The sequence below is a fragment of the Indicator indicator genome, chromosome 4, assembly GCF_027791375.1.
Source record: "Indicator indicator isolate 239-I01 chromosome 4, UM_Iind_1.1, whole genome shotgun sequence".
Lineage (NCBI taxonomy): Eukaryota > Metazoa > Chordata > Aves > Piciformes > Indicatoridae > Indicator > Indicator indicator.
The window spans coordinates 36,070,622-36,550,441 of record NC_072013.1 but is presented as its reverse complement, the minus strand read 5'-3'; the positions used below and the strand labels follow the sequence as shown (position 1 = coordinate 36,550,441).

The 479,820-nt window shown below is 45.0% G+C and overlaps 2 protein-coding genes across 9 annotated transcripts; one reads left to right on the top strand and one right to left on the bottom strand.

The window, feature by feature from the left end:
• Positions 1–55,229: 55,229 nt before the first annotated feature.
• On the bottom strand, positions 55,230–70,371 carry BMF (Bcl2 modifying factor). The gene is made up of 3 exons (XM_054400588.1): positions 70,281–70,371; positions 68,997–69,160; positions 55,230–55,331 (listed from the first exon to the last, which is right to left on the bottom strand). Exons 1-3 carry the CDS (start codon positions 70,369–70,371, stop codon positions 55,230–55,232), a joined length of 357 nt encoding a protein of 118 aa, XP_054256563.1.
• A 98,604-nt stretch (positions 70,372–168,975) lies between these two features.
• On the top strand, positions 168,976–465,854 carry GPHN (gephyrin). Of its 8 annotated transcripts, XM_054400798.1 has the most exons (25): positions 168,976–169,039; positions 265,775–265,853; positions 288,784–288,841; positions 323,346–323,438; positions 333,476–333,514; positions 345,165–345,259; positions 354,315–354,381; positions 358,742–359,014; positions 368,571–368,705; positions 381,755–381,811; positions 403,774–403,836; positions 406,193–406,235; positions 412,557–412,694; positions 417,174–417,266; positions 430,603–430,658; positions 434,140–434,259; positions 438,023–438,081; positions 438,313–438,466; positions 440,918–441,039; positions 456,296–456,383; positions 458,422–458,495; positions 460,593–460,657; positions 461,887–461,990; positions 462,950–463,046; positions 465,721–465,854. In XM_054400798.1, exons 1-25 carry the CDS (start codon positions 168,976–168,978, stop codon positions 465,852–465,854), a joined length of 2,370 nt encoding a protein of 789 aa, XP_054256773.1. The 8 variants fall into 8 exon arrangements, with proteins under 8 accessions (XP_054256773.1, XP_054256776.1, XP_054256774.1 ...); XM_054400801.1 differs by lacking the exon at positions 333,476–333,514; XM_054400799.1 differs by lacking the exons at positions 333,476–333,514; positions 403,774–403,836 and adding an exon at positions 383,758–383,829.
• The last annotated feature ends 13,966 nt before the right edge of the window (positions 465,855–479,820 follow it).

Below are 479,820 nucleotides of genomic sequence, written 5' to 3'. Positions count from 1 at the left end.
TGTGCCTTTTAGGGAAGAAAAAGCATCACTGCCCATGCAGGGAGCACTGTGTGGGCTTTTACCCCTTCTTCACAAAAATCTGGACCCTCTCTTAGGAGTTATTTTTGTTGCTGGGGTGTGCCATGGGGATGCTGTGGGCACAGCAGTGCCCACTGCAGTGCAGCTGAGGTACTGAGAGAAATGTGGTTACAGTGTCCGAGAGTGTGCAGAGGTAGCAGGCATCTGTTTGTCTGGGACACTCCTTGCAGGAACCTATAACGCAAAAGCTGCTGGTTCTGCTGTGTGCTGGAAGAAGGGACAAAGGGGAAACCACTGGGAAGAACTCCGGAGTTGCACCAAGTTTGCTTTTTTTCAAATCTGTTGTTTTATCAAGCAATTTCTCTAAAGATCTATCTGTCTCAGTGCTAATAAAAGTGGCTCTGCTGCATTGCTGAATTTATTTCCATAAGAAAGGATTCTTGTTAATATGTGTGTGTAAGCTTATCTTCCTCATCTTGAAGTTGTTTTTCAAGCCAGAATGTTACCATTTAATTGGATGAGAAGCCTTCATCCTAACTTGCAAACAAGGTGAAAATGGAATATTTTAAATGACTCTTCTCCAAAAAATAGATGGAGCAGGGGAATGCTGACACTGCTTTACTTTTGCCAAAGGCTGCCAACACTGGGAGGGAATAAGCTGTTCAGCTGGCGAAAAAGTGCTGAACAAACACTGAAGGAGCTAAAGGGATACGCCCAATCATGATATACTCGCTTTTCACTCTGCCTCCTGCCCTGCTCTAGTGCCTTTCCCCTCAGCCCCTGCCCTCAGAACGAAAAAGAGGGGTGGGGGTAGAGGGAAGAAGGAAAACAAAAGGGAGGGGGGAATCCAAAATAAATCAACAAAACAGATTGGCTAAAACGGTAGCAAGAGGAATTGGTGGATCCTGAGAGTTGGCAGGGGCATTAATATTTTGTAACCTGATCTGCCATGTGACTAGAGCCAGGCAATAAAATTAAGTCTCCTACCAGCCCTCCTGTTTGCTCAGCTTTATTATATGGTGTCAGTAGAGAACTACTTCTCCTTTTTTTTTTTTTTGGCAAAAATTGAGCAAATGAAGCCACCTGAATCATTAAATCCTGAAGGAAATCTGGCAGAGAACTGGAGGAGGTTGCTGCTGCACTTCCAAGTTTTCCTGGAAGCAATGCACGTACTGAAGAGAAATGGAGAAGGTGAAACCTTCTCCTCTCCTAAACGTGGTGGGAGGAGCAGGAAGCAGAAAAACACAATTATTAGAAGCAAATTAAATTCCTGTTCAGCGTTAGTAGAAGTTGGCAGAGCTCAGCTTGCGTTCACTACGAAAGGTTCCACCACACCACTGCGCTCCAGCGTGAGCACGGAGATAAGTGCGGGTGTGCGCACCGCAGCGCCCAGGCTGAGTCAATAGCAGGTAATGGCCCACAGCTCACAGCTGGATCGTTCTGCCAAGTCCCTTTGAAGCACACCAAATCAAAGTGTAGCTATGCAGAGGAGCGAGAGCAAGCCCCGGCGGCAGCATCCTCCCTGCTCTGCCGATCTGACATTAGCGTTGTGAGAGCCGCGGTGCACAGTGCAGCGCCCGCATGGCTCCGCCGCAGCCGGGACGAACGGGCAAAGGCCTTCCGGAGCCAGCAGTTAACAGCGGCTGCTTGGGCAGACTCTGAGCCCTGGAAGAGCTACCAAAACATCGTTGTACCAGGAAAGTAGAGAAGACCACTTTTATCAGGAGCAAGACGTTGATGCTTTCTCCTAGCACTATGTGGATTGCCAACAAAACAATCAGCAGGTTGCTGGGCTACAAGTGAAGATCAGTCCCAGGATCAGATCTTAACCTTCTTTGTAAGTGGTCCTTGTGAAAACAAAAGAAGGGACGGTGATCAGAGAGCTTCTGAACAGAGAGAGAGGCACAAAGTGGTGTTACTTGCCTGATCAGCCATGAAAAATAGAGAAGCTCTGAATATCTTACAGATCCAGACAGGGCATTTTAGAAGGAGCCTTGTGAGACCCGGGTATGCCACCAGAAAGCCGCTGAGCCCCTGGGGAGAAGGCAAACTTCCAAAGAGAAGCTCTCCGCAAGGAGCAGGAGGTGTTCTCTTATGCCTGAGGAAGCAGTGTATGTACCCTGAGCTCTCTGCTAACCAGTTCATCCCAGCCAATCCCTTCTGTTCCCTTCAATATTATGCTTTATTTACACCAAATGACTTCCAAAGATAGGTTTAGTGTAAGCTGGAGTCCAGTGGGCACTGGCTGGCCTTGTGTAACAGCAATGTTAATGTTTATTTATATTTTGTGAGGAAGACCAGGAAATGGATATAAATACACTTGTTGAAGGTCCAGTGCACCACATTACTGCTGTAGTGCAGTATTGTCTGGAGTGAGATGCAAAAGGATTCTCTGGTGGGAAAGGGCTTTATGGTTTTGAAGTACTGTCCAGATTTTAGAAAGCTTCTCTGTCAGGGAGGGTAAGGGATGATTAAATACTGTACTGTGTCTTACATGTGCTCAGAATGGTTTGCTGACAAGCCCTCAGCTCACCAAAAGAAAGCAGCCCAGATGTAGGGTTGGTTGCCTGTACCCCTGAAGGTGCTCTCTGGGGAAATCCTGCAGCACAGCTCACCCTGGGGATGGTGCAGCAGGGAGTGCCTGCCTATGGTGCCAGCTGTGAAATGAATCCATAGCTAATGCTGCATGCATAACACACTCTGGGAACAGTGACACCAAAGAGGGAACTCCCAGAGTGTGAGGAAGGGCTTTAGGAGAGGCAACGGTGTGTCACCTCAGGAGAGACAGCAGTGTGTCACCTCAGGAGAAACAGCAGTGTGTCACTTCAGGAGAGGCAGCAGTGTTTCATCTCAGGTTTGCTGTTGAAGGACAGGGCAGATGCCCTGCCCAGTCTCACAGATGCCCACGGCCAGTGCAAAGCACTGCACTGAAATAGTCAGATAAGAGACTGATGCAGTGTGGGCATCTTGTGTTTTGAAGGTACCTTTGTCCTGCTAGCTTTCAACTGTGAGCAGAGCAGAGGGAAGTGGCAGAACAGCCTGTTCTGAAGGAGTGCACCTACAAGGTGATGCAGCTGAGCTGCCCTGTCCCTTCTTGCTGCCACTCTCCTCCTGCAGCCTCTCTGGTTCTCCATCAGTGGCTGCCTGCTGCTGTTCACAAGAGACGCCACACTGACCACACCTTGTGAAGCAGAGACTGCGTGGCCAAGAACACTGCACCTGTGGCAGGATGAGTCTTTCAAAGTGACTTAGCAATAGCATCAGGTTTGAGCCCAGATTAACGTGACACTCCTAGATACCAACCAAAAGTATCAGGCCAGGCTCCCATCCTTACAACCCAGAGACACCTACTGTGGCTTTCTGTTCTCCATGTCCAAACTTAGAGTATCATGGTAATTATTCTTCATATTATTTGTTCCTTTTAAACCTAATGAATTCAAATTGTTCAGGGATGTGAAATGAACTTTCAGTGTACAGCCCAAGCACTTTTGGAGGGCTACTCACATGGCAGACCTTGGCCTGCCTTTGAACTAGGAGTAAGTTTTGCAAGGCATTCAGGTTCATTCAACTTTGGGCTATGGACTTCCAAACAAGGGACTCAAAGGCTTTCTGAAAATAAACTATCAAGTTCTTCATCCATGCAATCCCACTGGCAGCAGTACAGCGATGGTGGTGCACAGGAGGTCAGACTTTGGGAGCTGTTAATGTAACTCTGGGTTTGGAGCTGTGAACTATAAACCACGACTTCATTGGGGTTAAAACTGCTGTTATCTTTAAACCAGTTTTGTGATATGAGCTTTCAGTATGGTTTCAGTGGGTCTTTGTAACTCACCTGTGAACTCCAGTGGTGCAGGATCAGCCCTGTACAGTCTGATGCACCTTCTGGGTGCTCAGGGAATTCTGTTTCCCAAGCCTCACAATTCCTCTCTCCAGCAGGCAGAGGGTACATAGTCATCACTTCATTTCGTATGGCAGATTTCTAAGCAGACACAGAATGTCTGGGTAAGAGCTGTGCAAAGCATCAGGGAGGTAATTAAGTTGGAGCTCAAGAGTAATGAGGTGACAGAGATTGGGTTGGGCATCATTTCTTTCATGTTGATGTGTCCTACTTTCAGAAACACAGAAATGCAGTGGTGAAAAATTTCCACCAGACATTCCCAGCGAGGTTACAGATGATTTTTTTCTATGTAAGTATTTAAGAGACAGAATGAAGAATATCACACCATGTTAAAAAAAAAACACCACCACAAAACCAACTCAATGGGAATTCTAGGTCAGTCGAATGTCACCAAGGAGGACAATGTTATCCTTGATATCAGAGAATGCCAGGGAATATGTAATTAGGAAAGGAGCCAAGAGGTCTTTGCTATCCTCCGTTTGCAGTCTGCTCACAGAGACAGAGACAGTGGGTACTCTCTTGATACCCTGAAGTGCTGCTGTCTCAGAAGAATAGGGTCACCATCACCTCACCAGAGCTGTTTCCTGCCTCCACTGAGGCTGCCCAGCAAGGCGAGCCATGGCTGGACTCCTGAGATTTGAGGATCACAGCAAGCTGCAGTGCTTGTAAAACAGTAGTTTCTTCACACCTCGAGTGAGGATGTCTGATACAACAGCCAACAAAGAGGCACAACAAAGGGACAATGAAGTTGGTTACCAGATGAGTGAGGTGACCGAGATTGGCTTAGACATTATTGCTCTCGTTTCCAGAAGCCCTAATTTTGGAAAAGCAGAAACAGTTTTGATGGTTACCACCAGATATTTCCAGTATGACTCTCTGGTGAGAGCTGCCAAGCATACTTGTTCAGGCTTTACCGGTATTCCTTGCTCTTCCCTAATGCTGCTCCAAATGTCCAGACACTTTCTAGGAACAGGGTGGTGTGGGGAGGCTGCTGTGTGCAGCCAGCAGCTGCCCAGGGCTCTCTGGGTCAGCGGCTGGAGGAAGCGGTTTCCTGTTTTGCTGGTGCTCAATGCCACTTAACAATAGGGGGAAAGAAAAAAACTGCAGGATCTAAGCAGAGCAAAACTGTTTGTGACATGAGCTGTCCGCCTGTTTCCCCCACCTACCCCAGCCACCCCCCACCTCCTGCACCCACCCTGGCCAGGGTAGCAGCACAGAGGGGGCAGGGGCAGAGGCTGAGGCAACCAGGGCTCAAGGCCACCTCTGCCACATGAACAGCCTCCATCTCTTGGCAGCAGGTCTGAAAGAACAGACTGAGCATTGCTAGTTTGTATCTTTGCTCCCTAAGAGGGAACATGAGATCCATGTGCAGCACTTCTGGAGTGTCAATGTCAGCAAGAGGCACTCAGGCCTTCTTACCACACCTACAGCATTTTGTTTGTCTGAGGAGATGGTTTTCAGCACTGTCCTGAGATAAGCATTTCCAGCAGTGGTCAGTTCATTAGGGTGGGAACAGCACTGGTGGAGATTCCTCACTCTGCCTTTCTGAATGATGTCCTTCTCCTCTAATGGCTTGCTGGGTGCCAAATCCTTAATCCACTCTTATCAGCTCACAAAGTGCTCTTATTCTCCTACTCCCTTCCTACTGCCTACATGCACAGGCAGCATCCCTTGCTACCACACTGAAGTTTGGTTCTGGTGATCTCTGTCCATACCTCAATCTTACCTCACTTACTGGCCTCACTTTCTGACATCGGGGGTTGCAGGGGCAGCTCTGTGAAGCAGACTCAACTCCCCATTGCCACTGCAACTAAAGTTGCTCAGAAACAGGAGGCACAGGTACTCAGACTGTCATCTGAGTTTGTTGCTGTCCCTGCCCCTTTCTTTCTGCCTCCCCCTCTGTTTCTGAATACATGCAGTCTTCAAAAGCACAGAGAGCAGTAGACAGGAGCCCCAGGCAGACTGGCAGTCACAGGCTCTTTCTTAGAGCTTAGGCTGTGGAAATCCCAGGTGAGTCAGCCCTGCTTGCAGCAGCAGGTAACCCAGCCACTGCCAGTCAGGCTCAGGAGCACTCAATGCAACCCTGTCAAGGAAATTCTGAGAAGTGGAGGTATTACAAATGCAGCTCCTTTGTTATTGCCTGTAGCCTTAAAAAGCTGTGGCAATGGAGTCCTACAGCTCTTGAAAGTTCAAGAGAGTCATTGCTTAAAGATAAGGCATTGGAGTTTTGCACTAGATTTAAAGAACAACCTGCCAGAAACCTCCACAGTGAAGGACTTCTTTCGTGTACAGTTTCTCCACTCCTCTCCTCTCCTGAAAATTCACCTAAGAATCCCACCAGTTGGCTTATGGTTTGGTTGGGTTTTAGCCAAGTTGTGATGAGGTTCTAGTGCCAGTACAAAGCAGTACTTAAACCACCAAGGGCACGGTGAAGTTTTGCCAAAGAGCTTAGTCAGTGAGACAGTCATGCAGGGCATCTATCATGCTGAAAGCCAGCAGTGTTTTATCATCATCGGTACAGAGCAGGAGAGCTAGAGCTCCATTGAACTCCAGTGGAGGAAGAATGCTTTAGGCCTTTATGCAGAACATCACAAAAAAGAAACAAACCCTCCAAAGGATGCTAGGCTGAGACTGGCTTCATTGGCACCGAAGGTTTGCCTGACATTATTTTGCATTTGAGGGATGATGTTCTCTCACCTTCAGCTTTCCTTCCCTTGTTTTCCAGGCCACACTGAAGAGTGTCATCACCACAAGTGTCTCAGAGGGCACCTGTCACATGTGTTTGTGTAGCCAGGCCTGCCGTGTGCAGTTTTGTGCTGTTCAGGGAGAATGAAGAGCAGTGGCACGACAGCTCCACGTGCAGCAGCAGTGCCTGGAACGGTGTGTGGCACTCAGTGCTGATAGGACAAGTAAATTACCAGCTTAGAGGAAGATAATCAACATAGGAAACAACATGCTTATTCAGCAAGGCATCAAATGCTCTCTCAGGTGCCTGTTACTCCTGCTGGACCTGTTCTGTTGTTCCCACTGCATCACTGCCCTGACCACCCTGAACATCAATCTTTCACTCCTCATTACACACTCAGCTATGAGCTGCAGCACAGGCTCACTCTATCCTGGAATTGCAATATGTAGCTGTGCTATAAAATCTAGTATGTCTAGGGGTCAGACTCAGAAACAAATTAATTAATTGCACTTTCTCCACTTGTAGGCTAAGATAAGATTTTGGTTTTGCTGCTTTTCTGTATAAGGCTCTGCTTTTGCCCTAAACCAGATGGCCTGCTGGAATAGACAGCTTGTCAGCAAGAAACTCTTGGTACAGAGGCGAGCAACAGGCAGTTTATCATCACAGAGCACCTGACTATCAGTATTATAAAGTTATCTTTTGGCAGAGAAGTCTTGGCAGCAAACAGCTTCTTCAATCCAGCCGAGATTAGCAGCTCTGTACCCAGCCAGGGCTGCAGTGGCAGGTCAGGATCTGGGTGCGTGTCGCTGCTGGGGGACCCATCCCTCCCACCACCGGGGGGCACCCACTGGGGGTGCTCTTCCACTTGACAAAGGCAGCCCTCCCTGCCCTTCAAAAGGCACCCAAACTGCAATGCTTGATTACAGTGAAGTCACAGGAGCGGTCCAAGGGCAAAAGCCAGAGCAGCCTGTGGAATGCCTGAGCACGGGGCTGGAAAGAGCAGGTACTGCAGGGGCTGAGAGGAGAGCTGCTGTGGTGGTGCAGCGGGGCTGGGTTACTGCCAGCATCAGGCACGCCTGTGTAAAACAATGGTTCCCTTCCCAGAGCTCTCGCGGTTTAAGTGCCTTACATAAGACAAGTGTACTCCAAATCTCAGTGAAAGCTGCCATGCACTCAAAGGCAAGCTGGGGAAGTCCCTCTCTGCAGAATGAAGGTCCCATCTTCCTGGGTGAAGACATGTATCACTTTCCTCTTCTTCACTGTTTTGCTGCTGGTTGTAAGCTACAAAACAAACTCAGGATTTCAGGGAACATTCAGTCTGTAGCTTGTTCTCAGCTGATCCTGTAGCAGGGAGTGAGTTCCTGGCTGATTCACGAGCAGTAAAAATAAACACAGTCTGGGGGAGGCAGGGAGGAGGGAGGGAGACTGGTGGGTATGGAGGAAAAAGTAGGAGCTACAGCAGCTGGTGTTTTCTTTGCTGGTTCTTTTCAGAGGATTTAGGCAGGTTGGAGATGTAAGTGATTAATGGAGAATGATAACACCTCAGCCCCCTCCTCCTCCTCCTGGAAGGAACACGAGTCTTTATGCCTATTGCTGGTCTCTTGGCTTTAACCTTCCCAAGATTTACACCCTGCACCCACTGCAAGGGGCTGAGGCCTGACACATACTGGGTGCATTAACTGCATGCTCTGCAGTTCTGACTGGTGCTTCAGTTTGTCCTCAGCATTTGGAAATGCTGCCCTGAGACTTCCCTGTGGGGCTGACCAGAGGGGAGACAAGGAACGGCCACACAAAGTTGAGAGTGGCTTTTTTTCTGTGCCTAGAGGAAAGGGCACAGCTACATGTTGCTGAACCCCAGTAAAACGTTCCACAGTGGCCTCCAAAGCCCTTTGGGGAAGAGTGGGTAAGGAACAGATGTCCTTTTCTGTTCCTTCTTAGGTTTGTCCACTGCTTTGCCAAGCTCACGCAAGGCCCCCGCCCTGGGCTCTGCTCACGGTGATCCTATCACCTCATGCTGCCTGGTTGAGGACTCTGCTTTCCTCTTGCATTTCTTGTGCTGGAGAAGAGCAACTGGCAGAAGCAGATGGGCAAACATGCACGCAAAGCTTCTACCACTAATGAAAAGGAATTGCAACAGAAGTCACAGAAGTTCTGTGTTGTAACTTAAGGAATGAGATTCCCATCAGGAACTGCATAAGACAGAAATGAAGGTTTGTCTTAAGCAGGGCCGATGGACACATAGAGTTAATAATCATGACAAAATGCTCAGGAAGCTGAAGGGAGGGGTCTCATCAACAGAGAGGACTAGTGGAATATCAGGAAAAAGCCTGGTGCCTGCAGGAATTCACAGCATAGAAGGGCATACAGCTAGGCAGCAGGAGCTCCTGATGGGAAGACAGGGACACAGCGTTTGGAGGAACAGTGAAGAGCACAATGTAGTCACCCATGTCAGGGTCAGTGAGGCACTAGTGTGACACAGCCAGGAAGAGCTAAAAGCAGTCACAGGATGGATGAGACATGGGGCTGAGACTGTGCCAGGCAGCATCAGAATGTCAGCACACAGCACTTGTCACCCATCTGTACAAGAAAGGCAGACCAGAACCACTATGAGTAGGGAAATGAAGAATCCGGCCTAGAAGACCATAACAGAAACTGCTTTATACAGCAAGAAACCCACAAGAACAGGTGAGCAGGGGCAGGAACCTTTGCATCTGTCAGAGGAGGAAACAACAGGGACAGAAATGCAATGAAACTAAAGCATGACTTTAACACAAGAACTAGGTGGTATAAAATAGGGACATGGGGAACAGGCTCATATGAAAAGTGTCAGTTGAATTTAGCAAGGGGAAATGGAGAGCAAGCTTAGAATGGAGCTTCACAAATTATTAAGAATGTTTTATGATGTGGAAGGCCCAGTCAGACCCCTCCCATCTAAAGTCTTGGTGTGGACTTCACAGATGCATTGGCATTAGAAGCAGCATTGGGTGATTCAGTTTTTAATGATCAAGACTAGACCCTGTGAAGTACTGGGATGAGAACTAAAACCTGTTATAGCTTGGGCCCTGGCTGCAACCCACACCAAGGCTGAGTGTGGCTAAGGGAGAATAAGGGCTTTGTTACCTGACTGTTGGCTGGTAGCTTCCCTGAAAAATGAGCTACTGTGCAGCTCCTCATGGGTGGGTTTCTGTCATGAAGTCACCACTACCAACAGTGGTTGTAAGGGTTGCAGGCAATCTTCCTGGAGATGCCAGCAATGCCTGGAAAGGGAGAGCGAAGCAGCTAGGAGCTGGGTGCAGCGCAGGGGAGGGTGGAAATCATGCAGCCATCAGCAGATGTCACCTGTCCAAGCAGAGAGAATGACCCAGGCCTCCTTGACTGCCAGCAAAGCACTTTTTCATTTGGCTTCCCAACTGAGAACACAAACCAAGACCAGGCTGAAGAGCAGTGGCCTCTTAGTGTCCCATGGCTGGTGGTGTCTGCCATGCTCTCCATGCTCACATGTGCATCACCTGCACATGCTCCCCACTGCAGGAGCTTGGTGCAGGAGAGCAGGAGCTCTGTGGTCTCCAGGCAGACACATGGTGCTGGGCAGGGATGCCCCTCTTGAGTCCTCCCAGAACACTCCACCACCACCATGTACTGCTTCCATGGCACATGCAGGGTTGGGAGGAGAGGAGGCCTGGTAAGGGCTGAGCTAGTCAGGAACACACTGGAACTTCCTCCAGCTGAAGGAGCCAAGCCTGCCTTTTGCCAAGACAAGTGCTGGCACATCCCACAGTGAAAGAGGGGGAGTGCAGGGGAGATGGGGGAGCAGAGTGGAGAGGGAGACCAAGAGACACAACCAATTATCTTTCTTTTCTGCTGTACTGGTCCTGTGAGATAGGGGAATTCATGCTGCACGTACACACTCCAGGTTTCAGGGGCTGTCTTTAGCTGTATCTCATATTTCCAGGGTCAAATGTTTATGCATTTTGTCTACAAGAGCAGAAACGTGTGTTCTTAGCAGGGAGTGACTGAGCACCAAGGAGCCAGAGGGCAGTGCATTAAAGCACAGGCAGGAGCCCTTACTTCTGCTCTGAGGTTAGCTCAATGGTATAGGCTTCGTGCCCCATCCTCACCAGAGCTGGTTTATCAGTCAGACCACAACACCTTGACTGCTTTGCCTTCTTACTTCCCAACCAAACCAAACCACCCCAACAATACCTGGGCTTGGTGCCAGGTTTGAGAATCCTTACATCTCTTGATATCTAAATGCTTCCCCCCGACTCACTCTGCCCACACCACCAGTTTAGCCCATGAGCAGTTGCAAGCAGCTCACCACATAGCCATACACCATGCTAGTAAGTGATGCTGTAGCCATACTATGAACCCTGTTTGGAAGGGCACTCTGCAGAGATCTGGAACACAACTGACCTTACTGGCAATCTGCAAGAAGCTTTTCTGAATGTTTGGGAGGGGTAGCATGGTCAGATCTCTAATGCTGAGAGGAAGAAGGAAGATTGCTGCAGAGAGAGCTCTTTACTGCCATTTAGAAAATGAGAAATGCCAAGCACCATTTGATGCACAGCACTATGAGAGTGTCACGACAAGCCACTCAACACAGGGCATTGTCCAAACAGGTTTTTACCCAGCTCCTCTTCAGAAGCCACCCTACCATTCCTACACAGACTGAGGGACAGATCGCTCCTCCAAAACAGAGTCATGGCTTATGACTCATCTTTATTGAGCAAGTTCTAAGCAACAAGGCAGGATTTGTTCTGCTAAAGCCAGAAGTGCCATTAACAGCCTATGGGGGAAATGAATAAACATTTCCCACGGAGTAAGCTAACTGCTGCTGGCTGCTGCTGCTTTAGATGCCACCCCAAGGTACGTAACGACAATTCTGTTGTTTATTAACAGCCTATCTCAGGGCTAGTGGGGAGATATTTCCCATGGCATGGCAAACCCTGCAGCCCTTCAGGCTGCTCAGACATTATGCTGGGAGCAAGCATGTAGCAGACCCAATGGGCCCTGCCCATGGCAGTCCAGCTCTGCCTCCTCCTGACCCCCAAGCTGCCCAGCTTCCACGCTCAACCAACCCAGGCTCTCTCCACTCAAGCTACAGGAGCCTTTTCGTAGCTGCACTTAAAATAGATTCAAGTGATTTGTCTCAGCTTGGCCTCCAGGACCCTTCTGGGTAAGCTACCACATGCCAGATAAACACAGGGCCTTGCCAAGTGTCCAGTTCAGCAGAGAGCAGGCTGAGGTGCAGGCAGCGGGACAGAGGACCCGCAAGAGCTGGCAGCACACTTGGCACCACAGGAGGCACCGAGCAGGCAGAGCTCAAGCCCTGTGTGAAACCCTACCCCAGTGCCTTGGGTGTCTGTACAAGGCAGGAAGCTCCTGAGGGCAGCACCAGGCTCTCCTCTGCATCTACACAGTACCTAGCACAGCAGAGTCCTCATCCAACCCAGAGCTCCTAAGTGTCACAGTAATGTAAATTAAATATCACCAATAATGTGCTCTCCCTCTGCACTCACCAGGTCAGGGCTGAGGGAAGGGCCCTTGTCCCTGCTGGTTAGGACCTGGGCTTCACACCCTGCTGAGGCCATCCTCGGGCTGACCTCAGCTAGCCAGCTGCTGCCCATCAGCTGAGCCAGGCTGCCAGGCCTGCAGCTCTCTTCCTGAGAGGGGAGACACGCTCATCTATACCCAGGAGAACAGCTGATGTCATCTGTCTTGTGCTTGCCCCAGGTAAAAACACATTTGTACAATCACCAGGGTCCAGCTAACGCTGGGGTTTCTGCAAGCCACAGCAACTTGGCTGTGCCAGCATCTGCAGGACCTTTTTTTAGAGCACAGATGAAAACAGAGTTGGTAGAGAAAAGCCTTCTGCAGGCATTTGCTGCAGTTGTTTGCCCTGGTGCTCTGTGAGATAGTGGGGGTGAGTTGCTGGCACAAAGTTTAGTGACAGTTTTAGAACTTCTAGCCAAATGTTTCTGACTCCAAAAGAAAAACGTTTCAGCCACTCCCATCTATTCTTTACTGCAACATTATTAGCTGGCCCATTTCCCAATAGCAGGTAATCCTCCAGATGTAAAGCTTGTAACAGAGCTCACCTCCTGCCCTGAGGCTGTGTGGTACCGGACAAAAGCTACTCCAGGCTGCGTTTCACCTCTTCTCCTTACAGGTCTGAGGGGAGGATGCTTACAATGATTAAACACACACATCAGTCAGTCCTTAGCAAGCCTTCACTAGAAATCTGACAAAAAACATCTACCCACTCACTGAACTGGGCTGTCAGTAGCAAACCACCCTCAGAAACAACATCCCTGTCAGAGGGATGCCATCAGGTACATCGTCCCCCAGTAATGCAGAGAATAAGATGTACAAACCAAATGTGCAGCCTCCAGACAACTGCACCCAGCAGATGTCTACAGCTAACTGCTCGTATGTGGGGGATACCATCTGAGAAGAGACCCCAGACACAGGATCAGCATTGTGCCTTTCAGCACCGTGAAGCTGCAAATGGAGGGCCTGAGGAAGGGAAGCAAGATTGTGAATTTGCTTACCAGTACCGGCTGCCGTGGAGGCAAATGCTGAGAAAGGTGAGCAGTGCTAGGCTAAGACTAAAAGTGCCTCTTTTGGTGGGACTGTGGGGGTAAGCACTGTAGGTAAATGGGTTAATGGTCTCTTTCATATTGTAACAGGATCCTCAGTGGGCTTTGCTCTGGCCCCCCTCCCCCAGCACAGTGAAATGAGAAATGCAGTGTTTTTAATGACTGGAGCAGGAGAGATCTTGTTATTGTGGCTGCATCACTTCTCCAGGACACAGTTCAGTAGAAGTTTGTCATGTGGCTGAGCAGAAACGATGAATGCAGGTTTTATGAAGTTCATTCCCCAAATACAAAGGAACTGGGGAGAAAAACCCACCACATTCATGGCTACAGGCTGTGAGAGCACACAGTTCACAGTCTGAGCTCTACATTGATCACTGTCAAGCTGCTGGGCTGCAGTGCACCTGCAAGCTCTCCCCCCACTCCCTCAGCAGCAAGCCTTTACCTGCACTCCCACCTCCACTCACAGCATCTCCCTCTTACACATCACCTCCTTTCTCACCCCTCTTCTCTTCTAGCTGGGAGCACTCAATACTTTAGTGTCCCTCCAATACCCAGCCTAGATCTGAGGAGAACTAAATCAACCTCCTGCTCAGAGGCAAGTGATTATTCACCATTCAATTCCCACACACAGGCATTTCTTCACAGCCCAGCTGCCCTTTGCCTCCCTTACCTTGAGTATTGCCTCATTTCCTGTTTGCTTGCAGCAGCCACCCCCTCTGCTTTAACCCTGTGCCATTATGGAGGCTAATATCAAACAGGTGGAAGAGGTAAACACTAAAAACCCCTCAACAGCCCAACATGTCCTTCCTCTCCTCAATGGGCACGATGGTATTGTCAGGAAATGGGTAACAGCTGCAGGTGTATAGGAAGGGCTGGAGTCTGTGCTGAAAACACAGAGGCAGATAATGTTTACTGTGGGTAAGTGCTTCTGAATGGGTAAGCACCAACACAGAGTATTCTGGAAAAAGCACCCCCTGCACACTCTCACAGCAGCTGTCTGACACCCACACAGCTCCCCCAAGAAAGGCTCCTTGGGGCAGCCAGGCTCGTGCCAAGCAGTCGCCCACAACAGACACCAGCACAGGGCTGAAGCCTGGAAGGGGAAAGACCACACCAGCACCTCCCTGCCTGCAGCCCCAGCCTCTTCCCAGAGTGCTTCTCTCTGTGGGGTTTTGGTGCCTGATTGCAGGAAGGAGGTGGCAGTGCTGGGGGAACAGCAAATTCCCTCCAGTTGTGGTAGGTCCACGTGCAAGCCTGCGTGTGCCTGCATCTCCATGTACCAATGTCTGTGCACACTGCTCCAGGCTAGCCAGGTGAGGTTCATGAACACATCAAATGCTGAGCTGCATGGCTGCTACCTGAGGTAGATGATTTAGTTTGTTCACAGCTATGTGACAAGAACTGAAGCATTCTTCCCCAGGAGGAGGGCAGGCAGGGCCTGACAATCTCAGGAGTTGCTCCCTTGGCCTAACTTGTTCACTCGAGTCTGGGAAACAATATCCCTGAGCTCACTTCAGCAGCTTTGCTCTGGAAATCAGTAACATCGGCAGCTGTCAATAGCTCACTCCATTTACTACTCTCACCTGCTCAGGAGGACACAGCAGAGCCTAAGGAGGGTAGGGTTACTGTGTGATAACAGCAGTTCTTAAGTCCAAGGGTACAATGAGGCTCTCCCCAGACGGTGACAAGCCTTGGGTTTCCTATAGAAATGGGCAGTTGTGCCTGATTGTGCCTGCTGTGTTGTGGGCTCTCCCCCTCTTCCCCTCCGCAGGGCTGGCTCTCCAGCCCCAGCCCGGTGGTGGTGGAGCTGAGCGGCTGTGGGCATTTGATGCTGATTAAATTCTGCTGACTGAGGAAGATGTCAAATTCTACCCAAAGCAGAGAGCCGCCAAGGAAAAGCTGCTTTTCTTTGCTTTTGACAGCTGGAGCCATGAATTTAAGCAGAGGTCTCACCTTCAGGCAAGTCAACAGCTGGGCAGGGAGCAGTCTGCCTTAAAGGGAGAGTGCTGTGTTTCTGGAGCTCAGTACTGCAGCAGACCCCTTCTCTGCTAGCCCAGCTGCAGCTGCTTTGCCGTTGTTGTAGTGTTTTGCACAATTCCTGTTTTGTTCTTTTACTAGAGAAGGACCAAGTCACAAACAAGAAAGAGGAAATGAAGACACAGTCTGAATTCCCACCCTTGGTGTTTCTGGCCTTCCATCTCCCTTGCAGTGTGTACAGGGAGCAGATGCAGCCCCTGTCTGCTGGGTGAGTTCCCAGAGTCCTTTCCCTAACACCGTGCCCTGCATCACAGCTACTACTGGTGCCCTGGCCATCTGAGTCTTCTGAGCAGTATCAGGGGCTGTGAGACCTTTCCCTGCTCTTAAACCTGTCTGCAGAAGAGCCATCCAAAGCCCTCACTGCTGAGGAGCTGCTCACTTGCCTTTGCAAGGGGAGAGCTGTGGGCACAGTCAGTGGGCACTGGTTGGGAGCTCCTGCAACATGATCATCGCTGCCATAACTAAATGCTCATCACTGCAGTTCCTGCTGGCAGTGTCACCTAAATGACTGAGGACTGAATGAAGACATAATTAGGCTTTGCTCCCATACTATTCTTGCTGGATCCAAAAGAGAAACTCCAGGGCCAAGATTTGCTCTACTGAAGTTTCAGCCACATGGAGCAGAAACCAGGACCCTGAGGAGGTTCAGGCCTCCTGGGGAGCAGGGACAAACACAGCTCTGATCTAAGTGCAGAGGGAAATACAGAGCACACAATGTCGTGGTCACTGTCGACAGCACATAACTGATGTGTGGGATCTCAGCAGGCACAGCTGGCCAACAGTGACGTGCACTGGAGCCCTGCTATTGCCCTTTCCTACCCCTCGGCCCCCATAAGGCCACAGCTGTTTAGAGTACTCTGGCCGCTAGACAAGAGGGTTGGGGGTACTCCCAAGTTGCAAAGACAGCTTTAGGAAAGGATTGGAAACTAGTTGAACCAGAGGATAGTAAGTAACAGTTTCACTTACCTCAGGTGGCCAGGGACAGCAGGGAAGGGAAAGAGAACTGAATTTACTGTGCCAGGCAGCAGACAGGTGGGTATGGTGCCTGCTGCCTAGGTCACTTGCTAGCCAGAGCCTCGGCTTCCTCACCCTGCTCAGGACTGCTTTTGTACTCTGCACTAAGCAGCTGTTACATGAAGTCAGCCTGTCTTGTGTGAAAATACAGAAGCATCATCATTACCATTGCTGCTTTGAGGGGATAAAACCCCAAACTAGAAAGCACCATCATTAGTCCAACAGGGAAAAGGAGGGAAGGGCAGAGGGAAGCAATGTTTTGTGTCTAGATCACCACTGACTTTCAGTGTGGGGTAGAAGCTGCACTTCTCCGCCTTACAAACACTGCCGCGCTAGTAAGCATATGTAGAAATGGGACCTGCTCAAATAGGATGTTTTGATGTTAAGAGTGGAAGCACCTATTGAAAGTAGGTATTTGCAGAGTTAAGCAGCAGCTGAGCTTATCACAGTTATAATTTAGGACATAGAAAGCAGAACTCAAGCCAGGCCCTAACCTTAATCCAGGCAGGACTTCTTTGGGTTTAACCTGATCCATTCAAGCAATTCTTTCTAAAATTTTTTATCTTTGCTTGAACTTCAGCAGTGGTAGAAGTGGAAGCTATTGAAGGGATGTGGTTGTGAATGTATTGTCTTACTTACCAAGTAGACAAGAGGGTAAACAGAAAAAGACATTCTCATAACTATTTTGTTATGGTGACATTGAGGGAAGATAAAGTTCCACATCTGCCACCATTCCAACTAACCACTGCCATGAACCTCTGCTGGAACTTGTGCAAAATCTAAGCTTCCAAATGCTTTTAAATGCAAAGGCAGAAGTTGTATTTCAATTTGAATCAAAAGACAGAGAGTACTTTCTGCTCTGCTTGCAAGCAATAAGGCATGGGAATCTGCTGCCAGACTTCTTTCTAGGTTTGCTGCCTAGTTTCACAGCCTTCCACTGCTCAGGAGGGGCTCTCTAAAAGCAGAGACTTGGATTTCTGAGTGTTTTTCTGAATCCCATTTGTAAATGCATCCACCATCACCAGCTCCTGAGCACAGCTGAAACCAGACAAAGGCATGAAGTGAAAGCAGCACTGTTTGTTGTGAGCATTGCAGCTAGAACTGGCAGCTCTGTGATTTCAGAAGAGAAACTGAACCCGCAGCACAACCTGACCTTTCTGGTGTGATGTACGATGCTGTGTGGCTGGACTGCAGAGCCACATGTTGTTATTTCAGCGCATTAGCCTCAACAGGGCTTACTGAAGCCTTGCTGTGTTTCAACAGAACATCAGCAGCAGCTTCAGCTCAGCCAATCCTGCTGGGCTCACAGATAATAAATGCATTAAAAAAAATCTACTTTCTAGATTTGAATCTCAGCAAAGCAGGTAGCTGAAAGACACTTCATGGAAATGTTTTGGGGTTTCTTTTTAATGTATCTTGTGTGTACATTCATGCTGGGGGCCTGATCCTTACTTTGGTCTTTTCAGAGAAAGGAAACATGTCCTGTTACCTTTGTAAACAATCTTGCAGCTTCCATTTCAGACAATGATCGTCATTAAAGAACACACTGGAAGGATCAAAACAGACAATTTTCTTCCAAAAAGTGAGAACTCTTCTAAAAATGTATGAATTATTCTTTTAATTCCCTGGTATCTTGTGAGCACACAGAATGATCCTGCTCCAACTTTTTGTCAAGGAGAAACACAAATAATTAGCTTGTTAAAAAAAAAAATGGATTTGGCCTTGAAATCCTGGGGTAAATCCCAGCCATACCTTCCAGACACAAGGCTTTGACACAAATGGAAGTTGTATGATGATAGCATGTGCTGCCACACTGAAAATATGGGACACAGTGTGCACAAACTCAGCTGAAACTGAAAGGGAGCCCAGGATATTTAGCCTGCAGTCAGTTCAGCTGGGATCTGTTAAGCACAGTTGTGTATTTATTTGGATAGTAGCTTCCCACACAGGCTGCATCCTGAAGCTGTGCTGAGATGATTCTACCCAGGTAAAGGACCTCAGTGTCCCCATTACCACAAAATAGTTAATATTCTTTCTGACTGGGGCCCACATGCACCTGCACAACTGTGGTGTGTGGTTTCTTCTTGCAGCTGCATCTGTGGCTCTGCTGCTGCCTGTGCAGAGGTTTTAAATTGTAAGTGCAAAGTTGGTGAGGCTACCCTTCAGTGGTAATGTAGCCTCTAGGGCTGCTACAGAAGTACTGAAACTACTCTGAGTAAAGGAGCAGTCAAGCACAGTGTGCTTCTCAGCTGTTAATACTGTAACTCATCTTGCTCTGGAAAATCCAGCCAGTTAATGATGTACCCTCACTGTGTCATTCTGGAGCTGCTGTCTGTTACTATCTTGATTTTTCCAGAGGAGGTAAATGAGGCTGTGAGACTTTAACTGATTTTGCTAAGGTCACCAAAAGCAAGCCTGTGGCAGAGCCAGAAACATGATGCAGAACTTTCCCAGCCCTGTAGTTTGGTTGCTCAGACACTCTGTTCCTCCCTTACTTTGCTATCTGAATTCCTGGAGCAAAAGCAGGACTATTTTTGTCCTAATGGCTAAAACATAATTCAGAATATCAACTCCTTCTCAGGAATGAGAAGGTTATGGGGATCAGTAGTCAGAAGAGAGTTATCAGCTAGCCCTGGGCTCCAGGAGCAGTGATTAGGATCAGCTGTTGCTAACCACAGACGCATGCTCTGGAGCTGAAGTGCTCAATTCTCCTCTGCGTTAGAGATCTGCCTGGTGTGAGGGCGATATATAGGAGGGAAGAGATTGTGTTCTCTGCCTCTACAAGGTGATGTGATTTAGAGGAGCTAGATGGTGGTTTTGCTCTGTTCCCATCAGGCGATCCCCCGATGGCTCCTACACCACTGCAGGATCACCAGAGCCAAAGGACTGCCTGCCCTCTGCACTCCAGCTCTGTACCACTCCTTCCCCCAGCACGCTCCCTGTGCTGTGGTGGGAGAGCGACAGTTGGCACATGAGCCAAAGCTGCTGCCTTCAGGCTGATGGAGATTGTTCTCCTCCAGGGAACATTTTGAAGCTAAGGATTTCAGTGTCAACCTTGCTTCTAAGTGAGTGTGTGCTGTTATCTTCAGGTTTACAGTGAGATTTCTAGGAAGAAGATGAGAATGCATAGGTGCCCCTGTCCCGCAGGACAGGCAGCAAATGCAGCTCTACAAGGAATTAGGGCCTGCCTCCTTGGTGCAGGGTTGCACAGGGAGCTTACTCTTACAGGGAGTTCACACACTAAGCTGCTCGTCTCAAGAAGAAAGACTGCTGGGAGATCATGTTAGTGCCCAGAGACCCTGGCTGCCTTTTCTGTGTCTACCTTTTGGTGCAAAACCTCTCCCTGCCTGCTCTAACGGTAGCTGTATTTAGGTTAAAAACACAAAACATCTCAGAATAAATCACTGAGGATTTTCTTTCTTTTGGAGGCTTGATTTGTCCCCTCCCCCTCTGCATCTTGGTCTTTTATTTAACCTAAAATAAAAGCCTCCTGAATGTCTTTGTGAGTAGGAAAAGCTTTCCCCTCTGCTGCACAGCAACTGACCCCCACTTTATCTGCTTTAGAAGAATGAGAGTTTGAGGAAAGACTCCTGGGAAATGTCTCACTGCTGCCATAGCCCTGGGTCTTGATAAGAACCCCAAGGAGCTGATATACTCACACAAGCACATGGAACAGGTGGTCCCTGCTCCCAAACAACCTGCTCCCAGAGAGAATGAGGCCTTTCCTCACAGCTGTGATGTAGATATTGAAACCCTGCACAGGGTGTAGCCCCAGCCCAGCAGCAGCTATCCTCAGATACCTGTGCTGCCTGGATGGCCAGGCCACAGTGTAGAAAGTTTAAGGTGGAAGAAGGAAAACTGGTGGACAAGGCTTCAAGGTCACCTCTGCCTTCCCACACCCAGCGTTCAAACATTCCAGCTTCACTTAAAGAAATGAAGGATTCACCTCTGAACTTCCCTTCTGGTACCTGGCCCCAGAGCAGCTGCATTGTGAGGTTAACAGATATCCTTGGCAAGTCCCTTGTCCATGGAAGTTTTTCCACTTATTGTAGCTTATGATAGGGATTCAACACCCTTGTAACTCTCCTGCACATAAATACCCTCTGCAGAAGGCAAGAGAACCAGGGGTTTCTTCTCCCCTTTCTTCCTGTGCCTGGCCCATTGGAGGCAGAAGGCAAGTGTTGCAGCAGGAACACAAATGCTAGGGAACCTTTTGCTTCAGTGTGGAGCACCTGTATCTGTTACTAGCCAGGCTGAACAGGAATTAAAACAAGGAGAAAGACTCAAATCATGGTTGGAGACATCCAGTTTGGACAGCTAGCTCGAGGAGCCTCACAGCTGTGAGAGGTAAGGGATGAGTGATCCTTCCCTCTGCTCTGGAGGCACTCGAATGGATACTTTTGTGAGACCTGAGGCTAAAGGTTCCTTGTTGGTTGGCTTGGCAGCTCCTCAGGCCTTTGCTGGGCTGAGGTTCCTCCTCTCTAGCAAGAAGCATCTCTCCCATTGCCTTATGGGGAAAGCCTCAATGCCTGAAGGTTGTGCCTTGTCCCAGGCCTCTGGGGAGCTCTGCCTGGAGGTGAGGTGCTGCAGCAGAGCAGCCTTCACCCCTTCATCTGCAATCCAGCCATCACAGGCTTGCTCCCCAGCCCCTCAGCAGGTGTCCTGTTTATCTGTGCCCCATGCATTTCAAGTCTGATCTGAAATGCAAGGAAGCCTTCTGACCATACTGAAGAAAGTCACACCAGTACCAGTACTACCAAATAAGGAAATAAAATACATTGCCTAATTTGCACAACCTTTTACTTTCCTCCCTAGAACTATTTTTAGTTAAACAATTTTCTGCCAAGAGAGCTGTGCCTGTGTCCAGAGCTGCCCTGGCCATCGGCGCTGTTACCAGGGACTCTAGCTTTATGGCCCTCATAACTCGGGAGGGTGAAAGGTTGAGCTGTGGAGCCTTTGTGTCAGCTCCACATTTCTCTTTAAACACATGTGAGAGACAAAGCTCCCCTGAGACCCCCATGGAAACTGCCTCCGGGGGAGGGGAGAGGGTGAGAGAGCACTGGCCTGGCAGATAAAAGCAACATCAAAAGGAGCAGGGAGCAGCTGTCCATCTGGAGAAGCAAACTTCTTTTTTTTCTTTTTTCTTCTCTTAGGGGAAAGAGACAGTCTCAAAGGATAGGCTCAAAACATTTTGCATGGAAGGAGAAAAAAAAACAACCAACAACCAAGCCACCAGCAAGAGGGAGGGCAGAAAGCCCCCGCAGCAAACAGAAGGAGGTGCTGTTGGCAAAAATCCCAGGCTGGAGCATTTAAATCACTTTTAGTGTCTCCAAATGTGAGTCGCTGCCTCTGTTTATAGAGTCACAGTGAGAGACCTGAAGCGAATACATTTCCCAAAGCAGCATCTCAGCTAGGGAACAAATCAAAACTCATTCATACGCTGCAAACTCCCTTCCCTCTGACCAGGCTTTTGTTCTTTTGCTGGGTTTGGTGTCAGCCTCCATCCCCACAGTGTGATGAGCAGAGAGCTGAGCACGTTTACAGCAGGGAGGGTTTCACTGCAGAGCTTTCCAGTGCCTCTGATAGCCAGTAGTCTGCGTTCAGCTGATTGCTGATCAGCGCCCCAGGAAAGGTGCAATCCTGCCACTCTCCTAACTGACAAACTGCACACCTTTACCACTGCCTTTACACACACCAGAAGCTCCTCCCCCAGGCTGTATCTATCAAAATACCTACTCAAGCACAAGACACACCTATCCCAAAATCAAAAGAAAACTGTGGTCAAACTCAACAAATTCATCAGCAAAAACCCTGTGACAGCATGGGGTGCAAACAGGGCTGACATGGCCACCTCCCACTCGTGCCCTAGTTCAAGGATCTCCTATCACATCTGCTTGTATCTGAATATGCTTAAGAAGATGCTGACAAAATATGTCAGTTTCCAATATTTGTTGAAAATACCTTGTCAAAAACAGTGAGTGATATAAAAAATCGAGGAAGTCTAACTCTCATTTCTCACCAGTCCAACTCTTTCACTCTTGTGAAACCAAAGGTTTGAAATTGAGTAGCCAGGATGCTGCCAGGCTGCAGCTGTTGAAGACTCTTTAATTTCTTCAGTAATGAGGAGATGCTGCAAATGACCTGTAACAGGTTTATCTGTCCTGTGGGATTCCTAACCTGAAAATACCTGGTGGCTTCCCACAGGTCCAGCAACAGACCTTGTACTGAATGACAAAGGTATGAAGGATGGATGCAACATCCCTGTGCTCTCATGAGGTGGACAGCACCCAGGGGTGATCCCAGCACCTGAGATCCAGTGCTGCAGCACTGCCCAGATGCAGAAAGAACACCTTCCTCTCTGCACTGTGGGTATGAGCCGTGGCTAGAGGCAGATACCCAGCTAATGAGGCCAGAGCAGCAGCCGTGCCCAGTTAAGCATGGCAGTCCTTAACACCCTGGGGGATGCTTCACTCTGTGCCTCGAATGAACGTGGCCTGCACAACAGCATCCATGCAGGGCTCCTACATGCATGGGCTGTCGAGGAGGAGCACAACCTCATTCACAGTTGTCCTGGGATGCTCAGCAGCATGCCTCCACACCTGCCACAGCCTCCCACAGTGGCAGTCTCCCAGGGTGCTTCCAACAGCCTGTGGTGGCACACAGAGGGCAGTGTGCCTGATTGTGCCTGGCACAGTCATTGCAGGCAGTGCTGCAGGCCTGGCCAGCCTGGAGGAGCAGTGAAGGAGTCATGAGCACAGCCCCTGGCATGGGGCTGTGCTGTTGTCCTAAGCGGTGCAGGGAGAGGGCAGCTCCATACTGCTGGGGATTGTTTCAGCTGACTTCCAACAGCAGGCACCTGCGGCACCTTGGTGCACCTGGAGAAGATGGAGATCTGCACCTACAGCATGGCGGAGCCGTGGCACACCCTGCCCCCAGCTCAGGCGTTCGCCGTGCCAAGGGCAGAGGGCCCGCGCAGCTTCCAGGCTCTGCTCGACCCTTCCGCCGCTACCCTTCCGCCGCTCGGGTGCGGCGGTGAGGAAGGGCCGAGGGCCGCTCCCCGCGGCGCGTCCGGGGCCGGCGGATTGGCAGCTCCCGGAGCAGGCGAGGCCGAGGGGCTGGCGGGCGGCCAGGCGCCGTGGCCTGCTGCCACCGCCGCTGCACCTCGCCGGGCCAGGCTGCCAGACACGTCCCCTGGCGTGACCGGCCGTGGGCTGCCTCACACGCGAGAAGGGATTGGAGAGGGCTGCTCGGCACCGGGGGCGCTGCGCGGGGTCCCCCTGGCTGTCCTCGGCCGGGGCTCACAGAGGCTGCTGGGTGGCTTCCTCCTGGCTGCCGTCCAGAACTGGTGCCCAGAGTACTAGAGCTGACTTCGGCCCTTCACCTCCCCCTCTTTCCGATGGGGACACTCAGTGTTTACTCTAGTTTGTGTTTTACAATCCGCTGCCAGCAGCATTACCAGGGCAGGGACTTTCGCTGCCTGCTCCCGACCAGTGCAGAAGGCACACAGCCCAGGCGTGCCCAGCATCCGCCTCACTCCCTCATGGGGACATGGGCACGGGTGAGCTGCTGCCAGGGCTGGGTGCAGACAGCCACCAGCTCCTCGCATCTGATGTGTGTCCATGGCTGCTGGTTGGTCCCAGGGTCTCTTACCCAAAAGCCAGGCTGTGTGTCAGTCCCCACATGTCAAACTGCTGCTTCCGGCCCTAGCGTCTGGGCATGTCCCCAGCCCTAGCTTCCACAGTGGGCTTCTCCTTCCAAGCAGCTCTGGCACCCAATGCTGCTCACAACCCCACAAACCCATGGCTGGCTCTGATGGCCTTCCAAGCTTCTCCTTCCAAGCAGCTCTGGCACCCGATGCTGCTCACAACCCCACAAACCCATGGGCTGGCTCTGATGGCCTTGGTGAAGAGCAGAGTGCTGGTTTTGCTCAGGAGAGGGCTATCTGCCATAAGCCACAGATTCACACTGTGGTGAAAGTGGCACAGCCCATACATCCACACTGCCCTTACCTCCTCTCTCTGCACAGGAATATCTCCAGATGGTTATTTTGGATTTTGTTCTTGCTTAAGCTCTATAGATTTCTTGTGTTTTTCTGAATAAATGGTTGGCTCATCAGGTCAAAAGCCCCTTGCCATGCTGCAGCACATCTCAGTCTCACACAGGTGCCCAGGAGTCACCCCGGGCTGCCTGGGGCAGGCAACACCACCCAGCTCACACTGCTGGGCACAGGCACTGTGCTAAACCAGCCATGGGAAGTACACCTGATGCACAGACCTACTGTGTGTGTGTTGCCCAATAAATCTAAATACCAATTGAAAATGCAGAGAATAACTGTGCAGAGCACATGCAGCACAGCTGGTGACACCCCCAGGAAGCACCAGCCTGATTTCCACCGTGCACTTACTGTGCATCTGTCTGCAAAACCTCCAACAGGTTTATACTTGCCTGATCTCTCTGGTTGCTCAGAATTTTCTCCCAGCAGTGTCCAGAGCAGAAGTTTCTGACACTGCTCACTGATGCTGTGGGCTCTGCTGCTCATGAGGTACACACTGTGCTAGGGCTACTCATCTAATTTCACCATCACCCCCTGGCACAGGACTTGCACCCCACAGTTCCGATGGCTTAGATGGAATTATTCCAGATATAGCTGAACATAATTTTCATCAGAATCTGGCCTTTATTGTAACTGCATTTAGCCCCTGACTATGTTTCAAGCATGTTTCATCTTCTACAGACCTTTAAAGGCTCTCCTCTTTGTTCACCACAGTAATGAGCACAGCCCAGGAGCTGCTCTGGATGCAAGACCAGGTGTCTCTGATGGCTGGACCAAAGCTGAGGCTGGAGGGCAATCTGACTGTGAACCTCACCCTTTTTAGCAAGCTTCATCTAAGCATGTAAAAACTTGTTTACCAAAAAACCCACCTGAAAACATCCTTTCAGTGGTAAGGGTAAGATTAATGTTCATTTACTACAGAGTCCCACCAGACCATGTGCAGGCTCTGAAGAAAAGACCCAGAGGAGCACAGTGGACTAAGGGGAAAGCCTGACAGTGTGCCAGAGCTCTTGTAAGAGTACCTTTCTTGCTCTTTGCTCACCGGGCACCCTGTGTGCTCTGCAGACTGGAAAGCCCCTGAGGAAGGGCTGGTGGCCTGCCCCTGTGTAGGGAAAGTGGCGGTGCCAACATAGCATCCCTGGCCGGACACGGGAGGCTGTCCCCAGGGCCTTGGGATGCCCCTTTCCTTACTCTTTGTTTTGCTTTGCTAAATCTCTGCCTGCACCGAAGGGGTTACTGTCTCATACAATACAACAGTGGAGCTGACTTGGCTGGAACAGACATTAACTTCCACAGTAAATCTGGCAGGAGCTGGTAATTACAGAAAAAGCAGCCAGGGGTCATGGCCAGCCAATGCTCTGGAGTAACAGAGCAGAAAATCAAAACAGAGGGGGAAGGGAAATCATATTCATCATAGTCTTAGGGCTGAGGTCGGGCTCCTCCAAACTATCAGGAGCCTGTCGTCAATTGTTATGTTTAGAAGGAGCCTCTGGAAGATGAGGTAATAATAATGTTAAACATTAACTTGTTAGTGTTCCCGCTGCACTGGAAATTCACCTCCACCCCAGCACAGCTGGGAAGGGGGAATGAAGCTCCCTGGAAACAGCAGGAACACAGCTCACTAGCTGCACTCCTGCATATGTCCCGCTTCTGGCAGGTTCCTGGCACTAACATGCGACCCAAAGGTTCCTGCTTCCTAGGTTGTGTGCCCTCCCAGGTTCTGCATCGCTGCAGAGTTCTGTGCATGCTCCAGAGTGCAGGCAGCAGGGCACGGGAGGTCTGCCTGCAGCACAGCCCCCAAGCTGGCATGGAGGGCTCCTTGACAGGGGGCAAAGGCTCAGGGATGGAGCAGGAGCAAGTATCAAATGCATGCATGGCATTCTGAAAGAGCCTGGAGGAAAGAAGACTGCTGCTGTCCTAGAGCTCCTCACAGCTCTGCTCTCCTGCACCTCTCCTTACATCCCAAGTCACTTTAGTGACTGCCCTGTAGCTGTGCCTATGAGCAGGCTAAAACTATCTGAGAGGCCATCCTTGAAGGGGTGAGGTTGTGGCAGGATGGGAAGGGTTGTAAAATGCAGGGCAACTAACAGCTAAGATAGCTGCCTTGCCCTGGAGAAGCCAGCAACACTCCAGTGCTTATCTGGGCTTCTCCTTGGGCTGTCACACAAAGCGTGCCACTGTCCTGCTGGGAAACACCATTCCTCTGTACAGTTGTCTGGATTAAACATCCCACTGCAGAAACAAAGAGAGGGAAATGGGGATTTAGCCCTGGCACTCACCTTCCAGTGGCTGCCTGGCCTCACCCAGCCCTTCTGCAACCTGCCTTAAAGATGTGCTGAGGCTTAACCTGCAGTTACAAAGCAACTGCTGGCAATGAGAGCTCAGCACTAAAATGGAAAATTCAACTATCTATGGGATCTAATGCACACAAAACATGGGTCAGCTGATGCAGGATGAGCTGGCCTCCAAAAAAGTCCTTGAGGTTGTCCCCTGTGCTCTGTACACAGTGGGCTTGCTTGGGTGGCAGCTCTGTTATGGTTCAAAGGACAAGCCCCTCACCAGCTGCTGCCAAGGGGGCCAGAACTGCCAGGCTGGCATCCCAGCTCAGGCTGAGTGACTCTGGGTAGGGCTGCAGGTTTGTTTACTTGTTCAATGACTAACGAGGTGGCCCCTGTCTGCCTTTCTGTGTGCTGGGCAGTGCTCAGTGGAGCAGAGGTGTAGCAGGCTGCCACTGTTAGATGTGGTAGGCTGCTGCTGGCTCAGAGAGGGCAGCAGCCACTGCTCAGAGCAGAAATTACTCTGCTGGCAGCACCCCACTGTGTGTATCCTGATACAGGTCACTTTAGAAGTACTGCACTGGTGCTGCAGTAACCCCACAGGCAGTGCACAGGGAGGCAGAACAGACACCTGTAAGCAGATACACCACAGCAAAGTGTAAGCCATAGCTTTCTCATGAGCGTGATGTCTTCTACCCACTCTGCTTTGCATTCTTACAAAAACTGGAAAGAAAGGGCTCCTGGCCTCAGCCTGGCTTTGCTCTGCTGGTAGCCACTGATGGCTGTACTGCACTCCCTACAAGCCATCCTGCCTCACTTTCACACTCCTGTTAGCCACACAAAGAAGTTACCAGTTGATGCTTGCACAAGGGGGAAGCCTTGGTAGCTGCCTGTCCCAGGACCCACGGGTGTTCTGCCACCCAGGCTTGCAGAGGGCTAGCAGCAGTGGTGGAGGCAGGCAGCCTCAGAGGAGCCAGCATGCCGACTGCCCACACAGCTATCCAGTGTCTAGGCACAGTGCCTCCCACACAGCATTAGCAGGCATTGTTTGCTAGAATTAAATATCTCCAGGGTAAAAGGTCCAGGTCTGGACCTCTCTGGGGAGGGCCAAAGCGAGTGCCACTTGAACTTTTTTAAGCCACAAAACGAAAAGACATAAAAAAAAATAATGCCCAGGAATCTTCAGAAGCTGTGGGAAGGATTCTGAGGTTAAATGCAAGCACAGTTGTCTCTAACCTCAGCATCATGATTCAGCATTTCTAAAGTAAATAATTTACAATAACAAAAGCAAGACACTAAGAGGTTTGTGTGGGATCAAGGTAAAGATGAATTTTGCAGCAGGAGGGAGATGAAAGGTAGATGATCACGAAAAGAGGACATCTTGATCCTCCCGCTAAGGCATGGCTGAGTCCTCCACCACAAACCCCAGTCTGAGTCATTGTTTAATGAACCGAGCACTGCTCACAAAAACTCCACTCTGAGCTCTTTTTTTCAGATAATAAAAACACTGCTGATATTTTTATATTGACTTAATGGTCTTGAAGAAGAACCACAAAATTGTACTTTGCTGTACAAACTCCTGCTGAAGAAAAGAAATAAAACTAGAGGGTAACAAAAAGATCCTGGATACACTGTTTGCTTAACCCCACCCCCCAAGCCTCTTCTTTCCCTCTCACACGAGCACCTAAACCCACTTGTGTTTGTTGGGAATGACGAGGTCTGTTCTCAGGGCTGCAGGGGTTTACAGTATGATTCACAGAAAAGCAGAAGCCATCCTGCACTCTCCTCGTGTTTGCCAGCTCTGCTGACACTGAGGAGGAGGATGCCAACAGGCTGAAGTCTCAGCAGACCTTTGCAGAGCTGGCTCGGTGTTTCCAGCCACATTTTACAGCTGGAGAAGCACGTCGACAGTACCAGTGTGCTTTTACAGAACTGAATCAGCAGCTCCATACTTAGCAAGATGAGCCCTGGCATAGGCAGGTCTCCTTTCCTGGCAGCAGAATCCCCAGTCGGCTGAAAGCCCCCCTGTCTACACCCAGCAGCATGAACACTGCTGCTTCAGGGTCAGCACAAAGGGATTCCTGGACTGGGGGAAAGCTTAAGTGATTTGCCTGGGACCCATGCACAGGTTAGGTGGTGTCAGAACCAGGAAAGGTAGCTAAATCTCTGGCTCCTTGCAGTTAAGGATGTGTGTAGACAATTGGGCTGGGAGCTTGTCATCACCTCTTATGAGGAAAGTGAAAGGGGGAGGCCTCTTGGAGAGCAGTAGTGCTTTTATTGCAGAGAGATATTACAGCAGATTGCACAGTGGAACATGTTCCAGAACCAGGAGGGAACTCAAACCGAAAGTTTTTGATTCTTTTTGCAGCTGGAAACGTGTCACAGCAGGATCCACTGCAGGTCCCAGTGCTGGAAAACAATGGAGATAAACGGGACAAGAAGGTTTTTCTCATCTAAAACCAGCACTCTTCCCCCACCGTGTGACTTCACCACCGTGTGACCCTTTTCCTTACCCTTTTGACTGGGCTTTCCGAATGCTTCCGACACAGTTTCCACGCTTGGACTGCAGTATTTTGGGTACCTGCAACTGTAAAACTGTAAAAACTGTGAGGAACGGCCTGAGAGTTTGACTCCCTCACCTTGAACCTTCTTGGATGTGGTCAGGGCGTAGCCAGCCACTGATGTGTGAAAGCCAGCGTTTGCTTGCTCACTCATTTGCTTTCAATCTCCACCCCCCATAGCCATTGAAATGTTGCTTTTAGCAAGAACTGGGGCACAGGGGAGGGACAATTACCACGAGCACTCATTGTTTGCAGAATGTTTTTCTTAATGCCATAGGAGAAAAAAAGAAAAGGGTCAGGTTGAAAGGTCAGCCGACCTCTTTGTTTTCTTTGGAATGAGAGATTCAAACTCTTCAGAAAATGTTTTATTAGCTCTTCTGAATTTCACTTTCTGCAGAAGTTTTCTGTCCAGGCAATATTTAGAGGCACCAGCAAGGAGTGCCCATGCTTATCAAGAGAAGGTGATTTAAGGAGAACAAAATCTGCACCTTGGCTAATGGAAAGCAATTCTTTGCTTCATGTGTTGTTATGAAAGACAAATCCACTTGCTTGCTGAGGAAGAAGGGTCTCGGGGAGCGAGCAAACTGCTGTGGCTTCATTTTGCCTCAGCCCTGGTCAGCATTAACTGGAAGACGCCTCCGTTGGAGCCAGCCATCAGCTACTCGCAGCAGGAGCCTTTGCAGTCTCATGCAGAGGTAACAACTGCTTGTAGGACAAGTCCACACAAGTGGCATTTCAGCAGTTCGTCCTGTGTGGAGCAGGGCTGGCTAGCGAGGGCACAGCAATGGCCTGGGAAGGTGATGTGGCAGCAGGACAGCACTGAGCAGAGCAGGGCATGTCTGCATGACCCCTTTCTCCTTGTGGAAAAACACAGAAAATTAGATTCCTCTCCTTTGTGAAGGGCTTTCAAACGTGATGACAAAAGGCAGTATTCAGAGCTGGAAACTATTATTTTTCTTCTCTGGGGGCATTCAGCCCGGGCCAGGTTGGGGATTCAGCAGTAAATGAGGATAAGAAAGGTCATTTACCATAGGGTATATGTGACAGGAAAGACTGCCCTCCTTTTGGTAACTGTGCTTGGTAAAGTCTGCTGCCCAAGCAATCCAGGTTGGGCCATGCATGGCAATGACACTTGGACTGATTTCTTCCTCTTTTCCTTCTCCTGTGCTGCAGTCATGGAGAAGTAAAAGCCACGGAGCAGGGATCTTCCTGCAGGTGGCCATCAAAACGGTGTGTGGGACCCTCAGAGCCAATCTTCTCCCCATGTATGAGTGAGAGTGGTTTAGCATACAGCCTCCCTCCCTCAGCAGGCACTGCAGAAGATGGAGCTCTTCATTCAAACTTCCCTCCCCCTGTACTCTAACACACAGTGCCAAGCCCACCTGAGGTTGCTCCCCTGGTGATAGCTCATTATGGGGAGGTGAGCTGCGGACACAGGCATGCCAGAGCATGGCAATAGCAGACCCGTGTCAGGGATCCCAGAAACTGGTCCAGATAAACCTCCAGGAGAAACACATAGCTCAGCTCTGGGCAGCAGGACGGGTGTGCCAGCTGCCTGTCCACACCGGAGGTAGCCCAGCTGACAAACCTGCTCCCTGATGCTGCTGCAGTGCTCATCCAGCATGGCTGCTGCACTTCCATCCCCCGAGGCCAGGGTGCCTCTGGTTTTAGGGAGCTCAGGGGCTGCTGCCTCACAGCACATGAAGCACAGGAGCCACCATTTCTTTGGGTGTGGGAACTGGGGGGATCACATCGACCATTCCTCCACAGTCCCTTCCTATTTACACCTCCTTCCTTCATGTGTCCAAGTGACAACTTCTATTCCAGCTCAGGATGGGGCTGCCCTAGCAATGGTTCCCCACAGGTGTTAGCCACCCCTCAGCACAAGCCATTAGGAGGTCTTTCCTTCCTCAGCAGGCCTCCTGCCCCCCGATTCAACCCCCAGCTCAGGAGACAAGCCCAGAGAAAACTTTCTCTTAACAGAAGCAAATCTTGTTCCCTCACCCAAAATAGCAGTGCCCTGCTCCATGGCCTGGCTGTCCCCTGGGCAGTGCAACTCAAGGACAGCAGAGTCTCTGGGTGGTTGAGAGGATGGGGTGGTGCAGGCTCATCCTCTGCAGTTTCACCTGCCAGTCATTTTGGCTGGCACCTCGGTTTGGGATGGCAGCATGGTCCTGCAGAGTAACCCTGGGTGGCAAACCTGAGCAGCGTGGCTTTGGGACAGGCACCTTGGGGGTGCAGAGCAGCGAGCACAGCGCTGAACCCCTCCCCAGGCAGGGCACCCAGTGCCCTGGCAGCACCACCAGCACTCCCTGGCCCCCTCCCCAGGCAGGGCACCCAGCACCCTGGCAGTGCCACCAGTGCTCCCTGGCTCCCTCCCCAGGCATGGCACCCAGCACCCTGGCAGCACTGCCAGTGCTCCCTGGCCCCCTCCCCAGGCAGGGCAACCAGTGCCCTGGCAGCACCGCCAGCACTCCCCTCTGTTACCTAATCTCCAGCTGTGGACTCCGCGCTGTGCCAAGGCTCCTTTGGCTCTGTCTAGCAATAATGGTTGCTGGAGCACCGCCAGGGCAGGCTGCCAGCTGCAGTCACACTCTGCTGGTGCGAGAGGCAGAGTTTATTAATTCCTCGCCAGGGCCATTGTCTGGGACGCTGCCTGGCTGTTTATTTACTCCAGCCCGGTCTGTATTTACTCAGACAGGGAGCAGGGGACTTTGTTTAACTTTGCAAGCCCTTCTGCTGAGGCAGACATGTGACCTTCTGCAGAACTTCAGATAAATGTTCAGAGCTCAGCAAGGACCTTTTTTTAATTTTTTTTTCCGAGTGTGGCCTCAAATAACACCGGTAGCCAGTATTGACAAACTGTAGCAAAGCGTCATAAAGGAAAGGAAAACATAATAGAGGGCTCCTTTCAAACACATTCGCCAGTGTTTTGAAGATAAAAGCAGAAAAACAAGTGTGGACCCTAGGCCTGAGGCCACAGGACAGGGCTCGGCAGCAAAGGGAAAGGGCTTAGCTCAGAGCAAGGGACAAGCCGGGACTTGTTGGTTGCCCCGAAGCCACCCGTCCCTCGCCCCTGACCCCCAGCAGCGTGCGGCAGGGACTGCAGGTGGGCAGAGGCTTCGTCAGGGCACATGCGGTGTCACCTGATGGCAGCACGCTGGCTGTGATAGGAAGGGTCACACAAGGAGACCACTTGTGAAGCCCAGGAAAACTTTGTCCATCGGGAGAGTATTTTTTTTTCCCAGGCAATGCTGCTGTGCTGGCATAACCCTTGACATCAATTTCTGTTGGAGTAAAAGTGTCTTCTGCTAACACAGCTGAAGCTGAAGATTAAATATTATGGTCGTGGAGTTTGTTTGTTTGTTTTTCAGCAATAAAACCTATTGAAGGAACTCCTGCCTTCTTGTCCTAGCTCTCACCTTTGCGCTGCTCTCAGCTGCACCTCCCTTTGTTGTGAAACGATGCCGTAGACTGAACGTTTGCAATGATCTCAGCTTAGGAAAGAAAAAAACCCCAAACAACCTTTTTTCCCCTGTAACAACTGACATTTGCAGCCCTGGATAGAGCACCTTGGTGTGCAGAGAAAGGCCACTGCATGACTTTAATGCCACTGGTGTGCTGAGTGTGGCAGAGCCGTGCACGCCTGTGCCTGTGCCTGTGCACAGCCCCCCGCGCTGCCACGCACCTGTGGATTGCTAGAGACAGCCCCGGGAGCCGCGGGCAGCTCCCGGCACTCTGAGCACTGCGTGCTCTTGTCTGGCTCGCCGTAAGGCCGATCCTCGCTGCTATTGTAACATGGTTTTGTGTTTAATTTCCTGTGTTTGTAACTCCAGCCAGCTTCCAGTGTTGCTTGTTTGAGTGTTTGTTTGGGTTTCTCTGAGGGCTTTTCTTTTGTTGGAAAGTGTGAGGATTTTAACATAGCTGTTAACACCACACTAAAAAGCCTGATGGTGTTTTCATTGGGGCAACTGCTAAAACGCCCTTCTGTTCACAGCGGGAGCGGCGCTGGTGCCTCCTCCAGCATCTCCACACGCTGGCACTGCCTCTGGCTCTGGACGCTGCACAGCCAGCCCCTGGGGGAGGTTTGGCTCCCACTTGGCACGAATATGAGAAATTCGGCGGTCGCCAGGGCAGCAGCAAGCCCGGGCTGTGTCTGATGGAGCAGGTGGGCTTAGTTCCTGCAGCTCCAGAAGTGTTCCTGCCTCTGCTGTCCATGCCCCAGCTCTGCAGGCAGGTGAACAGCACACACAGCACCGGTCACCCCCTGGCACTCCTCCTGCATTCACGCACAGCAGCTGTCAGCCACCTGCCAGCGCCCGTGGGCTCTCTGCTTTGCTCTCTGGCCTGACCAGCATGGCATCTCTGGGCATCAGCAGGGGCACTGCCTCCTCCCCAAGCCTCGGGCCACCCCCAGCCTGTGCACAGGCTCTGTGCAGGGACAATGGACCTCACAGCATTAATAGCCCCTACCACAGGATGCCACGGGATGCCACAGGACGCCGCGGGACACCACGGCTGCTTGGGGGTGTGTTTTTGTGGCTGCCAGCTGACCACCACAATGGCTTCTCTTTGGGTGATGTGCTGGCTGGGTCCCATTGCCCTGCTGTGCCACAGCCAGCTGACCTAGGCTGCAGCACAGTCACCCCTTCAGCCTGTGGCACAGCCTGTGGCACAGTCACCCCTTCAGCCTGTGACAACAGCCTGTGGCACAGGCATCCCTTCAGCCTGCTGCCAGCAGGGCTGTCTGTTCCCCGTGTTCCCTCCTGAGGGCCCACCTCCTCCAGGAGCCAGAGCTGCTTCTCCAGACAGGCACAGCACAGGTACTTGTTTGCGATGGAGTGTGAAGAGAGGAACAGAATTGCCAGAGCACCACCCGCGGGGCAGTGCCAGAGCAGTGGGGGAAGGTGATGGGTGGGTTTGTGACTCTGCACAGAACAGCACAGGCTGTCCCCCACTGCTTTCCCTTTTCAGTGGGAAGCAGCAGCATTTGTGATGGAAGAAGAGGTGTGCAGCAGAAGTTTGGGCCCCTCTGGTGCCCTGCCCTGTGTGGAGCACATTATACTTATCCACCTTAAAGCTGGCTTCTCCCAACACATCTAGAAGCAAAGGATCAGTTCTCTGGAGGTGGACACCTGGGCTGAGCAGAGCCCAGCACTTCCCTGCTATACACCACCACTGCTCCTCCCAAGGGCTCATGCCAACCCCTGCTGGCTCAATCAGAGTGGCCTGGTGCGTTCAGAGAAGGGTCCCCACATCTATATATTTTCTATACCAGGCTATTTCAGTCTAGGTCAGTGATCTTTCCATGCTTCCAGGACCTGGGGCTGGTATTCCCCAGTGGTTTGTTTGGAGTCACATGCAAGTCATCGAGGATGTGTAATCTTATGTTGACCATTGGGCCTCATTTGTGTATTTTATTAGTTAATTTTTAAACACTGACCTAGAGCTCTGGATCCATTTAAAAATAACCCAAATTATAAATAAACAGACTGCCTAGCATGGGCTTGGAACAATAAATCAGGAGAAAAACAATTAAACACAACAGAGAAAAGTTGGTCTTGAGAAAAAACAGACACTGAAGGAAGAAAGGCACACCAACATGTATTCTAGAGGGAGCAGCAGAAATATTGCAAGTCTGAAATAAAAAGAAAGAAAGGTAAAGAAACTTCAGATGCTTTAGAAGAAGATCAGAAGAATTGCATTCAGGCAATAAATAACACAGCACTAGCACGGACATCTCCGTTAGGATTAATTACAAGAGATTCATCTTGATGCAAAATCAACCCTCTGAGCAGCTTCTGCTATTGCCCTTCACTGCCTGTACCTGCTGAGCCCAGGTGTAACCAGCAGAGTCTCTACACCTATCAATCACATAAAGCTTTCAGGCAGCTGAGCTTCACCCTCCACACTGGGTGTGGTTGGAGGGTGCCCAGGGGAGCCAGGGAAGGGGAGCAGGGGTCCCACAGCCCTCCTGTGCAAGCAGCCCAGGCTGTTTGCTGCAGACAGGGGTGGGGAACGCAAGGGTGTCCTTTTGCATGGCCAGGTGATCTCTGTGACCTCCAAGCCTGGTGACACAGCAGAAGTTTTGTCCTCACTTCAGGAATCATGCTTAGCAGTGCGGTGGGCAGGAGCTGTTGTTGCCACTGTGGCCCACTCCTGGCCCTGAGATGCCACCTACACAGGCTGCTCCTTCTGCTGCCATCCCTGGGCACCAGCCAGCAGTTCTTTTGCCAGAAGATGCAAGAACTCTTCTGCAGTGATCTGCCCTGGGGAAAACTGCTGCTCTGCTGCCAATAGCAAGAGTTTGATTTATGGTCTTCCTTTCACATCCCTTCTTTCATTTAATGTTGGAAGTCAATGAACCATCTAGAGCCATGCAACTTTGTTTACTCGCTTTTGGACACAGTGGTGTGGCAGTGAGTGCCCCTGATTAATGACCCACCACATCTGAAAAATAAAGGCAGTGCTGAGATGGCCCAGCAGCAGAGGAGGGCACCCACAGCACTGAGGGGAGGGAAGGCACTGCCACCCCTTCTGAGACACAGTCCCTCACCACAGACCTGCAGACACAAAGCCAGCCCCAGGCATTTGGCTTGGCCAGCTGGGACAGAGAGCACAGGACATGCCTCAGGTCCCCACTGGGACTGCCCCCGTCAGAGCATCCAGCAGGCTCCCAACAGCACAGGAAACTTGCTGCTGCTCTGGAGCACGGGGTACTTGGGGCACACTGCCACAGCAGAGAGACCAGAAGGGGGCCTGGTGGCTGTATTGGCCCATAAGCCACTGACTTCATGAATCCTGTGATTCGAATGGACTACAGCATTTTGTCTTCCTGCAGTCTTCCATCTCCAGCTGCACTACACTCCAAGGATGAGTCTAACTTGGGAGATTCACAGCAGCTGCTCCAAAGCTCCATGCTTGCTGGTTGGGAAAGGTTTCAATCTTCACAGAGCACTGGGTACAGCACATAACATGCAGCCTTTCCTACCACCTGAAACCAAATAATCCTTCCCTTGATAGCACAAGATGCAAACCTTGGTGAGATCAGTGAGCTTCACTGGCATTTGCCAACCTTGGCTCTTCTGCACTGGAGAATAAGCTCCAAGCTGGACACAGAAAGAAGGAGGTGGTCCAGAACCCTTTCCCAGCAGTTCATAGCTTGTCCTCTGTCCCACAGAGCCTTTCTGTAGAGTGATCCCATAGCTCCATGTGCTCTGAAGTATGTTCCTCTCTTTCTGACTCTTTTTCCTTAACCTTCCTGTATGGGCCAGTGGCTTTACCTGCCCCAGGTTCATCTCCATGCCTTCCACCAGCAGCACCTCCCCTCTGCACTCAGGGGTTTCCCTGATGTGCAACTTGCTTTCCCCAGCTTTGGCTAAGCAAACTGACCTCCCAGAGTGCTTCCCCCTGCACAAAGAGGTCCTTCAGGGAAACACAGGCTGCTCTGCTCCCCTCCACCCGCACTGCTGCAAGCATGGGAATTCCCAGTGGGGCAAAGACAGACAACTCCTGGTTCCCAGCTTCTTCATGCAGGATAGAGGTGGTGGTTTGAGGTGGGAAAGCAGCACCCCAACAGTGGGTAAAGGATTTCTGTGAGCCAGATGAATTGCTCTGGGTGACAGGAACTAAACCTGCAGGTGAACTTGCCTCAGCAGACTGGTTGGGTTAGATGATCTCCAGAGCTCCCCTTTCCAAGCCCTGCCATTCTGTGATTCTGTGATGCTGCAGTGCTAAAGCTTCACAAAGTGTTCCAGCTGAAGTCCTCAGTAAGCTGGGATGAGTGGTGCCTTAAAGCCCCTGGGGATCCCTCCTGCGCCAGGGCTGTATTGCCTGGTGTAGCCCAAGTGTTGGCTTGCCCAAGTGTTTGACCAACGAAGATGTTCTCGTGAGATGTCTGCAGTGGTGAGGCTACCAAAGCACCTGGCAGGCTGCAGGGCAGAGGAAAGGGATGAGCTCTGTGCAGAGTGCATTTGTGGTGGCTGCCTCCTGGGACGCAGGGAGCTGCCTGTCCCAGCACGTGCAGCACCTCGGAGCACAGTGGCCCAAAGCAGGACTGGCAGTGATCATAGAATCATAGGATTGGAAGGGACCTCAAGGATCATTCAGTTCCAACCCCCCTGCCATGGGCAGGGACACCTCACACTACAGAAGGTTGCTCACAGCCACATCCAGCCTGGCTGCAAAAACCTCCAGGGATAAGGATTCCACCAGCTCCCTGGGCAACCTGTGCCAGTGTCTCACCACCCTTATGGGGAAGAACTTCTTCCTAACATCCAATCTGAATCTATCCATTTCTATTTTCTCTCCATTCCTCCCAGTCCTGTCACTCCCTGACACCCTAAAAAGTTCCTCACCAGCTTTCTTGTAGCCCCCTTCAGATACTGGAAGGCCACAAGAAGGTCTTCTCAGAGCCTTCTCTTCTCCAGACTGAATAGCCCAAATCACATAACAACAGTGATGTGTATCAAGGGCTGCTTGGGATAGCCACAGGGATAGCTGTGTCTGACCAAATATCCCTGAGTCCTGCCACACTGTGCACATGAAATAACCACAAAGGCAGGGTTGGAGCGAGTAGTCTCAGATACCAGAGGTATGCCTGGGCTGCAGCTTACCTGAGCAAAGACTCTGTAGCTGTGCAAGAGCTCTGACTGCCTAGCTCAGGATCTGATCATGTAGCACAGATTATTTAGTTTTCTCAGGCCAGTTTTCCATCCTAGGCTAAGTCTTGCATCACTGTGGGCAGACTGCTGGCTCTGGCAGATCCTGCCTAAACAAGCTGTATGCCAGCATCTTCCTGACACGGAAATGCCTTTCACTTCCAGAGCAGTGACTGGAAGCTGGCATACCACGGGAACAAATACAGAGCAATCCCAAAGTCCCACCAGGCCAACAAGCTTTGTTTTGTCCTCAGTGGACTCCATAAGAATTCTGGGTGAAGTTTAGTGAAGGGAAGCACAAGAAGGCTGTCTGTCCCATCCTTGGCCTGGCAGATGATGGCATGGCTCTGTCTCCAGGGTGACACATCTGGTGCCCTCCATGGGTGCTGCATGCATGGCCAGCACCTTGCCCACAGATGTCTGCGTAGGCTAAGGGGCTGTGGAGCCAGCATCATCACTGAATGAGTTGCCAGAACAGCTCTTGCACAAGGACCAGGGTGTTGTGAGTGGCAAAGGCAGAGGGTGCAGCTCTGCAGGGGGACAGCTGGTGAGGAAGAAACTGCTGCCTCAGCATTTTGGATCAAATCAGAGCAATAACTAACTCCTGCACAGGGTTGAACTGGGGATGCCAAGAACCTGTAACACGATCGTGTCTGGAAGCCAACAGCCTCTGGAAGCTGTGAGCAAACAGGTCAGAAGGTTCAGGGACTCCACATGTTACAGAGACCAACAATTGCACACTACAGACAGAGGGGAAGCCAGGTACGGCTCCTTGCTGACAACCAACCAAGGGCCAACATGGCAGCACAAGCTTCTTCTTGGTAGGGATTCAAAAGTAGCCTCTGAGCACCTGCTGTTGCTTTGCTGTCTCTGGGAGCAAAGGATCAGGACTTCCTCCTCTGCTCCTGCAGCTCCCTTTGCTGAGCATCCAGCTGCCTCAGTGTGCTTGCACAGGCAGTGAGAAGCAGCTATTTGCTGGGTCAGCTTTAGATCCCTGGCTTCTCTCTGAATCTCTCACTGGGCTCCTTCTATTCTCAAAGAGCCTTCTAAATAACATCGCCAGTTCCCAGCCAAGAGGGAATTACGCTGTCCAGGCAGCTGTGGTTTATTTGTGTCAAGGTGGGGGCACTAATGTGTATTTAGCCATTCGGAATCACAATTCTTTCAACTGTCTTCTAAATCTCAGCTTCATCATTCCTGCAGAAACGATGTCTGGTAACTATTCCAGCAGCTTAACCATTCACTTGCTGGAATTGGTTTCCTCTTTCCCTGGCTTTGTGTACGTTATTTTGCTCCCAGCAGGTTAGAAAAGAGAATGCAGCCCCACCCAGGATGGCTGTGGCAAACAGTGTGGTGTTCCTGCAGTGAAGAGCTTTGGTGGCACAGGACTGGGTGCTGTCTCTTTGAAAAATGATGGTTTTGCCCTGCTATCATTTCTCCAACCACTATTTCCTTCTGTTCTCTGAATTTTCTTTCCTTAAAGCTTTGTTTTTGTGGCCCTGCCAAGTTGTCTATATTTTCTTAAATTCTCATTTCCTCTGGCACATGTTTCATGTTTATGGTTACAGTAACTAAAAAAAAAAAAAAAAAAAAAAAGACAGGGAAAAAAATGTTTTTTGCAGTGAGACCAATTTCCAGTCTGTAATCTTCTTTTTTGAATACTGCTTCACCACCCTCTTTATTCTCTTGTTTCTGCTTGTTGCAAATGTACCTGCTAGGTTTGGAAACTATTAATTCACTTTGTTTCCAGAACCATTCAAAAAGAGCTTAAAGAAGCAGCATCTGGCACTTTATACACATTTCTGTTTGCTATGCAAGAGCTTCATTTGTGCTTTGCTCTTGCTGGTTCCTCAGAGTGCTGCTTCCCTTCCTGCATACGCCTCTCTGCTTTTCACAGCACCGGTATTCTTGCCTCATTCTGTCTCTTGCATTCCCCCTCCCCAGTGTAAGCTGGAGGGTAGGTGCATTTCTGCCTCATTCTGTCTCTTCCTTTCCCCCTCCCTGGTGTAAGCTGGAGGGTAGGTGCGTTTCTGCCTCATTTCTGCTGGGAAAGATCTTGGCATCTAGATCCCTCAGGCCTCACAGAGGACCTGTGATGTCTTCACTGAAGTAAACTACAGATGGGACCTGTAGTAGAAGACTTTGCTTGTATCACTCTCTTCCAGCATGCAGGGAAAAGCAGTGGCAAGAGGATGTTATTTTCTTGGAAAAAGTAAGAGGAGGAACATAACTCCAGCTGAAGCAAACCAAGATTACATGGGACAGAACTGACAGCAGAGAAGGACACCCTTCAAGAGGAGCAGGGAGACAGGAGGAAAAACCAGAGATCAGAATTTTTACACTTCATCTAAAATCACAACTTTCCCCCTTCTTTAAAGATTAAAGTCTGGTATCCACCACACACTTTCTTCAGACAAGGCAGCTTTCCATCCCTGGTGCTGTCCTGTGAGGTGAAAAAGCAGATGGCAGAAGACTGCAGGGTGCCCCAGTCAATGTGAGACCCCTGGTGCCCCTTTGAAACAAGGTGCAAGGGCACCCGTGTGCTCCTGGTGTCTTCTAGATGTGCATCACAGCTTGTGCTGGCAACTGAAACTTCAGAGCTGCTGGCTCTCAGCTGCTGTGTTTTCACTCCTGGTGGGAGGAGTGCTGCTCATAAAGCCTGCTGGGGGCTTGTTTACCTTCTGCCAGAAGGCTGCTTCTGTTAGGAAAGTCTTTCCCCACCAGCCATCTCAAATATGATCAAGGAATATCAGGTCCAAAAAGCAGAAGTAAATCAGACTCTTCTACCTAAAAACAAAGGACATTTGCTTTTGTCTCACAGTGCTGCTCTAGTGGTGATGGAGCTGATTCTGTTTTCAATTTTATGTGTGCTTATCATCTCGGTGACTTGGACTGCTGCAGAGAGGAGGTGCAAAGCTCCCAGCCAAAGCACCTCTTTTTGGAGACCAAGCAGGAAATCCCGTAGGGTTGAGTTAGAGAAAGGTGGTAAAGCATAAAGAGAAGGCAAACATAGCCAGCAGAGACCCAGAGAATCCTCCTTCGCTACCAGCACACAACACCAAGCTGTGCTCTGATGAAATCTGTTCCTTTATGGTCCATTTGAATGTTTCTGAGTAAAACATCCTTGAGCCCTTTTCCCCTAACCGGCTGCTTTTTCTGTATCTATTCAATGCACCACAAAGCAACACCAAAAAGTCCTGGCATGCAGGGGAGTGGTGAGGGCACTTGCAAGCAGGTGTGGGGAGATGCCAGCAGGAGCTGAGGTCCACTCCTCTGGTCAGAAATGCTTTGGTGGCTGTTGTAGGAAGAGCTGTGGTGACTGGGTAGAGCTCTTCCTGAGAGCAGGCTTCTGGTGTAGGCAGAGACCTTGATGGGGAGTGAAAGCTTCTGACAACTCTATAGGAACTTGGCGTCTGTGCGCTTCTCTCTCCCTGGATAAAGCCTTGGCAGCTGCTGTGGGTCTGTTTTAAACAAAGTCAGGGATTTCTGGAGAGATGGAGAACACACGAAGGGCAAAATGACAAACAAGCAGAAAGCCTGATGGCAGGGCAATGAGGAGCAAGAGTGATAGAGAACTCTGCTAGCAGGCTGGGCCAAGCCCCCTTCATCACCACACCAAGGCCTCTCTGCGCTGCCCTCACGGGCCCAGCTCAAAGCTCGCAGCCTTTCCATGCCCTTCCCCTCACTGGTGACTGCTGCTGCGTGGCGTGTGCCCAGCACCCAGATGCTGCTGGAGGCAGAGAAAGGGAACAGGAGACACAAACAGCAGCGCAGGGGCCAGGTTTGTTACAGCAGCACTGGTACCCAACACCAATCCAAGTGACCCACAAGAGTCTAATCACGGTGCCAGCCCTGCAGCGAGCAGCCCAAGGAACAGCTGTTTACAAAGTCAGTGTGCAGAGACCAGCCTCTAGTTCATGTGTGCTGGAACAATGTCAGTTTCGATCCAGAAGCCTCCTCTCCTCTTGAACAGCTTGGTAACTAAGCCTTGGTTGGATCATGTGGAGATATCCATGCAAACCCCCTCCTAAGCCAAGCTTAAAGCATCAGGTGCACAGTGCAGCCAGTGGGACAAGTTTTGGCTCAGTGACCTGTCCTGGGCTGTGACCCTCCTGCCTGACACGAAGTGCTTGCCAGGGCCATGCACTGGGCAGCTCCAACAGGCCAACAGCACAGACAAACATCTCCTGTGGTCTTTAGGTCCTGCCTACATGATCTGTGTGCTCAGCTGCCTCTGCTGTCTCCCATAGGCACGGAGGATTGCTGCTGCAGGCTGGGTAGTCTCTGCACTGTAACCTCGCTGGGACAGGGAGGCTATCTCTGCTCTGTTTTGGAAGGCACACAACTTGCTCTCAAGCATTCAACAAGCAGTCAAGAAATGATTCAGCCAGAGAAGCAGAAACATAACTTGCCTGGGCTTGACAGCATGTCTCTATCAGTTCCCTGTTCCAACCAAATTAGACTGGCAGTGACCAAAAGTAGAGGCTGTCTGGAGAGTGTTTGGTAGCCCCCACAGGCTGTTGCTGGGCCCTTATTTTGGTGCAATTCTTTCAGGAGATGTCTACAATAAAAACAATAAAATAAAAATCCTGTCACATCTCTACTGGTTGGTATCCTTAGAAGCCATCCCAAAAGACAGACCAAGGACTGAATAAGCACAAAAACTCTGAAGAGAGGATTAGATGAAGGATAAGATATATTGGGTTTGGCAACACTGTAACCTACCACAAATTCAAAAATTGTGAGTCACTCAAAAAAGAAACACAACAAAAACCCAAACAAAATCCACACCAAACAACAAGACCAGAAAATACTTTTAGCCACTCTTTCTCTTTTTAGTTCTGCCTTTCCATCCCAATTCTGCCTGCCCACGCCTAGGGTCCCTGTCAGTTTGCTTACCTTGCCAGCACTCCAAAAGCTCTTGCAAGTGAGGCAGCTTTGTCACAAATTGCACATCAGAAATCTCTCTGCTGTTCTTGGCCCCCGGAGCAGATTGTGGTCTAGTGGTTACAAGCACCATGGCCAGCTGAAACACTCCCACACTTGGGTCATCTGCAAGCTATGAACCATGGATGTCTGGTTGCAAGAGCACGAATTTCCAACCTCAGGGCTAACGAATCAGATGCTAACACAAAAGTAGGGATAAGGTCAAATTGCTTCACCAAGTTTTCTTGCAGAAGGGTGACAACATAGGTTGTAGAAGGTCCTAATTTGGGATTTCCTCTCACAAGGCTGTGTAGCAAGTAGCTGAGATGTAGTTCCAGGCTTTACTCATAGTGTTCTCTAGTCTCCTAATGAACCATTAGCTCTCCAGCGCCTTCATGAAGAGCTCAGCATGCTGAAGGACATCTCAGCCAGCACTGGCACTGCAACTGGCAAGCCTCTGCCTAGGCCTATGCCTTTTAATAATTTCTCCTCCCCAAACAGTCAGGAGGTGAAAATTGTATCATATTCATCCTGCAGCAAAGGACAAAACCTCATTCCTTATGACAGCTGACAGCACTGGGGTAGCAGAAGGAGGTTTGTGCCTGAGCTGTCTGAAAATGCTGTGTTTACCTGAAAATAAAGAGAAGTCTCTGAACTTCTCACCAAGGTTTCCCATGCATCATTAAGTTTAAGGAAACGAAAAGCTATCCAAAAGGTAGGGCACCTTCCCTTATGTGTTCTAAGGGCACAGATTCTAAAACGTGCAAGTGATGACCAATTTTTAAATCCACTCAGGGCATGGGGTTACTCTATATAGAGCACACATTCTTCTACCTCCTCTGGTAAACGTACAAAAAAGTGTTGAACCTCTCAGCACAGCCAGTTAATCACTAGTTGGCAAGATGAAAAAGTGCTCTGGACAAGTATCAACTCAAAACACAACCACAAGAGACATTAGAAGCCATATCTTATCACAGCCAAAGGAGTGCAGTGCACAGCAGCAGTGTCCCATTATAGAACTTTGTCTGTTCTGAGATTAACGAAAGGCACTGCCCCCTTTGCACAGCCATGAGTAAGGAGCAGTACAAAGACAAAGGGAAGTCACCATCCTCACTCTGAGCTCTGCAACACCAATCTTTAGGCGCCTGGCTGCTCCATGGGCTCTACGGCCCTGAACCAGGCACCAAAGCTTCCCCTCGGGCAGTCTAAGAGCAGGGGTCACCCAGGCTGGCATCCTCAGTGTGGAGCCAGCTGGGATAGCCAAGGGGGCACAAACAACCATGAAAAGAATGTCCAACAAAGCAGTTCTCTCCAGACCTCGTAAGGAAGCCTCCCTTGAACCCTGGTTCAAAACCCAAACCTGCAAATTCAGGAACAGGAAACAAGAACAGGAACACAGATTAAGATCCACCTCATGCTGGCTCTAAGGGGCTTGTACTCACTCTTTCTCTACTCTCTGGACCCCAAAATATCTAGGTGTTACAGCTTCAACCAGAGGAGTTCAGCGCAGCCCATCCTGGCCAGTCACCTGTGCACGGCACTCCTCTGGCAGCAGAGAGATCCAGGCTCCTGCCTGGCAGCAGCTGATGATGACTCTGGATGAGCTCAAATGTCATCAATTGCCTGACAGCAATGAAAGAATCACCTCCCTGCATCTTCTGTGGCCCTGGTTTGGTGGTGTGCTCTGCAACAGGCTGCCCCAACACAGACATCAGATGGAGAAGCAGAAAGGCAGCATTTAGTATATTACACTAGGCTTTGGCACGAGATTGGTCCTGAGACATTCAGTGCCTCCAGCAGGATGTGAAGTTTTTGAGGACTTGGATGTGAGAAGTCCTGCCAGGGCAAGGCAGAGGCTGGATGAAGCTGTGAGTGTGCACTTCAGTACCAGAAAGGACAGGCAAGCACCTGTGCCCCTGCCTGGGCCTGATGCTGTGCTGTATGTTCCAAGAGAGCTTAACCACCAGGGCAATAATTCTTGTGCCCATCTTCCTCCTGCTCTGTCGCACCCACTCTGACAGAGTGCCAGGCTGGCTGCTGACTCCAGGCACTTCCACCCCAAGCACATGGCACAGTGGGGTATTAGCAACTGCCAGCCACATTCACCTCATCCAGGAGAGACCTGCTGTGGGTGTGGATGGTGCTAACCTCCTTCTGGCAAGGGAAACTTCATGAATGGGTGGTGCAAAGCCAGGTCTTCTGCTGGGATTCTTCTCCAAAGGGCACGGGAACCCCTGCAGTGGGAGTGAGGGTGCTTCTCTTTCTGTGGGTGAAGGAACCTGAAGGAAAAGGGCCTAGTGAAGGTGGCGGCACGAAGACCACATAATGTCAGCTCCAAGTAACAGCTTCCATCTTTCAACACTTTTTCCCAATAAATCCCTGATGGCTGAAGTATTTCTTCATGTCTGGGCGCAGCTCAAAGCACTGCTTGGCTTCCCTGTTTTCTGCTCCTAAGAGCCATGACTCATGATTGTAGCAGGAAGGAAATGAAGGGAAATTCTTTACTGCATCTGCCCTTGCCCAAACCAATGTCCTGTTGTGACTGCCATAACCCCAGGGGGATGTTGACATGCAGGGACACAGCTGTGGCTGCCAAACTGGTGCTGTTGGCTGGTGGAGCGAGGTTGCTGCTGCCAGGTGAGCTGCTCCCAGTACACAGGGACCAAGCCCTATGCTGCAGCCTTGGCTCTCATTCCCATGGGCTGCTGGCCTGAGGAGGCAGTGCCAGCAGGCAGGGGTGCTGGGCACATCTGAAAATAACATCCCAGGTGGATACATCTCATTTTCTATTTTCGGACTCTCACTGAAGACCTTGGTGGCCCAGGTAGAAAGGGGATGAGGGCAGCAGTGGAAGGGCTGGGTGGCAACTCTAGCCAGGCCATGCTGTGCTGCAGTGTGCCATCTCCAGGGACACAAGCTGGCACGGAGGGCACAGGCAGAGCTCTCCCTGAAAGCTGAAGTCTGCAGGAGCTTTTGCCTAGAAGTTCAGTGAACTCCTGAGTTCCAGGAATGCCTTTGGTAAGTTCCTTGCAAAGTGACTCAAGGACGTGCAGCTGGAGTACTGGGATATAATGAAGAGAGAAAGGAGTTAGGGTGGGCTAGGGAGCTAGGCTGAGCTTTTTGTCAGTGAGATTTATTAGCAGGTCCAGCAGTCTCCCAAGGGAAGCAGCAGCCAGGCATTCCATTGGGATATTTAAAAGTAGACTAATGAAACTGCCAGCAAAGATTCCATGGGGAGCACACTCACACTGACAGGCAAAATGAGCTCTGTGGCCCCATCCTGTTGGACGAGGGCTGTGTGGGAGCACCAAGGGGGCTGGGCATGCTGCTGCCAGCTGCAGAGCCCTGGGCTTCTCTGCATGAAGGGGAGCAGTGAGAGGAGTGTCAAGAAGTGGCCACCCCAGGATGGAAATGATGGGCCAGGGGCACAGGGAAGACCCATCAGAAGATACTGAAATAGCATCTCAGCACCTTCTTGCCAAAGCAGGAAAGGGAAGGGGGAGTGCAGCAGGTGACCATGGGGCACAGCCCTCCCCTGGCACTGCTCTGCCTCCAGTGGCACCTGCTGAGACCCAGCTGGGAGAGCAGCAGCCCCTCATGGAGCACTGCCCCTCGTTCCCAGTGCCCTGCCTGTGCCCTTGCCAGCTCGCACTGAACTGGTGTGTCCCAGTGCCGCAGTGCCGTCTAGGAGGCCTCTGTGCTCCCATGCCAAGGTGGTGCAGTGCACGGAGGGCGCCAAGCCATTGCTTTGCAGGTTCCGTGACTGGTTCCAAGCTATTGATTGCTGCTGGAATCTGGGCAGCACTCCTGGCGTTCTAAGCAGCCCGGGCTCATTGTCCCCTCATGAAGAGCTAACTGTCTCCATGAGCACAGCGCTGGGTGGCTGCTGCCGTGGCGAGGAGCAGCAGACGTAACCAGGGTCATCTCCAGCCGCGGGGGGTGGGTGCTTAGCTCCCAGCGCCGAGGCGAGGAGCGAAAGCCTGTGACTGAGAGCGGGAAACAGAGCAGCCTTTGTGTACATCAAGAGCCCCGAGGCAAAGCTCCGAGAAGGAGAATGCTGACACAGACTTTAATGGAGAAAGAAAAGAGTCCATTATGAGCGGTACAGAGCACAGAATTCACTTCAGAGCAATCAAGATGTGCAGGACGGGCAGGGGGGAGCAGGCACAGTGCGGGCAGAGGGGAGCAGGAACAGTGAGGGCAGGGGGGAGCAGGCACAGTGCAGGCAGTGGGCAGCAGGCACAGTGCGGGCAGGGGGGGAGCAGGCACACCGGGCAGTGTGTCACGCTCGGTGGGATGCTGCTGGGCTCCGCGCTCCCTGAGGCTGCCATGCGTTGGCAGGTGGAAGGCAGCTCGCTGCCAGCAATCACTGCCTGCTCTGGTAGATGCCTGCTGGGAACAGGTGCCTCCCAGTTTAAGCCTTTTGGGATCCAGTGCTATGCACAGTGATACAACTGCAGCTCTTGCATTTCAACATCCATCTCTCAAAACTCTCTAAAATGGCTTTCAGGACCCTTCTTCCTTCCCAAACCCTACCATAAACAGAAGGGAGGGGATGGCAAAAGGAGGAAATGGATCTGAACTGTTTCTGAGTTACTCAGGTATGAGAGCAAAAGGAAAATGATGGTTAGCAAAGATGCTTCCAAGCTTGCACATACATGGCAGAGATTCAGGCCTGGCACATTTACTGCTCTGCAAAACAATGTTGTGAGTGCCTGAAAAATATCCCCCAGTCCATAGCACAGAGTGGCTTCTGAGTGCCAGCAGCCAGAGCCATGTGGAGAGCTCTGCACAGCACTTGTGCAACCAGAGAGCCTTCTCGTCCCCTGCGGGCTTTATTGCTTCTGACAAGGCAGGCTGAGCACTTCTTGACCAGCATTTCCCCTGCAAGCACTAATCCTCATCAAACTTTTTACCTGGCTCCACAGCACACCACTAGGAAGCTCATAACAAAACTCCTTTTCCCTTGAAGTGCTCTGCTCATGTTGGCACAGAAAGTGAGGGACGTGCTGTGATTGCCACCAGAGGGGCCATGGCTGGAGATAAGCTGAGAGTGCCCTCAGTATGCAGGCTCAGTGCTTTAAGAAAGCTTCTTTGAAGCTAATTTTCTAGGCTATCCAGTTTCCTTCAAACTAAAAAAAGATATTAATGTCTATTGCAACAGGAATGCTCCAGCCTGCAGCACTCCTGATGCCTAACCCTGGCAACGTTTCCACACACCCTGAGTCTGCTTTGCTGTGACCAGGTGACAGGAGGTCATAAAGGAGCCAAACCAAAGAGTCAGGATTAATCCAGGAGCTGTCCACACAGCTGTGCCTTTGCTTTCAGCTTTGCTCAGGCCGAGGCTCCTGGGGCAGCACTACCACCCATTCATTTCTTAGAGCCATTCTTGTCTGTGCTACAAGAGTTATTACAGCTTTGAAGAGAAGGAGTTTAATTAACAGTGAGAATGTCGCCACATGAGAATGAGGAAATTCAGAGCCAGCCCTGCCATCTCAGTCCCCTCGTGTCAGTGTGTTACAACAGGCCCTTTCACAGTCACATGAGGCTGCCGGGGGACACCCTTCTCACTAGATCTAATACAATGAGAAGAAAAACGGTCTTCTTGCCCCTGTGCTCTTAGATGCACATGTGGCTCTTCATGCCACACACATCATGTGTTCCTGCAGTGAAAGGCCCTTTTGTTACAGGCACACAGCAGCCCAGGCAACTTAACATCAGCCAGGATTGTTAAGTGGGGTCCCTGCAGCCTCTCAGCAGTGCTGAACCAGCAGCATCACACCGCAGGAGGAACGTGGCTGCAGGAATCTGACCGGCCGGCTGCAAAGCACTTGTGCTGCACACACCACCACTTAATGCAGCTGGCTTTTCCCTGCAGGAACAGAGTAAAACCCAGGCACTCCTGATTCCCAAAACACATCCTGCTGTCGCTTGGGATGGCCAGGCAGCCTCCAGTGCTGGGCTGAAGGTTGGGCTGCAGGATCTTGAAGGTCTCTTCCAACCCAGTACCTTCTGTGGTTCTCTGTGTTTTAGAACAAGAGGGAATGGCCTCAGGCTGTGATTGGGGAGGTTTAGACTGGACATTAGGAAACATTTTTCCAGTCAGACACTGGAATAGGCTGCCCGGGGAGGGGGTTGAGTCACCAACCCTGGATGTGTTTAAGGATTCTTTGGATGTGGTGCTTGGGGCTATGGCTTAGGGGTGAGCCTTGCAGAGTAGGGCCAGTGGTTGGACTTGGTGATCCTGAGGGTCTCTTCCAACCTGAATGTTTCTGTGATTCTGTGATCCTGTGAAGGAGTCACCACTACTTTACGAGCCCTCCCAAAGGCACAGCCACCTTGCTCCACCACCTTTCCAGAGGAGAGCAGTGAGAACTGCATTTCCCTGGCAGGGTTGCCCCACAGTGAGTCTGTTCTCAAGGCCTGAGTACCTCTCAATGGACTTGCGCAGGGAAGCAGCCACCACTCAAAGTTACATTTTGGAGAATGCAGCCCAGGTACACCTGAAGAGATCTTTGGGACTGGAAGCAGCAAGTTAAGTGTGCAGCAGTTCTCTGTCCAGGCATGGGGACACACCTCCTCAGAAGGCTGTTTCATAAATTGAACCAGCCCTAAGGAGAACAGTTCCACCCGGAAAGAAATGTTGCATTTGTGGCAGGGCCTGGTATTAGGGTGCACAGAAAAGGATCTACCAGACATTGTCAAAGCTGAACAACCCAAAGTGTCTCACTCCTTTGGTTCACTGCTGTGTAAGTGCCCTCCATTCCATAACAAACAAACCAGAGAGCACATGCAAACAATTTAACAATTTTATTAAAAATTGTACCAGTTATTAGAAAAAAATCCAAGTATTAAAGTACTAAAAAGCACCAAAGAAAGAAAGCACAAAGCAAATATACTGCACAGATACACAAAAGGAGCTCTGCTCAGTCACCATGGGTACAGGCAGGAGCCCTGGAGGCACACAACCAGGATAACAAAATGCTACATTCTCACTGGGTCTCAGTCCATGGCCAAGAGGCTGTGTGCACTTCAGGACTAGTCCAGACAGAAGCCTCACAGGAGAGCATCAGGCTTGCTTCTGCAGCAGGGCAGGATCAGAACTCATGGGGAAATCCTCCCCTGAGGGAAGCTTTATTAGGTACATTGCCAATTCTTGCTCGCCTTACTCTTTGGGTTTTCTAGGGGGAGGACTCTGAGGTTTTAAAAAAGAAAAAAAAATCCCACAAAAGTAGAAAAGTCACATGGAGGGGGAGGGAGAAAAGGTGAACCCCCACTTCACACTGCTCTCATCAGTGAGCTCCACTGAGAAAGGTGGGAGACTGCACTCCACAGCACTGGAGGGAAGAGAGGAAGAGCTACATGATGAGTTTTACCAAACCCCAGTGGTCCAGATTTAGTAGCACCCAGCGGAGACAGACACCAATCCCTTGGGCTGTTTGCAAATGCCCCTTTTACAAGCCCAACTTCTGACCTTTATTTAAGGGATCCTGAAAGTGTCATCTTTCAGTCAGTCTCTCTCCGTTTTGTCATCCAAATTTCCTTTGAGAATAGTCTGATCAAAAACCAGAGCTGAGGAATCTGTGACGACGCTCTCCTGGAGCTGTGTCCACAAATCAGGGAGACTCCTTTCAATTTCAGAATAACTTTATACATGCAAAATTTCCATAATAGATTTAAAAAACAGTTTAAGAATCTACCCTTCCCACCCCTCCATTCCCCAAAGGCAGCAAAGAGTCTGAAGACAGAACTGAAACATGGCTTTTAAACACAGCCCACAGACACTAGGTTTCGCTTCCCAGAAACCAGCTTCCAGCATGGGATTGGCAGGAAGAGAGCCTCCTTTCTGTGGCTAAGGGGAAGGTGAGGCACACAGAAGAAGGAAGGGGCAGGGGATGTCAGACTGCACTCAGTTTGAGAGCACACACTCACACGCTCACACACGCTCACACACACAGCTGCATTCCAGTGCATTTGATGTATTTGGTCTTTTCTGCTTTTCCTGCTGGAGAGCCAAGCTGTGTGACAGCCACGTGAGCACACGCAGACCAAAGAACAGAAACCACGCAGGGCTTGAGGAACTGTAAAAGATTGTCCAGGCACCTTTTATCAGTTCCTTGAGGTATTTATTCTTGCTAAAACAATCAAAGGCAACAGTAGGCATTTTTGCAAATGGTCACAGAGGCCAGTTTGAATGACAGCCTCTTTGGAAGGTCATTACTAAAACCTTCTGCTGTCAGACGATGCCAGTCCTGGGCAGTGCTTGCTCCCTGTGCAGAGCTCCCATCCACAGGAGCAGGCATTCCATGGTCCTTTTGCTTATGACCCCACAGCAAATACTGCTGGGGAGAAAGGCAAGGACTCCACAAACCTGCATTCTGCTGTGATCCTGGCACGCATGCCAAGTGCTCTCCCCCTTTTTCCCTTTAGAAGCCACACACCATTCAGCATGTCACATCTCACCATTCCCTCATCTAAAGCAATCTGGGTCAGAACCAACAACAGAAGGCTTGGAATCCATTGCAGAGCTGATGGGATCTCGTTGCAACAACTACCTCAAGTAGTTTTGCTTTTTTCTTCAAAAACGCAGCCCTTCTCCCTAGTCTACTAATGGACAGAATCTGCAGTTTTCCAGGGGAGTGCCAAGCCCCACACTGAATGAAATTCAGCCTTGGGTGCAGGCCCAGTGACTGCCACCAAGCAGCTCCAGGGCTGCAGTAACCCCATGTGCACACATCCAGGCTTGAGGGGACACGGCACATGGCAGTAGAAAGATGTCTTTGCAGCCACTCTTTCCACATCAAGAAGCACTGGGTTCCTTGCCTCTATTCCCTTATTGATACACAGCTCCAAAGCAAAGGCTGATAAGGAGGTTTTTCAGGACTGCTCTGAAGGGAGTTTAGCCAACAAGCATCTAACAGCACCCAGCTGCTGAAACAGAGATGTGATCATTGAGGCAGCAGTTCAGAGCTACCAGAGTATCAGCACTTGCAGTCCCAACACACAGAGCCAACACCAACCCTTTCCATGGAAGTTCCTCCTTGCCCCTGCCCTTGGCGTGTCCTGTTTAGGGCAGTCTGCATCTAACTCTGGGCAGTCACTGGCTCAGCTTTCAAGAGCTGAAGGAAACAAAAGGAAAACTATTCATTCCCTATTAGCACCAGGCTTGCTGGGTCCAGGGATGGGCAGGTTACAAGATACTTGAAGGGTGGGAAATTGGGAAGGGATAGGAAGAACTCTGTCCCTCAGGGAAAGAGAGTTGAGGTCTGAAGCTGTCTTGGAGGTCTGAGGCAGGCAAACAAGATACTTCAAGGCTGCTGGGACTAGCAGCAGCAGCTCAAGCTCTTCTTAAGAACTGCTCATTAATAACAGGATTTTTTTTTTTTTAGGAGAAAGATCAACTGTTCTTTCTACATTGTTAGGCTACAGCTTTACAACACAGAGAAATAGTGTCCCACTCCTTTCACCAATGCAAACCAATCCCCCAAACTCCAGCATCCTCCTTCACAGTACTTCAGCCACATTCCTTGGAACTGTTTTCCTAACCAAGAGATGTGTGTCCGTGGCCACGTTCTAACAGCTACTCTGCTGGGCAGATCTCCTCAGGGCATGCTCAGGGGGCCTCACTAACATGGAATGGGTGACAAAGGCATGGGTGCTGTGCATCTGTTGATAAACACATGAAGTCTTCTCACTATTTCCTCCAGCAGGTGAGACTGTAAGCACAAACCAGCAGCTTCTGCCTAAGTGGAATCACCAGCCTGCCCCTCCAAATCTGCATGAAGTAAAATAAGACTTTTGGGGTTGACAGAGCCTGTTTCCTTTCTCCAAGATATGCAGATATGGAATATAATTAAAATATAATATCAGTGGTTGTAAATCTCTGGCACCAGTAACCAACAGGCACGTTGCAGGAAGTCAGCCTTTGTCTAGCATTAGCTCCACGTCTCCAATCAAGTATTGTTGTTCAAGGAGATCTTAACTGGAGACCCTGGCATGACCAATTCTGATAAGTCTGTTGTTACAGGGGGAAACACAGACTGGCAAAGATGTGTCTTTCCCTGAGCCTGACTGAGGCATGGTTTCAGATACTTGTTTCTCCGTGTCCAGAAGTCTTACCCTAGATAAACTGGTTGGGTTTGCAGCACCAGAAAGCACAGGTACCAGACCTATCTTTCCAGCTGGCACATGCAGAACAGGCCTGATCGACCTGTTTGGCAGCCAAGTCAGAGCTGAAGGGTAGGGGCAAGCTCAGGAGGGTTTCTGATTGCCAGGTGTACTTGCTGAATTCGAATTGCTCATAATCTGCACAGCTGCTAAGGTGTAGCTTTGACTGTTCCTGACAAAGGGGTCCTGGCAGCCAGTGGTGACACCCAAACACCACAGCCTGGAGCTCAGTCCGTGCCTACACTACCCCTCAGCCTTGTCCCCAGTGCCAGCCTTGCCTGCGGTGCCCAGCGTGTACCCCAAACAGACTATGCAAAGCAAGATATGGAAAAGCCTCAGCCCTGTCACCATGGGCAGAGAGTGGCTTCCATCCTGCTGCTGCACAGTCAGCAACAGCTGTCACCTGTGTCCCTCTGGGTAACTCTATAGTGCACAGGCTTAAAGAAACAACACAAGCCCCCAAACACTTCTCCCTCCTGAAAAAACCTCCCATCCTCCCTTTCCAGAAAACCCACCCCCTGAAATATCACTTGAGATTAATTTATGTGAATTATTAACCATTATGGACAAACATAGTACTCTAGCTCTAGCTAGAAAAATAACATAAAAGGAGGAAAAAAAAGCTTTTCTCGCATCAAGCCTTCTTGTGTTGAGAGTGACTGTGAATAGGTAACACTGAAGAAGGCTTGAGGACCTCTTTCAGGGAGCTAAAGCACATTTTGCCCCAGCAGAGCAGGATGCAAATCAAGAGAACGGGGCTGGGAGAAAGGGAGAAAGTCCAAATATAACTGTGCTCAGCAAATTGTTACCAGACACTGCAGTGCAAGGATGAGATTACACAAACAGCAGAGCCAGCAGGAGCCAGGGGAGGGTGTGCAGAGGGGGGTGAGGAGAAAGCACATGTGCAAGTCTACTGCTCTCCCATACAGCAATGCCTGGCTTGCAGAGTGGACCATGAGCAGGGTTCTTCAGCACTTGAAGTCAACGTTTTGCAACAGGCCTGAAGAGCAATGGTCTGGACAGCTCTTCTTCATGCTGGTTGCATTACTTGAGGCCTACAAGAAGGTGCAGTGGCATGTGGAAAGAGCCTGAAGAAAATGTAGTCTGTATTGCTTTTCTGTTCGTGTTTTACCCTCATGGTCACCAGGTTGGTGACCTGACAGGATTTAAGGCTACAGAGAAGCAGCCACCCATGTTTAAGGCTGCTTCAGTTTGGTAGGGTCACTGCCCTGTGCCCTTTCCCATAGTGTCAGTCCCGTGGACAAACTTCTGAGTGCTCACAAATCAGGAACTGTTAGAAGACCTCCACTGAAGTGACATTACTGCTGCTAGCCAATAGATGCTTACAGCAGGCCCCAAACATTACACAGTGGAGTAATGGGGAGGCTGCCTGTACAGTGTTCATGTCAGAGTAGTTGCTAATTAACTTTCCTGCTGAATCCTGAAGCAAACTAGGGGATGCCTGGGACATAAGCCTTCCTGACTAGCCACACTGTAGTGAGAGGAAAGCAAACCAAATCAAAGTAAACCTCCATTATCAAGCTAATCACAACATATACATCAGCATTGTAGAAGAATGGTGCTGGTGGTGTGTTCCATGGGCTGTGGCTTCACACTGGGCACTGCCAACACTGAACTGGAAGCAAACACTGGCAGAACCAAGAGCCACCAGCAACCCCAGGAGGGTTTAATTTGAAGAGTGTTCTAAATGATTTTGCCCATTGGTGGCAGTGACAAAGAACAACTTCCTGTGAAAGAGCTGCGACTGGTGCCCAGTGGAAAGATTGCAGAGATCAGATTTCATATTTCTTTGTGATCTTTTCTCACATGGGCTGCAAGAAACAAGCAGTAACCCATGCAGAAAACAAGTAACCTACTGCGTAAAGGCTACTTGGATGTTTTCATTGCTAAAAAGAACTTTGTGTATGTGTGTGGAGGATTTGAGCATCTCTGCTCTGGAAGATACCCAAAGGATGTTTAGTCATCAATCCCAGACATCATTTGTAACTAGCAGCCAAAATGACACTCCTGCACTCTTCCCTGGGCTGACAGAGGGCAGAGGAAGCTGTTGGTCTGGTGCCTGCCTCCCTGGCACAGAAGTGACACTCAGGGAATCAGCAGCAAGCTTTACCAAACACCCCCACATTCTGGCTTTCCTTGACAGTGTTGGACAAGGGCTCCCCGCCCCGCGGGCAGGCAGCACCAAAGAGGAGTCCATAACCCCCGAACAGGAAGAGGAGCATCAGAAAGGCAGAGTCCCACGGCCGGCCGGCGCTGCGCAGCCTCTCGCCCCAGCCAGTGCTTGTTCAGCGCTCCCTGCGGGCTGCGAGCGGCTCACCTCTGCCCGGGGCCGTTCCTGTTCGCCTCTGTCTGCAAGGCCAGGTTGTGTAGGAAGGGAAAAAGCTGCCACCACACTTGATTTCTGTTCTGCTGATGCTGTAGAGGAGAACGGTTGAGGAGAGGTTATTTATATATCTGAAATTGCAACACACCACTTCTCTTTTCCAATAACAACTCAGTTACACTTTTCAAGAGCAGACACTTTAATCCCATCAGCATAACAAGGGGGTGCAGCAAGGGATGAGGGGAGAGAGGGAAATGATAAGTTCTCCAGAAATAATTGTAGCTCTAACATTACAAAAAGAAAAGAGCAGACCCTTTATGCATTGTGCACAAGAGGATTAAACTTTTTTTTTTTTTTGCTTGTAGGATTTTGCAGAGTTTAGCCAAGTGCTGTTTTTAATCAGATTGGCTTCTGAGCCTTTCAAAAGCCCCAGCTGCATGAACAAACAACCTTAAAAAAAAAAAAAAATCCACCTTCACCCCAAAAGTTAAAAAAAAAAAAGAAAAAATATAACTGGTGATCCATCTGTAAGTGATTTGACACCGTGAAGGTCAAAGGGTTAATCTTCAATTTAAACCACACTGCTGAGACAGCAAAACTCTGATTTCATCTAGTACAAGAAAACACATTCGTGCACACACACACTCCCCCACCCTCCCCCCACCACATTTTCCTTCCCAGCATCTCCAAGATAATACTGCCCTTTTTATAGCCACTTTTGACAGTAAGCCATAAATAATCAGCCTTGGAGCCCTTTCCTACTGACTGGAGCCAATTAAACCTTAAGCAAGAACATACTTGAAAACACACAAAAAACCCAAACCAAGAGGTTATTTCAGGTCCCATTGTCAAGGAAGAAACATGGGAGTTGAGTTTCAGGGGGACACCAGACTACATAATGCAACTCTGGGGCAGGGAGACTGTTCCTTCTTTTGTTATGTGTAATCACCCCTGCAAAAGCAGCTCCGATTATCCCCCCACCTCCCCACAAGTTAATGGCATCTCACACAAACAGGTGGGTTTCTCTTTACATTGCCTAGCCTGGGATACTATTTCACCTCAATAACCCACCCTCTATTAGAAGTCAGCCTTTATTTTCTCATCCAGAATTCCATATTTGCTAAGCAGGACTGATCATTTCTGGAAAACAAACCAAACCAGCCCGAATTCCCCCCCACCCCACCCCACTGCCCCGGCCCCCCAGTCCCTAGCAGAGGAGGAAACAGGAGACTGGCTTCCAACAACTTTACCACACTACACAGGAGTTCATGAAAGAGCACTGAAGCAGGTTATATGAACAAGATGTTTCAGCTCAGATTAGCCCAGCAGGGCATAACAACACTGTTGCAAAGCATTCTTTACATAATCACAAGCGAGAGAGACTTGCAACTGGAGTTGGTGTACTGGAGAGGTGTCAAGAGGCTGCTTTTAACCCCCTCCCAGGTAGTCATTACATCATATTCCCGTTTCAGCGTGAGCAGATCTGTGCCACTGCGATCACAAGCTCACACTAAACAGGCTTCAAAACACTGTGCTCATCTTGCATCTTAGCAGTTGATCACTCTGCTTACCCTCAACATTTAACAGTTGTCTCCTGGATTTAGAAGAGCTCACACATCACACATTTCCGCACTGCTGCGTCTGGAGCATAACCCACAGCCAGCGACTCTGGAGCCTTCTGGCATTTGTTCTAAGTCAATCAGCCCCGGGTTCAGCCCAGGCTGACCCTCCAGGCACTGCAGGGCTCACAGGTGAAACCTTAGGGCTGGGTTACCAACAAAGAGCAAGATGCTCTTTGGGGTTTGTTACGCCTCTTGGTCTGACCAGGCTTGCCCTTCCTCACCCAGCTCCAGAAATGCTTCTCAGCCTCCCCCACAGAGTCACACTCCCAAACCTGCTCAAACCTGCACCTGGAAGCACAGTGCCCTAATGACATCCAGACACTGTTGTGTTTATCAAGCTACCACAGCTCAGGCAGACTCCTCAAACAAGACAGCTTGGGGAGGATGTCAATGGAGGGTGCAAGCACAATGCTGCCTTCTGCCATGCTGCAAGTAGGACACAGTGCTTGGAGAGCACAGTGGCCAAACACGCCATAGATGGTCTGAAGATAATCTGCTCTGTTTTGGCAGATTTATTCTATTGGCAGCCATGAGGGTGAAGAAGTGTCTCACTGGGACTCAGAATGGGAAATGCAAAAGGATGTTTAGAAAGTGTTATTGAATTTCTAAACTGGAAATATATCTCAGTTCCACCGACAGCCCCTCTGTAATGGAAACTCATCAACTACCTGAGGGGCAGGTGGCAGCAGCCGAGCTGGGCTGTGCAACTCCAACTCCTGCACACTGTCAGGAGGACAATCCCCATCTTAATGTCCTGCTTCATGTAGAAGAAGGGTTTGAGCTTTCATACATTGTAACAGGCTTCTAAATTCTCTGTCTTCTTCTTAGGTTTTGCATGTCACCCCCACAGAAAAGGATCACTTGTTCTGTGCAGGGAAAGGTGAAGGAGGGAAAAAAAGAATAGCACTCCCCTCCCCCTTATTTGAAGGGGGGAAGCTTTCTGAGGGAGGCACTGGGTTTTATTTTACTCTGGTAAATAAAAAGTTTAGAGCTCTACTTATAGAAGGATTACAAACCTGCAAACGAATCCCAAAACCCAGTGGGATATGGTATCACAAACCCTGAGAAAAACTCTTACACTTTTCATAGTTTATATTTTATTGTGTTTATTTCATTGCCTTGTGAAGGCACTCTTTTGGTATAGCCTTTTTGTCTTTCTCAAATTGAAAACATTTTCCACTATTTGCGTAAGACACTCCAAGAGTTTTCCATGCAAGAGCAGAATAGGAATTATTTTACCCTTGTTTCCCCAGCTTATAAGAAGCAAAGACTCTCAAATTACCTTATGAAGGATGTTGACACTGTTAATTTTGTTTTGAAGTTAAAAAATAGAGCACTAGGCCCAGGGCAGCTCTCCAGGTTTTATTCCTAGACATAGGGCTCTTATTTCCCTGGGCCTGTGCTCAGCCAGCATTTCCTTCCACAGTGCTCTGGTCCCACACACACTTTCACCATCTCCCCTGCTGGAGCAGCTCGCTCAGCCTGGACAATGAGCAAGGCCAGAATTACTCTGATCAGAGGTTGCCTTTACTGTTGACCAGGTCATTGTAACCCATCTGATCCATGCCATCATGTAGCCAAGGTGATGACACAGAAAGGTGACCTAAGAAGAGGAGCAAGGTGGGACTGCTTGCTTCAGCAGCAAGTCTAGCTAGTAGGGTTTACAGAGTTATGGCTTCACTTCTGGACTGATCTGCTTCTGTGGTACTAGCTCAGCATGGGACAAGAGCCACAGAATGGAAATGGCAGATACTCCTTGCAGGAAAGAGAAATATTTCATAGAAAGAACTTTCCTAGCCTAAAAATGTCATTTTCCCAAGTTTCAGTAGCTGTTCCCTAGATGTGCCTCTGCCAAAACCAAAACACTACAGCATTTCAAGACTGAGGGTTTTTTGGTGTGGTGTAAGTTAGCTGCCAGGAAGGACAGAAAACCCAGGAGAGTGACTCCATGAATCTGGCATCCAATTTTTTTCAGATGTGATACGTTTCAAGTAAATTCTTACAGTTTTCTGAGACTCAGAATTACTGTGGCATAGGTTTATCATTTTCTTAAACTTCACCATGCTGCTACGTCTCTCATCAGAATGGTTCAGCCCTCAGAGGAACTGCTGCACAAAGGCATCAGGGATGAACACTTTGCTACCTCCACAGTGAACAGTGTGGGTGGCTCCTGAAGCCCCTCCTGCCTCCTGCACTACCTGGGACCACAGATGAGACTTGTGAATACATCAAGTCAACACAAAGCTGGAAGCACATAAAACCATTTCCTATGGCAGCTGCTGCTTTCTGAAGGGGATATCCTTAAGAGATCTGTCTGAGGGGTCAGCATGAATGATTGGATGAGTCACCAGGCCGGTTTACAGGAAAAGTGTCCTCTGAAGCAGCAGTACCCCAGTGAAGCATATTCCATGCACTGTGCTGAACTAAACCCCACCATGCTGGTAAACAAGTACAAAAAACCCCATACACAGACCAGAAAGACTTTTATTGGAAGCAAATGAAAGCAGGACATGACTGACCCAACACTGCCTCTCCGTAATTAATTCCTAAGACACGCTTCTGCCTGTCTGTGTAGCTGTCTGCCAAAGAGCAGCCCAGATGCCCAAAGCTTGTCACTCCTACCAAGTTCTTGCAAGGAGTGCTCACAGGAAGATCAGAACAGGTAACACACCTTGAAGAAAGCACTGTCCTTCTGATACGGCACCTTGAATCCTTGAGCATAAATGTTCAAGGGATGGATGGGATTCACTTTTATACTCGATACATCTGTGCCGTAACCAAATAAAGAATATGTCCATCACACACACACATCTTCTGTGGATCTGGCACCTGTGTGTCACATACCCAGAAGGGCACACCTGTCTGCACTCTGGGGCAACTTTTGACTTTGCTTCATGGCTTCCAGATGGCTAAGGGTCAAATCTAATCCCATCTGAACTAGAAGAATTAAAATATGGCCATACATGGCACTACTACAGCAAAACAAGAATGGCATACGTGCACCTAAACCCATCATTCTTCCTTGAATGACTAATACACACATTAGCAGTAAGTTGTTGGGGTCTCAGTTTTTCACTGAAAACAACAAACACACCAGGAGCAGCTGCTGACTCATCACTGAGGGCTGCTCTGGCTGCCAGGTGGCTGCAGGCATATTGTGCTACCACTAAATATGCTTCATCTGAGAAAGACTAGAAAGTCACAGTCCCCAAGGCAACAGAGGTTACAAAAGGTGTCCCCTGCTGGAGAGGGAAGTGCAGGCCAATGGAAGCCAGATACAAATCTTTCCAGCTGTGATTCCTAATGACCAAAGAATAATGCATGTGTAAAAGCAGTGGGGAAAAGGAGCAGAGAAACACCAAAACACCCAAATGTTCCTAACAGAGAAGAAACAAAAACGGAGCTAAGTGGCACAATTTCTCCTGGTGACTCAGAGGAGGACAAGGATCTTCTTCAGGGATCTGTGCCCTTCTGCCTTGCAAACTCTTAGGTGGGACTGAACTTCTGGCGGAGGGAGGCATCCCCTCAAGCACTGCTTCTTCTCCCCAAGCCTCCATCAGGCTTTGTGGAGTGTGGCAAGAGCCATGAAGCATGGCAAGCACCACGAAAAGTGCTGACAGGGAAGGACACACAGAACAGCATGGCAGAAGAGATGCAGGGTATAGCAGATCCCCCAGGGGCTGCCTAGCCCACGCAGGGGGGGCAGCACTGACCCCTGCTGAGGCAACGGGCACACGGTGCTGCTCAGTGCCCAGAGCTGCAGGGCACAGCTGTGCAGGTGGGCCCTTGCTCAACTCTGGTAGCTCACAAACAGGCAGCCCCTCGCCTTCCTCTGCAGAGCGTGCAGGAAGGGGAAGCAGACAGACGCCATAGCAACAGCCAGCTGACAGCAACCTGGGAAGGGCAACCCCCGGCCACCGCGTTCCCAGGCCCCCAGCCTTCCCCTGCTGCATCCCCGAGGGGCATGCCACTTACTCTCCATAAATACACTAAATAAGGGTCTTGCATCCCCACAGAGCCACACCTGATACTGTCCTCAGCCTGCGGCAGGGGACCTGGGGGGCATCTGCCCTGGTGCTGGGGGGTGGAAACAAGGGTGCAGGAAGAGATGGCCAGACCTCACCTCCACACCCAGCAGACAGCATCTGTGCCCTCCACAGCCCCAGCTGCAGGCAGCAAGCTTGGGCAGATCTACCCCCTTGCACCTGACAGAGCTGTTCTGCAGCCAACCCGGTCGGTCCCCTGAGTACACAGGCTGTGGGGGGGACTGCCTTTCGTTTCCCATTGTTTCCCTCACCACCAGCACACGGGGGGAACCTGCTGTCAGACCGCCAGGGCACAGACAGCCCTGACTCCTGAAGCACACCTCGGGTATGGGACAGCAACACTTCAACAGCCCTCAGGGCATGCTGCTGCCTGGCTGTAGGGAAGCCTGAAGGCAGGAGAGTGGGCAGGGAAGTGAGAAGGCAGGCAGGAGGGCAGGGAGGCTGGGAAGTGGGAGGGAAGGTGGGAAGGTGGGAAGGCAGGCAGGCAGGCAGGCTGGAGGGTAGGAAGGCAGGCTAGAGGTTGGGCGGGCAGGAGGGCATGGAGTTTGGAAGGGAGGCAGGCTGGAGGGTGGGCAGGCTGGAGGGTGGGCAGGATGGAGGGCAGGGAGGTGGGCAGGCAGGAGGGTGGGCAGGCAGGGAGGTTGGAGGGCCAGGGAGGGAGGTTGGAGGGCAGAGAGGTTGGAGGGCAGGGAGGCTGAGAGGTTGGAAGGCTGGAGGGCGGGCAGGCAGGTGCCGCTGCAGGCAGAGCAGCCTCTCTCAGCGGCTCTGATGACTCAGAGGCTAAATTTAGCCAGCGATATAAACACAGCAGCCACAGCACAAACACTGCCGGGCAGATCTGCTCTCACGCAGGCCCTCTTGGCCACTCCTCCACAGCCTGCAGCCCCTCCGGAGCCCTCCTCAGAGGGTGGCTGGAGACCCCCGTTGCCAGCAGCTTGTCAGACACTGTAGCATGAAAAAAAAAATCTAACTAGGGTTAACAGAAGTTGCCTCACTGCTTTTATTTTTAGCTCTGTGCTTCTTCTGCTGTGGGGTAGTCCATTGGCAAGGGCAGTGACCGAGCAGAAACAAAAAACCCACCCAAACATAGGGCTGTAAAGGCTGGCAGGACATGCCTGCTCAATGTCTTGAGACAAAGCAGGACTCTGCAGTCCAGCACTTGCTTCCCTGCCTTTCCACCACAACATTTAACCAAGGGAAATACAAACATGCACGCTCCTCACCATAATCAGTCCACACATCCCATCACCCCCCGGCATGGCAGTATCTTAATAAGATCAAGTGACCTAAGCACAGGACTGGAGGCAGAACAACTGGGTCCCAATCAGTGATCCCTGCACGATCTCAGACAAGTTATAACCTGCACTTCCCAGTCTCCCACACTAAAAGAGAAGTGGGATATTACCACAATCATTTCTTAACTGACAAACAGTTTCTCAGCTGTCACGCTGCTGCAAGCAGAAAGCAGGCTCCAGAGCCAAGGGAATGCAGAAGAGCCTGTGGAGACTGCTGGGGCTGTACAGGAGAAGCAGCAGGGCTGGATGGAATTTAAACCACAGTGATACAGGTGATGTTAAGGAATTCTGCAACCAGAGCACTTGTCTCAAAGAACTATTTTGTGATCTTTAATGTAGGCAGCCTCAGCCTTTTGAGGCTGTGGCCCAACTGCCTTAAGGCCCTGCGGTCCTGTGTGCCAGGGTGAGGGATTTGCAGTGCACTGCTGCACAGAGCATGTGCTGCTCTCCTGCCACCCAGCTCCCTTATCCTCTGCCCACTTCCTCTAGCACAGCTAGGCAGGAAGCTTTGCTTTTTAACATTATCCCCTAGTTTAAGCAGGATCAGAGTCATAATATGTTTAAATCTTTAGTCAGTCAATAGCATGGAGAAGGCTGATGCAAAAGCTGTGTGGTTTTCACTAAATCAGTATACAGTGGTTGTATGGCACTGTTGTATCAGGAGTTCACAGAAACCAGCCTCCACCAGCTGCAGCCTTATGTGGCTGCCTGAGCAAAAGAGAGGGTAAATACATGCAATAGTTCCCCCTAAATACTCTTTCAGCATCTAGCCAGTTTGAGCTCAGGACTTCCCAAGTCTGTTTATTTAATATCTCCTTCAATGGTCATAAACTTGTCCCGATTCCCTGTGAACCCAGAGAAAATGCTGGGATGCACAATATGCCTTGATAAGAGATTCCACAGCCCTACCTATGGCATGAAGAACTGCCTCATTTACTTTGAGCTGGCTCCTACTAACTTGACTTGACTTTACCTAGTTCTTGTACTGGGAGAAATGACTCTATCCATCTCCTTCATGTCACTTTTGATTTTTGTTTCATATTGCTACCCCCTTGCTTTTGTGGTGGTTTGTTGTTCTTTTTTGTTTTGGTTTGGTTTTTGGCTTAGCAGTCCTAGTCCAGTTTTTCCATTTTTCATACGGAAGTTTCATCATTCTTCTTGCCTTTTTCTGAAGCTTTTCCAGTTCTGCTGCTTCACTTGTGGAAGAAGGAAATCAGAACTATATGTAACATTCAAGACATGGGAGAAACATGGATTTATACAGTGGCATAACTACGTTCTTGTTCTCAGTTTCCTAACATACCAAAGAATATTATTTCAGATCAGATATGAAAGGGTCCAGCAAGTATCTCTTAACTTAAATGCCAAGTAAGCATTTCCATAGGTGGCAAGATTTCAGAACAGGTGCTAGACAAGGGGCAACAGCTTGCTATGCCATATATACGCATAGGGAAAAGTGCACTTCCAAGCCTACCTCCTTCTTCATTGTAATTTGTCAAAATGGAAAAAAAAAACAACAAACAAATCTAACACTAAGTGAAAAGTCTGTCTCACTTCCTCATAGCAAGTTTCTGACTCCACTGGCTATGAGAATCCCTCTTTCTCCTATGGCACCCTCCTTCTCTCAAGCAAACAATCCCAATGCCATACTCCTGCAAGAACTTTGGTTTACATCTCAATCTTCCCAACCTCACAGCCATGCTACCTGTGCCCTTTAAACCATGCTCAATCACTTCAGGAATTCTCCATCTGATGCTCTTTCTCACCATGCTCTTGCATCCCTGGCTGCAAATTAAAGTCCTGCAATGGGCAACCCAGAGACCACCAAGCTGAAGAGTCACTGCTGTATACTGCAGCACCAACCAGCAGAGAAGATCCTGAAGCATACTGCCTTAGGAAGTGAAAGCCAGCACTCACCCAAGTGTCAAAGAGACTGCAGGTACGAGCAACGCAGGGAGCCTCTGCTGCAGGTTCAGCTGCAGAACAGCATCAGACTCTCTGCTTTGTTAGGAACTTTTTCTGAGCATTTTTCCTAAAATGTAGTCACCAGAAAGGAGAGTTTTCTGCAAACAGCTCCAGCTCAAAACAGCAACTGTTACAAACGTGCTCTGAGTGTCCTCAGCAACCCATGGAGGCTGGGATGCCTGTGCAGCGCTGTGTGCCCACTCTACACCACTCAGTTTCCACCCAGAGACACAGGCTCCCTGTTGTGTAAGCAGAAGTGTATCAGGCCTCGATAGCTCTCTTGAGAGGCAGAAGAGAAAAAGAGATGCAAAATAGAACAAGTTTCACTTTCAAAGGAAAACAACAGTTTCTCCTGGACACTCTCAGTGTCATTAACTCGAGGCAAATAGGTAGAGACCTAGCCGTTGGTCCACAGCCAGTATGGATGCAAGCATTCATGCTCCACAGGCTGCTTCAGTCCACCGTGGTGATGGCAAGAGAGCTACTTGCTGAACCAACTGGGGAACTTAGAGAAACAAAGTTCTCTATAGCTAGATCCACAGAGGCTTTTTTCAGCATGGTCAGCATATCTAAATCAACTGCAGGATCTCTGATGTGTTGGAAAGAGGCTTTGTTGTTGTTTGTGTGCACTTATTTACTCAAGAAAGCTCAGCCCTGATTCAGCATCTGGTTCTCATTGAGGCTCAGCTTTTTTTAAAACAAGCTTTCCAGATGGGTTGACTGAAGCACAAAGAGGTCAAGAGACTTGTCTGAGGTCATACAGCAAGTCAGTGGCTCTGCTTGGACTTGAGCCCAGAACTGTTCAAGGCTACCACTCCTTGGCTCTTAAAGAGACATGAAGTCATCTTATCACCATGAAAAAGAGATGTGATAAAAGCAGTCCCCTGAAAGCTGCAGCCTGCTTAGAAAGAGTTATTTTATTTGTAAAAAGCTGCAGCGTTCCAGTGCCTCAATGGAGCAAGTCAGACCCAAGGGGTGTGACACTAAGAGCCTGTGTCACCCTCCCCACTCTGGTACAACCCCATGCTCTTATGGGGTGGCTTTACGTGGTGGCTGCTGCCGTCCCTGCTGTATACTCACATCTCATCCAGCAGTACCTCCTGTTGTGAAATATGCTGTTGGTTCAGCACAGGTGAAAGCCCCTTCACAAGGGAAGGACACCCAAGTGCACTCAGGACCTGGAGTAGAGCCCAAGTCTTTGCTGCCATGGTCTGGACTCGTGAGAGCCGCAGGCAGTACATCCCAGACGAGTGACCAGCAGGTCCCCTAAGCTCAGATCTGTTCTCCATAAGGTCAAAATGCAGCAAGCAGCTCACAGATCCCATGGCAATAGTACACTTGTTCCAAACCAGGAAGGAGGTGGCAGGGTTCTCCTGCAGAAAACATGCCTTCACTCTACCTTTTTTTTTAACAGCGGCAGTGTGAGACACACATGACCAATGGAACATTGCTAGAAACTACACAGCCTCAGACAAGCAGAAGGTACTGAAGAGCTCAAGAAAACATAGATGGGTCTCACGTGTCATTCTGCAGAGCTCTCTGCAAACTGGATCAACCTGTAGCAGGCTCTGCTACTTAAGAACACAGAGTGTTGCCAGAGTCCTTCCCATAATAAATTCAGCATCTTCAGGAGATGAAAGCCACAGTGCTAGGGAAATCTGTGTTCTTGCTCTAACAACTGCTCTAAAGGATGCAAAAGCCAGGTCTAAAACTACTGTATTCTGTTTAATATATTAATAGGAAATGAACCCCTGAAAATGGTGTGCATGCCAAAAGCAAGCATAGGTGCAGCCAACTTTCTTCCTCTTACAAGAGGCATAACCAAAAAACTTTTGTATAGCCAAGAACCACAGAGTAAATATCACAGTGCTCCGGGAACCCAGGGAAGAGATAACAGTGTCCCTCCAGAGTTCCTAGAGTGGGATGGGGCTAGACCATGCCTGCAGCTGAGTCCAAGGACAACTCAGTGACGTCAGCCTCAGCAGTTCTTGCCTGCTCAGATCCTCTCCCAGCCAGGGATGTACATTAACCAACAGCCTTTGTGTCAAGACAGGGTTGCTGCTGCAGCAGCAGAATGGGAGCCAGACCAGGACTACTGGAGAGTCTGGCAGAACCCAAGAACCATGAGCAACTCTATAGCTGGATGGGTGCACTACTCCAACACTGAAAGCCTTGCCTAGCTCCCACTGAAAGGACACAGAGGTGTTCTTTGCCTAACTCCCACTGAATGGGCACAGAGATGCTCTTTGCACAGGCTCACAGAGAAGATGCTTTGTAGGCTCTGAGAAGAGGCACAGTTGCTGAAAACCAGGCTTGCTCTCGCTCAGGACTTCCCAAGACCACACTGGTGTGACTAACTTTGTGGTATTCTAAATCTGATTCAAGACACCACTCTGGAAAGTTGGTTTTGACCAAATGTTTGAGACAAGCTGGAATGGGGCACCAAAATCAGGGATTAGTTTCACAGCAAGATAAACGACAGCCTGCTTTTCCATGTCCCGCAGCCTGCCCTTTCCAAACCACAACACAACATGACCCGGTTCAAGTCTCCGGGGGCAGAGCTCTTGCTCCTGCAGCAGCAGGCTGCGGAGTGGCCGCGCACAGGACCGGGGGGCGTCTGCGTACGAGATGCGTGCCAAAAGCCAAAGGAAATCTTCCGTGCAGGGCTGGGCGGGAAGGGACTGGGCATGACAACAAAACACTCCGCGGGGAACGGTGCCTTGGACACTAGCATGGGGCTCTGGGCTGAGTTTTCCTGACAAACAAGAAAGAATCCCGAAACGGATCCAAACGCCGAAGCCTGTCCCGGGTCAGCCGAGCAGCACCACTGGCTGCGCCGCTCCGCCCTCGGGTTAACTTTTCGAGGTATTTGTTACTGTTTTGTTTTCAAATGTAAATGGCTGAGCGGCTCCCCCCTCTCGTCACAACTTGCTGCTCTTCCAGTTCAAACAAAGCCAGCGGAGCTCCTCCTCCACTGGCTGCGCGGCCGGGCAGCCGGCGGCCGGGCGCCTTTGTTTACCAACCCTGCCACAGGCCGGGGGCGGCCACAGCCCTGGGGGCGGCCGCTCGCCTCGGCTGCCAGCCCGGGCCGCGGGCAGCCCCCGCCGCTGGCAGCTCGCCCCGGGCTGCAAAGAGCCCCACTCAGGGCACCTTCATCGGGGCTGGCTTGGGTGGGTGCTCCTGGATGGATTTCCGAGGCATAGACATCACACAGATACGCTCCCTCCCACCCCCAGCTGGTCGGCGTCGGGTTACAACCAGTTACACCAGTTCGCTCCAGGGCGCCGCCACCGAGTCGGTTAACCTCCCCTTCTTGAGAGGGTCTGGCTAGAGAGCACTGGGGGGCTTCAGCCATAAAGGTGGCACTGGAAAAAGCCTCATTCAACCACCCAAGTTAAGAATCTCGCGTAGCTCGTTACTCCTCGGTTTGCTCCATCTACATCTCTACAGCCTAATCTGCTTGCTACAGCTTCTTTAATCCTCCTGCTATTTTGAGTTCAAGTCCCAGAATTCACTCCCCTCTCTGATACCAGATACAGAGAGGACCAAATCTTTGCCTAGCCACATGCCACATCCTGTCCCCAGGACAGATCCTCGCTTAGCCTTGAGGAGAAATGCAACAGATCCTACACTTAACAGAGCATCAATTCTCAGAGTGAGAAAAGCTTTCTGCTCCTCTCTGCAGTCACCAAGTGTCAGCTTCTTCATATGCCAGCAGATACACACTCTCCTTGGTGGCCTTGCATGGAAGTGTTGAAGTGCTGCCTGCTGCCAACCCCCTGCCACGTCTGACAAACTCTGCATGAGCTGGGATTTACATTTCATCTCAACAGGGCAAGGAGAGCAAGGAAGAAACAACCAGGGGGTTTAGGGGTGCTTGGTTTATTTTGTTTCTTTGAAGAATAGGGTTTCTTTTTTACATTTCTTATTTAAAAAAAAAAAAACAAACAACCAAACAAACCAAGATTCAGGAGTGTGGTTTTCAGACCTGATGGCATCTTACAGCTGTCTTTTGTTGTGAGGAAGTTAGTCACAAGTCTGAGACACTAACTAGGACTGGATGACAGGAGCTACTAGCAAGTCTAACATGATCTAGATATACTCTGCAAAATTTCAGAGAACTACCCCAGACAACGAGTGCCAGAACAGCCTTCAGGCTCCTTGTCATCTCCAAGATAAGGAGCTGATATAAGCTACAGAAGAAGATTTCACCTCAACACGAGGAGAAACTTCTTTACAGTGAAGGTTCTGACAGAGCACTGGAGCAGGCTGCCCAGGGGGGTTGTGGAGCCTCCCTTTCTGGAGACTTTCAAAACCCACCTGGATGCATTCCTGTGTGGACTACCCTAAGTGATCCTGCTCTGGCAGGTGGGTTGGACCTGATGATCTCTTGAGGTCCTTTCCAACCTGATATACTGTGATACAGATGGCCACCTGGGCCACAGAAAAGAAGACACTGGTTGTGAGGAGAGTGGAAAGCAGGAGTAAAAGCTTCAATTAAAGAGCAAGGGGAAGATCCCTGGGGAAAGCCTCAGTGCCCCCATTGCTGATGAACTGGAAGATCTGGAAGAGCAGCAGCTAACACAGAACAGCTCCCTTCCCAGGCAGTAAATGCAACCCATACATTCTTTTCCTTCCACCTGCCAATCTTTAGGAAGAGGCAGCAGTCTAGTGTGCCCGAAGTCCGTCAGGATACCCCTGCTGTATTATCGCCGCTGGCAGGCTGCTGCCTTGGACAGCAGCCCACTGAGGTGATGCCTGGAGCTAGTCTTACAGCACACCACTCTGGGATGCCTGAACCGCCACCTCCCCCCCCAGAGACACCCTACCCTCTGCATGTGGAGCCGGTGGAACTGGTCAGCAATGCATTGCAGCTTCCGTGCCAGCTGCACCTCGGCACGCGCCTCCCGATGGCCTTCCCCAGGCTCCTCCTGCAGGTGCGGATCCAACGCAAAGCCAGCTGGAGGAACATGTAAACGGTAACCAGCACTGCCTACAAAACAGGTATCAGGAGAGTCATTCTTCCAGTGCAGAAAAAGCTCTTCTGCTCAGTGCTTTATGGAGGACAGAGCTGCACATAATCCCACATTTCTGACTCAGGCTACAGGCCAGTTCCTGAAGCCCAAACAGTGACTGTACCATAACCATGCAGTAAAACATTTGCTCACTCTTTAAGTAGATCTATATCAGTCAAGCAGAGCATTGTGCTGCTTCCCATAATCAGATGATTGGCAGGATCTTGCACTTGGTCCCTTTTGCTTCTTTATAGTTCAGCCAAGTGCTTTTTTTTTTTTTTTAATGACAGTTTTGCGGTTTTACAAGATCTGCGCCTCAAGTTGTCTCCCATTAAAGGTTGCTGTATCTTCTCTGTCAAACTTTTCTCGGTCTCTGGCCTTTAGTGGGATTGATTTGTATTAAAGCTGAACTGAATACACAAAGCTGAGTGGCATCCCACCAGTTACTAGTAAAATACTGGATGGACAAGCTACTTACTGAACACTTTAACTCCAGTAAAAAGACTAAAAGTTGTTTAACTAAGTGTAAATTTTTGCAGTTCCCTCTCCACTGAAAGCTTCTAGGAGTCTTCCTGTGTGGATAAGACCACTAGAAGCTAAACAATGTTGGCAGATTGTGAGGTACAAGGTATGGTGAGCAGTAAAATAAAATGTGACAGAGGGAAAAGCAGTGGGAGCATCAAGGACAGCAGAAGCAAGGAGCAAGTGTCTGGTTCCTGCAGTGGACAAACAAAGGTAAGGAAATTCAAGCTGTCTTTCCTGAGGGAATAGGACCAAAGCAAAATAATTTCGTTCCTTTAATAAAATGTGCTTGGGAAGTGCTAAAGGGACAGTTTTCTTGCTGCAAAGCTAGTGACACTGGAGTGCTCTTACCATAGAAGAGTCTCCGGGGCTCTTCAGTGACTCCACAAGGCAACATAACATCCTGACTGGAAGAGGACGGGCTGAGTGTTTGAGTTGCCTTGTCCTGCTGCTCAGGATGCCTGATACCGGGACCACAGCAATGTGTGAGGGGGAATAGTTGAAACCTCCCCAGAAGGCAGCTGTAGGACTGGTTCTGTGTGAAAATGCCAGTTGCAGTCATCTCACCAGGCTGACCTGCAAGTCCAAAGTCATCAGAGTGAAACACGTCATCGTCCAGCCCATCCAGGCTAGAATAGTCCTCTTCCAGGTAGCTGGGGCGATCCATTGCTCCTGCAATAAAGGGACATTTGAGGAAACAGCTAGAACACAACCCGAACGCTGTCCAGGAGAGAATGCCTTCTGCTCCGAGAGTGAAGCACAGCCCTTTCTTCCACGTCTGCTTGCCTTCCTCCCTCCCAGTGCTGCCCATCCGCATGGGCAGGAGAGGCAAGTGACTCAATGGTGAAGGTCGGGGCTTTGTGGAAAGTCTTAGAGTACTGAGCCTGAGAGAGACAAAGTTCACACGTGTCCAAGAGTCCACCCACAGCTCCAGTTCCACAACTGGTCACAAGGAGAGACCCAACCTCCAACCCCAGCACACAGACACTGAAAAGACATTGTTATAAAAAGCAATCCTTCAGATCACCCTCTGCCAGTCAGCTTCTTTGGGGCCTCCTTTGGCCTGCCATATCTGAACCTTACGGTATGCCCCTATCTCTTACTTGATGAAGAAAAGCTCTTGTAATCACAAGGCTGCAAGGCCAGGCTTTTAAGAAACCCCAGTTGTTGCAAAACTCAAGAGCTGGCCAAGCCACTTTTGTGAAGCTCTTTGACTTCTCCCTGTAAGGGCCAACTTTCAACTTCTCATTTCTTCCATCTGCTTAACTTAAGTAAGACATGTCCCAAACCTGGGAATGCAGTCATTCCATCACCCCTCTTACCCACCAGTCTACATCCATTATTAGTGCTTTAGTCCATCCTACTACTAAATCCAAAGCATTGCTGGTGTCAGTGCTCAAAGAAGGACTTTTGTAGCAGCCATAGGAAACACTCCTGAGCTCTACTGCAGCACAAAATTGGACAAAGATGGTGGGGAAAAAGACCCCCAATAAACCCTAAATGACTATTTCAGATCTCTTTGCAAACATAAGTAATTAGAAGCAGATTTATCAAAAAAGACACAAGTCCCTTTACTGTTACCTGTGCATCTAACCCAAATGGAAGACAGACTCCTAAGAGATCCATCTCCAGGATTTCCACCCAGTTCCAAACAAGGCAGTGAAATTCAACTCTTCAGGTCTCTTCCTTTGCTCTGGTTTGCGAAGCATTTAACAGAACAGAAGACTAGCAAGAGGAATTTCAGGCCTGAAGGAGACATTAACAACAGTTTTAGAAGGATGTGTTCAGCACTCCCCTTGGTGCTCCCATCTCCCCCCTGATGAGCAGCACTCACCACAGCAATGTGGCTAGAGGAGACAAAATGACACAGCGGTGGAAGAACTGTTTGCACAGGGCTCTAACCTGGGGAAACTACAGTTATTTAAGCTGTTGCATCTTAGCAGTTTACTTAGGCCAGTCGCTACTCCCAAAGAGGAGTCTGCAGAGCAAACAGGTATCAGCCCCACAGCTGGCCCAGCTCCGATGGATGACAGCAGTGCTGTCTGGGCACAGCACTCACAGCGTTCTCATCCATGGTTTAAAGCAGCACACCAAAAAGAGTTACGGGCCCTGCTGACCTCCTGCCAGACCTGCTGCTGGATCTCCATCACCTGAAAGGTCAGGTGACAGCGTGTTTTGTCTGTGCAGCAAGATGTGCCAGATCTCACCCATCAGAGACCCACCGGCACCTGGGCATTCATAAAGTGCAACAAAGGCACAAAGCTTGCCGGTCCACCAGCCCTAGGCAAAACAGGGCTTTAGAGAGCAACAAGTTTTACCCGACCTCCTGCCATACGGTCCGGCTCTTTTGCAGAGCTCTTAAGAAACGCTGAAAAGCGAATGCCGAAGCACGTCCCACCGCTCGCTTCCACTATCTTGATACGCTGCCGTGTCTCGTCTGGGACAGACATCGAAGGGCTCTGGGGGCTCTGCCCGACGGCGAAGGCACGAATGCAGGAGCCCGCGCCCTTCAGCGCCGTGTCCGATCCACCGGAAAGCCAGCGGTGCAGCCGAGCCGAGCCGGCTCCGCACGGCCGCTCTGACAGGCGGCGGGCCGGGAGCCGGAGGGAGGGCTCAGCACACACGTGCGTGCCAGCTTCCCAAAACAAAGCTGGCCGGCCTCGCTTCGGCACCGCCAACTACTTTTAACTCTTCCCCGTCCGAGTTCCAACTCCGTAGATTCAGGTTGAAACGCGGCTCCTCCGGGCAGTGCCGGGGGACGAGACCCCCGAGGCCGGCGGGGCAGCCCGGGACGGGCTGCGCTGGCTACCAGTAATAAGCCTACATCAGCAAATCGCTGCCTTGTCGGTGTCCATCGGGCTCATTTCCAGCCCGTCCGCTCCCCACTTCCTTCTCCCCGCATGCCGGAACACCGCGAGACCCCGGGCAGGAATCACTTCGTACCGCCCGGCCGGGGCTGCCCCAGGGCGAAGCCCCTTCCCTGTCACGATCGCGCCCGGACTCGCCGCCGCGCTAACCGGAGATTTGGCTCAGAGGGGCCGGCTCCCAGCGGCGAAAGGACTTCCTGAGCACTCACCGAGAAGCGGGACAAGCGTCCCGCAGGACCGCGACGTCCCGGGACCCGCCGCCGCGCCTCCGCACCGCCACACTGCCGCCACCGCCGCCCGCGGCCCCGCGAACAGCTGACGGCCGCTCCGCCCCGCCGCGCCCCGCCCCCGACCGCCGGCCAATGGGCGGAGGGGGGCGCTGCGAGGTGCGCCGCCAGGAGCAACCGCCGCGGAATAGGGCGGGGCAGGGCGGGGCGAGAGGGACGCACCCCTACGGGCCGGCCCCGCCTGAGCCCGGCCCCGCCTGAGCCCGGCCGCGCCTGAGCCCGGCCCCGCCGCTCCCCCTCGGAGGTGAGGTTGGCGCTGCCGTGTGTCACCCCACGACTGTCCTGTTGCGGACGCCGGCCGGCCGAGGGCTGTGGCAGAAGCTCGGCTTCTCTTTTCGCTGCTCTCCTTTTCGTTGCTGGGTGTGGGAAGGAGGAGGAGAGGGCCTGGCCCCAAGCAGCGGAACCAGGGGAGCAGCTTGCGCTTAAAAACTGCTTTTTCATCCGCAGTCTGCGCGAAAATAAACTGCTCCGTTATGTTCCTTGTCTGTCAGGCTTCAGCGGGACCCAGTGGTGGGAGCAGGGCTCGGCCTGAGCCTGCAGCCACAGCAATGCTCCTGAGCTGGGAACAGTTACTGGCACGTCTGCGTTTAAAAGTGCTGGGAGTTTAACTCCAGCTAGATATCTTCGAACAAAACTCTTAATTCTTTACTTCAAGGAACTTCTTAGGAAGTTCTCCTTGGCTTTTAGAGTCTGAACATGACGGCCGAAAAGTCCCTGCAGCATGTCAAATTCCTTCCTGTGCTTAACTGGTACACAGGACTAAAGAACTGAAGCAGTAAGGATAAGGTGCAGTGCTTTCTTTGGAGCCCTCTCGTTAACGAGATGCAGAAAAACAAAAGAACCCAAGTCTCCTGCTCCAAACGAGCTCAGTGCCCTTTACTCTGCCGTTGACTTACCAGCTTCTCCTGAAATCAACAGCAAAGCCTCACGGAGCTCTGGGAGGCAGGACCCAGCTCCTCAGCACCCTGCCAGGCTGTTTTTAAAACAACATCGCTGGGAAGGGAGATTTTACACCCCAGCCGGCAGCAGAGTAATGTTAACTGCTGTCAAGTCTGCCCCACAGTTACTGAGGGCTGGGGGAGAGATTGGAACCCCATGACTAGCAATAGGATGCAAAGTATTGCAGGTCCTTCCTATCACCTTGTCCTGGCCAGGCTCTGTGAGCCTCTCCGGTTAGATGCTTCAGAGTTACTGTGATCTCGACTGAGGTATTTACTGTTGCCATTAACAGATCAGCAGGCTAATAACATGCATTATCTCCAAGAACCCATTTCTTTATGGTTCTTGTCCAAGAATTCATTTCTGCTCTTCTGTTTGCCAGAAGGCTCGAGCCTTTGCTTTATTACAAGAAGATCACAGTATCACAGTATAGTAGAGGTTGGAAGGGACCTCATGAGATCTTTGGGTCCAACCCCCCTGCCAAACAGGATCATTTAGGGCAGTCTGCATAGGAATGCATCCAGGTGGGTTAGGAAAGTCTTCAGAGAAAGAGACTCCACAATCTCCCTGGGGAGCCTGTTTCAGTGCTCCGTCACCCTCACTGTAAAGAAGTTTCTCCTCATGTTGAGGTGAAACCTTCTATGTTCAAGTTTGTATCTATTGTTCCTTGGCTTATTGCTGTGCACCACCCAAAAGAGCTTGGACCTCTCCACTTGACACCCACCCCTCAGATATTGATAGACATTGATCAGATCCCCTCTCAGTCTTCTCCAGACTAAATAGCCCCAGGGCTCTCAGTCTCATGTTTGACTTGTACCTCACCACCAAGTAAAAAACAAAGAGGGTTCATTTATTTTCAGTAAGGACCAGGATCTTAAATTAATTAAGCTTCATTACCCACTTCTGATAGCAAAGGGAGTTGTGAGTAGGAGGGGAGAGGAATGCTATCCAAACAAACAAACAAACAAACAAAAAACAAACAAACAAACAAAAAAAAACAACAAAAGGCATTCTATATCCTCAAGATGTTCAAATTTTATCATACTGATGGTCAGGCCCTGGCAAACTGCCATCTGCTGGAGGGCTACTTCTAATTCGGAAGTGCATCGCTATAAATAAAAATGAATGTACTGTGATCCCAACCACTTATGTCTTCCAGACTGGGTAATAACTGCCTGCTGCTCAGGCTCATTAACAGTGAAAACAGTACCTGAGCAGCTTTGTTTTCAGCTCCTTGAGCTGCAGTTGGGGCCACACTTTATATCCACAGAGGCTGCACTTTTGGAACTCCTACTGTGCAGAAAATGTATAGAAACTGAAATCTGTGTGTGTATAACCAGACTGGATGGTAAGAGAGCTCAGGAAGGATATTTGTGCCTTTCAGTGATTAAAAAAAGAGATATGGCAGCATTGCTAAGTGAGGGGACTCAGAGGGATTCCTTGAGGAAATTAGACATTGTTAAGAAATGGCTCTGAGTAAATAGACCGAAACCAAGACAGAGACAGTGAGTCTGAAATGGAAAACTGTGAACCAGGGGGCAAGCTGTACCCCCATCCCCACCGCCCTCTGCCAGAGCACTCCTGCAACAGCCTGGAGGCAGACGTCCTACCTGTGAACGGGACCCCAGGGACACACTCTGCTCATTAGTGTAACACTGGCATTTGGATTCCAGAGATAAATCTTCACTCACAGGCAGCAATGTCCCTGTGGCATCCGTGGAGGGCAAAACTGTGCCATCCTGTAATCCTCTGTCAGCCTGCTCTACAGCTCAGAGGGCTACTGAACAAAATTGCTTCTCTTATTTAGTTAGCTCTCCCCCTCCTACATATCCCCATTGTGTCTCCAGAGCTCTTCCTCCCTTCCCTGACCAAATGCCAGCACTGTGCTGTAATTGCAGACCTGTTGTCAGCTCAGGCACAGCTCTGGCGAGCTGCTCTGCCTGGGTGGGCTCCGAAACCCACACAGGACCAACTTGGTGTTGCTGGGGGTAGGCTTGGTTCATGGGCTCAGCTTTCATTTTTATTTTTCTATTTTGCTAGCTCTCATGGTTGGAACAGGGAATTAAGGGTAGCCTGATGGCTCACAAAGCAAAGGATGAACAAGAAAGGTGTTTGGGGTTGATTCTATTTATTTTGCTATCTTAAGAACGTTTGGCCAATGGGGTGGTTTTCTAAGGGGCTCAGCATTAGTGCTGAGGAGTGGCAAACACTGTCCTGTTTCCTGCCCTGACACCTATCAACAGATTTTCTAACTGTGCTCTGCCACATTGACTGTTGTGTGAGACAGAAAAAGCCCAGCTCGAATTTCAGGTTTTGACTGTCCTTGTGCATTCCTCAGGTGAGGCAGCCTCTTGGAGAAGGTTGGCTTCTGTCCTAACAGAAGGGCTCCAAGAGTCCAGCACCTGATGCTGGCAGGAAGAAGTGTTGCACATTTAATTTAAAGGATGTGTTGGGAGCAGGATCACTTGCTGAATATAAATAACCATGAAAGCATATTGCTGAGAGAGATGGACTTCTTCAGCCTGAAGAAGAGAAGGCTTAGGGAAAACCTCAGCACCGTGGAGCAGTATGGAAAGGTTGGCTACCAGGAGGATGGAAACTCCCTCTTTACAGGGAGCCCCATGGCAAAGACAAGGGGTAATGGGGACAAGTTACTGCTGGGGAGATTCCCATTGGAATCCAGAAGAAAATTTTTCACTATGAGTAGGGCATTGGAATCATCTCCCAAGGGAAGCAGTGGAGTCCCCTACACTGATCAGTTTTGAGAGTCAGCTTGATAGGGTGCTGGGCCAGCGCATTTCAACTAGGCTGTTGGTTTTACCACATGATCCCTGGGGTCCCTTCTGACCTGGCATTCTGTGATTCTGTTGGGATTTTCTTCTGAAGGGAGCAGATTTTAAGGCAGCTCACCAGGGTTGCTCCTTTTTGCTTTCCTGAACCCAAACCTGAAACAATCTTTTTCTCCACAGGTGATGGGGAAAACATCATGCTGTTTTGGGGTGCTGCACTTAACTCCTACTGCAAATGCTGAAGCAGAAGTTTGCATTTACCTTTTCCTTTCCTCCCACAAAGATTTGATATACAATTTCATTTTCTCCAAGGATTTGCCCAATTCAACAGAGCCTTTGCACAGAACAGAATCTCTACAATGTGCTAATAATTTAGAGGAAAGTTCTCATGAAGATTTCTTTTCCCTTTTATTGAAAAAAGAGACCACCCTAAGGCAGTTGTTCATACCTCTGGGCTTCTTCCATTGCCCATCTTTCCCTCCTGCTGCTGTTTTCCTATCCATCTTCCTCTGCTTCTCCCATATCATTCTTATGAGTTTCCCTCTCCTTCCTTTGTCATCTTTCCCTCCAGTGTTCTGGAGCAGCTCCTGCAGCACAGCTGCTTCTGCTGCTGTGTGTACTGATAACAGAGATGCAGCCTGGCCCATTCCTTGACAGAGGCAGAAGAAAGCTGTCTTCAGAGGGGTGAGATCCAACTCTAACACAGCAGCATGTTCTTGAGCACGGGTAATGGACACCGAAGAGAGGCAGGACTCTCCGGACACACAGAGTGCTGGGCAGAATGAGGCCTTTTCAGTGCACAGTTAAATGTCATGCCTGGTTAATGTGTAACCTTGGGGCCTGACACCACAGCCTTTGCAGTCTGCTGAGACTGACTCTGGAACTTCATTATCACAGAACTGCACGGGGGCTGAGGCTGGAAGGGACCTCTGAAGGTCACCTGGTTCAACGCCCTTGCTGAGGAAGGGCCATCTAGAGCTGGCTGCTCAGGACCATGTCCAGATGTCTTTGAATGACTCAAAGGATGGAGACTCCACAGCTGCTAGTGCAGATAACAAGCTCAAGATATGCAAGGGATGATATTTATTGCATTTAACCCCCCCAGACTTCCCCAGTCTAGTTTTCCTTTTTTTTTTTTTTTTTGTTTTAAGTTAACTACAATAATCAGTCTTACCTTTGGGCACACACACAGATTCTAAGTTCCCTGACTTTTCATTATTCTCAGTGCTACTCAGGATGTAAAATAGAGGAGCCCTTGAAGAATCAGGTCCTAGCAAAATACATTGCATCTGATGGCAGGAGAACACAGAGCTATTGCTGTGCCCACCTTGCAGCAGGGGAACATGGCATTTGAGAGGTGTTTTGGCAAAGAGCTGCCAAAGGCTGCACGCTGAGCTCCATGGACTTTTGACTGGACCCAGCAGTAAATGCTCAGTGTTACTTCTTGAGGTTTGACCTCAAAACCGTTGATATTTGGATGGAAAATGGTGGACAAATAGAGCCTGACTGTGCTGAACACGAAGACAAAGCAGAGAAACTTGCCCCTAGCACTGTGTATGGTTTCTGTGGCTATACAAGACACTCAGGGGGGTCAGTACAGTGGAGCAGTAGGTCCTAGATGCAATGAAATTTGAACTGAAACTAGAAAGTATGGGTGGGAATGATTCCCTCGTTCTATCAATAGTTAGAAGGAACTTCTAGTGTTAGAAACTGCTGGGTGCTTCACACTGTTGGCTAGTTATTAAAAATATAGAAGTAGAAAGATAAATATTAACAATACAGAATAGAAAAACATACAAGTAACTTTTCCCCCCTTTTTTCCCTTTTTTCTCCAGTTGCAGGTTTTCCCTTTAGTTTCATAAAGGACTGACAGGATGTAGGGTATTCAGTCAGCTCAGAATACCTCTGAGCAGAGTCCCTGGTGGACACCCTTATTTGTAAATTTATGCCCTACACTTTAAAAAGTAAAATCTCTGTTCTCTGTTTCCCCACCCACAGAATATTCTTATAGTACTTTTGTGTGTGTGTGTGTGTGTCTTTAGCTAATGACATGAAAAAACTCACCTTGTGTGAGAGCTTTTTCTGTAAAACACAAATTTAAAGATTGCTCTGAAGGGAAAAAAATCCACTTTTGGTAGAAAAGAATCTCCTTTGGCTTCTTTGTCTTTTTGTTTTGCCTGTCATTGCTAAAGGTAGCGTTTTGTACCCTGTGCTTCTGAGGACTCACAGCAAACCAAAGTCCTTTTTCTTCTCTCTGTGTACACAAACCATCTCCAAACTGCAGCAGACCTAGAACGGACAGACTCCCACACTTTGTGTAGGAAGAAAGGAACAAATTTCTGACGTGCTAAAGCCCGGAAAACTAGTCTGAAAATCCCGTGGCAGAACAGGACGCTCACGATCGTCCTGGAGGAATCTTTCAGCTCCCTGTTCAGCAGCTCGCTGCGGTGGCTCTAAAACTCCTGCAAAGCCACTAACTGCCCCTGCCCGGGGTGGTTCCCCAGGGAGCCTGCGGAGGAGGTTTTCTGCGGGGTTAATGTGGAAGAGGGTTTTTTGTGGGGTTAATGTGGGTGTGCATCTCAGCGCTGCGGGCAGGCAGCACCCAGGAGGAGATGCAGCCTTCTCTGTGTGGTGTGTAACAATCATCATCGCTCACCTCTTCTCCTCAGTGCAGCTGGATGCAGCCGGCCAGGTGCCAAGATCTCGGGAAAGCTTTCTCTGGAGAGGGTCCCTTGGTTTGGCTCCTTTTTAAGTGCTGGTGTTTCCAAGAAATGAGTTGAAAGGCTGAGACAGATTTTCATTTTTAATAACTGAGCTTCAGGTTCCCCGGGGAAAAATTGTCCTTCACTGGAGACAAGAAGGTCCTGTGTCACCCAAATTCTTTACTTATTAAAGAGATAGATGAGATCCTCTTACAAAACTACAGGAAAGTGTCTCCTTAAATCTGGAGAGATCTTTGCTGTTTCTTTCTTACAATCTTTGTTTTGGTTTTATGCCCCCTCAGGAACATGCAGCAGGTCACTCACTGCCAGGACTGATGGGGCAGGAAGAGCTGTGCAGGGCAGGGGAATCAGGAGGTGATGCCTGCACCCCAGCTCTGCCAAAGGCACCACGCTGCAGCGGGGTCCCCCTGCCTGGTTTGTGCTTCATGTTCTATAAGTCCATGGTCTGGACAGCGCCATGGTGGAGAACACATTGACCTCCTTGCAGAGGTGCCAGCAGGTGGCAAGCAGTATTTGTGTCCATGCTGCTGGAAGGAGCTTGCCTGCCTGCAAACTCCAACTTCCCTCCCTGGCCACCACTGAGGGCCTGCAGAGGCAGAGCAGATCTGTACGTGGGAAGCTCATAACAGAGCATGACACTCTCTGGACCAGTTTTCATTATTTGCTTCCATTTTTTTTAATGGTCTGTTTTTGTGAGAAGAGAGGAAAAGAAAAATTGAGGGGGGGGGGGGGGGGAGAGAGGGGGGCAGAGGGGAGGTGTTGCTCACTGGAAATGGAGCACAAGCCCAGTAAAGCACAAGAGACAAACCCAGAATGTCTTCAAAAACTTCCATGGAAAAAACAATCTGCAGTGGACTAAGTCACAACGAACTGCTGTACTGGCAGTCTCAAACCCTGAGTAACCCTTTTCTAATCTCTAGGTGTACCTTGGGTACAGAAGTCCTGCCTGAGTATGGTCACAGGTTTTTAAATCTTGCCCTGATCTTCTGGTTTGATGAAAACATAGGGATAAAACAAAGTGAGGAAACCAGACTGGGAAGGTTCAAAGCCAACTGGGTACTCACAAACTCAAGGCAACTAAAGCTTTTGTGAGGGTCTCACGTAGATACCAGGCTAGCTGCTGGGTTCAGGAGAATGGAAGAGGAGAGAGCAGAAAAAGGGTAAGCCAGAGGGAGCTGAGAGCTGGGAGCTGCAGGTTCCACCTCTGGTGGTCATGGGGCACAGGAGAGCTGTGTGGCCATGGACAGCCAGAAGCCTCCCTCTCTGTGTTCATGACTCAGGGTTGGTTTGTTCCCCTTGGGGAGCACCCTGCCTTCCCCACCGGTGCTGCACAGCCTCATGCCTGGCCTGGCTCATCACCCCCTGCCCTGGGACTAACCAGAAGGACTATTTCTGGTTACATCAGATTTATATTCCTTTCTCCTTTCATTCTCTTTCATTACAGATCTCTGCTACCTTTTCTTCCTCACATCTCTGCTCCTGTTTGCTAATGCTGGCTCCCCCCTCTTGTCTTTTTCATCTCCTTTGCTGCCTCACCAGTCCCTTTGCTTTCTACCACCTGCCCTCATTTTTCAGTTGTCTTTCTTCTGCTCTCTTCTGCCAGGGAAGGTTACTGGTGGTGGCAGTCCCTAGCACCACCATGGAGTGTTACTAGCTGTAGTTAGTGCTTTCTGTTGTCAAAGAACTTTACAAATAGCATTGTTAGGGTAACTGAGAGAGGCAGGCAAGCCAATGTCTGACCTACTTCATTGAGAGGGAAGCTGAGACAGCTACCTCGTGCATCTGCCTACTGATTTTTGGTACCCTGTCTGAGGTGCCAGTTGGCATCCATGGGGCAGCTTCACCAGTTATTTCTGTGTGTTTGCCTTCAGTGCAACTCACACTAGCTGGTACATCCGCTCAGGGACATCACATCCAGCAGCTCCGTGGCAGCACTGACATGAGGCTCCTGTACTGAAGCCTGGCTGTGGAGTGAGGTTCAGAATCAGGTGGCACTGGAGTCACTCTCCCCTAGGCAGCAGCCATGGCCGGCACCTTTGCAAGCTGGCTGGGTAGTCTGCAGCTCCAAGTGCTGAGTCAGGCTGTTGTGCTGGGCCCTTTGTAAAGCACCAGACTATTTTGGAAGGGAAATCACAATGGGGGGATGTGGCAGCTCCCACCGGGGGGCCCCAAGGCTGACGGATCCCTGCAGAGTGGTGCTTGCCTTTGTGTGGCAGAAGGCTGGAGGAAGCCTGCACAGCTCCATACCAAAAGAATGAGCAGCTTGCTCCAATGTTTCCTTTCAGTTCCCTGCAGCCACTCGAGGAAGGAGTGGATTGCAATCCAGGAGAAAGGTGACATCTCGTGTGGGTTTGCTTGTCCCTGTGCTGCCATAGCAGCTTCGGGAAGGCTCTTTGGCTCCACACGCACACAGGCTTTTTGCTGCAGCTGTCTGTGAGGTGATGCTCTCAGAGCTCTCCAGCCCTAAACTGATACTGAAATCAGCAGATGGCAGGGTGCAAGCTCCAGTCCCTATTAATTTATCATGTTTTACAGCAGACTGTATTTTGGAAGTTTTTCTGAAGCACTGCAAGTAAATTCAATGGTTAAGGGAAAGTAAAATTAGAGCTGGCATGAGCAGAAGGCAGAACAAAGAAATGAAAGATGGCTTGGAATGAACCTGCAGGGGATATTGGGCAAATCACCTTGCCTGGCTCAGGACTCAGAAATAGATACAGCTCAGGTACAGTTTTAAGATCACCTTTATAACTCTGAGATCTGGAGAGAAAGCCTCTCAAAGGAGTGAGGAGGGTTATTGTGTGTGACAGAGAAGGTACCTGCTGGTAACTGGAACTGGAGCTCTGGATCATGCACTGTCTACCCCAGTTCTGTGCCCACAGGACACCACTAGCTTAAAGGAATTTAATACTAAGTTATGCTTACTGAAGAACAGAGGTCCTGGGCTTAGGCTTTATCAGTCAGTTCCATGACACAATAATGCCCAGGGTCTCAGTTTCACAAAATGCTGTCTCTCCTCAGCCTGTAAAATCCTTGTGCAAGGAGAAGCATTGCCCGAATCCCAGCAGGACATTAGAGTTTCTAAGCTTAAACAGTCCAACAGCAGCTGCTGTAATCCAGCTCTACCTTCTTTGAGTGCTTTTCCCTTGGATCCTAGCATTTACTCTGGGGTGCCCCAGGTTCAGGAGTATCTATGAAAGATTCTTCATGTGTTTAATGTATTAAAATGCCAAAACAAACATAATTCAGCCACGCTGATCCACTTGCATAGTGGATTTCTACTCATGTGCAAAAGATAACTTTGAAGGCCTTGTACTTGGACTGCTCATGAGAATTAAAGAACTAGAAGATGACTGGAAGTTAGATAACTACCAGATAAGACAGATAACTGAATGTTTCTGAGCACTTTCAGAGAAAGCCTGACCAGCTGATCTGAAGGAGTAAAGGGAATGTGATCTTTGACATCAAACACCTACCTACGTATTAAACAGAAGACTTTTCAGCAGGTAAGAGAGGGAATTTGAGGAAAGAAACGTGCCATTGGAAAATTTCAACTAGAAATCAGTTGTAGCTGTTGTCAACTGACATTGTATCCAAAGGGCAAAGGCTAATTTTCCTGGCATTAATTTGTCAAGAAGGCCTCATTGCTGTTTGGCAGTCACAGGATGAGGGAGGGCTGGCACCAGCCCTGCAGGGTGAGGAGGGGGCTTGATGTATGGCAAGCAAGTGCCCTCTAGCATGAATCAGGGGCCTGAGAGACCCCTGAGGGAAGCTAAAGCAACACACATGCCAGTGGGAGGGTTGAAGGTGGGTTGGCATGTGCCTGGTAGAGGTACATGAGAGACCATCACAATCTGTGAAAGCAGCCAGCCACAGGCAGGCACCTCAAACCTGATGAGCTCCTGGTACACTTTGCCTGGCTTGCACTAGGGAGTGGGTTTGGCTCAGTGTGCCCTCACCTGGGGCTGGAGCCATGACATCCAACCTGTGCACAGAGCCACACTGTGCGTCCCGGAGCGAGAGGCAGTGCCATGCAACCCGACACAGGGAAGCCAGGGGTCCCTGAGCCCGTGGGGTGTACGTGCTACATGGCACAGCCAGTACCCTGCCTCAGACCCTATATATAGCAGCAAATCCCTGTGGGGGGCAGGGGCAGGGCAGGCTTTGGCCCCGATCCATTACACCTGGCCTTTCTCGCGCACCATGAAAATTTCATGTTGTTTTCCTCCGCTGTCTCCTGCCGGCTTTGTTCCTCCCCGGTCAGCACTGACCAGCAGCCTCCCAGCCGGGCAGCCAGAGAGCCCTTCTGCTGTTCTTGCAACTTCTAATGAGCCGTCAGTCAAAGGCCTTGTTTCTTCCAGGCTTATCTCGTGACTGCTGAGAGGGGCCAGCACTGGGGCTAATGTGCAGGCTGGAAGAAGAGACATCGGCAGCGTGTTTAAAGGGCTTGCTTAGCTTTACAACCAGGATTTCTCTCCACATTAGTGTCACGTTCAAGCTCTCACCGTAAAACAAGTCTCTGGGGATCAGAGGTCCAGAGGAGCAGGTACTGCAGCACCAAGGGAGAGCAGCAGCCTCCGTGTCCTATCAGAGGCATCAGATAAAGACAAATCACCTTGCGTCAGCCTGGCTGGCAGGTCGCCATTTTTGGCAGAAGGAAAGGAAGCTCCTTTCTAGAGATGAGTCAAAAGTGGAACCGTGTTGCTAACCCACAAAGGCTGTGGGGGGTTGATTACAAAACAGGGTCTGGTTCTCCTTTAGGTCCCTCTTTGTTGTGTTCATAGCTCAGCTTCCTTACAGACCCGTGGGAAAAATGAAAGGGACCACAAGAAGCTGCAATGAGCTCTCAGGCAGCCAAGCCCAGAGCTGCTGTGTGAGGCATCGGGTCTCTGCCTTGGCTCAGACAGAGCTGGGCTTTGCAAGGCAGATTCTGGCTGGTGGACCCTGGCTGCTCTTTTCTGCAAAGGATGCCTGAACTTAGGTGGCACTGCAAAGCACAGACTTGAAGAGCTACTTGCACTGAAGTGCAAAGACCTGTCGGGAATCTTCCCACTAATTCATTCAATGTGATGGATTCTAAAGCCCAGCTGCTCTCTGTATCCTATACAGCAATACCTTTTTAACCTTCTTCATTGCTGTCCCTGAAGGAGATGACAGAGAACTCAACTGAAGGCCCACCAATTAATGTTAACCAAGCAGCTTTTTTTCATAGCCAGATGAAGATGCAAAGAGTTTCTGGATAAAGATGAGGAAGACCACTTGTATTTCAGAACTGCTGAAGAAGAAGGACTGGTGAGTTATTTTTATAAGCAGTAGAGGCTTTTTAGAGGGGGAGTATTTTACTTGATATCTTGGCTTCCTAAAACAGTTTTAACATATTGAACAACTTCCATTTCTGAACCCAGTACAACCCTAACTCCCTGTTTCTTTGGCCTTGTAGAACCGATCTCAGAAACCTCACTGCTCCATCCCTGTGTGCTTGTAAGATGGCAGCACCTGCATGCAGCGAGGACATGCCCCAGCTTTCACAGTGGGGAGAAGCTGAGGGCCAGGGAAGCCAAGGCCACACAGGAAGTCCCTACAGGCAGAGGGGACCAGCCAGGCTGCTGGCCTCATCCTTCACTGCCCTCTTCACCTTTACAAAGCCAGTTGGCATTCCAGTCCAACAATATTTTCTACACACTTCAGGCATTTTTGTGTGCCAGGTTTAAGTGCCAGCTGGTTTTATAAACAGCTGAACAACATTGTCATTTCAGAAAATCTGCTGTGAGCCTTGAGATATGGAGCAGCTCCTGGCATGCCAAACTCATGGACAGGAACAGTGTCTTTAGCCATGGCGGTGGAGGAGAAACCTTTGAAAGGAAGGGTGTGAATGCTGAAATGCAAGCAGGACGGTGGAATGAAACCTGCACCTTCCTTAAAACATGGCTGTAAAGCAGCTCTTGCCTTGTGGCTTGGCTCATGGCTGCCAGGTATTTGGTGCTGCTAATACTGACATCCCCTCATCCAACCACAGCAAAACCAGCATTACCCAGGCTGGTTCTGTGCTTCAGCTGGTGGAGATGGACGAGGTGCAAGGAGGCCTTGATCAGGTGGGTGTACAGTGCAGACCAGTGACACAGCTGAGCACAGCCCAAGTGGCTCTCACACACTGCACCACTGCTGTGCTTGTGCTGTAGTGACTGCACAGGCTGCAGGAGCTGGGAAGCCTATGCAGGACCAGGATTCAAGGACACTGCTTGGTTTCTTGGCATTTCCTTGGTGTGAGAGCAGCCATAACACCAGGTTATGGCTGACTCCTCTTCTAGCATTGCTTTTGAACTGATATGGATACAGCTGCTGTGGACTGTGCCTTGCTGTGATGCCCAGGTTGGTTATGCCCAGCACGTGGCCCATGAACCAGGTACTTGTGTCCAGAGGCATGATACTCCTAGCAAATAACCCAGGGCCATGAGTCTCCACTGTGTCCAGGTACCTAACTCAAGGCTACAGGTAGACAGCTAAGTCCCAGGGAAGGGAGAAGGCCCTGCTGTGTCTTGGCCTTGGTGTATAAGCATGTGCCTTTTCCCAGATAGGTTAGAGTAGCTGCTCTGGCCAGTACAAACAATACCTCACAGCAGAAAGCCAGCCAAGGCTGTTAGCTCTGGTACAGCTGATGCCAGGCCACCCTTTTTTCTCCTGCAGAGCTCCGAAGGATTTGAAGACAGTTGAAAGCTGCATGATCTACAGTCATGCTGACCCTGTCTGACCCAGCAGTCTAGTGTAAAACAAACTGCATGCTCCCCCACGCAGGCTAGCCCAGAGCAGCACAATGCAGCCCTTGCAGAGGATCCTGGCTGAGCACCTCTGCAGCCCCTGCTCCACAACCTGTCCTGCAGGTCAGGTGGATGCAGCAGTGACAGGTCTTGACTCCTAATAACTGATTGTGTGCAGGCACCACAGGGGTCGTTCAGCTGATGGCTCTTATGTGCAGTCCTAGCAGCTGTTCCCTGCTTCTAGCACAGCAAAGGAAATTTCAGTGGGCATAGTGTGGCCCTCAGGCTGCCAGTCAGAGCAGCCCTTTTGTAGGTGAAATCTGAGACTTTCTGGGATGACAATGGATAATCTCTGTCTAAATGTCATCTCTAATTAGTCTACGGCTGTCCTGGTTTCTGTGGGATAGAATCCTAGGCCAGACACACTCTGCAGGCCTTTAACCTAGCTGACCCAGGTTGGCTCACACGTGTATCCCAGACCATAAATGTCAAGCTTAGTATAAAGCTGAAAGTTTGCTGAGACTGTTTCTTGGGTATTTCCTGACTCTCTTTCTTTTCCTTCTCCTCAGGACAGCTTTCCCATTTATTGTGACCACCATGTCTTGGCTGTCTTGTTCTTAGTTTGGCTGTTTCATTGCAGATGTTTCCATGTCAGCCTGCAGGTCTCCTCTCTATTGCTCCATTCCCCTTCTGTGCTGGGTAGGGGTCAGTGGGTGACAGAGCAACCGCTCTTGCTGAGCCCCAGGTGCAGGCTTAATGTGGCCAATAGCACAATCCTTAGCAGCCAGAAAGATCCTCTGTAGGACCATTTGTACAGTTAGAAGCCCCAGATGTGGGCTGGCAGCTGTTTGCTGGGTTCCAGTTGAACTTCTCTGAGGTGTGTGAGCATAGGAACAGAGCACTTCTGGCAGGTTACAAGCAACAAGCAGCATCCCTAAGGCCCTGAATGGTTCACTTTGGGTTCCCATGGTCAAGGACAGCGATTCCTTCAGCACAAAAAGCAGCTTCACAGGCACACAGCTCTTGTGGCTTTTAAACCAGAAATCACCATATTGTAAAGCTACAGAACATCAGTACCTCACAGCTCAGGTTGGGGCCCCAAGGTCCCCAAAGCTTGAGGAACTGAGATCTGGAGATTTGCTGTTGGTTAACTGCCAGATCAACCCAAGCAGTGGAAGTCTCTAAAGGTGCTTCACCAGAACTGTCTTAGGGGTTGCCACTGATTGCTTGCAGGAGACTTCCTTTTTGAAGGACAAGGATCAAGAACCTCACTTAGAGTAAACACACATCAGGTCCTGAGACCTTTCTGTGTGGTTAGAGGAGAGCAAAGTGAGGGAGGGAGGCTGTGTGAGTACCAGGCAGCAGGCAGCAGGCTGCAGGCTGCGTGAATAATTGAAGTGGAATCTGGAACGCACACCTCTCGCCAGGGCTGCTCGGCACTGCGTCTCGCTGGGACAGTTGACTCCTGCCGCACAGGTAACGGAGAAGGAGCTGGCCCAAACCTTGTGAGTCTCAGCCCAAGCTGGAACACAGACACCAGGGTCAGGAGGGGCACCCCTCGTAACACAGAGTGTATGGGATTTGAAATCCGGGCACCAGTCCAGGGCCTGAACATGAGCTGGCCAAAGATCCTTCAGTGATGCCAAGGGCAGCCAGAGCCTTCCTCCCATGGAAAGGATGCCAGGATTTCCGAAACAGTGATGCCACAGGAGCTGAGAGCCTCTAGATGTCTTCTCTTACTCCCTTCAGCATTGACCATCCCTGAGCAGAGCTGGTGACACTAGGATGCTTTCACTCTGGCACTGCAGCTCTGCAGGACCGCAGCTCCCAGCACCAACTCTCCATGGATGCAGTGCAGGCTCCCCGGGGTCTCATCCTGCTGCACTGGCTGCAGTTTTCTCAGGCTCCTGGGCATGTTGCTTGGATGCCTGCTCAGTGCAGTTCTTACCCTAGACATTGCCTCTGCAGCGTGCTAATCTCTGAGGCAAAGAGACTCCTCTCAAGAAGGAACTTCCAAAGAATTTTGTGGTGCACAAGGAGTCCTTCTTTTCCCAGAAGGCAGTGGAAGCTTCTGTAAGCTCCCTCTTCTGCAAAAGCTGTCCTATGGTCCTGGGTCCTGTGCTGAATGTGGGGCACTCTGCCTTTCACATCCAGAACACAGCCTGGCTATTGATGTTCAGGCACCATGGTTGAAATGCTCTCATCTCAGAACTAAAGCACAAAACCCTCCTCACATCTCTCTTTGTGGGAAGAGTTTTTGATCCAGTGTGGGTAGAATACCAGGAGGAAAGCAGTCCCAGGAGGGCCCTGGGAGCTATTTACATAAAACCCATGGTCCCAGATCTTCTACATGTTTTGCAAGAGGGAGTGCAAATGGTCTGTTAGAATATAATAGGGACAGGATAGAGGAGGAGGATGGTCTGGGATGTCTCTGGATGAAAGTGCATGGAATTCTCTAATACTGTGTCTTCCTGTGGGAAGATTTGATTGTCCATCTTTCCCCCACATCTCTCCCCAAATTATTTCCAAGTAGGTCAGCAAAAGATGCTTCCCATGACAGGTTCAATGAAAGTTTTCCTAGGAAGCCAGTTATGCTTTTCTAACTGTTGGTCAAAACTAGGCAGCAAGTCTTGCAACAGAGAAAGATTTCTCAGTAGAGCAGCACTCTTCTGATCTTAATGCTAGCAAGCTACTGAGTGCTGGTGTTCTGTGGAGTCCCTTCCCTGAGACAGAACACATACCAAAGCCTTTCTTAGACACAGGGTTAGTTACAAAGCACTATCAAGTTCAACCTGCTAGCAGAAGCTTGCTTTTCAGGCTGCCCAGCTCTCTGATCAGACATGATGGGAATCCAAATCATCACTCTCACTGATCTGAAAAGGGGACAGCATTTTAGTTTCCTCTGTGCCAGTCTGCCTTTTGCCACATGCTTTTCTCTGAGCTCAGCTTCCCAACAGCCAGTGCAGGTGGGCAAAGAGAACCAACACTGTTACACCTGTGGAGACCCAGACTGCCACCTCTGAGGAACAGAGCAGAGTTTGATGGGATGGGAGAAAGCCTCTGCACAGCTGCAACTGTAGGGGCAGAGAGTGGTTTTTAGTTGCTTCTCAATGACCTGTCTTTCTTAGGTGTTTCTAGGGTGCCCATCATAGTATCTGAGCTCCATCTCAGCTGTCTGGAAGGCAGTAACAGAAAACTGTCATTTGATCTCACTCCTCCTTTATCTAATCTCATCTATCAAGAGCGTGCTCAGCGCTCGGCATCTGAGCGCCTCAGAGAGATTACACCAAGCCAACAACCTCCTTTGGCATCTCGCTGCTCTGCTGGAGAACAGCAGTGCTCACAGGCAAGGAAAGCCAGAGCAGGGCTGCACACACCCACGGGGAGCCTGCAGAGGACAGAGAGGGAGAGCAGAGCTGCTGTGGGTGAAAGAAGCTCCACTTTGTGTGGAAGGCTTCCAACAGCCACATCATAACCACTCATTAATTATAACCCAGATGATACCTAACTCAGCATGTCTGATGTGCAGCACGAATGTCCTAAGATGTTTAACAGATGGTGAAAAGTGAACTACAGGTAAAATGTTGGTCCCAGACTGCTGAGATAGCAGCAGAGCCAGAGCTGCAGTCCTTGGGCCTGGATCCAGGACAATAAATTCTCTGTGCCTGACCTGAGGTAGCCTGGCAAGGAAGTTTTTGTGCCTCAGCGGACTTCCCCAACCCACAGATCTACTGTGAAGGATAACTGCTTGTCACCTCCTCTCATCCCCTGCCCTCCAAGCATACATTGGCAACTTCTCTACTGACTGCTGTCTCCAGGTGTGGTACCTGCCCACGGTGCCACCTTCCTGCTCACACACCAGGGACTGGGAAGGTGGATGAGTATGCCTGGAAACGCCCAGCTCCACACTTGAGCAAGCTTCTGTCTGTGGGCAGAAGAGGAGCAAAGATCCCAGGGCTTTAGACTGCTAGGACCTAGCCTGACAAGGATGGCTTTTAGCAGCAGTACTGGCTGAAGCAGCCCACACCCCCTGTCCCCATCCTGTCCCGTGCCAACCCATCCTTGGTTTGCCATCCTAGCTGCTTGTGGGGTTGGAGGGTGACTCAGGCTGACCAAGTGGCCCTGGTTCACCCCAAGGCACATCTGAAAGAGCAGCTGAGGGGTGAGAAGAGGCAGTGAGCTGTTTTAGCCAGCAGTCCTACCACAAGAACTATTTGTCAGCTTTTGCTGAGTGCTCCAATAGGAGCGCATGTGCTGGTGAGGCTTTGTGCTGTTGCTGAAGCATCTGCTGCGTGACCTGCTGACGAGAAGTCATTTGCTACGTAAAATCTCATCATTTCTATGCTTAAAATTCATTTTAAGGTCTGCTGTGATAGATGTTGGCCTCCCGAGGAATAAGAGAGCTCTTGATTTATGCTCTTACAATTACCTCTGCTAAGTAGTCACAGTACTTAAAAAAAAAAGATCTTAGAGTGGCCAAAGGCTATTTTGGGCACCTCCAGGTCTATAGTTCAAATGCCACATAAAGTTTAATTGCTTTCCTGATCTAGGCTGATCAGTCCTGCTCTCTGCAGTGTAGCCCCAGCCCGTGCCAGCTGAGAGGGGCGGGAGCCTGTGCCACTTTATCTCCAGTCAGGCTGAGCAAACGGTGCCTGCAATTAATAAGGGATCATGTGCTCAGCTTCTATAAATAAATGAAAGGGACAGAGTCATCCCTAGGAGCCTCGTCACCTTTTAGGCACTCATGCATACCATGAGTGCACTGGGCCAGCACAACAGCTCAGGAACAAAATGAGCAATTAATTAAACAAATGTACAGTAACAGAGGTAATGGAGTAGCTCTCCCCACAATGGGAAAGCTTCCTAGAGCCATCTCACCTGACCAAAGCCTGGACTAAGCCAGCAAAGAAGAGCTAAGAGTTTTGAAAAGATCAGAGGTTGTGACTGGAAACCAGCAGTAAGCTAGTCCTGGCCTCAGGGTACAGACACATTAAATCATCAAAGGCTGTGAAACTTCCAGCACAGAAACACAGCAAGCATGGAGTAACCTGAGACCATTTGGTCCTGGGAGGACAAGCAGCCACCTTATCTTTAGGCTGGGTGATGCTGGGTGACTGCTTGTTGGGTACCTACCATGCAGCTGGGGCTGGTGCCCTTTGATTGATAGCCAAGTCCATCATGCTGTAAGCACTCCTGTTCTTATCCTCATTTCCACCAGCAAGCTGGTGGAAATATTGGCTGGGGGTTGCCCTGCAGTCATGGTTAGTTTCCTGCTAAAAGGGGACTAGTTGCATTGAGGGTCAACAAGCCACAGGGCAAGGTCCTACACTGGGGTCGGGCCAACCCCAGGCACAAATCCAGGCTGGGTGCAGAGTGGGTTGAAAGTAGCTCTGGAGAAAGAGACTTGGGGTGTTGGGTGCTGAGCAGCTCCCCAGGAGACAGCAGTGCCCTCATGCAGCCCAGCAGGGAGCTGTGTGCTGGGCTGCAGCCAGAGGAGTGTGAGCAGCAGGGCAGGAGAGGGGATTCTGCCCCTTGGCTCTGCTGAAACCTCACCTCCAATCTTGCCTTCAGTTCTGGTGTCCCCAGCATGAGAAGGACACAGAGCTGCTGGAGAGAGTCCAGAGGACGCCATAAAGATGATCCCAGGGCTGGAGCAGCTCTGCTGTGAGGACAGGCTGAAGGAGAAGACTCTGAGGGGACCTTAGAGCTGCCTGCCAGTACCTGAAGAGATCCTGCAGGAAGGTTGCAGAGGGACTTCTCATCAGGGTGTCTAGAGACAGGCCAAGAGGGAATGGTTTGAAGCTGAGGCAGAGAAGGGTTAGACTGGAGCTGAGGAAGAAGTTCTTCAGTAGGAGGGTGGTGAGACTCTGGCACAGGCTGCCCAGGGAGGCTGTGGCTGCCTCCTCCCTGAGAGTGTTCAAGGCAAGGCTGGATGAGGCCTTGAACAGCTGAGTCTAGTTGAGAGGTGTCCCTGGGCATGGTGGGGAGGTTGGAGCAGATGAGCTTTGAGGTCCCTTCCAGCCTGAGCCATTTGAGGACTCTATGAGCTTTATTCTGTACCTCAGGTGCAAGATGTCCTGTCAAACAAGCCCTACAGCAAAGCATGCTGGCTCTGAGCAAAATTTGAACCAAGTGATGGAAATGTCCTAAAGAAGTACGAAGAGGTCCTGCTGTGTGACTGTAAGAGCTTCTGTCTTTAAAGCAAAGACATCCAGGTGTCACTCACTGAGAATCAGTGCTAGGAGCTTCAGGAAAGCACTGCACCCCTCAGAGCTCAAAGGGAAGCAAGAAAAAGCATCCCCTAATCCTTTCAGCCTGAGACAAATGAGAGCATTGATGTGGGAAAAAACGTTCCAGTACTAGTGTCAAGAATGCCTAAGTCCTTCCAACACTACTAGTTTGGCAGAAGAAAAGTCCTCTTTGTAGCCATGTGGCTCCAGGGGGGACAGGTGAGCAGTACAGAAGTGCAGCATGCACACCCAGCCAGTGTTGAATTTGCTGATAACTGTGCTTGGAAAACACTGCAGGACACTGGCTGCAGGCAGATGTACTACACACAAGCACTGGGCAGCAGCTCCAGTGTAAGACCAGTCCCTGGAGTGCTTAAGTGGTGTGTGGGGGTCCTTGTCTCCAGCTTAGGTCTGAGCGCAGAGCACACGGCCAGTGCTGTGCACAGCTAACCTCAAAGGGAGATGCAAAGCTCAGGAGACCTGGGGTGAAACAGGGATCTCCTAAAAATACCTGGTGGGAAGAATGAAAAAGCTTTGCCCTCACTGGAGACAGGGGGCTGAATGGTCTGTCTGCAAGGAAATGCTAACTGGTGTAACTGGGAGCAGACAGGAGAGCTACCATAAGACCAAGAGGCTTCATCTGCACTCCTGTGGCTGCAGTCCCACAGGGCTGCTGCTGACTGCACAGAGACAGATCGTGGGTCACATGCTGTGACTCGGGACTGCAAGCCCCTAAGCATGACGCTAGTAAAGGATCAGCTCTGTGATCCAGTAATGACTCTAATCCCTGTCCTAGAGATGCAGGAACTGATAGGACCATATCTTCCTTTGGCTCTGGCAGTAGCTCAGAGGTTTGGAAGGCTTGATGCTCACCATACCTCCAGCTAGGGCCTGTGCTCCTGTGGCTGAGTATGTCACATCCAGCTGTGCCAGCTTTGTGGTGGAGGAGGACTCTGCCTGGGGACATCTGGATGTGCTACAGCACCCTGGCAGAAGAAACACAGCTGACCCCAGAAAGCAGCAGGCAGGGCAGAGGCAACAGGGGCTGTGATGTTCTCCTTAATTAGCAGCCTTTGGCGGATGCTGGGGAGTTCATAGCAAACAGCCTTGCTGCTGCCCTTTATCTCAGGCTCACAGAGGCAACATGTGGCTCTGATTTACCTTGTCCCCATGCAAATTACTGCATGGGGGAGTAGCAAGGGAAATAGGAGGCTAGACATAAAAATTACCAAGCAGTCTTTGCTATGTCTAAAGAAGCCCTCTAAGGGAAAAATTACAAGAATAGCAGAAAAATTGAGCAAGAAAGTTAGGATGTTGTGTTAGGTGAATGCAAAAGGGAGAAAACAGAGGGCAGGTCCTTGGCTGCTGTGAGCAGCTGTAGCTTCATTAAATAAATAAGGCCAGCTTGATTTACACTATAGGGGATCTGTTATGGTGTTTAGTGTCATTATGATCTTTAATGAGCAGTTTTCACTGCTATTAATTCAGCTGGCATTAATAATTTAGCTTTTGGACTGGCCAAAATAAGCTACTTTAATCACTAAGATTCCAGATTCCTATCCCAAGTTGTCTTCTGAGAGCTGCCCTGACAAAATGCATGGAGGCAGATCTGCCTGTCTGCTTGAGAGCCTGTCTAGGCTAGGAAGTAGAGTGATAATGGCTACCTGTTGGCTAGCACCTCCTAAAGGAAGAGGATGCTCCCATAGGTTGTAGCCTTGTGCACTGAGCTAGCTTAAAGTCTTCCCTCTGGTGAGCAGAAATCTTGCTCCATCTTCCCTTCATCTCCACTCCCCTCTGCCCAGCTGTACAGTTCTGCACATTGTTTTAAAACTCTGACCCTTTCTATAAACCAGCTCACTGAGGAAGGAGAAATGAAATGGGTCTATCTGTGTTGGTTTAGGGAGTTGAATCAGCTGCTGGAAGGGTGCACAAAGTGCCAAAGCCGAGCAAGTGGCAGGAAATGCATCTGGGAGACAGGAGGGGAAGGAACAGATGATCTCCACCTTTATGCAGCTGTGAAGCTGGCTCACTCTAGTAAAACTACAGTCTCTATCCTTGGCACCTCTGCTGAGCCTAGCAAGGGGTAGTCTGGGTGATTGTGTGGGTGGATGACTGCTTCAGTTCTACACCAGCCATCCAGACATGTAAACAGCCCTGAGCTGACTGCCTCAGGAGCTGTAAAGTGCAAATGAAGCTTTGGGATCAGTCTTAATCCCCTCTTCTGTTCAACAATTTTCTGATACTTAGTGAAAAAGCAGTCTTTGCCCTGAAGATGTGAGAAAGACAGAGGCTCTTCACAGCTGGCTTCAGGCACTTGCACACATGGCCCCACTCAGCCCATGCCATTCTACTGCAAGGTCACCTACTGCAGCTCAGCCCTTGTCCAGCTGCCTGAACCCTGCCTCACAGTCTGTTCTATTTCTTCCCTTTCTTCTGTACCACCTAAATCAAGGTTCTCCTGCTTTTGCACCCTGTAAGCTCAATATTTTTCTCTCCTACCACCTGGGTTTAGACCTCTACTTCTGCGTTCAGACTTACTCAGTTTGGGCCTTAGGGCCTTATTCACCTCTTCCACTGTCCCCCCTCCAGCAGTTCAGACTGCCTCAGCTCCTGGCTCAGAGGCTGTTGACACAGCTGTCTGTGTGAGTGTCTTTCCTTCAGATGGATAAAAACTGATCAAGATTTGGCCCTTGGTGAATTTTTGTAAGGCACATGGCCTATTTTTCATTATGTTAAGTGTGTTTGTTCAACTCCTTCTGGGTATGACAGGAGCTGGCTGACTTGGATGTGCAGTGCTGCATGTTGTGAGGGTGTCCCTGTTCATTTTGGCCTCACCATCCCTATCCAGCCCTTCTCTGTAGCAGACAGAAAAGGAGGTGCAAAACACCAACCCCAGGGCACGAGCTGCTAGTGCAATATAAAGAGATTTAAGCAGGAGCAAAGGGAGAAGGAAGCAGGCTGAATATCAGGAAAAGCTCCTGCCAGTGAGACGTGTTTGGCTGTGAAATCTTCTCCCAGGGGAAAGAGGTCAAAGCCTCATTGTTTGGAAGCAGAGCTGGTCAGAAGTGTTTTGGAGCAGCGGCAGCGGGAGTGGTGGAGGTGGGGAGAAGAGCAGCAGCTGTGCACGGCGGAGTGGGCAGGTCTGCGGGGAGGTGGCTGGAGGCACGGTGAGGAGGAGCAGGGGAGGCTGAAGGAGGAGTGGGACTTGCGCCGGCAGGAGGGACACACAAAAGGAGTAACAGAGGCACGGCGGGGAGCCGCGGACAAAAGGGAGAAAGCAGGGAAAGCAGAGGGGGAAGGAGGCAGGAGCAGCAGGGAGGTAGGACACGAAGGAGTGGTGGGGAATGCTGTGAGAAGCCCTGCAAGGAACAAGTGTGGAGGGGTGAATGACAATAGCAAGGTCTCATTTCGGTTTGGTGAACTCAGTGGCCTTGGTTAAGCAAAGTCAGAAGATATTAAAGGACAAAGATTAAGATGTCAGATTTGTTGATGACATTATTTCACAGAATAACAGAATATCTCTGGTTGGAAGAGACCCTACAGGCTCATCCAGTCCAACTTTTGACCTGGCGCTGAAGGGTCATTACTAAATCATGTCCCTAAGCACCAGCGCCACAGGTCCTTGGACAGGGATGGTGACTGCAGTCACCTGGGCAGCCTGTTCCAATGTCTGAGAACCTTCCAGTGCAGAAATATTTCCTGAGATCCAGCCTGAGCCTCCCCTGGTGCAGCTTGGAACCATTTCCTCTGCTCCTGTCCCTTGCCACCAGGGAGCAGAGGCTGCCCCCTCCTCGCTCCAACCTCCCTTCAATGAGGTCTCCCCTCAGCCTCTTCTTCTCCAGCCTGAACACCCCCAGCTCTCTCAGCCCCTCCTCTAGCCCAGGTGCTCCAGGCCCTTCTCCAGCCTCACTGCCCTGCTCTGGACAGGCTCCAGCCCCTCAATGTCCTTCCTGCAGTGAGAGCCCAGAGCTGAACACAGCACTCGAGCTGTGGCCTCCCCAGTGCTGAGCACAGGGGGATGGTCACCTTCTGTCCCTGCTGCCCACCCTGCTTCTGATCCAAGCCAGGATGTCTTTGGCTTTCTTGGCCACCTGGGCACTGCAGGCTCATGGTCAGCAACTGCCAACCAACAGCCCCAGGTCCTTCTCCAAGCTGCAGCTTGCCACCCACACATTCCCAGGTCTGGAGCTCACCATGGGGTTGTTGTGACCCAGGTGCAGGACCTGGCCCTTGGCCTTGTTGAACTTCATACAGAGAGCCTTGGCCATGGGTCTGACCTGCCCTGATCCCACTGCAATGCCTCCCTACCCTCCAGCAGATGGACAGAGCCATCCAGCTCAGTGCCATCTGCATACTTACTGAGGCTGCCTCAATGCCCTTATCCAGATCATAGATAAAGATATTAAACAGGACAGTACTGAACCCTGGAGGACACCACTGGTGCCTGGGCCCCAGCCAGGTCCAGTTCCATTCCCCACCACTCTCTGGGCCTGGCCATCATCCAGTTTTTTATCCAGTGCAGAGGACACTGAGCCAAGCCTTGTACCAGGAGCTGCTGAAAGAGAATGCTGTGGGAGAGAGCATCAAAGGCTTTACTGAAGTCCAGGTAGAAAATGTCTATGGCCCTTCCCTCACCCATCAGGCAGGTCTTTGCTGCAGGAGATCAGCTCAGTCAGGCAGGTCCTGCCTTTCATAACTCCTGCTGCCTGGCCCTGATCCCCTGGGTGTCTTGTAGCTGCTGTCCCCTGAACACTGCCTCTCCTAGGATGCTTTATGCATCCTGCTCTGGGATCAAACCAAGGCATTGCCATGAATTCCTACAGCTTTCCCTTCCTGCACTGGGATCAAACCAAGGCATTGCAATGCATTCCACAGCTTTCCCTTCCTGCACTGGGATCAAACCAAGGCATTGCAATGCATTTCCTGACAAAGTTAGGGACAGGCAGACTCCAGAAGCAACCAGCCCAGGATTTTGGGGCAGTACTTCAGAACAAGAGGGGCAGGCACAGAGAACACCCTGGCATTTTCTGTCTCCTTGATGACATTTGCTTGGTGGTATGAGCTGAGGGAGACTAGCCAGTGTTGATATTGCACTGTAGTTCATTGGCCACTCACTATTTTTTGTTCCCAAATGCCACATGTTCAGTGACATTTCATTCCTCTCACTGGACTGAGCTTCCCACCAGGCAAATCCTTTTGTGATATAAATTAGCTGAAGGTCTCCAGCTCTCCCTGCACACACTGTACTGAAGCTCACCATTAGTTACAGGGTGAAACTCTTCATTACTGCAAAGAAGGGAATTTCCAGCTCAGTTTCTTTCACCAGAGCAGTACGAAGGTTTCCTTTGCTCTAGCCCAGGCTACTCATTCTGTGTTGCTGAGGTCTGCTATGTGGTTTCTACACTGATACGCAGAACAGAGAGCAATGCTTTGCCTTGTCTGCCCAACAATTCCTGGTCTTTTTCTTTTTTTCCTGAGAGACTAGGAGAGCAGTGAAGAAATACAGGATCACTCCTGTGGTGGAGAGATCTGCAAGGGACAGAATTTTCCTAAGGTCACACTCCAGATGGGTTTCTGAGGCACTGCTCTAAAGCCTGGGTTTGGGTCTAACAAAGCTTTTCAAATGCCAACCCAGAAGGAGTATTGCACACTCGTTCCCAGAATCGCCAACTTCATTTGAAGAAATTGCTGATAATGAAACATCAATTACCTCCTCATTCTGCTCTTTGTCTTCATTGCTAATCCTTTCTCAGGAATCAAACCCTACTCGGATTACTAATGACAGTCTCTTTGTTCTCCCTATTTTTTTTTGTTTTTCTTAATCTCCTTCGGAGGGCTATTTTAAAAGAAATTCATGACAGAAGTACAAGCTGGCAGAAATGCCATTAGAAGGAAAAGACTCTGTAATCTTATCTCCGGCGCAGCCACCGGGACCTTCACAGTAAAGTAACTAAGGTGCCAGTTCCAAGGCTAAACCAGTTCTGTGGTAGTTCAGCACGAAAGCAACTAATCTGGTAGAAATCTGCTGAAGCTCCTGGTGGTTTTTGTCACCACAGTCACAGTGACTGAAATCAGAATCTGTTGCCTTAGGCTGTCTGCAGAATTCGTGAAAGAGTTTGAAACGAAACAGATAAGTCAGTTTTGTTAAATTTAAAGTTTGGGCTCTCTTTGAGAAATGAATGAGTCATGGGTTGGAAATGAAATGCTGCTTGTTGCCTCTACGTTTTTTCAGAACAGCTGAACTGCACTCAGCAGTCACTCTAGGAGTGCAAAATGACTTACCTCTCTTAGTTGCCAGGGGATAAATCTCCAAGGCAATCTCACAGCTGGTAGTGAAAGGTAATTTCAACAAAAAGCCCGACCCCTAGCCAACAGAGTGACCTTTTCCTTCTAGTTCTGAAATATCTCTGCATGTCATGGTTGGACGATCCTGATGGAGCAGGGCAGGTTGTTTGAGTAGTGCCAGGGGTGGGTACAGAGATCCTTGCCCTCTGAAGCGCCGTTTTCTAGGGCGGGTGCTTTAACCAAGCCAACAGTGCCCCTCCTTGACAGGACCGTGGTGTAGCACAGGGCTGACTCCCTGCTCTGTAGCCTGCATCTAGAACACCACCAGCTGGGAGCAAGAACTCAAAATGAGGTAAGGAAGGCAACCTGCCTTTGTGTCAGGAAAGTGTCGTAGCCTCTATTTGCTGCAGAAGAGCCCAAACAGACAGGCGAGGACAGGGGTGTCCAAGAAATACAAGGAGGGAATGCCCAAGGCAGCTGAGGGATGCGCTGGGGATGTGGATTCCACCCCATCTGTTCAGCATTGCACAGGGACAAACCTTCCTGTTCCTTCTGGCTCCCATATCTGGGATGCATCCTGTAAAAGTGCAGTGCACTTGCAGAGACCAAAGCCAGTCTGGGCTCTGAACATAAAGAGCCACCAAAGTCTGGTGATCAGTAGAACTGGTTTCTTGTACAAAGTACGAGATTAATTCATTTCATTTCATTTCATTTCATGAAGGAATGCTGCATTTAACTGCCATGGCTCAGCCCCTAACCCACAAGGTCAGAACATGATCCTCTGGCCTTCTAGGTGTCATACAGGAATATTCAGCTGTGTGTAGAAAGTGAGGATCCTGTGAAGAGAGAAGGTTCTGTGAGGAGATGAACAATAATTCTGCTTTGAAAGCCAAGCTGGTATGGTTTGTTCAGTGAATGGTGCAGAGTGGTGGATATGTGATGCAGGAAGGTAACAAGCAGCTGCCACTTCTGGTGCCCTTCATGAGCATGGCAGTCTTTAGAAGCAGCACAGGGTGGGCATTAGCTGAGTGGGTGCCATCATGGGTACACACAGGGACCCAGCAAGAGAACCTTCATACCTTGATCCTGGAATATCCTGACTCTCAAGTTCTTGAGTTTGTAAACTCAAGTTCCCATTGTGAGGAAGCACCAAAGTGGAAGGCAGCAGGGTTGTGTGGCATGCCATGAGCCCCTAGGGACAAGGAAGTGTTGACTTCTGCTGGTGCTGCCGGTGGCATTTCCCTAGCATTTCCTTTGTGTGCTCCTAAAGTAAGTATCAAATGGAGGACAGAAGTTATTTTAGGATCCTCATGAATGCTACATCATATCAGGCAGCCCACGGTACTGAAATGCAGGTACTGGAAAAACCCTCATCAGCAAGGTTCACGGTATCAGACACTCCTCCTCCAGCAGGTATAAGGTAGTATTCTGACCTCCTACCACAGCTGTTTCAAACACTGTAAGACAGTGTATCAAGGGCTTAACTCACTAAGGAATGCCACTAAATGCTCATGAATAAACTGTCAAGCTTGGCCTCCTGGAAAAGTTGTCCTGATTTTCCTTTTCCACATTCTATTTTGCTTTCAACAGAAGTTACACGTGGGAAGCTCAGATAAACATCAGCTGCTAACCTGCAGGAGCAGAGCTGTGAAATGACACAGATGAACTATGATGGGAAAGTAATCAACATTCTAATTTCTTCTTTGTCAACAGATGAACCATTTCTCACAGATTTCACACACAATTTATAGTAAGCAAGATGCTATCCTGTGCAGTGTGTAATCCACAACTTCTTGTTTCAATCAGGATTGGGGGGTGCTGGAGTTTGAAAGCTTAGACATATTTTGTGTATGTTTCTATTGCTGAGTGCTTGTGTCATCTACTTCTGCCAAACTCAAGCTGGCTTGGTAAACATCCTCACAAGACCTCCTCATTAAATGACATCCCACAACTCGCAGAGCCATAGAAGATGTGGTTGAACACGCACCAGCTGTGTTTATATCAAGTCTCTGATCTGCGATTTGATAAGGAACCAAAATATTCATTAACTTCAATGAGCACTTCCCTTCTTTAGAAAGAGCATAATCAAAGCTGTATGAACTATGGCCCAGATTTTTCAGAGCAGTTTTATGCACCTATCGTCCAGTTTTATTTTAAGCCCATTTATTGAAATTTTTTGGTTGACTTGAGAGGCCAAGCACATCCAAAGACAGCTGGGATGGTGATGGATAGGAAATGGCACAGTGCTGTTGTGGACTTTACATGGGGTGGGAGCCTTGCTGCTGCATTGTCCTTATTCTAAGATGGATGTTTAGTTGGGTCTGCTGCTCCCGTGGCCAGACTGGGGCACTCTTTACAATAAATCCATAGATCTCCTGGAAGAATCCATAAGGCAGGGATGAAAATGAAGTTACAGAGTTCCTGACTTTTTGTCAGAATATTTTGTTTTGTTTTGTGACCATCTAGGCATTTCTCATATAATAACCTCTGGCACACTTTGCAGTGTAAAGGCCATTACAAGCCAGCCAAGGGCTCCTTGGTTGATGCCATATGCTTGGGCACCTGCTGGGCAAGCTCCTGAATGATGGGCACTGAATCTGCTCTGTGAAACTGTCTACACCACAGTCACCACTTGCAGAGATTTTAAGCTGTGAGCAAGACCTTCTTCTGTGAGGTGTGTATCTAGTGGCAGGTGTAAGTACAGAGGCTGCAAATGTTGTTAGGATGTTTGTAGGGGACTGGAATGGGATGCAGCTCATGGTGTAACAGCAGCTGTGGTCCTGCTTGCTGCATCATTCAGCACACTTGTGGTGAGAGCAATCAGGGGCTTCAGAAAGCACAAAGACTCAGAGCGGTGCCTAGATTGGACTGAATATAAACAGAGATGGCTGATTCATCTCACAGGGACAGTTGGGATTCAGTCTCTCAAGCTGGTGCACTATCAATTCAAAGAATGTAATTGCAGAGTCCTAATTAAGTTAAACTGCTTCACCCTAGGAAACAGCTGCCCCTGGTTGTTTTCAATAGGGATCAGCTGTGGAACTAATCAACGACATTAACCTGCAGACTAAACTTGTATTTTTTACCTAGATTCAACTACAGAGCACAAATGCCAGCTGGCATCTGGAGAGAAATGAAGTCTTGTCATTAGGTCTTCCAAGTCTGCCTGTTTAGATTTAGGATTGATATATAATGGAGAGTCTGTGCAAATGTGATGGTTTGAAACTGTCTTTTTAATTTTTTCCTTGCAAAGTTCAGAACAGAGAAAGTGAAAGAATGTAAATAAGTCACTATTGGGTGTAAGAAAGCAAAATAACGATTGTTCTAAGCACTTCCATTGGATAGATAGAAATGTTTAAGAACTATTACCCAAAACAAAGTAGGCACTCTGCGCATTCTGCGTTCTGCAGATAGGCAGTTGCTGGAATGCCTGGCTGTTGTTTTCTTCTTCTTCTCTTCTGGCTGAAGATAACACGTACTGAGCTTGGCAGCTAAGTTAACAACTTTCTGCTTAACTAACTCTGCTTCTCTGTCCAGGGGAGGTCTGGGGGGAAGCTCCTGGGAGAGAGAGGCCCCTTTGGGAGGGTCCCCTTGGGGGGAAGCAAAGGGAGATCGGTTGTTTTTCTGTTGATTGTATATATCTGTAAATGTTGTGAATTTTGTAGATTTGTACGTATTCATTGCATTTCTCTGCTTGTAAATACAGCCTTCATTTGCTTCCAGACTGGGCTAGCCTGGTTACTTATTGGTGGGGGGGGGAATTTCAGCTCACACCGACACACTTTTTATTTTTGGCGCCCAACGTGGGGCTCGATTGCTTGTATGATTTATTCCTGCTCAGATTAGGAAGCAAAATGAAGCTGTTTTGGATTTTGAGTAATTTTATTTCCTCTGTTATCAGTGTGATTGTCTACAGATGGGCTGTTTCCTGCATGATAGACAAGATTGTGAGATATGTGGTATATAAATTGTTTCTTTGGGTTAAGAACAAGTTACTGAATGTTGTTGGATTCTGTTGTGGTCTTATTGGGCTTAGAAGATATGGTAACTCAACTATGAATCTGCTAGCAGACACATTTGAGTTTGTTACTCCTCTTACAACTACAGAGGGTCTTTGGAACCAGTGGTACCCTAGATATCTTGTGCTAGCCTTAACTTTGTTGTTTCTTGGAATAATCATATGGCTGCTGATAGCACTGTGTCAAGAAAGACAGAAGGCTACTTGCTCTTCTGACCTGTGTAGATGTAAGAGGAAACATAGAAAAGCTCAGGGAGGTTCGGAATTGGTTTCTGATTCTGATTACGGTGACCAGGAAATCACAGTTCAGGCTTGTGAGAAAGATGCCGATAGTCTTGACTCAGAGCCAGCAGCAGTAGCTGCGGGATCTTTGCCAGAATCTGAGATAACAGAAATGGCTGCGCAGGCAGACATAGTTACACAGACAGACTCGGTTACACAGACAGACTCGATTACACAGACAGACAGGGGTACATGGGCAGACATGGCAACACAAACAGACACAGTTGCGCAGAGAGAAATGGTTGCGCAGACAGACATAGCTGTGCAGGCAGACGCCATTAACGAGGCACAGTCTCCTCCTCCTCCCTCTGCTGCCCAGACGGACGCAGCAGTGGCTGCAGGATCTCAAAGCACATCTCCTGCCAACCCTGCACAGACTCCCTCTGCTCCTGCTAACCCTGCACAAAATTCCTCTACTCCTTCCAACTTTGCTGTGAATGTGAAAGCCAATCCAGTAAATTTGGTGGCCACTGTAAGCAGAAAGCGCAAAGGAGCTGCAGGAGGAGATGCAGATGCTGCAGGAGATAGTGCAGATGGAGATGAGGGTCCTTCTACTAAGGGTCCCTCTGTTAAGAAAGATCCTTCTGGTGAGGAAGAGAAGGTTAGCCTTAAAACTCTGGCAGACCTCTTGAGACCGCACATGGATGTTGGAGATGTAGACCCTGCTAAATTAGCAACTGCTGGCAGTGCCTCTGAACTCAAGGAAATTCAATGGAGGATTACAATAGGAATATGGGGACAGCGACCTCAGGATGATGATGATGAGGGGGATGAGGATGACATACAGTCAGCTAATGCACCCAGACAGGAAATTAGGCCTGTGAGGAAGGATTACATCAGAGGAGATAATGAGCCAGTCCTGTCTTGGCTAGCCAGGTGTTTTGATATGGGAGCCCCAGCATTGGTGGTAGGTGACAAATCGGCCTCTCAGTTGGGGATGCTCTCAAAGGATACTGGCATAGAAGAAGAATCAAGAAGAATCAAGAAGGTTGGAAGAGACCTCAAGGATCATCGAGTCCAACCTGTCACCCTACACCTCATGCCTATCTAAACCATGGCACCAAGTGCCACGTCCAATCCCCTCTTGAACACCTCCAGGGATGGTGACTCCCCCACCTCCCTGGGCAGCCCATTGCAATGGCCAACCACTCTCTCTGGGAAGAACTTTCTCCTCACCTCCAGCCTAAACCTCCCCTGGTGCAGCTTGAGACTGTGGCCTCTTGTTCTGGTGCTGGTTGCCTGGGAGAAGAGACCAACCCCCTCCTGACTACAACCTCCCTTCAGGTAGTTGTAGACAGCAATGAGGTCTCCCCTGAGCCTTCTCTTCTCCAGGCTAAACAGTCCCAGCTCCCTCAGCCTCTCCTCATAGGGCTTGTGCTCAAGGCCTCTCACCAGCCTCGTTGCCCTTCTCTGGACATGCTCCAGCAATTCAACATCTTTCCTAAACTGAGGGGCCCAGAACTGGACACAGTACTCAAGGTGTGGCCTAACCAGTGCTGTGTACAGGGGTACAATGACCTCCCTGCTCCTGCTGGCCACACTATTGCTGATGCAGGCCAGGATGCCATTGGCTCTCTTGGCCACCTGGGCACACTGCTGGCTCATGTTCAGGCGGCTGTCAACCAGTACCCCCAGGTCCCTTTCCACCTGGCTGCTCTCAGCCACTCTGACCCCAGCCTGTAGCTCTGCATGGGGTTGTTGTGGCCAAAGTGCAGCACCTGGCACTTGGATTTGTTGAATGCCATCCTGTTGGAATCTGCCCATCTGTCCAGCCTGTCAAGGTCCCTCTGCAGAGCCCTTCTACCTTCTAACAGACCAACACCTGCTCCCAGCTTGGTGTCATCTGCAAATTTACTGATGATGGACTCAATCCCCTCATCCAGATCATCAATAAAGATATTGAACAGGATGGGGCCCAGCACTGATCCCTGGGGCACACCACTAGTGACAGGCTGCCAGCTGGATGTGGCACCATTCACCACCACTCTCTGGGCTCGGCCCTCCAGCCAGTTCCTAACCCAGCACACAGTGCTGCTGTCCAAGCCACAGGCTGACAGCTTGGCCAGGAGTTTGCTGTGGGGGACAGTGTCAAAGGCCTTGCTGAAGTCCAGGTAGACTACATCCACAGCCTTTCCTACATCCACCAGGCGGGTCACCTGATCATAGAAGGAGATCAGGTTGGTGAGGCAGGACCTGCCCTTCCTAAATCCATGTTGGCTGGGCCTGATTCCTTGGCCATCCTTCAGGTATGCAGTGATTGCCCCCAAGACAATCTGCTCCATGATTTTCCCTGGCACTGAGGTCAGGCTGACAGGCCTGTAGTTCCCAGGTTCTTCTGTTCGTCCCTTCTTGTGGATGGGTGTCACATTGGCCAGTTTCCAGTCTTCTGGGACCTCTCCAGTGAGCCAGGACTGGTGGAAAATGATGGACAGAGGCTTGGCCAGCTCATCTGCCAGCTCTTTCAGCACCCTAGGATGAATCCCATCAGGTCCCACGGACTTGTGAATATCCAAGTGACTCAACAAGTCTCGAACTAATTCCACATGGATTTCAGGAGTACAACACTGCTCCTTGACCCCATCAACCAGCTCAGGAGGCCAGTTATCCTGAAGTCCTCCTGCCTTACTGTTGAAAATGGAGGCAAAGAAGGTATTTAGAATCTCAGCCTTCTCCTCATCCTTAGTTACAATGTTACCCTCCACGTCCAATAAAGAGTGGAGGCTCCTCTTGCCCCTCTTTTTAGCATTAATATATTTATAAAAATGCTTTTTGTTGTCCTTCACGGAAGCGGCCAGTTTAATTTCTAACTGTGCTTTTGCCTCTCTAATTTTTCTTCTACATGATCTAACAACATCCTTAAACATATCACTACTTGCCTCCCCCCCTTTCCAAAGGCAATAAACCCTCTTTTTTTCCCTTAAATCCTTCAGGAGCTGCTTGCTCATCCAGGCCGGTCGTCTTCCCCGCCGGCTCGTCTTACGGCATGTGGGAAGTGCCAGTTCCTGTGCCTTTAGGAGCTCCTGTTTGAAGTAGGTCCAACCATCCTGGACCCCTTTGTTCTTAAGGGATGTTACCCAGGGAACTTTCTGAATAAGTTGCCTGAACAACCTGAAGTTTGCCCTCCGAAAGTCCAAAGTGAGGGTTCTGTTACTGCTCCTCCCTATTTCCCTGCATATTGAAAACTCCACTATCTCATGGTCGCTGCACCCTAGACAGGCATCTAGGCAAGTGCATTGGTAAAGTTTCTCTGTGGGCACGCCTCCTACTGGCAGTCTCACTGAGGTACCCCAGCAGAGATGATTTACCATGGAACCCTAAGCCTTGGACCACAATAGCTGAGGGAATCGAGCATCTGAGAGAATTTGCTGTGAGAGAAATAATGTATGGAGATCATAAGACTCTGAATCCTGATGAAATTCCTGTTGGAACAGGCCTTGCCAAAAAGCTCATTAAGCTTGCTCCTCCTAATTATGCTACTATTCTGGCAAGCAGGATTGTGGCAAGAAATTATGGTGGAGTGCCTCCTACTGTTGGCCATTTCACTGACCAAATGAGGCAGTTGGAGGATAGTCTCGCACGTACTTCTTTGGTTTCAGCCATTGAAACTTTGTGTGGAGAAATAAAGAATTGCATGAAAGAGCTGAAGGAGGAATTTAAAACCTCCATATCCAACTTGATGAAGGGGGATGATTCTGATTCCTCTTCCTCCAGATGGATACAAGTTTCAGCTGTTAGGAACAGACGTGCTCCAAGAAGGCCATTCCAGAACAGGCCAAACCAAAACAGACAGCAGAGGCAATCACGTGGCAGTGTCTGGATAACTCTGCGTGATCAGTTTGGTGAGAACATGAACAGATGGGATGGTCAACCAACTTCTGATCTTTTCAAGAGGTTACGGGAGCTGCAGAGGGGCAGATCCCGAGGTAGCAATACCAGGAGGGTAGCTGTCGCTTCCTCAGTTTCCCAGAACAACTCTGATAGCTCCAACAGTGATCCTAATTCTGATGCTGGACATTGTGCCAGCTGTACATGTGGAGGTAATCCCCACAACTAGGGGTGCCCTGCCTTCCGCCAGGGGGAGAAAAGGGATAATGGAGATAACAGAATCTATTGGGATGTGTACATCCAGTGGCCTGGCACTTCAAAATTTCAGAAGTACAGGGCCTTGGTTGACACAGGAGCTCAGTGCACCATAATACCATCAAATTATCAAGGGGGAGAATCTATAGCTATTCAGGGAGTCACTGGTGGATCTCAAGAGTTGTTTAAGATAGAGGTCGACATAAGTTTAACTGGGAAGCAATGGAAGAAACATACTATTGTAACAGGTCCTAATGCACCTTGCATTTTGGGAATTGACTTTCTGAGAGAAGGGCGTTTTAAAGACCCTAAGGGTTACAAATGGGCTTTTGGAATAGCAACTGTAGAAATTGATGGAGGAAAATTGAAGTTGTCCATTAGACCTGAGCTTTCAGATGAATCTGCAGTTGTGGGACAACATGAGATAGAGGATGTAAAGCTGCCGGTTGCTTCTCAAACTGTGCATCACAGACAATACAGAACCAACCGTGACTCTTTGGTGCCCACTCAAAACTTGATTCGTCAGTTGGAGAGTCAGAAGGTCATCAGCAAAACTCATTCACCTTTCAACAGTCCAATCTGGCCTGTGAGAAAGCAGAATGGAGAGTGGCGTCTGACAGTTGATTTCCGTGCCTTGAATGAAGTAACTCCACCCATGAGTGCAGCTGTACCAGACATGATGGAACTCCAATATGAGCTGGAATCCAAGCAGGCCAAATGGTATGCTACCATAGACATTGCTAATGCTTTCTTCTCTATTCCCATAGCAGAGGAATGCAGGCCTCAGTTTGCTTTCACCTGGAGAGGCATTCAGTACACATTCAATCGTTTGCCCCAGGGGTGGATTCACAGTTCAACCATCTGCCATGCAGTGATCCATGATGCTTTGGAGAAAGGTGGAGCTCCAGAACACATTCAGTTCATCGATGACATCATCGTCTGGGGTGAGACTGCTGAAGAAGTCTTCGAGAAAGGTAACAAAATCATTGACATTCTCTTGCAAGCTGGTTTCGCTATCAAGCGAGACAAGGTGAAAGGACCTGCCAGAGAAATCCAGTTTCTGGGAGTGCGGTGGCAAGATGGTCGCCGTCACATCCCAATGGATGTGATAAACAGAGTCTCCACCATGGCAAATCCCATCAACAAGAAAGAAACTCTGCGTTTCTTAGGCATAGTGGGATTTTGGAGACTGCACATTCCTGGATACAGTCAGATTGTGAAACCTCTGTATGATGTGACTCGAAAGAGAAACAGTTTCCAATGGGGTCCTGAGCAACAAGCAGCCTTTGACCGGATAAAGCGAGAGGTAGTCCAAGCGATGGGTCTGGGACCTGTCCGAACTGGTCCAGACATTAAGAACATTCTGTACACGGCCGCGAGTGACAATGGTCCAACCTGGTGCTTATGGCAAAGAGCTCCAGGGGAGACACGAGGACGTCCTCTTGGTTTCTGGGGTCGTGGCTATAGAGGCTCAGAGGGAAACTACACTCCAACAGAGAAAGAGATTTTAGCTGCTTATGAAGGAGTGAAAGCTGCTTCTGAAGTGATTGGAACTGAGTCACAACTTCTTCTAGCTCCTAGATTGCCAGTTCTAAATTGGATGTTCAAAGGCAAAGGTTCTTCACCACATCATGCAACAGATGCTACCTGGTCTAAGTGGATGGCTCTGATAACACAGAGAGCTCGAATGGGAAATCTCGAAAGGCCTGGTTTGGTGGAGGTGATCACAAACTGGCCAGAAGGCACAAGCTGTGCTAAACCTCCAGAGGAGAGAGTAACTCGTGCTGAGGAAGCTCCTCCTTACAGTGATCTGTCTGATGATGAAAAGAGATATGCTTTGTTCACAGACGGTTCCTGTCGTCTTGTTGGAAACAAGAGAAGGTGGAAATCTGCAGATTTCCAACGCGCAGAGTTGCAGAAGCAAGAGATGGAGAAGGAGAATCCAGTCAATTTGCAGAGGTAAAAGCTGTCCAGCTAGCTCTTAACATAGCTGAACGTGAGAGATGGCCAAAGCTTTATCTCTACACCGACTCGTGGATGGTAGCCAATGCCTTGTGGGGTTGGCTAAAAGACTGGAAAAAGAATGGCTGGCAGAGGAAAGGAAAGCCAATCTGGGCTGCAGATCTGTGGCAAGACATTGCTGCTCGCATTGAGAGAATCCCAGTGAAAGTGAGACACATCGATGCTCACATTCCTAAGAGCAAAGCTACTGAGGAACAACACCACAACCATCAGGCAGATCTAGCTGCAAGAGTTTCCCAGGTGGACACAAACTCTGATCCTGATCCTGATCCTGATCTTGACTGGAAACACCGAGGTGAGCTGTTCTTAGCTCGGTGGGCCCATGACTCGTCAGGACATCAAGGCAGAGATGCAACCTACCGATGGGCTCGTGACAGATCCATTGACATTTCCATGGATGCTATCACACAAGTCATCCATGACTGTGACATTTGTGCTGCTATTAAGCAGGCAAAGCGGATCAAGCCCTTGTGGTACGGTGACCGATGGTCCAAGTACAAGTATGGTGAAGCCTGGCAGATTGACTACATCACTCTACCTCGTTCTCCATCTGGTAAGCAGTATGTGCTGACTATGGTAGAGGCGAGCACTGGATGGCTGGAAACTTATCCAGTTCCTCATGCAACTGCACGTAACACCATTCTTGGTCTGGAAAGACAAATCCTGTGGAGACATGGAACTCCAGAGAGGATTGAGTCGGACAACGGAACTCATTTCAAGAACAATCTTGTAAAAAACTGGGCCAAAGAGCACGGCATCGAGTGGATATTCCACATTCCCTACTATGCACCAGCTGCAGGGAAGATCGAATGCTACAACGGTTTGCTGAAAACCACTCTCAAAGCCATGGGGGGTGGATCTTTGAAAAACTGGGAGAAACATTCAGCGCAAGCAACCTGGTTGGTGAATAGGAGAGGTTCAGTGAATCGAGCTGGACCTGCCCAATCAGATTTGTTGCGAAAGGAAGAAGGTGATAGAGTTCCTGTTATCAGAGAAAATAATCTGTTAGGCAAAACTGTTTGGGTATTTTCTCCTTCAGGAGAGGCAAGCACACAGCATACAGAAACTGTCTGCTGAAGCCTTTTTCCTTTCTGAGTAAGGAATGTTGCTCTGTGTTTCCAGGATACCACCACAAACCCACAGCCCAGACCTGGACAGTTGATCTCTTTCTTATCTGATATCTCTTTCCTTGTAGCAAAATTCTGCCCAGAAAACTCACTTTGGGGCTATGCCATGTGCTTTTAACACAGTTTCCTTACACTGAAAGGCTCAAGTGCTGGCTGAGCAGCAGCCTGCCCTGAATTCCAACAAAGATGACCAGGAGAGGGCATGGCACCAGTGCCGATGATGTCTCACTGGAGCCAGGCTGCTTCAAGCAGGACTTGGATGTTTACTTTTTCTGTCTTTCCCTGTGCTTCCCACTCACGGTGGGAATTTTGTGTGCTGCTTTTTTGACTAAATTATGTAATTCTCCAGGCAAGTTCTTATTAATCCAATCACTGCTAGCTCAAAGAGATGGACAGAAATTAGAGACGACCATCAAGCTGAGATATACTGACTCGGTTTTCACTTACAAGAGGAAGCAAGGGGTGAGAGGAAACAGATGAGGATAGAAAATATTTGTGGAATAAATAAGATAAAAGCATGGGGAAAGCAGGGAAAACATATAATAAATAAAATTATAGTCTGAAAAAGTATAAATTATATTGTTAGGAAACTGGAGATTTCTAAGCTTGTTAAAAAACAAAACCCCCAAAACCATAGCTTGAGGGTGAAACATGAAGAAATGGGAATGAGTGAATGAATGAATGAATGATGAATGAAAGCAGTGTTGATTTTCCCTAGCTATCATACATGGTTTTAGCTTACCAGGGGTCACCACAACAAGGCAGAAGAGACACATTCAGATACCAGCTTCACTTGGCAATTGTAGAAGTTTTCTTCTCTGGCCTCGTCTCCCAGTACCCACAAAACATGGGCTAGAAGCTGTGTTTCCATGCAGGGGTGCAGACCTGACTGATTACACTGTGGAACATTTTACCTGCCCCTGAAGCCTTTATTCCTTACACTTATTACCACTTTCTTTTTTTTTTTTTTTTCCTTTTTGGCAAGGGTGTGCTGCTTGAATTAAATTGTTGGGAGATCTCTTATTATTTTGATTATGATCATATTATCCTGTAGAGACCTCTTGCAGCAGTGGTAGAGAAAATGACTTTTGTTGTTTTAAAAATAAAAGTAACTACTGCTACTGCTGACATCAAGTGTCTCCAATAACATCCTCCTAGAAAAGCTCAGGAGATGTGCTGTAGATGGCTGTCAGGGAGGTGGATTGCAAACTGGCTCCACAACAGAGCTCAGAGGGTCGTCATCAGTGGCACAGAGTCACCTTGGAGGCCTGTGGCCAGTGGTGTCCCTAGGGATCGGTACTGGGTCCAGTTTTGTTCAATATCTTTATCAACAACCTGGCTGAGGGCATTGAGAGTGCCCTCAGCAAGTTCTGATGATACAAAACTGGGGGGGTTGGCTGACAACCCTCAGGACAGGTTAGAGGCTGCCCTGCTGGAGAGCAGCTCCATGGAGAAGGACCTTGGAGTTCTGGTGGGCAGCAAGTTCTGCATGGAACAACAATGTGCCCTTGTGGCCAAGAGAGCCAATGGGATCCTGGGGTGCAGCAAGAAAGGTGTCCAGCAGGGCTTGGGAAGTTCTTCTGGCTCTCTACTCTGCCCTGCTGAGACCACAGCTGCAATCCTGTGTCCAGTTTTGGGCTCCCCAGTTCAAGAGAGACCGAGACCTGCTGCAGAGAGTCCAACAGAGAGCCAGGAGGATGCTTAGGGGACTTGAGCATCTCCCTTGTGAGGAGAGACTGAGAGCCCTGGGGCTGTTTAGTCCTGAGAAGAGAAGACTGAGAGGGGATCTGATCAATGTCTATCAATATGTGAGGGGTGGGTGTCAAGTGGAGGGGGCCAGGCTCTTTTGGGTGGTTCACAGTGATAAGACAAGGAACAATGGGTTCTAACTTGAACATAGAAGATTTCACCTCAACATGAGGAGAAACTTCCTTACAGTGAGGGTGCCAGAGTCCTGGGGAGTTGTGGAGTCTCCTTCTCTGGAGACTTTCAAACCTACCTGGATGCGTTCTTTTGTGGACTACCCTAAGTGATCCTGCTCTGGCAGGGGAGTTGGACCTGATGATCGCTTGAGGTCCCTTCAAGCTTCTGATATACTGTGAGACTGTGGGTTGCACTCTATAAGCAGGGAAGAGAATCCAGGTATTATATGCAGAAGACAAACTGGGTCACCTCGTGGGCATGCTTATTATCCCATTTAAAATAAGATTTATATTTGGCCCAAGGATTCTCCTCTGTCTCTTTCCCATGGGATAGAAGGCCTTTATAGCTCTTATGACTTACTGATGCTCATCAGAGGTGCTCAGTTAAATGGTTCTTGTTAGGGATGTCTTCCGAACTTCTCTCCCAGAGCAGGTATTTAAATCAGAGGCCAATGTTTGTTTTACCTGACATTAGCTAAGGATGATGCAATTTCTGGTAGCAAATTGCTGTGTTTTCCTATTCCACTCAAAATCAGGGAGCAGCAAGAGCAGCCCTGCTTTACCAACATTTTTAACAGTATTTGTGCTTAAGCATGATGTGACTCAGCACAATTCAACAGAAAAACAATTCACTGTTGGAGTCAGACAAGGCAAGTGTTCTGAGAACTACCCAGCAGGGAACTGTGCATGGGCACATCTGGATCATAAGGCAGGCTTGCATATGCATACAGCAAGTTGCATAAGCAGCTTGAATTCTCAAATAACTTAAGATTTGAATTTAAAAGTTATTTTGATGTTTTGTTTTGGTTTGTTTTCCAGCCTATATAGAAGAGTTATCTACGTAGGTAGATGGCCACAGAGACATACAGCTATAACCCAACTACCTAAGTCAGAAATATTGGATGCAGCTTGCAGCTCTGGAAGTGGAACACTATGCCACTTCACAGTGGATGTATAGATAAAAGATTCTCTTTACAGTGGCTGAAAAGTTTTCTTTTAAGTGAAACTGTGACTATACCATGTGGGCTACTTTAACCTCCCAAGGACACAATGCCCAGGCTGTGAGCCACTCAGTCACTTGACATCTCTCATTCGAATCATTCAGTCCAGGAGCATGCTGCACACCTGAAAGCATTTCATAACCAAGAGCAACTTACTGTCTGTGGAGGCCTGTCCCACATCCTTCCTTGTAGCAGGCTTCCTTTATTAGGGAAAACCTTACCATGAATCCTTACCTGCCTGCCAAGTTGGAAACCCAGCATTTAGATCTTCTACCATCTCTGTAGAGCTGCCTGCAAAGGCTGAGCCAAGAAGCTGCTGTTCTGGCTGATGCTGTGACTGCTGACACAAAGACAGTGCAGGCTTGCCAGGGGGTGTTGTGAGAGGGCAATTAGCAAGCAGCCTTAGCTCAGTGCAACCCAAGCCATCACTTGCTTGGAGGAAGGGAAGCTGTCAAAAGCCAATTCACTTTCTGGCCATCAGCACCTGAAATCAGGTCAGAGACTTCACAGCTCAAGACATTTCTTGTGCTCAAGAGACTGAAGTCTGCCTTGCTTGCCAGTCTGTCTTGCCAGCCTTAATAAGAATTACTTAGTGCAACACAGTTTCTTGGAATCTTGTTACCTCCTTTGCAAGCAAAATGCTGGAGTAAAACAGGTTCAGATGTTCCAGTTTCCTCTAAAGATGGAGCCATGGCCACAGGCCCACGTGCACTCAAATTTCCAGAGGTTTCTGACAAGCTGGAGATGATGTGTCAGTCCTTGACCATCTCTTATGATGTTTCATGGCAGTCTCAGAATTAACTTTTAGTTAATATTATGCCCCCAGCTGTGTTATTAGACATAATGCCTTGCAAGCACAAGATGATCCAAATCTAAGTGGAATCATCTTGCTTGGCAAACCAGCCAGTGAGAGCGCAAGAATTCCTGTCAGCCTTTACAAGCCTTTCCAGATAGCTTTAAACAGCACAAGACACACAACTGGCATTGCCCAAGGTGCAGCTGCCATCAGGGTGATAGATGCTGCTCTGCAGACACTTGGCAGTGCAGGGCTTGAAGGACTGAAGGTTCAGCAGCTGCTGGAACAGATAAAGACCATTACCCAGCAGGTGCCTGCCTTTCTCACTCAGCACACAGGTCTAACAGAACAATGATTTAAATAGACTGTCCAAATAATACAGGATGAACTCAGTAGTGTCAATGGTTTCAGTGAAGGTAAACCAGAGTAATTTCTAATTCCTTTTCTAGGTGCAGATAGTAGAGGATTTATGCAGATAGAAAGAGGTAGGAGCTCTTGTACAAAGAACATATTCTCTGTCATTCTTACTTCAAGCTGTCAACCACTGCTCAGAAGTTTTGACAGGTTTTGTGTATGCAGCTCTGTATGTCTCTTGCTATAGAGAGCTTTAATGCTCTGTTATGTATCTAAATACATAATAGATCTTTGGGGAGGTTATCAGTATTGTGGCTCTATATTACTGTATGGAGTAGTGTTTTTTATTCCTGTATCTATACATTATCAGAGATCTCTGAGTAAATATGTGCAAAAAGGAGAAGCACTCAGTCTGTGCTATTTAGTATCCAAATTGAGGAATATTGTTTGGGTTTTTTTTTTCCCACTTTTTTATGCCTTGTCTAAATATAGAGGTCTGTGTTTGAATTTGCTTAAGCTATCTTCATAAATATGGGAAGTTTAAACAAAACTCTGCTTTTACCCAGAAGGTCTTGTTCTGGAGCTTGTGCAACATTTCTGCATAGTGAAAGGTGTTAAGAATAGCAGGACAGCTTAGGTTTCTTCTGTAGATAAGAGGCTTAATGCTTTCATTAGTGAAAATGGAATATTTCCTTGGGGAAAAAGGTGTTTGAGTCACTGAAAATATAAATCTAGACAAAAATGTAATCTAAAAATGATGTTAGAAAATAATCCTTTGCTAGTATGAGTACAAAACTGGATAATTCAATAGGTCTTGCCTTTCCCTGGCTTCTGTGATAAATATCACCCTTTGCACCATGAGGAAACCATGGTGACAGAGTCCTAAAAAAGCTGATCTGAGGAGTGTGCCCAGGTGGCCAGGAGTGCCAATAGCATCAGGAATAGTGTGACCAGCAGGACAAGGGAGGTTATTCTTCCCCTGTACTCAGCACTGGTCAGGCCACACCTTGAGTACTGTGTCCAGTTCTGGGCTCCTCAATTCAAGAGAGATGTTGAGGTACTGGAATGTGTCCAGACAAGGGCAACAAAACTGGGGAGGGTTCTGGAACACAAACCCTGTGAGGAGAGGCTGAGGGAGCTGGGGGTGTTCAGCCTGGAGAAGAGGAGGCTCAGGGGAGACCTCATTGCTGTCTACAACTACCTGAAGGGAGGTTGTAGGCAGGTGGGGGTTGGTCTCTTCTCCCAGGCAACCAGCAGCAGAAGGAAGGGACACAGTCTCAAGTTGTGCTAGGGGAGGTATAGGCTGGATGTTAGGAATTTCTTCACAGAGAGAAATTTGCCATTGGGATGTGCTGCCCAGGGAGGTGGTGGAGATGTTCAAGAGAAGCCTGGATGAGGCACTTGGTACCATGGTCTGGTTGACTGGATGGGGCTGGATGATAGGTTGGACTGCATGATCTTGGAGTTCTCTTCCCACCTGGTTGATTCTATGATGTTTTTCAGAGAAAAACAAATTCTGTGCCAGATACTACCTCTGAAGACTTTGCCTCTCCCAGACATCTTGTACTTAGGGTGGGGTTTCTGTTGGGTTTCCTTTGGTACAGACTAGCTGGTTAGTATTTACCCTGAGGTTGGAGTACAGCATGGGGAAGTTGTTCTTCCCCAGTTTGCTCTCCTGTTCTTAGCTTTAGTCTCTGCACTTCTCAGAGCTGTAAGGTGGGAAGCCAGGCTCTACCATGACCATGCCTGTTTCAGTGAGCCCTTATCAGCTTCTGGATGAACAGCATCAAAGTGGACATTCTCCACTTTGTCCAGGGCATTGTAATTGCAAGGCAAGGTCCTACTCTGCCATGGAGGAGTTCCAGCAGAAAGTGGCAAAAATGGGAGCTGATCAATAAGTGGAAGAGTAAATGGGCTAGGCCCCTGAAATGTCAGAGCAAACCTGTGTGACACCAGATGGAGGTTGGAAGACACTAGAGATTTCAAACTAGAAGTCTCTCCCATGAAATTGGGTGGACTAAGGTTGTGTGTAACTCTTGGGTTATACCTTGGACATTTGAGTGCTGGGATGTTTGCATAAGCTGCCAACAGATGCTTTGCACGTTTCCACCCCAAGCAAATTGTCAAGAGATCTGTAGGACAGCAGCTGGTCTGTGTTTGTTGTTTCCCTGGCATCCTTAAAGGTAGTAAGACATCAGATAAATCTCTTCCTCTCAGAGTCAATACACAGGAACCTGAATCAGCACTGCCAGAAGGAAGGAGCATTCATTCAGTCATACTGTCTAGGAAGCTCATGTGCTGAAGTATCTTTACTTCTGCTGTTACTGGAGAAGAGTTTTGTTTTCCCCTGCAGGATTTAAGCCACGTATTGCCACTTTGAAAGGAAGAGAACACATTATAGTACCAGCTGCAATGTTCATACATTTGGCTGCAAACCTCTAGGCAGAGGTGATCTTGCAGAACCAGGAGGTTTCTGAACTCCAGCTTCTGCTCCATAGCCAAGGGCAGAGCTGCATGCATGTGTGTACAAAGCAGTAGGATCAGTTCCTTCTGCCCGTTTGGCTTTTACTGGTGATGGAGCAGCCATAGAGGTGATTGAGTCACAATGGAAATGTACTGACCAGGAAGGGTATCTACTCAACTGGGAGCCTGAGACACACCTGATAACCTTAGCTGGGAGCAGAAATGTTTGATAAGCAGGGAACAAAGTAACGGTTTAACAAACTGACCTTTCAGGGAAGAAGCCATCACATGCTCCAGGAACTGCTGTCCTGCACCAAAGACACAAAAACAACTTGCTGAGGTGAGCTTTTCTGCAAGCTGCTGTGTCAGATCTCAGAGCAGAGCCTCAGCAGGGGCACCCAGCTGAGTATGGACTCAGACTGCAGCCTGCCCCTGAAGAGAGCCTTGCCTGGCATCAGTCAGCCCCACTGCCAGGAGCAGTTTGTGTTGCACCAGTGGCACCTCGAAATGGCACCTATCAAATGCCTTTAAGTGAACAATCATGAGCACATACTTCAGTTTCTTTGGTTGCAGCTTACTACTGGGAGAGCAGGGAATGTTCTCTGTGTGCCTGTGTATTATGGGCTGCAGTGAGTACCTCGCTGCTGCAGCCTTTAAACACGTGTGGCTTGAGTAGCTCCCTTGGTAAGAGTCAGCTGTAATGTCACAGCCTGAATCCAAATGTGGTGTGGTGGAGTGGACACACTCTTCTTAGGAGTCCTCTAAATTACCTCCTGGACCTCGAAGTCCTTTGCTTCATACCCCCAACTTTCAGGCCTAACCTTTTAATCCTTTCCTTCCTGTAGAAGCACAACTTTCTTTAGCTCCTATTCTTTAAGGTATGTTTATTTAAAGCTCAGCTGAAAGAAGACAACTTTAATGAAATACTTTCAAACTCCACCTCTTCAGGACAGATTTGTTGCAGTAAACCTTGAAGTATCCATTCCCTGCAGCATTCAGCATGGGGGCAGAGCAAGTACTGTGGCCATCATTAATGGAGAGCAGAGCTGCAGTTCAGTGTGAAGGCCAAAGCTAAACCTAGCATCGAAAGGCAAAGAGTTCAGCTGCAGGGCAAGCCCACCTGTGCATAGTGGAAATGGAGCTTCTCAGTGCCTCTATCCCAAGAAAACAAATTCTGCAATGTCATACATGATAACCAGGGCCTCTGGCAGCCCCTGGCTGCTTGAGGACCCCAGCCAAAGGACTACAGGCTAGGGACCTGGGAGATGGGAAGGCTCAGTGGCAGGATTCCAGGGACATCATTTTTGGCCTGCTCAGGAGGCATCTGGACTTGGACATCTCAAGGTAGAAAAGGGCCCAAATGGACAGACTGACAAGCAGCTGTTAGAGAAGCCACTTAACATGAAGTTTTGAAAAGAGATGCAGATAAATCACACTTGGGAGATTGTCCTTGCCCTGGATTTGAATACCTGCTGCCTGCTTCTCTAGAGGTGAAGATTCTGCTCTAATTTCCTTAAGCAGCAATTCTTCAGCTGTCTAATGATATTTAATTTTTTCCAGCTAGGGTTTTCCATTGTTCCCAACAGCACCTCACCTCAGAAGGAAGCATTACTGCAAACAGTGCTCCAGGCAGCAGCTAACATTTAAACCGGTCCAGCTCCAAGCAGGACCCTGACTGCCTCTGTAAAACAGCAGCAGCTGTCAGCACCCTGTCTGAGCTACTGCTGCAGTGTTCCTGTACTTAAAAAGGCAGAAGAGGCATTTGGAAATAACTGTTTTGGTATAAGCCTAGAGCAATAACAACCCTTGATTCACACCAAAAGCTGTCTTGGAATGTCCAAGTGCAGTAAATTTCCATTTGCAGGCAAGCCACTAGCATGAGGAGGAAGCTTCAAGTGCTTCCTGATGTCTCTGCAGAGTTCTTGTTGCTTGGGTCAGCTTGCTCTGGAAGATTTTCTTCCAGGGATGAGCACTGACAGCCTACCCCTGAAGAGAGCAGGTCTGAAATAACGGGAGCTGCTACATATTTATTGTCTGTGTGTATTTCTAACAAGCAGAGCAGGAGGCAAAGCTCTGACTGGGTCACCAGCAGGCAGGCCCTTAGCATGTGGCTCAGGGCTCAGAGGAAGGAGTGAAACAGTGAGATGGAAGTGAAGCAATGGACTGGGTCAGCATCTGGGGAGGGACCTGCAAAGCTCTTGTAAATGACATCCTCCAGAAACTAGTGACTGCAGGAAGAAAGGGTTTGATGGAAGCAAAGCCCTGAGCCTTGTGCTTGGGGCTAGACTCTGAGGTGTTGACTACTTTATTAGCATTTTTGGTCCTGCATTAACCTGGTCTGTTAAAACCTGTGAAGGGTAATGCTCAAAGTAGAATTAAAACATCCCAAAGGAAAACTATGTTTTAAATATAGCTTTTACATTTCACAACCACTTGGCTTGTCCTATTAATTCCTACAGATTTGCAGCTCACCATTAGGTCTGTAACTATGGAAGAAGACCACAGGAGGTAGGGAATAGCTGTTACACATGGAGAGCCATTCCTGAAGGTGGTGGTGTTCAGGTAGTCTTTCAGTGGAAGGACTTGAAGGAAGCTTTCCATAGGAAAGTGACTTGGGAGGAAATAGGATGAGGTCAGGGATGTCTTGTACATCTGGGCAGTGCCAGGGCACAGGAGAGATTGTCTTCTTTCAGAGGTGCCAAGGGGCTGCACATAGAAGTAGCTTAGCCTGCACTAACTCAGGTGGAGGAAACAAATAAAGCTGGGAAGCTGCGCAGTAGGAATGTGTGTATAGCACTGTGCAGGACGCAGTTTGTCACTGCAAGGCTGAGGTTTGGTTTAAAAGGAACCTTCAGAAAGGAGGAGGGTGGGGTCTCATTCTTTTACCTCTAATAGCAAATGCCAGTGTGTGTTTGGCTGGGCAGGCTGCAGTGCTCCAGCACCCTCAGAGCATCAAGTGTTTTCCTTGCAGTCAGACGGAGCATCCTGTGTTCTACTTTGTGCCAACTGCCCCTTGTCCTCTCCCTGGGCACCACTGAAAAGAGTCTGGTCCCATCTTCCTGATACCTGTCCTTCAGATGTTGATCAGCATTGATAAGATCCTGTCTGTGTTCTCCAGGCTAAACAGCCCCAGGCTTCTCAGCCTTTCTTCCTTGGAGAGATGCTCCAGTCTTAGCCACCTTTGTAGCCTGCCCTTGGACTCTCCAGTAATTCCATGTGTCTCTTGAACTGGGGAGCCCAGAGCTGGTCCCTGCTCTGTCCTCAGTAGCTTTCTAGCAGCACTTGCACCTGCACTGCACCAGGCCAACTTCTCACTTACTTTTTTTAAGTTAGGGGGATGTTGATATAGGACATGTCAGTGTTTTAACTCCATTTATATTGCCTGCACAAGTCTACCTGATGGTACCTGGTGCAGGACAGAAGTGACTCATGCCCCTACCTCTCATTTCTGCTTGAGATCTTCCCAGCACAGCATATTTCTGTCAGGTGCTGCAGCCTCCCCATGCCTTCCACCAGATTTCTCTTAAATAACTTTCAGGCTAGTTAGACATTGCCTGTCACTGGGGCATGCTGAGAACTTTTCCTCAGGAATAATCTCTGCCCAGTCACTCCAAATGTTTCCCAACCTGTTCAATCTTTCCTGTGTGCCCTCACTCCTTCCCCTCCAGAGAAGGTGCCACACCACATGTTTGTTTCTTTTAGTAGCAAGCATTCAGGGGTTCTAGCAGTGCTGATGCAAGGGAGGGATGGAAGGTGTGAGTGCATGGTACTGGATGAGAGCATCAGTTTAATTTTGTTTCAGACAAACCCTGCTACCTCCTTTTACGGACAATAGCTTCAAAAACACAACTTAACTGGAAATCTGATGCAGATCTATCACACCTAGAAAGCACTTGGATTCATTTTTCAAGCTGTTTATGTCTCAGTGAGTATAGTTTCATTGTGCAGCCTTAGGCCCATGAGCTTTGAGAACTTAAGTGGGGATGAGGCCAACAGCCCAGCAATGGGATTTCTAACTCTGCTTGGTGCGAAGCCATTTGCCCCTTCAGGAGGTTTAACTGTACCCCAGATGCACAATTTCCCTGTAGCATTCCAGATAGCTTGTATCAGACTCATCTGTGTTTCTTGGCTTGGAAATGTGCACTGTGAACAACTTAAGGGATTTTTCTTATTCCTAAAACAGGTTATCCTTTGGCTGCAAGCTCAGTTCCTGGACTAGCTCATCAGCCAAAACAGTTCTGCACATAGTTTCTGCACCAAGCAAAATAAATTCTTAATGCTCATTTAAAAGAACCTCAGCCCATGCACCTGAATTGCTGCTGCTCTCCCACAAAGAGTTTTCAAAACACCTAGTGCAGAAATTCAGTATTTTTTGTTCATTCCTTCAGAACTAAGAAGCTGTTTGTTCAGAGACAGCAGAAGTGATTTTGGTTTCTTCTTACGACTGCTGTTTTATGGGAAAATCATAGAATAGAATCAAGAAGGCTGGAAGAGACCTCAAAGATCATCGAGTCCAACCTGTCACCCTAAACCTCATGACTATCTAAACCATGGCACCAAGTGCCACGTCCAATTCCCTCTTGAACACCTCCAGGGATGGTGACTCCACCACCTCCCTGGGCAGCACATTCCAATGGCCAACCACTCTCTCTGGGAAGAACTTTCTCCTCAAAAATGTCTTTTTGCTCTCAATACCCAACTGCGCACTGCACAATGGGATAACCAACGTAGAGACAGTCCATAGTAAGTTTCCTGTCTGTCCTTTCCATCTATGCTGGCTGAAAAGGGTTTCAGCTTTACTGGATTTTGCAGTTCATCAGGTCCTGTTCCTGCAGAGTGTAATGCAGGCAGTACTCAGCTTTGCCTGCAATTAGCTGTTGCCTGTGCATACTAATGAGCTCTGCTGGGCTGTCTCACTAGTCCCATGAATATTTCCAATGTTCTTACCTTTAGTCACCTTTCTTCTGTCTGACTTTCCATCACACTTGGTAGTTGCAGTGCAGTTCTCTCCTCCCGGCTTCCAGAATGGAAATAGATTGGAAAGAGGTTCTGAATCTTTCCCAGAACATCTAAGCACCTAAGCTCAGTTTTCTTTATCCATATCCCCTTTGCTCAGTAGTTTACAGCAGGATCATAGAGTTGTTTTGGCTGCAAAAGACCTCTAAGATTGAGTCCAACCATTGACCTAACACCACTATGGTCATTAAGCCACATCCTGAAGTGCTATGTCTATATGATTGTGGTGTTTGGTGTTTTTTTTTTTTTTTTTTCCCCCAACACCTCCAGGGACTGCCTCTCTGGGCAGCCATGTTCCAATGGCTGACCATTCTTTTCCCCTATTTTATTTCCTAATATCCAGTCTAAACCTCCTCTGGTGCTATCTGGGGCCTTTTCATCTCATCCTTTCACTTCATACAAGGGAGACAAGACTGTCCGCTACCTCACTTCAACCTCCTTTTCAGGGACTTGTAGACAGCAATTTAGGTCTTCCTCAGCCTCCTCCAAACTAACCCCACTTGCCTCAGCTGCTCCTCGTAAGACTTGCTCTCCAGATGCTCCCCCAGCTCTTGCTCTTCTCTGGGTATGCTCCAGTCCTTCAATGGTCCCCTTGTAGTGAGGTAGCCAAAACAGAACCCTGTACTTGAGGTGCAGCCTCATCAGTGCCAAGTACAGGGGCACAATCACTTCCCTACTCCTACTGGCCACACCGTTGATGATCCAGACCAAGATGCTGGAGGCCTTCTTCAGGCACGTAGACACCCTGCTGACTTCTTTACCTTAGTCTTCACTGCAAGGGCCTCCAGCCACACTCCTGGAATAGTCATGGAAGCTAATGGCAAGAACCAGAAGGAAGAACTGCCCATCATAAGTGAAGATCAGGTTCATGATCACCTGAAGAACCTGAAAGTGTTCAAGTCCATGGGACCCGACGGGATACACCCATGGGTACTGAGAGAACTGGCAGAGGAGGTTGCTGAACCCCTCTCTATTATATTCCAAAAGTCCTGGCAGTCTGGGGAAGTCCCCACTGACTGGAAAAGGGGAAACATTACTCCCATTTTCAAAAAGGGTAAGAAGGAAGAACCAGGGAACTACAGAGGTCAGGCAGTCTCACCTCTGTGCCCAGCAAGATCATGGAGCAGATTCTCCTGGAGGCACTACTGAGACAGAAGAATAGTGAAGAGGTGATTGGGTACAGTCAGCATGGGTTTACCAAGGGCAAATCCTGCCTGACAAACCTGGTGGCCTTCTATGAACAGGTGACAACATTAATAGATGAGGGGAGAACAACTGATGTCATTGACCTGGACCTGAGCAAAGCCTTCCACACTGTCCTGCAACATATCCTGGTCTCCAAACTGGTGCAGTCTGGGTTTGATGGGTGGACCACGAGATGGATGAAGAACTGGCTTGATGGCTGCACCCAAAGAGTGGCTGTCAATGGCTCCATGTCCCAGTGGAGGCCAGTGACAAGTGGAGTCCCTCAGGGCTCAGTCCTGGGACCAGTCTTGTTCAACATTGTCGGTGCCATGGACAGAGGCATTGAGTGCACCCTCAGCACGTTTGCTGATGACACCAAGCTGTGTGGTGCAGCAGACAGGCTGGAGGGAAGGGATCCATCCAGAGGGACCTGGACAGGCTGGAGAGGTGGGCACAAGCCAACCTCATGACGTTCAACACGACCAAGTGCAGGGTCCTGCATCTGGGTCGAGGCAATCCCAAGCACAAACACAGGCTGGGCAGGGACTGGCTGGAAAGCAGCCCTGAGGAGAGGGACTTGGGGGTGCTGGTGGATGAGAAGCTCAACAGGAGCTGTCAGTGTGCACTTGCAGCCCAGAAAGCCAACCAGATCCTGGGCTGCATCAGGAGAAGTGTGGCCAGCAGGTCAAGGGAGGTGATTCTCCCCCTCTACTCAGCTCTGGTGAGACCCCACCTGGAGTACTGTGTCCAGTTCTGGAGTCCCTATTGCAAGAGGGATCTGGAGGTGCTGGAAGGTGTCCAGAGGAGGGCCACCAGGATGATCAGAGGGCTGGAGCACCTCTCCTATGAGGACAAACTGAAAGAGTTGGGGCTGTTCAGTCTGGGGAAGAGAAGGCTCCGAGGTGACCTTCTTGTGGCCTTCCAGTATCTGAAGCGGGCTACAAGAAAGCTGGGGAGGGACTTTTTAGGATATCAGGTAGTGACAGGACTACGGGGAATGGAATAAAACTGGAAGTAGAGAGATTCAGACTGGATGTGAGGAAGAAGTTCTTCCCCATGAGAGTGGTGAGAGCCTGGAATGGATTGTCCAGGGAGGTGGTTGAGGCCCCATCCCTGGAGGTGTTTATGGCCAGGCTGGATGAGGCTCTGGCCAGCCTGATGTAGTGTGAGGTGTCCCTGCCCTTGGCAGGGGGGTTGCAACTAGATGACCCTTGTGGTCCTTTCCAACCCTGTCTGGTTCTATGATTCTTGGCCACCTGAGCACATTACTGGTTGTCACCAGCACCCCCAGGTCCTTTTTCTGCTGGGCAGCTTTCCAGCCACTCTTCCCCAGACTTGTGGTGTTGCACATAGCTTTTCACACTGTGATGGTTTGAAACTGTCTTTTTAATTTTCCTTGCAATGTTCAAAACAGAGAAAGTGAAAGAGTGTAAATAAGTCACTATTGGGTGTAAGAAAGCAAAATACTGATTGTTCTAAACACTTCCATTGGATAGATAGAAATGTTTAAGAACTATTACCCAAAACAAAGTAGGCATTCTGCACATTCTGCGTTCTGCAGTGGGGGCAGTTGCTGGGCTGTCTGGCTGCTGTTTCTTCTTCTCTTCTGGCTGAAGATAACACACTGACCTTGGCAGCTAAGTTAACAACTTTCTGCTTAACTAACTCTGCTTCTCTGTCCAGGGGAGGTCTGGGGGGAAGCTCCTGGGAGAGAGAGGCCCCTTTGGGAGGGTCCCCTTGGGGGGAAGCAAAGGGAGATCGGTTGTGTTTTTCTGTTGATTGTGTATATATGTAAATGTTGTGAATTTTGTATATTTGTATATATTCATTGCATTTCATTGTAGATTGTAGACTCTGCTTGTAAATACAGCCTTCATTTGCTTCCAGACTGGGCTAGCCTGGTTATTGTCGGTGGGGGGGGGGGATTTCAGCTCACACTGAGACACACACCTAGACTCTTTTTGTCCTTTGGTTTACACAGATGGGGGGCAAGGGGGCGGGACGTGGCAATGCTAAAGATTCTGAGCAGCAACCTGCCCCTATAGGAGCAGGATCAGAGGAGTTTTCTGCTGGGGAAGCAGGCTTTTGGCACAAATGAGTCCTTGTGCATCAGTGCTGGTGACTGGAGTTCTTTTCAGAGAGATGTTTCTCATATTCTTAGCTACTTAGCCATCAGGGGGTATCAGCCTGTCAGAGCTGGTGTTCTCGTGGGCTGCTATGAAAGCAGTGAAGACAAGAGGGTTATCAGGAGTAGCCAACATGGATTTACCAAGGGGAGATCCTGTCTGACTAATCTGATAGCCTTCTATGAAGTTATGACCAAGTGGGTAGATGAGGGCAGAGCGGTGGGTGCCATATATCTTGACTTCAGTAAAGCTTTTTGATACTGCCTCCCATAAGATCCTCCTAGAAAAGCTCAGGAGATGTGCTGTAGATGGCTGTCAGGGAGGTGGATTGCAAACTGGCTCCACAACAGAGCTCAGAGGGTCGTCATCAGTGGCACAGAGTCACCTTGGAGGCCTGTGGCCAGTGGTGTCCCTAGGGATCGGTACTGGGTCCAGTTTTGTTCAATATCTTTATCAACAACCTGGCTGAGGGCATTGAGAGTGCCCTCAGCAAGTTCTGATGATACAAAACTGGGGGGGTTGGCTGACAACCCTCAGGACAGGTTAGAGGCTGCCCTGCTGGAGAGCAGCTCCATGGAGAAGGACCTTGGAGTTCTGGTGGGCAGCAAGTTCTGCATGGAACAACAATGTGCCCTTGTGGCCAAGAGAGCCAATGGGATCCTGGGGTGCAGCAAGAAAGGTGTCCAGCAGGGCTTGGGAAGTTCTTCTGGCTCTCTACTCTGCCCTGCTGAGACCACAGCTGCAATCCTGTGTCCAGTTTTGGGCTCCCCAGTTCAAGAGAGACCGAGACCTGCTGCAGAGAGTCCAACAGAGAGCCAGGAGGATGCTTAGGGGACTTGAGCATCTCCCTTGTGAGGAGAGACTGAGAGCCCTGGGGCTGTTTAGTCCTGAGAAGAGAAGACTGAGAGGGGATCTGATCAATGTCTATCAATATGTGAGGGGTGGGTGTCAAGTGGAGGGGGCCAGGCTCTTTTGGGTGGTTCACAGTGATAAGACAAGGAACAATGGGTTCTAACTTGAACATAGATTTCACCTCAACATGAGGAGAAACTTTCCAATGAGGGTGACAGAGCACTGGAGCAGGCTGCCCCGGGAAGTTGTGGTGTCTCCTTCTCTGGAGACTTTCCAAACCCACCTGGATGCATTCCTGTGCAGACTACCCTAAGTGATCCTGCTCTGGCAGGGGAGTTGGACCTGATGATCTCTTGAGCCTCTGTGATGCTGTGAAATGCCAGGACTGGTTTTCCCACTGTGGGTGAATGAAGTGCTCAGTAAGCAGTGTTTCCACCTAAGGCAAATGGGATGTGTTGAGAAGTAACCATCACTCTTGCTGTCTTTCAGCTCCCAAGGTTCTGAACAGTAAAACTAATAACAGCTTACATAGCACCTCTCATTTTGGCACATCTCAGGTTTCACAGGGCTGGTTTCTGCTGCTGGTGAAGCACAATCTTTAAAAGCTTCCAGCACCATAAGTGGCAGAGGGCAGAACCCGAATTCTGAGTCCAAGCTACGGGAGCAGTTATTTGTTTAATGAACAGATCCTAGCAGCAGGCAGAAGTTGACAGTCTCAAACACATCTCCTGGATAACCCAACCCCCCCTGCCCTTCTAACTTTGAAATGATCCTAACGAAAGCCACACATCAATGAGAAGTTCAAACTTCACAGCCCATGCTTTACTTAGTCTGCTAGCAAAGGGTTTCCTGATTATTGCATTTGTGTTTGACTTTGATTTCCTCTGGGAAACAGCATGGAATCCAGTAGAGGGGTTGAAGTGGACAGCTATACTCTAAGAATCAGTCATGCTGTTGTGCTTGCTCTGCAAAGGCTTTGTGCCTAAAATAAGATGACACCAGCCTTGCCCTGGATGCATTGCACACTAACTTGGTACTACTGGTGGCAGAGGTAGAGAAGGAAAACCAAAGCTTATAGCCAAAATCTTTAATAGATAGGAAATTACTGCATCTGTCATTTTATAATTCTTGTCTTAGAGGAACTACCCTGAAGGAAATTGTAAGGTTGCCTGAATAGGTTTATTTGCATGAGGTTGGTTGCTCATTATTTCTGGATTGTTTGTGGCTTAGTAAAGTTCAGTGCTGGGAACTGCGGAGATGAAGAGGCAAAGGTAGGAAATAAAAACTACAAATGAATTGTTTCTAGTGAGATAGGAGGACAAAAAGAGACATAAGAAGTCCATATGATGGTACAAGCTGTAAATGTCAGGTTGGGTCAGCAGAGCTAAAGGAAGGGAAGCAACTTCATGTTCAGCTGAGTGACTAGGGATGGCTTGTCAGGGGCTGGGATTTGAAACCCTAATCTCTCCTGGTTTGTGCTGCTTGACAGGGTCGTCTTTGTCTGTAGGTGAATGAGATCTTCTGTTGTAGTTCCCTTCCAGCTGCAGTAGTCCATTCTAATAGCAGCAGACAGCTGTGAAAGCTGCCCAGGGCACTTCAGGAGAAGGCAAGAGCTGTTTCCAAGCTGTGCATCACAGGCTGCTGGCATCTGGAGAGCCAGCACTGAGTGCAGGCCAGTTCAGCTGCTCTTCACATCAGGGTCTTCAGGTAATTCACACAGCAGCTATTGATCCTCTTCCACAACTAGTACAGAAACTGGCATTGTCTCCTGGTTGGCATCCTTCTGCTGATAGGCAGTCAGGGTGGACACACGGACAAAGCCACTGGGACTCATTCTGACAGACTCCCCTTGCTGAGGAACTTGTTTGGGTGAGGTCTCTATGTGTGGCTGGGAAATGGCAAGGTGGGGACTCTGACTTTCTCAGGCTTCGATGTCCAGCAGAGCTTTTTTGCTTGGTCTAGGAAGCTGTTCAGGGTTGGAGATGAGAGGTACCTAGCAGCACCTAGCAGCATTTTAAAGAGCTTGAGGATTTTTAGGCAACTGCTTGCCAGACTTGTAGGGAGAGTGTTGTTCTTTGCCTGACTCTTCCTCTGAATGACCCAACAGACATGGATTCCTCATCTGGACCTTGACAAAAGGGCTACTCCAGTGTGCTCCACTGGTCCTCCCTTTGCTGCTGGTTGGGGAGCAGAGTATGTCTCTACTCAAACCTCTTCCGTTACTCAACTCCAAATACACTAGTAGTCAGATTCTTATGCTGAAAATTGGTAATGTTAACACTGATCCTGAAGGTTTTTCTTTACATACCAATTCAGACTTCTAGGATCTGTGCAGAGCACAGGAAATTCCAGAGAGCTGAGTTCTAGCACTTGGTCTGCTTGGTCATTCTGCCCCTTGTACAGTTTTTAGGAACAGCTATCTGCCACTGAGAGGATTTGTGGTGATTTTTAAAGATCATTGTTATGACTGAATCAAAGCATTGCTGTGCTGTGCTTTTCCAAGCCAACAAAGTCAAATGCTGCTGTTGCAAACCTGAAGTCTTGCAAGTTGTTTTGGAAATAACACTTACAGCACTTGAGATAAAGCAGGGCAAGAGCTGATTAAGCTGGATACCAAGAGGGGATTCCACAAGGCTGAGGAACACCTTTCTGGTACTTGGGAAATATGAAAGTGTTCCCCTTCCAGCTGGAAAAAGCATCAGCAGCCAGGTGATGAGCAGCAAGGCGGAGTCTGGCGGTCAACAGTTCCTGCCTGTGGGACTCTGGCTCAGCCTCTACCACATCCAGTGCAGTGGCACTGAAATTTGAAGTGCTGCTGCCATCTTCAGGGGCTCAACTCATTGCTGTTCCCATACTGCTTTGCTGAGCTTGTGAGAAACAAAATATTTTCCAGGAACTTGTCCATCAGGCATGTCCACTTTCATAATAATTGTTTTGTGCTGTGCACCACCTGTCTCAGGCCCTGAGTACCCAAACACCTCCAAACCAGATCCTTGAATGAGTTTCACAGGGATGACTTTGGGTTGTTCAATTACATTTCCCCCCTTTAAGGTGTGCCCTTCCTGTAAACCTGTTTCTCTTACTGCAAAACAGGCTGCAACTAGTTCAAAATGAGAGCTCGTAAGTCTGATTTAAGGTCAGGTTTACCCCAGCTGCTGCCCTTCAGTGGAAGGTGTAGTTGTCTTCTAACATGGCACCATGCTGTTGATGCCATACTGCCTAATGCCAGCCTTGGGGGTGCTCAAGGACTTGTACCTAAGTGTATGTCTTTAAAAAAGCTCAGCAGGTGACAGAAGAAAAGCACAGTAGGTTGAGGCAGGGAGAAAAGTTGACTGGAGCAGCCATGGTAGGATGGTGTTTGGGCTAATCTAAGTCCAGTTTGACTGAAGGGTTGATACTGGTGATATATGCAGCTAGATGCAATCCGTGCCATGACAAAAGCAATGGGAAGTGTTGGGATGAGAGCTCTGACTGTGATGGTGTTAAGGCAGAGGCAACTTCTTAACTGGGGGGAAAAGGAAGGCACTAAGTAATTGATGTTGGAGTTGCATGTGAATCAGTTGTGGAATTGGATGTAAGCTGCAGGATACTAGAATGGGATGAGCAACTGTGCATACTGGACAGGTACAAAGGCAACTGGACTTGGTACAGACTCAGCACTGTTTGGGAGTGCAGAGTAGAGAGTTAGAGATGCTCTGTGAGGAGTCATGAAGTCCTTCAGACCCTGGGACTATGGAGCTTGGCAGGGTTTTTCTAGGCATCCCTAACAGAAATGAAAAATAATAAGGTTGAACACTTGGGAGAATGTGAGTGTCAGACATGACCCCATTATGTCTGAGGGCTGAAGATGAAATACATGACGGAGAGCCTCCACTCATGTGCAATTAACAACCTTTCTAGCTTTGTAGCTCTTCTTATGCTGTGAAAGTGCTGGTTGCTGAGATGCCATTTTTCTTATCTTGAACAACAAGCACAGAAGACAAATGAACTACTGACTCCATGTAGACTTCTCTTTGGAATCTAACAGATTGTTTTGCTTCTTACTTGCAGAGTTCGGTTTCGGGTCATGCTCTGCCTTGATGTTTTTGACAGGGTTCTCCATCCACGGTACACTCAAGACAAGCTCGCCTTCACATCAGGTTATTGTTTAGGGTAGGCAGAAAAAGACTTTCCTTTGCATGACCTGAGGACAGGATTAGAAAGCAATTCTTACCTCCAAATTTGCTTTGTTTCATAACTTTTTTGCTTCTCAAAATGGCCTAATTTTATGGAGGACAGCAGCTTGTGACTGTGACAAACTTCAGCCATAAGAATATTTGGAGTTAAAAGCTTTAGAGAAGCTGATGTTTAAGGAGTGATCTCCATCTCTGTATCTCTGTGAGATAATCACCAGGCACTGCAATTCTGAACCTGCTGAACAAACATGGCCAGTGCAGTTCTAAGTGACTGAAATAAGCCCAACAGCTGTTACTGTGCTCTCATCATAAAGTTTCCTGAGCCCAGGAACGAGCGAGGCCAGACCAGTTTGCCTCCATCGGCTACAAGTAAGCACAACCTTACTGAAAAGATGTCTGTGCTTATTGCACCAATGTGTGCCTGGCAGTGTGGGTAGACACCTGCCTGGTGAGCATGCAAGCATGGAGGGACATGTTGCAGCTGCACTCAGAAGTGTCTGAAAGGAGCCTGGATGTGTAGAGGACTTGTTTTGATCCTGCACTCAGCCCTCACCCAGCTGTTACCTGGAGACAGATGCTCCTATTCTCAATCAGGATAAGAGCCACTGCAATGAAGCTTCCATTCGTCAGCAGGAGTGCTGTTGGGAATCACTACACACACTCAGGCCTAGGTCAGGACCAATGACACAGATCCATTCTCAATCGAATGATATTTACAGTGAATGGAGAGCAATCACAGCCTGCCTCATCTGTTAGGTGAAATGAGAGGGGATTCTTAGTCCTGAAGCCATGGGAGCTTTACCTGCCATCCAGAAGATGTTTGTCTCCTAATTCCAGAAGCTAGTGCTCTCTGGACCAACATCATCCATTGATTTGTTTCATTGTCTGAGCAACCTAAGCAGTACTCCAGGGCTTCTTTAATACCTAAGTGCTTATTTGTGCTACTGCTTTTACAAAGGGAGAGAAAAATTCTTTCTTGCTCTTACAGGAAAACTGTGTTCTGTTGTCTTACCTCTGTTCTGTAGATACAGAAAAATCTAACTAAAGCTCACAACATCTGTTTCAAGTAGCTGGGGGGAAAAAAAAGGTCTCTAAAGACCTCAGAACAGAAAGAATTCTGGAAGCTGGGAAGTAGCTCCACCTGCTAGTTCTGTCTCATGTCATCAACAAGCATGTCTTTACCTGGGGAATCCAAGATGAAGATGTAACAAACAGGATGGGTAAGTTGGAGACAAATAGTTGCCAGGAAAGCAAAGTGAGGGAGAATTGGTGTTTGCAGCCCTATGTACGTCTCTGGGGTAGCTGTCTGCACTCTGGCCTTATCTCCAAAGGTTTTGTTACCCTTTCTGGACCAATTATGCAGTTCAGCTTTCTTTTTCAGCCCACAGCTCTCTGTAAGCTTTCTTGCTCTGAGCTAAGTTAGTGCCTTCTGCTGTACAGAGCAGGAACCCCTGGTTAAGAAGGGTTTTCCCCCAGTGTTGGAACCTTGGCACTGAGCATTTGAAACCTCTATAAATAACAGAGGTATGCTAAGAGCAACAGCTGTGGCAGAAGGCTGCAAGTACTATGAATGCTGGAAAGTGGTTGGGATTAGAGCTGTTAGCAGGGATTTTTGAATCCAGGTTGCCCCTTGACTGAAGCAGTTGCCCAGAATTCAGGGCTGTTCTAGGCTTGTTTCCCTGGAGTAGTACCTCTCAATAAGAGCACACAAAAGGCCTTGCTTTTCTGGGCTAGCACAGCACGAAGGCATTGGTCACACACTCAGCAAGGCTTTTCTACCTATTGCTTAATGAAGAAAGGCAAACACAAAAACCCCTCTGTGGGGTTTTCATCATTGCAATGAAGTCTTTCATTTATCCTGGGTGAGAGGCGACTGCCATGCACATTTGTGTGGCCCTTCCAATGACAAACAGGCACAACCCACATTAGTATGCTCCAGGACAACCACACAGATGAGGCAGCAGCAAAGTCTGGAACTCTTAGGGTTCAGAGAGCTTGGAGAAGCTGGCCAGAAAGTGGCTGATGGCCTGCTGAATCTTCTGCTGGTGTCTGTGACACTGGTTGCCTTCTGATCTCCCACAAGTGGGAAGCTCAGAGCCGCTCTGTTTCCATCAGGTCACAGCAGTCATCAGGATCTCGTGAAGTGGGAGAGAGCTGCTGTCTGTGATCCCTTTTGAGACAATCAGCAGCACAAGAACCCTGCAGTACCAGCTCAGGGGACTTGTGCATGTGTGAGCTAGAACCACACTCATGCAGGTGTCTAGAGAGAAATGATTTCTGTAATGCTCTTTTCCCAGGAGGATTCCCAGGCTGGGCTTGCCATGAGCATGGCTGGAGCACTCTTGTCCCTGCCAATCTGCTGCTGAGATCACCACAGCATTCCCTGAGATTGGCAAGTGCTGTTCCTGGGAAAGCAGCAGGCCAATGTCACCACTATCTCATAACAGGATTCATTTAATCTTTGGCATATCCTTGCCCGGTTGCTTGCTACTTAATGAGTTTCTCCTAAGCATGCAGTTAAATGGAGCTGTAGGAAGCTGCAAGCTCTGACTGCTTCAGCTGTTGCTTTGGCAGGAGCTGCTCAGCAGCCTGCTGCCTCTGGCAGTGTCTGGGACACAGGCTGCTCTCAAGTGTGGCTAAGCCCAGCCTTAAACCACTAATGCTGTAAGCACAGACCCTGCAGCTGCTCACTTCAGCTTCTTCCAAGAACAGGGACACAGGCAAGTAAATTAAATCCATCATGAAGTTCACTTTATCTATACATCCAACATACAGATGCTCATCTTGAATAAACTGCATAAAATGTATTTATGCCTAGGTGTGCCTCCACAGGCACTCCTGCCCTGGAGGGCACTGTGCCTGCCTTGGAGAAACAGAAAGCAAAGGGTGGTTGGAAATAAGCTGAAGGACTAACAGCCCCAGGGCTAGTAAATGAGATGATGTGCTGGAGGAATGGATTGCATCTGCCAGAGAGCTGAAAAGTGGCACTTTGCAAACACTGGAGCTTGGGCCACAGCCATGCTGTGTATGTGCAGGGTGGGAGCCCACCCACCCTGGGCACCTGGGCTGGCTCTGCCTGCAGTCAGCTGTGGTGCCTTTGAATCTGCATGTTGGTAGTTCTGGTCAACGGTCCAGGGACAATAAACAGCTTGAGTATCTAATGTCACTGTTCCCATACCTGTGTCTTTCTCAGACCTCACCTGCCTTCCACTTTGTTATAGTCCTCCACTACCTTGAACTCCTATTTCCCCCTTACTCATAAATGAGCAATTCTAAGCTATTAGTTCAGCTGGCATCCGCTTTTCACAACCTTTTAAGGTTTGGGCCTGGGTATCTTGCTCTGCAGAATTTGCCCAAGGTTTTCACAGTTTTCTTTAAAAATCTCTAAGCCAAATAAAACCTCATCCCTTATGCAAGGCAGGAGGACCTCAAGATATTAAGCATTTTGTTTAAATAATAATGCCATTAAAATTTTCTTCCAGAATTAAGAAATAATATAACTCAGGTCAGATAATTCAAACATTTGGGGACCCAGTTTTATTTTTTAAGCCTTCAGAGTATTTAGTAGTAACTTCTTCTAAAAATAGTTTCTTTTTTGAATTTGTTGTTGCCATCTCTGTAGCTTGTGGTAGCTGTCCAAGAGACAATAAATCTTTCCAGTCTTTGGAGCTTTGAAAACCAATCTATTTCAGGCAGAAACGGTTTGCTGCTTCATATAAGGCAAGCTTCCCAAATTTTCAGTAAAAATAATATCAAATATTTGCTCTTAAAGAACACTGGAGAAGTGGTTCCAGCTCTGAATTAATTTACCACTCTCCAGTCAGCTAAAACATTCCCTTCTTTCCAGTAAAGCCAAATGTTGAGGTGAACCTAACTTAATGAGCCTGGGAAGCATCCCAGTCCATGGCTGCTAACAGACACTTGCTAATGACAAAACTCCTGTGCAAGCCAATTCCATCCTCCTGCAGCTACAGGAGAAGCAAAATGCTCAGCTTTGTTACCTACATTGCCTCTTTTTGCCCAGTGGTTGTGCCATGGGCCTGATGCTTACTGTGCCCCTCTGCCACATGTCTGGGCTTGCTGCATGGCTGCTACTGCCCCTGCCTGTTGCATGTGTGAACTGTTACTGTGATGCCATCAACAAATCCATGCCCAGGGAAAAGAGGAGGTTTCATGACTGAGGCCACTAATCAGCCACTCTGACAGGGAAGGCAGAGGCCAAACTGTGCCCATCCATTTACTGCACCCCTTGCAGCAAGTCCATTGTGCTGTGAGGAGCATCTGGGTATCATGGCAAAATAACAGCTGGGGGTGGGTGGCAACTGCTAGCCACAATGGCCTGCTCTCTAGCCACTGCCCTAGCAACAACAAAGGGGAAAGAGGGGACCTGGAATTGTTCTGCTGACTCTTTGCAGCATGGAATCCAGGCAGGACAGCTGCTGTGGTCAGACACCCCAGCACAACAGAACAGCTCTTCCTTGCTTGCCACCTCTGTGTCACTGTGGAAATTAATGCTATCTTCTTTTATTTCTTAGCTTGTTAGAATCAAAGCTGTAAGGACAAAATAGGTGAGAGCTATGCTAGGACAGCAGATGTTTGCAGAGGGAATGGCTCTTCTTTTACTCCTTGGTGAGGTGGATATGGGTTATCAATGTCACTTCCATCTGAGCAGCTGAGGGAGAGCAAGCTTCCGGTACACAGAAGACAGGCAGGTACGGCTGGGAAATTATTTTAGTGTTCCTAATTGAAAGTGACAAAGGTCCTTAGTTGTATTCCAAGGAATTGCCTGTGTCCCATCAAGCCAGGAGGTTTAGCAAGGACAGTAAAGGAGAATCATAGAATCAGTCAGGGTTGGAAGGGACCACAAGGATCATCCAGTTCCAACCCCCCTGCCATGGGCAGGGACACCTCACACTAGATCAGGCTGGCCAGAGCCTCATCCAGCCTGGCTGCAAACACCTCCAGGGATGGGGCCTTAACCACCTCCCTGGACAACCCATTCCAGGCTCTCACCACTCTCATGGAGAAGAATTTCTTCCTCACATCCAGTCTGAATCTCCCCACTTCCAGCTTTATTCCATTCCCCCTAGTCCTGTCACTACCTGATATCCTAAAAAGTTGCTCCCCAGCTTTCTCATAGGCCTCTTCAGATATTGAAAAACCACAAGAAGGTCACCTCGGAGCCTTCTCTTTTCCACACTGAACAGCCCCAACTCTTTCAGTCTGTCCGCGTAGGAGAGGTGCTCCAGCCCTCTGATCATCCTGGTGGCCTTCTCTGGTGTAATGGTTTGAAACTGTCTTTTTAATTTTTCCTTGCAAAGTTCAGAACAGAGAAAGTGAAAGAATGTAAATAAGTCACTATTGGGTGTAAGAAAGCAAAATAACGATTGTTCTAGACACTTCCATTGGATAGATAGAAATGTTCAAGAACTATTACCCAAAACAAAGTAGGCACTCTGCACATTCTGTGTTCTGCAGTGGGGGCAGCTGCTGGGCTGTCTGGCTGCTGTTTCTTCTTCTCTTCTGGCTGAAGATAACACACTGACCTTGGCAGCTAAGTTAACAACTTTCTGCTTAACTAACTCTGCTTCTCTGTCCAGGGGGGTCTGGGGGGAAGCTCCTGGGAGAGGGAGGCCCCTTTGGGAGCATCCCCTTGGGGGGAAGCAAAGGGAGATCGGTTGTGCTTTTCTGTTGATTGTATATATTTGTGAATGTTGTGAATTTTGTATATTTGTACATATTCATTGCATTTCATTGTAGATTTTAGACTCTGCTTGTAAATACAGCTTTTCATTTGCTTCCAGACTGAGCTAGCCTGGTTATTGTCGGTGAGGGGGGGAATTTCAGCTCACACCGACACATCTGGACACCTTCCAGCATGTCCATATCCCTCTTGTAATAGGGGCTCCAGAACTGGACACAGTACTCCAGGTGGGGTCTCACCAGAGCTGAGCAGAGGGGGAGAATCACCTCCCTTGACCTGCCACACTTCTCCTGATGCAGCCCAGGATCTGGTTGGCTTTCTGGGCTGCAAGTGCACACTGACAGCTCCTGTTGAGCTTCTCATCCACCAGCACCCCCAAGTCCCTCTCCTCAGGGCTGCTTTCCAGCCAGTCCCTGCCCAGCCTGTATTTGTGCTTGGGATTGCCTTGACCCAGATGCAGGACCCTGCACTTGGTCGTGTTGAACGTCATGAGGTTGGCTTGTGCCCACCTCTCCAGCCTGTCCAGGTCCCTCTGGATGGATCCCTTCCCTCCAGCCTGTCTGCTGCACCACACAGCTTGGTGTCATCAGCAAACGTGCTGAGGGTGCACTCAATGCCTCTGTCCATGGCACCGACAGATATTGGACAAGACTGGTCCCAGGACTGAGCCCTGAGGGACTCCACTTGTCACTGGCGTCCACTGGGACATGGAGCCATTGACAGCCACTCTTTGGGTGCAGCCATCAAGCCAGTTCTTCATCCATCTCGTGGTCCACCCATCAAATCCATGTGTCACCAGTTTGGAGACCAGGATGTGTTGCAGGACAGTGTGGAAGGCTTTGCTCAGGTCCAGGTCAATGACATCAGTTGCTCTCCCCTCATCTATTAATGTTGTCACCTGTTCATAGAAGGCCACCAGGTTTGTCAGGCAGGATTTGCCCTTGGTAAACCCATGCTGACTGTACCCAATCACCTCTTCACTATTCTTCTGTCTCAGTAGTGCCTCCAGGAGAATCTGCTCCGTGATCTTGCTGGGCACAGAGGTGAGACTGCCTGACCTCTGTAGTTCCCTGGTTCTTCCTTCTTACCCTTTTTGAAGATGGGAGTAATGTTTCCCCTTTTCCAGTCAGTGGGGACTTCCCCAGACTGCCAGGACTTTTGGAATATAATAGAGAGGGGTTCAGCAACCTCCTCTGCCAGTTCTCTCAGTACCCGTGGGTGTATCCCGTCGGGTCCCATGGACTTGAACACTTTCAGGTCCTTCAGGTGATCATGAACCTGATCTTCACTTATGATGGGCAGTTCTTCCTTCTGGTTCTTGCCATTAGCTTCCATGACTATTCCAGGAGTGTGGCTGGAGGCCCTTGCAGTGAAGACTGAGGTAAAGAAGTCATTGAGAACCTTAGCCTTTTCCAGGTCACTTGTGACCATTTCACCTGTTTCCTTTCTGAGGGGGCCCACACCTTCCCTAGGCTTCTTTTGACCATTAATATACCTGTAGAAATTCTTAGTGTTCCCTTTGACCTCACTGGCTAGATTCAATTCAAACTGTGCTTTGGCTTTCCTAAGCAGGTCTCTTGCTGCTCGGGCAGCTTCCTTATATCCCCCCATTCCAGCTGTCCTTTCCTCCACTCCTTGTAGAGTTTCCTTTTAAGTGACAGCATGTCCAGCAGCTCCTTGCTCATCCAGGCAGGGCTCCTAGCATTCTTCCCTACTTTCCTCGTTGTTGATATGCATTGCTCCTGGGCACAGAGGAGGTGGTCCTTGAATACTGACCAGCTGTCCTGGGCCCCTCTTCCCTCTAGGGCTTTGTCCCATGACTCTTTGGCCAGCAGATTCCTGAAGCCATCAAAGTCTGCACACCTAAAGTCTAGGGTTGTAAGCTTGGGATATGTCTTCCTGATTGCCCTGAGGATCTTAAAGATGTGGTGCTTTTCTGGTTTGTCTTTTGGAATGTTGGTTCTATGCAGAGAGGTGCACGGAGTGCTTCAGGGAGGTGTTGTGCATGAAGGAGTGACTCTGTTTCCTACTCACAGCTGTATTCAGGAATCCACTCATTCTCATCAGTGTTTCTTCCCCAGTCATGGTACTGATCCTGCTTCAGAGTCATATGCTCCTGTGCTTCCTCTTCACCTGGATCCAGGAGGCTGTGCTCCTTGGTGAGCTGTGCACCTACTCTTCATCACACTATGGCTGCAGAAACTGCCATGTCTTGTAAGCTCAGCCTCACTTCCTCCTTCCTTACCAAGCTCCTTCAGGCACAGCTACATGATGAACATTGTTGGCACTGCCATGTCCAGAAAAAAGACCCAGCACCATGACTGCCTGTCCTGGGACATTGACATTCTTTTCCCAAAAGGAAACTCTCAGCTAAATTTTCTCTTAGCTGTCAGTCTCTCCTCTGCCCTGGATGGAGATTCTTCCAGAGCACTCCAGTTGATTCTCCCACGTCCCTGTGTCAGCAGTTTCCAAATTTCAAAACCCAAACCCCTCTAACATTGTCTGCCTGGCATCATCCAAATGCTTTTCTACAAGCAACTCTTCAGATGGTCCTAATAGCACTGCAATGTTTTTTAGTTATCTCTTAAAATTCTTCACAAACTTGCCAGATGAAATGTGAAACCCCTCTGTGGCACATCCAAAGGCATGACAGACTCATTGCTTGGGCAACATGGTTAGTGTCCCCCTTTGCTGTGCTGCAACCATGGTACCTTTGTGCTGTGCTGCAACCATGGTACCTTTGTGCTGTGCACAGCTGTGCTGCTGCTCTGCTGGCAGAGGCTTTGCTGACTCACCAGCTGATTCACACAGGCAGCAGCTTGCTCTAGCTTCTGAGGAGCATCACCGGCTCCCTGCTGTCCCCCTGCACGCCCCAGGCTACACCTATATATAGCTGCTCTCTCCTCCCCAGAGCAGTCAGCTCCTTGATGGGCACTGCCTGCAGAGGATAAACTGAGGTTCTGGTTTGCCCTTTGCTGAGTACAGGTCTGGGGACACCAGTTAAGGGAGCACCCAAATGGATGAATTAATGAACTGGAAAGGATTCCTTGCTTCTCTTTCACTGCCAGCAGCTGCTGGTCTGCTCTCCCCTTCGGTTGACACACACAGCTGCCATGAACCCTGTGCAGCTCAGGCCAAGCAGCAATAACTCAACATAGGCTCTTATTTAAATAGAATCCCTGGCCATAAACCCTTCTAAAATAACTGATCTGTGTTCTGGAGAAAGTGACAAGAGTTTATGCTGTAAGCCCTGGGGGCAACTGCTGTCTTAGTTCAGCTTTGTCAAATATTGATGTTGGCTGAGGAGGTTTTTATGTTGCATCAGTCACAGAAAAGGAAGATGCAGCTCTCTGCCAGAAGGACAAAAAGGAGCAGGTTTAGAAGCAGAAAGAGTGGCATGCGGATCTTGTTTCTTTTGTTTTTCTGTTGTTGGTTTTCTCTCTGCTTTTCCCTGTTTGTGTTTATGATATTGGAGGGTTTGTACCATTTCTTTTAATCTTCGTCTCAGTTACTTTGCTTAACTTAAACTCCACATCTGTTCAGTCAGTTGAAATGTTATTGAAAAGCGATACAGCATGTGATTTGAAAAAGACTGAACCAAGCCAAGGAATGGTAAGGTTAGGAGGTTAACTCTGTCCCTTGACTTTTTACTAGTTTTGCACCAGCTGACATTGATTGGCTTCCATAGGGTGACTTGACAGGACATGCTAATTTGGCTGCCAGCTTTTCCCCTTCTGATCTAGATCTGTCTCTCAGAGAACACTGCATATTAATGTTTAGTATCTGGAGAGTTGCCTTCTGGATGTCAGTTCCTCATGAGGATGTTCCATGAGCTTCTCCACACCGTTGCACTCTGATTCAGACTCAAGGGCATGGAGAAACCTCTGGGAGAAACTGTGTGTAAAAGACTGCAGGATCACAAAATGGCTCATAGTGAAATTCTTAACACTCCATATCAGGAAAAAGTTCTGCCACATTCTCTCTTGACCAAGTAAAATGAGCCACCTGAATAAATGCTGGAAAAGATCATGGATGTCCTCACACAGAAACAGCCTGTCATGAGAAGACAACCTGCTCTGGTGTCTTCTGGAGTCCCTCTTCTGGGCACTAAGCAATTTGATGGACTTGGCAGAGTTGTGGCTAATAGTGACTCATTCAACATGAATGTTCTGCCAAGGGAGATGATGTCTGGTCACACGAGTGATGATGGATTCTGTTTCTCTGTAGTGCTGTTCTCTCACGCTGCTTGCTGCCAAGTTGTCTTTGGTGTCAAAAACTCCTCAGAGGTCAGGCTTTTCTAATGTGGCCTGAAGACAATCAGTTTGTGGATTACCAGAGTCAGTTCCTTGGCTAAGACAAAGGAAAAAAACATTTTCTAGGGATAAAAATTGTTGGTTGTGTTTATGAACAATTCAGTTCTGCCCATGCTGGACTGCAGTTAGCTGCTCCTTCTCCCAGGACTACTCTTTTTCCAGACATTGTGGCACCCTTGCAGTGACCTTGGCTGTTTCTGGATGAATGCAGATGGATGTCATCATCAAAAGCCTGGCACAGACAGTGCTGTCCAGGAGGAGAACACCCAACAGGATAGACCAAAAATATGTCAGAGAGAAAAGTTACTACTGTAGTTGTGAAATAAAGACAACCAAAAGGAGTGAATTTTGACACTGGGGGTGTGGAGGGGATCTTGGCAAGATGCCTCCATCTCCTCTGGATGGATGAGATACAGGCTGATTCTTAAATGGATTTTTTTCAATGACACATCCCTCCTCTATGACAGTAAGGGGGAGTGACTACACCAGCCGAGGACGCCAGAGGAAGAAACTTGATTCACAAATAGAAAATATTGGGGACTTTACAACAGTGCTGATAATATTTATTCTCTGATGGGTTTGCTGACAAAATTTCAGATGTAAGATGATCAATAACTCCAGGTTACATTATGCAGAGGGAAAATCTGGTTTTGGTGCCTGTGTCGGTGTGAGCTGAAATTCCCCCCCCCCACCGACAATAACCAGGCTAGCTCAGTCTGGAAGCAAATGAAAAGCTGTATTTACAAGCAGAGTCTACAATCTACGATGAAATGCAATGAATATGTACAAATATACAAAATTCACAACATTCACAAATATATACAATCAACAGAAAAGCACAACCGATCTCCCTTTGCTTCCCCCCAAGGGGACCCTCCCAAAGGGGCCTCCCTCTCCCAGGAGCTTCCTCCCAGACCCTCCTGGACAGAGAAGCAGAGTTAGTTAAGCAGAAAGTTGTTAACTTAGCTGCCAAGGTCAGTACGTGTTATCTTCAGCCAGAAGAGAAGAAGAAACAGCAGCCAGACAGCCCAGCAACTGCCCCCACTGCAGAACGCAGAATGTGCAGAGTGCCTACTTTGTTTTGGGTAATAGTTCTTAAACATTTCTATCTATCCAATGGAAGTGTTTAGAACAATCGTTATTTTGCTTTCTTACACCCAATAGTGACTTATTTACATTCTTTCACTTTCTCTGTTCTGAACTTTGCAAGGAAAAATTAAAAAGACAGTTTCAAACCATCACAGTGCCTGAGCATCCTTCTAGATCTTGAGATACTTCAGACTTCAACTCCCCAGTGTGCTCTCTCTGTCATGAAAGCCCTCCACTGAAAATCCAACACCAGATTATTCCTTTTCTTCAGTACTCTGCTCCTTGCCCTTGGCTGCGACATTTCTTCCTCTGTCTTCCCAGCTGGTTCCTCCAACATCTGGAGAACAACTCCAAGATTACTAATTCCTGATTCCCACCCCATGAGTCTCTGGACTGTGCAGAGACACTGCCAGGCAGCACTACTAGTTTAAGGACTTCAGCCACCCAGGAAGCAGGATGGTTTCTCACAGGAGTGTCCATTGTTCCACCATGTCTTCAATGGAAAACCTTCCCAGGTATCCAAGCGCCACCATCCTGCATATCCCATCTGTAGTCTCTAGGAATAAACACTTTTTCAGATGGTAGTAATTCAATTGGAGTTCAAAGCAGATTGAGTTAAAGTTTGTTAAAGATATTGTCCATGAAAATTCTTCCTGTGACAGTTTCTGTCCATGATCAGTACTTAGGAAACCATGTTCAAATGCCTTGCAGTCCTGCAGCTCTCTTCCACTCGATTATCCCAAGGTCCTTTAAACAATTCTGTAACCCTCAGCACCTTGTAAAGAAAGAAATGCAGTGCTCACAGTCAGGTAGACTCTGGCAAGCTAGAGCCCACGTTATCGAGCATGAATGCCTGAGTGCAGCAGCCTGAAGCCCTGTTTGGTGTAGTCAACCAGCAAATGTCTGTCACTGCCTTTACAGAAACCTGAAGATGACCAGAAAGCTTGAGAAATAAAACTGTTTTATTGAAGCATGGAAAGAGATAAGGAAGTGCCTGGCTTTAAGCAAACAACCTTCTCACTTTTAATAGCAGCAGTGTTCTTTAATCACAAAGCATATGGAAGAAATTTTACATCTTAGGCCCCTATGTGGAAGGATCCTAAGGGGTTTAATACTCACTGCAACAAAGCCATTTCTGGAGTGGACTCTGACAACCGCTTCACAGCCCACAGGGACCTTACACAACAGTGTAAAAGAGTGTGTGGAAAAGGCTGTGTTGCCCTGAGTCTGCAGGGAGAAGCTGAGCAAGGGCAGGGCTTGAGCTGCCTGAGCGATGGAAAAGTGCCACTAATACTTCTTTAAGCTCAGAAACAATCAAGGTTTCCTTTCACTTGCAACAGCAAATTTAATCAGAAGCTTAAGTATTAGCAAAATGTATGTTGAGTTTGAGTCACACCATGCTTTAAGTGTGAAATGTATTTGTAAGAGGCAAAAGCAATCCAAAACAGAAAGTATTGCTGAAACGACTAAACTACTGCTGAATGAATGCCGAGCTTAGGTAATAGATAAGGACAATGAGCTGGTCACAAGATACTAATGGAATGAAACCAGCTTCCAAATAAATCTACAAATACATAGAACTTCATATGAGAAATTCCTGATGCTCTTGTGAGCAGCAGAAGGAAGGGAGCATGCTAAATAAGCTGTCTGTCAGGAAAGGCTTTTTCTGTTGTGATGCAGTTCTTCCAGAAATGTCCTAGGATTAGGTACAAACAGCTATTTGAGTCCAGAGGATGTCACATGGTTCTACCATAGGCCTTTGACCAAACTTTCCCACTGGGGAGAGAGAAAGCTGAAGGTAGGATTTCTACTTCTATAAAAAATTCTAAGACCATACAAGACTTGTGTGCCATTTTCCCTAATAGACAAGAGCAGTAACAACCAATTTAGTAATGAGGATGGGATTACTTCCTCTCCTGTCACAAAGGATGGATTAAAATCCCATATGTGCAAGCTGAAGCAGCCATTGCTTCACCTTTGCAGGCAGTACAGAACTGTACTTTCTGTTCATGCATCTTACATAGACTTGCAGCAATCTCTGGCTTTCTGCTCCTGGACCCTGAGGCCCCTTGCAGCTGTGCTGCCCACCACTCTCCTCACACATTTCTGCTGTAGTGTCTGGTGCCTTCTGTTGTCTTCTGCTCATTAAGTTCTGGTGTCTCCAGAACTTGCTTGCCAGTTCTGCTGTGTTGCATCTCTCCTTACTCTGTATCTTCTTTATCATGGGATGGCAACTCCACTCCTAGCCCATATTCTGATACTAAACCTCGCTTTAACTTGCAGTACTCTCCAAGATTAAAGACTTAGGGCCTCGTAAAGCTTTAGCTATGTATTTAAGTATCCTCTCTCCCTTTGTAGCAACCTGACTGGTGAGGGGGCTGGAGGGAACTGGGAGTGTTCAGCCTTGAGAAGAGCAGACTTAGAGGAGACCTTATCACTCTCAACAACTACCTAAAAGGAAGCTGTAGTCAAGTGGGGGTCAGGCTCTTCTCCCAGGCAACTCCTGACAGGACAAGAGGGCATGGCCTGAAGCTGTGCTAGGGGAGGTTTAGGTTGGATATTAGGAAGCAGCTCCTCACAGCAAGGCTGATCAAACACTGGGATGGACTGCCCAGGGAGGTGCTGGAGTCACCATCACTGGAGGTGTTCAAGAAAAGCTTGGATGTGGCACTTGGTGGCATGGTTTAGCTGATGCGGTGGTGTTGGGTCATAGGCTGGACTTGATGATCTCAGAGGTCTTTTCCAGCCTCTGTGATTCTGTATTTGCAATCCTGAATCTGCACTCAGATGTGGGTTTCTGCAGGTCAAGTCCATCAGTTGCCCCTGATTGATGATTTTACTCCATGAGCCTTTCTCTCTCTCTCTTTTTTTTTTTTTTTTTTTTTTTTTCTTTAAGCAGTAATTTGCAACTAAATCTACTGGGAAATTTGGTTAGTAACGCTCACACACATTTTCCATAGCTGGATCTAAAAAACACCAGTGAAAGATTTATACATGGCAGTGAGGAACCAGTTTTGTGACATTTAGAAGCTGGGGATGAAAGACTTAAAATACTTCTGCAGTGTCTTCTTGTTAAGGACTTGTACTTAACTAATAAACGATATGGCAAATGGGTATTAATAAAAATATTAATAACCTTTTATTGATATGAAAATTTGCCATAACTTGTTAAATAGGCTCATTGCACAGTTGGAATATACATTTACAATGGGAATGTACAGAGTTTAGGCAAAATACAACCATTTTATGCAAACCAGGAGGAAATAAGATGGAAAGAGAGGATCCCCGGGAGCGAAAACGGTGCTTGACCACAGCGTGGGGCAGGGAGGCTCGATGAGAACCTTTAACCCAAGAGGCAATGAATCAGTTGCGCACAGCTGATTCTGCCCAAGTGGGGGGTGCTGCTGCTGTGTATTATCTGCAGAGGCTTTTGGGTGCTCTCGTACAGCGCTGGCACAGCAGGCTGCTGGCAAGACGGGTGCCACGTGGTCCAGAGCTGGTCTGGCTTCAGCAGCCGGCGGGCAGTTTACGACACGTTCTTCGTGACAGGCACTTGCTTTGTCCTGGGTAAACTGAGGCACAGCATGATTCCAGTTGCAAGGGGAAGAAGGCTTGGCTCTGGCTCCTAAGCTTCATGACTTCTCTGGCTTGCGATGTGTGTAGGCTCGTGGCTTTATCCCAGGCTCTGGACTGGGCAACTCGAGGCAACTTCAAGCACAATAGGTCCAAGCAGGTTCAAGCAAGGCTTAAGCAGGCTTTAAGAGCAAGGCTTAAAAGCAAGGCGAAGGCGACTACAAGTTGGCCTGTATATATATCTTGCCTGAGATCCAGTTGGGCCAGTAGGGCAACTGAAGCCAGTACATAGCTGCCCAATGGCAAAGGGTTCTGCCAGGCTGTAGCTGTAAAAGGCAGAAAATAAAGGCCTGGTCTGGGGGGAGCAGTGGCCAGTACACTTGCTCTTACCCTGGTAAACAAATTGTTTACCAGACATGCATGGTCCTGTCCCCTTTGTCCTTTCCTCGTGTTGTCTTGACTTTCTGCAGGAAGGAAGGGGAGAGGGTGACCATATCTAGAGACCTTAGGGCCTGTCTGGGTTTTGTGCTGGGCATGTTTGGCCCTACCATGACACTTCTACCCTAGAAAAGTATTTCTGAATGTCCATAACAATATTTAATGCATCTTTCCAAAGTGCCTAAGATTCATAAGGCCTTTTGGCTATACCTAGTGTGTGAGTTCCTGCAAGAGTGTGGTAGACAAAACAAATAATTAAGGAGATTGCAAATGGAACCTTTAAAGTCATCAAGAAAATAATTATGAAATGCCCCATGTGCATCTCATCTCATGGGTCCAAGTTTAAAGGAACTACACACAAGACAACATAACTGTACAAGCTCATTAAAGCCCCATAACACAACACTTAATAGCCAAGTTACAGTGGAGTGCAGGTCGTGGGAAATAGCTGTGCATTCAAGACAGCAAGGAAGGCTGAGCTCTAGGAGACAGCTGTGTAACAGAAGCAGACAGCTTACATGCAGAAGAATACGAAAGCAAGAGCTAGAAAGAAAAGAAAAAGCTTTGGCTTTCAACTGGCTTGACAGGGGACAGTAAAAAGAAAGGAGGCTGATACAACTATGAAAGATCAGCAAGAGAAGAAAGCAGGAAAAACACAGCAGCAAATTTCCCATTGATGGCAGTAACAGGAGTGGGAGATTGCCTTGAAAGGAGTTACTAAGGGTGCAGTGTGTTAGGAACTTCTGAACACGGCACAGGCTTTCTAGAAGGACACAAAAGAGGCAGGCTGACATCCCAGTCTGCGTGAGGCATGCAGTCTGAAGTGCAGGTTGCAAGAGGAAGGGCTTTGGAGGTGGGTTGAAAATTCCCCCCCAACATTAACTTCGCCAGACCAGCTCAGTTTGGAAGCAAATGAAAGCTGTATTTACAAGCCAAACTACAGTCCACAATGAAATGCAATGACTACATACAAATAGACAGTATTTACAGTATTTGCAGGTATTTACAATTAACAAACAGCACAAAGACCCACCTGGCCAAAGGCCAGGGAAGCTGTAACAGCTTCTCCCTCCCTGCCTCCCCCTTGCCTCCCTGTACACAAGGGAAAAGAGAGAGAAACAGAGACATTAGACTTAGCCAAAATAGAAGCGATGCAGCCCAGGTCAGCAATGCCTCTTAGTATCTCCCCAGCAAAGAAGCGAGAAAAAAGAAAAATTGTTTTGGGAACCAAATCTCATGGGAGTTGTTCAGAATAATCATTATTTTCCTTTTTACACCCAATAGTGATTTATTTACATTTTTACTAGTTTTTGCTCAAGATCTGTGACAAATTTTAAAGGCATAGTCTAAAACTAGCACAGGAGCAGTGGCCACAAAGGCAGCTGCATGCCCCTTGTCCTTGCAAATAATTATTAGCTCAAAGTGCCTGTCTGGCTTCACGGAAAGTGAGTTCTGCAGAAGGGTAGTCCTAGAGCTATGCTGCCTTTCTAGGCCCAGTAGGGTTTCTGCAAAGTCTGAAGGTGTAACATCTGGGGTAAGAAAGAACCTACTACCATTGCCTTTGCAGTAAGGGAATACACCTGCCAATAAGCTGCAGAGAAAGGAAAGAAAGGAAAGGTGTCAGGTGAAGATTTGTGAGAGACTTCTTTCTAGTTAGTGGCTACAATACTGAGAAAAGGGAGAAGGCAACCACGAAGCACAAATACCTGCAGCATTTCTCTTTCCCCTCAGGCATGCCTGCCTGTGGTATCACTTGGGCACCAATTTCCTTATACCTAAGACCATGGAAATTAACTTAATAGAAGCCAAATGCTGGATCTGTAAGAGACGAGCTGACTGTGTAGCTTGAGGCCCTTCAGCTCTGTTTCAAAAGCTCAATGCTGAGTCTCTTTCCACATGTAAAAACACTAAGCAGAAACATCTATGGGGAAAAGGAGGGAAAAGTGCCACAAACTTGGGCAGTAGCCATCTTCTGCTTCTACACAGCTCAGCCTTAAGGCAAACCACCTGCCAGGTGCCTTATGGCCACTCACATCACACAGAGTACAACTGTTGAAGAGCTCTTTACAATTACTTGAAAGGAGGTTGTAGTGAGGATGGTGTTGGTCTCTTAGAAAAGAGGAAATGGCCTTTACTTGTGCCAGGGAAGATTTAGGTTGGATATTTGGAAAAATGTCTAAACTGCAAGAGTGGTCAGGTACTGGAACAGGCTGCCCAGGGTGGTGGTGGGGGAGTCCCGTACAGTCTTTCTTCATGAAATGACACAACGGAGACAGCCCAAATGCAGCACACCTAGGACCGTTATTCTTTCAAGGCCTGCAGAAGCAGTGTGTGAGGGCATGCTGGAAAAGCAAATCAAAGCATTGACAGGAAATAATCCTCCTTCACGTTCCAAAGATGTTGTGCAGAAGTTTTCTGCCTTTTGAGCCGCACACTGTTTGTGCATTTACTGCTGCTGCTGTACAGTACAGGCACATTTTGGACTGGGTGCACATACAGCCCTGGGATTCCAAACAGCACTCTAACCTTGATCTAAACTTTTCCCTTCAGGTAGCATTATAAGGTTATGAAAGGGCATGACCAGAAGCAAATTGTCCTTTTCATGTTCCTGGTGGAAGAGACAGTAGCTTACCTGCAGACAAAATGCGCAGCAGCCAAAGTAAGAGAAGGAAGGGAAAAAAAAAACAAAACAAAACAGAAAACAAAGCCCAGACAAAGCTCTTTAAAATGTTTGCTATTTGCAAGCCCTTCCCTCACACGTGAGCAGATGCAGGCAGTTTGCCTGTGCTGCAGGAGTCCTTTGCAGGGGTTGTGTTCAGGCTGCCCTGTGCCTCTCAAGAGCAGGCTGCCCCTATCTTCTTGTTAAATTCTTCTCTACCTCTTTCTGGGTGAGGGATTCTATTCTGTGTGTGAGAACTAGAGAGCCTGTGTGTAAAGAAGATTCAGTCCACTCTTCAGTAAAATAGGAAGGGAAACCAAACAATTCAGCTCTTGACCAGTTCATGAAATACCAAGGAATACAGAGCAGGTGATCTGTGCTCTTGTTCAGGGTGCAGTCCTTCCTCCCTCTACAGCAGCCACTGGCACTTTAGCTGTCCAGATGCTGCAGCATTTAATGAAGGATTCAGTGCATAGCCCATGGGATGTGTGACAATGCTTCAACAAGCAAGTTCCATCTCTCCATGGGGACAGAGGATCTGAGGTGGTGTCAGCCTCTCCTTGTCAGTTATCATTAAGCATAGGCTCATTTACATACATAAATATTTATACACAAAGATAAATCTTCCTGGTGCTTTATCAGATCTTGCTTTATCACAGTGGGTTCTGATGGCAGCAAAACACAATTTAGCTTTGTTTAAAAACTCAGAATTTTAAATTTCATAAATACAGAAACCATGGCCCAGATTTTGAGATGTTAAGTACTTGCAGCTTCTGGGGGCACCTGGAAATTGTACAGCATCATTTTAAACATGGATCCACAGTCCTAGCACATGAAAATGAATAGCAGGTTGTGCAGGACTTTTGTAAGACTTCAGGGGGGGTTCAGGCTTTAAAAAAAAAAAAAAAAAGAAAAGTGATGAACCTGTTGGATAATAAGAGTGGCAAGGAAGAAAATGTGCAATGGATCTTCAGCACAGCCCAGTGCCACTGCCTGTGGGGCCAGCTCAAGACAAGCTTTCTAACTAGTGTGTGTCACATGAGTCCCTGCTCAGCCAGATGACACCCCCCATACAAAGCACTCAGATATTACAACAAACTTCCTTCCCCTGCTAACCACTTGCAGGCGAACTTGGGCAGACCAGGAGCACTGAGCAGATAGTGGGCTTGGTTCAGGTGAGGAAAAGCATTTCTTTAGCAGTAGCAAGGGAACATCCATCTGATAAGTTCTGGGGGCTTCTCCTCACTGACTTACTGACACCCACCTCACTGCTGGAGAAACAGGGACAAGGTTACCAAAATGATGGCATTTGTTGCCCGCTGTTATGAGGATGTCAGTGGACGCATTTCAGGACCCAACAGGCTCGTTCCTGACCTGCTCCCTTAGTGCCAGAGTCCTCAGGCTCTGTGGCCTGGCAAGCACCTGCTGGTGCTGAAAAGGACCAGTGCCTGCTGCCAGCTCCTCTTGTCACCTGGGTGCAGCAGTTGTGCAGCCTTCTGCTTCACCAGACCAGAGTTGGCTCCAGGCAGAACACAGCAGCTCGTGCCAGCAGCTGGCCCTCCTGCTGCGGCTGCCACACCACTCCTGCCAGGGCAGGCTCCTTGCTCAAACATTTCTGTTCACAGCCAGAAAGGAACCAAGGTGCTGCTCGTGGTCACAGACTGGGGAAGGGTCTAGATCACAGGTCTGTGAGCAGTGCCCGAAGGAGCTGGGCTTGTTTAGCTGCTACAAAAGAGGGCTCAGGGAAAGCTTGGTTGCTCTCTATGACTCCCTGAACAGAGATTGTGGCAAGGTGCAGGTTGGTCTCCTCTCGCAAGTAGCAAATGATAGGACAAGAGGAAATGGCCTCAGTTTGCATGAGGAGAGGTTTAGGAAGGACATTAAGAAAATTTTCTCCACTGAGATGCTTGTCAAGCACTGGAACGGGCTGCCCAGGAAAGTGGCTGAGACACCATTCCTGGAAGTCCTTAGAAGATGTGCAGCTGTGATGCTTGGGGACATGGTTTAGTGGTGGACTTGACAGTACTGGGTTAACACTTGTGCTTGATGTTCTTAAAGGACTTTTCCAAGTGAAATGAGAGTGCCATACCCCCACATCCTCCAGGACATGTCCTTACAGGTGACACAGCAGGTGACTTGGGTAATAAATTACTTACTGCAAGGGAGAATGAGGTCCCTTTTACTGGCAGCATCCAAGGAGAATGCAGTTGAGCAAAGCACCTTATAATAGTTACGTAATCTGTGTTCCTAATGCATAACATGTAATCTTTGCAGAAAACTGGTAGGAGGTTCCAATTTAACACAAAATATGTTTAAAATCTCTTATATGATATTAAGGAGTCAGAAATAGGTCTCTAAGCAGGGATTGGGTATCTAAATATCCCTCTGATAAGGGGTAATTTAAAATTAGAAGAAAAAGAAAATAGAATTACACCTAATGGCTGTATCCATCAGTCAGCCTCACATCCATCCTTGGAAAGATGGCAGAGCAGCTCATCCTGGAGGTCATCTCTAACCACATGGAAGACCAGAAGGTTATCAGGAGTAGCCAACATGGATTTACCAAGGGGAGATCCTGTCTGACTGATAGCCTTCTATGAAGTTATGACCAAGTGGGTAGATGAGGGCAGAGCAGTGGGTGCCATATATCTTGACTTCAGTAAAGCTTTTTGATACTGCCTCCCATAAGATCCTCCTAGAAAAGCTCAGGAGATGTGCCGTAGATGGCTGTCAGGGAGGTGGATTGCAAACTGGCTCCACAACAGAGCTCAGAGGGTGTGCCAGGCACAGGAGTTTGACAGGGAGCAGGCACAAAGATTGGATTAGAAGGGAATGCTGTAGAAGTGCCCATTTCAGGCAAGGAAGGCTGTTGATAAGCATAAACTGGTCTGGTCTGAAATACAGAAGGCTTCTGGCAGTGCGGAGGCATCAATGCTCCCTGACATCCCTCTTCTGTGTGAGTGCCTGTCCGTACGTGCTGTGTAACCAGAGCATAAAGGAATTGGCTTTCCTCGTGATCTCTTGGCTTTTCTGCTGCCTACTCTGTCCTACCACTACTTTTCTTAGGACTGTAGATGCTGTGGAGAGGAAAGATGCTGGTGGTAGCATTAGGAGAGAGCAATCACTCTTCAAAGGACTGAGTGGATTTGAGACTCAGAATTACTACATGCGCTTGCCTCATGTCTTAGAAACTCTTTTAAATTGTCATCCTGACCTTCTCCTTCTCCCAAGCTGCTTTCAATACTGGGATGATCAATACTGGGACGATCAACACGAGACCTCAGCCAGTGCCCTCTGGCCTCAGTCTGTAGCTGTTGGCATGTGAGTAGTTACCCACAGGCATGTGGGTGCATGCCAGTCTCTAGATCAGAAATTTAGGCAAGTTTCTGCAGAAACATAGTCCACATGTTTCTTTAAAATCTTGCAGTGCTATTTACAACAAAGTGGAGTGTCAGCTTCAGAAAAACTTAGCCCAAACCACACAGATCAGCAGGCTCTTTTAAAATTCCTGTTCTAGAGTTTTGCAGTAACTCTGCAGGGTGCCAGGTAATTGGTTCCAGTTCAGTGGACTGATTGCACTGGATTCAAGTGCTAATTGCAGTTAATGTTGCAGGATCAAGGCGCAGTCACTTTTTTGTGAAGTACAGCTCTCTCTCATGTGAAAGAAAAAAAGCAAGCATTTTTAAATCTGGAAATCAAAAACTATTTTTGAAAGATAAAATGTAATAAAGAAGAATTTGAAGACCAACCCAGAGAGGAATCATGGCATCTGTAACCGATGCACTTAGTTGCCTAAGCTGAAATCCATGGTCTGCAGCTGTAGATGTGCTCTGGGTGTGTCCTTTCTAACCTGAACACTCCTCAGGTGGTCATAGATCTGCTTTTCAGCATGCCCAGGACTACTCCAGCTCAGATAACTGGGCAGCTAGTTCTCACCTAAACCTGCTGCTGTCCAGACACCACACAGAGCAATACCTATGTCCCAAAGAAGTCCATGGTTTGCCTATAGTGTGCTTCACATGCATCCGGAGGACTGTCCCACTGGGTGTCTGCAGGCAGAGCAGGAAGGACATGCTCAATTTTATTCGTTCAGGGTTTAGTGACTACAGCACTCACCCAAGTAGCAGGACCTTCAAACCACCCCCTCTCACCCTCCAGGATAACTCCCAAGCAACCCAATCCTGGCTGTCCTTCCCCTTCTGCTGAAGAGAGGAATGTAGCAAGGAGTGGATGAGCACTTAGCCTGGTGGCAGGGCAAAGGGACGGGCAAACACTTCTGCTCTCTGTTCAGCACCTCCTGTGCTTTAGAAGTGAATGGGGATCTCTCTGCTTTGCTAGTGCAAGGGCCCATAGGCATTGGAGTCAGGGATGTGTGCTCTAGAAAGGCCTAGGAGAGCAGATTTATGGTGTGCGTGTACAAGTGCCCAAGATCCACTCATACCGGTGTTGCACAGGGAGCCAATACTGGGCACTGAGTGCCCTTTCCTTTCCTAAAATCCAAAAGTGTATAGGCTGCCTGCAGGCAGCTCCGCTCTCCAAGCCACTGCATCTTTGGTCTCTGCAGAGAAGCAAGGCATCTACACCTGCCCTGCAATTCGCCAACATGACATCCCAGAAACACAGCTTCTGAGTTCCAGGCCCTCATTGCTGCTTGGAACCCAGCTGGTTGTAGCCAGGACAAGCCCTCACTCCCTAGGCATATGGAACCTTGGAGGACCGCAGCAGGCAAATCCCGGGACAGTTTGTAGGTGGCATTCTTGTGACAGGCTCCTGAGTTCTTGGTAAAGCTCTGCACAAGCTATTGCTACTTATGTAACAAAAATTCTCCACCACTGCTTTTAGATCACGGAGCCTATTGTTAAAGGCGCTGGCAGCCGACGCCGGCATGCGCGGTCGCTGCGCTAGAGGGAGCAGGAGCCTCGGCGCTGCGGTGGGCAGCTCTGCAAGGCGCCAGCTGCTGCACGAAACGGGCTCTTGGGGGGCACTCTGAGTGATCAGCTCTGCACGGTGCCAGCTGCTGCACGAAACGGGCTGTTGAGGGGCACTCTGAGTGATCAGCTCTGCACAGTGCCAGCTGCTGCACGAAACGAGCTGTTGGGGGGCACTCTGAGTGATCAGGTTCCTGCCTATTGAATTCTGAACTGTGAGACAGGGACATCACCCAAAATCAAAGCTGATACTCTGTGTGGGGACAAGGCTCTTCTGTCTGTCTAAAATCTCCTTGAACCCTGATGGCTGTTTCAGAGTGTTTCTGTCACCAAGGGTCACTTGTATTTATAATTAGTTGTAATACTTAAAATTAATTGCATTGCTGGTAATACCTGACCCAGGATGTAGGTTCAGGCTGTATATATGCCTTGCTAAGGTAGGGACTTCCTCACTTTATCATGATTTTGATTTTACCCCTTAGAACAAAATTAATTTCCAATGACAAACACTCTCTGCCTTTGCTTCTTTGCGTAGCAATCCTTCACGCCAGAAACTTGTTACACATTCCTCTTCCAAAGATGAGAAAAGGCACTAAAAGGGTAGGTTACTCTGGTTTTCTCTGTAAGTTACAGGTAACATGATCTGAGCTACATCCAGGCTTTTCCTGGCTGGCAGGCATGGTTTAATCACCACAAAAAGCATCGAGATAACTCATCTTTTCATTTGCTTGCATTACCCAAATCCATGCACTCCAAGCTCTGGTTTGGGGTGCCCCTTCTTCTTTTAAGACTATAGGGCATATTTAAAGAACTTTTAATTCAAAAACTAAATGAGGCATTTTGCTGTTGTCAGCAGAAACAGTCTACAGCAAGAAAATGGAACAGAAGAGTTTTGAGCCTATTCAGCCAGTTCCAAAGTTGTTTATTTCTGTGTCCTTGCATAAGTCACTGGCCTTTCCCTTCCTAGCTCCTTCAGCTGTGAAATGAAATTAATGCAGCTTACCTACTTTGGAGATGACCAGAGGATGCTGACACCCCCAAAACTCTGTGAAAAATTCTGCTCCAATTTCATTCCGTTATTTTATCAGCTATCTTTACCACAGAGGAAGGTGAAGCCTCTGTAACTAAAATTCACACAACTCTTTGAGACCTTGCTTAAAAAATAAGAATTAATTGATGACGTGGAATTTGTTTTACCCATCTGAGGGAAGCAAGATGGAGTTAGCTTCTCAGCTGGCACACATAAGGAGGTCCTTTGAGAGCTGTCAGAACTGTGACATGTGGCTTTCATGACAGCAAAAAACCAGTGCACTACCATGCATGGATATGCAATGGAAAGCAAGGAAGAAAGGTCAGTAGAAGACCTGTCAAGGAACAAAACGCAGCTTCAAGACACAAGGAGTTTGGTTTGCTTTCAGCCTTACTTTAAATCATGCTGGCAACCTTTTCTGAGTACTGGCCTCACTGCAGGGCTAAGGTTTCCCTTCTTCAGAGCCATGGTCTTGAGTTTGACTGTTAATGTACACTGAGACCAAGCCCAGTTATTCTTCCACACACTCAGGCCAGCTAGTGCAGTGGGAAGAGTTCCATTCAAATGCTTGTGAGAAGGGAGTGAACCCCTTTCTTAATTTATGTCTCAGATTAGGCTTTCTTGGTGCTCTGATCCCAGCCCCAGCTCCATTCCCAGACTGAAATTCACACCACAAGAGAGTGGCTATGTTTTGCTCAGGGAAGAACTTTAGCAGTAGTCCTTTTTTGTCTTTGGCAGCTTCTACTGAAGCCTCTTCTTACTTGCCATCTATGTCTCATTTTCATTCTCAGAGCTATAAACATTAACTAGAGCAACCCAAATACAAGAACCCAGCACTCTTTCCACCTGTGCTTCTTGCCAGTTCACTTCCTCTGTTCGTGGTCCTGGCCCTCTTAGTTATTTCCTTTGGTGCTGTAGCAGTTTGGCTTGCTGGCTCTAGGAATTTCTCTGCTAAAGAGTGTCAGCAGGCTCTATTCATAGCCATGCATGTTGCAGGTCACCTTACAGAAGCCTGCTCGCCTGAGAGCAGAGCTCTCCAGAGCAGGCTGCTCTCCACAGGAGAGGAGAGCGTGACACTGCTCCTAATGTAAGTGGGCCCAGAAAAACAACCTGGGAGCAGCCCACAAGTATTATCTTGGCACCCATTTGCTCTGGGCTTGCTGACCAACAGACCAGTGCTGGGAATACAACACAAGGCTGGGCTCAGAGGCAGGATCCAAGCAGTGCTGGGGCTGGTGAGCCAAGCCCTAACACGTGGAACACGTTGTCCATTATACATCGTGGCAGCTGAAACACTCCTGCGGTGCTGGGCAGAGAATTTGGGCACTGAGTTCCATTGTGGATGGTCCTGCAGAACAGGGCAGAGGTAGCCTTTCAGTTTGATTCCAGTAGTACCAGTTTGAATATTTTAAAGCTGAGAAATCAAGATCTGAGAAACAGTTTAGCTTAGACAGTTTGAAGAAAGACATGCAGCTGTTTTTGTCTTTTGGCTAAGTTTTCACAATGCCATATCAAATTTGCAATTTGCTTTATTTCTCCAGGCAAGAACTCCGGGAATCTGGTGTTCTAGATTGCCAAGAGCTGGGAGCCCAATAAAATATAAAATATCACAAGATCTGTGATCCATGGTTGCTATCTCTTCTGCTTTACCATCTCCCCTGCAACTGACCAGCATCTATTTGTGTGAATTGTGGTGTTGAGATCAGCTGGATTATTCACGGTGTTGTTCCTGATCCACACACATCAGACAGGCTTTTCCAATGAGACCAAGCCTGTTTCTGTCTATTTGCCAGCTCAAGAAATACAAAGGCGTGTTGAATAGTTTGTTTGGCAGAACACATTCTTGCCCAAAAAGTACTTCTGTAGGATATATTCCAAAATGCATTTAGTGGATCATGTCTGTGAGAAATGGCTACATCCTGAGACACAGGACAGCTGACTTGCTGCTGTTAATCTGCATTTTAGTCTAACTTGTATTTGCCTGCAGAGTATCAGCATAATCATCATGCTTGCAGCTCTATTTTGATGACATAAAGAACAAGAGTGAAAAGCCCCTTAACCTAATTGTTAAATATTTGACCTTTAAAATTAAAACTCACAGGGGGCTTTCAGCTATACCCAGGAACTGGGACAGGCTGGCAGTTGAGTGACTCGAAAATAACGTGGTAGGAAAACCTCCAGGAGACCCAAGGCACAACTAGATGAACAGGGTCAGCAGTGCAGCCTTGCAGCACAGAGGGGCAGCAGCATTCTGGCTGCACCAGAAGGCACGTTATCAGCAGGCTGAGGGAGGTGAGCAGGCTGAGGGAGGCGATCCTTCCCCTCAGTGATGGTGAGACACCTGGAGTGCCATGTCCAGTGCTGGGCACCCCTGGATGAGAGACCTGGGTGTGGTGGAGAGAGTCCAGCACTGGGGCATGAAGGTCATTAAGGGGCTGGAGTATTTCTTGTATGGGGGGAGATGTGGAAGACAGGATCAGACTTTTCTCAGTGGTACCCAGTGAAAGAACAAGAAGCAACAGATACAAATTAAAGTGCAGGAAGATTAAACAGAAAGAAAAGTTGTTTACTGTGAGTCTGAGCACTAGAAGAAGTTGTCCAGAGAGGCTGTGGAGTCTTCATCCTCAGATATACTAAAAACCTGTGTGGACAGAGCCCTGATCAACCTTTCTTAGGTTCCCTTGCTTTGGGCAGGGAAGCTGGACCAGAGGATCTCCAGAGATTCCTTCCAACCTCAACCGTTCTGTGGTTCCAAGAGTCAGAAGAGTGGAGCACAGGTTTTAGTTCACTGAAGTGAGCCTTACTGATTTAGGAAGGCAGATGGTGACTGTTCTGCTCAAAGGTGTAAAGAATTTCATTTTAGAATTTGAATTAAGGGAGAGTAAAGAAGCCAAGCACTTGCAAAGATCCTCCAATGATAGGGTCTGTGGAGTGAGAAGGGAGTCACAGCTTGCAAGTCTTACTAGAAGTATGGCAGAAATTCCACAGCAAAGGAGGGTGGACACTTAGGAGAGAAAGGGATTAAACCAAGAAGGGTCATGAGAACTGCATGTCTGGAAGGACACAGCCATAGTGCAGTTTCATATTACAGCAAGGATTCTGTCACAGCTATAACTTTAAAAATAACACCACTGCCACAAGGTTTACTTAGAGGTAGAGCTTCACATGATGCTGCCAGGGGGACAAACCTGTTTTTCCTCCCCTCTAAAATGTTTTTTTCTTTCTGTCCACTCCTTTCCTAGTGACCACAGTCATGAATCAGAGCAACTGGCTGACAAAACAAAATATTGAACCCAAGAGAAAAGTATGAGACCTCCATTGGTGTAGTTTGGAGACTTCCATGCTCCCTGTGGACACGTAGGTGCTAGAGCAAATGCAGGAGAGGGGATGGGGAAGCACAGGTGTGAGAGGTAAAAGAAGCAGGAACATCCACTGTGGCCATACACTTAACTGAATGCCAGTGAAATTCATAAGACATGAAAAAGAAAATGCTGCTTTAAATACTCTGGACTGTGAGTGGTTGGTGTCATCAGGCAGCTTGGCTGCAGTACTGTCACACACCCTGAGGCTGTGAGCTCTGCTTCACACTGTGCAGCAGGATCCTTGCAATATCTACCAAGACTCAGAGCTCCCCTGAAAGCCCCAGGCAATGAAGGGCACAAAAGTACTTCCAAACTGTTGCAAATTTCAACCCAATATTACAAAAATCCATTCCGTGACCAAGAGCAGCATTATAGCAGTTTAACACAAGTTGATGGCAAAAACTATCAAGATCTCCAAAGCTTAATGATGTCTGAAACTGAAGACCCCATACAGCATTTGCCCTCACCAGAATATGTTGTGTCAAATGAAACAGCAGCTGCTAAAGCTTTATCTTTAATGTGTTAATTACACATTGTATAAACACATGGAGCATATTCCAGAGAGTCTCTTACCTGAGCTTCTCTGCAGGCATCTGATTTGTAAAATGTAATATAGTGAGGAACTATTTTTCTCTTTGAAAGACTGACTCTCTTATAAGGTAAGCTGAAAATCCTTCAGAGGTCTCAGCTACTAAACAGACACTTTTCTCTGCTTTTCAGGTTTTTAAGCTATACTGCAGCCTGACCACTGGAGACAGAAAAGGAGCAGCAGAGATCTGAAGATGGTCTCCTGAAGCACACAGAAAAGGAATGGTAAGCAGCCTTCTTCCAAAGCTGATACAAGAAAGAGTTACATGCAGGTCACATTCAGGAAAAGCTCATTTTCAAAGAGTGAGGTGGGACCCTAAGCAGAACCAATATGTACTATCCAGCCATGTGTAGGTGTGAGGGCAAAGTTAGAGGGTGACTGGCTTCACCACTGGTGCAAAGAACAGGTAGAAAGGATAAAATTCCAATATATCTACAGAAAACGTTCCCATTAGTTCACTGAAAACACACAACTCAACCAGTCTGCGAGGAGAAAGGAGCACATCCCAGATAAACAACTGGAAAATACTAAATGTTGCTAGGGAGTATCTGCTCAAGGGAAAAGGACAGTATGGTGCAACTGGCTGCAAGAGAGCATGGACACCAGATGGTCAGAATGCTTATCCTCCTTATCCTGTTTCATGAAGCTGTTGCCACAGGAAAAAGTAAGACTGTGCATATAGCTGGGAGAAAATGTTTGTGTGACTGCTTAAGGTTTAACTTCACCCTTGAAATCTGAGTGTAGTCTAAGAAGAACAAGGAAAGGAACAGGATACTGTGCTCCCACAACGAGTTTATTTACAATCTGAGACAAACTTTGAAAGGTCAGGCAGATAAAAATGAGTTTGCTAAGTAGCTGTCAAACAGGTAGTTCAGAATCTGCAACACTTTAGAAACAAGGCTGAACCCATTAAGCAGAGCCCCTGCAGAGCTTTTTTTTATGGAGTAAGTGTTCATGTCCAAGAAGGAAATAAAATGAAGGAGATTTCTTGCCCTAGGAAACTAATCCACTAGCCTGGTGCTATTGGGATGCTGATACTGTAACCAGAGAGGAAGCTGCTTGGCAGAAGCAGACTGCACTGCCACAGAGCCTTTAGAAACTGCAGCACAGAACTTGTCAGACAGGCTGAGCTTTCTACTGCTTCTTGTCACTGCTGTTTCTAGATGAACCTTCTCAGAGAGTAAGTTACTTGCTGGAAAACAGAATTTCAAGTGGTCTCTGGGTTTCAAATTTGATTAGTCATTACAGCCATAATAATGGACAAAAAAATAGGAATTTTGCAATGAAATATAAGGTGAAGTTTTAAGGAAGTGGTAAAATAACAGCTTTTCTAACAGAATTAGATTAAAGGAACAAGAAATCGACCACCCAAACTGTTGGTGCAGCCAGGAGTAGCACCTTTTTTGCAGGATTGGTCTCTTTGGGTGTGCCATTCCATGAGGTGTGGCAAGCCAACAAAACAGACTGAACAGGAAGGTCCTTTCTCACCCTTCCAGGCTTCCACTGACCGCTGCCTCCAGCTCCCAGTAATTGCTGCTCAGTCTCTGGCACGCCTCAGGTCCATCTGTGAGTGAGTTTCCTGCCAGAGCCTATTAAAACCCTGCACAGATCTGCCATGGGAGTGAAAAGCATTGGCTGGTGGAGCAGTCTGATGAGTGCAGCACCAGAGAGAAGTGAGGATCAGGTGTGGGGATTGAGGAGAGTGAAGGAGTTGATGCAGTGATGCATCTGCTACTGCAGGCCCACTTTCTTAGGTACAGCAGTGCCAGGACCTGAAATGCTAAAGTCGTCAAAAGACATTTTCCTTTGTCTTTTCAGCATTTTTTCCCTTTTTGGAAATTGCCAGCATGGCTTAACAAAAGTCAATGAAATAAGATCTAAATTAAAATCAAAAAGAGAAATAGTATTTCATTTGAGGTTGAACTGAATGTTCTGTACAAAATATCTTTTTGGTATTTATTTTGCCCAGAAACTTCTGCATTGGTCCAGTAATCTGTTAAAACCTTTTCTATTGGGCCAGAAAACAAGAAAAATGGAATTTTTTCATCTGGGATTGGCTCTGTGACCACGCTTATCTTTATTTATTTCACTGCACTTATTAACAACAAGTAAATTTATTTAGATGGGATTAGAACTTGAGTATGGACAGGTGGAACAAAAAGGGAAAAAGAGAGAGAAAATAAAGTAATGTGGGTCATGCATGAGATTTTTTTTACTTAGAAGCAAGAATCTGGACACAGAAACACTTTGTTTCCAGTTTCTGTTCCAATTTTACATTAAACATTGATTAAACTTGTGATTAGAAGCCAGGTCTCCATTTTCCCAGGTGATTTCTTTAACTCTATGAGTAGTGAGTCATGCTTGGGTATTCAGCCTCTGACTTAGCAATAATTATTCCTTTACTCAGAGTACAGACCCTGTAAACAAGAGGGGCTGGAAAGCCTTCCCCCATCCAGAAGAGCTGACATCTTGCTGCCTAACATACTCAGAGGTGTAGATTTAAATCTAAACTTCAAGCCAGTATTTGTCTGGAGAGCTGAAGCACTCATGCACTTCCAGGTCCCAGCTGAAAGCTAAGTGCAGGTTTGTCTTTCCATGGAGGTGAGACTCAAGTGAATGTCCGTATGCTGCTTCAGCACAAGCCAAGGAGCCTGTGACAGATCCCTGATCAGGAAGCTGTGATACCACAGCATGCATCAGCAAGTCAGCTGGAACCCAGCCAGCAGCTCTACTATCCCTCTCTCTAAAGCCAGAGTGAGAGTGGCTAACCTCTCAGACCCTGACAGGATAAATACCTTGGCTGTGGTATACTTGGATTCTAAGGCAATAGCTGTGATGTTAGCATTTCAAATAAGCAGTGCAGAAAGACAGATGGAAGGAGTAAAGAGTGCCATAGAAATGAAAAGACATAAAGAAAGGCCTGTTTCTGGAGAGATTATTTTTCAAAGTGTTTTTCTGCTTCAACTCTGATTAACTGTGGAAGAGTTTGACACCAACAGCCTGACTATTTTGCGAGTTAAGTGGCTGAGATGATGAAGCTGAAGTCAACAAGGAGATCTGGAGTAAGACTAAATAAACTACTACAAAGCATATCCAGCAAGTGTAGCTTTGTTTAAATCAAAAATATATAAAGCCCTAATAATACAGAGGGTGTGTATTAAAAAATTCTTGTGTTCCATGTGACTACCTACAAAGGTGCCATAGCACTTGTGTCATCCAGCAGTCTTACACCTGCATGGGTGGCTCTGCCATGCAAAGATGTATAAGCAGAAGCAGCAGCTAAGGGGCTGGTGGTGTTCTTCAGGAGCAGAAAAGCAAGCAAAGTGCCAGACAATAAACAGAGACCACATCTTCCCCCACCAGCACTGACTACGCATCAACGAGTACAGGCAGACCCTCTGCTAGGCACAGTCTCTGAATAACACCAAAACAATCTTTTTGGGGAGGGCTGGTTGCTCAGGTTTGTCTGAATTTCATCTTGGATGTTTGCAGGCTCAGAAACCAACTGCGTATGATTCAGAGCTGAAAAAAAAAAAAGAGTCACAGAATCACAGAACAGTTGGGGTTAGAAGGGACCTCCAGAGATCATCCTGTCCAATCCCCCTGCCAGAGCAGGATCACCCAGGGCAGATCACACAGGAATACACCCAGGTGGTGCTGGAAAGTCTCCACTGAAGTAGACTCCACAACCTCTCTGGGCATCTTGCTCCAGGGCTCCAGCACCCACATTGTAAAGAAGTTTCTCCTCATGTTCAGGTGGAACTCCCTGTGTTTCAGTTTGTATTTTCAATGCTTCTAGTAAGTCAAGCAAACACCACAATAAGGTTTCCTGCAGAAGCTGTCATTTGTACACATCTGGCCAACACATGTGATGGTAATTTGTGGCTACTTTATTCTGGGATATTATAACTTAATTGTGGGTTTGAAATCCTTACCTTCTCTTTCCCCTTTCTGCCTTACTTCATACAGTTTGGAGTTGTCTTGCTTAGGAATCAAGACAAAAAATTCTTAGTTTTATTTTATCTCTTACATGGAAACAAGGGGAAATACAGATAAAGGAAAATAATGCATGGAAAGGACTGATTCAGCTCATCAGAATTTTGAATTTAGTTTACATGAGATCTGAAAGCATTTTCCCTGCTTTTCATATCCAAGTCCTTAATGAGGCAGTTTTGTCAAAGTGAAATCTCAAAAATAGAATGTTCCAGTAAGATGTCTTTTAAATCTGTCTGCTCTTTGTGTATGATAAACTCAACTGCTTTTCTAAAATAGCTACTGTTTTGCAGCAAGCAGAGCACAGACAATTGAATGTGTCAACACCACTCATGTGGAGTCACGCTGAGATCCGTTTATTTTTGTCAGGCACCCATGCTAGTAGTGAATCAACTGAGATACATTTGGAGGCAGGTGTCACACATGCTGCATCCTTCGGTCTGCTCTCAGGTGGGTTGTGTGCTGGAGGATTATCAGTAAGGGCTGCAGTAGCCCAAATGACTTGGGGAGCATCCAGCTTCTTCCTGCCAAAATCCCTGAAGATTACCTTTGGCTAGCACCACTTCCAAAGGATTCTGAAATAATGGAAGCCCTTTTTTAGAGCACTGCTCTTCAAGAAAAGCCTGCTTCAGCAGAGTGCAACAGCTACAGCAAAATAGCTGCACCTTCTTTAGCCTGGTACTTGTGGTGAACAGCTCAGTGAACCGTGGACAAAAAGAAAAGGGATAATCCTTTGTAGGTCCTCCACTGCTCTTTAGTGATGGGCTCAAACTCTTGGTAACAAGCTAAGGCTATACTTCAGACTCGAAGGCCCTTGCCTGGCACTTCTTGAATGCTGTCTGGGACATAGTGAAATTTGGGGCAGAAACATGTACATCTGTAAAATGCAGCAGAATACTTTAGTCCAACATGGTCTGGACAGAGACCTACAGAACACTCAGTTCCAAAGTCTCATAGAATCACAAACATTGTTATGAATTGAGCAACAAAGCATCAACATCTGAAATCTCAAAGAACTGACGAGCTGGATAGACCTGCTCTGTGCCTTAGATAATTAGAAGATACAGTTCTACTTCCCCAGGAAGATGGGGAAGAAAGAGCTTTTGCTTTTGTGGTCTGGCCAGTATCTGAGTGAAAGAAAGAGCTGCAAGGGAATTGGACAGAGGACAACCCAGACAGTTGTCACTGTCACAGAGCCACCAGAGTCACACCATATAAGCTCAGTAAACTTCCCTTTCCCAAATGTTGCTCTTTCTGAGACATATGTATAGAATCATAGAATCAGTCAGGGTTAGAAGGGACCACAAGGATCATCCAGTTCCAACCCCCCTGCCATGGGCAGGGACACCTCACATGAGATCAGGCTGGCCAGAGCCTCATCCAGCCTGGCCTTAAACACCTCCAGGGATGGGGCCTCAACCACCTCCCTGCACAACCCATTCCAGGCTCTCACCACTCTCATGGGGAAGAACTTCTTCCTCACATCCAGCCTGAATCTCCCCACTTCCAGCTTTATTCCATTCCCCCCAGTCCTGTCACTACCTGATATCTTAAAAAGTCCCTCCCCAGCTTTCTTGTAGCACTCTTCAGGTATTGGAAGGCCACAAGAAGGTCACCTCGGAGCCTTCTCTTCCCCAGACTGAACAGCCCCAACTCTTTCAGTCTGTCCGCGTAGGAGAGGTGCTCCAGCCCTCTGATCATCCTGGTGGCCCTTCTCTGGACACCTTCCAGCACCTCCAGATCCCTCTTGTAATAGGGGCTCCAGAACTGGATGCAGTACTCCAGGTGGGGTCTCACCAGAGCTGAGTAGAGGGGGAGAATCACCTCCCTTGACCTGCTGGCCACACTTCTCCTGATGCAGCCCAGGATCTGGTTGGCTTTCTGGGCTGCAAGTGCACACTGACAGCTCCTGTTGAGCTTCTCATCCACCAGCACCCCCAAGTCCCTCTCCTCAGGGCTGCTTTCCAGCCAGTCCCTGCCCAGCCTGTATTTGTGCTTGGGATTGCCTTGACCCAGATGCAGGACCCTGCACTTGGTCGTGTTGAACGTCATGAGGTTGGCTTGTGCCCACCTCTCCAGCCTGTCCAGGTCCCTCTGGATGGCATCCCTTCCCTCCAGCCTGTCTGCTGCACCACACAGCTTGGTGTCATCAGCAAACTTGCTGAGGGTGCACTCAATGCCTCTGTCCATGGCACCGACAGATATTGGACAAGACTGGTCCCAGGACTGAGCCCTGAGGGACTCCACTTGTCACTGGCCTCCACTGGGACATGGAGCCATTGACAGCCACTCTTTGGGTGCAGCCATCAAGCCAGTTCTTCATCCATCTCGTGGTCCACCCATCAAACCCAGACTGCACCAGTTTGGAGACCAGGATGTGTTGCAGGACAGTGTGGAAGGCTTTGCTCAGGTCCAGGTCAATGACATCAGTTGCTCTCCCCTCATCTATTAATGTTGTCACCTGTTCATAGAAGGCCACCAGGTTTGTCAGGCAGGATTTGCCCTTGGTAAACCCATGCTGACTGTACCCAATCACCTCTTCACTATTCTTCTGTCTCAGTAGTGCCTCCAGGAGAATCTGCTCCGTGATCTTGCTGGGCACAGAGGTGAGACTGCCTGACCTCTGTAGTTCCCTGGTTCTTCCTTCTTACCCTTTTTGAAGATGGGAGTAATGTTTCCCCTTTTCCAGTCAGCGGGGACTTCCCCAGACTGCCAGGACTTTTGGAATATAATAGAGAGGGGTTTAGCAACCTCCTCTGCCAGTTCTCTCAGTACCTGTGGGTGTATCCCGTCGGGTCCGATGGACTTTCAGGTTCTTCAGGTGATCATGAACCTGATCTTCACTTATGATGGGCAGTTCTTCCTTCTGGTTCTTGCCATTAGCTTCCATGACTATTCCAGGAGTGTGGCTGGAGGCCCTTGCAGGGAAGACTGAGGTAAAGAAGTCATTGAGAACCTCAGCCTTTTCCAGGTCACTTGTGACCATTTCACCTGTTTCCTTTCTGAGGGGGCCCACACCTTCCCTAGGCTTCTTTTGACCATTAATATACCTGTAGAAATTCTTAGTGTTCCCTTTGACCTCCCTGGCTAGATTCAATTCAAACTGTGCTTTGGCTTTCCTAAGCAGGTCTCTTGCTGCTCGGGCAGCTTCCTTATATCCCCCCATTCCAGCTGTCCTTTCCTCCACTCCTTGTAGAGCTTCCTTTTAAGTGACAGCATGTCCAGCAGCTCCTTGCTCATCCAGGCAGGGCTCCTAGCATTCTTCCCTGCTTTTCTCTTTGTTGGTATACATTGCTCCTGGGCACAGAGGAGGTGGTCCTTGAATACTGACCAGCTGTCCTGGGCCCCTCTTCCCTCTAGGGCTTTGTCCCACGACCCTTTGGCCAGCAGATTCCTGAAGCCATCAAAGTCTGCACACCTAAAGTCTAGGGTTGTAAGTTTGGGATATGTCCTTCTGGTTGCCCTGAGGATCTTAAATTCAACTGCTTCATGGTCACTGCAGCCAGGGCTGTCTCTGAGCCTCACATTGGTTACCAACCCTTCCCATTTTATCCTTCAGCATGTGGTGCCATTTCAAAAGTTACACCACAGCAAGTAGCTGAGTAGGAGGAAGCAGTGAGGGAAGGAGGATGTATGGATGTCAAGGCCACCTCTTCTTCTAAGATTTCCACACACTTGTCTGCTGCAGATGCCCACATTGCACTTAGGCACGATCTAAGTGGTGGTACAGTTTGCTACTGAGTCCTGTAATCTCACACACAGGCTACCTGATAACAGACAAATATGGCCTTGCAAATGCCAAGTGCAAAGGGTATTGCAGTTTTACCCTAAGCAAAACAGTCATAGTTAGGTCAGTCATTGAAGAAGGGTTCCTACACCTGACTGGAGCTGTAAGCCCAGAGAGGGTTCTCAGGAGCTCCCTAGCAAAGATGGTACGGCAGGAGTGAAATGCAGTATGGGCCATGAGGACACTCAGATGGTTTAGTAGCCTCATGTAGCTTGTGGTACACATTCTGCCTTTCCCCTACATGCCTGCTTAAGGGAAAGTATTTTTTTGTAGCAATCACCTCTTGTGCCTCCTTTTAGAGTGATGAACATCGTGCTATACCAGAGGCTACAAGTGTGGACACAGAAAACGTCCATACTTACCTTTCTCAAAAGGCACAGATCAATGCAAACTGTTGAAACCTGTCAGGAAGGAATCAGAGTGACTGTAGCCCAGTGGCTGCACTTGGGGTTTTACTGCCTCAGAACTCCCTTTCCTGACCTGTTAAAGACCTGCAGGAAGAAGCTGGAGGTAGAGGTCTGTTTCCTGTTACTGAACCAGTGAGCCAGCTAGTCTCTTGACCTTACTTGGATTTGCATCAGTGACATAGAAATAAAATGTTCCAAATTCCATTAATGATTCATTAAGCCAACTATTTTGTGAGTTCAGCTGGATCTGTACAAATGGCACACAGTTGAAGAACTGTGTCCCACTGCTGGTCCAGCTAGCCAACCAATTCAAAATGGAAAAGAATAGAGGTAAGAAATTACATTTAAGGAACCACTGCAAAAAATATCAGATAGAAATTATATTGAACACCTATTCTAAATATGAAGTGTCTCTGGTAACTTTCAATGAGATTTTAGATCATCCTTGCCCACATTGTAACCCACAGTGTAACCTGTAACCATACTGGTCTCTTTTCTGTTTTGTCATCAAGATTTCTACAGGTAACTAACTAACTAACTGCTTCCTGTGTGCTCAGACTGCTTCAGCCAAATGAGTATTTAAAATCTGTCACTCTTCAGTGCTCTTGATGGAATAAGAAAGCCTCCTGTGTCAGCTGGTGGACTAAGACTACGTGGAACAAGCGTGGCTGGAAGAGACAGCTTACTGAGAGGATGGTGCTTTGTTAATGGACAGCTATTGATAATTAACAGCTGGCAGAGAAAGTAATGTAAACAAAATCCTGAGAGGTTACTGAGCTCCACTTCAGCACTGACCCAACGAGGACAAAACATGACCATCAGTTGCGTGCTGACTGTGATGAGGAAATCTTGTTCTCATTTGGTCACTCTACATGGACTTCGGTAAGGACTGCCAGTGTGGTTTCTAGAACATCTCCCTGCAGGAAAAGTTTTCCTCCTCACACACACTTGTTTCCTCACTCTGTCCAGGACTTGACTGCAGGACATCATACCCTTTACAACCAACCTTTTCTTGAGCTGTTGTGGATCTGCCATGCATGACATTAACAGTCCATTCATAAGGCCTTGCTAATAAAACTCTTGTATTGATTTCAGCTGCTTGTTCACTCAGTCTTTTAAAAATGTGTAGAATTCTTCTATTTCATGACACTAATGCAATCCACTACTATATTCTGTATAAAAAATCCCACACAAATCCCACTAGTAGATACTTACAGACCAGAAGGTACTACAACTAATGCTGCCAGTGGATCTGAATTCTGCCCCTCCTTAGTATTTGCAAGAGCGACAAATCAACAGGCTGCACAGGGAGACTGTGAGATGCTCTGAATAAACAACACTGTTTTTAGTGTAGGGTGTGAGAATCTGCTCCAGGAAGCTACAAAATGTCAAGCTACTTGCTTGTACTTTAGATTATTTCAGATATGTTTGAGGGGGGGAAAAAGTCTTTTTGCCTTTTCTACAGCAGAATATTCAACACATAGTGAGTGAAGCCATGAGGGAACAGCCGTGTGAGCACCACTGATGCAGTATATCTACAGTAACCATGCTGTTTTGGGTTCAGGCTTACACCCACCCACATATGTTGTATTGCATAACCAGAGCTCTCTGGAGCCTGAATTCTCAGTCTCTATGGCTGCACACACTGCAGCTGCTGTGCCAATACAGAAATACCCATACCGTGTGCTGGAGCACCACCTCATCAAAGTGCTACTAGTAGGACTCTCCCTGAGATGCAGGATATCTCTTGAGGCCTTTGTTTTTGTGTTAAGAAAATTATATACTAAAGAGAAAACTCCTGAAATGGTTCATGAATGCCTCGGCAAGTTACAAAATCTGTCATTAATTGTTTGATAGTGCCCAGGCAAAAGGAGAATCATACAGAGTCTGCTGATAGCAAGACAATATTGAAACCTCCACAGGAAACCTGAAAATAGAAATATCTGCTAGAGCCAGGGGCTTGAACTCTGACAGCAGGTTGTCTTTTGCTATTAATGATGTTTTTGTGGAATGTGGAAGGCAGGCATTAATTCAAAGAGTTTAAATGTTTGCTTCCAGAGTTTCCTAGATCAGAGAGTTCACTAAGGCAAAGGAAAGATACTTGTTATGATACTAAGCTGCTTTACCTAAAAGCTGTGTAGCAACAGTTTTTAATCTCGGAGAAAAGGGGAAGAGCTGGAAGAGAAGAGGCCTGGGAAGGTTGCAGAAACACCTTCCTGAGCCCTGGGCACTCAAAAGTTGTTGGGAAAGCATTCATGATAACAAAAAACCCCGGGGTGATTACTGTCCTTGCCATCTGTCTGTTCCCATTATCAGAGGTCTGAAGAGTTAAAGCGATACCCTGGTGTCCCCAGGTGACGAAAATGGATTCTGGGGACACAAGCAACTTGGCAGTGAGCTCAAATCCAGCCAGATGACTGGAAGAGCAACTCATTGCCTATTTTCCTGACTGATTTATGCCAACTTAAACCTGCACGTTAGGTGAACCAGGAGGTCCTGCCCTCCTCCTGCCTTTGGCGTGTGCTCTGCTACCGGTTTCGTGGCGCTGGTGTTGTTCCAGAGTGATGGAGCTGCGCCAGGGGAGAAACATAAGCAAGAAGTGTTGGTGCTCGGCGGGGCAGCGGCAGCGGAAGGTGGTCGCGTCAAGCTGCGGGGGAAGACAGGCTAGGAGCGGCTGAGGCTCAGCCAGTGCACCGGCTGACCCGGCGATCTCCCCGGGAAGCCGGCTGGGGGGAACCGTCGGTCACGGACCTCCCCCGCCAGCAACCCCGGTGCCGAGGCGGTCGGGTGTGAGATGAAGCGGCAGCTGCGGTGGCGGAAGCTGCTGGCCGGAGGGACCACAAAGCTCTGATGCACCGCACCGGCCCCCGCCAGCGGCAAGCGGCGCCCACCCCGTCACTCTCGGCGCTGGATTGGCAGCGCTCGGTATGCGCAGCGCTAGGACACACGCTTCCACCGGACGGCGCTCGCCCCGCCCTCACCCCGCCCCCACATTGTGGCCCCGCCCCGCTCTCCGCTGCTCCTCCCGCTTTGCGTTCGCGCCGTTCTCGCGCGCCTGCCCCCTGCCCCCGCCCGCTCGCTGTCAGTGCGGTGGCTGCGCCGGGAAACATGGCGTCGGAGGGGATGATTTTAACGAACCACGACCACCAAATCCGCGTCGGCGTCCTCACAGGTAACGGGCCGGGGATGGCGCTGGGGAGAGGCAGCGCGGAGAGGCGGGAGGCGGCCGCCAGTCGGTGCGCGCATTGAGGCCGCCCCGCGGGGTGCCCCGGACGCCGTCTCCTGTGGCGCTGCCGCCGCCGCCACCGCTGTTGCGCAGGGAGCCCCCGCACCGCTGTGCGTGCGGGAGCAGAGGCCTCGGCCAGGGGACCGGGGACGTGGGGGCGGCGCTCCCGCCGCCGGCGCCGCAGCGGGGAGCGTGTGAGCGAAGCCAGGCAGCGCTGGGCGCCGCTGCCGCAGGCGAGCGAGAGGGCGACTGGGCGCTGCAGCCCGGGGGACCTGCCCGGCAATAAGCCCCTTGGAGGGGACGGAGCGCGGTGAGTGAGTGTCAGCCGAAGGGGATGGGAGGCCGAGACCGCCGTGGCCGCTCTTCCTCCAGACGCGGCAGAGCTGTGCGTGCGAAGGCGCTTGAGAAGGGAGCATGCAGCCGGCTGGGCTGCGGGCCGGGGGGAGCCGGGCCTGCCGTCCCCAGGCGACGGCAGCGGTAACGGGAGGCGGGTAGAGTTCCCTGCCCCGGTGAATGCCTTTGAGCGTGGCACGGCAGACACCTATGGGATGAGCCCTTCCCTTCCCCTCCCCCTCCCCAGGCATCGCTTTCGTGAGGGGTTGCGTGTGCCTGTGTTCTTTTTGCGGGGAGGGGGAGGAGGACATATGCGGTGCTGCTGCTGCTCATAGCTCATGGATGATCCTTTAATACACCGCCGACATGCGATGATAGCACATAACGGTTCCCAGGGCCGTGGCCGGTACGTATGTTGCAGGCTTCGGGCTTCCTTCGGCCTCTCGGGGGCCTTTGCGGTTATTCCGGTATGCCGTGGAGCTCGGCGCTCCGGCGGCAGCGCGGTATGCCCATCAGTGAAGCCACAAGGTGTTCGAGTGTACAAGGGCGTAAACAGCGCGTCTGGTGAAGGAAGGGGCGAAAGATTTTCATGCAATTTATACGCGTCAGGCTCAGGGGCTATCGTCAGTAGCCTGGGAAGACATGGCTGTTCATGGAAAGCAGCGTTGGGAGCACGCTGAGGGCTCGGAAGAGAATGTCCTCATTGGAGAGGCGGCCTGGAGTTAACCCCAAAGTTACTTACTAAACACCGCGATTTTTAACCCGAACTCCCTCGCTTTATCGCGGCCGCGGTGCAGGGGATGCCTGTGCGCGGTGGGAGCCCCCGGCGGGGCGACGAGGGGAGCCCGCGGCGTGCGCTGTTCCCGGCCCCGGTTCTGAACCTTCTCTTTCCCACGCCTGGCTGCTGCCCGGACGGAGCGGGGCGTGTTGGGGTGTATGGCGGGGGCATGAGTCCATCCCTTCTGGAGAAACATTTGGCTGCAAGGTATTTTGGCAGCAAGCTGCTAGAAAAGCACAGTATGATAGAAGTGCTTTGCATTGCTTTCACATTTCAGGCCGTCGTATCCGTAGTAGTGGCAGAGCAGGTTTGACCAGATGCAAAAGTCAGATTAGGGGAGTTCATACCTTTTGTTCCTGAAAGCCAGGAGATGCATCCAACGACATATAACTGTGAGAATGGGAAGGAGATACCTGTTAGCGGAATGCTCTTGCCATACTATGTACAACTTCGTGCTGTGTAACTGGGAGTTATTATTATCCACTGAATAATAATTGTAATAGTTTTAACCTGTAAATGCTCCCAGATCCATACTGGTGTTCCAGTCACTTCAGAAACAGTTAAGTCCCCTGGCAGATTCAGATAATTTTTCAGAATATATAGGTTTTTATATTGTACTGTAAATCCTGTTTGAACAGGATTAAACTCCTTTAACTTTTTACCATAATTTGAAATACCATTGAGAAGAGCATGTGGTTGGATTTTCTGTTTTGGGTTTAAAGGAAGCACAGAAGGCATAAGCAAACAGAACAGTTTCAGCCCTTTTTTCCTTAGTGCCATTGCTTTGAATTGCATGCTGAAAAATTTTGCAAACAATTATTTTGCCATTTTGAAAGGGTTTCCCCTTGGTTTCTTACTATTTTCCTAGTGTGTGGAAATGAAATAAATTTTTATATAAATGTATTAATTTCTTATCATATATTGGTCCAAATGTAATTGTTTTCCACTCTGGCATTTCCTCTAAGCCCTGAAATAGATGATTGGTACGTTGGAGGGTTTGGACCTCCTAGCTATCTCTACGGTTTCAGCTGTGGAAAGACAGCAACCTTAAAAAGTCACTCATCTGAAGTTTTCTCATAGAAATGAATTAAAAATTGCTTCTTGGCTTGTGTGTGAAGGGCTAAGCAGGAAGGTTAGGTGTCAGCACTGTTTTTTTGTCTAATCATTTAGAATAGTTCAGTGATCATAAATTAGATAATTAACATAACATGACCTCTTTAGCTTTCTAATTAAGATCACGGCCATATGTTTGGTTTGTGAGCAGTATATACTTGTGGCCTCATCAGCACAGGCATATAGATTTATGTTGCTATTAGACCTGAAGTTGGCTAGAAAAGAGATGAAAATATATGTGGTGCCCAGAATTGGATCAATATTAGGTCATCCTTCACTGGTGGTGACACTGGTAAAAGTTATATAACCTGTGACCTTTCTTGTTATGTGCAGGACGAAGCAAACCCTTGACTAGAACTGTCCAGAGAGATCTAAGCGATGTTGCCAGCTGCACTGGCCTGATGTAAAACCAGATTTGTCTCTCTGTAGTTCCTCTTTTAGTTTGCTATTTTTCCTCTCCGTCCCCATTTGCTTCTTATTTATCACTCTTCTTGTTTTCTGCCCAGTAAACATGTAGCCTAGCGGGCCAAGACTTGATGTTTTGTTACAAGTTTTTTCAGAATATTTCTGACAAAATTTTGTCATATTTGGGGTAGGTTAATAGAAATGAATCCAGTGTTTGCACTTGAGCAGGGCTATGAGAAAGAGTCATCATCAGACACAAACAGCATTTTCTGTCCTTGGTCTTTGTTTTTTATTGTTTCTTGCTTGTTTAAAAAGACCAAAAAAATCTAAGACAAACTTCTTTTTCAGGATGGTTTTACTGTATTTAGTATTGCTTAAAAAAATGTTGACAGCAGCTTTTCAATTTTATGAAACATTTTTACAATTAGGAGGAGTAAGGGATTTTGGCAAAATGCAGCCCTTCACTAATGATTTCTTCTTTAGCCTTTAGTCTCCTTTCTCTAAGTAAAGGTTAAAACATTTTGAATGACAGTTGTTGCCATGGGCCTACGCCATAAAGCAGACAAAAGGTTCTGAGTGCATCACCTCAGACCTTAATGCTGGGACATGAGAGGTTGGGGTGGCACCTTAGGGTGTCTGAGCCCGTTCGGTTCACCGAAATGGTGCAGCATGTACCCGCCGTGCCCGCAGGTATTGCTGCAATGAAGCGTGCTCTGCTAGTGATCACTGCCTCTGCCTGGGAGCACCTTCCAGAGGGATTGCCTGGGCAGAGCTGAGGTTTACTGGCAGACCAGTTTTGGAATAAGTATCTTTGAGAGGTGTGGGGAGCAGAGTGCTCAGGGTGCCTATCACTGGTTTGTTGGGCAGACTGTGTTAGAAATACGCTGGTTGGCTTTCCAAAGAACAATTCATATAGGTCTCTCCTGCTTTAGTGCAGAACCACAGAATGGCAGGGGTTGGAAGGGACTTCTGGAGATCATTGAGTCCAATGCCCCACCAAAGCAGGGTCACCCAGGGCAGGTCACACAGAGACACAACCAGGCATGTTTTGAAAGTCTCCAGAGAAGGAGACTCCACAACCTCTCTGGGCAGCTTGCTCCAGGGCTCCAGCACCCTCACCATAAATAAGTGTCTCATGTTGAGGTGGAACCTGTGTGAGGTGCCTTTATGAGGCACCTTGTAATGACTTTCCTCTAAGACTCTGCATTAATAGCCAGCCTCCTTGCTGATGCTGTTCATGTTTTGGACATGCATTAAAAGTTTCTCACAGAGGTGTGGGTGGGAGGCTAAGCACTGACATTAAGTTTGCTAAGGGCTTACTGTCAAATTGCCCTCCTTGTCTAAGCTGAGGTTGGTTAGCTTTTTGCATGTCACCTGTCTTTCTTCCAAAAACTACATCTCATTTGGCACTCATCTTCAAAACATGGGTTCAAGTCAGTGTCTCTTCCTAGGCACCCTAGTTCCCTTCCAAAAGCATAGTTCAGTGAATGAATTCTAGAAGTATAGAAATGCTGTGCTTCCATAAGGAGTAAAATGTTCTAGGCTCTGAGCAACATTGATTTTTGTCATTCCCTACTGTAAGGCTGTTGGATTTATCCATAGAAACGGGGAGATGTCCCTCTGCCATTTGTAGCTGTAAGTCCCCATGAAAGCCTATCCTCCTGACATCGATGTGATGATAAGCTTTCATGTCTAGAGAGTGTGATCCATGCTATTGTCCAGATTCCTTTTTATAGTTCAACAGTGTTGAATAGGATCCTTTATCTTTTATAGTTTAAGAGGAAGAAAGTCCTGGATTTTTTTCCCCTGTTATTTTAATGTGCAGTGGGGAGCAAAAATTGGTGACTGGAATCTCACTGATAAAGCAGACTCTCTACTTACAGTTTAATTTGCCCAGGGAGTGTTCAAGACCAGGCTGGATGAATCCTTGAGTAGCCTGGTCTAGTGGAAGGTGTCCCTGCCCATGGCAAGGGGGTTGGAACTGGGTTCCAACTGAAGCCTTTCTATGAATCTGTGGTACTGGTTTTTAAGAAATGAAAGTGGAAATGCTGCCATTAAAAGCATGTCAAGCAAGAGATTATTTCCCAGCTAGACAGGAATGTTTCAGTTAATACCTACTTAAATAACAAATGGCCATTGATTGTGAAGTTGATGTGTTCTTACAGAACAGGGGTGAGAAGTGTAGCTTCATCAGTGTTTCTTGGTTTGGAATTCCATCTTTGCCCCTGCTCTGTCTCTGCAGTTCACATTTATCAGCACAGGGTTTAGCCATTCCATTATGCTTCGTTTCCTTCCCTGGATTTGTATTCATCCTATTTTCTGGTGCTGCAGTAAGGCTTTCTGAGCTGCTTACCTTAAACATCAGTGATTGTGGATTTCATAAGAACTGCCTTAGTTCTGTGTTAACCTTTAGTTGTTATACTGGCTTCAACTGGACAATAACAGAATATATAATCTTAGACCTGTACTTTGGAGAGTCTGATGAGCAAAGAGAATCTCTCACCTTTAATGTTAATTAATCTGTGTCTGTCTGTTTGCTTGTTTTTTTTTCAAGCAAGAAAGAGGGCATCTTTGTTGAGAAGTGCTACCCACCCATACCTCTCCTGAAAATGTGTATCTTGAGATTTATAACGCTTTAAAAGCAAAGAAGTTTGCAGTGCACCTTGGTGACGTGAAAGTTACTGTTTTGACTTTGCTTTTTCAGTTGTTCAGGCTAAAACTCTTTATTTTGAATAGGTGATAAAAATATATTTTTTAAATTATTCCAATGGTTGAAACAATTTCTCTGATGGGGTTTAAAAATCTTGTTGGAGATAAGCAAGTACAGTTTTTGCTCTCTGCAATTCATGTGAGATTGATATTGTGCAGCCAGAGGACGTGATAACTAAAAATGAGAACAGATTTCAGCTCTTATTAGAATATTTATAAGGTCTTAAAGTGAGGCTTAAATAAAAGAAATAATTTACATTCTATTCCTGTGTGTAGATGTCCTGGGCAACTCCTCTTGTATTGGAATGGTCTCATCCATATGGGAAATGAGCAGGTAGCAGCCTTTTCTTTTTTGGTGAGGGGGATGTTTTTAATTAAGAAAAAAAGTAGCATAGGCTTTGAGGTTTGGGGTTTTTTAGTCATAAACCAATTGAGAAAAGTAAGTTGAAGTTTACAAGGAACAATAATTGCATTAAAAAGTACTTGGCAAAAACAGACTAAATGAGGCAGTTATCTTAGAAAATCTTAGCTTCCAAGTAGGAGATTCGTACATGAGGTTTTGCTTTCATACTAATCTACTAAGCCCTGTTTTATGCTTAGTATACTTGTCAAGTGTTAAAAATTAGCAAAAACCCTCCAGAAGAACCTGCTATGGACATTTTGCAAAGTCCTGCCAAGCAGGGTGCTGTCTGCTATGGGAAGGTGGTTGAAGGGTGCCCAGGGTGTTGTGTAAGGAATGATGTGTGCTGCCTGAGTCTGGTGCTCTGAGAAGTGCGGCACTCCAGTGATTTGCGTTATGGAAAGGCCATCACATGGCCCAGTACAAATCCAGACAGGCCTTAAGATGTCTAGACAGGTCCCTTTCTCTACCCTCCTTCCTGCAAGAAAACAGGGCAATGTGGGAAAAGGAACAAAGGGGACAGGACTCCTGCCTGTCTGGTAAACAAGATGTTTATCTGGGGTGAGAGCACGTAAGCTGACCACTGCTCCCCCAGAGACAAGGTCCTTGCTTCTGCCTTTTATGGTCATAGCCTGGCAGAACGCTTTCCATTGGGCAGCTACATGCTAGCTTCAGTGCCCCATTGGACCAATTGACCTCTGGCATTTTGTATATAAACAAGGGGCTAGGTAGGCTTGCTCAAGCTTTGCTCAAGCTTGCTCAAGCCTTGCCTCAAGCCTTGCCACCTCGAGTTGCCCTGCCCTGCCTCGAGTGCCTGGTCCAGAGCCTGGGATAAAGCTACGAGCCATACACATGCAAGCCAGAGAAGTCACGAGCCTAGAAAGCCAGAGTGGCCGAGCCTGCTTCCCCTTGCCACCAGAATCGTGCCGTGCCTCAGTTTACTCAGGAACCACGAAAGTGTCTGTTGCCAAGAGCATCGTTAACTGCCCGCCATCCACTGGAAGCCAGACCAGCTTGGGACCATGCGGTAAACCTTTCCTGCTGGCAATCTGCCATGCTGCACCTCACGAGAGCGCCCCAAAGCTAATGCAGCATCCGCGCATCCCTTATATGGGTGAAACTAACTGTGAGTAACTAATGCACTGCCCTTTGGGTTTAACGGTTCTTATCGAACCTCCTCCCTGCTGTAACTGAGCACTATCTGCTCTCGGGGACCTTCTCTTTCCAAGTTGTTGCCTCCTAATTTGCATAGAATAGTTTGTATTGCCCTGAGACTGCATAATCCTTTGTAAATATATCTTCTGACTGTACAACGACCCTTTTTATGAGTTGGGCATATTTCATATTAATAAAGGGTTACTATTTTTATTAATACCCATTTGCCATATCGTTTGTTAGTTATTGTTGTGAGGGTAGTTAATAAATAAGCCTCCCCTCGACTGCAACAACTTGGTGAAAAGCTGTGTAGTACTGAAGCTATTTCTGGGCAGGCAGTTGGGTTTGATGTATACCCAGTCCTGAAAGAACTGACTCCGTGCTAGTTTAGCTCCACGTGCAAGTGAATTACCTTTAATAGTTCTGTACATAATTTGTCATTTGATTATGTATTCAGCATGCAAATTGGATTAGCAGACCAATATAGTAATAAGTTAAGTATTGCCTATGTATTTAGAGCCACAGATAGCTGTTTTTCGGATATACTTTAATTAAGTTATATCACTTATTAGGTAGTAGACTGAAGAAGCAGAATGCATGTGGGTTTTAAATTAGAACGTATTTTGGGCTTTGGAGTACCTACTGTGTGGTTATGAAGTTGTTCATTTTCTGCATCATGCTGTACATTGTAGGGAATTGGTATGGAATGATTTCCTTTTGAAAAGTCTTTCTGGTATTTATTTTGTTGGGTTTCCTCTGTATCATATGTGACTTCTGAGGCTTAGCAGTGGCAAGTAGAAATGTAAGCCTCTGTGGTTTTGTGTGGTTTGTTTTTTGCTGGTGTTTTGGGGGGATTCATTGTTTTGTTTCAAATATATGCTGTGGGGGGGTTTAGATTCATACTCGTGGAAGTGAGCTAATATTCAGGATCATTTTATGGATGAAGAGCAAGATGCATTTTCTGGAAAGTAAAATGAATTGCAGTGAAGTATCCTGCAGGTCTGAATGGGAAGGCTCGTAGGAGCTCCGCACATGATGGGGTAGGCAGAGACTGCTGTTGGCAGACAAGAACACCCTCTTTCCTTTTAGCAAGTTGCCCTGGAGCAGGCCATTTAGGGAGGGTTGATAGCAAGGCATGAGATGAAGTCTGTAAGGCCTTCATCTAGTGTTTCTGGAAGGGACACTGAGTGTGGCACTGGTTAGGAATTGGGCAAAGCAATACCCTTCTGCTCTGCTATTGTTACCCCTGCCTGAAACACTTGGTGGGCTTATGAAAACAGACTGGACTATGAAAGAGAAGGTGTTGGTGTTGGAAGGGTATATATATCTGTTTACCTAGGTGTTTGCAGGTTGTCTTAGGGAGGTTTGGATGGCAGTGTGTTTCTGGAAGAAAACAGTCTCCATGAATGAAAATAGGTCTTAGTTTCCCACTGACTCGCTTCTTTTGTATGCTGTAGAGCAGTGGCATGGCAATGCAGACAGGGAGAAGCCAGAGACTCACTCATCTCAGAATCTCATCTCAGGAGGAAGTGGCAAGATGCTTAAAAGTAAATACATATCTAGTGAGAAAAATGCCTGTTGTTTCCAGAAAAGGCAGAAACCCCCAAAGATTAAAGGGAATAAGTACTTCTCAGTTCCTTTTTTTTTTTTTTAAAACTTCATTTTCCTTTCTAGTTGTCTGAATACTCAAGGGGAGAACATTTAATAAGCCTACAGCAACTCAAGGATCCTTAAAAACAACTTCCTTGGAAAAGCAAGCTGTAAATTAAGCATACTGAGGAAAATGTTGTAAAACGTACCTTTAAAAGATAGCACAGGGACAAGGTGTTTCTGTAGATGGTCTTCAGAAAACTGCAGAGATGCTGGGAGAGAGTTGCAGCAGATGCTCTGATGTGTGTGTCTTCTGACTGCAACTTTGGCACTGCTGGTAAGCTCTGATTTAATGCTTTAAGAAATCTTAGTGTTTTAGAACAAATAGAAATGCTATAGCAGGTGCAGTTTTGGGAGGAATAGTTTTGTAATCTCCAGGTTTGTCTCCAACTGAAGGAATTCCTTCCCTAATGGTGTTCTTTTGATCAGTGAGGTCTAACTCCATAGCTACTAGCTGTAGCTAAATTTTAGTTCCTGTGAAACAGTCAAGTGTGGTTTGTTAATGATCACTTTAATCAGACAGACTGAAATGTCTAGGGGGAGGGAAATTTCCTTTCCTGCTAACCACCTATTGTGAGGAATTTCAAATCATTGTGGACATACAGACATTTGGTTTGAGTAAAGACGAGAAGAAACTAGTAAGAAGTGTGTAGAATAAACTGGGAGGCTTAAGAAGATGTTGAGGTTTCTGGGAGAACTCTCATCACTTTGTCCAGTAAATGTGATTGCAGGGTGGTGCAGTAGGGCAGACTTCTATGAACAGAAGGCAAGGCACAGAACCTCAAGAAGCTGGGAATGGTCGTGTTAGTAAGATGTTTATAGTTCAAGTTGGATATATTTAAACTGCTCCAGAATCCAATGTAGTTCTGGCATCTGTTTTGTAGGAACATGCTCTGTTCCACAGTACAGAGGTAAGCTGCCAGTTAAATGCCAATAGGGTGTGCGTTAAAGTTATTACTAATGTCTCAAATGTGCAAGACCTTCTTATCTCAGTGAGGCTCAGACTTGTTTCATGGGCATCAGAGATGAAAATAGAAACTCTAAAGTTCATGTTAAAAGCAACTGCTGAAAAATGCAACTGCTGAAAAACAAACTACTGAAAAACGCAACTGCTGAAGAATTTCCTGTGGCTGTTCAGCTTCAAGGATGCTCACTGGCCTGTTCCTATTTCTCTTCCAAAGAGTAGAGCTCTAGTTCATGCATAGTAGTTTCAGCACAGGGCTGTTCTCTTTGCCTTAGTGTTGATCTAAGAGCATTAGTGGAAACACTGGCTGTCTTTTAACTATTGTTCTGTCAGAAAAGGCTTCAAATAGACTTCTTCTGAGTGCTTTGGTGAACAGAACATCTTTCTGGAAAAGGCATCTGAGGCTGATTTCTGCACACCATTAAATTAGGACATCATGGATTATCCTTAATATCAGAAAAATCTCTTCAATTCCTTGATAGCATATCTTTTATTTCATTACTGTTATGTGTAAGATGTTGTGAGGACTCATCAAATACTGTGATGTGATGTGATGTGAAATAACCATTTTCACTACGACTTACCAGAACAGTAGCTGCTTCTGCAAGTCTTCATATTCATATTATTGCTAGGGTCCTTTTTCTGCACCAGACAGACACCTGTACTGCAGCCTCTAGTTCAGCTGTGCATGTGAAAGGTTGATCTCTGAGGTCCCTTCCAACCTGGTATTCTGTGAACATGCACGCACAATACACTGTGCAAGGAGTGGTCAGATTGTCAGCATCTAGAAAGTATCTGACAATTAGGGCACATTCAGGAGCTTCTTCTGTTTAAGTGAAAATGTCAGCCTGGAGCCATTTGTGGCAAAATATATCTTGTAATTCATTCAAAACCTAAATTTCAGCTAAAGCCCCCAGATGCTGGCATTCCAACTAGCAGCCGTTGCAGGAAAACCCAGGCAGCTGCAGGAGTTCTTTCCCCTGGGGTAAGTAGGTGCTTTCTCCATTCTGCAGCAGTAGGGAGGCATTTTTTAAAAAACATCTTTGCTTTCATGATGTACTTACATAAATCATTTGGTTGTGATTTACTAAGTTAACTTAAATAGAATGAAATCAGAAGAGATAAGCAGTGTAGGACAAGCAGATTTGGAGAGCAAACCGCTTTGCACGGGAGGCTTCACATCCACGTTCTTCACAGTGTCTTGTTTCACACTAGCTCCATCCCCATGGAGTGAACTCTGAAGCAAGGGTTGGAGTGCACTAGGTGCATTCTTGGAGTATATCTTATTAAGGTTTGTCCCAAATAAACTCAGCATTTGTACTTTGATCCTTCTCTGCAGTGTGAAGCAAAGTTTGGTGATTGGGGACCATCAGGAGACAGGCTGACAGCCACATTGTGTCCAGGTTTAATCTTATGCTCCATGGAATTTGGGGCATGGTTCTGTCATAGAACTGTGTTAATTTTTAATAGTAAAAACTTCTAATGTTTGTTTTTTGTAATTTACTGTCTTGGCTGTGGTATGCCTGACAGAACTAATTTGAGAACTATATACATATGATTAATACATACACACATAAACACTTACTATGTATTAATTTTTGTATATATGTGGTAAATGACCCATTTCTACAAGATCTAATTTGCTTTCTGCTTGGGGGACTTGTTTGGCACTGTTCAATCTGTCATTTGACACTCTAGTTTTTCCAAGCCTGACTTTACCAGCCAAGGTAGCCAACTTGCTATGGCAGTTGATAATTTATTGACTTATTTTCTTTTGTTGGACACCTGTCTGTACACCGGCTATTGAAAACATCTGCATGCAAGATCAGTTTCTAATTTCAGTTGTATCCTGAATCTCCTCTTCTTGATGGCCTGCACAGAGTTGTTACCTTTCTCTTGGGTGGTCTGTTATGTGATCGAGGTAACTGAAACAATCAGTCAGGGTCATCAGCTGGTTGGGTAAGCCAGGCTTTGGGATTCTTGATATCTTCTTAAAAATAAATTGGGATGAAGAAAAAAGACAGGTAGCTTAATTATGTAATTGTGGTGAGTGGACCATGTTCTCTAAGATCACAATGTCACAGTATCACAGTATATCAGAGGTTGGAAGGGACCTCAAGAGATCATCAGGTCCAACCCCCCTGCCAAAGCAGGACCACCTAAGACATTCTGCACAGGAATGCATCCAGGTGGGTTTTGAAAGTCTCTAGAGAAGGAAACACCACAACCCCCCCTGTGCAGCCTGTTCTAGGGCTCTGCCACCCTCACTGTAAAGAAGTTTCTTCTCACATTGAGGCGAAATCTTCTGTGTTCAAGTTTTGAACTTATTGTTCCTTGTCCTATCACTGTGTACCACCCAAAAGAGCCTGGTCCCCTCCCCTTGACACCCACCCCTCAGATATTGATAGACATTGATCAGATCCCCTCTCAATCTTCCCTTCTCAGGACTGAACAGCCCCAGGGCTCTCAGTCTCTCTTCATAGGGGAGATATCCAAGTCCTCTAATTATCCTGGTGGCTCTCTGTTGGATTCTCTTGAGCAAGATCTGTTTGTCTTGCACTGCACTACTCTCTAGCTTAGTCTTTACCTTTCAAGGTATCGTTGTAAGTTAACTTACTGAATTGCAAGTGAAAGGCTTGTGCAGGCACTGCATGAAAGCTAAGATGCTTTTAAAAAATGGTCTACTTAATTGTTGTGGAATTGAGAGAGCACCTAATTATCCACATCTAAAGACTGCAAGGCCCTATTGCACTGCAGAGCAGGAGCTTGCTGGTCCATGTGTTTGCCTCCATGGCTTCTTGTTATGCACTGCCCATGGTTTTGGCATCCTTGTGCAGTGCTCGGAGGTGAGGTGGCAAACCTCAGTCTGTAAGTGGAAATGTGAGTAGTGTTCTCAGTACTGAGATACCTCTGCAGTGGAAGTGTGGTTTTAAATCAGCAGAAAATACTGAAATGCTGTAGTCACAGTAAAAACAATCCTGATATTAAAACCCACTCTCTCTAGAAGAAACAGGAAAGGATTAAGAAGAAAAATGGAATTTTTGGGGAAGCGGGAGAAAAAGAGTATAGAGGAGACTGCCAGCCACATAGAATCATAGAATCAGTCAGGGTTGGAAGGGACCACAAGGATCATCCAGTTCCAACCCCCCTGCCATGGGCAGGGACACCTCACACTATATCAGGCTGGCCAGAGCCTTATCCGGCCTGGCCTTAAACACCTCCAGGGATGGGGCCTCAACCACCTCCCTGCACAACCCATTCCAGGCTCTCACCACTCTCATGGGGAAGAACTTCTTCCTCACATCCAGCCTGAATCTCCCCACTTCCAGCTTTATTCTATTCCCCCTAGTCCTGTCACTACCTGATAGCCTAAAAAGTCCCTCCCCAGCTTTCTTGTAGCCCCCTTCAGATATTGAAAAGCCACAAGAAGGTCACCTCAGAGCTTTCTCTTCTCCAGACTGAACAGCCCCAACTCTTTCAGTCTGTCCTCATAGGAGAGGTGCTCCAGCCCTCTGATCATCCTGGTGGCCCTTCTCTGGACACCTTCCAGCATGTCCATATCCCTCTTGTAATAGGGGCTCCAGAACTGGACACAGTACTCCAGGTGGGGTCTCACCAGAGCTGAGTAGAGGGGGAGAATCACTTCCTTGACCTGCTGGCCACACTTCTCCTGATGCAGCCCAGGATCTGGTTGGCTTTCTGGGCTGCAAGTGCACACTGACAGCTCCTGTTGAGCTTCTCATCCACCAGCACCCCCAAGTCCCTCTCCTCAGGGCTGCTTTCCAGCCAGTCCCTGCCCAGCCTGTATTTGTGCTTGGGATTGCCTCGACCCAGATGCAGGACCCTGCACTTGGTCGTGTTGAACGTCATGAGGTTGGCTTGTGCCCACCTCTCCAGCCTGTCCAGGTCCCTCTGGATGGCATCCCTTCCCTCCAGCCTGTCTGCTGCACCACACAGCTTGGTGTCATCAGCAAACTTGCTGAGGGTGCACTCAATGCCTCTGTCCATGGCACCAACAAAGATGTTGAACAAGACTGGTCCCAGGACTGAGCCCTGAGGGACTCCACTTGTCACTGGCCTCCACTGGGACATGGAGCCATTGACAGCCACTCTCTGGGTGCAGCCATCAAGCCAGTTCTTCATCCATCTCGTGGTCCACCCATCAAACCCGTGTGTCACCAGTTTGGAGACCAGGATGTGGTGCAGGACAGTGTGGAAGGCTTTGCTCAGGTCCAGGTCAAGGACATCAGTTGCTCTCCCCTCATCTATTAATGTTGTCACCTGTTCATAGAAGGCCACCAGGTTTGTCAGGCAGGATTTGCCCTTGGTAAACCCATGCTGACTGTACCCAATCACCTCTTCACTATTCTTCTGTCTCAGTAGTGCCTCCAGGAGAATCTGCTCTGTGATCTTGCTGGGCACAGAGGTGAGACTGCCTGACCTCTGTAGTTCCCTGGTTCTTCCTTCTTACCCTTTTTGAAGATGGGAGTAATGTTTCCCCTTTTCCAGTCAGTGGGGACTTCCCCAGACTGCCAGGACTTTTGGAATATAATAGAGAGGGGTTCAGCAACCTCCTCTGCCAGTTCTCTCAGTACCCGTGGGTGTATCCCGTCGGGTCCCATGGACTTGAACACTTTCAGGTCCTTCAGGTGATCATGAACCTGATCTTCACTTATGATGGGCAGTTCTTCCTTCTGGTTCTTGCCATTAGCTTCCATGACTATTCCAGGAGTGTGGCTGGAGGCTCTTGCAGGCCTTGCACATGATCTAATTCAAACCAGTAGCATAAAGTATAGCTTCCAGCAAAGACTGTAGGGAGTGTAGTTATACAACTGAGGCCTGAAGGCTGTGAATGGAGAGCAGACTGTCTGAAAAGGGAAAGAGATTTGTGTGCTTAGAGATTATGCCTCTGTAGGTATCTTCATGCCTCCTGTTTGCTAGGAAACTTTAGCACACTGTGTAGCAAGGGCAAAATCGGAGACTGTTTTTATGAAAGAATAGAGAAAGATGTCAAATACAACAAATGATGCCAGTCTTAGTATTCTGTTCTTAAAAATCACTCATTGAGCTTTGTTAAAAGGTGACCGGTACTGAGGCTTTTAGCATTTGTTTCTCTACTTGTTATTCTCCATGTTAGTAATGGAGGAGTAGTCCTGTCCGTGAGCTCTCATTTAGCCCAGGAAAATCCATCACGCATGTGGTGAACGAAACCAGAACCAATCCAGATGATAGTGCTTTGCCAAGCTAGTTTGCAGTGAATTTCTTTTGTCTTACTATGAGTAAAGCCTTGTGCCCACACAGCAGAGATGGGAACAAGTTGCTGCCAGTAGAAAGAAGGTGGGACGTTTTCTTCTGGTAATAATGCATGGGAAAAATGGTCTTCGGCCAAGGCATTAGTGCCCCATGTTCTTGGGGAATGTGCTGTGGCCAGCCCCCCATCACTTTTGTTATTGCTGTAGTGCGCTTTCCTCAAACTGCAGTTGGAAAAATAAGAAGTGGCACTTTTTAGAAGGACTGATGGGTACGACCACAGCTGGCAGCCTTGTGCATCACTCGTCTGCTGATGGCCGCTGGAGAGTCTGCACAGAGTGGCCAAGACTCTTGTGCCTTCCATTCACTTACTCATGCTCACAGAAGCATATCCTATTTGTTTGTGAGATCTTTCTTTCTTGGATACTGAATGATTGGCTTCCTGTTTTTGAAGTGATTGTGCTACTTATGGTGATGTCTGGTTGAGCTGTGAAACTGCTCCTGCTTTACTAATGTCTTGTCTGCTTTCAGCAGAACGTTAGATTCCATTTATTTGAGCTACTTTTCTTTATTAACTGAATGGAACCCCCCGGGTACTGGGGAGGTTTCGGAATTAGCTATGGCTCCCATTACAACCAGTATGAAAAATAAGTTATGAAAAAAGGAGAAAAAAAATGCTCCCAAGATTTTTCAGCAGTTCCTCTTTCCCTTTGCCTCCTCCCCATTAGGCAAAATGCTTGCACACATTACTTCCCTGATGTTTGCAAGGGAAAGAAGCACTGAAAACCTCTTCAGCTCTTTGTTTTCAAAAAAAGGAAGAAAAAGCAAGGCCTTTGCTGTCCTCTCCTATGTCTGACTTTTCATCCTTGCCTTTGCTTTAAATTGTGCTGGCTAAATACTGCAAATGGCTCTTCAGTGCTTTTTTGCTAGTTTTGTATTGAAAATACTCTTCAGTTACTGTTGTTTTTGTTCTTGTGGAAGTTTTGTTCTTGCTTGGGGACTGGCAGTGGCACCTTTGGTACTGAGACAAGTTGTTCTGAAATATTTTGTTTAATTATTGTTTTTCCATTGGGTGGCGGTGCCTTGATGCAGAGTTTGTTGATTCTATCAATAATATATCTTGAATATATCATATATCTTTTTCAGCTTGTTTTTGGTGTCAGATGAACAATTCAACCTCTTGAATGCACCTAGACTGAGAGTTTTCTTAAGAGAATTTGTACTAAATGTTAGGTGCTCAGGACTTTCTTGTTTGGAACTTCTTTGAGCTGACATCTCTTGGAATCTGAGGATTTTCTTACCAGATCAGTATTCATACTTACATTTGAGGGGTGGGTTTTTTGTGTCTGTGTTTTTGTTTGTTTTTAAATATCTGACAGATGACAAGACACCTTTTACACTTTGCCTCACGTTCATGAATGATTTCTTGGGCAACTCAATGAAAGACTTTTATTTCCTCAGCTCTATCTTTCTTCCTAGGCATAGCTCTCAGAAGAATGTGTTTTCCATCCATAACTGCTTGTCCACAGTGTAATTGTTGACCATGGTGTTACTGTTGATTCTTTCCAAGACTTCATTTGTTTTCCTAACTTTCTTTTGTGTTGCAGCCAGTGAACTTTGAAGTAGTCTGTTGTCCAGGATGCTGTATCTGGAGTGTATGTTGGTTTAATGCAGTACAAAGGGAGTCACTGAAATGAATAACTGTAGGTGACTGTGGCAGGTTAACCTTGTCCAGCAGCTAAACCCCCACCCAACTGCCTCCTCACTGCCCCCTCTGTGGAATGAGGGAGAGAATCAGAAAGGCAAAAGTGAAAAAACTTATGCATTGAGATAAAGACAGTTTAGTAAGTGAAGGAAAGCTCTGTGTGCCTAGCTGAGGGCAAGGCAGGCAATATCCACTGCTGTCCACCTACCAAGCCAGTCATTTTCTTTCAGAAGGTAGATTCTTTTAGGCAGGGCTCTGCCTTCTGCTGCACAGGTAGCAAAGTCTGTTTGCATGGGGCCTTCTGCCAGAAAAAAAGCACCTCTAAGAAATTTTGTAGCTTATTCCATTAATCTGTCTGCTCCCTTTTTCAGGAATGTGGGCATTTTACAGATCAGTGCAGGGAAGCAATGCCCCACTGCATGGCTCTGTCCTAGATCTGGTACACGAGCTGGTGGATGAGTGTCCTAGGATAACACAGCCTGTTCTCACAAGCCCCTTTCCCCCCACACAGGTAGGAGGGAGTGTAACACAAACCCTCCAACTCTGGGTTGAGATGAAAAGTTGATATAAGGAGTTTTACTGGCAGTGACCCAATAACAAACTGCAGAAGCAGTAGCACAAGTCAGCGACCTTCCCCTACCCCCAGCCTGCAGCCTGCCCAGCTGAAAGGACCAAATCCCCAAACCCAGGAAGAAGCAGCAACTGGAACAGGAAGCCTCTCATGTTCCAGTTTGAGCTTCAGGCCCCATGTTACCCTGCCAGCACTTTGATTTTGAAACTGGATTGAATATCAGCTGCAGATTCAACTCATCCCATGACAATGAGGGAACACTTCTAAACACCTCCTGTTTTTTCACACTGTTGGCTAATTGTTTTCCTACAGCTGGTGAATAGTATTTTACCTCTCACATATGTTATCTTTTCATAGCTGTTTAGGAGCCTTTAGAGATTCATCTCCTTTTCTTGTCCCTTCAACGGAATCAGAAATGGAAATTTGGCTTCCACGCTTGTAGCAGGGAAGAATTAATTGGAGTTTGATTAGAAGTACCCAGCTGCCGAGGTCTGCCTGGGAATAATTGGTGATTGTGCCCAGCTGGGAACGCTTGGTGTTTGACCAGAAGCTCCCAGGTGCATGATAAGAGTAAGGGACAACACATATCTGTAGGTTTCTTCTGTTTATGAAACTAAGTGGGATGGGAATGTATTGAGTACGGTGACATCCTGCATCCTAACTGCAAAAGACCTTCAAGCTCTCGTTTGACTACTAATAGACCTGAGGAAGGCGAAGATGAGGAAGGCTGTTGCTGGACAGGAGGCATGTGACCCCCTGAGCGGGCTGCGTACATTAGCAGTAGGGTGAGAAGTTACATAACATGATTGTGAAATATGGGAGGGGCTTTGGCTCCAAGGACCAGCCTCCTGTGATGTCCTGGCCTGACCTCACAGGACACAAGACCCTTAAAAAACCTGAAGGTTGCTGCTGGGGTTCTGCCATTCTCTCTGATTCAGCAAGACAAGATGTGGTCTCACAGGGACGCCTGCCTGGATGGGAGACAGCTCTGCCATTGCGCGATCTTCGGTACTGCCGTGTTTCTTACGGGGAGCTCGGGGTAAGTTAGCTGCACTTGGCTTGGGATCAGGCTCTGCTCTTGGGTTCACTGGGTAGCTTGTGGGGTTGTGCTGCACTTGGCTTGGGATCAGGCTCTGCTTTCAGGTTTTGTGGGTAACTGACAGGGTTGTGCCTGCTTTTGGGTTTTGTGCCTTGCAGCGCTCCGGCACAGCCTCGTCCTCCTTTATGATAAATAAATACATACCTATTGGCACCTGTGGTATGTGTAGTTAATCAATTCCTCATTGAAAAGAGGTCACTGGAAAAATGCTGTCAATGAGCTGCCTCCATAGAAAAGATTAAAACTGCATTAGTTCCATTTGAGCTGATGTAATACATCTGTAATGCTCCTCTGGGCTGTTACACAGCTATCTGATGTCAATTACTGTGCACTGATGATGCATCTTAAGATACAGACTGGGTTTGTAACCGTCTTATGTGAGTGTAATTGAAGAATATCCTTTTATGGGGTCCTCAGATGAGGTCATTTAAGTAAAGACATGGTTTAAAGATCTTTGAAGCTCACAGCACTGCACGGCTTGTCACTGTTCTCTGATTTATTCTGTATTGGATCTAATTCCAGATACTGGGTTGTGACTGATAGCATTGCTTGCGGTGTAGATCTATGTGGAGTTCTTTTTTCCAACGTGAATTGTTTTTTATTAGTACATTTTGCAGATTCTCAGGTAAAAAGGAAGTCTTGACCAGTATGCCGGGTAGGCTATATGCTGAAAAAATAAGTTTTTTAAGTCTCTGAGGACAACAGGTGATACTGAACTGATATGTGAAGTTCTGTAATAGTCTTGGGTTCACTCTGGAAATTGTCTCTGGCTACTCCAGCCTCGCTTTCAGTAAAATACTCTTGTTGGGTATTGGAGATTGAGTTACAGAACCATTGTCATGTAATATCTAAGGCATCGACTGTACATCGATTGTAGCTTTTTGTATTGGAATTAGCACTAATGTTAGTTTTGCTGTTTCATTAAATCCATTTTCACTTCAATCCATGGATTTCCTCTCTTTTTCCTGATCCCCATTCTCTGCTGGGTAGTAGTCATCAGGTGATAGAGCAACTGCCATAGCTTAGCCCTGGATACAGACTACATCCAGGGTGGACTGAAGATTTGTGTTTTGGATGGAAGGGAAAAAGTAGTACATGGTCCAAACCATGCAAGCTGCCAAAACTAAACAAAGCCTGTAACTGACACAAGAGGAGAGTTAGTGATAACATTTAATGTGGTGGTGGATGTCAGGGGCAGAGGTAAGTTTTGAGTCATTGTTTGAGGCTGGTAAGGTGCATTTACTGGAGTTTGTATGCTCCAGAGAGCAGGGAATATAATTTTGGTCAAGTTGTGCAAATATTCCTTTGGGGTTGTTATGGTTGCTTTAGTGAATGCTGCATTAAAAGTAAAAGAAGCTGTGAATACTCTTTAAAATGGAATGCATTGCCTTTCTTCTCTCTGTGGAGTAGTGGCATTAGGAGTTACATCCCCAGCCATACACTTCTGAAATTAAAAAAGCTTTGTGGCTGAAAAGGTGCCCAAATTCTAAGAAGTCTTGTGTTTCTGAGGAGAGATATAATAGTCAATCAAACAAGTCTCTAACACTTCATGGGCTAGAACCAAAAAGAGACATAGATGTGGTGATACTTTAGTGTCTTAAAATGAGCATTTTGGACCATGCAGTGGGAGGGAGGGAAGAGAACTTTGCATTTAGGACTCTTGTTGCGTTTTCTTTCCTCTTAGAGGACAAGTAACAAAACAAATAGTCCAGGGAGCAGGGACCAGAATCTAGGTCTTAGCTGAGTGCCCAGCTATGAGACTGCAGTGTGGTCCTTGTTGCTGATGGCTGGGATGCCACAGCATTTTAATTTTTAGCTGGGTAGTTACCTAGCTTTAGCAGATAAGAAACTTGTCACCATCCAGCCTTTTAGTTTCTTAATTACAGCTTCTGGGAAATTGAGTGTGTTTTAATCCCCCTAGGCTGACAGGGAGTGAAATCCAAGTTCCTAGTGCCTGTGGTACTTGCTGTAATCCAGTTCTGGGTTGATAGTCTGAAGCCATTTGTAGACCCTTGTCCATCCTGCAGTGCTCTCACACAGCATCTGTCACTGTCCTTTCTCAGGTGTGTAACCTCTCTTAGCTTGTCTGAGAGCTTCTTGGCAGGTGTGTTGGTGCAGCTGTAGTCTTCTCTGAAGTTTCCACTGGAGGAATTCAGAGTATCCATTATTATCTCTGTCTAGAAAAATCCTGTGGTGTTTGGTGGATTGCTTGGGAGCCTGAACCTTGTTATGCAGAAATGCATTTATTAGATGCTGCTGTGGAGTCAGAAGTCATGCAAATGAGGAGAGGACACCAGGAATGTTTGTAAACTGTAAGAACAGCAGCCTTTTAAATGGCAATATCTTAGCATGGAAAAAGATAAGGGGTCACCCATCCTGGAAGCTTTATTAGTACACCTGAAGGGATGACGTTGCTGGACAGTCAGATTTTCCTTTCAGCTGTTTAAGTTACATAGTAATTCATATTAAAAAAACAAACCCAAATCAAACCAAAAAACAACCCAAAACCTGTTTTGCTTAGAAGGTTTTGCTTCCATGGTTTCTCTAGTGTCCTTTTGTCCCCTGTCTTCCCATAACAAAAATTATTTGTGTAGGTTTTAAGAAGACTGAAACAGGAAAAAGAATTTGGGAGAGCTCTCCGAAGCCTTCTTCCCCAGACCCTTATTTACATGACATATGATTAAAAAAAAAAAGGAAGAAGAAACAAAAGATGGAGTTTCTTCTGCACAGCTCAGTTTTTCACGGGACTTGATACATCCTTGTGTAGTTCACTGCATTTTAAGCTGAGTTACTCTTCCTAATATTGCAGTTACCATTCTCTATTGTAATTGTTTTGATGCTGTCACTGCTGTGAAAAGCTGCAGCTGAAGTTCCTCAAAGTGATTTGTGTCAGCTTTTTTTGGTGTCTTCCTGAAAAAAGCAGAGTGTCTTTGATTATTAGCTGGATTGCTGTAAGTCCCATACAAATCCTGAAAACCATGAGAGGTGCTGATAGCTGGCAGCTGCCATCAGAAGACGACAGTCCTTCATCCTAAGGTCCTGGGCAGTTACAGCACCGTAGTTTAACTCCAGATATAAAGCACTTAGCAGCATATGCTGTAATTTGCTTAAGTGTAGAAAGCCTTTGGTTATGGCTTTGTACTGCACTGGGAAAACAGGGCAGCTATGCACTGCAATACCACGGAGTGGTACTGATACAAGAAGAAAGGCCTAGTACTAAGCTAAATGTTTTACATCATAAGCCATCACATTTGCTGCTGAGTTTTTACCTTCTCTCTGGGCTGCTATCCTATATGATTCCCATTCTCTGAAAGTAACTAATTCTAGGGTGCTGTTAACACGTCACTGCTTCTTGAGTGGCCCATGGGAATAATCAGGATGTGGGAAATGGAGCACAGAGGGGATTGATTTCACCTGTCTTGCCTATGTTTACATTAACCAAGTGTAGGTAAGCGGTCTGAGGTCTCTGCAGTCTGCTGGTACAAAATGGGCGCACTGTATTTAACGAAGTTCAGTGCATGCAGCTGGAATGGCATGAGTAAATAATCTGCTGTGAGAAGTTTAAAAGGCTGTTACCCTGAAGTATCAGAGTCTTCCAACCTTTGACACATGAAAACAACAGATTTTTTGATGAAACCCACTGTATAAATCAATATTACGTTGTTGATGGTTGAGGATCTGCTGTGGGTGCCACTGAGGGCTGTCCTGGTTGGAAGCTTTTGCAAAGCATTCTGCTCTGTACTTAAAGATCATAAATTAGCACCATCCTTCCCCTGTAAACACTGGGATTCTGTGTCCAATAAGGAGCAATGTTTTTTGGCAAGGTCCTTTCTAGCAGCCAGCTTTGCACTTGAAGAACAATTCTGAGGGAGGCAGAGTACTCATTCAAATCCAGTTAAGGAATTAAAAATCACTGAGCAGGTGCAGTTTCTGCAGGTCTCCCTCTGTGGTCCTCTTTTGGTTTTTGTGAGCAGACCCAGCACACTTTCAGGGTAATGCTTTGCTAATCTGTTGAATGCATTGTACACAGAGGGGAAAGGCTGCAAAAGAAAAGCATGAAGAGAAGCATTTTTTTCATGACTGACAGAGAATTTCAAGTGAGCTGAGCACAAATGAAGTAATATTGGAGGTAGTATTTTAAAGAAATAGTAAAAGTGCCAAGAAGTTGCTTTCCTTCATGTCCTCAGCACTGGGGTTTGTTCTGTTAAGCAGCTGGTCCCTTAAGGCTTACTTGAGGGATGAAAATGTCATTATTTTGGTCTTTAGTATCAGTGTAGCTCGAAGAACTTTGCTTGTTCACTGACTCCAGGTGTGGGGGGACCATTTTGATCTGTGTCAGACAGATCTTAGGATTGTGTGGTGGACATAGACCTGTATTGTAGATCTGCTTCTGGCCACACAGCTGGTGTCACTGTGAGGCTTTTGGTTTTTATAACAGGACCTTCTATGAGGTCTGCAATCTGCTAGGAGGGCATGGAATACACCTGTCTAAAAGAGGCAGGGGAATCTTTGGCAGCAACCTGACCAACCAGCTGAGGCAGGCTTTAAACTGAAGGCCTTGTGGGGAGGGATCCAAAATGACAGTGTTCAAGCCAGCATCACCTGTACAACCAGTTGGGGAATTAACCAGACCAACCAGAGTAATATAGAATGTCTCAGATGCATCTGTAAGTGAGAAACAACCCCCAGCCACCTAAAGTGTATGAAGCCTGTGAAACAAACATGAGGATCTGAAGCTCTGTGCCCGGTCAGGAAGCTAGATGTCAGAGGAATAACCCAGGCTTGGTGGGACAACTCCTACTGCTGGAGGATCAGGACAGATGGTTACAGGTTGTGTGGTAAAGACAGGAGGGGAGAAGAGGTGGTGGAATCACACTCTGTATTAAAGAGAATCTTAAGTATTGAAGTCAGCTGGGGTAATTGTGGAAGCCCTATCAGATGCCTCCGGTCAAAATCAAAGCTTACAAGAGGCATCTGTTGTCACCACCCCCCAAAGCAAGGCAACAGGACCGGTGAGGTACTGGTGCTTAGCCGCGCAGAGCACTGAGCGTCCAGGTGGCATACCTGAGGAGAGTTCTAAGAGCACAGGATAGTGTGAGAGAAGGACGTGGTAAGTTAAATGAGCAGTATCCTGGGGTTTTTCTCTCTAATGAGCCTACTTGAGGGACTGGGGTTTCTCCCAGACTGGGCTTTGTTCACCTTCTCCACTGCAAAGGTCAGTGGATGTCTCTGTGAGAACTTCTCACGTATTCTTTTGAATCTGTTACATCTTTGAAAAAGATAATTGCATAATGGGAAAAACTTGAATGTGCTGAGGGGTAGGGTTTTAGTGGTCTTTATTTTGTGGGAGTGTTTTGGTTGGTTGTTTTTTGTTTTTTTTTCCAGGATGTATTTTCTGGATTTGGACTCTGCTGAGGGGTTAGAATGCAAATACTGTCTCATCAAGTGGTATGAAGAATGAGTGTACCGATGGCAATTAGTGAGAAGTGCTGTTGTCTTTGCAGTTTTTTACAGCAGAGGAGACTTCTGCCTTCTGCCCAGTCTTGCTTTCCTTGGGCAAGGAATTCAGGGTGCATTGCTAGTTGAGTTTGCACAAGCAGAATGGGTTCCCTGTGTGCAGCCTGCCCTCCGTGATGTGTGTGATAGCAGGAATTGATCCTTTGGGTGGGCTGCCCTGGGTCAACGTGCCTGTGACACACTGTCCGCTTCTTTACTTGGACCAGAAAGTTCAAATTAACACCTAGGGGTGGAGAACACATTTCCCCTGTCTTGGCCAGTGTTCAGGAAGAAATGCAATTTCCACATGGTGTAATATAGGCATTAGGGTTAGCTACTGAGGGTTTTTGGTTTGCCCCTTCTTGCATGTCAGCTCAACTTGTTGGGACACAAAGGAGGCCTTCTCAGGAACTTGGTAGTTCTGTTGTTGCCCTTAACTTGGCGTTTCTTGGTCACCTTTAAGTAGAAAATACCACATAAGTGGTATTTGTAAAGGAACCTGAGATAGTATTAATATGTTTTTTCATGTAGGGAGTTTTAATATGTTCTTTTCTCCAGGGAGTTGTTACAAACCCTTCAGCGCTTGCCGTGCACACGCAGGTTGTTTCTGCCACGTGTGATTCTGCAGCGAAGGTTATTGTTCTGATGCAGCTGCACAGATAGGTATGGAGTAGAGTTTTACATCAGTAAGACATAGATGGTACATTTGTAGCTCAATATAATTGAATGCTTTGATGGCCATCGTTTCATTTTCTGGTGTTTCAGACGTAATATTTGGATTAGTTAGGAGGTGTCAATTTGAAATAGACTTGCATAGGTTTGAAAAAACGAAGTTTTCTGTGTCTCTTAGCAGCATGCATTGTCTTTCTCAGTTTGTCTCCAAGCAGAGTCTCTTAGGCAGTCAGGAACTGTCATCTTATTTTTGAGCTTTTTGGTCATTTTCAACCAAATTTGATGGGGGGATAGCAGTATTGACATTAAAAAAACCCCAACAAAACTCACAAACAAAACGCAGAACAATTTGCTTGGTAGGAGAAATACCTGCAGAAGAAAAGGCTTCTGCTCCAGTTCATCCCTTCTCAGGCAGCAGCAAATTCCACTAAAAGCACCTGGAATGACACTATTGGTTCCACCACTCGTGGGAATTCTGTTTAGTGAGTGAACAGAACTGAAGGTGGAATCACAGCTGATTCGGATGGGGTGTGTGTGTGTGTCTTTTCCTTTTTGCTTCCTGGCAGGACATCACGTAAGCTATAGAAATACTGGTTTTGCTTGTTGGCAGTGGTCAGCACACAGTTACTGTCAGCTCTTCCCCCAGGGAAGGTGTTCTGCTCAAGTACAGTGGATTGGGGCAGAGTTTAAGTGTGTACCTGCAATATTTGATCCAGTTTTGCTCCCTTGATTCCTAGTCATGGATTGCCCCTTTCAGTCCTGCTGAGCTCTCCCATCTCTGTGGTATGTTCTGTCAATGGCATTTGGAGAACAGGACATTGGATTGCAGGACACTCGGCTGTCAAAAGATTCAGACAGGTTGAATGCATTGCATTGGTTTGATACAGAGTGAGAAATGAAAATAGGCTGTAAGTGAGGAGTCTGCTTTGTGAAGCAAGAGGCAAGTAGATCACTGCACAAGGGCTGGCACTGAACTGTACAAAACCCCCAAAAGGTTCCTATTAAAAATACCATTTGGTACTCAAGCACAGAACAGCTGAAAGTAATCAGTGAAACTTCTTCTCTCCAAAACTAGATGTCAGGTTTGATCACTGGTTTTGCACTAAAGGATTATAAACCACACTGTGGGATTGCATGCTCCTATTATTTTAAGGAAAGTTAATTAGCAAATACAGGATTCTAATCTGAGTGTTCCAGCCCTTGCCTGTGCTACAGGGTGTACTTCTAGAAAAAGAAGTAGTTTGACTAGGTGCAGGAGGAGAGACTTTCCACTGAGGATCTGCTAACTACAGAAGGTGTAGTTTTTAGCCAAGTTCAGCTTGCATAAAAGGGGAAACCTCTTAAGAAATCAGAACAACAGTATGTAAATGTGAGACAGCTAGCTGAAGGGAAGTTAGAAAGTGTGTCTGAGTGCTTTGTGATGCTATGCAGTCTGTTTAAGGTCAGTATACTAGACTCAGAACTGGAACATGTGCTGCAAATGAAAGGGCTTCAGTTAGCTGACCTGTAGCTGCTGGCACAGTGTATTAGTCTCTGCTTTATCTAGATCAGAAGAGTGCTGCAGTTCCTTGCACCTGCCCTGCCATTCACTCTCTGTGCCTGCCTTTCCATTTGGGGGGAATCAAGCTGTGGAGATGTGGAACACTCCTGTGCTTGCCCTAGTGTGGAACTGGTAAGTAGCCATCATATGAGCTGCTGCTAAGAACTACAAAGTAGTCTCCCCAGGTTTTGATACAGTATCAGAGGACCCAAAGATAAAATCTGACACATTGAAACGTCAGGGGAAAGGCAGTTATTAGTAATAAAAAGATGTAATGCAAGCGGGGAAAATAGATCAGAAATGCTGTCAAATGAAATGCAAATCTAAATAAAGCAATTCCAAAGAAGGCTGTTGAGGATCCTCTTACTGAAGGCATAATGCCTTTAACAGCCACTGTTCAGCAGGAAGCTCGTCAGGGTGGTGGTGGGGCCTGGTAGGTGATTAAGAACTCAGAGGAGCATGTGATGAAAATGAAGCCATCATGGCAGCAGTCAGATGTATTCTTTGCACTAGCTCTGTACAGAGAGAAGGAAGGAGCTTGCCATGCTGAAGTGTGTGGCTTCTTTGCTGGCTTTGGTGTGGTTCGTAAACATGAAGTGAACGGAAGGCTGCTTCTGAAGTAGCAGATCTCTGACAGGAGGTGATGTTTGGTTGGTTTTTCTTAAGGGAACAATGGTGGTTGTTCTAGCCACTTCAGAGCAGGGCACCTGAATTCTGCCCTGAGCACACTTGAGAGCTGTAGCAGAGACTGAGGTGTTTTCAGCCTGTCTGCTGGGAAGGGCTGAACCAACTTTTCCTGGGGTAATTCTGGCCAGTCTGCTGGAGGGCTTTTGACATTTCTCATGATGCCTTCAATCTGAGTGATGTGATACGATAAACTTGCATTTTCAGAATACTTCAAAAGACTCTTAAAGAAATTTCACTGTCCTGCAATAGGAAGCAAAGTCCTTCCACTTCTTAATAGCTGGTTAGTAAAATGTGGGATTAAATTGTCAGACTTCTCTGTACCAACAGAATCATGTAGGGATCTCTGCAAGCTCTCATAACATAAGAGGAAACAGATTCTGTACTACTTACTATTTCTCATACTGCACATAGTAGGAGACATAAATGAAAGTGAGTTAGTTTTAGTTACAGTGGATTCAAAGCTATCCTATACTCAGATAAAATTTGTACTTTTAATCTCTAGAGTTCGTTTGTAACAGTGCTCGATTAGGCTCTTGCAGTACGTGTCAAAAGCCTTTTCCACTTTAGATTAAAGGTAGCAGACATCTTATTTTGCCATAATTTTATAGAAAATAGCACCTATGTTTGCCAGGATATGAAAAAAAGAAATCAGCAAATGGCAAATCCTTTTTGAGATCCTGAAAAACACTTGCTCACTTTGTATAATCTGTTTGATGTTGATTGTCACTAAACCAGCATTTTCCATTGTTCTGAATGAAGCCAAAAGATCAGTGGCTTTACTGGCAGGCTGAGTTTTAAGATCTGGGTTATTGATTGGGGGCCAGGAAGGAATTTTCTTACAGATGAGATTGAAAAGAGTTGGTCTCTTTCTGTCTTTAGTTGTCTATGTGGTTGACTTTGCTAGGGTTGTCTGAGTCGCTGGGTGTGGTGCTGTGTAAGAACAGGCTGTGGACTTGGTGCTGGTCACAGGCCGAAATAGAATGGCAGGACTTTAGAGGAGTTGCCTGGTGAGTTGTCTTGTGCTGCTTTCTATGCTGCTCCTTGTAGAAGGATCTCCTAATAAATACTGACAGTTCCTGTCCCTGATTGGAATTGATGTGAATGCAAATTATCACACTCTTTATACAGCCTTAATTAGGTAATCCAGCACTCTTGATTTCATTGTGTCTTGTCTGGTGCTTTTAGGTTACAAATCCTAATCTAACCTGGGACCACCAACTGCTACTGCAGTGCAGGTGGTACTTCAGATGCAGGAAGCACTATCACTGTCGAGTTTGTTCTCAAGGTTCTTAAATACTGTTACATGTGGGTTTACACTAGAAAAAGTGTTGCTTAATTGCTCTAAGTTTGTGAGTGAAAGCTCTGTGAGGAGCGGTACTTTGCACATACTTAGCACTGTTGTGAATTTCCCTGTTCAATCCAATTAAACAGGTTGGTGCTTTCAGGGGAAATGAGGAAGGCTTCCAAGGAGTGCATTTTAAATGATGAGGCAACAAGTGCAGACAGCTGGCAAAGCACAAAGTAGCAGCACATGTTTGTGATTGTCAGGGGTCAGAGCATGCACCTTGCCTGCACTGCAGGCCCTGCAGAGCTCTCAGCTGGTTTATTTGCACCTGGAACAGTGAGGGAACTTTAGTGTCAGATTGTTCCCAGGCTTCAGTGCAAATACACAGTGCAGTTCCACTGCAACTGTGGAAGTTTAGCTGCAGATCATTACATTAAGACTTTTTGTTGAGGTCTTAAAAGATACTGAGGATTGCATACAGGGCTGAAAATATTTCAGCAGTGAACTCTTTCAAGATGAGGAATTTATAGACTCCTTAGTCCTATTTGCCTAGTGTGCTCATTCCTCAGAGTGTGTTACTCTGCTGTCTTGTGCTGTGCTACTTGTTTGATTGGTATTGATGACTTCTGTATTCAGTAACCTTTACAAATTCAAAATATGCCTGCTTTTTTTAGAAATAGAGTCATAAATATGGGTCAAAACCCAGGAGTAGCAAACAGAAAGCGTGCCTGAATGCAGCTGGAGAAATGGAACCTGGGAACTGTTCCACAAATTAAAGATTCGCTTCGAATGTAAAAGTCTCCTCAGTAAAGGGAGAGTATGTGGGGGGTGGGAAATGTACACTGTGAGAATTCACTGTGAGGATGGTGAATGCAAAGAATGTGGCCTTCATCTCCCATGTGTTCTTTTGCCTTCAGAGTAGGTAGGATCTGTGCTCTAATTAGCACTGGTGTGAAATGCTTGTAAGACATTGGAGTCGGTTGGGTCTGGTGAGGGACCTGTGTTGTAGGCCGATGTCTGCATAGAGTGTGTTCAGCATTCTTCACATGGTCTGAAATGCCTATGGAGAAACACTGGCCTGCCCCCCAGTGATGTGTGTGGTAGCCCCCTAATGAAGTATGTGGTAGCCCCCCAATGTGTGTGGTAGCCGTGTGTTTCAGAGCTCTAGGGTAGCCCTTGGCTCATGCATTCCATCCTTCTTACACAGGAGTATTAGGAAAATGCAAGCCTTAACTAGAACAGGATTGCACAGCATGTTTGCCATCTGTAAACCTGGCTTCTTGCCTTCCGCTGCAGACTTCATCCTAATTTTGGCAAGGAAGTTGAAGAGTTTGGTCTTATTTTCATCAAGTAGTAGAAATTCTTGCCAGTTTAGTAATAGATGGAGAGAAGGCTTGGCACTATCTGTTATGCCCATTCCCCTGCTTCCAATCCTGGCCTTGAGATTTTGGCAGTGTAAGCTTCCCATTCCATACATAGCCCTTCATTCTACTATAGTTTGGTCTCAAGGCATGGGAAAAAAATTCTCAGGCTAGGTATTAATTATTGACTGGGCAACAGGATTTAAGTATTTTGAAAATAAATATGTATATTCGCAGCATTTTGTACTTGAACATTCCTTTCCAGGTCCCTGCCAACTCAGATTACATCACAGGGTATGGTTTTCCCTTCAGAGATAACGAGGGTGCTGTGGGTCTGTGAAGCAAAATGAGTTTCTCTGGTTCCCTTCTTGATTCTTGTCACTGACTGATGCTTTTATTCTCCTTCACTGCTGCCTGTTCTTGTTTCTATGTATGTGTTCCACTCTTGCCATCCTCTGGTAGAGAAACAGCATCCTATCCCTAACTCCCTGGATAAGCAGATCTCCATTGGATTTGAGGAGCAGAGGAGAGAGCGTTTTTAGCATATGCTATGTTCATGCAGCTATTGGTAGCACAGAGGTTTTATTTCAATATAACTGAACAAGATCTGACAAAGTAAAAGGAATTCAGACAAATCTCCAGTAAACCATTGACTACTATCAATGTGCAGGGCTTGAAAAGCACATTTTGAACAGCTTTCTACGTTTACGTTTCCAGTTGGAACTTAATGCTTGAGCTGAGCAATGCCCATCGTTAGTAGATGTAATATTTACGAGAAACCAATGAAGGAAGAATTTAAGTGGCAGTGTGTGAATGCCTGTTAATAAAACACAAATATTCTTTGTCTGACTGTTGGATCCTGTGTCAGGATCAGTGCCTTTCTGGTCAGCCTTTCAGAGAATAGAAATGTGTAATTGGAAAAGCAGGAACTCTCCCATGACAGGGCTGTTACCTGCCCTTTCAAATAGCTGCAATACTTGCTGCTGAGTTGTCTTAGGTGGAGTTTGTGTTCCTGTTCTGGATATTGCCTGCTCCCTGTTCTTGCTTGAAGCACCAATAGAACAAGCATGCTTTGGATGTGAGAGGATCAAACGGGAGCTCTTCTTTTTGTGTAGTGTGATCTGCCAGCAACGGACAAGGAAGTCCCAGAGGAATTGATATTTTTCAGCTAGGTAAGATCTGCTCAGTCAGCAATTGGACTGTGTCCCTAGGAGCAGTGGTATTTACATGGCCAGAACACGTCCCACGTGTAAGCAAATGAAGGACTCTGAAAATTCACTGTCTTTCAGAAACAGTAATAGCAACACAACTCCTCTGAGCCTCTTTCCAGCAGAGAGGTGATGTAAGCTTTGCAGCCACCAGGAGTGGAAGTACTCCTTTTGCTTCAACCTTCCTTAGTATGCTTAAATCCCACCTGGAATGCCTGTATACCTTTTTGTGTGACAAAAATAAAATACCTGCTTGGAGAGCAGAAAAGTTTTTTCATGTCTTATGAGAGACAGTCATATATGCAGACCTCAAAGGAGAGGCTTCTGGAGAATTGTGGTTTCTATTTTGCTAACTGGAAGAAGTTATTTTCAGGGAGTTAGTTTCCTGTAATCAAGTTCTTAAATCAGCTGTAAAATGAGTTCATTATGCTGAGTAGATATTTAATGACACTTGTGGAAAGTATTCCTTAAAAACTGGACTCTCTGGTGGTCAGGCAGCTCCATTTCCTACTGATGAAGTCTTATTTTCAGCAGTATGTAATTAGAAGATCCTCAGTTACAGATGCACTTGCCTTCATGATACGCATCTTGAGTAAGGATTTTTTTTGCCTTCTGCCAAATAACTTTTCGAGACATCTCTACCGTCTTTATCGTTGCTGTGTTCTGCTTGTCTCTAGCACTGTTCTTCATGTCCTTAAAAACTGCATTTCCCAGGCTTGGTTTCTGCATTTCCCTTAGGTCTATTTCTCCATTTCAGATGTTAAAAGAAGAGACATAACCAGTCCAGGTATTTTGCATATTCACCGATCCTATTGGCAGGGACAGAAGTGGATTTCTGATCTGAGGAGCATGAGTTTGGAATTTTTTTTTGAAGGCAGCAGCAGAAGCAGGAGTGGCTGTTGGATGCCAGACCTGGAAGGGAGTTGTTAAGTCTCCAGAGCAGCCTTTTCTCTATTCTCTGGCTTGTTTGGATTACTTTTTTTTTTTTTTTTTTTTTTCTGAAATGACTGCAGGTTTTACAGATGGCACTTTCTCTTACTTAATATTTGAAATAGACCTAATTATTCTTGAGATCTTTACAAGGAAAGCTTTCTACTTCATCCTCCAAAGTTGTTCTTCTAATGCCTGATGTTACACCTTGCCTAACATGAGCAAATCTCTAATTACAGATAGTAAATTAGGCTTCACAATCTGCAGACTGTTCCAGGGACATGACTACTTTAATGGGAATGCTGCTGGAAATCACACTGGAGGGATGTGGACTAGGCTCAGTGAGTGTTAGTGCAGGGTTAGTATCTTTGCTCTGAATTTCCAGGCACACACAACATAGCTCATACAGAACATCTCCTGAGTCACTCAATGCTTTCATCACTAAACTGCTTCTCACATCTGCACTGATTCATTAGTGATGGCGCAGCCTGAGCACATCTTTGGTGTTTGAGAATCTGATCGTGCTGCCAGGTTTTGTCTGTGTTAAAACATCTCTTGCAGTCCTTTCCCTTTTTCTTCAGCAAATGTCCTGAAGTGGCAGATCTGCTTACCAAAGGTAAACCAGCTCTGAATTGTAAACAGGAGTGGGGAGAATAGAGAAGCTGCTCTCTTCCACTGGATACAAGGTTGGGGAGCTGCTGAACATGCTTCTCTGGAAGCTGTGGGTACCTGGTGATTAGGTCAAGCCTATGTGTTCTGTGTACATTAGCTTGATGGATCTGGGGGCTTTTTATCAGAAACAAGCTACAATAAATAAATTGCAAATCAATTGCCACATCTTGCTGCCAAAACCTCATCTTCAGCAGGCTTTGTACAGAATGCTTTAAATACTTTTTTTGGGTACCTTGGTGTGTGAGAACACCTGCCCAGGAAAAGGATGGCTGCCCACATGTTTCCATAGCTGATGGACACTTCTAGATTGCTGTGATCTTTCCTTTCTGTTCCTCTAAACCACACTGGAGATAGGTCTTTCAGTCTGGCTTTGTAGAACCTGCTGTATGTGTCTGTTGGCTGACCATGCATGCCACCTTCCTCTGGTTCCTTGTGCTGCCTGCTGCTGCGTTGCAAGTTGAGTGACAGGTGTGTGTTCTGCACAGCTTCTCTGCTTTGTGTGCCCTAAGCTGGGGAGTTTTCTTAATATCTTGCCATGCACAAAGGGTCCTCTGAGGAAAAAATATGTAATTACACTGTGTTACCTGTTTCCAGAATGGTTCCAGTTTTCATTGTTGCTTTGTTTTCCTAAACCTGGTAACTTTTGTTTTGTAAGAATGAGGGAAATTAACCCTGGAATCTTGAGTACTGCCAGCAATACCCAGCTGCTATGTGGGCTATCAAAGGGGCTAACTGACTGTCAGGTTTTTGAACTGGATGGTCTCAAGAGAAAGTTAATATAATTTCTTCCCCCTTTAACAGTTCAGAACTGATATTCAGGAAGATCACAGGTTGGTTTTATTTCCTATCTAGTTTACTTATGGTCATAATATTTTTCCTTCCTTGTTAAGCCTCCTAATCTCCTAATCATCCTTGTCTGGCATCCTCTAATTGGCAGAAGTCTTCTGAGCATGCAATGCATGTGTTAGCATCAGATAACTTAGATGTTCTGCATTGCTGAGTGATGGCAGGTATTCCTCTCACTGGCATATGTAATGTGGAACAGGTTTTGGAAAAGGCAGCAGTAGGATAATATCTTTGTTTACTTTCCTTGCAGTTCTGAAAGGGGTGGAGAGCATAAAAGATGACCACAAAAAAGTTGGATGTGGGGGGTTTTTTGTTTTGCTTTTGCATCACTTTTGTCAGAGCATGCCAGCAGATACAAATCAAACACACTTTGCATGCCACCTAGGTGTATCTTTAGACATCCAGCTAATGCAAAATAAGGCTTTGCAAGAAAGCTGTCAACAGCTGCTGATTATTCCTGAAGGGTAAAATTACCTGCTTGTGTGTGTGTGTGTGCTTCTAAGTGACTGAAAAATCTTTAGCTGCAGTTTGAAATAGCCAAAATCTTTTAACTGCTTGTAGGTCATTAAACTTGCTCTAAATTCTCTCTTGTAAAGTACTATTGAGAAGTCTCTGGGTTCTGTGTTTGTCTAGGTCTGTGTACAGATATATTTATATTCCCAGACTCACAAATTGCATTAGGCTGGAAGGGAACCCTCCAAGGGCATCATGTCTAACCCCACTGCAGGCAGCAGGGACACCTCCAACTAGATCAGGCTGCCCAGGTTCATATTGAGCCTGAGGTTGAATGTCTCCAGGGACAGGGCCTCAACCACCACCCTGGGCAACCTGTTCCAGTATTTCACCACTCTCATAGTAAGGAATTTCCTCCTGGTATCCAGCCTAATATTGTGCCTAGGTATGATATAGGTATAGCAGATGGCATGGAGACCATTCTTGAAAATTGGTGCTAACTATAGCATTTGGGATACTACTTGCTCATGAGAATGTCTTTATCCCATAATTTATGTGGGCTTTATATGTGAAGAGAAGAACACTCAAGAAACCATGATAAATGCATTCTGTTACGGATTAAGGAGGATCCGTAGGACTCTCTCTGCTTGTCTAAAATGAAGTAATAAAGGCAGGTGCTGGCCTGAAGACCTTGCATGATCTCTATAAGCAAGAGATGAAGCTATGATGATATTTTGGGACAGTTCAGCATTGCAGTGGCCTACTATAATTGCTGCTCTGTTGGGGCCTGCTTCATGTGTGGGCAAACTGATACACGATTTTCAAATAGAGAAACCATTCACTGGCTGTGCACAGCTCCTTGCCTTGCAAATGGCTGTTGTGGGGTACAGATGAGATGCTTGCTTTGGGGATTACAGCAGTGTATCTCAAACTTCTGACTGTGCAGGAAGTTACTTCTTACTCAGTTTTAAATTCTGAGGCTTCTGATTTTCAATATGTTGATTCATGCAAGTGCTTCCCAAAACTGGAACTCCAAACAAACACTGCTGAACAATTGCAAAGAGCTGAAGCTGCAGCTGCTGCTGAAGCTGGTTAAAGCTCCAGCACTGCATCCTTACATTGTCTGGTGCATGGCCTTTGATAATGCCACTGGTGGTTGTTTTTGTTTCTTGAGAATCAGTGTTTCAAGTATCAATCTTTTTGCAAGGAGGAGTTCCTGTTAAAATGCTTAAACTGTTTGGGAAAATGAGCATTAGGGTTGTAAAGCAGTTTGATAACTGCTGCAGGAATTCTTGGTTCCTGCCAAGCCAAAGGTGGCTCTACTTTGGGTAGTGCCTTTGTGTGTGTTAGAAATGTTGTGCCTCTGCATAGGTGTCCCCAAATGGATGACTTCTGGTAGGGTAGCAAAGTCAGAAGCAGCTTCCTCCATGCTGCTGTTTTTGGGGTTTGTGTTGTGGTTGGGTTTGCTTGCAGCTGGGTTGTAAACATGCTGGTGTTTGTGTGCTTCAGTGTGCTTTGTTTGTGCCCACCCAGGCCAGTTCTGTAGAGTCATGTCACATTGTAGTGCAGGGTAAATGTCTAATGTTCAGTGTTAGAAAACTTAGGAAATGTAGAGAATTAAAATAAACAGATTGTATAACAGCTTGTATGCTTCTGGGAAGAACTTCCTTGTGTGCTGTGTAACCCTGTGTGTGAAAGTCTTAGTGAAACAATTATTGAATATTTATTAGAAAATGAAATGATCGACATAAACCCTGTCAAGGATTAGAGCCAGTTTTGTAGTGATGCAAAACTACTGTCAGTCAGACACAATTTGGGATTAAATAAGAGCATACAATTGTCATGTTGTACATCTTTCTGCTTCACTATAGACTAATGTCAAGTGTGTGAGGAGTCAGTGGAAGCTGTGCAGAGCAGGAAGGTCTTTCCTCCCTGTGGTCTTTTCTTTTGGTTGTCAGACTTGGAAGCACATTTGGTACTTGAACAACTTGCTCACCTTTACACTTTTATTTGTATCTCTGCCACTGTACTCAAGAATTTTTTTTTTTTTTTTGTGCATCAAAGTGGTATCTCAGATTTCAAATACTTGCAAGTTGTCAATAATGATCACATCTGTGCTGTCCTCTGTGCTAATAGGTGAATTTGTCATAGCACAGAACTCGAGATGGTGCTGCCTTTTGATTTTGGCACTGTGAGCACATGGCTGAAAATGGCTACAGGCATGCAGGGACATGTTTATGCTGTGCAGTGAAGTGTGGTGCAGAAGGTGGCAGAGGAGTGGAGGGCAGGCTAGCAGCAGACCAGGAGCAGTGCAGTTGCATTGAGTGGCTCTGTGCCTAGGGTAAGAAGCCTTTTCCAGAAGAAGAGAGACTGTTGGAGTCCTGCTTCATTGTGCAGGGAGGCTTCCTATATGACCTCTTCCCTCTCTCCCAACTTTATCCATTACTTTTTGGACATTGAAATGTCATTTAACTTTAGTGCAATTTTAAACAGAAGTAATAATTATTTTTCCCTTGTTCTGTGTTAATGTTCACATTCAGTAAAGAAAAAATATTTTAAAACTTATCCTGGTAGGGAATCAAAGATAGAATTGAAATGCTAATGAAGCTGTTTGGGAATTGGTTGGCTGTTGGAAATTTTGGAATGACTTTTTCAGCCTTGAGTAAACCCTTGCAGTGCAGAGTGACTGCTTAGGCTGAAAGCTGGATACTGTGATAGGAGAATTGCACAGTGGATCTTGGGCTTAGCTTGTGCCCTGTCATGTCTGATGAGTTTTGTAAAGGTTTGTGGATACCACGGAAAGGGGTGGGTGAATGGCTTGAAGAATGTTCAAGGAGCTGTGAAAATGTCCAAGAGAAAAGCTGAGGACGGCTGCATGGAGGCTGCTTCACAGCAGAACTCTCTTGTAATCACACAGAAGTATGCCCAGGGCCTATTTCCTGTTTGAATGTGTAAATTTGCAGTTTTTATTAGCTGTAAATGTCATGAGATGTCTGCAAGCACTGGAAAAAATGCGGGAGTCTCGTTCCATGCAGGTAGTTCGCACAATACATGATAGATGTGTTTGTAGTTATTTTCACCTTTGCACTGGTTGATTGCTGTCACCTGCCAGCTGTCTTTTAAAGCTCTGTATAGAAGACCTTGGCTCAGCAACAATTTCTGAACTGTTTTGGTTTAATTAAAGGAGGGGTTTGATCCATGTGCTCGGCTGTGCATCTGGCTGTGAGACTGTCCTACTAGATCTAATAACACTATTCAAAATGGTCTTAAAATATAGGCAAATGTTATTAGTCTTGCTGGTTTGCAGGCTGGGTATATATTTAGAAAGAGTCTTCTTTAATTAGAGCCTTCTTTTCTGATTCACTCAGTGATACAATACACCAGTGAGCTTTTCCCATCACAGCTGTTTCCATGGGGATGAATAGTGACAGTACTCAGCTAATGTGAAATTGGTGGTGAGTTCAGAGGGAGAGGGACTCACTCTCATGTCTTGCTGATTGGCACAGTTAGTGGGGAACTGAAGTAATGAATTTTAATAACATTATATTCACACGTTTGAATGATTACTCAGAGTTCTCTGCTTCTTTCATGACATTCCCCTGTTTTCATCTCTGCTGTGTGACTTAAACCTGACCTTGAGCACTCTGGATTTGTTGGACCCGCAAGTGGCTGGGTTATTGCGCATGAACCTTGTAATGTCACTGCCAATGCCACTAATTGGCTGTGAGAGGAGGTGGGGGGGCCAGGGAGGAAATTGATGAGGCAATTTCGAGTCTCTTCAATGCTTAGTAGAGAGGAAGTTTTAACACCTGTGAGAACAAGGGCAGCCAGCCTCTCTTCTTCACCTTCATTCGAGTTCCCCAGATAGTGCACAATTTCAGGCCTGAACTGCAGGCCTGGCAATCTGCGATTTCTAGACCCTGAGGCTGGTCCACATTGCCTAGAGTGCTAGAATTCTTTCTGGTTTCTGAATCTCATACTTCTATTTTACCTTGCTGCTCAGGAGCCTTCACGTTGTATCTGCAGTTGTTTCTGCAAGCTGTCCTGCGGGGCGGGGCCATTTCACCAGTCTGTAGATAAATGTTCTTCACTGTTTTTAGGGGATCATCGTTGGAAGGTTGTATTTATATCCCTTTTTCTGTGGAGGAAGAGTTTAGCAGAGGTGGAATGTAAAACAGCAAGACTGTGTATTTCCATCACTACGGGACTGGCATTTCCAGGAGCCCAGCTGTCACTTTGCACAGAGGATTGTCAGCAGCAGATAGGTGAAGTCTGGTGACAGGCTTCCCAGGCAGGCCTGGCCTTTGTGGTGCTCTGAACACTGCGTGCTCGCTCTGGCCCCTACAGCCCTGCTGGTTCCACCTTGGGACTTGGGATCTTTGTGTAGATCTTGTGCTTCAGTTCCTGCTGCTGTTTTATGTGACTTGAGACATCAGCTGGAAGTGTTGTTGGAAGCATTAGGACATGGTGGGTAGGTTCTCACTGAGGTATGGCCTGAACACTGATACCATGACACCAAGGTGCTTGATTCCCCCCTGCCAACCAGGTCCAGTTCCCTCCTTCCAGACCACAGGAGCACATTTCACAATGGGTGGAATAGTCAGGACAATAGGTTTGGTTTCCCCTGATGTTCAAATGCAGAGCCACTCAGCATGTCTTCCCAGACAGCAGTGATTCTATTTACACACCTTGATACAGCTTTTCCATCTAACTTCCTTCTGTCTCTCCTTGTACCAGGCTTCTCCCCAGTCAGTGTCCTACCCTCAGGTTCTTTCTCCCTATGGGTTTAGTCACAGGGGTGCCCACATACGCATTAAACTGTTGCCAAGAGCAGTTCAGGGTTACATAGGATTAGCTGGCAACTGCCGGCCTGGCAGGATGCTGCTCCTCCAAAGGTCCCCAGTACTCCCTCTTAGCTTGGCTGATCCTTACATGAGCGGCTATGGAATCCAGCTGTGGTGTTGGTCACGTTTCACACTGTCACACCCAGCAGTTTCTCTCCTTGTGCTCATTTAGCTTAAGCTCAGGCCTGAGCATCTTGGGCAGCCTGGCTGATGCAGCCCTGGCAGGAGGAGGTACAAGAGTACCCTTGGAAAGGGCTGCATGGCTTCACAGCTCACACTTTCATAGGTATTTGTTACTGGTGAGAGCCTGAGGAGCCCTCACAGTCCCCCAGAACCACAGACAAGCCTTTGCCCTGACCACTGCAGCAGTTCCTAGTGAAGCTCTCAGTCTGGGGTGAAGCACAGCCCTGGGGTGTTAGTCACATTCACTCTGGTGTGGGCTCTTGCTGAGAAGCCTTTTCCTCCTCCCTCTCGCAAGTCCTGCAGGTCAGGGTCGCTGGTGCAAGCTCCCTGCTTGGCTTCCTGCAGGCACCTAGACACTCAGCTGACTTGCAGCTCTCCTACCATAGTGAGAAGATCCTGCAGAGCTTCCAGGCCTGATTGCTTTTGGAGAGGCTGGAACTGAACCAGAGTGCAGCAGCTGACATACCACCTTCTGCTGATCTGTGAGCTCCTGTGAGTAAAATACACAGTGCAGAGAGATGGAGTAAGCCATGGCCAGGTAAAATAAGTTTAAGGTCAGGTGAATTGCAAGTCAAGGTCTGGAGAGTAAAAGAAATTATTTTATGTTTCCACTGCACTCCATAGTTGCACATTGTGTCCAGAATAAGAGACTGTCAGCGAATGTGCTTTCTAGATACATTCCTTCTTGCTTCCTGCTTTCATGTGCTTGGTAGGGAAGACTCCTCAATCACATGCAGCCACAGTAAGGTCAATTAGAAGGAGATTCCAGTAATATTTTTTTCTTGGCTTTTCAGTGAAATCAGCAGATCAGGACTTGATCACAAGGAGCTCAGAGTGGAAGCTTTCCAAACAGTACAAACGTGATTAGAGATTTGTTGTGGGGGCCCAGTCCGTTACACGACTTTGCAGACATTGATTCTGGCATCCTGCTGCTGTGTTTGTGTGTGCAAGAAAATTGTACTGAGTTGTGAGGAAAAGAAGAGAAATCCCCACGAAGAGAAGAAAGGAAACCCCGTGTGCCCGTGGTTGTGGCTTTGGTTTTCATTTTTTTCCCTTGTGTTTTCTTTTGACTTTTGAGCAACTCAAAACTTTGACATTTGCAAAACAGTTCAATATTTCGTTAAGAATAGTAGCAGTTCTGGTGTCTGTTGAGCACTCTTTCAGTTGTGGGTGACTTTTAAGAGGGAAGCATCAGTAAAGAGCAAAGGGAATTTTTGTTTAACTCTTGTCAGCACCTGGAGAAAGCTTTTTGTAGTATTTCTGTAGTTCTAATACAACATTTTGGTGGTGGAGAGGACAGATTGTGTTCTGGTGCTGTGAACTGTGGATTCTGAGTTACAAGCTTGCACACATCAGTGGTGGGTTACTAATACTTCCTGAAGGGAACCATGAAGTAAATCTTGCTGCTCCACATTGATGTGATTTATGAGCCACTTCAAGGACACACATTCTGTCAGCACTGTTTGTGGCTTGCTGATTTGATTGTCTGTATTGTGATGCTTTGCTGTATTAACAGCAGCCCATAAAAAGTTCAGGAACGCCTGTATTCCTGTTTATTTTGCCTCCCCTGATGCATTGATGAGGTTTGCAGGTCATGGGGAGATGTGTCTATGGTTTTATTTGTTGCTGAAATAACTTGTTTTCAGATCCTTTAAGTGCTCCATCTGCATTGTCATACAGCTGAAGTGGGTCTTGCTGTGCTGAGCTGAAAGGAGAAGAGGACTTCATGAATGAGTAGCTCTGCAGCAACCTATGAGCTTCTCACTTGCTGCAGGAGATCCAGGAATGTCAGCAATGTTTTATGTATTGCAGCAGACAGTTGCATGCTAATGAGAGACTGCTGGTGTGGCCTAGAAAAATACCTCAAATCTTCACTTGGCTGCTAAGCCAGGATGAAACATCTCAGAGTGCTGTGTGATATTTGTTCCAGTCCAGGGAGTGGATGGAGGTTGCCAAAGTGAGAGAAAGTCTGAAAGGAAAATCTTGTCCCTCAAAAGTACAAGCTATGAATTTGTTTTCAAGGCCTTTGTTTTTAATGTTTCAAGCAGCAGATGTGAGTTTCTGTATTTCAAAGTCACTATCTTTCTTTTCTTCTGAAAAAGAAAGCTTTAGAGGTGCAGAACTCTTGCTGTGGTTTTGTCCCCAACTCAATGAGACAATTCAGAAAGCTCTGTCTTGGTGTTGGCTGACTTGTGGTCCTCCTGTCAGAGTTCAGAAGCCTTTTTAATCAGCTCCTTTAGAATAGCAAATACTGAAAATCTCAAACTGTACATTCTTGGTCATTTCAGGTCTAGCCACTCTCCAGGTTTTGTGCTTGTGTTTGTAGTGGAAGCTATATCTGTTCTTGTTGTGTATCTTAGCTTTTGCTAGCTGGATTTCTTTGGATGTTGTGGTAGCTGTCATGGAGAACAGCTGCCTCTCTCAAATGCTGGTGTTCTGGGCAGAGCCTGGAATAAAACTTCAGTAACCATTTCTTGTGCAACTTAATTGCTCAAAGTCACAGCTGTGCCATCAGCAGAGGGGATCCATCTCACAGCTGCTGAACTCATTTTCTTGCTGGGGGGTGGGGGCTTGGTGGTTTGCACCTGGTTGGGAAAGAGGTGTTAGCCATTTTAACAGTGAAAGCTTTCTGCTCAGCATTTGTGCAAGCAGCTTGCTGATTAGTCATCTTGCTGGTTTGGAAGAGGAAATGGTTCTGGTTTCAGTGTAGGGAAAGGAATCTCTGTAGCAGCAGGTGCTGGGCCTCATTAAAGGCAGAAGTCTCCATGTGCATTGAGTGACGGAAGGAGCAGGACTCGGAGAGAATGATGTGAAGACTGATATGGAGGGAGCAGTGCTGTCTGCTGCTGGAGCTTACTGCAGTCCTGAGCTCAAACTGCTACCTTCCTGCAGTTTGTTACTGTCCTGCATTGCAGAATAGTACTGACTAGTTTGACCAGGAGCAGTTGAGGTTATGGCTTTTGCTGTGACCCCTTCCATTTTGCCTGGGAGATCAATCACCCCAAGGGCTTCCAGCATGTTAGAGAGCAGGTAGTAAATAATTTGTGTGCCAGGTGTGTGCTTACAGGCTTCTAGGGTGGCAAGAAGTTGGGTGCCCCTTCATTTGCAGGCTGAGGTAGAACTGGAGAGAGTTTTTTTGACAAGCAGCAGACTTTCATTCGGAGTAATAATGTAAAAGTTTCTGTTTGCCTAACTTGTATTCCTGGTTGGGGTGAGAAGCACAGCTGCTTTAGGGCAGACCCTCTTTAACTGTGCCTCTCTCCAGAGCAATTAAAATGTCACATAACAGTTGCCTGTCCATAAATGGTGTATAAAGAGCTGTATTAGAACTCATTGGCATCAAAGAAGGGATCGTCTGTGGCCACTAAGCAAAATCTGCAACCTGTGTCATTGCAGAAGCTTTTTGTTGCTTTGCTTTCCTGTGACTCGCTGAGATAGAATCATAGAATTGTCAGGGTTGGAAGGCACCACAAGGAACCACAAAGTCCAAGCCCCCCAACATGGGCAGGGACACCTCACACTACATCAGGCTGTCTAGAGCCTCATCCAGCCTGGCCTTAAACACCTCCAGGGATGGGGCCTCAACCACCTCCCTGGACAACCCATTCCAGGGACTCGCCACTCTCATGGTGAAGAACTTCTTCCTCACATCCAGCCTGAATCTCCCCACTTCCAGCTTTATTCCATTCCCCCTAGTCCTGTCACCACCTGATATCCATAATTGCTCTGTGGGGTTTGTTCCTGTGACTCCCTTGGAGTCACCTTGGAGCCTTTTTTTCTCCACACTGAACAGCCCCAACTCTCTCAGTCTGTCCTCATAGGAGAGGTGCTCCAGCCCTCTAATCGTCCTGATGGCCCTCCTCTGGACACCTTCCAGCACCTCCAGATCCCTCTTGTAATAGGGGCTCCAGAACTGGATGCAGTACTCCAGGTGGGGTCTCACCAGAGCTGAGTAGAGGGGGAGAATCACCTCCTTGACCTGCTGGCCACACTTCTCCTGATGCAGCCCAGGATCTGGTTGGCTTTCTGGGCTGCAAGTGCACACTGACAGCTCCTGTTGAGCTTCTCATCCACCAGCACCCCCAAGTCCCTCTCCTCAGGGCTGCTCTCCAGCCAGTCCCTGCCCAGCCTGTGTTTGTGCTTGGGATTGCCTCGACCCAGATGCAGGACCCTGCACTTGGTCGTGTTGAACGTCATGAGGTTGGCTTGTGCCCACCTCTCCAGCCTGTCCAGGTCCCTCTGGATGGATCCCTTCCCTCCAGCCTGTCTGCTGCACCACACAGCTTGGTGTCATCAGCAAACTTGCTGAGGGTGCACTCAATGCCTCTGTCCATGGCACCGACAATGTTGAACAAGACTGGTCCCAGGACTGAGCCCTGAGGGACTCCACTTGTCACTGGCCTCCACTGGGACATGGAGCCATTGACAGCCACTCTTTGGGTGCAGCCATCAAGCCAGTTCTTCATCCATCTCGTGGTCCACCCATCAAATCCATGTGTCACCAGTTTGGAGACCAGGATGTGGTGCAGGACAGTGTGGAAGGCTTTGCTCAGGTCCAGGTCAATGACATCAGTTGTTCTCCCCTCATCTATTAATGTTGTCACCTGTTCATAGAAGGCCACCAGGTTTGTCAGGCAGGATTTGCCCTTGGTAAACCCATGCTGACTGTACCCAATCACCTCTTCACTATTCTTCTGTCTCAGTAGTGCCTCCAGGAGAATCTGCTCTGTGATCTTGCTGGGCACAGAGGTGAGACTGCCTGACCTCTGTAGTTCCCTGGTTCTTCCTTCTTCCCGTTTTTGAAGATGGGAGTAATGTTTCCCCTTTTCCAGTCAGTGGGGACTTCCCCAGACTGCCAGGACTTTTGGAATATAATAGAGAGGGGTTCAGCAACCTCCTCTGCCAGTTCTCTCAGTACCCATGGGTGTATCCCGTCGGGTCCCATGGACTTGAACACTTTCAGGTCCTTCAGGTGATCATGAACCCGATCTTCACTTATGATGGGCAGTTCTTCCTTCTGGTTCTTGCCATTAGCTTCCATGACTATTCCAGGAGTGTGGCTGGAGGCCCTTGCAGTGAAGGCTGAGGTAAAGAAGTCATTGAGAACCTCAGCCTTTTCCAGGTCACTTGTGACCATTTCACCTGTTTCCTTTCTGAGGGGGCCCACACCTTCCCTAGGCTTCTTTTGACCATTAATATACCTGTAGAAATTCTTAGTGTTCCCTTTGACCTCCCTGGCTAGATTCAATTCAAACTGTGCTTTGGCTTTCCTAAGCAGGTCTCTTGCTGCTCGGGCAGCTTCCTTATATCCCCCCATTCCAGCTGTCCTTTCCTCCACTCCTTGTAGAGTTTCTTTTAAGTGACAGCATGTCCAGCAGCTCCTTGCTCATCCAGGCAGGGCTCCTAGCATTCTTCCCTACTTTCCTCGTTGTTGATATGCATTGCTCCTGGGCACAGAGGAGGTGGTCCTTGAATACTGACCAGCTGTCCTGGGCTCCTCTTCCCTCTAGGGCTTTGTCCCATGACCCTTTGGCCAGCAGATCCCTGAAGCCATCAAAGTCTGCACACCTAAAGTCTAGGGTCGTAAGCTTGGGATATGTCCTTCTGGTTGCCCTGAGGATCTTAAATTCAACTGCTTCATGGTCACTGCAGCCAGGGCTGTCTCTGAGCCTCACATTGGTTACCAGCCCTTCCGTGTTGGTGAGAACAAGGTCCCGCACAGCACCTTTTCATGTTGGTTCCTCTACCATTTGGAGGAGGAAGTTGTCATCTATGCAATCCTGGACCATCCTGGATTGCTGGTGCCTTGCTGTGTTGTCCCTCCAGCAGATGTCAGGGTGGTTGAAATCACCCATGAGGACCAGGGCTTGTGACCTGGAAGCCACTTCTGTTTGCCTGTGGAGAGCCTCATCTGCTTGGTTCTGCTGGTCAGGTGGCCTGTAGCAGACCCCTACAGTAACATCTCCTTCCCCTGTCTTGCCTTTAATTTTAACCCATACACTCTCAACCAGCTCATCATCCTTCCCCAGTGTGCTGGTTTGAGGCCAGCCAGAAGATCTCTTGCCCCGAAAGGGACAAAAGAATGACACACGCAAACGGATTGGAGAGTGATGGAAAAGTTTAAATGGAAAAGCAAATTGGTGAAGGTACAGAAAACTACAAACTACAAAGCATAGTGGCAAAGAACATCCTAAAACATACAGAACCCCCTCACAGAATTCCCAAAAACTTCCCAATCCTCCCTTCCTCCCACCTGAGGGTCTACCCAATCCCTCAGGGCTCTTCCTCCCCCCCCCCCCGCCCCCTCCCTCCCACTGCTAGGCAAGTCTCAGGCTGGCCAGATCTGAGACTGCCCCCCCTCCTCCATTCTCCTCCTGGCATTAGGCCTAGTCAGGCCTTAGAGGCCTGAGATACCCCCCCCCGGCATTACCCGATAAGAGAGGACATCTCCCATGGGAGCAGAGAGGGAAGAAAGCGAAAGCAGATGGCTTTATAGGGCGCAGGATTTATGGGTAGAAATACGTCATTTCCTGTGTCCACCCCTAGTGGGTGGGTACCTGGGACACCAGAGGTGTATCTCATGCAGCAGTGGCAGGGGGCACCCAGCCCAAACTGCCACACCCAGGTGGAGCTCAGCTGATTCCAGCTGGTCACTGACATAGAGGGCAACACCTCCTCCTCTCCTTCCCTGCCTATCCTTTCTAAACAGCTTGTATCCTTCTATCCCTACATTCCAGTCATGGGTATCATCCCACCAAGTTTCAGTGATAGCCACTATGTCATGGCATCCCAGCAGCACAGTGCCCTTAGTTCATCCTGTTTGTTGCCCAAGCTGTGTGCATTTGCATAGAGGCACTTCAGCTGGGCTGGCCCTGTCCTCCTCTTGTGCCAACTCCCCTTGATTTCCACAGTGTCCTGGTGCATCATTGGTGGCTTGCCTCAGGGCAGCAAGTTGAGAGCCCCTACTAGCTCTCCATCCCTCTGCCTCTGGTGAGCTGCCCCTCTGTTTGTCTCTGGCCCACAGGAGACTATTAACCCCTTCACCCTTCAGATCTAGTTTAAAGCCCTATCATTGAGCCCTGCCAGTTCCTGCCCCAGGATCCTTTTTCCCTTCTGGGACAAGTGCATCCCATTAGTTGTTTGCAGCTCTGGTGCCTTGTAAACCAAGCCATGGTTGCAGAACCCAAAGCCCTGTCGATGACACCAGCTCCAGAGCCATGAATTGACCTCTTGGCTCTTCCTAAATGTTCCCTCGTCCATCGCTGACGTTAGAGGGATAGAGGAGAACACAGCTTGAGCTCCTGATTCCTTTAGCAGATGCTTTAACGTCCTGAAGTCTCTTTTAACTGATTGTGAGCCTCTCATTGTTGCATTGTCACAACCACCTGAAAGACCAGAAGTGGGTAGTAGTCTGAAGGATGCACGAGGTTGGGAATTTTGCCTACAATGTCCCTTACCTGGGCACCAGGGAGGCAGCAGACCTCTCTGTGAAGTGGGTTTGGTCTGCATATTAGGCCCTCTGCTCCCTTCAGTAGGGAATCTCCTGTAACAATGAGCCTACGCGGTTTCTTTTCAGGATCAGTTTTGATGGCTGGCCTGAGGTAACCTGTCACTGGTGCAGCTTCTGACCTTGAATCCTCATCCTTACCGATGACCTGTTCCTCCTGCAGAGCCTCATACCTATTCTGTAAGTGCCCTGTAGGCAGCATGCTGCTTAAAGTAGCACGCTTGCTCCGTTTGCATTTGTTCCGTCGGGCAGAGACCTGTTCCCATTGGTCCTGATCATGCGGTTTACTGCATGGAGGCTGAGAGGCTTGATGATGGGAGGGTATCAACCTCCCTGCTCCACTAAGAGTTACCCCCTGTTCTGGTTTTGTGGAGGTTAGATTATGGAAATAGTCAATTTCCCTTTCACAGTCTCTTCTAGTTCTTAGCCTTTCCACCTCTTCTTTTAGTTTGGCCACCATGTTCATCAGATCCCTGATCTGCTCACACCTAACACAGGTGTTGTTCCTGCCATCCTCCATATCAATTGTCAGGCTCCAGCGCTCACTGCAGCCACCTGCCTGAACACCTTCATGCTTGTGTGTGGTCTCTGTTTGGGTGCCCACTGTTTTTCTACTAGCCTTTGATCGGGTAATAACCATCTTTCAGTAACCACCCTCTCCACCCTGCCCTTTTTTTTTTTTTTTTTTTTTTCCTCCCTCCCCCATCAGGGAGAAGGCTGAGCTGAGCCAAAATGAGCCAAGCCGAGCCGGTCGCTGCTGCCTCCTCTCCTCACAGCCACGCGCTGGGTTCCAGCGCTCATTTACTTAAATAAAGTGAAATGTTATACTGAAAACCTCACTTTTCTGGCAGGGACATGGTGTTACTGACTTAATTTTATGTGTGCTTGCTCTATTTTCTAGTCTAGCGTGGCAGTTGCAAGCTACACTGCTACCCGTTTGTGCCAGGAAAAGTGTATGCCATCAAACTGCCCTGAGTGGCTGGGGTGCTGGAGTGTAAAAGCTATTTGCATTGCAGAGGACAAAAAGATATTTCTTCTCTGTTGAGGAAACTCAATTGTTCACCTTCCCTCATCCCTAAATATTCTTTTTAAAATTTTCTTTAGAGGATAATTGAGAAGAGTCACATAGTCGTAGGGTTCTTTATTTATAGATGAGGCTGTGGCAGTTGAGAGAGCTTAGGGAACGTTTAATTGGCATGTTCTGTTGCTAGGCTTAACTCATGGCCAGTTAAAATGATTACCAAAAATCACAGGTTACTTAAGCAGAAACCAAAGGTACAGCTCACATCCCATGTTTCAGCAATCAAAGCAAACTGTTGCTAGCTAATTGTTACGCTTTTAAAAATCTGACTTTCAAAAGTTAAGAATATTCTGTAACAGAATTCCCTGTAGGTATTCTCTTATAATAGGCTCTTACCCACTTCAGCTGCAGTTTATTCTGACACTGACTTCCATGTTGTCTGTGTCCCTTCACCAGTCTTTTACTAGTTAACCTCCAGATTCTCTCAAACACGTTTTATCTATTGTAACTGCTGCCAGTTATGCATGGGAAGAAAATCTAGTCACTGCCTTTACTTATTAAAATTCCTTTGCAAAAGTTGCAGGAGTATCTGAAGCTCAGAATGCTGCTTTGGTTTATGTGAAAATGTCTTTGATTTTCTTGTATGGTGTCAAATACTCCCTTCAGTTTTCTCCTTGACTTTACAATTCAAGCAGGGTATTTTTAGCTGCATTTTCCCCATCTCTGTAGGCTACCCTTGCTTACTGTATGGAGATGAGCATTGAAATGGCCAAGAAAAATGCTAATAATGCTTTAAAAATATTCTAAGCAATGAAGATATTTCCTTCATGGGGTTACTGCATATACTTGCTTTAGCCTTGCTGCTTGGAAGTGTTGTGGTGAAGGTGATTGTACCCTGGCACTGCCACTTACCTACTGCTTTCTCACCTACAGTTTTCACTTTGAAGCTCCTTGCCAGGATTAAATTCATGATCTGGACGAGTCAAAGGAGAAGATATTTAAGGCATGCTGTTCCATCTGTGATGCACATTGCTTTGCCTTGGATGTTTCAGCAGGAGCCCTAACTATGGTGCCTAGTCCCCTCCATATCTTGAGTCTCAAGGAGTGTCTGGTTTTGCATATCATAGGTCTGGTGGATCCTATAGTTTTCCTGGAAAACACTCCTCTTTCACCTACTGCCTCAGGTCTCTATATTTGGAAAGCATATTTGGGTTACCTAGATGAGAATTTCCACTCTTGACTCACACAGAAGATGCAAGTTTTATTTCAAATGAATCAATGAAAGAAATTGTGATTGCCAGTGTTTAAACGATCCCTCTTAGTTCAGCATTCAAACCTGTGCATGCTAATTAAGTTCTCCCTGCTTCTTTGGACTGTAATCATTTTATTACAGGCTGCCAGTTTATGATACCATTTCCTGATGATTTCTTAGGGATGGAGGAAATTGGTCTCGTAGCTTTCCTAGTGCTGGAGCTCTAGCTCTAAAAACAGTTCTGCACCCATTGCAGGCCTGACTGCCCATAGTGAAGGGCAGCTGGACTGGGTACAGATCACTTCATTGTGGCTGACCTTGGCTGATGGCCCTAGCACACTCTGCTCTAACACTGGAAAGGTCATTGCACTGCCTGACTGGCAAGACCTCTGTCACTTCTTGAGTAGGGACCATCAAATAACATGTGTTTAGCATGGTCAAACATGGGGATGGTTCTTCACTAGGTTAGTGAGTAGCTGCTTCTTGTGTGGTGTTGGAGATGCCAAATGTCTTAAGTTCATGAACTTATGAAAGAAGCATTCACTGGAGGAAAGGAGCATCAACTGTTCTAGGTCGTTGGAGTCCCTGAGAGCCTGGGACCTGACAGAGCATTCTGTAGAAATACCACTACATGCTTGGCTTAAGGCTTGGTGTTTGCCACTGTGGGAGAGCCTGAGCTCCACAAATGTTTGTGTGACCCAGCATGGCCACTCTTGTGTTCTTGATGCAGGGAAGCAGTTGGGGTTAGGGAACACTGTTGAACTGCTGCTGAAGAAGAGCCACAATAAGCTATCACTGTTATTAGCCTGCTATTCTCAGTGCAGTTCATTGAGCAACAGGAATTGATTTTTTTTTTTTTTTCCCTCCTGCAACTAGCAGGTAATGATCCTTGGCTCTGTTCAGTGACAACAGTATGACAACAAGCAGAGAGGTGACATGCAGGATGCACTAGGGAGCTGTTTCAGATTCACTGCAGTGTTCCTGGGGATGGTATTGAATTTTTTTGGTACCTTTTTCCATCAGATGTTCTATTTATGCAGCATTAAAAATCTTAGCCTTTTTAATTTCAAAAGTAAGTAATTGCTTGACCATTAGTTGGCTGGTGACAGCAAGATTGAGGACACCCTCAGCAAGTTTGCAGATGATATCAATCTGAGTGGTGTGATTGATAAGTCTGAAGGATCGGATGGGAGCCATCCAGAGGGAACTAGAAAGGCTGGAGAGCTGGGCTGAGGAGAATCTCAGGAAGTTCAATAAGTCAAAGTGCAAAGTCCTGCACCTAGGTCAGGGCAATCAGTATCAGTCCAGGCTGGGGGATGATGAAATTGAGAGCAGCCCTGCAGAAAAGGACCTTGGGGCCGGTGGCCAGGGAGAAGCTGGACAGGAGCCAGCAATGAGTACTTGCAGTCCAGAAGACCAATGGCAGCCTGGGCTGCACCCCAAAGCAGTGTGGCTAGAGATGGAGAGAGGGGATCCTGCTCCTCTGCTCTGGGGAGACCTCACCTGGAGCACTGCATCCAGCTCTGGAGCCCTCAGCATAGGAAGGAGATGGACCTGATGGAGCACGTCGAGAGGAGGATCACAAAAAATGATCAGGGGGTTGGAGCACCTCTGCTATGAGGACAGGCTAGGGGTGTTCAGCCTGGAGAAGAGGAGGCTCCAGGCAGACCTAAGAGCAGCCTGCCAGGACCTGAAGGGGCTACAAGAAGGCTGCAGAGGGACTGTTCCCAAAGGTGTGCAGGGACAGGACAAGAGACAATGGTTTGAAATGAGAGCAGAGCAGATTGAGATTGGATGTGTGAGGAGCAAGTTCTGCACCAGGAGGCTGCTGGAACACTGCAATAGGTTGACCAGGGAGGGAGTTGAGGCTCCATCCCTGGAGATATTCAAGGTCAGGCTGCTTGGACAAGGCTCTGAGCAACCTGATCCAGTGGAGGATGTCCCTGCTGACTGGATGACCCTTGGAGGTCCCTTCCAACTCAAACCCTTCTAGGATTCTGGGATGCAGCACTTGTTTCGAGAGAACTGGTCTCCATCAGAAGTAAACATCGGGATGCTTCTGCTCTGCTCCTACAAATGTCTACTTGACATGGCCACTTATTTGAAAAGCAAGCATGTAAAGACAAACAAAAGCTTTAGTTGACTTACGGGTGAAGATTCAGTTTCATTTTGTGCAGTGGAACATAAGTTTTGTTGAAATGTGCTCCCAACAATGTAATTTTTCATTTGAAATTAATTTTTCAGCTCTGTCCTTTAAGGCTTGACCTACCCAGGACATTTGCATATAGTTTGTGCTGTTTACTTAGACTTGGAAAGAAATCTTTTATCTAACTCTGCTTGGGTGATTCAAGAGAAGGGTCACGCCCTTAATCCAGTATTTTAAGGTAGCTGTAATTAAATTTGGCATGGAGATCTGGTTAGATGAGTGAAAAGCTCCTTCCATCCATCTGGGTATGGCCAGTTTGCATAAAACAGCTTTTAAAGTTCCCAACAGTTTTGTTGATTAATCTGTCAAGATAGGATTTTCTCTATTGGCTTTTTAAATCATTTGCCACCTTGGGAAGCTGGCCTCTTTCCCCAGCACCCCTTCCTGAATGTGGCAAGTTTGGAGGTGGGAACATCACTTCTTGGTAAATCTTGCAGCGTTCTCTCTTGCCTGGAATGTTTGGTGTGTTGTCCATGATGATCCTCCTGCTGATAGCAGTCAGCTAATTTGAGCAATGAGATAAACTGTTTCCTTATGCATCTCCCTGCTATTTCTGAAGTAAATGCCAGCTGTTTGATCTAGACCTACATTCTCATCTTTTTCCTATTTCTTAAATGGGCAGAATTAACTGAGTTTGAAATTGGTTTAATATTACTTGTGTTTAAGATGTCCCCTGGAGAGACATCTGAGAATTTCTGAGTCTGTATGATTTACTTTGTTTAGTGTATCCCACTTCCAACCATTCAGCAAATTACTAAGCCCCAAATCGATACTGTCACTCAGCTTCAATAAATATCTGTGAGTAATTCTGGAATCACATTAACTTTTTAAAGCATGACATCTTCTAGGGATCTAATGATTTTGTCTTCCATATTGAAAACATGGGAAGTCAGGAAGATGTGATGCTGTTGTTGAGGCAGAGCCTTTGGCTAGAGCAAGTGGGAAAGTTGCTTGAATTGAAAAACTCTTCTGTTGGGGGGAATGAAACAAAATATTCTGTAGAGAAGCTAATTTCAGTATAGATGCTTGTGAGGGATAAAGCTCAAGGGTGGTGTATCCAACTGCCCCTAGCTTGGGAAGCAAAAGACTGCATGCTCCCATTCCTTGGGGTTATGAATTGTGTGTGCCTTCTTACATGACATCTGCTCTCTAGCTTTCACCTACCTCCAGAGAAGCAAATCTTGCTAAGTGGAAAATGTTTCCTCTTGTCATTGAGGAGTTGTAGGAAAGCGTTTTTCCTGCATAAGCATCTGGCCTCTGTTGCCTGTGGTGTCTAGTCAGGAGGAAGCTGTGATTTTCCAGATGCCACCTCCTGCTTTGTGAGCAGCTGGTGAAGCCAGGAGGAGGACCTCAGCTACATGATGTTTAAAGAATAACCAAGTGGGTTTGTGGCTGCTTGGCACAATGACAGCATCAATAATGGATTGTTTCTGGTGTTCATCCTGTCACTGTGTGACCAGCCCAGTGTCCCTTCACAGGCAGAATCTGACCTTTCAGCATAGCATCAGCGTGAGATCAATTTGATGGGAGATCTGGTACGTGGCAGCTCCGATCCATCTCGTGCCATGGGTGAGGTGTCCTCCTCTGCTGTTCTGACAAGTGCTTCCCTTCGGAACTGTGAAGAATGTCTTCTAGGCTGAAGGTGTAAGATAAACTGAACCTCCTACAAATGCTTGCTTGCTGTGTCAAAGCAATGCAGGGGATGTGGTAGCATGGTGTTTCTTTAGGCATCTTCTAGGATCTGGAAGCTCCTCAAAGTAGCTTGCATGCTTTAAAATAAATTTTATTTAAGTTTCAGTAATTGTTCCTCAGGGAGAAGGAGCCCTGGTCAGAGTGGAAGAATGGTAAAGTCATTTTAATCTCTCTGACCCCAGTTTAACAACTCTGCTATTGTCTTGTTCATGTGGCAAAGAGCAATGATGTCTTGTGAGCCCTTGGCAACCGAGACTCACCTCACTGTGTGGAAGAACTCTCAGTGTACAGGACCCATCCAAATGCAGTAGCCTTCTGTTGCTTCCAGTCCAAAACCACAGCATAGGCAGAGCATGGCTGACACTGCTCATGGGTCCTCACCTGGTGTTAGAGGAGCAGTGAGGAGGTAGCTGTTGAGGAGCTATGGACTATTTGTCAAGCTGACAGTGTGCCCAGAGGTCTGGCTTGTCTTGCATAGCAGAGGTAAGAAATGGCTCTGGAGTTATTGGGATGATTCTCTTTTTCTGATTGATCACAACACTTGGAAAATATTAATGAGAAGAAAATGTGCGTTCAGGTCACCTGCAAGGCTCAGGGCAGACTGGATGGAAAGTTCTCCTAGAGCTTTGCCTCCCTCTTGACCAGAAGTCTGTGCTGCTTTCACCGAGCCGAGGCTTCTCATGGCTGATACAAGACGGGTTTCAGGAGCTCTCTGGGTGTAAGGGACCAGGCACAGGGATTCAGGGGGTGAACAAGTCTGTGTTTTCTCCTGAACAGGATGCAGGCACTGATTTCTGTTTCACAGCTAGGGGAGGGCAGGTCTGACTGCATGTCCTTAGTGCAGGCAGGGTTTGCTTCTGGAACCACTGTACCATGGAAGCAAACCTGCGCAAGGAAAGTGGCAACAGCATTTTGCCATTCAGGAATATTTGCTTCCTGTGGTGGAGCTGTTGCTTTTTCATACCTCTTGAAGCTGAAGAAACCTTGCAGGGAGTTTTGGAGTAGTAATGATGTGGTGGTTGTATTCCCTTGGAAAAGCTTATTGCTTATTTGCAATTCTCCCTCTCTAGGTAGCTAGGATTAATGTCCCTTCTGAGATGTCTCCCTCAAAGAATTCTGATGTTGCCAAGAACCATTTTTGTAGGAGCATGTGTGGTATTTTGAGAGTGATACCTTGCTTTGGCAGCTGACTTTAATAAAGTCCTGAGAACAGCTCCATTTGAAGCGAAGAGGAATTTTAAAAAGGCAAGATTTTTGGAGGGACTGGCTTCCTTTCTTTTGCCATCTCAGAGGAGAGCCTCTCAATATCTGTACAGGTGGGAAACCTGAAAATTCTGTTACTTGGAACAGCAGAGGTGGAGGCTCAGGTTCTTCCATGTCAGTACCACAGCACTTAACCCTGACCAGCTGAAGGTGCCTATGGCACATTGCTACTGCAGAGCACAGGCTGCATGTTACAGGAGCAGCTACTCTGCCACGAGGAGGTGTCTTACTCAGTCAAGATGTTACTCTTGTGCTTTTGGGGGACTCAGGAGCTGGTCATGACAAGCTTCGTATCTGAGAGTGTTCAGAATGGCTGTTCTCAATGAGAGAGCTTTTATGTAGGCCTATCAATTGGTTACCTTCAGTAAAGCGTTTTCAAAATATACAATGAGAGGAAAGACATTTCCAGCTCTTTATCTTCCTTCCTTTCAAAGGTGGTAGTCTGTGTCTGTTGTAGTATCCCTCAATGTCCATCAGCTTGAACCTATCTCCCCTTTGCCAGGCAGAAGTTACAGATTTTGGATGTAATTGGCCCATTAAAATCAAGTGATAAACTACACACATTAGTTTCTGCCAAGTATGGCTGTTAATTCACTTGACATGCAGGGTTTATATGAAATACAAATGTGAAATATGTCACACTGTAGGAAATGTAACATGGAAAGACTGCACTGAGGTTTGAGTGTAGCTAGAGTAGAGAAGAAAATGGGTTTCTTTCACTGCTAAGCAACTGTTTCTTAGAGTTGTGTCTAGATGGATGTCAGGATACTTGTTGAAAGGTTCTGATGGCTGGCATGACAGGAAGCAACTGAGTCTGGTCTCTCCAGAAGGATTGAGTCACTCGGTAATCTGGGAGAGGAGTTTGGAAACTGCTTTCTGAAAAGCTGGTGATCAGTAATCTTGAGGGCACAAAGGGAGTGAGGGTTTGAATCCAAATGAAAGAGAAGAGGAACTTTGTGTTTATCAGAGTCTCCCAAATCCTCTTCTCAGCTAGCAGAAGGGTGCAAGTCTTGCATGAGAAAGGCCCATGGGTTCCATGGATGGGAGGCATCTTGACATCTGACTGCAGAGAATGAGCCTGGCTTTAAAGGTGAGATCAGGCTGAAATCTGACTTTGTCAGAGATGTGAGCATCTCTTTAGAACTTCTGTTAATCCCTCTTTGTAACCTTGGCATGGGGATATTTTTGTGTGGACTGTGCAAGTAAATAGCTTACTTTGACTTATGTCAAGAGCCCTTTCAGACTGGACAATATGTTTTGTTTCTGGGAAATCCCAGCACTGCTTTTGCAATGTTTGCTTTTCCAGTGCTGTACTCCGGGGCTGAATGCATGAGATAACAGTACAGCTGTACAAAGTTTATTGTGACAGTGACAGAGCTGGTAAGCAGTTTTCTGTGGAACAGAGGAGCCTGGTGGTTGCTGTTAGGAAAACTCTCAGGCTTTTAGTGAAGTGATAGCAAAGATGGTTTTGCCTATTTGTAACAACAGCTTTTAATCGTTGTTCTTTTGATGTGAACATCTTTTGAAAGATATTTTTAGGTACTTAAAAAATTTGTATTCCAGGAAGTGCATATTTCTAGTAATTGTTCTAATAGATATGTAACCATCTATGGTGACAGATAACAGCAAGCACTCTTCATGTAGCCTTTTTTTCCCTTTGCTGTCCTGTGAACTGTGAATGTGAATTTTTGTAGTAAGGGCTCTAAAGTCTTGTTTTCCTTCACCTCCAAGAGTTATGGTAGTTGATTTCTGAAGCAGAATTGAGTTCTAAATGATAATGTTAGATTTAATGTGAAATTCAAACATTTTTCAGGACAAAATGAAAGTGTCTGTTACTATAGAACATCTTACCAGGAATATACATAAAAGTGAAATGAGGGTAAGATACCTAGAATGTTAGTCAAAAACACAAAGACTTCTTTGGATTCCTTTCTTTAATCTCAAAAGATAATCATAGAATCACAGAATTGTCAAGGATCATCCAGTTCCAACATGCCTGCCATGAGCAGGGCACCTCACACTAGGGCAGGTTGCTCAGAGCCACATCCAGCCTGGCCTTCAAAACCTCCAGGGATGAGGCTTCCACCACCTCCCTGGGCAACCTGTTCCAGTCTCTCACCACCCTCATGGTTAAAAACTTCTTCCTCACATCCAATCTGAATCTCCCTACTTGTAGTTTTGCTCCATCCCACCCTGTCCTATCACTCCCTGACACCCTGAAAATCCCTCCTAGCTTTCTTGTAGCCCCCTTCAGATACTGGAAGGCCACAAGAAGGTCTCCTCTCCAGACTGAACAACCCCAATTCTCTCAGTCTGTCTCCATAGCAGAGGAGCTCCAGCCCTTTGCTCATCCTTGTGGCCCTTCTCTGGACACCTTCCAGCACCTCCAGAACCTACCTGTAATAGAGGCTCCAGAACTGGACACAGAGCTCCAGATGTGGTCTCAGCAGAGTGGAGCAGAGGGGGAGGATCGCCTCCCTGGCCCTGCTGGCCACACTTCTCTTGCTGCAGCCCAGGCTCTGCTTGGCTCTCTGGGCTGCAAGTGCTCACTGGTGGCTCATGTTGAGCTTCTGATCCCCCAGCACCCCCAAGGCCTTTTCTTCAGGACTGCTCTCAAGCCAGTCCCTGCCCAGCCTGTATCAGTGCCTGGGATTGCCCTGACCCAGCTGCAGGACATGTTCTTGTTGAACCTCATGAGGTTGGCTTGGGCCCAACTCTGCAGCCTGTGCAGGTCCCTCTGGATGGATCCCTTCCCTCCAGCTTGGTGTCAGCCACACCACACAGCTGGGTGCTGAGGGAGCCTTAGTACCACTGTCCGTGTCACCAACAAAGACGTTAAACAAGACTGGTCTCAGTACTGATCCGTGAGGAACTCTGCTTTTCACAGGCCTCCACTTGGCCAGGGACCCAATGACAGCCACTCTTGGGGTGCACCCATCATGCCAGTTTCTATCTGCCCAGTGGTCAATCCATCAATCCCATGTTTTACCAGCTTGGAGACCAGGATGTGGTGTGGGACAGTGTCAAAGGCTTTGCTCAGGTCCAGGTAAATGATGTCAGCTGCTCTCCCATTGCCTATTGATGTTGTGACCTTGTCACAGAAGACCACCAGGTTTATCAGGCAGGATCTGCCCTGGGTGCAGCTGTGCTGACTGTACCAAATCACCTCTTCGTTATTCTTCTGTCTCAGCAGTGCCTCCAGGAGGATCTGCTCCATGATGTTACCAGGCACAGAGGTGAGGCTGCCTGGCCTATAGTTCCCTGGCTCATTCTTCTTTCCCTTGTTGGACATGGAGGTTCTGTTTCCCCTTTTCCAGTCAGCAGGGACTTCCCCAGCCTGCCAGGACTTCTGGAATACAATAGAGAGCAGTTCAGTGACCTCATCCCCAGTTCCCTCGCACCTATGGGTGTTTCCCATTGGGTCCCATGGACTTGAACACTTTCAGGTTCTTCAGGTGGTTACGACCCTGATCTTCACTCACCATGGGTAGTTCCTTCTTCCAGCCCCTGCCATCATCTTCTGTGACCCTGGGAGTGCGGCTGGAGCCCTTGCCAGTGAGGTAAAGAAGTCACTGAGAACCTCAGCCTTCTCCATGTCACTTGTCACCAGTTGTCCTGTTTGCTTTCTGAGGGGGCCCACACCTACCCTAGGCTTCTTTTTACCACTAATGTACCTGTTGAAACGTTTACTGTTCCCCTTGTTCTCCCTGGCTAGATTGAATTCTAACTGAGCTTTAGCTTTTCCAAGCAGGTCTCTTGCTGCTCAGGCAGCTTCCTTACATGCCCCATTCCAGCTGTCCTTTCCTCCATTCCTTGTAGAGTTTCTTTTTGTATGGCAGCATGTCCAGGAGCTCCTTGCTCATCCAGGCTGGCCTCCTAGCATTCTCGCCTGCCTTTATCAGTGTCCTTTGCTCCTAGACACGGAGAAGGTAATGCAGAGCGTTTTTCCTTATTGAGAGAAAAAAAATAAATGCTGCTATAAAAGTGAAAGTGCAGGCAGTGCCACCATCTCTGACTGAATCCAGGGCCCTTACTCAACCTTCAGTGATAGATTTGAAAGCCTCTGTTAAATGTAAATGTTCTAAGCCTCAGCATGTCAAATTGAATAAGAACCTGGATTTAAAGAACCTGTCTCCTTGTTAGTCTGTAATCATCAGTTTTGCCCTCTGCTACAGGGAACATCCTTCGTCAGTGCTGTAAATACGGAGCTACGCAGTTTTCTGACTTGATTTTTTGTGAGCAATCAGCCTTCTTTACCATTCCAGGAGTGAAATGGATAAAAATAGCCTAGATTTCCTGCCAGGTTTTGTGTAGTTCATCATCTTGGCATATCAGTGTGTCTGAAAATGGAGTTTATTTATCTTCTCTGATGCAGAGAAGCGTGATTCCTTTCCGCAAATGGAGAGTTTTTGTCCATTCCAAAGTGTCATGCTATTTTCAAGTCTGCTTTGAGACTTGATGTTTTTCTTAGTTGCTCACACAGCTAGCCCACTTCGTTTCATCAGAGTGCATTGATGGCTGTTGGAAGTACACAGCTCTTAGGGTTGGCTTACAGGGGAGCCCATGGCAGGCACCATGTGTGAGGCTTGGCCCAGAGACTTGTAACAAGTTTGTGGGGAGGAGAGGAATAACTGCTCCAAGAAAGCAAATTCTTCTCTGATCTAAGCAAGCTCTGCTGCACTAATGAGGTGTTGTTGATTCACGTTTAGAAGCTTGCCCTCGCAGACAAAAGTAAGGAGTGTAACAAAAGAGACGCTGAAGACCCAAATGTTGATTGCAGTCTGCAGTCTAAGCGTGGGTTTTGTCCTAGGAGTTTATTTTGAAGTGGAAGAGAGAAAGAATCCTTTCTCTGCATAGTCCACTCTTGTAAGGAGGCATCAGGGATTTGAAATAAGATGGGCAGGATGCCATGCAACTACCAAAGACCAAATTTTTATGCTTATCTGTAGGTAGGGATGGAATTACTGGGTGTTTTAGTGTGACCAAAGGGCAGCAGTCTTCAAGTATCAATGCAAGAATAATTCAAAATGGGGAGGCAAACAGAGCTTGAAATTCAGCAATGGCTAGTAGCTTTTGCCAGGGCTACCCTTTCATTAGCAGTCTAGATTTGCTTGCAAAGGGAATCTTGATGTCATGTGGCTGATCTGCTGCTGCCAGTAGTAGTGGTAGTACTTGCGAACTAGTTAAATTGGTCGGGCTTGGACCACTGCCGTTTATCCTACAAATCTCCTTGGTTACAATGTTTTTATAGAATCATAGAATCAACCAGGTTGGAAGAGACTATCAAGATCATGCAGTCCAACCGATCACCCAGCCCCATCCAATCAACCAGACCATGGTACCAAGTGCCTCATCCAGGCTCCTCTTGAACATCTCCAGGGACAGTGACTCCACCACCTCCCTTGGCAGCACATCCCAATGGCAAATCTCTCTCTGTGAAGAACTTCCTCCTAACATCCAGTCTACACCTCCCCTGGCACAACTTGAGACTGTGTCCCTTCCTTCTGCTGCTGGTTGCCTGGGAGAAGAGACCAACCCCCACCTGGCTATAGCCTCCCTTCAGGTAGTTGTAGGCAACAATGAGGTCACCCCTGAGACTCCTCTTCTCCAGGCTAAACACCCCCAGCTCCCTCAGCCTCTCCTCATAGGGTTTGTGTTCCAGACCCCTCACCAGCTTCATTGCCCTTCTCTGGACACCTTCCAGTACCTCAACATCTCTCTTGAATTGAGGAGCCCAGAACTGGACACAGTACTCAAGGTGTGGCCTGACCAGTGCTGAGTATAGGGGAAAGAATAACCTCCCTTGTCCTGCTGGCCACACTATTCCTGATCCAGGCCAGGATGCCATTGGCTCTCCTGGCTGCCTGGGCACACTGCTGGCTCATGTTCAGCTGCTGTCACCCAGCACCCCCAGGTCCCTTTCTGCCTGGCTGCTCTCCAGCCACTCTGACCCCAGCCTGTAGCACTGCATGGGGTTGTTGTGGCCAAAGTGTAGAACCCTGCACTTAGCTTGTTCAGTCTCATCCCATTGGCCTCTGCCCACCCATTTAGCCTGTCCAGGTCCCTCTGCAGAGCCCTTTTACCCTCCAACAGATCAACACCTACTCCTAACTTGGTGTCATCTGCAAACTTACTGATGACTGACTCAATTCCCTCGTCCAGATCATCAATAAAGGCATTGAATAGGATGGGGCCCAGCACTGATCCCTGAGGGACACCACTAGTGACTGGCTGCCAACTGGATCTGGCACCATTCACCACAGGGAGGTGGCTGTGGACTGTCCCTGTGATGGAACTAAGAACAAGAAACTTAACAAAATTAGGTTGTGCCAAGCCTTTTGTTTTAAAGCCTTGGGGAATAGTCTCTGCTTTAGGTGACTGCTAGTTAGTTTGTCCCAGAGTTTTGGAAGGGAAAAAAAGCCCAGCTTCAAACCCCACACCAGATACTCGGGAATTACACCAAGCACTGGTGGCTAAGTCCTGGAGCAGCTGTTCCCAAATTTCTTTCCAGGACTCCTTTAGAAGAGATACGCTGTGGATCAAGAGTCTACATCGATACCAGACAAATTTGTACCAGCAGTGAGATGAGGAAGACCTAGGGTAATTGGCAGCTGAAATAACTTTGGTCAGGACTCCCCTAAAGGGTGGGTGTCTCCCCTGGAAGAGTGGCCCTGCTTCAGCAGTGATAGGAGCTGGACTGAGGATGCCAGAAAGAGTTTTGGATTTTTTTCAGGCTACATCTCTCATTGCTGAAATAACTGTTCCCTGGGTGTCCAGGGATTCTGCAGGCTGGTCAGTTGATGCCTGCTGACAGATGAATTGAATTATTGGGCAGACTGTTTGGATTGCATTGTAAAATGGTCAAACTAGATGATAGAGATTGATACAGTCAGAAATTACAATTGATTCACATATTCCTGTGCAGAATAGTTTGTATTGGAAGCAGGAAAAGGCAAAGCCTGAGTGTGCAGTCAGTCAGCTGCCTCTTATTAAGGGCTTTCCTGCCTTGCTGTTCTTGCAGGGTCTGTGACAGCGTGGTTATGTGACTGTACTTCTTTACTAGGATATAAGAGAAGGTTTCAAAGCAAAATCCAAATCCCCGTTCTTTCAGGAACGATTTTGAGTTTCTTGGTAGTAGCACTACACTTCAAACCCTCCTTAAAAAATAATTAATTTAGTCTGTAATGTTAGGAGGAAGCTAAAGAGTACTCATTCACGTTTAAGTTTGAGAACTGCTTCATGCTGGACATGCAGGGATTCAATCAAAATTTAATTACAAGGAATTTAACTGATGACTGTCAGCTAGAGCAGGATGGGCTGTTTGTGTACGTATACCATCTGTGTGCTCCCAGACAGCTCTTCAGAACATCAGAAACATTTGTGATTGTTCAAGGCCACAGCTCTTTCCCTTGGTGGTGGTGGTTTGTTGGCTGCTCCAAAGAGATGGTCATGTATGTAGAATGGAAGTCTGGATGCTTCTTTTCTTGGAGTGTTTGTCTGGAGAAGAACCAAATGTTTGCAAAGGGCCAGCACTAAGCATTATGGAACTGAAGGAGGCAATGTCATCAGTGATTTGTCTCTGACAAGACATCAGTTGTATTCCAAACTGAGTTTGAAACAGACTCCTTAAAAAACTAACACTTTGCATTGTCTGTATGAGCAGTCTTAGGATGACCACTGTGTTGCTCACTAATCTGATATTAGTGTCATAATGCTTCTATCAAATCACTGCGGGCTCGTGGACAGACCAGCCTAGCAGTGGCTGCCCAGGCTCCAGTTGTAGTAGACTTTTAAGCTTGCTAACAGCCACACACACCAGATACGGCTTGAGGGAGTGCAAACAGAGCTTCTCATCCTGGGACTCTGTCCTGGGAATCAGGATAAGCTGGTGTTAGGAAAGGGTTGAGAGAACTGTGGCTTCTCAGAGACTGGAGATGCAAAGAAAGGGTCCTGGCTGTGGAGCAGGCTGCCAGTGTTCTACCTTGATGAGCAAGTATGCAACACCTTACTTGCTAAGTGCTCAGCTGGAAGCTTCAGAGATGAGAGTGAGCTTTGGCATGTTTCTGACTGTTGGATGCTTGGCTTAAATGAAGAGCACAATGGCAGCCAGACTTGGTTTTCATGTGTAGCTTTGGAATGACAGATCAGTGAATACTCCTTGTAGTCCAAGAAAAACAGAAGATCACTTTCCAGGCTGGAATCTGCTGTTATGCTGGAGCATGGCAAAAGGATGACATTACTGAGCTCTCAGGTACTGAGGCTGTTCTTGTCACATAGGATGTAGAGCACAGATGATTTGTGTGATTATTGATTGACTGTGCTGCAGCAGCACCTAGTGGTTCTAATTAAGATCAGGAATGAACTTTTATGGCCCTTGATCTCTGCGAGAAGAGCTCATATTGAAAATAAACAGAATGGAAGGAGTAGAATGCAGAAGCTGAGTCAGAGCATGGAGATCACCCATTAGTTACTGCAGCCAGCAGAAGAGACCTAAGTTTTCCATAAAGACTCTAACTTACTTTTTATGTAGAAAGACTCTTTCATAACAGCAGCTCTTGGTAACTCACTGCCTTTGGAAAATGGGTTTCTTGAATGTGAATGTACCCATTTGCTTCTGCTCTTGTTTGGGAGTCTGTTATCCTTACACTTTGGTTGTCTTTGAAGAAATGCTGCAGCCCAGCTACCTGTACACGAAGGTTACCCTTTGAAATACAGTGTGGTGTTAGGATCGCTCCCTGCATCCCAGTGTATGATGCCACCCTCCCTCAGCTGCTCTAACAATAGAGCTCCACAGGTGTATATTGTAAACTGGCATTCCAACTGCACTGGATTCCTGGGAAGGGGATCTGTAGAGAGGAGTGGTTGAAATTCCCAGGCATACGAAGGACAAGAAAATCCTCAGGAGTCACCAGCATGGATTTACCAAGGGGAGGTCATGCTTGACCAGTTACAAATCTCTGTGATAGAGTGGCTGGGTTGCAAATGGGTAGAATAGCCAGGGAGCAGTGACACAAAGTCTAGTTGGAGACTAGGAACCAGCAGTGTACCCCAGGGGTCAGTACTGGGTCCAGTCCTGATTAACATCCTCATTAATGATCTTCAAGATGAAGCAGTATACCCTAGACAAGTTTACAGCTGGCATGAAACTGGGAGGAGTGACTGATAGACCAAAGGGTTGTGCTGCTATCCAGAGGGACCTCGACTGGAGAAAGGGGGGACACAGGAACCTCATGGAGTTCAATAAGGGAAGGTGAAAAGTCCTGCATCTGGAACAGCCTCAGGCACCAGGACACACTCAGGGCTGTCCAGTTGGAAAGCAGCTTTGTAGAAAGAACCTGCAGGCCTTGGTGGACACAAAGTTGGAAGGAACCAGCAGTGTGCCTTTGACAAAGCAGGCTGATGGTACCTGGGCTGCACTGGGCAAAGGATTGCCAGCAGGTTAAGGGAAGTGACCCTTTCTCTGTGCTCAACACTGGGGTGTGGGCTGCCCAGTGCAAGAGAGATGTGGGTGTACTACTGAGAGTCCAGTGAAGGGCCATGAAGATGGTTACAGGGTTGGAGCGTCTCATGTGAGGAAAGGCTGAGAGAGCTGGGGGCTGTTCAGCCTGGAGAAGAAAAGGTTCAGTATATCTCAGTCTCTGAAGGGACTGTGCACAGAAGCCTGAGGTAGGCTGTTTCCAGTGGTAACTAGGGACAGGATCAGAGGCAGTTGTCACAGACAGAAACATGGGAGGTTCCTTTTTTAACTGTGAGGAGTACTAAGCACTGGAACAGGCTGTCCAGCAAGCTTGTGGAGTCTCCCACAATGGGAAAAGTCAAAGGCTGGCTGAACATGGTCCTGGGCCACTGGCTCTAAGAGATAGCACCTGAAGAGGGAGGCTGGACCACATGAGCTCCAAAGGTCCCTTCTTGCTTCAGGCATGCTGTGACTTCATCACAATATCTTCTGTATTTGGCTTTTTGTTGGTATGATCTGTTTTTCTTGGTCATTCAGATAAGAAGTTTTTAAGACAACATTTTTAATCCTATGGATATCTGAACAGCTTTTAGAGATTTTTTTTTGGGGGGGGGAGAGGGGAGGGTCAGAGCCTTGATTTTTTTTTTTTTTTTTTTTTTTTTCCTCCTGCTCAATCTTTACATTTTTTAAAAATTTAAAACAAACAACAAAATGTTAGCAGACTTCAGTTGTGATTCATTGGCCTTGGTGTTTAGACACTTGGAAAGCAAGAATGAATCCTGTAAGAAAATTACTTTGAAAAAGCAGGATTGCAGGTGATGATGTAGCCCTTGATCATGGAATGTTTAGAAGAATATTTAAATTAGTTTGTTTAAAAAAGGAAAGAATAAATAAAAGTAAAAATTTAAGGGTGTTTGGAGCCACTAGGTACTTTTGGTGAGGTTCTTGCTTAGATTTCAGCCAAAATGTGAAATGTGTCAGACTGGAGAAACTGAGGACACAAACAGGGAGTTCTCCCTGTGATGCACCCCCAGTATTCTTGCAGCTCTTCTCTGCCAGCTCTTGGAGGGTCCTGGGCAATTGCTTTCCATTGCATGTAAAATATCATTCCCCATCTAGAGTTACTGCAATGCTTGTGTAATACTCAGCCTATTAACATTGCAGACAGCAGTGGAGAAAAAGAGGGTACAAATTTAATTTGCATTTCCAGTCTCCCAGCAAGGAATGTATTCTAATTCAGCACTTTCTTCAATGAAGGGAACAGAACTGGCCTTTCTGTAGAAATAACCAGCTTTGGTGTGGGTGAGGCTAATAAACTAATCTTTTGAGGATGTTGTCAGAGCCTGAGTGATTTGATTAACAAAGCCCTGATAGCACAATGAAAGGAATCCGGGAAAAGCTAAGAAAGGGCAGAAGTTAAGCTATAACATGCAAGACAATGGCTATCCCTTTTTGCTTGCCTTTCTTTTGTCAAGCTTTCTACTTGTTTGTCAGCTTTTTTTCACACTCAGTTTTGCTTTCTGCTCTGCAGCATCGCTGCAGAACACAGCCTAGGAGAATTCATCTGCTGGTTCTTCCCCTTCAGCCATCATCCTTTTCACTTGACATGTTCACAGCTTTTACAGGTCAGTGTTTGTTGTGATGCCCAGAGTGAATGTAGTTCTGTTTGACTCTTAATTTCGTTCACCCTGACTTCTACCTGCCTGCCTTCAGAGTCTGAGGTCCCTGGGGCAGGGACTATCCCTTCTTGGATGTATGGCAAATGCTAGCACCTGGTGGCTATTGCCATTTACACTGGATAATCTCTGGCAAGCAAAGATAAAGAAGGCAGTCAAGATGAGGAACTGTCTGGAAGATGTGAATTTTATTGGTCAGCCCTGTTGAACTGCAGAAACCTTTTGGTTTTAAGGTCAGGAAGAAGCTCTCATTTTTGCTTTCAGATATAGGTTTTGTGACCCTATATTCTCTTCTGGGATGATGACTAGACATGGGATACACACCTGAAATAACTTTCCCTCCTAGCTCTTCCTTGCAGAGTCACTGCTGTGTCTAATGAAGCGCGCTTTGTGGTAAGAGAGGCAGAGGTACCTGCAGGGAGACATGTGGGATCTTGCTTTTGCAGAATTGTATTCACAATATTGCACCATGGGCGATTTCCCTCTCCATCATCCACCTTCTCCCAAGTTTCTACTGTAGTGTGTAAAAAAACAAACAAAAAAAAAAAGTGCTAATGCCCTCCAAATCCCTTGTATATTGCTTGAGTTCCCAGTGCTGTATATGAGCTTGTAAGGAATGGACTTACACTGGTTGTTAGCTACTGCTGAAATAAAGCAGTGCTTGAGCTTCTGTTGCTCTTGCACTCCCTTGCCCCATATGCATGTTTGTGTTGCTCAGGTTTTAGGGGATACCTGAAGCGATGCCTTTGGAAAGGGGGGGAGGCAACTAGTGATATGTTTAAGGATGTTGCTAGATCATGTAGAAGAAAAATTAGAGAGGCAAAAGCACAGTTAGAAATTAAACTGGCCGCTTCCGTGAAGGACAACAAAAAGCATTTTTATAAATATATTAATGCTAAAAAGAGGGGCAAGAGGAGCCTCCACTCTTTATTGGACGTGGAGGGTAACATTGTAACTAAGGATGAGGAGAAGGCTGAGATTCTAAATACCTTCTTTGCCTCCATTTTCAACAGTAAGGCAGGAGGACTTCAGGATAACTGGCCTCCTGAGCTGGTTGATGGGGTCAAGGAGCAGTGTTGTACTCCTGAAATCCATGTGGAATTAGTTCGAGACTTGTTGAGTCACTTGGATATTCACAAGTCCGTGGGACCTGATGGGATTCATCCTAGGGTGCTGAAAGAGCTGGCAGATGAGCTGGCCAAGCCTCTGTCCATCATTTTCCACCAGTCCTGGCTCACTGGAGAGGTCCCAGAAGACTGGAAACTGGCCAATGTGACACCCATCCACAAGAAGGGACAGAACAGAAGAACCTGGGAACTACAGGCCTGTCAGCCTGACCTCAGTGCCAGGGAAAATCATGGAGCAGATTGTCTTGGGGGCAATCACTGCATACCTGAAGGATGGCCAAGGAATCAGGCCCAGCCAACATGGATTTAGGAAGGGCAGGTCCTGCCTCACCAACCTGATCTCCTTCTATGATCAGGTGACCCGCCTGGTGGATGTAGGAAAGGCTGTGGATGTAGTCTACCTGGACTTCAGCAAGGCCTTTGACACTGTCCCCCACAGCAAACTCCTGGCCAAGCTGTCAGCCTGTGGCTTGGACAGCAGCACTGTGTGCTGGGTTAGGAACTGGCTGGAGGGCCGAGCCCAGAGAGTGGTGGTGAATGGTGCCACATCCAGCTGGCAGCCTGTCACTAGTGGTGTCCCCCAGGGATCAGTGCTGGGCCCCATCCTGTTCAATATCTTTATTGATGATCTGGATGAGGGGATTGAGTCCATCATCAGTAAATTTGCAGATGACACCAAGCTGGGAGCAGGTGTTGATCTGTTAGAAGGTAGAAGGGCTCTGCAGAGGGACCTTGACAGGCTGGACAGATGGGCAGAGTCCAACAGGATGGCATTCAACAAATCCAAGTGCCAGGTGCTGCACTTTGGCCACAACAACCCCATGCAGAGCTACAGGCTGGGGTCAGAGTGGCTGGAGAGCAGCCAGGTGGAAAGGGACCTGGGGGTACTGGTTGACAGCCACCTGAACATGAGCCAGCAGTGTGCCCAGGTGGCCAAGAGAGCCAGTGGCATCCTGGCCTGCATCAGGCATAGTGTGGCCAGCAGGAGCAGGGAGGTCATTGTACCCCTGTACACAGCACTGGTTAGGCCACACCTTGAGTACTGTGTCCAGTTCTGGGCCCCTCAGTTTAGGAAAGATGTTGAATTGCTGGAGCATGTCCAGAGAAGGGCAACGAGGCTGGGGAGAGGCCTTGAGCACAAGCCCTATGAGGAGAGGCTGAGGGAGCTGGGACTGTTTAGCCTGGAGAAGAGGAGGCTCAGGGGAGACCTCATTGCTGTCTACAACTACCTGAAGGGAGGTTGTAGCCAGGAGGGGGTTGGTCTCTTCTCCCAGGCAACCAGCACCAGAACAAGAGGACACAGTCTCAAGCTGCGCCAGGGGAGGTTTAGGCTGGAGGTGAGGAGAAAGTTCTTCACAGAGAGAGTGGTTGGCCATTGGAATGTGCTGCCCAGGGAGGTGGTGGAGTCACCATCCCTGGAGGTGTTCAAGAGGGGATTGGACGTGGCACTTGGTGCCATGGTTTAGATAGTCATGAGGTTTAGGGTGACAGGTTGGACTCGATGATCTTTGAGGTCTCTTCCAGCCTTCTTGATTCTATGATTCTATCCTGCAACAGGGATTGAATTGCATTAGTTTATTGGCTGTTACACTTCTGCATTCAACTTGGGTTTCACTGCATTTTGGAGATGATGATTTTGTGGTGTGTTTGCTGTAGGGACTTGGGTTTCACTGCATTTTGGAGATGATTCTATATGAGCCAAAATCTGGGTCTGCTAAGTAGCCTTCCTGATTGGTTAATTGTTGAGGCTTATATGTAGTGACTGCAAACAATAAAACAGATGCTGAATAATTTTAAATTAAATGAGCATAATCTTATTAAATATTGGAGTGCTTTGATTGTTTCCCTGGTTGTATGACTACCCCAGGTACTAGACATTGGATATTCAGTATAGAATTTTCCTTCTCTGCCCATGGCTGGAGCTGTGTTATTGCAGGGGAATCTCTAAAGCTGTAGTGTTTCTAGCCACTAATATTATTATGAGTTAAAAAATGAAACACAAAGCCCCAAGGGCTCAAAGTCCAAGGAAATATGAGTATTTGTACTTAACAAGACAAACAAAAACTGAGGGAAGAATGCCTGTTCTGAACCAAAGTGCTGTGGGGCTGTGTGTCAGTGTGAGCTGAAATTGCCCCCCACACCGACAATAACCAGGCTAGCCCAGTCTGGAAGTGAATGAAAGCTGTATTTACAAGCAAAATCTACAATCTATGATGAAATGCAAGGAATATGTACAAATATACAAAAGTCACAACATTTACAAATAAATACAATCAACAGAACAGCACAATCAAGATCCCTTTGCTTCCCTCAAAGGGGACCTTTCCCAAGGGGCCTCTCTCCCAGGGGCTTTCCCCCCAGGCCCCCTGGCAGAAAGCAGAGTTAGCTAAAGCAGAAAGTTATTTACTTAGCTCGCCAAGGTCAGCGTGTTATCTTCAGCCAGAAGAGAAGCAGCAGCAACCAGACAGCCCAGCAAGCTGCCCCGACTGCAGAATGTGAAGTGCCCCATTTTGTTTTGAGTAATAGTTCTTAAACATTTCTATCTATCCAATGGAAGTGTTTAGAACAATCATTATTTTGCTTTCTTACACCCAATAGTGACTTATTTACACTCTTTCGCTTTCTGTGCTTGAACATTGTAAAGAAAAACTAAAAAAAAAACAAAACAAACGTTTCAAACCATCACAGGCTGCTGGGATGGTTGCTGGGCTGCTATGCTGTACCCAGTGCAAATAGCCCTGGCTCAGAGGCATTCAAAAGGCACAAGCTCTGGCCTGGGAGGATGTGGTGTGGTAGTTTCAGGCTTTGCCTGAAAAATTTTCCACAGATCTTGAACAGAAAGTAGTAGAATGGAAATAAATTACTATTAGATGTAAAAAGAAAAATAGTGATAAGGTCTAAATAATCCCATTGGACAGATGTCTTCCATAAAACTTAGATGGGTAAACTATTGCTCTCTTTTCACTTCCTCTGTTCTGGCTGATGCTTCTGCTGGTGTGTGCTGACCTTGGCTGTATTGCTTTGTTGTCTAACGAACAACTCTGCTCTTTCTCCTGCCCCTTGTGTACAGGAGGGTAGAGGGAAGGGAGCAGGGAAGGGGAAGCTGTTAGCTCCCCTGGTTGTCTGGGGGGTTCTTGTGTTGTTTATCAATTGTAAATGTGTGTAAATATTGTATATCTTGTACATATTCATTGTATTCCATTGTAGATTGTAGTTTTGCTTGTAAATGCAGCTTCATTTGCTTCTAACTGAGCTGGTCTGGCAATTTAATGTTGTGAGGAATTTTCAACCCACCACATGTGGTCAGGACTGGGACTGGTTCTTTGGGGAGTGGGCCCAAATGTACTCATTCATTTGCCCTCTTACGATTCTCTCTTAGGAAAAAAAAATACCAGAAGTAGTATTGGGAGCGGGTAGGTGGGGGACAAGAAGGGAAGGAATTCCTAAAAGAAGCTTTTACTTCTTTTTTAGAACAAACAGGCAGGGTTGACTTTGCCTGGAGTATTTGCTGGAATGTTCGGTTGGCAATACTGCATGCCAGCAGCACAGGCTGTCTGTGGCAGACAGCTGTCCATACAGGCAGAATTGTCTTGTGCTGATACTTTATCCACTCTTTTATTTTACATTTACACTTCACTGTCAATCAAGTTAACTTCCACTTCTGAAGCAATAGTATGTTGTTTTAGTCATACCTTAAGAAAGATTGTGTCGTTTCCATTATTTCAGGCTGTGCTTGAATGCTCCTGAGTTGTTCTGTCATGTAGGACTTGTAGTTGAGGACAAAACCTACTGCAGGGTGGGAACAGACTGACCAGGCATGTAGCGGTACAGTTGCAGATGTGGAATGCACTGACTGTAACTGAATGAGATTGGAAACCTCCACCCCTCTTTCCCTGCTAAGTTCTAGCAGTCTGTAAAATCAGACAAGAAATACATCAGAGGTACAGCTTTTTAACTTCCAGAACACTGATGCAATCTGTGTGAACCCTTAGTCCCTTTTTGCAGGATCTTAAACATCAGTCTGTAACACTGAGTTTTGTGAGTCCTCTTGGAGAGTGGAATTAGAGGAGTTAGAACTGGCTGCAGTAGGGTAGTTAACAAGAAGTGTTGTCATTCATAGATGGTCTGAGCGAGAAAAACGATTCTGCTGCTATCTTGAGCAGCTTTAGACGGGAGAGTTTTCTCTGCAGGAACAGCCTCAGCGGTTGAGTTACTTATATCTTCCACCTACCTCTCCTCTATCTCCATCTCTTCTTACTGGAATGCTTTTGTAGGAACACACTCACTGACACTGTTCAGCCTTTTAATTTTTTTTTTACCCTTTTACCAATTTAAAATCTAAGTATGATTTCTCTGGTTGTATGCCAGTGCCCTTTGCACTGCAGGTTGCAGCTGAAGTTCTGCTTGCAGACTTGCACTGCTGTGCAGTTTGAATGTGCAGTGTTGGTGTTAGCAGCTTAACTCTTGACATTGACTTCTGGAACTGTTTGTCTTTGGTGTTGTATGCCATTCTTCTGTGATAGTTAAACCAAGCTGCTGATTCCTCTCTTACACCAGGATTTTAGATGTTTTCCTGCCAAGGCAGGCAATCAGAATCTTCTGATAAGCCTTCCTAAGTTAACAGAACTGTCTCCAGTTAGTGGCAGAGGATGGAATAAACTTGATTGCAGAGTGTAATAAAACATACATTTTAATGTATTTTATAATTAATTTATAATGAATTCCTGGCAGTGGTATCTCCAAACACTGCCATAACTTATTTACAAATTATATTTACAGGTTCAATTATTTGGTTGTGGGTATTACATTCCACATATAAAGACAGTTAATGACTCAAGCACAGATCTAAGAATTTCCAATACAGCGATTCGAATTGGAAAGAAAGGTTCTGTGATCTGTGTTTTTCCCACAAGGGGATCCTGTGGCAGATTAGCTGGGGACTCACAACTTGCTCTTCTGTCTGGTATCTTCACAGAAGCTGTGGCTATAATTTGAGCAGTCTTTGGCTCAGAGAGGGCTAAGGGCCTCTCTCTTGTGTGCTCTGTTGCCAGGCTGTAGCCTCTTCTGGGATTCAGTTCTCTTGGAGCTTTTGCCCTTTCTGCCATGGTCCGGGTGCAAGGCCTGGGTGTAGTTGTTGCCTGTTAATGCAGGTTCTTCAGCTGCTACTCCAGCAGTATTTGGCTCTTGTTGCTATCTGGGTGAGAACAAGGTGAGTTCCTTGACTTCTTGGCTGGTTTAAATACTGTCCAAAAACAATTAATGCCCTTTGGTAACACAGAACCCTGATAACTGGACCTATAGGATGGGGCATATCCAAACATGGCCAGGGGCACACACAGTTCACTGCTGTGTTACAAAATTAATCACAGGTGGTACATGTTTATCTGGACCCAGGAAGTGTCCAGGTTAGCACACTCAGGGGTGCTTACAAGGTTAATCACAGGTGGTACATGTTTATCTGGACCCAGGAAGTATCCAGGTCAGCACATTCACAGGTGCTTAGCTATTGTCTGAGCTAGGGCATGTTTTGGGGTTTGACCCTTCGAGACACAGGGTTTAACAGAGCTTTCAGATTTCTCTCAAATGTTGGTTTAAATTTGCTGTTGAGAGTAGCTGGTTGCAGTGTGTGGAGTAGAGAAGAGCAGAGTGCCTGCTGGAGTTGTGGCTGTGCAGTGTTATGGTGCTGCCTTGGACCTACCACTTTACTGTTCATAGTTCTGTGTCCTGGCAGGATTTGGATCTTTCAGGAGTTGCTGAGTTATGACTTTGGACTTGCATTTGGGTAACAGCTGAGTTCCACTGCAAGGTTCTCTTTTAGCAAAACACAGGTTTAGTGGATTTAAAAAAAAATATTTTAATAAATGTATAACTTAATACTTTATTATTGTAGAGTGATTGTATGAGGTGCAGGTTTTGACTTCATTATATTCCTTGGTAGAATTTTAGGAAACAATTATTCTTTCTTTCCGTGATACAGGAGGATCTAGCCAATCAAACATCGAGCTGTGTATAAATATATCAAATGGTAATCCTTATAGAAATATTGCACCTCCACAGCCTGTCTAAGTTTATATTGATAGCTCCATGTAACACTGAGAGCAAGAGAAATGCAGTGCACAGAGCAGGGGGAAGGCACATGGCTTAATTAACTTTGGGAAGGTAAGTAGGTGTTACAGTAATTGAGGTGTGATACAAAGAGGAGTTTTTTCTTTTCCCCAGCTTGGACTTTGTACTTGCTTGTCTTTTCTTAGTCTGTCTAAACAAATATTTTAATGATTTCAGGCCTCCCTGGGCATCTGGCTTCACAGCATGCTGCAATCACCTTGCCTTTGGTCTAAAGGCTGAGGAGCCCTCCAAAAATCAGTGGGAAAAGCCACAAGCTCTGTCCTTGGTTCAGCATTTTCTTTTAGCTCTGCTTGGCAGCAGAATTTTGTGGGGTTTGCTCTCAGAATGGTCTCTCCAGTGAGAGTTTCCTCTGGCAGCTGCTGTCTGCTGCCTTCTGCTTCGGGGCATTAGCTGGGACCCTGAGCATAGCTGTGTGCCACAGAAGTGCCACCAGGACCTCCTGTAGGAGCTTCTCAGTTACTTGGCCTGTGCTGTGTTGGCTTTTCAGCTAACCACAGCATCAAGGGGTGTCCAGAGCATGGGAACTCTGGTCACAATTCTGAACCACAGCATCAAGGGGTGCCCACAGCATGGGAACTCTTGTCATGATTCCAAAGGAGTCATTTAAGACATGGTTTTGTTTTATATAGCTCCAAATAAAGGAGACAGGCTGGTAGCCTGTAAAACTCTGAATGTGCATAGGCAGGGAATAAGAGAGGTGATTTTTGGTTTTTCCAAGTATGGGCATGCCACTAAAATCACAGGGCTGAGGAAAATGTTGTGTGTTTCTACATGGCAAAGAGAGATGCCTTGTTGCATAAGCAAGGTGCTGGATGGTACAGCAGCTGGTTATGTTAGGACTGGGAAACAGCTGTCTGGTTAGTGTCACTTTAGTTCTGAGTATTTGTAATGGATATGTTCAGGGGTTATTTGTAGACAAACTTGAGCTGCTTTACCCACCCTTCTGCCTACTGTTACTGTGGTGTACCTTCAGAGCTAGAGCTGAGCTTGGCAGCCTTGTCAGCTCAGCTCAGTCCTAGCAGCACATGAATGGATCTGGCTGGCTTTTGAAGGTAGAATATGAGTATGTTGGTGTAGGTGTTTGCAGCCATTCACTGATGTTTGGCTTGTAAATGATCAGCAGGGAGCTGGTTTAGTCCTTGATGCACTGATTTAGTGCTGCAGAGTGATCAGAGCAAAACCCCCTAATCTTTTAGTTAATGTCTCATTACTTGCTTGTTTTTGAAATGGCAAAACTTCATCAAGCTGCTGAGGGCAGACATTACTGCACTGTGCCTTATGCCCCTGAGGTCTTTGCTGCTCTGGGCTGTCAGGAAGTGTGTGCAGGCAAAGGAGACAGCTCTCTGCTCACTCCTGTCCCAGCCCCCTGCTCCCCCTACACTGCTCTTGTTTGTGGGTCTGTACTTCTGATGCCATCTGTTCACCTCCCAAAATAGCTTGTCTCTCAGCTTACAACTCTGCTTATTATTCAGAGTGCATTTGCTTCTCTTTGAGTGGTACTTATTTTAATACTGAGGTTTTTAATACCTCCCTCAATCTTCAGACATTACTTTAGCACCAACATTGGCTTTCCAACGATGCCCATGAGTCTGGGGATGTTGAATGCTAGAAATAATTATTGGTTTTCAGTGCTTTCCGTTTGCCTAATGGTTTTGCATTGTTCTTAAGTGTTACTTCCTTTGGAACTAGTCAGATACTAAACTCTAAATACAGCAGGAAGCTGAGAAGCAGCATCACACAGTCCCACCATGGGTAATGCCAGGCTGGCCCCATGGTCACAGGGCTGGGTGCGTGTTGCTTGGCTGCCTGGCTGCTGCTGGGCACAAAGGGCAAAGAGCCTGATCAGAAGGGCACTGATTTGCCTTTCCTCTCTCTGACCACTGATTTTTGCCATCCTTTCTCACTTAACTGTCTGTGATGTCTCTAATTCTCTGTAAGGACTTACAAACTTTGATGTCTCTGGTTTTGTGAAAGATGCCTGAAGCTGGTCATCAGGTCAAAAACCAGTACTGGGAGGGGTACCTGAGGAGAGGGAAAAGGGACACATGCAGGGCTGGATAGACAAGACAGCATTTTGGTAGTTTTATAGGCAAAAGAAGGCATCTTTGCTGAACAATTTAAACCATGATGCTTTGTATTTGTGTGTCAGTCTGGATTTGTCCCAGCAGTGCTGGAAGCTTCATGCACTCTGTAAATGTTGACTTTTGAAACTGTAGTTTCTTGCCTGCTCCATACTCAGGGAACAATTCTTTGAGGGAGCAGAACAGCCTTTCTCCATGAAATGGTGAAGCTGCAGTGGGCTTTGAGTGTTTGATGACAATGATGTTAATTTTAATTAACAACAGTAATTTTGGTTTTAATTAGGAACATTTTTGCCCAAGTGTGAAGGTGGTTGCTTCTATAGAGTGTCTGGGTGTGTTAACAGGATTAGGTTTCTCTGCACACATCTTCATAGCTTAGTTGTGGGGGTTTGTGTGTTTGGGGATGGTTTGTGTTTTGTTGTTGTTCTTTGTTTTGTTTTTAAGATTTTCTTTGTTTTCCTCAAGACTAGAGGAGGAAGCTAACCTTTGTCCCAGCATTTCATGGCAAGAGAAAAAGCAGTATCCTGCACCACAGCTGCAGGAGTGTTAAGTGTTGTGGGTTTTGTCATTGCCCCGTCTCAGCTGTCCTGCCATCTCACCTGCTTAGATGGGATTTCAGACACTTCCTGTGCCAGAATAGCTAGGAGCTAATCTGGGAAAGAAGCTGTTCAGATTCCTAACCTTTCAAAACAAAAAAAGAAAGGAGGAAGAATTTAGTTGCTCGTAACTGCATTACAGGAACTCTGCAGAGCAGTCTGTTGGCTCCTCTGAATCCATTTCAGAGTGCTGATATCAAAAACTAATGAGCAGCATTCTGTATACAAACATATGTCCTAAAAACTATCTCAGCCAGAATAATTGGCAGCAGCTGATGCTGCTCACAGTCACAAAAAGGCCAAGGCTGAAAGGGAGCTCTGTAGGTTATCTGGTCCAACTCCTTCCTGTGACCTGTTTCCCTCAGGTATCAGGGCTACCTTATTCTGTGCTAGTCCATCTTTGAGGGCCACCATGAGATAACCCTGTATGAGGTGGCCTGTGGAGCAATGATGCAGTTCACAGAATCAATAAGGTTGGAAAAGACCTCAAGGATCATCAAAGTCCAACCTGTCACCCAAGACCTCATGATTAGTAAACCATGGCACCAAGTGCCACGTCCAATCCCCTCTTGAACACCTCCAGGGATGGTGACTCCACCACCTCCCTGGGCAGCACATTCCAGTATCTAACAACTCTCTCTGTGAAGAACTTTCTCCTCACCTCGAGCCTAAACTTCCCCTGGCACAGCTTGAGACTGTGTCCTCTTGTTCCTCTGCAGGGATATTCTGGAATGTAGCAAAGTAAGAGTTTTGGTATTTGTGTGCAACTCTGAAATCTTAAAATTTTGTAACTAATTCTAAGAAGATATCAGAAGACTTAAAAATGCTTCAATTAGGGTAATATTTAAGTTGTAAAAACTGGGATGCAGCTTTCACCGGCAGATTATTCAAAGCCTCGTCTTGCATCTTTTTCTCTGTTGTCTTCACCATCTATTACTGGCAACAGGCTATTTCCTGGGTATGTCACCAGTTGAGTCACCTTGGTAAGGAGTTTCTGTATCTGCAAACTTCAGAACTGATAGTTTTTATTTGTGTTCTTGAATGGTGAAAGCAAGCCTGAGTTTTCCTGGTGAGGGAGGAGGGGAAGCTCAGCTGAGATGGTTGTAGTCCATTACCCTCTCAGTCCCCAGTGTATTTCTTTGTGGTTTCTGACTCTAGACACTTGTACATTCTCAGTGCAAGGCTGTCTTTTCTTAGGTGCTTCATCACACATGCCACATGTGTCAGCTTGTGGTCCTCCTACCTGGCAGCTCTCAGTGGCCTATTGACTTCCCGAGCAGGGCAACTGTAATCCCCCTCACACTTGAGGATGTTGCAAGTAGGCTTCAAGGGAACACCCCAGGAACATCACAGTGAGGGTCATAGAGCCCAGTGCATGTCTTTGCTCTGTAGGATGTCTTCCTGGTGAAAAAGCCCTCGGCCTGCATGGACAAAAGGTGACTATGACATGTCCATGTGCCTCAAACTGTTCTGCCTTTGGCTGGTGAAGAGTTGGCACATAAGCCAGCACTGCCACAAAGGGCCATTTCTTCACAGCCAAAGGAATTTCTAATATCTTACTGTCTTTTTAAGACCAGGAATAGCAAAAGGGTGAATGCCCTGCTGTGCAGGAAGAGGTCAGATGCTTCTTCAGCACACTTCTGGCCTGGCTCTGCCTCTTCAGAGCAGAGCATTTCACAGCCAAGGCCCTCCATGCCCTTCTGAGCAGTGGCTCTGCCCTGTCTGTGCTGGTGTTTGTTTGCTCTTCTTGCCACAAAGGCAGGACACAAAACTGAACAGGTAGACTGAAGAGAGGACCTCCAAGCTGGTGGTAATGAGAAATTAAAAGCCTTAGACTGAATTCGTATAAGCCAGTTCCATTTCTTCCATAGATGTCTTTGAAATGCTTAAAATGTAAGGGAGAAAATGTAGTAGTAGAATATCCCAAATGGCAATAGAGAGGAGGATTGCCTAATAAACAAGGAGTGCTAAGAGAGGAGTCACTTACTTTGCTGTCAATAGCCTTAGTGACTCTTCTAGTAGAAAATTCTGAGCAAATGAGAATATCTTGGTGTCTGAAAATCTGTGCAGGGTGGGCAGCCCAGGCACTAGGGGATTCCCAACAGTGCTGGACTGTCACTCTGCACAAGCGTCTGGTCAGCAGCCGGTGTAACTGGATCTATTACCTCAGAATATGGTAGTACAGAATCCCTTTTGTGGCACAGTCCATCAGGGATGTGTTTGAGCGTTCTGATGGAAGTTCTGTTGTGTATAGTCTCCTCATGTGTGTGGCAGTTTGCTATTGACCTGTTTGTACATCTGTGCTATTTCCATATTTTCCTTCTGTAGATCTCCCAGCCCAGTCTGTGACTCCACGGTACTCTGAAATGTGATGGTTGCCTGCAAGCAGCAGCCCTGAGAGGAAGGCAGTGCTTCTGCTGGCACTTCTGAAGGCAAGCAGGTCTTACAAATTATCTTGATAGTACATCCACATGAGTTCTCAGTTTGCTGCTTCTCTTCCAAAACGTAACTAGAGGCTACTGATGGTAATGGCATCTGATGTTGATGGCCTCCTTTTCTCTCTTTGAGAAGCCAAACTTCTATAATAAACTCAGAGTAGAGTTGCAGAATGATTTAGGTTGGAGGGGGAGCTGTGAAGGGCAGCTAGGCCAGTACCCTGCATAAAGCAAGCCTTAAAAGATCAGCTTGTTCAGGGACACCCCCAGAGTCTTGAACAGCACTACAGATGGAGGCAAGTCTACCACCTTGCTGGGCAACTTTATCCAGTATTCAGCTAAATTCACTTCAAAGAGAGGAATTCCAGAATGAATGAGTAAATTGTGTGAAGCATTCCGTTTCCCGTTGTAAGGGGAATTTATTGATATTGCAGATCTCAGAATGCACTATAAAAAAGAAAATAGCTTGGCAGAGAAGTCTTTCCTCCTCTCTCAATTAAAATAACATTGACAATCATTCCCAGTCTTATAATTGGCAAATGGCTGGTTTAAAACAGCGCAGATCAGAGGCTTCAAAGGCACAAAGAAAAAAATGTCAGGTACCATTTGTGTCTGTTTTCCTTGGCTTTTTGTGAGCCATGAGGATTATTAATGGGGTAGTAATAATATTAATCCTGTCATCAGTCGTTCTCTTCCTCCTCATTGTGGGTCAGGCAGGAGGGGCTTAGAGCAAATAAGGAAAACTGGCATGCAGAATGACTTGGAGTTTCAGGGAGTCCACAAGAACACATTATTCTTAGTTGGGCTGTATGAGAGGCGAGAACTGAGCCCAAGCTATGATCATAACCTGATTAACCTTGTAAGACAGTCACAGGCATCCACAGCATGAGGCTGTGTGTCAGAGCCTGCAATGCAAGTGCTGCAGCATGCCAGCAGGCAGGCACCAGGGCCAGCGAGGCAGGCAGGAGGAGGTTGTAATTGCCAGGGAAGGCTGTGGGCTCCAGCAGTGGGAACCTCTCAGTATTCTGCTGCTGCTCTTTGTCTGATTTCCAGGACCATTGCCTTGGCTGGGTGTGTAGAGCAGAGGATGGTGAGAGGGAACCCTTGGCAGCAGGCACCACATTGCTGTGTTACAAATGTGGCAGCTGCTGTTTGGTTTGAGCTGCAGGAAGTCCAAATGGAGAGGAGCGGGTGTTGAGATGTGTTGTAATGCACCAGACCTTCTCTTGCCAGAATATCTTGGTGTGATCTTGACAGCTGATGGATTGATTGGATTCATTGCCTGTATAAGCAAACATATGAGAGATGGGTAGGTCTTAAAGGCTTCTTCCACTTGATGGCTTGTCGTGGGCTTGAATACTGTTAAAGGTTTGGAAGCGGCCAAGAGAAGGAGCTAATGGTTAAAGAGGGAGCAGTCAAATACCATCTCGACAAGATTATCTCCAGGGCATGTAAGTTTTTCTATTCAGGGGAAAAAAAACGCAGATGTTTTATTTATTTGCATTGCACAAAGAGGGACAGCAATAAGATGACAATGTCTGTGTGTGGCAAAGGTAGGAGTGGAAATGACTGAGCTGGTGAAAGATATAGTTAGATAAATGAGCAACATGAATGTGACAAAAATCATGTTTGGGTGTGCTGGTTTGAGGCCAGACAGATTCTCTCTTGCCCCAAGAGGGACAAAAGAGTGACACTCACGCAAATGGATTGAAGAGCGATGGAAACTTTCAATGCAAAAAAAAATTGCTGAAACTACAAAAACTACAAGCATAGTGGCAAAGATATCCCAAAGCATACAGAGTCCCTTACACAACACCCAAAGGCCTCCCAACTCTTCCCTTCTCCCCACCTGAGGGTCTACCAAAAACCCCCAGGGCTCATTCTTCCCCCCCCACTGCTAGGCTGGCCTCAGGCTGGCCAGGTCTGAGACTGCCCCCCTGCCCCATTCTCCTCCTGGCATTAGGCCTAGTCAACCCTAATAGGCCTTGAGATACTCCTCCACCATTACCTGATAGGGAAGTGTCTCCCACGGGAGCAGAGAGGAAAGAAAGGGAAGGAGAATGACTTTGAAGACGGATTGATAGGCGCAGGATTTCTGGGTAGAAATACGCCGTTTCCTGTGTGCACCTTCTTGGGGTGGGCACTCGGGACACCAGAGGTGTAACTTATGTGGCAGTAACAGGAGGCACCCAGCCTGAACTGCCTCAGTGGGTAGCCAAAACAAACGAGAAGTGCTCCAGGCTACTAACCACCTCAGCAGTTAATCACAGAATCATAGAACCAGTCAGGGTTGGAAGGGACCACAAGGATCATCCAGTTCCAACCCCCCTGCCATGGGCAGGGACACCTCACACTAGATCAGGCTGGCCAGAGCCTCATCCAGCCTGGCTGCAAACACCTCCAGGGATGGGGCCTCAACCACCTCCCTGCACAACCCATTCCAGGCTCTCACCACTCTCATGGTGAAGAACTTCTTCCCCACTTCCAGCTTTATTCCATTCCCCCTAATCCTGTCACTACCTGATATCCATAATTGCTCTGTGGGGTTTGTTCCTGTGACTCCCTCGGACTCACCTTGGAGCCTTTTTTTCTCCACACTGAACAGCCCCAGCTCTCTCAGTCTGTCCTCATAGGAGAGGTGCTCCAGCCCTCTGATCATCCTGGTGTCCCTCCAGAACTGGACACGTTCCAGCATGTCCATATGCCTCTTGTAACAGGGGCTCCAGAACTGGACACAGTACTCCAGGTGGGGTCTCACCAGAGCTGAGTAGAGGGCGAGAATCACCTCCCTTGACCTGCTGGCCACACTTCTCCTGATGCAGCCCAGGATCTGGTTGGCTTTCTGGGCTGCAAGTGCACACTGACAGCTCCTGTTGAGCTTCTCATCCACCAGCACCCCCAAGTCCCTCTCCTCAGGGCTGCTTTCCAGCCAATCCCTGCCCAGCCTGTGTTTGTGCTTGGGATTGCCTCGACCCAGATGCAGGACCTTGCACTTGGTCGTGTTGAACGTCATGAGGTTGGCTTGTGCCCACCTCTCCAGCCTGTCCAGGTCCCTCTGGATGGATCCCTTCCCTCCAGCTGTCTGCTGCACCACACAGCTTGGTGTCATCAGCAAACTTGCTGAGGGTGCACTCAATGCCTCTGTCCATGGCACCGACAAAGATGTTGAACAAGACTGGTCCCAGGACTGAGCCCTGAGGGACTCCACTTGTCACTGGCGTCCACTGGGACATGGAGCCATTGACAGCCACTCTTTGGGTGCAGCCATCAAGCCAGTTCTTCATCCATCTCGTGGTCCACTCATCAAACCCATGTGTCACCAGTTTGGAGACCAGGATGTGGTGTGGGAGAGTGTGGAAGGCTTTGCTCAGGTCCAGGTCAATGACATCAGTTGTTCTCCCCTCATCTATTAATGTTGTCACCTGTTCATAGAAGGCCACCAGGTTTGTCAGGCAGGATTTGCCCTTGGTAAACCCATGCTGACTGTACCCAATCACCTCTTCACTATTCTTCTGTCTCAGTAGTGCCTCCAGGAGAATCTGCTCCATGATCTTGCTGGGCACAGAGGTGAGACTGCCTGACCTCTGTAGTTCCCTGGTTCTTCCTTCTTCCCGTTTTTGAAGATGGGAGTAATGTTTCCCCTTTTCCAGTCAGCGGGGACTTCCCCAGACTGCCAGGACTTTTGGAATATAATAGAGAGGGGTTCAGCAACCTCCTCTGCCAGTTCTCTCAGTACCCATGGGTGTATCCCGTCGGGTCCCATGGACTTGAACACTTTCAGGTCCTTCAGGTGATCATGAACCCGATCTTCACTTATGATGGGCAGTTCTTCCTTCTGGTTCTTGCCATTAGCTTCCATGACTATTCCAGGAGTGTGGCTGGAGGCCCTTGCAGTGAAGACTGAGGTAAAGAAGTCATTGAGAACCTCAGCCTTTTCCAGGTCACTTGTGACCATTTCACCTGTTTCCTTTCTGAGGGGGCCCACACCTTCCCTAGGCTTCTTTTGACCATTAATATACCTGTAGAAATTCTTAGTGTTCCCTTTGACCTCCCTGGCTAGATTCAATTCAAACTGTGCTTTGGCTTTCCTAAGCAGGTCTCTTGCTGCTTGGGCAGCTTCCTTATATCCCCCCATTCCAGCTGTCCTTTCCTCCACTCCTTGTAGAGTTTCTTTTAAGTGACAGCATGTCCAGCAGCTCCTTGCTCATCCAGGCAGGGCTCCTAGCATTCTTCCCTACTTTCCTCGTTGTTGATATGCATTGCTCCTGGGCACAGAGGAGGTGGTCCTTGAATACTGACCAGCTGTCCTGGGCTCCTCTTCCCTCTAGGGCTTTGTCCCATGACCCTTTGGCCAGCAGATCCCTGAAGCCATCAAAGTCTGCACACCTAAAGTCTAGGGTCGTAAGCTTGGGATATGTCCTTCTGGTTGCCCTGAGGATCTTAAATTCAACTGCTTCATGGTCACTGCAGCCAGGGCTGTCTCTGAGCCTCACATTGGTTACCAGCCCTTCCGTGTTGGTGAGAACAAGGTCCCGCACAGCACCTTTTCATGTTGGTTCCTCTACCATTTGGAGGAGGAAGTTGTCATCTATGCAATCCTGGACCATCCTGGATTGCTGGTGCCTTGCTGTGTTGTCCCTCCAGCAGATGTCAGGGTGGTTGAAATCACCCATGAGGACCAGGGCTTGTGACCTGGAAGCCACTTCTGTTTGCCTGTGGAGAGCCTCATCTGCTTGGTTCTGCTGGTCAGGTGGCCTGTAGCAGACCCCTACAGTAACATTTCCTTCCCCTGTCTTGCCTTTAATTTTAACCCATACACTCTCAACCAGCTCATCAGCCTTCCCCAGGTGGAGATCCACTGATTCCAGCTGGTCACTGACATAGAGGGCAACATCTCCTCCTCTCCTTCCCTGCCTATCCTTCCTAAACAGCTTGTACCCATCTATCCCTACATTCCAGTCATGGGTATCATCCCACCAAGTTTCAGTGATAGCCACTATGTCATGGCATCCCAGCAGCACAGTGCCCTTAGTTCATCCTGTTTGTTGCCCAAGCTGTGTGCATTTGCATAGAGGCACTTCAGCTGGGCTGGCCCTGTCCTCCTCTTGTGCCAACTCCCCTTGATTTCCACAGTGTCCTGGTGCATCATTGGTGGCTTGCCTCAGGGCAGCAAGTTGAGAGCCCCTACTAGCTCTCCATCCCTCTGCCTCTGGTGAGCTGCCCCTCTGTTTGTCTCTGGCCCACAGGAGACTATTAACCCCTTCACCCTTCAGATCTAGTTTAAAGCCCTATCATTGAGCCCTGCCAGTTCCTGCCCCAGGATCCTTTTTCCCTTCTGGGACAAGTGCATCCCATTAGTTGTTTGCAGCTCTGGTGCCTTGTAAACCAAGCCATGGTTGCAGAACCCAAAGCCCTGTCGATGACACCAGCTCCAGAGCCATGAATTGACCTCTTGGCTCTTCCTAAATGTTCCCTCGTCCATCGCTGACGTTAGAGGGATAGAGGAGAACACAGCTTGAGCTCCTGATTCCTTTAGCAGATGCTTTAACGTCCTGAAGTCTCTTTTAACTGATTGTGAGCCTCTCATTGTTGCATTGTCACAACCACCTGAAAGACCAGAAGTGGGTAGTAGTCTGAAGGATGCACGAGGTTGGGAATTTTGCCTACAATGTCCCTTACCTGGGCACCAGGGAGGCAGCAGACCTCTCTGTGAAGTGGGTTTGGTCTGCATATTAGGCCCTCTGCTCCCTTCAGTAGGGAATCTCCTGTAACAATGAGCCTACGCGGTTTCTTTTCAGGATCAGTTTTGATGGCTGGCCTGAGGTAACCTGTCACTGGTGCAGCTTCTGACCTTGAATCCTCATCCTTACCGATGACCTGTTCCTCCTGCAGAGCCTCATACCTATTCTGTAAGTGCCCTGTAGGCAGCATGCTGCTTAAAGTAGCACGCTTGCTCCGTTTGCATTTGTTCCGTCGGGCAGAGACCTGTTCCCATTGGTCCTGCTCTTAATTCCCTGTAACTTATGAGGAGGGCACTTTTGAGCGTGGCTAACATATAGTAGCTGGAATCGGAAATGCATATAGGAAGTGAGGAGTGACCATGCTGGGATGCATCAGGATCCTCCCAGCTGGAAGAAGTGACAGGAGACACTGGTTCATGTTTTCAAAGTTTACTCATTATCATTAGGAACAGACTTGGGGAAACAAATAAAAAATGCTGGGATAGAGGAGTCAGTGTCAGTTCTAGGAGGCAGTGCAGTGAAATGGGGTCAGCTCCTGAGCTCTACAGAATAGGCACAGTTGATGCAAAAGTAATATTGGAATTGAAAAAACATTAGGAAAGAGTTAAAAGCCTTTCCTTCTCTTAAATTTAGAGATTTGAAGTAATAAATCTTTGCTTCTCATAGATTTCTTTGTTCAATAAAACACAAGCTTTCTGGTGAGGTTTCCTCTCCTTCTGCGTCTCCTGAGTGGAATGTTCCCCAGTGAGAGATCTTCACCACTGGCACCAGTACAGGCAGAATTGGACTAACTCTGAACAGTCCTGCAAAGCCTGAGGGTTGGAACCTATGCTTTGCTCCTATTGGAACCTGTGCCTTGTTCTGTACCAACAGTCGTTCCAGGATGAATGCAACTGTCTCTTACCTCTTCCAGAATGGCAGCTCAACCTTCTGAAAGAAGCGGTGGTACATCTCAAGTTGTTATGAAGAAACACAATCTCCCACTGCTTGTGATAACTGTGGAGCCCTGGAAGGCAGCAGATCTCTGAACTGGTGTGGCTAGCTGGGCTTTGTGTGAATGGAACACCATTCCTTCCAAGAGGTGGAGGGTACTTCAGGTGCTTTTGTGCTGCTGCAGGTCTGAGTTAAACCCTGCTATGGCTGAGTCGGCACTGTGTAAGTCAGCTTAGGTGTTGTATGTGTCTTGATGTCTCCTGGCCCAAGTACACACAGCAGTGTTGACGTGTATGGAGTCACTGAAGGCTGATCAGGATTTTGTACGTGTGCCTCAGCATTAGTCCTGCTGTATCTGGTGATGCTAATTGTGGTCTAGATTTAGCCGGGCTCATCATTTCAGAGTTTTTGCAAATTAAAGCAGCTGTATGCAGTGCTACACCTGGAGGTGTTAAGAACGGCCCAGAGAGCTGCCATGGCAGCCTGTTTGTGTTCAGCCCAGGCTATGTGCTGCGCTGCGTGCTCCATGAGGGCTGCTGTGGAGGGGATCTTCTGCACTGTCTGAGCTCTTCTTTTACTCTGGATAATGGAAAATTGGTTGTGGGAAAAAAAGAACACAAACCCAAACCAAGCCTACAATTACGTGGTGGTAGTTGCCTTCTTTTTACATAAACTGTAGGTTTTATCTTACTGCACTACTTCTTGAGCACTTCTGCTCATGTCATGGTGTTTCCTGGCTAGAGCTGAAAATTTCTCCTTAAAGTGTTTCTGTTTGGGAGCAGTGTATTTTGTACTGCCACTTGTTTTAAGGAGGCTTAAGAATGCAAAAAAGATAGCTAAAGAAAATACTTCTATTTTGGACTAAGAGAAATTGTCCCATGTTTAACATTCATTGCAGGCACTTTTGCTAATGCTGTTATCCCCACTTCCATAAAGGATTTTGCTATGAACTAGCAAGAATTCATATTCAGTGAATTGAAATTTGTAAATGCATGGATCTAATTTACTTCATATAAACTGCCTTTCAGGAACAGTAATTAACATAGTTAATGAGTGCTTAGGTGGTAATGGATTTATGTTAAATATGAGTATTGTAATTATATTTTATTTTTAGCTCATATCCTCATGTTACATTATTAAATTATACTGATTTGTTTAAAGATCAGATCCTCTATTGATTAACAAGAATAGTTCAAAGATTCCTTTGCATGAATGGACATCCTTGCGTCCAATCAAGCAGATAGCTACAGCTGCATTTCAATCTCAGTATCTCCATTTTCTCTGCTGCCAGAGAAAGCAGTGCCTTGTTATAGCTGAGTGTGCTGCCTTGCATGTAGAGCTGTGCTCAGGAGATTGTTAGTGTGGCATTGTTGACAGGAGACGTTTCTGTCCCAGGTGGTTGCTCAGACCTGCAAAGGGAGAGGGGCAGATACAGCAGCAGGGATCCGGTGCTGCTCTGGCCAGAAGATGAAGGAATGTCCTTTTCTTCAGGTCCTGGAGAATGGAGGAGTGTTGTTGGCAGCATGTGTGCACCCTGCCTTGGGTGCTAACCAGTGTTACTGGGCTGTGCTTTCACCTGCAGACACTTTATTCAGGCTGGGCTACACTTAGTTGGCATTGGTGTTTCTGCAGTTATGAGCTCCTTAACTCACTCTTGTCACCTCTGCTTCTTTATTTTGGTTAACCTCAGCTTGTCACTCCCCTGGTCTTTATTTGATTTCACTTCAACTCAGAAGGCTAACCCAGAACTTTCAGTAAGACATCTGGCTTTGTGGTCTGATCCTGGATCTCTTCCAGTTCCATGTCTGTTGAGTTCCCCTTTCTCCTTCCTGTAATCTAAAATTCATACTGTCCTTCCTTGGGAGTGTCTTATAGTGCTTGGTTCCAGATCTGTATCAGGGAAGGCATCTTATCAAACCATAGATACATGAGTAAGGGAATCCCCAAGTTTGGAATTGTTTTAGGTACTTTGAGTGCTGCACAATGACCTAAGTAACACTGAACAAGGCAGCTTTCTTCTCCAGACCTTTTTTACTAGGTCTTTGAGAGGTGCTTTCTTTTAACAGACCTTGCAGACTGTGGTGAACTGTGCAGAAAACACCTCAGGTTCCCTGAGGATAAGAAGTTACTGGATTACTGGTGTCTGGTGCTGCATGAGATGTGAGCAGAGGGGAGACAGGACACTGAGGCTGGGGCTTGTGGGTGGGTCCTGAAGGATCATCCCAAGTACCAGCAGGTCTGCATTTGGCTGTGCAGCAGTGCACAGAGGCTATGATGTGAAGTGTGGCTTCTGTCACTAACTGATAAGGCAGACCTGGGCTCACAGGTCCCTAATCAAACGTTTGTGTTTTGGGACAGAGGAAATAGGTGGTTTACAGAAGTGCAGTGCTAGTAGACAGAAGGTGTCACTAGGAAAATGGAGACCAATTTCTCTTGTGATGCTGGTTCTTAAGCTGGCAGATAAGATGTGCAATGTGTTACCATCTAGCATAGGTTTGCCATGTTGGGAAGTGCATCTAGCTGAGATTGATTGTAGACATGGTTAGGGACCACTGCAACCAAGAATCCAGGTAAGCAGTCAAGTGGGTGTCATGGAGAGGGGGATTAGGGATGGAGGATAACGGTTATTAATTATGAACGATGAAATATGAATTAAAATTACTTATTATTATGAATATTCGATTAATCACCATATATATATATATTCGGATGCACGGTTGTAACAATGTAGTCCATAACTGGTTTAGTATTTACAATTATGCCCAATTATAATATTTACAGTCAATTTCTAATTAAGGGAACGAAAGTGTGCAGTTCCACTGCTTTTCCACTAGATGGAGACTCAACAAGACGCTTGCGGCTTGCAACTATATACAGAGACATTTATAATGTTATCACGAGGCAAGTTAAGCTAGAAATATCACGCGGCTACGCGCGGGCGCTTTGAATAGAATGTTGCTGAATGTTGTACACATGGAAGATAGATTCTGTCTTTCTGTGTAGCGAGACAAGTTGCTGGGTTACGCTGGCTCTCTGTTTGTCGGCTTTCTGCCCTGGGCTGTTCCCATTCGGGTGGCGACTTTCTTTCTCCCCCCCCCCGCCTCTGTGGCTGCGGGCAAGGCTTGCTTTCTCCTCCCGCGGTCTGCGGGGAGGGGCGGCTTGCTTTCCGCCTATCGGCGGTTTTCCCTTAGCGGGGTTGGATTGGCTCCCTGAACGGAGGAGCATCTCGGCAGGGCTGGCTCCTTTCAGTGGTCGGCCCTCGCAATCGAGGGCGGTTCCCGGTAGGTGGGTTTCGGTGGGGGGTGCAGTGAACCGATGCTTTCCCCTCGGCTCGGCTTGAAGTGAGCTGACTCTGCCGAATATCAGCGACTGCTTTCCATTTAAATTACGATGCTGCAGTCTTTGCCTTTGACTTTAAAGGAGGGACTGTCTTTTGCTCTTTCTTTCCCTTGGGGAAATCCCGGGTGCTTTGCCCTGACAACTTAGGGCTTGGAGCGGCTACAATGGGCGGCTCCTTTTCTCTCCTGCAAACGGCGGGGGCTACGCAAGATGCGTTTCTGCTTATTTGGCTGCTTATTGCTACTTAATTAGCTTGCAGCAGATCTGGACTAGCCAGGCTCAGGCTTAGTCCTTCCCCTTTGGGTTAAAGCTTACCCTCTCTCGGGGCTTCTCAGTCCTTTCGACTGGGCTTATGCTTACCCTCTCTTGGGCTTATGACGCTGGCATTCTGCATCAGCGAAGGGGTCATCCTGTTTGCTGGTTCCTCGAGCAGCTTGGTGAGCTGGCTTCTGTCCATATGCAGAGGCCTCTAGTGCGCTTGCATGTGGGATTGAGAAGACTTGGGGTTTGCCGAGCTTCTGTGGCTCGGCCAAAGCGAGGGAAAACAAAAGGAGAGAGCAAAGTGGTAAACGAATGGCGTAATACCTATAGATTCTCGAGGCTGGATCTGGCCAATGGGCACACTTGTCAACAACTTGCTTCGACCTATAGAAAGGGTGAAGCTAGAATTATGCCCTTAGATGGACAGAGCGTAAGCATGCCATGCGATGGATGCATGCAGTTGTTTACCCCCTAGGAGACGGGTTGGTGCCTGAGCCTTTGTCCTCCTCTCCTGAAAGGAGGGTTCAAGGGGGGACTTACCAAAACATGTTGGGACAAGTTAGCTGGTATCTGGGGGCATAATTCTGGGCATGTCGTGCCTTCACTACAGTGGGGCCTGTATAGGATGCTGAGAATCATTTCAGATGATGTTAGCTAAGAAACTAAACATATTGTTTTCCTGAACTCATTAAAATACAAAAAATAAGACTAGGGATAAGCATTTCATTTTTTTAGAGTAAAGAAAAAAACTTTCAGACATCCCCTGAAGACTTCCTTGTAAAGGCTGCCCTTTAAAGGAATGACTTGGCATCTGCTGTGAGCACAGCTGTTCCAACCTGTGACAGCACCAATCACTTTGGAGAGTTTGGAAAGGAGCTATTCTTATTCCAAAGCACTTAGTCGTTGGTGGATGTTGTTTTAACTCTTCTCCTTCCCTTTCTTGGATGTGCTTACCTTTAGTATTTCCCTTCCCATCCTAGAATTTGTTGTGGTTTTACGGTGACACAAAAACTTCTCATTGGAAATACTTGTTAGGAAAAAAAAAAAACAACTCCAGCAGGCACCTACTTATTTGCAATGAAAAGTAATAAAAGTCCCAAGGAAGCCTTCTATCAGCCTTTAGTGTTCTAGCATCAGAGAACTGAAGTTTTTTGTGGGATGCAAACAATTGGAAGTGTTGATAATGCTCTGTCTCCAAGGAGCTGAATGTCTCTTATGGCTTGGTCTTTTTCTGCTGATGTTCACCTGATCACACTGACAATGGGACTGAGTTCAAATTTAGGTGTGTTAGAATATTAGATGAAACCCCAGGACAGAGTTTGTAGCCCGAAGACCACATAAATATTGTAAAATTTAAATGATAAATCATTTGAAAGAGGCATAACCACTAGACTAATGGATACACAGGATTTTTTTCTCATTTAATTGCTATTACAAAATGTGAGAAACCGTTGGGGGGGCATTAAAAGTTCATAGCCTTCATGGAAGCTCTAACATAAATTTCACAGCATTAGTTGCTGTTGCACAGAAGGCCTCCTATGTTCAAGCAGGATTTCTGTGTCATCTAGCCTGTTCTCAACTGTTGAGAACTGGCCTGTGCACTTTCCTTGCCCTCGCTCTCCTTACAGAAAGATTTTATGAGGTTTTGCCCATCAAGCTCTTGGAAAATTTACTCTTATTAATGTTTTTCTCGCAGTTATTTTTCTTGTGCATCACTATTCTTTATATCTTTTTCCCTCTGATTTTTTTTTTTCTGGTGTAGTTCTATAAACACACCAGCAGCAACCATCTGATGCTCCCTGTTTGCTGAGGTGCTTAGGAAAGCTCCTTTCCCCTCCTCTGCACTGGCTTGCCTGCCTTTGTTAGTGCAGTAGTTCTGCTCTGCATCTGGCCCACAGGTGACACTGCTGCATCGCTGCCTCTTCTGGAGAGGAAGTCGGAGACTCTAGACCACGAGATGGATGAAGAACTGGCTTGATGGCCGCACCCAAAGAGTGGCTGTCAATGGCTCCGTGTCCCAGTGGAGGCCAGTGACAAGTGGAGTCCCTCAGGGCTCAGTCCTGGGACCAGTCTTGTTCAACATCTTTGTTGGTGACATGGACAGAGGCATTGAGTGCACCCTCAGCAGGTTTGCTGATGACACCAAGCTGTGTGGTGCAGCAGACAGGCTGGAGGGAAGGGATCCATCCAGAGGGACCTGGACAGGCTGGAGAGGTGGGCACAAGCCAACCTCATGATGTTCAACACGACCAAGTGCAAGGTCCTGCATCTGGGTCGAGGCAATCCCAAGCACAAATACAGGCTGGGCAGGGACTGGCTGGAAAGCAGCCCTGAGGAGAGGGACTTGGGGGTGCTGGTGGATGAGAAGCTCAACAGGAGCTGTCAGTGTGCACTTGCAGCCCAGAAAGCCAACCAGATCCTGGGCTGCATCAGGAGAAGTGTGGCCAGCAGGTCAAGGGAGGTGATTCTCGCCCTCTACTCAGCTCTGGTGAGACCCCACCTGGAGTACTGCATCCAGTTCTGGAGCCCCTATTACAAGAGGGATCTGGAGGTGCTGGAAGGTGTCCAGAGAAGGGCCACCAGGATGATCAGAGGGCTGAAGCACCTCTCCTATGAGGACAGACTGAAAGAGTTGGGGCTGTTCAGTCTGGAGAAGAGAAGGCTCCACGGTGACCTTCTTGTGGCCTTCCAGTATCTGAAGGGGGCTACAAGAAAGCTGGGGAGGGACTTTTTAGGCTATCAGGTAGTGACAGGATTAGGGGGAATGGAATAAAGCTGGAAGTGGGGAGATTCAGACTGGATGTGAGGAAGAAGTTCTTCCCCATGAGAGTGGTGAGAGCCTGGAATGGGTTGTGCAGGGAGGTGGTTGAGGCCCATCCCTGGAGGTGTTTAAGGCCAGGCTGGATGAGGCTCTGGCCAGTCTGATCAAGCGTGAGGTGTCTCTGCCCATGGCAGGGGGGTTGGAATTAGATGATCCTTGTGGTCCCTTCCAACCCTGACTGATTCTATGATTCTATGACTCAATGTCCAACTTGTAGCTGTGTTTTACAGCCACCTTCTGTTTCACAGGGGCACCTGACCTCTTTTCCTAGATTTGCTCCTTTTTAAAGCAGTTCTTTGCTGGTCTTTGAGGGTGTATAGACTTCATCTGCAGGAAAAGGGAGAGAAGTCTTGCTTTGCTCTGAGATCCAGTGAGAGCTTCTGTGTGCCATGCAGAAGGGTGGGTGTTAAATTTCGTCCAAAACCCCCAAACAGAGTTTCCCTGAATTGTGATATGACAGAAGTATTGGCCAGGTGTAAGAGGCAGATGAGTCCAGGGAGCCAAACAAATCTCTGTAGTTTTGCCTTTATAATCTGTGATGGGTTGTCTGCTGTGTCAGAGAAGAGAGGTGGGTGCCTTGTGCTGTTGGTCACTGGGGGACAGGGAAAGCTCCAGAACACTCTTGCCAGACAGGTGAGGAAGAGATTTCTGAGGGGATTTAGTGCATGAAGTAAAGGTGCTCTTGTTCTTGTCTGCTGAGAACTTGTATCTGGGAGTGAACTGGCACTGCAGCTGGGCTTGATTCTCTGACTAGTTCTGATAGCCCAATGAAACCAAATTCTGTTAAGGAAATGGAAGTTCCTGATTTGCTCTTTATTTCAGCAGTGTGCTTTCAACAACATGCTTACTTTGCTCTGCAGGCTGCATCAGATACCTTTCAGAAGCAGCCTCCGTCTTACGCTGTTTTCTTACCAGGTTTTCACGTTACTTCGTGCAATAAAAATTCCCCCCAGTGGATACATTCTGTAACTTGTTCCCAGCTTGCACCTCAGTCTTTGTGTTCCTGATTACAAACTTTTCAAAGATAAAAGGGAAAAGGAGCTCACAGGCAGTGATGAGATTAGGACCTCCTTAGCTACGTTAACTTTTCTGGAGCCATTGCTGTCCATGATGACATTAGAAATCAAGTGCTTATGTAACTGGAGAGGATGTAAGGCTGACTTGTAAAGGCCCTGCTTACTTTTGCAATGCTTTGTTCTCGTAGGGTAAATAAATAATTTGCATCTGGATTTACATGAAAAATATTAACCATCCCTGATGCTGCATACCGGGGACATCTTAATGTCACCAGCACAGTGTTCTGAGCTTGTTGGGCTTATTTTGCACTAATTTTAATAAGTTTTATACTTAAAAAACAAACAAACAAAAAACCCAAAACAACCCTAAAACTGCAATCCATGTAAAAGAGTCTCCTTCTTCACATGGCTATTTGAACTCTTTGTGTTTGCCATTTATATCAAACCTTGTGTTAGTTTTTTTGCCTGGCTCTCGAGTTGGAATAAGAACCTGTGAAGGGGTGTTGTGTTTTCTGTTGCTGGCCCTGCTCACCCCTAAGCCAATCTGAGTGCTGTTTATTTGTGTACAATAAATACCACCACCTGTAACTCGATGTATAAAACCATGTTCACTGTGGCCTGTTTGCCCAGAATCTGCACAACTTGTTAGAAGCAATGTTAAGGTGCTGCGACTACTTTTGTAGTTAGTTGTAGGTTAAAACTGGAAGTGTTGCCGTTTTGTGATTTCAGTCTCCTATGTCCATTTTTAGAAGAAGCTTAAAATGGAAACAAAAAGGGAAGGAGACTTGAAATTTGGTGTGCATTGATGTCTTGCAATTTTAAAAGTGATTTTTGGGTTTGCTTTGGGCAAACAAGGCTTACATGAGCACAAGACAGACAATATCATCCTTGAGTCTTCCCACTGATACTTCATGTCCTCCCTTTCCCACCTGTTTCACTAGACTATGAAAGGAGTGGTAACAGTAATAGAAAAGTAGCTGCCATGTGACAAAAAGACTTTTAAAGGATACAATTATCTATAAGTTAAGTGAAAACAATCTGAGGACACTCAGATTATTACCCCCACTGAGAAAAAGGCAGATGGGTAGCAATGGTGCTTTCATGTACATAGCTTTATCTGAGCTGTAGCTGTCTTCCTCGTGTGCGTGTCAAAGGGAATCTGGATTTGTTACTGTGACAGCCAATGGCATTTAGGTGACACATTCGTAGGAAACCAGCCTGCATTCTTTCTGCTCCTCACAACCACGTTTTCGTAGTAGTCATAATCATTGGCAATTTGCATGCAGACTGGGAGTCCTTTTTATTCTGTAAATACATCAGAGAGGTTTGCATGCAGATATGCAAATAGTGGAAGTGCTTTCCTTGTAATTAATTTGCTGTCTCTATAACAGATCTAGTGAAGGTGCTACACAATTTCTGTACTCTGCCATCTGTTTTAGAAAAGTTTTCTGGCTGGCTTGCAGTCACTTGAAAAACATGGCAGTAGCAGAGAAGAGAGAGAGAGTAGATCTCTGGTGTTCTTCTTCACAGGACCTGCAAAATACCTTAAGCCCCTCTGAACAGTAAGAGAATCAGTCTTTACCTTGCTGTACTATCCCACCTCTGTAAGATGTACCTATAGGACAGGAATGCTGTGTCTGCATGAAAACAGAATTTGGAAGAGATGTTTTGAGGTCTGAGAAAAAAATGTCACCTTCTTATGTTCTAAAGCTTCCTTAGCAGTGTTCTTGAAGTCAACATTTGTATAGTTACAATAGAGAAAGCTGGGAGCTTGCTGCAGTGTGCATAATTTGGGGCCTCTAAAAACAAAACACTTGAATCCAGCTAAATTTGCCTGCAGTGCATGGAACAGAACCGCCTGAATCTGAAATGAGACACCTGAATAATGCTTTGCTGCCAGCAAACCCTGACTAGAATATAATGCCATGCCAGACCAGTGCTTTCCAGAACACCCAAGTTATTAGGGTGGTGTTGTGTTGTTTGTTTTTTTTTTTTTTCCTGGTATTTATAAGCTGCTGAATGAAACTGATACGAAACCTTAATATATACATGGGGAAGAGAGATCTACTGTGCAAAGCCTGCCAGAAACCCTACAGATGGATGAAGTCCTAAGATGTTACAATTGAAAGGCAAAAAACTAAGAATTTGATGTAGAATCATAGAATTGTTTTGGTTGGAAAAGACCTTTAAGATCACAAGTCCAACTGTTAACCCAGCACTGCCAGGTTACTACCAAACTGCATCCCTAAGCACCACACCTACACATCTTTTAAATACCTTCAGAGATTCCCATGACCCTACCACTTCTCTGTTCCAATGCTTGACAGACCTTGCCATGAAGAATTTTTTCCTATTACCCAACCTAAATCTCCCTTTGCACATTTCCCCTTGTCACTTGTTACTTGGGAGAAGAGAAGGACACCCACTCAGCTACCATCTCCTTTCAGGTAGTTGTAGAGAGTGGTGAGGTATCTCCTCAGCCTCCTTTTCTCCACAACCCCATGTCCCTCTGCCGTTCCTAAGAAGATTTGTTCTCCAGACCAGCTTTGTTGCCCTTGTGTTGAATCTCCAGCACCTCAGTGTCCTTCTGGTAGTGAGGGGCCCAAAACTGAAGGCAGTATTCCATGTGCAGCCTCCCCAGTGTCCAGGTTAGTCAAGCAGGGCCTGCCTTTCATAAACCTATTCTGACTGGTGGTCCTGTATGTGCCATGTGATGGTATTCAAGGTCATTGCTCAGTAACCTTCCCTGGAACTGTGGTCAGACCACAGGTCTGTAGCTCCCTGGATCCTCCTTCCAGCCCTCCTTGTAAACGTGTCCTGTTTGAAATAAACAATTTGTGTTTCAAAGTATGCCATATTTTAAATGCATGCTGTGTTTGTGCCAGGGCAGCTTCAGGCTGGATGGTAGGAGAAAGGCTCTGCCCAGGGCAGTGGTGGAGTCACCATCCCTGGGGCTGGACCTGGAACTTATGGGCATGGTTTAGTGATGACCCTTCAGTGCTGGGTCGAGGGTTAGACTGGATGAGCTTGGAGGTCTTTTCCAGCCAGATAGCTTCTGCGATGTACAGTTTTCTAAGCCACAGGAAATATAGCACCTCCTCTGCAGGACTGCTTCCATGCCACATTTAGTGTTGAATGATTGTTCTCTTCTCTGAGCTCATGTGCAGGGGTGTGAGCCAGCACGGCTGTGCTTGTGTGCCGGCCAGCAAGGTACAGCCAAATCTTCCTCTGAGAGGTCGTGTTCCAGCCCATTCCACTGAATTATTTCCTCTTACTGAAAGCTCTCCTGTTGCTATCAAGGGGAGTAATTTAATTGGCAAGTGTAATAAAATGTTAGCTTTCACAAGTTTGATTTTGGTGACTATTAATTCTAGTTGGGGCTATTGGTTGTTAAAACTGGGTTTGAAATGGTTCATGTTTATCTTGAGGGCTCTGTGTTTTCTGAATCTGGCAAGAACAGGAGCTGAAGAAGAGGCTTGCTGGCAAATTTCCAGCTTCACACTGTTCTGACTCTCCTCCAATGAAATCAAAACCAAGGCAATGAGGCTGATGCCTTTTTCAAAGTTCACAGATATTCTGCTGATGGTGAGTTAGGCTTTTTAGCAGCAGTTTGTATTGCCCAGCTCTGTTAATGAGAGGGAAGATCTAATTTTGCAGCTTCCTTCACAAAAAGAGCATTGTAACATTAGTGTGATGTTGAGGTGGGCAAGACATAAGTGTCTCTGGCAAACCTGGGCTTTAAATGTAAGCATCTGTTTCAAACACATTTTGCTTCATGAGCTATAGACATATAATGGCCACTTTTTACTGATAATTTGTTGATTCTTTTTGTTTTCCCTTTAAGGCAGTTTTAGAACAGTCACAATAATTTCCTTAACTATTATTGTGATGACTTTCAACAAGGAGATTGGAGAACACAGTAGAAGGAATGCAGCATATTTAGATTAAATATCTAATGTGTAAGAAATGTTTAATTTGTCAGTAGGGAAAAACCATTATGATGGCCATTTCTCTTCATGCCGTGTAGTACTGGCATAGGAGATGTGCTGATACCTCACAGGTTTTATCACAAGACAGTAGACAAAATGTTCTGTGCAGGCTGTTTGCCAGTCTTCTCTTACTGGAATCGGTCTTTTAACTCAGGGGTTAGAGACTTTGTAAATCCAAGGGTTCAGTGCAAGAGATGAGAATGAAAAATTTCTGATGGCCCAAGGTGCTCAAGGTGAGCTTCCCTGGCAAGGCTTGTAGCACTTGTGAGCTCAGTACAGGCAGCCTGCAGTTTCCTGCAGGGACAATGATTAAAGTGAAGTGGGAGAGACCAGCCAAGAGTTGTGGGCTTCTAGCTCAAGTAGCTGCTGTGTAACCTGAGCATCCATGGCCATTACCTGAAGGACACGAGTCTCCTTGTGAGGTATTGCCTGGCTTTCAGGGATCATGTGCTGGGCAGCTGCTAGGTTGTGTTTTCAGAGAGAGCAGATGAGAGAAGCTTAGGATAGTAACTGGTTCTGACAGGAAACTTCATGTTATCAAGGCCTGGCAGACGATCCTGTTATTGCTATGCTGTTAGCTGTCAGGTTTGTGTGGCAGCTAGGGCCACTACCTGTTGCATCAGCTATCCCAGTCCCTTCTTCTGAAACCCTTTCTGCTAGTGCTCATCATCCCTAATAGACTCACAGGCTTCACACTTTTGAGGTGCATTAGCAACCAGGGGTAGCCGTAGAAACATTTTGCAGTTTGATAGTGTGGTAGGAAGGTCTGTCACAGAAGGCATTGTAATCTGTGAAAAGAAGATATTTTGGTGCTGGTGATGCACATGAACACATAGAGATGCAAATTCAAAAGAGCATCTTGTCATTAGAGAGAAGCAGGAACACTTGCTTTTGCTGATGCTGTTAAACATAGCCCCTATCACCAAATGCCAGTCCTGTTCTGTCTTGGAGGATGAGGAACAATTCACCTCCTCATAAGCTCTGCTGTCTGGCAGAAGATGACCTCACTAGCTGTAGCACATGGATCCTTACACTGATGTGCCATAGCACCACCCCTGTGTTCTTCAGAAAAGTTTGTTGTAGTCAGAAATCAATGTAACTCCCTTGTACTGATGAGGTTTTTTAAGCAGTTGTGCCACTACGTTTTTCTCCCTCTCAGACTGGTGTTACTTGTGGGAATGGGGTACATATGCTGAGAGAATTAGCCATGAGAATGGTTTGCATGGGTTTGGAGTTTTAGCTTAAATCCTGTCCTGCTTTTTTATTTTTTGGGGGGGACCTGTTTGTGTTGTGGTTTGTTGGTTTGGGGTTTAATACCTTGTGACGTTGTATTGCAGTTCCAGTTATTACAGTAGCTAGCTGCTTTGTGTGCTCTCCAGGAGTTACTGATAGGCTGTGTGAAGGAATGTTTGGTTCTTGATTTGCTTGTGTTGGGTATTGCTCATATAGAACAGCTTCACTAATCCAGGATCAAACTTGAACTTCAATACCCAGCAACTCTCACTGCTTCTGCTTAGGCAGAGCCCTGCTGTTGAGTGTGTGGACAGTTGTATACCTGTGCATCCAGTGTGTGTGTTGGAGTCAACCTGCATCCACCAGTGGAGACATAGTGAGGACCCTAGCTGACACCCCTTGTTTGCATGTGATGTGTGATACAGTGCTGGTCACTTGCCCTTGACTGACTTTTAGAGCAGCTGGAACCTTACTGCAAATCAGACTCTGAATGCTCAGATTACACCCAACACCAACACTTTCTGCTCTGAAATTTCCACTGCTTTTTTCCTTTTCTCTCTGTTTTTTGTTTTGTTTTAATTTTATTTCTATTTTTTTTAGTGAGTGACAGTTGCTTCAGGAACCTTGCCGAGGATCGTAGTGGGATAAACCTTAAAGATCTGGTCCAAGACCCTTCTTTGTGAGTATCTGGCTCTTATTGCTAAGCAAAAAAAAGCTGCTTCATATTGTCCTTGTGAGTAGCTTTGAAATATACAAACCAGTGGTGTGATGAAGTGCACTTAGTTGTAATGTGCTTGCCAAGTTGTTAGTCTTTAATACAGACAAAAATTGCTGGGAGATTTTAAAAATTTGTTTATGTATTTCTGTTCATGAACTAACAGCCAGTGAGCACAGGAAAGGGTGTAAGAGTCAGCAGAGGTGCATGCTGCCAGTGCTGTGATGGAGGAGCTGCATGCGTGGTGTTGCCCCCCTGTGTTTAAGGAGCCCGGCTGATTGTGCCGCGGGATTGTTTTGCTGTGTACCTGATTTCATACACCTCACATTTCTTCCTCTATCTCCTGTTTGAATTCAGGCACATAAGCAGATGATCCAGTGGTTACTTTGTGGCAAGCCTAAGTGGTGTTGAGCTCAGTGTTGCGTTTTCCTCTAAAATCAAACTCAACCTCATGAGCTCTGAACTGGATTTTAAATGGTATCAAACATTTCCTGGTTGTTTTTTTCCCCCCCTCTACCCTTAGTACCAGCTGAACATGTTCTTGCTAGTGTGCACAAGTGTACCTTTGCAATGAGGGAAGGGAGAGAGAGTAAAAATTCATGTTTTTTTTAACACAAGTGGGAGTGCCTTTTGCAGTAGGTCCTAACAGGATGAGCCTTTACACTGGCAAAGCACATTTTGCAGTGTTGGTTGAGAGGCAGTGGAAAGGAAGAGAAATTTGACATCTTCCTTCAATTCCAGGGAATCTTTACTAATGAAGAATTTACTAATGCAGAATTTATTCTGTCATGTTGCTAGTGGCAAATGATAGCTGCACAGATCCATGCATTCTTGTGTTGGCATCATGCATCTAAGATTTGACATTTGATACAGAGGGGACAAGGGTAACTATTGCTTGAATTAATTCACTAGGTACATTTTTAATTATTACTAAGTATTGAAGTGAAGGCTATTTCAAAGCTCTTAATTTCCAACCCAAATTTACCTTTTGAGTGTTAGGGTTATTTTCTTTTTCAGAGTGGCATTTTCTAGACCTGCAGCTATTTATAGGTTTGGTTTTGCACCTCTGTGGTTTACCTGCAGAAAGAATAAATTCCCCTCACTGTAGAGTGATTATTTCCCATACTATTTCCCAAAAGTGAAATCTGCTTTCCTTCCCTACTGTAACTTACATGAAGATTGCAATAAACTATTGTAGTGTGTAAAACAAATGACATTGGTTTCTGTTGCTTGTAGAATAAGTGGCCTGAGTGACTGCATTGTAGCCATTTTCTTAACTCGGAAAGATGGAATAAAGTCTCCAAATAGCCATTAGATCTCCAGGGCTGTCTGTGATGCTGCTGTTGTATGACTGCAGGAAAAGTCTGCGTCTTCCTGCCTCGTGATGGGGCTGTACAGACTTTGGTTCTAAATGGCTGTTCTTCCAGGTGGTGCCTGTTAGGAGTTCTTGCAAACTGTGTGATAGTGTGTGACCAGTTTCCAACATGAAGACACAGTCTAAGGCATCTGAGTGCTTTGTTGCACAGAGAGGAATGCAAAGGGCAGCGTGGGGCCAAAGCATGAGATGCCAGCCAAAGAGATGTTTTAACCTTTTTTGAAATAAGAATAAAGTTTAGTTAAAATATTCAGAGTATTTAGGCATGGTATTCACCTCTAATGATACCTGAAATGCAGAACAATTTATCCTCTTGCCAGTTTAGTATTTCTGGTTTAGTATTTCTTTAGTCCTGGTTTGCTTGAACTGTAGAAGAGCTGCCTCTTTGCTCTGATGCTTTCTCTGTAAATGGCTCTGTCGTCCCCGAGATTTGCAGTGCATTTATAATGTATGACCCTACAAACCAATGTGACAGAGTGCAAAGTCTTTTAGGTTTGTTAGCATATAAATAGGTAATAGATATAAACACTTTTAACAGGAGTTGACATTAATAGCAGAGAATGGGTTAGCAGCAAAGGTAGAAATACAGTAGGACACACCAGAAGGATAGTATAAAAGAAAAGTTGCAGTACCTTCATATTGGGGTAGTTTGATCCATCATGTAAAATGCATTGTGAATGGCTCTTGTGAAGCTTAGCCATTTCAAACAGTTCTCTAAGCTGTGCTGGCATCACTGCTGCGTGCCCCTCAGCTCCATCACAGAGAGCTTCTCTTTTCTTACTGCAGGAGGATTTTTCTTTAGAACTGGAACTGTCTTTACATTGTAAGGAAACTCCAGAAAGACAACACTGTAGGCTTGTTGATTGATGTCTGGTTTATATCAAGTGTGCCTGATTGTCAGGGTAGTCTTACCCCGGTTGATTTCCTAACTAGAGCAGTCTGGACTCTGTAAACTTGGTCTGCTTTCAGTTCTGTCATCATTAGCAATAAAAGCTCTGCTGCTGGTATCAGGAGTTTGATCGTTTCTTTGTAGTTGTGTGTGTTTTACTCTGTCAGTGGAAACAGGCATGCTGCTTAAGAAAAAAACATTCATATCAAATACATACAGTGAGGAGTTCCAGGCTATGGGAGAAAGAGACATGCAACAGCTTTCCAATTAAATCATGTTTTGTAGCTAACTACAGACAAGTTGAATTTAAACAAGAATGTGATCAGAGGATGAACTGAAAAGGTGGTTTGAGAGTTAACTGCTATTCTTTATTCATTGCAGATGATCATAGAATGGGTTGAGTTGGAAAGGATCTTTAAAGGTCCACCCCTTCTGCAGTGAGCAAGGATATCTTCGACTAGGTTGCTCAGAGACCCATGATGTCTGCTGTGTACAGTGTCCAATTTTGGACACAAATCTGAAAGATGCAGGGTGAGTAGGAGAACAGCAGGTCCGAGCTGCAGTGCATGACCTCTGCTAAGTTAGAAAACAACAGTGGAAGAGTAGCAGCCTGCAGTATGTGAAGGATTATCAAAGGGATTGTACTTTGGGGCTGAAGAGAAAGACTAGGTTTAGTTTATAATAGATAAGGTTGTCTTGATAGTTGGAACATACTCTAAGTGACAGTGTGATAAAGTGAGTGGAATCTCTTCCTAGAGGATGCTGGGAGAGCTCTGCAGATTACAGTCTGTGTATATCTGATCCTGTGTAAGTGCCGAGAGCTGGAGGGACAAACCTTTGTTTGCATTTCATAGAATCATAGAATCAGTCAGGGTTGGAAGGGACCACAAGGATCATCCAGTTCCAATCCCCCTGCCATGGGCAGGGACACCTCACGCTTGATCAGGCTGGCCAGAGCCTCATCCAGCCTGGCCTTAAACACCTCCAGGGATGGGGCCTCAACCACCTCCCTGGACAACCCATTCCAGTCTCTCACCACTCTCATGGGGAAGAACTTCTTCCTCACATCCAGTCTGAATCTCCCCACTTCCAGCTTTATTCCATTCCCCCTAGTCCTGTCACTACCTGATAGCCTAAAAAGTCCCTCCCCAGCTTTCTTGTAGCCCCCTTCAGATACTGGAAGGCCACAAGAAGGTCACCGTGGAGCCTTCTCTTCTCCAGACTGAACAGCCCCAACTCTTTCAGTCTGTCCTCATAGGAGAGGTGCTCCAGCCCTCTGCTTATCCTGGTGAGCCTTCTCTGGACACCTTCCAGCATGTCCATATCCCTCTTGAAATAGGGGCTCCAGAACTGGATGCAGTACTCCAGGTGGGGTCTCACCAGAGCTGAGTAGAGGGGGAGAATCACCTCCTTGACCTGCTGGCCACATTTCTCCTGATGCAGCCCAGGATCTGGTTGGCTTTCTGGGCTGCAAGTGCACACTGACAGCTCCTGTTGAGCTTCTCATCCACCAGCACCCCCAAGTCCCTCTCCTCAGGGCTGCTTTCCAGCCAGTCCCTGCCCAGCCTGTGTTTGTGCTTGGGATTGCCTCGACCCAGATGCAGGACCCTGCACTTGGTCGTGTTGAACGTCATGAGGTTGGCTTGTGTCCACCTCTCCAGCCTGTCCAGGTCCCTCTGGATGGATCCCTTCCCTCCAGCCTGTGTGCTGCACCACACAGCTTGGTGTCATCAGCAAACTTGCTGAGGGTGCACTCAATGCCTCTGTCCATGTCACCAACAAAGATGTTGAACAAGGCTGGTCCCAGGACTGAGCCCTGAGGGACTCCACTTGTCACTGGCCTCCACTGGGACATGGAGCCATTGACAGCCACTCTTTGGGTGCAGCCATCAAGCCAGTTCTTCATCCATCTAGCGGTCCACCCATTTCCTCCAGCCACACCACCAAGTCTCTGAACAGATACTTTGTAAGGGGCATTGTGCTCAGGCACATCAATCATGTGAGGGAAACTTACTTCTTGGCTTCATTGAAGACCTTTTGCTTGTGCTTCAAGAAAGGAATTTTCTCAACAGATGAGGTTCCTTGGCAGTTTGTCGCAAAATTTGTTAATATTGCATACATTTTTCTTTGGCTGTTCAGGCTTAATGACTCATAAACCTGTAGGAACAACTTCATCTGTCTGAAGCAAAACCTTAGCAGTGGTCTGTGGCAAAGAAGAACATCAGAAATGCCTCTTTTAAGCACTTAGTAGTTTCAGCACTAGTAATTGTCTTACTTCTCAGCCCAAAGCAGTTCCCTGTAACCTCTGTAAAGCTTCATGTCAGCTTTATGCTGATGGGAGGTACATTCATCAAAACTTGGTTTCTTTCATCATATGGCTTCCAAATTCTCCTGAGGTATTTTCCTCCTTTTGCTCCTGCAGTGCTCTGCAGTAGCCTGCCATTACAAAATTGATAACCATAACAAGTAACTGAAGAAGCTGGTCTGTAACTAAAGGCTGTGCGTCCCCCATGCTGGCTGAGCTCAGGAGCATTGCTGAGAGGAAAAGGTTATTGCCTTGTGTGGGCAGCTGCAGCTTGAATGCTTTACCTGGAGTTCTGATTCTAGCATCAGTCACAGTACAGCAGGGATGCAGTGCTTGAAGCCTGTTAGCCAGGTGCTTCTGCCTAAAGGTGTTCAGGGAAATTCTGTACACAGGATCTGTAAATGGGGATCCTCCTTATTATTAGGAAGTTTTAAATGCATCTCTGGAGCTGTCTAAAGAAAGGTTTTTCTCAGGCTTGTTCTGGAACAAACAGCTGTAAGTGGATATGTGGTACTTGAGGCAATAACAAACATTTCATTGATTATGGAGATTTATTAGATCCATTGTTTTCAGGGTTAAAGTTTATGCTGTTTTTATCAAATGTACTTGAACTTTTGTTTAGAAATGAAAATGCTACAAAATATTGATAAAAATAAGTTCTGGACAAAAGCTGTATCCTTTTGGCCCTGTTTCACTGTTTAATGTCTGAAAGAAAATGCATGGGGCACAGGCATTCAGTCCAGAGAGTTTCACAAAACTGATTTAAAAGTTTTTCTGTGTATGCTTTATTAAACTTTGAATTTAAAAGAATCCACTCAGCTTGTGATTTAGAATTTTAGAATATTTATGGAATATTCCTTTGGTAAGTTTGGGTCAGCAGTTCTGGCTGTGCCCACTCAACTCTTTCCACCCCTCTGCCCTGGCCCCAACACACTCAGCAGGCTGACAAAGGGGGAAAGGTGAAGGCATGGATGCTGCAGAAGCACTGTTCAGCCACAGGTGAGACACTGGTGTGCTGTGGACACTGCTTTAGTTGCAGATCCAGAACACAGAGCATGCCAGCTCCATCCCAGCCAGACCCCAGTAATGTTGTACCTGGGGGGACCTTAATTTCACCTGTTAGAGGCATTCAGACAAGACTCTTGTGTGTCTGGACATGTTCAGGAGCAGACCAAAATGACTCTTTACAGCAGTAGTAGGAAAATTGCCACAGTCTGAGTTAAACATCAGAAGACTTCTTTCTGTAATCATTTGCAGCAATATCTGATTAGGGTAGACTGGAGTAGAACGTGAGGTGTTAATTTGGTTAAGTATCATCTCCCAGCCCACCCTTCACTTCTGCATTGAACAGCAGCAGCTCAGCTTCCTGAGCAGTATAAACTTTCTGAAAATCACAGTCCAAGATCTTTTTAAAGACTAACTGTATATGGTGAAGATTTCCTTGGGGGGCTGTGCTTCCTCTCTGGCTTTGGTAGTCTTCTCAACCAACCCAAGTCAACCACAGCTTCTAGGTGGACTCTCTGGTCTTACCTTCATGACCTTGTTTTGCCTTTCTTGATCTTATTTCAGGCTTCCTCTGGAGGGGTCTTTTTCTGTTGCAATTGGCATTTTCAACAGCTTTCTGCTCCTAGGGTCTGTGACTCTCAGAACTCAAGCAATCTCTTCCTAAGCCCATTTTGCCACCTCCAGGCTTCAACTGAATCTCAGCTAATCTGACTCTTCCTGACTCTAGTCTTTGTTTCTGTTTATAGATAGATCTCATCTGGGTATTTAGATGTGCTGTGTTCTCATAGTGTGTAGTGATGCTGGAAAGAAAAATGCTGTATCCACAGGAGAGAGATGGTCCAGTGCTGATCTTTGGTTAGGCTGCATCAGTGGAGGAGTCTCTGAGGAGATCATCCGAGCATTCAGCAATGTATTCTCAGAAGAGGAAATAACACATGAAGACTTAAAGAAAACCAAGAACAAACCAGAAAGCCTATTTATTTGACCGTATAAACCTGGGATGTCTTTACACCATATTCACTTCTAAAAGGGTACATTATGGCTCATCAGGTTAGGCAGAGATTTGAAACAACTTTCTGCATAAAGAGAAATTAACCAGACTTACACCGAGAAGTAATGTATGGGGGAGGTAAACAGAATAAATAGTGTTAAAAACAATGCCGGAAGCAAACACTCCCTGTTTTTCACAGGTCAGAAATTGTGACAGGGAAAAAGTTCAGACAGCAGATTGAAAATGACTAGAAGTATTCAAGTGCAGCAGAACTAAGCATTTCATAATTGATGCAACATCATGTGGGAGCCTGGAGTATAAATGATAGATACCAAGAAAGGAATTGGATTGATGGACCAACCGTGGCTGTTAAAGTTGATGATCTGCATGCAGCATCTGGGTCAGCAAAGCTGCTGAAATAAAGATTGAGAAAGGCAGTAAGTGTGTCCCAGGGGACAAATCATGCTCTGTGTCCCATGTCTGTTCCCTAAGTATTTGTTTTTCAGCAGCAGAGGCACCATGGTGAGCTGTGTGCACCGTTAGGCTGAGCTGGTGTGCCAGTTTTGATGCACTGCTATCAGGGATGGTAATTTCATGGACCATGCATGAACTTTGAACTTTTCTCCATGGGATCAGCATGCCCTTTAAAGTGGGCTTCTCTGACATGACTGAACTTAAATTTGGAACTCCCAGTAATGCAGGAACAAAAGCCTCTCAACATGGGAGTTCTAATAATACATTACACAGGGAAAACGCCTCTCCTCTAGTCTCACTGTTAAAAATGCCTAAATGGTCTTTCTTCTGAAATCAGTTGTGAGCTGAGCCCTGGGCAGGAGTCTTTTTGCAGGAGAGGATACATTCTTTTCAAAGCTATAAATACTTGAAAAATGCCTTATTTAGAGAAGGCTCCTATGAAATTTGGGTGCTTATTTGCAGTACAGATGAAGTTAACAGCGAAGTGGATAATTTTCTGCTGAAGGATTATAGTAGAACGTGTAGCTTCAGCTGTAAAGGAAGCCTTTCCTCTGCATCTTAGGAACAATCCTGACATTAGGATACAGAAAATTGCTACCCAGAGATGTTCTCATGCCTTTATACAATGCTGCTCACTGTCTTTAAATTCTAGATTGGTTTCTTAATTGGAAAGAATTATCCTGCTGTCACTTGTTCAGGAGGACTTCTTAAAGTCACTTTATTTTTAGCATTGTACAACAGAAATCTCTACAGATGGTGGCTCGAGTGAGGAAGTATAGCTATCCCATAATAATGCTTGTGTTGTTTTCATGTACTCTCTTTTCGTCTTCTTTCACTACAATTTGAATTGTGTCATGGACTCTTCACTTCTGCTTTTCCCCTTTTTCTGTTCTAACATATAAACTTCAAAAGAGCATAACCAGGGCACAAGTATATTTTTCTATGGATGATGACAGCCTTCACATTCAAAACTGACATTTTGAGGGTTCAAAAATTACCTCAAGTGATTTTCCATGGAGTTCTTTCAAAGAAACACAGTCATACTCCAATGGTAAATGCTTCTCTTCACACCCTTGCTAATTCTCTTAAGATTTTTTGTTTTTTTTCTCTACTTAGAGCATCTCTCTTCTTGTGTCGGATTTCACCCTCTTCATCATATTGTAACAAGTTTTTATTCTTTTAAAATCCTATTTTCTATTGACTATTTGTTTTCAGATCTATGAAGTGGTATTTTTGGCAGGAAATACAGTGTTCCTGTGAAATTTGTTACAGTAGGTGATTCGGTTTAGCAAACAGAGGATGCTCTAGAGTGTTGTTTGACTGACACGCTTGAATTGCCTGTTTAACAAACACACCTTAAGAGAGCTTTTTCTCCCTCAACCTCTCCTCCTTCAGTGTGTTTACCTATGCAGACTGCTTTTGACATTAAGAAAATGTGCTCTGTAGCTCAGTGCAGTTTGTGGAAATGTTCAAGCGTTCAGCTGCAGAAGAGATGATGAAGGCTTCACTAAATGCAGGAGAGCTTCCTCCTTTCCGTTTTAACAAAGCCTATTTCATGTGTTCCTGTGATTTGTTTAAACTAAACACATTATACTTACTAGGTGGTGTTTTCTAGTCTGCTAAGGTGCACTTAAACATACAAACGTGCTTGTAAAGTAAAGATACTTCTAGTGCATCCTTTCTGCTGACATAAAGCCTCCTTTTCTAACCGAGCCTGGAAGGCCATGCATTGCACTGCACAGATTGCTGGGGAAGCAGAACCCTGTCAGTCTGTAACCTGCCTGCCATTTGCCTCTGCAGGTAAGGGGGACGCAGGGCAGGGTGACTGACAGCTGTTCACCCCTTGATTTGCCTGTGCAGGTAAGGACACAGGGCAGGGTGACTGACAGCTGTTTACCCCTGTGTTCTGGGCTGGCTGCATGACTCAGGACTGAGAAGCAACATCTTGGTACCATGAGCAGCTGTGGTGGCTGCTCCAGCTGTCCCAACACTGTCTGCATTCCTGCAGCAAGATCTCTGTTGGGCCTGCTCTACCACATTTGCAATACTCTGAAAATTAGAGAACAGGATTTGAATAAATTTTAATTCAACCTATCAAAACAGTTCCCTGCAAATTAGAACCTCATCTTCATCTAAGCTTGCACAAATTTCAGGGGAAAATACTGTTTCAGGTTTCTGTTGCAGAGTACAAACCATTAAGAAAAATTCAAGAATATATTTGAGTTTCATGCTGAACATGAAATTAAACTGGCAAACAACAAAAGATTGACTTCATGTCAAACTGTCAGTTAGCTCTTAACCAGGTTTTGTAGGGCAGACCTCAAAATGCTTCTACCAGCTAGCCATTAAAATGTTTCTCATAGAGCAGGTAGCATAGTTTCCCATCACACTGTTAGAGCATGCAGCATATCTTACACATTTAAATTTCAGTTGTATAGGTCACGTCAGTTACACACTGCCTTGCTGATGGCTTTCTGGCAAATAAGGACCAGCAACTGCTCTGAGCTGTCTGGCTGTAAGGAAGCACAGTGCTGAGTGCAAGCTGCTTTCTCTCTCTGCATGGCTTATGAGTTGTGGCTTGATACCTCTGTAGTACAGAGTTGTCTGTGATCTGATGTGGGATGCCAGTATAGATCTCTGAAGTTAACAGCTAGACAGACTCAAGGTTGGTTTGGGTTTTCCTTTTCTTCCTTTGTCTCCTATGTTTAAGAGTTTGGTTGTTAATAAAAGCTCTGAGAATTCCATCAGAAGGGGTAACAAATAAAACAGTAAAATGTTAAAAGCCAAATAAGAAGACTGCATTAAAGCACATCATTCAAGTGTCTGTCACTAGCAAGTGGTTAGAGTTAGAACTATTGGTTGATTTTAATGAGAGGATGGCCAGTGCTTTATCCTTGCTTTAATTTAGTACAAAACTGTGTCCTAGGCTGCATTGCTCCATAGAACAGAGCTCTCCAATAATGTGCAAGCTCCCTGAAGTACTTCCCTATTATAGCTACTTAGTCATCTACTTTCAGAGGGAGAAGGATTGGGAAACAAAGCCTGAGCAGGCGAGAAAGCCGTTATTCTGCATTTGTGCTCATGAATGTATTAGTGCAGTTCTGAGGATGTAAAAATTGAGCAGGGGTAGAAAAGCCACTAAAGCTACAGTTCTGTGTGAAGTATCCAGCTGTAGAAGCTGAAGGTGACAAGTTGCAGCTAATTATTTCTGAGATGGAAATTTTGTAAGTACTTCCTGACTGCAGTAAGTAGTAGGGGCAGAATTTCGGAGTTCACCATTAGAAATTGCTTTGAATTGGGGCAATTGCAGCCAAGACCAGAGAGGTGGGAAACATCTGATGCTTTGTTGTAGTGCTCCCTTCATCCCTCTTCTGCAGCAAAGAATGCCTCTTGGGTGCATGATGTTTGCCTGGTAATGGACCTCTGGGCAGTTCCTGTGGGCCACGTATGGGCCACAAATAATTTAAGAGCCTGTGTGCTTTAGCTTTGATGTGTGCAGCATCTTTTGGCCTGCTTTGCTTGGTGTGACCTTGTAAATCTGTGGGCATTCTCTTAAGTTAGTCAGCAAAAATCACTCCCTAGTCGCTAACTTATGTGTGTGTCTGTGTGGAGAAATGTTTTAAACCCACCAGTTTTATAAAGCAAAACCAAGCACCTTCCAACCAACCACATACCCCTGCTTCATTGTTCACAGAATAATTAACAACTGAGAGGTCATAATGTTATATTATACACAGTATCTATATATTGTTTGGTTTCTTAACCTTCTTATTGTCATGCACGGATCATTTTAAAAATAAAACATTAATTTGATGTAAACTCAATTTGAAATTTAAAAATCCACTTGCAGAGGTTTTGTCTCAATGGCCTGGGTAGCATAATTGGAGTCACTGTGCTCCAGTGTCCAGAACCTGACCACCATGAAGTACAGGAAAGCTGAACTGGGAGTTGATCAATAGATGTGACACAGAACCTTGCAGTGAACATCTTTAAATACCAGGTACTCAGCTTTGACCTTTCTTGTGTTTAAGGGCTTTTGCCACATTTATTTATTCATTACAGATGGTTTTGAATTTCATACTAGTGGGTTTTGGACAAATTGTTACATAAGACGGTTTTGTAAAGGTGAAACAAATCCTAAGAGGAATCAGAGAATACACACTCTGTATTGCTTGTTCAGCCCAAAACTCCTTCTGTTGTTACACTTTTGTTAGGATTCAAAGTGATCAGACATTCGTGTTGGCAAGAAAAAGAATCCTTGGTCTAACACATTCTATGATCCTGCTGCCAAATATTTACTTTTCCTTAATTAAGATGAAAGAGGGTATTCTTCATAATAAAATATCTGTAATCTCACCTTCAGAGCATGAGAAATTTTATCTTTAAAAAACCCCAAAATTTCCTCTGCTTATTGTCTGATCTATGAAGACAACTAATTGTGCTGGCAATCATGTCTCTTAGCCGTGAAGAAGATTGCTAACTCTGGAGAAGCCTGCCGTCTTAGCCGCTTAAGGTATGGAGGCACTGCAGCTAAGAAAAATATCCTGACGCTTATCTAGGGTAGCTTTATGCATAGATGAGCATTTCAAGTCAGGTGATATGGCTGGAAGAAATAGGAGCTAAGCTCTAGCTGCTGTTGTGGACACAGAGCACCACTGTTTGTCCTGATATCTTCTAGATTAAAATGCAGCTGACAATACAAATCACCTGCTAAAATGTACCCATTGGTATTCTGCTGGGCTGTGAGGAAAGGGTAGCTTAAAAGAAACAAAATCTGGAGTTCTCTTTTCATTTGCAAATGATCCATGGTCCACATGCTTCCTAGATCCATCTTTTAGGCTTTAAATGGAAGAGATGGCCCTTACTAGTTTAATTTTGCTTGGTTTTCTCAGGATAGGTCTTTAGTCCTTTTGTTCCTTGACCTGATGCTACTCACCTGTCTGTAACTCATTCAATCACAAATGCCAATCCAAAGTAGAACAAAGCCTTGTAAGCCAGTTGAATTGTTGCACTGGCAGCAGAATATGGGTTTGTAGCTTTAAGGTCCTCAAAGGCATTCTACTGACATTCTCTATCAGTTCTTTAAACGTTCTCTCACAATGTAGTGCTGCAGTTTAGCTCGCTTCCTAAATTTAGATACTACTGAAACTAATTTCAGTACCGATACGGATTATTTCTGGGCTCTGGCTTTCTGTAGCTATTCCTGTAACTCTCTGCAGGCTGAATTCAGTAGTGAAAAGGCAGGTTACATAATGACAATTGCTTGTTGCAGTGAGATGGTAAATTGTGATATGGTAAGGAAATGGCAGTTTCTTAAAGGGATTTTTTTCTCTAAAGCCTGGGTATCTCTAGATAGAAACCTCATATACTGTCCTGGTGAGGGTCCTGCATACACTGTAGTGTCCTCAATACCTATTTTCAGGTAGAGTTGTCCTAATCATCTTTGATTTCCTTTTTGCATCATGGCTAAGGAAGTACTGTGCAAAGGCTTAGCAGTGTGTGTTGGTCATGTTAGTCATTTGTCTAGTGATAGTCAGATATTTAGCCTTATAGTTAATATGGGGTGGATCTAGACTTAGTTTATGCTTTGCAAGAACTGTTCTTCTGTCGCTTCTGCTATTTTTACCTAGTCAGACTGACCAGGGCTGACTCACATGGAATATACATGACAGCATTTAAAGTTGTTCCAGGATTCATCTTATTTGTTTTCATTCCACCTCACCTGTACTGTAGCAGGAACCGAGGAAGAGATCAAATCTCTTCTTCATCTGTGGTGTTCATCTTGAGAGAGGGCTGGAAGCATGTTGCAGTTCTGGGGATGTTATGGTCACTAGCACCCGAAGGAGCATGACACTAAGCACTGTGTGTGTTGTCAGTAACTTGTGCAGTAGCGGCTTTAAAAAAATACAGTGTAAACCATCTCCAGCTGCTTGAGGTGGGTCAGTCTCCTTTCTCAACATCATCCCTGTAAGGGGAGCAGCAAGAAAGGAGAGAATGGCTTCAACAAAATGCATCTGCAGGGGGATTGTTCTATCCAACCCATCACACAAAAGAAGTGGAAGGAGAACATGGCTGATAATGCCTCACAAGGTGACTTAAAGCTGCAAGAAGTTAGTACTGACATTTTGCCAGTGCATTGTGTTTGAGTGAGCTATTTAGAAATTCAAATTGGAGTTTATTTTTTTTTAGGACCTGAATGATACAGAATGCACATATCCACATTTCATCCAAGACCTCAGCTGTCTATGATCCCTGTGTCTCCTGCCCATGCTTCTGAATGCTGAGCCAGGTCCTAATGAATTGTGACATGAGTAGCAAAGACAATAGTACATCAATAGGTCTAAACTGATCTAAAGACAGTGTTGACGTTTAAATGATAAGATGCAAAGGGGAAAGGAAATGACCACTCTAGAAAACAAAAATTAGAGTGCTGAGAAACTCTCATAGCCAATAACATACAATAAACAAGGAAATATTTTTCAGTAACTTGAGTACAGGAGTACTTTACAAGCAACTGTAAGGTATGGGTGATAGCTTCTAACATAACTAAACTCTCTGGAACAGAAATAACTCTGTGAGGCAAACAATAAAGTCTCACTGTCAGAGTTGTCAGCAGTGCTCTTCGTCTGTAGGAAGTTGCTGCTAGGTATGAAGTCCTTTTATTCATATGACCCAATTCAGTGGCTGAAGAGAGTCTATTTTATTTTTTTTCCCTTTGACATTCTTCAACACATAGCACACAGTAAAAACTCCAGCTCATCCAGGTCATTATTTTAAATACAAGTGAGTTCTCCTTTTGGCCACACACAGCAGTGTCTGCAGGTACATCTGCGACACACTGATGTGCTAAAGGAAAGCAGCAGCAGTTTCTGCCCCTGAATTTAACTGTCTGGGGACATAGGTATTACAAGATTGACATTAATTCTGCACTGGATTGTGTTCATACTTTATATCTCTCTGGAATGTGGTAGGGAGAAATGAGACATTAGAGCTTTGGAAAAGTGAAGCATTGCTTGAACTAGTGCAGTCAGCCTTCTGGGTGCTCTTTGTCTCTTGGGCTCCTCTATCATTGTCACCAGAATTGTTGGATTTTTTTAATTGATGTAAATGTTCAGTCAGTCTTCTGTAAGCCAAATGATTTCAACTGTAAAGAAAAAAGTGTGATGAAGAATCTGGAATGTTGAAACGATTTCTATGTATTCTCCCTATTTTCTTCTGTGGAGTTTGAGTCATCCTGCTCTCACCTTTAGTCTTAGAGGTAGTTTGTAGAACGAAGAGATTTTCTGGATGCTTTTTTGTCTGATCATAGTACTCTGACTGCTTTTCCCAACCTGTGGTCAGCATTTGTTTCCAGCTTTTTCTCCAACACCAAAGATTCCTCAGCTTCCATTATTTCATTTTCTGGGGTTACATCTCTCAGCCAAGCTTCTCTTTTTAAAATAAGCATTTAGTGTTTATTAGCCTCAAAACAAGCATGCATGTGGGCTTTGTGTGTCTAAGCATGCTTCACAAGCATGTGTCAAAGCACGTACAGATAGAATCAGAGAATTACTTCAGCTGGAAAAGACCTCTAAGATCACCAAGTCCAACCATCAACCTAAGACTGCCATGGCCATTAAACCATGTCTGAAGTGTCATGTCTGTGTTTCTTTGGAACACCTCCCTGGGTAGCCTGTTTCAATCCCTGACTACCCTTTCAGTAAAGAAATTGTTCCTTATCTCCAACCTAACCCTCCCCTGGCATAATTTCAGGCCATTTCATCTCCTGTCACCTGGAACTAGAGAGAATATCCCCCGCCTCACTGCAGCCTCCTTCCAGGGAGCTCCCTCCAGTCTCTTCCACACTAAACACCTCCAGTTCTCAGCCACTTGTCAGCAGACCTCTTCTTCAGACCCTTCACCAGCTTTGTTGCCCTCCTCTGGACCTCTTCCACCAACTCAATGCCCTTCTTGGAGTGAGGGCCCCAAACTCAACCCAGTAGTTGACATGCAGTCTCACCAGTACTGATTGCTTCCCTAATCCCACTGGGCAGGCCAGTATTCCTGATCCAGGCCAGGATGCTGTTGGCCTTAATGGCCATGGTGGTGTCAGGTCGATGGTTGGACTCGGTGATCTTAGAGGTCTTTTCCATCTGAAGCAATTCTATGACTCTACGATTCTTAGCTACTGGGCACACTGCTGGTTTGTGTTCAGCCTGCTGTCAACCAGCCATGCTTGGGTGTCTAAGAAATGGAAAGGAAAACACACACTAAAGTGGGGTGTGAGCAGCATAGGTAAGGTAAAACTCCTGAAGAGCCATGTGTTTAAAGTCTGTTTTTTATTGGATGCTAAAGTCTGGGGCGAGGGTGGCCAGCAATAATTTGTAAGAAAATAAGCCTTACTGTTTCTACTACTTGTGGGTCAACTTATTTTCTCTGTCAAAATGGTGAGAATTTGACTGCTTTTGTGATAATGATTTTTGTCTGGTTCTGCATATTTTTTTTCTCTCAGGAAATTTCAAACCTTGCTCATGTTGTTTAATGAGCTGGGTGGTCAAGCATCTGATGCGCCGGTGGGAACTTTCAAAGTCACCGAGCACATTTTTGCTTAAATCTAGCTGACATTTCTGTCTGGTTTAATGTATGACTTCCATAGCTGGGTTACCAATGAGGTGGAGCAGGGTGCTGCTGCTGCTCTGCGCTGCCAGCACGCGTGCAGCCTGCAGAGGTGGGCTCTTGGCTGTTTGTACACATGGCAAGACTGCCCTTATAGATTCTGCTGGAGTCTGGGAAGATTTTAAAAGCCATTTTTAATGGGAAATAAGAGTTTGAATCTGCAGTGAAAGTTCCAAGTAGAGAATTAGCCTGTGTTCTCCAGAGGCAGCACCCCCCTCTTCTGTTACCACTTGCAGGAATGAGACAGTGGAAAGCCATGATGTGTTTTGCATGCTGCATAGTCTGACCCAGTGAAATCTTGAAGTCCTAAAGAGATTCTGAGATTATAAATATTCATATCTAGTAGATGTCTATAGCCAATAAATATCCATATTGTTGGCCAGACCATTCTGTTCAAAGGCCTTGCTGTCGCATGCTTCATATTCTCGCTGTCAAGCCTACAAGTATGAATTCTAAGACTTTTGAACAATAAATTATTAAATTATTTGTTTAATGAAAATCAAAGCTTAAATAGTTTTTCCTTGTCATGGAAGTTCAGCATTCTTCCTGCTTTTGCCCAGAAGACTTCATGCTGAGAGTAACATATAGCAATACTACACCACTGCAAAGTCCATGTATTTAAGTTTCCTCTTCATCCATTTTGTGTCTTTTGGAGGCCAGTGCCTCGAAGCCCAAAATTTCTTGGAGATGTTGCCTTGCTTGCTCACCTTCTGTATCTTTCTTAGGCAGTGAGGAGGAGGCAGTCTATGGACCTGTCTTGTGTCTGGCAGCAGTAATTCCCCCAGCTGACTTACTGGTGAGCCTTGGACATTTCATTAAAGCATAGGCACCCCCTAGGAAACTACACCATGGCCTGCAGAGGTGGCTTTTCAGTTCCTGTACTTTATGTCATAAATTTCCCCCCAAAACTAAATCAGTTATTCTGCTAAAGAGGGTGGCTCCTGCTTGTGCCATTGGCAAATGATATACATAGGACCTTGTCCCTGGTTTCTGATGTGTGTTAAGAACAGAGGTGCTTGCTGCATTCTCTTCCAATGACAAATTGTTGAGGTGTCAGTATTTTCCTATTAAAGGTGCCTGCAAAATTTGAAGGGTGAAAGCAAAAAAAGTTTTTTTTTTCCTCCTTAAGAATAATGCTTTTATGTAGCTTGGGATTTGTGGTTTATTAGAAAAATACACCAGAAAATAGTGAAAGATGTTCTCTGGTACTTTTGTTACTCTTGAAAGAGTGATAAGGTAGGGAATAACAGTTTTCCAACACTGGGTTCATTTTGTTCTTCCCCCACTTCATTTTTTGTGTGTGCAGTGAGGCAGAGAGAGAATCTGGTAATTTTGATGTCTTAATCCCAGAGCTGTTGTTCAGGAGACGTGAACTGGCAGAGGGCACGTCTACAATAATTCGATTTCTGCCAGGTTTTTGAGTGCAGCAAGTTAGTCTCAGATTGGAGGGGGAGTAAGCTTTCAAGGATCTAATTATTGAATCCATCAAAACCCCCAAAAGAAACAAAACAAAAAGCCACGGGCTGAATCTTCATCGCGTAGTTCTACACTGTAGTGAATAAACTAGCCAAAAACGTCTTTTAAAATTTTATTGGGAATAAAGACGTGAGCAAAGAAAGCAGCATGCTGAGCTGAGAAAAAGGGACGAAAATATAGCCAAAGCAATAGTTTTTCTTTCCTTCTTATACAGCTATCTCATTTACATAAACAGGCTTATGTTAAATAGAAGGCAGGACATGATAATGAGCCCCCAGAATGTTCTGTAGTGCTCGGGAGAAAAAAAACAGGATCAGAGAGTAAAACAGTCTTTCTCACAGAACACTGAAGACCTCCCACATTCTTATCTGACACACTCATTCCAAGGCAGAGCTAGGCAAGGCCGCCTTTATCTATGGTCTGTCTAGTAAGAGGTCAAATTGAGCCCCTTGAAAACGATCTTCCAAACGAAATTCACTGAAATTAACTCTTCACTTGATACAAATCACATATTCCTCCATGAATATTGTAAAAATATTCACAACATACACCTTCGAGTAAGTAAAACTGTCATCAGGAAGCACTTTGCAAGCTGTTTTGCTGGGTTCATTGCTGGCATGCAGCCAGAGCTAGGAGCTGCAACCCAGCTTGCTCTAGCTGCCAGTGTTCTGTTGTGTAGGATGGGAGCCCAAAATAGCATCCTCCTACCACCCCTCAGGGTGCTTCAGCAATTTCTCAAATGTCAGTAGAAACTAGTATCAATTAAGGTAGTTTTGTGCCTGCTTTTAACGTATGCTCTTACAGGTCGTGGAGAACAAAGTAGGTTGTGCGGAAACCCAGGAGAGTTAAGGGACGTTTAGCTCTGGCCGTGGCATCTGTGCGGGCGCCCGGGACGGGGGCATAAGGCACAGGATGTCTGTTGTGCCTTGGAACCCTGTGGGAAAGGATGGGAGTGTAGGGATCAGGGAATGCTGTGTTGCTGGGGCAGAAACGGCTGCTGGAATAAGAGAAAACAGTGGGCAAACAAAAGTGGAAAAGTCAAACGGAACACGTAGGAGCCTCTCAGTAAGCAGCTGTCCGTTCAGCCAGGGGTTGCATGGGAGGAGCATTGGGCCCACCAGCAGCCACAGTCCCCTCTCCACAGCTTCTCTGTCTGCTTGTCCTTGGGCTCTCCGTGTGGGGACCGGCTGGGGACCGGCAGGCTCCGGCATGAACGGACCGCTCGGTACCTGTGGGCATAGAAACGGCTTTGAGATAGAGCTCTGCTCCCTCTTGCACTACAACACCCTGTGAAGCTCTGGGTGTGTGTGAGGATCCAAGGCAAGGTGACCTGTTGTGTCTCACTGTCAGTGTTCTGCTGGCCCAGTCCAGAGGCTGTCCTGGCCACTTTACTCCAGCAGCAGCACTATGGTAAGCTGCATTCGTTCAGCAGCCTGGGGCAGCATGAACACAGCCAGGCTGGTGCCCAGGCAGGGTGAGCTCTTGGACACTGCTTTATAAATCAGCCAAGAGGTAGAATATCATGGTGGGGGAGAACAAAGACATTTATGACAGGGATCTGAAGGTAAAAGGGGAGGATATGATTTTGAAATTTGCTTCCCTTTAAAGATGAAGCAGAGTTTCACTGGGAGGCTTAGTGACAACTTGAAATCATTTAGACAGTGATATAGCTGAAGAAAGATTAACGTTAATTAAAGTGGTATTGGAGAACTTCAGCAGATCACAGCAGCTAAGATGGCTGCAAGCTGTTTTTAGAACATTGACTTGATTGCATTCAGTGTGACTCATTTATTATCAGATGAATCGATAGCTCAGCTCTTATGGCAGCCACCGAATGAGGAGCTGTAGAGCAACGTCTAGTTCATGCCTTTGGTCAGAATTCCAGTGCTAAAAGGCAGTCAGTATTGGTCAGTCTAGCTGCACAAATGTCTTGCTATGTAGTTACGGACTCAGTGAGTCCATCAGGGCATTGGACAGAAGCAGTGAGAAGTCCAGCTTGCAACTGTATGAAAATTAACATTGTAATAATTTTAACCTTAATCCAGAATAAAGGATTTTAAAGTGAGGAATTCAGTTCCTGTTTCACATAGAGTATTGGAACATGCCACAAACAGGTCGTTAAAGGATGATAGTTGACTGTTGTAACCTAGTTGTATTTTTTTCTCTTGAAGTTTTATCTTCTTTTTTCCCATGAGGACAGTGGTTCATTGTTTCTTGCTTCCATTTAAGCACAGTTCTTTCTGGTTCTTATCTTTCCTCTGCTTGGATGAAGTTCAAGTGTTCTCTCTTCATTGGTATTGTGCTTTAAAATGGAAACACAGAATGTTAGGGCTTGAAAGGGACCTTCAGAGATCATCCAGTCCAACCCCCCTGCAGACCAGGGTCACCCAGGACAGGTCATGTGGGAATATATTCAGATGAGTTTTGAAAGTCACTATAGAAGGAGACTCCACAACCTCTCTGTGCAGCCAGCTCCAGTGCTCTGTCACCCTCACAGGAAAGAAGTTTTTCCTCCTGTTGAGGTGGAGTTTGTTGCATTCCAGTTTGTACCCACTGCTGCTCATCCAATCACAGGGCACCAATGCAGAGAGCCTGGCCCTTTCTTGACACTCACCCTGCAGGTATTTATAAACATTAATAAGATCCCCTCTCAGTCTTTTTTCTCCAGGCTGAAGAGCACCAGCCCTCTCAGCCTTTCTTCTTCAGACAGATGTTCCAGTCCCTTCATCATCCTCATAGCCCTCCATTGGATTCTCTCCAGTATTTTCCTGTCTTGAACCGGGGAGCCCAGAACTGGACGCTACTTCAAAAATGGTCTCATCAGGGCAGAGTAAGGCAGGAGCAGAACATCCCTCAATCTGCTGGACAAACTGAATGGTAGCACAGCCATCCAGTGTATCAACTAATCCTCCCAGTTTCATAGCAGCAGCAAACTTGCTGAGGGCACACTCTGTCCCCTCATTCAGGTCCTTGATGAAGATGTTGAACAAGACTGACTCCTGGGGAATATCACTAGTTACAGGCCTCCAGCTGGACTCTGCACCACAACCCACTGGCCTCTACTATTTAGGCAGTGACCAATCCATCTCACAGTCCACTTTTCTAACCCACACTTCCTGAACTTAGCTACAAAGATGTCATGGGAGGCAGCATCAAAAGCCTTGCTAAAATCAAGGTAGACGACATCCACTGGCCTCCCTTCGTCTGCAGGAATGCAGTCTCACCACTGTAAAAGGCCATCAGATTGGTCAGCTGTGATTTCCCCATGGGAAATCCATGCTGGCTGCTCTTGCTAACCTCCTTTTCTTCCACATACTTGGAGACAACCTCTGGCGTGAGCTGCTCCATCCCCTGCCCAGCCATGAAGGTAGGGCTGACTGGGATACAATTTCCTGGGTCTGTCTTCTTGCGCTTTTTAAAGGCTGTGAAGAATAAAGCTCCCATCTGTTTCAGTATGACTGCATTGGCCTCACTTCAGTTTATTTCCTGTATTTTGCTGATTTCTTAGGTTGCTATAGAAACCTTCCTTTCCATGCCTGGATCCTTTTGGTGAACTTCTCTGCATTCAGGGTCAACCTGAGGAGCACTCTGTTACTAAAATAATTTCTCTGAAGTAGACACAAAGGTTCTGTTCTTTCAAAGGCCCCTATGCAAACAGTTGTATGAGATGTGCTATTTCCTAGTTACTTTTGTGTAATTTCTATCCTGTCTTTTCTGATTTCTTTCACTAGTTTAGCCCAACATAAGTGTGGTTCATTTTTACTGTGTCAGCTCTAATTTCTACACGAAGAAAAGTTCCACTTCTCTTCTACAAAGGGATTAGGGAGCTGGGGTGTTTGTACTGTGCAGGGTATGATGCAGACCTGATGAGACTGATGGCTGTTGAAACTTGAACATAAATTGTGGGACCTTTCAGAGATTACCTGTTATGCATGTGAAAAAATTACAGCTAACTAGTATTTAAAATAAACTCACCATTAAATAACGTGGCTTGGTATGAAAATAGTGCAGTTTGGGAGAGAAAAATGTTGTGTATTCGGTCTGTAGAGGTGGTTTGCTTCCAGTTTCTTGGAAGCAGCTGGCTGTATACTTGGCTTTGCTTCTGGTCAATTGTGTTTTTTTCTGAGAGGCAATGCCATTTGTATTGTTGGGTGCTGGGATAAAATTTATAACAAAACTAAAATGTGTGAAAAATGAAGAGTGAATCTGCATCAGAATTGGGTCCCTGGTGAACTAGATTCTGACCGCTGCAATGTGCAGGCAGGAATGGCTATGAAAGAACAAAAATGTTTTGTCACAGACCTCAGTGCAGTAGCAATAAGAATCGATCATGTGCAGTGATAATATGCACTGATCTGAGACACTCCTTGTCATGGTATAACCAAGCAATCCTTCATCACAGCAACAAGGCCAATTTCTTGTACTCATCCCTGGAAATACCACTTGAACAAAGGTCATGTATGGTGAAGAATAAAAGCTCATGTTTGTACTTGTACTAGCCAAAGGGTTTTGATTCTCTCCAATTTTCAAGACCATTGATGATTAGCAGCGATGGAAGCTACAGGGGAAATATGAGAGCACAATTGTTTGTGATGAACTGAAATATTGGCATGTCTGGACTCTGTCTCTCTACCTTGGAAAACACAGTTGACGTTACTTGGAGCAGCAATGGATTTCAGACTTTTCATATGCCGACTTCTTCTTCTGCCTAAAGCCTTCAAAAAAATACTTGTGGAGAGACAGAAAGGCAGGAGTGACAGGGAAAACCTTATTGTATTTCTGTGCTTCCACCTGTCCCCCTTTTTATCTTGCTGACAGTTGGAAGAAAACATTCCCATAATAGGAAGATCATACAAATACATATTTGATAGCTGCCTACCTCTTTCAATAAATAGTTTCTTATGTGAGTTCCATTTCTGTAGGACCCAGAAAATGACTTGAGTTGTGCGCAGAGCCTGCAGGGAGGTCGTTAGTGCAGGTTTATTTTTAGATCTGAATTGTCACTATCAGTGATGCTGCTTCATGAAATGAAAGAAGCCATGTCTGCCTGTCTCTGGGGAAGATGTATTATTTACCACCAGTTGTAGTGCCTGCTTTTCAGGCATCCTCAGGACAGGAACTGCTCTTCACCACAGGCCCGTGCAGAACACACACAAGTTCTGTGCAACAGCTCCCCTGCTTTTGTCTGTTGGCACCAGCTCTTGCACATTCCCTGCCTTTTATCACTCATCTTGAATTCCAGAGACTTTTCAAGCATGGAAGCCATAGAGCCTGTGAAGTTAGTGAGGCTGGTACAGGCCTGTCTCCTTAGAAAAAATCAATTTCTAGAGTTGCTTTTCAGTGCATCCAAGGTTGTACAGCAGCTTAGTGAAATACTGGGCACAGAGCACATCAGGCTTCAAATATTGAAATTCATCTATATGGCAAACAAGAGATTACAGAGTGTGATGATTGATGGTCATTAATAGAAAGAATAGCATCTAATTGATGCTGTTTCTGCCAGACTGACCCAATTTTTCTCTTCCAGGCTAGTGAAGGACACTTTGTTTCTAATATTTATTCTAAGCACACTAAGATTATTTTTCTGATGAAGAAAAAAATAGGATTTATTTTTGCTGCTGTTTTGGGGCTTGGTAGGTTTTGTGTTTTGGAATAAGTCATGACATCATTAACATGCTGTGCTTTATGTTGCTGATTTTGAGAACATTTTTCTTCTGATTTCAGGTTGGGTGGGATTATAGCTGCATACAAGATAGTGCCAGATGAAATAGAAGAAATCAAGGTACAGTATTACTGCCTTTTGAAACTAGATTTCTTTGCTTGGAGAATTACAAAAATGTTACATGAAATAGCCACGTTATTTCTTGCTTTGAATTGTATCATGGGGTGGAAACTGTCTAAAGTAAAACTATTAGACCCATTTTAGGTATCTAAGCATCTGAAAGAGAATTTTTGTTATTTTTACAAGTACAGTTTACCTTCAGCTTAAGTTGGCCTCAGCAGGGTTTCTTTGATGCCAAACCACCTGTGTAATTCAACATTTTTCTGTTTTGTTACCTGAAGACAGATGCAGGGCTACTGTGAACACTGAGTTACGTTTTCTTAACAAAAAGTGAATACAAATGTAGTGTCCTGCTTTTGAGATCAAAAGCACTTCCAGGTTTTATTTGTTCAATACTATCTGTCTTAAGAATGGGATAGTGTGAAGTCATTGGTACTCAGAGTCATTGAAAGCTCTTTAATTTTGGGGAGTAATCAGCAGTAATTGGCAGTAATCAACACTGAAGTTTGCCTCCAGTGCATTATAACAGAGCTCATTTTAGCCAGGCCCACTCATGGGGAGTGCTTCAGCAATTTGTGTCAAGTTTTGTTCTTCCTTGGAGTAAAAGCTGCGTGCTGGGTGGCAGTCTGGCCTGGGCCTGGCAGCATGGTGGGGGTAGCTGGTGCTTTGGTAGCCTGGTAGCGCTTGCTTATCATGAATGCTGATCTCAGCATGCTGTTTCATACACTTACTGGCAGCTGTACAAAGGAAGCCAAGGAAGCTAGTAAAGGGATCTGATCTAGAGATGACCTCGCAGTGTGTCAAGATGTGAAGATTTATCCCTCCTTGGCTAGCATCAAACCCACTGTAAGCAAATATAGTGACTTGTGTCTGCATCAGTTATCACTCCGTTGTGATCAAAATTTATTTCTCTGATTCATGAACTCCTCTATCCTGAATTATCAGGAGGAGCAAGATTTGTTACGGTAGATCCAATGTTTAGATTTTGCTAGTAGAAAGAAAGAAAGGTAGAAGGTTTTCAAAGCCTGCTAGAGTTATGTAATATATTCATGATCTTCAGAGGGCTGCACCAAAACTCTAAAACCAAAGCTGACAAAAACTCTGAGCCAGGATATTTCTTCTTTAACATAAGGAATCCAAACTCACTGATACTTTGTTGATGTTGGAGATGGAGAGAAAGGAGCTGATACTTCTGGCTTCACTGTGCAAATTTAGTTCAGTGAACAAAGAAAAATGGAATGCTGGAAAAGAAGAAATAATTTTATTTTTAGGAGCTCACTGTATTAGGCAAGTTCAGTAGTCACAGGAATGTGTTGGTTGCCCCTCACCCTGACCTGCTAAGGAGGCCTGTTGCCTGTTGATTTTTCAGCTCTTTTTTATACAGCTGGTGTTTAAATGCTTGAGATGTTAGGAGACAGCACAGGAGACATTATGCACTGGTCTCTTATGCCAGGGTTTAAGTGTGGAGGGAGGGCACTGTGGGTTTAAGTCAGAGCTGTTTAAAGTATTTGGAAAAAGTCACCTCCTTTACTTGTCTCTGGTAGCTGTCTAGTCTTGTTCAGGTAATGGTTGTTTATGTTGTGAATGAAACCAGCCCACCTCTCGCACCTCAAACGATTGTAGGTCTCTAGTTCTGACACAGTAGGTATTACTCAGGTGAGATAAGGCACTACTGCAGGATGTTGAGGCACGCTAGCAGTGAGAATAATGGACAAATCTATAGCAAATTATAAGGCACCGAAAATTATAGCAGCTGTGGCTCCACGTTTCTGAGAGAAGAGTTTGAGGCTCGGGGAGCCTGGCCTTGGCTCGCTAGGGTCGACCGAGGGAGGCACTCGGGGGACCCAGGAGACTCCCTGACGACGGAGTCGACCGAGGGACTTTAGGACCCTAGAGAGGCCCTGGCGACAGAGTCGGCAGAGAGGAACTTGAGAGCCCTGGGGACTGCCGCAGGCATGCACTGCCTGTGCTCCCCTGCCGAGGGCTGTTTGGCCGCGCTGTGAAGCTATAAAAGCTGTCACGGTCTGCCGGACTAGGGGTCAGCTGCTAGGGAATCGCTTACGAAAGACTCGGTTGCGGGGGGAATCGGCTACCGAGGAATCGAGTGCTAGAGACGGAGAATCGGCCACCGGGAATCGGCCACCGGGAATCGGCCAGAAGAGCCCCGCTAGAAAGTGCTGGGGAACCGGCCGTTAGAATCGGTCAGGAACTGCTGCTGCCGCGGGCTGCCAGAACTGCTGAGAGGAGTTGCCGAGAAGTTGCCAGGAGAAACGGCCGCCCCGGAGAGCTGCCATCGCGACTCTGGAGAACCGTCTCCGCCACCCCGGAGAGCCGCCGCCGTCGCGGGGAGCTGCCGTCCTGCCCCGGCGCCCGCCGCCGCCCCCGTTGGCGTCATCCCTGCTGGCGTGATCGCGACGCGGGCTCCCTGAAGCTCGCCCCCACCCGGCGATCGGACGTGTTGGCTGTTCAGTAAAGCGGTTTGGCGCTGGGCTGGTTGCGAGTCTCGGTTCCGTTCCCGAGAACGGTTAGTCACAATAAAGATCCATCTCTGAGGAGTGAAGCTCAGCCGCACCCAGCCCCTCTGGTACCGAGGACGAGCTGGAAAGGGGGATTGACTCCTGCCAAACTGCCCAGAGAAGCGTAGTCATTTGTATATGTGTGTTTTGAATAGCAGCTGGCAAACTGGCAGACTGAGTATCCTTGCCGCAAATTTGGGGGGCGTCTTAAATTCTGAAAGGTTCTCCAAGCAGATTTGTGTAGAAAAGCAGAAGGAAATAAAAGAGAGAGCAAATGAGGTTATTGGAATGTTAATTCTAGACAGGATGGAGTCTTCCATGCAGAGTAGTCCAGAATTATTTTGCCTCACAACTTTACCTCTTCTACTTAACTATGAAATATTAAGGGATTTAATTTGATGAAATATGATTGTACTTGATGGATTGCTAAATTACATTTATGGGAGTTGGAACGTTCATGTTTTCTGATAGCCCTTACAAAGTAAACTGCTTGCTTAAATGGCAGAGCAGGGCACTTCATCGGGAAGAGAGTAATAATTACTATGACAAATAAATAAGAAAAGATAGTAGATTAAGCTCTTTTACAGCTCAAAATAATTGATGAGGAAATAGATATATTGGTTTTGTTAATTCACATAATTACATCTTAGGTAAAACATGATTCTAAGTAGAGGCTGCATCTCTGAGGTTATGGAAGAGGAAAAATCATGTAGCCTTCATACACCTGCTGGTTGAAAAGTGTCTTTAGAAGATTAATGAAATGCATGTTTCTAAACATATCATTAATTAAAAAAGAACCTGTATACCATATCTGTGAGAATTTACCTGTCCCTATTGCAGTGCTCAGCAAAATCTAACCTGTGTTTATTGTGTTTCTAGTCTGGAGTGTTCATAATATATTTATCCTTGCAATGTAGTGTCTATGGGTACTATGAGATGGGATATGGTTGATGTATCTCCAGTGCTGTGTGTGCCTGTTGTTTAAGGTTGGTGCTGGCTATAACTGAAGCAGTTTCTCCTGCTTAGCAAAATGAAGTCCTATCTGATGTGCTTAGAGACATATGAACTAGGAATATTTACAGCAGACATATGGCAGGGTGTGAATCCTAGGTACCCTCAGGCACCTTATCAAGGTTAGGAGGAATTGTGTTGAACCAATCACCACTATGGCTCTTCAGCATCTCTAGCAGTCTGGAGTGTGATGTTCCCTCCATACTGGGTTTAGCTGAGCTTTGTTGGGCATTTGGCCCCTAGACCAGAGCCAAACCACCACACGCCTGTTTCCCTAGATTTCTGTCACAGGGGCTTAGATTTCCAAAATGAGAGTGCTCTGCTGGTAACCTGACGATATCATCACCAGTTTCCCCCGAAAGCTTTTCTAGAGGGCAGAAATGTCTTCTGTCACAGCATCAAGACTAGTGTTCAGTAAGAGAAGCTTTCAGAGGAGGAAAACCAGAGTGCGTAGCTAAATGGATGTGCTGCCATCTGCATTCCTGCATTTCTCAGTTGAAGCAGTGGCACCTCCTCAGTACCTGCTGGTTTAAAGAACCACAGGGATTGATATGGGCAGCAAATACAGGAGTTACAGCATGTTCCTGGGAAAGTGGCAATCTTCAGGCTTTCTCATTAGGATATTCATCTTGGTGGTAAGGAGCTTTTCAAACTTCAAAACACACTGGTAGGTTTCAGCCTTGCTGCCTATCCACTGCAGTGCTTTGTTGTACTTAAAGAGGTACCACAAATAATGCCAAGTAATGCCTTGTACATAGGGACTGGTGAGCATATCAGGCAAGTCTGATTTTGAAGGACATCTTCTGTTTGGAAATTGAAGCAATTGCATTAGAGAGGAAAAGAACAGCAGCAGACTTTACATTTCCTTATTCCTGGTTACTGATATTCATGACAAAATACAGTTTTGTTTACAGTGTGGAGTTTGCCTCAAGAGTAAAGAGCAATTTATGACTGTTGCAGATGAGGGAAAGTTTGTGTGATGACCCTATAGACAATTTGATATGTGAACAATAGCATCTTATGGTTTATAGCACTATGAGAGGTGCTTTTTCTGATTGTAGCATTCTGTCATTACACAGTGGAACTGGTTGGCTTAGCTCATGCCACACAGGAAATACATGTTGAATGAGAAAGCCACTCACTAAGACTCGTTGAATGAGAAGACAACTCACTAACAGCATCCTGGACAAAGGCTTGGTGTGCTAGGCTTCGCAAGTCAATAGCAGAAGAGGAATTTGATTGGTTTGGGTTTTTTTCGAGTGCTCTTCGTGTAGGCATATGTTACATCTTGTCTCAAGACTAGAAGTGACTTTGGCAAATGCTGTTCAATTCATAAAAGTGATATGCACAAGAAAGGCATTGCCATTGTATTTCATTCTTCTTGTACTTGTGGTATGAGACAGATATTCCAGTGTACAGAGCAAGCTTAAACGGTTACCTCCTCTGGTGCTACTCAAAGAACACTCATAATCTGTAGCTGCTCTTCAAATGAAAGCACATATGTATAAAGTATTAAACAGTTACCTGTAAGAATAGGCTTCTTCCGCAGGATAATGATAGGATAGCTCCTTTTTAGTTTGTGTGCTCACTTAATAGTTTCATGTATGAAAACCTTCTCATGAACAGCTGAAACATTCCTTGCAGGTTGTCTTCATTTTGTGTTGCAACAGACTCCAGTGATAAAGATCAAAGAGTAGAAAATGATAAAAAATGTGTGAGCAAGGGAAGTAGCTTGCAGAAACGGGGCACACTGTGTTCTCATTGAGGTGAATTGCTATAGAGGACTTGCAGATCTATGAGATTTTAGCTCTTCCACACAGCTGTATTTAGGAAATCTTGTGAGCAAAGTGAGCTGGTGGCAGTATCAGTGAGCTCCATTTCAAAGCAAAGCTGGACTCTGCCATCAGCAGTGTGCATCTCAGAAGTGACTGCATTGAGTAGATGAGAGAAAGAACTATGAGAGTTTCTGTGTTAGTCCTTAGGTGATCTGACAGACTTCTGTTCCTTCTGTGCTGGAGAGAATAAACCTTTATGTGTAAGATGATGTGACAAAATCCTGAAGAACATTCTATGAAACACCCACTGCAGTTCTTTGTCCGTGTATGCATTCGTGCTAGGAACACATGCATACTTAGGCTGGGGGTTTGCACCCTGTGCAGTGCTGATAACCTGCTCTTAGCTCTTTCTCTCACTGTGCCATGCATTTGTGGTCCATTCTTTTAGTTCTTGACAGCTGATTATTTATATCCTGGTATTGTATAGTGTTCTATTGTTTCTAGTTGCCTGTGATTTCATTACAGAAGCATTGGGTTGGAAGAGACCTTTACAGGTCATCTAGTCCAACTGCCCTGCACTGAGAAGAGACACCCCAACTAGATGAAGCTGCTCAAAGCTCCATCAAGCCTGACCTTGAATGTCTCCAAGGGTGGGACCTCCACCACCTCCCTGGACAAACCTGTGCCAGTGTTCCACTAACTTCAGAGTTAAGAACTTCTTCTCAATGTCTAGTCTAAACCTACCCTTCTCTACTTTAAAGCCCCTCATCCATTCACTACAAGCCCTGCTAAGCAGTCTCTCCCCAGCTTTCTTGTAGACCTGCTTTGGGTACTGGAAGGCTGCTGTAGGGACTCCTTGGAGCCTTCTCTTTTCCAGGCTGAACACCCCCAGCTCCCTCAGTCTGTCCTTATAGCTGAGCTGCTCCTACCCCCGATCATTTTTGTGGTCTTCCTCTAGACCTACTCCATCAGATCTCTGTCCTTTTGTCCTTCTTGTGTTGGTAGCCCCATAGCTGGGCACAGCAGTGCAGGTGAGGTCTCCCCAGAGCAGAGGGGCAGGATCCCCTCTCTCCATCTCTGGCCACACTGTTTTGAATGCAGCCCAGGCTGCCATTGGCCTTCTGGGCTGCAAATGCCCATTGCTCACTCATATCTTGGTTTTTGTCCACCAGCACCCCGAAGTCCTTTCCTGCAGGGCTGCTCTCAATCTCATCATCCCCCAGCCTGGATTGATTATGAGGATATTTGTTATCTGGTGTGTCACTTTCTTTTCTTAATAGTCCTTTGTTGTTTTAAGTTAGTTTTGTTTCTTCTAAAACTGTTCTTTTCCTTGTGAAAAGCACAATCTTGATCCTGTTTTTTGGTGCTGAGCCTGGTTATGCAGCCTTGAACCCCTGTGTACATTCTGACACCAGGGAAACAGGTGTGCTTTGTAAGAATCCCTTTGCTAGCATGGGATTTTTTGCCACCTCTGAAGCCTTGAAACCTCTGATAGGTTTGAGATGCTTTTTCTTGAAGGACATTACTGTTCTATGTGCTGTAGTTACTGCTATGTCAAGTTCTAGTATAGGAACTCCTTAGGGACTACTGACTGAAGGGGCTTTTCATCTGCTTCTCTTGTGTGGACGCTGGACACACTGCACTCACAGAGCTCACAATCAAAAAGCACCTTTTAAAAAGAATAAAAAGGAGAGATGGCTCAAGTGCCTGTGTCATAGTTCCCTGATTGCTGGACAGCAAGGTTCAGTGCTGTTCTTGCACGTGTTCCCTGCCATGTGGTGGGATTTATTTCATGCCCGGGCAGCTGCTGCTGTTACCAGTATTCCAGACATGCTCCACTTTTCCTTGCTGTTTTGCTGCTTCTGTACTGTCTTGAGAGATGTGCAAGATGTAAAGTAAGCAAGCAGGGCAGGGAGAGCTGAGTATCCACTCTTTTTAGCATCTGGCACCACAGAGGCCAATTGACTGTTTCCTTTTCTTTTTTTTTTTCATTTGGAAGAAACAGGAGCGAGTGTCTGGGGGGCCCAAATTTCTTTACATCTGTTAGTGATCAAACTCTGATCACTGTTAAGGTTGCTGCTTGTATTGCAAGTGCTCCTCTGCTTTCCCGGAGAGGACATCAAATGCTTAGATGCTCTGGATGAAAAAGTCTACTTTCTAACTTTCCATGTTGTCATGGTAGGGCCATGACACATGGCCCAGTATGAACCCAGACAGGCTTTAAGATGTCTAGAGAGGGTCCCTCTCTCTCCCCTCCTTCCTGCAGAAAGACAGGGCAATGTGGGAAAAAGGACAAAGGGGACAGGACCCCTGCATGTCTGGTAAACAAATTATTTACCTGGGATAAGAGCATGTAAGCTGACCACTGCTCCCCCAGAGACAAGGCCTTTGTTTCTGCCTTTTATGGTTGTAGCCTGGCAGAACGCTTTCCATTGGGCAGCTACATGCTAGCTTCAGTGCCCCATTGGCCCAAATCGATCTCTGGCCATATATATATATACAGGTTGACTTGGTAGTTGCCTTTGCCTTGCTTAAACCTCGCTACAAGCCTACTTGGACCCGTCTTGTAGGAGCTGCCTTGAGTTGCCCTGCCTTGGGTGCCTGGTCCAGAGCCTGGGATATAGCCACGAGCCATACACAGCAAGCTGGAGAAGCCACAAGTCTAGAAGCCAGATTGGCCTAGCCTGCTTCCCCTTGCCACCAGAATCGTGCCGTGCCTCAGTTTCCCCAGGAACCAAGCAAGCGCCCATCGTGAAGAGCGTCGTTAACTGCCCGCTGTCTGCTGCAGCCAGATAAGCCCGGACCACGCGGTAAACCTTTTTTGCTGGCAATCTGCCATGCCAGTGACATACGAGAACACCCCAAAGCTAACACAGCAGCATCCCCGTGTGGGTAAAACCAGCTGTGAGGAACTAATTCACTGCCCTTAGGGTTTAAAGGTTCTTATCGAGCCTCCCCCCACTGTAACTGAGCACTATCTGCTCTCAGGGACCTTCTCTTTCCAAGTTATTGCCTCCTAATTTGCATAGAATCATTTGCATTTTGCCCAGAGACTGTATATTCCCATTGTAAATCTATATTCCAACCGTACAATGATCCTAGTTAGTGAGTTTTGGCAATTTTCATTAATAAAGGGTTCCTAATATTTTTATTAATACCTGTTTGCCATATCGTTTATTATTGTAAGGGTAATTTACATAACCATTCCCCTTTACAACACATGTGAAAATAGGAATTGTCACTTCTGGTTTTCCTGCTGTCTTCCATCTTTTGTTTCATAGGCTCTGTGGCTTCCAAGACTGCCTGGCCCCAGAAGTGACAGGAGACTACCTCACCAAGCTGCAAACTGTCTTGAATATAGAGGATGCTGAAGCATTGCTATTAATTCCTGATGTAGTGTGAGAAGGGTTTAAACTACTGCATTTTATATTTTACTGTGAAATTTGGTCTCATGATCATTCAAAAGACGTTCAGCAACATCAATCTGTGTTTTGCAGATGATAGAATGTTGCAGCATGGGGAAGGGAAGGGCAGGAAGAGGGCATCTATTTAAGTTGAGATGGCATGGGAATGCCATCAAGTCATTTTAGCAATGCTATCATTTACTTTCCAAAGCAAACAAAATAGATCTGTAGTTTTTCTGCAAAGGCAGAAGTATCTGTGTGATAAAAAAAGAGAAAGAGCTGGAAGGGAATTCATGAGAGCAGCCAGTGTGGTGTTGATCTTGCAGGCCTTTCTGCTTACCCAGCATTTAAGCATCCTCAGTACTTGTTGCCTTTAGGAGGGGAAATCAACGTGTGTTAGGTTTTTCGTTTTCACAGTCTTGCTGTCTGTTAAATCTTTATTCATTAAATATGTTAGAAACAAAGAAAAAGATTTTTCAAATACATTATTTTCCAGCATTAAAATAAATAAACCAACCAACCTCTGCTTGTCTCTGTGACCATAGTAATTAATTTTCTCTGACTTCCTCCTGGCATTATTTCATTTGCATTTTTGCTAACTATGTATCTCTGTATCAGGCATCACCTGAACCCTAGTTAGGTCTTGGGGCATCTTCCTACTTGTTCTAATACAGCTCTTTCTCATTTCCTTCTGATCCTATATAGTGGGCAATGTTCTCACTGGAAAAGTCGCTTCTTAAATGGGACCTCTCTTAGCCTGAATGAGAGAACAAAATACAGCTTCATTAAGCAGCAAATAGCTTTTTGCAAGCATATCAGTAAATGGAGTTGATATAAAAGCCTTAATCATTTTCCATGTGACTGGTTACTATAAGTTTTGGTTGGTTGTATTTACCCTGTAAGAATGTCTTGTGATGACTCTTTTGAGATCTGTGAATGACATTTCATGTAGTTCTATCATAATGGAGTAGGGTGAGGGTTGGTTAGGAGATTGACAGGCTTTGAGGGAGATCTGCATTGTGGTCTTCTTGTGGTAAGTAGATTTCTGAAAGTTCTTTCTTTTATGATTGTCAAACCAGAAGAACGTTGATACTGTATAGAGAAGAGATGCTGGGGCTGTGTAGAGGAATCCTGGCACAGAAATAGTGCTGTCTGTTGTGCTTTCACAGCGTGCTCTCTGTCTAGATGTTTTTGTGTGCTGTTGCAGTGGCTTGATTGCAAAACCTTAGGAGAAAGCCCCCAAAGACTACAGACACCTCCTTGTGATGTGCATACTTGTGAGCTGTATTAATAGAGTGATGCTCAGTACTTCAGTGTGTGATTACACCTAATTAAACATCTCCAGTAACGAACTAATCCTATTAGTTGTCATGGCATATGTAATGTCCAGGATCAAAACCAGGATAGGAAACATGAACATTTGTAAGAGAAAATCAAGCAAAATTCCTTCAGGGAAATATCCTAAAGGAAGGGTGTCAAGCAGGACTAACACGTGCTGAGCCATGTAGCTAGAGGCATTTTGTTTGCTCAGATGCTTTTGCTCTCAAATGCGCAAGATTCATCTAGATGAGATTCCGTGCTGATGAGCTGTAGCTGAGCACAGATGTAAAATGGAAAGTTTTAAGTGGATTCTCTTTTATTGAGTATTTTGGGTGAGTGGCTTATCTCATCTCTGGGAGTGTGATCTGGGTTAACACAGCCCACTCACAAGCCCCCCTCCCTCCCCACAGAGATGGGAGAGAAAGTAGCTAAACAAAATCAGAGCAAAGTGTGCAGACATTGTTGACAACATCTTTCATGGTCCCAGCTGCTGCATCCTAATGCTGGAGCTGAGCCTTTATCTCAGGCCATGTGTGTGTTACTGGGTCTTGCAAACCAGTCACATGCATCTGTCTTCAAGCAAAGCACCTGGTGCTGGAGATCCAGCATCCACACTGGACGTTTTTGGATATGTTTTATTTTAAACTACTCGTGGAATGATTCTGTGAATGTCGTGCCTGTTACCAGCTGGAGCAGATTCCTTGTGCTGCTGAAGTCCATCTTCCGAACAAGTTTTAATTAAAGGATTCCCATTGACGTGCTTAAAGTCTGCTTAGTGATATGACCAAAGTTTGGGTAAGCAGAGAGCTGTCAAAAGTGCACTGCTGTTTTGAACTAGCAGGCTGTGGTAGCTGTGTTCCTAGTCTCCAGCCCACATGTTCTCCTAGCACAGTCAAGGTTGCATACAATATGACATTCAGAACGTGGTGCCATCATTAACAGTGAACCACTGCTGTCTGAGCTGAGCACGTACAGAGTGCCCAGCTGTACTGGCAGGCTTTTAAGAAACCCTGAAAGTTACCTACGTCAGTGGTCTCCAAGTTTTTGGCTGTGCACACTGTCAGTAAAGAATTTTTGAGCAACCCCGTTATATCTGTGTATTCTAATATTTTCTTCAATCATTTAGATTGGAAAAGACCTTTGAGATTGAGTTCATCTGTGAACCTGAACACTGCCAAGTCCACCTCTAAACCATTTCCACATTATCCACTAAAGGGGTCACCTTGTCATAAAAGGAGATAAGATAAGTCACCCTCTTGAATGCACCACACTTTGGAGACCGCTGCTCTGGACTTAAAATGATTTCCTGGTTCAGGAAGCACTGGGACATAACAAAAGCCAGCCCTGATTGGCAGGATTGCTCAGCACTAATTATCCCTCAGATAACAGGATTCTTAAGAGCCATCTGGAATTCTCCCACACTTGGTTTACATAGGAGTGGTTTCAGGTCAAGTTGTTTTTTTTACTTGTGCCTGTCATAGTTTACTGGAAATCCCCCAGCATTCACTATTTCATGTGAGGTGTTTGTGAAATTGATAAAAACCATGGAAATGTTACTTGAACACATTAGTATCTTAATGAAAATCCTCTTACCAGCAGGTTGTTAAAAGGATCCAGAAGAAAGCTGCAAGAAGGGGACTCTTAAACACTGCAACACTGTGTAGCAGCTGGTTTGTGTAAGGCAGCCCAGCACAGAAATTCACAGGCCAAAAGGAATTATTTTTCTGAAGTCTGCACTGTAACACAAGCACTCAGGAGAGGAAAAGCTTTCCTAGGAGCCTCCTGCATTTCATTGTTTTTCTGAGATAGAAAGGAGTGTTGTATTAGCATTGATACCCACCATGTTTGATCTGGCCCTCCCGTTCCTATGGAACCTTCACACAATGAAACTAAGAAGTGACACCACAGAGTGAGGGGACAGACAGGGGAGCAGGTTGCAGGTGTTGCCTGAATAAAGTGGGTCCACCTTAAGTGCAGGCATCTGAAGTAGGATCTTTTTAGGATCTTCTAAGGAAGAGGGGCATATAAGCTAATTATTAGTAGCTATGAGTGTAACAAAAGTCAATTATTTGTGCCATGGTATGTGGAGACAGCACTGACTATTTGCTTGGACAACAGTGGTGTTGGGTGCAAGATGAAGGAGTTTGCTGAACAGAATGTTTTGATATTACAATTCATGTCATCTTCTGGAATATCTTTGAGCTCCCTGTGGAAGTATTTCCTACTGTGCACCCAACTAGGCAAAAAAAGCCTTATTTGCAAGTTAAACACTGCTATGAGATTAGTTTAGTGTTTCTCTTTTTTTGGTATGTTCTTCTGGATCCCCCCATGACTGAATGGCTGTCATTTTGATTTCCATGCTGTGAGTCTGTTTCTGTACCTTTCAGTTATGTAGTATGTGTGACCTGCTGTAGGTGATCCTGCTCTGGCAGGGCTGTTGGACTCTATGGTCTTTAAAGGTCTCTTCCAACCCCTAACATTCTGTGATGTCAGAGGTTATGTGATTTAATTGTCCTCAGAGAAACGTGTGAGGCAGAGAATGACACTGAATCCTGAGGGTTCAGTAAAGGTAGAATGTTGCAGTTTTACTTCTTTGAATATTCTCATATAAACACCAGATGAGATTTCTAGATTGTTCTGTCAGAAACATTTATGTTCAGTTTCAGCTGCCTCATTGTTCTGCTAAGATCAGATGGAATGTTCAGACTGCAAAGGTAACACAGATTTGCTTTCACCATTTCTGCATGGACTGATATTTCTGTTTTCTTTCACTGTTTATCATCTGCTTCGTTGCTGTTGCTATGCCCTATCAAGACAGCCTGGAACTTGACAGTATGGGCAGGGTAGCAGTTTCACTCTGGTGCTTCAGAGGCACCATGACACAAACCCGCTGTGGACATGTGCACTGCTCAGCCCTGTCATTTAAAGGACTCTTCTGCATTCTTACCAGTGAAGTGGTCTTGGTAGTTGAACATGGTTTAAAATATGTGAGAATTACCTTGCAAATGAAGCTATGCACCTGAGAATTCCTTAGGAAAAGCTTCACATCCAATTCTTGTCCTCCTTTGTAGAACTCAAACCAACCATTTTTTATGTATTTGGAGCAAGGGATGTGTTCTGTGTTTCAATAAACATTTCTAGGGAATAATACTATATAAAAAAGACAGTGTGTAAAAATAAACCCAAGTGCCATCTGGGACACTGGAGCTAACACTTCAGCTTTACAGTGTCCTGAGTTTGTAGAAGGCAACAGACAATTATCCCTGGGCTGTTCTGGAGGAAAGATGCCTAAGTTTGAAATTGGGGAACTGTCACAGAGTGCTTTGCAAAGAAAAGCTTCAAATGTCTAAGTGTTTAGAATGGTAACTGCTGTAGGTGAGAGAGCCAAAGGCAGGGCTGTGTTTCAGAAAGGAGACAGTGGATATTGGTGGAGTGTTGTCCTGGAAGGGTGGCTAAAGCTGTCACACACACCATGTCCTTACTGAGTGAGCTTCTGAGAGACTGTGTGAAAGAAACAAGCAACTGAAGTGCACAACTACAGGGCAATGAGGTTTGCTGTTGTTAAGTGTTTCCTGCAGCCCTAGCGCTACAGACGGTGTTGGGGGCAGACGTTCTGACTGCTCAGCCAATAGCTGATAATGCAGCCATGAAGCTTTAATCACAGCTGCACAGTTCCCTCATTTGCCATCCTGATTTGTTTAGAACTGCGAGACACCCTCTATCTGGGTATCCAAGCACTTGGACGACGTGGTTTTATGTTTAAAGATTATATAAGAAGTAACATGCAAATTTTAATATATTGCTTGTGTCGGTGTTCACGATGTTTTGTATTTCGTATTTTTGGCACAATTTTGGGACCTTCAGCTGTTCAGGAAACTATCCCGTATTTGAACAACTAGTATTTTAGTAGGACAAGAGCAAAACACTGAGCTAATTATATTGCAGTTCATCTAGAAAGGTGGCAATCTCAGATACAGCTGAAAAATAGCAGGACAAATAAAGGTTTTCCTCTGTGGTAAAACAGCTAATTTCAGCCCAGCTTTTGTTGAAAAAGAAAGCATCAACTCCCCCCCACCCCAAGCAAACAACAATAAGAAAAAACAAAACCAAAACCCCAACAGAATCAAACGGAAACTGCAGTACAGTGTGCCCTCTGTCCCTTCCAGGAAAGTTACTGTACAATGGTTTTTGAGATCATTGCTGCTTCTCTTACGCAAAACTCCCCCTGAGAAGCTGATTTATCTCTCTCCTCCATCTTTGATTTTCTGCAGAGAACTGAGGGTAACATCCTGCATCGGTGTGAGCTGAAATTCCCCCCCACCAACAATAACCAGGCTAGCTCAGTCTGGAAGCAAATGAAAAGCTGTATTTACAAGCAGAGTCTAAAATCTACAATGAAATGCAATGAATATGTACAAATATACAAAATTCACGACATTAACAAATATATACAATCAACAGAAAAGCACAACCGATCTCCCTTTGCTTCCCCCCAAGGGGACCCTCCCAAAGGGGCCTCTCTCTCTCCCAGGAGCTTCCCCCCAGACCCCCCTGAACAGAGAAGCAGAGTTAGTTAGAGCAGAAAGTTGTTAACTTAGCTGCCAAGGTGAGTACGTGTTATCTTCGGCCAGAAGAGAAGAAGAAGAAAACAGCAGCCAGACAGCCCAGCAGCTGCCCCCACTGCAGAACACAGAATGTGCAGAGTGCCCACTTTGTTTTGGGTAATAGTTCTTAAACATTTCTATCTATCCAATGGAAGTGTTTAGAACAATCGTTATTTTGCTTCCTTACACCCAATAGTGACTTATTTACATTCTTTCACTTTCTCTGTTCTGAACTTTGCAAGAAAAAATTAAAAAGACAGTTTCAAACCATCACAGTCCACCCCTTCTAAACAATTCCATTGGCTGCTACTATCACTTATCTAATCTAAAATAATATCTACAACAATAGGTGAATAAAGACCATAGTCCATTCCGGCTATCTCAGATGTAGATGATTCAAATGAGTCAAATCACAGGAAAAACAGCAAACATCTTGTTTCCTCACAGATGGAGCGAAGAAAGGAACAGGGACTCTCAGGTGACTCAGGGCTCTCAGGGTTTGTGCACCGTAGATCTCATGAACTCTCCTCTTGGGCGCGATGCTGTATCTGCGCAACACTCTGAATTTAACCTCTCTCAGCCAAAGTTAGATTTCTTTGTGGAATACACTGAATTTCACCATTTTCTTGCATCACCCAATAGGTGTGACCAGGACCTTCAGCAGAAACCACCCCTCGGACAGGTTTGGCCTCTCCTGAAGGAGAAAATACCCAAACAGTTTTGCCTAACAGATTCTTTTCTCTGATAACAGGAACTCTATCACCTTCCTCCTTTCGTAAGAAATCTGATTGGGCAGGTCCAGCTCGATTCACTGAACCTCTACTATTCACTAACCAGGTTGCTTGTGCTAAATGTTTCTCCCAGTTCTTCAAAGATCCACCCCCCATGGCTTTGAGAGTGGTTTTCAGCAAACCGTTGTAGCATTCGATCTTCCCTGCAGCTGGTGCATAGTAGGGAATGTGGAATATCCACTCGATGCCGTGCTCTTTGGCCCAGTTTTTTACAAGATTGTTCTTGAAATGAGTTCCGTTGTCTGACTCGATCCTCTCTGGAGTTCCGTGTCTCCACAGGATTTGTCTTTCCAGACCAAGAATGGTGTTACATGCAGTTGCATGAGGAACTGGATAAGTTTCCAGCCATCCAGTGCTCGCCTCTACCATAGTCAGCACATACTGCTTACCAGATGGAGAACGAGGTAGAGTGATGTAGTCAATCTGCCAGGCTTCACCATACTTGTACTTGGACCATCGGTCACCGTACCACAAGGGCTTGATCCGCTTTGCCTGCTCAATAGAAGCACAAATGTCACAGTCATGGATGACTTGTGTGATAGCATCCATGGAAATATCAATGGATCTGTCACGAGCCCATTGGTAGGTTGCATCTCTGCCTTGATGTCCTGACGAGTCATGGGCCCACCAAGCTAAGAACAGCTCACCTCGGTGTTTCCAGTCAAGATCAGGATCAGGATCAGGATCAGAGTTTGTGTCCACCTGGGAAACTCTTGCAGCTAGATCTGCCTGATGGTTGTGTTGTTGTTCCTCAGTAGCTTTGCTCTTAGGAATGTGAGCATCGATGTGTCTCGCTTTCATTGGGATTCTCTCAATGCGAGCAGCAATGTCTTGCCACAGATCTGCAGCCCAGATTGGCTTTCCTTTCCTCTGCCAGCCATTCTTCTTCCAGTCTTTCAGCCAACCCCATAAGGCATTGGCTACCATCCACGAGTCCTTGTAGAGATAAAGCTTTGGCCATCTCTCACGTTCAGCTACGTTAAGAGCTAGCTGGACAGCTTTTACCTCTGCAAATTGACTGGATTCTCCTTCTCCATCTCTCGCTTCTGCAACTCTGCGCGTTGGACTCCACACTGCAGATTTCCATCTCCGCCTGTTCCCAACAAGACAACAGGAACCGTCTGTGAACAAAGCATATCTCTTTTCATCATCAGACAGATCACTGTAAGGAGGAGCTTCCTCAGCGCGAGTTACTCTCTCCTCTGGAGGTTTAGCACAGCTTGTGCCTTCTGGCCAGTTTGTGATCACCTCCACCAAACCAGGCCTTTCGAGATTTCCCATTCGAGCTCTCTGTGTTATCAGAGCCATCCACTTAGACCAGGTAGCATCTGTTGCATGATGTGGTGAAGAACCTTTGCCTTTGAACATCCAATTTAGAACTGGCAATCTAGGAGCTAGAAGAAGTTGTGACTCAGTTCCAATCACTTCAGAAGCAGCTTTCACTCCTTCATAAGCAGCTAAAATCTCTTTCTCTGTTGGAGTGTAGTTTGCCTCTGAGTCTCTGTAGACACGACCCCAGAAACCAAGAGGACGTCCTCGTGTCTCCCCTGGAGCTCTTTGCCATAAGCACCAGGTTGGACCATTGTCACTCGCAGCCGTGTACAGAATGTTCTTAATGTCTGGACCAGTTCGGACAGGTCCCAGACCCATCGCTTGGACTACCTCTCGCTTGATCTGGTCAAAGGCTGCTTGTTGCTTAGGACCCCATTGGAAACTGTTTCTCTTTCGAGTCACATCATATAGAGGTTTCACAATCTGACTGTATCCAGGAATGTGCAGTCTCCAAAATCCCACTATGCCTAAGAAACGCAGAGTTTCTTTCTTGTTGATGGGATTTGCCATGGTGGAGACTCTGTTTATCACATCCATTGGGATGTGACGGCGACCATCTTGCCACCGCACTCCCAGAAACTGGATTTCTCTGGCAGGTCCTTTCACCTTGTCTCGCTTGATAGCGAAACCAGCTTGCAAGAGAATGTCAATGATTTTGTTACCTTTCTCGAAGACTTCTTCAGCAGTCTCACCCCAGACGATGATGTCATCGATGAACTGAATGTGTTCTGGAGCTCAACCTTTCTCCAAAGCATCATGGATCACTGCATGGCAGATGGTTGAACTGTGAATCCACCCCTGGGGCAAACGATTGAATGTGTACTGAATGCCTTTCCAGGTGAAAGCAAACTGAGGCCTGCATTCCTCTGCTATGGGAATAGAGAAGAAAGCATTAGCAATGTCTATGGTAGCATACCATTTGGCCTGCTTGGATTCCAGCTCATATTGGAGTTCCATCATGTCTGGTACAGCTGCACTCATGGGTGGAGTTACTTCATTCAAGGCACGGAAATCAACTGTCAGACGACACTCTCCATTCTGCTTTCGCACAGGCCAGATTGGACTGTTGAAAGGTGAATGAGTTTTGCTGATGACCTTCTGACTCTCCAACTGACGAATCAAGTTTTGAATGGGCACCAAAGAGTCACGGTTGGTTCTGTATTGTCTGTGATGCACAGTTTGAGAAGCAACCGGCAGCTTTACATCCTCTATCTCATGTTGTCCCACAACTGCAGATTCATCTGAAAGCTCAGGTCTAATAGACAACTTCAATTTTTCTCCATCAATTTCTACAGTTGCTATTCCAAAAGCCCATTTGTAACCCTTAGGGTCTTTAAAACGCCCTTCTCTCAGAAAGTCAATTCCCAAAATACAAGGTGCATTAGGACCTGTTACAATAGTATGTTTCTTCCACTGCTTCCCAGTTAAACTTATGTCAACCTCTATCTTAAACAACTCTTGAGATCCACCAGTGACTCCCTGAATAGTTATAGATTCTCCCCCTTGATAATTTGATGGTATTATGGTGCACTGAGCTCCTGTGTCAACCAAGGCCCTGTACTTCTGAAATTTTGAAGTGCCAGGCCACTGGATGTACACATCCCAATAAATTCTGTTATTTCTATTATCCCTTACCCCCCCCGGCGGAAGGCAGGGCACCCCTAATGGTGGGGATTACATCCACATGTACAGCTGGCACAACGTCCAGCACCAGAATTAGGATCACTGTTGGAGCTATCAGAGTTGTTCTGGGAAACTGAGGAAGCGACAGCTACCCTCCTGGTATTGCTACCTCGGGATCTGCCCCTCTGCAGCTCCTGTAACCTCTTGAAAAGATCAGAAGTTGGTTGACCATCCCATCTGTTCATGTTCTCACCAAACTGATCACGCAGAGTTATCCAGATACTGCCACGTGATTGCCTCTGCTGTCTGTTTTGGTTTGACCTATTCTGGAATGGCCTTCTTGGAGCACGTCTGTTCCTAACAGCTGAAACTTGTATCCATCTGGAGGAAGAGGAATCAGAATCATCCCCCTTCATCAAGTTGGATATAGAGGTTTTAAATTCTTCCTTCAGCTCTTTCATGCAATTCTTTATCTCTCCAGACAGAGTTTCAATGGCTGAAACCAAAGAAGTACGTGCAAGACTATCCTCCAACTGCCTCATCTGGTCAGTGAAATGGCACTCCACCATAATTTCTTGCCACAATCCTGCTTGCCAGAATAGTAGCATAATTAGGAGGAGCAAGCTTAATGAGCTTTTTGGCAAGGCCTGTTCCAACAGGAATTTCATCAGGATTCAGAGTCTTATGATCTCCATATATTATTTCTCTCACAGCAAATTCTCTCAGACGCTTGATTCCCTCAGCTATTGTGGTCCAAGGCTTAGGGTTCCATGGTAAATCATCTCTGCTGGGGTACCTCAGCGAGACTGCCAGTAGGAGGCGTGCCCACAGAGAAACTTTACCAATGCACTTGCCTAGGTGCCTGTCTATGCCTGTATCCTTTGAGAGCATCCCCAACTGAGAGGCTGACTTGTCACCTACCACCAATGCTGGGGCTCCCATATCAAAACACCTGGCTAGCCAAGACAGGACTGGCTCATTAACTCCTCTGATGTAATCCTTCCTCACATGTCTAATTTCCTGTCTGGGTGCATTAGCTGACTGTATGTCATCATCATCATCATCATCCTGAGGTTGCTGTCCCCATAATCCTGTTGTAATCCTCCGTTGAATTTCCTTGAGTTCAGAGGCTCTGGCAGAAGTTGCTAATCTACCAGGGTCTACATCCTGACCTACATCTCCATCATCCATGTGGGGTCTCAAGAGGTCTACCAGAGTTTTAAGGCTAACCCTCTCTTCCTCATCAGAAGGATCTTTCTTAACAGAGGGACCCTGAGTAGAAGGACCCTCATCTCCATCTGCACCATCTCCTGCAGCATCTGCATCTCCTCCTGCAGCTCCTTTGCGCTTTCTGGTGATAGTGGCAACCAAATTTACTGGATTGGTTTTCACATTCACAGCAGAGTTGGAATAGGAAGTAGCCTTATGTCTTTCTTGACACAGTGCTATCAGTAGCCAAGAAGCAACAAAAGTAAGATTAAGGCTAGCACAAGATATCTAGGGTACCACTGGTTCCAAAGACCCTCTGTAGTTGTAAGAGGAGTAACAAACTCTTATGTGTCTGCTAGCAGATCCATAGTTGAGTTACCATAGCTTCGTAGCCAAATAAGACCACAACAGAATTCACCAACATTCAGTAACTTGTTCTTAACCCAAAGAAATGACTTATATGCCACATCTCATAATCTTGTCTATCATGCAAGAAATGGCCCATCTGTAGACAATTGCACCGATAATAGATGAAATAGAATGACTCAGAATCCAAAACAGCTTCATTTTGCTTCCTAATCTGAGCAGAAATAAATCATACAAGCAATCGAGGCCCGAGTTGGAGCGCCAAAAATAAAAAGTGTGTCGGTGTGAGCTGAAATTCCCCCCCACCAACAATAACCAGGCTAGCCCAGTCTGGAAGCAAATGAAAAGCTATATTTACAAGCAGAGTCTAAAATCTACAATGAAATGCAATGAATATGTACAAATATACAAAATTCACGACATTCACAAATATATACAATCAACAGAAAAGCACAACCTATCTTTCACTTTCTCTGTTCTGAACTTTGCAAGGAAAAATTAAAAAGACAGTTTCAAACCATCACACATCCAAAGAAAAAGCATGCAAAAGAATTAAACATTTTCTTATCAGACCGTAGTGAGAGACTGAAATCTATCCAAAGAACAGGGATTACTGATGAGATTTTTTCTACAAGTGGTTGAGAAATTTCCTTTCTATTTCCCTACTAAAGTGTCATTGTGATAAAAGGAGCCTGAAGGGATGAAGCCTGTTTGTTCCGTTAGCCTGCAATTATTTTTGGAGTCAAATAGAGTCCATAGAGTCCTTTTGTCGGGACCATAAATGAACATGGTCAGATGCTAACTTGCTAGTGATCACCTTCAGTTGGGTATCTTTAAGTTAAGTCAAAGGCTGCTTCTCTGTGCCTCATTTTATCATAAATACTGTGATGTTTGTCCTAAAGGTTCAAAAAATATGTTAAATTCAAATTTCCTAGGAAGAATGGGATACAAAGGAGCTGTCTGACCAAACATTGTCTTTATCTGTAGAGTTGTTTTTCTGGTGGAGAGAGCTGTATATTACTCATTCCAATGCAATACAGTTGTGTAGCCAATGCTCTCGTGAGATTTTTTTTTTTTTGGAGGCAATTTGAAATTTGGGTGATACAGAAAAGATGCTCAGAGTTTCCTGCTAAAAATATCTCTGGTTTTGGAGTTAAAAGTGAAAGCCGAAACTAGAGACTTAATGGACAGCTAAGTGAGCTGTGACATTTAGGAAGGAATAGCTATAGTGGCTTGGAAACTGGCTTAATTTTTTGGAGGTGATCAGTATGGATGGTTACAGCTCCAAAACAGAAAGTTCTGAGAGGGCAAAGTGCCAGGTACTAATGTGAAGGACCTGGTCTTTAATGAGAAATTTATAACTCAGCTGAAGAAAACGATCTTTAATCGTTTTTTAGCATGTTTGGATATCACAGACACTGCTAGGGCTGGGCAGAGAACTCTTCAGGTCAGAAAAGCCTTGCTTAGTATTTGCAAGGAAAAAAAACAAGGTTTGCTTCTTCTGTAGAATCAGCAGTGATGGATGGGTGTTGAAAAGAGAATTCTGGGTGTGAGAGAGGGACAGTGCCAGGTTTTTTCTGGATCTCAATAAGAAAGATGTAGCAATAAACGGCTTAACAAAATATGGCCTTTAATAAGTCAGAATAAGAGGAGGAGTATGGATAGTACAGAAGTTACTCCCTTGAGATGCTGGGAACCATGTGTTCATGCAGCATCAGATCAGTCCCTGGATGGGTTTCTTCACTCATAAATCCTTGCTGCGCTTTCAGCTAAGGGAAAGGCCACCCTGGGGGTGTAATCACCCGTGCTGAGTGGGAGCTGTCTGCAGGCTGTTCTGTTAGGATAAGGTGGGCCTAGAGATCTGTGCAGGATGGTAGGCCTGAAGGACACCTTGCTGGATGTGGAGCACAGCCCCATCTGCTCTGGGTACTGCAGGGGAACTGCTCAGTGCATCACTAACTCCTTTATGTACAGTCCTGGTCAGGATCACTGCAATATTAGAAACTTTCAAAGCAGAACATTGCATGGTCCTTAATTTCCAGAGGGCATTGCCCCTTCTTGCTGACAGATAAAATTTATTGCATACTTTCCTTCATCCACCTACTCTCTCTTACTGAAAATACTGTCTGAGTGACTTGGCTGCTTGTGGAGGCTCCTCATCACTCTCCAGCACTAAAGGGCAGTTGTCTGCAAGGGAAAGCACCGGTCCAGAGACAGAGTGCACTGCATGCATCACAGGCCTCAAAGGAGGATGTGTGGGAGATGATGCAATTCTTTGAAAGGGTCAATGTGGTATTTTTAATTATACTCCAAATTGCACTGAGCATATGACTGTAATGTGATCTGAACATGTCCAGAAAAGGTAAGTTTTGCTATTAAAAACCTAAAACGTTTTCCTGCAAAGAACCATCTGTTGAAGAATGATGCAGAAAGCAGGGGATGCTCTGCTGAAAACAAAATAGTTATGCAACTCTTTTTTTGAAAGTATTGAAATAACTTGGGATTTTCTTAAAGGTCTCCTTACGTCTTTAGAATAACAAACAAGTGCTTCCTAGTCCAGAGAGCTTTCTGTGGCTTCACAAGCTCAGTAATGACTCAGACTTTAGCAGGAAGGGTTCTGCTCCCGTGAAGCAGCAGACAATTTGTATGCACAACCTCCACTGTGATCCGAGCACACCAGTAACAATGCAAATGCAATTTTTTCACTGGAACTTGCTGTACCTGCATCTGTACTCCTTAAGCATTTCCAGAATTTCTGAGCCTCCCTGCCTATCCTTTTGGAAAGCTGCTCCAAAGCCTGTGTATTTGTGCTTCTCTTTATTGTTTTTCAAGGGAAACAGGAGGAGCGAGGCATGAACACTCATTTATGAGAGCATCGTGAGGAATTGTGATACTTGGGTGTTGTGACATCTAAAATAATGTTGGCTTTTACATGGTTATGAAGGTCTAATATAAACCAGGTGTTTTGAAATTGCTTTCACTTTAAATTTGAAAAATACTTTGTGAAATACTTCCTTCAAAAATATTGCTTGTGGGGAGAAACATCTGCTATATATACTCTGAGATGTAAAAGGTGGAGCATAAGGAAAGCTTTGGTAAAAAGGACTCTTAAGATTTGATTCGTCTTGTGCTAAGTAGTTAGTGTTTATAAATCATTAATTCCTCTTGAAGCAGATGCTGCAAGGGCTTCCCTTGTTGGTGACTATTCCCTCAGTGCTGCAGCTTTTGGCTTTGGCACAGACCTTGACTTTGCATCTGAAGCATACGATACCAATACCTTCCTTTCCAGAACACTTAGTGAAGCCTTGCTGGTTCCAGAGGAAGAGGTAAGAGTCCCTGTAGAGATGACTGCTTGGTGCCAGTGTCTCCTACTCAGGCATTAGCAGTGTTTGTTTGGAAATGGTCACAGAGGCAAAAGTTGCAACTAGAACCAGCTTGTTGGACTGGAAAGTATTCCTGAATACACAAAGACTTCCTCTGTAGCACTGAGAGGCTTGGTCTGATGGCTGCAAGCATTTGCAGGGATTGTTTTTGTTTTGCCAGCTAAGGGTAGTCTCTGTTCTGACAGTGCTAGTTAGCATTTCTTTTATAAGTCTTAACTTTTAGCAAGTCTTTACCAAAACAAGAGCTGACAAGTGGTTCTGCTTAGATCGGTCTTTCCAGCTCCTTTCTTGTGTTGCTTTGAACTCTGTTCATATCTTAGTAGCCTCTATGGCTTTGATAATATTTTGAGACTATGTGGAGCTACATCACTTCTGTGAAGCAATGACTTTGTTAACCTTCTCTTTGCATCAACTTTGTCAAATTAGGCAGACTTCTTACAAAGTTGTCTTCATCTCAGTCAGATCAGAAGGGTTTACATTTCTTTTTATTGTATATGTATAGCCCTTGCCACGTAACAAAGTGTTAGCATTTCCTTCTGTATAGCAAAAAAGAGTTACTGAGAACTTTGGACCTTAGAAATGATGGAGATTGCAATAGAAAGAAATCTGCCCAAATGCTGTAGGTTGTTTGACGTTCTGCGTATTATTTCTCAGGAGAGATTTCTTTGAACAACCTTAGTATCCTGGTAGATTTTAGCTTCATTTATACCAGCCACATAAACCATTGAAATGTGATTTTAAAATGTCTGTAGGATTTTGAGTGCCTTTATTAATACCTGACTCCAAATACTATTGGTTGTAGTGTGTATCAAGAGAAAAAGTAGCGCCTTTTAGAAACATTCCAAAAGATGAATGACCAGAAAGTTTTGGCTCTTAGGGAGAGAAGTCTTTCTTAGTGAGTTGTTATTCATCGGTTTTCTCCCGAGTGGAATAATCAGCTGAAGTCTTTGATTGCAGTGGGATCAGCTAATGCTGCAATGGAAGCAGAAGATAGCTCATCAAATTCTACTTTCACCCAGCACTGTGTAATAGCTATAATCCTTCAGGCCTGTTGGAGAGGTTCTGCATAGAATGAATCCTGCAAAGGTCTTCTTGAAGAAAAGGGCCTTTTTAGTTTGGTAATGGATTGTCTTCTAAGTGCCAGAAGGTTCTTTTGCTCCATTTTTGTCTTTGGATGCTTGTATTCCACTGTTCAGGAATAAACAATAACCTAATCAGCAAGGCAGCTATTGCTAGTTCAGTCTATTCCTCTTCTATTGTATTCTATCTGTGTAAGAAAGAAGTAAGGGCTTGCAGGTAAAAGATTTTTTTTTTTTCTGTAATGATCAGTTATTTATTTTTCATTGCCTTCAACAGCTGCCAGTATCTTGTTTGCATTGAGAACCATCAGTGGATCTCAGTTAATTTTTATTCTTCCCTTACCCCTTTTGTGAATCATTTGCATGGTCTCCAGGATTACTCCTACTCCAACCTACTCAGCCTCATCAGTTCCCCAATCCTCCAATCTTCTTTTCTTTCTTGCACACACCTTTCTCTGTGCTGTTTGTGTATCCTTGGCACAGGACTGCAGCAGAGTGGGGTCTCCATACCTTTCTTATACTGGAGAAGTAAAGGAGTAAAGGGCATGGCTTAGTTCTGGATGAAAGGGCTTCCTTTCCAATGGTTTGCTGTCTTCTGGTAGCTAAATATGGCATTGATTATAAGACATGGAAGGTCATTTGCCATCTAAAAATTGTACTGTGTAATTTCTTCCTTCTTTGTCTCTGGTAGTAATTTTTCCTGGGCAAAAATAAACATCTTTGCATACTTACATGTAGCATGTATCTTCCAGTATCTTAAGGGGGCCTACAAGAAAGCTGGTGAGGGACTTTTTGTTGTGTCAGATAATGATAGGACTAGGGGGAATGGAACAAAAATAGAAAAGAGTAGATTCAGATTGGATGTTAGGAAGAAGTTCTTAACCATGAAGGTGGTGAGAGACTGGAACAGCTTGCCCAGAGAGGTGGTAGAAGCCTCATCCCTTCCAACTTTGACAATTCTATGATTCCACGATTCTATGTGTAGGGATCTGTAGGAGAATCCTTTCTCCATTAACTCACACAAAACATTCAGGGCTCTCTACAAATGCTTTATAACTTTACACTGTGGTAGAAGGATGAGCACAGATAATTCCCATCTAATTTTTATTCAGCGAAGAGATTTTATTGTTAGCTTGGTAGGCTTTTCTAGGACAAAAGAACACTTCTCTCAAACACTCTGACCAGTGCCAGGACAATTAGAGATCATAGAATCATAGAATCAGTCAGGGTTGGAAGGGACCACAAGGATCATCCAGTTCCAACCCCCCTGCCATGGGCAGGGACACCTCACACTACATCAGGCTGGCCAGAGCCTCATCCAGCCTGGCCTTAAACACCTCCAGGGATGGGGCCTCAACCACCTCCCTGGACAATCCATTCCAGGCTCTCACCACTCTCATGGTGAAGAACTTCTTCCTCACTTCCAGCCTGAATCTCCTCACTTCCAGCTTTATTCCACTCCCCCTAGTCCTTTCACTACCTGATATCCTAAAAAGTCCCTCCCCAGCTTTCTTGTAGGCCCCCTTCAGATATTGAAAGGCCACAAGAAGGTCACCTCGGAGCCTCTCTTCTCCAGACTGAACAGCCCCAACTCTCTCAGTCTGTCCTCACAGGAGAGGTGCTCCAGCCCTCTGATCATCCTGGTGGCCACAGTAAGGTCACACATTTAGTTGTGTCATGTGCGTCACTGGAAACATCTTATATTTAATTTATGCATTGTGATTTAGTGTCAGAAGTGATAGTGATCTTAAAACTCTCAGCAGGTAAGGGAACCCGCTAAGAATATGTAGAGATGGCATTAAGGATGGCTCCTTCATTGCAAAAGAGGGGCCTCTTGTAGTAAACTTTGCTAAGCAAAAGTGCAGTGCTGTTCTGTGTCCATACACTGATGCTCGGAACAAGTATTTCTTCTCCAGAGGGGAAGAGCACCTGAGCTGGTAGGGCGATGTCTTTTTACTTCCATTCATTTCAGATCTGTGGTTCTCTACAAATGCCTTTATTCTGCTGTGGTCAAGAAAAAGCAGTGTCTGAGTTACAATTGCTCCAGTCTGACTTTGGAACAGTATCAGTACCTGGAATTTAGGAGCTTGTAGTCATTCTGCCTTTTTCCTCACGTTGATTGTTTAGGCCAATAGACACATGATTCGTTCACTCCTTTTACACTGAAGTGTAAAACTGTATTTGGTTACTTGAACATACAGAACATTTTTGTTCAGAGTAGGAAACAGTCCATACTTTTATGTGTGCTACAAAATGGAAATAATTTTGTTCAAGAGGAATCCATCTCCTAATGGGCCTTTGTTTCTCAGTAGTCAGAATATCAGGGTGATTGGAAATTCATGAGCCTGGTGTGCAGCTAGTTCAGCACTTCATCTACCAGTTAGGTAGCATGTAAACTCTCTTAATTCTACAGTGATTATCAGACTTATGTTTTAAATAGAAGAGATAAGTCAAATTTGGAACATTTGAGCCTTTTGACTCTAAATTAGAGTAATTTTTAAGACAGAAATTATACTTTAGACCAAAAAGTTTGGATTTTCATTGAAACGAGTTTATTCACCTGCTCTTCCAGTGGTCATTAAACCACTGTGTTACAGTGAATCCTTCTCCCCTCTTGAGCTCTTAAATTCTTACTCCTTATGGTTATGGCTGTGGAAGGGTCCCACTTGGTGAGTTTGCTCAGCCAGCTGCTGCAATATGAGTCTTTGTGGCTGCCATTTTGCCTACTACCCCTATAAAGGCAGAGTATCTGTTCTTTGCTCATCTGAAATTACTTCTAGCGAGGCAGTTAGTCACCTAGTACTCATTGCCAGATCTCATGCTTCTTTGACTTTTATGTTTTTGATTTCATAGGACTTTGTAACTTCTCATCACAGACCCAAGTCTTTTAGTTTCTGTTTGCTGCACTGTGGGAGTACCCAAAAGTTCAGCTGACTTCACGCAACAGTCATTCAGATGGCTTTCTGTGTGAGCTCGAGGAACTTCCACAGCCAAAGCAAATTCTGTGAGACCTTTGGGCAAACAGTATCTGTGTGTGTGGTGTTTTTGGGCATTTGCCATAGGGCCACCTGGAGTTCTGCCTTGGCTTTCACCCAGCATAAGGCTAAAGGCATTAGGCTAAAATGATCCTTCAGCAGAAGGTTGGTTGTGGGAGTCCTCACACCTTCTCCTGTGTGGCAAAAGGCAAAGGTAACTGTTCAGAGTCACTGCAAAGATGTACATGCAGACTCAAAGAAGAAAGGTTACTGCTTAGTAACTGGTGTTCTTTGAGACATGCAGTCTGCATGTACATGAGTCTCCTACCTGCCTTTCCCCTCTTTCTGAATCTCTTTCAGGTTTGCTTGTGCATTTCAGAGGAGCTGCAGTGGTGGCGGATGCTCTCTGCCCTGTATCTCATGCCTCCAGCAGCACGAAGGGAGGAGCTAGAGCAGCCTCCCAGGACACCTGGGGCAGGCCACCGGCCCACCCACTCTTAGAGTATATGTATGGACTAAGTATCTCAAAGTACAGCAGCCTCCCTTGGTAGGTAATTTTCTTTACTGTATTCTCACAGGTAAAGCAGTAGCTTTCATTTTCAAACCACTTCCATCCATCGACTCTCTGGATGATGTGCATGAGCAGCCATATGTGGGGGACTCCATGCAGCAGCCTGCAGCACGCTGAGCAGCTCCCTGAGCAGCTCCCTGTCTCTCTAATGGCTTCATCTCTGGTCTTTTTTCCCCCCATCCTAGCCTTTTTTAGATATTTGAATATTGCCATTCTGTTCAGTTTGTCATTTCCATTGAGTTCTACACCAAAACTGTAAATTATCTAAGTTGGTAGAATTATTCAAAAAGTGAAACGAAATGATGTTTTACACAACTGCAGCTAAATGTATGGAGTCACATTTAAGATCCCGAACAGGAGCTTTTAGAAGGTGTGAAGTACTTCAAAAACAGTTAAGTCAGAGGCTGCCTAAGTATTTTGAGCCTTGAAATGTTTAATAGCTATGGTTTGTTTCAAGTAGAAAATGTCTGTGATTAATTTCCATCTGAAACATAAACCATCTCTAGAATACATTTCTATTACTTTCTTATTTCAGTTTTGAATTTCAGGAAAAGAGATGCGTTTTTATGGCTTCTTTTATTACGTTACCCTAGCATTCAGACAACCATCATTAAAAAGCAGCAGTGCTACATGCGTGCGGTGCTAAAAGCTGGAAATATATCTGTAGAATCTTTACTATGCCAAGTGCAATCCAAAAGATGAAAAGGTCTCTTTAGATACAGTGAAGAGATGCACTGCATTTCATCCAGGACTCTTGACTGCAGGGATTACTCTGAATAGAATGCTAACATCCTCTTACTTTCTGCCATCATTGGTGTGGGAAAGACAAAGGGGCTGAGGTAATAGAAAATATTGATTGTGGTTTTATGACGTTTTAGTATTTTATTTTCTGATTTTCTTAAATAATTTCAGGGTGATTATTTGCAAAGGTGTTGCTCCACATGCAAGAATGTTACAATGCCTCTGATTTCAGCAAAGCTTTAACACAGTAAGAGCGGTGGTGAGCACAATAAACTGAATCTTCACAAGAACAGGGCAAAACTTGAGAAATTAATTCTAAAAACATATTAACATGTCTAAGGCTCAACCTGCTTTTCAAGTGAATGTTGAACTCATCTTTCTCTTGCCTTCACTACCTTTGGTTTATGAGTATTCACCTTCTTAAATGGTCCTCAGTGCTCGCTTTCCCCTCTAAAGGAATAGACAAGCCATGATCAGCTGGGTTAGAGAGGACTTCAGTTCCCAAGAAATAAAACACTGAGGAGTAATTTATTTACCCTTAGCTTTTCTGTTTCTTTTTACCTGTTTTGTGCTTGTGTGCTGTGATGTGCGTTTCTGATTCATGCAGTCATGTAGCTTCTCCTGCTATGTTCTTGGGGTTAATCTTTAGTGAGCTGGGGTCTGGAGCAGTTAAGCCGCATGGCTAAGTAAAAGTTGTTATGAAGTTTCACTGTGCCAGTTCACATATCCCTGAAACTCAGTGGTCAAAATGCCATCCAGGTTTCCTAGCACATCTGTGATGGTGCAGATTTGCCCTTCTTTGAGGTATTTTTCCATAATCTCATTTGCTACGATTTCTCCACTGTGGTGATGTTAGAGATTCATAAATGCACGAGAATGCAAAGTGTGCAAGAAAATTAAATTTCAGGTGTCTTCTTTATACAATTCTTATTTGGCTTGCTAAGGAAAGTTATCACCAGAGCTTTGAGAATGTGTTTCTATGTGTTTTTTTTCCTTTTGAAATATACTGTCCTAGAGTAAACAGGATTTGTTTGCAAATACAGAATTTGCTTAATTTTAACTAGTGTGTAGTCTTGAGAAGCTCTGTGCAGACTTTTGCATCCCCAAGCACAATCAGTAGGTTTTCCTGGAAGCCACAATGGTCTTTTCAGTCACACAAAGTCGTTTCTGGAACTTCTGGCTAGTTTGCATATCTGTAAACCACCTCATGCTAACTCACTTCTGTTTTAAAATCCCATGTAAGGAAGTGTTTGTTGTTTTGTAATTAAATTCTGTATTTAATTGATAATTGTTCAGCAATTTAGATTAAATGTTAACATATTTTAAATGGCTCTCCATATGTGATTAATGTTGCATACCAGGCAAAATTAGAAAAATGTCACATGTGCCAAAATACCAAACATCTTTGTTGACTAGAGAATTATTTAGCTAGTTTCAACACCGACTACAGAATGGAGGAATTCTGTATGGACTCTTTGATTGATCTTGCCTGTTTGTATTCTTTTTAGCATTGCACTCTTTCCTAATCAATGTTGTAAATGCGTTCCAGTGGTTGAGGTGCATGAAAAGTGTATTTGTGCTGAGATGATTTTTACATCCCTGTGAGGTGACATCTGCATAAGAAAAGAAGGAATGGTGTTAAACCAGGAAGAAGCCCTAGCAGAACAATCTGAAGGAGTGTAAGCAGGTGGGGACTGTAGTCACACTCTTGTAGCAAAGTGATGGCAAAAACGGAACCAAAATAAATACAGAGATACTGTAGGGCTGTGGCATCGCAGGAAGGGGGCAGTTCCCAAGACCTCAGCTCTCCTGTGTAGAAATTTAGTCTGATCCACAGTGACCATTTTCATTTGCTTTGCAGTGCTTCTGCTCCAGTGTACAGGCATTAGTCATAGACTCAATACCTACATGGGAAAGCAGTGCACGGTAGCAGTAAGAGGACTGGAGGAGCCTTGCAGGGGTTTTGGGGTTTCAGTGCTTGGTTAATAGCAGACTCCCTAGCATAGTGTCAGTGAATGGTGCTTCTGTTACTCTGAGGGAAACACACCTGTAGAACTGCTCTGCTCCATTATTCAAGTGAAGCAGCAATCAAGGACAAAACCAGAATGTGATTGTAATAAGATTTTATTGCACGAGACTGCAAAAATTGACTAAGATAAGTAACCCACAGACCTCAGCTATCTCCAAAGCTCAGGGAACTGTTCCATTAATTCCAGCAAGGAATCCCCTCTGCTTTTCCTTTTCACCTGCTGGCAGAGCTGAGGACCATACATTAATGGAGGTACAGAATACCTTTGCTAACCACTAGCATTGTGCATTCTGTGAGCAGGAAAATGTTTGTGTAGTTTATGGCCATTCTCTGAAATACCAGGCAGCACAAGCTGAGGTGTGATGCCACAAGGACATGTCTGCACAGCTTCTGGACTTAGTGTCTTTGTGTGACAGTGCCTGTATGAATTTGCAAGCCCATCTCTGCAATAAACATGGGGTCTCTCCACTGTGCCACACACTGTGGGAATTCTTACCACAATTTAATGACCTTTATTGGCCTTAAAATCAATATATTTTTATGTGAAACTAAGAACTTGGAGAAACAATGAGGCAAGATTTTCCTGCATTGGTAAAATCAACACAGGTCAAATTCAAACATAAGATCATAAGCAAAGTTTTTGATGAGCAGTGAAATAACTGAAATAAGCTCAAGATTGGGCAGTGCACAGGAAGTTTAACAGTAATTTCAAGCTGGGAGTGATTGAAAGAAGAACTCTTTGGGCTATGAGATGGAAATAAATTGTACGCTATACCCGAAGCTTTCTTACTTAAATGGGAGAAACTTAAATGCATTTAAAAGAGAAAATGCAAAGAAAAGGTAGGAAGGACATGCCACCACATCTAATCCAAATCTTAAGGAGACAACTGGGCTGACATTTTATTTCTGTGCAACAACAAAAAGCTAATTAATTTTTCCAAGACTTCAATGACACCTGAACAGATTGGAATCACAGTTCTGTGCTTGTGAAGTAAAAATGTGTCTAAAGGAAGTGACTGTAATGACTTCATTACTCCTTGTCTACCTTGACAGTAGAAAAGAACTGATACAAAGCCTGCTTTAGGATATTAATTGTTAAAAATATTGAGCTTTGTATTGGTTGGTTGTTTTCCTGGAGAGATGTAGTTTTGTTCTGTCTTTTTAAACATTGGTAGTAGTTCTACAGTGGTGTTTTCAGAGCCAGAGTGTGTATTTCTCTATAATCATCAGCATAATTTCATTGTTTGAAAGGACAGTGATGTGCATAACCTGTTGACTGGTGTCATTTTACCTTGAAAGCTTATCATCACTGAAACAAGAGAAGAGAGGTGCACAAAAATTATTCAGTGACACTTTTTCTGGTTGAAATGTTTTATACTGCAGCTTGCATAGCTGCAGTAAAGCCAAGTATCTGGTCTCTGGCCTAGAGGAATTCTCATTTGAAGACACGGCAAATTCAGCGCCGTGCAAAGCCCGTGGAGAATCCAGCTGGACTGCTGGTGACAGCAGAGTCTTTTGTGCTCAGCTGATCGAGTGGTGCTTATTTTTCTAGATACTTAAAATGTCAGTGAGAATGTTTTGTGGGGTGGAGTCTTGTGGAAAGCAAATAAGCTGAGTATCAGTCTTGGGTGTTTTTTCCACGGCTTTGAAAGATTTTGGTGCTACAGTTACACTTCTAAAATACTATGAAGCCCAAACTTACTGCCTCATAGTCAAATGTCCTCTCACTGGAAGCTTGTATTTCTTTGCCAGAACTACGACCTGACAGAGAATGATACATCCACCAGGGTACCCTGATGGAGTAGCAGAAACCAGCATTGAATTAGTGCTCAGGTTATTGAGGCGTGGCATTAGTGTGTGCTGGCGTCCTCAGCTTTTTGTAGGCTAACACACGACTTTCTTTTCCTCTGTTAACTGAACTGTAGCACAGTGAGAACAGAAGGAGGATTTATTTACTCTCTAAACCCAGGTAGTTTGGTAAGTTTTATTTTATCTGAAGACGAATATTTTTTAAATCACAAAATCTCTCCCTTCTGTTTTATACTGCCAACTTTTTCTTGATGATATAATTTTAAAATTATATACAATATTAAACTCTAACTTTGCCAACACCATTTCCCCCCTGACCTCTCTGAAGTGGTTTGTAGCTGTTTGACACTGAGACACACCTGTTTCTAGGCAACTGAACAGAAGATGCCACCTCTTCAAAATATTTTAGCTTGGTATAAAATTGCATGTGATTGAAGCAAACAGTTCTATGGCTTACAGTGCTTTTGACTGCTGTAATTCACATTTTTTTCCAAACTTAAATAGAAGTCAGAGTTAGTAATTCACTTTTGTGCAGGTCTGAGATGCTGTGTGCTCTCTAGCTGGTCATATAACCAGAAACTTCTGGTAGCTTACAGGACGACCGAGCAGAGCACTGTCCTCCAAAGGGGCAGAGTAAAAGGATGGATGCAGGTTTAATAAAGATGAGACAATGCAAAAGGGGAAGTGGAAGGAATAAGTAAAGCAAGGGAAACCAAGACAGAACCTTAGGCTTGGCCACTTCAAGTGATCCTTGGATACATTTGCAGGAGGGGCCTTGCAGGCAGGCACAGGTTTATCCTGCCTGCAGTTTGGAAGAGGCTGTATGTGAGCTTTCTCTTAGCTGGAAGTTGCACAGGAGTCCTAAGCCTGCAGAATCCCTGAGGATTCATCTGCATTGGTTGTCCTTTTGAAAACGTTCTGACCAATGTATCACCACCACCACGTTAAGCTTTTTAATCAGTGTATTGCTCAGCTCTAACTTAATGGTAAATACAAAGCTGCTAGCTAACAGTCACCAGAAGAGTTCCCTCCCACTGTAATATGCCAGAAACATAAATGTGCCCTAAGCTTTTTTGAAGCATGAGCTTTCTTTGTTAGAGTAATGATAGCTCAGAAATTGATTTGAGTGATTCCTGCAGATGGATGCTTCACTGTAACACAGCTTCATGCAGCACCGCTTATTCTGAGCTCCAAGCAGCTGTTCTGCTGCTGTCACTAGCCCATGGCAGAGTGTGGAGCGCCCATGACACAGGCACATGGAGACTACCTGTATTTCCTCCTTATGTCAGATTTTTATCACAGTTTGAAAACCGGTTAAAAATGTTCAAAATGAATGTTCAAAGTGAACACTTCTATAGCATGAGTGCTACAGCACTGTCAGTCATGAAATGGACTGGACAGGTTTGTTAGGCTTCCTTAGTCCAGCTCTGGAATTGGTATACACAGCCCTATGGAGATACTGTAGGGATTGTGGGGAAGGTTATAGTCCTCTGTGTTGATGCATCAGCTGTTGTTACATCTTTTACTAGAAAAGCTTACAAATATGTGCCTTTTGCTTTTTTTTTGGGCTATTGAAAAGTAGAGCACAGCCTGAACTCCCTGTGTCACGTAAATTAAATGCACAAACTCTGTTAATGTGCCCAAGCACTATATTTGTATCTCCAAATCACAACAAACAGTGATATAAATGAGTAACTGAATTCTTGTTTTCCATTTCAGGTCAAGAGTTGGAGAACACAATTTTGGTTTCTGTTCCCAAAAACATTATGATGGGTGCTTGAATTATCTGTCATATGTTGGTTACAAATAGTGGTTTTTAAAGCACCAAAGGAGTGATTTTACAGCTCCTTGTCTGTGCTGTGCATGTCTCTGATGTTCAGACATTCCAAGCCTTCAGGAGTTTTCTGAGATAAATCTCTCCAACATGTTGCTGCTAAGATCTGACAGGATTCCTCTTCTCTTCCAGGAGACACTGATAGACTGGTGTGATGAAAAGGAACTTAATTTGATTCTAACCACTGGAGGAACAGGGTTTGCACCACGAGATGTCACTCCAGAGGTGAGAGAGTTCTGGAATAAGAAACATCTGCCCTTTGGTGTAGAAATGTATGTCTGGGGCATGGGGCTAATATTGGTTTGAAATTTCCACTGTATCTTTACTTTGCAGTATCTCTGGTCGGGTCAAGGGATACACAGCTTGGAAGCAGAAAAAGCAACAGGGAATTTAGCACAGGAGAATTGCTCTGACCTTGGGTTCTGACCCAAAACAGTTTCCAAACTAAAATATGGCACAGTATAGTGGATTTCCAGTCCCCTTACAAAACAAATTTCAAATGACTTTTGGGTGTAATTTTCTTTAGCACTGCAGTGCAACCCTGCTAAGCAAAAACGTGTGTAGCTTTTGTTGTGTCCCTGACAAGGAAAAACAGGGTAAGAAAGGTCTTTTAATTCTCCCTTGCAGGCTGCTGCACTGGCAGCTCCTGCTACAGGTTAGTATGAGAGGTAAATAGGGGGAAAACTTCTGCACAAAGCTGCAGTTCCTTTGCTTGACAGCACATGGCCAAAACCAGCTAAACAGGCACAGAGATGGTAAAAACTGCACAGAAAATCTGCTTACCTTCCACTTACAAGGAGCTAACGTAAGGTAAAAATAGCAATGCAAAACTGAACCTAATAGCCTTGTGTCCATGAGTTGCCATATTCAGTGACTGTGTGATTGCTGTTGAAATATTTTGGTGTTAATAGTTCCAAATTAGATTATTGTGGTCTTTTAAAATCACTTACTTTTTATTTTTTGCTTATGTTTACTTAAGGGCAGAATTAATATTGAGTGCCTGAAGTGGTTCTTTTGCATAATTTCACATATTTAGATTTCTCTTAGCTACTCATAAGTTTTCAGCTGCTTAGACTTTGAACTTGGAGTTATTTTGAGTTCAGTGTAACATACCTGCAGTGCCTTCTACTTACAAATACATTCTGTTAACCATAGCTGCAATTTTAACTTTTTTCCATTTGGAATGTAAAAATATTTTTTAGATTATTGTATGACATTTAGGGACATGGTTTGGTGTTGACCCTGACGTGCTGGGTCAAAGGTTCGACTGGATGCTCTTTGAGGTTTCTTCCAACCGGATGTTTTCACTGATTCTATGATATGATAACTCAACACACAGGTAGAGGAAATGCTCCTCTATGTTACTTTTGATGTTTTTAGGCTATCTACTAGAAACCTCAAGCGACTAAAACCTAAGGGTACCATAAAATGGGAGCAGTATGAGATGCCCACAGTGTGCCAGCCAGTGAAACCGAGTGTGCAGGGGATTCACTGTGCTAAAACAACATGGAAGTGAAAAGCATCTTGGTTGAACTGGTCTCTTACTTGCAAACTAATGGTTTTGGAGATGGTATTCCCAGCACTGTGTTAAAGGAGAGCAGAATTTCTGCTTTGTTTTTCCTGATTTATTAGACTTATGCAGAGTCAAGCATATGCCAGAGGAAGCATTACAGCCAGTGCCAAAACTTAGCCACAGATTCTCAAGCAGCATTTAGGGCAAGAAATCAACAGATGAGAACTCTGCACATAAGCACCTGGTGTTCTCTTTACATTGCTATGTGGCTGCTACTCAAAGCAATAAAGACAGGTGGTGATGATTTGAGTAGTTTTGATGTTACAGTGAGGCATTTAAAAATTACCTGAGTTGTTGAAGTGTCTTTCTACTGTAAAATACAAACCACACTGATGGCAAAGTCATTGGTAACTTGCACTGCAGAAAAAAATGCATCCTTTTAAAATAGTAACACAAGGCTTCGGTTGGCCGTGGCCCAGGGAAGTGTTCTGACTGTCTGATTATTTCCATACCTAAAAAAAATTGATGTAGGGCAGTGTTTACTCACTTTTCACTCATTTCAATTGGATTAACCTGTAAAACCAGATTAAGTCACAGTGGAGAAGTTGATTCCCAGTTTTTGTTACAAAGTGGCAACAATTAGGTTTGCTCTAAAGAGAGGTTTTATTTGATCATTCACTCAACCAAATGTTTTTAAGGGAAAAAAATTCATTTGCTAATAAGTGTCCTGGCAGAAACCTCTGAAGAAGCAGAGCTTTGGCTCTGTCTTTTCTGTTTGTCAGTTTATTGCCAGAGCCGGTTCAGACCGGGAAATCCATGATGCCAACATGCAGCGTGCAATAGCAGGCCTTCAGGAGAGCCTGCAATGATATAGACAGTGGTTTTAATCTCTTCAATATATGGTGTTTGTCCTCTCATCACTGAAGAGGTATTGAAGCTGTGTGATTTTGACTATGTGCTGTTGAGATGCTGGGGTTTTATAACTGCTCATAATTGAACCTGATAGAGGAAGATATTGTAGCATTTGTCCTGAGTGAGGAGTCCCTCGAGTCATGTTTCAGCTGGAATGATTCAGTCCTGCTTCTCCTTAATCCTCCTGCCCTTTTGATTAGAAAATACATTTCTCTGCTTTATTTTCTGAGCCTGGATACGTAATTGCTACTGTACTGTAGAAGGTAAAGTTAGTTCCTAAGAGTATTAACAGAACAAAGAATGAATGTTAATTGAAAATTGCAGTTATTGATTACACAGAAATGGAGTGCCTGGCATAATGTAGCTACCAAAAATAACTTCTTGAGCTTCAGAAATGTCTGGTTTTTCAAAGAAAATGACTCCGTTTCCCTACTAACTGTGCCTTTTGAGCACTGTATCAGAATCATCCCAGGCTGTTGCACTTTCTTCAATCTCTAATGACTTTTATCTTAATAATGGAACAGAGTAGTTCAGGTGTAGTCAAAGATCTGATTTTGCTGCCCACCTCTGGTCTCTATAGCCTCAGTCTAGTCAGTGGGTGGCAGAAGCTTTTGCGTTAGTTCCTATGATTCACGTTTGGAGGGGTGAACGTCAGCTGAATTAAGGAGTGTGAATATGCTTCCCTTTCTTGTCTACATGAATAGAAGTCATTAAATAGATGTGGGTATTTAAAAAACAAAATTCTCCCAAGGATGGCTGAATTGGAAGGAAGCTGTCTCATAGATGGTGTTAGTGAATGCTGGAATTCTTCATCTGTGGTGATGGTTGGTGTTTTGCATTTGGACTACAGCCAAAGTGTAGGCTTCATTTTAGGGGTTTTTAACAATGTGCTTTGTCTATAATTTATGAGAGTGGTCTTTAAATCCATGCTGGAAATGCTCAACGCAGTTTGCTTTTTGATTTCAGAAGTGTTTGTTGCTGGACAGAGAACAGGGCTCTTATCCTGCTCCACTCTGGGTGGGCAAGGAGGAAAGCAGACAGTTAAAAAAGAGGCAAGGACAATTTCCTGCTCCATTGGAGGGATATCAGACCACAGAAAGGGAAAACAACAAAAAGGAGAAAAGCTACCAGAGAAAAACGAAACCCAGAAAACAAAGACTGGAAACTGGGGAGCAGAAGCACAAACCTGGGACAGGAGACTTTACAAACTACAGAGTGTCTTGCAAGTCCCAGAAAGCCCAGCCAGCCCCTTTGCTGCCATGCAGTGGGTGCCATGTGGGCATGCTGTGCACTACGTGACCCAGCCTGCTCTGTGCCACGGGGGGAGAGGAGGGTAGCCCCCCCACCTCATCCCCTGTCCCTCATCCCTCTGAGTGGGGCCAGCCAGCTCAGAGCAGTACAGCTTGACATTTGGCCCAAGTTCAGTGATGTGGCCCACTTTTAGTTGTACTTCCAGATGCAAACATTTTTTTGTCCTTGGAACTACAATACTCGAGTGGTGAACAGCGGCAGTTGCAGAATGTTGATGATAGTATATGTGCTAGTGAAAATACTGCATCGTGTGAGAGCATTGTCATTGATCACGAGGTATCCTGCTGAGGTGGAGAAGTATTTCCTGGGTTCCTGTTGGCCAGTACAAGGAAGAAAGGAACAATACAGTGTGCACAGGTGTTCTGTGCAGGTTGCTGCCTGCTGTCTTCTCTTCTTTCACACTTATTCTTTTGCAAAATTGTACATCAAAAAAAATTCCCTTGTCTGCCTCTAATAGTCTCCTAGCTCTTCTTTTACCCTAGAGTGGTTCACAGGTCTTGTTTGCCCCACTAAGAGACTAACTTGATGTGCTTAGCTAATAGCAATAGAAGTCAGCTGCTAGGCATCCTTGAGCCCTGTCATTATGTGTGGGCACAAATAGTGCAACCACACTGCAGGTATTTGGCAGCCCTGAAAGGTTAAGATAAGGCTTCAGAAGTAGGACAGAAGAGCTCCTTTCCATCTTGTGAAACACGACACGTTTCCTTACAGTCTTTCTGATTTTCCAGTGCTTGGGAAAAGCTATGAATGCTTCTTTTGGTTCTTGCTGATTATTCCGTATTTAGAGACAGTTTTAAAGTACATTGAGGTGCATGCCTGGTTTCATTTAATCTGAGAGTGTATGTGTGTTTATTCCTTCATCAGAGTTCTCTGGCCCATGGAAAGGAAGCGCTGTTCTCTGCAGCTCTCTCTGATTTGTCAGCATTTTCCTGAAGGGGAAAAAAGAAAAAAATAAAAAAGCATGCTCAGAATGAACGAAATGCTCCAAAGCTAAGCAGACAGAAGCTCTGTTTGGAGAGCAGAAAGTCTCTGTTCTGCTGTGTTGTAAGTTCTCTCTAATTCAGTCCAGAACTGCACCAGTGCTTTTATGATCGTTCCCAAGTGCAAATTCTCTGCTACCTGTCCTTCCCAGTTCCCTGCAAGATCTTTCACCATTGCTATTTCCTAACTTTCTCCTTAGAATTGTGTGACTTTTTTCTGCAAATTCTGTGTTATTTCCACAGACTGGTTTAGTATCTCTGTCCAAGCAGCACTGTCCACCTTCCTGATCTCTGTGGTTTGTCATTTCCCTGCATTCTATTTGCCTCCCCCTCAGCTTCATTAATGCATTGAGACGCTTGTGTCACGCTCCAGCTGTGCTCTCGAAGCAGCACTTGAGACATTTCAAATAACAGCTTCTATTGGACAAACAACAATGCAATGAATAAGATGTAGGTGTTTCACCTTCCCTGGTTCAAACAGTGCCTTCCCAGGACTTCAGTATTGTTCATTGTGGATATGAGAGTACTTCTGGTCTTCTTCAGCAGTATTCAGCTCTTCTTAGTGCCACACCAAAAGCATACTAGTGTGGTCACTGGGCCAGAAAGAAACCCATTTTCTTATTAGAAACCATCTCTTCAGGATGGCTGTGTAGTGAGGAGCAAAGAAGCCTTCACTTCACATGGGACATCATTCATTTTCTGACAGGAGTATTGTGAAACCATACAACCTTTCATTGCTAGTCTTTATTTACTCAGGATATTGCTTCAGGTTTTCAACCCTTCAGTATTCACGGTAGCCTCCAATATAATAACCTTTTAAAGAGATTAATTTTTAGTCTATTTTAAGACTGTAGATTTCTGTATCTCTTAACGGAGGTCCTGCTCCATGTTCAGTGCTTTCTGTGCAGAGCTGTTGCACAGTGCAGTGTGCTGTGCGTGCGAGGTGTCTGATCCTGAGCCATGACTGTTCTCCACGTTGCTTAGAAAGTTGTTTCCAATCCAGCATGCTCCTTAAAGGCTCTGACTTTGGAAAACTGGACAGCTGCATCTAGGCAACAGATATACTTACATGGAAAAGGCTGCTCTGTGGCAGACTCCTGCCACGTTCTCTGCTACTCTGTTAGAACTTTATCAGCCAGCCTAGGAGGTACCCATCCCTTTTTCTTAGTCCTCCAGACAGGTCCTATTTTACATGTTGAAGTCTTTATCCCATCTGCTTCAATTTTTCAATTAAACTTACTATCTGGAACACTGTATTTGGTGTTGTAAAAATCCAAACATATTTGTGCTTTATTAATTTAATTAAGAGTTCTATAATAAGATTTTAAATCTCATTGTTGAAGGCATGTTACTGTAGCAGAATTTGTATTTTTTGTGGTAGAACACTCTCCATTCAACAACTGCTGCAGGTTTCTTTGACTTGGTAACATGCCAGCACCACTGAGGAACTTGGTTTTGCTATCATCAACTTCAGCCACTGCATTGAAACCCCCCCCCTCTCCCCCCCCCCCCCGCATGGTGGGTAGGAGAGATGCTGTCTGTGAGAGCTACACAGCTGGATCTGCTCATCAGAAAGCCCACTGGCACATACCTTATTCAATACCTCTGCTGTCTTTGGGAAATAAAAATGTGCAGTATATACTGCAGTAGTAGTATTATTTAAATGCTGTATTCTCTTTGAGAAATCATAGAGTAAGATACCAATGGCTTTCTTAGTCTGTTAAAGAGAATAATAAAAATAGCTGGTGATAAGAAAAAAAAGTAGAAAAACTACAAAAATCCTCGTAACAGAAGGGGTTTGAATTGTTTGGGTTGGTTTGTTTGCTTAACAATGAAAGCTGAATCATGCAAACAGATTCCCTAAAGAAGAGCTGCATTCCCTGTTTCAATCCTGTCAAGTCAGAAGTGACTGACTGCTTCCACACTCCTGTCAAACTCAAGTTATTTTGTACTTCTTACAGAAGTCATGGATGATGTTTAATGAGTACCCTTGTGCAGAAGGCCAGACTGGATTCTAGCCTTATGTTCTGCACAGGTTGATGGAGAAGAAGATAGTTTAGATCAAATGGGTCGTGAAATTGACACATAAGCAATTTTATTTCCTGTGTCCAAAAGGATTTTGTGGTGGCTTCTCTTTTCTGAAGATGCAGCTCTGATAATATTGGTGAGAATGCTGGGGCATTATCTAAGCAAAGTTGTCTGAGTATCATATCCTAAAGATAATACTAATAGAATCCCTGTTAAGCAGCTGGGAATTTTTGGCCATTTGAGGATCAAATGTATTTGCTTTATTTTAGTTTACTTAATACTTTCAAATAGAAGTTCTGTTTTCTCCCTTTCAATATGTATAAAATATTTGCAAGCTTTGTTGAAAAGAAGAAAACAGGAGCAAAACAACAGTAAAGGATTTGAGAATGAGTGGCAAAGCCAAAGCAATGAGCCAGGAGATCTCTCTTTTTTAACCTTACATTTTGAAACTAAGCTTTTTATTCCAAGGTAATTTCAGAATGGAAGTTGGAAGAAGACTCAGTATGTTCTGTGGGTGGATAAATGGTTCATATCCCAGTGATCCCAAATGCCTTCAAAAATACACGCAGAACAATACTGCTTTCTCCAAGAAAGGTTGATCCTTGAGGTCTCTCCCAGCCTGCTGTCCTGTGGCTGAGCAAGCTTGTACTGCACAGTTTATTGCAGTAAAGAGAAGGATTTCTCTTCCCCTTGGCCCCTTGAAGCCTTTTAGCTGTATTTTGACCCTACTGAGCATGGCTGACATGGGCATCTCTGTTAGTTTAATTGATTTGGCTCTTACTAGTAGTGGAGCTGCAACAGTGGATAGACCTTGCTGTAACTGGGCGAGAAAACCCCCAGGATTAGGGCTTCACATAATACAATTTTCAATTTGGAGCTTTTAGATTTTTTCTTTTTGTCTCAGGCATTTCTAAAACTAGTTTCCATTAAAGCATCTCTTTGCATCAGGTAATAGGGAACTGAACAAAATTTAACATCAGTTTGAGGCAAAATAACTTTGAAAACATTGTCAGGCCTGTCATTATGCAATTCTTGTCCTTAATGTGTCATGTGTTTCTAGTCATGGCCTATTACAAAGGGTCTAACAGAAATCAAATATGGAGAAATTTATTTAAAAAAAATTATAGACATGTTAGGAAGACCTCTCTGTGAAGGCATCTTAAAGGAGTGCTAACCAGAGGGCAGTTTGCATGCAAGGTACATCAGGAATGGAGTTGAGGTAGTCCTTTTGGCATAAGTACACCAGAAGAGCAAAAGGACTCACTACTATAAGAGTTGATCATTACAACTAATACTTATCAACAAGCAGAGAATTTCTCATTTTCTTCTTGCCTGCTCTGTAGCAGCTTTTCCAGCCACTAAGTGGAAAGAAACTAGAAGAATCTTGAAAAACAGCTGACTTCAGCTGTTGTCCTTAGGATTGTGACTGGTCCTTTGCCTGCTCTTGCTGCTCCACCTGGACCAGTGAAGTTTTAGCAAAGCAATGAATCAGTGTAAGTACAGCAATAGAAAACCAAGATTACTTTTGTCCCCCTCAGGCATGAAAGACTTACCTATTATGGAAAAAAAAATTAAATTGTAACCTCGATTTAAACCATATTTTAGCTTCTTGTCACTTTGTGCATAGTTTCTTTTTCCAAGTTATTTTGTAATGAGAACACCCAAATTAAAACTGAGGCAGATGATCTCCTCTGGGTTATTTGTTACGACGTTTAAACTTTCACTAGATTTTAGAAGTTCATTATTTCCTCACCGAGTAAACATGTTCTTATGGTTTGCTGAGATCAGTTTGTCACAATTCATTTTCATCAAGCCTTGAAAGGTCTCCCTGTGGAGAGGAGATGCTAGGAACTGTGTTGTTGATACGGTGCAGCTAACTGCAGTTACTGCTGCCCATAACATCGGAGGGTTTCATGCCAAGGCATGCTCTACCTACCTTGTACTCCATAGAACACAGCATGTTCCACCTGAACAGAAGGAAAAACATCTTGACTTTGAGGGTGATGGAGCACTGGAGCAGGCTGCCCAGAGAGGTTGTGGAATCTCCTCTGGAAACTTTCAAAACCTGGCTGAACACATCCTTGTGTAACCTGATCTAAGTGAACCTGCTGCAGCAGGGGGTTGGACTCCATGATCTCCAGAGGTCCCTTTCAGCCCCTACCATTCTGTGGTTCTGTGTGGTACCCTCTCTAGTTCAGGCAGAGCAGGTGTCACACTTACTGCTTTATGCCATTGCCAGTCATACAATGGGGGTCTCTTGGTGTTGTGCCTGAATTTCCTGTCGTTTTGTTACAAATCCAGAGAGTGGTGTTTGATACAGAAAAGTTTGGATATGGAGGAAATTCCTATTCTGTGACCCCAGTTTCTAAATTTGATGTGATATTAACCTCTAACATTCCTGTGCCTTGCTCATCTAGAAGAAGAATGAGAAGCTGATACTCAGGGGATCAGTACAAACTATGTTCCATCAGCTTAGCCTATTACTTCTGTATGCCTTAAAAGCTTTGCTGTGTATAAGTACTTGGCAAGTTCAAAGGTCTCTGTGACCTTCCCAAATCCTAATTCAGTGGTGCACAGCAGAACTAATTATTTCTTTATTGTGTCTAAGGTTCTCTGCAGTGTGTAGGAATGGAAGAGTTGGCTTCTTGATGCATGTTATTGCCTTAGGTTGTCATTGTTACCACTAAGAAGTTAAAGTGCAGGCACACACACGATGTGGACTTCTAAGAGGATAGAAAAAGTGAATTTTGATTCTTGATTATTTGACTCTTAGTTACTAGGAAGATGCTGAATAAGAGACTCATGACTGAACTGACAGATTAGTTCAATTACTGAATTTTATTACTGCTGGGATTTCTCAGGTTTTGCATTCCAGAGTTCATGACATCTTTCTGAAACAGAGCAGCAGCAAAGAGTTCTCAAACATGGTTTGATTTGTTCAAAAGAACCCAACCATGTTAAATAACAGAGTGCCTAAGTTAAAGAAGAGGTTCAAGGTAAAAAGGTGTTGCTAAGTCCCGCATTTGCAGCTCGTGCCATAGAGGACGAGCTACAGGCTGCTGCTCAGTACCTTAGGCTACTCCTAAGGCTAGTTCTTGTCATTAGTGTATGGTGTATCTAAGCCAAATTCGAACACCAACCTGCACTGGAGATGAGTAACAGTTAATGACTTCAGGTTAGATGGCAAGTGGCCAGCAGTGGCTAATGGGTGCTCCTGTTCATCTTCAGAAGCTATTTTGCAGTGGATATGGGAACGAGCTCACAAGAGCATCCCCTTTCCCCTCTTATACCCCTTGTGTGAGGTAAGTGTGGTTTTGGGGAATAAGGGTGGGATGTCATCAGATGGAAGTGATGTGGGCTTCTTACATTTTTCAAGAACAAAGGCATGTGTCTGGGGATAGGCAGAGATTCAGTTGAATTCTTATTTTTTGCCCAAAGAGATTACCCAGTCCTAAACTGACATGGTTTCCTTGAACTGGGAGTCAGAAATCCCTTTTCTCTCTGTTTTTCTGCTGCAGAAATTCCCAACATTCCCATTATGTGGGCTCCAGAGAGGGGTAAGCAATATCTTTGATCCCACCCAATCATTTCCAAACTAATTCTTTGCTAGTATTTTTTTGCTTTTTAAATCATCATCAGAAACAGGTTTTTAGACATATTTCTCCCATTTGTTTGATTTTCTTGTGGATGCTCATATTTTTGTTTTATAGGAAGGTCCCATGGCTTCCCCAAGTGTTAGGGTCAGACTCATCTGCTGTTTCCATTTGTGTGCTATTCTCCTGTGGATTTTCATGGTTCACTCTGATCTAATGATATTATCAAAGGGTGAGCATCTAGACTCTTGGGACTGATTCACTGCTGGTATCCTAAGTTACTGAAAAGCACTGCCACCCTGCTGCCCTGCCAGCTGCTGGACAGGCTTATGTTGTCATGGCCAACTGCCACAGCTGCTGATTTGTGGGCTTTGGTCTTTTGCTGCCTTGTCTGTCTGAGGACTCCCTGGCATTTAATACTTTTTTATTCTCTACCTGCTGACTGTGTGGTGGTGTTCTCCTGAAACCTTGGCCCTTTACCTGACTGTCTGGCATTACCTCTTGACCACCTAATTGCCTGGCACTGGCTCCCTGCTGCCTTGTCCATCTGCTTGACCTCACGCATCACCTCCTCGTTGTCCTCTTGGTCTGAGCGCACACAGGCACTGGCCTTCTGCTGCCCTGTCTCTTGCTCTGAGTGCCTGGTACCACCTTCCTGCTGAGTGCATCTGCTGACTTCTCTTCTACTGCTTGGCACACCTGCTGACTGCTTGGTCCTGCTTTAGTCTGGCGTTCTCCTCCTGGCCTTTCACCTGGTCCTTGGAAGCAGTGTGCCCTTGCTACATTGCACGGCTGCTTGCTCACTCGCTCTCTTGATGTCCTGTCCACTCACTTTTATGCCTGGCATTTCTGTCATATTGTCCTGCACCCCTGCCTAGATTTTATTTCTAAATATGAACCAGTCTGAAAAAAATAACAATTGTAAGGAATGGGGAAAAAATACTGCGTGGCTCCTTCATGATCTGATTCAGTTCAACATACTGATCTCAGTACCAGCATCCAGCTTTTTCATAGAACTGCTCAAACCCAAAGACGGGGAAAAAATTATTTAGTCTTTGCTTCCATCTCTTCACTTGATAGGTGTATTACTATTTGGTAAGACTGAATTCAGCACTGAATTTGGTAGTAATGAAGCACTAAAACACATCAGTGATATTACCCTGGTAATGCTCAGAGTCATGGAAGGTAGGTAATGACCTGGGGGAGAAAAACAATCTGCTGCTGAGGCTCAAGAGGATTAAGGTTTGAATGTAGAGCTCTGTTCAGTAAACATGGTGGATCAGAAGAGCCAAAACAAATTCTACAGATCTACTAATTTAAAACACAAGATTTTGGATAATCTGAGAGAGACACTGGATTAGTAAAGGACTTTCCAACTGTGCTGTGTCCTGATTGCTGTTTCCTGCTTGTTCTGTGGTGGGGGAATGGTCAATTGTCAGTTTACAAAATCGGTTTGTCACTCTCTCACAGATTAAGAGGAGGGATCTCTAAGGTCCATAGCAGGGGAATAAATCATTGTCACAGCTTAGAGTAAGAAGCAGGATCTTGTGCCTCTTCTAATTAAACTCATTTGACCTCTGTTTTCCTAGCTCTGCCACAGATTCTAATTGTGAGTGTTTGTGGTTTTAATTACGCCTTTGAATCCAGTACCAACTACATACCAGAGAGAATATTTTGTCATAAGGAACCTTGTCATCATATCATAATAAAGCCTTCCTACACTTAAACTAATTTTATGTAGCATTCTTTTAACTTTAGTTTTTAATCTCTCAAGATATGATATTACTACCTTAGCTACCTTCAGAAATGCCCTAAACATGCAAAATGATGTCTGACCACACAGGCAGGGCAGCATCTCTCACCTGGTTGTGGAATCGGAGTCAGACACTGTGCTAGAGCACCTTACACACTCTCAGCACCAGCTTGTCCCTGTGGAGGATGACTCCCAGACTACACACAATGCTCCCAGTAAAAGCCAGTAGAAGCCTTCTCCCAGGTTTCACATTGACCTCTAGAAACCCAGTAAACCTGTCCTGTGCTCAGAGGGAGCAGAGGACACTGACACCCACCTTCATTCCTTTTCAGGCTCCTAGGCTTTCCTGCACTCTCCTCAGCCTTTTCAACTCTCCCCTGCTTCTTCAAGCAGGCTCTTTTCACAGCTTTGTGAGCTCCTGAAGGCAGGAGACTGCCAGTCTCTCACTTCCCACCACCTTCACACTGTCGAAGGGTTTAGTGACAAGAACAAATCTCAGTGGCAGTTCTCTTCCTCCGAGCTTTAACTCCCAGTGTTACTTTGCTGCTTCACTAAACTGTTGTTTGGGAAGTGACATCAGATGCTGGAAGGGAGAAGGAAGATTCACTCTAACACTGCAGGGCTGCAGGAAGCTGCCAGAACTCACTTATGCTAAGAACCATAAGTCATTTTCCCATGTATGATTTCAGTTATTTTAAAAAAATAATTAACGTTACCTCAGAAAATGTTCTCGAATCATATTCAGGTTAGATAAACTTTAAATGCAGAAAAGCATCAGAAATTGGAAGAAAATAAACACAATACTTTTCCTTGGATGTATGGAATTTTCTTGGTTGAACATTATACCTTGCTGGAGAATTGATGCAGTGCTGTTTCATGCAGCTTCACTGTAAAACACCCAGGTAAATCAGTTTTCCCTCTGCAGTGATCAAGTTATGGAACAAATATTTTAATCAGTTAAAAAAAAGTAATCCATGTTTTTATCTTATAAATGAGTCAGAACTGGGTTAAAGAAACAATGCAAACTTTGCCCATGGAGCTGTGAGAATAATATTGTACCTGTCAAATCCCTGCAACAGTGAAACACAGCAGGATTTGTTTGGTTTGGTTTTTTAAGTTGTGATGTAGTCTGTCCTGTGCATGTTTCATTAACAAAAATGCCTTCTGAAACAGTCATGAAGAGCTCCAAGTTTTTCCAGCTAATAGTTCCAAGTTTTTCCAGCTAATTTCCCTTTCCAACATAACTGAATTTCCTGTTATCAGCCTTACTGTATCTCCTCTTGTTAGACTCTATTCCTTACTTATTATCCCTTGTAGAAAAGATGTGTTCAGTGTCTCCTGTCATTTCCTGAATTCAGACTTTGCTAACGACTGCAAGTTACTTTTAGATCCAGCTTGCAAAACTGATTTGGTTAATTTTAGGTAAGAATGGCTCAGGTGATCCATGTTGTGCTAAAGAACAAGCAGGTTTCTGGGTCATGCTCTGCTGCTAGTGTTGAAGGCTTTTGCTGTCACAGCTCAGGTAATATTTGCTGAAGGTATGATACCAGTAACTTCCAGTGGCTTTCTGCTGTTAGCTCTTTGCTTAGTGGCAGAGCATCCCAACATGTAGGAAATGGAGAAGGGGAGCCAGGAGACCTGCATGGTTAAGTAGGCAACTGCTGGGCAAACTCAAGTGGAAGAAGAGAGTCTCCAGGTCACGGAAGGAGGGGCTGGCCACTTGGAGAAGTATAAGATGGTTGTCAGAAGATGTAAGGAGGCAGGTAGGAAAGCCAAGGCCTCTTTTCTTAACAAGAAACTGCTGTTAACTCATCGTGGCTCTTTGCAGGCAAGAAGGAGTCTATAACTGTAGAGTTTTCTTCTGACTTCTTTAAAGAATAACAAAGGTGAATTTACCAACCTAGCTGAAACTTGTGTGGTTTTTCTCAATTAATAGCTTCTCACAGTAAGACAGCTTAATATTTTGCCCCAAAATATTTTGTGTCCTTGTTGCTTTTCCTTGTTACCTATTTGGCATTCAACAAATCCAAGTGCCGGGTGCTGCACTTTGGCCACAACAACCCCATGCAGAGCTACAGGCTGGGGTCAGAGTGGCTGGAGAGCAGCCAGACAGAAAGGGACCTGGGGGTACTGGTTGACAGCTGCCTGAACATGAGCCAGCAGTGTGCCCAGGTGGCCAAGAGAGCCAATGGCATCCTGGCCTGCATCAGGAATAGTGTGGCCAGCAGGAGCAGGGAGGTCATTGTACCCCTGTACACAGCACTGGTTAAGCCACACCTTGAGTACTGTGTCCAGTTCTGGTCCCTTCAGTTTAGGAAAGATGTTGAATTGCTGGAGCATGTCCAGAGAAGGGCAATGAGGCTGGGGAGAGGCCTTGAGCACAAGCCCTATGAGGAGAGGCTGAGGGAGCTGGGACTGTTTAGCCTGGAGAAGAGGAGGCTCAGGGGTGACCTCATTGCTGTCTACAACTACCTGAAGGGAGGTTGTAGCCAGGAGGGGTTTGGTCTCTTCTGCCAGGCAACCAGCAGCAGAACAAGAGGACACAGTCTCAAGCTGTGCCAGGGGAGGTTTAGGCTGGAGGTGAGGAGAAAGTTCTTCCCAGAGAGAGTGGTTGGCCATTGGAATGTGCTGCCCAGGGAGGTGGTGGAGTCACCATCCCTGGAGGTGTTCAAGAGGGGATTGGACGTGGCACTTGGTGCCATGGTTTAGATAGTCATGAGGTTTAGGGTGACAGGTTGGACTCGATGATCTTTGAGGTCTCTTCCAGCCTTCTTGATTCTATGATTCTATTCTATTCTGAAATTAAGGTTTTTTTTCAGTGTGGTTTGTTCATTCAGACACATAGTATTGGGTTGCTCACCTCAGGTGCATGTGATGTCTACCTGTCATCCATATACATTATGTAGAAATACTGCTGGCTGATTTTTTACTGAAGCTAATCTTCTCAGGGCTTTGGTGCTTGCAGTTGCTGTTCTCTAAGTGTGAATAGATTGCTGGGGTAGTGAGCTGCTTAGCATTTACAGCAAGAGTCCTGTGTACGCTTCAGGAGCACAAAAGTAGAGTGAACCTGTTTCCCATGCCTATCTAGGAATCTCTTCTGCCTTACCAGTTGTTAAAAGCTGCCACTTTCCTCAGTGCTCCACTTACACACTGCTAGTAAAAAAATCTATCTGCTGAAAACATTTGGACACTGATTTTTTTTTTTTTTTGAAAGCAAAAAGGTCTTTCTGCATGACATGGTCTGTTGCTCCAAGCACAGCTGAGGTGTATATGAGAGGAGGCCTGGATACACCTGTGGTGCTGTATCTGTATTAATGAGGAGGTGCCTGCATCGTAAGCATTTCAGGATTTCCAAGTTAAGAGTTGGGCAGTTAGGGAGTAAACCACCAGAACTGGTCCCGTGCAATGCAGAGTTGCAGTAATGTTAAAGCATTACTCTGTCACAGCTAAGTTGTGTCAATAAATGACTGAAGTGGTTTTAGCTGGTGCCTGAAAGGCATTGTAATGTCTTCTAAAACTGGAAGAAACTGGTGTTTGGACAGGGTCTATCAAAGAGGTCTTAGGAACAATCATAGAATCAGTCAGGGTTGGAAGGGACCACAAGGATCAATGAAATAAAGGGAAAGTGTTTTATACTGGATTCTGTTATTTTGTCACCTACTCTAATTAAGCATTGTAAGCCATTCATTAAATAGTCAAATCAAATTCCAGAGGAAAAAGTTAAAAAAAATTGTATTATTTCCCATCTGAAATGGTTTGGGGAAGCTACTGTACCTGTGTCAGAAAAAGTACAAATATTTCATGTCTAATACTTGTTCATGGCAGAAGGTAGCAAACAACAGACAACATTCTCTAAAGAAAAGTTACACATCTTAGTCTTGGTATCAAATCTGTTGAAGGTAAAGCATGGCAACAATTGTTTATTTAGAGAAGGGAAATAAAGTAAAACTTTTGGTTCTTTCACTGGCCAAGAGACTGCTGGGCATGTTCTTAAGAGAAGGCAGGGTACATTTCTACCTGGGGGAGCCGTTCTCTGGATGTACTGGTGAGGATCTCTAAGGGTTAGTGTCTTTTCCTGTGTTGTTTATATCACAACTAAGTGAAAGTGACAGCTTTGTTTCTCTTAGGTAAGTTTAGACTTTACTGCTTAATAGTTCCCCATCCCATACAAAGAATCCAAGTATAGCTCTAGTTTGGTATGAAATGAAGCTGATTGTACCCTGACTACCCATTGGTGTAAATACATACTCCAGAGACAGCACACATAACCATGAAGTTGCGTGGAGTGTTTTTTCAGTGAGACAGTGCTCCTTTAGTTAGAGTACATTACATTGCCAGCTGTGTTAATTGTAGAATTAGCTTCTGGACTCTGAGTCTAATGCCACAGGTATCACATTCCAATAAATGGTACAGTGGGTCCTGGTGGAGGAGCCCTGTTGATGTGTGCAGGTACCTCAGCTTGTAGAGTTCATTTTCAATTGGCTGCATTAGTCAGGGTTTCATCCAGCTTTGACTGTAGAAGAGGAAAAATACTTTGTAATCAGGTCAGTTATTGGAGGAATACATACCAAGCTCTCTGTTGCTAGAAGGGAAAGGCAACTGAGTGAGCCATCTTAGCATGTTTAGACATGTTTTAGTTTATGTTAAGTATGTGAAAGACTGAGAGAGCTCTCATTATGTATCTGTGTGTGTCTGATGCACATAACCACATTTGTTATCAAAAGAGCTCAACAGGCACTTCAGCTGGAGACTCACCAAACCCAGGCTGGGTTTCTTGCTGTACAGTGAAACTGAAGGATGCCTGGGGAGAACAAGCACAGCCATCAGGGCAGCACTAGCTTGATGTCTACGTACCTACTAGTTCATCCTGTGAGCCCAAACACAGTAATTGATGCTTACTTTAGGCTTGGGGTCAGTTGTTCTCCACTGCTCTTGGGGTGTAAGGGTTGATGGGTTTTTACAGGCCCACATCTTTAATACTCGTAAATTATTGTTGAGGAAACTATAATTGTCAGGCTTCTGTCCATGCAATAGGCACAGAATATTATCACACAGGTTACTGGGGACAGGGAATAAGAAAATGATCAAGGAAAGACATCATGATGGCAGGCATGAATGACTCAGAACTGATCCTTCACCAAAAACTTTTCAGTGCATTGAAAGAGATGGACTGCTGCAACATGTATTACTAAGAGAATTATTAACTTATTTATTACTTATGGATTGATATATTGATAAGTCTTTTTTTTTTTTTTTTTAGGCAAGAAGCTCTAATCAGTCTAGCTCCATGTAAGCTTTATCTTCTCCCTTGCAAAATAAGGGTAGGGAAGTATACAGTAATCTGAAAAAACTGCCTGGTGACTAGTTGGACACAGGTGCTGCCTTCAGCAGGGGCAGACTGGATAACCTGCAATAAAGTTCCCTATCTCCAGGCTGTCTCAAACCGTCTCCTTCCTGATGTGTACGTTTCTTGATAGATGTGGCTGACATTTTTGTTGCATACTTGACTGATCTGTTCCCATAGCTTTGTCCAGTCTTCTGAGGTTTGACTGTGGGCTGGGAGCTGTGCTGCAGCAGGTATATAGACACTGCTTTGGATAGGCCCTTCTGAGACTCCCACTTGCAATAGAAAGTTCAAATAGGTAATAGTTATCTGTGCTGATTTTATAATCTATTGGATGTGAATCATCTTCAAATGTGCCCACTAATTTGCATGAGTAGCTTTATGATAGGCTTAAGGTTTTAACCTCTTCAACAGAAATGTTTCCAGCAGAAGCACCCTCAGTCATTTTAATTTAATTGAATTTATTCTGATTTTGTAGTCTCTCATTTGCATTTTAGTTGAAGAAATAAAACTATATTATCATCCCAGAATTCTGAGGAGTAGATGAAATGTCTCAGATCATTACTTACTATTAAGGTCAAGCTTTACTATGCTTAATACCCAAAAGACAACGCTAAGGAGTTTCTGAACATTTCAAGAAGAGCAGTCCTAGGTCTTTTAATTAAGTCAGTCTGCAGTGGGTATGTCCTCCAGAAGCTGCCTGGGAGGGCTTCCACAGGTTAGGAACTGAACTAACTTAATTTATGTGAAGGCAAAGAAAGGCAATGAAGCAGCAGAGAACTCTGTGAAAGCAACTGGCAGTGAGCCGTCTGTTAAGCAACCACAACTACGTCAAAGATCTCTAAAAATACATCAGCTGCTTTGGGAACATAATGCCCTAATGCCAATAAAAAGGCACTTTGAAAACAATCAAAAATGCATTTTAAAAGAAATTGCATTTACTCATATAGCAGTGACATAGAAGAGCTGCTGCTCTCATAGATGTTTTTTAGTAAGTCCTGAATAGTTCCACAAAATAATTATTTAACTGGTAGGCTCTGCTTCTCCTCTCTGGAGCAGAAACTACCATTTTATTTCATCTCATTGTCTCTCTCCTTGGTTCCCTAACACTTCTGTCATGTCCTGTTTTCCTTTTTGCTTTTGATCTTTTCCCTCTACTGTCTGTCCCAGCCACCTTGTGCACTCTTATTTCTGACCCACTCCATTCACTTGCTGTCACTCTGCTCTCATTCCTGCCTTTCTGACAATCCTGCTGCTTGGACTTCTCTCTACAGTTCTTCCATCACTCTTAGACACTCTCACTCTCTTCTGCTGTCTAAACTACAAACCTCACCTTTCTTTGCAACCTCCAGACTGGCCTTTCTGCATTTCTTTTAAAAATTTCAGGTGCTTCCACTTCTGTGGGACCTCTCTCTTCCACCTCCTTGTATGTCTGTCATCTTTACCCTATTCCCTCATGCAGGAGAAACTGGGGACATTTCTTTACTGTCATTTTAGTATTTTAGGCAAATTTACTCCAATATTTTCCACCTACTTTTTATATAGTCATCGGCTTCAGGTTTGAGAATTCAGTGTATAGCTTCAGTCCTGATGAAATGAAAACATTGGTGTGACAGCTTTGAATACAATCTCTTAGTTGTTTTTTTGTCCTGCTTCTGCCCACATAGTGTTGCAATCACTCTTGTAAGACAGCCAGGGACAGCACCATTGATTTGTTACTGGGATTTTGTGCCAATACTATGGCCCTCTGCAGCAGGCAAAAGCTGGCTGATGGTGAGACTACCAAGAAAAAAACTGACCGTGAAACAAAGTTTAGCAGTATGAACTCAGCCTTGCTATGATGCTGGTAAGACCTGAAGGTGCTGAGTTCCTGGTTCTTTGATGGTTTGTGTGAAGGTAGATGTTGGTACCAGGTCATTACCTTCTGAGCTGGACATAGAGGAAAATTTGCTTTTGTCATTTCTTCCATCCTTCCTGATGGAAGAGTTAGAGAGTGAAAAAACCTGAAGGAGAGTTAGAAAACCTGACCACCAGCACTGTGGTACATCTTTAGGTGAAAGGAAGAGCTGTTACAGATAGGAACAAAGTACCTGCAAATCACTGCAGCACCACTAATTGCATTTCTGTGTGTATGGCTAATGAAGAGTGTGCTTCCCAGCCTCATGGTGATTTCAGTTCCTATACACTGCACATTTTAATTCATGTTATTTGAGGACATCTCAAGAGTGGACTTTCCAGAGTATGATTTCAAGAGCATATGTCACTGTGGAAGCTGTTTACTTTTTGGTTACATCCATCCAGTCAGGCTGCAAATATGAAAAGAGGAAGCATTCCCCTGTTTGCAAAAGCCTGCCTGCAGTAACAAATACAAGCATACATATGCTGAAACAACTATTTTTAGAACTTCTAGCAAGGGCTGTGCTGCTGCTTGGACTTCCTGCCCTTTCAGATTTTGTTCCTTAGTCTATACATTTTTAATAATCACGTTGCCTGCCAGCAGTGACATTTTGTGAAGGTCATTTTTCTTGTGAAGTTGGAGAATGGATTTGAATTTTGTTGAAGGGCTCCCTGAGCTGCAGGATCGTTGTTTATGGATCTCTCTTGCATCTTGTATTACCTTTGAAGCCTGTTTAGAATTTTAACTAACGGTATCTTCAAAGTGTCATTCTGCTCAAGGGCAAAAAAGAAATCTCAAAATGCACTTTATATTTAAAACTAGTTTTGAATAGCTTTGAAGCATGGTATTAGCTGAAAATAAAAGGTTTAGAGAAAGACTTACTAGGTATGCACACACAAAGAGTTCCGTCTTTCACCAACTTTTTCATCAGTACTTCAGCAGGTATCTTTAGGCAATCTCCATCAGTGGAGAGGTTTTGGTTCTGCCTGCATCATTCCTAGCCTGATTCTTCTCATTTCCCCGGGCAGAAGTACAGACGCTGTGTTGTATTTATATTCCTTTTCTGTTTCTGAGTGGAGGATGGCAGATGCTACACCAACATGCAATGCTTGAAATAAGAGACTGTGGTGGCAGCCACAGAATTAAAACTGTAAACCAAAGTTCCAGCTCCCCACAACTAAGCACATACCACGTTTGCTTAGTAATAAAAGATTTGAAGGTGTACTTGGTAGCTGTATCTGATATCTTCTGATACTGATTGATTCCTTTAAAACAAATCAAGTGTTAGTGACAATGTTGGAGAACATAGCCACTGGAATATCTGTACTGTTCAGGGATGATTTTGATTTCTGTTTGGTTTACTGCTTCCTGTGTCTCAGCTTTCTAGCTGGTACAGGACTCCTGGATCATTCTCCTAAGGATGCTGTCGAGTTCGCTGCGTCATTTTCCTTCTCTGTTTATCTTTTTGTAAACTAGAAGTTGACAAACATACAAGATTGTGATTCGTAACTTCACCTTTCCCACAAAATAATTTGTTTAGTTTTCTTCCATTTTATTCTTTTGCTGTATCAAACTGCCAGTAAAATGCAGCTTATTGGAAGCATCCTTTATACTCAAACACATTTGTCTGTTTGTGATTCGGTGGCTGTGCCATTGCAGCGCTGTGCTTCGGCTGGATGCTCAACAGTGGTTTTCACAGCTTTGTGAGCGTTGCTGGTGTTTCAGTTGTGCCAAATAACTTAGAGTCCTGTTTCAGAACACGAAACAAGGTGATCCACTGAACAGCAGCTGCTAGGAGGCAAGTGAAGCGGGGGTGAGACCGCAACCTGCCTTTGAGGTGTCATGTCCTCACTAGAGGTTGGGAGCCTCGGCAGATTGTGTGCTTGAGAAAATTGGTGTTAGGAAATAATGGCAGAAATTTATGCGCGTTCTGGGTAAATAATTTTCCATCTGATTCCCTGTGTAGAAAACAGACAGCACTTATCAATCTCTACTTCCAGATATCTCGATGCCCCCTGCATAGAGACCATTTGTAGATGAAAGGCACCAGCCTGTTTTGCCGACATGATCAAATGGGAAGGCCCTTAGCCTCTGGCCATTATCATTACCATCTTGTTATCTTCCTGCCTGCCTGCCACATAAGCTTCCCTTTGTAAAAGTTCTTTTCTGACTCCTATGCAGACCGATTCACCCTTCTCATGCCTCAGCAAATCTCAGCGAGAGAGTGCAGGTGAGATTGCTGAGCAGGAGAAGACAGTGACAGTTGCTCTTTTCTTTGCTTAGTCCCAGACAGTCCTTCCTTTCTGACAGAGGGAGCTCTTGCTGCTTACATCGTGTTGGCTAACATTTCCTATGTGTCTAGAGTCCTGATGTAACATTTTGGATTGCAGTCTTTGCAGTACAGCTAACAGTGCTCCTTCCCAACCCCTGCCTTGCCTATTACACAACCAAGAGAAAATTCTTTAAAATATTTCAGTGTTGAGAATTTAGCAACAATGTCTCTTGGCAGGAAAAAGAAAAAAAGAAAAAAGATATATTCTCACCTAAATTTTAGCAGGTTTCATATTTTTCTTGTCCTTGTACTTCATCACTCACTTTGTTAATTAATCTTTGCTTGCAGGCCACTAAAGAAGTAATAGAACGAGAAGCCCCAGGAATGGCCCTGGCGATGCTGATGGGATCACTCAATGTTACTCCTCTGGGCATGCTCTCTAGGTAAGATTGTTTCCTTCAAATTTCCAGGTGAACAGTTTCCTTAAAGCTTGTTCTCATGAAATAACAACACACAAACAGCTGAAGGTTGCCATTGTTATCAAGATGAAGTCTCAGCTTCAGAGAAGTGGACAAATGCCAAGAATGGTAATTGTGTTCTCATTTAATTCCTTTTGTTGTCCATTGGACATCTGTCTTCCTGTGTTTCATGTGCCAAGTGACTTGTAATGTTGATGCATGCTATTAGACACCTGTCTTTGCATCTTAGAGCTGTGGCATTTTGGTGGAGAGTGAATAATTCTTCTGTGTGTTGTTAATCAAGTACTAAAAAGCCTTTTCTAGCAAAAAAAGCTTTGGATAAACACAAATATATTGTTTTGATATTGCTGTATTTCAGCATCAGCAAAAGCTCTCTGAATGCGTTAAGCGTATCTTTTCCCATGCTGTCAGATGCAGTTCCTTAATTCCTACATTTTGGCATTTCCTGCTAAATAATTAGCAACTCTCTCTGGCTGTTCATTCATTGGTTTTGTTAGTGACATCACTTGTTGTCCTGCATTTCTTTTTGGAGTTGATTTTTACTTTATCCCTTCCATTTGCCTCATTTTACTGATGATAGTAATATAAATGCTTTCACAAGTTAGTTTCTGCTTGCACACTATTTCAAGTTAACTGAGAAACAATGGTTCTTATGGGAGTATTTTATATATATAATATAGAAATAAAGAACTTTCAAATATGCAACTTTGGATTCATATACTTTAAAGGACTTTAAGGTGAGAGGTTTATTGATTCACTAAGGTACTTTAAAACTTTTTATATGTATCACATTTGAAAGGGCAACATTACCACGTTAAGACCTTCAGATTCTCTCCAAATTAGCAAGTATTTTTGCTTTTTTATCTGATGGAAGTATTTTTATATCATAGTTCATGTTTATCTAAGGAGAGAAGACAACAGAATGCTACCAGAAGGAGAGGAAAGGTTACGGGCATGGTTCTGTTTCTGATCAAGGAGCACATAGCCACTTAAATGACACTAGCAAGCCTGATTTAGGATGCGGTGTGCTCAGGAGGGCTGGTAGTGGAACCAAAATGCTGGACTCTTCTGTACATAGAGTAAGAAAATATCCCTTAAATGCAACCACTTCCAGCAGAAATTGATGACAATGAGGAGAGATAGCATTACAAAGATACTGCGTGCAATCATATTTGGCCTTAAAAAAAATTCCCAGTGAAAAACTCTGCTTCAGGCCTAAAATCACTCAGCATGCAAAAGGCTGTTACTTTTATAACACTGTTCAGATCTCAAAGCACAAAAAAATCCCCAGTTACAGCATCATGGCTTCTGGAGCATCCCCATTGCTGCACGAATGCACCTGTGTTGTGTTTTTGCACAGTTCCTTTGCAAGTGCTCCAGGAAAAGGGAGGGAATTTACTTTGTTTTGGTTGTCCTCTCGGGTTTGGTGCTATTCAGAGTCTTGTCTGAAAGCAGACTCGCTTCCTCTGGGATTTTTCTGACATCATTTGTTGTTCTAAGACACAAAGTGTTAGTAGATTTTCAATAAAGCCCTGCAAATGGATGCAGTGGTGTAAACACTCCTTACAATGAGGACTAAGGGACACGTTATGGAGGTCAAAGTCTATACCATTGTTAGGTACAGAGTTTGAAAACACAGATCCTAATTCTTCCAAGCATTTCACATTAAGTGGCACTATCCTCAGCTTATGTCTCATTGACTTCCTTTTGAAACGAAGTTTCCCATGGATAATTTTGTCTGTAATTTCTTTGACTTTTCCAAAACCCATCAGAAGTTACTTTGTGCAACATTAAGCTGACACTTCCAGAAAGCACCTGAAGGTTTGGAAGTGATAGGTCAATCATGTTGAATTTGATCAAATTTTAAAAATCTTTTTAAGTTAATGGGCTGCCTCCTGACTAAGGGCAGCATTAGAAAGTGGTGAGTTTTGTAGGCTGAATTCACAGGCAAATCATAAAGTGAGGGCCAGTGAGACTCTCCTAGGCCGCATGCAGTCCCAAGGGCCAGCAGGGACTATCTTGGAGAGTCTTAGACAGCTTTATGTCTTTCCTGAAAGTGTTTCCTCCTCTCCTCTCCTCTCCTCTCCTCTCCTCTCCTCTCCTCTCCTCTCCTCTCCTCTCCTCTCCTCTCCTCTCCTCTCCTCTCCTCTCCTCTCCTCTCCTCTCCTCTCCTCTCCTCTCCTCTCCTCTCCTCTCCTCTCCTCTCCTCTCCTCTCCTCTCCTCTCCTCTCCTCTCCTCTCCTCTCCTCTCCTCTCCTCTCCTCTCCTCTCCTCTCCTCTCCTCTCCTCTCCTCTCCTCTCCTCTCCTCTCCTCTCCTCTCCTCTCCTCTCCTCTCCTCTCCTCTCCTCTCCTCTCCTCTCCTCTCCTCTCCTCTCCTCTCCTCTCCTCTCCTCTCCTCTCCTCTCCTCTCCTCTCCTCTCCTCTCCTCTCCTCTCCTCTCCTCTCCTCTCCTCTCCTCTCCTCTCCTCTCCTCTCCTCTCCTCCCTCTCCTCTCCTCCCCTCCCCTCTCCTCCCCTCCCCTCCCCTCCCCTCCCCTCCCTCCCCTCCCCTCCCCTCCCCTCCCCTCCCCTCCCCTCCCCTCCCCTCCCCTCCCCTCCCCTCCCCTCCCCTCCCCTCCCCTCCCCTCCCCTCCCCTCCCCTCCCCTCCCCTCCCCTCCCCTCCCCTCCCCTCCTCTCCTCTCCATCCTTTTCCCAGCCTTTACATAATTCCTAGCTGTCAACTACCCGTGCTATGCTAGGCTTACTTGGGGCTTTTTGAAACACTCTCTGTCTCCTTGCCCATCTCTTCTGCTTTTACCAGCAGATTTCTTTCCAGGCAGATCATAGTTTTTCCCCAAAGAGATCATGCTTTTACATCAGACCTGTATTTCTTTGCTCCCACATCCATTCTTTTCTTTCATAGAATCACAGAATCAACCAGGTTGGAAGAGACCTCCAAGATCATCCAGTCCAACCTATCACCCAGCCCTAAGCAATCAACTAGACCATGGCACTAAGTGCCTCATCCAGTCTCCTCTTGAATGTCTCCAGTGATGGCGACTCCACCACCTCCCTGGGCAGCACATTTCAATGGGCAATCACCCTCTCTGTGAAGAACTTCTTCCTAATATCCAGCCTATACCTCCCCTGGCACAACTTGAGATTGTTCCCCCTCATTCTGCTGCTGGTTGCCTGGGAGAAGAGACCAACCCCCACCTGCCTACAACCTCCCCTCAGGTAGTTGTAGACAGCAATGAGGTGTCACCTCTGAGCCTCCTCTTCTCCAGGCTAAACACCCCCAGCTCCCTCAGCCTCTCCTCATAGGGTTTGTGTTCCAGACCCCTCTCCAGCTTTGTTGCCCTTCTCTGGACACGTTCCAGTACCTCAACATCTCTCTTGAATTGAGGAGCCCAGAACTGGACACAGTACTCAAGGTGTGGCCTGACCAGTGCTGAGTATAGGGGAAAGAATAACCTCCCTTGTCCTGCTGGCCACACTATTCCTGATGCAGTCCAGGATGCCATTGGCTCTCCTGGCCACCTGGGCACACTGCTGGCTCATGTTCAGCCTACTATCAACCAGCACCCCCAGGTCCCTCTCTGTCTGGCTGCTCTCCAGCCACTCTGTCCCCAGCCTGTAGCACTGCTTGGGGTTGCTGTGGCCAAAGTGTATAACCTGGCACTTAGCCTTGTTCAATCTCATCCCATTGGCCTCTGCCCACCCATCTAGCCTGTCCAGGTCCCTCTGCAGGGCCCTTTTACCCTCCAACAGATCAACACCTACTCCTAACTTGGTGTCATCTGCAAACTTACTGATGATGGACTCAATTCCTTCATCCACATCATCAATAAAGACATTGAATAGGATGGGGCCCAGCACTGATCCCTGGGGGACACCACTAGTGACTGGCCGCCAACTGGATATGACACCATTCACCACCACTCTCTGGGCCCGGCCCTCCAGCCAGTTCTTGACCCATTTCAGAGTGAATCTGTCCAAACCACGAGCTGCCAGCTTTGCCAGCAACTTCTTGTGGCAGACAGTGTCAAAGGCTTTGCTGAAGTCCAGGTAGACTACGTCCACAGCCTTCCCCACATTCACCAGATGGGTAACCTGATCATAAAAGCAGATCAGGTTGGTCAGGCAGGACCTGCCCCTCCTGAATCCATGCTGGCTGGGCCTGATCCCCTGACCATCCTGTAGGTTCTATGTGATTGTACTCAGGATGACCTGTTCCATAACCTTACCTGGCACCAAGTTCAGGCTGACAGGTCTGTAATTTCCTGGTTCCTCTTTCAGGCCCTTTTTGCGGATGGGCATCACACTGGCCAGCCTCCGGTCATCAGGGACCTCACCTGTGAGCCAGGACTGCTGATAAATGATGGAGAGTGGCTTGGCCAGCTCATCTGCCAGCTCTCTCAGCACCCTAGGATGGATCCCACCAGGTGCCATGGACTTGTGAGGATCCAGGTGGCTCAGCAGGTCCCTTACTGCTTCCTCCTGGATTACAGCAGGACTATACTGGTCCCCGGCTCCATCTGCCAGTTCAGGAGGCCAGCTGTCCTGAAGACAACCTGTCCCACTATTGAAGACTGAGGCAAAGAAGGTGTTAAGTACCTCTGCCTTATCCTCATATTTTGTTAACATATTCCCCTCCACATCCAATAAGGAGTGGAGGTTGTCCTTGCCTCTTTTGCCATTAATATATTTGTAGAAATATTTTTTATTCTCCTTCACAGCAGTGGCCAGTCTAAGTTCTAAATGGGCTTTTGCCTCTCTAATTTTTTTCCTACAAGACTTAGCAATGTCCTTAAACTCATCCTGGGATACCTCCCCTTTTTTCCAAAGGTGATACACCCTCTTTTTTCCCCTTAATTCCTTTAGAAGCTCCTTGCTCATCCAGTCCGGTTGTCTCCCTCGTCGGCTCCTCTTCCGGCACATGGGCACAGCCTGTTCCTGTGCCTTCAGGAGTTCTTTCTTGAAGTAAGTCCAGCCTTCCTGGACCCCTTTGTTTTTAAGGGCTGTTTCCCAAGGAACTTTCCGAGTTAGTTCCTTGAATAAGCCACAGTCTGCCCTTTGGAAGTCCAGGGTGGAGGTTTTGGTGCTGCCCCTCCTGGTTTCACCGTATTTTGAAAACTCAATTATTTCGTGGTCACTGGACCCCAGGCAGCCTCCCACCACCGTCGAGCAGGGCTGCACCCCTGGTAGGCTCACATACCAGCTGGGATAAGAAGCTATCCTCCATACACTCCAGGAACCTTCTAGACTGCCTCTTCTCTGCAGTGTTCAATTCCCAGCAGATGTCTGGCAGGTTAAAGTCACCCACAAAAACAAGCAGAAGTGATCTTGAGGCAGCCTCCAGCTGCTTGAAGAAAATTTAAATCAACCTCTTCTTCCTGATTAGGTTGTCTATAACAGACTCCAACCAGGATGTCAGACTTGTTGGCCTTCCCCCTAATTTTTACCCATAGGGACTCAACCTGATCATCCTTAGTCTCAACCTCCATGATGTCCAGAGTCTCCCTAATATACAGGGCCACTCCTCCACCCCTTCTCCCTCTCCTGTCTCTCCTGAAGAGTCTGTAGCCCTTGATTACAGCACTCCAGTTGTGAGCATCATCCCACTACGTTTCTGTGATGGCAACAACATCATACTTTTCCTCCTGTACCAAGACTTCCAGCTCCTCTTGTTGTTACCCATGCTGCATGCATTAGTGTACATACACTTCAGCTGGGCTGCTGGTTTTGCCCCTGTCTGTGGCTTACCACCTTTCAGCCTCCTTTGGTTCCTCTCTAGTAATGTTGTGCTCACTCCCCTCCCCCTTCAAGCCTAGTTTAAAGCCCTTTGTACAAGCCCTGCCAGCTTGTGTGCCAAGATCTTTCTCCCCCTCTGTGACAGGTGTACCCCATCTGTTGCTAGCAGACCTGGGACCGTATAGAGTTCCCCAAGATCAAAGAATCCAAAATTTTTCTGGTGACACCAGCCTCTTAGCCACTTATTAATCAGGAATGTTTTCCTATTCCTTTCAGCATTCATGCTTGCAACTAAGGGTATAGATGAAAAAATTACCTGTGGTCCTGATCCCTCTACTACTTTTCCCAGTGCCTTAAAGTCCCTTTTTATTGATTTAAGTCTTCTGGTATTGACGTCATCACTTCCCACTTGCATAACTAGCAAGGGATAGTAATCAGAGGGCTGTACTACATTGGGCAGCCTTCTGGTAACATCCCTGACCCGGGCTCTAGGGAGGCAGCAGACTACCCTGTGGGAAGGGTCCAGCCGACATCTGGGGCCCTCTGTTCCTTTCAGAAGGGAATCACCAATAAGAATTACCCTCCGCTTTTTCTTTTGTGTACAAGGTCTGATGCAAGGGGGGGACTGATTTGCTTTAGTCAACCCCCCAGGTGGTGTTGCTTTTGTTTCCACAGTCACCTCACCCTCAACCTCTAGTACCCCATATCTGTTGTGCAAGGGCACCTGAGGAGGTGAGGGGGACTGGAAGGGGTTTACCTTGCCCCTTCTGACAGGCACCTGTATCCATTCCCTGCTGCTTCTTGTGTCGCTTCCCTCTGCTAATGGGGTCTGCAGAGCCTGGTGCCACATACCTAACTCCCTTTCACATTCCCTTATGGTCCTTAGTCTTTCTACTTCATCCTTCAGCTCAGCCACTAGGTTAAGCAGATCATTGATCTGCTCACACCTAATGCAGGCATTGTCTTTGCCACCCTCCAGCTCTCGTGCCAGGCTCCAACACTCATTGCAGCTGGTTGCCTGAACACCTGCATGCTTATGTGTGGGCTCTGTTTGGGTACCCACAGTTTTACAGGCAGCCTGGACCGAGTCATAACCATGGCTCGGTTCCGTCGGGGAACCGTGCCTTGTTTTTTTTTTTTTAATCCTTCAGGCACGGCTTGCCGTGTTCCCGGGAGCAGACGAGCTTTCCCGCGGCTGCACTCAGGCTGACATGGCGGTCTCGCGCTGATTGGCACTTAAGTTCCACGCGGTTCCCGGGCAACACCCCCTAGCGACGTCACTTCCCGAGCAGGCACACTGGAGGACAGCCCCCACCGGTCCTGCTTGTCGCTTTGGGGTCCTTCCGCCCTCAGAAAGCCCAAAGCAAACCCAGGAAACCCTTAAAGCAATTCGAATTAAAGCAGAGCTCAGCTAGTGGTTACCGAGGCTTTCCCGCGGCTGCCCTCGCGCTGAAAATTTTCTCCTGCATCCTATTTTTCCGTCCTCTCCATTGCTCCTATTTGTGTTGTTCTTTCTCACATTTCTTTGTTTTTCTTTAAAGTTTGTCCACAGCATCTCCCTTGAGTTCTCAACATTTGGAGGAATATAATTCATTTATTTCTTACATTATCCAGAGTGCAAGCACATTTTGTGTGCTTTTGTATTGTAAGCACACACCTTTGTTTTGTTTTGTGTTTGGTGTGGTTTATTTTTTTTTTTTTTGCAAGCCAAGAAGTTATTAGGTACTTTACTCACTTTTGAGAGGTTTTGACTGCTCTATTTCTGTCTTGAGCCAGTAGATACAAATACCGGCAGATGAAGCATGTAGTTTCAAGAGAAATGGCTGCAGGTTTGGTCGTTCTAAGTTACTTAAAGCGGAATAAAAGACCCAGGAAGAAGATCATTAAAGGAGCTATCTACCAAACATGATTCCCCCTAGTTTACTTGCTCTGTGGATAAAACCTGTTTCCTTTATTTTGGCTCTGTCATAAATTGTATCCCATGTATGGGATTTGCTAGATTATACTCTGTAGCAAAAGTAGATGAGAACATTGATTTTAAACTCAGGATTCTCCTCTTTGTATTGCAGTAGAGCTTTCCTCAGCTACCTGCAGTTCTGTCTTAACTGAGGGTATATAGTGTGCAAGAAATGAACAAGGGAAAAACAGAAGCTAGGAGTCAGGCATTGTTCAGTCTGCCAGTTGAAAATAAGACTTCTGTGATATCAGAAATTCATTTTGTGACACAAAAGGGGTCTCTGTGCTGTTTAATTGTGAGCATTGTGACTGCTAGACAAAGCCTTGCTACCAATAGATCACATTCATCACTGAGAACTGTTTGTGTAAGCAGAAATCCAGGGCAGCTGACTACCCCACAAAGCATGTCCATTGCCTCAAAATTTTTGGTAATAGCCTAGCAAGAAATATTTTTTTCTTTTCTAGTCTGTCTTTTATGGCTCCTATTTTTTGGGGGTGAAAAGATTGTTACCCAATCTCTTTCAATTTAACCTCCATGTCTCTGTGGTTTGGTTTAATCCATTTACTTCATTCTTACCCTAGCCCTGTTTTGATTTTTACCACTGGTTCTGTAAACAATGCAGAAAACCAGGAGGCACTCTTTACAACCTCAAGATAAAATCCACTAATTTTAATTGGTTTTGTCTTGACCAATATTTAGTTAAAAGGAGGAAGAGGCAAACTCTGAACCACAGAAAGCATTCAGCGCTTGTGTGTTTTAAGTTTAGCTCTGCAGCAACACCAAAGAATTCCCTAAGGATGAAAAAATGAAATAAAATCTTCCATCTTTGATAGTTAGTTTTGTCTTCTCAGGAGAGGGAAGGAAAGACTGCTAGGAAGAACTAGAGATTAATTGCATAAGTATACTTTTCACTTGAGAATTATTTCCCTCTGTGCTTTTCTTATATTGCATCTTTAAAAAAATAGAAGACATGTTTGAATTAATGCAACCAGCATGACTTGCTATTTTATCTGGCAAGGGAAATGGTGTTTGACACCATCAATTACGTTGCAAAGGAACCTAGTGTATGAGCCAGTAGGGATAAGAACATACTGGATGCAAATAAATAGTAGAATTAAGGGAGCTATGGAAATCTAGCAAGTGTTTGTTTGGTGTCTTTTCAGATTCTCTCTAAATATCTTCAGATGAGTAAATATTCCTCAGATGAGGAAATTGAGTTTACAGATTTCTGATAAATAATAGAATTTATCTTCAATGCTCTGTTCTTGTTTCTACCGAGGAGAAAAAGTTACATGCAGGAATTTCACTCTGGGTTTCTTTCTTTTCAGACCTGTGTGTGGAATCAGAGGGAAAACTCTCATAATCAATCTGCCGGGTAGCAAGAAAGGGTCACAGGTAAGAAGTGTTCCTCCTGGTCAGCCCCAGGGGAGTCCTGCTGAGTACCTGCTGTTGTTCTGAGTGGCAGAAGGTGCCTGCTGCAGCAGGTTCTGTCAGGAAAGTGGAAGCTTGCAGTGCGTAGCACAGCACAGTGCACAGCACAGCACAGTACACAGCGCAGCGCCACTGGGCAGGGCCATGCACAGGTACTGCGTGGCCAGGAGAATGCTATAGGGAATGCAAGAGAAGACAGTGAAGAGTCAAATGGTCTCTCACACTTCAGCCTCCTTCCCTCTTCAGCCTCAGTCTGCTCCCTGTGTTGACTCAAGCTTTCTCATACAGAAATAAGTGGCAGGCCTGGTGTGTGACAGGGACTTGATGGGACATGAAGAATATTCCCCGTTTTGGTCAGTGACAGGGGAAAATAGGAAAATAATTTTTAAGAGTTTTGGGGTTTTAAAAGATCTTTTAGATATAGGTACCAAACTTTACAGCCTTCATACAGCTTGGGTTTCTCCTGCATTTTGCTGAGTTTGGACTTTGTTTTCATTCATGGTTACTTTTTGATGGTAGAGCTGCAAGAAATAGTCAAACCTCAGGAAGATTTTTTTTTTCCCTGTTAGAAAGACTGGATCTTTCCAGTGCTTGCTCTTTCTGTGTAGTTGGCTGATAGATGCAGAAAAAAAGCCTTCTTCACACAAGCACTGCCAAGCTGAAGAGTGGGCTGTGCAACCGGATACAAGACTGCTAAGGCAGATATCCTATCAATCATGAGAACGTATTTCTTCAGGGCTCAGACTATGCCAGTGGCCTTACTAAGAAGTGTCGTTACCTCAGGCCTCTAAAAAGTTCATACCTAGCAATTTATCAACATCTTCTGAACTAGTAGTACCCAATCTCAGAGCAGACAGTATTAATGTATTTGGCAAGCACAAGCCTGAAGTCACTGTTGCATAAAAGACAGGTCTGGAGATAAACAAAGAATTTTTATGTGGACTGTCACTTGGGTGGACTGTCACTTGGAGTTGAAGAGGAAATGTTTTGAATACCATCTTCAGCATCCATCCCAGATTTTCAGCTACATTGTCTGCCCTCCTATGATTCTAACTTTCCTTTCAGCCCTTATAGGAAATCTGATGAGACTGATGAGATTTAAAAGCCTTGAAAAACATGGAACAAGCATTGGATGATGGTGGGGCAGGAGTGATGAGTGGGAGGTACCTGTATTTAACATAGCAGCTTTTCAGAAGTCTATACTTTTTTTGTTGAATTATAAGAGAAATTAAATAGCCTACAATCTGTGATGGTTTTTGTTGTGTGCACTAGCAGAAAGTAGAGAGACGATAATGAAAAGAAATGAAAAAAAAATTAATAAGTATTTTAACAAGAGTTTGGTGTAAAGTAATAAGGTAATTCTGCTAGAAAACAAACAAAAAATGTTGTCTGATTTCATTAGACAAGCAAGCTTTTATAAACTGGTGATTTATTTATTCCTGTCAAGATGACACTCTGTTCTGTCACAATTTATTTTCATATGAAACATCTTTAAAGTCTCAGATTCCAACAAAGATTAAGATTAGTAGAGAAAATAGTTCCATAACAAGCTTAATCTTGAGAACCACATAGGATAGATTATAACCAGGATCTTCTCTCTCTTAAGATGTGCTAATTTCCTTTCTATCCTATTAAACGAACCGTATGAGAATTTCATCTAAAGCTTGGGAATTGCAGCAATGCACATATTTCATCAATACAATATTAAAACATTAATAGCAAACGGCAGCAGTGTAAAATGCTCCATCTCAAAAATGGGCACAATGTGTGCCAGAGGTGTTTTCTCCAGAGAACATCATGTGGCATTCACCGCTGAATCAAGTTCTGTGGCATCCTTGAAGTCCCTTCCAACCCTGACAATTCTATGACTCTATGTTTGTATACTTCCAGTTTTATCTTGCTCTGGTCTATTTTCTTTCCTTTTAGCATTGCAAAATGTTTTTAATGTTACGAAAGAGGGCAGAGCATGAAATTGCCAAATTTTCATTGAAATCAATTGGTTTGTGGCAATTTTTCTTAATGGTCCCAAAATCACCTAATCAAGTGAGTTTTACAAATGTGCTTTCAGAATACTCACTGGGAGCCTAGAGATGAAGCCAGCAAGGCTTTGCTTCCGTGGTAGGAGTGGGGACCATCCTTACCTGCTGAGTTAGCCATTAGTGTGCTTTGCATGGTTGTTGGTCAGTGAGAGACTGCCCTTCTCGATTGCCACTTGCCTGAGTCTGCTCTGTACCGAGCTAGAATGATGGGTTTATACTGCAGTGCTGTAAAACACTTTAAACATAATATTGTGGAGGCACAATAACCCTGAGGTTTGCGGTTACATTGGAAGTTGTAATTCATTACATTTACAAACATACTGTAATATCTGAGCCATTTGGATCCCCACGAGTCTATGGGACCAGATGGGATCCATCCTAGGGTAATGAGGGAGCTGGCAGATGAGCTGGCCAAGCCGCTTTCCATCATATTTCAACAGTCCTGGTTCTGTGGTGAGGTCCCTGATGACTGGAAGCTGGCCAGTGTGATGCCCATCCACAAGAAGGGCCAGAAGGAGGAGCCAGGGAATTCCAGGCCCATCAGCCTGACCTCAGTGCCAGGCAAGATTATGGAGCAGGTCATCTTGAGTGCAATCACACAGCACCCGCAGGATGCCAAGGGATAAGGCTCAGCCAGCATGGGTTTAGGAGGGGCAGGTCCTGCCTGACCAACCTGATCTCCTTCTATACTCAGGTGACCACCTGGTGGGTGTGGGGCAGGCTGTGGATGTAGTCTACCTAGACTTCAGCAAAGCCTTTGACACCATCCCCCATAGCAAACTCCTGGCCAAGCTGGCAGCCTGTGGCTGGGACAGGAGCACTCTGTGCTGGGTTAGGAACTGGCTGGAGGGCCAAGCCCAGAGAGTGATGGTGAATGGTGCCACTGCCAGCTGCCTGTCACGAGTGGTGCCCCCCAAGGATCAGTGTTGGGCCCTATCCTGTTCAATATCTTTATTGATGATCTGGACAAGGGGATTGAGTCCATCATCAGTAAGTTTGCAGATGACACCAAGCTGGGGGCAGATGTTGATCTGTCAGAGGATAGGAGGCTCTGCAGAGGGACCTTGCCAGGCTGGTCAGATGGGCAGAGGCCAAGGGCATGAGACTGAACACATCTAAGTGCCAGGTTCTGCACTTTGGCCACGACAACCCTGTGCAGTGCTACAGGCTGGGGACAGAGTGGCTGGAGGGCAGCCAGGCCGAAAGGGACCTTGGAGTGCTGGTTGACAGTAGGCTGAACATGAGCCAGCAGTGTGCCCAGGTGGCCAAGAAGGCCAATGGCATCCTGGCCTGCATCAGCAATAGTGTGGCCAGCAGGAGCAGGGAAGTCATTCTGCCCTGTGCTCAGCACTGGTTAAGCCACACCTTGAGTACTGTGTCCAGTTCTGGGCCCCTCAATTAAAAAAAGATGTTGAGATGCTGGAATGTGTCCAGAGAAGGGCAACAAAGCTGGAGAGGGATCTGGAGCACAGTCCTGTGAGGAGAGGCTGAGGGAGCTGGGACTGTTTAGCCTGGAGAAGAGGAGACTCAGGGGGGACCTCATTGCTCTCTACAACTACCTGAAGGGAGGTTGTAGCCAGGTAGGAGTTGGTCTCTTCTCCTAGGCAACCAGGCACAGAAGGAGAGGACACAGTCTCAAGCTGAGCCAGGGAAGGTTTAGGCTGGATGCTAGGAAGAAATTCTTCACAGAGAGATTTGCCATTGGGATGTGCTGCCCAGGGAGGTGGTGGAATCACCATCCCTGGAAGTGTTTAAAGTAGGACTAGATGAGGCACTCAGTGCCATGGTTTAATTCATTAGATGGTGTTGGGTGATAGGTTGGACTTTGAAAGCCTTTTCCAACCTGGTTAATTCTGTGATTTTTTCTCTAATTGTGTAGGAATAGAACAGGAATGATTTGAAGGTAATATCTCTGCAGGGACAGAGTAAATGTTTTTATTCTGCATCGACATAGCATTCTGCCAGCTGCTATACTACAGATTCATAAAAACTTCACTCATTTTCTGAAGTTTTAATCCAATATGATTTTAAGTACAGTACCCCTGTTGTACAGCTTTCTTGATTTGCATTAAAAAAAGCTAAAGTATATAGCACAGTCCCCAGTTCTGTTCCTGAGTTTGTTTTTTCACCCTCTATGGGCAATTGCATACGGAATTTAAGGTTTTAGTTATGATCACGTGAAAAGACATACCTGAATCCTTAGTATATTTTAAAAGTAACTGTGGAAAAACCATTGACTTCTGCAGGTGACTTTTCATAGTTGTTTCTCTTCTCGTTGTGCATAGGAATGCTTTCAGTTTATACTGCCAGCCCTACCTCATGCCATTGATCTTTTGCGGGATGCCATTGTAAAAGTAAAGGAGGTGCACGATGAGCTTGAAGATCTACCTTCACCACCACCTCCTCTTTCTCCTCCTCCAACCACCAGCCCTCACAAGCAGACGGAAGACAAAGGAGTGCAGTGTGAGGAAGAGGAGGAAGAGAAGAAGGATAGTGGAGTTGCCTCAACAGAGGACAGTTCTTCTTCACACATAACAGCAGCAGCCATTGCAGCTAAGGTGAGTCTGGCTTGTTTCCATAGAGACCCCTTAGTTTCTGTCTCAGGTACTTTCCACCAATATCCATTTGCATATGAAGACCATACACTGATGTCTCTGTGATCAAACAGACTATTGTGGGTGTTGATTGTAAACTATAGCTTCACAGAAAGATATGAATCCTGTCTCAGTAAGTGATTTCCCATTTCAGTGGGCAATCTATTGCTCATTATCCTGCTGACAAAGTGCATTTTGATGCTGCCATTTAGTTGGGACAGGCAGGGGGTTTCTTGACTCAAAGTACTCGTGTGCCTGAACATGCAAAGTCCAGGAGGTGCATATTAAGGAGTGGCAATGATATTTTAAAAGCCATAGTATCTATTTTTAGAAGAAAAAGTTGAATTCTAAAGGCAGTGATAAACAAGTATGCCAGAGAGGTGTAGGAGGTTAAGTAATAAGCTCTCAGACTATTGTATGCCAGGGTGCATGTCCCCATAAGAGATGTGAAATTCTGCTACAAGTCTAAATATCACATTCTCTTTATAACTATGTCATAGATCAACATTACTCAAACCAACATAATAAATTTGAGACTATGGAAGGCAACAATTAGATAACAAATGCAAACTGTTTCAGTCTGAGTTTTAAATGTTTTTCAAGAAATAATTACGTTACCTAAAGCACTATATAAATACTTAGCTCAGTTTTATGTCTTCAGTTTTCAGATGCAAAGACAAAATTATTTGTTTGTTTGGAAAGGGTTTGGTTTTTTCCAAACTGCTTTGTTCTATATTTACTCCACAAATTCTGCTTTTAGTTCCTATTATGAGAGTTGGATGTCTAAGTAACTCAAAGTTATACTGAACAATTTCTAAACCAAAGCAGCAACATTCTAACTCCAGAACTGTGAATTCAGGTCTGAGACATCTTGACATTTCTAAGACAGCTGCAGCTGGAGATCATCTCCTCATGTGCAGAAAATCCTGATTACATATATCTTTACAGGGATGAATTAAGGTAATTATCACTTGCAAATTTCAGTTTTTATTAATGCAAAATTTGAATTGTTTACATTGTTTTGATATAGGCAAAGGTAAATAATAATAATTACAATTTTAGAGGCAGAAAATACCTGAGATCTGAACTGGCTGTGTTCATATGAGTTTGGCACTTCAATGTCACACTTGTTTTCACCTCATTCCCTTTCAGTCATTTGCTTCATGTTTTCCTGTCACTATATTCATAGCTGTTATGTGTTGTGCATTAGAAGCATCCATCCTACACCAGTTCAGCTGTTATCATGGCAAAAGGTGAACAGCCCATCCCTGGCCTCATCAGTTATTGCCATCACGCAGCAGGCAGTGCAGAAGAACCGGTAAGAGACACTTCCAAGAGGCTTTTGCACTAACAGTAGCTAAAAATACTCGGCCTGCCTTCTAGCCTACTGTGTGAAGAGAAAGTGTTACTTATTTTCTTCTAAAAAAAACACATCAGTGCTATCTTTTAGAGAACATGCTACAGAAAAAGTTCCATTTAAGATGCAAGGCTAAACAAGGTAAAGCTTGTGTGTGGTGTCACTTCCAATCATTTGGCTGCTGAGATAATCTCTGCTGTAAACCTGTGTTTCTGGTTAGTCATCAGCTTTAGCATCTAATATATTCAATAACTGAATAGAATTAAAACAATCTGCTAAAATTACTGCTTTAGAGCTATGAAATTTTGGTAACTTTTTCATTTGCCTCACTTTGCTTTTTTTCTCTGAGTTGTTTTTTTGCCAACATAGAGCATTGACACCGGGTGTTCATGGTTCGTTGTCACTGCTTGCAGCTTCCCCCTTCTTTGTGTGTTGTGTTTGGAAGTAGAATTTTCAAAAACAGACTTGAGAAGTCAGAATATACTGAACTTACAATTTATTTGATTTTAGTGAGTAATAGCAACTGTTTCAATGAATGATAGGAAGCATGTTGTTTATTATAACCCAGAGGTTATGCTTGGGCTCTAACAAAATACTACACCTTATTTCCATCTTTCAAAGGTTTAGTCTAGGCTCAAATCAAGATAGAATGGTGGCTACAGTATCATTAGGAATGAAATGCAATTTACTGTATTCATAACTGTGGATTAGAGAAGCCTGAGGAAGGCAGTTGTCCTGGTGACAGTTGGGCTTTCTGGCCGGTTTGCCCCATGTCAGCCAGCAAGTGGGGTATAAATTCTTGGGAATATGTCGCTAAGCCTGGTGACCACAGGCTGCACATTTTTGTTCTCTCAGGCCCACAGTAATTTAAACCATCAGTCAAATAATGCAACACCTCTGTGTTTAAGAAATGATGACCATGTCTCTTGAAAAATCCCTTAGGACATGTGAAAGCTTTAAACTTCACACATCTGGTAAGTCTGGGTGTGTATACAGAGACATCTTGATTCCAATAGCTTTTCTTTCTTTGAGTTGGGATTGCTAAACTAGAGTTTGTGCCACATTCCTGGGTATCACGATAACACTAAAAGAAGTCTTTCTGAAACCTGCTGTTAAGCTGCAGTCCAGGCTTGTGAGCCCCTTTGCAAACTACTCAAGCTATTGGTTTATGCTGTCTGTAATCCAAATCAGGTCAAATGCAGAGCAGGAACTGGACAGCTTTTCAGAAGCTTGTTGGGTTTTTAAGCTGCCCTTTCTCTATGTTTTTAAGATATTTTTGCTCTTGTATCTCAGAATCACAGAATTGTCAGGGTTGGAAGGGACCTCAAGGATCATCCAGATCCAATCCCCCTGCCATGGGCAGGGACACCTCACACTACATCAGGTTGCTCACAGCCACATCCAGCCTGGCCTTCAAAACCTCCAGGGATGAGGCATCCACCATCTGCCTGGGCAACCTGTTCCAGTCTCTCACCACCCTCATGGTTAAGAACTTCTTCCTCACATCCAATCTGAATCTCCCTACTTGTAGTTTTGCTCCATCCCACCCTGTCCTATCACTCCCTGACACCCTGAAAATCCCTCCTAGCTTTCTTGTAGCTCCCTTCAGATACTGGAAGGCCACAAGAAGGTCTCCTCTCCAGACTGAACAACCCCAATTCTCTCAGTCTGTCTCCATAGCAGAGGAGCTCCAGCCCTTTGCTCATCCTTGTGGCCCTTCTCTGGACACCTTCCAGCACCTCCAGAACCTACCTGTAATAGAGGCTCCAGAACTGGACACAGAGCTCCAGATGTGGTCTCAGCAGAGTGGAGCAGAGGGGGAGGATCGCCTCCCTGGCCCTGCTGGCCACACTTCTCTTGCTGCAGCCCAGGCTCTGCTTGGCTCTCTGGGCTGCAAGTGCTCACTGGTGGCTCATGTTGAGCTTCTGATCCCCCAGCACCCCCAAGGCCTTTTCTTCAGGACTGCTCTCAAGCCAGTCCCTGCCCAGCCTGTATCAGTGCCTGGGATTGCCCTGACCCAGCTGCAGGACATGTTCTTGTTGAACCTCATGAGGTTGGCTTGGGCCCAACTCTGCAGCCTGTGCAGGTCCCTCTGGATGGATCCCTTCCCTCCAGCTTGGTGTCAGCCACACCACACAGCTGGGTGCTGAGGGAGCCTTAGTACCACTGTCCGTGTCGCCAACAAAGACGTTAAACAAGACTGGTCTCAGTACTGATCCGTGAGGAACTCTGCTTTTCACAGGCCTCCACTTGGCCAGGGACCCAATGACAGCCACTCTTGGGGTGCACCCATCATGCCAGTTTCTATCTGCCCAGTGGTCAATCCATCAATCCCATGTTTTACCAGCTTGGAGACCAGGATGTGGTGTGGGACAGTGTCAAAGGCTTTGCTCAGGTCCAGGTAAATGATGTCAGCTGCTCTCCCATTGCCTATTGATGTTGTGACCTTGTCACAGAAGACCACCAGGTTTATCAGGCAGGATCTGCCCTGGGTGCAGCTGTGCTGACTGTACCAAATCACCTCTTCGTTATTCTTCTGTCTCAGCAGTGCCTCCAGGAGGATCTGCTCCATGATGTTACCAGGCACAGAGGTGAGGCTGCCTGGCCTATAGTTCCCTGGCTCATCCTTCTTTCCCTTGTTGGACATGGAGGTTCTGTTTCCCCTTTTCCAGTCAGCAGGGACTTCCCCAGCCTGCCAGGACTTCTGGAATACAATAGAGAGCAGTTCAGTGACCTCATCCCCAGTTCCCTCGCACCTATGGGTGTTTCCCATTGGGTCCCATGGACTTGAACACTTTCAGGTTCTTCAGGTGGTTACGACCCTGATCTTCACTCACCATGGGTAGTTCCTTCTTCCAGCCCCTGCCATCATCTTCTGTGACCCTGGGAGTGCGGCTGGAGCCCTTGCCAGTGAGGTAAAGAAGTCACTGAGAACCTCAGCCTTCTCCATGTCACTTGTCACCAGTTGTCCTGTTTGCTTTCTGAGGGGGCCCGCACCTACCCTAGGCTTCTTTTTACCACTAATGTACCTGTTGAAACGTTTACTGTTCCCCTTGCTCTCCCTGGACAGTAATTACTATTCAGGTTGTCACAGCACTGTCAATCTTTTTCTAGTCCTGGGCAAAAGAGAAGAGAGAACTACTGTCTTTTCCTTTTCTCTTAGTTCTCTAATCTAAAAAACACAAATATTTAAAACAGTAGAAAAGTAATTATGGAGAAGTCCTATCACATAAAAATTACAGAGCCATTGACTGATGAATATGGTGGATACCTTTCTCACGATTCAGCTTCCATTTCTGATGAATGTCACAGCTGAAATTTGACTTCAGTTTTCATTTTGTCACAGGCAAAACTCAATACTTCACATTCAGGTCAATGGAGACTGGGATTATCTCAGTCACTGTGTTGCAGAAGGGGTTTCTTTTCTGACAAGGCTGCTATCAGGCAAAATTGTAGTAGCAATGGTCGATGGCTGTGGCAGATAGGGAAAAAACAACAAACCCAACCAATCAGTTACTCAGTTACCCTGAAGGGATGAGACAGGTTGTAATATCCAGTTACCCTTGAGTACCTAGAGCAAACCCCAGAAGAACTGGATCATAGTATCATACTTTGTATTTGTACTGTGGGATCTTTATGTCTATAAAAGAGGTAATGGACCCCAACACAGTCTTCTCAAGATGTGTGCAGCCTTTTATCAGAGGAAGGTATTGAAAAGATATTTGAAGACTTAAAACTCATTTTTCTTTTATTGTGGGTTTATATTTTATGTCTTTATCAACTTTTTTTTTTCTGTGTTATCCTTAGTCATAGAAATTAAAAGGAAGCATGAAAAGTTGCAGATAGTGTTGGAGCTATACCCGTACAAAACTTTGGGATATTTCTGTGTTTAACATATTAAAGATGGAATTTCAGAAGAAAAAGAGAACAATTGAAATGGTTCTTTTGCCTACAAACCATTTGCATGTTCAGAATATCATTGTCCCTGTATACTTCTATTTATAGTACATCTTTAAGATGCCATTTGAAAATCAGAATGCTCAGAGTAGAAACCAGCTAGGTACTGTTTCTGGAGAGGAATAATTATCCATAATGAAAAGAAACTATGCTGACTTCATAATTTATAGTGGAAATTGCAGCACCACATTCCTTAGCCTTGAAAGACCCTCTGCAGAAAGCTGTTCTTTTTAAATGCTGACAGAAATTGACTGGCAAAAAATACTGCCAGTCTATAGAGGCAGCAGCAAAGCAGAAAGCAGGCAGTTGGTGGCACACTGAGTATGAAATCTGTTTCCGCACAAGTTATAAACAGATTATAAACATGAGAAACTCTCCATTTTATGGTAAAACAAGATTTCCTAGCTATAACCCAGTTTCTCTAAGTCAAGGTTGCTAAGTAGTCATGGCCATTATTTATAGATAGAAACCAAGAAAGTTGAAGGAAGGGAGAAGCTACATTAAAAAGCAGTATTTCATGACTTGAGTCTTAAGATTTGTCATTTTAACTGCCTAGAGACAGGCAACAAAGTTGTCTTAATACCCTAATGCTGGGGTTCTTTTGATATCTCTTTTGAAACTTGAACGCCAGTCTGAGCTGGGAAATTCTTAATGAAGACACGGATCTTAAAATATGTGTGCAGATATTTCTTCAAGGATCTGAATTTCTGCATTTTCTGGTCTGTTGTGAATTGTGTGAAAAGTGAATTGCAAGAAGTAAGAGCAATCTCATGTGGCAGAAGTGCTGCCTCTGAAAAAAGAAGAGCTTAAAATTATGATAGTAAAATCGTAGAACGGTAGGGGCTGGCATGGACCTCTGGAGATCATCAAGTGCAGCCCCCCTGCTGCAAGATCACCTGGGGCAGGTGACAGAAACACAGCCAGACAGGTCAGAAGAGTCAGAAGGAGCCTTTGCAGAGAGTGTGTTATACAGTGGAATACCTGCTGCATTTCATGCTGCAGAACCAGTGTTAGAGCAGTTCTCCTCTCTCAGGTGTTTCTCATTTGCGTGTTTCACTCATGTGCACACATGAAAGCAGTAATTAGTCCCCATGTTAAACCAGCAGTCTGGTGCATCACAGCCTGGGCTGTGTGACTAGGCCCAGGTAGAGGGGTAAGAAACAGAAAAGACTCAATATGTTAAAGCTAAGAAAAGCTCTATTCTTAAATGCATGTTTCTACCCCTTTTCTTTGGAAATGGTGATAAAAGTGAACAGAAAATACATCTTGTAGAATGGTTTGGAAGGGACCTTTAAAGGTCATCCAGTCCAACCTCTCTCCAATAAGCAGTAGGTGAGGCTGCTCGGAGCCCTGTCCAGCCTGGCCATTAATGCTTCCAGGAGTGGGGCATCCACAGCCTTTCTAGGCAGCCTGTTACACTGTTTCACCACCCTTCTCATACAAAGTATATTCCTTAGATCTAGTCTAAACCTTTCCTCTTTTAGTTCAAAACTATTATGCCTTTTTCTGTTGCAACTATGCTCTGATAAAAAGACTGTTACCATCTTTCTTAAAAGTCTCCATTAAATACTGCATGGCCATAATAAGGTCTCCTTGGAGCCTTCTCTTCTTCAGACTGAACAACCCCAAATCAGCCTTTCCTCACAGGGAAGGTGTTCCCATCCCTCTGATCATCTTTGTGGTCCTTCTCTGGACCTGCTCGAGCAGGTCCATGTGTTTCTTGTCCTGAGAACTGCAGAGCTGGACACAGTACTCCAGATGAGCTCTCACCAGTACCAAGTAGAGGGCAGTCACCTCCCTCACCCTGCTGACCATGCTGCTTTTGATGCAGCCCAGGATACAGTTGGCTTTCTGGGCTGTGAGTGCACATTGCTGCCTCATGGCCAGCTTTTCATCCACCAGTACCCCAAGTTATTTTTCACAGGGCTGCATTCAATCCTCTCACCCCCAAGCCTGTATTGGTAACAGAGGTTGCCCTGAGCCAGGTGCAAGACTTTGCCTTTGACCTTGTTAAACCTCATGAGGTTCACCCAGGCTCACGTCTTCAGCTTATCTGGGTCCTTCTGGATGACGTCCCATCCTCAGGCATGTTAAGTGCACCACTCAGCCTGATGTCATCTATAATCTTGCTGAGGGTACACTTGATCCCTCTGTGTCACTATGGAGATATTATACAATACTGGTTCCGATACAGAGGGACACTGCTCATTATCAGTATGCACTGAGCTGTTGCCCACCATCCAACCAATTTCTCATCCACCAATCAGTTCACATATCAAATCCATATCTCACTAATTGAGAGGAGAAGGATGTTGTGGGGGAGTGAGTCTATGGCCTTATTGAAGTCCAGATCGGCAATACCTGTAGCTCTTCCCTTGTCCTCTGATGTAGTCACTCCATCCTAGAAGGTTGCTAGGTTGGTCCAAAAAGACTTGCCCTTGGTGAAGCCATGCTGGCTGTCTCAAATCACACGTCCTTGTCCTCCACGTGCCTTAGCATAGCTTATAGGAGGATCTGTTCCATGACCTTCTGAGGCGCAGAGATGAGGCTGCCAGGTCAGTAGTTCCCAGGGTCCTCCTTTCTGCCCTTTTTGAAAATGGCTGCAGTAACCAGGGACTCCACCTGGCTGCCAGGATTTTTCAAATGCCATGGAGAGTGGCTTGACAACTACATCAGTCTATTCCCTCAGGACTCTGGGATGCATCTCATGAGGTATTAGGTATGTCCAGGTTCCTCAGGTGGCCATGACCCTGATCTTCCCTTATGGTGAGGATGACTTGGCTCCCTCAGTCCCTGCTCTGATGTCCATCCACTTGAGAGGTGTGGGAAGAGAGGTAGCCGGAGACGACTGAGACAAAAAAATATCCTGACTACCTCAGCCTTCTCCTTGTCCATTGTTAGCAGTTTGCTGGTCATGCTCATCAGGACAAATATGCTTTTCTAGCCAATATGTTATGTGTGCATGTAAATGATTTAATTTAAAAATTTCTTTTCAGAATGCATGTTAAACCAAATGTTGGCTTTGGATGGTAGCTTCTGGTGCTTTTGCTGGTATTCCCTCCAGAAATGCCTGTAGATTTTGCAGCACAAACCTTACACCAAGAAATTTTATAGCTGAAATAAAGTCTTCATTACGCAGAATGAAGAGTATTTGCTCACTACAAGACATTTCTTATGAGTAATTTTCTCACTGCATGACGTTTCTTCAGAGAGGTTCAGTGTAACAGTGTGAGAGATGAAGTCCCCATCCCACATCGACAATAACCAGGCTGGCTCAGTCTGGAAGCAAATGAAAGCTGTATTTACAAGCAAAACTATAATCTATGATGCAGTGCAATAAATATATACAAATATACACTATTCACAACATTTACAAACATGTACAATCAACAGAAAAGCACAACCAAGCCCCCTTTGCTCCCCGCAAAGGGCCTTCCCCAAGGGGCCTCCCCCAAGCCAGAATGGCTCCCCCCAGACTCCCCTGGCAGAAGGCAGAGAGTCAAGCAGCAGAGAGGCTGTTAGACTTAGCTTGTCAAGGTCAGTATGTTATCTTCAGCCAGAAAAGAAGCAGACAAGAGCTGAGCATGCCGAGAACTGCCCAACTCCCCAAGCTTGTTTTGAGTAGAGATTCTTAAACATTTCTGTCTCTCCAATGGAAGTATTCAGAATAATCATTATTTTGCTTTCTAACACCTGATAGTGATTTATTTGCATTTTTTCACTTTCTCTGCTTGAACTTTGTGAAGAAAAATTGAAAAGCCAGTCTTAAAACCATCACATTCAGTCATTGCAAATACATGATTTTTCTGCTCAGAATATTGTCCCCTAGTTAGAGAATGGGAAGTCTGCCACCCTTCATGCCGTGGTGGAAATCAATCTTGGACATTTGTCTTGAAACAGAGGTTAAGAGAAAAAGCACTGCTTTCTAGTATTTTGTCTTGTAATCTGTCTGATGCATAGTTTTTTTCAGGACAAATAGTATCTTCTGTGCTGCTTCAGTTAGAGTATGATCTTATATATTTGCTAGGTATTTGTTACTGGAATTATAAGAACATGCCACTATTATAAGAACCGTTGCCAGCACTGAGTATGAGAAGGTAGGCAAACTGACGTGTCAGACATTCCTACGTTTTTGATGTAAGGTTCTGAGTGATTTTTAAATACAGTATATTTTTTTCTCTTATTTCCATCTCTCTTCTTTTTAAGATTCCAGATTCCATCATCTCTCGTGGTGTTCAGGTGCTTCCACGTGATACAGCCTCCCTCAGTACTACTCCCTCAGAATCTCCTCGTGCCCAGGCCACCTCTCGTCTCTCCACTGCATCCTGCCCCACACCAAAAGTAAGTAGATTTATGCCTTGCCACCTCCATGGTCAGACATAGAGTTTATCAGATTAATGGCATTGCCTCTGCAGAACAAGGTTGGTTCGCATGCCAGGGTTGCATCATTCCAAGTGATAGATAAAGGCAAGACAGTGTAGCTTATTCCATGGGTATTGTTGCACGGTTTAATATGTGTGTCCACCAACATGTTATGGTTTCTGAAGTTTCATGTTACCTCTTGCAATATCAAAAATGAGTATGAAATTGTTAACAACCTGAATGTCTTTAATGTTCTCAGGAATGTAGATAATCCTGCCACTGAGTAAGAACATTAAGCAAGTAGGAGTTTCTCAACAAAATGTATGTGCATATTTCTAGCCTGGGCTGGGGCAGTTCTGTGCCCCTCTTTTCGATATTTCATTTCAAGACAAACTAACTGGTTTTGCTCAAACTTAGATATTTGCTGCCTGACATTTGGAAACAAAAACCAGCCTAAATTGAATAGAAAGAAAGTTTTAATGCCAACCTTATGAGATTATTATTGAGCTCTTAGTGATTAAGATACAGTATTTGATCATTGAGGTGAACTCTGTCACATTCTCTTATCAAACATTAAGTAGCATACATCAGAAGCTAAGTGGAATGACCAGTGGCAAGGGCTGCGATGCTTCCCTTCAGCAGGGTTTCAGCAGGAGAAAACTGTCTGAATCCTCTCTGTGCATTCGCATCACAAAGATCTTTCTGTGGCACCAGATGCTGACATGCTAATAGACCCATAGCAGATGGCAAACAATAACATTCTTCCTCATCTAATTCATGATCCTTGAAGATAATTCTATATCCTACAGTAATTGCCAGCATCTGCTAGTTCTTCTTTCCTGCTGTCTCCTTCTTTTCTGTCAGCAAACAAGATTTATAGGCAACCACACATAGAAATGTTTTGGTTTAGCCTATGGGGTTGTTTTTTGCTATATTCACCTTCACTGTAATGGGATCAAAAGTATTCTGATGGACAGCATACTTGAAGTTCATTATATAGTCTGCATTTCTCAAGATGTTCAGTGAATTCCATCTGCAAGTGGCTCCTTCATTTTTTGCTAAAAAATTGTCACTTGTCCAATGAGTTAAAAATGAAAACTCAGAGGTTATTACAGAAAAGCAAAAAGGAACTGCACTGATTTTTATGCCTGTTGAGAAAACAAAAGTGCCTAAAGAAACCAAAAGGAGACCAGTAACAGACATAAAAAAGAGACAGTGGTGCTAAAAAATGGGTTAGATGAAGCCTATATATTTTCGGGAAGGTTGTTAAAATGAGAAGGAGCAAAGCGTCTGCTTGTGGAGCAGAATGCACTCCTCCAGACTGCCTTCAAAAATGCAGTTCTCAAACATCATCTGAATTTGTCAAGAAATATGGTCTGTTTGTATTCTTCAGACTGTCAATGTCTAAAAAAGTGTTTAAAAACACAGCGTTTTTCCTTCTGGATCTTGGCTTTCTAATACTGTGATATGAATTAAATTTACACCGGACCTCTTGATTCAAACAGTAGGCAGAATAAAAATCAATAGTACTTCAGCATCCAGTTGATATTCCAGGGTGGTGGTTGTTTTTCTTCTTGAATTTCCAAGTGTGTGTCTTTTGAATATTCTCATTTGCTGATTTAAAAAAATCTAATTTCAGGGCTCCAAGACATGCATCTGTGAATTGAAACAGAAGAGAGGATGTTTCAGGGAAAATCCCCACAACAGAGTTTTCTTTGATGATACAGATAGGTTGGGGGAGTCAGCCATAGAAACTGCATATTTCAGTTTATTTTATTGTACCATTTTCTTGTTGTAATTTTTTTGTCCTAAATGTACATAAACCCTTAGGTCTTTTTTGCTAAATTTGCTGAATAGCAGAAAGTTGTGTGTGTGTTGCAGAAAAACTTTAAAAATCAGCCTTCTGCATTGCCTGGAGCACCTCTGTTGAATGACTGTAAGTAGCAGGTTACTACTGCATGGGGATACTGGAGAGCAGCTATGTGAGAGTGCATTGCTCACGCTCCTGGCTGATCTGCTAGATGTCCTTACTGTTTCCTTAATGCCTTTTACAGGTGCACACAGATAATGGAGACAAAATGCAACTTGTATTTTAAAATTTGCTTTACTGTTTACCCTCTTATGTTTTCTGAAAATCTCTATGAAAGTGGTAAATTATTAACATTGAATTGGAACCTGTATATTTCAAAGGTTTAATTTCCTGATAAAAGAAGTAATTACAGTTTTTACTGTAGCCTCTTGGAAGGTCAGAACCTCTCAAGACAAATTTCCATGGGGACTACTTATTCTGTGGCTAAGTGCATCCCCCAAACTGGGCAAGCTTCCTTTTGTTAGCTTTTAATAAATCTCTGTAGAATACCTTCCATGTTCTCTAAATTGCATTTGAGCTTCCAGCAAACCCCACTGTGGCTCAAAGACCATCTGAACTGTATTTATAGCAGAAGGATTCACAATACAGGCAGCCCAAGATTTATTCAAGGGGAAACTGAACTAACAGTCCTCCCTTTTTCAGTCATTCAACCATAAAGTTCATTGTGATAGTGACAGGTATTTTTATCTTCTACAGTATAGTTTTGGTCTTTCTAAAGTTTTGCTGCTTTTTCAACAAGGTTAGACGGATTTGCGGAGTGCTCACACAACTGAAGTTCAGGATGACAGAGTGTGCCTTGCAAGTTTTCCTTGTAATCTCCACGTACAAAAGCAATAAATAGACTGTCCTAGTGTAAAATGCCTTTTACAACTAGAGAGTTTTTATATGCTTGCATTATGTTGCCTCTTGGGGCTTTTTTTGAACTTACAGCATAAGATTTTAGATCTGTAACTTAGATAACTCTAAAAGAGTATATCCAGAGCAAATGACTGAGTCATTCCTTCAGACTTCTAATTTTGTTCTACTCCTAGGGAGATGATATTAGCATAAAAGAAAATTAGAGCTTTCAAGTGGAAGTCTTCACTTCTCCTATACATAAATGATGTAATCAGTATTTAATTTTTGGTCATATTGTGTGTCAAAGTCAGATGAAACAGACATGGAAGACTGAGGACGAGTTTTAAACTGCCGCCAGGAAGACAGTTCAATGACAAGAGGTGCTCAAAGTGTTTCACTTTGCAAGATCATCAGTCTCACTTCAATGTGCAAAATTTCTTTCACTGTTATCTTTGATTATGAAGGAGCCTAAGGAACTTGCTATCATACTTTTAACATGAGAGTGGTTTGGGATTTTTTCCTCTTCAGTCTTGCCACTTCATTCCTGACATTCCTACTATTCTGCTTAAGAAAAGGTTTCTCTCTACTTCCTGTTGTCCCTTCCCAAGCTACTCATTACCAGATGGGAACAGTTGGGAAGATGCTTTTTTATCAATTATTGTTAAAAAATTTTTGGTAGAAATGCTGAGTAATTTTCAGCAGAAGAAAGATCAGGCAGCTCAGCTGAAATTCTTAATTAATAGAGAACCGTGGGAGTTTCTTGCTTTTGCTTGCAAAACAGGTAGCTGTTTATAGACACATGAGCTCAGACATTTGGTCCTACTAAAATGTAAATGTTTTCTTGAATATTTGTGGTGTTTATTTAGTCTTAATTTTTTTTCAGTGCACATTCCAGGCTTACAAAAATTCTATTTAGTGTAAAGAGATGCCGAGAGAACGTCTATTGGAGTAGAAAGTAGCCAGATGAGGAATCCTGCTTACTAGTGCACATCGCTCTGCTATGTCCTCACAGATTCTTCTCAATAAAATACAGCATCAGTTTTCAAATCAGCTACTAATTATGATACTAGAATATTTTCTATGCAATAATAGCTTCTTTCCCTCATTGTTTAAAAGGTATTTTTCTGGTAAAACACAGGGATGTCTGAGTCCCAATAAGCCTTATTCTTAGTTAACATTTTGGTTAAAACTGCTGATTGTTGTTAGTTAAAAACGCTAAATGCCACAGATTCAAAAGTCAGACTTTGTTACTAAGAAAGAAGTAGTTTTGTATGCTTGGGATATAAAGAAATTCCAAGATTATCATAAATAATAAGAGCAAAGTCTGCTCAGATCCATTCTAAAATAGAAGATTCACTTTGTGGGAAGGTTGGTAAATAGGGGTAGTGTTTTGGAAGGTTTTTGTTAGTACCAAAATAGATCCATCAAGAAGTCTCTAGAGAGGCAGCACAAGGATTTGTGTCATCAAGTTTGAGCTGAACACGGAATTTCAGTAGAAGCACCTATTTGTCTCAGTTTTATTTATTGAATATCTGGGGTTGTAAGTGGTGCCATACCCACTGGTAACTGGAATCTGTTCTAAATAGTATAACAATGCCAAAATCCAGTTCCCTGCATTGTCTCATGCCTAAGAAGAACTTACAGCAGGACTAAAGAGGGCTGTTAGAGTAGTTGGGAACTGGCTACCTTGCGCCAAGCCAGAGCATCCCGAGCAGTTCTCGAATTCATAGAATCAGCTCCTTCTCAGACCTGTTCTGTACTGAATCATATGAAGGAGATTTAATGTGCAAAATTTCCCTTTTCTTTCTTAATAAACAGCTGTAATTCCATAGCTTAAAATAAAATACTGTTCTTTTCCTGAGCCCAGTGATACTTTTTCAAGTTATATCTGTTCTGCATTTGTATTCCTCCAAAAAAGATTAATATTTCAGTGCAGACATCCTGGTTCACACATGCATTGCATAAATTCTGATCTAGGTATGCATATGCACCATCAGTTTGTCAGTTCCTCCTTGAAATGTTGGGGGTTTGGGTGTTTTTTTGTTGCTTTGTCTTTGGTTTTCTTAATTAGATTTGGGAGCGAGAGGTTTTGTTTCTTACTGTGCTTTTGGCAAATGCCAGGTGCTGGGTTTGGTATTCTTTCAGATCCTGGTAATTCCAGTTTGAGATTACTTTAAAAATAGAGGAGAAGATGTGCATGCTTCTCACAGTTCCCTTATCCATGGTTTTTGTGTTTGTCTAAGTCTCTGGTTTCAATTCTAATGCATCAAAAGATGAGGAATCTGGGTTGGGTTATTTTTTTTTTTTTTGCACAAGTAGCAAGGTCATTTCCTGTGCCTTTTGTCCAGTGTCTTTATCTAGAAATTGCTGTGACCCCACCTCTACAGAAGTATTTCCTAACTCCAACCTAGTACCCGGGTTTGGTCTTGTTACCAGTGCTTGTTGAGTCTATTGGTGCCTTACATTCATTTTGATGTCTTGCTGGAGCTGGCCTCTTGGAGCAAGATTGACTTCCCATCTCCACTTATTCTCTTTCTCTTGGAGATGTTAGTTCTTATTACCTATGCCGATTGACTTATTTTTTGTTTCTTTATGAAATATGGTTTCAAGATGAAAACTATGCATCTGTGTGCTGAATTTTCATGTAGCATGTGTTCTGTCTGTAGGAATTTGGTTTTCCACTGCTCCTTTTTTTCAGTATCTCAGTCCCTGCTACTATGTAATTCCAGCCATTGGTACATGAACCTGATTTAAACACCAGCTCAGGTATGGGCAAACTTGCTTCTCTTCCTTCACTGTTGGCAGCAATGATCCACAAGCACTTAAGTTTGGTGCCAGATGTTGTAGGACAGGTAGGTGATGTTATTTTAAAACAAAAAGGAATTCAGTTACCCTTTCATGGATGTGGAGCACTAGCTGTCAAGTCCTCCACAACTTCTCTAGGTTTCTTCTCATGCTGGTATCCATTAAGTCAGCATCAAATGTGCCTTTTGTACTCTTTGGGAGCCACCAGCTAAGGTTTGTCTCTCCATCCAGCTCCACCTCTTGAGTATGTAAGATTTGCCCACTGTCCTGTGTTCTTACCTAAACCTGCTTTTTATCATTCCAGCATTCTCTCTCAGTGGCTTAGCTCTTTGTTTTGGTCTGTAAACCATTTTAGATTGTCTTGTTTTACTGATTGGGTATCCCCAGAAGCTGCATGAAGGTCTGTGACCTAAATGACCTACTGAGTGCCACATTTTCCTTATGTGCATATTACAGACACTTGAGAACAAACCTAACAGGTACATGTCCTTCAAGAAGTTTACTCTTCCCTTTAAAGTCCCACTGGTCTGTTTGCAGCAAGAAAGGATCTTCTTTGTTATTGAGTCTGAATTCAAACATCTCTTCCTTAATTTTGCTGCTAAAAGCGGTCAAAGAGAGCAGCTGTCTTAGCTGGTTTGCTTCATAACCTAGCTGTCCCACCATCAGGCCACTTCTAAATTACTTCATTGATGCCACAGCTTTCACTGTGACCACCAAGGTGTCTTTGATAGGAGCTAAATTAGTGTCTGAAAATGTTTAATGGGCAGTGTCCTCCACTGAAACACGAGCAGCACTATACATACTGTAGCTTTTAGAACTTCAGTTCAGCTTAGGGCAACCGTTGTCAGTTTGGAAAAGGTATACACAAAGAATTCAAAACTTCACACACAGAACTTACCATGGTTTTAATTTTCCCTTAAATATGAATTTCTTCCTTGCTTGCCAAGGCAGAGTTCTGATACATGTGACAGGAATCTGGTTTTTTAAAAGCTTTACCAGGAGCATGAGGTGCAAATTCTGTTTTACTTTGTGGGGAAAGCCAGAGGCAGCAGGCATAGGCAGGGAGAAAATGTGACAGCAGACACTGAAAAAAATTTCAAAGCAGGACTGGAATGAGAGGATTGAAGGTACTGAATTGCAGAGAAATTGGATGTAAAGGATAAGTGATAGGTGTCTGGTATAGAGCAAAGTAGTATTTGTGACTCTTGAGCGATGAGGCTGCAGGACTTAGAGTGGTTTGAAGAAGAGTAGGAAGCGGCTTGGAGGCAGGATGCAGAAACAGCTTTATGAGAAAGAAAAGGGCTGTGGTCAGGAAGATCTGGGGGCCTTGAGTGGGTGTCAGGAGAGTTGTGCAACTGAAAGCTCTGATACTAACTGGGTCTGAAAACCTGGCCCCTATGTGCTTGTACACACATCCCCTGCTCTAGAACCTGGTCCCTGTGTGTCTGTATGCATGTCCCTTGCTCTAGAACCTGGTCTTGGTGTGTCTGTACGCATGTCCCCTGCTCTAGAACCTGTTCCCTGTGTGTCTGTACGCATGTCCCCTGCTTTAGAACCTGGTCCCTGTGTGTCTGTACACACGTCCCTTGCTCTAGAACCTGGTCTCTGTGTGTCTGTACACACGTCCCCTGCTCTAGAACCTGGTCTCTGTGTGTCTGTACACGTGTTCCCTGCTCTAGAACCCAGCCCCTATGTGCTTGTACACACGTCCCCTGCTCTGGAACCTGGTCCCTGTGTGTCTTATGTCCCCTGCTCTAGAACCTGGTCTCTGTGTGTCTGTACACACATCCCCTGCTGTGGAACCTGGTTTCTGTGTGCTTCTACACACATCCCCTGCTCTAGAACCTGGTCCTCTGTGTCTTATGTCCCCTGCTCTAGAACCTGGTCCCTGTGTGTGTGTACACGTGTCCCCTGCTCTAGAACCCGGCCCTTGTGTGCTTGTACACACGTCCCCTGCTCTAGATCTGGTCCCTGTGTGTCTGTACACACATCCCCTGCTCTGGAACCTGGTCTTGGTGTGTCTGTACACGTGTCCCCTGCTGGAGAGGTGGGCACAGGCCAACCTTGTGAGGTTCAATACGACCAAGTGCAAGGTCCTGCATCTGGGTCGAGGCAATCCCAAGCAAAATACAGGCTGGGCAGGGACTGGCTGGAAAGCAGCCCTGAGGAGGGGGACTTGGGGGTGCTGGTGGATGAGAAGCTCAACAGGAGCTGTCAGTGTGCACTTGCAGCCCAGAAAGCCAACCAGATCCTGGGCTGCATCAGAAGAAGTGTGGCGAGCAGGTCAAGGGAGGTGATTCTTCCCCTCTGCTGAGCTCTGGTGAGACCCCACCTGGAGTACGGTGTCCAGTTCTGGAGCCCCTATTACAAGAGGGATCTGGAGGTGCTGGAAGGTGTCCAGAGAAGGCCACCAGGATGATCAGAGGGCTGGAGCACCTCTCCTATGAGAACAGACTGAAAGAGTTGGGGCTGTTCAGTCTGGAGAAAAGAAGGCTCTGAGGTGACCTTCTTGTGGCTTTCCAGTATCTGAAGGGGGCCTACAAGAAAGCTGGGGAGGGACTTTTTAGGCTATCAGGTAGTGACAGGACTAGGGGGAATGGAATAAAGCTGGAAGTGGGGAGATTCAGACTGGATGTGAGGAAGAAGTTCTTCCCCATGAGAGTGGTGAGAGTCTGGAATGGGTTGTCCAGGGAAGTGGTTGAGGCCCCATCCCTGGAGGTGTTTAAGGCCAGGCTGGATGAGGCTCTGGCCAGCCTGATCTAGTGTGAGGTGTCCCTGCCCATGGCAGGGGGGTTGGAACTGGATGATCCTTGTGTTCCCTTCCAACCCTGACTGATTTCTATGATTCTATGATTTAGGACATGAAGTCCCTAAGAATAGTGACATAATAATGATGTTTGTAGTCTGTTTTGCCATAGCTGTGCCTTTTACCTACCCACTTTTAAATTTTATTTCAGACATTGGATTTCACTTAGGTCAAGAGATACTTCTGAAGAGCTAAGTTGCCATGTGTTAGTGTAAAGTATTGTATTCCAAAGTCTCCTGTGTAAAGACATGGCTGTGTTATCTTTGCCATTATGAGTGTTAGCAGCATCGATGTAGTGATGCTACCAGCATGCTAAACTGTGGAACTGCAAGAAAATCATCTTCCTTTTTATCACTTATCAGTCTACCTGCATTTGTTTATTCCCTCATTTGCACATGGAACATATGAGAAATAGTGCCCATTCTAAAGAAATAACTAGAAATAAAAAAAGTAGATGAGTAGTGTGAATAAAATTCATGGTGGTGTGATGATGATGACTTTTTGCCTTCATTAGCACTCACATGTATTTTCTAGGGTCACCATTTTCAAGAAGTGCAGCAACTCTCATGAAACATTTATGCCATGCTGCAGTCCAGTGCACAGGCATGGATATGTTTATTGATGGAGAATGTGTGTCTTTGATAGAGGAGCTGGGATTCCCTTTATTTGAAAATGCTCCCCATTTATTTAGGAAATCCCACCTAGCTGGTGTTTGTGTGGCCTAAAAATGCAGAACTAAAAATACTTTCAAGTGCGAGTCTGGTTTTCCTGTATGAATGGAAAAGGTAAGCATAATGCGTTTCTGCTGCAGTACTAAAAACATTCAGCTGTTCGTTAGCACTAGGAAGTGCTGGCTTGGTGTAGAACGTTGTTCTTACTGGAAAAGAAAACTGTCATCAGAATGTTCTTGGTGACCAGGCAGCAGTAAGGGTTGTAAAGCACGCTGGCCACAGCAGTGTTTTTTTACATCCTGTTTGGGTGTTAGCAGCCACAGTCCCAAACATCGCATTTGTGGGCAAGCAGAATGTAATCACTGCACTAAGGAAATGTCTTCTTGCCAGCCATGGATTGCCTTTTTTCTGGGTGTCACTGTCCCTCACTGGTCGGTAGTCTGGTATAGAGTGTGAACTCTGACAAACATTGCTAGGGGGCAGAAAGAGCATTTCTCATCTTTGTAAGATCTGACCTCGCTTCAAGGCCTTTGGTGATCTGGCTAGTACATAAAGTTTTTTCTTCCTGGCCATCTAATGTAAAACCATTGTCACTGAGGTAGTGCTTCTGGGATGCATTTCTGTTACTATGAACAGCATGAGAATTTTTCTGAGATAATGTTAAGTATTTGAGGCTATTTCTCCTACTGTGGAGCTCTTGCTTTAAATAGATCCAACTAAAGCCAGTCTCAGATTAGCCAGTTGTTCAGAGCTGCTGTTTGTGTATGAGGAGTATAAATGCTGGTTTATATATCTTTAAGATTTGGTCTTTTACATACTTTATTCTGGAGTGGAATCAGGGATGGAGATGCAGGAACATTTCTTATAGGCTCTACTAGAAGGTAGAGAAACAGTAATTGAAGGCATATGCAAAACTTCTGCTTAGAAAACATAAAATGTCTGTTCTTTGGTACCAAAGTCTTTTACTCATTGTATAATAAGTCCATTAAGCACACCTGAGCTTCCTCTTTGCTCACTGTTTGGTTCTGATTTCCCTGTTTCTTAAGTTTTCTTCTACTGCCTTTCTATCTCACTCTGCTCCCATTGTAACTCTGCCTTTTTTTTTCAGATGTCGAGGGACACCTTGTGACTAATTTTAGCAATTATCTTGTACTGTTATTCCCTGTTGAGTAAGAAAGGGATGTTAATATAATCTATTTATCTCAACTGTCATTGCATTCTACTCTGCTGTTTTCCTGGAATGTTGCCTCCACATACAATATTCTTCCTTCATTACCCTGAGTATCTTCATTCTTCTCCTTCAGAATGTTGCAAAACTCTTACATCTTCCAGGTAGCATTTTGCCAATAACTACTCAGTATTGCTCCTGCATCATCTCTTGATCCACTCACCTAGCTTGTGTTGTGTCATAAAAAGAAATAAATCATAAATCTGAGGCAGAAGGATGCATTTTCATTATCACTGCTGAGGCTCTTTTTGTTAGGCCTATGTTTTGCTTAGTAGTATTGCTTTCATTTTACGAATGTGTGATAGCAAAAGGAAAGGCCTCATTTTTAGCTCACACTGGCTGATGGGAACAGAAATAGACATCTTTTGGATTTAGAACAGATGTGTGCACATCTTTCAGTCTAACCTTTCCTAGAGACAAGTGTTTGTCTGTAGGGGGGTTCTTCTGCCTAGCCAAGTTTCTGACAAACAAGAAATGTGTAATACATGCCATTTTCTGAAATACTGGCTGATCGGTCAGCTTCATACAGAACATTACACAGGAGCTGACCAGAGAGATAAGGACATACCTGAATTCCTTTTTGTGGCATTTACTGGGGCGAGGGGAGGGGGCAGGGGGTTATTCCTACTGCCCCTTGGTTCTTGGTAGTACCCTGTTTAATTCCCAGAAGTAGTATAGTTTGTGCCATGCTCGTATCACTCTTGATTCATCCCTGCAGAAAACCCTTGTCATGTGTATTAACTATGACATGGACATAAAATAAGATTTGGTCTTAGCCTATGTTCTTGTAATTTACAAATTGCATATGTATTTATATATTTTGTAGAAAGAAAGAGTAAATAATGTCAGTTATAAGGACCTGTAATATCTCTGAATCCATTTCTGACTGCATCCCAAAACTTAGACACATCTTGAGCAGCCAAAACACCCATGCTGGTGAGCAGCAGAGGACAAATGTTTTGCCTGAGGGCAATGCACATTGCTGTCACTTACAGCTTTTGCCTGAGTTTCTGTGATGTGTAGCATTTTTCTCAATTTCTTAGTGCCATGTCACTGTGTGAGGTTATCAACATTTGGGTTTTTCTTATTTTCATCTTTTCAAATGATTTTTTTTTTAAGTTTTAAATTAGTAATATTGAATTGGTGTTCTACCTGACCACGTTTTGTTGTCTGCTAGTGGTAATATCTCAGCCAGGATATTGGGCCAAGTGTCTTTGCTCTAACTCCTGTTGGTTTCTTTTCAAATAAGGATCTTTTTTTTCCCTGTTGAGGCTCCTTTCTGTTTTTTTTTTTTTTTTTTTTTTTTTTTTTTTTTTTTTTGTGTGTTTTTTTTTTTTTTTTTTTTTTTCCCAGAAAATCAGGCAAAATGTAGCAAGTAGGTTACAGCATCATATATTTTGATTGAATCTGTTTCCTGGAAGAGTCGAATGACAATTTTTCTCTTGGTCAGTATTGTAAAAGTACTTGGAGCTGTGCTTGGAGTCCCATGAACACAGTACTATGGGTGTTTCACTTGAGAGTTCAGAACAGATAGCATTTGAATGCCATAAAACCAGGGAAGAAAACCAGCAATTTATGGTAATGTATCCAGTGTGTGTTGCTAGTGGGCATCCTATTAATATTAAATATTTACATTGTTAATATATTGCTTAGTTGCATTATTTTCTTGAGTGCAAGTAAAAAAAAAAGTAAGGCAAAGAACTCAGCTGTGTCTGTTTTAAATACAGATTTCTCCATTTTGCATGGGTGACGTCCAAACAACCAAGGCAGTCTGATACGTGGCTTCGTTGCTGTGCTCCAGAGAGCATCAAGCCTAGTTGAATTTCCGTGGTTCGTTCAGTTGTTGCCTGATTTCTTAAAGACAGCTAATGGGGTTTGAAAGGGTTCACCTCAGTTGTGTGGGACTTTGTTTTACATAAGCTGTGACAAAAACTGTCAGAAAACAAAAACTTCCACTTCAGTCTTGACTCAGACTAGAATAATATCCTTAAATAATGTTTATTTTCTTCTTCCTTGCTAATTCAAATGACACAACACAAGTTTAATTTACAATTAAAAGGGGTTTCTTTACTGGATTCACAAATCTGAAAAGAAATTTTGTAGTAAATGGATGTTTTATTATACATGCTTCTAACAATATGAAGCCCCCCGGGCAGCTGCCGCATTTGTTTCTTCCATACTCTGCATCATCTAGGAAAATACCCAACATAGTAAAGCAAAAGTAATCAGGTAGGGGATGTTGGGTGAGCAGTTATATATGTGGTATATTTAAAGCAAAAATCTAATGTTGGTCTGGCATTAAAATTTTCTGGTTGGGCAGCATAATTTTTAACTGGGAATCTTGATAGCAGTGTCTAACTAAAATCTCTGGGCCTGGGTTGATAGGAATCTGTATTGCATTCTGTCAGGTATCAGCCATGATACTTGCTAGCTGATATTCCTAGCTGTAGCAGACTGATCATTTGTAGAAGGTGTAGGGTGCTCAGTTAGAGCTTTAGGACCTCGTTATTCATCATATCCAAATCAGATAAGTAAGATGTATTCCTTCAGAAATGTTAGTGAATTCAGCATGCAATGTATGTGCCAGCTTGGTAAGATACTGAGATACAAATGGACAGCAAAGCAAGTATGGAATGCCATGATAAAGCATCATTTATTCCAGAAATTAGAGTCTGTGTCTTTGTCCTCTAGAGGTGTCTCAGAGAGTCAAATTGATGTCTTGCATGTACTGCTAATTGATTGTGTGGAAATTTTTTTAAGTTCACTTTTTCTTTATTCTTCTGTCTTTTTACCCATCTTCCCCCATTGTAGCAAATTAGACGGCCGGATGAAAGCAAAGGAGTTGCTAGTAGAGTTGGATCCCTCAAAGTAAATATGTTTCTAACATTTATTTTGCAACTTTTCTTCTATAGCCTACACTTTTCCTTTTGAAGGGGGAGGTGAGGGAGGGAAGGGGCTTTTCCATTTCTCACCACCCCATCATTTTTGTTTCAGTATTCTTATTGCTGTTGGGTCACATTTTGTTTGTTTCTGTGCTACACATAGAACAACCAGCTGAAGGCAGGTTGCTTTTAGCTAGCTTTGAATGTCACCACAAAGAAGAGATAGTAACAACTTTCCTGAAGTGCCTTTAATTTCATGATCATGATTAAACCACTTCTCTGATCTGTGTTGTTTGTTGGCTCTTAATTGCCTGTTACATGGAGAAGTGACTTCCTCATCTTCAGACTACTGCTTCCCATCTTGAAATATAATGCTCAAAGTTTTTGCATTTAATCCTGCAAATGACCATGATGAGAGAGCTGAATATTTCAGGTATATCTAGCCTTTAAAACAGAAAAATCAAAGTAAAAAAAAAAAGAGGAAATGAGAGAGAATCACAGAATGTGAGGTTAGTAAGAATGGAGCCAGCGGTCCTTCTGCCTTTTTTGTTTGTATGAACATACTCAGATATTCAGAGTACTTACTGGATGAGGCAGATATTAAATCAGTACCCACCATGCAGTGTTGCACCCTAATAAGTTTAAAACACAGAATATAATCTCTACCTGATGCGCAGTCCAAGCCACTATGTTAAGCTTACATCTCAACAGTTGCCTCTTTTTCAGCCATCACATTTTTCACTCTTTTTCCACTTTATTTCCTTTTAGCACTTTCTCAAGTATTGGCTATTTAATTTTTCTTCTTCGCTGTCCTTGCCTTTCCTGCCTTTTTGGTTTCTGATCTTTTGTTTTGGTTCTGTATGTGAGTATACTGCCTTTGTTCCAGGACAAACCATCTTCCCTGTTCTCTACCACTGCTCTACAGCTGCTCTTTGTGAAAATGTTATTTCACTGAACATAAAGAAGGGGAGGGGAAGGATTAATTAAAACTCTTTCCAGTAATGCCTTCATTTAAATCGATCTCAGAATTGAAAAAAAAGCCAGTTGCTGTTTGATTATACAGGTTATAGCTGGAGGCATATGTAGCATTCCTGGCTGTCTGTGAGGCTTTATCTTTTCATCTCATTATTTGGGAAGAAGTTTCAGTTACAGAGTAGAGAAGAGCACTGTGCATGAATGAGGCACTGTCTCAGCTGCAGACATTCAGGACCACTGAATTCACGTGGAGGAAAGTGCAAGACAAGCCAGTGTCTGTGCTGGGTTTGACCTGTGCATTTAATGGGGCATCACACAGAATCCTAGATGTGTAGTGCAGGCAGAGAAGTTGTAGTTTATTTAGGTGGTGGGATTTGCATATTATTTTCATCAACACCTGTTGACACTTAATTTAGGTTTATTATTCTTCTGCCTAATTGCCCAGGGTATAATTTCATGATCATAAAGTATACTTGGACACAGAATCCTGCATGAGTATCCTTATAGGAAATGAGAAGTTCTAACTGAGGTTCCCAAACATGGAAATTACCTCTAAAAATCTATTTTTGATGGAGATAAGTTCTAGAGCACAGCCTTACCAATAAATAAGCAAGTAAATAAATAGATTAACACGTGGAAGAGATTCAAGTAGCTTAAGAATGATCTGTCCCTTGATTTGTTGATTGGTTTTTTCCCTGGACTGAAAATCAGGGGAAAATATTTTGTTTCCAGATTCCAAGTTTAGTGAGTGTGTACATCTGTGTTGTCCAAAGCACTTTCATATTTTCAGATACTTTTCCAGAGGCAGTGAGAAATGTGTTGTGCTGTGATATATTTAGATAAAAAATAACACCCCACCCCCCAAAAAAAATACCCCAAAGAACAAAAGAGAAGAAAAACCCAAGGGGACAAGAGAACAGATTGCTTTTCAATTAATTTTCTGATGTTTACGTGTAGCTCCATGGGAAGCTGGGTGAGCTCAGAGACCACCTACAATGCAATGCCAAAGGATGCTCTCTCCGAACAAATGTGTGATTTCACTCAGGGATCTGTTTTTTTAAATCTTCCACTGGCTGGTAACAACAAATATGGTGGAGTTGTCCTTTCATCCCCATCTTTTTCATTTTGTCTCTCGCTTTCTCCCTTTGTGTTTTCTTTCTTTTCTAGCTGGGGTTTCATTTTAATGTGTTAGAAACGTGACCTAATTGACAGGTTTATGTAAAAGAATATCCTACTGCATTTTAATGATTATTCATCCAAGTGCTTGGCTTTACAGCAACCAAAACCCCCTGCCTTTCCAAAACTGAAGTTGCATATTAATTGAATATTATTGACTATTAAACTTAGGGGAAAAAAAATGATGTCCTTATTCTAATGGATCAAAATGCCTTCTGCCAGTGGTTGAGAGCCTCACCTGGACTGAAAACTATGGCTGATGCAAAGTGAGGTAAAACCAGACAGGTTCACGTGTACCTCTGTCTTTGCCCTCAATCTTTGTGAGGCCCTATCTTACCTCACAAAAATGGTTAATGTTGGAATGAAAGACAGATGTGCAAATTCTGTCACTTGCTTTTTAGAGGCCTAATACAAAAACTTATGTGTTAAGTTTGTTATTTAATTGAAAAAAATGTGAAAAAAGGATGAAGATGTAAATATCAGTCACGACATCTTGATAAAGTTGGCATTTTTCACAGAATTTTTTAATAAAGCAAGTCAGATCCAACTTAATACAGACATCAGTGCCTTGTGATTAGTGGCTCACCTGATAGGCTAAGATCAGCTTTTCAGCAGTTCTGTAGCAGTGAGTTTAAGGTGCATAATTGAATGTGTAATTAAAACTAGGGAGAAAAGGCAGTTGTGAGCACTTGGCAATGAAATTGCCACTCACCCCTGTGTACATCCATCCAGTGAGATTCATGTCCTTTGTGTGTCTGCCGTGCACTGTGACTGTTGTCATTCTCAGCGCTATCATTCTAATACATAAACCATTCTGGTTATGTAGTGCAAGATAATTTTGGTAATGATAATGATTTGATAATTTTTACCCCTTTTTGATGCTTTTGCATGTCCAGCCGTGTACCTAACGTAAAGGTGATTTCTGCTCATTGTCAAGTAGAAGTCCCTGAGTTTATAATCTTTTGCAGGTCAAATACAAGGAAACTGAGCTGCTAATATATCGCAGCTTTCTATAATTCTGATTAAAGGGCTGTATGTTTTCCCTGGGAAATCTTTAAGAATCAAGTTTTTGGGGGAGTAAACTGTATGACATTTTAAAATTGGTGACAACTCAAATTTATTAGCCATAATCAAGGCAAAGAAAGTTCTTTGGCTTAGACTCCTCACACTTAAATTCATGATTTAGTAACAGTGGTTATATCTAAATCAAGGAAAAATTGCCATGAAATTTTTTACTACAAAAAGGATATTTAATCACACATTATTTCCCAGACTGTCACATGGGGAAAGGTTTCAAATGAAAATCTGTGACCACATTAGCCATGACAAATCACTTGTCATGAAATTGTCCTGTTCCTTTGTGCCCCTTTATCTGTTATTTTGTGCCCATACCCTACTGAATCTAAGTAGGAAAGTCAGACTGTGAGCTAAGAAATGTTCCATATGTTCTGCGTATGCTCTTTAAGTTTCTTTAAAAAGCAGGAAACATTGCAAATACTGGATAACTAAAATCTGTGTCCCTACCACTCTGGTTGATGCTGCACTAGTGGATGTTTTAGACAAGCCAACATTTTAAAAGACAATATGCAAATGACCGATTAAAGAAAACAACAAATACTCTGAATAGTGATCAGTTGTAAAGAAAATAATGAGGGATTTGTTAATAGTTCCTCTTTAAAAAAAGCTTTATCTCCTCCATGCTGCTTTTGGAGACTTTTAGGTGTCAGTTGTAGATACTCCTACAGTGTGGCAAATGTATTGAATGGTGTGGGAGGAAGCACAGAGTATCTGATGGCCAGCCCCACAGGTGCAAAAGAAATGCCATTACAGAGTTGTGTACACTATGTGTACGCTATTCCTTACAGAATGAATTGCAAAGATGTGCTTTCCGGATTAAATTCAGAGGCCACTGGAAAAATGTAGGAAACATTGGAATTCTGCAGAATATCCCAGATTCCACAAGAGTTTAGAAAGCCTGTTGGAAGTTTGAAATAAAATTGCACTGGAAACACGCAAGATTTGAGTTAAATGAGCACCTTGAGGGTTTGAGTAACAGCAACACATAACCATTTACAACAACAGTTACTCCAGCCTGAGGGCTGGTTTTGTATTTCTTCTTCTTCAAAGCCTTGAATAGAAAAATACAAAACTAATTAAAGTGATTAAATACTAATAGGAATAGAACTGGAGTTGAATGGTAAGCCTAGGCATGAATGAAGATGTGGATCAATAGGTCACAGGATAATGCCACAGGGAAAGTAATAGCATCCTACTTAAAGTAGTTGTCTAAGAGAATATTAATTAATGCACAAGTGTCCATCATATCTCTTGAAAGCTGGTGTGAAGAGCAGACAAAATGAGCCAAGTTCTTCACAACTTTGCAGAGTACAATTCTGTGTAGCTAGTTGCTCATGCTTTTCAAACTGCTGCTGTGATGTTTCTTGCTGTTGCTGCATTCTTTGGATCTGCATCTGCAAAAGCTAATGGTTCTTCTTTCTCCATGCTTTTGCAAGACGAACCATGAGAACAATGGTTGGGCATGACATGAGAATCTTGATTAAATCCTCATCCAAAAGTACTAGGTGGATTGTGGAACCCTGTTCTGAGCAAAAGCACACCTTTTATTTATTGGGAAGATTTTAGAGCAGTGTTTCTAGAACCAGTTTTTGCTCAGGCGGAGTTCTCTAGTCTTTTTATTATTCTCCCCTCCCCCCCCCCCTTTTTTTAAGCCTGCTTAAGAATAATACTTGATTTCTTAAAACTTCATTTTCCACATTTTCTATTTGCCTGAAGGAATTTTCTAATCCTTCTACAAATCTGTGCTAAAAGCAAGCATTTCATCAGGTAAAGAAGGTGCTGACTGCATATGAATGTTTGATGTGTTGTGAAGTGATTCATATTTCCTTAGCAATGTTACCTGGAAGTGTAAACGAAGTACAGAGTGCCAGAGAGGAACAGAAATATTCTCAGAGTATATAAAATTTTTCAGTGAAGCAAGAGCAGCTCTATAGAAGAATATAATGGAGACACAGACCAATGTCACTGGAGGATTTTCCTGGAAATGGTATTTTATATTTGAATGAAGATCTATGAAACACATGTTTGAGATTGAAGAATACTGGAGAGAGATTTTTTATGAGTACCATGTTCTCTACTCAGTCCATCATAACACCTAAGTCAGCAAGTGGTCAGGAATCATTTATGTGGAAACTCCTGCTGGGTTCGTCTTTACCACAAATCTTTCCAAACTGCTGCAGAGATACTAATTTTGTTGAAGGAAGTTTTGCTGGAGCTTCTGATACTTACTTTTTCTACTTCTAAAATAATATGTAGAGGATATTTTAAATCTGTTTATAAGAACCATGTATTTTTAAATTTTGTTTATTAGGCTGCTTGTACTCTTTCTTCACAGCCAGTTGTCATCAGATTGCTATTGAGCTAACAAAAGTTAAAGAAAAATAAATCAAAAAACTTCAGACTGTTCTTTGTAATTGAAACATTTAATGTTTTCAACCAAAGAAAGGATTTTCAGATTTGTTAGGAAAAGAAATCCTGCAAATAACTGGAGAGGGTTTTTTTTATACTTGAGTTATATCTGAATGATTAATAGGATAGGAAAGATAGGCATCCAGTATGAACAAAGTGTTCTTTAAGTGATCAGTAAAGGTGAAGTGTGCATTGAAAGCTCTGTCCCTCAAGAGTCACAGCACTTTAAATTGCTTTGAGACATAATCTGCAGATTTCTACTGTCCTGTATCTGGCTATTAGTCATTTCACTTTGCAAGTTGTTCTGACTTTTGGGGCAGTGAGATTGAAGAAAAACCTGCACTGTCAAAATGCTGCTTCTGAGCATCTGAAAATAGGCCTCTATGGGTTTTCATGCAGTACCATTTGCAGAGTTAGAATAAAACTAATAGTTTTAAATGAAATTGGTAAAGCTCCATCCTAGAATGCCTTATTATCCTAAGAACAGTGCTGTCACTTATTTAGATGAAGGATTAATCGTTGTCTTCAGAGTAACCATTAGTTCTAATTATTTTACAAATATGGGTTTTGTGGGGTTTTTTTTTTTCATTTAGAAGCTTCCCCCTTAAAAGGTATAAATTAGGAGTTTCTAAAATAGCTGAAACTTAATGAACCCCCTGCTACTATCTCAGCGCTGGAACCACCTATACAGAAAACCTTCTGAGACCCTTACTGTGCCACCATTCTTTTTTAACAGTGTTTTCTTTTCCCCACTGCACAACCAGGCTCGGCTCCCTTCGTGCTCATCCACCTATAGTGTTTCTGAGGTATACTTTGCACGTGTTCTCTCACACAGTTGACCTGCTCACCCATCACACTTTTCTTGGTTTTATTTACTTTTTTCATTTTTGCTTTGCACTGTGCACAAGTGGGGAAGAATCAGCTTGGGGTGGGGGGTGGTGCAGATTTTGCATGATCAATCTGCAGCCATGGTCAGCATGGTTTTAAAATCAGTCTGGAGCCACCAGTCTGGAGCCACCAGTCTGGAGCCTAGCTAGGCAACTGCTGCAATGCTGTAATAAACTTACAGATGCCCAGGGTGCTTCACTCCTTTGTCTGCCTCATTTTTCAGCTAGTGACATGGGAACGACTCTGTAAGATAGTCATCACATTATGATTTCTAATTACTTGTTTAGATATAGGTGGTTTTATGACACCTGAAGGTCAGTTCCCAAAGTTAGTAATTCCCAAAGATCTGGCTTGGGTCACTGCCTGCTGAAAGAAGCTGTTGTATGTACTTCCACATCAGCTTCATGATAATCTTCCATAAAAATATATAGTACAGCCTTAGCAAGAATTGAGAAGAAAAATGCATTCAGTTATAACTAGGATGGGGAAAGAAAAAAAAAAAAGAAGAAAAATGTTAAGATAAAGCAAAATTTGCATCATTATTGGACAAAAAGAGAGTTTATAAAATACTGACAAATGTCATGACCCACTGTGTAGAGATTTGGTTTAAGCATGTTATTATAATTGATTAGTGGATGAGTATTAGAAAGATGAACTTGAGCTTTTCTGCAATACTGAATCAGTCTTGAGCACATACAGTTATTTATTCTGTATTTTAAAATAATCCCTTAAAGTTGGCAAGCTCTCATGGAGAGATGACAGTTCGCTCTTTCTCAGCATGTGCACCAAGTTCTAGATCCGATGCAAATGTTCTGTTAATGAGCATTACACAAATGCAAACACAAGGAGCTCACCTACTTTGTCCCTAAGCAGGAAGATCTGTGTCTAAGCAATACCTTGCTGATGTGTGGCTAATTTGTTCTGAAAAGCTTCAGCTTCTCAAAAAAATCATTCCTAGAATTTCCTTATCCTTAGCAATAGAAAGGTTTTTTCTAGTTTCAGTGTATGAACAGGTGAAAGATCTAATGAAGTCCTGAGGAAGAAAGATGCTTACCAGGTTTTCTGTTATAGATAAATAGCTGCTGTCTGCCTGATACATATTCTGTAGTTTGGTGTGTCTTGCTATTGTACTATATGGAAGCCTCATTGCTTTATCGTGATTATCATTGGTACAGAAACATGGAATAAGCAACACTGCACTCACGCATACAAATACTTCCAGCCTAATACAGGAGCAAGAAGTTAAGTTTAGTGCTTACAAATGCGAGACAAATGCCACCCTCCCTCAGCAGTCATAAAATTAAGAAAAATCTCTGGATCAAGAGGCATGTGAGCTTGCTGACACTCTCCTTCCAAAGAATCCAGCTCTGGCATTCCACATCAACCAAGATGGTGCACATGCTCTTACGGATTGTGGAGTCAGTAAGCCACTGTGGGGGACACCGGACTCTTCCTGCTCCACCTGCAGCTTAACTGCTTGTGCTTGTCACATCTGGAGGCATCACTGCAAGCCAAGGTGTGGTGTAGCTGGTGACTAGTCACAATGTGTTGGCCTCCTGCTCAATGGGATTTTCCCTTCTTCAGAGCTGTCAGACTGTGGTACCAATTAGTGATTTTGGAATAGGAGATTCTACTCCAACTGGAGAAGAAAATTGGAGTATTACATGCATGATAGTCAACAGTGTCTACACAAGGTGGCGGCTGAAGTATCAAGGTGCATGGTGAGGCTGCATCAGCAATTCATCCTTTATCCTCTGTCCAAAGAGAAGACTTTTGTCTGTAAAACGTAGATAACCCGGCCACAGGGGACCCAGATCTTGTGATGTGGGTAATAAAGTCTGGCTGATCAGAATTTTGTGCTTATGAAATGCACAGTGCAAGACTTGGACTGCCCTTTTTTAGACTGCAACCTGAAGATATAAAAAAAATATAGGGATACCTTCTTCTCTCATGGCAGGATAGAGTCCTCAGTATTTTTGAACAGACCATTTGACCCAATGACAGTTCCAAAGGGACAAATTGATTGAAACTGAAGATCTCTGTGGCAATTCAGCTACCTCAAGAGGCAAGGAGGGACTGGAAATTCTCTGGGGTCTGTAAAAGATTTGTAGTTTCTAACTTTGTAAAGAGACTCTTCCTTCAGGAATACAGCTTTATGTCAGGATGCATGGTGCTCAGTGTCACTTGCTCTTATTTTGGAAGATGGGAAAGACTGCCACAAGTAAACCATATCCTGATCTCAAATGATGTAATAGATAATCTCTTGCACTGAGTTATTGTTAAACTGAGTCCAAACCCTGCCATTAGTGTTGATCAAGGGGAAGAAAAAGAGTAGTGTTGTATTGCATAGTGTCTCACATCCAAGGGAATAAAGGGACCATTCTTCTCAAAGGACCTCAAAGCTTTTTCTTGTGTCAACACCTATTTGTGTGGTTCTTAATTCAAGAAAATATTTTTCTTAAGCTGATTCTTAAGCACCTAGTTTAGAGCTTCTTAATTTTGTAAGTCCAAGTCATCACCAAATAGCTTTGGACCATCAGAGGGTGCCAGGAACACAAGATGAGAGAAATGGCATCAGTGCTGTGGGAATTGAACTGAATGTGCCTTCTGACAAAGGTACTACAGAAGACGAAAGGTAACCTGATACAAACAATTGCTGACATCTGTTTTCCAGAAATAGACCTTGTTTATTCATCATAAGAAATGTGATTACATTTTTAATTGTTGAGAAAAGCTCTGGAATTGGATCAATTGGCACTTTAGAACTAAGATTACTGACAAGGAAAGCGAGGGTACTGTCAGTGATATTTTTCTGCTGTTGCATGGAAGGTCTTTGATTGAAGAAGTGAAAGATGTGCCGCAGAAGAGAAACTTGGGATCTGTGTGTTCTTCATTGTGAGAAAACATCCTCGTAAAGGCTATTTTGCATCTCAGAGCCCAGTCATTAGAAAAAACTTCTTTTCACCTGGTCCTCTTTATTGACTATGGATGAGGTCTGTTGATGCCTGTTTGAGAGGAATGGGAAGAAACATTTCACAAACTTGTACAGAAAGGCTTTCACAGTTTGTTGAACTCCAGGATTGGTAGGGTAGTAGTTTCAGTCAGCATCTTAATGATCCCTCGTGTCTAGAATGAGGTGCTGTCTTGGGTTCATGGCAATTAAATCAAAGTGAATTTCTTTAAAAAGAGGCTTTCTGGTGGCAAAAGAAGTAAAGCTTTATTGCTCTAAAGCAATATAATGATAAAATACAAGCTCCTTTCATTTTTGAATTTTACAATATGCAATAAGGTTTTTCCCCTTTCGTGACAAGCAGTTAGCTTCACACCTATAATTTTTGCAAATGTTAGCAGGACTACTTAAATTATTTTTCTAAGAGTAGAAATATTAATTAGGTATGATGCTGCCTTAGCACTTGGGTGTGTAATGTATCTGTAATTTTACTTCTCCAGTTATCACAAAATGCAGTCATTTATTCTTCTCTAATAACAGTAGTTTACTTAAATTGTTACTTCAGATTGGTTTTATGTACACTTTTAGAAGTCCTCTGACTTCAGCCAGTATCTTTTAAAATACTATACAAAATATAAAACCAATGAGCAATGAACATCCATAGTGTCCCAATTTATACAGTTACGTTTAGGTACTGTTAAGAAATGGCCTCATTTTTATCCTCATTTCTGTCTCAGACTTTTTATTGACAGCATCAATCTCTCGCTCTCTCTCTCTCTCTCTTTCTCTCTTCCTCTCCTCTGGCTTCTGCATGTGCTGTGTGTTTGGCTAAAAGCGTAATGAAGGAAACCTGTTGATCTGCTTGAAAGGATAGCAGCATTTACTGAAGTGCTACAATGTGCTTAAAAAAACCCCAAAACACAACACAAAATTTAAGTTTTCCAAAGACGGGACGCTCAGGTCTGTAGCTTGTCATAAGTTTTGTTTAGTCTCCTGGAGTGGTTAGAGTGTGATGCCTTTTGTTAGGAAAGAGCTACAAAGCTTTGTGTTCATTTTCTCTCCCATGGCAAGAGGGTCTGCCAGCTTCCTTATGCTGGGTTGAGAATGTGGCAACCCCTTACACTTTGTCCTCCTTCTAAACTGAGTTTCTTACTCTTTTATTTAAAGTATTTCTCTAGATTTCTAAACAGTGGGCCAGGTAACACAATTTTTGAGTTAGAATAATCAATTTAATCATGAATTGACTGTACAATTGTCAAGTAACTGAAAAGGACTTCAGTCAATTCTTGGGCACCCCAGAATGCTTTAATGTCAGTATTGTTTTTATAATTATGGAAATAATTCAATATAAAGGAAAGTCCTAGGTGAATATCCATATACAATGTCTGAAACTTGAATACTGTTAAAGGTCTGTCTCTAGCACTGTCAGGAAGATCAGTAGAATAGCAAGAGAGGTGTTACATAATAAGAAACATAAATAGGCTTGAAGTACCATAGGTATTGGTCAGATCATTAGGCAGGTTTTGTACTTCATGTTTACTATGCCCTCGATTTGTATGCTTTTTAAAATGTGATGCATAAACTTGATTAGTGTGACAAAAAGTTTACATTTTGTTGCATCAATTAACTTCCACTCAGAAATGTGAATATCTGCCAGAAGTAGGAAAGCACAAATTCAGTTGGGCATAGCAATTTCTGGTGCAGGATTTCCTTTTTATTTGTTTGGGTTTTTTTCTTTTGTAAACAGTTCTGTCAATAAATGAGCTGGGGGTTTTATTTTTATTGTTTAAATTTTGGAAAATTTCATTCAACTCTTACAATCAGATTGACATAATTCAAGTGAAAAAGTGATTAAGGAGATGGAAGACCATGACCAAGAGGAGCAGACCTGTACCTTTGTTTTGTCTAAGATCACTCTCATGGAATAAACAAAGATTGCTCTTAGGCAATTAAGGCTATGCCCTGGGTAGGCGAGTCAGAATGAAGTAAATGTAAGCAGATCTTCTCTGTTCTCTTCTCTGCTTTCAAGCAGAGCTCTAGCAGACAGAGAATTTGGTTCTTTACATGTGCCATAAATGTACTGATCCATTCAATAAAGGCTGCCTACATTCAAAGAAGATTGCCTGTCTTAGTGCCTTGGGAATGCCATAAGCTTTGTTGAGATACTCTTTGAAATATTTTTTTTTTCCAGCTTAGCTCTATTCATTAGGAGTGATGAGTCTTTCATGTTGTTTATGGACATGACTTTAATTAACTTGCCAAGTCATCAGCTTTAAAACAGAAGAAAACCCCCTCTTGATTTAAAAAGAAACACATTCTTTGTGCATGTGTGATATCTACAGTTCAGAAATAAACACAGCAGAGGCAATAAGATCAACTAATCATTTGGGGGTTTTCCAGCTGCATTGGTACAATCTGGTTCTGGTTTTCTGTGTTATTTTTATACAGTTGCTAATAGAACAATGAGGTTTTAAGTAAAGTTAGAATTTTTAGGTATTTATGTTTCGAACATGAACAGGAGGTCACAGATTTCTATTTTGTAATTGCTATTTAAAAATTAAAATTCAATTCTCTTGCATTTGGCCTTGTTCGTAGTACTACCTTACTCTAGGCTTAAGAAGAACAAATTGAAATTTAGAGAGATGTGGTTGGTTTGCTCAGTGCACAGTCAAATGCAAACATTTCTGAAAAGCCAATGATCCAGTTCCTTTATTTGTAGAGGCCTGTCTTCAATCTTGTTACTGGAATTAGCAGCTGCACAAAATGTCTTCTGTAGTAGTCTCTCTGTCATATCAGAGCAGAGAACTGTTCTTACAAGGGAAAAATATCACATCAAGAAAGGCATTGGTGACAGCTCGTGAGTCAAAGTATGGCAGAATTTCGGGTTACATCCCGAAGGAGAGGGTGTTGCTGCAGTAGTCTGATCAAGGTATACTCGGATAAGTTTGATGAATGACAGCTTAATTAAAAAAAAAGTTCCTATATTTTACTTTAAATGCAACTTAACCTTTGTTTACCCTTTGTTCACTTAATACTGCCACTTCTCTGTACATAGTATCTTGTGACTTCTGTTAATTGAAGCACTAAGTTCATTTACAAAGAACTGTTCCTGAGGGTGGTACAAGTGGGATTTCAAATCCCAGCTGGCATCTTATGTCATATTACAGATTTTGGCTTAAACCTTGTCTACGCAACTTACTGTAATATTTTTTTCTTGGTTTTTATTGTGGTAAAATGCTTCCCAGCACTGGATTTCAGAGAGAGAATAAACAGAACTCGAAGTGTCTATTAGGAAGCTTAGGCACTCAGAAACTGAATTATATATCACAGCTATTTTCCAGATAGTGCTCTGTGTATTCCTATATTCTAAAAATCAAGTCATTCAGAAATAATTTCCGTTCTTACCCACTTGAAACTTTAAAGTTCTTTGCTTTTTGTTTCAAGACAAGTCTTTCTGTTTCCATTTTAAATACCTGCCTCTGAATTTTTCTCTTCTTCTTCTTCCGCAAAAGAGGGAGACGTTTCACTCTGCCTTGTGGCAGAGATATGCAATTCTTTATGAAACAAATTGACAGAGAGCCATGAATGTTATTTTCCTTTTGATTGGTTATAGTGTAAACTACATTAGCATTTTGCAAAGTCAAACTGGTCGTTATTTCTCTATAATTACATCCATTTAAGCATTTTTTTCCATTTTCTTGAGCTGTACCATACCTGGGACTGTATGGCATCAAAACTGGCTTGATGAGATGTAACTGTGAGATTTCTAGACAAGCACTGTTTTCTTTCTTTCATTCAGTAGCAAGCTGCTCACCAGCATACTATGTTAAGTGTTTATTTGTTTGGGGCTGGCTTACTTTTAGAAGCCAGACGGCAGTTTGTATTTTGCTACACTAGTAATAATGCTCCATGCAAATACTCTTTAGGCTCAGCTCCCAAAGCAATCTAACTCTTCAGAGTCAGCTGCAGTAGTCGAAGATACAGAAAATTAGGCTGGAGTTTGAAACAGTAATAAATCAAAGCAGATCAAATTTGCTCTTAGGGCTTTGGGCGTAATCACTGATGTGAAATGTCATATGTGTGATCTCTGGTGGACAGTATCCATTTCAACACATGGGAATCAGCTGAGATGTACACAACAGAGTCAGTATCTACCACAAGGTATAGCTCAAACCTCTGTCAGTGGGTCCCTTCAGTGCTCCCTACATGATCTTGTTTTTCCGGTTATAAAAATGGAGGTTTGTAGCATCAAAACAAGCTTTTTTGCTAAGTGTAATTACGATCTTTTTTTTTCATTTAAGAGCTGGAGTGGAGAAAGAATGTCCTTGTGCACAATATTTTCCATATCCCTTTCTCTTGTATCAGTTTCCAAGCCTGCTGCTAGAAGCCCAGCCATATTAATGCTGTGCTCTCAGGCACATAGCTGCTGTGGGGATGAGGTGATGGCCGTTGTACTGGACCTTGCAGTCCGGACTGCCAAATTCAAGGCAGCACTAAAAGAATCTTATCCTTTTGAGCCTTTGAGGCACAACCCAAAATCCTAAATGCAAATCCTCTTCCTGCATCTGTATTTTCAAGCATTTTTGACAAATAATTTCTAACTTGTGTTTGACAGCATAGTTCTCACTGCAGCATTTGCCTGAGTCCAGCTTGTCTTTTCCATAGCTGATGAACCCTCTGAAATCATCATGCTATGCATCCATGATGATTCTGATTTCACTTGAAGGGCTTTCCTCAGAGGAATAGAGTATGTTTCTGCCTCAACTCAAAGGTGGAAACCTGCCTCTTCATACGCTGAGTTCACTGTACTGATGTTCAGTGCTCAGATAGATTCACAGACTGAAGCTTTATTTTCCTTACAGTTGTTGCACCCTACTTTGAATCTAAAAAGAGCTTTATTGGGTTTTATACCCGAAAGTGTGCAAGTCTGAGGTTTTAGCTGCATACTGTATGCATCAGAGGCTATAACGTATGCCATCTGTGTTTATCCTTACCTATGCTTACTAGTTTTTCCTCTTGCACTTGAAGTCATTCAAATTTGATGTTCCTAGCTCAAATAAAAATGTGAAGATTAACTGAAATCTACTACTTGGATGGTAGGCCAGTGCAGAAGTTCTGATCATACCACATGTTTTGTTCCTAATCGTTTGTAGAGTGACCTGACCATTCACTTTAGGATGATAATAACCATCAAAATTTCCAACCAGAATTGCTGGCAAATGCCAGTGGAAAAGCTGAAATTAACATTTAAACATGCTTTAAAAAGGTACAAAATTGTGTGTTGACCTGTACTTCAGTTTTCACAGAATCACAGAATTAACCAGGTTGGAAAAGACCTTTGAGATCATCAAGTCCAACCTATCACCCAACACCATCGAATCAACTAAACCATGGCACTGAGTGCCTCATCCAGTCTTATTTTAAACACCTCCAGGGACAGTGACTCCACTACCTCCCTGGGCAGCACATCCCAATGGCAAATCTCTCTGTGAAGAATTTCTTCCTAGCATCCAGCCTAAACCTTCCCTGGCTCAGCTTGAGACTGTGTCCTCTCCTTCTGTGCCTGGTTGCCTAGGAGAAGAGACCAACTCCTACCTGGCTACAACCTCCCTTCAGGTAGTTGTAGAGAGCAATGAGGTCCCCCCTGAGTCTCCTCTTCTCCAGGCTAAACAGTCCCAGCTCCCTCAGCCTCTCCTCACAGGACTGTGCTCCAGATCCCTCTCCAGCTTTGTTGCCCTTCTCTGGACACATTCCAGCATCTCAACATCTTTTTTTAATTGAGGGGCCCAGAACTGGACACAGTACTCAAGGTGTGGCTTAACCAGTGCTGAGCACAGGGCAGAATGACTTCCCTGCTCCTGCTGGCCACACTATTGCTGATGCAGGCCAGGATGCCATTGGCCTTCTTGGCCACCTGGGCACACTGCTGGCTCATGTTCAGCCTACTGTCAACCAGCACTCCAAGGTCCCTTTCGGCCTGGCTGCCCACCAGCCACTCTGTCCCCAGCCTATAGCACTGCACAGGGTTGTCGTGGCCAAAGTGCAGAACCTGGCACTTAGATGTGTTCAGTCTCATGCCCTTGGCCTCTGCCCATCTGACCAGCCTGGCAAGGTCCCTCTGCAGAGCCTCCTACCCTCTGACAGATCAACATCTGCCCCCAGCTTGGTGTCATCTGCAAACTTACTGATGATGGACTCAATCCCCTTGTCCAGATCATCAATAAAGATATTGAACAGGATAGGGCCCAACACTGATCCTTGGGAGACACCACTCATGACAGGCAGCTGGCAGTGGCACCATTCACCATCACTCTCTGGGCTTGGCCCTCCAGCCAGTTCCTAACCCAGCACAGAGTGCTCCTGTCCCAGCCACAGGCTGCCAGCTTGGCCAGCAGTTTGCTATGGGTGACGGTGCCAAAGGCTTTGCTGAAGTCTAAGTAGACTACATCCACAGCCTGCCCCACACCCACCAGGTGGTCACCTGAGCATAGAAGGAGATCAGGTTGGTCAGGCAGGACCTGCCCCTCCTAAACCCATGCTGGCTGGGCCTGAAGATTTCTTCAGACCTGAAAATTCACTGCTCCATAATTGGTGGCTTTTGGAGCTTATCATTGCTGTGATTGTGTTGGTGCTACTGTCATCTGTTCACATTCTTGTAGTAGTATTGGAAGGACTGTTACCTGTGTAGCCAGCTTCCAGGAAGGTAAAGTGTAAGCGAGAAATAGGGGTTGTAGGCTTTGATTCAAAATCCTTTGAAGGTCGATGGAGAAATGCTTTTTTATTTCCACAGACCTTTGATTAAGGGGTTGGTGGCCTTTAAATCAAAAGCAGCAGAAGCTGCAAGTTGCAAACTTGCGTCTGTCCCTTCACTGCCAACATATATTCAGATATTGGCAATACTAGATGTTAAGAGAACTGAACTGGATTTTCCAGTGCCTGCAGTTGTGGTGAGTGGTGACTGCAGTTACCCTGTTTTCAGTTAGGGAGCAGAGCTGTCTGCTGGACCAGAAAACACGATGCCAGAGCAGGACACCTTGAATAGGTGCCAAGGAAGACTGTGTTGCTTTTTCTGTCTCCATACTAATGTAAATTTCGTGTGTCACACCTTTTAACACTTATTTTCAGGAGTACTCATTTTCTGTGTGTCCTTCTTGAGACACAAAATGAGTGATTTTTGCATATGCTGAGCACTCCAAGTGCAGTTGAAATAAATGGCAGCTAAGGGGCTTTGTGTACTGTAATCAAGCTATAGGCATGTCAAGTTAAATTTAGTCTAGATGTCTTTGGGTCTCAGTTTCCCATTTGTAAAATCAAACCATCCCTCTGCTACACGAAAGGTTCTGTAAAAATAAATTACTTCAAGTGCATTAGGATGTCTTATACTGTAGAATTGAGCGCAACAGAGAAATCTGTAATGAACTAAATTTCCTATTCAGAAGAGAGTTTGGATAATGTTGAGTAAGTAAAACATGCAACTAGTTTTTGAAGAGGGAGATTAAAATGAAATAGCCTTATCTTGTTTAATGCAGAAGCCCTGCAGAAAATAATTCAGATGAAGTCATAATGCCTACATGTCAAAGGAAAAATAAGTTTCACACATAATATTAATCTGATATTTCATGTATGTGTTTCACTTCAGCTTCCCAATTTTGCCTGACTATATTTGAATGAAGAATTTATTTTAATATTCTGATTTTGATGATAACTCTATTCATGAAAAATAGTTTCCATTTTTTGCAGTAATGTGGATGTTTTATTGGTTTAATGCTGCCTTGAAATTGTCTGTTTCTGGGTCAAGAAATAGAAATGTGGAAGCAATTGAAATTTCATTTAAAAGCAGAATACTTGTAATAGAAATTAAACTGTTTAAAATATCAACCTCATTAGTGTATGCTCCAGGGTTAGAGAGTAATTCATGGTGTGCTTGAGGACAAGAATTTCAATACATCACTTTCATATTTTTAGCCCTGGTTGACAGCAGCTTAAAAAGATGATTGAATTGGAATGGACAAGGAGTTTAAAAAGTCTTAATGCTGATCAGCTGGGTATAGTTCAGACAGCTAGTGTATAATTGTAAGGTTAAGTGATTCATCAGTGAGTTGCCTGGGTGTGAGGTAGTGTGAAAATAGGCAAATCCCATTTGTGTGGCAACCAATAAGGACCAGAGGAATCTCTTTCTCTTGTATCTCTTTGGAAAGAAAATCTGCTCTCTCTTCATTTATTTACACAGGTTACTTCTCAAGCTGCACAATGTTTCCAAACCTTTGGGGGATTGTTTAAGAATTTCATTTAAATAAATAAAATAATCTTTTCAATGCTAATAATACAAATAAACAGAACTTTTAGGCTTCTTGAGTGCAGTGTTCCTAGAGATTCCTTATGTCTTATGAATCCCACTTGGATTCTGTTAGCACAGGTTAGAGATACCTGTTGGATATTGTGCACAAATTACTTTGCAATAGTTTTAATGTTGTGATTTAACAAGGTCTTTAGCTTACACAAGATGTGTGTCCTCTCTAGATTGGGATAATTAATATTGCTTCTCTGACCTTGAGTAAGCCCTGAAAAACTACATATTTGTAATGTCTTTCCAGTGTTATTCACACAGCACATCTGTATGCTGTCCCATACTTCTACAAACACAAAATCCAGCTTATTTTTTATCTCATACTAATGTAAATATTTCATTAAAATTCCTGCTAATAAGTAAAAGCCACTTCTTTTTTCTTTGCCTCTTTTTGTTCTTAACTACCAAGCCTGTGCTGCCAGTTTGTAAGAACTAGTTTGCTTTCCTAGCAGTTTTCTGATCAGTGGTTACGATTTTATCTCCTTTTTTACTCTGTGTCATAATTCTTCCTGTTTGCTCATTCAATGAGATGTTCAGTTTTCAGTTTTAGTTAATGTGTAAGATTTTGTTTAAACCCTCTTCTAGTAATAAACATACCTATTTTGCATCTCCAGGACAAGGTCAGTTTCCACTGAGAGACAATGACTAATTAGCATTTTATTTGCATCCCAGGAAACTACCCTTTGCCTTTTCACGGTACCACAGTACATTAGAGGTTGGAAGGGACCTCCAGAGATCATCCAGTCCAACCCCTCTGCCAGAGCAGGATCACCTAGGGAAGTCCACACAGAAATGCATCCAGACAGGTTTTGACTATGTCCATTCATGTCAGTTTGTTCCAAATATTGGATAATATCTCTTTTTTCATACAGCTTCTGTAAAAGGAACCAACTCAGCTCTTGTGTTTCTGCAGTGCATTCATCAAACCCCTTTCACTGTCTTGTTTTAACAGTAATTAGGATGAACCATAATCTGACCCTAAAATTCCATGTATGTCTACTGGGAACCTGATCAAAAGTGAATACACCTCTATGTAAAGTATAGGTGTCTAGGAAAAGTCTCAGGAAAGAGAACTCAGTAACGTATGGATGGCATGAAGTCATATTCAAGATTGGACTTTTTTTTTTTTTTTCAGTGTCCAGCCTACCAAATGTAACATTTAGTAATTGGTAAATGTCTGCTCCTAATATTATTTTGGCTTCAAATGATTTTTTTTCCTCTTTTTTTTTTTGCTCCCCACTTACTTCACATGAGTAATTCCATGTGTAGAATACTACATTATTCATAATTCAGTGTTGGTGAGATGAATCCCACCAACAGTGCTGCTCTTTTTAAAAGCATATGTTTGAGTAACATCTGCTGCTATTGACTTCCTGGAGCTTCCTGCTCCTCCCCTTCCAGAAGTATTCTCACTGTAACAACGAACAAATGACACTAATTTTGAGTTGACCTTAGTCCTAATTCAGGTGGCAACAAAGCCTACTCGTAAGACCCTGCACGTTCAGCTCAGTGTAAAAGTGCTGTTTGAACAGGAATGCACTCCTGGAATAGGAAGATTGCATCTTGGAATAGGATCATTCCATCTTAAAATACTTTGTTAAAGTTTTCTGAAGTACATGATTCCAGATACACTTTTTCTGTGGTTTTCTTTTAACAGCCTCATTTTTATGCTGTATTAATTCAGCAGTTGTCTGTTCTTCAGATTAATTTAAACCAATTTTTTAATGAAACCAACCAGTATATTCCGTTACATTTTACCAATTTGCTCCTACTTTAGCCTTAACTCTATTTCTTAGAATAAGAAGCCAAAATCAATGTTTACAGTGTTATTCCACCAGTTTGAGACCTTGTTGTTCATGGTTTAGTTTCATGTATTTAGTTACAGATACAGAGTAATGTGTGTTGCACTGGTAGAAAGGAAAAGGTATTTCAGGCAAGAGACACCAGGCAAACTCCTAGAACTATAAATAAGAGCATTTGTGATTTAAAATCTGTTTGAGGCAGGCAGGTGTTTGAGAGCTTCTTCAAACAGCACATGCACAGAGCAGTTTGCACAGGACTCAGGTCTTAGAATTGCTAATAAATCACAGGTAGAGAAAAGCAGCAACATGCTTCCTGATATCACACAAGATAAATTGTCTTCATAAAAATGCTGAAGTTTCAAGGAGAGATTATGTGAGCTTTGCACTTTCTCCCTGGCCGTGAGTTGTAGGAGGTGCATTACCTCACCAATAGGCCTGCCTGGTGCAGGAAGAGTGTTCTGAAGTTGTTACCGGCTGCTGTTCTTTGTACTCTGCTTCCTTCATTACAGCTTGGCGAGCTCATTTCCTTTGCTGTACTTAGCCCTCTGTGTCTGTCTGTGTGTTTGGGTTTCTGCTGGTGGTTCCACATTCTGCATGCTTTCCTGAAAGAGAAGCAGTGTGCTTTCCCATAAGTAATAAAGATTATGGGTTAGCCTCCTACAGGCCCTGTGTTCCTGAGAAATGGGCTCTCTCTGCTGGTGATGACTCATGTTTCGATGTCATTGTTCTGAACTGTTCTTCATGTTGTAAAACTGAGTTGAAATGTTACTCCTATGAGAGTTAGCTTTTCATACTGGGCTGGAAACTTCATCTTTGTGTAGCAAGTTGTTTTATTATAACCAATGGCTTTTAATTGTACCTCCCATAATGAAGAGCTGACTTAATACTCTGTGCTAATCTTGTTATGACTCTAACAAGGTAAGTAATTTCTCTAACCATACCTAAAAGTTGTGGTAAAGTATTAAAGGGCTTTTGAATTTCCTTTTTTTCTTTTATTTTTTCATATGAATTTTTCACTTGTAGCATGAACTTTTCTTTGTGTCTTTTTCTACTTTTCTTGTTAAAACTTTTGTGGACTAATTTTTATTTGCAGCAAAACATATGTAGATTTAAACAAATCCTGTTTAGTAAGTCATTAATTTCTTTTTTTCAGACCAGTCATGGTTGTTAGATAGAAATTGTCAGCAGAACGTTTTATTTTACCATTCCCTCAATTTATTTTTGAGTACTTGATCTCACATTCTGTTTACTGCTTCAGCCAATGGGAGAAAGCTTGCTCTACATTCCAGTGTGATGAAGTTATGTCTTAAAAGAAGAGACAATCCAGCTTGCTTAAAACCAGAGTAATGTGAACTGAATTCTTTGGGGTTTGTTCCATCCTACCTGAATTATGCAGGGGAGGGGTACTGGCTGATAGCCCACGATATCTTTTGCCAAGGTACCTTGTGAGCCAAGAGATTGTAGAAGGGACAAATAAACCTGTGCTTTCCCTGTGAAAGGAGAGACAGCCATAGGTTATTATTTCTGTAACTACCTGTGAATGAGAAGAATTGTAGTAAATAATACTACTGATCACTCACCTCAGTCAGGTGTGGTACTCTATGCAATTTAATATGGATTCCTCACTTAGCAGTAGCTGTGAAGACAAGACTGATCTTTCATGAATGTCACAAATAAAGCAGTAAAACATACAAATAATGAATATGATAAAAGGCACTTAAAGTACATGACACTGTTTATACAACACTGCATTGCTGCTAAAACTGTAACTGTTAGAAGAACTACTGGGTTTTATTCCAAACCACATTCTGCTTCAGTTTTGTTGAAAAATAAAATTTAGGCTATCAATGTGTGAGTCATATTAAACAAGCAACTATTATGTAATAACTGATTTTTATGTCAGTTATGTTAAAACATGGTTTTATTCTGCAGCTGTGAGCGTAGGTTGGGAAATGATCAAGTCTAGCTGATCAAGACTTTTATTTCATTATCATGGATTCCTCTTCCACAGCTGCTTTTAAAATTTGTGGGAAGCAAATTATTTCTCATACTGCATATGTTGCCCATCAGGTGAGTGATAACATGGAAACTGTAGGCTGGGTATAAGAAACCAAAAAGTAAATTGCAAGTCCTCTGTGTGCACAGAACTAAAAAAATGACCTGTACAAGGCTGCCTACGAAGCCAGCTGTCTTTTGTTGCCATTATCATTTGGACACTGTAAGAGCAAAACTTGTCATCACGTTTTTTTTATATGAGAAGATTTGATCTGCAAATCTCAGCTGCTCTGTTCATTATAAATCTCTTGTTTTTGTCCGTACACTAGCTCCACTATAGGTTGGAAGGGCTTAAAGATGAACTGAGGAGGAATAGAGGCTACAACTCGAGAGTAACTATTACTGCTCAAAGGAGCTGTTTTCCATTCGCAAACATTGCTTTGCGCTATGGGTTTGGGCTCCTACTGTTCCTCCACTTTGTTGAAGACTCTCTCTTGACTTCCATTTTACTTCTTTAGCACTGTCTTTGTCTGCTAACATTTTTCCTCCTTCTCTAGTAGCTTTTATCTGTGTCCTTTGGATCACATATTTTACTTAGTTTGTTTTAGTAGATTGTTTCAAATGTTCATGTTTTGTATTTTTGTTTTTTTCACTGTTTTCTTTAGGACTATGTTATCTCACTGAGTTTCATTCCACAGTTCGCTGAATTGCTTGGTTATTTTGCAGCAGGGCCATTTCTTGTTTCCTCTTCTCATATGGTTTTCAGTGAGAAATAAGAGAGCCTCTTCCATTTTAACCAGTAGCCTTACACACATAGGCCCATGTCTCCTTTTGCACACCCCATCTTCTGCCTTGCCCTATCCATTCTGCTTCTCTCTTTCTCTTTCTGTCTGTGCCTCTCTATCTTTTGTGCTTTCTTTCCTACCATTACACCATCTTTTTGGTCCAGAATTGTCCTTTGGTAAATTACAGATGAATATTTACTTCTTCTGAAGAGAGCTCACGTCATGCCTTTGAAATCTCCTAAAACAACTCTGGGCCAAATCTGGGCATCATTAATACTTTGTTTGCAGTTTTCTTGTGTAGCATTTTTGGTGGGAAGGAGGGAGGGTTGGGGCTTTTTTCTGTTTTGGGTTTTGTTGGTTTTTTTTGGTTGGTTGGTTGTTTGGTTGGGTTTTTTTTTGGTTTTTTTTGTTTGGGTTTTTTTTAAACAACAGTTTTTTTCAAGACCAGGACACCATAACCCACTCTAAGTTGCAACATTACTCTCCATAAATTATTTCATTCCAATGAGTAGACTGTGTCGCGCTGTAGAATGCAGTTGTTTGGTTTTTTTTATGTGAATATATATTTGGGGCAAGCTGCTGTGGAATGGAAGAAAGAGGTTTAGAAGTTGGGGCACAGCTGGTTTCAGCCTTAATTGGTTTTTCCTTTCTGAAGGCACCTTTTTGGGGGTTGAGTATGTACCATGCTGCATCAATTGTTAGACCATACATATTGACTTTCTAGGCAATTTTTTCTGTAACTCCAAATTGAAACTGTAGTCTGAAAGGTAATATGTATTAACTCCTTCACTTTTTCAGCAAAACAATTTTTCTGCAGGGAGTTATATCCCCAGCATCACCTGTGCTATTCCACTTCTTTCACCACATGTACACAGTTTTATTTTTTTGGACCTCTTGCTGAAGCTTAGCAATACATTCATTAATAAAGTAAGAGAAGGATTCCTGCTCTCTCAGAGGTTTGTCTTCCAGTGAAGTTTACTTTGGCTGGGGTTTTGTCCACACAGAAAGCTTTTCCTGCAAGTGTTAGCAGTTCAGTCAGCTGAGCTGCCAGGAGATAGCCTGCTGTTCAAATCAGTTCACCTGAAAGCCTGCAGGACAACTAAAAAGAGCTGATGCTTCAGTATAAACTGCCTCATGGTTACAGAACTGACCACCTTCAAAAAACAATTCTTTAAATCTCCATGGTAAACAGATGGAATTCTAAATACCTAGTCTTAGTAGAACATTAGACCAATGTCAATCCTCCAGTTTCCTGGAGTCAGACTAATGTATCTGGAATAGCACAGTGGCCCCTAAGAGGATTTATTTGTTGAGAAACCAGCTGTCATTCTCACAGAGTTACTTTTCAAAGTGGAATTGCATTGTAAAAGTCATACAGATCAATGCGTTTATTTTAACCGAACAGAAACCACTCGGTAAATTTATGTGGCTCCATTCAGGAGCTGGTTATACAATTGTGAGTTGCTTGGGCAATTGTCTTATTAAATCTTCAGAATCAACAGAATCTAAATTGGGTATTTAAAACTCTTTCTATAATACCTAAAAATATCAATAGTAGAATTTTGAAGTAAGTCATGGTAACGTAGTTACGTTAGCATTTTGTCTAACCATAAACCAGAACCTAGGGTCAGAGTTACTGTAATTACAATTGTGGATTTTCTGTTTAAAACTGGAGCCTAATACATAATTTTAACCACTGTATTCTTTGAGTTTACTCTATTATTGTCCTCAGGCCATCTTATTTCTTATGGGGGGAGGGGGAAATCAAAATGCTTATATCGGATTCTGACCATCAACTGCTACTTGTCTGCTTAAATATACTTACCTCATGTAGAGTATGTAAGAATGTTGCTGAAAATATGTATAGCCTCTGTCTTAGATCCCAGGAGCTTGCCCATTATATTTCTGTATTTTGCATTCTTGTTAACTTCTGTAGCTCATACACTCTGTGCTCTCTCTGCAGGTCCAGTCTAGGTGCAGCAGCAAGGAGAACATCCTCAGAGCAAGTAAGTACTGAAATTTCGTAGCTCTGTTGAGAAACTAAGACTGCTCAGAAGACAGCCAATGATAGTCAGATGAGAAGAGAATGTGGTTGAAACATAAGAAGAAGAAATTTAATAATACAGTGAAATTCAGTCCAAAGGAAAAAGTAGTAGTGTAAATATCTTGTAGTGTTCATGTGTTGATGGAGAGTTGTCTTTTCATTTTTTTCTTTCCAATTTGTTCTTCTAATGACAGGGAGCTCTGTGTGCTTTGTGGTGGTGTGTTGTTGTAAATGATCCTATCTGTGCAAGCTTTATGAACAAAAAGAATCAACACTCAAAAGACAATGAAAATGGGAATTCTCAATATATATATATGATTTTTATTATCATACCTGAAAATGAAATTGAATGTTGGGTTGCATAAAACCAAACCAAAAAAAGGCAGAGATTAAAAGTTTAGATTTGATTCATGTGATCTTGCACAATTCATGTACTTTGTTTAATGGGAATCTTTCCTAGTCTAAAATTTCATCCACCATATGTATGTGTGTGTGTGTATGTGTGTGTATATATATATATATAAAACACGAGAAATAGGAAGTTGTTTGATGACAAGAGGGAAGGCTGTCAGAAATTTTCTGTCTTATGCAACCAATTGACTTAGCTGCTTCAAAGACAGAGGATTATTTTCACATACAAAATGCTGCTTCACATAAGTAGTTATTTTTAAAGCCATCTGACATTTGTCATTAGTGAACAATAACTTGGGAAGGTATGAGGAGTTGTTAATATCATATACTTGTAATTGAAAAGTAGAATCATAGAATCATAGAATCAGTCAGGGTTAGAAGGGACCACAAGGATCATCCAGTTCCAACCCCCCTGCCATGGGCAGGGACACCTCACACTACATCATGCTGGCCAGAGCCTCATCCAGCCTGGCCTTAAACACCTCCAGGGATGGGGCCTCAACCACCTCCCTGGACAACCCATTCCAGGCTCTCACCACTCTCATGGGGAAGAACTTCTTCCTCACATCCAGTCTGAATCTCCCCACTTCCAGCTTTATTCCATTCCCCCTAGTCCTGTCACTACCTGATAGCCTAAAAAGTCCCTCCCCAGCTTTCTTGTAGGCCCCCTTCAGATACTGGAAGGCCACAAGAAGGTCACCTCAGAGCCTTCTCTTCTCCAGACTGAACAGCCCCAACTCTTTCAGTCTGTTCTCACAGGAGAGGTGCTCCAGCCCTCTGATCATCCTGGTGGCCTTCTCTGGACACCTTCCAGGACCTCCATATCCCTCTTGTAATAGGGGCTCCAGAACTGGACACAGTACTCCAGGTGAGGTCTCACCAGAGTGGGGAGAATCACCTCTCTTGACCTGCCACACTTCTTCTGATGCAGCCCAGGATCTGGTTGGCTTTCTGGGCTGCAAGTACACACTGACAGCTCCTGTTGAGCTTCTCGTCCAGCAGCACCCCCAAGTCCCTCTCCTCAGGGCTGCTCTCCAGCCAATCCCTGCCCAGCCTGTATTTGTGCTTGGGATTGCCTCGACCCAGATGCAGGACCTTGCACTTGGTCGTGTTGAACCTCATGAGGTTGGCTTGTGTCCACCTCTCCAGCCTGTCCAGGTTCCTCTGGATGGATCCCTTCCCTCCAGCCTGTCTGCTGCACCACACAGCTTGGTGTCATCAGCAAACTTGCTGAGGGAGCACTCAATGCCTCTGTCCATGTCACCGACAGATATTGAACAAGACTGGTCCCAGGACTGAGCCCTGAGGGACTCCACTTGTCACTGGCCTCCACTGGGACATGGAGCCATTGACAGCCACTCTTTGGGTGCGGCCATCAAGCCAGTTCTTCATCCATCTCGTGGTCCACCCATGAAACCCATGTGTCACCAGTTTGGAGACGAGGATGTGGTGCAGGACAGTGTGGAAGGCTTTGCTCAGGTCCAGGTCAATGACATCAGTTGTTCTCCCCTCATCTATTAATGTTGTCACCTGTTCATAGAAGGCCACCAGGTTTGTCAGGCAGGATTTGCCCTTGGTAAACCCATGCTGACTGTACCCAATCACCTCTTCACTATTATTCCGTCTCAGTAGTGCCTCCAGGAGAATCTGCTCCATGATCTTGCTGGGCACAGAGGTGAGACTGCCTGACCTCTGTAGTTCCCTGGTTCTTCCTTCTTACCCTTTTTGAAGATGGGAGTAATGTTTCCCCTTTTCCAGTCAGTGGGGACTTCCCCAGACTGCCAGGACTTTTGGAATATAATAGAGAGGGGTTCAGCAACCTCCTCTGCCAGTTCTCTCAGTACCTGTGGGTGTATCCCGTCGGGTCCTTCAGGTGATCATGAACCTGATCTTCACTTATGATGGGCAGTTCTTCCTTCTGGTTCTTGCCATTAGCTTCCATGACTATTCCAGGAGTGTGGGTGGAGGCCCTTGCAGGGAAGACTGAGGTAAAGAAGTCATTGAGAACCTCAGCCTTATCCAGGTCACTTGTGACCATTTCACCTGTTTCCTTTCTGAGGGGGCCCACACCTTCCCTAGGCTTCTTTTGACCATTAATATACCTGTAGAAATTCTTAGTGTTCCCTTTGACCTCCCTGGCTAGATTCAATTCAAACTGTGCTTTGGCTTTCCTAAGCAGGTCTCTTGCTGCTTGGGCAGCTTCCTTATATCCCCCCATTCCAGCTGTCCTTTCCTCCACTCCTTGTAGAGCTTCCTTTTAAGTGACAGCATGTCCAGCAGCTCCTTGCTCATCCAGGCAGGGCTCCTAGCATTCTTCCCTACTTTCCTCGTTGTTGATATGCATTGCTCCTGGGCACAGAGGAGGTGGTCCTTGAATACTGACCAGCTGTCCTGGGCCCCTCTTCCCTCTAGGGCTTTGTCCCATGACCCTTTGGCCAGCAGATCCCTGAAACCATCAAAGTCTGCACACCTAAAGTCTAGGGTCGTAAGCTTGGGATATGTCCTTCTGGTTGCCCTGAGGATCTTAAATTCAACTGCTTCATGGTCACTGCAGCCAGGGCTGTCTCTGAGCCTCACATTGGTTACCAGCCCTTCCGTGTTGGTGAGAACAAGGTCCCGCACAGCACCTTTTCATGTTGGTTCCTCTACCATTTGGAGGACCATCCTGGATTGCTGATGCCTTGTCTATGTTGTCCCTCCAGCAGATGTCAGGGTGGTTGAAATCACCCATGAGGACCAGGGCTTGTGACCTGGAAGCCACTTCTGTTTGCTTGTGGAGAGCCTCATCTGCTTGGTTCTGCTGGTCAGGTGGCCTGTAGCAGACCCCTACAGTAACATTTCCTTCCCCTGTCTTGCCTTTAATTTTAACCCATACACTCTCAACCAGCTCATCATCCTTCCCCAGGTGGAGCTCCACTGATTCTAGCTGGTCACTGACATAGAGGGCAATACCTCCTTCTCTCCCTTCCTGCCTATCCTTCCTAAAGAGCTTGTACCACTCAGGAATTCTAGAATTTGTAAAAAACACTGGGTTTCAGTCTCCAGATCTGCTTAAATGCGTGATACTTCTAAAAGAAGAGTTAGGATTTGTTCCTAGGCTGGAGCAGCTCTGCTGTGAGGACAGGCTGAGGCAGCTGGGGGTGTTCAGCCTGGAGAAGACTCCAGGGGGACCTTAGAGCTGCCTTCCAGTAGCTAAAGGGATCCTGCAGGAAGGCTGCAGAGGGACTTTCCATCAGGGTGTCCAGAGACAGGCCAAGGGGGAATGGTTTGAAGCTGAGGCAGAGCAGGTTTAGAGTGGAGCTGAGGAAGAAGTTCTTCAGTAGGAGGGTGGTGAGACTCTGGCACAGGCTGCCCAGGGAGGCTGTGGCTGCCTCCTCCCTGGGGGTGTTGAAGGCCTGGCTGGATGAGACCTTGAGCAGCTGAGTCTAGTTGAGAGGTGTCCCTGGGCATGGTGGGGAGGTTGGAGCAGGTGATCTCTGAGGTCCCTTCCAAGCTATGATTCTATGAAGAGATAGGGAGAGAGAAAGGTTCATAGTTACGTGTGTGGTTCTTCCTTTCTTCATTAATGTTACTAATGCTGCTGTTAAACCTGAAGAGGCTCTATTTTGAGTGGGTATTTTCTTGTCTTCTAGTGCAGAAATAATGGGTGACATTTTCAGTATTGGTACAAAGTTGTCAGAGGTTAGGGGATTTTTATCTATTCTCAAACAAGCTGTGCTGAAGAATACATTTCTCAGTAGCTTTTAAGAAAACCTGTGATTCGAGCAAAGGACACGAGTTAGACACAGAGTTCCGAATCTGGTCACCATTCAAAGCCTCTCAACTTACTGACAGATCAAGAATTAAAGAGGTGAGATATTAGTTTCTGAAGTAGCTAGCAGTGAATTTTATGTAGCAATAAAACAAACATTAAAGCACCTAATGGCTGTAGCACAGTTTGCTGCCACACAATTCCCCTAGCTTTCACTGCTGTGACATATTTTTTCCTAGTATTTTCCTTCATCTTTTCCAACTTCTTCTTTTAAGAAATTTTTTTTCATTATTTCATATAGTCAAGAGAAAGTTGTTAACATGTATTGTGTGGAATCTTGCAGGACCTGCAGAGGTTATGGTGCTGCTAAAGCAGAGTTTCATTCTTTTCATTCTCCATGCAGAGAAAGGAATGTGAAGTTTGACTGTGTCTCACAAATGCTTTTCTTTCCTTTTCCTCATTTTTATGAGGTTGATACAGACATCATAGTGCAAACTGTAGGCTTACATCCCTGCTGTTGAATCTAAGAATGCAGTTGTTCCACTAGTTACACTTTTATTTTAATTTGGATCATTTCTCCCTAGTTTACTTATGAGAAAGTCATGTTTAAGACTATGAAAAATCTTAATATAGTGAAAATCTATCTCAGCATCTATTTCTGTCTTCCTCAGTATGCAAACTGCTATGTGAAGGAAAGGGTTTAAGTCAGTTAGAAATTATGGGAGCTTGACAAATTTGCAGCACCTGCTTTTTTGCCATGTCTTTTTCTAAATACGTGCAAAGAGGTTGTTCATACTGTTTCTTGCAGAATCTCTCTTGGGTCTGGAATTACATGCGTGGTTTTATTTGTCTGTACTTCTGTCTCTTAAAGGAAGAATGTAAATTAACAAACAATCTCCTACACAGAGACCAGCATGTGTCACTACTGAAAGAAATTTTGTATGTACAGAATGGTTAAGAGCCCTCGTCTTCTGAAGGAAAAACTGAGTCTGCATGATTGAGTAGTTACTTTTCATTAGAAGGTTATGCTTAAGGCACTAATGTGTTTTTTTTCCAGAACATGAAAGCATGTGCAGGAGCAAATGAGATATTTAGGTAGCTCCTGCAAAGCAAAACCATGTCATTACAAATTATTGTATATCATTTGTTAATGCTAGTTTAGTGTAATTTGTGTTGCTTTACGTATCACACATAGAGAGGGAATATCGTACGGTTTGGCTCTCCTATAAATCCCTGCTTGTTCCAGGCAAATCCATTCCAGACATTTCTACGAATGTTATTGCTTGATCTTCTGCTTTGTATCCGTTCCTCATTCATGTGTTCCTACAGCAGTTCTCACTTTTCCGTTGCTTATCTTCACTTCCTAAGTCCTTCAGTGCTTGCTGTCTCATTGTATGCTCTCTCAATATCAAGAAATCAAACATGCTGTTGGCTTCATTTTCAAACAACTTTTGTTGTATTTTCTCCCAACCTGTCACTCATACTTGGGAAAAGTAAGCTTCCATAGATCTGTCCTACTACCTTCACTCAAATTATACATTTAAATATCACTTTGCTATGGGGACTACAAAATCTTGACTGTGGGCAGGATGTCCACTAGCTGGAAACTCTGTCAGCTGCTCTGACTGTCCAGTGATTCCCTTGTACCTCCCTCTATCCATCTTTCAAACCTTTTGACTGCCACCTCACTCTTGGCTTGCACACTCACTGGGACAGTGTCTGCCTTTAGGTTCAATCTGAGCACCACACCTAGCATATTGACATGAAGAACAGAATGAGGAGTGAGTTGTCCTGAGTTCACAGAACTGGCTTAGCCTCAGATTGTCATCCTCAGTGTAAAATCTGCATCACCTTGTTTCTGATTAACTGATCCTTTTATGCTCATCAGGAATGGCTGCTATATTTTCATTCACTTTTGTGAACTTTTTCAACTGTAAATTGCATTTTGCTGTTTTGATGCAGTTGAATCAGTGCCTTCCCAGTGTCTGAAGCAAATGCTCACCAGTGATAGCTAATGTAATACCCCGGAGTGCTGGGTTTTCAGGAAGGTGGTTTCAAAGAGTGTCACTGCTTACCTCTATACATCATAGCCTACATAAAGTTATTGCTGTCTTGTTGCAGGTCACAGTGCTGTTGACATTACCAAGGTAGCAAGAAGACACCGCATGTCTCCATTCCCGTTGACATCTATGGACAAGGCCTTCATCACAGTTCTGGAGATGACCCCAGTGCTTGGAACAGAAATCATCAATTACAGAGGTAATTTAAGTTGGATCCTTTGTGAGGATTATGGTTGCTATCTCTTTATTTTACAACCTTCTTAAGCCACAGTGTTAGCTACATTTAGTCCAAATAGATGTCATGTATATGACCCTGAACTCCTGAAATAAAGGACAGAAGTCTGGCATGCACCTCCCTGAAAAATGAGCACAGCAGATCTTTGGTTTGCTATATAAGGTACTGTTACAGTACTGTAGCATTATTCTTCTTCAGGTTTTTAAACCTGTAGTGCAAAACTTTAGTGGAAAATAAGTTTTGTAGTTTGTTTTGCATAGGGGAAAGTGAATATTGCTAAGCTGTGATTTTTCCTTTTTTTTCTCCTTGACGCTATATGTCTTGGCCTTTTATCTTCATTTTTGTCCTGGGTTTGGATAGGATAGAATTAATTTCTTCCCTAGAAGCTGGGAGGGGCGACACCTAGAAGAGCCAGCTGAAGCAACCAGTGGGGTATTGCTACTGTTAAACATCATGCCCACCACATAAAGGGGCAGAGCTAGCGCAGGCAGCAGGAGTGGTTGGTGGGTTGGCAAAGCATTGGCTATGTTGTGTGAGCACATCATGGTTTACTTGTTTCATGTGTTACTTTCTTTACTATTGCTATTATTCATGTTTTTCATTTGTTCTTTGTGGTGTTCTATTAAACTCATTTTACCTCAACCCAACGGGTCTTGCATTTCACTTCCAGTTCTCCAGTTGGGGGAAGGAAGCAGGGATGTCCATTGTGTGGGGGCTGTATGGGGCTCAGCTGCAGCTGAGCCTAAAACCACAATGGTTTCTCTCCATCTTTACACTGATGGATGGAAACTTACTGTTTCACAACGCTTTTGTGTTGCTGCCTTTCTTTGTTTTTCTGGACAGAAGCTGTGCTCTCCCTGGAAGTTAATAACATGTAGCTAAAAAATATTCTTCTAGGTAGACAGAGAAGAAGTGTAATCCTCACAAGCTACATGTGTCTTGATATACTAATATTGATGCTGCCATCTATGTATGCTCCAGTCTTTGTGCAGATGTGTTTATATCAAAGGGAGGTACCAGCCTTTTCGTCTGCCTGATTTGTAAACTTTTTCACTAGAACTATGGTGAAATCAGGCAAAATCAGCATATATATAGTTTCCTGCTGTCATGTGCTTTTGACAAGCTTTCACCATGTAATGTGTGTTAGTATTAAAAAGCGTTCAAAATACTCACTAAGTAAATGGTGTGTTAGTACTGATAACGTTACCATGTCTGTCACAGTGATTGTGTTCAGACCACACGCCTTCCAAAAGGTCCTTACAGAGACAGAATGGAGTTAATTGGTTTTAGTTAGATGCTTGTATTCTCCAGAGCATCAAATTCAGGCCGATTCTAAATTTGGAACATACTGATTATTATTCTTGGCACTGTTACTTAAAAAATAAGGTTCTGAGTCTACTGAGACAGTTCTCATTTTTCTGCAAGGGAAGTGAAATATTTGAAGTTCCAGGATTGCAATTTATTTCATTAACAAATTACCTAATTAATTTTAACCCGGTTTATTTACATTATTAAACATATTACATAGTGTTCATCCTCATAAATAAAGATGCTGAATGTGAGTCTGTACCCATAGCCTCTATAGCCCTGAGTTTATTCTTGATTAAGTCACGACATGTCGTAGTCTCTCAAATCTATTCTTTCACAAGGTAAGAGGGAGGATGGGCAGTTATATACTGAAACGTGATTTTTCACATTGGTGTGTGTCTGGTTCAGTGCCTATACAGATCATTTACAGACAGACCATCAACACTTTCAAAAGTGCCAGAAACCAAAGGAACCTGACATCGTCAATATCTGATATGAAGCCTGCAGTTAGCATTTTATTCCAGCTAAATGCAGTCACATGAACAGTGCTACATGGGTCTATAAGGTTAAGTTTTTAGACAGTGATAGTGATTATTGTTATGAAACTAAGGTAGAACATTAACCGACAGTAAAATACGAATCAGAGGTAATCCCCACTTTGTGGTCTTCAGCCTCAGAACGCAGCAGGTTTTCTGATCTAATCCAAGAGCCCTGTAACTTGTGCGGGGCTTGAACATTTTTTCCACTGCTTAGTCATTTTGAACTAGGTGAATATTTTGATAGCGTTGTCTTTTCATATTACACTGAAGTGCTGCCAGAGCAACATCTACAAAATGGGAGCAAATCCATCACCTCTAGTACCATACCTGTCTCACTGCTTTATCCTCGTACCAATACCCTGAGAAATCAAAAGTCTTCACAGAGCTGTACCAGTTTGACCAGCTAAGCTTTAGAAAATGTCTACATTTGAAAAGTGATTTTAATGTAATTCTCCATTTTGTGGTAGAATCAGAAAGCTATCACATAGGGCACTATGATGGCATTAAAATCTTTCAGAACATCTTTTGAGAATTGCAATTAATCAAAATAAGGCCAAATGGAGGTACTTCAGATTGTCCTTTAGTTGCTGATTTGCTTCATTTTAAATGCCTAAAGCTTCAGCAAATAATTCTTGAATTTTTCTCCCCACAATGAAATTCATTCCCACTACTGCCTGGCCATGTACTCCCTTCAAATATTGCATGGCAGAATGCCAGGAACATAGTGTTCAACTTTGCTGTAATTGATGTGATTTTGTATGCAGACAAGGAGTAAAATGAAGGTGTAACATGCCTGCTAAAATTAGAAGCATCACTTCTGTATGAGATTTTGCTCATCTCTGAGCCCAAGGTGTTTTGTCTAGACCTTTGTTTTCTGTGCTGTAATTTAGATGTCAGTATCTGCATTCTTTTTTTCAATGCAAGTGTACAAGTTTGGATGAGCTTTCTAACTTCTGTATTGTGTATGACAGTGATGCACAGACATATCAATAGCCATCACTAAGGTTCTCTTCTACTTAACAGGTTTTATCACCATTTTCATGGCAATACCTTTCAAAAATGCAACATTCAACTCAGCCCTGAAGTTGATACTCATGGTTATAAGCTATAGTTATGGACATGGTGCTCTAGTTATTACAATTAATTGCTAACTCAATCACTTTGTATGAATAAGTAAAATATCATCTCTAGTATAATATCACTTCACTGGAGATGAACATTTTCAAATCAACTACGTGCACATTCTAACAAAACCTATCCACTCGGTGTGCAATGTTAGGTCTTAGGTCTTCTGCCTTCCCAGCAAATCTGGAACTGAATAATTAAATTCTTTTGCTTGGAAAAGACCTTTAAAATCACCAGGTCTGCTGCTAATATTGATTTCCCTATCTGTAAAGCAAGAAACACTTTATGTACTTCTTTTTTTTTTTTTTGTCCTGTCTGAAAGATCATAATCTATAAAATCCATGCAGATTCTCCTGGCAGAAGTATTCACACATCCTCTAACTCCTTTATACTTTCACCCAGATATTGCCTTCCTGTGCTGCAACACACTCCTATTATATGATGGGCTTCTTATCTTCTGCTTAAATGTACTGGAATTGAGCCCATATTGATAGTTCTGACCTGTGCCCCTTCCCAATCCATCTAACCACACATGTAATGTATCTTCTTTCTCACTCTCCTGCTATATGAAAAGATAAGATACACATTTTCCAGTCTGTTCTACATCATACAGAAAAAATCCGACTCTTGCTGGTGCCACAAAAGGAAAAAAGTAGCACACCCTTGGCTGAGGGTGAAGTAATTAGTATCAGTCTCTACAGGCAGGCAGAGCCAAATTACAACTCATCAATCATAGTTGCTAAGTGAAGGGAAAGAGTATATTCGAAACAGCTATTAAAGTATTTTGAACTATAACAGTGTAAATTTACATAAATAATCCTGACACTTACATGCGCTCACCCTCCATTAAGCAGAAATGCTCTCAGAGTTAGGCAAAGCTGATGTATTGCAGAACTTCTGTCAGTTTGTGGAAACTTGTCCATCATTACTGTTTATGTTGAGTCCTCTGAGCACAGTCCATCACCTCTCGCCTTTAGCACACGGGATTCGTTTTTGAAATGTTATTTTAAAAGCTTTCAAAAAAAAGAACAACCTTAAAAAAAAACAAAAAACAAAAAACAAAACAAACCAAACAAAACCCAACAACAAAACAGCTAAAATCCTGGAAGCCTGGGAAAGTATTGTCTTTGTAAGAGATCTTAGAAGAAACACCCATTCTGGAGGAACAAATACGGGGTTTTACTGTCTGATCTTGTATCAGAGATATTACCTCTGGATTTGGATACTTGCCATTCAGTTCTGCTGTCACCAATTTCACCATAACTAGGAAGACAGACTTACTGAACAGATCTTTCCTCAATACTTTCAGACCCCAGCTGTTTTCCATTTACGTAGAGGCAGAAATCAAAACCCTGAGATCTATTTGTGTCACATACACATACATTTCATCCATCAGAGCACAGTGCTGTTCACTTTTCCCCCCTTCACTAGCTGTAATGACATGGAATATGGTCTTTTCTCTTTTTTCTAGATGGAATGGGCCGAGTCCTTGCTCAAGATGTATATGCAAAAGATAATCTACCACCGTTTCCAGCATCAGTTAAAGACGGCTACGCCGTCAGAGGTAAGCTCTGGCTTTGTAGACATGCAGCGTAGTGTCTGTAAAGCCACTTCAGAACATGGTAGTTCACCTATTTTGCATCCAGTAATGGCTGTTTCGGTTGAGATTTGGTTCAGCTCATTGCTGAAGTCACAGTTACTTAGAGTGCAGCTGCCTTAAAGAGCACAACACTGAATTTCAAATCTCGTAAGTAGATGCCAAAGTACGCGAGAAACATGCATCCACGAGTGCTCGCAGGCATGCACCTGTGTTACTAGTTTCTTGGAAACAAGAATTCAGGAGAAAACAGAACATCTGTTCCCGGATGACAGATTCTTCTGTTCCTTTGTTACTGAATCAATCAGCAATTTCTTCTGTAACTGTTATTTTGTGGAATGGCCACAGGTCCAGCTTCCTGTGTGTGAGCTATGTTATGACTACATTACAGAATTGTCAAAAACACCTATCAGAGCATACTCTTACAGACACACCTCAAAAGAAAATCTTGGTTTTGCTTTGAAAATATCCCTGTTGCTCTATATTAAGAAAATGAGTAGTGTGGCTCTGTGGAACACACAGTGAGTGCTTCCCCAGGAGAACCAATCCCACCCTCTGCTTCGGCTGTAAGGGCTGCATGGTTTTGAACAAGTTACTTCCCTCCTGTGAAGTAAGATTAACGATACTCACCTCAGATATCTATGGAGAAAAAAAATATATGATCAAACATTATCCTGTTAGTGATTTCATTGTGGTAGGGGCTGAATCATTGTAACACCATGTTGAAACTGGAACACAGTAACCAACTCTCTTTTAGTAGGTTTTTTATTACTAGCAGCTGAAACAATGGAAAGCAACTGTCTGTGGAATAGCCTGCTTGCAAACCCAGAAATGGGTGTAGTCCAAGAGCTTCCCCATGGATCTGATATAAAAATAAAATTCCAGGTCTGCCATGCAAGTTTGATGGCAGCTGTCTGTCATATTCATGTGAGAGGGACAGGCAGACCAAAATGAGCAGTGACAGTGGCAAGGGAGTGCAGATGTGTGAGAAAGACTGATTTAAGCTGAGGGAGCATCTCTGAGCAAGGTGCTGTGCCGCAGGCCATACAGGCGAGCGGGAAGAATGCCACATCAATGTGATGTAAGTTCAAATCCAACTTTATTGAACCATCAGTAGTTGCTTATATAGACCAAACTTTTCCGCTCCACCTTCACACCGCGAGCATGCGTCCTTCTATTGGCTACGCCATCTTGTCCACGCGTACTGCACGCGCCCCTTCCAGGAAGCTGATTGGTTAACATAGCCACACTGTTTACACATGCTTCCCCATCTACATCGTACAATGTTGTGAATGCCCCAACACCTCCCCCCTTTTTCTTAAATAACAAATTCACACTCTTAGTTACACTACTTAGCATGCATTGGATTAAACATGGCAACAATAAGCATATAATTAGCAAAGCAAAAATTGTAGGTATCAGCATTTCAAGGACACCAGCAACGCAGCCTGGTAGACCCCAATTTGAAAACAAACTGTTAAACCAATTGTCTAACGAACCACTTTGCTGCTTAACCTTTTTTTTGTATTTTCCTTGAGCATCCAAATATCTTTTTGAATAAATACGCTGTGGGCTGCAAGATTAAAACAACACATTCCCTTGATTTCTTGACAACCATGTCCTTGGGCCAAAAGCAGAGACTTCATTTTCAATCTTCCGTATTGTCGTCCGAGTCTGTTTGACCTGGATCAGATGCGGGCCGTATCCTCGGTCGAACCCACTTGGCTGGAATCCACCTTGTTGACTCTCCTGCAGACACACAAGCATAACCCCTTCCCCAAGTCAGTAAGCGGACTGGTCCATTCCATCGCTGGGCCAAAGGTTCAAAGATTTGTACTAATACCTCATGCTGAGAAAAGTCATTTCTATTAAGCAGGTGAGAGAACATAGGAACTAAATTTTGTTCTGTCCGTGGATTTAACCAATTTAACACATAGCATGCCTTTGCTATAGTGAGGTACGGACTCCTTTCCCCCTCTTTTTTATATATTGTCAAAAGCCGTTTTAGATCCTGGTGCGCTCGTTCAACAATGGCTTGCCCTCCTGAATTATAGGGTATACCTGTCAAGTGTGTAATTTTCCAATTCTGGAAAAACTGATGAACTTTGTTACTCAAGTAAGCTGGAGCATTGTCGGTCTTAATAGTATCTGGTCGCCCTAACACTGCAATGGCTGTTGTCCAATGCTGAATACAAGCCAAACTGTTGGTTGACTTATGTGAAGTTGCCCAAATTGCTTTAGAACATGTATCTATCGTGACATGGATGTATTTAAGGGCACCGAACGGAGGAAATTCGGTGACATCCGTTTGCCAGACCTGGCAAGGTTCTAGGCCCCGCGGATTAGTCCCTTCAGCCGAAATGGGAGTTAATCGGGCACAATCAGGGCAACTGGCAATTATTGAACGAGCATCTGTTTTAGAAATCCCAAAGGACTTCATCAATGACCGTGCCGATTGATGAAAAAATTAATGTGACTGAAGTGCTTGTGCCAAAACATCTTCTGTGGATACTTTGCTTACTACTTTGCTGTCTATGAATGAATTCCCTTCAGCTAGTAACCCTGGCAAATTAGAATGGCTTCTGATATGCATGACCCACCATGGATGTTGACATGCAATAATTTCAGACTGTAGCTCCAAGATACACATCTCAAGGACAGGATTAGTTATACCGCCTAAGATTGCATTATTTAAACGCTTTACTACTTCAACCACATATTTTGAGTCAATTATAATATTCAAGGGTGTCCTCCGGAAATCCTGAAATACCATAAGAACTGCTTTTAATTCCAAAATCTGAACTGACCCTTTTGTCTTTTCTACCCGGGTATTCCATAGCCTGTTGATTTGATGAGCATATCCATATTTCCCTGTCATACCACTGGCATCCGTAAAAATAGTGATCCCCTCTGAAAGGGGAGATTCTACTTGCAAAGAGTCCTGTTCTGTTATCAAATTTGTTTTAAACAAAGGGTGTTTTGGGTAATGATTATCCAGTCTAATTCCATGGACAGCCGTCGCAAATGCATCAGATTGTTCCATCCATGAATCTGCAAGATTGATATTTTTCAATGGCAAAATAATCTGAGCTGGGTCCGTCGCCGCAATTGTCCTTAATCTATTTCTTGCTTTTAACAGTAAATTTCCGACTGCGTCTGGCCTTGTAGTTATAGTGGCCTTCAACGTACTGCTATGGAATACCCATTCTAGAATTAACACTGAATCATCTTTAGAAATCTGAGTAATCAAAGCAGCCACTTTCCTGTCTTGATTATAACAAATAATAGTGAAAGGAACACCAGGTACAATTTGATCTGCCATATTATTCCATATTTTTTCTCCTATTACTTGTAAAGCCTGGTATGCTGTGGGAGTCAATGCTCGAGGGTCAGAAGGGGATTTCCCACCTTTTAAAAGATCAATTAGTGGCTTTAAATCAGAATTGGTGATCCCACAATATATTCTTAACCATTGTAAATCACTGACCAGTCTTTGCACATCATTCAAATTTTCAATCTTTGTATTAAGATTCAATTTTTGAGGTCTCAAACGTGTTTCTAGAATCTGCATGCCTAAATACACCCATGGTGCACGACGCTGAATTTTCTCTTGTGCAATTACTAAACCATATTTTGCTAATGCTTGAGTCACTTCTTGCTCCTTTTGTAATGGAAGTGGCGTTGGGGAGGCAATTAACAAATCATCCATGTAATGGTAAGTAATCAAGTCAGGGTTATTTTTTCTCCACGGAGCTAATGCCTGATCTACAAACCATTGACAAATTGTTGGCGAATTTTTCATACCTTGGGGCAGGACCACCCATTGAAACCGTTTAGAGGGTGCAGATCTATTAACAGACGGAACTGTGAAAGCAAATTTATCACTGTCTTCCTCATGCAGTGGTATTGTGAAAAAGCAATCTTTCAGATCCAAAATAAGTAGATTCCAATGTTGGGGCAACATAACCGGAGATGGTAATCCTGGTTGTAAGGCCCCCATTTCTACCATTCTATTATTGACTGCTCTTAAATCATGCAACAGTCTCCACTTCCCCGATTTTTTCTGTATAGTAAAAATTGGTGTGTTCCAAGGACTGACGGATGGTTTTATATGTCCCAATTCAAGTTGTTCCCGAACTAAACTTTCAACAATTTGCAGCCTCTCTTGAGTTAACGGCCACTGATCCACCCATAGTGGATCTTCATTCTTCCATTGCAACTTTAGAGTAGGGCGGGAGCTGCTATCAGTGGCCGCAACTAAAAATTTGTCTGGATCTTAACTCCCCATTGACTCAGTATATCTCTGCCCAAGAGGAGAAGATTTGTCTGTAGGATGTAAGGCTTTGCCAAAGCTTGCTGTCCCTCCTCATTGGTGAATAAAACAAATTCCTTACTGATTTTGGTTGAACTGCTCCCTCCGATTCCCACTAAATCGGATCCAGGATCCTCCAAAGGCCACGCTACAGGCCAGAGATCAAGGGGTAAAACAGATACATCCGCCCCTGTGTCCAACATCATCTGCAAGCCCTCTAAAATAATACCACCAGGACCTGAAATTGTTACAGACATCAAAGGTCTTTCTAAACCAAGCGTTTTACAGAACAATACCTGCGGTTCGCCAGTAGATCCAAAACCTCCCGTACCCCTTTCCTTGTTTTCTGTATTGGGAACTTGTGATTTAAATGGTACCAACTGCGCTATCGTGCTTCCTTTTGGAATATGGACAGGGGGCGCAAAACATCGAACCATAATACAAATTACACCTTGATAGTCGGCGTCAACAACTCCTGGAAGCACAAATATCCCTTTTTTTGTTGCCGATGATCTCCCTATTAATAATGCTGACAACCCAAACCCTAATGGCCCGGACTCAGTTGAAGATACTACATGTATTTGGGTATCGAATATGTCTGCTGGTTCGGCCACTGCCAAGTCGACCCCAGCACTTCCTGTTGTGGCTGCTCGCATTCGGCTGAGACAGCCATCGCCATTTTCTGAGGGGAGGGATACTTGTTGGCCGCGTCCCGCCCCCCGCGGCTGACTGTTTCCCTGATTTTGATTCCATGTTAATGGCATCCCATTCTTATTGAATTTGGATCGGCAATCTGCTCTCCGGTGACCATATTTACCACATCTAGCACAATTGCCATTTAGACTATTTCTGCTACCATTTTGATTGGGACACTGCTTCTTAAAATGACCACGTTGACCACATTGATAACAGCGTGAAGGTCCCCTGTCTCCTTTGCCTAAATTTTGTTGCATTTTAAGTGTGGCCGCCAATGCATGAGCATGTATTTTTGCCTTTTCTTGTTCATCAATCAAAGGAGCTCTGGCACACACTTCTATTATTTGAGTAATAGAAGCTGTTGGTGGCAGAGTTGCTATTAATTGCTTGCATGCTGCGTTTGCATTTTGCACCGCAATTTCTTTGGTGAGAAGTCCCTTTGGGGGCATTTTCTAAGGCTTCCCTTATACGATCTACATACCCAAAGAATGATTCATTAGGTCCTTGAGTGATTTTTGTGTACGGTAAAGAAGGAGTACCAGTTTGAGGTAGAGACAAGAAGGCTTGCAGACCAGCATTCTTTGACTGGCTCAATATACGCGGATGCACTGCCGCTTGCACTGAGGGGTCCTTAAACTGACCGCTGCCCATTAACTGATCCAGAGTAGCCGTACGCAAAGGATCAGTACCGGGGAGATTCAAGTTCTCTACCTGTTTTATCTCTAACAAGTCTTGCCATTTGGTTACCCATAACATGAAAGCTCTGGGGGTTAAAACGAGCTCCATCACTGCCCTGAGATCAGCAGGAACTAAATCTTGATATTTTATGAGAGCTGTGATTTGATTTTTAACCAGCTTGTTTTGATACCCAAATTGCATTATTGTCTTTTGTATAGACTGAACAAACTTCCAGTCCAAGGGCTCCCAAGTCGGTCCCCCACCACGCCGTACTACAGGTGCAGCAATGGGTTCAAAACTAAAATCTCCTTGCAAGATACAATTCTGAGCAAGACCCCTATACCTTTTATCCGCATTAAATGAAGGATCTCTAGGCAATGAAACCATTGGTATATCAGTATCAACATTTCCCCCACCGCACATATTTGCTTTCTCAAAATTTCTGGCCTTTTTATCTATTTCTTCTAATTGCTTTTCTACATTTCTCAACCCAGTAACTATAGAACTATGTGCTGCCTTATAAGCATCTTTGATGTCCCGTTTTTTTGAATCACGATCAAGTCTCCTCATTTGCTCCAAAAGTTCTGTCATAGCCTCTCTCTGCTGTCGCAGTTCTTTTCTTAGTTCTTGATATGGATTGTTTGCAGCTGCGGCACTACCGTGATCCCTCCCCGAGGTCGCTGAAGAGGAAAAAACAGTCTGCAATTGATCCCAAAAAGCAGTGGAATCTATTTCCATGCTTCCACTTTCTCCGGAAAAAGGGGCAGTCGCCTCAGTATTTGCAGCGCCCTGTGCCGTCATGTTAATCACAACAGAGTCACTTTGATTCGGACCAGGTGCATAAGGTGGCAAAGATTTATTTGCGTCACAATCGGGGTTATAGGGGGGCAAATCATCCCCGTCCAGACCCCAGGCAATCTTCTCTGCCCTGGTCATATTTGATGTTGTTACAGGGCAAGCAACGGGAGAGTCTTGACAGTCTATAGAACTATCGATAGGCGGCCAATTGTCAGGCAATTCTGATTTTGTTCCCTTTGTGGTGACGTCTTGGATCGTCTGTTTCCAAGCGGCCGCAGCGGTCGCCTCCCCATGAACTTGATCAAGCAACAAACGCCCTGTTCGGTATGTTTTAGCCAAGTGTTTTGCCTCCTTAGATTCTGTCTGCACGCACTCCCAGAGCTCCCGTCCTATCTTCTGCCAAACTTCCCGACTATAAGCATCTCGCGTAGAGTTCAAATAACCCCTTCTTCGTGCCCAAGCAAGCAGTTCCATTAACGCGGGCTTCAGCAAATTAGTTTCCCTTTTTTCAGCCAGCCTTAACAGGCTATCTACTACGGCTTCTTCTATGGCTGATACATTTGACCCCATCCTGCTCTGTTTTCTCCCTGACTCACTGGTCAGCCATGCACGAATCCGCCTTTCTTCGGGCACCCAGCTTCCTCTCCGCTGGCAGCAGGATCCTCGCCGTTCCGCAGCTCTGATGTCTCCGTCCCCAATCAGTATCACGTCGGGGTCACCAAATGCCGCGGGCCATACAGGCGAGCAGGAAGAACGACACATCAATGTGATGCAAGTTCAAATCCAACTTTATTGAACCATCGGTAGTTGCTTATATAGACCAAACTTTTCCGCTCCGCCTTCACGCCGCGAGCATGCGTCCTTCTATTGGCTACACCATCTTGTCCACGCGTACTGCATGCGCCCCTTCCAGGAAGCTGATTGGTTAACATAGCCACACTGTTTACACATGCTTCCCCATCTACATCGTACAATGTTGCGAATGCCCCAACAGTGCTGACTGACAAGGACCTGGGGATCAAGCAAATGCTATCCTGCAACCTGCTTGCTGGAAGGCAAGGGGAAGCCCAGGTATAGCCTCAGTAAACACACGGAATGAGCAGCATGATCACCAGTGCTGTCTTCAGCAACGTCTGTCAGAACCAACAAATGAGAGCCCAGTTTTGGTGCTAGATTCAACCAGAGTAACAGCAAGGTCCTTGAATGCATCTAGAGTAGGGTAACGAAGCCAGTGAAAGGGCTGAAACCAATGTCCTGTGAGGAGCAGCTAAGGACTTTGGGTCACCTTAGACTGAAGAAGAGACAGCTTATTGCTCTCCACAGCTTCCTGAGGAGGGGGAGTGGAGAGGGAGGTGCTGGTTTCTTCTCCCTGGTATACGCTGATAGGACACGTGGGAATGGTTCAAAGCTGTGCCAGGGAAGGTTGATCAAACACTGAACAGGCTTCCTAGAGAGATGGCTGATGCCTCAAGCCTGTTGGTGTTGAAGAAACATTTGGACAATGCCCTTAACATTCTTCAACTTTTGGTCAGCCCTGAAGTGACCGCAGAATCATAGAATTGTTTGGGTTGGAATAGCTCTAAGATTAAGGCCAACCATTGACATAAAACCACCATGGCTATTAAGCCACATCCCAAAGTGCCATCTCTGCACGTTTCTTGAACACCCCCAGGGACAGTGACTCCACCACCTCCCTGGGCAGCCTGTTGCAGTGCCTGACCACTCTTGCAGGAAGGAAATTTTTCCTAATCTCCATCCCAAACCCGGCACAATTTCAGGCCATTTCCTCTCTTCCTGTCATCTTGTACTCAAGAGAAGAGAATGACCCCCAGCTCACTTCAAGCTCCTTTCAGATAGTTGTAGAGGGCAATGAGGTCTCCCCTCAGCCTCCTCTTCTCCAGGCTAAATAATCACAGTGCCCTCAGCTGTTCCCTCTGAGACTTGTTTTCTTGATCCTTCACCAGCTTTGTTGCCCTTTTCTGGATACACTCCAACACCTCAGTGGCTTTCCTGTAGTGAGGGACCCAAAGTGACCCTAGTATTCAAGGGAAGGCCTCACCAGTGCTGAGTACAGGGGCATGATCACTTCCCTATTCCTGCTGGCCAGACTATTCCTGATACAGGACAGGATGCTGTTGGCCACCTTAGCCACCTGAGCACACTGCTGGCTCATGTTCAGCTGGCTGTCAAACAACACCTCCAGGTCCTTTTCCACCAGGCAATGTTCCAGCCACTCTGCCCCAAGCCTGTAGTGTTGCATGGGGTTGTTGTGAGCCAAGGATCTGGTTCTTGGCTTTGTTATACCTCATACAACTGGCCTTGGCCCATTGGTCCAGCCTGTCCAGATCTCTGTGCAAGAGCCTTCATACCTTCAAGCACATTAACACTCCCAGGCAATTTAGTGTCTTGTGCAAACTTGCCAGGGGACCCAGTACTGAGCTCTGGGGGACATCAGTAGTAACTGGCTGCCAGCTGGATTGAACTCCACTCACCACCACTCTTTGGGGCCAGCCAGCCAGCCAGTTGTTAAAGCAGTGGATCATCCACCCATCCAAGCCATGAGCAGCCAGTTTCTCCAGGAGGATGCCGTGGGAAACAGTGTCCAAGGCTTTGATAAACAACATCCACAGCCCTTCCCTCATCCATTGAATGGGTCACCTTGCTGTAGAAGGAGATCAGCTTGTTAAGCAGGACCTGCCCTTCATGAGCCCATGCTGACTGGACCTGATCTTCTGGTTGCCCTGCACATGGTGCATAACAGCACTCGGTATGACCTGCTACATGACCTTCCCTGGCACAGAGGTCAGACTGACAGTTCTACAGTTCCCCAGGTCCTCCTTCCAAACCCTTCTTGTGAATGGGTGCCACATTTGCCAATCTCCAGTGAGCTGGGAGCTTCCCAGCTAGCCAGGACTGCTGGCAAATGACAGAAAGTGGCTTGATGAGCATGAGCACTTCCACCAGCTCCCCCAGTGCCCTTGGGTGCTCACCATCTGGCCCCATAGACTAATATATGTGTAACAGTGCAGTAGGTCACTGACCATCTGCTGCGATGGAGAGACGGGACGAGGCCTGATGCAAGCCAAGTGTCGATTTATTGTACAAAGCTTTTTCTTTATATAGGTTAACATAACATCAGAAGACAGCTTGTAATTGGTCATTGGTATGTTCATACTACAGTTGTAAATTCATGATTGGCTACAGAGAGAAAATATCACACGAACGCATATTTTTCAGAAGGCTTAAGCAAATGTCAAGCAAGAGATAAAGGGATTCCATAATTCTGTCCTAAGTTTTGCTTTGTTCTTGTTATCAGGTCCCTGCATAACTCCCTTAGGTCACAGTGGCCTCTAGGGAGCCGACCTGTCTGTGTTTTCCTTCTAGCTGTGCTCTGTTCCCAGGGTTTGCCACCCACCAGGGTAAAAGCATCTCCTTCTATCAGTAAGACAGTGTCTGGGGTTCTGGTCCCTAAATCAATTTCTTCATTTCCCCTTCCCTGTTGAACGATAAGGATTCTCTTGAGTGATCGATTAATTAAACCTTATAAATATTGCAATATACAGGGTAAAAAAGCAAAAAAAAGGCAAAACAGCAAAAGCATAAATGATTGTTTTAGCAAGACTACGAAGTCAGCCAAAATGGTTAAATGACCGAGACTGCAAAGTCTTCCTCTGATTCATGAGGGCAGAGCTGGCCAGGCTCTATCTCCACAAATAAGGAAAACACCTGCAGGCAGACAATGAGGATGGGAATGTCTCTTCACTTCTATGAATTCAGCTCGATTGCACCATGCAGTATAATTTCTGTACCTTTTCCCTGCTGGAGTAACATCCTGAATATCTGTGGCCTTGTCTGATGTAGAATTAAACACAACACAGTAATGCATTCTTACCAATCCTAACATACTTATCTCTTGAGGCTAGTCAGATTTGTCTTTTCAAATCCTTTGCACCCAAACCTATGAAAGCTTTTAAGTGTGCCAGGAAGCACATGTAGAATGATATTTTCAAGTTCAGTGGTTCAATTTTTTCAGTGATGTCCCTTTACTCATTCACTGATATGCCCACCAGACAGGTGCTGAAGGGATTGGCAGGCGTTGATATGGAGAAGCACAGCATGTCTCGTCCTATGGCCTTGGCAAGCGTGATCCACGCATTTTGCTGTGGTTGCTTTGAGATCTGCAAGGCTGTTGCTGCAGTCAGCATCCAAAGGATGATGAAAGCACTGGGACCCAATACAGTCCACAACCTGTTGAGACACAAGCATATCCTCCACCCGAGGTTATTAATACACTGGTGGTAGTTAAAAAATTAAAATGATGTGTCATTGGGGTTTCCTGGGAATCATTAGGAAGCTGCAAAAAAATTAAATTTTAAAATGTAAAACATACATAGCTTTGTTTAACTAGGCCTCTGAAGAGGCCCCTACCATTCCCCCTCTTTAGTTTTTGCAAAAGTCACTTCAGTATACTGTGTGAGGGAATAAGGAATACAGGGAACATGAGCGATACCCCACAATTGCAAGAATGAATTAATTTTACCAGATAGATAGGCTGGGCAATTTGTCTATTCCTGGGTAACCACTGTTTAACTATAACATTCTGGTGAATTAACATATAAATCTACATAAACATATTCCGTAATTACATAACATTAAGACATTGAAACATTCAGTCCCAAATAAAATGTTTCCTCCGGGGACACTCGTGCAGTCAGCTTCAGATCGGTGCTTCTGATCTCAGTTAAACAGGCACTGTGGTCAGACTCAGTGGTCAGCTGATTGTAAGCTTCACGGGCACTGCTCTTTGTCCCATCCTTTGAGTCTTGCGCTGGGCCTTGCCATGCTGGCATCAGGAAAAACCTGTAGGTGGGAAAACCTGTGTACCAAAAAAGGAAAAGAATTTTTTTTTTTGTCGCTTTTCATATTCTTATAACCTTATCTTAAAACCTTTATAAACACAAAAAACAATAGAACACTCTATAACGTTCCTAAAATAATCTTATGTCCTGCTAATATCAAAAAAAGATCCTAAAAACTTAAAAAAACTACATAAAATTAAACCATCAATATAATGTACAAAAAAAACCACAAAAAAAAGATAATGCACGCTTTTCAAAATGAAAACTTATTTACCATATAGAGCTCTTTTTAAAATTGCCGGCACACTCAAAACAAAAAAGAGGTTCGAACCAAAAAAAAAGGAAAAAAAGAAACCTTAACCTATAAACTCATAAAACCAGTAGCACTTACACAGTATCATGCTTGTTGATTAGGAAAAATACCTTAACACAATCACTAAAAACTTATAAGCTCAAATCCCTTACAATCAAAAGTAATGATAAAAGCAATACATAGATATCAGTTGCATTCATGAAATGGTGAAATACCTTTCTTAACAAAACTTAACACTGTTGCTTTAAAATTAGAACACAGGTTTCTGCAGACCTTCAACAGGGAGTGAAACAAGGGAGTGAGATAAGGAGGGAGAAGGAAGGGGGGGAGAGAAAAGGGGGGAGGGGCAAACTGCAGTAGAGCAGACACTTTTTTCTTTTTTTTCTTTTCATCGTTCACACGCTGTTATCTTCAGAAATGTGCAGATTTTCCAGCTTTGAAGTGAAGGTTCTGACTGCATGAGCACTGCCTTCAACTCCAGGGTTGCTTTTTTACTAATTTCTTGATGAAAACACTGTGACATTTCTTTAAAGAATGAAGGTCTGTAAACACTATTGCTTGGTTCCTGGGGAAACTGAGGCATGGCACGATTCTGGTGGCAAGGGGAAGCAGGCTAGGCCGATCTGGCTTCTAGACTTCTGGCTTCTCCAGCTTAGCTGTGTATGGCTCGTGGATTTATCCCAGGCTCTGGACCAGGCACCCAAGGCAGGGCAGGGCAACTCGCGGCAGCTTCTACAATATGGGTCCAAGTAGGCTTGTAGCAAGGTTTGAGCAAGGCAAGGCAAGGGTGACTACCAAGTCACTTGTATATATACAAATTGCCAGAGATCGATTGGTGCAATGGGGCACTGAAGCTAACATGTAGCTGCCCAATGGAAAGCGTTCTGCCAGGCTATGACCATAAAAGGCAGAAGCAAGGACCTTGTCTCTGGGGGAGCAGTGGTCAGCTTACGTGCTCTCACCCCTGATAAACATCTTGTTTACAGGCAGGAGTCCTGTCCCCTTTGTTCTTTTTCCCATGTTGCCCTGTTTTCCTGTAGAAGGAACGGGAGAGAAAGGGACCTGTCTAGACATCTTAAGGCCTGTCTGGGTTTGTACTGGGCCATGTCATGGCCCTACCATGACACAGGCCAAGTTGCATTGTCTTAGCCCTGGTGCTCTTCAGAAAATGCCAAACCTCTGTGGTTGTCTGCACAAGTCTATAACCACTGCACTTGCCTGCATTTTCCTCCAAAGAGAGAAAGAGAATCTAGAAATGTCAATATTCCATTGTTGTCTGGAAAAAAGATACATACACACTTAATAAAATACACAGTTCCTTTGGGTTAGTTTCACATGGAAAAAGATTTGCTTATGGTGGAAATTTTTACTGAAATAATCTTATGAACACTTACCATCTTTGTTATTGATGTAATTTCTTCTAATCTCCTTTATTCAATCCATATTGCCCAGAATTTTTAATTTAAAATACACAACTTTGAAGGCCCTAATATGTAAAACATTTGCAAAACTTCTATAGCCTTTGTCGTGCTGACATTGAAGGACTGAACCTGAGATCTTTCTTTGGTTTTTCTGGTTGTTAATTTCTAATGCCATCATTTTGGGGTGGGGGTTCAATTTTACCATTTCCATTGTCCATCTTAACAGCTGCTGATGGCCCAGGAGATCGATTCATCATAGGAGAGTCCCAGGCCGGTGAGCAGGTGAGCAGTTTCTTTTCTCCTTCGTTCTTTTTAATCTATTTTTCTTTTGTAAGATACTGCTTTTTATTGTTACAGTGCTCCAAAACTCAATATTCTTGGAGTTGGCATGAAGTAGGACACAGCTGTACCTAGCCTCTTGATGTGTGCCTTGGGACATGATTTCAGAAAGTGAGGTCGTACAGTTACATAAGGAACAAGGATATCCCAAAATACTTCAGAGCGTTGTGCTGACATATCTGATAGGAATGCATGCAGTAATGTTCTGCCCTAGCACCATGTTAGAGGACATGCGGTCTCTAGTGGCATTACAATTCATAAACAGAAAAGCAAGGTTTCATCCCTTCTTGCTGACAGATTTTTAAAAGGGATTTCAGCCCAATAATTGTTTCCACAAGCTGCTTGCATATTTCACACTGATATTTGCAAAGCAAAGTGTGAGAATTTTGTATGGCAATTTAATGGTACCTGCTGCCTTCTTTTCAGGGGAGCAGGGGTTAACCCAAAGTATTTCTCCAGCTTTTTCAAGCCCTGGGTTATAATTCTGTGTATCAAATGTGAAATGATGCAGAAATTGAATAAGGAACAGGCAAACCAAAGGATTAATTGGTTTTAATGAGGATTTTCCAGTCTGACCATTTTGACTGCTAAGCAAGAAAGTCTCAGATAAAATAGATGTGTTTCAAAAGTTGTTTCAGTATTTTAAGCATTACCAGTTGGATTGTTACATTTTATAAGAACAGTGTTGAACTGCTTCTAAGTGTATATTAAACATTTAATTTGAATAATTGTGATAGATACAGAGAAGTGTGAAAATAATTTTCGCTGTATTTCCCATCCATCATCATGATTTATATTTTGGCATATTAGTTACCTTCTCCATGCTGAATCCCTTCTATTCAATACTGCATTAAATAGTAGAAAAGGTCAACCAACTAATTTCACCTGCCCTGGATTTTTAGCCCTTCTGTATGCATTTCAACCATTAGCGCAGAATCTGAACGACTGGCACCTATTTCTGTAACCCTTCTTGTGGTCACTGTAAAATAGCAAGAACCAGCAGAGCAACCTGATGAATTACTGCTGCTGTCATTATTCACTTGTCATCGATAGTTAAAAAGTACCACAGCACAGGGGTGCTTAAAAACAGTCCTGTGGAAGCTGGGTCTAGTGGGGAAGAGACTGCCTACAGGTCTGACACGTTTCAGTGTCCTAATCTACCTGTCTTAATTGGCAGGTTTGTACAAAGGGCAGAAGTGCAACTGGGAGCTTGCTTCTGTCCTGCAAAATTAAAGAACTCACAAATATCCCTCTGCAGGGACAGTCTGTCCTCCCAGATTAATGGGAATGGAAAACCTTTCTGGTAAGGAACAAAATTGAGTGGGAGGAGGCACACAGAGAGAGGATAATTCTGGAAGTACCAGTGATGAGAGAAAAATGAGGCTGTTGACCTCTGAATAATTGGTCAATGTTTTTTCCTTTGGCCAGCACATCTTCAGGTTCATATCCTTCTCAAGAAACTATTTATAGCCTTGGAAGGTTCCTCAGTCTCATTTCACCCTTCAGTCACTCTCAGCAGCAGCATTCTGCTTTTCATGTTACAGACCAATTAACAGAATGATTCACAGCAGGGAGTTCAAAACAGGTTTGGATTTGGCTCCTTCTGCAGGGAAAAAGGTTATGTAAATGCTACGTTGAGAGGAAGAAAATAGGACTGAGAATTGCAGGGAGGCCATAGAGCCAGGTTGAAGATTTCTGCATCAATTTGTGGATTGTGTATTATTTTCTGATTTCCATTTCCAGATGGTTTGGTTTATGGTAACAGCCATTGTTTTATTTTGTATTGAGGAAAACTTTCAGATGGTATTCTGCTTTTGGGAGACTAGGGCACATTTGAAAGTCCCAGTCACAAGCTGTCCACAGGATCTCTGTGTGAAACACTCAGCCGTGGAGGGCAATGATTTTTTCCCTGTTAATCCTGCATAGCTGGAGCTTAGCATTTCCTGGAAGGCTTTCTGAAGATGTTTGTTAGAGGCACCGTGACTAACCAGCTATAATATAGGATGGAAAAGAGACACCTTTCACCTTTCCCTTAAATTGGGCCTTTTCGCAGCAAGGAGCATGGGTCATTACAAATCATAAAGAAGAGGGGTAATCATGACCAGGAAAAAGGTGCCCAGAGTGGGAACTGTGCTCAATAGATTACTTCTGGGTTTTATTCAGTGACTAACAGTTACCATCAATGATGGGAAAGAACAGAACTCAGCACTGCCCTATCCCACGTAAGTGTGAGATCTCAAAGGCCTTAAAAGAGCTTCTGTAAAATTGATGTGCATTAATACGCATTCCTAGAAGGAATACTTTTTTTGTCTTCATAGTCTGTAGCACACCCTTGAGATTCACACACAAATCTGATGTTTTTTGTTCATAAACATAATCTGATCAAATTCTCAAAGGACAGAAAGAAAATTAAATATATGATTAACCAATCCTAGAAGCTATTGTATCACAGTTTAACGTTTCACATCACTACACCTCAAAAAACTCATCTAGTCATAAACTCCAAAAGCAGAGGTAGTTATAATCCATTTTATCACCATAGGCCCTGATTTCTGGCAGGGTCCCAGGTGTTTTGTATTCTTTGGGGTTCTTAAGGCCCAAAAATTACATTTTAAAATGGAATAACTTTTTAATGCAATACATTTTTCATCTAGAAATTGTCTGTCACCAATGACATCAATACCTTAGTAAGTTCAAGCTGCCACTGGGTAGGTTTAGACTGGACATTAGGAAACATTTTTCAGGGCAAGAGAGGTCAGGCATTGGAACATACTGCCCAGGGAGGGGATTGAGTCCCCAAGCCTGGCTCTGTTTCAAGGTGGTTTGGATGTGGTGCTTGGGGCTATGGTTTAGGGGTGATGCTTGTAGAGTAGGGCTCTGGGTTGGACTTGGTGATCCTGAGGGTCTCTTCCAACCTGAATGTTTCTGTGATTCTGAGAAACAAAGTAGCTGGTTACATTACTTACGAACTGCTGGATTTCCATATATAGTGTGCTGGTAAAAGAAAACGGAAGAAAAACCAAACCAAACAAATGCACCATTTCAATCCTGGGGACCAGAGTACTCTGCAAAGATATTTATCCACAGAGAGCTGCAAGATTTTTGCTTGTGTAAGTCTCTAATGATCACCATTTAACTGTTACGTTTCTGAGACAGTAATTTGTATGAGCAAACCAGACTACCAACATGTTGCTTCTTCTGGGAGGTATTCTTGTGATGGAAATCTAAAGGGAAAATCTGAAGCCACCTAATACGTGACCCTATGAAAAAAGCCAGATCTGAAGCAGTGACGTAGTCCTTAAAATACACTGGAGTTTAGATGTCTGGGTATCACTACTATATCAAGAGTCATGCCACGTATCAGAATTTCAGTCATCCAGGATATTTCCTTAAATGTTAAATGATATGAGATCCTTCTTTTCAGCCCACGCAGACTGTGATGCCTGGCCAGGTGATGCGGGTTACAACCGGTGCTCCCATTCCATGTGGTGCTGATGCCGTGGTGCAGGTGGAAGATACAGAGCTCATCAGGGAATCAGACGATGTGAGTCAAGACTTGAAACTCTGTGTGTGCAGCAAAACAGGGTGCATGATACAATACCATAAATATGAAAGGTAGTCCTACAGAAACGCTCATCCCTTAATCTCAGAACCTTGAGGATTTTCACTTCAGTTTCTAGTGGCAATTCTACTCATTTTTTCAGGTTGTGATAACAGTACCACAAATCTACCTGTCCTGACACTGATTTTTCATCACAGTTCTTGAATGCTGACTCCAGTCTTTGGGACCATGATTTGAGTGAAAGCAAAATGCCTTCTGGAGATCCACAACTACAGTCCAATTTGAGTGCCTGGACTATTCACATTTGGAAATACAGAGTAGTGGCAACTGGACATCGTATTTCCTTTTTTTTCTCTTGAGTTCACATCTAGCAGTAGAGCAATCTTTATAGTTCAGGATCATCCTGAAACTCAGCAAGATGAAGACTTTCAAAGGTGTCCTAAAGTCACCTAGTAAGAAGAGGGAAAGTTTTTTAAAAAGCCATGCACTGAAATATTACAGTGCAGTGTTACTGCTGATGTAATTAAAATTGAGTGTGATTTTCTGTGGGAAAGTGAACTGGTTTAAGTGCTGCAAAATTCATGAGATTACCAGGGTTGCTTTGAACTATGCTATGAAGCTGGTTCTGTGTTGTCATAATTGGTCTTCTTTCAGCAAAGGTTGGGTTTTGGAGAATATGCCTTGTGCTCACACCTTACAATAAATGCATGTTTAGAATAAGGGGCTTATTATGGAACAGGGGAAGTAAGTGCCCCCCCAGACTTTTTTAGTCCATAACTAAGTTTCGTCTGTAATCCATTAAAATAAAAAAAAAATACTGAATTTAAGATCTCTGAAAACCAGGAAATGAATAAGGCTCAGAAGGTAGTCTTAACTGTTTAATTTGAGCAGATTTTCCAGCATGCCTGTAAATCATATTAGTGCTCTACCTTGCAGATGCTGCGCAATACCATGTAAAAATATGAGTACTGTAGTACTAATTCTGTACACACAGTTGGCTTAACAAAGTAAAATATGTTTTTTGATGAAGCACAGAATCTGTCTGTAGACAGTTTTGTCCTACAGTTTTTAGACTTCCTCTGTGTTCAGAGAATTCTTTTCAAATCTTAACTTCACTCAGCTGTGATTTGAGGACATCATCATGCTTGCCATCATCTGACAGATTTTAAGGCAAGAAGATACATCTCTTACTGGGACGACTTCCAAGTTCAATTTTGGAATGAAATGTGTGCACTTTTCTCTGCTCAGACTTTGCTCCTCTGCTGCAGTTGTGACACAAACTGTTCCACTTCACATAGCTCTGTGCTAGCACTGCGATTGAAGCTGGGGTGTAAGCAGATTAATTCTAGTGTTTAAAGCTGATGAAGACAGCGAAAACTGAAACATACTCTCATGATCCTTTCTCATGCCTTATTACCATAAGCGCATAGATTTTTGCATCTGATGAAGTCAGCAAGTTGTCTGGGCTGGCCTGCTTTCTAACAGAGAATTTACTGAGTCAGTCCTGCTTTGAGGTTACAGTGTGTGTGCAGATAATATCTCCCCATAAAACACACTTGTTTTCACTGCTTGTTAATCCTTCCAGGAGCCTTACCAAGCAAGTTTGCTCTAGCTGCTGCCCACCTCATCATGAGAGGATATTTTTTCTTTTTAGTGTTAAGAATTCCTTCAAGACTGGGATTTAACTGAAATATCTAGCATCTGAAAAATGTTCTTCTGAAAGGACAGAAAGTACTTTCAAGAGGAGCTCCTTGACCTCTAGATATGGCAGCAGTACTTAAATATCATAGCAAGCATTCCCCAAATGACCGTAGAAGTCACAGGACTGAAAGGAATTACATCTACCCAGGAGGAGGAAAAATTCTCATCAGCTTGTAAAATGCACAGTCACTGAGACAGTGATCCTTGAAAAAGTGTGTCTACACCCTTTTTATTTTGAGCTTTAATGTCATAGGAAACAGGAGGCCAGTGTGATCAGCCAAAACAAGAGAGAGATCCTAAATCAAGACCAAGGATCAGTACGGATGGTGGCTGTGAACAACCATCAGAGTAAACCACTCAGACATAGTTCAAAATGTATTACTACACAACAAGAATTCTGCCTGATACATACCACATGGAAGATATTCTCAACATAATGCCCTATCTCTCTGAAGGCCCTACCTCTATCCATCTTGAATTATCTTGTGTTCCTAAAGTCTTCTGGGATGCCCATCAATTCTGTAAACACATCACCATGTTGTCCCCAGTCACACTTTCCACAGTGATTTTCAAATCTAGATTACTGAATTTCTCAAAAAGCTGGATTTTTTTTCTTGTTTCCCCTAATCCAGGAGTCCTAAACAGGACCTTTTCTATTACTGTATATCATTGGTGCTTCTTTTGATTCCCTAGACACTTCCTAGCTATCTTAAATGTTATCAAAGACATGGAAAATTTACATCTTCATGAGTGGCCAACTATCCCCAGAGTGTCATAAAAACAAAATAATTCTTAAACTACTGTTGCTCCATATATTCTTTACAAGCCTGAAGTGTCTTTTACAGCTTCAGATGTGGGATAAGGGACATAGAAGAGCATCCTGAGCACCAGCACAGACATTTTCAACACCAGCAGTCAAAAATAGTCTCTCCTCATATACCAGAGGAGCAAGTATAAAAGAAACAGAATTTGCATGAACAGCATATGCTAAAGTAAAAAAATCAGGGGGGTTTGTCCTTCATTTCCTGGTTTTCAGGAGTTTAAATATTTTCACAGTAAGTAAACAGAATCACAGACAGTAACAACACATTCAGTGCTTCTTACTTTGGGGTCTATAGTTTAAAGCACTTAGTTTGAAGTCAGAAAATGCAGTCTGTGTAGCCTTTAAGTCCCAGCACTACTGTCCTTGTGACAATTCCAAATGACAGTGATGTCCTGTGTCTGTCTTGAGATATTAGTGTTTGACTTATTACTTTGAAATACTCAAAATGTGAAGTAGTACATATTAACACAAAACCAAAATCTGTTCCAGTCTAAGGGCTGCTGACAGCCTGACATTAACCCCCTTATAAATCAAATATTAGCAATATAGGTCATGTGCCATTTGTTGGCGTTGAATGAATCACCAACCATTGAAATTCTAATGAAGGAAACACAAATATTAAAGCAGACATCAGACTTTTCAGGCCACTCTCTCTTGTTGACAGTAAATAAACACGATGAATCAGTCTCTTTCTGATTTGTACAAAACTCTCAAGCAGGAGTTTCCACTGCAGTAATCTACATGCAAATCCTGACACAGACCATGTGGCTCCTCCCCACCTTTCTGTAGATGCAGTGGCACATGGTCTGTCAAACCATTGCTTCTGCTGGAAGGCTGGCTTGGACATTATTCAACCAGCTCAGGCTGACTGAGAGGAGTAGAAAGAATTCACTTGCTATGCTAGAAGAGTAGACAAGCATAGAACATGACAGAGGAAAGACACATAAACACAAGGATTATTGGAAAAAAAAGGAAGGTAGAACTATATATTCAGTGCAGGTCTTTCTTTGGTGAGCTCATCAACAACATAATTCCTTATTTTTGTTCAGTTTTAGCACACATTGTATCACAGTCTTGACACACAGATCAGGAAAACAATGAGGCTTAAACCTTAGGGTCTTTGAATAATGAAAACTGTGAGCTGTGTAGACTTCTGAGAAATTAAAACTGATTAATCTTTTTTTAATAGCCCGACTGATCATAGTTTTTCTATTTTTGTAGGGCACTGAAGAACTGGAGGTTCGAATCCTTGTGCAGGCTCGACCAGGCCAAGATATCAGGTCTGTAAACAGCCTACTTTCTATACAGTGGTTTCGATATCTCTGTAAGGAAGATAAGGGATGATGATTTTTATAGTCATTGTTTGACCATGAGTAGTATTGACATTTGGACAGTTCTGACTAATGAACATCTCTGGACATTCCCTGCCTGGAGGAATACCAATCAGGGAAGGGTACTGTCAATATCATACTGATTTTCTTTCATTTTTTTTTCTGTCCTATGATTTTCAGACCTATAGGACATGACATTAAAAGAGGTGAATGTGTGCTGGCTAAAGGAACCCACATGGGTCCTTCTGAGATTGGTCTCTTAGCAACTGTTGGAGTAACTGAAGTAGAAGTTAACAAGTTTCCAGTGGTTGCAGTCATGTCAACAGGGAATGAGGTAAGAAAAGTATGTTTAGAATCAAGGTCTGAATTACCGTATCTTCTTCAGGACAGGTATAATGTTTTGGGTAGTGGTTTCCACCCTGTTCCCAAATAGACTCCCTAGACCTGCAGCTTGTGATGCCGTGAAGTGTTTTTGTAAGGATCAGCCTGCAAGCAGCTGCCTTTGTTTTCTGCCTCGAGGGCTCTGTCACAAGTCTTACACACTGTCTTTGCCAAAATTCTGGTAATGCATTCAGTTTTCACCAGCTGCTTTCTTCCTGCCAGCAGGGGAGGATCTGTGGGGTAGTCAGGGTGGTAATTCATACTGCCAGTCATGACTGGCAGAGTAATTGCTTTTGAGCAGCACTCCCCTGTAGCTGTAGTGCCATCAACCTGCTTTTGAGAACTGACTCCTACTACCTCACTGTGCCTCACTGTAGTGCTGTGCCTTAGTGTGCTGCTTTTATGAGTACCATGTGCTGAAATCCAAACAATGTTCCCTTGGTAGAACTCCAGACCAGCTTGTAGTTGCTTTTTCTTAACTGCCTCAGAAAAGGCAGGTTTAGGATTAGTTTTACATGTATTGTGGGTTGACCCTGGACAGCAACTAAGCACACACGTGGCTGCATGCTCATTCCTTCCTGCAGCAGGAGAGAGAGAACAGGAAGAGCAAAAGCAGGTTGTGATCAAGTCAGTTTAAAGACAGCACAAAGTTTTACCTAGAATTTTGACTGTCCTTGGAGATAAACTTTTTGAAGGCCAAGCACAAGCATAAACCAAATAGAGTACACTGAATTTTGAAAGATTTTGAAAATTTTTAATATACTGAATTCTGTCATCTGGTCATATCCTTGCAACTCCCACAGCCCCGGAGAGGGTTACTCTGTGACTGCTGGGTACTGTGAGTGCCTGAGGCCAGCCATCTGGGACAGAATCTCTCCCAACTTCATAATATAGACAGGGTCTGGCATGCAGGAAATGTTATCTAAAATCTTGCAAGGATTACAGGTGATGATTTTCTGCATAGTGTCTTCTGTATGATTTAGTGTTCTTGTATGGCATTAAAGGGTCCTTTGCTGATGTGGGCACTCTCTTGTATCATGAGTTTTAAAGTGATCCCTCACAGCTGGTTTCTTAATCCTCCTGTGGAAGTCTTCACAGAAATATTGCTACTAGTCAAAGCATCTGTGTGAGCTGAAATTCCCCCCCACACCAACAATAACCAGGCTAGCCCAGTCTGGAAGTGAATGAAAGCTGTATTTACAAGCAAAATCTACAATCTATGATGAAATGCAAGGAATATGTACAAATATACAAAAGTCACAACATTTACAAATATATACAATTAACAGAACAGCACAATCAAGATCCCTTTGCTTCCCCCCAAAGGGGACCTTTCCCAAGGGGCCTCTCTCCCAGGGGCTTCCCCCCCAGACTCCCCTGGCAGAAAGCAGAGTTAGCTAAAGCACAAAAGTTAACTTAGCTGCCAAGGTCAGTGTGTTATCTTCAGCCAGAAGAGAAGAAGAAACAGCAGCTAGACAGCCCAGCAAGTTGCCCCGACTTTAGACTGCAGACTCCCCACTTTGTTTTGAGTAGTAGTCCTTAAACATTTCTATCTAATGGAAGTATTTAGAACAATCATTATTTTGCTTTCTTACACCCAACAGTGACTTATTTACACTCTTTCGCTTTCTTTGCTTGAACTTTGCAAAGAAAAATTAAAGAGACAGTTTCAAACCATCACAGCATCAAAATTTAGCCATACTCCACTTTGAGTTATTTTTACATTACTATCTAATACTATTGCTCTAATTTTGGCAGATGCATTCTTACTATTATTATTTACCTCCTGTCAATAGAGTGCTGCCCTTAACAGGTATAAAATATATGTTTACCTAGGTATGTTTTGAAGTTTAATTTCAAAAATGTGCAACATGTAAGAATATTGCCATGATACCACTTGAGAGAAAGCTTTTAATCCAAACCAGTAACTGATGTAAGAACCAAGCTTTAAGCTTCTGTCTATTACTCCAGTGCAGATTATTTGTATTAAAAAGAAAACATCTTTGTTGGCAAATAGACAATAACTTAGAAATTTCTTTTGATACCTTTAAATCTGGTTAGCTACTTCAGTGAGGTTCCTTTAAAAGCATTTAAATGGAAGCTATAACTTGTAAACTTAATGTTTGTGTTTTGATTTCTAATGATTGAGTTAAGGCAGGTTCTCTTAAAGAGAAAAGAAGGCTTTGTAGACACGAGCCAATAAAAGCAAACAAAGCAAGATGAAGGATTGGACTAAACAATCACATTGCAGATATTATTCATTTAAATTCAGTAAAACACTTTACCTATGTACTGTATCATAAGTGTGTGAGAATGTCCTGTCCAACCTGACACATAAAATTTTCATTTGCATAAAGGCACAGTATTCCAGGGGCACTGACTGAGACTGTTTCTGGTTTTGTAGCTACTGAACCCTGAGGATGACCTCTTGCCAGGAAAGATTCGGGACAGTAACCGTTCAACTCTCCTAGCTACAATCCAAGAACATGGCTATCCAACAATCAACTTGGGAATTGTGGGAGATAAGTAAGTGCCACTTGTCTTAGTAAAGATGTCACTTCATATTCATGTGATGTGCTTGATGGCATCTGTGGAAAAAGAAATAGCGGAGAAAATGTCACTCATTGCAAGCCTCGCAGTATTGTGGCAGGGCACATCTTAGGACAGATATTTTACCTTTTTCATGAGAGAAATAAGTAAGTCTATTCTGATAGTGAGAGAAGTCATTTGATAACATTTTTATTGAGTGGTGTTTATCTTGATTTGCCTTCTGTTAACTGGGACATCTATTACTGCTACAAATGGAATATATTGCTGGAGTACCATCATAAGAACCATACACATGTAAGAGGAGGCAATTCTACAGCAACTATGCTTTTTATCTTATGCAGTGATAGGAGAAAAAAAATTAATTTAGAGTATAAAGTTTTGTCAGATTTTAAGTAGCTTCTCTTTTGGGAGAAGCCCACCCACTCTCCTGGATGTCGCTCAGTATTTCCAGAAACATGTCAAAGAATTTAAAAGAATCAGGTCTTTTCTCCCCTTTACTGGTCTCTCTCCTTTGAGTGCCCTGTATTCAGTCTTTCTGCCCATCTGACAGTGATTGCCTCTTGTTTCCCAGTGGTAGTGAAATCACATCTTCTGTTGAGAGCTCCAGGATAAGTGATTGAAGCATTCAACCTTTTGTCCTTTGCAAGACTGTCTGTCACCCATGGCATGAGTTTCTCAACATAATATTTTCTCAGTTGATTGAGCCCCAAAGGCTTTGAACAGGCTTTCTTGTTTTGGGTATCAAACCACCTGGCAGACTCGGTTCAATGAGGAGTTGTTCGGGCTCACCTCTGTGTGTTTGATAAAAAGGGTATTTCTTGTGGGTAGGTAAAACTGAGGCCAGATTAGGAAGCAAAAAAGGGAAACGGTGAATTTCAGTACCTACATTTCACATTGACTGATGACAGAATTCCCAAGCAGGGAGCAAGGTTACTGCTAGGGAATAGTTCATTTCAAAGCCAGTCTCCCCTAATGCAGGATTCAATAAAAAAACATCAATATCAAAGGCCACCTGCATGACCAAAAGTTACTACTGCTGTCAGCAACAAATGACATGCTGTCACTGACACTGGATTAATCCAGTGTAAAAGGTGCTCTTCCCCTGAGCATCTTCCTGGTAGCCCCTCTGGCAAAATGAGAATGTAAAGCTTTTTTGTTCTTTATGGCCTTGTCCTAACCAAGTTTTCAAGTTGAAACCATCAAATGGAGAGTTTAATTTAAGGTCATTCTGCAAAATTATAGCCATATACTCCACTGCCTTCAGGGATTTTTTTTCTGTAACCTCCTAGGCATGGAGTGTCTGTGAAGATAATTAATCTTGAAAGCTCTTCGAGATAATTGTAGTGAGATTTAAGACCCAAGATAATTCTTTTACTTTTCTATATTTTTTTAACAAATGTTTCCTGACTCTTGTTCAATTCTTAGATGATAACTAAAAAGCAAGCACATATATCAGTCAAAAACAGGCAAGTGTCTGCAGATTTGCTTTCAGTTGTGAGAGAGGGTAGTACTTTTGAATTCTCCCCGATAAAATGTTCTCTTATCTTGAGATAGAGTTACCTTGGAGAAGGTAGTAGGAGTTCTTTTTAAACTTTTATTTTCATGCCTGGGGAGTAATTTCTGCCAAGGTAGTTACTGTAGCTCATAGAGTAGAAATAATGAGCCTCCAATTGTAAGAGTGATTTTTGTGCTTTGCAGTAAGTTTTGAAAGAATAATTCGGTAGTTTTAACTTAGCCAAGAATCCTCCCAGCCTGATACCAGGATGTCATCTCAAGTCATCTTCTCACACTCACATGCTCAATCCATATATTTTACAATGCATCTGCAGTTCTGTTTCAGTCAAAGGGAAAATCCAAATATATAAATTAGTTTGATAATAGGTATGGTATTATTTCATTATCTATCAGACTGATAGGACTGATTTGCTGTAGTACCATGGCACTTGAACAAAATTAAGGGTCTTACTAGAGAAATCTTATGAAGGGTACAACTTTGACATTTTAGTTAGCATATTTATCAAAAAAGGTGAACAAAGCTTCAGTGTCTGTTATGTGTTTTTTTCTGTTTCTTCCTGTTTATACGTTTTACATCGAGGAAATTTTACTGCACATGGTATGGGACTGTCGCTGTGCGCTATAAGCATTGACTGGAGTTTGAGAGAGTGGCTAACAGGGAGCACAGCTGAGTATTGCTGTTGCTGCAGTGGGTCAAGTCTTTTAACAAGAATGGACATATATACATAGCTAATATTCAAGTGCAGAAATTGTTCTAGAGTATAGTATTTGCAAAGACAAACTTAGAGGTAAGTATTCCTTGTTTCATTTCAGAATGTGAATCACAGATGTGTTTAGGTAAGAAAATTGCTTGTCCAGCTGCTTCAAAGCCAAGGACTGTGATACGTGTAAGCACGTCCCTGCTTAGAATGTGTAAAGATGGGGAAGCACAGGGAGTGTTTGTGGGTAGCTGCAGTGTAGTTAGGAGCACTTTAAAAATGCCTTTGTTTATTAATCATAATTGAAGTTAACTTATGAAGTGGCCACTCAAGTCTCAGTCTGTATTTTCAGTTGAAACCAGTATTTCATTTCTTTTTGGAGCATTTTAACAGTTTATCAGATTGTTGTTGTTTCCATTCTCATGAATTGTATATAGTACACAATATTAAAAAGGAGAAAAAGCATGTCCAAAACATAGATAAAATCTACTGCTGCAATCCTAGAAGGAAGCAAGAGGAGAAAAGAAGGAACCTGAAAAAAAACATGCAATTGAAGTTATGGCTGGCTAGAAGACATGTTCTCTGTGTTCTTAGCACATAAAACCCAAGCTGTTTGGAAAGCACACATCTCTGGCTAGACATGGAAGGCAGTTCAGTTTCAGAACTACTCCAAACACCAGAAACAAATGCAAGACCGAAAAACGAAGAACGCTTCTGATGTTTTTACTGTTGTGTCTTACATCCTTGTCCACATCATAGAATCACTTGCTAAAACTTACTAAAACACCTGGCCAGTTAAAACTGGTACTCCAGTGTACTTGTGAGTGTTGTCTCATATAACAAGACCAAGCTAAAAAGGCTTCTGATTTCATCTTTGCTTGTGGTCTGTGAAATTATTTGGTTCTTTGGAAACCATTGATAAAAGCAGGAGTTACATCTCTGATCTCTAGAATGCCATTAACTTATTTTTGAGGATATTCTTGTGTCTTACTGTTTCATTTGTGTTGTCCTTTGTATCTGCTGTTTGTTCAAAGCTGTAAAGTTTAGCCCTAACAAAATCTGCTGTGGCGTGGGCCTCATTTAGAAAGACAGATTCTTCCATTTTGATAGTTTTCCTTCTGTGAGAGACTCGCTTACTGAACTTGCTAAAGTATTTTAATCACAGATGTGATGAATTCAATTTTCTCTGTTTTTACCTTTGTTTACATGAGTTTACATCCCCTTCTCCGAATTTTCCCCCTATCTTCTAATTCCCTTGTGTATTTTCTGAGGTACATGTATAATATTAGCTTCTTACAGCTACATTTTCTTTTTTGAGCCTGTGATTTTACAATGGGGAAAGACTTTCTTTAGGAGAAAAATTTAGGAAATCAACATTATCTGCTCAGTTGCTTTAAAAATTAATCAGAATGCTTATAAAATCAGTAGCATATGAGGGCTTTTCTACATTAGAATCTATCAGTTTCTTGTTTATATGACATATTGTTTGACAGAGAGCTTCTAAGTGACAGGTAAACCCATTGAATATTACCCTTGCTATTATGACAGCGTTACTCTATGATATCCCTGATATAAGAACTTTGAAAGAATCCCTTCTGTTTTGAAAGGGATACTAAGATCTCATCCAAGGGTTTAGTCTGATGAAATTTTATGTTTGCCATCCAAAAAGAGGTTTAAATCTTTTGTACCTGTATGGGTTGCGTGTGATTTCCGGTATAATTCGGGTGGAACATCTGGAGTGAAGGGAGAAGAGTGGGGAAGCTGCTCAAACACTACAGTTTCCCATGCAGTATCAACTTGGCACCTATCATCCTGTGAGTTACAGGCAGAACTCAGCCACAGAATTCTAACCGCTCCCTGCAGCAGTTTCATGTCCAGCTAGGGTATGATCGAATACCCTGAGAACAGAACTGGGAGCATTAGTGTCATTTAACAAATAGCTGCAACAAAAGGCTTGCTGGAGAAAAGGCCTTAAATCAAATGCCACAATATGATTTTTTGCTGAAGTGACTTCAATTTGAGACCTGCTCAAGGAATGATGGTGTTATAAAGCTTGGTCATAGCCTAATGAACCCAGGAACACTGGGTAAGGATTTGGAGGTGATTCACATGTGGAGGTTCTCTTGTACATAATATTCTCCTTCTCAATTCTTGATAATCATCAGGGCAGACTTCATATGTCGTGCATGAGAAGGATGTCATAAATGAGGGATGCCCCCTCCTTGGAGATGTTCAAGGCCAGGCTGGATAAGGCCTTGAGCAACCTGGGCTGGTGGGAATTGTCCCTGCCCATGGCAGGGGGTTGGAACTGGATTATCTATAAGGTCCCTTCCAACCCCAACCATCCTGTGAATCTATGAATTCTATGAATATTGTGAGTCTGAGAGTACTCCTAGAAATTGAGCGCCTTCCTGGAGAAAGTTCCTGATTTTTGTGGCTGCTGTGTCATGCTGTCAGGAATGTTGATGAGTAAACTAGAAGCTGGAATCACTTATAAAATCTCAAAGTTTTTATATGTCACTTCCTGACACAGCAATCCCATTTTGAGAAACTAAACCTTTGTTCTCTGGCAATGGTTGGGAGAACACATGAGAGACTGTGACCATTTTAGGAAATGGCTATCTTGGGAAAACTGTCAGAGCTAGACATCTAGACTTAGAACCTGAGTAGTTTGTGGTATGTTTCCATTACTTTCAAACAACATTAGTATGCATCTGGTCTGACAGACCGTTTCTGTGATGACCTGTGAGGAGCACCTAGATATGGATTTGCAAGGTGACAGGATTTTAGATTTCATTTTAGTGGTGACCCTGTGCATGCATAACAGAATAACATAGTGGAGGCATACTGGCCCAGTCTTTGCATCATCTCCCTCAATCAGACAGGATCTGTGTGTGTCCAGAAGTGATTGTGAAGTTATAGACTACAGTTGCTACATGCAGGATCAGCTGAGCCTGGGCTGAGGACCGAGGATGGAGGATGGGTTTGCGGTTGCTAACAGTATAGGCAGCTGGAGTGAAGAAAGGGCTCAAGAGTTGCACAATGATGATTCATGACCTGGTCCATTTCAATCTTGAACATCTTTAGGGTTTGTTTTTAAGAGATATTTATAGAGAAGAATTTATCATTAAGATATTTTATATTTTATAGTTAATTGTTCTACATTTAAGAATATAAAAGCATAGATCTCAGGTTATTTCATATTAATTTTACAGAGGATGCTATCAAAATATTATTTCTTCCCAGTGAAACTGACTTGAAAGAAGTAGGCATAAAAGGAAATGCTGTCTTAATAAAATAGGAATTCATAGCACAGCAGTGTTTTCAGTAAGGTCCTGATAACAGTAACTTTCTCAGGTTTGGGCATTTTTTCTAATCCTGCCTCCTTCAGTAGCATAGATGGGTATGAAGTTTCTCATGAATGAAGTGGCATCTTTATTGACTGTGGAGATAGAAAATTAGGATAAATGCAGCCCTTTCCCCCTTGTAGTCAAGAAGGTGACATTTAATATGCCTTGAGACCCATTTCAATTAGCTAGAAAGTGTGAAGTAAAATGTTTCAGTGGGGTCTACCTCCAAGTATTTTCCCATTATCTGTGATCCTTCTTCTGAAGTGTCAGTGCTTCATTTTGTTTTATCTGAAAGTCAAGAATTAAGAAGTTTTTCTGTAGACTCTGCAATGAAAGATGAACTATACATTGTTGGCATGCCCCACTGAGCTTAAATCTCTCCATAACTTCAGTCTTCATCCTGGTGAGAAGCCTATGTAAACTTGTAACAGAAAGATGTTCCTGTGCACTCCCTTTCTCTCCCACTGGCTGGCCTTGCAGGGAGGAAGCATTTTCCCATGATGATATTGAATGCTCAGAGCCACCAAGGGGGACACAGCTGGGAGCCTGTCTCCTTCCCTAGCTCTTTATTATACCCCTTCTGCTTCCTTTACCCTCAGGAAGCCAGCTGTTTTTAAAGAAGAAGGGACAGAGAGCTTCCAGAACCCTGCGGAGCCAGGCGTACCAGATTGGTGAGCACTGTTTTTAACACGCTTGGTTCGCTGAGGCACGTGCATGCTCACAGGCAGGCTCGATGGGTGTCTGTCAGTGCAGAGCTTGGAGCACAGATTCTGGAGTGTTTGCCATAATGAAGCAAGTGATCTTTTATTCTGTCCATTGAGTAACACGGCCTTTTCAGTTAAGTTCTTATGCACCAGTGCACTGTAGATGTACATGTGGCTCCACGATGTTGGTAAAATAACAGTTCTGTTACTAGCACAAATGTTTGTATTACTCATCAAGTAGCAAACATCTTTATCCACCAAGGCTTTTCCCTTTTACAAGCAGAGCAAATGAGGAACAGATTTGCTTGAAGGTAGTAGTGGAGCACAACTCTAAGGAAGTCACTGTTACAGCTCTTCAGTCCTACCTGTATACTTGTTTTTCCATTATTGTACTGATCCTCTCTAAAGCAGGCAAACTGGAATGTTCATGAAATTTCTTACACTAGACACTTTTTCCTGAAATACTTGTACAATTATACAGTAGGTCTTACTGAGAGAGATGGCTTAATAATATAGATTGATTTACAGAACTTATCTTTTATCACAGACAGCCCAAAGGGGAAGGAGTGGTAACAGAGAGATTAAACCACCTGTCATTTCCTCCATTAACATACAGAAATATTAGTTTATGTAGTTTGATGCTTGTAGGAATTAAAAATAGGCAGAAAAGTAATGAAAAAGCTAATTGAAGGCTAGTACCTGAGAACTTCAGTCCCATAAGGATCCTTACTGAGGTTAATGGACCTGTGTGTATAACAAAAGTTTGGAGGGTTCTGTTATAGCTTAATGTTCACTTTGAATGCTGGAAGAAACAAGTTTCTCTACTCATTTCTGAATCCATCTGCCATATCCTTATCCTTCAGAAGACTTATTCTTGTTCACCAGTTTATTGTGCATGCTGAAGCCAGGATGTCATAAATTTAGGTTTTCCTTGTTAAACAGAACAAAGACATCAACCCACTAGAGTCTTGCACTATGCTCTACACATCCCAAAAAAACTTAATTGCAGTTATCTTACAAGAACCTGCAGTCTTTGAAACACTTTAGATTAATGTCAAGAATGTGATTTAGACTGTCTGCTTTATCAGGAATTGTTTAGAACTTGGAATCTATCAGATTCTGAGCAGTGCTGGAGCAAGCATCACAATCTCTTACAGCCCAAAGCATGAGCAGTAAGAAAATGTTTCTGCTCTCAGAGCAGGAGAATATGCAATGGGCCTTTTTTTACCGTACAAGCATCTTTGTGCTTGCAGGAGTGTAGTCTGGTATGATGGAGACAAATGAAGTTCTAGTTCTTTCCACTGACTAACAGCTAGCAAAAAATTTATTTGCTAAGCTCAAACAGGATAATCTTCTCTCTCTGATCCTTCTCTTCACTTATTTCTCATAAAATGTAGTTTACTTTTCATGGAGAATTTGTATTTTGTTTTAGTAAACAAAAATCAATGTCATATTGCATGTGACATTTTCTAAAAAGATTACTTTTTTTTTTAAGACATAGCTGATGACAAGGAATTTTACGAAGGCCTTCTTTGTTTTTTCTCTGACCTGTGACTTCCAAGTCATTTTTCTTCTGTAGACAGACATTTTTCCAAGTGACTGAGTTACAATTCTGCAAAAGGTGAATCTTTACAGAGAAGCCCTTAATTTTGAGGCACTACCTTCAGGGACTGCATTTCTGTTACAGAAACGCCCATACTGTGGTTCAGTAGCAGTTACACCAGTTTGCAGGGAGGATTAATGTACTTAAAATTAACTTAAAATTTATTTTTAAATCACACTTATTTAAAGCTAAATCAAAATGAAAACCTGAAATTTTGTGATACTGTCACCGTGTCAGATTTTGTAATACTATTTGCTTTATGTAAGCAATTGGTGCTAATTACATCAATCCTAATTTTTTGCTTTCAGTTATGTTAGTATAACAAATTCTCATATTTCATGAGTGCTCTGAAGGAGCCCTTCAGGTTCACCAGTGCACTGTCATTCTTACTGATCAGCAATATCTTTGGCACTGATTATTGTACTATGTGGTGTAATCTTCAGTCATGTTATTTCAACCCAGCTACAACTGTGAAACTCCAAAAGTGAAAATCTTTCAGTGAATCCATGTAGATTCACTTCGTTCATAAGAAGGAAGATAAAATCGAAGCTATTATCTTCACCAGTGAAGTCCCATCCAGCTCCTTGGAAAAACAAATGGATTTCTGATGTTGGGTTAAGGTGCATTGCCCACAGCCAGTAAAACAGACAGGGATTGTGTATTAATTAATGTGCAGACACTAGCCTGGATTTTGGGTGCATAAAGGGCTCATGGATTAATACAATGGGTTAGTACAGCAGCCGACGACAGCTGTTACCAAAACTTTGGGCCTATTCTTTCAGCAGTGATGAAGAAGATCACTGCAGTTAACCCTCAAATACTTGCAGATGGATGTACACAAGCAGCAGGCAAGAGTGCTGTACCCAACCACCAACAATGGAATGCCTTTGTGTTGGACTGTAGTACTTCAGCATCTGTCTTCTTCGACATGAGACCTCTTTAGATTGCACTCCCATGGCTGTCTTTTTTTCTAACCTCTCTGGTCTTTTGTCATTCTGGCATATACATAAGTGGGACAGTTCATGAAACAGTGAAGTAAAGTATTATATTGTCCAGATACAGACAAAAAGTTGAAGGCAATTAGGCTTCATGGTTACTTCAGCAGAATAGATGAAGCCCCATAGTCAAAGTCTCTTTGAGTTCATAAATGGAACATGAATAAGAATACTCTGCAAAATAGTGTTCTTATTTGCAGCAGCGTCAATTAAAGGAGCAGCAAAAAGTAACAAAGAAAGATTCTTTTGTGTTGCTATCAGATAGACAGAACTTACATAGTCATGTTGAATGAGCCAAAAGCTATACTTAATTATTCCAGCTTTCCTCACAAGCTGGCCTATATTCTTAGGGAAAACATACTGCATCTGTTCAAAGTGATCCAGGGAAATACCACAGAAGGTAGAAGGGAGAAACATTATGATAACATGATGGAATACCCTGGAGAATTTTGAAACAAATACAGCTTCAGTAGAGTGCCCATTATGTTCATACATACATCACCAAAATCGGACCATCTTCTGCTTTAGAAAACCACACTAATCAAAGCACAGAATTCCTGTTACATTCAATGCTCATTCGTTGAAGTACATTCATTGAAATACTTTGAAATACATTCATCAAATTACATTCAATGTTGCATGCTACAGAAGCTGGGTTTTAGTTGGCTAGACCTAAATGGCATCACTTCACTCTTCTGCATCCTGCAAATTGCTGATATGCAAAATACTCCTCTTGGCCATGAGGTGAGAAGTGCGTGACAAACTTTGACTTTATGCCTTCCTGCATTCACCCATGCTGTGACCTCAACTGAGTGAGCACAATTAATCGTAAAGGATCAAATCCATATCTCATCTTTCCTCAAACAGAAATGTCATTGAGCTCGGTGAGATCTCACTCTCTGTACAATATGTAGTCTCCTGGGTTTTTGATCAAAGTTTTACTTTGATAAAGTCTTTGTTGTTTTGGAGGTGTTGGTTTGTTTTTTGGGGGAGTTTGTTTTGGGTTTTGGTTTTGTTTGGTTTTGTTTTTCTGATATAAAACAAGGAGCTTGATTGGGATCTTTGCATACAAAGGGAATTTCTAGCAGGTCATTGTACCTTAGTTAAATCTTTTCTTCTTTTGGGAGATCTGTTTAGCAGAAGAGATACAAAACTAGCACAGACTGCTATTCCTAGTTTGCGTTAGCATTGCCAGAATGTGGTAAACTCAGGTTACCTACAGATGGCACATAGCCTTTTGAAGTTTAAAGTCAACTGTGGTAGTTCGGAGGAGCAGCTGGTGTACTTCGGACTTCAGAGTGGCTGATCTAGGATCATGGATAGCACTTCAGTTTCACTACGTGTCCAGGAATCTGTAGCTCCTCTGAATCTGTAGGAAGCCATGTCTGAAGAGGTAATTATTTCAGCATACAGCTGAAATACTTGAGATGCTTTCAAATAAAGCGGAGCAGTAGGCAGGACAGGTTGCCCAGCCCTGATTTCGTGCAGACACTCCTGCATGCATCTGGTGCATTATGGTGCATGCATATCTTTTTGTGTCTGTGTCCAGTAGATCTCCAAGCACACAGGGCTATCGTGATAACTGTGATGGTTTGCATGCATGAATTTTGCAAGTACAAGTTTCCAGAAGACCTGAGTTTATAACAGCCTGGGCTGATGCATAGAAGAGTACAACAATCACAACTGTCACCCAGCAGTAGTGGCTATATATGGCAATGAACAGCAAGGAATGGAAACAATTGTCAAATCATGAGGTTAATTGCAATGAATGAGACTCCTGTGGCAAAGAACTTGGTGGAAATGGTCTTAGAAATTAGTAGTGAACTCTGGATTTTGTACTATGTCAACGGCTTGATAAGTCAGTCCTAACAGTTGGATTTTACGGGGATCACTCATTTTGCTGCAGAGTGCTAGGTAATGCAGATCACCATTTGTTGTTGTTTGGTTTCTAAACTAAATTATAACACTGAGCAGTTTAATTGCATGTATCAGGCTGATGGTGTTAAGGGTTGTATCACAGAAAAGACTGACAGATTTGTAATTAGTGACAGTGAAGCACAGCAATAGGATCAACAGAAGTGAATTAACAGGCGTGGATTTCTATTTGAAAGAGAAAATTACACTGTCATTTAGGCGTACTTCAAAATGGCACTTACAACATAGAAAATTCTTCGGTCTTGACTGTACTGTAACTGTCTCTCTTGAGAGAGAGAAAGGAAAAAATCTGCCACGTCTCTTTTAATGAGGCTTGCATCATTTTCTTGTTCAAGCTTTTCAGCTCCTGTGTGTCTTTTCAGTTCAAAGACAGGTGGGCAATGAACGAAGTGCTGCATGAGAGTTTTCCACAAACCAGCTCTGATAATCAGAATTTGTCATGAATCTAGAAGGTGTTGCTAAGATAGTGGTACTGCAGCTCTCTCCAAGCCCTCTCTTCAAATTAATGAAATCAAGTGACTTGTCAGCTGCAATGGCGTTCAGCTGCCTACTGAATTCTACATTTGCTGCTGCCACTATACAACAGAGACCCTCCAACTAATTTCAAGATTTTACTGCTCATTCTTTTATATAAAACTGATTTAAAAGGATCAGGAAATGGAGATAGTGAAGTAGATACTCTGTTTCTCAGACTGGCAAAATTAGCAGAGACACAATGTCAATTCTGCACAATGTCACTTTGACTTTGAAAATCACCCAATGAAACAGAATAAATACTTTTGCCATCTGGGAATGAGAGTTCCTATCAAAACCTGCTGTACATTGATTAAGGTATTCAGCATTATATTTGAGCACCTGTTAAAGTTCTATCCATGAAAGAAAAAAATCCAAGAATGGCACTCTTACAGCACATTGTAAAGGATTTATCATAGTAATTCAGACCATTAGTCTAGCTAATCCAGGGTCCTGCCCCTAGAAGTGGCCAGGGCTTCAGCTTCTGATTCATACCTGTGAGTGTTTTTTCTCAGCTCCAAGATGATTTGTTGCAGGCCTTTTAGAGCAATCTTGTCCTGCTATGCTCAGATGCCAAAGTTATTTTGTCTATTCTTTCAGCAGTTACCAGACTTCAAGTATATATCCTATTCCATGTCGACCCAAAGGAGAACCTGCTCATTGTTATGCAAGAAATGAAGGGAGACGTAATGTCTTGTTACCTGATCATATCAAAAATGTGTTGTATGCAATTTGATTGATAACTCCCTGCATTAAAAACAAGGAAAATGTTTTCTGCGGTGTTGATTGAAGCAGGCAACTTCTGTAAGGAGTGTTCTGTGTTAATTGCAGTCATGGCACTACCAGCCTCACATAAGATAGAAAGTCAGACAACTGACAAAAAGAAATGTGCCAAATTGAGCAAAAAGGGAGAAGCCTTCTGCAAAGACAAAAGAGGCAATTCTGTGAATGTCTTTCTTCAGAATAAAACCCAAACTAGCATACTCATTTAATTTATTACAATAAACTGTCTATCACACCTTTCGTTTTGGAAGCATTAATATGTTTGGCGACTACAGAAAATATGTAGTACTATTGGATGGAGAAAGTTTTAGTGGCAGAATTTATGAATAAACATTTATGTAGATGGTAAAGAAAGGCATGTATTATACAAGTCATTCTACTGGATACAGCTAAAAATAATGCACCAAGTCCAGGAACCTTCAGCTTCTTACGTGACATAATAATAAAAAAAAAGTATGGTGAACTACTCCAGTGGCATGCCACCCTCATAAACAAAGGTGCAAACTGAGTCCTCACCTGGTTTGAGTTTGGACTTGTTTGGATTTCTTTTGGGGTTTGTTTTTTTTTTGTTGGTGTTGTTGTTCGGGCCTTCCCACCCCCACCCCCCCTTTGTTAAGTAATTTTCTGCACACATATAGGTATATATAGTTGGCAAATAAGTAGAAGCACTTTCATTCTATTTAACTTTTACAACAGTGAAATATAGACATTTCCTTTTTAATGTTCTTTCCATATTCTCAGACCACAACCAAAGGCAAGCACACTTCATAATCCATAAATAGGATGTCCCCAGACAGGTGCTCTTGCTACCTATGAATAACTTTTAAATAATTAAGAAAGATAAAATGAAACAGCCTGGAGCAAGTTCCAGATGAGGTCCTTAGCTGCATCACAACCTAATGAAAAAGAAAAGGCTGAAATCAGTCTTTGCCTAGTAATAGTGGCATGAGTATCTGACCGTTACCAAGCTTCTGGAAGGCCTGTATTGACCTTTTAATGAATACACATTCTTTGCTGTTTTCCAGTTTGCACCCTTATTAGCAAGGATTAAGGAACACTTAGCTCTTGAGAGACTTTTCCTATTACAAACTCTATAATAAGCAGTGTCTTACTACGTACAGATTACAGCTTAGGACAACAATATGAAGCAGTTGGTTCTGACAACCAACAGCAAACTTGCTTTTTCCCTCTTGCCTTCAACAACTAGTAAAGACTTTTCCTGGGTTTTGGATAAAATATTCCTGAGATTTCAGAAGGGGCAGCTGTCAAAATGTCTCTCTTTCCTAAAGAACGAATATGGTGATGGTTTTGCTGGAATCCATATCTGTTCTCCCAAAGAAAACAGAGTTCAGCCATTCATTATAGGCCATTTAGAGTATCCAAGAAACTCAGTATCTTAAAAAAGGAGGTCATGGAGCCAAGCCACTGTCTGCAAGCTGTTTCCTTTAAGAAAATGGTAGTGTATAATTCAATCTGCGTGTTTACAGCCTGCACGATGGCACCAGCAATCTGCCTGCCTTTCTGCTGTAGTTTGTTGCCTACCTCTCACAAAGGAGTGTGACCCTGAAGAGGAACTGTGACCCCACACAAATAGGAAAATTTTGCAGGATAACCACACAGTGATGCCAGAGAAGATGCTGTATCAGTCACTGGACATGGTGAAGAATGGATCTGGAGTCTTTCTCTCTATAATGAGAATAGAGGACACTTTAGGGCTCCCAGGTGAGGAGATGAGGAATGTGCAGGGTTGTATGCACTTCAGATATCTACTCAGGGAGCTCAGCCTTTCTGGTGTCACATGAATTTTAGTGCACACAGAACCATGTTGCACACTAACTGCTGCTTATATTTCACTAAACTGTGGGCAAAGACAGGATGCTCAAAGAAAAGGATTTATCTTTCTGAGACTTTTTGATGCACACAGTTTATCCATTAGTCTCTGAAAGGTCGGCCAGGACTTGCACAGCATTTCTAGCTTTGCAGTGGAAACCTCAAAATACCTGAAGTGATTCTATCTTTGAATGAATGGTAGTCAAAAATCCCTAAGGAAAGCCCACATGCCATTTGCAGCCTGCAGAACCTTGATAACACATAATGGTGTTTTGTAATTGTAGTGTGGTGTTTAACTGAGGTGCTGTGTTCCAGGCGAAGCCCTTTGTACAGTCACTGGCATTATCGCTCTTTCATTCAACTGCCTTCTAAGAAAGAGCAACCTCCATTGAAAAGATTTTAGGTTCATGAAAGTGAAAACATGCTGTTGGGGGAATGTTACATCCAGCTGTAGCAATCAGTCAGCTTCTGGTCCACTCACAAATGTTAAATGCAAAGTATGCCTTTAGTTTACTGGAACTGCTTTTGGATTCCTTTGGCATTGTGTAACTTGTACTACCAAGTGTCTCCAAGCTCTGTATTAGCATCAGTACTACTGTTGGATAGGCAAAATCCACTTCAGAGTTTCCAGTTTAGATCTAAAACAAAAAACAAAACAAAGAGTGATGCTGAAGCTGAAATACACCCAGCATCACTCCTTAGCCTTTGCAGCTGTGCTGTTTGTGTGGAGGACCATCACACCTCCACTCCCACTGTTTCTCATGCGGGTAAAGAGGCACTTGAACAGGATGCTTTATGTTCTTCGACTTGGAGTAGCTGGCTTCTCTGATGGTGAAGATAAATGAAGGACTAACTCCCAGTTTTGACTGATGGAAGTTTGAAGTGGAGCTTTACCCCATTTTTTGCACGCATTGAATAAGCCAGACAGTTAGTACTGCAGCGTGCTTGGTGGCCAGGAATTTTTGCAGCTCTGTTACTTTATCTAAATCATGATTTTTATTGTTATCTACTGTGTAAATTACATACTTTTAGACACTTATATTAGTGTTTGTTGGTCCTGTCCTAAAATATCCTACTGTTCCTGTTGCAAAGAAAGGTACCAAACAGTCTGATATTCGCTTAATGTGACTGCGGTGCTCGGCTTGAACAGAGTGGTGTGGAGTCTTCGGAAGGAAGGGATCCCTGCATCTCTCTCTTAGAATACATGTGCACAGACGCATCTGTATGCTTGCACACAGACACTTACCTAGACTACAGCTGATAATAGTTCCATGCCACTAATCTGCTTGCCTGTTCTTTTCTGTAGCCCAGATGATTTACTGAATGCATTGAATGAGGGTATCAGCCGTGCTGATGTGATCATTACATCAGGAGGTGTATCTATGGGGGAAAAGGTATGCTAAATTTAAGTATGACTTGCTACAATATATGTAAGAATTTGAAGACAGAGTCATCAGAGATTCTACCTTTGTATTAATGTTTATTAAAAAAGGGATTATACTTTTTTTTGAACACTTAAATGTGAATTAATTAAGAAAATAGTCCTCACTGCTATCCTCATTCTCTTTGTTCTTATTGCTGTACTGTAGTAGGCACAGTACAACAGGGAAGATTTTATTCTTGATGAGAGTAATTTGTAAATGTGTTTATTTAAGGATGATTTATGTAGTTATGATGAGGAAGGTGCTTGTTTAATAGTACATGAAGGCAACAGACTTCTTTTTATTCCTAGAACAGGTGAAATGTAGACAGACTAAAGCAACTTTGAAAGTACTCCGGAAAGCAACCTGAGTGTGCACATAGCTCTTTCTTAACAGATCTGTTTCCTGAATATACCAAAGCTATATCCATTACAAAAATAGTTTTATCACATTTTGTGCCTGTTAGTCCTACAGGGGCAATGCATACAAGACACAGTGAGCTGATATATTTGCCTTTTGAATCATTAACAGAATTGTTGATTGAGTTCCTGTTGGTAATCCCTGTGCCAAAACCATCAAAGAAAATAGGGATACACAGATGCTGGTGGGGCGTAGATGAACCTGCAGGACATTTATTAATCATGACTTATGCGAAGGAAAACTCAGATTACTTTTTGATCCCAGGCTGAACCTGTGAGTTTGGCAGGTAAAAGAAACATCTCTCCTTTTATAACTAACAGATGCTAAAGACAGTCATTAGGAGATGGCAAACATGAGTGCTGTTTTTGTCACTTTTCTAAGTAGAAATCATATTGTTGGATACATCACAGAAGTGGAAAAGCAGTTAAACCAGTGCCAATTTCTTTCAATCCCATTATTGTCCTCAGTATTCCTGGAAAAATAATCAAGGACAAGTGCTGGTCTTTAAATTGGGAAAACAGGGACATAGTGCAGACACAGGAAGACTAGGAAACAACTGGACTGGTGAATGGTCTTGCAGGCATTTATGCCTTCTGGTTAATTTCTCCCCAGAGTGAATTACAGGCAACAGGATGAAGTCACTAGTGTTCCTCTCATGGTTTTATATACCCACTCTGATTCTGAGCTTTCAACAGTTTAGATGAAATAATTGTGAACATCCAGAAAGTAGAAAGAAAGTAAAAATGGGGTTAATGCAATCAGTAATTGAGAATTCATGCCTGGCTGGGAAAAAAAAAAAAAGTAGTTTCTGCTTTCCAAGTGTGTGAACACACACAGACCTGCAAAGGAGCTTCAGATTTATTGCTTCCAAAGCCTGTTTTCACAGATGACTGCTATATCCTGTGTCTTTAATCTAACCAAACACAGCAGACAGGATACTGCATCTTTGAGCACAGCAATTGTCAATAAAGGCTAGAAATTTGATTTGTTTTAGTAACTGAACTGACTGTTTATGCAAAATCATTTTACTTGAACTAATGCACAAGCCACCCACAATGTCTCCTTTTTAAGGACTCTTAAACCCAGCCACTGTAAATAAGACCATGTCCCCAAGAAATTACTATAATTACAGTATCCTGGAAAACTATGATTTCTACAGTACAGTATTGATTTCAAAATTACTAGGAGATCTCTGACTCTCCTGCTAGATAGCTTCCATGGCAAATGTTAGATGATTTGATGATTGCAAAACTTAACTTTGAACCATAAAGGCTTTTTTCCATCTTTGACATACAGAATGTTTTAGGAGTAGGCATTTGTGGGGTCCTCTAAGATTCTGATGCTTCAGCTGACTATATATTGCTGTGTCTTCATGGAGTCAGGTTTGGCACCTAATATAAGTCTGTTCTTTACCTCTTCTGTTTGAAAATGCCTCCATTCAAATAAAGGAATTTCCCCACTGGACTGTAGCACTGTAAAGCTGTGAAAAGTCTTTCATCTTCACTTGCTACTAGTTAATTGCTTTGAATACTTAGATGATGCAAACTACTTTGATGTCACTTAATTGATTTTCTTTTTTAAATTTAAACAGGACTATCTTAAGCAGGTGCTGGATATTGACCTTCATGCACAGATTCACTTTGGCAGAGTTTTTATGAAACCAGGGTAAGAAATCTTTCTTCTTAAGCAGTAAAAATGGAGGCTATATTGGGCCAGATAGCCTATATGAGTGTTTCAGTAGATTTCAGTTTTACAAATATATGATAAACCACATGGTAGATGTGAAAAAAAGCAAAGTCAGTCTTGTTGAGATTAGTCATCATCTTTATGGGTGAAATTACAGTATTACAGTACATGAAAGGTTGGAAGGGACCTCCAGAGATCATCGGGTCCAACCCCCCTGCTAAGGCAGGCATTAACTGAAACAGTGAGATTACTTGTTATCTGTAAAAAGTATGATAACTGTTGCAAATCAGGTTTGGGGACTAGAGGAAAACTGGCATGGGACAAGACTGGCTGCAGTCTGCACTGTGATCACAGAGCTCAAATATTGAAATTGTTATGAAACTGCCAGGAAATACATGGACATTTAACAGCTAGTTTACTTAATAAGCACCTCCTTTCACTTCAGAATTTTCATAAGTCCTTTCACAAACAAGCAGTTTTTTGAGAGGGGTGGAATGATGGCTAATTTATCAAGTTTTATCCAACTGGCACATTGAGCATGGTAGTTACAAAGCAAACATAGTCCCTTATGTGCTTCCTTTACCTTCAGCATTGCTTTCCTTTGCTGTAGCACTGCTAATTAATGACTCTGGACATGTGCTTGGCAGAGAAACTACCTGTACTGAAAATAGGGTTCCCTTTCACAGCACAGCACTGGGAAGATGTCTGCAGCTCTGCCTCAGTAACCATGGAATGCATTTTGTTTTCAAGCTGGGTTGGCATGATTCAGCAGCACAAGTACAAGTGCAGTTTTTAGGAATGATTCCCTACAGCCCTTAACTGTTGCCAGGAAGAAGAACAGAAAGGGGGTGTTTGCTGTGAAAAAAATACTTTTACTCTCTCTGCACACAATTCAGTAAAGAACTGCATGTGAGTTTGGTGCTTGTGCCACCATTACTACCACTGTCCTTCCATGAAAGGAACAAGTGAGCTGAAAGCATGTTTATTCCTGTGTGGGATGTAGCCCACGCATGGAAATTTCTCACTGCTTCTTGTCCTACTGCTACAACTGATTTGGGGAAGTCCCAAAACAGGGTTCTGCACTCCAGCCTCTGCTGCTGACAAGAATGGATAATCTGATTTGGAGAATTGAGAATATTGTGCATCTGGCTTCTCTGAAGGCAAACAATTCTTTCATCTGAGATCCCTCTGTAGACTTCTAGCAATAATTAAAGCTTCTCTATCTAGATATTTAAAAATTAAGAAATCTGATTTTCCCCAAACATCCGTTTTCATTTTATGCCATAAGGAAGGTGTTTCTTACTACTGTAACTGTTTCTTGCTACTGTAACATTTGGTCATCTTATGTTACTGAGAGTGTAAGCACTCTCATTTCCATTGGCTATAGTGCAATAGCAAATACTGTGTCTTAGTTTTTAGTGATTCTGTCTTTAAAAGCCTTAGATATGAACTGCGATTACTATATTGGGAAAAATTCCCCTGAATAAGTTTGAAGAGCAAAGCCAGAGTTTGCTTTCTATGCCTGTGTGTCGATGTGCTACACGACTGCAGAGTGATGCCTGGGACGTACTGTTCCTACGCTTGATCTGAAAGTTGCTGAGCTAATGTAAACTTATACCTTGTCTAGCAGCACTGCTAGAAGAAAGTACTAGAAGACTTTTAGCAATCATGTGGAAATCTCATCTGAGAAGTCAGAGTTTCCAGTAAATAAGAATTAGCAACTAGATTTTTTTGTGCCTTATATGAAAAATAATCACAGCTCTGTAACTGCATAATTTCAATATTACTTCTTTGCTACCTGGCTTCTGGCATGAAGACAGGCTTTAGATTTTTGATTACTACTTCATCTTAAGTGTTTCCTAACTGGAAGCAAATTCCTCTGTTTAAAACTTCACAGCTGAATACCAAGCAAAAGGGTTGTTCTGTCATCACAAAGAGAGGATTATACTCCTCAGCAGGTGCTGACAATCTGATGAGAGATATGGGGTGTTTGAATTTTCAAAATGTTTGTTATAATAGCATAACGATATTCAGTCAAAGTCTAGGGCAGTTATTTAATAACTTTCTTTTCCATAGCCTGCCAACAACTTTTGCAACTCTGGATATTGATGGTGTAAGAAAAATAATCTTTGCTCTCCCAGGTAAGATGTTTTGTGGATTACTTTTGTTGCTGTGCGTTGATGACAGACATGAAAAAGAATAGTGATGTTCCACAGCACCTGTGCCTGCTGTTGGCATCCCTAGGGATGGTGCCTGTAAGGTTTTCCAGGAAATTTCCAGAAAACATGAACTTACAGGAATATACTGAGGAGTTCTTTTTTTGCTCCTTCCCTGAGAATCTGCCAGTGCAGAGGCCCTTATGATTTCTTCCAGGCAACAATTTCCTTGGGTTTTGTAAATAGTACTGTGCAGGGGAGGGGTGTTTTTCTACCACTCCCGCCACCTTCACAGTAAGCATTCTGTGCACGCAAGTCAATGCATCCACTCTGAAGTATTGGAAATGGGGACAAAAATGAGAGGGTACCAAGGAACACATCACAGAGGAGCCTGTTTTCTCATGATCATGCTGTGGAAGCAAGAGAGGGCAGCATCGCTTCACCTCCTGCAGCAGCCTGGGTCATTGCCTCCTTCAGAACAAACCTTTCCCTAAGGATCTGGCTGCAAATCCCTACCCTCCTAAATCATGAGGATTTTCTTTTATTCTTACTGTACTCCCTCTGTGTGGATTTCTGACTACATAAAGAATCCTGTTCTTGATAAGATGGTGGATTTCAGAAGTATTTCTAGTGCTTTTTCTTGCTCTCGTTGCTGCATTACATTTTTTTTTTCTGGGGGAGTGATCAATGGAGCATCTGTCTGATTGTAGTATTTGTTTTAGAACTGTCATCTAGGGAAGTCTAGATGGGTAAGACAAGTAACATTTGACAGATGTTGGCCATGTATCTTGTGAGTCAACAGAAAACATAAATCTGTAGAATTCTCCTCTGAATTTGTACCAGAGAATTTTGTCACTGTGTTAGGGAACTGCAAGTTGTTTTTCCATATGTCTTGGACATCTTAGTCGTGAACCAAAAGCCCTGTCAGCTAGGAAAATAAACCTGGCAGCAGCCCCAGACTGGTCTAGGCAGCAGAGGAACATGGGCAGTTCTGGTCAGAGCAGAATTTCAGCACACCATTAGCCAGAGAGTACCTTTCCACAGGTATACTTTCCCAGTGCCACGCCAGCTTCACATGAAACATTCCCTGTACATACCATGAGTAGCTCTTTAGAGTCCTTTGGAGTGCAGCTGCTATAAAAACATTGAGATCACTTTCATCATTTCACAGAGTAAATAACAGGAGTCTCCACCAACTGTTCTTGGTTCTACAGGCAACCCTGTGTCAGCTGTTGTCACCTGCAATCTCTTCGTTGTTCCTGCGCTTAGGAAAATGCAAGGTATCCTGGATCCTCGGCCCACCATCATCAAAGCCAGGGTAAGAAGCTTGTTCTCTGTTTAACAAGTCTGTCAACATGCAGAAGCACAGCTCTTTGGGTTCTGAAAGGCTATTTTGTTTAGGGATTCTGGACTACCTCTGCCAAATTGAAGGAAGTTCACACAGAGATACCTTCTCCATCTCTGTTAATTATTATATTCTCTCCCGTCATTTCTGAGAGCTAGGTATTCATCTAATGCAGCAGGATACACAGTGGCAGGGGAGCCACTTGCTGCCTTTTTAAACAGAATAACTTCCTGCTTAAAAAAAAACGTTGTTTTAACCTGTGGTAAAAATTGCAGAGTAGTCTGGGGATGCTTAACGAGCTGGATAGTTCCGTTTGCAGTAGAACACGCCGACTTCAAAGCCCTTCTGTTCCTGAGTTATTTACACAAACAACCCACATGACTTGCACTCTAAGCAATAGAAATCTCTTAAACTCTTCATTTTGTGGATATTGTCACTGTTTAATACAGATTCAAGGCATGTTACTGCCATGTATTACTCTTCTGGTTTTGATTCCAATAAGGACCAAGGTACGCATTCCCCTTTATAGTTTTCCTAGTGTTCCTAGCTAGGCACTCTTCTCTTGCTGCTTATCCCATGTCTCTCTTTTGCACTTCCTGAGGCATCCACATTTTTATCTCACGGAAACTAGACTGGAAATTATAAAGCTTTTTTTTCCAGAGAAATACCGTTTTTAAACTCTCAGTAAAGGATCAACTTTGGTGTATTGCACTTGATGCATGCCGACTCTATCACACTCCTTGATATAATATTGCAGTTGTATTTCCCTTAAACACTGCAGTCTCTGCCTTCTACAGCTTTTCCTCTAGCACTAGACACCATCTGACCTTAAAATAAGAATATTTTTTTAAGGAAAAGCAGTTGGGCAGGCAGTGCTGTGAGGTCAGTGCAATCTGAATGACATTGTCATCCTTTCTTTGCTTCTCCTACAGTTATCATGTGATGTAAAACTGGACCCCCGCCCAGAATACCACCGGTGCATACTGACTTGGCATCACCAAGAACCACTGCCTTGGGCACAAAGTACAGGTTAGTGCCCACTCACACTCACACAGGTCCTTGCCTTCCTGCACATAGGTCTAAGGACATCTAAGGGTGTGCACATCTCTTGTGTGTAACCTTCCTTACATGGGCTTTGCTGGCACACTTGTGCATGGACATACATCTATGTCACTATAAAATTCAGTCATGATGTGACTGAGCAGCTTAAGCATTGAAGCTCCCTGCCTTTATAGACACACCCCTGTACCATTGCATACATGCACACATTTCTTCTTATAAACATCTCCTCTTGTTTACTTGCACTCATGGGTGCATTTTCTTATGTTTGCTCTTGTGTGGGTACCAGACAAATAACTTGAGGCCTAGGGAGAAACAATACAAATCAAAGAAGTGTGATTCTTGCTAGAGATGGCAGAAGCTGTGTATGTTCTTGCCAATCAGACTGAGATTTTCATTAGTCGTATTTCCCACCTAGGCATACTTCTGGATGCTCAGCTGTAGTTGAGGTAAATGCTACACTGGAATACAAGTTTAGCTGTGTACTGCTAGAAGACTGACTCTGCCAGTTTCTCAAGAGATTCAGGTCCTTAAGCAACTAACCAACTATTTACTACATCCAATTGCTCTATACAAAGTCTCCACAGGGAAAACATTAGCTCAAATTCATCTTACTGTTTACTCAAGAGAAGGTCCTTACTGTTGACTCTCAAATCACACAGCCTCTGACATATTGCCAGGTACAAGTCAAGGTATTACACCTGTAACACTGTATTTGGGTTAGCTCTGTTTTGTTGTGCTGTTACTCAGACTGTCTAGAATGATTTCTCTGTCAGTCTGGAAGTCTGAAAGCCAGGAAGCTAAAGGGTGTGACTGTTTGTCGCATTTTAATATGATGCTGTTTATCTTCAGGACATGTTGTGAAGCCCAGAGTCCCAAAGAAACCTGTTCTTTCCTTGTGGTACATGTTACAGATCTGTGCAGCCAGCTACCTTAACAGGGTCCAAACCTATGATCCCACTGAAAATAGCAAAGTCTGAGTGAAGGTTTCCAATTCCTCTTTTGTTAGTTCTCAGGTTACAGCTCAAGCTGGGTGTCTGTGCAGAGGGACCCCTACCCCCAGATTGTGCCCTCCAATTACACCTATTGCAATTATTTCATTTGAATTCCGATTATATTCCAATATATTCCATATACATTTACAGAATTGAAATATATTCCAAATATTCCAATTATATCGGTGCCCAGCACCTGGTTGCCAAGCCCAAACACTTGACTCTGGTTGGTGATCTCTTGATTTCTTACTAGTTTCCTTTGTTGCTGGGCTGGCCTTCTTCTGAAGTTACCTCATTCTCTTTGAATTGTTTTCTTGTTCCTTATCTTCATTCTGCTTGCATCTGCTGAATTCAGCTAGTTCTGTGTTAGCAGCATTAGTTTCACTCAAAAGTTTACTCTCTGCCAGCTCTTGTAACATAAGACTTAAACTACTTTAGCTACTAGTGCTTAGCTAGTAATGCCAAACAGGACTATTCATAGAGGAGAATCCAGTCATTCAAACTCATTCTGTAACAATATATTACAAATATTCTAGGCTGTGCATTTGAGTCTGAAATTAGGTACGCAAATGGAAAAATAAAGTCATTTTGAAGGGATTAGAAACTCCAATAGAAAAGCAAGTTACTAGACAAGATGTGAGGTGCAGAGAATGTGGAATGCTGGATAGGAAAGCAGTTAGCAAGAGAATGAGAGTTTTGAGAGTCAGAGCAATGAGGGGCTAAGTAATGCTCTGCAGAGTTCATAGAATCATAGAATCAACGAGGTTGGAAGAGACCTCCAAGGTCATCCACTCCAACCTATCACCCAACCCTATCCAATCAACCAGACCATGGCACTAAGTGCCTCATCCAGTCTTCTCTTGAACATCTCCAGGGACAGTGACTCCACCACCTCCCTGGGCAGCACATTCCAATGACAAATATCTCTCTGTGAAGAACTTCCTCCACACATCCAGCCTATACTTCCCCTGGCACAACTTGAGACTGTGTCCCCTCATTCTGTTGCTGGTTGCCTGGGAGAAGAGACCAACCCCTACCTGGCTACAACCTCCCTTCATGTAGTTGTAGACAGCAATGAGGCCACTTCTGAGCCTTCTCTTCTCCAGGCTAAACACCCCCAGCTCCCTCAGTCTCTCCTCATAGGGTTTGTGTTCCAGACCCCTCTCCAGCTTTGTTGCCTTTCTCTGGACACATTCCAGTACCTCAACATCTCTCTTGAATTGAGGGGCCCAGAACTGGACACAGTACTCAAGGTGTAGCCTGACCAGTGCTGAGTACAGGGGAAAGAATAAACCCCCTTGTCCTGCTGGATGCCATTGGCTCTCTTGGCCACCTGGGCACACTGCTGGCTCATCTATCAACCAGCACTCCCAGGTCCTTTTCTGCCTGGCTGCTCTCCAGCCACTCTGTCCCCAGCCTGTAGCACTGCATGGGGTTGTTGTGGCCAAATTGTAGAACCCTGCACTTAGCCTTGTTAAATCTCATCCCATTCCATGTTTCCGTCCACCTCGGGACAGCAAGGTGCCTGCTCCATGGATAAGTCAGCGACAGGAACATCATTGTAAGATCAGCTCTTGCTCCCACATGGTGTGTTGCAGCATTTGGAACCAATGGGAAACCCAACTGCCATTTTTCTCTCTCTCCTTTAGGGAATCAGATGAGCAGTCGTCTGATGAGCATGCGGAGTGCCAATGGACTGTTGATGCTACCTCCAAAGACAGAGCAGTATGTGGAACTTCACAAGGGGGAGGTGGTGGATGTCATGGTCATTGGAAGGCTATGATGTCACCAGCAAGAAGCTTTGATGCATGTCCACATATCATTGACTGTATCCTGTAATATGCAATGGCACAGCTAGTTTTTCTGATTTGGATAAAAGTTGATCAGTATAGTCAACATCTTGAATTATATTTCAAATGGAACTTAAATAAATACCTTTTAAAAAAAACCCTTTAAAACAAATCTTAACAAAGAAATTTATTCCAATTATATCAAAGCAACTTTTTCCTTTTCTTGCAATTGCTTTGCGTGTTCAATGCTAGTTCTAATAGCGGTAGCTTTTAGTAGACAGCAGTAGGTGCCTGCAGAACTTGTGTTTTTTCTCATCTTTAAGATACAACTACTTATGCTCTTAAGACAAGGCTGTCTGCTTATTTACACGAGCGTAGGAAACACTTGGATTTCCCTTATTAGTATGCTTCATAACCGCTTCACAGAGAGCTTCTGCTTGTTCTTTATCTTGTATCTCGTGTTGATGTGCACAGTGCCAAAAGCAGAGTGGCTGCACCGGGAACCTGATGAAGCCCCGAGGTTTCCGCACCTCGCCGTGCATTCAGGGATCTCTCTTGTCCCAGCAGCCACCCAGCTCAGTACTCTTGGGCAGTAACTGGATACCTTTTATTTCAACAAACAAAAAATTGCTTCCTTAAGTGCTGACAGCCTTTTTAACCAATACATTAAAAATGTACAGAATTAAAAACAAAACAAAAAAAAAAACAAAGACTCAAAGACTGATCTTGTACAGATATTAGTGTTACCAGCATTCATGTGGAAATTAAATGAGCAAAGAAATAAAACTAATGTTAAACAACTCTGTACCATAACATTTTCTGTAATGATATTGAAACTTAAATGAATAAAAAAAATCCTCAATCATTATTTAAAATTTCATCTGTTTAGCCTTGTTGTTTGAACAAAAACAAAACAAAAAAGTGGTTTCAGAGGGTATTTGGGGTGGGGGAAGAGGACAGGAGGGAAGGGAAAGCAGTATAGAATTGAGGGCCTCCCCTCATGGTACACAATGAGCTCTCACTCATCTCACAAGGGACAAAATGGAAGCAGCTTTTGTGGGAGTTTACAGCTGGACTGGGCAAAACTGGAGAAAACTTTTTTTTTTTTCTATCTAAATTGTATAGCAGTTGCAAATAGCCCTTGTGCTGCTCTGTGTCTGATTAGGTAGAGGTGTTTCTGTGTGTTTTTTTTTTTTCCATGAGATGATACTGGGATGTTTCAGACCATGACAGATGATGTGTTTTGGTAATTTCACACTTCATCTGTGATTAAGACCATAATAACGTGCTACAACTCCTTGCTTCTTAGAGTTCGTGGGTAGCATGCTATCCTATCAACTCCGTTCATGGAGCCAGAAGACTTCTGTAGTATATTTTGAAGACTTAGGGAGGACACAGAAAACTGTGTGAACAGTTTTCAGTCCTGACTGTCACAGTGGGCCAGACCTGTAGTTCTATGACAACCACAGAGGACATCCCCAAGGCTGGTTTTAAACTCAGACTCTGTTGTGCAACAGCCTGGATACTCCCTGAACAGGTCATAGCACAGTCTGAAGGCAGGTGGATAAACACTAGTCTCAAAGACACTCCAGGGACTGATCATTTAGAAAAAGTCACACAATTTGCTGACCATGGTTCTGTGTTCTGGACTACATGCCCACATTGATGATGTCTGTGTGTTTCTGGTACTGAATTAAATTAATGAATGCCTGTGTTGACTGTACCAATATTTTAAGCCACAGAGGAAGGGAGACGAGTTCACTCCTCTCTGAGAAGTAACATAGAATACTGACTGTTGTAATGCAAAGGATTATTTTACAGTTCAGATTTACTATAGGCAGCACACATGCTGAAAATTAGAAATTTATAAAGGACACCAGTAATGACAACCTGAGGGATGATTGTTCCTGCAATTGGAGATGCTATCAAAAGATAAAAGAAAGATGTGAGGAAACCTAGCCAGAAACATCTTGGGTCTAGGTTGCATTCAAACCATTACTTAAAACAAATGTGTCAGAGAAGAATTGACAGTGCTTGCTGTGTATGGCTCTGTTTAAACTGTATCTTGGCATCGTAATGCTTAATGACCAAATAAGGTACTTAGAGGTTAAGAAAGACTTTTTTTTTTTTTTCAAAGTCACTGACAGTATAAACTGGCTGGCTCCTATAATGTCCTCTGCTTGGTGTTCAAAGTTTTTGGCAAGAAAACAAGCTTTGCACTATCTGAAAGAGAGGCACACACCTCAGCTTTCCTTAACGCTGAACGCCATAGCAGTATGCTGGGGACGTAGGCTCTGGGAGCCATATAATAAATCATTATTACAATTCTGACTTGATTATCAAACCTAAAATCTGAAGAATTTACCTCTGTTCTTGTAATATAAATGGATACAAATGTGAGAGAAACAGATATATTCAAATGATAGTTTTAATATTCCCAGCTTACAGTTTCAGGGAAGGTTGGAAGCTTCAGAAAAGAACTTAAGGACAAATGGATCTTCAAGTACCTGGTTACTTCAGTTCAAGGGCTGTGACTTGCAACAGGAAACATTTTACAGAATGTTTTCCCTATTTTTACTTTTCTAGATAAAGTTTTTGCAGCATCAAGGTAGTAACTTACTTAACAAGAAGCAGTGCCAACAATGGCTGAAGATAAGATTGGCATTCCAACATCAGTAGCAGTCTTACAGCATTTTCTTCAGTGCCTGTATATGGGAATGGTCAGCTGCAGTGAGCCTTCTGATATCAATGCCAGCACTGGAAGAGCAGGAACTCTGTCTGAGAGTTGAGCCTTTGGTGGGACATTTTGTTTTGGATGCCAGGCAAAGATGGCCCAGCGCTTCCTGTGGTCCTCTGTCATATTCTAATGCTCAGCTTCTCAAAACTAGCACCACCACCTGAACTGTTAGCGAGGGGTTTTGATAGATAAGAGAAATATACATTAAATCAAACAAACAAATCCAACCAACCAACCCCCCCCCCCAACATATCACAGCTTTGTTTTCTTACATAATAAAAACACTGAGGTGTTTCCAGCTGCCTGTATTTGCAGTGGGCAAAGATAAGCCAAACAAAGTGCCAGATAGCAAGAAGCTGTAAGTATTGGTTAATGCTGAAGACATATCTCTCAGGAATTGCATAAAGATTTGTCAGCAATCGAGTTCAATGGTTGCTAACAGACAGAGTCTCCTCCTTGGCTTAATTTATTTGGTGTATGTGGATATACAGCTTTGTACTCCCCCTGAGGAATTAGATGGGAGAGTGAGAGCATCAAATGAAGAGTCAGAGCCCAGTCCAGGCTGTGTTAGAAAGCAGTAGATTGGGCTGACATAATGATCCTCACATTCTTACTGTTACCTGACAGGGGACAAAGAACAAGAAGGAAGCAGGTAGCTGTTGAGATGCACAAAACTTGCCCCAAATTTAGTTTTTCCTTAGCTGGACATTTGAAACTAGTTTTTAATAGCAATAAAAAAAGCATGAAAATTGTCTGTCATTTATGTTGACATTTTCCTGATATTTCCAATAGATTTTTGTTCCAAATTCAGGAATATATTCCTAATCTAACATTTCTTTTTGAGAGGTTATTGTATGCAGTTCCCCTAAATTCAGGAAATAAACTCTTTGTTTAAATGCTTTATATCTATGGTAGTTTGCTTGAAGCTTGCTACAACCAGAAAGTGTTACTCCCATGAAAAAGCTGCATTTTAGCACTACAAGATAGCCAGAGAAGAGCATTTATGCATGTAGTCAAAGAAAGCAGAGACATTTCTAAGAGGTGACAACAAAATGGTCAGTTGCAACTACTGACAAAGGAAGAACAATTGCCTTAACCTCACGATGAAGAGCTGCCAGTCCTGAATTGTTTGGAAACCCCTTCACCTTCCAGTCACTTGTGCCAGCCAGTCTCAAAAGACAAAATGCAGCATTTACACCCCTTCAGCATGATAACACATTAGCTGAACTTCCCTATTTGCTCAGTGTGAAAAAATCCACATTGTTGTTTTTCCTATATTTTCCTTTATGGATTTCTTGGTGATTTTTCTTTCTTTCTTTCTTTTTCTTTTCCCCAAACATGGCATCTGTTTTCTAGTAAGTATATCCCAGAAAGGTGAGTCCCCATACCACATTTAAACTCATCACTGAAATGCAGGCACTTCTCAGCTAACTCATGGAGAGGAAAAGCCTGTGGGGTTTGCAAATGTTACAGACTCACGATGTGCTGCCAGTTGCATGTTTTCTGAAAGGGCTTAGTGGCTCTTACTTAGCATTAGATTAAAACTTGCTCAGTGCCTTCATGCCATATTGCACACAAGCTGATGTGACAGCTGTATAGTGCTGTCCAGGATGCTGTGCAAGGACTTTTGCACAGCACAGGCAGCCAACTTAATTTTTGCAGAGTTAATTCATAAGAAAAAACCCGAAACCTAATTCTACACCAGTAACTCCACAGGTAGTCTGAACATACCAGAGAAGCAAATGCGCTGGCATGATCTTCATAACAAGGGATTCAAAAGTAGAATAGAGTAACTTCAACAAAAGTATAAGAGAAGACAGAAGGTAAGTATGTATCTGTGCAAAAGCTACCTTGGAAACAACAGCATGGTAAGGCCCAAAGCACAGATTTACTCCTTTGGTAGGTGCAGAAGACTGCCAGATTGAGAGCCACGTGCAGATACATTGGCTTCCGTTTACTAAAAAAAAAAAAAAGCTTTAGTGCAGTGCTGACATGTTCCCATCCAATGTTACACAAAAACTGAACTACCACCACACCACGCAAAGCAATGCTGTGCCCCAAGATGATCTGAAAGGGTGCCATTACCAACCAGAAATCAGAAAAAGCAGCAAGACAGATTAGAGTTACCACACAAATGATGTAAAGCTTTTCAGAAACAACACATTATTACCTGTCTGACAAGAGCATTTCCCAGCTGGGACGTTTGTCTGTTGAGGCAAAGTAATCAGTGATTTCACTATGTTGAAATGTGCTGCTGAGCACTAAGCAACAATGTGCAGGCCAAACACAGGAGACGCTAGCCTGGTTATTTACAACTTCCTTCATAATCAATGGCTATTACCAGCAGGAAAAAGCAGCTTCTGTGGGACAACCTGAGAAAGTGCCGAGAAGGAGACAACGTAATGCCAGCAACTTCTCTGTGCTGTGTAGCGTGTGTGCTTTCAGATTTTTGTTAAAAATTAAAAATTCTCCTGCAAAAAAGAGGCTCACACCTCAGGAAGAAAGAGTATAAATGCCTGGTAAGTAGATAATGGTTCCTCTTCCAGATATTACCCCTAGCATCCAATATTTGTGGCAAGAACTCCAATACGTTCACATTGTGAAGCAACATCTCCTATGTTTTGTCCAGAATTTGCTGCCTCCTGGTTCTGTTTAATGCTTCTTAGGCTTTTGCATCAAAGCAGACAAAGAGATTTTGCCACCTGTAGTTTTACAGAGGGCTGTCTTCTGGATTAAAAGTCCTAATCTATGTAGTCTGCCCTTCATGATCATGTTCCACATCCAAGAGTCCATAAAGTGGCTTGTCCCTGTTGCTCTTCTTTGTACCCTTTTCAGTTTTACTGTATTCTGATACAAGGAGACCAGAACTACACACAGTCATCACTATCTCGTGTAACTGCACGATGATGACTTCCTTTTGCTCTCTACTTCCTAATAGTTAATTTTTTTCCTTCAGTGCTTCTGATCAATGCATTTTTGTGGGCATTAAAATACTGATAACCTTAAAGCCTTTTTCTTAATTGGCAGCAATCAAACTAAAACCAGTAATTAGGACAGATCAAGAAAATGTTTTGCTTATGCGCATCATTTTACTTTTAGCTGTGTTGAATTTCCTCAGCTTCCACTCAATTTTGAGCAATCCCTTTGCAGTTCTTGGTCCTTGTAAATGAGTAATTTAATCTGATAATGGAGACTGCACTGATTACTTCATCTGAGAATCTGCTCTATAGAGTGTGAAAAACCCTGCTTTGGTAGCTTGATAGCTATGTTATAATACTGATACTTCACCTTATTAAGCCTAATCTTTTCTTGAGGTTTATTGCCAGCTGGATTGCCCACTGGTGCTGACAGGCTCTTCATCTGTGTTCTTTTTTAAGGATGCTGCTGCGTTACTTTGGAGAACCGCTAGCTGACGTAAGAAATCCCACCTAAGGCAAGACCACCCTTGTGCATACCTGGAGAAACTGCAGTGAAAAAAAAATGGGCTGAATATTTTGATACAACTTTCTTGTATTTGAACAAGGTTGCTGGAACAGGCATGTTCATGCTGAAGACTGGTGGGATCTTGGGATGTGGATCTGCAGAGTCCCCTGGTAGGTGCACATGCTGTACTCGGAAATGAGCTCACAGGAACATGTAGGTGAGTGAGCTGGGGCCAGTGCTGATTCCAGCCAGCTGTTTGTGCTGTGCGGTGCCTTTCTGCAAGCATGGCCTGTCAGGGCTTTGTGTCAACACTAAGTGGCTGTTCATCACCAAAGGTATTGAATAATAAAGAATGGCCTGAGATCTGCCAGTCTTTCATAAGGGAAGAGGTAGACATGCAGATGCTGTGGTACTTGAACCCATCTAAATGAAAGGTAGTTGGCATGGTACATCCATGACTGACTTTCTGTAACTTACTGCCTGCTGGCCAGATCAAATCAATTTTCCCAATGTGCTATGAAACACCAGAGAACAGAGCAGAAGACAGTATTTAATATGTTCTTGGCAGCCTGCCTTCTTAAGGAGTCATGCTTGATGCCTTCCCCATTAGCTGGAGTTTTTCTAAGACATGGTGGGTTGGGATAGATTTAAAACAACGACAACAAAAATAATAGTCCTTTGCTGGGGGAACGATGAAAAGCCCACCAACAAAGGAGCATATAGTGGATGGAAGGTGGTCAAACCCAAGTAACACCTGCCCCAGCTACTCCCAGGCCTCATTGCAGGAGGCATGAAGCTCATCACCACAAACCCAGGGTAGTCAGCTGGGAACCCAGTTTCAAGACTCAAGGGAATGCCCTGACTAGGCCCCTCCTGTGGCTGTTGCTGGAGTGCTGCAGCCCCTGCTCAGGAGTGAAACCCATCAACATGAGGCAATGGGCGGGCTCTCACAACCACCTTTCAGACTTTGGGGATTTACTGCCTGGGAGCATGGGACACATTATGGGATGCAGGGGAAAAGCATTTTTAGGATTGCCCAAGATTTAAAGCGTTTAGGAGAAGAATCAAAAAAAGACTGTGGGAGAAGCTAGCTACAGGGCGGACCAGGGGAGTCTTGGATGGCTTCTGGAGAAACCATGGGGTCTGCGGGTCACAAGACCCATGTTGAGAGGAAGGATGGCCTTGACAAGTGCAAGATCCTACACCAGACTTGGGGCAATCCCAAGCATAAATACAGGCTGGGCAAAGAATGAATAGAGAGCAGTGCTGAGGAGAAGGGCTTGGGGGTACTGGTTGATGAAAAGCTCAACATGAACCAACAACATGCACTTGCAGCCCAGAAAGCTAACCAAATCCTGGGCTGCATCAAAAGAATCCTGGCCAGCAGGTCAAGGAAGGGGACTCTTCCCCTCTGCTCTCATGAGACCCCCATGCCCACATCCTGTGAGACGGCAAATCCTGAGACCCCACAATTCCACTGAAGACATCAGAAAAAGGGAAGACCCTGCAGAAACCCCAAAACCACACTGAGACAACCCCACCCCCCCAACTCCTTAGGGACCCTCCTAAGATGCCCTTGGGAGCCCACAGGAGGCCCTCCAGAGGCCCCCAGATGCTTCCACATGCCCCCAGAATCCTTTAGATGCCCCCAAATTCTGCTCCCAGTAATTCAAATATCCCTTTCCAGGGCTCCCAGTAACACCAGTGGCCTTCCAGTTCCTCCAGGTGCTCCCAGTAAAGCCCAGATGCCCTTCCCAGCACCCTCCCAGAACCCCAGTGTATCTCCTCTACTATGTAGAAAGGCTTCTAGAATATAAAAGCAAATCCTAAGTAGAGCCACAGAGAGTTTTGAAACATAAATATAAAATGTGTATCTTTAAATTAGTGGATTTTCTTGTGTGTGTATCTGTGGTGTTTTTTTTTGTTTGTTTGTTTGTTGTTTTTTTTTAATTTGAATGGAAAGACCTCTGAACAGAGCCCAGCTGAGCTGCTCCCCAGGCACAGGGGCAAGAGAAGCCCTGGAACTGGTCCGTGTTGGAGGGCTGTTAAGGGGGTCTGCTGTCATCTAAAGTGGGTCTGGGGATATCAAAGGGAATTAGGGGGCATCTAAAGGGTTCTGGGGGCATCTATGGGTGTCTGGGGGCCTCTGGAGGGTCTCCTGGGGCTCCCGGCGAGGTCTCTGGAGGGTCCCGAAGGAGCTGGGGGGGCAAGGGGGGGGACTATGTCTCAGTGTAGTTTTGAGGTCTCTATGTCAGCTCTCCACAGTCTCTCGGTGGTTCTGTGGCGTTGCTAGGGTCTCAGTGTACCTAGTTCTGCGGACTCTCCCGCTCACTGCTACCGCCTTGTGGGCACGACCAGGTACTGCTTGCTGCTAAGGGGTCTGAATGGGCTCCGAAGGGGTTTTTTTTGGACGTCTAAAGGGGTTTTGCGGACATCTGAAGTGGTCTGAGAACCTCTGGAGGATTCCTTGGAGACTCCCGGGGGGTCTCTGGAGGGTCCCGAAGGAGGTGGTAGTGGGGTGACAGTGAGTGTTAGGGGTCTCTGTGGGGTTCCAGGGTTTGGGGCCCACAGGATTTGGGGAGGTCTCACTTTGGTTTTCGGTGTCCCTGCAGCCCCAGGACCCCCAGCCATGTCTCCCCCGGAATCTAAAGGCGAGCTGAGGGAATATAAAGGGGTTTAGAGGGTGACAAAGGCAGTCTGGGGACATCTAAATGGGTCTGACACACAAAGACAGCGCTGCCCTCCCCAAGGTGGCATCACACTCCTCAAGGCAGTACCGCCTTCACGAAGTTCGCTCTGCCCTCAGCAGCATGGCGCTTGCCGGCCCGTCGTAGCCACCGGGATCCTCATCCCCTCTGCTTTCTCTGCTCTGCTTCAGGTCAGTGCCAGCCTCTGCTGCTCTCTGGGGTTCTTCTGTAACAGGGGGGCGGGGCAGGTGTCAGTCTGCAGCTGTCTGGAGGGCTCTGCTCCTCAGTGTTCTCCTAGTCTCTCCCAGTGCTCACAGTGTGACCCCAATGCCCCCAGTCTCTCCTAGTAATTCCAGAATCTCTTTCCAGGGCTCCCTGCTGCTTCCTGGTCAGGGCTGTCACTGTGAAGATCACTGGTTGTGTGAGCAGCCACAGGTGTAGTGTTTATTTGTGGAGCCAAGCCTTTCCTTCTTGTGGGTTAAATGATGGAACCAGAGAAAAAAACCCAGCGGTGCAAGGAGCGTTGGGCCTATACTGGGTTAAAGGTGGAGGCTGTGTTTGCTGTAAAAGGGTTTTGGGTGTGCTGTGCTTCTATGGTTTTTTTCCATGTTGTTTTACTTCAGGGATGTATTTAGTATAATTTCATTTGCACGTCCCACCTGAAGAAGCGGAGAGCTGTTGCTTCTCACTTGTGGTACAGTCTTAAAGGACAGGTAGATGACTGTCACTGCTGTTCTAATGATCTGCTGTTGCTGCAGGAAGCCCTGGCCACAGAGCCCAGGCCTGGAACTCTGGCAGGCTGCTGAGTAGCCCTGGGTACCTGCGAGCCACCATCCAGTCCAGGGGGAAGGAAATGCTCTCAGTTTCCCTGGCAAAGCTTCATTTTCTTTCTCACTCACACAAGGGGTCGGCGAATCAGTTGATGAGCGGAGATGGATCTGAGGCACATTTTAGAGGACCTTGCGTAAGTGTCTTGTGTACGACTGAGAAGTTGGTGCTCGTTTCTGCTGAGAAAGAAGTGCTTGGCTGTGTTGTGTTACATCTTCCATCCAGCTGTACTCTAAAATCTCTCTGAGAACCTGTGTTGGCTTTGTAGAGTGCACCTGTGGGGGGAGGTGTTTGGGCACTGGGAGTCTCATGTTCCAAGACAGAGAAAACTCAGCTGTCTTTCTGCTCTTTTAAAGTCTAGAAAGACGCTTTCAGGGTAAAGTGTAGGGTGATGGAGCACCACAGTAAACTGCAGTGCTTCAGGAGGATCAAAGGGTGCACGGCTCTGAGATGCAAAGACAGCAGCATGGAACCTGCCTGCGGTGTGCGATGGGGGCCTTGGGGTGAGCGGCATGGGGCTGGGGTAGGTGCAGTCTCCTCCCCTGCCTTTATTTCTCTGACAGAGCTCCCCTTTTGGGGGCGTGGGAATGTGTACACGAGGAACGATTGAAGGAATAAGCTGCTGGCTGGCAGTTTCCTTTCTTTTGTGCCTTTCTTGGGGGTGAATCAAAAGAAGTGGGGGGATTGTGGGTGGAGTGCTAATGTCAGATGGAGCAGGAGGATGATGCAGCAGAGGAGCAGGTGAGTGAGGGATGGGAGCACCCTCCCAAAATGCTGAATGCTGAAAATTCTCGGAGGGGATCAAAAACTATTTAAAAATGTAAGTATGAGTGTGTTGTGACGCAGAGAGAAACCTCTCGTTTTTTATCTAGATGTCGAAGAATGATATTGGTTTATATGTAAAAAAGATTTTGAAATGACCCCCCTGTATCTCCTCTATTGCCCTGAGTGGCTCGGCCACTGTCGACTGCTCTTGGCTCCATCCGCCACAGCTGACTTTGGCTCCTTTTGGACCTGGAGGACCCCTAGCCTTTCTGCTCTGCACCAGGTCAGTAGCAGCCCCTACTGCTCTCTGGGGTTTGTTCGTACCGGATGTTGTGTTGTTGTGTTGTTGTCACAGTTGTTCGGTTGTCATTGCTGTTGCTGAGTGTTTTAACAGATGTAATGGTGGAGTAGTTTGATTTGGGAGGGAGTAGTGGGGGAGGGAGTAGGCCACCGGGCTCCCTGTGGCCTCTGCTCTCTCTGCTGTGCATCAGGTCAGTGCCAGCCTCTTCTGCTCTCTGGGATTGTTGTGTGGTAGCTACAGGACTGTGCGCTGGCCCTGCTTGTGGGTGTCCTGAAGGAGTTGGGGAGTTCTCCGTGAGGTTTTGGGGTCTCTCTGGGATGCCTATTGCGTCTGGGGTCCGCTCTGGCATTGGTAGTGCTCTGGTTTTGGTGGCTAGAGGGCAGCAGGTACCCGCAGGCTGGTGCCTTGCTTCATGTTCCACAGCTCTTGGCCAGCCAGCAACCACAGGTGAAGGGAATCTCAGCATTGGATGGGTTAATGGAGGAGGCTTCCTCCATGAAAATGGCTTTGGGGTTTGGTTTTGAAGACTGTCTCACTCTTTCTTTTTTTCCCTCTCCTGTTTTTAGGGAGCTTAACTGCTTTGCCTGACAAGGATTTGCAGATTTGTATTTGGCCTCAGCCACAAACCCTGGCATAGAGTGGGATGCTTTGGTACCAGAACATGGAGCTGTTGGAAAGCAAGGTCCTCATTGCAAGTGGTTCAGAAAGGAATTTCCTTTGGCACGTAGGGGCAGAAATGTGACTGTGGCAAGCTGCTGAGAAGCGCCAACCTCAGGGACTGGCCTCTAACCACCTTTCCCTTCTCACTTAGAGCCTGCTTGGAGGAAATGAATTTCTCCCTAGGCTCGGTGTCTGCTGCTCTGTGACTCTTGGCCGCTGTTGGTCTCCAGCTCTGTGAAGAGTGTGGCCAGGCGAGACGCAGCAGGTTTGTAAGATTTGTTTTTGTTCTCAAAAGCTCGCAGCACACTCTTAAAGGAAAGGTAAGTGAACATCATTGCTGTTATACTGTTTGCTGTTGCTGAAGGAAGAGGTGCCCACAGAGCCCAGGCCTGGGCATCTGGCAGGAGGATCAAAGGGTGCAAGGGTCTGAGATGCAAAGACAGCAGCCTAGTAGCAAAATTCTTTTTCCATTTCCTCTCCTTTGAGTAGAGTGTCTAAATGAAGCTTGCAATTCTAGGCTAGCTCTTTCCTGTCATCACTTACAGCCATGCATAAGCATGTGGAAAAAAGTTGCTTTACAAGCCGCACAAAGAAAAACATTGGGGGCTAACACATGAAGGGAACCTCCTAGCACCAAATTTCTTTCACTGTTTGCTCTCTTTTGAGGAGAGAGTCTAAACGGAGCTTGCAATTCTGGGCTAGCTCTTTCCTGTCACCAGTTACAGCCATGTCTAAGCATGTGGAAAAAAGTTGCTTTACAAGCCGCACAGAGACAAAGAAAAGCATTGGGGGCTAACACATGAAGGGAACCTCGTAGCACCAAATTTCTTTTTCCATTTGCTCTCGTTTGAGGAGAGAGTCTAAATGGAGCCTGCAATTCTGGCCTAGCTCTTTCCTGTCACCAGTTACAGCCCTGTCTAAGCGTGTGGAAAAAAGTTGCTTTACAAGCCACGCAGAGACAAAGAAAAGCATGGGGGGCTAACACATCAAGGGAACCTCCTAGCACCAAATTTTATTCTCCATTTAGTGTATTTTGAGGAGAGAGACTAAATGGAGCTTGCAATTCTGGGCTAGCTCTTTCCTGTCACCACTTACAGCCCTGTCTAAGCATGTGGAAAAAAATCTGCTTTACAAGCCGCACAGAGACAAAGAAAAGCATGGGGGCTAACTCATCAAGGGAACATCCTAGCACCAAATTTCTTTTGCCAATTAGTGTATTTTGAGGAGAGAGACTAAATGGAGCTTGCAATTCTGGCCTAGCTCTTTCCTGTCACCAGTTACAGCCATGTCTAAGCAGGTGGAAAAATGTTGCTTTACAAGCCGCACAGAGACAAAGAAAAGCATTGGGGCTAACACATCAAGGGAACCTCCTAGCACCAAATTTCTTTTTCCATTTGGTGTCTTTTGAGGAGAGAGTCTAAATGGAGCCTGCAATTCTGGGTTAGCTCTTTCCTGTTACCAGTTACAGCCATGTGAAAAAAAACTTGCTTTACAAGCCGCACAGAGACAAAGAAAAGCATTGGGGGCTAACACATCAAAGGAACCTCCTAGCACCAAATTTCTTTTTCCATTTGGTGTATTTTGAGGAGAGAGAGACTAAATGGAGCTTGCAATTCTGGGCTAGCTCTTTCCTGTCACCACTTACAGCCCTGTCTAAGCATGTGGAAAAAAGTTGCTTTACAAGCCGCACAGAGACAAAGAAAAGCATAGGGGCTAACACATCAAGGGAACGTCCTAGCAGCAAATTTCTTTTTCTGTTGGTTTATTTTGAGGATAGAGACTAAACGGAGCTTGCAATTTTTGGCTAGCTCTTTCCTGTCACCACTTACAGCCCTGTCTAAGCATGTGAAAAAAAGTTGCTTTACAAGCCGCACAGAGAGATAGAAAAGCATGGGGGGCTAACACATGAAGGGAACCTCCTAGCACCAAATTTCTTTTGCCATTTGGTGTCTTTTGAGGAGAGAGACTAAATGGAGCCTGCAATTCTGGGCTAGCTCTTTCCTGTCACCAGTTACAGCCATGTCTAAGCAGGTGGAAAAAAGCTGCTTTACAAGCCGCACAGAGACAAAGAAAAGCATGGGGGGCTAATACACCAAGGGAACCTCCTAGCACCAAATTTCTTTTGCCATTTGGTGTATGTTGAGGAGAGAGACTAAATGGAGCTTGCAATTCTGGCCTAGCTCTTTCCTGTCACCACTTACAGCCATGTCTAAGCATGTGGAAAAATCTGCTTTACAAGCCGCACAGAGACAAAGAAAAGCAATGGGGGCTAACACATCAAGGGAACATCCTAGCACGAAATTTCTTGTGCCAGTTAGTGTATTTTGAGGAGAGAGACTAAATGGAGCTTGCAATTCTGGCCTAGCTCTTTCCTGTCACCAGTTACAGCCATGTCTAAGCAGGTGGAAATAAGTTGCTTTACAAGCCGCACAGAGACAAAGAAAAGCATTGGGGGCTAACACATCAAGGGAACCTCCTAGCACCACATTTCTTCATCCATTTGGTGGCTTTTGAGGAGAGAGACTAAATGGAGCTTGCAATTCTGGCCTAGCTCTTTC

What these genes read in the sequence shown, in the direction of transcription:
- GPHN (XM_054400798.1), top strand. Translation starts at nt 168,976, where the DNA reads ATGGCGTCGGAGGGGATGATTTTAACGAACCACGACCACCAAATCCGC. An exon ending in TATGTGGGCTCCAGAGAGGG is followed by an intron (nt 333,515 to 345,164) that starts GTAAGCAATATC and finishes CTTTGCTTGCAG; the next exon opens with GCCACTAAAGAAGTAATAGA. An exon ending in CCACCATCATCAAAGCCAGG is followed by an intron (nt 461,991 to 462,949) that starts GTAAGAAGCTTG and finishes CTTCTCCTACAG; the next exon opens with TTATCATGTGATGTAAAACT.
- BMF (XM_054400588.1), bottom strand. Translation starts at nt 70,371, where the DNA reads ATGGATCGCCCCAGCTACCTGGAAGAGGACTATTCTAGCCTGGATGGG. An exon ending in TGATGACTTTGGACTTGCAG is followed by an intron (nt 69,161 to 70,280) that starts GTCAGCCTGGTG and finishes CCTGTTTTGTAG; the next exon opens with GCAGTGCTGGTTACCGTTTA. An exon ending in ACCGGCTCCACATGCAGAGG is followed by an intron (nt 55,332 to 68,996) that starts GTAGGGTGTCTC and finishes TCTCCTCTACAG; the next exon opens with CATCAGCAGAACAGAAATCA.